The following is a 576,716-nucleotide window of genomic DNA, read 5'->3' as shown; positions in this document are numbered from 1 at the left end:
GTGCCCAGGCTAAATTATAGTCCCGCACTTCTCCTCTCTTGACTGAGCGAATGCTGATTCAAGCAAAAAATCATGCACACCTCACCATCTTTTGCCCATCCTCTGTTCTCCACACCTCTTTTAAACCTGACCAGAGGGAAAAATGCTTGCTCTCTCGCCTCACTCTTTTATTTCTCTCCTGCTCCCTGTTTCTTTTCACTTTCTCATTTCCAGATATACAAAAAGTGTGCGCTCTGTCTATTTTTTAACATTTAAACCCATTTTACTTCCGTAAGCTGACATATTTTAAACTGAAATGGAATAAAATGTTGTAGACATTTTAGATGGTGAAAAGTCGGCATTAAATGTCTACATTACCGGTGAAATGTTTGGAATATTTAAAAAAAGTAAAGTTTTTTAATGAAGTCTCTTCTGCTCACCAATGCCACAGTAAAACGGTAATTGTGAAATATTATAATTTAAAAGAAAGGTTTTCTATTTTAATATAATATAACAACAGTGTCACATAATCCTTCAGAAATCATTCTAATAGGCTGATTTGGTTCTCAATCAATGTTGCTTAATAGTTTTTGGGGATACCATGATATCAGTCAAAAGTTTGGGGCAAGTATTTTTGAAATGAATGCTTTTATTCAGCAAGGATGCATTAAATTGATCGATAGAAAACAGTAGAAACAGTTACAAATGTTACAAAATATTTTTATTTCAAATAAATAGTTCCTTTGTATGTTCTATGCATAAAAATATCCTGAACAAAAATATTAAGCTGCAAAAAGTGTTTTTAACATTGATTATAAGAATAAATATTTCAATATTTCAATTTATTGAATAAATTATGTTTAAAAATATATTAAAATAGAAAAGAGTTATTTTGAATTGTAATAGTTTAAATAAATTGTAATCATTTCACAATATTGCATTTTTTACTGTATTTGTCAACAACAACAAAATTCAGTATTGGTGAGCATCAGAGACTTCTTTCAAAAACATAAAAAAAAACTTTTAACCAGTAGTGTAAATAGCTAGTAGTCTATTTGGAAAGGAGGAGCAAATTATTCATTTTTTGCAACAAAGTTCACAAAGGCACATTTTCATTACTTTGGAAGCAAAACATGCACCAATCAGGAACATTTCAAAATTTTGGGGGCAATTTTGATTCATGTTGACTCTAAAGCACTCAGGATTAGAGAGGATCATAAGGCCCACATTGTACATCACCCATGTAATCTGCCTCGCCTCTCAGCACTGGCAAAAAGAAGACTGTGTGTTTTTGTCATGTTTTTTGTTGTTGTTGCCTGGAAAGGTTATGGTTAGATCTAAGCCTATTTATCTGCCGTCTCTCCCTGTCTACCCCCGCCTTCACGCCTCGCTCCAGGCCCAGCAGTTCTCGCTGCTCTTCTGGGGAAAGAATGATATACTGGCTAAATGAGCTTCTTTATCAATCCGCAGGAGCAGAGGGGAGGACGTCTGCCTCCTCAGCTTATGCCATCAATATCCTCTTATATAAATGTCAGCTGTACCATTTTACTCATCGCCATTTCCCACACTGCTGATTACATTATCCTGTAATGGAGGGGCTAGCTTCATCCTCTATGACTCTCTCTCTTTCTTTTTCTCACACGTGCAAACTCTCTCTCTCTCTCTCCATCCCTCTCTCTCTGCCTCCCTAACTCTCCCAACGGTAGTGTGTCAATAGCCTGCCTCCATGAAACAAGTCAATTTTCTGCTGGCTTGGCAGCAGAATAAATCTCAGAGCTATCCAGAGCGCTAGAGATATTTATATTGAGAGCTTGTGTGTGTGTGTGTGTGTGTGTGTGTGTGTGTGTGTGTGATGGGAGTTTGTGTCCTTGGCTGAATGGGAGTGATTTCTTGCCTTGGCTCCACTGCAAAGAGAGAGAGAGAGAGGAAGGGACAGAACAGAGAGATTGAAATAGAGATATGCCCAGCGGCTGGGGGAGGGTGGGAGAGACATGCAGTCGTTTCTCGTCAGGCCCTTAAAGCACGACTGGCAGTGATGACCAACCGCATTTGTTTTACTTGCTGCAGTTGAGGTGGCAGGAAGAGACTTATGTGCAGATGGATGCTGCTTTAAAGCTCAAGGGGCTCTCTCGCTCTTTCAGGGGAGTGGATATTGTGTTGGCCAGTGATTCATTACAAGCAGTTGAGCTGTGAAAAGGAAGAAGGCCGACCGCGAGCCAGGGTGGCCTCCTCTCGTCGCCTCGGAAAGACTCCCGCTAAAAGTCACTCGACTGACATTTAACTACATCAGCTCAACGTCACATTTCAGATGAATTTCATTCATCAAGTTCCCATCTGCGGGTGCGTGTCTAAGAGCTAAATGACTGTCCCGTATTAATGCTCTCTGCTCCCCCATCTGCCTCTCTGCATTGCAGCTTTTCTGGTTCATCTGTCTCTGTGTCACCTTAATCAGATATGAAGTTCTTTAGAAACTGTTTTTGTGCAGGAAGTCATTGTATGCATTTAGTTATGCTAAAGGAGGTTTCTAACCCTCAGGAGTGCTGGGGTTTATTCTGTGCTTTGGGGGCAGTATGCTAATCTCTGTAGTGTTCACTAGAGGGCAGTAGAGTAGGCAGTGGTGTGACCAGTGGTTCTTATGATTGAGTAAATAATTTAGAATGTCAGTGATTATTTTTACTGTGTGGTCACTATATAGTGCGTAGATGTATATGCGTATTACTATATATATATATATATATACATATATATATATATATATATACTGTATAGAAAAGGCAGATGTTGATGTCAGAAATTTATCATAAAAATGACTATATTTTACAACTTAAAACTGTATATTTCATTAAGTGATATAATGCTAATACACCTACTTTACCAAAATCAGCCTTTTTACCTTAAAATGTACCTTTAACCACTACAATAATACAGGTGGCACAAAAGAAAGCCACATGATGAATCAGGGTTTATCGTAAGCGGCCTGTTCATAAAACATGGTTTGTACTTATATGGTGCATACAAACAGAAAAGGCCATCAGGGTAACACACGAAAATAAAATAATGCTATAAACATTAACTAAATAACATAAAGTAACACAAAACACACTTGTGTACATTACATTTTTAACAAATAATTTTGTTTCTTCTTATTTTTGCTATCAGTAATCACATGAGATGTGCAATGTATAGGGAATTCTGGGAATGTCCTTTTACAGTTTTTTTTCTACTGTAAATTATGTGGTAATTCATAGTTATTACTTGCAAAAACCATAAAAGAGATAGCATTTTACAGTAAAATTATAATGTGATGTTAAACCATTTTACAGTTTTTCACTGTATATGGTAAGGTAACTTATGGTAATGGTTTTACTATAGCATTTTTATAGTATTTTTCTGTAAAAATTACAAACATTATTTTTGGGTATATAATATCTATATCGTGTCTGATCATTTTTGGTCAGCATCATATGCTTGAACAGGCACATGCATGGTAAATAAATAAAACATTTAATAAAAAATGATCTGTTTGTTTACATCAGTGGTGCCCAATCCTGCTCCTGGAGATCTACCTACCTGCAGAGTTCAGATTAGGGATTGAACGACCTCACATTTTTTTAAGTTATGTGATTCGCGTAATTCGTGCAATTGCTGATGACGTAATTAATAAAAACTCAAGAAATGGGAATGCTTTGCAACGTAGCACAATTTGCAACTAGAGGCTAAAGTTTGTGGACAAACTTTGATGTTGGCTTGTGAAGCCTGAACCTCGAGCCAAGACTCGAACTCGGGTCGCCTTGTGCACAGCTGCGGCATATATCAGAATGCTGCCCACGAGGCTATTGCTCCTACATAACTGCATATTTTTATCAGTTAATTTGTCTATGGGTCATTATATTTCTTACTGATTTATGTTGGTTCTAAATAAGATACAGATAAAGTAGCACAGTTAGATTTCATTTATTTGAATGTATTAGAGAGCGATTGTGTGTGTGAATTAATCCTTACTGTCTGTGCATTTTCTATCTACTAATAGTACTGCTGTGGAATCTAATTATTTTAAAAACAAAAATAAATATATGCCAGAAATGTACAGTTTCTAAGCTAATTTATTGTTAAAAAAACAGGACAGCATTGACAGCAAGTTTCTGCACTCCTGAATGTTCTATGTGCACTCGATATTGAGTATCCAGATCGTAAAAACAAACATAATTGTGGAGCTTTCGGAGTATTCATTTATTTGTTCTTTTAACTGTTGGAAATGGATCGTAAAAGTGGACTTCAAAGATTTCTCATCTTTTCTTGTGGTCCCTTCTATTGAACAGCTTAGTAGTACAGCCAATTTTTTGTCTGTCAATGAAATGAATAGTTTTTCAAACGAGTCATAAGCCGTTTCATTGTGACGTCAAGGCGAAACATTCGCATATTGCCCGCCCACTTATTGCACGCAGACACCAGGGAAAACTTGAACCTCAAGCGCTGCAGCTGATTCCTGTGGATACTGGATAGCATAATGTCGAGAAGACGCTGTGCTCTTCAATGTGAAGGTAAAGCCAGTTTTTTCCCACTGCCCAAGGATGAGCATGTGAAGAATCAGTGGTTCAAATTCATCCTTAAACCTAAACTTTTGCTGTGTTCCCTTTATTTTACTGACGAGTTCAATGCAGGATTCGCAAAACGCTTGCTCTTGAAAGATGGTGTTCAAAATACTTAGTTTTGAGTTTTATATTGTGTTGGTCTCCTGCTAACTGGTTAACTCACATTATTACTGTCTTACTGAAATACTTATGCTAATCAGTTGTGGGCCACTATTACCTGAAACTGTGTCTATTAATCAGATTGTCTGTTGTTCTCAGTACTTTGAGGAAAGATTAAGCATGGAGCAAGATTTGTTTTAACAACGTTTATGATACATCAGTCATTCACGCTAGAGCTTGGCTAATGTATCTACTATTATTGATACAGTTTCCACATGTTCACCGCAATAAATTAGAAAAATACTCTGTAAATAAATAAGTACAAGTAAAATAATCGGTTTGTTGATGGACATGGACTTGTTAATGCTGATGGTGAGGAATTGCAGTTGCAACATCTCATAATGTAACATTACTTCAAACTGAGTAGTGTATCACTGAGAAACGTCCTGCTCGAGTCGTCCTTGTGATAGGGGTTCGGGTTGAATAACAAGTTCTTCCAATGTTTCATCATCGGACTCACGGTCGGATTGATATGGTAAAATCGACGTCATTGTTCATTACTGTGTTTAGTTTAGTTTAGTCTAGTTTTTAGGAAGCCTCAGGACAAGCAAAGCTGACGTTGTTATGGCAATGGGCGTTTTTGTTTTCGACACGCGCGCTGTACAAGGTAGACCAATCACAACAGACTGAGCTGTCTGGCCAATCAGAGCAGAGTAGCTCGCGGAAAGGAGGGATTTAGAGACATTGATTTATCTGACGAGTTGTTTGAGAATCATTGAAAATGTGGTGATGTGCAAATGTATATTATAAAAAAAAAAAAAAGACCTTTGATGCATGTAAACCTGTTGTAGGAGACTCCAAAACAACTTTAAACTTTAAAATAGCATAATAGGGGCACTTTAAAGTGTCATGGCAGAGCATTAAAGGCCCTGTCCCAAATGGCACACTTCATAACCCTGATCCAACACACCTCTTTTAGGTTTACACGTCTGTAATTATCAAGTGCTCCTAAGGATCTTAATGCTGCCTTCATGTGCTATCGGAAATGTCCTACTTCCCACTTCTGAAGTTGTGATTACGAGCTTGTCGCATTCAAGAGCTTTGTTGTTGTAAATAACAGGAATTATGGAGGATCCCAGGTTTATTCTTGCCTGTGTATTGGTAAATCTTATTAAATCCAATATGATATTTAGCTTCCCATTCATTGAGAACCATATAAATATTCGCTATCTATCTAGTCAGCTTACTGACAGTTCTGGAATTTGGGTCAAATACTGGCTATTTTCGCAGTGTATAAAACATAGGGCTACTACAATACGCTTCAAATAATTTTTCATGTGTAAATATGCACTACTACAACAAGACAAGGCGATGTAGCTGTTGTGGAAAAAACTAATAAAGAATACCAGTCACAGCTATTGTTTTCCCCTCCGCCGTGTTTAAAGTTTATGGCACGCCCATCTCTGGAACTTGGGTATCAAAATTATCCCAGAACCTCTTAGTGGTGTATGACTTGAGATGTCGTTCATGTCCAATTTTTAACTAGGAAATTTGTATTTACAATATATCGGATAGCATGTGAAGGCAGCATAATTAGCTGGTTCATTTGATGTTTGATCAGGGTGGGAGCTGAACTTTGCAGGGAGGTAGATCTCCAGGAACAGGTTTGGGTTCTAGTTTACATGAATATTCAGAACTAATCGATTAACTAGAATGAACTGAACTTTCCAACGCTAAACAAAAGAGGACCGTTTAGGAAAGGGGTGTCCAAACTCGGTCCTGGAGATCTACCTTCCTGCAAAGTTCAGCTTGCCTCAACACACCTGCCTGGAAGTTTCTAGTATGCCTAGTAAGACCTTGATTAGCTGGTTCAGGTGTGTTTAATTGGGGTTGGAGCTGAACTTTGCAGGACAGTGGCCCTCCAGGATCAGAATTAGACACCCCTGGTTTAGGATGCACCATTTGACTGCTTGTGAGAGGGACAGGAATGTTTATGATGAACTGATTCATTTGATTGAATCAGACTTTCTAACGCTACGAAGAGCCATTTAGGTCAGCGCGTTTGATTATTCCCCTAGCTGTCGTAATGGTGTTTGTTTGCACTATATCGCAAATGTTCGTGAAAAGTAGCTAATTACTGGAAAAGCTTCTTTTCAAAACACATCCGCAATGCTGAAAAATGTACGCAAGATAATAGCGTTGCTACTTTCAGTTTCCCAGCATTGGTCAGCACTGGTCTGCTCACTTTGTTACATGATATCTTTTGAATGCACATATATCATTTTGAATGAATCTTTTTGACAATGAGAAATCGTTGAAATGTTAATTATGCATTACGGTGATAAGCGTTGACCTTTTCTTTCAATTATGCTGAGATCAAAGGTTGCAACCTTGCGTGGTTATTTTTGCCTCTGGTTTTCTTTTATTTTCAAATTGATTCAAGAAGAAAAGGTGGTTCGAGCAACTAACATGAAATCAATGAGAGACTGATGTGGTATTAACGCAGGCCGTTTTCGCCTCTGCTCTCGTGGTGTGGAGCAGCTAAACAGCTTAAAGCCAGCGGGAGCTCGACAGGCCAGAAATGTGACATTTTGAAATGTGCTCCAAGTACCTGCAGACATCCAGTGTTTTATTTAAAATCAATGTTTAGCCTGGAACAGCCTGCTTAAGAGTTTTGACTGTTATGTGGCAATTTGTTTTTTTTATGTTTCCATCTCTCTCGTTCGGTACCTCTTGCGTTTTCTGTCACGTTGTTGGAAGTTTTAAAATATTGCATTGTTGTTGCGTAGACATTTGTCCTAAAAATGTCATGTTGTCGTGCAGAAACATTTACTATAAACTACCTATTCATCAAAGAATCTTGGAAAAAAAAGATTGGTTTCCACAAAACAGCAGCAAAACTGTTGATAATAGTTAAGATAACATTGATGATACAAAATGACCACCAAATCATCATATTAGAGTGATTTCTGAAGGATCATGTGACACTGAAGACTGGATTATTGATGCTGAAAATTCAGCTTTGTCATCATAGGAGTGCATTACATTTGAAAATGTACTAAAATAGTAATTTCATAAAATTTCATATTATTTCAGAATATTAAAGTTTTTACTGTGGTTTTTAAATCATCTAAATCCAGCAGTGATGAGCATCAGAGACTTATTTCAAAAATGTTTTAAAAACAATTACTGAGCCCAAACTTTATATTTTAAAAGCATGAGGGTATCACTGATTAGTATTCACAATCATTTTTATTAGTAGTAATTATTATTGAAGTAAGCAAAAAAAAGGGGAAGCAAAAATATAAGTTTAATCATAATGTAATGATACTATAATATTAGGGGTACATAGTGAACATGTAACATATGTCAAAGTCTTTAAAGAGATTTACACACTTTTGTAAAGGATTTATGAAATTATATTATCTTTTAAAATGTATTAGTGCTTTTTCTAAAATAAATCAATTTAACTGAAATATCACATGAAAAAATGGCACTGATGCCAAGGTCATGGGTTTGATTCCCAAGCACACACAGGCAAATAAATGTATGCCTTGAATGCACTTTAGATAAAGTTGTTTTCGATAAACTATCTCCCGATATCTTCTTTGTCACAAATGTGTCAAACTGATTATTAAATAAATAAATAAAACTCACCCCTTTCCTGCTTGGTTTTGAATCAAAATGGCTGATTTAATGCCCATTCATTCAGTGTAAATCAAATGAGTGTGTGACAGACGATGAAAACAGTTCACTGGGTTTAAGTTTTGTTAACCAAGGAGAATACTTCCCTGGCCCTGTGGGCATGTTAAAATTCATGACTTCTGATTTTTATTCATAAGGCCCAACCTTGATGAAGCTGTCAGGGCTGGAAGACACACGAGGGGTCAGACGTACTCTTTCAAACACGCGTGACCTCACGCTGATGAGCCTAATTCACACATCCTCAAGGCCTTTCCCCTGAGCCCACCAATCACAATGGCCTCCCACTTGACCTACGACCCTCCACGGGGGTCTCCCATTGGCTGCGTAGTGAAAGGAAAGCGGGAGACATCCCTGCTGCTCATCTCCATCACAATGGCAGCATATGTTTGTGGGCATTTGAGCGCATGGTTCTGGCAGAGTCCATATTAGACTGACGACAGAGACCAGGTGTCTGAACCCCACACACTTGGAGACGAAAGGGAAAGTCAACACTGTTAGTAACACTTCTCTGATTTATAACACTCCCTCCCAAGCCAATCCACTGGAGCTAGTCTATCCATTTAGCACACAGAAAGAGTTCTGTGTATGCTTGTTTAGTGGGCAGGCTGTTGTAGTCTTTGATGGGATCATATGCACTTTGGCATTGTGTTCTGGGGAGTTGTAGATGTTGATTGATTATGGACTCTGAGATAGTTATATCACGAGTGTGCCTGGGTTACAGGATTTCACTCGGTGCCCCGTGCAAACAGCTTACTGCTGATTAAACATTGATTTTCCTCAGCACCCTCTCACCCTGATAAATAGAGCATTAAAAGGTCTCCACAAATAATAACATTGTAGAATAATAAAATTGGTTATATCTGGGGAACCACAATGCATTGTGTAATATCTTGGATTATTGCATTTTGCATTTTGATCATCTTGCATAGCGCAAGTGAAGGTTATTACCACCTACAGTCTCGCAGACATATCCTTACCATATTTTAATGAGAATAACAACCCTCAAAAAACTTTTTTCAATATTTATGTATTTACTGTTTGCAGGTTTTCTAATGGAAGTGAGGTGAAGGAGAGCGAGGAGGAGGAGGAGAAAGAGAGGGTGAAGGCGAGTTTAGCTTGCATAGCTGGCTCTTCCTCTATCATGGTAAGTGAGCTCCTCCTAATTACTATTCAATAAACTCCCGTTAAATTAACAGCTCAATAGGCAACAACATCTGCTGTATGTGGCAGGCCAGTGAGTCGTACATCTTCCTCAAGCCCTTCTCTTTTCCCTCTTCGTCTCATGTTTTCTCACCGACAGACAGCTTTCTGTATCACTCTCATCTGCTGTTTGATTTCTCTGACTCTCTTCCACTATATTTGTGACTTTGTCTATGTGTTTAGGTGTATGTATTGAAACATTTTGAGAGTACTGGCATTGGTGGTGCCTGACTTTTTTTGCTTTTCAGTAAGGTTTTTTTTTTTTTAAGAAATGAATACTTATATTTGGCAAGGATGCATTACTTTTGTAGTAATAGTAAACACATTTTCTATTATTACAATTTCAAATAAATAAAATTCAAATATATACTATCGATTCATCAGAGAATCGTGTATCCCGGTTTCCACAAAAATATTAAGCAGCATAAATACAAAGTTCTGTCATGAAACACTAGATCGTGCAGGCTGATATGTCCTTAGCTCAACCTGCTTGCAATCACTTGGTCAGCATTTGCTGTAGCAGTTTGTAGCACGCTTTCAGAAACCCTCCACCTTCCCCAGCTCCACCTGTAAGGATCTGCTGTGTGTTCTTCATGTATGGTTTTACTTGCTCACAGCAGCATGTCGTCGAGGATGGATTGGCGGTAGCAAGTTCTGTAGCATATCTATTCCGCCAACATATCAACCTTGTAATAACCATTACCATACCAAACACTCCGAGAGTTGTCATGACAGAACTGTTTTCAACATTGATATGCATGAAGCATGAAATCAGCATAGAATGATTTCTGAAGGATCATGTGACAATGAAGACTGGAACAGTTATTTTAAATTGTAATAATCTTTCACAATATTACTCATTTTAATCTACATTTGATCAAATAAATGCAGTCTTGGTGAGCACAAGAGACTTCTTATTTAAACAAATAAAATAAAAAAAACCAAACAACAAAACTTGAATGTTAATCTTAAAATAAAATAAAACTTCTATTTTTTATATCACAGTACAATACATTTTTATGAAATAAGTGTAAAATAAAGATTGAAGATTCTGAGTATTTAAATGTAATTTTAAATCTCAAGTTCAACTTCAAGAAACCACTGTGATGCAAGTCACTTACAAGGTAAATTCTATCACTTTGTGTATTCCCTGGGAGTCAAACCCAAGACCATGACATTGCAAGTGTTATTAAGTAATATATAGTAAGCCTCTTTAAAATAGGTCTACAACTAAATATTGTTCTGGAATTATTCATGCAAATTTTTAAATTTCATCATCTACTCACACTGAAGAGACGTTTATTTATTTGTTAAATTTACTGATTGTCTCCTCATCTAATTTTTATTTGTGTCAATGGGAGTAATTGTGGTGCTTTTAGCATCACGACTAATTATTTATATTAATATGGGAGTAGTTATTTATAATGAATAAATATTTACCTGAAATCTACAGTGTTTTATACCAGCAGCTACATTTTTACATTCAGCAACAACTTAATATTCAGCAATATTATTGACTTGACTACACTAACACTATTGGATGAGAACAGCTGGATGGATGATGACATCACTATTTTCTGCAGAGCTGCTTTATAGCTGAATTGGACTAATTTAATAATTGATGAACACAGTTGTTGAACCGAACTGAATCAACACCGAACTGACTTCAGCTGAATAACGACACTATTGTCTTTTTTAGAGCTGCTTTACTGCAGAATTGAGTTATGTTTGCATCATTAATCATTATTTTCCTTTTTAGCACTGTAAAGCTGTTTTGAAACAATCTGTATTTTATAAAGCGCTATATAAATAAAGGAGACTTGATGATTTGTGCATAGAGTAATTGAGTTAGGACCAGGAAGAGTGCCATTTTTTTTGTATTTTAAAGAATAACTGGAGCGCTATTCCAGTCTGTCATCTGAGAGCAAAGGCTGTCCGGCTGTCTGTCAGTGAAAGATTAGTTGCTCGGTTCACACGGTCTCCGCTCTGCTGTCGCAAAGGGCCGGGCAGCTGCCGGACCCATCCAGGAGCATCACTCACCACTAATGAACATATCAGTCCAGTCCAAGCCGCTCCTCACACAGCCATGAAGAAGAGGGGTGAGGAAAGGCTAACCAAGTTAGCTGTTCTCAGGCGGCTTGGATGGAGAAGACAGATCGAGGAAGATGCAAATGGTTGGTTTAGTTTCTGTGTTTTTATGCACACGTGTGTGTGTGTGTGTGTGTGGGTGTGAAAATGATCAGTGTGCTTTGAAATGGCAAACCGCACAGCAAGGCCGGGCCCCAGCGCTCATTTCTCATCTTTCTCTCACCTGTTCCACACTGCAGAGCTCACAGCATTGATCCAGACACACCCGGCTCCTCGCCATCCATCATAAGACCAACACTCCCCTCACGCTGCTCAAGGTCCACGCGCCCTCCTTTCCGCTTTTAGCCACTCAGGTAAAGATATTCATCAGGCCTCTTATCCTCCTATGCCTTCTTCTCCCTACAGTAGTGTCTCTTTCACGGAGAATGCAACTCACAGCCATATTAATGCAACGCAGAAGCCACTGGGAAGATAACAAGACCCTGTAATACCTGCGAGAGAGAGAGAGAGAGAGAGGGGAAAATAAAGGGAGAAAGTGTGTGTGTGTGAGATCTGCAGACACGCACTGACATAAAGAGGTCATCTCATAAATCTTCAGTAGATAGGGTGATCCTGTTTGAGTGAGCTGTGAATGAGGCCTTAAAGCTGAATCACCAGGGTCAACAGATCAGGAGAAAGAAAAATAGAGAGAGCGGGACCCGTAGACATCGCTGTGTACTTTATCTCTACTTCGGCTATAGTTATATCGCTCCTGCAGGTCATCCCTTGTGGTTAAATCAGGAAAGAAACTTGTTTTAATTAATCCTGTGAAAAGGCCAGGGCTAATTATAACAGGTGAGGGATGGCTTTCTCTTTTTCCTCGCTCTCAGTGCTGCACATCAGTCTCTCTGCACTCCTCTTCACCTGTGATTGATAGAGGACTCACTCCCAGAGCCTACAGATTTCCCATGCCTCCAGAATCATGTTGTTGTTTTTGGAGCTGGTGTATTTTTGTGCTGTTTTGTGCATACTTACAGACAAAGTGTAAACTAAAGGCTAGAATAGATTGTCCAGATGCTAGTTGCCAAATGTCAGAACCTGTCTGCTAATTTTGGGCAGTTGCAGTTGACACATTTATTGTATGATGAGCACAGACTAGGATCTATTAGGAAATTAGAAGTAGATTTGGTTCTCGATAAACATTTCTTTCTGATACTTGTTATTAAAGTGGAAAACAGTTGTGCTGCCTAATATAGTGGAAACAGTGATAGAAAGTTCAAAGGAACAGCATTTATTTGAAATAGAATTAGAAATGTATTTGCGTTTAACATTGTTTGTCCCTACTGTCCACGGCCCTAATAGAGTTGAGAACCAGCTCTACAAGAACTCAAAAATATTTTCCTCTCTACTTTTGAGTACAAGTATTGAATAAAAGCTGTATAGTTATTTTACTACAGGGTTGTCAGTTGGGTGCCACAGATTAAACCATAATGAGTTAAGCAGCCCAAAGGATAAGAGCTTCTGTTGTGCTCAACTCACGTTTTTTGTGTTTGTGTTTGTGTTCATTTACTTTTGGCAATGCTGTTGGTAACGCAGGTGAAGCATGACATGTTCATTTGGATGAAAAAAAGAAGAAGAATTCACAGCTGGGGAAGAATATTTCTGTCCTGTTGTCAGCAGGCATTCGTTAATAGGGCCACATTTACTCTCTTTGCTTATGGAAGTGTTAACTGCACACCCAAATTAGCTCTGATGAGCAGACGCAGCCTAACGTGACCGATAGATCTCAGTCGATTCTGTAATAAAGAGTATACAATTATTTAGTATGATTACAAACTAAAATAAAATTATGAGTGAATTATCACATTGAATTGTCAGTTGAATTTGAATATTAGGTCTTTATTTGATAATGGGACATACAAATATTTATTATATATTTTGTATTAAAAATATAAAAAAAGTTATCTTGACTTGAGTATGAATACTTGTGCGTATGATTTACCACACGTCCCATGCTATGAAATGCCAGATTACTCTTACATGTTGGTGTAATGACGATACACATGGTGTTTTGATGCTCTTACTGTACATCTGAATTATTTACATACAGTTTACATTCAATGTGTGTAGTGGATGTCTTTAATAAGGCCATCAGGGGCAAAGGGATGGGTCATCGCTCTCTCCTGTCTGCCGCAGGAGGCTCTCAATGCTGTTCAGTGGCAGAGGCTGGGCTTGTGCCATGGCAGCTTTCCTCAGGTGCTGACCTGACACACTTTGTCCTCCCGATATCTTTTTTCCGACAGGGATCTATTTCTCATGTCTGCCATAGAACTTCTCCAGGCTGTGGCATTAGAAAGGGGTCTGTCAGAAAGTGAGAGGCGATAAGTGTGCTGTGTCTGACTATGAGCTACTTGTTATCTATGTCCCCTCTCCCCTCTTTTCTAGGACTATCAGCTAGATGCTTGATGGGTGGCTGTGCTTGCGTTTAATTCCAAACAAGTGCCAACCATATTGGCTGGATATTTATGATTGACATCTGGATGAAAACCAGGTTTGATTTTTTAAAATATATTCAAGTCTTATTTACCACTGTTATGTTAATAGTATCACAAATACATGGAATTCCAAAAACATCCAGTATGTTTTGTTTTCTTTTTAATTATTATTAATTGGTAATGGCTTAAACTACTTGAAACATATTTTATAATTCTTCATATAATTTTGGTATACACTCTATTTGTTTTGGCGAATTGGTGGCAAATTTGTATGAATTTTTCATTCGTATGCCCCACTGACGGTGGGGTTGGGGTGGACCTTTATGCTTGGTTTTATTCTAGAAAATCATACATTTTTGTATGAATCAAATCATAGGAATTCATTCAAATTAAAAAATTAACTAAATTTATTAGATTTTCTTTGAATGCTTTGAACTTGAAAACAGCTGCAAGTCAGTAATTTGAACATGATTCATGAACGTAAATATAGCGCATGAGATATGGTCCACTTTTGGTCCCTTATGGGTCCCATAAAAACCTCAAGTCACTTTGCCTCAACACTGGATGTGATTGGATAACTAGACTAACCAGCAGATCACTTTCATCGCACAGCATCTCAAATGTTGGTTTGATCATTCTGAAATGCCTGAGCCAAAGTCCATCATCAGAATGAGTTGGTATAATGACCTCCCAGAAAGTGTCTCACATGAGTGTGTTCACAAACACCAGGCATCCGAACGCAAGATAACATGACGTCCCTTATTGTGTTTTGTCTGCGCGCTCTGATACTCCAAATTTTCCCAAGTTAAATTCTCAACTTTGGAAGAAAACAGCTATTGTCTTCCATACTTCCAGACTGCATGTATTCAAGTAGGCAATCCAAAGATCTAAATTGGCCATAATTCATTCAAAGAGTTATTTTTGACATATATATACACAGTATCATTGCCTGAAGTCAGTAATCATATTGTTTCTACTTGAAGTGAAATGTTTTTCCACTTCCCTGTTCTTACCCTTTAAGTAATGATGGGTCCTTTTAAGCATGGCTCTGCACTTAATCCTCACTCATTTTCTCTTAACCGTCAAAGCCCGGTCCTGCAATTAGACTGAAATGTCGCCAGACTCAGTGCGTTCATGCCTCACTCCCACTTTCGATAGCCTCCACCCACTGCCCCCCTCACATTGACTCCGCTTTTAGCGGAAGCATGCATCCTCCTTCCAAATGGACCTCACGCAGGCCTTGACTCTGCACTTGTTTTTCTGCAAGCCGTCAGCTCTGGTGTCACCCAGATTCTGTGCCAGCTCCACATCTATTACTCACCTAATTGATGTAGAAGCCCGTGTGCTGTGCTGTGCTGCCACCCTGCAGATTAACCAGCCAGAATTATTTTCACTGCAGCCATTGTGACCCATAGAGCATCTCAGTCGAGTGTTACATTACTCTGTACTGCCCCAGAGGGCATGGGGGGAAAAACAGTGGGCATCCATGGGGTTTGGAGCATGATATGGACTTCAGCCAAAAAACAGTGCAGTATTTAGGGCTGTCCTGAGGAGCATGCAAACACATTTATTTGTGTTCAGATGCAGGTGAACGTCTTTAGATAATAAGCATGGGTTCATTTTTTGTTGGTTATGATTTTCTGAGATATTTCGTCCTTTCAACAATGCCTTGCTCTCAATATGCACCATTGAGAAGTGAAAAACATCACAAAATTGTTTCAGACAGGAAATAGGAGTGACTATCTCCTCAGAGGAATATCTTAATCAAAATAGACTGACCTTGGAATGTTTTTTTTATTTTTTTATTTTTATTTTTTTAAGTAAGGTAATTTACATTAGGATGACAGGACATTTGGTGCCAGTGCTGTGTTTGCCAAATGTTAATCCACATTTCTTGGGCAGCAATCCAAGCTACTGTTGATAATAATAGATACAGGGCCTGGTTAGCGTGATTCATGCTCATGCCTCATCTTTCCACACATTATGAAACCGTATATTGTTGATCTCATGAATGGAGTTACATTTCTCTTATTGCAAGAGTGTCACATTGAATATGTTTGGTCTCAGGGCCTCTTTGTCCATTTCAAAATTATTTTTAAATACAATACAAACAAAATGTGTAAAATAACTTTTTGCCAGATGAATATTGTTGTTGGCAAAGTTAAATATAAATCACTGAAAGATGTGACCAAGTTAAAAACTCAGACAAATAATGTGAAATAAAATTAAAATAATGAAACAATTGACCAGGACTATAGAGTGTAATGTTTTGTGACCTAAAAATGTGTTTTACTGGCCCAATAAAGTTTTATTTGTATTGGAATAGATTATTTTCCTCAGCATGGATCATGTGCTAACCACATAAACCATGAAAGTTGTGATGCATGCCTGAAACTTGTTGTGAAAGGACAGCAACTCACTTTTGTCTGCTATTTTCAGTAGCTGCCTCAGTACACCTGAACATGCAGTAAACAATTAATCTCTCAGCTACATCGGTTCATTTATGTGTTTATATTATAGGTTTTAGGACAGGTTGGTCTATTATGTGACGTTTTAGAAATAACGATCGTTCACTTTGATTGAATCAGTGGCTAATTATAAGGAGTAGGCTATATTATCAAATGGAAAATATGACATTGTTTATTGATGTTTGATATGATCTTAAAGGTTGCAAGTGATAGATTAAGAATAAACAAAGGATCAAAACAAATTTTCGCTCAAACTGTCGAGGTTTAATTAAACGTTTTGCCATTTAGAGGCATTATATTCTGCAATAATAATAACAATATATATATATATATATATATATATATATATATATATATATATATATATATATATATATATATATATTTATTATTATTATTATTATTATCATCCGAGTATACTTCCACCATGCACAGAACATTACCAAAAGATTAAAGTTGACTGCCGAATTTAAAACGGTTAAAACAGAATAAAATAGTTGTCAAATGATACATTTCTCTCGTGAAAAGTGAAAAATGGCCTCTCAGTTTAGACACTCTCAACATTATATTTCCATTTTACCAGATGTTCAGGCAGATCATTTACAATCCCCAGAAAGGTCATGTGAATAAAAGTTAGTGAAAAGATCCGATATTGCCTGTGAAATCGGAGCTCTCAAGTTCGGAAGCGGAGAATAAATTGTGGAATAAAACTGTCCAGACAGACGTTCACTGGAGTAAATAAAACAATTCAAATAAAACACCTCTGAGTCATTAGACGCATGCAGAATACTCACACACCCCGTGTAGACAATGAAAAATGACTTATAAATATTTTTGGTTTGGTCAGTCTTTCAGGCATGGACAATCCCCAATCAAGTTGCGTGCGTTAGATGTGCACGAATCTTTTCTACAACAAAGTAATGAATTGTAAAACACAATTATCATAAGCTACATTTTACACAATATCAAATTAACAGCTATAACGCTTATTTTTAACAATATTAATTGTGGAGTATTTAAATTACTTTGTTGTAATTATGCGATCTAAAAATGTTTATTATTATTATTATTATTATTGTTATTATTATTAACTGTTATGAATATAAGTAGGCTAGTATGCGCTGAATTTATTGCATTGTAAATCGTGAAATGTTGTAGCCTACTACGCCTGATATGAATTCAGTGGTATCTTCCATGGCATTTCATTGCGTCATATCACGCAGGCATCCTGCTCACAACACTAAATGATCATGTCACACAGGCGTAACCACTTGCCTCTGTATCCTTTTTTTGGTGTTTTTCTTTTTTCTTTTAATTTTCAGTGGACTATTAATTTGTTCGAGGAATGTAGCCTATATGCAAAGGTGCTGTTTTTGTTGTTGTTTTCTAGTAGCCTATTTATTTGAACTGTTATAACGTGGACTGTTATGGTTAATGTTTTTGCCGAATTTCTGTGAATTCGTACTCGCTACAAGAATAAATAACCCATAATTTACGATTAATAGACTATTATGCAAATTATATAATTAAATATGAATTATTCCTGTTGTTAAATATTGACAAAAATGATTAGCCTTGGAATAGGCTACATTCACTTCAAGGACATTTAAACAAATGCGTGACTATAACAAAGCGGCAAGAAAGGAAAACTTTCTGTATGGAGCTATAGCCTACTAACCAACAAAACGCACTGTATTCTCATGCTAGATCAGCCTTTATCCGCCATACGCGGCTGTTATCCGACGTCCCTCGTGGTGAGCTTCAGCCTTATTCTGCCAATTTAACCGAGGCCTCGTTACGCTAAAGTAGGCTACACGACGGAACAATGCAAAAACAATAATTAGACGCTTTAATCAATGCACTAATTAGGCTATATGAAATTCATACGCGCCAAAAAAATCATTGGGTTATAGCCTAATAAATTGTATTTTCTATAATTAAGTTAAACTTAGCTATTTTACATGATTTAGTATTATTTCTTTGCATCTGTAAGTTTACCCCCGTTCTGCGTAAATCGACGAAAAATCCCATAATGCCAAAAAATACCGGGTATTGAACAGCAGGCGATTTTTAGAGATGAAATATCTTACTGCTGATGTGAGCTGGCCCTTTGAGCTTGAATTATGGCAAAGAAGATTTGGTGCAGCTGAAGGGGACTATCTCTCTCTCTCTCTCTCTCTCTCTCTCTCTCTCTCTCTCTCTCTCTCTCTCTCTCTCTCTCTCTCTCTCTCTCTCTCTCTCACTCACACACACACACACACACTTATTTTGTTTTATCCACAAGTAGCCTATTATCAGCCGTGATATACTACCTGACTATAAAATACATTTAGTAAACAAACCATAGAGAATATACATTTTTTAAACACTTTTTTGTTTTGTTTAAAAATGTATTATAATTGCAAGCATCGACAGCTTGTAGCCTGCTGAATGTATTTTTCTGACATGTAATTGTACTTTATTAAAAAAAAAAAAAAAAAATTAAATGTGCTATATTACACTAACGTTGTACTAAAGTGTAAATAAGAACGAAGAGAATATCGACAAATCATTAATTTGTAGTAAAGAGTGGGAGCGTTAAGTGTAATCCGGCTGAGCTCCTCCTCCCGGCCATGCCCTCTAATTAACGGGGCTCCTTTCCTGCTAAAGTCTGCATCAGACTGCAACATAGTCAAAGAGCAAGAGGGAGAGAGAAAGAAAGAGAGAGAGAGAGAGAGGGAGGGAGAGAGAGAGAGAGAAAAAAGTGCCACTGGATGTAATTGATTGTCTTGCTATCAAGAATAACTTGTTAGTAATAGTCAATTCTGGCTGCTTTTGAGGCTGACTGTTTCCACTGAAGCATCAGAGGTTGTCAGGCTGCTTCTCACTGAAGCTCAACCGTTATCCAGGAGCTGAGGACAGCAGACGTGGCGTTTTTTAAAGAAAGACTTAAAGTTCTCCAACCCTGCGGCAAAAGCAACAACATGCTGCTGATCGGCTACATCTAATTCCACGGATTTGGGGATATCTTCTCATTCAAGTTGCTCTCAATAGTTTTTATAAACTGAGCCGTTCTGCATTGCGCGAAATCGAGAGAAAAAAACTAGCATATTTTTAAAACAAGCTAAAAAGAGAAATAATGACCTCCAAAGAAGACGCAAAAGGCGCCTCGGTTGAGGATCGAAGGCGCAGTCCGTTGGACCATCTTCCTCCCCCTGCTAACTCAAACAAGCCCCTCACTCCGTTCAGCATAGAGGATATTTTAAACAAACCATCAGTCAAACGAAGTTACACAATTTGCGGCACGGCGCACCTGCTCTCGTCCGGTGAGAAGCACCCATCCACGGGCCATCCCCTCTCCAACCGCGCGCTGCTCACCCAGACATCTCCACTGTGCGCCCTGGAGGAACTCGCCAGCAAAACCTTCAAGGGACTGGAAGTCAGTGTTCTACAAGCGGCAGAAGGTAAACAAAAGGCCCTCAAAATTATTCAGGCTGTCAGATTGTGATATCATTTTAAGGGACACTATTCCTAAAAACTATCACTCAAAAAATAAAATAATAATAATGTTGTCAACAGCTTAAGTGAAATAAAGTATAATAGTTATTTATGTTTTTAAACGCTTGTTTTTTGTTTAAAACATTTTTGAATGTATATGTTAAAATAACCCAAACAAAGCACAAAAATGTGAGATTAATTTTGTGCACGTGTAATTAAAAATAAATAGTTAAATTATAGGTATATCTACGTGCAGTTAAAAAACAAACGGCTAAAATATGTGTGCACGTGCAATTAAAAATACTATTTATAAGTATTCGTATTTGCAGGCCTATTTTGTCAATTGATGCTAAACAAATAAAGACTCTTGAAGACATTTTAGAAATGATAGTAGGCGAATATTCTTATTTATATTACAGGCCTGTATTTGCTGCCACTAATTCAAGAAAAGTAGCAGGCACTGAATGCATTTTAATGTCGCTGCATTATTTTTGTTCCTTCGGTTTAGGAAGAGACGGCATGACACTCTTCGGTCAGAGGAATACCCCCAAAAAGCGGAGAAAGTCGAGAACAGCCTTTACCAATCACCAAATCTACGAACTGGAGAAACGATTTCTGTATCAGAAATATCTTTCTCCTGCTGATCGGGATCAGATCGCTCAGCAGCTCGGGCTCACCAATGCTCAAGTCATCACCTGGTTCCAGAACCGTCGAGCCAAACTCAAAAGAGACCTGGAGGAGATGAAAGCGGACGTGGAGTCGGCCAAATCAGTAGGCAATGTATCTTACGAGAAATTAGCCAAACTAGCAGACCTAGAGAAATGCGTCAATGGCACTCTCGGAGAATCAGGGGCCAAGTCTCCAACGCGGTCTAATCACGAGCACGAAGGCACCAACAAACTCCACATGTCACCATCATCACCATTTACAGACCACACAACGAGCAAAGAGTGTTCCGAGGACGAAGACGAGGAAATTGATGTCGATGACTGATTATCCTTAAACAGCATCGGTATTATTTACCTTTTTTTCTAAGATGGTCCTAGTTGAAAGTGCCATTAATGCACCAAATGTATTAAATGACTTGTATTAAAAGCAAATATAAAAAAAGGAAAAAACTAAATCAAAGCAAGCATGGGACAGTTTCTTCAGATCTATTTATGCAGTGGCAGTATCGTAATCATTTAGCCTATTCGTTTAAACAGAGAGCTGAAGAGCAATAAGTACATTGATAGTATTTCAGTCAGATATAAACACACACACACACACACACACACACGTATAGCACGATCCCCAACGCAGAACTTTTCTTTTTCTTTTTCTTTTTACCAGGTTCTGACTACATTGAATGCATGTTTTATTTTGTTTCACGAAATTATTTTAGTTAAAACGGCTGCAGATCTTATATAGATATCTCAAAATATCCCGAAAATGAATTCACTCGCGCAGCCCCCCTGCGTGTCTCTATTGTGCTTTTTGGCCTATGACTAAAATCGTTTGATAAAAGAGTGTATTATAGAACATTTCCTACAAAAGCTATATCACAGGAACAAATCGACTTCTCTGATTAAATCTGGATTGTCACATTTTAATATATTTCTTATGGTTTGTATGCCTGTAAGTGCCTTTTAAGCCAGGAAACCATTTAAACCAAGTGTACAAAGTGTAATGTATTTAAAATGAAATAAAAATGTCTTTCTCTAAATTTTGGACGTTAGTCTGATAGTCTTATTTATCGTTTTCGAAATAAGCAATCACGTTAATATAAATAAAGCTTGTGTAAAATAGCATTTTTAAGTGTTTTTGTTGTTGTTGTTGTTGTTGTTTATATATTTAGCCTACTTTTATTTCATTGCACCAACACTCTTTTGAAGTGAATTGAATGTGTTTTAGATTTGACATTTTACGCTTTTGATTTTCAAAATGGCATAACATGTTTTCCTGTCCCCACGATGTGTTTCAATATCCACAATGGATGTGTGTGAGAAACAGGAATCTGGATTGATGAATGCGCGCATAAAGGATGCCCAAAAACGCAGGGTTTTTGGCCCGTTTCTCCGCGGTTGAAAGACGCTATTTCCCTGCAAAGCGAAGAGATGCAGTCATTTCTAGCGTAAGGCGTGAAAACTGGGGACAAATGAGCAGTCTCCCCTGATGTGACAAGCTACAATGAAGCATGCTCTGCCTCCCGCGGCTCTCAATACGGAGACAAGCGTGTCCCACCGAATAAAAAGGACACAAACGTTTGGAGGCCATATGGTTTTTGAATTTTCCTCACAATTTTCAGACAATTTGATGGATTGAGCTGGCCTTCTTTTTAAAGTGTTTCGCTCAGTTTTCACAAAGGCAATAATGCGCACAGGGGCGAGGGCATCTGGGCCTATTAATGTCCCCTCTTTTCTCTCCTTTCACTCGGCTGTTTTAAACAAGTCAATGAATTACAATGATACTGACTCGTCTTGTTAAGAGGTTGTCTTCTGCCTTTGTTTGTTTGAGTGTTTGGCTTAAAATAATAAAGTTACCATTTTGGCAACGCGTAAAAGCAGAACATATGGCTGGAGTGACACTATGTATGGAATTAGAGCAAAATTCCTTACGGCGTTTGACCGAGTTATTTGTTTAGACACATTGTATGTTTTAGATGTTAGTTATATATATATATATATATATATATATATATATTCGGCCATGTTTTTTTGCACGTTTTCTTTTCAATTCGTAACAGATTTGATAGGCATCTGTGTATTAGATGAGATCTGTTAAAGAATGATTCTATATTAATTATTTCTATTAAGTTAGTCTAGCCGTGCAGATTTTATTTCAACATTTCTTAAATAAAAAATTATAATTAGGCTATTATTATTATTATTATGTACTTTATTATTATTATTATTTACATGCATTTAATTCAGTAAAATCATTATTATACACATTAAAAAAAAATATATATTTGTATAGAAATTAAAGTACATTTATCGAATATAAGATTATTATTTATTATTGTTATTAATCTCATAATAATTGTATCATTTGTTTACTCGTCTAGGTCCACTCATATCCAATGTAGTCTAATAATTTTGGCAAATATCTTTCGTAGTCGAATTGCAGAAATGTGGATGATAGACTACAGTCGAGTGAAAAAGTTGTTTTATTCGTGATTCCATTATTTGTGTTTTGGAACTAAGCAAATGATTCTGTATCATAAAAATTAAAGATCTCCGTCGCAGACTAGGCTATTTTAAGCAGCATGAAGCGGCTGTAATAGCGGGATCAGAGATGATATGCGGACAATGTGATATTTGTCACCGCTCCATTAACATGAGCAGACGCGAGAGTCTCCAGCACTGTCTGCTCATGCGCCTCTTTGCTGCAATAGAATCATCACACACCTTTTGTATATGTGTGATTTACCGTTTTCTATCCAACTTTGAACGTTGTGGTTTTACTTATAAGCCCACATCAAACACACAGACCAGAGGGGCGCATTTAGGGCTAGCTCACAAACGAGAATACTCAGATGTCCTTATCCAGGGTAAGTCCGTCCCTCTCTCTTCGCGCTGTTTGCACAGGCAGAAAGTGGAAAATGTATATAAGGGGTGCTGATATATCAGGGGCGCGCGAGCTGGTGGGGTTCAGTTCCTTATTTTATGAGGTGTTGTCAAATGTGGCAAAGATAAGTAATACTACAATCTGAAAGAGCATAACGTGGTAATTAATCCCAAAGTCTTAAGTGTATTTCAGCTCAAGAGAGAGAGAGAAAAAATCTCTAATTCAATCGCCCGGAAAATTGAAGTTTGATGCATGAGTCCCTGCTGAAACAATGGGGTTTGCAGCCTCCCTCCCTCCCAACTCTCTCTCTCTCTCTCTCTCTCTCTCTCTCTCTCTCTCTCTCTCTCTCTCTCTCTCTCTCTCTCTCTCTCTCTTCCCTCAACCATTTACCCTTTCTTTTTCTGGCTAATTGTTTGATTAGAAAAAAAGGAGATACAAGAGATTTTCTGCCGTAATTAAAATGTAATCTTTTTTTAAATGTATAGATCGATAGATGGATAGATGTATTTTTCCTTTCATGCAGTTATTTTAAAAAACCTTTCATCGACTGCATGCGAGACTAGATGTCATAAAAGTGTATGATTCGAGTTGAAAAATTAAGCAGATTAACCTGAGGGGAAAGCTTGATTGATCACTAAATAGGGGTGGATTCCTGTGTTTTAGTTATAACGCTTCTGTGGGACCCCCTTAATACTTCAAACTTCAATTTTACGGACGATTGAACTAAGCATGTCCCTGACAAAATTGATATATGTATTAATTTTCTTTAACTGTTGATTAATTACTCTCCACTGAAAGAATTATACAAGACACTTTTTTGCCTCGAATTTGCATATTAATCAAATTCTAGTTGATAATTCAAACGGAAAAATGGATCTAAGGGAGTTGAGGGGCATAACTCGAAAAATATACCTAAGCCAGATATTTTTTTCCCCTCCCTCGCTGCTAAGCTGCGTGTCTAGTGTATTAAAATCAAAGATGCAGAACGAGTTAGCCTGGCTATTTGGTGAAAACAGAAATTGCCTGTCCAGTTTTATGATGTGTTCATGCTGAGCAGGCAGATCTTAATGTGTCCTGTCAAAATGTCTAAGATTTAAAGGGGAAAGAGGCCTATTCAACATAGGAGCTGTGTGTGTGTGTGTGTGTGTGTGTGTGTGTGTTTGAAAGAGAGCACTGGGAGCAAAGCATATGTGTAATTTGCCACAAAAAATCCCTTTTTTTTTTTTTTGCCCACCTATGAAGCATGTATGATTAGTACTAATATTTAGAATTTCTTTATATTTGCATGGCAGGAGCATATGCTTATTTCTTTTGCTATTATTATTCTTTATCATTTATTATTTACAACAATAATAATAATTATTGATTGATTTATAATTGAGTTAGATTTACCCTAAAGGTAATAGAGATTAAGCGCCTTATAATTTCACCTATTAAGCCTCTTTTTCATTTGTAATAGTCATGCAGGTAAGTCTATATTTTATTGTTTTTGTTTTCAGCTCATAATTGAGAAGTTGTCACAATACAGTTGTATTGATTTTGTCTACTGAGGGACCTCTCCTCATCTGCTGCTACATCAGGATATTGTAATTGCATTCTCAACATGTTGTGATACAGAGGAAATGAGAAGAAACGCTCATTTAAAAAATAAAAATAACAATTTGCTATAATTTTTGTTTTGCCAATAGAAAAAGAGTTTAGCATATTGAACTAAAGAAAACATAATGGCACACAACGTTTCATATTTTCAGTATTGAGCTTGTGGAAATTTGTCCGCGGACAAGATGACATGCCATTGAAGTTCATTCAAATAAAACATGACCAAATCAGTAAGTGCTTATAGTCCTTTGATCTAGGTGTTTTTGTCTGACTAGTAACAAATATGAAATAAATAAACCCGACGAGCTCTGTATAGTCTATATAGGCTATAGCCTATAGCCTAATGTCCGTGGATAGTGATCTCAGTGGCCAAATTATTGCCATTGCCAATCAAGGCCACTTATATGTATAAAATTACAATTATGAATAGGTCTAATGCAATTTAAAAAGGTGTACAATAATTTAAAATTAGTTTTGAAATAAATAAAAAATAATAATAAAGTGAAATAACACCCGACAGAAGAAAAAGATTCTGAAGAAATTTTGAAAGCATTTAGAAAGAACGAACATGAGCGAAACAGAAAAATAACCACCGTTAAACAGTCTATTTTGCCTCAGATGCCCTTTCATATATTATTCTAATGACTAGGATGAATTCAGGTTGATTGGGACATTTTTCCCTAAGTCATCTCAATGGCAAAAAGTGTCCCAATCACCCTGATTCACCCCTATTTACTTTTAGCCTACTTGTAAAGTCTTTGTATTCTTTATTTTTCTTTATCAATAATACTTTACCGCTATTTTTTGTTGTTGTTTTGCACGATTCTCATCATTTTAATTGCACGCAGCAACGCTGAAAATATTTTGGCAATACATAAAAAATATCTAGGCTGCTTCATGCCACAATAAAGCATCTGAAAACTATATAGAGAGACTACTAAGAGTATAATCATATTGTAAATATAATTTTCATACATGCAAACGTAGCCACACGTAGGCCTACTGAAAGAAAATAACTAAGGATAAGAATGACTTTTAATCAATTAGTTAATTTCAAAACTTTGAGAGGAGAGGCTTTTTTCTCAGGTGACACTGACAGCTCGGATAGTAGGGCCCAGAGTTAAAAACGGCTCTGGTAAGGCCTATTATCCGTTGTCTTTGGGGTTTGTTAAAAGAAAGGGTGCCATCGTGTGGCCTAAATATTCATGTTTCTCTGAGCTCTCAAATCATTGAGTGTATTTTTGGTCTTATCGCGCCATCTAGTGGTGAAATGTATGTAACACATTTAACACGCATGTGCTTACGTATGCAGACGCTGCGTACAGGTGAGAATCGGGGCAGATTAAAAGACTTGAATGTTTAAAAATGTATATTACTTGCACCTACAATTATATGTACGTTTCAGGCGTATTTTTTGGCATTCCAATAACCACAAACGTTGGATTACAGGTAGGCCTAGTCAGAACACACTATGATGAACTGAAGTCGCGCTTACCTGATGAGGTAACCATAGCAACAGTAGGCTTCTCAAAATCGGGGTTCACAGTTCAAGCATACTGTCGTTGTTTATCACTTTATGAAAGATGTAAATATCAGAGAATGTGTTTTATTTGAAAAGTATTTCAGATAGATGATGTTTCTGTGCTGTGGGACTGCCAAAACGGCAGAAGCCTGTAAACTGTTAAAAGGTAGGCTACGTTAACATAGGCTAATGACAATTTTAGTATTATTTTATTTACAGCATAGTAGGCTACAATAGCAGAATACAGCGTTTTTAGCAGTTTTCGCGGATCCGTGTGAATGGGGGTCGTTTTGACAATGGTGTCATCTGTACGCGGAAAACCCAATGGAAAAACTCACCGTTTTAAGCATATCGTTATCGTGTCTCGCGCGTTCACAGAAAACAGCTTACTTCCGCTTTGCAAAATAAGGTGGATAGATAGCCATTTCTGTTGTCACTGGTAATTGTGATTTTGGTTTACTGCACTTAAGTTTAATGCACTCCAGTCTGTATGCTTAGGCAGAGTTAGGCTACAATAAACTTTCGGTGACCTAAATATCTGTAAATATTTTAATATTGTCTATGTTTTCAAGTATGACCAAGGCAGTGGATGAAAATAAGGAGATCCCTGACCTCTGACCTTCTGTTATCTTACTGAAGTGACCTGTGGGTGTGTGGAAGTGCTGCTCAGTGCCCTGGGGAGAGGACCGAGGCCTGCATGCTGTCTGGACCCATCAGAGATGCATTCACAGCTGAGAAAGAGAGAGAGAGAGAGAGCACAACCCAGACATTGCCCATGGGGAAAGAATGACTTCTGGGAAACCAGAGCAGGAGAGGAAGTGTGAGCATGCAAAATTAAGGTATACTTTAATTTTGTAATATAAAAAATACCAGCAAATCGGAGAGAATTCAATACTTTTTAAAAGACATTACAAACCTTGTCAAATTGTGTGTGTGTGTGTGTGTGTGTGTGTGTGTGTATATATATATATATATATATATATATATATATATATATATATATATATATATATATATATCAGCATTAGTTCTGGCAGGTCACATTATCAAGCTTGCATCAGCTGACTCTCAGCTGATCCACGTCTACCTATAGGATTACAATGCCTATCACATCATCCATATATAAGCTCCTTCACTATTATCAGCGAGTATCACGTTTCTCAGGAGCTAATTACCCTCCTCCATCCCCAGCTCCTCCTCTCGTCAGTCGTGATTTGGCATTCCTATTCCCCTTTGAATCAGACTAAATTCTCGAAATTGTGTTGTACATTAAAATATTGACATTAATGATATCTGCTATACATTCATGTTGGTTCAATTCTGTTTACCCTAAAGGGGGTTATTGCTGCTCTCCCTGCTCTTCTCCATGCTAGGCTGCTAGGAGTTCTTGCCCAGAACAGAACCATACCGCCAATCCAAACTGTATGCTAATTGTCAATCGTATTTGATGATAGTGGTCCTGACAGAAATGTATTGCTGAACCTTGCTGAATATAAACATTCATTTCTTTCTTACTGACCCCAAACTTTGAAAGCTAGTGCGTATTTAATATTAGTATCGACCAGCCTACTACAGCTAAATCTTATTAATTTCATAGTACTATATGTAAATACCTGAATTTCTTTACAATATTGTTATACAGTAAATTGCAATAGCATTTTACATAATTTATTCCAATAAATTATGCAATCCAATAACATATCATCTAGCTACATTGTTATATTAACTGCATAATTTCTGCGCACTCTTTCAGTTCCAATTAACTTTTTGTATTTTGTTGGCATGACAAAACTATAAAACAGTAATATATCAAATATAAAAATTAGTACAAAATGTGAATGTTGAACAATCAGCTTATTTATTAAAAATGAATAAATTATGAAGGTATCCAGTAATATGTAAAGGTATTAAAAGTAAGTTACAAAATAAATAACAATGCCAAGAGTTGTAAAAGCAATAGAAATTATAGATAGAATAGAAACACACAGGACAGGAGAACTGCATGTGTCTTGTGTTGGTCAGTGGTAGCTCTGCTGATGCATGATAGAAGAGAGGAAGGAAAGGAGAAAAACAGAACAGCAGGCAGAGTGAGTGTCTGACATGCCATTACTGCAGACAAGCCCATAACTCACCCTGATAAGTAAAAGCTTCTGATGACATGACCTCAAACAGGCCTTTAAGAGTGAGAGGTCGCATGAGTCTAATGAACCAAACTTCATAGATTACATCACAATAGATGTAACACATGCACTAATTGCTGTTAGTTATTTCACCAACAAAACTGGTTTCATTGACATCACAGCATCCTGAATGAGAGTATTTAAAGCCTGTCAGTAAAGGGATAGTTAACCCCAAATTACCCCTAAAATTAGCCCATGATTTACTCACCCTCAAGCCATCATAGGTGTATATGACTTTCTTATTTCAGACGAAAACAAAATCGGTGATATATTAAAAAATGTCCTGGCTCTTCCAAGCTTTATAATGGCAGTGAATGGATGATGAGATTTTGAAGCCCAAAAAAAGTGCATCAATCTATCATAAAAATAATCCATACGGCTCCAGGGGGTTAATAAAGACCTTCTGAAGTGAAGCGATGCGTTTGTGTAAGAAAAATATCCATATTTAAAACTTTAAAAACTCTAAACAAATTCTCTTTTTAGACTTCTAATTTGTGACCGGTGTTTTGTTTTGCTCTATCCTCTGCTTCCGTGTTCGTCAATACGTCAGGCGTCACTCGTTCGCCGTAAATCGATGCATACGGCTGTCTGTCAAAGCTAGTTATTTTAGTTTACAAAGTTTAAATTATTGATATTTTTCCTTTGTTAGCCCCCTGGAGCCGTGTGGATTACGTTTAGGGTGGAAGGATGCACTTTTATGGGCTTCAAAATCTCATCCTCCATTCACTGCCATTATAAAGCTGGGAAGAGCCAGGACATTTTTAATATAACTCCGATTGTATTCGTCTGAAGAAGAAAGTCATATACATCTTGGTGAACTAATAACCCTCTAAGTGCATATTTCCAATTCACTTTGTTAGTGGAGGTACATTGTTCTTACCACTAGAGGGCAGATGAACATTTGTGGAAATTTGGTTTTGATAAATGATTTTCTTTTATCTCCTGCTCATATTTAAGATGGAAAATCACCACTGCATCATATAATCTCATGGATATTAATGCACTTTTTGATTTTTTTTTTCATAGTCATGTATATTCAAATGCTGTTTTTCACCGCTATAAATTTCATTTAGTCAAGATTTAATTTGCCTTCATGCATAGCCTATATTTTACTATGCATGCTATTAATAATTTACATATGTGGTGATATCAGACTTCCAGTGTAATATAAGAGCTGCATATATGCATTTCCATGTATTCAGTGACTGCATCACATGCATCAGTTGACATCTGCTTTAAACTTTTATGATATTAGTGAGCTGGGATATGATTCAGATACACTTAATGCAGAATGAATTGAATACAGAATGACTGCATAGGCTATATTTATGTGACATACACTTTTTCTATGTCTGATTGAGGTTATATTGTGCATATTTATTAAATCAGTTAAACATAATGAAAGGTGTTTGTTTGCAGTTATATTTCAAAATGTACATAATGCAAGAATAAATGAATATAACTTCTTTTTTTTCTCCAGTAGAACAACCTGAGAGAAAAAATTTGGTTGACCAAAATTAGTTTCAGAAGGATCTGTTATGTACAGTATCTTGGAAAGTCTGTCTTGGCTGTGTACCTTTTAGACAAGTAAACATCAGTTTTGTTAGTAACTTTGCTCGCCTGCCCACCCAACTAGTACTGTACAAAAGTATATTTTCTGTTTTAATTAAAGCATTCCTGCATTAATGTGATAATACCATGTTCCAATTGAATCAGAGCTGTCTAGGTCAATTTTTTTAAATTTAATTATTTGGTGCAATATATGCCTTTGATTTTAATGGTTATTCCTGGCATGTCCTGGAATATTCTTTAATAATATGTGCATTGTTTTGAATCTCTGTAGCATGTCAGGATGATGAATCACTTTGTTGAAAGTGAAGCTATTTGCACCTGTCTGTCTATTTCTGTTTTTGAGCCTGAAATGAAGCTTTATTAATTTGGGCTGCTGCAAAAACACACAGGGTGTTTCTTAAGTTGACATTTGTTGTTCACTTGGACAATTGATCTGTTTCATAGTTTGTGTTTCGTTGTTTCCTAACATAAAATTGTGCAATGTAGCAGCTGTTTATACGACTAAATAAGACAATTCATCACCATTTATTTAATATTTTAAATAAAATATATATTTTTTCATTTGTAATTTTACAGTAATATTTAAAAATAGTTTTAAACTTGATTTCTAAAGCAATAATATATATTCTAGAACATAAATATTTTATTATTTTAAAACATATATGTATTATAAATTATTACTGTAGTTTTTTTTACCATAACGTCACCTATATGATTTTTCTCAGTTATTACAATTGGCCTTAAAGGGTTTGCCATGTATCCTGCAACCTTATAAAGCAAAATGTAGTGGTTTACTGAGAACCAGCTTGTGGGTTACAATCTTATAAAGTTGCCATAGCATTGATGATATTGTAGCGTTTCTTAAATTCAGTGGCATATTGGTTTGCAGCTGAAAGAAAGAACAAAAAAACAGCAATAAGATGCAAGATGTTCACTTCCACAGGACATAAGTTTATTATGAATTTACAGTGGATGTAAATGGAGTGTGCAGCAATGGTTCAGATGTACTTTATACAACAGAACGGCTCAGAATGAGACTACAGTATGCCAGACATCAATATAACATCCATTTGAACTCTGTCCTCCACAGGATGTATTCTTGCAGTCTTTCTGACAGATGTCCCCTCGGTCTCATGCCCTATTACTCAACAGCATGGGGCTCTTCAGTCTTTATGTTTAAGTGACTTTCCATCATCATTTGGGGAAGTCCTGCTTACTCAGTAGAAGCTTTGTGACATTAGATGGTGAGAGACAGCCATTAAAAAGATGCTGCATATGTTTTGGATGCGTAGATGCCTGCTAGTGAGAATGGGGGCTAGTTGATACTGATTTTGTGGGGTATGTGGCGAAGTGTACCTTCCCTGTGCTTCCATCTGTCACACACTTTGACACTGAGATCTGTCTTAGAGAAGGCAAGACAATGAAAGACAATAATTAAACCTTCTTGGGAAGGTTGATACAGCACTGTGTGTTTGTGGGTGGGTGGGGGATTGGGGCTTGACACTTTCATTGTTGTCAGAAATGCAATATCCTGTCAGAGCCATGTGTTGGAGGCCTGTGTTAGCTTTAGATTATATTATGCGGGGTATTTGAAAATGTTTATAGACGTTAAGGTTACCATCAATGACAATTTTACAATATTGTTGTTGTTTTGTATTATTTATGCCACTGAATGTGAGCGGTTCCCTTAAAAAGCCATTCAAGCTACCATTAATGCATATATAATCAGTGGAGCTGGGATAAACTACTATATAAAATCCAAAAAAATCCAAAAAAAAGTTCTCTCTGTTTTGTTGAACAGAACTGTTTAACATAACAATCAAGGTTATAAGTGATCTGATCTGTCTGTTATAACACTTTCATTCATTGCTGCTAATACTTAAGTTTATGTTTTTATGATCTTATCGCTCTTTTCCCTATTTTATCCAGTCTTTAAAAAAAAAAAACATACTGACCCCAAACTTTTGAACGGTTGTTTAAGAAATGTATACTTTTATTCAGCAAGGATAGATCAAATTGATCAAAAGTGACCCTAAAGACATTTATTATGTTAATGTAATGTAACATTTATAATGTCGTTGTTCTTTTGAGCTTTCTGTTCATAAAAGAATCCTTAAAAATATATATATAGATCACCGTTTCCACAAAAGAATAAACAGCACAACTGTTTTCAACATTGATAATAATAAAAAAAATGTTTCTTGAGCAGCAAATCATCATATTAGAATGATTTCTGAAGGATCATGTGACACTGAAGACTGGAGTAATGATGCTGAAAATTCTGCTTTGTCATCACAGGAATAAATTCATTAAAAACATTTAAATAGAAAACAGTTATTTTAAATTGTAATAATAATTCCCATTACTGTTTTTACTGTATTTTTGATCAAATAAATACAGCCTTGGTGAGCATAAAAGACTTCTTTCGAAAACATTAGAAAATCTTACCGACTCTAAACTTTTAAATGGTAGTCAATTTTTAAAGTTCATCCATCTCAAGATGCATTTTTTTTTTTTTGGTAGATATGCTACCCATGTCTTATTTTTCACAGATCAAAGCAATCTGAGTTTCCTTCCAAATCTCTATTATGTCCCATCCTTTTTTTATTAATTTTTTATGTTATGCATTTTAATTGTTTTAACCAATTAAATGGTTAAATTTTTTATGGCTATATCATGCATTTGTACAATTTCTTACAATTCCGCCATCTTGTACAAATTCTTACTACTTCTCATGAGAATTGATTAGACCTTAATCTCTGTACAGCTATTATTGAGGATGCTATACACGTATATTGATATTGCTGAAATTGCTGATCAATGATGGCTAAATTGCTGCACTCCCCAAACAGTTTTATTTGTGTTTTTTGTTACACTAACATTTTGTCACACTTTCTTTTTTTTTTGCTTCGTCAGCCCTGTAGTTTATTGCGAGTCGGAATGAAGCATTTCACTTCTGGCTTACTTTTCTCATCTCTCAATCTTGGTTCTGGCTCTGGCTATGGAGTCTCGTCAGTCTGTGGCTGGGCCAGCCCGAGCCAAGGAGCATCTTGCAGAGGGTAATCCATCTCCATCACTTAAATGATTATCCCCATTAATCTGGTGTAAACTAATAAAGTCAACTGTGGCACTGCTTGCCTGAACTTCATTAAGTCTTTAGTACGTTTAATATGTCTTAATGTCCTCAGCTCTCCTGCTGCTGCAGATCACCTGGCATGCCGGTCCCCAGAGAGCCGCCTGAGAGATTGAGGCCATTTGTGCCATGTTTTGTTTCCTTTATTTTCCTCGCTCTCGTTTTTCGAGTGATATAGTGTCTGTTGGTATGACATACAAAGAGCTAGACGGAGGAAAGAAGGGTGGGAGAGAGGAAAAAAGAGAATGAGAGGAAGAGAAAGACATCAGTGCAAGAGATTTAATTTGCCCAGCCAGACCTCAGATGGGCCCCCACAGTCAAGGGTTTAATTTGGCTTATCGCGTTATAAAAGACGACCCGGGCCCTGTAATCAATCATCGGCCTGTCAGCAGGAAAGGCAGTTGTTGTAAGCAAGTATGACTTCCCAACATGAGTCCGTTTTAATTGCTACCAAATTGACTGCTTTGTTGTTTTTTTTGGGATGTACTAAAAGTTTGTTCAATTAAAGCCAACAAAAGCAGCTCATCATAATTATTGTTGTCCCCTGCCCTGCCCCCTTCTCTTCCGAGGGGGCCGCTGGCGGTGGTTACGCAGCTATCATGGGTCATGTTGACATGTGAATGAAGAGTGCGTTTCCCCCGTAAGGCCGACGAGTGGCGCCTGCGCAATGTTAGGACCTGACACTGTTTACTGGGCTGAAGGATGTCAAGCTGCCTCTGACCATTACCCAGCTAAAGGGAGCATAACTCTCTCCCAGCTTCTTCTTGACTAAATAAGTGCTATCTCCAATAAATAAAAAGTTAAAGTGCAAGATGAATGCATCTGTATTGCTTATGGATAGACATTTATGTGACCTAATTCATCATGTCACTATTTTCTCTTTTCCAAGGTTGCAGTATGCAGAGAAAAATGTCTTTCCAGGATGAATGGCTGCTGTTTTTGGAAGTGTGCATTATTCAGGAAACAGAATCACAGAGGTATGTAAGAGTTTGAGCCACTAAATGCAAAAGCTCAACATTTCAGAAAGCACCACACATTGATTGTGGGATGGGAAAGAACAGTTTTCCATAATCCCACAAGACCCAAGTTAGCACATGTCTACAGATTCTACAGAGTCATCAATATAATGTGCTCAGTTGCTGGCGCTCTGATATTTATGGCTTTCGTACTACAGAGTTGAGCCGCTGTGTCTGGTGGAGTGAACATGAATGAGATAAAGCTCAATATGGTATTAAGCTTGAGATGATACTCAAGACTGTTCACTGGAGAAACTTTTTGCCATGAGTCAAAGTAAAACATGATTATAATTTACTGGCATATAAAAGTATAGCAACATTCAAGAACTGAATTTGAGGGGGGGTTATTTGTACTTTTTTAAAGATGTAACTTGTTCTACATTGAGGTTTCGGTAGGAGAGACTTGGAGTATTTGTAACAATTGTCACAAATAAGTCAGTGGGATGAAACACATGCTCAAAGTTCTCTGTTCATGAGACAAAGAAGTGCAATAGCTTCACTTTTTCAACAACAGAAAAACAATATATATATATATATATATATATATATTTATGTGTGTGTGTGTGTATATGTATGTATGTATATATATATGAATGAATATGTCTTATAAAGTTTGATGTCTTTATATAACTGTTTTATGTCTAGGTTGATGGTTAAAAATCATTATCACTGGTTGTTTTCATAAACCATGGCACAGTGTACAACAAATCATGATCAACTTTGATTATACAGCCAGATGGAAGAAAATACTTTCAAAATCTCTTTTTTGGGCAATGTGGATAAATAAGTCCATTACTAAATGAGCTACACATAGAGATTAATGAAAATACGTGAGACACGTGAGATTTATGATTCATAATGGAAGACAGCTTCCTTACCGTCCTTTCATGCCCAATTTCATCTACATAGGGCTTTTGTATGTTTAAAAAATAAAATTCTAGACAACTCCATAACTACCATATAAAGGAGAAACTGTTCATTATTATAAATAGTATTGGCATGGAAAGTATTTCTTTAATCTGTTAAAATGTGTTAAACTACTGTTAAAATCTATTAATGTTACAATTCTTTTTGGCACATTTAAATGTAGTAGTCTATGAGTTATGTTTTACAGATGCCCCCATTCACCATTATTGACTTCATGGAGTACTCTATGATTGAAACAGTTATTGAAGTTTTAGTCCCCTCTGTTTTGAGTTGTTGTGATAGCCCTCCTTAGATCTACCACCCTGAAAGAGTGCTTGTTTTCTTTTCTCCACCCAATTAGAGATGACCTTTGACCCCTGAGAGTGATGTCTGTCCTGCCGCGCTGTAAGGCTTAGATAAATGTCTCATATTTTCAGCCTGTTTTCTTTTCTGAGCCGTCTAATAGTCTGCGATTAAACTGTGAAAAATATAAAGACATTCATAATTACTCCTTTGTGCTTTATGATGATATTAGAGCTTTAGATAGACAGAATACATCGCAAAGAATATCAACGGTTTGTTTTTGTAAAGGAATTTTGAAGGAAGGGTCAATATCAGTCTTAAATAAGGGGCCGTTTACACAATGTTTTCAACTGAAAACAAATTTTTTTTAATGTGTTTTGGCCGTTCATTTACATGACAACAGTTTAAAACGTTATCGTCTCCATGTAAACTACAAAAACACGAATTTGTGCAAACGGTGACGTCATGCGCATTACGTGTTCAGTCTATAGACGCATAGTGTTTCTTTACAAAGTGGCATCGCCAACTACTGGCTTGGCTTGAACAATACAGGATTTTTAGTCGTTTTTGCATATCTGTGTGAATGGGAATCGTTTTGACAACATTGTCTGTATGCGAAAAGGAAAAACTTGTCCGTACATCGTTGTCGTGTAAACATACCGTCAGTGTATCAGCTGATGCCACATACCTTGCTGTTTGTGTGGGGGGTGGGGTATCATGGGAGATGCTAAGCTCTGGCCCACAGCCTCTTTCCGTCAAAGCAGATCATTAGGTGTGAGCTGAAGCCCCCGAGGCCTGTACAGGCACCAGCTAGTCTGTGGCTGTGTTTCTGGCTTGTAGGTTTGGGCTGGTGGACCTGTTTGTTATGGTGTAGCGAGCTGCATAATTGGGACAAGGGGAGAGGGAACAAGGAGGAAAAGATAAACACAAAAACAGCCTACCTGTTGAAGGCACCGTGTGATGACAGATTATGATGCCTCTGGTTGCCTCTCGTGCTGCGCTGTTGATAATAAAGGAAATTAATGGCATTGTTTGGATAACTCCCTAATCTTTCAACATTTCGATACATATACATGTAGATATCGCAGTCAGGGATTTAATGAAAAAATATTGCCTGCTTTTCCCGCAATGTGATCATGAATATATGTATGAAAATCTCTTTATGTATTCAGAGTAGATGCTGCAGTGTTTGGAATATAATGAAGATAATGAAAAAGAAAAATTAGGTCACATATAATATGTAACTTTGATTAATGATGCCCTCCCTGCTTATTGTAAAATTGCTGGATTAATATCTCTCCAGTGCTCATTTCTTTATTCTTCCTCCTTTTTGTTTTTTACTTTTTTAAAACTAATTTTCTACTTTCTCTTCAGCTTTTCTCTATAATACTTTCTTCTTTCATTTTTCTTTATTTTTATCAAATATGTTTAAGTATTTAAAGGGATAGCTCACCCAAAAGTGAATATATTGAAAATATTTGGTCAAATTAAAGTATTTTTGAAGACAATATTTTTTTAAATATATAAGTAAGTATTATAAAAGTAAATATTTTGAAAACTGTTTTATTTAATACAATGAATGTCAATGGGGTATCAAACAATGATGATTTTCATTGTAGAAACTAAAACAAATCTTTTCAGAATCTTTTCTCTCGTGTTCAGCAGAAGAAAAAAATCCATACAGATTTAGAATAACATGAGGGTGAGTAAATAATGACAGAATTTCCATTTTTTGGTGAACTATCCCTTTAAGTAGGCTACATTTTCATCTGTTGAGGTAATAATATGAAACAGTTCAAATAATTCAAGAGGAGGACATCTGATGTTTTTATAATCAAAATATGCTTAGTTACTATGGATATTCAGTTTGGTAATCTAGCAGCTAATGGTACAGACTGACTTCTAGAGAAGAGGTTTTTTTTCTTTTTTTTTCTGTTTGGTCCGTGGAGCTTGGGAGGGGGAGCAATAGTGTTGATCTCACACGTAATGACCAGTAGCTGGTGGGATGAGTCCATCCATCTCTGTGAAGTAAACAGGTCCCAGCTGGGCTACTGCGTTCAGGATGGAAAAGGGAAGTGAGGCCGGCTTCAACAGCCTCCCTTAAATAAAACAGGCGACAGGATGCACCCACACTCAAGAGGACAGACGCACCATCCAGTGACTTCCGCTGTCATGGGTGTCAAGTCCACTATTAGACCGCGGAGTGAATCCACATGGTGCCTGCCGTATGAAATGAGACTTCCCATGTGTTTTTGGGAGTGGGGATTCAAACAATAAATCTGTACTCCAATTCAACCTGTGAGCGATCTTTATGCCTCCAGCAATAAGCATTATGAAGGGCTGCGTTTAGTTTGTAAGTTGTGTTGTTATATAAGATTGAGTGTGAAAGTGGTCAAACATGAAAACGGACGAGATAGTTTGTATTTTAAGAGACAACATATACAATCTCCAACATAACTTTTGTTGTAATACTAAATGGCACAGTGGCTAAATTGACCTTAATGTTTAATGATATAGCTTTGCCAAGTTATTGCACACACAAATTGCATTATATTGTATTACCAACAACACTTATAATATACATCTTGTGCAGAAATTTTTATTGATTAGCTGTGATAATGATTTAATAACCTTATTAAAGAACATTGTTATTATTTGATGGAGGACGTCATGACAGAGATGTCATAACCTTCAGACGTTATGTCTGAACAGAGTCATAACATAACCTTGTTTTGACTTATTCAATTTGGTGTAGTGGCAAACAACCAGTTTAATAATTTGCCTTATTCACTTGCAGATTAATTTGACTATAGGTCAACATTAGTCAAGTTATCCTCTCATTACAAAAGCATTTAGTTTCTATCTCGACAGTAGGAAATATTGTAATGATGGGCAATTTGTCAAATAATTGTCCATACTATGTTTTGACAAGACACATTATCCAGTAAAACAAGTCATTAGCATGGGAGACACAACAAGTTAATGGATGTCCTGTCCCTCAGCACCTCAGCAACTGATCTGGACAATTGTTAACCGGTGCTTGGTCATCATTCCAGTTTGCTTTTAGCAGACATATTCTGTCTCACCTTAGTGCGGCACCTTTCACATTTTAAAGAGGCCATACACTTTGCTTGCACACTCCCTTGAGGAGCTGTCTTGGCTTCATACCATCATTTCAAATCATAGATAAAAAAACATAGAAACCATATTTTGAGAAAGAAAGCTTTTTGTTGCTTACTTGTTTTAGATGCATTTAAAAGTGTTATGGTGTATTGTATATTTTTCATGTGGTTTATATAATGCATGCTTTTTCCTAGTATTTCCTTTTTAACATTACAGGCCAAAAAAAAAGAAAAAAAAGAAGCCCAGTCCCTTCCCCTTTGACATAATGCATTAAGAAGCTGTATTTGCGGAGTTCATCAATCTATTTCAGAGGTTAAAGACAGTGAACCTGACCTTCTGTCCTCCAAAAATAAAAGCCCATTTCCCTTATCACAGAACTGAGAACTGTAATTTTACAGTGGACCTAAATGTTAGTGAAGTTCAAATATCCAATGAATAGCTGCTTAATAGATTTACCTGGCATTTTTAAAGAGGACTGCATGAGATACTTTTGACATGAGTATTTATTTTGGTCATGCTGTTTTATGTTAGAGATAGGCTATAACCTTCAGACATTTCTCAAAAGATAAACTCCAAGATATACAGAAGATATATTAACATATATCTGTCTCTGTAATTGTATTTCAGATGTACAGCTAGTGAGCTAAATGAAAAACCAATCTGATGCTGCTACATTCCTGTTTTCATTTTTAGAAGGATGCTGTTGCAAAATGCATATATAATATTTTGAAAATAGGAACATTACTTAAATATGAGATGTAAATGAAGCAGGGTTAAATTGTTTTCATGTCTTGATGAGAGTGCTGCATGAATGTTGATGTACTTGAAGCTGTCAGCAGCAGGGCTGTGCGCTCAGAGATGCAGCTGATGGAAGTGGCGCCAGTGAGCGCCGATGGATCAGATGTCCAGCATTACACAGGTAGACTGACGCACCACAGACAGTTCGAACGTACTGGTATATCGGGAACAAACTAGGGCTCACGTGATGCTGGGGGTCTTCTCTGAGGAAGCCAAAATAAAAGGTTAGGTTCAAATTATTTAAAAAAAAAAACTTTAACACATTTCAGTAGCTAACTGTAAAAGAGAACGTTAATCATTTTAGCAAAGAAAGACAACCTCAACAAATCGCACACCAAAATATACTGACAAATTCATTTAAGATATCATTTCTAAATTCCTTTTAAAATACAATCTCTAATATCTGGTAATTCAAAGCAAGAATTGTGACAGACGGCTTAAATTGAATGTAAATCATTTCGATTGCAGTCACATTAATTTGCATCAGAGTAATGAAGTGTAGGCCTAGCATATAGACGCGCAATAAATAACACTTTTCAAGTGGACCTTAGTATGTTGATAATAATAATCACATAAATGTATCGTCCCAAATGAGTCCAGCACTTAACTTTTTTTTAAAACCAGATGCAGTGCACATTAATGATGTATTTTTAAGCACCAGCACACTTAAAACTTATAATTAAGTCTGCATCACTAAAAACAAAAAATGACAATGTTAGCGAAAATATATACACCATTATAAGCTACTTCATTAAACATTCATGTTGGTCATTTGGCCAGCATTAATCTGGAGCCCCATCAAATATTAATACTTAAATGCATCTTATACGTTAAATAATCACCACCTCCTTTCTTCCAGAAGGAATCGATAACCCTGAAAGTGTTTGCTTTCCGTCTAATATCGCTTATTTATTTTGTTATTGTCTGATTTAGAAAGATGAATGCATACAAAATAAAATGAATAATTAAAACATAAGTTAACACATGAACACACTGCAACGGATCAATGCATCTTGCCAAATGAATGTGGATAAATAAATTCTGTCGTGACTAACATTTAAAATAAATAATTTAAAATAGTTTGAAAACACATTTCATCCAGAATTTCCTTCGTATTTCATTATCTTGTTGAAATCTAAATAATCCATTTTTGATAAGACAATTAGTCAGATAAGTCAGAATGATTGCTTTATTCAGATTTAATTTCACAATGTAATGTAATATCGTTGACAGTATGGTTTTGATCATATTGTGTGATTTATCTGTCTCTAAAATACTGATTAACCACAGTAATTCATTTGAAATCTAAGAGTTTGTGGTCGCGAAATATTGATCTGTTGTGAAAAGGACTCTCCCAAGTATTAAAAGTAGACAACATTTCTCAACAATATAGACTGCATAGCCAAGATAATGTAATTGAAATGTTTGTTTCTTTTTACGTGTGTGTTGTTGTTGTTTTTTTAAATCGCCTGTTTTTTGCTTTAATAAATCTTCTCTTTTGAGTTGCCCTGTGCTGAAGAGGGAACTCCAGTGAGTTTCATTGAACAGAATCGTGGTGGATTCTTTAGCCAATTGGGTCTCTCACCCCAGAATTGGAGGCTTAATTTTACCCAGCCTCTTTGGCATTTTGATTGATGTTCCCGTGGCTCCATCCGGCAGGCTATAGCTATAAGGGTAAAGGGAGGCAGTAAAAAAGACAATCGTCTTCAGTCTTTCTCACACATGCAGTCAACGCTATTAGATAACGACAAACTGGACTAAACTGCGTTTTAGTTGCTGTATGATAACTGGCGTGACGTGGAGGATCCTGTAGGCTCGCAGGAGCGCGCGCCTCTCCACACCATGGATCATATGGGAGCGCATCTCCACCAGACGCACGCAGACACCATCAGTTTTGGGATCGATCAGATTCTTAACAATGCAGACCAGGGGAGCTGCATGATCTCCAACCCCAGAATGCAGGACATGGACTACGGTTTGGGCTGCATAGTCAGCACAGCCTACAATACCATGACTGGCAACTACGGCGTCAATAACTCGGCTGGATACAATGGAAACTCGTGCAGCGTTGGCTCCCTCAACGGCTCGTACAACATGAACTTGGGCGCGAATGTTAATGGGAATTGCCTTAATTCTTCGGGAGTGATCCGAGTTCCAGCGCACCGGCCGCTGAGCAGCGTTCACTCGTCCATTCCCACCAGCGCCTCTACGGTGCCAAGTATGGGAAGCATGGGCACCATTAACAATCTCACGGGATTAACGTTTCCATGGATGGAGAGTAACAGGAGATATACCAAAGAGAGATTTACAGGTAATAGAAATCAGGTGTTTATGCTTCATTGGATTTTTCGCTTTTACTCAAAAATACACTGTAAAATGTTTTCATCATGTTGTAACAATATCAGTTATCAAAGCAGTCGAAAAACTACACGTATTGCAGGTTGTAACTTTGTCACAACTTTTTCTTAAAATTTTAAGAAAGCAATTAGGCTACGCATGATTTGATTATGCAGCAAATGCACGGATTAATAATCTATAATGACTTCATTGTTAAAGTCCCCCCCTTTTTTTTACTATATTTCTGACAACAAGGACATTTTAGAACTTTCGATATAAAAATAGGCCTACTCGATATAAAGTTTAGTAAGCCACAGCAGGTCTCGCGAATTAATAAACGAGTTATCGACTATTGCAAATTTAATGCAATATAGGCCACAGAAAAATTTATATCCACAAATTGTTTCCCCTAAGGGGACGTATCAATAGTCGATATACACGTGTCAATAGTCTAGGCTAATGTTGATTTATAATGCCCGTAAATATTATACATGGCCATTATTGTTTTAGTCTAAAATAATTACACACTGGAAATTGGGAAAATGTGCAGTTGTTACCTTAATGAGCTATTGATTTTACCTTCTTTGATTCAGGCAAATTAAATAATTCTATTTTTGATCCTGATAAAATCACTTAGCCCAATTTAAACGAGGCACATCATTTTTGTTTGACAAAACATTTTACAGTGTTTTTTTACATTTAACACACGTCGTGAGGATGCCAAAAAGATAGGATATCCCTGTCTGCTTGCTTGGCTGAACTTATTTGATAAATTTCGTGATTGCTGCATGTTTTTTTTTAAAGGACAAAAGTCGCCTTTCTCCTCTGGAAGTCTCATTTGCTTCTCACTGCTTGGCTCTGGCGTTTTGCTGATTTCTTCCGCTTGCTTTCAATCTGTCTCTCAATATAGTGGCCCTCTCACCGTTCACTGTAACACGCCGTATAGGTCACCCGTATCAGAACCGAACCCCTCCGAAGAAGAAGAAGCCCCGGACGTCGTTCACGCGCCTCCAGATCTGCGAGCTGGAGAAACGCTTCCACCGTCAGAAGTATCTGGCGTCAGCTGAGAGGGCAGCCTTAGCGAAAGCACTTAAAATGACTGATGCGCAGGTCAAAACATGGTTCCAGAACAGAAGAACGAAATGGAGGTGAGCTTTTGTGATCTAATCATGGTTTTACCCTCGCATGTAATGCATTCTTTTTCGTCTAACCACTAAACTCAGTTGAGTATTTTGTTTTTAAAGCAGCCTACTCCATGAGGTCAGTTGGGTCAGTTCCATAATGCATTCCATGGGTGGTTTGTAAGGCCTGTTCATGCAGTTCACTCATTATCAAAGCAATCCAATCATAAGTAAATATTGAATTTGATCCATTTAAATTTGAGTGATCAATGACACTTTTTTTTTTTCAAGACTTAATTATGGACTTCAAATGCATTTTTTACTCCATCTCTTACTATTTTATACATTCTGTTAGACCTAGAACTTAATAGAAACAGACCTGAAAATGACAGAAATTATGTTCTCATTTAGTAACCAAATGTTGCTCTAAAGTCTTTAGTTTGTGTTAGGAGTTATTTAACTGATGCTGAAGCTGGATAATTGATGTTATGATTACTTAATGTTCTAGGCTATAACAAAAATGATTTAATATTTAATGAAATATTATAACATGAAAAATAAATATTATTGTGATTTGGCTAAATAAGCGTTCGACACTGACATCTGAGAACTTGAAATGTAATTTATATTGAATGATATTTATATATTATATAAAATATTTATACATTTCCAATTAATACATAGGCTAGGCCTATATCATAGGCCTGAAGTATGCATAGTCTTAAAAAAACTGAATTGTACTATAAACTATAAGCTTTCCATGCACATAATCTGAGATGCAAAAAATAATGCGCTTAGAACGTTTATGGATAAAGAAATAAAAGGGTGCGATTGACACCAAGTAAGGACTGTCAGAATTATTTTGGGAAATCCACGTTATGAGGTAGGCCTAATTATAATTAGAGTGATAATATATATATATATATTTTTAATATATTTTTTTGCATTCTTTGTAATAAAGATCCTATGTTCGTATTCTTTGGTTAAATTTTAAAAAAATTAAAGCACTTACTAAAACAGCTATTATAATGACTGCAATCCGCGACTAAATAACTCCTGTGATCCACATCCACACAGGCGACAGACAGCAGAGGAGAGAGAAGCAGAGCGACAACAAGCGAACCGAATTCTTATGCAACTTCAGCAAGAAGCTTTTCAGAAGACTATAAACCAACCTGTTACTCCGGACCCAATCTGCCTTCACAACAGCTCTCTGTTCGCACTTCAGAACCTCCAGCCCTGGACTGAGAACACGGGGAAAATCAGTTGCGTTCCCAACACTGATTGAGATGGGCAGACATTTATGGACGTGGATGTACAGAGGAATATCTCAACATCAGATTACTTTCTTCTTTTTAATGTAAAATTAGTCTTTCATTTGTAATATCCAACTTGTAAAAAATAATAATAGGCTACTTGATGCTCCCCGTTACAGTCGTGCAGAATAATGTTTTTTTGTTTATAATGATTTTATCTGTTCGTTTTCAAAATGCAACAAACAATATGCAAAACATATAACATTTTAATTTGTATAGGCCTACTTCCAATAGCATAACGTGTGTGGTAACACGTTTATAACTTTTAGCTATTAATAAGTCTCAAAATATTATAAATAAAATAGGCTGTTAACACATAGAAACGAACGTACGAATCTTCGTAAAATTATGGGCTCCCAAAAGCATAGTAGGCCTAATTTAATTAGGTCTGCTATTAAAATGTTTAACTTTCCGGAAAATTATAACAAACTTAATAGAAGCCTTATCGAATTATCTTGCAATTAAAGCTATATTATCCACTGCATAAATTATTACTGAAAAACATCGTGACAGCTGAAAAAATAGATTGGCCATATTGCCTAGATTTGCTCATCGATATCTTTGCACATCAGAGTCAGAATCTTGCACAATGCATTACTGTCACCATTATGAAAGCACGTATAGGCTACTTTGTTAAAAAAGCAGACCACTGCTTGATTGGTGAATAACGCAACCTCTCTGTTGTAGTAGCCTATGGAAATACGGTAAGCATCAGTATGATTGGCTATCCTTGTTGTCATTGCCAGGATTAGACACAGATAGCCTACTACGGCCTCGCTGTAGACTGAAAAGCGTGAAAAGTGATTAAACCATAGATAGGGTTGGGGTGAATTTAGGATGGGTGGGACACTTTTGCCATTGAGATGACTTGGAAAAGGTGTCCCAATCAACCTGAATTCATCATATGTCTACTTGATGAAAAAGACACCGGTGCTCTAATGTTATGTGCACTTTTGCGAAAAGCATGTGAAAACAACGAACGTTCATAACTTAATAGGCTTCTTGGAGGAATGAAAATAGCTAAGACCAATCAAGATTAATTCTTACTATTTGAACGAACTGTTTCCAATTGTAATCAGTCAATGAGCTGATGAACATAATTTTATGAATATGAACAAAGTTATTATAAAGTGTTACCAATTAATTTTTAGATAGGCTATTTTTTTTTATTCTTCCCATAATTGTAATATAGGCTACGCTTGCATAGAGGGATTGCATTTTTGCACGTTTGTTAACACTTTCATCAAATTCGTCCTGTAGGTTAAACAGGAAAAATGGGCCCATGAGTCTACATTAATGGGCCGGCTTTCATTCTTTATGCTCGTGATAACTGAGTGAGACTTATTTTTTCACCGTAGCCTATATGGTGAAGACGGAAGCGTGATATAAATTAAAGCACTTGATATGCAGAAATATGCTGTTGCAACTTTCCAGAAAAATTATTCGTTAATTATTGTCAAATATGTAATTCTTTTAACATTATTTGTAGTGCATTTATGTTTTAGCTTTCTGGATATGTTCTCAGGAACCTACAGAAGCAGCCATTTATTTTGTTCAAATAGGCTCTAACTAGACATAGCCTACTGATACAAATGAAAGAGACAACGCCGAAATATCAATGTTCAGTAGCCTAACACCTGTAGCTACACGTCTAGGCTACACGCACCCAACAGTTTCTCAAAGGCATCAACTTGGTAGCACTGTATGTTTATTCTTTTATATTGAAATATAAGCTTATGTGATACAAGGTTTTTATTTGTCCTTTATTTTCTTCGAAGATGGCGTGACCTATAAAATCTATATTTTATTATAGCTTGATATGAATTAAATATCTGTCATGTCTCAGACTGGATCTTTCTAACTTCGATTTGTTTAGCGCTCCTTGTTGAGTAACCATAGCAACACCTCTAGGGCTTGTCATTTTGTGGATAGAATGACAGTTTTGGTTGCATGATAAATGTGTGCCTTGGTGAATAGAGAGTGCATAATGTGTGTTTGTGATATTAACGATGTGCAGATGTGATGGTGTTTCTGAAACTAAGCAGAAGCTTATCCAATAGGCCTAACGTTACGTTTCATCATCTCTTCCGAAATGGCATAATGTGTCGCTTAAAACCTTCCAGAATGTTAAGAGATGGAAGTAATTTAGCCCAGAAACAGGGGCCAAAACTGTCTTTAACGGAAACATAGGCTACGGTAAAATATCTCATTCATACCACGTGGTGGGCTGGAAATAATGACATGCGACGAGAGTTTAACTCTATAGGCCCACTTTAACACATAAAGATGGTATATTCTTAATAATTATATTAATTATTATTATTATTATTATTATTTTTGACGTCCCCGCGATAGTTGCGTACGGCGTAGGCTACCTCAATTTACTGGCAGCATTTCCCACATTATCTTCATATCGGGGATACAATCTCCTGAAGACCTTGCCTTTTTAGGACAAATATTTCCGTAACGATCTGTTGCTATGTTTGGGAAGCAAACAGGCCCCGTTGCTACGTAAGATAACGTAAATGAACACTCATGAGAACGTAGCTCTCATGAGAACGGGAATCAATAGCTAGGCCTTAATATAGCCATATGCCTAGCCTATTCTCACAATATACAAAGGCTATGCCAACTAACTCTATATATGGTAAATAATTAGAAATTTAGGCTAATAGAACCAACTGCTATAGTGCACTTCGCAATTTCCAATTGTCAGAAGTTATGAGGAACATTAAAGGTCCCATGACATGAAATTTTCACTTTCTGAGGTTTTTTAACATTAATATGAGTTCCCCTAGCCTGTATATGGTCCCCAAGTTTCTAAAAATTTCAATCGGTGTAAATCGAGCTTTTGCTATCTTTCTCTGCCTTTGAGAAAATGGAGGTTCATACGCGCTGATCTTGAATCTCCTCCTTATGACGTCATAAGGAGGAAATGTTACCTCCCCTGTCTCTGCTTTGCCCGCCCAGAGATTTTCCGCCCATGAGAAAATGCGCTAGGAAGTAGGAACGCGCGCGCGCGATTTTAGTTTGTCCACGAGACGAGAGATATCATGGCTTTTGAGCGAGCGAAGCATAACAATTGCTCAATAATTGGATGTACAAATGAACACCGAAGGGTCAATACAGAGCTGGGCTTGCTGAACGTCTGAAACTAAAGTCTGGATCACTCTCTTTGGCTCAGCTACACACCTCGGACAAGTAAGTCAACTAATGATATATAAGTGTGTTGCTTTACTGTTTATGGTTAACGTTACCTAGATTTTACACGTAGAATGTGGCTGTAACATTAGCTATGCAGCTATGCAGTTTATGTGTGTGAATACACACACTGTAACGTGAGTGTTGTACACGTCTTTGTTATTTGGATAACCGTTTTCCTGTTGGTTATATGGCGCGCGCGATATCCGCATTTCAAGATCGCAGAGCTTGATGATATTGTAATAAGATAAATACAGACGTTACAGATCTCTCATGAAAAGGCAACAGTAGGTTCGCGTTAGCTACATGATAATAACTAAACCATCCGAATAAAGTACCGTATCCAGACATAATATTTTAAACTGACCATTCGGAAACGTCCTGCTGGAGCCGCTGAGTTGCAACTTCTTCATCCGTTGCTTCTCCATCTGGATCAGATTCTGGGTCAAACTGAAATGCTTGAAAGACTGCGTGTCTTCTTGCCATTGCTATATCCAACGTAAACATGCACGCCACGGTCCCGTTGCGCAAGATGGTCAAGGCCACACCCACCCTCCACCTCGCGCCGCCTTTCTCCTCCTCATTAGTATTTAAAGCTACAGACACCGAAACGGCCTGTCTGAAGGAAGCTCATTCTGGGACTGGCTTGTAGTGGCTATAATTCTGCACCGAGGCTGAATTTTTGGAAAGAGATTTCAGATACAGTACTAGGGACCACTAAGGCCTATATTAAAGCCTACAAAAAGTAGCATGTCATGGGACCTTTAAGCCAAGCCTACATTGACAGGATTCGTTAGATTCACGTATTATTTTAATGTTGTAATGTAGGCAACACGTTATAATGTCTGAGATGTAGGATAATTGCTTGGCTATGCAAATTAGGCTACAATTAGGTAGGCGTAGGCTATAAGAAACGTGATTATTTTTAAATGATTTTTATGTGAGTAGGCTACATGAAATAGACTTGTCAACTTCAAAACAGTTGCAGATTTGATTTAAAGTAGCCTTGCATGATGCAGCACGTTTTTGTTTTCTTTTTGTATCATAACGCAATTAAAGGGATAGGTCAATTCACTCAAAAATGAAAATTGTATTCCTTTAAGTAAGACAAAAATAACATTCTATTTTGTTATAACAAAATAAAATCGCGTAACATTACATCATATAATTTTACTTTATACGATTCATAAAATGTCCATTTATGTTTGTAGCTATTTTTGCAATCAGACCTTAAAAAACGTTTTAATTGCTAGGTAGCCTACCATCACAAAAGGTAATTTTGTACTTTTTGAGTATGTTCTGTAACATTAATGGTAATTCATTTCCCTGTCTCACAGGAATCATTGTATTATTTCGTAGTATCGCTTTAGGGAAAAAAATGCATGCAAAGCAGATAGAAATGTGCACGACATTAGATTCTGCACTTCTTTAGCGCCGCCTCCACCATTTCGAGTGCATTTAGTGTCGCTAAAATATGACGCAATACACGTCATTTTTCGTCGTCTAAATATCCTTCAGTTGTGTAATTTTCTGCAGCGACAAGGGAAACGTTCACAACAGCACAGCGTTTAACGCAAGATGTCTCTTTTACGTTTTTGCAGTACGACAGCTAGAGGTTTTGTTAATAGAGGATTGTTTTTAGAGTCGACTTATCCTGGTGAGTGTTTATTTGGATGCTTGCTCAATATGCGTCTAATTGTACTTATGTCACATTAATCTATATCATTTTCAACCTTCTTTATATTGATTACTGAGAATCATGTTGGAGTCTTACGAACAGCGACAGATTTGTTGAAATATTGCAATGCTGTCCCCTACAGCATATCATAGGACAGCAGGATATGCATCTGGTGGGGTGACCAAAGATAAAGAACCTTTAAAGAAAGCAAAAACCCCCCAAGGACGCTTTGACATGGACGAAAATGAATCAAAATCTAAAGAAGTCCTTAAAAGTAAGAACACACGTCATCTCTGTTATACAGTTATATTATAATCGTTGAATAAATTACATAAAGGACAGAGAGCATCTATAAGGAAGGATAGGAACTGTATCTTTCTTTCTTTCTTTCTTTATATAATTATAATAATTAATTGTATAATTAATTATGACACAAAATGTTTGTTTAATTGGTTAAATTTCTCCTTTAACAGGATTTCCAGATGATGTGAATCCAGAGACTAAGGAGAAAGGTGGCCCCAGAGGCCCTGAACCTACACGATATGGTGACTGGGAAAGGAAGGGTCGTTGTATTGATTTTTAGATTTGGCTTGTTAAAGTACTCAGATTTATTTATTTGACCATTTGAGTCATTTGAATGTAATCACTAATTCTGTATACAGATATAAATAAGAGAATTTCTGAACCAGAAATTATGTACGTCTCCCCTGATTGTATGGGCCTGCTATGTAGTAGTATGTAAGTGTGCAAAAGTAGTAACTACTTGAATGGATCTGTGTAGTCTTTAATTGCCATTTTGATAATAATCTGTATGTGTATATATGTGTATATATATATATATATATATATATATATATATATATATATATATATATATATATATATATATATATAAAATATACATATATACATTATATTTATTAGGGGTGTAACGATTCAATACATATCAAGATAACTGAGCTCACGATACAATATTATTGCGATTCTTCAAGACATATGGTAAAAGGTTAACAAAAAATATACTGTTGATTAAAATGCTACATTTGATATTACATTGTGGGTGTAAATGAATAGGTTTGGACTTGGTGCTGGTAACCCAATGCACAGGACAATGGTGACACCAGGAAAGAAATAATAATTATTCTGAAGCTGAAAATACAGAATTATTTTAGACAAATATGCTTGAACTCTGGCACTGACTAGATATATTTAAAATAATGCCGGCAACTTTTTACACAAATATAATACCCAAAAAACTGTATACAAAAAAATTAAATAAAATTGTGACACAATATATTGTTACACCCCATATATATATATATATATATATATATATATATATATATATATATATATATATATGGTGTGTAACAATATATCGTGTCACAATATATTGCAATACAAAAATGCAACAATACGTATTGTGGATAGTGACTATGTGTATATGTATATATGTGAAAGAGGGTAACACCGTGTCCAAAAGGTCTCTTTGAAGAATAAACATATTCATCCATAAAATGTAATAATTTATTTAGTCACATTTCAAACATTCATAGAAAGTTTTGTCACAAGGACATTTATGTGTTTAGTATCGTGTAATTAGTCAGTTTTATTTTGTGAAAATAATAATATATTGTTTCCCTGCATATCTGCACATTAATTGTTATGGCTACAGGTTATGACTATGGCAGTACCATATCAGCCTTTAAGCAGAGAGGGGTTAAAAGTATAATCAGGGCACAGCAGCAAAGCCTGGGAGGGATAGCCTGATCAGCGTTTAAATGAACATTAATAACTCTGCAAAGACTACAAAACTGAACAGTGGTAGTTTGGCTTATATGTTGCAGGGGATAATTCAAAGCACATTCAATAAATATACATTATACTTTGCTGTCCCTTGTGTTTTTTCTATGACTTTTGTTGAGAGACCTATTAAAGATTGTTGATAAACTATTATCTAATATAGCATGAAAAATGGCATTATTTCCCCTTAAAATTTGGCTTGTGCATTATTAAAGGACTTATTAGATTGTATTTAAATATTAAAATCATACAGCAATGCCATAATTTTAATGATATTTTTCAAATTTATTTTTTATTTGATATGTTTTTTCTAGGTAATTTTTATGTTTATTTAAGGTTTTAACATTTTATTTGTAAAATTTGTTGTTAGAAATTGGCATGATTTCAGAATGTAGTGTTTAAGGTTTAATTCGTAATATAGTTGTATTATTATTATTTATTAAGCTTCTGTCAGGGTTTAAAATTTAGACATGCTTTCGCAAACAGGGTAGCAAGCTTACAATGTTACCCAGTTAATAGCTTTTGCCGAAGTAAACGATAGTCTATTAATCAGGTTTTAAACAAATGACAACATTCTATGATTTACACATAATCATAACTCCACCTTTCGCGTCAAACCCTTTATATACTGTCTATGGTCTAACCGGCTACCCAACCTTCCTACACACACAACGTCACCAATGACGCAAAAGTCTCAGTGGCCTCAAAATTGGGATTTCACAAAGCAAAGGTTTGACTTTTAAAATTACATAAAAATAATATTTCACTTAAATTTGATTAAATAGTCTCCCGGTTCCCCATTCACTGTATTTTAAAGCTATTTTAATCATCCCACTGTACTTCATCTCAGTTTCCGCTTCCGGTCATTTCCTCCAATCGGCCATATTCCGCCGCTCAGTCTCAACCCAGTCGCTGCTCTGTTGCCGTCAGCCCATCATAGTTTCATTTCACAGGGGATGGTCTTCCATTTATAACGATCCAAGTGAACAGAGTGAATCGGGGGAAAGACCGGTGATTTTATCCAGAGACGTTGACAGAAAACGGCCCGAGATGACGACTCGATCGGAGAGGGAAAAGGCTCAGAAACTGAATGAGCAGCATCAGGCCATTCTGTCCAAAATGCTGAGAGAGGATGATAACAAGTACTGCGCCGACTGCGAAGCCAAAGGTGAGATGATCTATAAAAAAAATATCCACTATTCCTTACAACTCGCGTTTGATGTTTTGATCACCTGTACGCGTCATGATGAGTCTCGTTAAACAGCCCGTTCAGGTTTCTGCTTCACGGTCCTGAGTCACCCGGAGAAAAAAGGCCATATCTGTGTGTCAAAAGCTGCCTATTTTGACAGCATATCGCATGTGAATTGAATGATGCCCCGACCCTGACGGCTCATTGTGCTTATATCCGGCGAATCACTATTCGGCCATGCGTCTTTGACCAAAACCATTACTAATGCATGAATGGAAACCAGCCTGGAGTTGAACTAATCAGAAGGTCTGATACTGTCAGCCTGACGTTTCATATTCAGGTGGTGCTATATAGGAGAGATTAACCTATGTATGTGTACCGGCTTTGATGATGATGACACAGATGATCACTGTTCCACATATCCACCTATTTCATAATGGTTCACCTTAGTAACGTTACAGTGCATACTACCCTATTATGTGTCCACAGGGACTAGGCCTATGTAGCCAAAAGTGATACTTGACCATTAAGCACAAGTGAAGTGAAAGCAGTTTTTTTTGTTCTTGGTCATATCAATATCTTTCTTCAGATTGGTACTAGGTGACTGTAACCACAATAGCTTTTGAAGTGGGTGGTCTCACTGTGTTTTAGTTTAGGTGTGTTCACTTAAAGGTGGGGTAAGCGATATTTCAAAAACGCTGTTGGACATTGTTGATATTTGAAATCAACCCAAATAAACACACCCTCTCTTCATTGGTCCGCCTCCAAAACTCACCCTCCAATCCTAACCGCCCTGCTCCGAGTCGGTCTCGAAACCCCATCGCCGGTGTGGTGAACAAATGAGTCCTACTGAAGAGATGAGTCCGAGCTTAGGACTCAAGCAATCTGATTGGTTCAAAGCACGTTTTATGGGTAATCGCTTTAGTGCCTGGTTACAAATCATACAAAATCACTATTATAGAAGACGTTTGTACCACGTTATAACGAGTCATTAAAGTATTTTATCTTATATGTTTCATATACTAGTTTTTAACCGAAGCTATAGATTTTGAAATTAAACATTTCTAATTGTTAGTGTTTTTTTAAATTATAAATAAACAACATATTTGAGCTTCAAACAACTACATTCTCGACTGAGAAACTCTTAAAACTACATTTCGTGACACAATAACAGTAGTATTTTAAAATTTCGCGGTCTTTCTCCTCTGCTATTGACACAACTTGAGATTTTAAATATTAGCTATAGAATATGTACAATTCACGTATACAATATACAATTTAATTTAATCTTACCTTGCATATAGCAGCGGGATTTAGCATTCTACATAAAGCTACCACATAATAACATTAAAACAGTTCACGTTAGCTACAAGTTGTCGTGAGAACAGATTTAGATCAGGCATACTACTGGCATACTAATGGGGTCCTAAGCTCGGACTCATCTCTTCAATAGGACTCATTTGTTCACCACACCGGCATGCGAGGCGAGTGCACTATCTAGCAGTCATCATTTCGACTCTCACTAGCTGGCCTCCGTTACGCACACAATCCAAGAGTGGATGTCTGTTTATCATAGCAGAAGCGCAACAAAATAATGTTTCACGAAAAATAAAGTGCATATGATGAACGAACGACAAGGAATCACAAAAAAATGTATGTTCAGTCCACATTAGTAATTACAAACAAGAGTTCGTTGTTAGAGTTCCGCATCTGTTTTCAGGCCTTCCCGCTTAGCTCTCTCCAGCGCTGGAAAGCTTTTCTAATATTAACACGGGTCCTAAAGCTCTTTCCTGATCATAACTCTTCATTTTCCATTGATATTCTTCTGAGCTTTTCTCTTTTGTATTGTGTCATCTCTATTTCTGCAGTCTTTCTTCAAATCTCCCTCTTGCTCATTCTCTTTTCCTCCACCGTTACCACCCCTAATGCTGATTGGCTACACACGATTGTTGTTGTTCGTGTGTCGGTTTTTCAAATATCGCTTACCCCACCTTTAAAATAGTCATACTTAGTAGAAAATAGTCATAAATAGTTATACTTTAATACTATAAAGTCAAGTTTTTTTTTTTGTGGAATGTTGCAGTCGTTATTATAAATTATTCATTCATGCATATCATTATTTTTTTAATTCATGTGCCCTCATAATCTTTAATCAAAACAACTTTTACGATAACCTCAACAATAAAGTCAAATTTTAGATGGACAAAATCAAGTTCCGCCATTTTTTTTTTCTTGTTCGAGAAGTCGTTGCACTCGGAAATACGTCACAATAGGAAAGAAAAGACTATCGCACCTTTTGTTTCATGCCAACTTTAATGTGTGAAGCATTTTGAAGAAGACTAAAATAATGTTCAGATTTTAAACTCGTCATGAAATGAAATGATTTTCTAATTTCCTATTATAATCTATTTTCCTATGATCTATTTTGTAAGTGCATATCATAGATCTTATTGTGAACAATTTATTTGTGCATGTTTCATTATTTTAAAATGTTTTGACCTCATATTGTTCAATCTTAATGTCACAACTCGATATTCCGTCTGATCATTTAGGCTAATTTTTATTTTATTTTTTTCAATAATCCATTTCACTTGGATGTACTTCAGAATACAGAAGAAATTATTGGTTGCTATTTCCTTTTTATCATGGCTTTAATACGTCATTGTTACAATAAACATTGTCACAAAGTTGCAAGCAAGTCCTTTACTGTCACTTTGGCGTAGCTGTGTCTGTGTGCAGTTGTATTTGTAACATGGAGCTAAACATTGAGAACAAAATGCATTCTCATTTCCTTGATTTTCTGTAATTGTGGCCGTACAGTGGCAGTGACATTGCTATATTTGCTAGCTACAATCTTACCAACAGATCCTGATGCAAGCTTATAGGTGGACTGCCACAAATTCAGTTGTATTTTTCAGATCTTTACTTTAAATTCTGTTTTAATCCCTAAACAATGTCCCATTAGAAAGAGTACATCCCGGGTGGAATGTGAAGTAAAGGTGCTCAATGTTCTAAGGTTCATCATAGTCCATCAACAAAACACTGGATGACCATATTTTCCATTTCCATCGTCTGTTCTGTTATTAAACCCTCTTCTGCCTTTCCATCAAGGTCCATTATCTCCATACAGAGCATATGAGAATATTTAGGCAGGAGGCAGTCTTCGGCTCTGCGGTGCTGGATTCGGCTCTTCTCAAGCTGCCCTCTCAGCTTTCGTCTTAACCAGACCAGTTTCATCCACTCTGAGCTCTCCGGTGTCTTAAGTGCAGCCACACCTCACTACTCATATTGCCTGGCCTCTTTCTGCCTCTCTCTTACACAATTCTAGTGCTGATGGGTGGAGTTTTGTAGCTTCATTTGCTTATGAATGACAGCCTTGAGAGAGTGTTAAAGTCAGCAGGAAATCAAAAACTAGCCCATTTAAATTACCCAAAAATCATCATTTACTCACCCTCATGTCTTTCCAAACCTGTATGACTTTCTTTCTTCTGTGGAACATAATTTTTTTCCAGTGTGAACACACTGCTCACAACATGCATACTACAAATGGTATAGAGTAGGGCATTAGTATGCGATTTGGGATGCAAAAAACCTTCTTTTCTTTTCCACAGAAAGCAGATCGATATCTGATATACTGTAGTTTCATTTTCATTTCATTCCGATACTGATACAGATCTAGTTTTATTTGTAGCTTGACTCTATCTTTAATACTCTTTCTTGGTCTTATTGTAAACAATTAATCTGTGACCATTAAACCATTTTTGTACATTTTTCATCCAAATGTAGTTACTCCCTCAGAGGCTCCCCCTCTGAATGAACTTTCCTGCTTGGCTGACATGCAGGCTATTGAGATTTGCATTGTTATGAAATGCCCTATTTTCAACAGCCTAGCCTATTTAACTGCTTATTGGTAAAATCAACTCAAGTAATTTTTTGACTTGTTGAATTTCATTCAGGAATGTTGGACATTATGGGAGTAAAATGGGTTGTAAATAATGTTTCATGTTGGTTCTCTCGACAGAGGCCAACTTTAAGGTTTAGTAAGCGATTTCTGAGAAATGCTGTTGAAAGAAGAGCACCACAACACACTTGTAGCCAATCAGCAGTAGGGGGCGTGTACACTTGATGGGGGAGGAGAGACTGAGCAAGAGGGAAATTTAAAGAAAGACTGTAGAAAGAGATGGCTGAGAGACATTACGAAAGAGAAAAAATCTGAAGAATATCACTGGAAAAAGAAGGCTTTAGAACCCGCTTTACAGCGCTGGAGAGACATAAGCAGGAAGACCTGAAAATGGATGTTGTGTTGTTCCTGCTCCATACTATGTTTCACAGAAACAATATATTCTGTTGTTGTAAAGTTAGATATAGTAACATGACACTTTTGAGTTATTGTTTGTCTGAAGCTGGTTTGCTGCTGGTGACTAACAACCAACTCTTGCTTGTATATACTCTCATGCATTCTATGTTCATGTGTTTGTTTTTCCTTGTCATTATTTCGTCATCTTCACTTTATATTTTGCAAAGCATTATTTTGCTTCGCTGCAGCTATGATAAAGATACATCCACTCTTGCACTGCGTTTTTGTGCATTTTGGGCCGGAGCAATGAAGGGAGGGGTGTGTAGCGTTGGGAATCAAAAATCGATTCCAATTCTGGAATGAGATACTTAAGCTTAGGAATCAGATACTTGTTATAAAATTAAAATGATCGATTCCTTTGTGTGCATTTTAATATGACTTTAAACCATTCAAGCGCAAGAAGTCCCGCGTTGCACACACATCCAAAATGTGCGCACAGAAAGCCGCCTCTCATACCGAATATTGAGTGATACTGAACTGTATTCTCTTTAGGGCTGCACGATATTGAAGAAAATTGCGATATGCGATAACTCATTAAATAATGCGATACGATAATGCTTAAAGTGTGAAAAATAAACTTTAATTATCTTTAAAATATATTAAAAATGATATAACCTACGTGTGTTTCACATTATTTTTGTGACAAGAACATGTAACATCCCTACAACTTCTGAAAGTGAACAGCTGTTATTTTAACATCAGTGTTAACCACAGGGTTTAGGGTTTCAGGTAGGCTTGCATTAGGTTTATTTAACAACAGAAACTAAATAATCAAATGTTAAAATAAAACACTGCTTAGTTTTCACTGTATGAATTAAATATACTGATTCGTATTAAAGCTACAAAAGTTATTCATCCAAGAGCAGTGAGTGACTTTCTCTTTGTCTTTTGTTCATGACCCCAGTTATTGCAAGCCGTTGCGATATCGCGATATACATTTGCGATATTTCTATAATTTCGATATATTGTGCAGCCCTGATTCTCTTCCACGTGTTTTTGCACTTGAGTGGACAAATACACACAAAAATGTCACAGTGAAGGTAAACATTGCAGCTTTTTTCCATATGTTTGTGCCATCGCAACTTTGACTCCACATGGATGTAGAATTGAGAGACAGCAGCCATGAACTTCTGCTCTGTCAAGTAAAGTAGGAGAGGAAATATAAGGAGTGCAGTAGATGTTGTGAGTGTGGCACTGCAGGACCTGCTGGTTCTAGCCGATGGATCTGATTAAATGTGACAGAATAGTAGGGATTGGTCAGACATGGCTGGGCACAGTGCGTCCAGAGGCTTTTATTTATTTTGTGCGGTGCTGCTCTCTCTCTGCCTGATGCACTATGCCGGCTGTCACCGGCATGCAGAACACCACTGGAGAATGATGACCCCATGTTAAGGGTTATATTTGCTTTGTGTGTGAAGATTTTGTGTTAGCCTGAGTGTCATACACACACGCTTTTAGTCTTTGCGTTTATTTGCATTTCTGTGTTTGCTTATTTACACTTAGTGAAAGCGGTTTGCCCCAGCTGCAGAGCGTTAGATATACCCGTCTTTTGGAGCTTGGGGCACCTCTGAGCCACACACAGAGACTCATGTGACATGCCTGTTGTCTGGCGATAAGAACAGCCTCTATTTTTCGGTAGGTCACCTACATTTGTGCTGTGGGGCGAATGCTGCTGTTATTGAGGTCATGCATTATAATCTTTATTGGCTGCTCAATCTGTCAGAAGGCATTGACACCGACAAGAAGAAATTGTTGAATAAAGTCGTTATTTTTGTTTGTTTTTTGTACACAAAAAGTGTTCTGTGCAGATATATAGAGGTGCAGGTATGTCGTCACTTTGTAGGCCAATCTGCAGTTCGCATCACGCTGGTTCCCTCAACAAAAACCCAATAGAATTTCACAAAAAGATTATCACAAAAAACAAGCTCTGTGATCAACAAAAGTTTATGATACTTGCTCGTTTTGTCCATCAAGATTCATTGAACAACTCTTTTTTTTTTTTTTTTTTTTTATCCCCAGAAAGTTTGAGTTAGAATAGCTTATAAGACACAACAAGGCTGTAAAAGCGGACTGAGTTTACCTGTTCGACGTGATGACGTTTAATCTCCCCGACTGACTCTAGTCCCATTTATCCACAACTGTAACAGCTTGAAATGAATCACGAGTAGGGTAATACTGATGTATTTGATGTCGTAGAATAAAACGTGAAAGTGTCTTGAGCTTGTTCACCGCAGACCTTATTTCAGCCGTTTAACCAAATTCCATTGACTTCCGGACGATGGAAATGCTAACGCTCATTTCCGCGTTTTGGCCTACAAAGTGATGTCACACCTGCACCACTCTATGGGTGATGAGATTAGTCGGTGTCATAGACGTCGCATTTTTAGCTACCTCACACTTAGTGATCATCATCTGTATTGTTAATGATGATAAGCGTTCATTATCAGTCATTTTATTGTGGTTAGATGCATTAAAACACACAGATTGTTGTAGTCGAATCAGCCAATGGAAAATACATGTTTACACATTATATCTATTTAGCTATAGCCAGCAAGCAGTGAGTGTGCTCACATGAGCTTTTTTTTGTGAAACTCTGTGGGCACAGATTCTGGGAATGCCTCTAGGCAGTTCTAGTAATGAGTAATGATTCAATCATAACTGCAGGCCTCAAGACAGAAGACAGCAGAGAGTACAGAAGTGTGTGTGTGTGTGTGTGTGTGTGTGTGTGTGTGTGTGTGTGTGTGTCTTTCCTGCTTTAAGTGCTGATAGAGGTGTATATGTGTGTGCTGTATTGGTTTTGCATTGTGTCTGGCAACTGGAGAGTGTTGAGAGAAGTGTCTATTTGATAGTCTCCCCATCTTTTACTTCCTCTGCACACACACACACACACACACACACACACACACACACACACACACACACACACACACACACACACACACACACACACACACACACACACACACACACACACACACACACACACACACACACACACACACACACACACACACACACACACACACACACACACACACACACACACACACACACACACACACACACACACACACACACACACACACACACCACAAGGACAGACAGGAAATGTGCTCTTGTACTTCCTCCTGTGTGCTCTCTTTCACACTGTCGCTCACAGAGATAAGAACTGCTGAAAGCCTGTGTCAGCATCTTTGTGTGTTTTGGTAATTTATATATTTTCCAGAAGTTATGTTTTGATTAAGAGAGAGTGTGTATTTGAAAAACCTGAGAGTAAAAATATTAGGGCTGTCAGCTGAATGTGATTAATTGTGATTTAAAAAAAAAAAAAAAGCAATAAAAATGCAATTAATCACATTCAGTTGACAGCCCTAATATTTTTACCCTCAGGTTTTTCAAATACACACTCTCTCTAAATCAAAACATAACTTCTGGAAAATATATAAATTACTCCTGACTCACCCTAAAATACCACGGTACCACAAATTGATTGAAAAATAGGTTGCTGTGAAGTGTAGACATAGGCTTATGTTAACTGATATGAAAAGAAAACAAACATTAAACACTACAAGTTTGTGGTCTGTATTTTTTTATTAACTTTTTTTCAGCAAGAAAACATTAAATTGCTAAAGTACCTTTAAAGACATTAATACTGTTTCAAAAGAATCCTGAAAAAATTAGAAAATTAAGCAGCACAGCTGTTTGTTACATTGATAATAATACATGTTTTTTGGAAGGCAAATCAGCATATTAAAATGATTTCTGAAGAACTATGTGACTAAAGACTGGAGTAATGATGCTTAAAATTCAGCTTTGCATCACAGGAATAAATTACATTTGAATACAGTAAAAACAATTTTTTAACTGTAATAATAGTTTACAATATTACATGTATATTTGATCAAATAAATGCAGCCTTGGTGAGCATAAGAGACTTTCAATCTTCCGACCTCAAACCTTTGAACTGTAGTAACAGCAAATGCTGATATGTAATTAATTGGAATATCATGTAATGTAATTTGATTAGTTTTTAATTGATTGAGCCCTAATACCAGTGTATATTAATGTAGTATGTTTAGACAACCCTTCATTGTAGGCAATATCTGACCTGCATTCCTAGAAGGAACATTTCCCCTGCTACATGAAACAATGCTGAGTCTTTTCCTCTCTTGTCAAGAATGATGTGCATGATCACTATCGCTGTTGGTGCACTTCTAGAAATGCCTGCAATAGCAGCTGCTGTCTTTCCTTTGGGCTGGATACTCCACTTCTGCCGAACACACTGAGGAGTCGTTCATGCTCAGGCTGTGTCTAAACATGCTTTTGCACTAACTGGAAAAGAGATGATGTCATTTGCAAATGAATTATAACCAGAGTAATTACAGACTGACAAAAACATGAAGTGCCTTTAGACTTTTGGTCCGTTGATTCTTTTATTTTCCAGGGTTTTGGAATCTGCATATTTTTTTTACAGTTTTGATTGTGAAAGCCGAGTGTGAAAAGAAATCTGTGGAATTTCAGGGAATGTATTTAAATATAGAAAATGTATTGATAGATTCATTTTATTAGGCAGAAATATTTAATAAAACTGCTCCTTAAATATTTATTAAATGTTTTGACTAATTTAATAAGTACTTCGACAGTGATCTGTGGATTTTTTTGCAGACTTAAAGGGGAAGTTCACCCAAAAATTTAAATAAAGTGATTCCAAAACTGTGACTTTCTTTTTTCTTTTTCTTTTTTTGCAGAACATAAAAGATATTTTAAAAATGTTGGTTACCAGTCAGTTTTGGTTCCTGTTTACTTCCATTTTATGGACAAAAATTACAATGCAATGGAAGTTCTGTTCAACATATTTCAAAATATCTTCATGTTTTGCAGAAGATAGAAGGTCACAGAGTTTAGAACGGCATGAGGATGAGTAGAGAATGACAGAATTTATATATTTTGGTTGACTGTCATAGCAGGCTCGTTAAATGTACTGAATGTAACATGACATTTAGAAATGAGGCTTCTTCCTTATAGGACTTTATTTCTAGATGTCTGTTTCATTGTTACCTCTAATCAGGTGTTGTTTAAAGAATAATTCAATAAAAGTTACAATCAATTTAGGAACTTGCATATATGCGTCTCATCCAGTGCTTCGTTTTGCCCAAATATTAGCCTGCTGTTTTACTGGCGGCTCCACCAGCTGGAGTGGTTTCGGTTAGAGCAGCTGTTGTGCTGCTTTATGATGCTTTTCAGACAGATTCCATTCCACTCAAAGCCTGGATCAAATTGGGCCGCGTCCGGATGTCACTGTGGAGCCTGTGACTTCCGAGACTTCGGAAGCGTGATCCGAGAGTGTTGGTGGTGACTAATTGAGTCAGGGCCAGTTCAATTGGTAAACTTTCAGTCTAAGTTGGTGTTGTTGAGAGTCTCTTCATTCAGATACAGAAGTTACTTAATAGTTACGTATAAGGTGGTGGTAAATTATGAATATTTGAATATATTAAAGAGCTTAAAAGCCTGTCTGCCCTTCCTCTCATTAAACTGATAGTGTCTTTAAGTGGTCTGGAAATATAATTGTGTATGTGAATAACGCTCAGCGTGTTTAAAGGACAAGTTCGGTATTTTACACTTTAAGCCCTGTTTTCAGATAGTTTCTGATGAAATACAATGGTTAAGATTGAAATTTGGACAAATGCTGCTGTCCCGAGAATTTTAGGTTTTTGTGGTAGCACCCCCCACCTATACAACGGTTGCATAGGTGCACTGGAAAAATCGTTCGTTTACAAAGACGTGAAACTCACAGAGTGGTCAGGGGTGTTCACTGATATGCTCACACAAAAATCGCTGCAAAAGATGCTTTCAAACAGGTGTTTTACCATTCGTTGTAAAACTGTGGACCTATTTTTCCAAACGCCTCACACCCGTACTTTCTTCCGTTGAGAGCTTGAATAATAGACTCTCCAGCCCAGTTGGTGGTGATAATGCACCTTTGTCAATTGCAAGCAAACCACTGGCATTTCATTGAATACACAGAAGAAGAAGCGGCGGAGTAATACCGTAAAGGTGCTGCGGTCTCACAGCACGTCCTATACAAGTCAATGGAGCTGGACAAAAACTACGATAAAACCTGTTGGAAAGCATCTTTTGCAGCGATTTTTGTGTGAGCATATCAGTGAACACCCCTGAACACTCTGTGAGTTTCACGTCTTTGTAAACGAAAGTTGAATGCGTTTTAGGAAGGATTATTCCAGTGCACCTATGCAGCCATTGTTAAGGTGGGGGGGGGGGTGCTAACACAAAAACCTAAAATTCTCGGGACAGCAGCATTTGTCCAAATTTCAATCTTGACCATTGTATTTCATCAGAAACGATCTGAAAACAGGGCTTTAAGTGTAAAATACCGAACTTGTCCTTTAAGTACTTTCCTTTAGTTTGTCAGCAGGTGGTGCAAGAGAGACATTAGTTTGTTTGGCTTACAGCATAAGTATGTGGTTAAACTGTTGACTAGATTTATGTTCATTGTGGTGACGTTTTGGCTTAGTTCTCCCCGCTCTGTGGATTAAACCCTGTTGCTACAGTCTTAGCTGAATAACGATGGGAATTTAGCCTTTTGTGTCTCTGGCAGTGATTCATTTAAGCAGAGCTCGCTGGGCCTTTATCTCATATAGAGCATGAGGCTGTGTTCCAAATGAAACACTAGTGTACTACTGCACAGTATACACTATATATATTTTTAGTATGTGAAAACAAAGGTAGTATGGAAAATTTAGCATGAAAGTTAGCCTTGTGTTGTCTAGGGGTGTGTTTTATTGGGGGGAAAGGGGGGAGATTTTGTTGATAAAAAATTCAACAATATTTGTGTACATTTGTAGGTGTAAGTTTGAGCACCAAATCAACATTTAATAATTATTTCTGAAGGATCATGTGACACGGAAGACCGAAGTAATAGCTGCTGAAAATAATTATTTAATTGAAAATAATTAAACAAATATTTTACAGTATTTTTGCTGTAGTTTTGGTCAAATAAATGCAGCACTGGTGAAAGATCATAATGCTTCTTTCAAAACCATTAAAAAAACTTCCCTACTCCACACTTTTAAAGGGTAGTGTACTTGAAAACTGTTAATCTGGTATAATGCATTGTTCCAAACATACAGCCTTTAGCACAAATATTTCCATAGCTTTTAAGCACACATTTTCCCCAATTTTCCCCTCACTGAATGACCAGACATTGAAAGTAGTAGTCCTCATATTGTACTAATCTCCAGTGGCGCTCACCAGCAGGGGGCAGCACAACACCACCTAAAGCTGGAGTCAATCGGTTCATCTATCCTTTCAGTTCTGTTTAAACTTAGCCCGTTTCTTGGCTGCAGGTCACATTCTCCAAAACCTGATTTTAACACAATATTATGAGATGTGTGGATACGATTATGGATGTTCACAGAGGTCACAGTGAGTCTGCCTTTCTCTCATGTTCACTCACAGTCTTTCCTCTCCTTTCCACCTGACAGAACAGCCACTGTGCTGAGACCTTACCCCCCACCCCCCACACCCTCTCTCCCCCCCCCCCTCTCCCAAATGCTCTGTCTTTCCTTCCCTCACCTGTCAGAGATAGCAGACGCACACCTTTTCTCCCAGTCTCTGTCAGACGTCTTTCTCCTGCTAGGCTGGAATAGAGGGCTCTAATTTCATGCTCTACTACTCTTCCCTCTGTGAGGCCGAGTTCTACTGTCACTCAGTTGGACTCCACTGCCAGTTTTGAGATGCCGTGTGTGTATGTGTGTGTTCTCGTGCCTCGGAAGACTGACAGAGCGGAGCTTTTCTTTGAACAGGGCCTTTTTTTCCTCTAATGAAGGAGTTCTCTTAGGATCTCTGACTGGCTTTAATCTTTAATTGAAGTCTTAATTTATTTTGGGGGCTTTGTAGAGTGTCTTCAGTGGCGTCTGCTCTTTTGAGCTTGTATCTGTGAAGATGAAGGTTTTGGCAAATTTTGTGTGTGTATGCGTCTGTTTTGTTTTGGTTTTTGGTCTGAAAAATCAGAGCTTTTTCTGTTGTTTCTCAAAGATCGCTTTATTTCATCTCTTGTTTTTGTCTTGTACAACAATCCGTGAGTTCTATGTAAATTATGTCTCTTCTCGTTAATGATAGTGTGCAATGGGGATGTCAATTTACATAAATTCCCATAATGGATTGTTGTTTAAATTAACGATCAATTCATCAATTAATCAATAACCTTAACCTCTTAAATCCGAAGCGAGTGGCGCTACTAAGTTATCACGTTACTTAACAACCACTTGCTTGACCAACAAAAAATAGGTGTCGTTTTAAAGCTTAGAAGCTTGGCTTTACAGTGAATATAGGGATATGACCATCACTTAACTAGTGCTTTTAAAATTGCTGACAAATTATTAGTGCTTTTTTCATAGCTTGAAAAGATAAGTGCTTTACATGAAAATGTGATCTGTAAAATCATCGTACATAACAGATAAACTTGTCATTTATCGTTGAAAAGGTGTAAACTAGCAGAATACAACCAGCATATTTGTTTCTGTTAGAGACCAAACTATATCAAGTATTTGTGTGAAAAAGTGCCACCGACGCACGTGTAAACAGGGTACACATGATCATATCGTGTCGCAATCATGACGCAGTGTTTTCCAACATCATTTTAAAGTTCAACCAATGGAAACTGGGGCCGTTTCTCAATATGCGTTCTTGTCTGTATTTGTTTTCTTGTGGACTTCAAATGTCATCAGTCGCTGCCCAAGTCCTGTTCCAATTCAAAGTTCACATCTAGCCAAGAACAGTTCAAATCCCCGGATGTGTTCTTGATCCGTCCCTTTTATCGAGGATTCATCGAGAGGTGACTTGTGCGGACTTGAGACACCCAGGTATCCCAGAATGCATCTCGCACCAACCAGCAAGCGTTTTTAGGGGAGAAAATTACCTACATAATTTAAAAAATAATACTGTTATTGTGTCACAAAATACAGTTTTAAGAGTTTTTCAGACGAGAATGTAGTTGTTTAAAGCTCAAATCTGTGGTTTATTTATAAAGATAGCAGCTATTAGAAAATTTGACGTTTTTCGGATTTGTGAGATCCAGGCGATCAGAGGGCGCTCAGCGCTCATGTACCCCGCCTGGAACAGCCTTCCCTTGCCTAGTCCTTCTGACGTTTGTTGCTGGCTCTGATGTCTCTGTAGTGGTTAAACATGAGATATAATTCGTCTCATGTGTATCTAACGGGAAATCTTTGGTCTCATGAATCTATAATTTGTTCCCTGGCAAATCGTTTTGGCTGAGGGCCGAGTGAAGTTTCATAAGTTTATATATTTAGGCTATTTAACTTTACCATTGTAGCCTCCTAGAGCGCTGACTTTGTACATTTGACTGAATTGTTTGCTTTATTTCTTATTTAATAGCTTCTTATACCTTTTACTCATACTTTTATAATGGCTATTATTGATCATTAAAACTGACATTTAACAAAAAGAGACAGGGTTGTGTTTTATGTCATATTTCAGTACTGTGAAGATAATCAGAATAAATATGCACATTATTGCCTGAACCACATATTAATGTTTAATTTTTTTTAAATGTAAACAAAAAGTTTAAATTTTTATAACTTAATTTTGTTATAAATATAAATGCAGTGAAGATAATCAATAATGAATTGTTTCAAAATAAATGGCTAGCCTACCTAATCCATTGCATGTCTTAAAGACAATCATATTTAGAATACATAACTACGACACACTCGTTTCATTTTCCTTGCTTGTCTTCTGCACGTTTTTCGCACCTCAAAATTACGCACTCCAATGATGACCTGCTTAATCAACCATTGATAAGTTTTATTGATTCAATTATTATTGACAATTACAATAGATCTTCGATTAATCTTAGCATTCCTAGTGTGTGTCATAATAGTATCATATGTTTCTATGGCTGTCTGGGACACTTTGACAGGTCTACGAGCAGTAAAGTACATGTGGAGTGGCACAGCAGGTCTGCAAGGCTCAAACTGTTCTCAGTGTGACTCGTGTTCCTCCCAAAATGCTTTGCAGCATTGTTGGAAGCCTTTTGTAACAAGCCGATCAATATGGGGAAATAGAAGCTACTGTGGCTTTGTTTAAATGTACACCAAAAGCAGGAGCCTAAATTCGAATTCGGAAAGGCATGGAAAATGAAAAAAGCCCCTAGAAAGACATGGTTAGGCTTGCTACGGTACGGTACTCTGTTACAGTACATCAGATTTCACTTAACACATGGAGATAGTATGGAGAGATGACTGACAGGACGATGGCGGAGGATTTGGTGTGCAACAGATCCGGAGCGTCATTGACAAATATATATTTTAAAATGTGTGGTCAGTACCTCCGCTCCCCACAGTACGTGTGATCCCTAGCCAATAGTCTAAGTGCAATAATCAAAGTAAGGAATTACTTTAAGATATTTATAAATATAAATTATTATCATTATTATTATTTCATCACACAAAAATGGATGTTCTTTCATCAGTTACAAAAAATTACCAAAAATGATGTAAAGTGAGATACAAAGCATGTGAAAGTAGGCTAGATCCAGTCAAGGTTTTTAAGGTACCAAATAAATAAAGTTCTGTCATCGTGTCACCCTCACGTTGTTCCAAACCTGTATGACTGTCTGTGAAACATAAAAGAAGATTTTTTGATGCATGTTGGTAACCAAACAGTTTTGGTCTCTATTGACTTCCATTGCGACGTTTCTCAAAATGTCTTAGGTTCCACATAAGAAAGTCATACAGGTTTGGAACAACTTGATGGTTAGATTTTTAACTACTTCAACCAATTAGTCAGCTTTCACAAGCTTTTTATCTCAATTAGTAATTTTTGGTGCCTTTTGTCACTTTTTGAAGAACATCTGTGTTAGTCATCACCCTGTCATTCTTTCCCTGCAGGGGGAGCTGTGAGGATACACTATAGTAAAAGCAGTCTTTTTTAGGGCCATGGTGCGCTTTCCATCTCTGTATCCTTATAGTTCTTTATATTCACATCCGTCTCAGAAAAGACCTGATCCTGAATCACCTTTCCCAGCTGCCCTGCTCGCTCTCTCATTTCTGCCCCTTCTCTGTTGATCTTAGCATCACAGGGGCCGGCTGATCAATCTCCTTGGTGCATTTTTGGAAACACCAGCTGAGATTCTGGCAGGTTGTAATTTGGTTTGTGTGAAGCCCTGTGTTCACAGGTACATTTATTACATTCAGTTTATTTCAGGATTTTACCCTCTCAATCTTTCATATAGTTCAGAGGGGAGCTAGTCTATATGTATTCAGTGTCAGCGTTTCGTCTTGCGGTGAGTTTTCAGATAAATACTCTTTGCTCTGTGGGTCGCCTTGCTGCTGTTACGGTTGGTATTTAAATACGCTTGCCGTGCGCTTCTGTTTCGCACTTGGTTTTTGAGTTTATTTCCTCGTGTGTGGGTGTTTTGGGGTTGATCATGGGTAGGAAGGATCTGAAAACTCTCCCAGGCGCAGCACAGCGTAATCTCACGGTTCCAGTACATTTCTTGACTCCCATCAACACCAATTAGTTTTGTTACCATTCTGTCCAGTGCTGGAAGATGCTCAGGATGATGCATGATTCTAGGATGACCCCTTTCGCATGCTTCTGTCTCTTTTAGGCCCTTTTGCACCAAATGCAAATGTTCAGCACTAACAACAGTTTGAAAAGAAACAATGTATTCCTATGAAGCTCTTCAGACCAGCAGGGGTTTTCCTGGGTCAAAAATGGTCTTCGGTGGTGGAGGACGAGTACAGTCAATCTACACACACAGTACAAAGAAAGTGCCATACCCATGTGAACTCTGAGCCCAGTACTATCAATAAATCCAAAATAAAGTTTTAATATTAAAGCTTAACGCTTGCTGCACCACCATTTTTATATTTATATACACGCACACATTCACAAACTCTTTGGGGTCGGTAAGATTATTTGAATGTTTTCGTAAGTCTCTTATGCTCATCAAAGCTGCATTTATTTGATAAAAATACAATAAAAACAGTAATATTGTGAAGGATTATTACAATTTAAAATAATTATTTTTCTATTTGAATATTTTTTTAAAGGTATTATTCCTGTGAAGGCAAAGCTGAATTTTCAGCATCATTTTCTCCTCTCTTCTGTGTCACACGATCCTTCAGTAATCATTCTAATATGTTGATTTAATATTAAGGAAACATTTATTATTATTGTAAATGTTGAAAACAGTTGTGCTGTTTAATATCTTTTTTGAAACTGTAATATATATTTTTTAGGATTCTTTGTTGAAGTTTTATTAAATTTATTAATAAAACTTCAACAAAGTCGAAATTCAAAAATACATTTATTAAAAAAGAATTTTGATATGGCAATGTAGCCTAAAAGTTTTTGCTGTTACTTTTAATACATTTAATGTGTCCTAGCTGAATAAAACTATAAATGTATTTACAAAAAAGATATATATTTATGTGTGTTTGCTATTTAAAATGTATCTTTCATTTTATGTTGACTGGTATTTGATATTTAATTGTGCTGCCAATTTCCCCTTTTTTATATTTAAATTATATTTGCAGTCATCTAATGTCCCCATAATCTTTAAAAACAATAATTATTTATTAATATTCTTAAATGTAATCTTTAGCTAATCTCATTTTCAAATTGTGGATTGTAGATGTTATGATGCCTAGGGCATTTAATTTTTTAATTTGTATTGTTTTACTTTTCATTTATTTTGATAAAGCTGAGTTTATCTGTTATCAGCCTTAAACTGAATATAATTATTGGTTTATTGCAGTACTTTATAAAAAAACTGCTAATGACTTTAGCACATCTGATGTTTCAATATTTTTATTTTTATTATTGAACTTGGCCAATGAATTTGCTTCTCCTGCATCCTGTGCTTCTAATAGACGAGCTGAAGGGTGCATTATGGGATCTGTTGAACCAGCGTGAATGTGCATTTCATTCAGCCCTATATGCGTTTCACTCCTGGTGTGAATAGACCATTCGCCTGCAATTCGTTTAGCTTTTCCGTCTCCCGTTTGGTGCGAAAGGCCCTTTAGATTGCATGAAGTGTGTTCACTATGGCAAACAGCTGGGGGTCCGTACAGCTTGCACCAACACTAATGGGCACAACTGTGATGGACGTGGCAGAGCCGCATATCCCCCCTCCCCCCTCACTCCACTATTTTGCATTACCAGACACAGTTTCTCCTCCAGTTATGGATAACAAATACACACATGCACATCACATGGCACTCAGCCTAGTGAATCGCCTCCATTTTTCTCTCATTAAAAAAGGTGCACTTTTTTCAACACAGGCTGTGATTATTTGGTGTTGAAAAAAAGTGCAGGTTGAGATCTGTGCGATGTGCTTGTTTTCCACCATCACCTTTTTTTAATGAGAGAAAAATGGAGGCTTTTAAGAAAATGGCAGCAGCACTTTTAAAAGGCTCAATAGGTGACCTTATGCAGTACAAAAGTGTGTGTGTGTGTCCATGCCTACATTTAAGGTGTGTGTTTGATGGACTGCTGTGCCGATTCACTAGGCTGAGTGCCACTGCAGGAAACTTCTGCTGCCTCACTTCCTGTTTTTTTTATTTATTACTAGGAACCCACCGTCACATTCCCAGCATGCTTTGTGCAGTGACCTATACTCAGCAGACACTGCTCTCAGTGGCTTACTTAGAGATGCGCACAGATGCACTGTACAAGCGTGGCTTGCCCTTACAGACCAAGTGAGGCGTGAACACACACACAAACTCACACAGTCTATTATATAAACATCATCAGCGCTGTCATGCACTGTTAAAGAAAGCAGTGAGAGTTCTTTTAAAAGACACATGCATATTTCGCTGAACGGCACTGAGTGTTTGTGTTCTGGGTTACTAGAATACACACATTGTTGGACCTTTTGTTTCTGATGTCTTTTGTGAAAATGTGTGTGTATATACTGTATGTAATCGAAATTATTCAACCCCCGTTGCAAATCAGATTTATTGGCAAAATTGACAGACTTTCAGCTGTTTTCAATGAACAAATCAAACAAAAGTAATTGAAACAGCTCAACACAACTAATGTTTCAAGTGGTTTCCCCAAATTCAACTGAATATATATATATATAGTTCAGATGCAAAAGCCTCTAAGTGCCATCTGAAATTTTCTTCTAGAATGATCATTTTTATTAAGCTTGTATATTTAAGTTAAGTAATTTCACTTAAATGACAATAAATAGGTAATTTGCATTGCCATTTAAGTGAAATTATTGAACTTAAATATACAAGCTTGATAAAAATGATCATTCTAGAAGAAACTTTAAGATGGCACTTAGAGGCTTTTGCATCTGAACTCTTCATATATATATATATATATATGTATGTATGTATGTATTCCACAAACATATTAAGCAGCACAATTGTTGTCAATATTGATGATAATCACTGAAGACTGGAGAAATTCAGCAAATTTTAAATTTTTAAACAGTATTTAAAATAGTAATATTGTGAAATATATGCAGCCGTGGTGAGCAAAGGAGACTTCTTTCAAAAACATAAAAAATCTTACCGACCCCCAACTTTTGAACGGTTGTGTATATATCAGTTTTAAACTGCAGGCAGACTCTCTTAGCCAGCTGAAATACCCCTCTTGTCCACAGCCATTCATAAGTATTCGTTGTAGGTTTTGCATCCTATTCAGCTGTTAAAAGCAAGTCAGATGTTGAGAAGGGAGGCTATGATGTGGGATCCTGAAACAGAGCAACTGGCCCCTGTCCCTGGACCTGGACCAGACTGGGACAATCAGCACCAGCCTTTTGAAGTGTTACCCGAGCGTAGCTTGAGGGTCCTCCAGTTCTTTGAGGTTTCTGGGTGAAGTACAGTGGCGCTCTCTTCTCCTGTATTTTCTTCTTCCCCTTTTCTTTCTCCCTCTGTCTCTCTCTCTCCTCCCTCTTTGGCAGAGCTGATGGAGGGGTTTAGGAAGGAAGTGAAAAGAGAGAGAGGGGCTCTCGTCGCCACAGTTACCCGTGCCCCCAGAAGTGAAAGATGGAGGGCAGAAAGGACTATTGTTTATTTTGATAAATGCTTTCTTGTAGCCTTGAAGTGACATTGATGAAATGATGCAGCCAATCAATTTTCAGTGAGACAGGTGCTAGAAAGGCACAGATGACGTGTGAGGGACAAAGAGTGTGTGTGATTCACACACATCTTATATCGCCCATGTTCCATTGTTCATATGTGTTCTACGCAGGCAAATGAGCTACAGGCTTATAAATCTGGGGTGACTCCTCAATGAAGTGGGCAGAGGCAACTGTAAATCTCCCACTGTACCTACACACACCAAGTCCCAGCGAGCCCTGCTCTGGATGTTTAGACACTGAATAATTTATTTGGCCTGCATTTTAAATGAGTTTTCAGGGAAGGGCTGTCTTGCACACCTAGGGTGTCCTGTGTTTATAGGTTCCCCAAAAATGTTATCTCACTACCCAGCTGTTGAAAGCATCCTTTGCATGTTCTCCTCAGGTCTATATATAGCACGCCACAGTCTTACTGAGAACACTTTCTCTCTCGCATCCTTCTAGTGCAGCCTTGTTCACAGCATCCGGTTCCCATTTCATAAAGGGCAATGGTGAATTATTAGCCAATGTATGTTGACTGAGGGACTCGCCCGCACCGCTCTACATCTGCTGCGACCAGCTGTGGAGATAATGAATGGACTGGGGAAGATGAAAATGAGAGGAAGTAGAAAGATCATGCGGGCATGTCACAAAAATTCCCCCGAAATTGCCCCTTTTTTTACTCTAGAGGCCGTTATCAATCCCCTCAGAATGGGAGAGCTTAGGTAGGGTCATAAGTCATGACCTATCTTGGTTGCAGCCTCTGCCAGTTCCTCTCAATCCCAGCACTTCCTGTTTATGTAGACATGTCTGTCTGCAGGGCTGTGAGACAGACAGCAGTTAGTTATCTGACCTTTACTCTTGGCTGGTTATCAAGAGTCCTTGTTTACACCTGGCAATAACATCCATCTCAGTAGGGCTCTGCGGCTTGACAGTAGGCTATATACCATGCAATAGTAGATGTTATGTTAAAGCTTCAGTCTACACTGCAAGTTATGTTGCAGACAGGCGTGCCTAGCTTCATTTATTTTAATTAGAGTAATTTCATTTTGACACATCTACTGTGTTTGCTTGTGATGTAGAGAAAGTCTAGATTGTTTATGGTTGCCAGCAATGTTGCAGCAATTCAAGTGATTTGCTGTTATAGGTTTGTGTATATCGGCTATTTTATCATTTTGAATGTTGCTCATCCAAAAGTACTATTTATAATGTATTGCACTGCTACACAGTGCCAGGCAGCTGTTGATGCCAGACTTGTTCATTCATTTGGTATGTTACACTGGCATTATTATGCAAATTAAATATTTTGCCTGTAATCCCTTTTGATCAGATTTTTGTTGTGGGGAAGTTATCTGATTACATTTTTCTAAAGATTTCAGCGTATCACTGCAGGCATATTGAGAATGTATTTGTGTTTTTAGAACTACACGTTTCTGGATAAATCATGTAGCGCCAATTTACTTTCAAAAGGTGATATTCCAACTATAAACCTTTATCCTAGTTTTTCTGTGATATTTGAACACATTTGTAACACAGTAACGATACTGTGTGGTTTAAAAGAAGCTGTTTCATACCTAGATAGCCTAACTTGAATTTGAATGTTCCACTTTGTGATTTTGTCAAAGGTTTAATAGACATGGCTGAGTCGCTGTCATTTAGGAATAAGAGTGTGTGGGTTTAAATTGAGATTGCAAAAGGTATTTTTTTATTTATTTAATTGTGCAGCTCTAGTATGTATATGTTCCCTTCCTTTGTTTCTTTTTTTTTAATTTGAACTGTTGTTTTCTTTTGAAGCCGGATGCAGGGTTCTCATCACTGATATATATAGATCAGTGGTTCTTACACACCTGGAAGGAACACCTGGAAAATCAGGGAACTTCTGGAAAAATTCATAAATTAATAAAATCTTAAATGGCATGGGAATTTCTATGGTCTAATTTGTTTTAGTTATTCTCAATTCTTCTGCTCGAAATACTCTTTGTGAGTGCGTTTTCTCACAAAGAAACACAAAAGTATTTGTAAGAATCATGGACAAATTATGTAAATTAATTTCAGGGTCCCCACACCTTCTGACTAATAAGCATATCCAGCCCTCACTGCAGCGTTTCAGTCCAGCAGGGAGGGTGTGGAGAGAGTTCCTCTAGCACTTCCCCTCTGCAGGGGCACTGCACCCTTCACTGCACCGGGCTCCACTCAATGACAAATTAACCCTCTTTAATTGTGGGTGAGTTATGCAGCTTCTGGTGCAGCGGTGTGAGACACAATCTTGCAGCCTTTTATTGGGCTAATAAATCTGGGAGGGTGGCAGACGGGGCTGGTGCAGCCAGCCGGATGGTAGTTTGGGGTGGGTGAGAGATAAGAGACTGCAAACCCGCTCTCTCTCATTACCGCAGTTTTTGCCTGAGTTTTTCCAGTGTGTTGGGGGAATCTTATCAGCCTGTTACGCGTCACCCGTCCTCTTTTGTCATCTGAGCACAGAACAGAAGCAAGATAGCCATTAATATCCTGAGCAATCATGCAGGATGAATTATGAACACGCTTAAAAGTGAAGAAACGGTGCGGTATTGTTTGTTATTCTAATGGCTGTACTTGCTGTGTGAGTGCTTTTTCCATTCAGGAGCTGTGTGGGTGGCGCTGCCGGGGTCAGTGGTTTACTCTACTGTTGCATGATGGGCATGCAAAAGCATGCCAGGCATCCCGCGGGAAGAATACAGATCCCATCCCCCCCGCTACCACGGATACGGCTCCGTACCGTGAGAGCACGTGAGACTGAGGAAGCGAATTGGATGTGTCCTAAGATGGCTGACAGGTGTAGATAAAGCCAAAGAGGGCGGGTGAACCACAGAAATCCATTTCCCAGCAAACCCTGTGATTTATAGCCCGTCAGGAGCAGTGTTCTCACCAACACCAACCGACCAGCCTGTCAGGACCGCTCCAATGCGCCCGCACCCCCCAATCCATCCACTTCTACTCGCAACTTCTCACACAAAACGCTATTGACTTCTTGCGCTCAGTTTCTCGAACAGAGCTGAAGAATACTAGGGAAGTGCGAGACTAGTCGACTAAACGATGCCGTCAGTTTCGACGTCGCAAATACTAGTCGTTTATTTATTTTTTTGCACATTTATGTTTTACTTTATATTTCTATTAAGGCTATGTTCAAAGGGTTAGGGGACAATACCGGTATGGAATTTTAAACTGGTTTAAAGGGGAAACTTTACAAAATGAAACTTTCTTAACCGCAACAGATCCTATATCAATATCCTAACGAATAGAATATGTAAGGAATAGTTGACAGGCAGTTGAATTATTAGAAAATAATGCACACCGAGGTGGTAATGACGCGAAGAGGAGTTGCTGTCACACCTCGGATGTGCATTATTTTCTAACAAAAAACAATGGAAATAATTAGATGTTTTTATCCTATTGTGTACTATATTTTATTTGTTGGGTAAGTGTTGTTGTGGGTTTTTTATTCTTTTGTTGTTGTAGTCTGTAAGGACCTTTTTGAAAATGAAATAATTTGGCGAATTGATAGGGATATATTAATGCGGTCAAGACCTGCTTGGAACTACTTTAGCAGTGCGTTTCCCTGAAAAGAATTGCACACCTTAGAACGTTCGTCAACCAATCAGATTCAAACATTCAACAGCCCCGTAGTATAAACTTAAATGTATCATTGCTGGTAAACATCAAGTTTAACATACAATGTTCATGATCTCTTTCAGCGGCATTCAGTATGGGAGGTGAATGTTCGATTCATAGATTAAGTAGGTTATTTCAAATGGATCACTTGTGTAGACTGTCTTCTGGGGGTTTCTTAGACTAGTCGGTTACAAAATTTCCATTTAAGTGTTATGGGAATTAGGTGTGGCGTACATCCCTAAAAGATACATAACCTCCGTCTCTGCCTTTGATATCTTGATATCATCTTCAGTCACAGCGCTTCCTTCCACCCCCGTGCTATTATAGTCACTTCTGAGAGCTGAATATTACACACCGGGCTTAAGATAATCACATACAGTCTGTATTGTAGCACAATTCACATTTTTCTTCTCCTTTTTTTTTCTGTTGCTGATGAGATCAGGAGTCTCACAATGTAGTTTCACCGTTTTATTCCGGTACCCGTGGCTATTGACTTTCGATTCAGGTGGGCTACCTGCTGCATTCATCTGGCGCTTGGATCGAATTTTATTATCACAACTGCAAAATTCCATTGTTTAGATATGGTTTTCAGCATCACAAAACAATGGCGTTTATTCGATGATGTGGTGAGGCAGAATTACGTGGCGGAGCTTGAGGCGGCACCATGACTCAGAAGATTTATTTTAAACTGCTGTTTCTTCACTGCCTGTTATGATGGTGTTATCTGTTTCAGATAATGGGAAGTGCTTTCCTGCAGGTCTAAAATCTGTCTTTTTTCGCTCTCTTTCCCCGCAGGACCTCGATGGGCCTCTTGGAATCTTGGTGTGTTTATTTGTATCCGCTGTGCTGGAATACACCGGAATCTGGGAGTGCATATATCACGCGTCAAATCAGTCAACTTGGACCAATGGACCCCCGAGCAGATACAAGTATGAGTATTTTTGTGTAACACTGTGTTGGCTGTCTTTTCTTTCTTTTGTAGGGCTGAACGAGATGTTTCAGGCCTGTTGATGACCCACCTCTCAAACCTTTTTCTTTTTTTTTTTTTTTTTACGTCTCACATTCATTGATCACATACACTACCATTCAGTTTGGGGTCAGTGTTTTTCTTATGCTCACCAAGGCTGCTTTTATTTGATCAATACAATAAAAACAGTAATATTGTGAAATATAGGTATATGACATTCAAATCACAGGTATATGTGTGTAACTGTATTTGGAGGTCTCTGTGTGTTGTGCTGTAAAGAGCAGTGTGACTTGAAAGATTTATGAGATTTTAAGCAACCAAAAGGGAGTCTTGCATCTCCCCTTCGCATATTAATTGACATCTGGATGGATAATTAATTCTTGATGGGCAATTACTTGTCTGTTTTTCAGCATATACTCTTCCTTCACTCTAATCCATCATTCTCATTAATTTGTCTCTGACAGACTTAGACGTACGTGACATTGAACTGATAATGCAAATACGTGTAATTTGTATATGTTCGAACAGTGGTTGAGTACAGGATTACACGGTTAATTAAAAATCAAGGCCATGAACTCGCACAGATGGCTGAGTTTGTAACCCGAGTTTTATTTTAAGCCTGTTTCAGGTGAAAGTTCATGTGTTTTACTATTTTGCTTTATTAGGACGTTATTAGGAACTGGGATTTGTAGCATGATATTTTGCACTGTCACTCCTGTTGCCCGGCGATTGTACACATCAACCAATCGAATTCCACCGCCTCAAGGGATGAATGAGGTCACTCTTTATCCAGAGGTCATTGCAGTACTTTGACATTGAAAGAGAGAGATCAATTTAGCTCTTTTTTTAGGGATCCAAGCAGTATAATTAATTTATTTTATTTTATTTTTTTTAGGTCATCATTAATGCATTTTAAATTATGCTTAGGGTCTTAATGTTGTACAAAGATACACCAGCTTTACAGTTTACACTTGCATAGCAGACCTGATTGTTCATTAGTTGTGTGTTGTATTTTGGAGTTTATGTACTTTTAATAATGGACATGGACACCTCTGTTAGTGTTCAAATAGAGTTGACAAAACGGTGAAAAAATGTGTCTGTGAATTAATTCTCAATAATTTTCAGCTGAACTAAAAAATTATTTGCAATGTTTTTCATGAAGAAAACTACTTGGTTGGTTTATATGTATTTTCACCTGTTATTTCTTTGTTGTCTCTCTTTCTCTGTTTAGAGTGTGCAAAGCATGGGCAACACCAGGGCAAGACAGCTGTATGAAGCTCATCTCCCAGAAAACTTCAGACGGCCGCAAACTGACCAGTATCCTTGAGTCTATCAGTCTGTGTTTGTTTGTGTAATTCTGGTTGCAATATGCTCTAATTACCTTTGCTAGTCAGTTGGTAAAAGTCAGCATCAACTTTCTAATCCGAGGTTGTTGTGTGGTACAGATGCTTTCTTGATCCTGTGGAGAGAATTGATATGATTAAAGTGAAAAATCCCTTTTCTTGGCTCTAGAAAAGACGAATTGCAGATTTGTAATATGCAAAGAACTGTTTATTTGAGAGTTTATGCAGAGTTTGTGGTGTCGCGTCCTACTCTTTTCTTGCTACTGCCAAATTCCAACAAACTATCAGACTCTGTAGCCAGCATTAACAACTTTTCTCTTGTAAGCAACAGAGAAGGGTTTAGAGTATGTATGTACTATGTATCAGTGTAATTTACTGTTTTAAAGGCAAGGTGTCTTGCACATTGATAAATGAAGATATTCAATGTTTGATTGCCAAATACTTTTTTGGAGTATTTCCACAAATATATATGGCAAAATATTGCTCACAGTTCTTAAGCTTGCAATTGAAGTGATGTTACATTTGAATTTGTTGTGGTTGGTTCAACACTAGGGATGGGACGGTATGAACATTTCATATCACGATAATAGTGACCAAAATTATCGTGATTATCAATATTATCACGGTTTTGTTAAAACGAGATGAAAGTGTTCAAAAATAACTGATGCTCACACTGAAGACAAAGTTTTATATTTGAAAATCAACAAACAACAAATAAAACGAGCAGCTCTATGCACTTTTTTAAGCAAGATTATATTCTGTGGCATTTCCTTTCTTAAAATGACCGGCGTCAATAACAACGCATTATAACACCGCGCACATCCATCACAACGGACGCGCTCTCGTTTCATTCAAATACAACTTGCTGTCTTGCGTCTCCGTTTTCGATTGTATTGAAAATGAAATCAGAGTTGATTTATTATTTACTGAGTTTGATAATATTTCTGTGATCACGTAAGATTTAAAACATTAATCTGCATTCCGCCATTCCTTCTCCAATAAAACAACAACAACATTGCGCGCTGCGCCTGCGTCAGAGACTGATGCTGGCTGGACAGGATTTACAGTGAGTTATTAAAATCGCGATAATCAAACACGGTTTTAATGATAATTCAATTTTAAACGATAATACTAACCGTCAGTACATTTTATCGTGGTTTATAGTGAAACCGGTAATCGTCCCATCCCTATTCAACACCTAATGCTATTGCAAAGGATGTGTGCCATTTCTAGTAATACTAATCGTTCTTATCACCCACTACTCACAGTATTTGGTTAGGCAACTCAGGGACACGCCAGTGATTTTTGAACATTTCTATAATTGTGGCTTGAAGGCAGTTCTTAGTTTTAACGGAAAGGGAAGAAAACCATCAATAAATGAGATTTATATATATATATATATATATATATATATATATATATATATATATATATATATATATATATATATATATATATGAAAGAAATAAAAAGTTTGAATATCTGAATTAAGTAATTTAACAGACTTTCCAAAGATAGCCTTGGTCTTCTGCTCCCAAAAATACTACATATTTTCCACCATGAATATGCATGCATGAATATTCTCTAGCTTAAGAGCTCTTTTCTTTTTTTGTCTTTGAGACATTGGATACCATTATGTTTTTTGAGACATTTATGGCGCGTTTCCACTGAGCAGTACAGTACGGTACGGTACAGTACGGTACGGTTCGGGTCTGTTAACCATGATCTGGCTAGCGTTTCCACTGCCAACAGTACCCTTACTTGATGGGCGTGGTGTTTCGATCGACGTCATTTTCGCGCGAAGAAGAACATAGTAAACTACAATGGATGACATATACAGCAGATCTTGTTCTTGCTCCTCGACATGTTTGTCACAAGAAGACAAGCGCCGACATTAGGCATTTCTCAATATTAAGTACGCAAAGTTTGTACTTGCCATGTGCGACTCCTACATGCAAATGGTTCAGCGCGTTCTTAAAAGGTCACTCAGCTCGCTCTGCTACTCCGGTTATCTCTGTTACTCTGTATGTACATTTTAAGCAACAATAAAACGAAATATTATGTTATAAAACACTACTCTGCCTCTTTTCGTTTTCATTTAAATAAATTAAACATTATAGGGACACAAATGTGGTTCATGCACAACGCATATTGATTATTCACTGCACGTTATACGTTATTCTATTTAACGTTATAACAAAACGAAATTTAAAACACAACCCTAACGTTACCTCTTTTCGTTTAAATAATAAAAAAAATTACACATATTACAGGCAATATATGCATTTGTACAAATGTTGCAATAAACATCAGTGATAATCTTGTAATAAGAAAATGACAAGAAACCATATTTCTTTTTGTAAAATTTCAGTTTTATCAATAATAGCCAATATAAAAGTTTAAGTAAAAGGTACAAGAAGCTATACAATAAGAAATAAAGCAAACAATTCAGTCAAATGTCCAAATGCTGCGCTCTAATCTAACATTACAACAGTAAAGTTAAATACAAATAGCCTATAATATGAAACTAAACTTAGCCCTCGGCCAAAACGATTGACAGGGAACGAATTATATATTCACGAGACCAAAGATCGCCCGTTAGGTCTGCACAAGACGAATTATTATATCTCATGTTTAACCACTACCGTCGGAGTCATCGGCGAACGTCAGAAGAACTTAGCCGAGGAAAGGCTCATCCAGCCGGGAAACATGAGCGCCCGCTGATCGCATGGATCTCACAACCGGGGAAAAACAAATCATCTTTATAAATAAACCACAGATTTGAGCTTTAAACAACTACATTCTCGCCTGAAAAACTCTTAAAATTACATTTCGTGACACAGTAACAGTAGTATTATATTAAACTGTATATTAAAAAATGGCGCTTCTTATGTTGTCATTCCCCTCGTAGCACGCGCAAGTGACGATTCTCTGTCAACCAATCAACGTCCTGCAGTGAGTCTAGCTCCACCTTTTAGTACCGTACCACTGTGCTAGGTACCCCAACGGAAGGGTACCCAAAAAGTGGTACGGTACGGTTCGGCTTTTTGGTACCATTCTCAACTTTTGGCAGTGGAAACGCAAATAAAAGGGTACCGACCCGTACCGTACCGTACTGTACCGCTCGGTGGAAACGCGCCATTAGTTCCAGGTGATGAACTTTTGCATTACAGGTTGTTCAAACTTGGAAAAAGGGAAAGGATAATTATTATTTAGTTTTTTTACTTTACTTTTATATGATTTTGTTTTTTTTAAATGTATATGAATAAGAATGCATTTAATTGGTACAGTAAGAAAAAAAGCACTGTCGTGGAACTGCACTGATTGTTTGCACATATTACCATGATTTTTGGACATCATCTACCTTTACAAAGTTTGGGGTCATTAAGATATATATTTTTTAATAAAAAAAAATAAAAAGTTTTTAGCAAGGATGCATTAAATTGGTAAAAAGGTACAGACAAATTTCATGACATTTATAAATATCTTTACTATTTCAAATAAATGCTGTTCTTTTGAACTTTCTATTCATCAAAGAATCTTGAAAACAATTGATCAGTTTCAACAAAATATTAAGAGGCACAATTGTCTTCATCATTGATAATAAGAAGAAATGTTTCTTTAGCACAACATCAGCATTTTATAATGATTTCTGATGAATCATGTGACACTGAAGACTGGAGTAATGATGCTGAAACATCAGTTTTGCCATCACAGGAATAAGTTACATTTTAAAATATTTTAAAACTGAAAACAGTTATTTTACATTTTAATATTTCACAAAATGGTTTTTACTGTATTTTTGATCAAATAAATGCATAGACTTACCGACTCCAAACCTGCGAACAGTAGTGTATTAATAATTGCACAATTCTATGAGGAATTTCAGAATAAATGGGTGATACATTTTGATTTATAAATTTAATTTGCCAGTTCAGTTCTGTCACAAAGTATATACACATATCATATATATATATATATAATGTATATGTATGTATGTGTGTGTGTGTGTGTGTGTGTGTGTGTGTATAGTTAACACAGTTGGGAATTCCTGTTCTAATATTGGTGGATGTGTGAGTTTGGCAGGCAAAGCCTGTGTGACTTCACACCTCTGGCTCCAGAGATCCAGAGAAAACAGCTGCTGTTTTCAGCACATCACACACAGCAGAACTGAACAGGAACTTCCTCATCTCTGAGGCCTGATAGGAAGTCTCTTCATGTCTCTCATTCCTCCACCTCATCTCTCTTGCCTCGGGTATCCTCCTCCGTCCTATTTCACACCATCAGTCTAATTGGGTGTGTGTGGCGGCCAGGATAATTCCATATTCTCCTCATTGGCGCCTTCAGAAACTCTAATTGAATTTCCCTGGCATCCGTGGCCCGTTATCAGCTCTCCTGCATTTGGTGTGGCTATGGAAATGGCTTCATTTGTATGCTGACCGATGAGGTACAATATTCTTAACCGTCAAAATGGATTAATCTGGACAGCGGAGGTGAGCTTCCTCCACAAACTGGCTTTGATGGAATTTGCTTTATCACAGGTGTGGTTTCTTCAGATGGAAATGCGGATCTTTTGTGCTCCTGTGTGAGGGTATCTAACGCTCTCTCACCCTCTCTCACCCTCTCTCACGTCCCACTTATCACAGCTTCTCTCTCTAATGGAAAAGTTGGTTGTATTAATATAAACGTCAGATTAGCAAAGAGAGGAAATTTGAAGTTCTTTCTCTTTTGTTGCAGAGATACCTTCATTTGGTGTGCTTGTAGATTCTTTGTTTCTTTCTCATTTTTCTGTGTGTGTTTAACTGCATAGAACTCATTTTTCTTTCTCCTATTTATGCCAGCACTATGTTTTTTATGCATCATCTTTCCTCCCGGTTTCTCTCTGTAACGTTTGCATCATGTTCTATCTCAGCGTGATGCAACAAAGCATCTCTTGCATTTTAAGGAAGCCCTGCGTAATTAAGTGTCCCTGAGGATTTTAATTAGCTGGTTCAGGTGTGTTTGATTAGGGTTTGAGTTGAACTTTGCAGGACGGTAGATCTCCAGGAACACGTTATGTTCTGTTCACTCAAAAACAGTAGATGGAGCGTAACAGAATGGAACTGAATGCAAGTGTCTCCACTCGTTTAAAAATGAGGTGTTTTAAAGGGTATTTATGTAAAGATGCGTGAAACTTTTCCAAGATGGCTTTATGTGGTAAAACTGCCTAATAGCTACAGCACAGCAAGCTGCCTGCATGTTAATTAAAGCAGTACTGCAATATATTTATATATATTAGCGCTGTCAATGTTAACATGTTAATGTATGCGATTAATTCAAGCTCAACGCGTTAAAGTAATTTGTATGCTATACCATGCAATACTCATGTTGTGTTTTCAATGAAATATTAATGACAGTGTGTGCTTTTAAAACACGAGCTCTGTCATATTCTGTGATTGTTTCTGAAGAGTGCGAGCCCTCACACACCGCGCTGTGTGAAATACAGACTGAACAGAATGTCAAAACATCCCACCGTTGTATGGCCAGATGATAAACAAACTACGTTTCTCATCTGGATAAAGCAAACCAGCGTTTCGCTAGTAAAGTTTTAATGGATGGAGGATTGCTGTATCTTAAACATTGAATGTATTCCTCCTTGTAATTTTGTTTTGGGATAACCAAAAAATGTTATGCGTTGATTAATCAGATGGCTAATTCAGTGTTGGTGCTTTTGGCAGTTTTAATTACTGTACTGTTAAAAATGTTGGGGTCAGAAATTTTTAAGAAATTAACTTTTATTCAAGGAAGCATTAAGTTGATCAGAAGTGACAGTAAAGACATTTACTATATTACAAAAGATGTATATTCAAAATAAATTCTGTTATTTTGACCTTTCATCATAGAATCCTAAAAAAAACACATCACTGAATTCACAAAAATATTAATCAGCACAACTGTTTTCAACATTGATGATAATAAGAAATGTTTCTTGAGCACCAAATCCGCATTTTAGAATGATTCCTTGAAGGATCATGTGACACTGAGGTGAACACTGGAGTAATGATGCTGAAATTATGCTAATAATGCTGTTTTATTTATTAAATAAATGCAGCTTTGATGAACAAACTTTTCAATTCCAAGCTTTTGAAAGTTTGTGTATTTTAGCTCTTTTATTATTATTAATAAATGATTTTTTTTGGTCACTCAGTGTACCACTTAAAATTCTTCCTGGACCACCAGGTTGAGAACCGCTGATCTTTTGTACTGAATGTTTTCACAAGGCTTTTGTCACTTTTCAAGGCTTTTCTCTTTCTTGCATTCTTTCTCTTCCTGCCACCTGCTTCTTCACCCTGATTCATATTTCATCAGATGCATTATTGTATTGTGATAAGGGATTCATGAGAGTGTAAATCCAATAAAGCTGCATGAACCGGTCCTCTTAGCATTTACCTGTCACTGTATAAATTCTCACTGTTAACAAAGGGTGAGATTCGGAGAGTGTGTGTTTTGATTTCTGTTTGGCCCCAAACTGTGTGTGTGTGTGTGTGTGTGTTTGCTGTGAAAGGAAGTGTTTCTCTTTTTCAAATAGTTGTATTGAGTTTGTGGTCCAGGTGAGGTGTTGGTGCTCTGGTGTCTTTAATGATGAGGAGAGATAACAGCCAGTCTGAGAGGGCCAGCTTTACTGCAGGAGTTACATTGTAGCTGAGCAAGATGCCAATTAAAGCTTTCTAGCCAAACTGAGATTTGCCATACCTGAGATTTAAAAACCACATCAAAAAGGAAGTTTTGTGGCTTTCAGTCTGTGTTTGTTTACTTTGAGGACATACAAAAATGAGGTATGAGGAAGTATATCCCATCAATCATATGAAAAATGTGAGACAAACCATTTCATGGGGTCTTCAACATTAGCTGACATCATGTTTCTTGATGTTTGTCACGACCTTCTCTCGGGTTACAGAGTGAATGCAAACCAGGCTTGTTTAAATGCTGTGATGTTTAAAATGATTTGTGTCAGTTATAATAAGGCTTGAATTTTCCTTAGCAATGATTCAGAGCTGTGGAGTTCTTCATCAGGGACAAGTACGAGAGGAAGAAGTACTACGATAAAAACGCTGTCAATGGAGCCATTGTGAGTATCAAATTGCACCCATCCACTGTTGCTATCAAACGTGTGTGTGTGTGTGTGTGTGTGTGTGTGTGTGTGTGTGTGTGTGTACGCTGCACTGCAATGTTTTTTCTTCAGGTTCATGACCATTATTTGTTTAAATCCTCAGCAAAGTTACGTCACCTGTTTTTTACTAGGTCTGTGGCAAAACAATCATATATTAATATATTGTGTCCCCCCCCATTATTGAATTGATATATCCTTATTTATTTATTTTTTATTTTTTTATGTGTGAATTTATATCACTTCCTATAGTTGAAGTAAGAAAGAAGCAGTTCTAAACATGCTATTTATTTATTTATTTATTTATTTATTTATTTTCTCTATTTTGTATTTATTTATTTATTTAACCTTTACCCATGTGTGAATTTATATCACTTCCTTCAGTTTAGGATTGAAGAAGCAGTTCATATAAATAGTGGCAGTTCTCTGAGGCATTGTACTGTACTGGACTGAAGGGAAGCGATCTGTGCGACACATTTTGAAACTGATCTTGCAGATTTGGTTGCTCTCATGCGTTTAGCAAAGTTGCGATTCTGATGCACTGCAGCCTATTGAATCGTAACATTGTATATAGTGAGCCAGCACTAGTTTACTGTATATTTTATGTACTGAAGTCCTGATTTTGGTGGCCAGTTGTTCTGATCATTGAGGCCTAAAATTCACATTACACAGCCTGGTGGGTTGCAGCTGTGCTTTACGCGCTGGAAATTGATTGACAGGAGCCGGCAGCCAATTAAAGCACTCTCACTCATGTTAAATTACTGTCTGTGATTTCCTCTCTGTTCTTGGTTTGCGTTGACCAAATCTTTAAGAACGCCTCAAAGAATAGTAATTGACCATCCTTAGCATGCTGTGCAGGACTTCAGTCTCATGATAATGCTTGAGGAGCTTAAGCAATCTAAACAAACAGCCTCCTTTTGGCCTTTTCTGATTGCTTTGGATCAGGAGAGACTGAAACATGGTTGCAGCGTGAAAGCTTTTCGATCAAACTCTGCAAGGCTGCCCTGTCCAATTACAGTTCTCTTTCTACTTACCCAAGAAGAGCTCTGCCTCTCTCCGACAGGCCTGTCTGAGCCAGCCAATTAAAGCCCCTGCCTGCAGAAACAGACAGCCAATCAGATTTCAGCAGAGGTCAATGCGAAGGTGGGCAGCCGCTGATTGAGGAGTCATAAACCAGACGTGTACAAGCAGCATCAGTCTGTGTCAGAGAAAAGATGAAAGAAGAAAGAAAAACAGATGAATTAAAATTCAATACTAAAATGTAAAATAGTGGCGTTTTGTGCGCCACACTGTAAAGATGAGGCACTGCCTAAAGAAAGACTGTGATTCCAGGTCGTCCTCGTTCACCCACTCTGCCAACGGCTTTTAAATGCAAATAAGTGATTAAAAACAACTCATTATCAGTTTAAGGCATTTTGCTTAGTGTGAGGAGGGGGGTCTGGATGAGAGAGAGTGTGTGTGTGTGAAGAAGAGAATGAGAAGCTGAGAGAACAGTTTTGTGAAGTGAGGGACTGTTATTTGATATCAAAGCACAAGACTTCTTTGCTCTTTGTGTGTTTAAAATATATTAATGTTTAAAAACTGGTTTTGGTTTGTGTTGTTAATGTTAACTAAAACTATTAAATTGGTTTTGTTAATTGAAATGTAGCTTAAACAAAATAAAATAAATGAATATTAGATTAAAAAACCATGGCAACATTTCTAATTTTCATTTAAGGTTTTGTTGAAGTACTACAATTTTCTGGGTCCCATCCCACCAGTTGAGACTGTTTTAAACGATATATGAAAATGAATTGTAGCCCTACTGTTAATATTTGCTGATCGTGTATGAACAATGTGTACGTTTTTATTTAGTTACCTCCTTTAATGCATCTGCGTTTGTCCTTGCAAATGCAGAAGATCTTTATTAAGCACAAGTTCCGGCTTTGACAAGAGGGTGTAACTGAAGCCATTCCTAATCATGCACGTTATTTACCTCTCGCCGTTTAACCTGCCTAAGCTAGAAGGTAAACGTTTAAGCAACACTATTTAACAAAGCTTAAGATTCTGTCATTATTTACTCGCCTTTATTTCATTCCAAACCCATATGACAGACTTTCTTAAAACACAATAGAAGATATTAACATCTTCCATGTCATATAAATTGAGCCTTTAATGCTGTCAGAAGTTATACTAGTTGATTTATCACTTGCGTTACTATTCTAAATTTTAGTAATGTTTGAGAAAGAAGTCTCATGCTTATCAAGGCTGCATTTATTTATAAAAAATACAGTAAAAACAATAATACTGTGAAATGTTATTATAATTTAAAATACATTTTCTTTGTTGATTTATTTTAAAATGTGATATACGTTTGCCTGTGATCAGGGCAATCATTACTCCAGTCTTCAGTGTCACATGATCCTTCAGAAATTTGATTATTATCAATGTAAAAAAAATAGATGTGATGCTTAATATTGTTGTGGAAAGCATGATACTTTTTTTCAAGATTTTTGAAGAGAATAGTTCAAAAGAACAGCATTTATTTGAAATAGAAATATTTTTATATAATGTAATATAATTGTTTTTACTGTAATTTTTTTAAATTTTTGAGTGGTATTTTTTGTCTCCGCTCTGGAGCTTGGTTTGATAACAACTTGCCCCAGTGATGTCTTTTAACTCTCATCATGTGACTGAGCCTGAGATGGAGGCATCTGATGAGCAGCTAGGCCAAAAAAAAAGAAAGAAAAGAAATCAATAGTTGCTTGCTTCCAGCCCAGGCGGAAAGAAATGCAATATTGCAGCCTTTCCTTGCTTCAATTACTAAAACAAGCTCGAGAGAGTCTAACGGACCATCCCTCGCTTTCCTTCTCCTTGTCTTCCTGTCTCGTGGCAGTAATGAAAGTTCTGTGTGTTCTTCTGTGGCAGTAGATGGGGAATAAATGTGTCTTATTGAAAGCCTTATCTCCAGTCAGCGTGCTGAAGTCATGTTCCCTCCCTGCTGATTCGCACCATTTAAATGATTGTGTGTGTGAAGCCAACAGCGAAGCGGAACCTCAGAAAATAAATGTCCCAGGATATTAAGCGTCCTGCACTTCCTTGTTTTGATGTTTTCAAAACATGTTTTTTTTTTTTTTTTTTCATGGTTTTTTCATTATTTTGATCAAAGTGTTTCCGAAGCCATGGAAAATGCGCAAAATGAAGAATCTCAGTGGGCCGTTTTTAATATCAAGAACAGAATATATAAAAGATGACAGGAATATGAACATCACAGGCTCAGCTCTGCTATGGTAAATGTAACTTGAATTTTTTTATTTAAATTTTTTTTTTTACTGTCAGTTTCCCTACGCCACAGAACTGTCTGTGTGAGCGTGAATGTGTGAGTGAGATATCAGAGCGTAACTAATAATAGCTTCAGCCTTCCGCACCCAGCGACTGGACCATTCTCATACTTTTCACTGTCTCTTTTCTCACTGCAGTCATCTAAGCCTTATTCAGCCCCAAGTGACCTGGCCTGCTTGGCCGTTTGCACTGCATTATGGGGCATTTAGCTGTTCGCTTCTTCTATTACTCCCCAGCTAGAAAGCTGGAGACCTTTGGACCTCACATCGATGCTGTTACTTCTGTGAGAGGATGGGAGTCTTCACGCCTTCGGCTAGATAGAGATGGGTTCTCCCTTCACACTCCAGGCTGATTGCGGTCTCTGCTTATTGACCGCCTCTCTTCATCTCCTCCTGCTTCCCGTTCTGGACTTATTTCCCCAGACGGGCACGCTGGTATTAAAGGGATTGGGGGAGAAGAGGAGGAGTATTGTGTGGTGTTATTTAATGGCTCTCTAATGAATATGGGCCCATGCTGCTGTGGAGCATAGTGGTGATGCTAACCCAATGAAAGCAGATTATGAGGGGCATCCATCAGCAGGTAATGAACCGGTCCGGACAGTTCTGTGCTAACTCGAGCTGTAATGGACCTACTTGTTCAGCTTGGGCTCTGTGGACGCATGCTGCTTGACAGCATTACTTCCATACTGGGACAAAGGGAAAGTCATCCGTCTTCTTGTCCCTTCCTTTTCCTGAAAACTCCCTCGCCAACGTCACTTGCTTCAAAGGAATATTTTGGGTTTAATACAAGTTAAGCTCAACCGACAACATTTGTGGCATTATGATGAATACCATATAAATAAATAAAATGAGGTTATTGTGAAGCACTTAGAATGCTGTTATAGCATTAATGTGAAGCTTAAAACACTTTTCATTTTTATGGTAAATAAGCATTATTTTTTGTGTTAACACACATGTATAAATTTAGCTGTAAAGTAGTTTACTTGTTTTTTTGTTTTGTTTTTTTTGAGTAATTCTGAGGTTTATGGTGTAACATTGTAATGGCAAGTCATTAAGTTTGACGTAATGTTTCACAGACATGTTCAGTAAACAATTTTAACACTAAGATCATGTTAACACATTGTTTAAAACACGTGGATATACTTTTAAAAAACTGAAGCATAATGTTTAAAATGTTTGTAATCAACAATATGCCACAAATGCTGTCTGTTGAGCTTAAACAAGCCAAACATTGCTACACAATTACTAGTTTGGCTATTTTTGAAGTGTGCATCAATAAAACCTAAAAGTGAAGACCTCATGAAATCAAAATTGGGGTTGTGTGGGCTTTAGTCCCGGTCTCTTAGCTTTGAAACCATTAATATTAAGGATGCTACTACAATCTTTTTTTCTTGTCAATTAACCTATCATATTTTATTTTTATTTTAGTAGTTCTATATTACCCCCACCCACAATAAATCTATCAATTATTTTCTGATAAGATTATTAACCCTTAGGTTAATTTACCAATAAATAACCATAACTTAAAATGTTTTCTCATAAAAATGCTTACTTTACGAAAAACATTCCCAGCATAAAAAAATACTGACGAAGACAAAGAACCGAACTGTTTGTATAATCTTTATCTCCTGTTTTTAACAAATAAAGTATTTTTTTAGAGTGCTGACCTTTTGGGGATTTTTGTACTGATATATGTCTCAGCACCTAATTAGCTGGGAGAGCGCGGTGAGTGTTCTGATTTTAATTTTCTCACCCATGCTCCTTTCCATATTAGTGATGTCCAGTTCATGAATGAATCGTTCTTTTGAACTGGTTCTTTTTAGTGAACTGGTTGAACCAAATTGGACTGAACCGTCTGAAACTGTTTGCGGCTCAAGTCGGAACAGATCTGATGGTTACTCAGTCAATTTATTTTTGGGCGTGCTTTCTAGTCGCACAGACTCAAAATTATCCAAATATCCAGAACTATGATCCTAAAATGCTTAATTTTTTTCTTAACTCATTCTTTCTGACATATCCGACTTGAACTGTCTGCTGAGGGTTTCATAACAGGGGCAAAATGTATGTTTGTGATGTCTTGTTCTCGAATCACCAGTACACTGAACTGATGAAACAGAGTCGGGACTCTGACATGTCTGCCAAAAACCAATTAGGTGCTGGTACGAGCATGCATAAACCGAGCAGTTGACTAGAATGATTCACATCATTATTGGGTGCTTTAATGATAGAATTGCGTTTTTGTAAATGTTATTGCATGATTACAGAAATATTTCAGTGATTTGTTTTTTTTTGAACGAGTACATTTAAGCGAATTGTCTGAAAGAACCGGTTCGTGGAAAAGAATCAGACTTCCCATCAATACTCTTCCACTTCACCCTCTTACTTTTTTTCCCTCCCTCTGTCTAGTAGGGATTGGAGTAAGAATATTGGCCCTGACCCATCCATATCTCCCCTTCTCTCTTTTTCCCCCCCAAGAGAAAGAGGCTTTGTGGGACTCTGTGAAGGGGCAGGGCCATCTATCTGCCAACAACTACCCTGAGTCAATGAAACAACTACCCTAAACAAACTACTCTAAGCGAATGAAAGGGGGCACAGTGAGGGGAAAGGGAGAAGACAAGAAAAAGAAAGTGTGTGTCAAGAGCTTGATCTGTATCATTCGATGCTTGGAAGATATTATAACGGGTGATCTTGAAAGCGCTTTGTATTAAGAAAACATGAACACGGGGGTGATTTTTAAATTTTTAAGCGGTTTGACTTAACATTTTCTGTGAAAGGTTTTTTGTTTTTGGCAGATGACTCAAACCTGTATTTCTACATATTTGAGCACGTGGCTGTGCAGGTTACATTGTTTGTATACATACAGTGCAAGTTCATAAAATGAGGGATTAATATTCATGTTGAGAGTAGGGGTGTGTGATATTGACAGATTATATCTCAATATTATCAGGGATTTTATCGCTAACAATAATTTGACAATATTTTGTTTAGTGTGTTGGTACCTTGAAAGGAATAGGACTGCCTTGGACAGCTGACTCCCGAAGCTTTTGATATTCTTCATATTCTGTGTGGTGGTCAGTTTGCCCCAGTGACAGAAATCATATTTTTTTCAATAAGATTAAATTGATTTTTTTTACCATTTGATTACATAATTTTTAATGATGTAATCAATAAATTCAATTTAGTTCACATGCACGCTAACCTACTAAGACTACATCACGTAATGTATGCGTGCACTTTCTGTGTTTTTGTAAAGTGAGCGACATACTCGATAATGTCACACTTCGTTAAAACAACATTCACGATATTATTGTAGACAGTGTATATATATCGCAACCCCTATTTGAGAGCACATATTAAGTTTTGTTTCTCAACCAGTGCAGTCTTTTGGTATACCACACAATATTAATCATAAGAAGTTTGTGCATAATTAGACTTCGGTATTCAGACTTCAGGAATTCACACCTGCTATTGCAATCGATATAACGCTAAAGATGAGTCAGACATGACTTAATTATTAGTCAAAAGGCATCACTTGCTGGCTTGCAGTTCTCACTCACCTTGTTGAACAACAGCTGCTATGCCTTTTTGTTATTTTTGCTTTCATAATTAAACGGCGTCAATGAGATTTTAAATGTTTCATATCCCTGTTCAAATTGCGCTTTGTTCTTTTCAAAATAAAATAGAAATATAAGGCCATGCAGTTCTGGAATACAAGCAGTAATTGAACCACTTTGGCTATTTTGTCATATTACAAACGATGCTTTTCTACCCCAGACAATACAATTCTTAATGAAACTGAAACTAGAAATCCATATTATTGAACTTGGCTGAGCTTTTGATACGTATATATGTAAACCTATATGAGCAGACTTTTCAAACATCATTTGTTTGATTGATGCAGTTATTTGCAGTGGCTACACTTGTAAGTTAACTCTATTGATTTGAGGCAGTCTTGGCCGTGCAGATTGACAGAATGACTGCAGATTCGGCAGATGGACTCATTTCTTACATTTATGGAGTCTGCTGGAACATCTGGAAAAGTCTGGGCTATTTTTAACCAACAATGTGTCCTTGATGATCAATGTGACTGCTTATGCAACTAGATCAAGATACGTGGATCCTCTTCCTGATTTGTATATTTGTGCAACCAATTTAAATGCAGAATTTTTGTCTTGTTTTCCAGTAAGAATATCTAAACATCCTTAAAACAAGGTAAATTCACTTGAGAAGTAAAACGGCATACGTTAAATATATCGTGAACTAAGTTCCTAGCCCTTTGGCAAATAGTTTTTTTTTGTGTTTTTTTGCTGTTGCTGTTGTTGCTTTTTAAGCATAAATCTTATTGAGGTTTACATGTGAAAATAATGCCAGTGGGGAAACAAAAACTTAATTCTCAAAATATATTCTCTGAAAACAACTCTTAATATCTTAAGCGTTTTTCCTTTACGAGTGACTGTTGTTTTAATGATGTTTAAATATTTTTACTTACACAGAAGTTCTACTGAGTTGTTACATTTTGGCAGTATAAAGTGTGTGTGTGTCAGTATATAAATTTTGCTTTTCCAAGTCTCCCACAGGCTGAATAATTATTCACTGTATAGTGATTGCTGCAGCCTATTAATTCAGATGTTTCTCTCTCCGCTCTTTTTATTCCACATCCCCTCTTTATCACTCTCTCTCTCATTCTCTTTCAATTGCTTTCTTTTACCCTCTCGCCCTCTTTCTTTCTCCTCTGCTCTTGCAGAAGTCCTCTGATGCTGCTTTGCCCTCAGTATCGCCTCCTCCTTCGCAAGCAGCTGAGAAAAGTAAACTGGAGGTACTGTAGTCTTGTGCTTCTCTGTGCTGTGCAAATCACTGATATTGGTGCTGAGCATTCTGGCTGCTTTCCAATTCGCATGCCTTCCATCCTAAATAGTTTGCAAGTTTAGAATTATAAACATTCCAAATTATATTACCGGTATATTGAAAAAATGCCAAACATGCCCAAAGACATTTTTTTAAATGTACTTCCATAAAGCCTAAAAACAAAGTCCCTGTCTATTAGCTTTGAATCCATCTATATGCACTAACTTGACACATTTAGCTTTTAGCTGGACGAAAACAAACTTGAAAAATCGATGTTGTTCTAAGACCAATTGGTTACTGGCCTCTTTGATATGCTGTATCTAGATGCAATTTTTTGAGGTGATATTTCATCACAAAACTATCTTTACTACATACTCTGAGTACACTTTCACATCACCAACAAAGTAGTATGCGAATTGGGACAGCCCTTTTTATGCTGCTAATCAATCACTGAATCAATGTTCTATGATATAATGTGTTACGCAATCCCCATGTCCATGTCCAGCTTGGTTTATGTTGGTTAGTGCTAGACTAGCACATCTTAGCTGGTCAAGTTGGTTAGCCACCATGTTTGGTTAAGATAGTTTGGCAACAGCATAGAAGCACCAACATATGTTGGTGGCCATTATTATTATTCTAAATAATATATATTATATGTAAACTTTAACAACAATTATTATAAAATGATAATAACTATTATTGTCATTATTGTATAAATTATCAGTAATATTATAATATCTAAGAAATAATTATAAAATCATATATACCAGTACTATTTAATTTCCTACTGCTACAATTTCCAATACATCTATTTGTGAAATGGAGCATGTAAAGCGGATGTAATTGTTCAACCAGAACCGTCTGACTATTGACAAGTTAGCAACAGATTATATAACAGCCTGTAAGAACGATAATTTAAACCAAACAAAGGGAAAGATGAAAGAACCTATACAAATCACACTGACGGGTTCACATCCATTGTTAAAAAGTGCTGTGGTTGTATTTGATCGTGTGTGTGTGTGTGTGGAGTGCACACTGAGATGCCTCTGTGCTCTGCTGTGGAAAGGAATCGATAGCACAGCTCTGGCAGCATGCAGAGGGGAAATAGAATAATCAATGGGCCCATAAAGAGCTCCAAACGGCCAATCCGCACCTCTCCTCTAGGCCTGTTCTCCATTTGTTCCTTCTGCTGGTAATCATAGTGCCAGTCAGACACACCAACACGACTGCAGAAAACCCCCTCTGATCCTTTACTCCCACACCTGAACCAGCCTCTCGCTCAGCGTTTTTGCAGCAGCAATTGATTTGCGCTGAGAGAAAAGGAGGGCTGATGGCTCGATATCAAGGCCAAACCTTTATGATGCAATTGTTTGGCTTCGCCATAGTGTTGGGAGTTTCAAACTGTGCACTTTGTTAAAAGCTATTGCAAAACTGTATATGGGTGTTTCCTCAACCCCAGTCACTTGTTCCCAAAATTGTATGTGTGTGTATATGTATACATGTTATCTCTTAAACAAAAAAAAATCATTGTACTAATTTTGTTTGTGAACATGTTAAAAACTTAGATATTTAAATTAGTATTATTTATTTATTTATTTTGTTTATATTATCAATTTTGTTAATTATTTAAATCAATTTTAAAAAATTGTGACTGTCCTCAGTTGTTGTGGAATCATTTACATCTTGGCAAGCAATTTTGCTAGGAGTTAGTGCACTTGGTTTCCGGGGACAAAATAGTGTTGGTAAAGAGGATGTATGATATATATATATATATATATATATATATATATATATATATATATTTATATTTATTCTATTTAAGAGATACATTAAAATGCTAACTCTAAATTATCCTTAAAAAAAAAATCTCCAATTCAATTTTTAAATTACCATTCCTTTTTTTTCTTTCTAGCTGTGCACTTTCGTTTCTCCTTAAAAGCCCAAAATGAATTAGCAAATCAGTAAAATCATGTAACGTGTGTGTTTCGTAAAGTAGGATGTGCTTGATATTAAATGTAGGGCGGGCAATGTTTTTCATAAACACTTTTTGTTATACTGGACTGGTTGAAACTCTCTTCACATCCTGATAGCAATCAATAATAGAAGTGGGCTAAAAACAAACAAAATTACAAATGTCTTCTGTGGATGTCTCAGGACCAAAAAAATTTCATCCAATCATTGCATTTGGTCCGATTGCAATAATAGTATGTCCAACCTGCCTGATATAGGCATCTTACAACAGTTTTCCAGCATCCCTCCACCACCCCAACTCCTCACTCTCGGCTGGTTTCTATCCCAGCCAGGAATATTGGGGGAGTATGCCGGGCCCATAAAGGGGTTTGGGCCAAATTTCGAGCTCGAAGCCCTCCTTTTGTACAGCACGCCTAATATGCATACTCTTCCACCACAAAAATATGATCAGAAACAGTACATAAATTGAGATGTGGTGAAAATGACACTGTGAAGGTCATCTCTGTCTGTCGAAGTTTTTCTGTGATTTTCCCATAGTTGTAGAAAACTAAATATATAGCATGTGTGTGTTTTAAGCTTTGGTAGCCATATTTAAGCTGTCAAAGTACAGGCCTCAAGGCAAAATGGTAAGCCTTGTGCCCTAAAGTCACCTCAGACTTGTGGCTGACTCTGAACTTTTTCTCCATGTTCAATTTCTTGTGTGTGTGTGTGTGTATATGCGTGATGTGTTTGTGTCTATGTCCTATCTCTGAGTGCAGTTTATCCTGACACATTATATTTTCTGTTCCTCATTCTGACACAGAAAGAGAGAGAGAAGAAAAAGGAGGAGAAGAAGAGGGAAAAGGACACAGATAAAGGGAACAAGCCAGCAGTTTTTGAGAAGGTAATCAACCTCTGATTACTTCTGTAATCAATCAACGGACCAAATAGACTGGAGCCATTACCTTTTTAATGAGAGCTGTGTTTTTGAATCATTTTAAGTCATTCTGTTTGAAAAGCAGGTACCTGATATTCCTGGGCTTCTTAAATATGATCCCAGTGGGAAAAGGCTGTACAAATATGAATTATTTATTTTTCTGGTTTTCTTGATTTCCAATGCTTGCATTTTTGCAAAAGTGAGTTTTTGAGAATCACACATGAGTAGGACAGTGTACAGTGACCATCACAGTCCTGTCTCTTGTGAGATCAAACACTCTGGGCACTTTAGTTTAATTTGTCTTGCATATTCATACATCTCTTTGCAGGAAATTAGTTCACTGGAATCCAATGTTGTTTTCGTCAACGATGACGATAACGAAATTATTTCCTTGACGCACCTTTTTTTTATGATGATAACGCGACGATGACTAGCTAAAAATGGCTCTAAGGTGACTAAAACATGACGAGACGTTTTCGTTGACGAGACGTAACGAAAATGATTATAAGTCTGACGTTCAAAATGCATGTCATTTCTGCCTATTTTGCGTGAAATCTGTCTGTTTTGAGCTAAAAAAGTATCAGCAATGCTGCCGCTTCCTATCCTTGTTTTGGGTACGCCCACCACCCGGCTGCCGCCATGCCGCGCACCAGATTCCACACAACAACAACACACCTGCGGCTGCGGCTAGTCACTCGCCACACATCTTCAATATGAGGCGCCGGACTGGACAAAAGCGAAACGAACTGCGCGAGCGAGAGACCGAGTGTGTCCGCGCGCGCGCGAGAGAGAGACCAAGTGTGGCTAATTGGTACAAAGTAATATATAATTATTATATAACTTAGGTTATAACATAAATTATAACATAAATTATTTAACTAATTATATAATAAAGCCACAATTGCCAAAGTAAGTGTTTTTATTCCTGGCTTTTTTGGAGTAAAACAGTGATTCCACTGTTACCACTTTATCTGTGTGTAATGTTGTAGTAGCTCAAATTGAATTGAGTTACAACACTCGAATTGCAACACTTGCTACAACCTGTTAAACCTAAGCCCATTTCCAATACTTTTTAACCTAAATTAATTTGACTTTTTTTTTTTTTTTACTAAAACTTGACTAAAACCTTTTTGTGTTTTCGTCGACTAAAACTTGACTAAAACTATCAAGTTTATAAGTGACTAAAATGTGACTAAAACTAAAAAGCATTTTCGTCCATAAGACTAAAACTAAAAGGGCTGCCAAAAACAACACTGCTGGAATCTCTGGGTTCATTTTAGTTAAAAAACCTCATGTGGGGGATTGTGTATAAGGTGGTGTGAATGTGAAATTGCTGAGAAACTTAATGCGAATAAAGTGATGTAGACAGTGGTGTAAATGGTGCTGAAATCACATTGACATATTAATATTATTTATTCAAATTTCAAATTTAGTTTGCATGTTCTGTTTGTGGCTAGAATGAGGTTGAGTTGACTAAAGTGTGTTACATTGATACTAAATAGATCCCAGGACGTTTGTAGAAAAGTATTATATGTAAAAAAAAAAGTTAACATTTACCAAATTTGACCTTTTTACCATTTGACTGCTTTGTAAAGACTGATTGGAAATCATGAGATTGATCAAATTATTTTATTTAGCATATCATTTTGTGATTTAAAAGAAATATATATATATATAAAATATAATTATATATTATTATACTCTTATATTTATATATACACAGTACACACTACAAATAAAAATGTTGGGGTCAAGAAGGTTTTAAATTTTTTTGTTGTTTTTTTGAAAGAACTCTCTTCTGTTCACCAAGACTGCATTTTATTTGATCAAAAATGCAGTAAAACTTGTGAAATATCCTTACAATTTTTAAAAAACCTTTCTATTTTAATATTTTAAAGTGTATTTTATTTCTCTGATGGCAAAGTTGAAATTTCATTATCATTGTTCCAGTCTTCAGTGTCACATGATCCTTCGGAAATCATTCTAATATGCTGATTTGGTTCTGAAGAAACAATTCTTATTAGTATCAATGTTGAAAACCATTATGCTGCTTAATATTTTGTGGAAACGGTGATATAAATTTCAACGGTTAATTTTCATAATTTAAAGTGTCCTTGCTTCATGAATTTTTTTAACAAAAAATAAATCTTATTGACCCCAAACTTTTGACCAGTGTTGTGTGTGTATATATGATGTTTATGATGTATTCTAAATTATGAGTGTCAAAAGAATAGCATAATCAAAAAATGTATTAAATTGCCACCACATGGATACTTTTGGCATTCAGAAATTAAGTTAGCATTTTTCAAGCTATAGTCTTTCGCATATAAATACGATGACTTCATTGAAGATGTATTGAACGCAATTGCCCGCACGGAAACGACCACACTGCTGTTCATTTCACAGACGAACCCCCGAGTGTCTGATCTCTAGTGCTTTGAGCGGTATCGAGCGGGTTTCTTCTGCGCCAGTGGACACGTAGAGTAACAGATATTGCAGGCTTGACTTAGGGTGTACTCACACTAGGCACGGTTGCCATGAACCGGGCCCGAGTACGATTGTCCCCCCTCCCCACTCCCCCTCTGGCCTGCACTCACATAGGGTTTCAGCATTCGTGCCGGAGCACGCTTACTTCATTATGGTGCGACGGTTTCGGGATAAACAGGAAGAGCGGCGCTCTCACTGAACACAATGGAGTCCAGCACGGTTAGCGCTCACACTGCATGCGAACCGCGCCCGAGTCCAACTGAACCGTGCTCTGGCCCACCTCTTCCAAGCGGGCCAGGGCCGGCTAATCGAGCCGCGCCCGGGCACGGTTCGGAGCACTCACACTAGTCAAACGAACCGCGCTTTGGTGGTCAAACGCACTCGGGCACGGTTCAAACTGGCTAGTGTGAGTACACCCTTAATCTCTCTGTACTGCAGAGATGTTGAGCAAACAAGCAAACACTTCATAGATGTGCTGAAATAGCCACAGCAGCAATAATTTAAAATTTTCGTCTAGTCGACAGTGCACTTTCACAACTCTGCGGCACAAGAAAAAAGAAAAAAAACATGAACAGGCATCTTACATTTGTACTTGTGTAATGATCCTCTCAATCCAGGCACCTTGCTTTCCTTCAGGCTACACTTCATAACCACTCGCAGTCACACACACCTTCCCCTCCCCTGAAGCGCAGTTTGGGGTCATCTGGGATTGTAGCGCAGAAAACAAACGCAGGGAAAAAAGGGATAAGAAATTGGCAGTCGAGTGTGAGAGAAAAAAAAGATTGTGTGAGGCTTTTGGGAATGTGTATTATTGTCATCTAGCAGTCAGAGAGCACAATGGTGGTACTTGATTGACAGGCGGTAGTGCGAGGCTGGATGGCCCTGAGTGAGAGTGGAGAAAGAGTCACGGAGAGGGCAGAGTGCTGTGCTTTTTCTTCAGTAGTGTCTCTCGCAATCTTTCTCTCTCTCTCTCTCTCTCTCTCTCTCTGTATGGCTCCTTATCCTTCATGCTCTGTTGTCCTGCACAAGTGGCTCTCAACTAGGAGTATGCTAAACTAGACGATAGGTTGTATGAATGGCTAGTTAACTGTTGTCTTAGGGTGCTTTTTACTTGGGCATGATTGCTGCGGTCTGAGTACGAGCGGGATTGTTCCCAGTAAAAATTCGATCTGTACCATTCTCCACCCACGGTTCATCTCAAATCTGACGACGCATCTATAATATGGTTTGTTGAAAATAGGAACGTGTAAAACAGACACACAGAGTTTGGCTAATGTATGTTTCTGTCGATGGATACGCATTCTGGCTTCCCCTAAACTGTGTTCAATGCGAGTGCCGTATGTTCTAATATGACCAGTCACTTCCTCATCATCACCCAGGTGTTGAGAGCGCTAGCGCAGGTGAGACCTGAACAGCACATGTTGCTATAAGTGTTTAAACAAAATTTGTATTTAAGCCTTGCCAATTTAAACATTCAAGCTCAAGAAGTTGCAAAAATGAGAACTCAACTTGCATGCTGTGAGAAGATTTGTGTGTGCACTCTTCCGAAGCATGCACAGGGAAAGCCTCGTGTCAGACAGCGTGCAAATATTGCGCTTGAATGGACAAATTCACACACAAATTATGTCAACATGCCTGTCTTGGCAAGTATCCTGACAAACATAGTAGGTTATGTCTTAAGTGAACGCAAACAGTCGAGAAAGACAACGCTTGTGATGTGTACGGTATCAGTGTACTGGATCCATGCATTGTATTAAAGTGACAGCAGCCTAATATTACTGTCTGTGTTTTCAATGTTAATCAAACAACAAAAGACAAGAAATAACTCACTGCTCTTAATTTAATAGCTTTTATAACTTCAATAATGATTAATCTTTAATTTATACTGTGAAGATTATATGCAATGTTATTTTACATTTGATTACCAGGGTTTGTACAAGGTGCTTAAAGTGCTTGAAGTACTTGAATTTGACTTTTTGAAATGTAGGTCTTGGAAAACCCTTAAACAGTCATATTTATGAAAAGCCACTTGCAAAGTGCTTGAATTATTGAAAGACATTTTGAAATTAGTGTTACTTTTTTTAGACGATAGACAATATTTCCATGCAAAATTAACGCTACAGCCTGTCTCATATAGATATAAAGACATTTTGCATGGCTCTGAGCGTGATATTGCTTATATAAATATCCAAGTATATGATACAGCTTTAATTCTTCAGGTCAATCATATATTCATGAAAAAAAAAAAATCAGTTTGAATAAGGAATTTTTCATAGAATCCTTTCAATTGTTAAAGTCGCCACAGTCATTGCATACTTTGCATGTGCTGCACTTTATTATTATATTTTTATTTATCTTTTGACCTTTTTAAGAATTTGAAAGATAATAAAGATATATCGTTTGATAAGGTCATATCTCTGATTGTAGTCTTTGCTCTATTGTATTTTAGATGAGATTGCGTAGGTGTTTGAATCGAGATTGCAATCTTTTAACGATCAATCGTGCAGCTCTACATTCAATCAAATCATGCCACAGTTCCAGTACAACTGAACTCAGACCTACAGGTAATCTTTGGTTCGGTACCCTGGTGTGCTCCTGGTCCTCATGACAGCTTCCATTTTAACAATTTGTCATGGGAACTGTACCCTGTTTCGAACTAAACTGGCAGTGTTAAAGCACCATTAAAGGGTAACTCTCGCCAAAATGCAGTCTAGGGTCTTTTTGTTAATCTACCCGAGGCAAACTTTCTTTTAAAAGCATAATTAGAATGGAAACGCCACTTAAGTTTGACCGTATTTTCGTTTTCGGTCAAATTGCCTTTTGAATGGGAGTGCTTGGGGCACTTCTATGATAGCGTCAAAATTCGCTATTTTTAAAACACTAAGAAGGCTCGACACAACATGAAACTTTGCGCGAAGTATCACCAGGGGCTCTTCACATGAACTCGAGCATTGAGAACATTGTGTACACAGAGTCTACTAAAAACAAAGATTTTGAACAAATCACTGTAGCTGTGCAAAGTGGGCAGGTACTGCTGATCAAATCAGAATTTAGAGTCAGAAATATGAGTCATAATTGACCATTGTGTAAATACAAGTGTTTGGTTGGATGAACAGCCTTTGCAGTCAGCTAAAATGGACATGACAAATGTTTTATTTATTTTTTAAATGTTGTATATTTTGCTGTCCTAGCTGTGCCCCATTATATGATTAGTTGCATTTTGTTTGCATTTTATTTGCATTTAAAATTTGCATGCTTCAGAACCAACCTGCACTTTTTTTGGCTCACAACCCACTAGTCCAATATCCTGCTTTCTTGCTATCTGTCTCAACTATGTGTGGTGGTATGTTGTTTGAATTGTGGGTCACAGTGGAGAAGATTGAAAAATGCAGTGGCCTTTGGAAGTCCAGCTGCAATCTCTCCCCTTTCTGCTCCACCGAGTCAAGAATATTCACTGTCTTTGTAACTCCTGGAACACGACTAAGCATTAAGAGAGACTGAGTTAACACTGCAGGGGCACCTCCTGTTCTAGAGCAGTCTCGCACCGTTCCCAGAGGGAGAGGGATGAGATGAGATGAAGGCAAAAGTGTGAAAGATGAAGGAATGGAGGGAAAGATCCTGACAGGGCAGTTCAGCAGCTTTGTGCCTTTGGGGCTGGTGCCTGTGGCCATATGTGACAGCTCATGTGTGAACATGAACCTCCACACACAAAACCAGTGCACTAATATATAACAAACTACGTTCAGTTTGCTGTAGTGGATGTCCCTCTGTCTGCTGTCAGACTGGATTGAGATTAACTTTGTCTTTGAAACCAAGGTACCAGAGGTTCATACTGTCTCAATACTAAATCGATACCTTAGCCCTGAGGTTTCCAAACTGCCCCATAAGGGGGCACAAAGGGTTAGTAGGATGTCTGTGTTATTTATTTAATTGGCTTTTTAATTTGTGTAATATCTCATGTTTAGGCTTGCTGCAATAATCTGTTACCGGTGTTTTGATGTTTTATAAAAAAAATAAAAATAAAAGCGAGGAGCTGACTGTCAAGACGATGGCGGAAGATTTGGTTTCAAAGCAAAATGTAAATGCACCTATTTGGCAATATTTTGGATTTAAACCCAAATTTTGTGTTTTTCTAGTTGTTGTGTTTTTCAATAATGATAATACATATTTGCAGGTTTAGCTTGTGTCTGGAAAATGTGTTTGAAAACAGAAACCGGGCCAGATTTGATGATATGGACACACCTGTGGGTGTTTTTTTTTTTCATTCAAATAAATGTAATCTTACCGCATTACTTTATCTCTGTGTCTGATTCAAAGCGGGCAGAATGTTTAATCTAACGAGGCGTGATTGACGAAAATAACTGTCAATTTTACCCTTCCGATTAAATATTGCACTGCAAACATCAATAACAGCTTTAAGTTTTCAATGCTGGCAAATTACCATGGTATTGCGTTTTGCATCGGGCGGTTCTTTGCCTCCACGTCGTGCATTAAAATCGTTTAATGCACAGGTGTATGTAGGTATGTAGGTAGGTAGGTATGTAGGTAGGTATGTAGGTAGGTATGTAGGTAGGTATGTAGGTAGGTATGTAGGTAGGTAGGTATGTAGGTATGTAGGTAGGTATGTAGGTAGGTATGTACTGTAGGTAGGTATGTAGGTAGGTAGGTATGTAGGTAGGTATGTACTGTAGGTAGGTATGTAGGTAGGTAGGTATGTAGGTAGGTATGTACTGTAGGTAGGTATGTAGGTAGGTATGTACTGTAGGTAGGTATGTAGGTAGGTATGTACTGTAGGTAGGTATGTAGGTAGGTAGGTATGTAGGTATGTAGGTAGGTAGGTATGTAGGTAGGTAGGTATGTAGGTATGTGCATTAAACAATTTTAATGATTTTAATCATTTATAGCTAGCGGCTCAGAAATGTATGAGGGGTTGCACAAGCCAAAATCCATTCTTCAACTGTCACACACATACATTCTCCTTTCACATATATATATTTCTATACGCACACACACATACATTCTCCTTTCACATACATACATTTCTACTGTTACACTCATACATTCTCCTTTAACATGCATACATTTCTACTCTCACATTCATTCTCCTTTCACATACACATATTTCTACTGTTACACTCATACATTCTCCTTTCACATTCATTCTCCTTTCACATACATACATTTCTACTGTCACGCTCATACATTCTCCTTTCAGTACAGTTTTTACTTTTTGGAGTATGTAGCAATGGACATGAAATCAGACAATTTTTTAATAATGTGCTGGAATGTATTGACCATGTAAAGAGAAACAGATTATTTTGTGCATGATAGGCTGCATTGAGAACTCTGTGATCACATTCAAACCCTATGTGGATTTCTGTCAGTCTCAAGATTTGTTGAGGATTCAAGAAAAAGAGCAGCAGTAAATACATTGGAGTCCTTATATGGATGTCTAAATGTCGTGCGGACTGCTCATGAATCCAGACAAAGAATCAGGTCTGAGAACAGTTATGTCCTATTGCACACACAGAAGAGGCTGTTTTTCTGGTGGCACATATCATTTTTATTTCTGTCACACACTGTACAATCTGCAAATTCAACAAAGACAACAATAAATTTGTTTTTGTTTCACAGTGTTGAAATAGCTGGCAGTGCGACTTCATGTCAAAAAGTGAAGCACTCTTTCAATAAACTCACACTACACATTTATCTGATACTGTGGTCACAGAAAATGAAACGGCGTATTCCACCAAATAAAACAATACTGACATTAACATTTTAGTAATCAGATAAAGCTCAATTAACACACACCAACTCTATACAAGCACTTTACGTAGCTATTTAACTTTATAACTGTAAACTCTCTTTACAAAATCATTGAGTGCACTGAAAATGTATCTCTTTTAAACATTGTCAAGTGACGTCGCGATCTCCCGCACGACATCCGACAGTGCGGCCGCGGATATCCGCCTAAGTAGCTAGTCGGATGAGAAAGTTCTCTCGCTGCTGTTCCTGAATTGACCGTAATCATAGTAATAGGCACACACCCATTTTTTTGGCGGCTGCCTTGACCGTGTATTTTCAAACCGCGGCTGGCTTGACTGCAGTCCGGTGACCTCGATCGCCCCAGACCCCCCTTCCGTTTTCATTATACGCCTTCTGTTTCCACTATACTCTCTCTCACACATATACATTATTCTCTTATTCTTTTTCAGACATCTTACATACATTTATTATTTATAATATTAAATACTTTTAAAACATTTGCATAAGAGTAAAATGTATATATGTGAAAGGAGAATGTATGTGTGTGAGAGTAGAAATGTATGTATGTGAAAGGAGAATGTATAAGTTTAAGAGTAGAAATGTATGTATTTCAAAGGAGAATGTGTGTGTGAGAGTAGAAGAATGAATTTTGGCTTGTTTGGCTCTTAGAAATGACACACTGCACCTTTAAGAGTAAGACAAGTCTGGCTCCTCCGGTTTTTCTCTGTTGAGTGCAAACATCATTCCACAGCTAGCTATCTATCAAACCTTAATTTGGTCATCCCTGAATGGCTGAATGAGATGCCATGCACGTCTCTTAAAGCGCTCCTGCGGGGAACAGGGGTGCCTGCCTTGTGGCATCTGATACATATTTTCCCCCTCGACAACCTTCATTTGTCTGTCGTTGTGAGTTAATCTCCATACATATTTCCTTTGCCATCAGAGGTGCTTGCTGGCTTATGTTAAAATCAGCCAAGCCGAGGACCTTACAATGATATTCATAGCCTCTCCTGAACCTCCACAACTGTGTGTGTGTTTGTGTCGCTTTTGTCATGCCCCCCAGCATGACCTCTCCTGATCCATAGTCTGTGAGTCACATGTTGAGATCGCCAGAGCACTGTGTGTTTTAGGGAGTGTGAAAAAGGAAAAACCAGAGAGAGAAACCAGCACTGACCCCAGGTCAATGTAGACTGATTAAAATGGCAGTCTGGCTTCATGTGTGAAACAACGAAGGGATTTATAGCGAGTCTGACACTTAAAACAGCCTTCAGACAACATCCTGTCGGCACAAGAGAAAGGTGAACGTCTTTCGTTATGTATGATGGTTTGTTTAGCTGCATAAAAACATTCAGAGATGTTTGTGTGTTTGCCAGGCTGAGATGATGTAGAACCAAGTAAATTCAGTTGGCTGTAGCTATTGCTCCATCTGTCTGCTGTAGGGTTGGATTGATACCAATACTTTGGCCTTGGTATGATACCAGCCTTTGGTACCAACCTCAGTATCGATGGCAACCAATAAACAGCCTTGGCCGACTGATTAAATGATTTTAATAGAAGTGTTCATTTAGTGTTCATTTGCTATTAATCTCAGTGTTTGTAGCATCCACTTCCTTTTTTAAAAGAGAGAATCAGCAAATCGTCCTATTGTAAAATATATTTATTTGGTTAAAATGCCTACCTGGTTTTGATTTACTTCTGTTCAGAAGTTTGGGGTCATTTAAGATTTTTTGTGTGAATAAATGAAATTGATCTGAAGTGACATTAAAGACCTTTACATTGTTACAAAATATTTATATTTCAAATAAATGCTTTTTTTTTTTTTTTTTTTTTTTTTTTTTTTATTAATCAAAGAACCTCAAAATGTATCCGTTTTCACAAAAACATTATGCATCATAAAAAAAAAAAACTGTTATGATAAACAAATTCTCTTGAGCACCAAATAGGCATATTAGAACGATTTCTGAATAAGGATCATGTATGTGATACTGAAGACTGGAAGGCTGAAAATTCAGCTTTGCCATCACATGAATAAATTACATTTTAAAATATATTCAAACATAAAACAGTTATTTTAATTTGTAATAATTTGTAATTTTTTACAATATTATTTTTGTTTTACTGAATATATTTGATCAAATAAATGCAGCCTTGATGAGCTTAAGAGAGTTCTTTAAAAAAAAAATCTCCCTCAGCAAATGAAAACTGCCTGCTCTCCACAGCCATTACTGGAAGTCTTTATTTTATTAGTGGTGTTTGCTAAGACACGCATCACTGTTGTTCATACTTCAGGGTTTGGTATTTAAACAAACAGCTAACTCAAGGTATTAAACCGCACGTAATAATAATAATAATAATTCCTTACATTTATATAGCGCTTTTTCTGAGACCTCAAAGCGCTTTACATGAAAGGGGGAATCTCCTCAACCACCACCAATGTGCAGCATCCACCTGGATGATGCGACGGCAGCCATACTGCGTCAGAATGCCCACCACACACCAGCTTACTGATGGAGAGGAGACAGTGATGAAGCCAATCAGTATATGGGGATGATATATATACGTAACACGCTCTGCACTGTTTGTGCTACAGAATGAGTAAAACCTTACATCGTGGGGCATGTTTCAGGTATTGTTGTGATATTGTTTTCTAAGTGATCAGACTCGGATGATAAAATCCCATATACTAGAGCCAAATCTAAGGACCAAAATATTGTCGAGACTCCGGTGGTCTCTTTTGGCCTAGTATGGCCTACAGTTTTGGTTGTCCTGCAACACTAATCTAGTCATTCTAATCTATATGAAAGCGAAGTAGCATTTTAAGCTGTAATTCTTCTGTTTTCTTAGACATAATGGTCCCTTATATGGACTGAAATGTACAGCAGATGGTCTATAACATTCTCTGGAATAGTGCTACAATAGGATCAGTTTTTGATGGAGGCTTGTTATTATGATATGCTGCTCATAAATGAATGGATGTGATTCTGTCTGGACAGTTAATTCCAGAGGGGTCATGCCTGTTCACAAGATCATGTCTACTGTCTGTCATTACTGTTGGAAAGGTACGAATCAAAAAGTAACTCAGCTGTTACTTAAATAACCTTCACCATCACAGTCACATAAAACTCAGGAAGGGAATTTACAAATTACACAATATTGTTCTTAAAGGTGCTCTACTTAAAGAGATAGATCACCCAAAAATGAAATTTACCCCATGATTTATTCACCATCACGCCATCCTAGGTGTATATGACATTCTTCTTTCAGACGAATACTATCGGAGTTATATTAAAAAATGTCCTGGCTCTTCCAAGCTTTATAATGGCAGTGAATGGCCATTTCTGTTTTTGAAGTCTATAAAAGTACATCCATCCATGATAAAAGTGCTCCACACAGCTCTGCGGGGGTTAATAAAGGCCTTCTGAAGTGAAGCGATGTGTTAGTGTAAGGAAAATCTCCATATTTAAAACTTTATCAACTAAAATAACTAGCTTCCAGCTGACGGCCTACTCAAGTCGACTTATACAAAAAAGTAACCCATACTCCTTTTAATACAGTAGTCAAGTAATACCATTTTTTATATATTTGTTTATATAACACATTTTTTTATTGTTGATGTAATTTGTATATTGCTTGGTTAATGAATTTTGATTTATCCATCCATCTATCTAACTTTCATTCATCCATCCATCCAAACGAAGACGTTTCCTTCCTGTCGATCATTTTGGATGTTCCATATTTGCCGAGTTAGAAATTGAGATGATGGTAGCTGAAGCGGATCATTTAAGTTAAGTACCATATTGAGCTTTATAAGCAGTTGTTAGGTTGTCATGTGAAAACACTATTTTGCTATCATTGTATTTCACAGAGATGACTTGCTGCTTCTCTCCATCTGTATTACAGTGCTCTCAACAGTGTGATGGTATTTTTGTAGGGTGGGTTTGTGAACGAGAGGTTGTCTCTAATTCAGTAGTTGGTGAAAAGTTCCAGAATGGCTAATATTGTTTATAGCACTTTTAACAACCAAAATCTCAGCTCCTTATCTTTTTGTATTTTATTGTATTTTAGGGAAGAATAAACATTAATAAAATGACTCTTTTATTTGATTGAATTCTCCTCCTGCAGCAGTTTCCAGAATTTTCGAGATCCTGGAGGGCCTGAACACAACAGCAGCTAGTTGGCTTGTGCTTTGAGTTTATTGGATTGCGATTTGTTTTTCCAGTGACCCCAGTAGACTGTTTCCGGAGGGCAGCGACTGCCCGAGTATCTCGTCCTGCCCGGCCGTCTCTCATTAAAAATCAGTGAGATGCTCATTAGGGCTTAAGTGGAATTAGTATGAAAAGCTCTCTCCCTGCGCTAATGAAGGCAACCGCGCCACAATTGTTTTCATTTGCCATGACTCTCCCTGAATGCAATCAGAAACCTTGACCGAACCCCCTGCTAGCTCTCTCTCTCTTTCGAGCGCGTTTTATCCCATGTACTTTTCAAGGCCAGTAGGCAAGGTAACTGCACAAATTATCTCTGCATTTACACACCTGTCTTTTTTCGTCATGTCCAGAATTTGTAAACGTTTCATAGATATAATAAAACATCCACTGTTGCTATGCTCAACATAATTTCCCCTTTCTCTCATTGGCGCGCTAGGCTATGCTAGCATCTGCTTTCTCTCCAGGGTTAGTGCCCACACAACACCAAACACCGTGTGTGATTCCACATGTGGTGCCGCAACATGTTCCTGTATATGTTTTTTTGGCTCTGTGTTGCTCATCGAGTTGAAAAGTGTCTCACTTCCTTCAAACACCTGTCTTGCTTTCTCGCTCACTCATCCTCCGTTCTTTTCCCTTTGGAAATGAAGCTTACGTTTCAGTCTTTTTTTCCCATTTGAGCAATGAATAAATTATGAAAGAAGAAACACACAGCGTTTGCCGATCTGAAAATGCTGCTGTTATTGTTTGGTACACATGCATGTGTAGTGTTCTTTGTTTGTGTGTAGGATTCTGGGATTTGTGTCTGTTATTGTATGAAATAGGAAGCCATCTGTTCACCTGAGAATCATGCTGTGCATGTGTGAGACATTGGAGTAAGTGTGTGTATATGTGGAAAGCTCCACATATTAATCACACTCGTGTTTGTCCTCTTTGAGTGTGTGCATGCATTTCTTGCTCAGATCTTTCCATCCCCCTGCTGTTCTTGTGACAATCTGCTGTCAGGGGACTATGAGCAGTTGGAGAGGATGGATTTCCATATTACTCGACCATACATTGATTTACTCAACCTCGTGTAGAATACGGCACATCCAGATGTGCAGTCGACTGCTGGGGAGAGAGAGACCCTTCCCAGCCTAAAGATGGATTAAGTTTTCAGAGCCCCTGCTCCATAATACACAATGGTTTTCAAAATTTTGACCCTGTTGTCCAGCACAATATTCAAAGACAACCCACCCCCATATAGGCTAAGATATTTCCAGCATATCTGCAAACATTTTGTCAAAGCTGCTTGTTTTTTTTTTTCATTAACAGAAACAGAGTTCATTCCAGTTCATTCCAGAAATTTAATTGAAATACTTTTAAGTCAGCTCCATTGACAGTTTGCGGAGGCTCCATTGTTGAGAACCACTTCTCTAATCTGAGCTGAGTGAGATTTGTTGTTTCAAGCTGACTGTCAGGAAGTCCCACGCTTCAATCGAAAAAGCCAATCGCTTTAAATCTTGTCGTTGTCGTTTCTCTTTTGCGACTGTTCCTAAAGAGTGCTCAGATAGATTTTGATCATGCAAAAATTATTTCAACCCTACAATGAAGGGCAGCTGGATATCCAGGCCCTCTGTTTTGAAAAAAATAATAAATTATGAATGAGAAATTCAGAATGCTAAAATGTACCACCTAGCCTAGTTTCCCCAAAACATTTTTGATTTAAAGTTTTTTTTTAATCGTTTAAACTATTTAAAGTATTTAATGATGTAGCGAAATTGAAATTCTTTGGGCAGGCTAGTATTTGTGTGCAGTCTGTTTACAAACAGGAAACATTTGGCAGAAATTAAGCAAGTGACTAAGAGGAGTATTTTAGTATAAAGATTTTATAAATTTTTGTTTACTGACTTTCAAAAGTTGGGGTTAGATTAAAAAAAAAAAGTTTTTTGAAAGAAGCCTCTTATGCTCACCAAGGCTGCATATATTCATTCAAAAAAACTGTAAAAACTGTAATTTTATGCATTTATATTATATGAAATATATATTTTTTTAATATTTTTTTTGGGTGGGCAACACCAAGCCAACAAAGAATACACAGCACACATCACCTCCTGCCAGGAGACTGTTATCGAGGTGCCAAAGGGGATACAAGTGGCATATTTGTACGTGTCATAGATGCGTTAAGATTGCAGGTGAACAGGTGAGATCCCATAGATCAATAAGTTCAGGGTCTTTTACATGCTAATAGAGCAGGACCTGCTGTTAGCATAATGCATGCGTTTAATTGAATAGTTGCTTTTGTGTAAGAGCTATGACCCTGATCACTGCATTTAATGAAGACACACACGTGCATCTCACTAGTACAAGGCTGCATGAGTGTTTCATATTTATGTGTAGTGCCAGCAGGTGCTATTTTTCCTTTGTAGTCTTTGTGAGGTAAAATGCATAATTAATGCAGATGAGATATTTAAAGCTCTAGGCCGGGCACTAACCAGTGTGATGCATATCTCCTTTCTCTCTTGCTCTCTTTCTTCATGTACACTACCATTAAAAAGTTTGGGGTCGTGAGAATTTTAATGGCTTATAACAGGAAAATTGGGAAATTGTATTACAATTTAAAACAACTCTTTTCTCTTTGAATACATTTTAAAATGTAATTTATTCCTGTGATGCAAAGCAGAATTTTTAGCAGCCATTACTCCAGTCTTCAGTATCACATGATCCTTCAGAAATCATTCTAATATGCTGATTTTGTGCATTTCTTATTATCATCAATGTTGAAAACTGTTCTTCTCAGTTCTTGCGCATGTGTCGTGGCGCTCTCGTGAACTCACATCAGAGGCCCACACGGAAGAAAATGAATAGTTGAATCATTATTTTAGGGTTTTTTTGCGCACAAAAAGTTTTCTCGTCGCTTGATAAACTTAAGGTTGAGCCACTGTAGTCACTTGGACTATTTTAACGATGTCTTTACTAACCTTTCTGAGCTGGCAGATATCAATTACCAAGCAGCCTATGAAGGAGTGAGACAGTCCTCAGATTTCATCAAAATATCTTAATTTGTGTTCTGAAGATAAACGAAAGTCTTACGGGGTTGGAACAACATGAGGGTTTGAGTTTATTGGATTGCTAATTACTGGATTGATAATTACTGACAGAATTTTCATTTTTGGGTGAACTAACCCTTTAATGCGATGCATTTACTGCCTCAGATGTGACCATTCTAATGACTGACAAAACAAATCTCTGACATTCGCTGGTGAAAAACCTCGTAAACACCTTTCGAGCTTGATTTTGGAAAAAATTTAACAATATAACGACACACACAAGTGTCTGACCATACATAGTCACAATACTAACTTTGACAACATGGTGCCATTTAAAAAATATGCCTGCCTTTTATTTTTTTAACTTTAACATTAACACTTACCTGCTTTTTTCACTGGTTTTTCACCATGGTAACATATCATTGGATGAATTCCTGCGATCCAACATCAAATGCCAGCACACTGCCTTGCTACTTACATAGGACGACTTGACAGCCGAGCGTGGGCATTTCACTCAGATTGGATGTCAACATCACATTTGCATAGGCCGTACTATTTGAATTCAAGATTGGTTGACTGGCAAATTTAAATCTTAAACAGAACGATAAAATAATGTTATTAACCGGTTAATGCTAATTTCAAATAAGTGTTTCTGTTCAGATAGTTTGATTTCGTTTTTGTTTGTTTCTGTTAATTTTATTCGTTTCCATATATATATTTTTTTCGTTCTGCTCATCATGAAATGCTGAAAAACATAAACTGAGATACCACTGTTCTGACAGAATCCTGCAAAATTGAATGGAGTTCTTTTAGGAATGTACATTTTCCATGTTGAGAGAAACTGAGATAGACTGTCACTTCTAAACTCCCATGTATCTTAAATCTTAAAGTTTATTTATTTTTTTATTTTTTTTGCAGAAACAAAATATAGAAACCAGCCAAATTAGTCTGAAATGTAAGTTACTTGATCGTAATTACTTGTTTATTGAACTGTTCCATAAAAGCAATATCACACTTGGAGTCGTGCTGTTGTAATGACTCCCTACGGCCGAATCCCAGCCGAACAGAGAACTAGAGTAAATTTAAATGTATTCTTCATGAGTTGGTCTCGCCTCAGTGTTACCTCATCAAAACGTTGAGTCATTCTGTCTAAAACCGCCTCGGCACAACCTCACTTGTCTCTCTCCTCTCTCTTCATTTCCCACTCATAGTCTGTGTTGGAACTGTAGATGCTGATTCACTCTCCAGCCTGAGGACACCAAATAATAAGAACGTCGGTCACATGATAATGGCCGTTCCTCCCTACTCTTCCTGCCTAATCTAGGCTAACAATGACCTTGGGCCTGTGCTTATACCACACACACAGGGAGATGGGTTTCTGGTTTGGGGATACAGAAAAGATTGAGAATGGAGAGGTGATGAGGGAGATGGAGAGAGAAATGAGGTTTGGGAAAGATGGAGATAGAGAGAGAGAGGAAGACAGAACAAAAGGAAAGGAAATGAGAAAGGGAGAGAGAGAAGTGTCGAGGGAGATGAGAGAGAGGTGGTGTTGAAAGGAAGGGGGAGACGGAGGAGAGGAAGAGGAGATAAAAGACGAAAAAGGTGTGCTGGTGCAGGGCGGGAGACTGGCGGTTGGTGTGAGACTGAGCGTGTGTGTGTGTGTGTGTGTGTGTGTGTGTGTGTGTGAGAGCGAGAGATTCTCACTGGGCTGCTCATGCAGGGAATGGGATTTCAGGATTCACTGTCCACTCTGCCTAAAGGCCTGTGTGTGTGTGTGACAGAGGAAGTGTTCTTGTGTGTTTCTGGTGTATGTGCAGTATAAAATAGCTACAAAAGATACTATGGGTCTGTGACTTCACCAGTGGTTGTATCAAAGATGGGCGCTGAGGGATTTGTGCCTCCCAGACCACATGCACACAGCCTTTGAAAGTCAACATGAAATCTAAACAGACTCCATTTACAAAATCAGTTGTGCATATTAAATCAATGACTTGTCATTTCAGCTGACGTCACCAGCTAGCAGCCCAAACAGCTCTGGGTTTGCTTTTATTGTTTGTCAAGCTGCATAATTTTGGCAAAAATATTGTCATTGTTATTATTACTAAATAAAATTATGAATTAAAATAAGAAATATTACTATTGTGATATTTCACTGTAATAATGTGGGTATTTATGAAAAATTTAATTAAATAATAATAATCATTTTTATTTTAGTATTTAGTATTTTATTTTGGTATTAGTATTTTCTTTTTTTTTTATTTCTTAATTTTCAAATGTTAAACCATCAAACTTTTATTTTGCTGGAAAACCACAGGGAAGCTTCTTTGGTGTTTATAAACAACCGGTTTATAAGTGTTTCGCATTAAAAGTTAAAGAAGATGGTTGGTGCATGTTGCGTTCCCAAATACATGTTTACGCGACCCAAACTCAAAGCAGATGAGAAATTAGACACTGAAAACCCCTGATCGTGAGCTGCAAGTGTGGAAATGATGACACTGCTATGCTTTCATTTTGATACAGATATTTAATTTATTCGATTAAATCAGCCTTTGCGATTTTATAATTGCACAAAGCCATGTCGTGATTTCAGTTGTATTTCGATTAATTGTGCAGCCCTAATATGAAATATGTCCAATTTTGGAAGTAGAAATAGGTTGCATGTTGTAAAATTCATGTTGACTTTAGACTTGGAGTTCTCTGACTCATAATAAATGTTCAGTTGTAAGGACACACACACACACACACACACACACACACACACACACACACACACACAGCTTCTGTTCCTCCAGGCCCTCCTCCACACCTGTGCTGTGCCCACTGCTTGCCCGTCTGTCGTCTGTTATTTATAGAGCACGACTGACCTCAGATCAGACTGACTAAGCTCAGATTGAGTTTTTTTCTCCCAGAATGAACCTCCATTAGTCTGGAGTCTCTCTCATCACTTCTCATTCAGTGTCTCTCTATTTCTTGTTCAATGAAATAAAAAATAAATAAATATATATATATATATATATATATATATATATATATATATATATATATATATATAATCACTATCTTTTAGTTGTGCAGGAAAATTATCGCAACATCCCCCAAACAAGATAAATATCCGGAAGTAAGAATACCATTCATTTTCTCCATAGGGAAACAGATTTTTAATGATAACTTGCATTAAAGACAGACCTACTGTGATTTCTGAGGTTGATAATCGATAGTAAATGCTTATGTTGAAGCCATCAGCCTGCATTATTTCAGCTTAATTTTTTATTATTATTGTGTATAACAAATCTTGGTGGCAAAAAAACCGGCATTACCCATGATTGTGTCAAAGAAGTCTCCACCAATCAGAAACGAAACAAGCAAATTGCAAAACTACTTAAATATGTAGAATCTCAAACTACTTAAATGTTACAAATATTTCGATAACACTTTACAATAAGGTTCCACTTGTTAACATTAGTTATCTATATTAATGAACATAATTAACATAACTTTCAAAGTATTTATTAATTTCAGTTAATGTTGTTAATTCCAACATTTACTAATACATATTTAAAATCAAAAGATGTATATTAATATTAAATGGACCTGAGCTAACCACTAACAATGATCAATTGTACTTCTAACGAATGTTAAAAAAGATGAATAAATACTCTAACAAATGCATTGCTCTTGCTCATTGTCAATTAATGATAGTAAATACATTATCTTACCAATATTATATTGTGTGTATATGTGCGTGTGTGTGTTTATTTATATATCTATATCACACACACACACAATATAATATTGGTAAGATAATGTATTTACTATCATTAATTAACAATGAGCAATGCATTTATATATATATATATATATATATATATATATATATATATATATATAATGCGATGCATGGTGGAATAATGTCTTGGACAGCCAATTGAGGGAGGAGAAAGTGAGAGAAAGTCTTTATTTTAAATATATAAAGGAAGATAGGAATGGCATCAGAAAATAAACAGATTAGAAAAAAAGATTTACTGAGGCACTGGAGATGGCGAGGTGAATTTTATATTGAGTGAAATGAACAGAGATGGAGGAGAGAGTCGCCCTGCTGGAGGTGGAAAATGCAGTGATTTGCTGTGGTGCTGTAAGTTGGCACACTCAGGCCTGGCAGAATGAGTGCTGCTTTTGTTAAGATGTTTTTTCTCGGGTGTCAAAGCACAAAGGACGCACACACATATACGCTATACATGCATTAATGTACCATAACACCTTTAATAAGACCTTCACAAGACCCTCTTTGTGCTTTTAAGTGTATATGCAATGACATTTGCGATGCATTTAAATGTATTTTTAGTGGCACATACAAAATGTTCCTGATACCAGGTGCTGTTGAAGGTAATTGGCTTTTAAGTCTGTGATAAGCATTTTGGTTTGCTGACATGTCTTTGTAGAGTGAGATTATTGAGGGATTTTAGTAGCAGAAGTGTAGCGGAGCAGCTAACATTGCTTACAGCACCTTTAGTGTCTAGAATATGGAACGTCAAAGTGAATTAGAATATTCAACGGAAAACAAAACAAAATGATCCAATGGTATTTGGGTGGTGCCGCGATTGGCAAGCGATTTAATCAGTGTCCGACTGAACACTGTGTAACACCGACTATCACAGCAATATATTTAAAAATAAATAAATAATTAAACATATATATATATATATATATATATATAAATATATATATATTTTATTGATTACTGTAGTACAGTGGTTCCCAATTCTGCCCCTGCAGTACCCCCAGCACTGCACATTTTAGGGCACTTTTACACAACAGCGATGTACTACAAACGGAAAAGTTTTCCCTTCGTGTTTTTGTTGTTGTTGCGTATACAGGCGACAGCGTTGTTAAAACAATCCCCGCTCACACAGATTCACACAGAAAATGGTTAAAAATGCGGTGTTATGCATGCCAGGCCAGTAGTTGATGTCACTTTGTAAAGAAACACTATGGTCACAGTTTTCACAAATTCGCATTTTTGTAGTTTATACGGAGACAATAATGGTATCTTTTTCAAAAACACATTGAAACCACTTTTCAAAAGTTTGCGGTTTCAGGCCCCCAAATTGCCATTGTCGTGTAAATAACGGCTAAAATTCATACGTTTTCAATTTTTTGTTGAAAACGGGGTTGTGTAAACAGCCCCTAAGATTTCCCTAATCAAACACACCTGATTTAACTCATCAGCTCATTAGTAAAGAACTCCAAAACCTCAAATGAGTGTGTCAAATTAGAGAGACTTCAAAAATGTGCAATTGGGAGTACTCCAGGACCAGGGTTGGGAACCACTGCTGTAGTGCTTTTATATCCCTGGTGTGTGTGTTACCTGTGAGGCTGCGGCAAGTGTGTGACTTGGAAAGGAGTGTACGTATTAGTCAACAAGCTATGTGTGAGCCAGTAAATGCATAGATCACAGCTTGTCAGCCTGCGCGGTGCGCTGCATATTGCAGGAGCATAAATCAGAGGAAGACATGATGACACAGAACTCAAGATAACACCCATACCACAGCTGAGATATGAGGCTATGAAAGGCCTGTCTTCATTTTCTTGATTCGTTTTAAACCATGTAGGCTGTTTTTGTTTAAGCCTTGTACTGAATTTGAAAAACACATTAGTCTTATATTAAATATATAGTTTCTGTAAACAGAACTCGTTTTGTTCACCCACTCTGAGAATTTCTAAGTCTTCCGTAGTCTATTTGCAGCTTATTCTGTCCAAGAGCTCCCCATTTATAGAGACTGTCGGACCAAAATCTAAAGCTAAATCTAATTTGATTTTTACTTTCCAAAATCCGATTTTTGAGCATTTTCGATTGAAATCCGATCAGATTTACCATGTGTGAATGGAATTTCTGGAAATCCATTACAGTCTGACTGCTCTGATCGGATTTCGTGTGGTTTGTCACTTTCTCACACCACGTAAAACGTAAACATCAGGTGTTGTTATAGGAAACATGCTGAAAGTCGCTGCAGAAACAAGGTTGTGTTGTTGCAAAGCGCCGGACCAGCAGAAAATGACAATATAACGGAGACATGTTTTGAAAACGGCGGAGACGACAGAGTGGAATAAAGCCACGCAAACCAGCCACCTACAGTTTTGCCACTACCTCAGAAGACATAGCAGTTCAGCGTGGCGGCTATACATTGTCATCTTGTAAATAAGACAACATCTGTATTACATACTCCTCCATGTTGTGGTGGTTGTTTTTGTTGTTGTTGTTGGGGTTGGGGTTTTTGGCTACCAACTCAATGTCATAGCCATAGAAACAAATACAGATATTCTGGAAAATGAAAGAGCTCGATGGACACACAAATCATATCTGAACAGTTGCGATACACAATGTGCACACTCAATAATTTTAGATCAGATTTCAATCGGATACACAAATAATCGGATTTATAGCTTTAGGGGCGGTTTTATCTGAACTATCGCCTCTAGCACAATACAAGATTTTGCACAGTTTCATATTGGTAACAATTACTATAAAAATAGTATTTTGTTAGAAAGTTTAAGTGTGAGGAAATTGATAGCTTAGTTTAATAGGTTTCTTGTGTGTCTCTGTGTCTCAAAATTGACATTTTGTTCTTAAAAGGATAGTTCACCCAATAAAAATTGAGAAATGTAAATTCTTAATATCATTTATATACCTTTATATCGTTCCAAACTTGTATGATTTTTTTTTTTCTCCATAGAATGAAATTCAGTGGGGTCCAATGTTGTTTTGTCTTTTTACAAGATGTAAAATAAGTAAAATCACTGTAAGAGCTGAATAAACACAGTATAAGAAGTGTGCATTAAAGTCTTATCCTTAAACTCTCTCTCTCTCCCTTTCATTATCATCAGCATGCACAGCGAATTACACAAAACACTTGTTACAACTAACAGTAAACAAATATATACACACCTTTTCAGGGGGTGCTTAATAAACTGGTCAACTTTATATCCGTAAAACGACTCGATGAGCTGTCATAAAGTGTGCGCTCTCACTTTCATTTCTGCCGTGATCAGTAACGTTAGGCCAGTCGCTCCGGAGACTGTAAGCTGGATCACGAACCGTTGGTACAGATCCATCCTCGAGTAACAACGAGAGTAAATGAAGATAGCTATGTTCATTCTTACATCCAACAACAAAACACCTCAATCACTTTAGAAGACATTCTTGTCTACAGCTGCTCCGGCATCGAAACAATGGCGGACTGTGTACAGCTCACTCAGGGCGGGTCTATGCTAAACTACAGTGTCAGTCAACAGTTGTGGGAGGGACTTGTGCAAAAGTACGTCACATTGCCCCGAATCTGATAATGGCTTGTTCTGAGACAGTGCTTATGATTTATGGGGATTTAAAAAAAAAAGCACTGGGTGCATTTTTATCATTATAGGGTGGTTGTGTTCACACACTGCCAACACATATTTATGTTCAAACGCCATGTAAAAGTGAATTTTGCATAATAGGTGCCCTTTAACTATCACACTGGCATTCTCTTTCCCCCAGCACCACCTTTATCTCTGCCTCCGCCTTTCAACAACACATCTGCCTCCAGCCCCCACCGCTGGCAACCTTAATGCGACAGGAGCCACGTGTACGAGAGTGAGAGAGTGAAGGGCGCCCTAAATGAGCAGCGTCCTCTGACAAACAACACTCTTCACCTTAACTAGACATCTCCCTCCCCCACCATCCGCTCAGTCACCCTGCAGGGACCCAGTTTAGTTTCACACCACGCGCAATCGCATGCACACACACACACACACACACACACACACACCTGCAAACAGACGATCGATAGCATTGCCGCAGGGAGTCTGATCAATATTGCCTGAATTTGGAGCAGCGGGAGAGCGGTGAATTAGCCGAGATGTTTCCCGCCGAATATCGGCATCAAGGAAGCCCACGCGGCTTACGCGGTCTAAAATGTGTTTTTGTATGATACATTTGTGTTGCATTCATTTGCATCTTTACACATGCGAGAGCTCTCAGAAAATCCACTACTGTCCACTTAAACAGTCACCACATTCATTAAAGGTGTCAGATGCAGAACCGAAGCACAAAGATGTCATAAAAGAACATTTTGTCCTGGTGGGTTTGATGCCTCGTTTCTAAACCTTCCACTGGAGGCGGAATATTAGCGAAGTTTGAGAGTAACGAAACCACGAAGGCACTAGGTGGGAATCATAATTAGATCTGCGGCAGCTTTTAGGCGTTCGGCTGTGGAAATGAGGGCTAGGATTTCTCAAGCCCTATGGAGTTCTTCATGATAAAGATAAGCATTTATGAAAAGTCTTAATTAAAAGTTTATTGCCGGCGGACGGTCGGGTGATGGTGGCTGTTGCCTTTATGCATCTGTTTGTGTGAGGCTGCAAGAGAAAGATAAGATCTCACAAACCTGACTTGGATGTTGCACGGCCATATTTGAATACATCTGAACACAAACATAAAAGCATGTTGCTGTAGGTACGATTCTTGATTTTGTCGAGTGTCATGAACCGAGACCTGTGAAAACGGCAAATCCAATTACTTTATGCAAAGTGAGATTAGTTGTTTTTTTATTAAGAACAAAATAAAACTCGCATTCAAATCTATTAACGGCGCCTTATGCGCTAAAAGCAGATTGCTTTGATGTGGCAAGAGCAAATGAGTTTTGGAGAGCCAATCAGAGGAAAGTGCCTCAAAAAATGCATCTGAAAGTGGCGAGTAGATGTAACGCCTCTTCTGAAAGCAAACGAGGAACTTCTAAGAGCCTTTTTTCTTTTAATTGTTTCACCGTCTCTCACTCACCCCCTCCTACCACTATCTCCCACCATTTCTCTCTTTTAATAAGCCATCATTTACCAAGTCTGACGGCGTCCTTAAACGTGTTTTGCATTGAACTCTGGGCCTGTGGCTTGCCTGTCTGCGTCACAGCAGACCCCAGAACAGGATCAGCTCCCATAACACCGGCTATGCCTGATGAAATCTCTTCCTCTCCTGACCCATGGCCTGATGTGAAATGGCCTTGTATTTTTTTAATGTTGAAATGCTTTCTCCTGTCCTTGTTCAGTGTGCAGAGACTGATACAAGTCATTTGTATGTTTACTTCCCAAAAAGGGGTTTTGATTCCCAATTTGTTTTCAATCTGATTCACCACTGGATACCAAAATAACTTGTTTTTGCTTGGGGTTTTTTAACTCCCCAAAAAGATTGCAAAACTCATTTGTTTGTAAATCGGACTCTTGTGCTGAAGATTCATCAATAGTGGCAAAAGGTCTATCCAAATTCACATACTGTCTGAGCAGGTACTGCAGATGAGATGAGAAACAAACTTCACAAACGTTAAAAAAAGGATGTTCTATATCAGGGGTCAGGAACCTTTTTTGACCAAAGAGCCAATTTTTCATTTTAGATTAATGCAATTATGAAATGTAATTACACTGTTTGGCCCTAACTCCTTAACCAATCCTTAAACCTACCCATAACTCCAAACCTGTGCCAAACCTTACCTGCCTCAATAGCTGCAAAAGTGTTTTGCAATACAATATGAACATAAGTAAGGACACCTAATTTAAAGCGTGACCAAATTTGTATCCATCCTTAGTTGTAGGAGAGTAGGAAAGCAACACAATTTCTTTACAGTTCTGTTTGGTGCTTCTGGTGGCACAGAAATCACACACTTCACCTTCAGAATTGCTATTAAACTCAGTTTATGCATTTCTCAATGTTTATTTGGACACCTCTACGAGTTTGAGACTTCTCTGTGCAGCCGTGCATTACGCGACTTTAGATTCAGGTTGTATATGACGCTGTAAAAGTGTAATTTGCTGCCCGGTGATTCACATTTCTTTTATTATTAATGAACTTGCTTGGAGGTTATGAATGCTTTGATTCTCTGTGGCATTGTTTTATTGTGTGGGAGTGGGGGTAAAAAACACTGAGAGAGACTGTTTTCAGAGCACCACTTCAACCATCTTTTCTCATATGTGGCCGAAGGGTTGGTCTCCCCCCTCCCCCTCTTCCCCATTTACACCGTTAGACCCTGCAAGCTGAACATTGCAGTTGACCTTTGCAAAAACAATTTGGAAAGCGTGAGGATCCAGTAGGCGTGAAAATGACTGTGTGGTTAGAAGCCTGGAGTGCAGAGACTGTAACTCCCACCCTGTGAGTATGTGCGTGTCCTTACCGAAATTGAGGCCTAACCACCGTATTGACTTGAGGCTTGAGGTGCGAGTGAAGTGGCTCTGGGGGTTCAGACAGCCCTCGCTGAGCTTCATGTATACTGCAGTGAGGGCATCATCATTAACCTCAACATCTCAGCCCATCCACTCAGAATTCACATTAGCTGATATACAGGCCAGAGTGATGTCAAGATAAAAGGTGAGGGAGAGAGTGAGGACAGGGGGGGTTTCTGGGAAGATGAGGGTGCAGGCAACCTTTAGAGAATGAGATCACACATCAGGAGGGCCGTGACACACACACACACACACACACACACCTGCGATTCAGAGGATGCGCTGCAAATAATGATCCATCACTTTGACAAACTGGGTTGTACATTTTCCGTCAAGCTCTGTTTTTATTTTCATTTTCCTGAAAATGATATAGATGCATGGCATTTCTTCTTGATATACCCTATACGAATATTTTAAATAATGATGCTGTTCTTTTTAAGGCTGGGCGATAAAACGATAATGATATGTATCGCGATAGACACGTAATCAATATCAATAAAAAATGCGTTCGATAAAACGTTCGATAAAAAAAAAAAAATTCGGCGGACGAAACCAGAGGTTGCCAAGCAAGTTTGGTTCCACGAAACAAAAGCACTCACTCTCTGGTAACCTAGCAACGTAGGGGGTGACACGCTAACAGCGAGTCATGTAACAGTATGGTTGCGCCATATCATTGTTTCGTGTTGGGATTCTTCAGTAACAGAACCGGCGTAGGGTGATAAGTGGAAAATGAGTGCAGCAGCGAGCGAGGAAATTGTTGATAAAACAGGAAAAGTCAGCTCGCCGGTATGGCAGTTTTGGGGATTTAAGTCTGACCGTAGTCAGACAAATGTCGTCTGCAAATTATGCAAGACCGTCGTCGGTTTCTCTGTTTATATTTAACACTTTGCACTATTTTATTACACTTTATTAAGCATTTCTTATGTATTCTTTAATTTTGCACCTTAATGTTAAGAGATAATTGTTTTCATTGTGATTTTAGACTTATGTTTGCATTTTAATTATTTGAGTGTTTTCCATGGTTGTGTTGACATTTCTGCCTTTATAACTGAGGGGATTATAATCAGAGGGAGGTTAAGTTTAAAATAAAAATGTTAAATGTAATATATTTTTCTCCTGGTCCTTATTTTAAATGGGTCATAAAAAATATCAATAATTATCGATATCGACCGATATGAAACGCTTATAACGTGATGCAGTTTTCAGCCATATCGCCCAGCCCTAGTTCTTTTTTTATTTTTTCATCAAAGAACCCTGAACAATTTTTTATCATGTTTTCCACAAAAATATTAAACGGCACAGGTTTCAACATTTGAAAATAATAAGAAATGTTTCTCGCCAAATCTGCATTTTAGAATGATTTATGAATTTAGCTTATTATTACATACTAGTTATAATTTAAGCCTATATCATTTTGTTTTGGTCTATAATGACAGTGGAAGATGGAAAGAATTAAAGTCAAACAGTCCTGCAATTCTGACTTTATTAATTTGATCACAGAAGCAATTCATTTTGAAGTCAAATTGTAATCATTGATCTCCCGCTATATCAAGTTACAATGTTCAGTAAAATATTTGCTTGGTATTTTTAATGACATTTACTATTTATATTGTAATTTCAGTTTAAATATATAAAAATCCCTAAAACAAGATGTAGGCTACTTGCTTGTGAAGCAAAACTGCATGAGAAATTAAGACTTGCTTTTAATTAATGTATCTATTTTTGGGTGTATTTTTTTTCTAACTGTACTGCTAGGTTTTTTTCACTAGTTTGAAGTATAAGAGAGTTAAAACAAGTGAAAAGACAAAATACACTTAAAGATATATTTTTTGAAAACTCAATATCTTATTCAGTGTTGCTTGAGAAAATCTTGTTACTTGATTTTTTACTGGAAAACAAGACAAAACAGGCTAATTCAAGTTATTTAGTTGTCAGTTTTTTCTGTGTTAATATAACAATAACTTTTATGGTAAGAGCTCTTTTAGCATTACCAAGTGCAGTGTTGTAGATTTTTGGTGTTTTCCTTTATATTTTGCTCTTAAAATAAAGACAGAAGTTGCTGTAGTTTTGCTATCTGGCCACCAGATTCTTTGAACAATATTTCATGAATTACACTAGTAATGTATAATTTTTCTCCCCAATTCCACACTCATATCTATTTTTGTAGGGGCACAAGCTATTTGACCATTTTCTTCAGTTCTAACCCTATTAGCTTACTGTGGGATTTAAAAATAAAAAATAGGGAAATGCAATAGACTAGATAACTTATTTTATATGTATTATATTTATATTTATAATAACTGAAAGCATATTTAATTGTCTGTCAATGTTTTTAAACTTCAGTATATTACAGAAATGTATAATTAATGCAACATCTGCTGTAGAATGTTTGTGCTCCATTACTTTTTCGCTACCACCTTCCTTTTCCTGCTACGCTGTCAAATGAATTAACTGCAGCCACCATTAAAAAAAAAAATCGGTCTGGCAACTAAGGATTTTGACCCCTCAAAGTTTGTTTCCATAGCCTTCACAAAAGCAGTGTCTAGGGAAGAACACTGTGCATGTGTGTGTATGCAAGCAGGCAGGCGTGGAAGTATCAGTACACTGGAGTCTCCTCAGTGTGATGTGTGTTGACAGTTTGTGACGGGCCAGAAGCTCGGTCCTGAACCCCCTGCAGTGAATCATTCACAGAAGTGAGCCCTCGCACCAGCGTTCCCTCCCTCTTCCCTCACATCTATTGTTGATCTGTTGAATTTTCATGCCTGTCCATCCCATCTAATGCTAACAAAGGCTTTCGACTGGAAAATGCCCACTACCCAGCACATACATAATACAGATTACAGTGGCCATGTTTACTGCGAAATGTTTGAAAACACACACACACACACACACACACACACACACACACACACACACACACACACACACACACACACACACACACACACACACACACACACACACACACCCACACCCATACATATGCAATACATTGAATGGGCTTGCAGCACATAAACAAGCTCTTTTCATCTTTTTCCCTTCATTCCTCATCATCGCTTTAGGCCATCAGCAGGCCTGCAGATTTATGCTGAATTGTAATGTTAGTCATTCATATAATTCTACACATTTCCTGCCTTTTACGTATTTGTTTATTAAATATTTTGGCCAGTCTTAATATGCAGTCATTACTCCAGTCTTCAGTGTCACATGATCCTTCAAAAATCATTCTAATATGAAGATTTGGTGCTCAAACTTTTCCTTTCCATTGCTTAATATTTTTGTGGAAGCCATTACTCTTTTTTTTCTTTTTTTTTCAGGATTCTTTGATCAATAGAAAGTTCAAAAGAACTTTTAAATTATTAAAACATTAAATTATTATCTTTGTCACTTTTTATCAATTTATTGCGTACTTGCTGAATAAAATTTTTAATATTTAAAAAGAAAAAGTGTGAATGAACTTTTGAATGGTTTGCAATTTAATTGAATTTACAATTAAATCCTTTGAATTGCAAACAAAATAACCCTGAAAAATATTAACAATGGACTGAAAGTATTTTTTAGAAAGAAGACAAATGGAATCAAATATTGAAATCACAGTATGCTGGGATCTGACCCGCTTGAGCTGAAAGACTCTTAGTTTGCCTTATATTATGTATATTTGGATCAAAAACAAACAGCAAAAAACGTATTTAAATTTTTTATTTTTTGTGTAAAAATTGTGCACTCCTTTGTGCTCCTATTAAGAGGGTACTGCACTCAGCTGTTTAAAACATCTCTTTTTTTTCTCTCTTTTTTTAAACATCTGTTCTGAGAAATCTGTGCAAATCTCCCCAGGTTCAGTCTGGGCCTGACGATCAGTCTGTCATTCGTCCCGTATCTCTGAGTTTTGGAGCTACAGCTGCATCGAGCTGCAATGTTGCCCTTGTGCTGCAGGAAGCGTGGACTCTGAGAGAGGGAGAGATAGAGAGAGAGCGAGCGAGAGCGTGTGGATTAACAGCTGATTAAAGTGGAATTGGAATAAAGTAATCAGTGGTGTAAGTGCCTGTGCTGATTACGAGCTGAAGACTCCTCAGGCCACCCCAGTTTAGATCCCTGATAAGCACAATGATGAACTATAATTAAAGATAAGCATTTTAAATGATAACCGAGTCCTGCTCTCTCCCCCTACAGCACAGGTCTCCGTCTCTTCATTCTGTGCATCCGCTGGCAGATGTTGCCACGCTTCCATTAACCGCTGGCTGCGGTTTGTGCTGCTTTAATTACTGGAAACTGAATGAGTTTGACTGCTTATCATGTTCTGTAACAGGGGTTTAATTTATTACATCCACCTTTAGTGTTTGGCGACTAAAGCCCATAACACTGCTTGGCCGGTCAGATTAGAAGTTTGGCACTAATTGTTGTAAAATATTAAATAGGTTTGCATTGTATTAGTTGGCAATCTTTTTATTTGTTAGTGTTAGTGCCAGTGGGAACTGGTCTAACAAGCCTTCAAAGCACTTCTCGCCTGTCTTTCTGTTTCACAAATAATTAATACCTCCGCTCTGGCTTCTGTGGAGTGAGGACTTTGTCCCGGACTGGAACTGTGCTACAGGAAGTGGCATGTGCCCACTCATAAGCTCAAGCACACACTGTACTTTCAGAAGAGAGCTTCCAGTATCATTATTTCTGGGCTGCAGAAGTAGAGCAGAACTCTTTATTAAGAAAAACTCTTTTGTTTCTCCTCAAGATGCCAGATCCCCTTCTTCTCCCCACATTTCTTTTCTTTTCTTTTATCTTCTATTCATTTGTAATCTAAAGTTTGTCACTTAATATTTTTTTTCTTTTTTATTTCACAGAAACTAAAACGCTATTTAGGTATTTTGTGTTTGTTTATAGTATGTTGTGCTTTGTTGTTTTGTGTCTTGTCCATTTTGTTGGCTCCCTTTGTACCTTTTAAACCATAGTTTCTAGTTATTGATAATAGCTAAGTCTGTTAGTAGTCTATATTTATAACTACTGTAAACTATAATAATGGTTTCCTTTTAAAGTTGTATTGTAGAAAAAATAACTGTAGTAACTGGTATTATGGCAGAAACTATGGTTATGGTAAATGTTTTTTTCAACCCACAGATTGTCTTTGAATATTGTAAGTGATGTCTTATGAAACACCTGTCTGCCTCCTTACAAAAACTACACAATTTCTTGGTCTTTGAGCACCTAGAAAAATAACATAACGGTCCATTAATCAATACGAATACTCGTATCTCCCTCTCCGATATTCATATCTGGAATGCATGAAGTTGTGAGCGCCCAGCCGAGTGCGTTCAGCTTTTGCATCAGTCCAGAATGAAGTGTAGAATGAGTGGCCCTGTTCATACCGCCTGAACGCACATGAGCATCTCCCTCTGATCCTGTTTGCATGGCGCGGGCACATCGAGTGTGAGGGAATGTGACCCAAATGGAATTATTCTCCCATCAAAGGGAAGTATTCATGAATTAGAAATGACCTTGATTGGAGAGACCCCAGAGACACAACGCCACAGTTCAAGCAATTTCACACCCGTTCACTCAACGGCTTTCGAGAGAGTGATGGAGGCAGCGAGGAAGGGCTGAGAGAGGATGAAATGAATTGAAAGAGGTGTGAAGGAGTAAGAGAGAGCGAGTATAGATTAGATGTGTATAAATGAAAACATGGCATGGAGAAAAAGCTAAAAATTATAGACTACTCTTCAAATTGGTCACAGTGTTATTTATTTATATACTATTATAGCGTTATTAATATTTTAAACTAGCTTTTTTATATATATTTATATAGATATATAATAAATGTGTATATATATATATAGAGAGAGAGAGAGAGAGAGAGATAGAGAGATATAGATATTTCATTTTAATTGCAATTCCATTTTTAGCAATTTTGTTTTGTGCTTAATATGACTAATTAGGTTCAATTTATTTTTATGTTTCCAGTTAGTAGGTTTAGGGCTTCAAGCAAAATGAACAAAATGTTAATGGCTTTAGTTAATAATAACCTTGTAGTACTTTTTTTCTTTTTTTTTTAACTCTTATTTTTTATATTATTTGGGTTAATTATTTTGGTCTGCTCGCCTCATTAATATAGTTTAATTTAAATTAAGTGTGACCCTTACTGTGTGGCCTTGCTGAGTATCCCTGTTTTACGAGGTGTAATTGTGTTCCATATGCCTTTTGTATTTCAGTTTATTTGTCTTGTGGATGTGTGTATTGTTTGTTTGTCTCAGGCTGTCGTGTTTCCATCATCTGAAGCACAAATACATTTTTGAAGGATTTCATCTTCGAAGTTGTCTTCAAAGTGTGCGTGTGTCAAAGTCAACAAATAGTAGAGCACCTAAGCCCCCCAATTCATACATAATTCAACCAATGCCAACCATTTTAAGATTACGGATTTCAATCATAGGGACGAATAAAAGTTGTGCATCTTTTTGTTTGCGAAGGGCAGCTGTAGCTCACCTTCCTGCCAATGTGTGTGTCTGCTCCTGTGTACTACAATAAATAAGGTCACAAGTCAAAGACTTGGCTTTGTACACAAAAGCTGACATGCAAGGCTGGAGAGGCTTTTCATCACTAAAAGATTAAGATTCAATTCAATTTAATTCAATTTCCAACCTTTTCCCTAGAGCTTAGGGCCCAGTGATGTATAAAACATCCTCCTGATAGTTTTTCTTTTTCTTTTCTTTTTATTCTGGAGCTTGTAAAATTATGAACGATCAATGTAAATTCTCATCAGAAACTTCATTTGACTGCTTTGGAATCAGTAAAACTTTTTCTTTTCTATTAGGCAACTATTTTCTTTTTCCCATTTAATCCTCTACCCACGATGCACCTGGCTTGACACTTCACCACAAACCCGAGCCTGCAGATGCTCATTAGAGTGCTTGTGTCAGTTCTGTCCCGTTTTTCAATCGCTCAAATCCAATCTTTTGCCAAGAACAATTGCGCGATGATGACGTTAAGTGACACATCTAGACAAATTCGCATTTATCATTCTCTTTTATTGTGCTAATAATGCAGATGTCAGACACTGGTGGTTTTATTCAGATTTGATAGTGCAGTCTGGTTCGGTTTGTGTTTTGCCCTCTTGTTACCTTTCGTCTCCCTGGTCTTTTGCCTCCCCCTGAAGAAAAGCGCAACACAGTGCTGTCCTCTTGAGTTTACTTGTGTGTTTTTGTATATATGTGAGTGTGTTTTTGTGTAGAATGATGTTTTAAAAGGCCTCTGTCTGGCTTTGATCCAGGCTTTAACCCAGCGCCCATCGATCGGCCGTTCAGGCCGGATTACGCTTGGCTTCTCAGCCCGTGATGCTTCTTTCTGCCCGTCACAAATCACAGGCCTCAAGAGTGCCTTTGAACTGCATCTCAAAAGTGGAATGGTCAGTTAGCACCTGTGAGGTGCAGCCGGGCACGAACAAATAGAGCGAGCAAGCTATTTCGGCATGGCATTGCATTATCTATTCACACAATTTGCAGCGCAGGATGTTCAGAGCCGTCAAGTGCCGACTTGCAAAGATAAAACACGGTAGCTGTGTATACATAGCATCTAAAGGCTGTTTTTTGGTGAAGAACAACATTCGAATCAGAACAACAACTGGTTCGGAATTGTAATCCAAAAAAGCTTCTCAATAACACTTTCTCTCTTATCTCTTTTTTTTTTTTTTATCCCAGAAAAGAGAGGACAACCAGACAGATTCCAGACTCAGTCCTAAGAAGAGCGCAGAGCCCGCCATCGACCTGTTAGGCCTTGGTAAGACATGAATAATTGAAATGATTACTCATCTCATTGCCGATCAGAGAATCGGATACATCTAAGATAGGCTGGAAGAAAAAGAGACTTCAAGGTCATTTTAAGGCAAAATATTTCAATGGGAGGGAAGTGGCCGAATGGAAGCGCTACTTTTCGCACCTAACGTGTGTCTAAGTATACAGGATTTTACACACAAATCAGTCCTAAAGAGTTCTTAAAATATTTCAAATGATTGTTCTTAGTTTTTAAGTGTTTAATTTTTCATTTGTTTACACAAAATAGTATCTTGTAACATTTAAAAGGGCCTTTTGGCCTGTTTTTCCTAGTTTAGCGAGTACTGGAAGAACGGTTCCAAGACAATGTGTTGCTGTACACCAAAGCGACTTATTTTTTATTTTTTAAAGGGTGTGTTAAGGCTCGGATAGAGGAACACACTGACTGCTATTACTGTCTAGATGAGGGTTCAGGGAAGCACACTGCTAGTTTAGTCCTGGCGGTATTGATCAGGCCGGCAACTCGAGCCCTTGAGATGACCAAACACAATTGATGTTATATTACTTTCTGGGAAATGAAAGTTTCTATTTGCTGCCCTGGAGCTTTCCTTTGTCGCTCAGTCTTGTGTATTTATCACTTTCTCTCCCTCTCATTCAATATTTCTCACTCTCTCAATCTCGGTCTGCTACCAAGTTGTCCGTTATGATGAGTGAGAGAGACAGAGAGTTGGTGAGAATAGATACATTTCCGCAAATGTGTGTGTCTGAAGCAAGGAGGTTACAGAGTTTAGATGAACGTCTTCAGCCGAGGGGCAGTAGGGGTCAGTGCTGATGAAGAGAGGCTGGAGATGATGGTGTTGAGATTGAGACATGCGTCTTATTGATGTGTTTTTGCTCAAGGCCTCAGCACTTGCACTCAGCATCTCTTCTCACTCTTCCATACCAGCAACAGGCTCCAGCACTGTTCAGACTAGCAAGATATCTATCTCTCTTTCCATCACTGTTACTTTAGGGCTGTTGATAAATAATTGATCAAATTACTTGCATTATATGCATATTTGCATTTAATCTAGGCTTAATTAAATTTTTTGGGCATCTGTTTACAGCTGGTATTAACGCCTGGATTTTATTAAGGGAATTATTCATGACTGCATACTTTGAATGGAACGCTTATTGTCATTTTAAGTGAGCAACTGTATTGTTTTTCAACAACATTGTGGATTATTTCATCATGCATGTTTCATTTGTACTTTTTTTTTAACCTACATTTTTTATCAAAATGTCATAAATCAATCTTCTGTTTAAACTACAGACTTCTCTTTGGTTTTGATTGCTCCAATCATTTAGCTTGCTCAAATCCTGCCCCTTTCTTTCCATTGACTGCCAGCGCACATTCAACAATTGATGGATAGAAGTCCTGTCCTGCTTTTTTTTCTTTTTCGATAATCCATTTCACTGAAATGGCCTCACGATTCATCATGTGACACTGAAGACTGGAGTAATGGCTAATGAAAATTTTGCTTTGCACCACAGAAATAAATTAAATTGTGAAGTATTTTCAAATAGAAGCCATTATTTTAAATTGTAATATTATTTCACAATATTACAGTTTGTTCTGTATTTTTGATCAAATAAATGCAGGCTACATGAGCATAAGAGACTTCTTTCAAAAACATTAAAAATAGCAATGTTTCCAAACTTTTGACTGGTACTGTGTGTGAATATATATGTATGTATGTATGTATGTATGTGTGTGTGTGTATATGTATGTATGTGTGTGTGTGTGTGTGTGTATGTATATATGTATGTATGTGTGGGTTATTTATCTTATTTTGATCAATTCATCCATGCAAGTGTTGCCTTTTTTAATATTTTTTTAATCGTGTAATTTTTTATCAAAATGCCATAACTTGAACTGAAATACAGACTTTTCTCTGGCTTCATATGTCAGACAATCATTTCATCTGCATAGATCCTGCCAATTTCTTATCAATTGCAAGTTCTGCCTTCATCCAATCAATAGCCGATGGATAGAACCATGTCTCCGCCCTACTTTTATATTTCCGATAATCCATTACACTCGGATGTATGTTAGAAAAAGATGTAACTACTTTCATTACATTGCAACTTTGACATTACAAAACTCTTTGTTGAAAAAGGCATGTCATTCAGCCTTTCCATGTTGACATCTGCCTAGATTGCCTACATTCTACCAAGTTAAAGAGTTTGTGCCAAAATACTGTAGTTTGATTGGTCGCACAGTCCGTTCATTCTTTATATTAACTCTGCATGCTTAGTTGTTTTTTATTATTTGCATCTAGCATTATATTTCCCTGCTGTTCATAACCGGCGACCCACAACCAGATGAAAGCCACTGATTTAGACTCCACACATAAAGGTGTTTGAAATAGAGTCCAGTGCTTTCCAGATGCTGTGCTCTTTTGCACATCTCTATTTGTAGGTTCTCTAATTTCCTCTTTCCTTTTTCCTTCCAGTCACACCCCCAGCTCATCAAGCATTGCATCTCTCTTCCCCACACCCGTTGCTATTCCCTCCAGTTATATTACTTTGAGCTCTTTTATTTTCATGGATTTTATCAGTCATAAAGAGATGGCAGCAGCTCCTGACTCTGCGCACTGTAACGTGTGAACACAGACAGAGCTCTGATGGAGTCTTTGACTTTAATGGAATGAGAGAGTGCGTGTGAGCGGCAGGCTGGCGTCGGAGGCGAGCGGGTGCTTTTTCTCCAGCGTTGGCGGAGGCGTGTGCGGAGTGTGATTAGATTTCCTGCTCTCTTGGATGAAGTCGATAGGTAGCGGGAACGGGAAAAGCAAGCTGAGCAGGCGGTGTGGGCTGCTTCCAGATGAACGCTTTTATTTCTCTCTACAGAGACAAAGACTCTTGCAAGCAGGTTTAGCATTGGCATTGGTCATCACTGCTCAGTCAATGTGTCACATGCGTCTGAATTGTTTCGTAAAGAGTCTGTACAGCTGATGCATCTCCGACATAATACTCCTGCGGTTCGGAGAAGATAAATAGTGTCCCCAAAACGTTTTTGGATACTTAAGTTCACAAACAAATGAAACTTAATTTCTTAGATATTTTTGCCATTTCTGATCATCTGTTGGTCCTAGCTAAATAATCACATAAACTATGGACTGCATTAAGTTTGACTACCAGAGAGTGTCTAAACGACTTCATTTCGAACAGAATATAGTGTTTTATCATTTTAGGTAAGACACAACAGGTGAATAGGGTAAAAAAAAAAAAGTTTTAACTAATAGGTCTCACCATACTTGTTGATTAATCACAGTGCATTAAGACGATTGTTTTATGTTTTAAATATGCACTAATTTTCATAAATGTCCCGAACAGAAATCTGAATTGGATAAAGCCAGGTTGAATTTTCTTGTTTCATTTTGGTGAGATTAGAGTTACAGATTTTTACACAGGGGAATTTGGATATCTTTTTTTATCTCTCTATAAATCATAAAATACTGGCAATAACCCGAATAAAAATGTTTTTAAGAATAAAATGTATGAATCAGTTGAATAATATATGAACAAAGCCCACTGTAAAAACGTTCAGAATAGAACTGGAACATTGTTCTTGTAAGTGTTACTGAAGTGGAGATTACTGACTCGGTGCATGAGAAAAAAACTCATTTTGAGGAAACTGGCTTTAAATATGCGTATCGTACTTGAAAACTTCAGACGCGAACAGATAAAGTATAATAGTCTGAAAGGAGGACATGTTATGGAAGCAAAATAGCCCAAAATTTCAAAATTGACCAGTGGATGAAAAAAAAAAAAAAGGTTTTGCTTAGTGTCTTGCCTTTAAACCTACCAAAAGTTTATTTTCCTTGAAAAGTGTGCTTTTTCAGTGGTCTTTGGCAGAGTTGTTTAATGCAATCACTTATTTATGTCTTTGTGGCCACTGTATTTCTCCAACTTTGGTGTGAAACCAATTAAAAATCCACAGTGACTGTCACTCTGTGTAATGCAGTATACACTTTTCCCTTGTATGTAATGACATTTTGGTTCTCTCTCTTTCAGATGCACCCACAGCTAGCTCTGTCAGCAGTGGGGCAGGAACAAGCAGTGCAGCTCCAATCAGTGATGACTTAGACATCTTTGGACCAATGGTATCCAACCCTCTGCCCTCAAACACCAACACAAACCAGGTACATGAGTCCACTAATGCAAACATCAATTGCGTGTGTGTGTGTGTGTGTGTGTGTGTGTGTGCGCGCGCGTGCATGCGAGTGTACGCACGCACTGAAACTCATACCTGCTCTTTCCTGTTGTCATGTCAGTCACGCTATTTTCTCAGTGCTGGTTAGTTGGCAAGCATTGGCTGCAGTGTCCATTTTTTAATTATAATATACCAACCATATTAGGGAAATTATGCTACCATTCAAAAGTTTTTTTTTTTAAGGAAAAACTATTTTAATACTTTAATTCAGCAAGTTAACTTGATCAAAAGTGACACATTTATGTTTAAAATAGTTATTCTTTTGAACTTTCTATTCACAACAGAATCCTGTAAAACACAAAAATAGTAAGCAGCACAACTGTTTTCAACATTGATAATGATAAGAAATGTTTCTTTAACATCAAATCAGCATATTACAATGATTTCTGAAGGATCATGACACTGACGGAATAATAGAATAATGACTGATGAAAATTCCGCTTTGCCATCACAAGAATAAATTACATTTTAAATTGAAATAATTTTTAAATTGTAATAATATTTTACAATATGTCTGTTTTTACTGTATTTTTTTATCAAATGATTGTAGCCATGGTGAGTATAAGAGACTTATTTTAAAAAAACAGTAAAAAAGTTAACCAACCTCAAACTTTTGAACGATATTGTACATCATTTTATAGTTCTACATTGTGACAAATAATTTTGTCACAATGTGGAACTATTTAAACAGCTGCAAATTAACTGCAAATGTTTCTTTAAAATGTTTTTAAAATAAATTGGGACCAGCACCTAAATTATTAATTTGTGTTATATATTCATGTGAATTTTAACCTTAAATCATGATATTAAATACTAAAACTAATCGTCAGTGTTATGTCAACTCTTTCGGTGTATTTGGTCATTTGTCATGGCATGAGGTGGCTAAATTGACCAGCACGCCTCATGTAAGGGAAAAGAGGTACAAATATTAAAAAGAAGCATTTTTCCTGGGTCACAAACATGCATCTGTTTCTGCCTGCCTTCATTCAGTCTAAAATCAACTGACTAAGAGAGACAAAGAAAAGGTCAAACCCAATTGTTTTAATTTTCTCCGCAAACAACATGATTACATTTTGCCTGTCTAGTTGTGCTGACAGAATTGATTTGCAAGGTCTTCCTGGCCAAAGGATACAGCTTGAATAATGAGGGATATTTGCATTTATTACAGCCCTTCACTGAGAAGAGTGAAGAGGAGAGATGTTTAATAATGTCAAGAGAAGAGAGTGGGGGGAAAAAAGAGTGGAGAGTGTTGAGAGTAGAGAGAGAGAGAGAAGTTGGTAAATGCATGTCAGAGATGGACAATGTGTCTGTTCCTTATTGGTTCAAGATTTGTTTTTGTTTTTGACTGATATTGTGTATTTAACTGTACATGCCCACTTCCCTTATTTTTACATTTGAATGACCCTTTGGCATCATCTAAGGCTCACTTAATACACACTAGTAATTTAATAACACTCTTTAATGTAGTCTTTAGCAGACCTCAGAATGAATATCCATTTTAATGTGCCTGAATTCACTTGTTGCAATGAAAACTTAGTTTTTAGTGTTTCATTTAGAAAAAATTATGTCGAATTTTACAGCTGGCCATTTGTCCAGTATGGGCCATGCTTTTTTAATGATATTTTAAATATAATAATAATCAACATTAATATTCAGGGACAACAAGTAACTTATTTTTTGTTTGATGGAGGGTGGTAAGGATCCTGGATACAGTAAAGGTGGGTACTGGACCAAAAAACACTGAGAACCACTGATTAATACACTTAGCCAATCAGGAAGCTGGAGGATCCCAGCATGAATAGCAATTTGTCTTTGTGGAAGCTCGTCTTCACCCCTGAGATCCACTCTCACTAACCCACATTGTCTTTTCTCCTTTTCTCCCTTAATCAGGGTTGCGCCATATTTAATTTTGGACAGGAATAAAAAGCCAGGGCCCGTATTCATAAAGATTCTAAGAATCCTCTCAGAAAACTCTTAATTTAGCTTAAAAACTTTTACGTAGGAGTCTTAGCTTAAGAGCAATTCGGGACCGATCTGAGAGCAACTCTGAGTAAGGAAAAGACAAAAACTTTCATCTTAGTAAGGAGGCGGGGTTGACCCCGTTGCTATGTATGACACAATCTTTTGACGACTGTGATTGGTTGGTTGTCCAAGGGAAAAAAAAGTGATTTTAAGTATAGGGTCTATTCTAAGCCTTCACTTTGAAATTACATGCGTAATTTTTCCTATTTGACCGTTCTCACACACACACACACACACACACACACACACACACACACACACACACACACACACACACATTATATATGTGTATATAAATCCTTTTTATTTTTATTTACCATGCTGTTAATTTCCTATAAGGTATTTGCTTGGCTTAGAATGCTAAAAATTGTTCCAATCTGTCCAATTACACTAATTGCTGGCATGTCTATTTAAGTGGTGGTTTGAATGTTGGTTTTTATGTATCAAACATGGGATTTTCCCAGTTGCCAAAATATCGTAATGTAGTGATTACTTTCATTTCTGGCGCTATGGCATATGCGCTGTATCGGAGATATTAGCGTGTCTTTAATAAGATCAGTCACAAACACGATCCCTGCACGATCTAATCTATAGCTTCTTATTAACTCACTGTTATTCATTGTCTGCAACACATTTCTTCTCCCTCTTCGTCTTTCTGCCATTTTCTCCTCTGCTAAAGAAACTCTTAAGCCTCTTAAAAGTCCTCGTCCGTGCTCCTAACAATTTTGACCTTAAGACTTCTTTTAAGGGTTAAGATGCTTTCTGAATTACTTTTTTCTTTACTAGGATTTTTTCTTTAATTTTAAGAGTAAACGCCCACATTTCTAAGAATTTTCTTAGAATTTTGTCACTAGGAGCTACTCTTTGCATTAAGATTCTTTATGAATACGGGCCCAGGGCCCGTATTCATAAAGATTCTAAGAATCCTCTCAGAAAACTCTTAATTTAGCTTAAAAACTTTTACGTAGGAGTCTTAGCTTAAGAGCGATTCGGGACCGATCTGAGAGCAACTCTGAGTAAGGAAAAGACAAAAACTTTCATCTTAGTAAGGAGGCGGGGTTGACCCCATTGCTATGCATGACACAATCTTTTGAAGACTGTGATTGGTTGGTTGTCCAAGAAGGGGAAAAAAGGTGATTTTAAGTATAGGGTCTTTTCTAAGCCTTCACGTTGAAATTACATGCGTAATTTTTCCTATTTGACCATTCTCTCACACACACACACACACACACACACACACACACACACACACACACACATTATATATATAAATCCATTTTTTTATTTAATTAATTTCCTATAAGGTATTTGATTGGCTTAGAATGATAATAATTGTTCCTCTCTTTCCAATTACACTGATTGCTGGCATGTCTATTTAAGTGGTGGTTTGAATGTTGGTTTTAATGTATCAAACATGGAATTTTCCCAGTTGCCAAATATCGTAATGTAGTGATTACTTTCATTTCTGGCGCTATGGCATTTCTGTGCTGTTTCGGAGATGTTAGCGTGTCTCTAATAAGATCTGTCACAAACATGATCCCTGCACGATCTAATCTATAGCGTCTTATTAACTCACTGTTATTCATTGTCTGCAACACATTTCTTCTCCCTCTTCGTCTTTCTGCCATTTTCTCCTATGATAAAGAAACTCTTAAGCCTCTTAAAAGTCCTCGTCCGTGCTCCTAACAATTTTGACCTTAAGACCTCTTTTAAGGGTTAAGATGCTTTTTGAATGACTTTTTTCTTTACGAGGATTTTTTCTTTAATTTTAAGAGTAAACGCCCACATTTCTAAGAATTTTCTTAGAATTTTGTCACTAGGAGCTACTCTTTGCATTAAGATTCTTTATGAATACGGGCCCAGGCTTTTAGTGATAAAAGTACACTGTGTTCAAAGGATTGTACTGTTGTTTAACAACATACTGATTATTCAGCTGAAGAATACATGTGATCTATGAGCTTTATAGAGCATATGCTAGCCTCGTTTTCATCAGTTAAATTCAATATGGTGTCTACCCTGACTAAGGTCTATTCCCTTCCTCCTTTCACACTTGTTTTGGCCGTCATTTTCGGAATGGCTTGAGGACGATTCTCTTGTTTTTGATCTCGGAAGCCTGAAGCTGTGCTGAAGTCAGAAAGGTGGCTTGACAAAAAGCTTTTTCCCCTCTCTGTGTAGAGCCGCTGGACTGACTTGGGACTCCTCAAATAATTGATGCCCTCCTGCTCTTCTTTGGCCAAGCGGCAATCAGCCCTTCCTACACAATGTACATTTATACATGCATTCTGCATTCTCCATGGAATGCTAATAAAGAATAAAAAGGAGCTAAAGATAGATCACTTGAAAATAGTAAGCGAATGCTCAGGCTTTCACAAAGCCTTCGGTCTCAACAGCATGCTGTCAATCTCTGCTATTATTCTCCAGATGAATTGAGCGGCGGTGGGTGTGTGATGAGGGAGGATGGCAGCATTATGCCTTGATTCCTGTTTCTTGTGTCTTTTAGAGTCTTTGTGTGGAAGATGTGTCTGAAAGAGCCGCACACTAGCTCTTTAAAGGATTTGGAGGCATTTCGCATATCTGAAGATGTCACTTATAGAAATTGGATTGCTTGTGTATGAATGAGGATTTGTTTTTTCCCAAACAGTCATTTTTGGAAGCAAGAACGCCTGCAGGAAGTGCAAAGAGAAGCCTGACCTTGTCTCCATATCAGTGTTGTTATTGTTAAAGTCAGCATTAAAGATTACAAGGGTGCATAGATGTAAAATAATAATAATAATAATATAGCTGCAAGCAGCGATACGGGGCCAAGCCCCTGAAGCAGCAGCAACAGCAGTGAAGAGCAGGAAGGGTAAAAACATCAGAAATTGAACATGCATGAAAAAACAGCTAGTTCAGAATGAACTCTCCCCTGACGTGAAAACCTGCCAACGTGAAATTTCTCTGGACTTGTTTCTGTTTGCAATAGCCCTACTGTGCTGTAACATGGTGTGTATAGCCATGCTGGGCAACGCTGGTAAAATGACGCTATCTTCTTGTTCACTGGTCCTCTCCCTACTATCTGCTCACATGCTGTGATAATAATAGCTTTGTAGGACTTCTTTATTTTGATAATAGGTCAAAAAAAAAATCTGATTCTGCTACATAGAACTGAATGAAGAATAATATATTGATATTAATATATTGATATTTAATATTATTTTAATATAGGCCTATTTTCTGTCCAATTTTTGTGTTACTTGAGTTAAAAGTGTGGATATTTTATTGTATTGGCTTAATTGTTTTTAATTCAGATTCATTAAATGATTGAATTGAATTTATTGAATTTAATAATACAATTATACAAAAATAATTTAAAACGAGTAATTAATAATAATAATAATAAAAAGTAATTTCCATGCATCCAGAATTTTCACTTCGGTGCATCCCTAGAATCAAGTCCAAATTAAGAATTTTTATATAAATTTGCTGCATGTTATATTTGAGTTCCTTTCTCAGATAGACACCATGTCTGGAACTGAAACAACTTTTGCACCACTTCTGGCCACAGTACCTCTTGCGGTCTGGGCATGTGCCACACAGGATTCAAACCTACGACCAGAATGGTTCGGGATTCGTGGCACGTGATTTAGCAGGTTGTGCCACTCAGCTGAATTACAAAGCTGCAGAGGAGAGGCTTCAGTGTAAGAATGAGCACACAAAAGCATGTTAACCAGATTAGCATGCTAAGCTATTTTTATGCTAATGTAACTTATGGTTAGCCTGATAGCTGAAGAGCCACATTAGAAGGAATGGCATCTGGTTAGCATGCTAACCAATTAGCATGCTAAGCTAACTAGCATAAGGCAACAACTACAGGCAATGTCAACTTTGGAGACGAATATCTCGGAAACGGTTGTGAATATCAAAAATCCGCTCAGTCATTTCTGTTTGGCTTCGTCCGGAGATCATCTGATCACATTTTGGACAAAATTTAGCAAAATTTGAAGGAGTAGCAGCAAAAAACTGTTTTGCCAAAAATATGGTGGACAGTCACATTGTTGGAAAATGACAAATGAGATGTCGTCCAAATCTACATAAGCCAAGGAACATAATGACATGATGCTTATGATGTTTGTAAATAATAAAAATATACAAAATAGTTACTTGAGTAACTCTGGAGCTCATCAGAAATAGAAACAGGCATTCATCAATACTGCAACCCTATTGGCTCTTCCTACAATGTTTATTATTTTGAGCAATCTGGTTTTGTGCATCACACATCAACACGGACAGGGTATTATGTTTTGACCCTCACGCACCTCTTTTTTTCTCTCATTCCTTTTGTGGAGCGTGCACAAAATGGAAATCAGTTTAACACTCAGAATAACACAACAATAATGAGACCAATAAGCATGCAATTGGTACACTGCAGACGTCACTGTTTGGAAAAGAACAACAAAAGTGGAGAGAGTGGGAAATGATTGTGAGACGATGAGGGAATGCATGTTGACTTTTCTTTTTCCCTGCCCCGATACCAAGTGACAGCATGTGGAAACAAGCAGCCGACAGGCAGGAGATTTCTGATTGACTGGCATTAGAGCCTGAATCAAGGCACTCCCAGTTCTTCTTAAGCCTAAGGGAAGAGGAAGATGAGAGCTTGAGAGACTGTTGGAGCCTTTGATGAGAAACCGCCAGGCTTCTGTATTCTCCATTCCTTCAGTGTGACTCCAGCCGGTGCATGTTAATCTGTCCTCAAACTTCCTCTTTTCACATCTCATCTACTGCCAGCTTTTATATCACCCCCTGAGATATACACACGCAGTCTCCTCCGCAGGACCCCCCTCCCTGCAGCTTCTGTGTGATTGCATTGCACAACTGCTAGCCAGTTTTGGTATCCCATGATGCTCCGTTAGCAAGAAATCCCTCCCCGTTATTGACATCCTGACCAGCCTGTTTCTCTGCAGCTCCCTAATCAAGCTGTCTGCGCACATAAGGGCTGTGAGGATATCAACATCAACATTTTGTGAGTGTTGTGGAAGCAAAACATCCCTGCTCGTTTGCATCATGATCATTCGCTGTTTGCATATTAAACACATGATGTTTGTCACTGTTGTTTGGAGTTTGTCAAACTGAGGTGTTTACATGTGACTTTTGATGCAGGGTTATGTCATTTGTGTACCATGAGCTAGAGATATAAAACTTCTAGCAAATACCGGTAATTATGGTAGTTATGTCTGATAACTGATATTAAAATAGCCAGTTTTAAGATTACATCCTTTTTTTTATTTTTTTTATTAAGGCTTCACTACATTATAATGTACAGTATGAAAAATGTGTATTCTTTTTGATATTTGCTGAAGATTAACTTTGAGTGTTAGATGATGGAAATGGCCATCTAAAAATTGTGCAAATGACCATGAACAATTTAATATCCAATTTTAACATATACTGATAAAGAAAAAAATCTCTACACTGAAAAAGTTGTAGGATTTACTTTGAAACAAAAATTTGTTAGTAAAATATCTACAAAGAAATGGCAAGTAACACATTTAATTAACCATGCATTTTGGAAGTAGAAAGACTGTAGGCTAATAGTGTTTTCTTGTAAAAGCTACTGCAATAATTATAAATTATTATAAAAATAGATTTGAGCATTTTAACAGTGTACTGTATATGCTGTTAAATATGGTACCATATGGCTCTACCGTGACATGATTTGACCCAAAAATCACACTTCCATATCTTGCAAATGACCCTCTTAGTATTTAGCTGCTTATTATTCTCTTAAAATTAGGATTTTTATGCATTACAGGGTTATTTTAATTCTCTAAACCTCTTCCTGCTCTTTCATTGATGCAGTGTGTACTAGACTAGGTCATGTTATTGCAGAAAGGTTTGCTTTACTTTAATCATTTTGCTTAGTACCGTCTGTTAGCTGTTTTCTTGCACTGTTTTCTCACCCCAGAATCTGCTGCACAGGATGTATAGCATGCTGACTCACAAATGAATCATTCAGCTGTTTTAAGAGGCACAACTCATCAGAAAAACCCACTGTCGTCCCTTTAAGAGTGCAGATTTTGATCCGCTCATGTTCTTTTGAGCTCCGTGGGCCCTCCCGTTCAACATATGGGCATGCCATGCATTCAGCGCTGCATGCATACAGCACAGTGGAAAACCACATCGAGTCCCTCGGAGCACATGAATGTATGTAAGCTGTATCTGCTCACACTAGTGAGCTCCAGCGTAGGCAGTCTCAGTGTTTCGTGTGCATACTTTAAGCACAGATGGTCTCTCAGTAGGACTTATGCCTAATGAAAGCTGAGCTAGTTCAGTTTGTACGCCTCTACAAAGAGAAAAGGCTCTTGAGGTGGTCGGTGTGCTGCAGGGTGGCTGCTTTGTCCAGGTTTTAAATCTGGCTTTCCGGTCACCGGTGTGCTGCACATTTTTAATATATACACACACACACACACACAGTATATATTATACATACACACGCACATACATACATATGTGTATGTTTGTATATATGTATGTGTATATACTGTGTGTGTGTATAAATTATAATAAAAATAAATATATATATATACACACACACGCATACATATATTTATTTATTTTTATTTATTTATTTATTTATTTATTTATTTTTGCAGTATGCTTTAAAATATCTGATCTTGTATTTTAAAGTCTGCTGTCTGTGAAGTAACTCACTGGCAGACGTATCATCTTGGTTGAGAGCTATTACTGCCACCGGTGGCAGAATCTGTGCTGTACATGGTCCCACTTTGGTCCCGTGTTTATCCCTGTTGTTAATCTAATCAGCGTACTTCTAGATGCCTTTGTCCACTGCATCTGATTAGAACAACAAGTTCTTGCAACGACTTCTGCAAGTCAAAGGGTAAAAGGAGGTCTAATGTGCCTGAAGAAAGCTGTCCATTAACATGGGAAAAATGCTTTTTGCCAGATGGTTTAGTTAGGTCATCTACTAGCAGGTACTAATGGGGCCATGCTAACCAGCATCTCTTGATCCCTTGTCTGTCCTACTCATGAAACCTTTAGAAACCATCATATTTCACTATCCCAAGGTCATAGAAAACATTACCGACGTGTGCATGAATGGTTGGTTCTCACAAAGAACCTTGCTAGGACTGCTCGAGGAACCGCAGCAATGGAGGATTAACTTATTTCATGCTCCAGTCCTGCACAATGGAAATGTACGCATGTTACCAGCTCTACCTTAAAGCCAGAGAGCTTGAAAACATAGCCAATCTGCTCACACATCTCAGGAAAAGGTGAGGCTGTCGCTTGTGACCACATGCAAATTGTTAGGATATTTAAAGAACACATGCATATTTTAGGATTCAGGGACAGTAAAGAGTCAAGTGTATTAATTTTTCTCTTCACCAGATGTGGTAAGCTAGCCTTAATTGGTCTTGCTTTTTTTCACATATACAGTGTGTGCATGTATGCATGTTCTTGCTTTTCCAGGGCAGCTCATTTTCTTAAAGGCATTCTCGAGTCAGAACGTCCTTGGGTGTCTAAGCAGGGTGTTAAATGTTATGGCAGAGTGGCATCAGGCTTTATTCTCAGCCATATTTGTCAGTGGAAAATACAGCTGAAATATTAAATAACCCTAACCCAACCCTAACTCTTTGTGGTCCATATATATTTATATACAGCCATTTTTAGCAGGTACTCGCCATAAAATAATATCCATTTTCTATGGAATCACAGGAAGCCTTTACCTATTGAAATGTTAAATTAGTGCCATAGTGGTCTTTAATACTTATGGTGTTTTTGTTAATGTATGAAGCAGAAGGTGGAATCATGCTGCTTTTATGTGGGAATAGTACCTGTACTTAATGGCACTATGACTGAAGTCGAGACCAGCTGAGTATCGATCACGACAAAGTGAGGCAGTGGATATATTACTAGAAGGCTGACTGGAAAAACATATAGGTCAGAGTGCTAATGCAGGCTCAGATTTCTCCATCTTCTATCTGTAACCACTTGCTAACACAGTTAACTGATCCCAGAGCAGCACCGCAGGGACACTGTTCTTCACAATATCTGTTGGACCAGTGGAGGTCATGAACGCAATACAACCGGAAAATCTCAATGGCTGATGGGATTGTTGTTTGTAATGAAATTGACAGAGAACTTCATAAATGCTCTCAAACCTTTCTAAAGGAATATTCTTGTCCTTGAAGAATTCTTCTAAATGCTTACTTTTAATTTCAAGGTCTGAAATCGCAACGGAGAATTGTGAAAATCTGGCATCAAATGAGTTGGCATGAGTAGTTTTTCGGATTTTTTGGTGCAAACAGTTTTTCTGTTCATGTTTGGTAACGTCATATTTGGTGTGAACGTGCCCTAACTCTTCGTTTATTTTTCCCCCCTTTATGTTGTTGATTGTGTGTCTTTGTGTTCCCCAGATGGCCTCTTGTCTCATCCGCTCTTTCCTGCTGACTGATCCTCAGACTCTGAGCTGCAGTGGGACCTTGGCAGGGTGGCACTGCCAGACTCTGATCTGGCACATACCCAGTTTGCACCCACTGCTGCGAACAGCCGTCTTCACTAAATCCAACCTAACACATTTGTGATTTTGGGGCACTTCTGTTCTTTTGTTTCTTCTTTTCTTTTTTTGTGCTCAGGTTTTTCTGGTTTCCCAGGCAGAAGGGTGCTGTGGGGAAAAGTGGATTAGCCCAGCCCACAGCACCACCAGAGTGCTAATTATCTGTGTGGGGCTGCTAATCAGACAAAGCCCACTCTGTTGCACATAAAATCTCTCTCTCTCTCTCTCTCTCTCTCTCTCTCTCTCTCTCTCTCTCTCTGTGGGGTATGAGTGAATTGTGTTTGGGGGTGGATAGAGCTGGAATATGCATGGTGCTCTGTGAATGTCACAGTGAAATACAGGCTGCACTGTGTGTTTGTACGGTGCGTGTGTGTTTCTGTGCTAATGTGGGGGAGTGAGAGATCAAATATTCATGGTTTTTGGTGCCACGCTGATTGTTGATGGATGAGAAGTTGTCTTAGTTGTTTTCGTTTAATACACGATACGTCACTATTCAATACATTGCAATGCAATACAGTGATGTAATTGGACCGCTATCAAAAGTGCGGCAAACACAAGATTTGGAGAGTAGATTGATGAAAAACGTACTTCACGGCCATTTAAAAAAAAGAACGATATTTTGATCTTTTTTTTTGTCCGTTCAATAGATTTGTATGTTCTATCTATCATTCTATCATCTTATCTATCATTCTATCTATCGTTCTATCATCTTGCTATCTTCCATTCTATCGTTCTGACGTTCTATCGTTTGTTTTATCTAACGTTCTGTCTTTCATTCTATTTATCTTAATGTTCGGTCGTTTGTTCTACATATCTAACATTTTGTTGTTCGCTCAACCCATCTAACGTTTTTTCGTTTTTTTCTACCTATCTAACGCTCTGTTGTTCGTTCTAACATTCTTTCGATCCTTCTAACATTCTTTCGTTCATTCTAACATTGTCGTTTGCTCTACCTAATGTTCTGTCGTTTATTCTACCTATCTATCGTTCTGTTGTTCTATCTATCATTCTGTTGTTTGCTCTACCTATCTAATGTTCTGTTGTTTGCTCTACCTATCTAATGTTCTGTCGTTTATTCTACCTATCTATCGTTCTGTTGTTCTATCTATCATTCTGTTGTTTGCTCTACCTATCTAATGTTCTGTTGTTTGCTCTACCTATCTAATGTTCTGTCGTTTTCTCTACCTATCTAACGTTCTGTCGTTCATTCTACCTATATATCATTCTGTTGTTCTATCTATCGTTCTGTCGTTTGCTCTACCTATATAACACGTTTGTTCTAACGTTCTGTTGATCGTTCTACCCATCTAATGTTCTGTCGTTAATTCTACCTATCGTTCTGTTCTATCTACAGTATCTATCATTCTGTCGTTTGCTCTACCTATCTAACGTTCTTTCATTCTTTCGACCTATCTATCGTTGTGTTGTTCTATCTATCTATCTATCGTTCTGTTGATTGCTCTACCTATCTAACGTGCTGCCGTTAGTTCTAATGTTTTGTCATTCGTTCTACGTATTTAACGTTCTGTCGTTCGTTCAACCTATCTGTTGTTATATCTATCTATTATTCTGTCGTTCCTTCAACCTATCTGTTGTTATATCTATCTATTATTCTGTCGTTTGCTCTACCTATTTAATGTTCTGTCGTTTGCTCTACCTATCTAACGTTCTGTCGTTTGTTCTATCTATCGTTCTGTTGATCCTTCTATCTATATATTGTTCTAGCAATGGTTCTAGCTATATATATACAGTAGCAATATATAGTTCTATTTATCATTCTTTTGTTCTGTACATCTATCATTTGTTCTATTATTCTGTTGCTAATTCTGTCAATACGATATTATAGTGACACAGCCCTTGTGTTAATATGTGTTGTGTGGATATATATAGAAGAGGAAGAATTGCAATCTTTTTAGCATACTTTTGAGATGCACATTCATGTAAGCATCCCATCACAATAAACTAAAGACGTGTGCATGTGAGAACAAAAAAATGTTTTGTCTCTCCCGCTCATCCATTCAGCATAGAGAATATATCTGCTCCTCTGTCTGAATTCTGGAGTGTTGGTCTCCTGTCCTCCCCCTCCTCATCTATTTTTAATTCTAATAGCATTTCCTGTGTCCCTCTGCGGACCCCCCGATGGATCCCTTCAAATGTCACTCGTATTACAAATAGAGAAAAGGGCTTATGTCATCTCTTTTTCATAAATTGGCCTAAAAAAAAGCTCACTCCTGCCAAGTATGTATGTTCTTGCTTGTTGCTGAGGTCTTGAGACTAGCTGTCAAGAGTTTGTGTGATTTCTTTGTTCCTCGTCTCTTCTCTCATGCATATCAAATCATGAACCCATTATAGAATGTAGCAAGCATTTGTTAGCATCAGCCTTAACAGGTTAATCATCCGAGAGGTTTACGTATCAGATCTGCGAGGCGGTGTTTGGCTTATCGTGCCGCAGTGCTGTTCACCTGTGTTCAGCTCTGCTCAGTTCTTATCAGATGTGGCGACTGGCGCAGCAGCAGCTGGAGGTGTTCCTCCCACATACCTAAGCGCAGAGTTGTGTATCGTCGGCCCATCTAAATGGGAAGAGAGCGTCCGTATGTGTCCCTGCCAACCTCCACCCCATCCTCCCAACCCTGCCTTTTTGTCTCTGATTACTGTGGATCATATCCGTGCCCGCTGCTCCGGGACACTGATGGATAGACAGCAGGAGAGCAGAGACTGTCTCTGAATAGCGCTCTTATCGTTTAGTTTTATTTATGAGCTCATGTCAGGCACGTACTTCAGCAGTGAACTTCAAAGAATGGCCTGTTCGATATCTGCCATCTGAGTAAGCATGTTTGCCACTTAATGATACTAGAGTGGGGTGATTTTTGTGGGGAAAATCGATTGATACACATCTATTTGTTTTCGCTCGATTTGAATTCAAATGATGTGGCACATTCTCCCCTCTGTTTTTTCACTCCCTCTCTCTGCGTTTCTCTTTCACTCTCTATGGAGGGTGAAATGTTATAATTAGCTTTAGTGCTTAAAAGACCCTGTGAAATCGTTTGGCAGATCAGTTTATTTCCTTTGTTAACTTATTTGTTTTAATAGAGAGTCTCTTGTGCTCACCAAGGCTGCAATTATTTGATCAAAATACATTAAAAACAGAAACATTATGAAATATTATTAGTTCTATTATATACATAATCTATTTTAATTGATTTTAAAATGTAATTTATTCTTTTGGTGGCAAAGCTGAATTTTCAGCATCATTACTCCAGTCTTCAGTGTCACATAATCCTTAAGAAATCATTCTAATGTGAAGATTTGGTGCTCAAGAAACTTTTCTTATTATACTGTTGAAAACTGTTGCGCTGCTTAATATTTTTGTTGAAAGTTTTTTTTTTTTATGATCAAAAGAATAGCAATTATTTGAAATAGAAATGATTTGTAACATTATAAATGTCTTTACTATCAGTTTAATGCATTTTTTCTGAGTAAAAGTATTAATTTCTTTCAAAAATTAAAAAAAAGTCTGTACCCAAACTTTTAAAAGGAAGTGCATTTGCAACAAAATTGTGTATATTTGTATAAAAAAAAAATTGTAATGTTAAATTTATCACAAGCATATAAATACCCTTGCAGCCGAAAGACAAAGACACTAGGATTCATGAAGTCCATCTGGCATGGCTAATATATACAGTATCATGGTGTGTTGCTAGCTAGCGCACCTCAGTCCTGCTTAAATAGTGTGATGCCCTCCTGGTTCTTAATCAGGAATGGAATGGAACCTGTGCCAAATCTCAGCAAGGCTCGCCCAGGTCTCACACATCACTGAACATGACCTTGGGCCACTGTTGAGTTTCTGCAGCCATGTGCCACCAGAGTCAGTCAGTTACTTGTCAGCATGCTGACTTTCCTGAACATATGAACTATGATTTGGGCCTAGAATTTTCCTTCAGTTTCATATTGACAGACTTGCTTTTTGGAGGGTAACCATGGCATCAGCCGTACCATCTGCAGCTTTGTGGCTGCTAGTCTAGCGCCGCACGACTGTAATTGAGTAAAAGGATGCAGGTGCTTTGACTGAACACAAACTGCCTCTTACTGATTGTCTCCTCCATCTTTTGCTATTTGTATGCGCTGTAACTTTGCGTAAACGGTGAATTGTGTCTCCTCTTCCTGAGCTATTCATTCATCACAGCTGCAGTCTAATTAATGTCATTTCTCTGCTTGAAGATGATGAAGCCTTTTTTTCATCTTTGTGTGTGTGTATTTGTGTCTTCTCTCCTCTGAGTTTATACAGGATGGATATTTTTAACCAACTTTGATTTGATTATTTGCCATCTTTTGACTCTCTCTTTTGGTTCCTTAAAAACCATTGTTCAGTGCATTTTTGCAGGCAAAATGCTGGCATTTCAATAGGAATCCACATGATTGAGAATTTCACGTTAGAGCGAAAGATTTCTACAGGAAGCTGCTTGGTTTGAAAGTGACTTCTGTGTGAGCTGTGTTTTATACATTGCTGCACAATTTAGAATTAACCTTTTTGACTACAAATTTTTGCTAATGTGACTGCACCTTTTCTGGTACTGTGGCAGCAACATAGTCCAGTTTTGATTCCAGTCTGAGCTACTTAATAAGCAGGCCTTAAATGGCCCATGCTTAACATGAACATGAATATGATAATTTTTTGGTACTTTTCCTCTTAGTGGTATTTCTTGTGTGGGTGTTTGGAGCTGTATCCGGTTGATTTGGCACAGGTTTTCCACCATTTAGACTGGAAAGTCTGTAGAGATACCTCATTTGGCTCATGATTTTAAGGCCCACATATATATCCATGCGTGTGTGTGATTGCTATTGAGTTTGTCGATTTATCAGGAATTTATGTTTTGAGAGTGCATTAGCAGGTGTTGAGAATCTTTGTGGCTTTAAGTCAACCGTCTCCTGTGCTCTGCAGGTCAGTTCCAGTAAGGCAGCTGGGAGCATTCAAGCCAGCTCTGCCGGAGGGGCTGTGGCAGGTGCTACGGCCACCGGAAGTTCTGCTCCAGCACAGGGAGATCTGGACCTGTTCAGCGAAACCAGCGGAAGCAGCAAAGCAGAGGAATCGGCCAAGAAACCTCTCTCCAAGGACTCCATTCTCTCCCTGTATGGCTCCAGCACCGTCCCACAACAGCCTGCACAAGGTACATCCATCCCCCCAGAGTCCCACTTTCTTATTCCTCAGAGAATGAGCGATCTGAGCGAGAAAATGCTGATCTATAAATGGCGCTTTGCGTCCAGAGTCCATTTCTAATGGTGCAGTGGGAAGTGTGTGTGTTTGAGAGAAAGAGAAAGCAAGCAAGGTTCTTGAGAAGCCCTGCTTTAATGGGAGTATCAATAATTCAAGCACTGCGTGTCTCAGCACTCTGATACTGCTGAACGAGGTTTAAAGCTGCCTGCTTCTCCTGCCCCGCTCTTCAAAGAGGACATTTCCCAAAACCTCAGATGCTCAAAATGAAGTCTCCACCATCAGGACGCTTTATGTGTCCCCTTTCATCCTGCACACCTCTCCTGTCTCAAAGATCCATTTCCTCTGTGCTTGGGGCAAGAAACTGCACACATTATCCCAGATATTGATTGCTCTCCTCTGCCTGTGATACTTTGTGTGTCCATGTCCTCTGGTCTGCTTCTGTTTTTGTCTCTTTGAACATATTGAACATGGCGTTGTGTGTAAATCTTATTTGTGAACCTTTGTGCAATTCTGCTCCCACAGCGACTGCGATGTTCATGGGCCCGTCTCAGATGCAGTTCCCTGCGCAGCCACAGGGGAACTTCCAGGCTTTCCCCGGGATGGGAGGAGCCATGCCGCCCACTACCATGATGGGGGCTGTCATGGGCCAGGGTGGCGCGATGATGGGCCAGAATACGGGCATGATGGTTGGCATGACAATGCCTAATGGTTTCATGGGCAACGCACAGCCTGGGGTGATGGGCTTGGCTCCAGGCATGATGGGACCTCAGGGCATGGTGGCCCCTCAAAACATGTATGCCATGCAGCCAGGTCAGCAAGGACAATGGAATATGGCACAGGTATGTAATGGTGCTGTAAGCAATTTAAAAAAAAAAAAAAATGTCCCTACAGTCACCGAAATTAGTGTCTTATGAAATCGCACCTGTCTCTGTGACAGCTCTGGAAAAAAAAAAAAGGGGTTCAGGGAGTGGCGTGCACTTTAGAAAATATGTATCGTGGTAACATAAGTAACATAACTGTTTTCAACATTGATTATAAGAAATGTTTCTTGGGCAGCAAGTCAGCATATAAAAATTATTTCTGAAGGATCATGTGACTGAAAAAAACGTTAAAATGGAAAACAGTTGTTTTAGATTGTAATAGTATTCACAATAGTACTGTATAATTGATCAAATAAATGCAGCCGTGGTGAGCAAGTATAATTAGGAAGGCCCACTCAGGAAGATATTTACATGTAAAACATTCAAAACTTCTTTTATATTGTTTTATAAAGATGGTAAGTAGATACCATATACCATAGATAGGTAATTATTAGAATATTCTGTGCTGTAATGTTAAATGAAGTCCTTATGAAACTAGTTGTACTTATGAGTTTGAATTGGTAGATCTGTCGAGTGGTAATCTTGTTGAAAGCAGATAACAGCTAGTTAGCTCCATTGGAAAAAGGAAAGAGCCTATCAATTTTGCCTGTCAAAATATTCAAAAAGCTGGCAAACAAATGATAAATGCAATCATATCATGAGATAAACAGAACCAAAAAAAAATGTTGTAGGTGAAATAAGGGGACCTTAGAAATGTCATAATTAAATACTGTTAAGTCACTTACCGGAGGTCAAGAGCTTCAGGTGAGGTTCATAATGTTCTTCTGGGGGTATATTTTTAACCAACCCTCTCAGAATCTGCCATGAGTCATTGATATGACGCAATGGCTGCAGTGGATCAGTATCTGCTTTTTATAGAGAGAACATCTATATCTGAAGCTATTACCATTCATCACATTCGATTCCCACAATGCATCTCCCGGGATCACACAAAGCTTTCCTTTTTTTCAGATCGGATCTTTCACATTTTCAAAGCCATTTTAGGTGAAAAGCGAGTTGTCACATTCAGTCTCTCTCGGTCACTCTCACCATATAATCAGAGATTCATAATAAGGGTTTTTAAAATCCTCATCTAATCTGCTGTCACCTCTCATCTGCATGTGGCTCATTAAAGACGAGGGCTCAGTGACTCCGACCTCTCATCTTCTATCATCTCCCTGCCTCCCGTGGCCTATGACCCTCTGTGTATGAGGCTGTGAACGAGGGAGTCCGAGATTTCAGCCTCCGGGAGGTTAATTACACATCATAAATCAATATAGTGTGCCTTACACTCACACGGCCTTAATTAAAATCCCTCCCCACAATGCAAGCGTGTGCAGGGCGAGTTATAGGCCTTCAGCAGCACATTTGTATTTTGAGAGATCGGCTGAGAAAATAAATGCTTGTGCTTAATGGTTTTTTGGAGTGAGGGTAATTTTGCCGCACGGTTCCTGGGAGGAGTGGGGGTTTTTTTTCTGAGATGGATCTGACTTGAAATGTTTTTCTTTGTAACCCAGCACACAGGGAGGAGAAGAATCATTAGCGTTTGATATTCACTCCCTTTAATACGGCTCTTGGAGTATTTACAAACACACACTCTAACGGCACACTTATTTCTCTGTGCGTATGCGGTATTGTGTTGCGGAGGAAGCAGGTGTAATTATGAGATTGGACAAATTTGTCCTGCTAAATGAAGTCTAGGTTCACAGTGGGTCCTCCTGAGTATTTTGGAAAGGTTTTTTTAAAACATTTTTCCCTCTGACTATCTCACTCTAGTCATACACTTCATGGCCTAAAGCGGTTTAGTCACCTTGTGAGACATCAGAGCACTCCAGGAGTTCACGGTGATGGATAACCTCCCTCTCCGCCTCGGGAAGGGCTTTAGTGCTTCGGAATTAAACATGAATAGGAGGCCGATGAAATATATGCATTGTAGTCTGTATTTCAAGATTGTATGGGAAAAGGCAAATGCTACTGTTTCTGTATATTTAAAGTGGCTTTTTGTACCATATCAATATGTATTCCCTTCAATCTACTATACCTTTCAAACATTTAGGTTCTTTGAGATTTTTGAATGTCATTATAAAGTCTCTTATGTTCATCAAGGCCACATTTATTTGATATTAAATAGTAAAATTGTGAAAATTATTTTTATATATTTTAAAGTGGTTTTTTTTTTCCTGTGATGGCAATGCAAAATTTTCAGCATCACTACTCCAGTCTTCAGTGTCACATGATCCTTCAGAAATCATTCTAATATGCTGACTTGGTGACCAATAAACGTTTCTTATAGTTGAAAACATGCCAAAGAACAGCATTTATTGGAAATAGAAATGTTTCGTAACAATGTGAATGTTTTTACTGACTCTCTTGATCAATTTAATGCATCCCTCCTGAATTTCTTTTTTTCATTTCTTAAAAAGAAATATTTGGAACGTTTGTGTAGTCTAAAAACATATACTCTAATTATTATATCTTTTTTCATTACTATTTTATGCAATATTTATGCAAGCTGTGTAGTTCTTATAATAATAATAATAATAATAATTCGTTACATTTATATAGCGCTTTTTCTGAGACCTCAAAGCGCTTTACATGGAAGGGGGGGAATCTCCTCAACCACCACCAATGTGCAGCATCCACATTCTTAAGTCTTTTATATGCAAATGAGCTCTGTTTTGATTGGCTCATTTCACTGTTTCGCTGCACAGATCGGGCTGAGCTGAATAGTGTCTAAGCAGTTAGGTAAACATTAACGTAACATTGTATGTAAGCACCAACCATCCAGTCAATTAATAAGGTTGACTATTTTAAGTGTTATATTTTTTGAAAGCTGTGTCAGCGTCTTCGAGAGGTTTTTAGCGTGCTAACAGTGGTTTAGTGTGCTGTTAGACTGTCAGCATGGTAAAATCACATCTCTCATCTCCCTCTAAAACACCGGCACTACAGCCATCAAAGCGTCGTCTCTGTCACAAACCTACCGCATTCAACGACATATTTCAAGACAATTACTGTCGGACTTGTTGCACTGATCATGTGTTCCTGTTATCATCCACAGTTCTCTGTGAAGAGATTAGTTTTGAGTAATAAAAGATTGTATTTTATTTTAGCCTTTGTAAATGCCAGACAACCAACTGACTGGTGGATTATGTAGTTTTGTACATCCATTGTCAACATAGTACAGGCAACTCTTATTGCAAAGAAAGAAAAATCCTGTTTTCCATTATATATCCATTTTGACAGCTGGATAAAGATTGCACAAACTTTAGTTCGCAGAATTCACGTTAATAATGAAAAATAGGAGACAGCTTATTTTAAACCATTAGTTTTTCTCTCTCTGCTGGCTATAAGCTGTAGAGACAGGAGTATAAATCAGACAGACGTGTCTGATGGGCTGCCCCACAGGACCAGTCAGGAAGAATACTGGTGGAAGTCAAGGGAAAAGGGCAGAGGTATAGAAAATGAAAGGGAGATGGAGTAGAAGTAGACGGAGAGTAATAAGAGGGGTGAGTGAGTTTAAAAATCAGAGGACAGCTTAGTAACCTGAAAAAAAGAAGAGGAAAATGGAACTTTGGAGGGAAAGGCCATCCTCAGGTGAAATTACTGGTCGTATATCTGATGAAAAAAAGACACTTTTACTCTTCATGCAACTGCAGACACTTCACCAAAAGCAAGTATATTTCTCTTTTAATAACAAAACTCTGTTTCAAAACCTAGTGACCTTCATAGACACATCTTAACAGTCATGCAATCTTGTGAGTGATCAATTTACTTTGAATCCTTTTATTCAGTAAGGATGCATCAAATTGATCAAAAGTGACAGTAAAGACATTTATAATGTTATAAATTTGTATTTCAAATAAATGCTATTCTTTTTACTTGTATGCTATTATATGCTATTCTTTTCTTTTAACTTTTGATTTATCAAAAAATCGTGGGAAAATGTAGCACTGTTTCCATAAAAATATTAAGCAGCATAACTGTTTTCAACATTGATAATAAAAAAATGTTTCTTGAGCCCCAGATATTAGAATGATTTCTGAAGGATCATGTGAGCCTGAATATTTCACAATGTTACTGTTTTTACTGTATTTTTGATCAAATAAATGCAGGCTTGGTGAGCATAAAAGAAATGTTTAAAAACTGACAAACATTTGAATGGTAATGAGTTAATATTTTTTATTAAAATGTTTAAATAAATTAAAAATTCAATAAAATATTGTGAATTAAATGCTTATGATTTCTCTCCCTATGTCTGCCAATTTGAAGTTTTGTTTGAGCTCATTGCAGTGCATTCTTGGCTTTTCCGCAAAGGGCACATGTAATGCTGGCAAAGAATTTAGCCGAAATTAGGTATTTTTAGAAGAAACCCTTTTTCAATTGGTTTTCTGTCGTCCATGATGCCATAAAACGCTTCCTCTGTAGGTTTTGGACCAGCGCAAATTATTCTAACAAGTCTGGTATCTATAGATGTTTTACACTTCTCTCTCTCTCTGCTTTGTCTTTTTCAGATTAACCAACAGATGTCTGGAATGAACCTGAATGGCACCGGTGCTCCAATGGCATTTGGGCCACCTGGAGCCCCCATGGGCGGCTGGGTGGCACCCCCATCTGGTCAGACCCTCAGCACCCAGCTCTGGAAGTAAATGATTGAGGGACGATGGAGGACAAGGGGCACCGCATCCCTCCATCCCTCCAGTCCTCCTCCACCACTCGCACCCAGAGTTTTATTCATGTACTGTCATTTTTTTCCCCCCTTTCTCTTTCCAACTATTACTCTGGAGAGCATTGATTCAACCTGCCCTCTGTGTATTGATCAAGTGAGCGAGAGTATGGCGTGTAAGAGACTGGCAGCTTTGACCGTCTTATTTGCAATTATTTTTTTCTTCTATATATATATAAATATATTTTTGGGGGGTTCAATCACATATCAGCTACAAGAAAGCTGCTGGACCAATTATACAGGCTTCTAATATATCTTTACCAAATAGTGAGTCATAGTATTTAAAAGACAGAGGTATGGCTATCATATTTGTGACATCCCCCTCCTTTTCCTATCTTCTGTAGCCCCATGTCCCAAAACCCTGTAGCAGATATTGTATAGACCCATGTAATGTAATGTAATCATGAGATAGACAAACCCCTCTCTCTGGCTTCTCACCCCACCGCATCTGTGTAGCTCCATGACAAACTCCATCTTTACTGTGATGTTTTAATGTGTGCGTTACAGAGAAGCACAGTGAGTGAAAGATTAATAAACCTGGACGACTGTACAGCTGCGATGGCTAATGGGAAAAAGGGGGTTGGGGTCAATAGAAAAGGGCTCGGGGAAGGAATTGTCGTTTTAGCCAGCTCGTTTTGACCGAACAAAAGCGTGCAGTCGAACACGTCAGTCCCGCCGCTGTAGCAGAGCTTCTATCCTCTCAGACAGGGTCTCTCTGCTGTGCAATAATTTAAACATCCCCACCGTGTCATCCAGGTTTATTTCAAATGTGTTTACATTTTCTGGTGCCTAGTACAGAGACAAAATGTTGTTATTTCCGTGCATTAAACAGTGAATAGCCATGAACTATTGTGTGATCATTTTGTCTAAAGATGCATTTATTGTAAAGTTTTTTTTTGTTTTTTTTTTGCTTTTAAAGAAGGTCGTTTGGAATAAAGACAGTTGTAATTCAAAAGTTCTGTCCCTGGTCTCTCACGCTTTAGACCGTATTTGCTCCAGTATTCCTTTTATTTTCATGGACAGTTTATTTTCAGCACCACCCAACCTCTCTGTACATTATTCAAGCAGTTGGTCCTTGTCCTCCGCATTCACAGACATTGATCTGATTCTCAGAGTGTTCAGAGTCTGAGGAAAAGGGAAAGTGGTTTGTTGTCTACCGCATTGGGAATAAGATCAGGTTTTTGCCATTTGAAAACCCCTTATCCATGGTTTCTCCTCCACCACGTTACAGGTAATCCAGTGTGCTGCCACAGTGAGAAGCTCCAGCAGATAGATACAGTGTGTCAGTAGAGAATCTAGGAACCCGAGATAGCTTGGCATGTCTTTTCAGGTATCCTAAAGTTCAAAGGCGGCAAAGTGCCAGCGATGGCGAGCCTCCATCCAGTGTCATGACAGTCCTAGTGCAGTGTCGTTTGCTAGACCTCTATAAAAACCGAATCCTGCTGCCGCTTTGTTTCATTTCCCAGGTTGACCTTCTCTGTCCGGGTATGCCAGACCAGGACCTGAAAGAAACCAGTTGGAATCAGTTATTTCTGAATTTGCAAATCAAACACGCGTGTCGAAACAAAGATTGTATATATATTAAGTTGGTTCACTCATATTACTAGGAATGGAAGAAAGTGCAATGCGCAATATGGTGGGCCTAAGAAACATTTATGTGAGTTCATGTCAGATTTCATTGCTGATTTGAAATATGTCATTTAAATGTGAAACGCACACAGGTACATAACAGTGGGAAATAAGCTCAGTGTATGTGATCTCTCAGCAGAGATGTTTTTAACTGTTGGTGACTGAAGGGTGCTGGAACAGGATCTCTCGTACATGTCTTGATTTTATCAGTTTGATGCGGCGCAGGGAATGTTGTTAAATGGCCGCACCCAGGTGTGATGCGTCAGTTCCCGAACACATGATACTGCAAATTGGCTTGTTTTGCATAAGGCTAATTTAGCAAAACCACAAGAGATCAATATTGTGTACCTTGGAGCAGCAACCCATAAGTAACTCAAATCATGCTGTAGAATTTGGCCTGATAACAAGTTGCATCCCTCTAGTAGATTCTGTAGAAGTGCTCCTTATGTCGGTGTCTGACGCTCTACTTTGCCATCTACTAATCCCGATGTTCCCTTAATAAATATTATCAGGGCAAAGTAAGTTGTAGGAGAGAGCTTTATATATATATATATATATATATATATATATATATATATATATATATATATATATATATATATATATATATATATATATATATATATATATATAAGTTTTTAGTTTAAGTCTGAATGTCAGAGAGACTAAATTTGGAACTTTCTGGAGTGGATCATAATTGGTTTTGTGGGTGGTTAAACTTCATTAGTTGTGTTTGTGTGCAGCTGTTGAAGACATTTGCAGCCCACAGAGATGTCTAATTTTTATAAGAGGAATGTAATAATACATGAAGAATTAAACTTGTGCGCTTCCGCTTTCATATGTAATAAATCCTTACATTTTTAATGCTGATAATGTAATAGCTACAACTTGGTGCGCAAAGGTTGAAAGCAGTGATATAACAGCAGTGCGGAGGTGTGAAGCCAGCAGTACCCATGGGCCCTAGTAAATCTAAATGGGTTTCAAGAAAAGGTTATTAAAATTTAAACCCTTCATTCTTTTTTTAGACTAATCTTGGAGTAGTTTTAGTCTTTGGCTGTGTGTATCCCTGAGAATATTGTAAGACAAGGGCAGATGTCATTTTCATTATTGCAATGTGTGCCAATTCTGCCAAACTATCTTGTTTAATACTCTTTAAACATTTCAATTTGTGGTGAGAGAAACCCCACTCAGAGTGATCCTGGAATGAGAGAAGATACCCATTCTCTGGTTTTCAAAAAACATATGCATTCCCTCAAAAAACGTGTTTAATGCGTTCCCCCATGAAACTTTCAACAAATCTTGCGAGCAAACACAAAGTTTATCGGTGAAACAACATTTACGAAAGAATGAAAAGCATTGAAATAGAATCCTCCCATCGCATTTTATTTCCATCACCATCTCCCTTTAGGGCACAGGTGTCAACCTCAGTTCCTGGAGGGCCACAGCCTTACAGAGTTTAGTTCCTGCAGTTTTAAAATAAGCCTGAAAGACTTGATTAGCTGGATCAGGAGTGTTTAATTTAGGGTAGAAGCTAAACTCTGCAGGGCTTTAGCCCTCCAGGAACTGAGTTTGACACCCCTGATTTAGGGGCTCCGTACACTCCTGTTCAAAAGTTATTTTGTTCAGATTTTTTATTTTTAAAAAAGTATTTTATTCAGCATTCACATTTAACTGATCAAAAGTGAAAGTAAAGACATTTATATAGTTACAAAAGATTTATTTTTCAATTATGTTCCTTTGAACTTTGTTCATCAAAGAATCCTGGGGAAAAATTATCAAGGTTTCCACTAAAATATTAAGCAGTTGTTTTCAACACTGATAATAATAAATGTTTCTTGAGCACCAAATCAGCATTGTTGAAGCATCATGTGGCATTGAAGACTGGAGAAACGACATTCCATCACAGGAATAAATAACATTTTAAATAAATAAATAAAACATTTTAATTTGTATATTATTACACAATATTGCTGTTTTACTGTATTTTGATCAAATGAATGCAGCCTTCGTAAGCATAAGAGGCTTCTTTCAAAAACCTTTTTAAAAATCCTACTGACACCAAACTTTAGAACAGATTTGCATGAACTAACAATAAAAAAAGTTAATTTTATACTATTCTATAAAATTAAAATTTGCCATGTTAAAAATGTGTTTGTATATGGAAAATGTTACATTAACAAAGGTTAATGCTCTGAATGCATTGTTCATTGTTAGTTCATGTTATCTACTGCATGCCATTAACAATGTATAGAACCTTAGTCTGTACTAATAGCTATACACCATAGTGATTTGCTATAATTTTACAAAAGGGATAGAATCTTAGACAACATCGGAACAAACTGTTACACAATTAAAGCATTCTAGCTCATTTGTTCAGCTCACTTGTTCAAGTCTATTGTGGGGAAAAGTGTGAAAAATGTCTGTGGATTCTATTTGGGCGGTCTTGTATGAAACCATTTTCTCAAACAATGCTTTTGTCGAAGATGTTGAAGAAGTGTTTCTTTTGAATCTGCCCACAACACAATCTCTCAAATGATTATTCTCTCTCGAGGCTTCAGATACTCATCCTGTTCAGAGTGAAGCAAGCTGGCACGCTGACAGCAGTCTGGCAGGAGCACGATTGATGCTGACATTAATAAACAGGAGAGTCTATGCACTGACTTCTGTAAATAAGCCTGTGAATCTCTCTCACACCCTCTTTACCTCTCTATCTATATAGCATGAGTGCCGTCTCTCTTAAACAGTTTCCTTTTCCCCTCTTCTTCTTCCTCTGTCCCTTTCCTCCTTGTCACATCAGTTCAGTCCGATTACTCACATAAGATGACCCCCCCTCAATCCTACCCAGCCTCACTGCCTTTAATTTTGAAGTGCATGCTGGGAGTTAGCCGTATTGCCCTGCCCGCAGGCTTAGTCACAGTCATCCGTCGGGGACCCACAACAACACTTCTACAAATGTGACCTTTCCAAAAGACATCGCTGGCAGTGCTCCACTTGGACAGACGCCTGCTCACGCCTATCACGAGGACCCATAACTGTTGGCACACGCACTTTCGTTTGTTTACTTCCATAATGCCATTCTCATATAATTGGAATACAGCCACAAATTTAAGTATATTAAACTCCCACTTTGTCCAAGTAGCGCCTCGCACTTCTTTGTAACTGTCAGTGGCCTTTCCGTCCCGTTTACAGGCGCGATATCTACACGCTCGCAATCACCACGGCATTGTACCACAGGAATAAACCTGCGCTCTCTGATGTTTACAATGCAGACATTATGCTGCGTCTGGAAAAATGACGCATAACTGATTGGTTGATGTTGAAAATGTGTCCTGCTCTTGCTGGTGTTGGTGATTAGTGGAATTGTCAGCCCTGCTAATAGTCACTATTAATAACCCAGGCCGGCTACCATTAGGGTAATTGGGTGATAATGATGATGGCAGTAGCAGTGACGCGTGGTACAGGGAGGAAGAGAGCATTTTGACATGTAAGGTGAGTCGACTGAAGAGGTTTGAGCTTGAGATTTTAGCTCATGAGATAATGGGCCACGAATGAATGAAGGAGCTTTTAGAATCAGAGTCAAATACATAGGAATGTTTATTTTTTTTCTTATTATTATTTTTTTTTCAAGCGTTACTTAGCTATTCATTGTCACTGGTATAGAATAGACCAGCATACAAAATTATGTTTTCAAAGTAGTACAAAAAAGGTTGGGGTGAGTCATATTGCCCAAAATAATGCGTCTCAGATTTTAAGAGATACCTGGAGCTAATAAAGGAAAGGAACATCGAAAACTGTAACTTTTTTTTAGTATGCATGATATTCAAAGGTGAAGGATGCAAATGCAAGCTGTTCTACTGACCTGGGTACAGTTCTGGGCCTTTGGCTCCAAGTCCTCCACCTTGGTGATCTGTTTTAGGAAATCTGATTCTTGCATCCCTGGTTTGGCTCCTCTCCTCTTGAACAGGGCACGTGGGTTTGACAGGATCACCTGCAGGTTCACTGCAAAGCCTGCCGTTAACAAGCAAATTATAAATCAAACAATTAAATTAAAATGTATTTTATTTATCCTTTTGACATAACAGTTCGTGATAGTCATTGCCGAGAAGGGTTTGGAACTCCTGTGTCGTCTTGTGGTCTGAGTCAGTCAGCATTGTCATGATGTCATTTCCTTGTGCCTTCAGAGTGAATAGTCGCATACGGCTCGGGTGATTGGCTTAAACCTGGCTGCAGAATTGAGTGCCCTTAAGCAGTGTTGGCAAATTGCATAACATCGAGCAACTGCCATTGAGATGAATGGGAATACTAACAGATAACTTTCTCCAGGTATTATATACCTCGTTTGCAAGTGAGAAAGTCTGGGTTTGATGCTCATTGAAGCTCATCAAAAAGCTTAGTGGAAAAGGCCTGAAATTGTTAAATAATTTGTAAAATAAATTGTCCAAATAATCTCGCTATATATTGAAACACACTCTCTCATTCACTGTGTATTAAAGGGGTGGTATAATGCCCTTTTCACAAGATGTAAAATAAGTCTATGATGTCCCCAGAGTGTGTATGTGAAGTTTTAGCTCAAAATACCCCACAGATATTTTTATATAGCATGTTAAAATTGTCACTTTTTGAGGGTGAGCAAAAACGCACCGTTTTGTGTCTGTTCCTTTAAATGCAAATGAGCTGCTGCTCCCGGCACAGGGGGCGGAGCTTCAAGAGCTTGCACTCACACAGACATGCACTGAAAATTTCTAAATCTTTCAGCCTTTTATGTTCAAACCGAATTCAGACAATGATGGAGAGACTCAAGAAGAGGTGACAACATGTAGACAACACTTCTGAATGGTTAGTTGATGAGTTTATATAGCTTATGTGTCGTTAACTTCTACTCATTGATTAGCATATTCTGTCTTGATAATCTATAAATCGTGTTCCGGGGGCGGGGTTTATGTAAATGTTAGGGTTGGTGATGTCACTAACCCGGGAGGAAGCTCGTGTAGTCCCTACCAGCCGTTTGTTGTAGTCCTTAAAAAGTGAATTCTTTAAAAGCAAATATCTCCCTTTGCTTTGAACTTTGAGCGTTGTAATTTTGCAAATGTTGTTTATGCTCAAACAGCAACATTACACACTAACTAAAGTTAGAAAAGTGAATTCATAATCAACCACCCCTTTAACTATATACACAAATGCACAGCTCTTCAGCTCTCTCTTGACCTTATGCATTTCTCATGTCACTGTCGCATGTGGGTCAGGATACGTTTTTCACCCACTTGTTTCCATTTCTCTCTATGACACCGTCTCAGCCCCAAAACAGGAGAAGGACTTTTCAAATGTTACTATAGGGAATATCACCCTCTGTTGTGGGCTTTTTATCCTGCATGGACACAGGCTGTTTTCTAGGACGCCTGCATTCCAGCTAAAACCACCTGGGTTTCCCTCAAATCCACAGAGGCGAGCTCATGACAGCATTGCAATGCTCATCTAAGCCTTGGCTAACTGTGTCCTTGTGTAGTTACAAGGTTTCTCTCCCTCACATCGACATGCATAATGTCAAGGTTTATTAATAGTTGAAGGCCAGCCAACTCCTTTCTTTTGATCTTTTTCTTTTCTTTTCTTTTTTTAATGACTATATTGCCTTTTGATGTCCCTATACAAGTATTGAGGGAATGATGTAAGAACCTACGTTCAGAGATCTAGGGACGCGGCTTTGATAGAGCTGAAGAGCCGGACACATTTCTGCTGTTACACCAACAGCACTTCAGGGTCCATCTAGATGTGATGCATAAACCGTAAGCCCATCCTAAACATTCACATCCTGATTTTTGAACCAACTCCAAGACTTCATGACCAGCCGTTTATAAGGTCTTTAATTAGGGTGGCCTTCAAATTTGTACTGTTGAAAAGCTGAGAAGTGATTGATGTTTAAAACTTATTTTGCCTGACAGGACTGTCAAGTAATTTAATTTCCAGGGAAATGTGATGCATAAATCATGAAATCATTAGTACTTAAATATGTAAATCATATTCAGAAACGAACTAAAATTAATAAGGGGCAATAAGTAAATATTAATAGAGCAATCTGTAAAATGCACATTGGAAAGAGCACCTTTTAGATTAGTGTTATGTTGTCACTAACAACTCTGTTATTTACATAACATTATCATATTTTTAAAAAGGATTAAATTCTGTAAAGGTACAACATGAACTCACTGATGTAATTCAATCAGTCTGCTGTTTTATAACAACCACTATTCCTCATTTATACATACACTAATGCTCAAATGTTTAGGGTCTGTGAGATTTAGTTATTTTTTGGAAAGAAAAAAAATATTCAGAAATGACATTAAATTGATCAAAAGTGATAAAAGAATGTAAAATGTTACAAAAGAGTTGTATTTCAAATAAATTCTATTCTTTAGACCTTTCCATTAATAAAATAATCCTGAAAAGTCATGGTTTCCACAAAAATATTAAGCACTAATGATAATAATAATAAATGTTTCTTGAGTACAAAATCAGAATATTAGAATGAAGTCTGGAGTAATGATGCTAAAAATTCAGCTTTGCCATCACAGAAATGAATTACGTTTTAAAATATATTCAAATATAAAACGGTTATTTTAAATTATGGTAATATATATCACATTTTTGATCAAATAATTGCAGCCTTGGTGAGCATAAGAGACTTCTTTCAAAAACATTTTAAAAATAAAATCTTACTGACCCCAAACTTATGAATGGTTGTATTGTAGATGCTTAAAGTTAATGGTGTAATTCTTAAATATTTAGTAGTGTAAATTGTATTGTGTCCACCACAATTAAGCTGTCTTAATCAGTTTATGATATTTATTACAATTATTATAAAACATTTGTAAAATAAAATTCTGTAAATTATACTCGTGACACAGACTGTGTAAAGGCTAGTGTGACTCATGGTTTAATCACTGTGTACACTACAGACGCAGCTTTTTGTCATGCATAATCATTTCAGCCCTTCTCCGCCTAATGTGCAAAACGTTGCTATTGTGTGTTAAAAAGGCTTCCATGTTAAGACAAGCACTTGAGCTCCTCTTTAGGTGAGAGCAGTGCTTGAAAGCAATGAGAGAGGCGGTTCAGGACCTTTTCTCTGCTATTGTGTTGTATTGTGCTCTCAGAAGAAGCCGTACAGCAGGAATACTAAATTACCTTATTGTTCTCAGCTTTTGTTCAGGGAGGAGTGTAGTAGAGCCGGCAGATTTATGAACCTTAAACAGCTCATTTTCAACATGCGTTTAGTCTATGCCAGCGATGAGAGGAAGCGTATGCATTATGTGAAGTGTTTGTTAAGGGAGATGTGCTCACTGTCAGGTAGGGCCTGACAATGAATACATTTCCTCTTTGATGACAACGATGATGATATTATTGGTGAGTGAACACGTGAGAAAAATATGAGCTTTGGAAGAAGAGCAATAGTGGTAGTAACAGAGATCACATGAGAAAGAGATGATACCATCTCTTGTTATTAGAGTTTCATGAACAGCATAATACCCAGCGGCAGCGCTGGAGTCTGGGGAATTAGGGATTGCTTCAGCTATACGCACTACTATCTCTGACGTTGTATTCATTCCTTCGAGCGCCATATGAGCCCTGCCTCTCTCCATTAGGATGTTTCCAACCTGTCAGCATCTTCTCACCTCACCCTCTTTAATGCACTGCCTGAGAGCTCACATTTGCTAAAAATGCAGAGAAATTGCTGAATTTAGCCTCCTTAAAGGGGCTTTTTGCCAATTATAGGGAGCAAATGGTTGCTTCGTCTGCCTAAAAATCTAGGGTATCTGTTATATTTGCCTGTCAGTAATGCTTTGTAATAGTGTGTAATTTTTAAAAAAATGTTACTGTTGCAATACGTTCTTTATCATTGTAAACTATTAGTATACCATTTGAAAGATGATTTTCCCAGAAAGTGTAAACACGGATGCTTTTAACATTGTTCTGTTTGTGTATCCTGACCAGCTTGACATGTCAACTTCCAATTTACATGTCACTTAGCAGACGCTTTTATCCAAAGCTACTTACAAATGAGGAACATCACGAGCAGTTTATCAGAAGAGCCAACAATATTTGCAGTACACTGTGCCAAGTGCCTTTGTTTATGGTTGTGTTTTAGTTAAGTGCTTGTGGAAAAGTGTGTCTTCAGCTCTTTCTTGAAGGTTCTGATGGTCTCAGCAGACGGGGCGGAGGTTGGCGTTCATAAGCCTGTTTATTTATTATTATTGCTATTCCATTTGGAGACACTAGTGCTGTAAACATTTTCTGTTAATTAAATTTTTGTTTGTTTTTTTGTTTTGAAAACCCCTTAATCTATTAGTATGAACTTTGAGCCTCTGTTCTCTGCAAGTACAGTTCAGTAATTTTTTTGTATTATCTGTATATTATTATATTATTTGAAATGTGTATGTATGTATACATACTTTATCTTACTAATTGTATCTCTGTCAGTCGCCAAGACAACATTTCTAATTTTCATGTATTATTTTTTTCATGAAAATAATTTTTTTAGGGCTGTGCAAGGATTAATCGCGATTAATCGCATCCAAAATAAAAGTTTGTGTTTACATAATATGTGTGTACTGCATATAATTATTTTGTATATATAAATACACACACATGCATGTATATATTTATATTTAAGAAATATTTACATGTGTATACTGTGTATATGTATATGTAATTTATATTATATATAAATATTTTATGTATAAATAACAAATTTTTCTTAAATATATACAGGTACATGAATGTGTGTGTGTTTATACAAAATAATTATACACAGTAAACACACATATATTATGTAAACACAAACGTTTATTTTGGATGCGATTAATCGTTGCACAGCCCTCCTTTTTTTTTTATAATTTTGCTTTTCATTAACAATAACCACCCTGATACAGTTCACTTACTTAGTGCCTTCCCTATTGACAAAGATGAACTATAGCTAGATTCACTAGTGTAAGCCCGTCTCACGATCACAAACTCGCCAGCTTCGGTCACTAAAAAGAGGTAATTGTCTAAATACCTGAGATGGTCGCTTTCACGCTTACACAATCTAAATACTTTGGTATAGCCCCCATGGTTTAGCATACACTTGAATTTAAAATAACGTTTACTGCAGTAGAGGTATGGCCACTTCTACAGATATAAGTCAACCAATGTTACTTCTCTTATAATAGCTTTGGATTGGCCATGCCGTGGTTTCCCACGTACACTTATCTAAAGTAACATTCAATTAAAACAGAGGTAAGACACCCAAATTTAGGTTGGTCAAGCAGCATTTTTGCTGTCCTAAACGGAAATTCATTTCTTGTCTTTGCGAACCAAGTACACTTGAATTAGTGCCAAATATTAGTCATCACTAATCTGACGCAGACTTGCGGTAATATACGAATCCGTTTAATCTACTTGGGAAAACAATATCAGAGTCAGTCAGAATAAAATCAAATGTAACAATTTATTATGTCAGGTAAATGTATCATGGCAATTTCATAATCAGTTCAAAGATAATAAATACAAAACATCAAATGCTCTGGAATAAAGAGAAAAGATGCGAATAATACATAATGCTGAGTGTCTTGCCCACACTCCGCATCACAGGCTAATCTGAGCTACAAATAGCCCTGAGCCTCTTGTTGCATTATTTTATATAGACAGAAACTTCTTTCATATGGAAACATTTGATAACAATGGGAATTTGCATTCAATGTTTACACCTTTTGGGCAGGATGCCATTTGTCTGGACGACACACCCTCCTCTGTGTGCAAGTTATCTCTAAACTCTTAAGAACTTTTTTCCCTTTTGGTTTACTTCTTTGGGAATGAGACATTTGTACCAGTCGCATTTCAAATGATACCAAAGTATAATACTGTATGATAATTATTCACATTAAACCATATAGATTTTTGGGTGAATTTTGGTGATCTCAGCATATGAGAGAGAAGGAATCGGGGAAGAGGGAAAGAGATGTAAATTATGATGATTCTGAGGTGAGACTTGCGTCTCAAATGGTGATGCTAACTTCACAAGAGAGTTTAAGGGCCCTATCTTGCACCCAGCGCAATTGACTTTGTACACCGACGGCCGACGCATGTATCATTCCTATTTTGCACCCGCGCAAAGCGGACTTTTCCCTCCACAGAAGCACGTCGGTTAACTAAGAAAATACACTTGCGCTCCCGGGGGCGATTCAGCGCAAAGAGGAGGCGTGTTCCGGCGCAAACGTTCCTTCATGCTATTTTGCAGGTTTAGAAAACAATTGCGCCACTAACCAGGAAAAAATTATTTAAAGTCAGTGGCGCGTTGCGCATGTTATTCATATGCTATTTTAAGGGCGCATGCTTGGCCATAATCAATGTATCGTGTGCACAACGCGCACTTTGATTCTCTCATCTACACAGAAGCAGCAGTTTTCATTTTTGCAAATCATACATTATTATGATAGATAGATAGATAGATAGATAGATAGATAGATAGATAGATAGATAGATAGATAGATAGATAGACAGACAATTTATAATAAAAGCATACATCTAACTTACACATTTACCCAAATTATCATACGCCTGTTTAACCGAAGTTAATTTGGGTGGGTTTCTCCATCCCCAATGTCCCTGACGAGAACGTCGGTCTCCTCGGCTGTGAACCGCTCCTGGCGCTCGCCTGGCAAATCCGCCGTTATAATAGGAATCCGCTTTAGAACAAGCGCGTCTGCTCTTAAAGGGAATGTGAGATGTCGCTCTGATTGGTTTATTTCACGTTATGCCCAAACCACACCTATGAATAATGAAGCTACTTCAGACCAACCCCTTTTAGATTTTGCGCCGGGCGCAAGAGGCATTTATCCCGCCGGGAAAATAGCAACAGCGCCAGAGACCCGCCCACAAAGTTACTTGCGCTTTGCGCTTGACACTTGCGTTTCAGATCGTTAAAATAGGGCCCTAAATGTTCATTTCCTTTGTTTTCTCAAAGAGTTGCCCTCTCTTCCAGTTCTTCCAGTTTTTTCCAGTCTTATAATATAATATAGGAGAAAAGCCTCTTCAGAAAACTCTCTGGTGTTTCACGGCTTTTTTCCTCAGCTTAGAGCATTCTTCTTGCATGGTCTCTCTATATAGAAGTCGTTTTGCTGCCTGCTTTGGGCCAATTTTATATGCCTGTTTGAAACGACTTCAGTGAGGGGCAGTCTGGAAAGTATCAACACGACCAAACTGCAAAGAAGTCCCATCTGTTTATCTGAGCAGCCAAGCTGCTCCTCATACAGCTGATGTTATGATCAGCAGCAGCACATGGTATTACGTGGGCAGAATATCCTTTAGAACTCAGAGAAGATAGACAGAGATATGGAGGTTCAATATCTTAATAACATTAAATAAAATTGAGAGACCTTGTGGTGAAACTTGAAGACATAATGCTCCAGGTAATGTGGTTCTGGTTCTCCAATACTTTTAAGACATTTACAGTAATGGGTCTGAACTTTAAAAATGACTTTTATCAAGTCGGCTGATGGATGGTTAATTGGTCACAGTAGCTCACCTGCAGTGCCACGAGTCATGGGTTTGATAACCGACACACTGATAAAAATGTATACTCTGAATGCTCTGTAAATCACTTTGGATAAAAGCATCTGTCTAATGAATAAATGTAACTTAAATGGAAGTTTTCAGATGTGCAGGATGGAAAAACGAAATCTGGTAATTGTGTTTGGCTTGAAGTTTACGTGATTTGCACAAATTAGTTCTGAAATTCAAAACCAGCTGGATGACAGAATGTGCCAGTCACCAGAAACCTGTTAATTAACCAGAGGAATCTATTTTCAAAAATCGTTCTCTGTCACACGAGCCAGATAATGTTAAAGGCCTATAAACATTTGAAATCCAGAAATAGATGCAATAGAGGCATTTCTGAGAACTGGTCACTATTTTTTTAAATGGTTAAAAAAAAAAAAGAAAGTTTTTTTCAAATGGCTGCTTATTCTATAATACTGAACCATCTATAAAAGTGAGAGGAGAATATGGCACTGACTCCACTGATGGATTTTTCAGGTCTATGGCATAACTTTTTTTTCATTTTTCTCAGGATGCCCATATTAACCGTCAGACCATTACTACTGCATGCCTCAGTGAGGTTTCAGCATTGAAGATATTTAATCCCCATGTGTGGAAAATATGGGGAATGCATTATCAAGTGATTTATCAACACAATCAATCTAGATTTTAAAATATAAAATAATGAATTGAAGGTTTATATTGTTCCGTGTGAATTAATTAGCATTTGGATTTCCTAACGTAAATTCAATTTTGTGATAATCAATTTATAATCGTTTTCAGTTGCACACTCCAATAACCATTCTAGAATGTTCTGCCATTATTAAAGGGAAATACAAAATGCAGTAACACAGAAATCAGTTTTCTGTTATTTTGTTCTGTTACACAGCAGAAACAGTGTCATCTTGGATGCTTACTCTTGCATTTATGATTAAGCCTTGTGAATACGGTGCTTCTGCACGTGGTGTAAAACAGGCATAATGGTCATTTCAAATATATGTGACATTTTTTTCCTGGTTTGATAACACTGTTGCAGTTATCATTCAGTTTTGTCGTTATAATAATCAGTAAAAATCGCTAGCGGCGTTTTGATAACTTACTATGGGGGGAAAATTACTCCTGTGTAGGTCGATCTTAGTGACGTCTTACCAGCCATGTCAATTGCAAACGGCCTGTCAGCTTTCCAGCCTGTGTACCAGCCGACCACTTTCCCCTTTTTCACCAGGGGACGCTCGTACCTCCGGCCTCCAACAAGTCCCACTGGCCACACTGACACTCTCCGGGTTGACCGCATCTGTAGAAGAAGGGAAACATGATAATATTGCAAACACAATGCACTACATTTTTAAATAAAAGCTTTTTAATTAAAAGGAAATAATTAATTAAATGATTCAATGATTTGAAGGGGTCCTATTAAGCTTTTCACTTTTTCAACTTTAGTTAGTGTGTAATGTTACTGTTAGAGCATAAAAAAGATCTGCAAGGTTACAAAGCTCAAAGTCCACTCCAAAGGGAGATATTTTATTTAACAGAATCCACTTTTCAAGAACTACAACAAACAACTCGTTTGTACTGCAACGCAATTTTTTCGGATCCTGTGAAGTCGTAATGTTACTCATTTAAATAATCCCTGCCCAGGGAATACGAGAAAAAGGGGTCGAGGCCTGGTTGAGCTGCATTAGAGAAGACAGTGTTGTCGCTATGTCAAAGAGACGTTGTTTTTTTCCACCCTGTTTCTAAAACTCATTTGTTTGACCTTCCTAAGGCTGATGTACTTAGAGTGGTTAAAAAATATTTTCAACACTGTTCCTGAACATTAAAACCCCAACGTTTATCTCTGTGCTACACATTTTATGGACAACAGCTTCCAGAACCACAATGCAGGCTACGCACAAAAGCTTCTCCTGAAATGATGGATTGTCGGGACAATCTGTTGTTTGTGGAACACAACTTGTAAGTATGTCTTATTATTTCTAGTTGTGTTTTCTATTACCAGTTCCAAAATATAAGTTTTATGTTGTTGCTATGTTGTAAACAAAGGGCAAAGATGTTTGCCTCCGCTCGCCTGCTAGCCAACATTAGTGTTAGTGTTTACTGTAGCGTTTGTAAGCTCTCGCTTTTGTAAGGCTGTTCACCACCCCTTAGGAAAATTAACCTTGGCTCTGTGATCGATCAGTTTCTATAACCATAATATTTCGACAAGTATCATGATTAAATGGTGTATAACTTCATATCTAAAATCTATTACAAAATTTACAATTACTATTACAAAAAAAACATACCACTCTGAAAAATCCATTGAAATCTGTGCTTGCAAAATCTGTGCATGAAATCAGTTCTGCACGATCCTCTTGTTTGTTAACATTCTTAAGTCTGAATTGAATTAATTGAAATTCTGAACTGAATTGAAAGTCTTGAATTGGTTTGAAATTGACACCATCCTTAATATTTACATCTGAGTAGAGCTTGCGGTTATGGTAAGGAGAGTGGCATTTCCTGAACATGTGCTAAGCAGTGCCAATCACAACACACTGGGCCAGCTAACCAATCACAGCACATTTCATATTTCGGAAGGAGGGGCTTCATCGAAACAGGAAATAAACTGCACGTTCGGGCCAGACTGGGGAGAGAGGTGCTGTAATAATGAAAAATATGTGAATTTTGAACAATCAAGCATAAAAGCATATTCTAGTACACCCCAAAAACAAAATCAAGACTTCGTAAAAGAGCATAGTAGGACCCCTTTAAGAAAAAAGAAAAAAAGAAGTTCTAGGTTTAATTGTAGTTGTGAAGTAATCAATTTAAACTTTACCAATAATATTTTTTTTTTTTTTTAAATGCACGCATTAACTATTCGTATGTCTAATATGTCGAAAATGCAAGACATTTCTTGAATCATGTATGATAGCATATTTTCAGTTCAAAACGGCAAAATAGTTTACATCACTGGATATTACTGCCGGTCGTTTAACATTTCTATCAAAAAAATTCTTGTTAAATAATAAATGTTTGGCTACATCCTACAAGGCACTCTTCCTAAAGTGTTACAGTGTAATTCACACTCATCTTCGGTGAATAGTAAAGCCCGCCTTCAGCCTATGGGGGATGGGGGGATGTCTATGGCTCAATGTCTATGGTGGTTACAGCCCTGCTTTATAACCATACGAGTACTTAGACCATTTTTATTTTTAAAGGAGCAAGTAAAGTACTGCCACGAACAGCATGGCTTATTATAAAATCCTGGCTCATTTTCAGCATAAATAAGTCCGTCCACCTGCAGTTTGCTGGAGACTGCTCTTCAGTTTCATAAACATGATCACATCTGATTGAACCACTCGGCAACACTAAAACTGTCATTTCCAACAAGATACCATCTTCCTTGTGAAATTTTAAACATCCTACAGCTGAAAGAATCTCCTTTTTTCTTCATTCCTTCATATATAATAATAAAAAAAAATACTATTTGCCACTGGGGGAATGAGCGTTGCTGCAATTTCTCAAACAAATGGTCAGAGTAGTCTTTGAATATTTAATGGTTGTGCTATTTATGTGAGTGCTGTACGCAGTCGGGTGACGTGTCTGTGGCTGGCGGCCCTAAGAAATGGACAAGCTTTGAAGCCCAAACTGCTGCCCCTTTAGCTGTGTTTCTAATGCCCGTCTTCCTCCCTCTCTTCAAAGGCTTCGTCTCCATAATGGTTGCTCTTAAAGTGTAACACAACTCAAAGGCAAAATCAAAGAATTCTCTATAGCAAAGAGGATGTCATCTGCAGGTGCCAAGCATCCTTTCGTGTTGAAGATGACAACAAGGGCAACAGGCACAGCCATCAAATGCAATGTCACATACACTGTTCTTTGAGTTGAGCTCTCAAGCTACTGGCGGCTATATGGAAAGACATCTGTATTTGGCAGTTTTTGTGACCCATGTGTTTTCCTGCAGGGACAGGGAATAAGAAATTCTGGCCCCATTTTGACAACACAGTGCAGAGAAATAAATAAACGAGTGTGTTCAATATCTTTAGGGAGGCAGAATCACCTTCGATAACAAAACTCTACATGCTGCCTGACAGTTCCAGAGAGGATTCGAACAATGCAAAAAAAACAATACAAAATCGGATCTAATGAGGAACTGTATTTCTAGGGAAAGACAGGTTACAACTGAGAACAATAAATCTAATGCAGAATTTGTCGTGGCACTGAAGCCACAAGGCAGAGTAGCAGCATACACAGTATACTGAGACTTCGTGGACATGCTTTTCAGTAACAATGTCTGAAAATTCTTGAAACATGAGAAGCAGCTCTGCATAAGTTGATATGATTCATTTTCATACAATTTATGTAAAAGTGCATTTTGTATACATTTTTGTTTTACTGCACTGACTCTAAACTCCAAACAAGTGAAAAACGGCCAGTGCAGTAAACAGAAGTGTGGCTTTTCGGGGAAATGCATCTTGTTTTTACATATTTAATTTGTAAACTTAGAGAATTTTTCACGAAAATGACTTTAGAGTATTGAGGTGATAAAGCATTTTTATCATAACCGACCACAACAAGCAACGCTACATTTCGTTGGTTGTTTAGTTTTTCAGAAGTGCTGCACACACTGAAATCTCATTGGACTTAAAATGATAGCCCACGCAAAAATGAAATTTCTATCATCATTTACGCACTCTAATGTTGTTCCAAACCTTTATGACTTTCTTTTTTCTGTGGAACATTAAAGGGATAGTTCACTCAAAAAGGAAAATTCTGTCATCATACTCACCCTCAAGTTGTTCCAAACCTGTATGAGTTTCTTTGTTCTGTTGAACACAAAAGAAGATATTTTAAAGAATATGGGTAACCAAACAGTTGCTGGTCCCAACTGTATAGTAGAAAAAAAAAAATACTATCGAAATCAATGGGGACCAGAAACCAACAGAACAAAGAAACTCATATACTGTAGGTTTAAAACAATATGAGAGTGAGTAAATGATGACAGAATTTTCATTTTTGGGTAAACTATCCCTTTAAAATAAGGAATTTTGAAGAATGTTTGTAACCAAACAGTTTTGGTTCCCATTGACTTCCTCAAAAAAATATAATGGAGGTCAATGGGATCCAAAACTGTTTGATTACATTCTTCTACACACATTCTTCAAAATATCTTCTTTTGTGTTCCACAGAAGAAAGAAAGTCATACAGGTTTGAAACAACATGAGGGTGAGTAAACGATGACATAATTTTCACTTTTGGGTGGACTATCCTTCTAAGTACCAGTCTTCATGAATATTAAACATGAATGAGGAGAGACTGGTTGTGGATATCATGACTCTCACATTTCAAAAGGAAAAGCATGCAGTCTGGTCTGGTAAAGCATTACATTACACATAAAAATGCAAGCTATTTGTTCTTATTTTTAACACTCTTCAGTTCCAGCACGTTGTGAGTGTGAGAGCCACACAAACAGAGAGAACTGTTCTGATTGGCTGTTTCATGATCGATTATATATCACGCTCCATTTTTTGTTTTGGACAAATTGCTTTTCATCTTATCGCATTATTATTCTAACCAAAAATAATAATAATGTAATAATGAAAAAAAATAAAAAATAATCATTTGCATGTTTGATGATCAAGCTATTTTAACACAAGATGATCTTCCACACTCCACTCAAGCAGCTGAACGCAATTTTTTCCACAAGCACTTGATCAATGACCATTAGCGCACTGTACTATTGTCCCTACTAAACCTTTATTTTAAACAACTCAATTGTTTCACTGTTTCTCGGTCACATCTCTGCACTAGCTTGTACTTTTCTAGCCAATTTTGAGACTTTGCATTGCAGCTCTTTTATATTACTGTCGCCTTAGGATGAATCACTCGAGCTGTAGCATTTCTCGTTGGGGGAAACAGTATGTGCTAAATGAATACATTTCCTTGGTGTCGTTAATATTTGTCATTATGAAGCACTAGCTGTTGAAAGTGGCCAAATGACTCTCATTGTTGTGCTGTGTAATGTGTTTGTGTTGAGCAGAGCAGGGGTCATCAGCATACTGACACTGCGCTCTACCCCTCAGGGGCCATTCCATGTGTTCATCCACATGTCCAGCTGTGTTCTGGAGAAATGGAGAGAGAGAGAAAGAGGCAGAGGGAGGGAGGGATGCACAAAGCAAGCATTGAAGAAATAAGGAGGGCAGCAAGGCCTGTGGCAGAGGAAAAGAGAACGGCTAAAAGAGGAGGAAAAAGCAGAGGTAAAAGACTGGTAGAATAATTGATGATAAATGAGACGATGAGCTATAAGTGCTGGGTTTGGACAACAGCCGAGAGAAGAATATTTTGTTACTGTAGATAGAACTGAGTGTAATGCTGTGGAGGAAACCTCTTCCCTCTTTGCCCTTTTTATATATCCCAGACAAATAAATGAAATGGATAATCATCAGACATCGATTAAAGCAACACACTCACATGGTAATTTGTAACTATTTTAGGTTTTGGCGAATTGGTGGCTAAGTTGTCTGAATTTTCTTATTCGTACATTTTCATACAATCTTCTTATTTCCCACTGACGGTTAGGTTAAAGTGTGGACCTTCATGATTTTGTCTGAAAATTGCACGTTTCCTTACGAATTCATATGAACTCGTCACCTTGTAAAATATTTATTTTCACAAGAGAGAAATGGATGGTTCTGCCAAAAATGAGTATTTGTCATTACTGTCATTATTTACTCACCTCATGTGGAGGCTATGTTGGTCAAACTCTAAAAAGACCAAAAACAAAACCCAGCATAAAATAACATTAAATGTGATCTATGACTTGTGCACTGATATCGCATAGTACACAATAGCTTTAGTTTAAAGTTTGGTCTGTTCCTCATACATACGACTTTATAGTGTTCTTTTGTACTTTTTTTGAGCTTGGCATCAATCTTAATTAATTGCAAAAGAGCTGTGTAAAGATTATTTAAAATTTCTCCCTTTTCCACTGAAAAATATGGGTTTGGAACGACAAGATGGTGAGTAAATAATGACAGAAAATTCATTTTTGAGAGAACTTTTTTAACCCTATACTGCTTATATTTCAATATTAATTGGCTGAAATTCCAAGGGTGTGTCTTTATTACCTATATTATATTATATTATCTATATCTATATTATTGTCTATATTAATTGCCTTCATTAAACTGACTTTATCAAAAACTTATCTGAAGAACTATGTGCACATTTAAAAAAAAAAAACTCAACCTGTATAAGACAGAGGCTCAAATGAAGTGTATCTCCTCTCATCACTTCGTCATGTTGTCTGTTTCGTCCATCGTCCACAGACAACCGGCTAAACAGACAAATCCTCATTTCCCAGCTGTCAGGATGCTTTGTCATTTCTCTGTGACTTCCACTCAAACTGGGTTAATTCACTCTGCTTGGCTACACAGTATACTGGGTCGCCTTCATTTATGTGAGTCAACCACTGCACATTCAAAGACTCATAAGAAATAGATAACAATGGCATGATAAAACACACCACATGAATCTCCATGGGGACAGATGTTACAGCGAGATCTCCAGAGACATTATTTATTAACGGCCAACTTTTAAAAAATAAGTCTATTTCTCTCTAAACTATCAATTTAAGTGTAATGCAACAACCTTGTGGAGTGCAAAAACATATTGTACAGTGACAATAAAGAGCTTAAATTGACTCGGCCATGGCACCAATTTGTTTTAACTGCAGCTTTAAGGTTAATTGCTGCTTTTAAATTTTTAGGTTTAAACTTTATCTATCTTTTACAGTGCAAGTTCTCAAGGCAAATACTGTAAGACCTCTGAGTTGTGCATACAGTTTACCTGCAGCATGTAACGCCACTGGTCTTATAGATGCTATAGTTGTCATTTGATGGGCGAAATAAGATGGGTATATATGAATTTGCATCTTCATAAAAAAAAATAAAAAAAACCTAATTCATCCTCCACCATTTGAGTTATTGTACAGACAGACATGACCCTTTACAGTGGCTCCTCACATCAGGATGAGAATATTTAGCAACTGCCTTGCAAACCCCTAATTCCAGCCATATCTCGAAACAGAAAGGCATGTATTCATGACTTTGACCAGTGTGGACCAGCAGAGGTTTCTTTAGAGCCCCAGACATATCTGTCTATATGATGTGGCACGGTTTGCAATTTAACATTTCTATTGTGATCGCTAATCTCATCAAATAGACTGGTTCTTACTTTCCAGATTTAATTTGAAGCATTCTGCAGCTCTAAACTGGGCAGAAAGAAGTCGTATTTACCTCTTCAAATAACTCAAGGCTGTAAGTGTTATCATCATCCGCGAAGAAAACGACTCCTTTATCTTTGGACGCGCGATGTCCTCTGAGCCAGCCGAGCGCTAAGTTCCTTTGCTCGGTCGCTCGCGGCATCCCCGTCCGCTTGAACCTGCGCGGGGTGAACACGTTCAGGTGAGTGTATCGCAGCCCAGACCGGGCAAGAAACCGCGAAACTAGCTCCGTGTGGGAGTTCGAGTCCTCCACCACGACCCAGTGGAACTGCGGAACCTGGCGGAACGTATTTGCCAAGCGGGTGAGCTCTGCTTTCTGCACCGCTCGGCTGTAAGTGGGAGTGATGGCATAAATGACCGGGAGAGATGTGGTGTTACTCCCGCTGCTGCTGGTCCTGCTGCTGCTGCTGCTGCTGGTCCGAGTCGTCCTGACGACCTGCCGCTGCTGCACATTTCCCAGCCGAGACAAATAGAAGCTGGCCGTGTTCCGAACAGACAATCTCTTCGTATCGATGTCGATCACGATGATCACTATCAAGATCCACGGAAGAAGGATGAAAAAGCGAGAGTAGAAGATGGATTTCATTGTGCCCGAAGAACCAGCGCTGCTTAATGTAAAGAATTAACAGTCCGCCACAAACAGAGCAGTTCATTCAGAGGCGATTATTATTGTATAATTGCAGAATATTACTTTTAAAACTTCCATTAAAGCCTCTCCTCGCGTGTTTATTATTCGGTAGCCGCAGTCCACGAACGTTTAAACTTCCCATTTCCCTCAACTAAACGCGCTGTTGCGATGCCATCCCGTCCTGCGCTTCGCCAGTCAGTCCGTTCCCTGAGAAGATGCTCATGGGTCTTTAGTCGTTCAGCGCAGAGAACAGTGCTAAAAATAACAACAGGTCATTGTTTTGGTCACGTGCATAGCTTGGAGTGCAATAAAGCCATGCAGGTGAAACGATTGCTCAAAATTGCACCGAATGATGGGACTGCGCTCTATGGTCTGACAGTCGCTGCTGCTGTATAGTCCGCTGAAACGAGGAAGACTGAGAGACTTCAAACTGAGAATTCACCCTCCCCACCTGCGCACTAGAGAGAGCGAGAGAGGAATTACTTGCATTGTAGTCTTTTTTTTTCTTTTTCTTTTTTACGCTGTCTCTCATAGGCCTACTTTCATATAGCCTAGGCTTATAATCATGATTTGTCTGTTAGAGCTTCAAGTTTACGGTTTATTTCTAAACTAAATACGTAGGTAGCCTATAGGGCTGTTGTTGTTAGATGACCCCAAATAGCTATAGGCTATAGATAACATGTTTTTCGCTCGAATTTATTTCATTCATTAGCCTAATTACACTGTAAAAAAATTCTAACCTCTCCATGTCAAAATTTTCTAGTGACTGGTTACATCTAAATTTTTAAATTGGCCCAAGTGTAATTCTTGTTGCAATAGTCTGTTAACATTGGCTCAATGAGAAATAATACGTCAGACTAATTGAAAAATTTAGATGTAACCAGTCACTAGAAATGTTTGACTTGGGGATGTAATTTTTTTTTACAGTGTACTTTCTCCATCCTCATTTTATTTTAAGCATTTTGATAAATAAAAAATCTTAAACAAAGCAATGTTTTGGTTTGGTTGACATTTTATTGATCAAATATTTATATTTGTATATTTTTGCTGGTATTTTTTTTTTAAACTATTAGCCTAACAATCGTTATATTTACTTGGAGAAATGTGGAATTCTTTCACTAAAGATCATGGGTGTGGTCTTTATAAAAAAAAACGTTAAAAAAAACAAACACGTAAAATCCTTTTAAAGGAACACTCCACCGTTTTTCATATTAAACTATGTTATTCCCTTAACTAAGACGATTTGATACATACCTCTCTCGTCTCAGTGCGTGCACTCAATCGCTCTGGCGCGCAGCGACACTTTGATAGCACTTTGGGGATATTTTGGGGATATTTAATTTAATTTTATCAATCAATAAATTCCTCTTGAAACAAACTTTGTTGTATTATTTTAATTTAATACTGTGAAGCTGCTTTGATGCAATCTGTATTGTGAAAAGCGCTATACAAATAAACTTGACTTGACTTAGCTTAGCCCAGTTCATTCATTAGGATCCAAACAGAGATGAAGCTAGAAGCGACCAAACACCTCCACGTTTTCCCTATTTAAATACAGTTACACGAGTAGTTACACGACCAAGTATTGTGACACAAAATAAAACGTGGCGCTTTTCTAAGCGGGTAAAAAGGATAACTATAATGTATGGCGGAATAGCACTTGGGAGCACTTCGACTCAGCGCAGTAATATCATCACTCCTGAAAAATCCTCTCCCCCTCTCCCTCTCACTTCTGTCATTAGAACCAACGTGACTTTTTACTGCACCGAGTCGCATATCTTTGATATCAGAACATGAGGACATGATTCCATCAGAGATCTCTACAGCCAAGCCAAGGTACAACTGTGGAAACCCAACTCAGATGCTCCCTCCAGTGTACCAGAGTTTGCCAATTTACGCTTATTAGCTGATAATTCTGATTATGTTCAAGATTAACACATTTCTAACATAGCTCTCCTCTGAGAAAACCTAGCGATCAGGTGTTTTCAATCTCATCTGAAATTAGCAGTGTTGGGGGTAACGCATTACAAGTAACATCAACTTGTAAAAAAACAAATGACTTTTTTGATGTTACGAGTAAAGTAATGCGTTACTTACAAGTAACGTGCATTACACAATCAGATTTTTTAATGTTACGAGTAATTCATTACAAGTAATGTGCATTACATAATCAGATTACTTTTTAATGTTACATAATGTTTTAATGTTTAATGTTATGTAAAGTAACGCATTACAAGTAACATGCATTAAGTAATCAGATTACTTTTTGATCTAGCGAGTAAAGTAATGCATTACAAACAACATGCATTACGTAAACAGATTACTTTTTGATCTAACGAGTAAAGTAATGCATTACAAACAACATGCATTACGTAAACAGATTACTTTTTGATCTAACGAGTAAAGTAATGCATTACAAACAACATGCATTACGTAAACAGATTACTTTAGATCTAACAAGTAAAGCAATGCATTACAAGTAACGTGCATTTCGTAATCAGATTACTTTTTGATCTAACAAGTAAATAAATGCATTAAAAGTAATGTGCATTACATAATCAGATAACTTTTTGATGTAATCAGTAAAGTAATACATTACAAGTCACATACATTATGCATCACATTACTTTTTTTGATGTTAATGCAAATTACATTCTAACACAAATCCATTTATCTCGGCCAATCGGAAATAAATAAATGATTCTAAATAATTAGACCGGACTTAACTGTGGTATAACCATTGATGAACTATACCATCGGCCTATCGTCCAACCCTAGGGGATGAGGTGTGCCTTCCCTCTCTCTCAATTCACTATTATGCCATGTTCATTTGGCTTACGTCATTTGAGATGCACATAGTGCACCCAGAGCCGGATTAACGCAAAGGCAAACTAGGCACGTGCCTAGGGCCCGATTGGCGGGATGGGGCCCAGACAGAGGGACAAAAAAAAAAAAAAAAAAAAAATATAGGCCTATATATATATATATATATATATTTATTAATTAACTAAAAATAGTGACGATGTTTATCTTAACCATAGACTGTTACATTACTGCAGTTAAACCAATTAATGTGTCCGTTACAAAGCGGGTGTCAGCTTCTGAAAGTATGTGTAACGAACGCATCCATCAGGTGCTGCGAGGCAAAAGCCTAATAAGCACACAAAGAGGCACAGCTCATAATGCAGGTGTGTGAGTTGTCGTCATCTCTTTTGGAGTGATTGCAATGTATTCTAAATATAAACTTGTAGGCTACTGTAGATCAGCGTCATTTCTGGAAAAATCATTCACCGCTTTATTACGAGTTTAAAAGAGCGCGAGCGTCATTAACGTGCCCAGACGCGACGCTTTGAATTTGCGCGTACAATGAATAACATCGCGTCGGGAGCTGACTAGTAAAAAAGCTACAAAATTAAAAGACAAGACGTCTGTATTCTAAGTTAAAAAGCCAACACACTACAACATTTTTAAATGTTTCAAATAAAGGATCTCATATCTATGGGTCTATCTTCTAAATTCTGCTGATGATTAGATTATACCCTTACGCCTATAATATCAGTTTATATATTTTTTTCTGCTCAGTAGCGATCGTGTCTTTCTCTTCCACTTGATTTGTGTATAGCATATTTAAGGTAGCAATGCAATATAAAAGCACTTATGCTCATCTACTGAAGTGGGATTCTGGAACTGTGAATAAATTGAATAAAACAGCAAAATAACAACAACAACAACAATAACATCTTCATTAAACAAAAAAGAGATTACCTTAGATAAAGTTTGATTAATATGTACATACAGTACCGGTAAAAGTCTGGACCCATTACTATTTTTAATGTTTTTGAAAGAAGTTTATTATCATGCTCTACAAGCCTGCATTTATTTGATAAAAAATACAGAAAAAACAGGAATATTCAGCAAGGATGTGTTAAATATATAAAAAGTGATAGTGAAGACTTTAAAACAACTTTTTAATAATCAAAAATCCTGAAAAAAAAAAGTATCACAGGTTATAAAATAAATATTAAAGGAGAAGTTCACTTTTAAAATGAAAATTCTGTCATCATATACTCACCCTCATGTTGTTTCAAACCTGTATGAATTTCTTTCTTCTGCTGAACAGAAAGGAAGATATTTAGAAGAATGTCAGTAACCAGACAGTTCATGGGTCCCATTGACTTCCATAGTATTTTTTTTTTCCTACTATGAAAGTCAATGGGACCCAAAAACTGTCTGGTTACTGACATTCTTCTAAATATCTTCCTTTCTGTTCAGCAGAAGAAAGAAATTCATACAGGAGTGAAACAACATGAGGCTGAGTATATGATGACAGAATTTTCATTTTAAAAGTGAACTATTCCTTTAAGCACCATTTCTAACATTTGATAATAAATCAGAATATTATAAAGTTTTCTGAAGGATCACGTGACACTAAATTCAGCTTTGCATCACAGAAATATAAAGTATAGTAAAATAGAAAACCATTATTTTAAATTTTAATAATATTTCACTATATTATTTTTCTGTATTTTTGATCAAATAAATCCAGGCTTGATGAGCATAAGAGACTTCTTTCAAAAACATTAAAAATAGTAATGTGTCCAAACTTATGTACTGTGTAAGTAAAAATATACTGCTTTTAAAATTAAATGTTGTCTAAATAAAAAGGTTAGGAATCATATTTGTTTCAAGTGTTTTTTTTTATTGGGGGTGGGGGGCCTCCAACATGAATTTTGCCTAGGGCCTCCTAATGTCTAGAACCGGCCCTGAGTGCACCTACTACCTACCTACATAGCACATAGTATACAATATCCCTTGTAGGCTATGCATCTCCAATGACTAAAGCCAAATGAAAATGGCATGACAACATTTAACCAAATCTAACATTCACTGTAATTCCCCCTTATTTCATAGTCATTACACTCAACCTTGACTTTATGTATTTTAGGAAGTTATGGCTAGGCAGCAGCTATCTGTGGAGGAGAGAAGGAGAAGAAACAGGGAATATCAAAAGAAGCGGAGAGAGAAAATACATAGTGAGGCAGAGTTAAAGGAGGAATACCTCAGAACGGAAAGGCAAAGATGGAAGAAGAGGGTGGAGGAAAGGAAGCTAAATAATATCAATGACTTGAATGAAAGGGAAAAGAGAAGTCAGAGAAAGGCTTGGAAACTAAGTGAATATTCAACATTTAACAGCATGGGCCCTATTTTAACGATCTGAAACGCAGGTGTCAAGCACAAAGCGCAAGTAACTTTGTGGGCGGATCTCCGGCGCTGTTGCTATTTTCCCGGCAGGATAAATGCCTCTTGCGCCCGGCGCAAATCTAAAATGGGTTGGTCTGAAGTAGCTTCATTATTCATAGGTGTGGTTTGGGCGTAACGTGAAATAAACCAATCAGAGCGACATCTCACATTCCCTTTAAGAGCAGGCGCGCTTGTTCTAAAGCGGATTCCTATTATAACGGCGGATTTGCCAGGCGCGCGCCAGGAGCGGTTCACAGCCGAGGAGACCGGCGTTCTCGTCAGGGACATTGGGGATGGAGAAACCCACCCAAATTAACTTCGGTCAACTAGGCGTATGATAATTTGGGTAAATGTGTAAGTTAGATGTATGCTTTTATAATAATTTGTCTGTCTATCTATCTATCTATCTATCTATCTATCTATCTATCTATCTATCTATCTATCTATCGTAATAATGTATGATTTGCAAAAATGAAAACTGCTGCTTCTGTGTAGATGAGAGAATCAAAGTGCGCGTTGTGCACACGCTACATTGATTATGGCCAAGCATGCGCCCTTAAAATAGCATATGAATAACATGCGCAACGCGCCACTGACTTTAAATTATTTTTTCCTGGTTAGTGGCGCAATTGTTTTCTAAACCTGCAAAATAGCATGAGGAAACGTTTGCGCCGGAAAACGCCTCCTCTTTGCGCTGAACCGCCCCCGGGAGCGCAAGTGTATTTCTTAATTAACCGACGTGCTTCTGTGGAGGGAAAAGTCCGCTTTGACACACATCGGCTTGCAACTTGATGGCACTTGATAGGATGATGCACCAGGGTCCAATGTAGAAGTTGATGTGCAACAATGCCATAAAAACCCATGCAAATGCAAGAAAATGCTTTTTGAATAGCTGTCCACTGTAGTGACCACTATGCATGAAAGGGATAGTTAAAATGATTGGTTCTTGTTTAGCAGTGTATTTGATTTCTTAGCCAGTTAAAAGCAAAAGATAAGAAAAAATAAAACCTGTCAATTAGACAAGGTAAAAAAAAAAAAAACTGGTATTACACTTGACATTTCTGTCCCCCTCACTTCTGATATGATGGCTATGCCCCTGATAAAGAGGTACTGATGGATAGCAACCATTCAAGAAAAGAGGGTGTGTCTGAACATTAATCAAATACAACATTTTTATTTGATTGCTATGTGGTTTTCATATATGTATTAATCATTTTGTGATTTGCAGACTTCATTAAAAAAAATTATCCCTAATTCAGCAGAACTTAGAAAGGTGTAAATCTTACAACATCAGCTAAAACTAAGATATCCTTCTACAATACACTTTGATATAAACTGCTAATAGGCCTACAAGGTTTTGTTCTTTGATCAATGTAAAACACAATTAAATTAATACTAGATGGCAATTAATTGTAAGCGTGCGTATGAAGTTCCTGTGAAAACTATAAATCAATTTCCATAAAAATAAGATGTTTGACTGAAGACTCAATCTCTTGATGTTCATTTGCTTCAGGCACATTCCAATCTGTAAGTTTAGTAGATAACCTGATGGCATAAACAAAACATTCTGATGCATGACAAACATCAAGGCAAAAAGCAACACAAGGCAACTTATTAGATTTAACCGTCAACATTGTAATCAAAATGGCTGACACATTGCCTGCAGGCTTTTATGATGTTCATTTCAGCACTGGCATGTCTTTTTGACTGTCCTGTGTCTCCATTCACAGTACGATGACAGCAATGGATTGTGACATCCAGCCTTGTCCTCCCATCCTCGACATGCCACCCCCTGTCAGCACAGACAATGTCAATCACAGAAAATAGAAGCAACTGTCAGAGACGCTATCTCATTGTGGGCACCCTTTTGTTGTCAAGTGACTGAAATCTGACAGGGAACACTGGCTATTGTGCATTTCTTTGCATCTAGAATGAAAGAGAAGTATTATGAAGTATGGCCTGTTTATTTTGAAGAAATGAGCTGCAGGTGTTTGATGTAATGGAATTGATCCGAAGTGAACTGTTCTATTACATGGAGCAAGTGTTTTTCCCGATTTGTGGGAACTGAGGAAATGAGATGTGATGGAATAAAGAGGATTTATGCTGTTCAGAAGGAACAGGAGACACTATGACACACTTCAAGACAGAGAATGGTGCTAGTGTGCATTTTTGCAGTCAATCTAATCTGGTAATCCTCCCATCTTCCTTCACACTGATGACGCTACGCAGGAGAGCATGGACCGGACTATTTAATGGCTTCCAGGGGTGGGGGAGGAGGAAAAGGAAAGCTGTTTATTGATGGAGAAATATCCTTTCAATACTCATGCATGCTGTTGAAACCAACAGAAAGCAATAACAACCAATTAAAGCAGTGCCCCATGAAAATAGATCACAGCACAACTAGATTAAACGATAATTTAGGTCTCAATTCAATAAGAGTGAGGCAAAGCAATTTAGATCTTCACAATAAGCAGGAAATATAGAATGCATTTGTCAACACCATTTGCATAGAAATGACTTTTCATCACTTTCCATTATTGTGCGAATTTGGCTTGAGCCAATACATTTTCTCAACATAACTCAATGGAATCAATTGGCCTGCAGTTAACAGCATTAGGTCTCTGTTCTCGAAGCTACTGAAACAAATTGCCTTTGGACTTTTTCTCAACTAAAAATCGAAGCATTCAAATAGTTTCACTTGTTCCAAGCCTAATCTAATTTTCGAGCGAAATGCATCTAATGTTTCAACCTGATAACGTTTTGTGTTTCTAATTCTGCCACCATTTCAGCTGTACAATAAATTGAGTTTTAAGATGTACAGCAAAATTGCCTTAATAGCTTAATTGCCGTAATAATTTAGCTGGGTTTGTTTCTCACAAGCTTTGGTGTAAGAACAGCCCATATAGCTCCAAAGTGTGTGTGTGTGTGCGTGTGTGTGCGTGTGTGTGCGCGTGTGTGCGCGTGTGTGTGTGTGTGTGTGTGTGTGTGTATAATTTCCAGAACAGGGTCAGATGTATGCTGGTCACGCAACCAGATCTCTAAATGATAGAAGTAACTTTGCAAGCTCTTTCATTTCAAGGACACTCAAGAAAGTGCTAATCTGAAGCATCCAAGCTTGCAATCAATCTTTTTTTAAATTTTGAATGTTAACATCTCTCTTGAATGTATATTTCATCATCTTTGTCTAATGCAGTCTTTCGAGATTCTCATGATTCTCTTTTATCCAGTGAATAAAAACGGTCCTAGCACAGCAACAAGATGAATATGTGCTGTAATAACCTTGAATCTGTGACAGAATATCATGCTGTGGGGTTGATTTACATAACAAAAGATGTCTCTTGGAGCTCAATCACAAGTAAACAGAGCCGAAGTGGTAAGACAGCATTTCACAGGCCACGTATTATGAGTACATTAATAGATGATGACACTCCTCAATTCAAGACTACATCAAAGGTATGAGCCCGGGATAAACACGCATTAGCACCTGTGATACCAAGCGGCTCTCTCGTATTGTGGCTAACTTAAGCAATTACCTATAGGAGGATCCTCTGAAATACTGAGCTCGGTTGTGCTTGTTGCCACACAAGGCAAATTAATTGTCTTCTAGCACTAGCAGAGCAACTTGGTGATGTCATGATATGCAGCTAGTGAGACCTCAGACCGACATGCTGATAGCTGCACAGATTTGTCTTAAATTGCTACGCTTTGTCTTCATGGGACACACATGCAATAAAAGGTCATTTAGGTCCTTAATTAATCCATTGGGAAATTATATCTGCTAGAGAAGGAGAGATTAAATGAGAAACCTCACAAATGCAGCATGATGTCTTTAAAATGCTGGATTGGGTTGATTCTGGCCAAAGTCTCCTTCAAGCAAGTCAGTTTATTTGCTTGCTTGCGTAATAGTACAAACCCTGTATATTTGATAGAAGAACTTCAACAAATGCCAATGCTGTTTGTCTCGATAACATTTCAATGACAATTTTTGGTTACACTTTATTCTGATGGTCCCCTTCAGACATTCTGTACGTTGCACCTACATGACAACTAACTCTCATTAGAGTATTAGTTGAGTATTAGTAGACTGTTAGGGATAGGGTTAGGGTTAGTAGAATAAGGGGTTTGGGTTAGTAGAATAATTTGACAAAGTTCTTTATAGTCAGTAGAATCTCTCTTGGGGGACCATCAAAAAAGTGTTAGCAGATATTAAGCAGACAGTACTCTAATGAGAGTTAGTTGACATATAGGTGCAACGTTACTTTAAGGGGACCATCAAAATAAAGTGTTACCCAATTTTTAAATCTGGAATCAGAACTGACAATTGGTTATTACAATACAGCCACCATATTAAGTGTTACAGACAGTTTCTCCCTATTCATTTTTTTTTTAAGTTGTCCCTCTTCTCCCTCTATAAACTGTTTAATCTGGCATTGATCTTCACACAAGTGCGTCTCGAATAGTTGGTTTCTACAGTGGTGGTGTTCACTCTTAACATTGATCTGGCACGTTGCCATTTAGGTTAAATAAAAACACAGATGTACCAAAGTAGACCTGACTCTTTTCTGCCATGAAAGAAAAAGTGAGGATATGAATGAAAGAAAATGCTTTCACATTCTTTCTGAGAGGCATTTACGAATCATGAAAGATGCAGAATAGAGAATGGCATTTTGATAGAGTGCTCCAGCAAAACCAAGAAATCACTGGTGTTCACAATTGCATCTGACACAGGGAACTTGGCAAGCCCTTCCAACATCACAATTAATTGGTCTCATCCTGCAACAATCTAATTTGTTACTGTGACACGAAGCCGTTAACGATAAAGAGCGGTGACAGGGTGATCAATTAGACTTGTCTCTCTCTGGCCTGTTCAGTGCTATTTGGAAACTCTGTTGATTTGGTTCGGTTAGTCCCACAGGGACCTGGATCATGTGGGTGGAGTGGAGTACAAGACTGCAAGACTATAGTTTTCACTTCTATGCCGGAAGGACAAGCCGTCCCTGCCGCACCCAGCTGGCTGACTCCGTTCTTACCTGCTGATGAATGACGATGCCCCTTGGTTTTCATCTCAGTTGGGAAAAGGACATACCCGGATGAAAACCGTATTGCTCAGAGGTTGCTCTTTTTAATAGCTCAGTAGGCCTGAATGAAGATACCATTATGTTTCATTTAAGCATCTGTATAAGATGTAAACTGCAATTAGCTCATGCGCTCCAACACAGTGAGCTGTGAGCTCATGTGGAGCTCCAATGACAAAATTCCTTGGGAGAAATAAAAATAGAAGCAAATGAGACAATCGTTGGCTCAATTCATGTGGATAGTAGCTCGAAATTAAATGTTTTAGTTCATATTGAAATCTGACAAATCTGAGCACAGTTTAAGATACTGTTCAGATGTGTTCTGAAACTTAGAGGAGAAATACTGCAAGTAAGTAGGAGACTTAAAGGGTTTGTTCACCCAAAAATTATTGCATAATTTACTCACCTTCAAGCCATCCAAGGTGTATATGACTTTCTTATTTCAGCCGAACACATTCAGAGTTATATTAAAAAAATATCCTGGCTCTTCCAAGTTTTATAATGGGAGTGAATGGTAACTTAGATTTTGAAGCCCAAAAAAATGCATTCATCCATCCATCATAGAAGTAATCCATATGGCTCCAAAGGCCTTTTGAAGCAAAGCAATGCATTTTTGTAAGAAAAATACCCAGATAGCATGTAACTATTGAAACAATGTTGAGTCAGTGTTGATGCGTCAACGCTGATTACATTGAAATTACATTACAAAGTGATGTTGCTTTAGCATCTCTCTTGCACCCTCGCTTAATATTGAAATAATGTTCAGATTTCAATCACAAATCAATGGTGTTAATATTGCTTCAACATTACAATGTTGTTTCAACATCACTTTTGCACCCTCAGTTAATGTTGAAATAATATTGAGATTTCAACCAAAAATCAACGGTAATAGTATTGAATCAGCAACACAAAGTGATATTTTATCAACATCACTTTTGCACCCAAATAATCAATGATAATATTGTTGAGTCAGCGTTACACTATGATGTTGAATCTACATCACTGCTGAATTAACACTGAAATTAACAAAAATAATCTTTGGTAATATGGTTTGATCAATGTTACAATGTGATATTGATTCTAAATACACTTTGTTGAAACACTGAAAATACAACTGAAAAGGAATGTCAACCAATCTTGCCATCTGATGTACCAAGTTAATCTCGAAACAACATTAATATTTCAACTACACTTCAATGGTGCGTCAACAAATTCCTGACCATTTCAAAATTTGGCGAAAACCTTTTAAAATATAAATGACACCTTTCCAGCAGTTGAGTCAATTTATTTTATTCAATCAATCAATGACAAAAAAAAAAGATAATTCTTTAAAAAAAAGAAAGGGGGAGAAATAGGACAAAAGCATTTCAACCTTTAGAAATAAAATTGGCTTCAGAAGTCTGATGTCATAAGGTGGTCCAACAGTTCAGGTTTTTATAAAAATCTGTCTTACATCAGACTACTGCCTCTTTTCCTTTGGGTTGTTACTCAAAGCATGATGTTACTCAAGAACAAGTCAATTCAGTTGCCACATTCAAGAATGTTAATATACTAAACACAATATGATTCACTTTTAAAAAAAGTCACTGAACACAAAATAATCTACAGTAACTACGATTATAGTATTGTTAAATGCTGTCAATTTTATTTATTTTTCTAAAAATCTATTAATGCTTCAATATCAAAAGAAAGCACTACAGCAGGGATGTCCGATTTTATCTCCAGCCCTAATTAAACACACCTGAGGCAGCTAGTCAAGGTCATTAGGATCAATGAAAACTTCCAGGCAGGTGTTGGAGCTAAACTCTTCATGAAGAGGAACAAACACCTGTGAGTTATAGCCATTAACTATATCTCAGTTCATTTTCTGTGAAACTACATAGCATTCAAGTAACAAGTTTATCTTGTAGAATAAAAGAACTTCGTTTTTTTCAATGAAAATGTCTTTAAAGGGATAGTTCAGCTCGAAATGAAATTTCTCTCGTCATTTACTCACCCTCAAGTTGTTCCAAACCTGTATGAGTTTCTTTCTTCTGTTGAACACAAAATAAGATATTTTAAAGAATGTTGGTAACCATGAAAGTTGACGGTGGCCATTGATAACCTGTCTGGTTACCAACATTCTTCACTCTATCATCTTTTGTGTTCAGCAGAATAAAGAAATTCATACAGGTTTGGAACAACTTGAGGGTGAATAAATGACAATTTTCATTTCGGGCTGAACTATCCCTTTGACGCTGCAGATTCACCTTATGTAGACCTTAATCTCTTTAAATATCACAAAATAGTCATGTCAGTCACTTTCTTAATAAACACAAGATGTTTTTGTTATTGTGTTTCAGTGGAAACAAGCTAAACTGAATGGAAATCAGTTACATTTCTCAAATTGAATACAGATTCAGGAATATGAATGATTACCTGATTAAGCAGTGATAAGTCCCAGGTCAGGTGATTATGCTTTCGACAACAACTCAGTGTATAATCAATGTCAGCATTATCAGGAGGGTGCTTCTCTCTTTTTTTATTGTCCATCTTCATCTGCCTTCACTCCTAAAGGAGCAATGTGCTCTGCATGCAAGCACTGACGGATGCAAGACATCCTGGGCTATGTTTGCAGTGTAACATTCTTGCTCATGTTCATGTCTCCAGCACTTCAAGAAATCTGTTAACCCATTCAGACCCTGCGTCCATTACAATGGACATCACATGTCAACCCCCCTTTTTTTTTACTTCTGGAGCATTTCACCTAGTTTAAAGCCTGCAGTCCATTAGATTGGACGCTTGTCATCCAATCAAATGGCAGTAAAGCTCTGCATGTAGTAATTATAAAAAAAACCACTAATTTGAAGAGAAGCATGTCAGCACTTCACTCCAAACACAGAAGCAAGCAACATTTTCTATGGTTTTATTTAAATTTTTTGATATGTTTGTCAGTATTTCATAGTTTGTATGTAAAATAGAAAGATTGAACTTATTAATTAAAGTTAAAAATCGATTGTAGAATTTCAAATTTTAAATCAGGATTTTTTCAAATGTGTCTGTCCATTAGAATGGACAGTGGGTTCAAAAGCCTGTTACTGAAATCACATTCCAGTAATTGAAGTCCAGTAATGCTGATTGAAATTTCTTATATAAAAAATCTATATCACAGTACCGATACATTTTTTAAACTTTTTCATATGCAGAATATATAGTTCTTCTTGAAGTGCTTGAACATATAGCTGATGGAAGTATCTCAGATGTTGACTTTATGTGGAGTGATGATGTGGAAGATGGAGATGTAAGAAAAATATCCGTATAAACTTTATAAAGTAAAATGACTAGCTTCCGGCCAAACGAAACATACAGATTTGACATAAATCTAAAGCGTAACTTGAAAATGAATTATTTTTCTTACACAAACGCATCGCTTCGCTTCAGAAGGCCTTTATTTACCCCCAAGAGCCGCATGGAGCACTTTTATCATGGATGGATGCACTTTTATGGACTTTCAAAACAGAAACAACCATTCACTGCCATTATAAAGCTTGGAAGCCAGGACATTTTTTAATATAACTCCGATTGTATTCGTCTGAAAGAAGAACGATGTCATACACACCTAGGATGGCTTGAGGGTGAGTAAATCATGGGCCAATTAAAATTTTTGGGTGAACTATCCCTTTATAGGTATAGTACACCCCAAAATTATATTTGTCATCACTTACTCATCCTTATGTTGTTCCAAATCTGTATGAGTTTCTTTATTCGGCTGAACACAAAAGAAGATATTTTGAAGAATGTCGGTAACTAGACAGTTGACAGTATAGCCATTGATTTCCATATTTTTTTCTACTATAGCCTATATTTCCTAATAACTACATATTATATTTATTATGATATAATATTATAATTATTAGTAATTATTTTGAAAATTATAATAATATTTATCAGTAATGTATCAATATAGATATTACAGTACAATACCGCATAATTAATTACAGCAAAAGCAGATCAAATGACGAAATACAGTACAAATACAGTAAAGTACTAGTTTACAGTACTGATCTTGTGTACTGTAAAGTGAATTACAGTACAGTTACTGGAAATCGAAATACATGCATCATGCATGGCAACCGTGCTGCCAGTAATGTACTGTAGAAATACAAGAAAATCGTTAACAGAGAAATTGTTTCAAAGATGCACACAGTAAATTACTCTAACGTGAATGCGTTGATTGATTCCTAGGTTTATTTTGTTATGAATAAACAAATGTGCGATCTATAAAGCAAAAACCTTACAATTAAAGTTGAAATGTTGTAATGTTCAAGTTTTTGATCTAAAAAAAGAAAGATGCGCAAAGAAAATGACTCTAACATGACCATATTGATTGATTCTAAGATATTTAGTTTGTTACAAACAATGTGCAATCTGTAAAACAAAAGCCTCAAAATTAAAGTTGAAATGATATACTGTTGAAAAGTTTTTGACCTTGAGAAAAAGCTTTAAGTATATACTAACAATTTTTATGTTTATTATTTAATTTTATGTTGGTACATTTTTGTGAAGTACACCTGTTTTGACCTGACGTCCATTGAAATGGACAAAGAAAATTACAATTAAAGCCAAACATTTTTTTTTTTTTTTTTTTGGTCTCATTTATAGAAGCCTCATGAGCTGGGAAAATGTACTTTTATATTTTTCAGAAACTTAAAACATAATTCAGGTCTGAAGGGGTTAAATGACGTTAGAACTTTAGTCAGGAAATTACTAATAAACTTTACTAAAGCAAGATGCATTTTTTAAGAATGTAGAAAAATAGATGTTTTATTCAAACAGTTAATAACTTTTTTATCTAATTACAGTGAGTAACAATACAAATCATACGCAAATAAGCACGCAAAACAAAGGAAGAGAGAAATAAGGTAGATGCACGATTTGAAACTGTGCTAGAGAAGTCATGTATGTCAGGTGCTTCAACAAACAACACTTCTGTATAGGATGCACCTATGTTTTCTCTCTAATGAGGAAGCATTAGACTACTGAGAAGTGCGCATGCAAAACCAAAATGGCCATTTACCAATCAGTGGCCAGTTTCAAACTACAATAAATGTTTTTCAACCATTTTTCAACAGACTTGCTAGCCCACCCCACTCCACCCCTAGAATCACTGGCCTCCGGTAACGGCCGTATGGGAGTCAAGATGGACACGCTTTTTTGGGCTTCCAAATCTAAGTTATCATTTACTTCCATTATTAAGCTTGGAAGAGCCAGGATATTTTTTAACAAAACTCCGATTGGGTTTGGCTGAAAGAAGACAGTCATATACACCCGGGATGGCTTGAGGGTAATTAAATAGAGTAAATTATGGGATTAATATCATTTTTGGGTGAACTATCCCTTTAAGTAAAATACTAAATTTGCTCTCCATTTAATTTAATTTTTGTCTAGAAGCGAATAAGATTAAAGAAATGTCATTTTTCATTGCTGTGTTAGTAATTTGTAAAACGTGCATTTCAAATGGTTTGAAATGAGATGCAATCATATAAAAAATGTTTTAAATAAAATTGAGTAAAGCATATGCTCTTCTCAGTTCAGATCTCAAACAATAGAGATATTATATAGATCTCATTTGCAATCATTGTTTCTAAATGTGCCATCTTGAGTAGGGCCTGGACAGGGTGTAATTTACAGACACTAGTCTCTAATTTAGTCTAAGAATTCTGTGCTTTAAAATCATGTTGTTAGAAACACAGTGCACATTCAAAGGGCTTTTACATGTAGTTTGAAATGGATATGTCCTCCTGTTGAAATGACTACTTTCTAATATTCAGATTTTGTTTGAATGTGATGGCACTACATTTCAAAGCCATAATTAACTCCCTCCTCTTAATGACAGAAGAACTGTCAAGATTTAATGATCTTGAATAAAAAGCAAATGTAAGCAGTCACTGAAATTTCTTCCTTCTATGGACTAATCTGTTTGTGCCGTGTTGCATTTTTTATGGAATGGCAGGGCTCTGTTGAAAGGGGTTAGCTCCAGTCTTCAATGAGGGAGATATTAGTGTAAAATAGAAAGATGCACAGGCCCTTAGGAGGATTTTGTGCTCGCCAAGGGGCGTAGGTTAGGACTGACAGAAAGGGGGACTTTACTGAACTTTCTTAATTGAACAGCACAGACATGCATTAGGCCACAATAATCTTGAGTGCTGTGATTAGTTAAGCTGCAGGATTGTATTCAGGGAATATAAGAAGGTGTGCGTGTGTGTGTGTGTGTGTGTGTGTGTGTGTGTGTGTGTGTGTGTGTGTGTGTTTGTGTGTGTGTGTGTGTGTGTGTGTGTGTGTGTGTGTGTGTGTGTGGGGCACACAGACAGAAAGATAAAAAATAATGTCGAGTCAATTCAAGTCACCTTTATTTATACAACACTTTTTACAATACAGATTGTTTCAAAGTAGCTTTACAGAGATAACAGGAAAATAATGCAACAAAGTTTGTTTCTAGAAGAAAATAGCATCATAGTCCAGCTTAAGTAAGTTCAGTGATGGTTCATTTTTGTTGTAAAAAAGTTACTAATTTAGTTTATATATATAGCCGCTCTGGAGAAAACCGTGATGTCATAGTCCAGCTCAGTTTAGTTCTCATATAATGGTGTCAATACAGGCAGATCAATAATATTGTTGAATATTAAATTAAATGTCCCCAACTAAGCAAGCCAAAAGCCAAAGGCGAAAAAGGCGACAGTGGCAAGGAACCAAAACTCCATCAGGTGACAGAATAGAGAAAAAAAAACCTTGGGAGAGACCAGGCTCAGTCGGGGGGCCAGTTTTCCTCTGGCCAACAAACGAACAGTGTCTGATTATGATGAGGCAGCATTACAGATCAGAAGTCAGATTGGATTGGAACAGTCAGAATAGTATCCAGTTACATCTGGTTGAAGATCAGAGTCACCACACAGGTATGGATTTAGGAAGGACATCCACGTCTTCTACAGGTGGCTGACGAGGCCTATGCGGGACAGGCAGGTCCTGCCACAATGACTGCAGGTAAAGGTCTGGTCCACGATGGGTGCTGAGGGGACACGGTCCTTCCTCTCCTTATGTCCTCCATTCTGGCCCTGCGGGTATTTTCAAAGAGGGAGGTGGCCTGATGGACTGTGCGCCGCAAGGAGTCGCGATCAGTTGCTTGTGTTGCCCACTGACGGTGATCGATGCCCCAGGCAGTGAGGGACTTCTTCAGGGAGTCTTTTTACCGCTTTTGTTGTGCCCCGATGTAGCAGTAGCCAGAGGAAAGTTCCCCGTACAGCACAATCTAAGGTAGGCGACGGTTCTCCATCCTGGAGACGTGCCCTGCCCAGCGAAGTTGTACCTTGAGGACCATGGCCTCGATGCTAGTGACCTCCGCTGACTCGAGGACTTCAGTGTTGGCGACGAAGTCACTCCAACGAATGTTGAGGATTGTGCAGAGGCAGCGCTGATGGCCCATAGTCTGCTGAATGCACTGTTTGCCTTGGCCAGCCTGTTGTTAACTTCTTTGTTGATCTCGTTCTGTTTGTTCGATGGAGATGCTTGGTGGATGGTACTCTTTTTGTGGTGCGGGCTGATGCAGAACTTCAGTCTTCTTCAAGCTGACTTCAAGGCCGAAGATCTGAGCAGTTTTTGCGAAACAGGACGTGATTCCCTGCATAGCTGCCTCTGTGTGAGCAAGGAGGGCGGCATCGTCAGCAAACAGCAGCTCCCGGATCAGTAGCTCCATGGTCTTTGTGTGGGGCTGCAGACACCTCAGGTTGAACACACTCCCATCGAAACAAAAACGGATGTATGCGCCATCAGCGTCGTCAAGGTCCTCTTTGGTCTGCTGGAGCATCATGCTGAACTAAATGGTGAACAGTGTGGGAGCAAGAACACAGCCGTCTGGAACTGTCTGACTTCTCCCCTTTGTTCTTGTACAGAGTGATGATGACTGCATCACGGAGGTCTTGAGGGAGTTTTCCATGCTCCCAGCAGCAGACAAAGAATTTATGGAGTTTGGTGTGCAGCACTGGGCCTCCGTTCTTCCATACCTCAGGAGGGATGGCATCCACTACTGCAGCTTTTCCACTCTTCAGCTGTTTAATGCCATCCTCAGTCTCTTGTCATGTTGGTGCCACATCCAGTTCAGTTTTCACTGGTTGTTGTGGGATGCTGTCAATCGCTGGTTCTTGCACTGAGCGGCTAGCATTGAAAAGGGTGTAGAAGTGTTCAGACCAGCGGTTCAGGATAGAGTCCTTTTTGGTGAGCAGTTATTTTCCGTCCCCTGTAGTCACCAGTATCATCGCAAAGCTGAGTTCTTACTGCGAGGTTGGTCCACCACTCGTTCTGAATCTCTCGAAGCTTACTCTGGAGGCGTATGCTTTTTTTATGCTGGCAGGACGGTTGGGCCAGGTGGGCCTTGTGTGCTGATCTCTTCTTTGACAGCAGCTCCTGGACTTCTAAGTTGTTCTCATCGAACCAATCCCTGTTTTGCTACGTGGAGAATCCGAGGGTATCTTCAGATGTTTGCAGAACAACAGTTTTGATGCGGTCTCACAGCACTTCTGGGGCCGGAGGCGAGTCGGCAAGGTAGACGCATTGAGATGATACGGTCAGAGTGGCCAGCTGGCAAGCTTGCAAGCTTGGTAGCGATGGAGTCCCTGATCATGAAGCCGACACCTGAAAGGCGTCTCTCTGTCGCTAGTTTGCCTGACCAATAGAGGGTGTAACCTGCGCCATGCTCCCTTAGACTTCCTTCCTCTGAAAAGCGGATTTCGCTGAGTGCGGCGATGTCAACATCCAGCCTAGCAAGTTCGTGTGCAATTAAAGCAGATTGTCGTTTAGGTTGAGTGCTGTCAGCTGAGCCTAGCATGATTCTGATGTTCCAGCATGCGAGTTTGAGTCCTTTCCCACCTTTTAAGGCGAGTGGGATACGCCACTGTTTCTTTGATTTAGTTTGACCGCATAAGAAGATGCTCGTTGACCACGGTTAGCCAACTGGGGGATGAGGAGATGAGCTTTGTTAAGGCCACCTTTTCTAGGCCCCTCTCCGTGTGGAGCAAGCAGTGCTGTCCCTCCTGAGCCGACCGGCATTCAGGATCAAGACTGCGGCTTCTAGTGTCATCATACACCTGCCAGTTCGCCTCTTTCCCATTGCTACAGGACTTAATGGGACTGGGGGTGGGGGTTAGACATGGATATTTCCTTCTTGCCTGCGCGAAGGAGCTTTCAAGTGGGGTACAGTGTGCGCAGAACTGACCCCACCCTTTAAACCGGGGTTCATCTGCCATGGCCTAGCAAGCTGGGACAGTGACAGCGAGGTCCTCGGGCCGTAGGTTTTACATCAGAGTTCCCTCTCCTAGGCAGACGTGAGAGATTTAGGAGATGGATGAGGACCAGTGCTTCCGTCCACTGGAAAGTTGAGTGCAGCTACCAGAAAACAAAGGTTCTACCTCTACCCAGAGCTCCCTACAATGTAAATATCAGTTAACTACAAACAGATGCTCATTATGAGACAAGGTCAAGTTACAAAAAGGACGAGAATTCAACTGTATAACATTGCAAACAAGATAATAAGCATGTGACTCAGCATACTTTCCAACCACAATATAGGACAAGTATTTATAAAGGGGGAATTTTTTCTTTACATTTTGAACTGATCTAAATGTCCAACGCTATCTCACGACCAATTCGTACGAATTCGTACGAGTGATAAAAAGGTGGCTAATTCGTACGAATTCGTACGACCTCACTCGTACGAATTTGTACGATTTGTCTAAACCCACGTGATGGGTAGGTTTAAGGGCGGGGTCAGGGGTAGGTCATTCGTATGAATTCATACGAATTGGGCAATTCGTAAAATATGTACGATTTAGCAAAAATCGTACTAATTCGTAAGAGTGAGGTCGTATGAATTCGTACGAATTAGCCACCTCGTAGAATTCGTACGAATTGCCGTGAGATCAGGCTGAAATGTCATATAACCCTAAGTAATATATCTTAAGATATCTATTGCCAAAAGCCCTAAGCTAAACTTAGACTTGTACTTGTGTGTGTGTGTGTGTGTGTGTGTGTGTGTGTGTGTGTGTGTGTGTGTGTGTGGTTGCAGCAAAGGATGAGCCTATAATAGGGATCAAGCATAACTGTCGCATAACTACCCTAACCCTAACCCACACTTTACCAACATTTATTCTAGAACAGCAAATTGGGAAAAGTACTTACATTTCTTTGAACAAATGAATAATAATTAATATAGCATTAAAAAAAGCTGAACTTTTGCTATATGAACACTACCATTTAGAGAATAGAGAATAGAGAATCTAAGCTGCGATACAGAAAAGCTAATCCTACTGTCCACTCCTGCGTGTTCTCCACCTCCCTGCAGCGTGCTGCTTTTATAACTCCTGTAATCACCTGCAGACCACACAAACACACAGATAGTGCACACACATAGACACCATGACCCAAACAGAATCAATCCTCCTTCATAGGGGCCGTATAATTGGTCCACTCTCCCAGAGCAGGCCTGTTAAGCATGCTCCGCTGTGAATTATGGATAGCCAGCAAAATGGCTAATAAAATATGAATGGCCAGTTTTTGTAGCTCGTGCTTCTCTGTGCAGATGTTGGTAGCAAAGCCAGTGTACTCCTAATAAAACACCCCTGTCATCGCAGTCCAGGATATAGCACAAAGCTCTTATGAAACTATAGGCCATCCATAACAATATATGTCGTTATGGAGAAGCATCTCATCAACATGAGTGCCTATGCCTATATATTTTACCTGCAATCAGCTGGCTGTGGCACTGAGCATTATTTGTCAGCGTGGCATGTGATTTATACCGGTGTGTGTATTCCGTAAACCCCTTCCTCCCTTCTGTCACCTGCTCCAGATGCTCTCGTTCGCTCTCATGGGGCGATTTTAAACCTTGTGCCGTTGTTTATTTTTTTAGGTGTTTATTTCGTTAAATACATCATCCTGTAAGCCTACGTGAGCACCATTCTAAAGACATAATGAGTAGGCCGGGTTTAAAAAAAAAGTTAATTCATTTTACCTTGAGCGCCACGTTTTTTAGAACAGCATCATGCACGACATGTGAGTGCAAACAAATCCATCTAGGGCATGTTGTTAAAACCATATGAATACATGGACGCCACATTCAACCACTCCAGACACTCCCCGCCATCTTGGAATGGTCAGTGTGTCATTACTTACAGTAAGAGTCAAAGATGCCACAACTTTGCGCAGCTTAAATTACAAAACATTATAAAAACCCATAGGAAAAGCCTGAAGGAACCAGTGGCAAATGAGACTTCTGGGTTCTGACGTCATACCTGCACCATTGGGGTAACCTTTCACAGGTGAGAATGTGTTGGATTGTGTTTTTATATGTATTAACTCAATATTACGAGTTATTATACTATGGTAACTTTTTAATATTGTGTTAGCTGACTCCATCTTGTTGATTTGTGTTAGTTTTGCAAAATCATCTGCTGAAGTCTAATATATATATATATATATATATATATATATATATATATATATATATATATATATATATATATATATATATATTATATATATGCTTGATACTGCAAAATATTTTTATATGATTTTAATTTACTATTGTAATCATAAACAAATAGTTGTTTGTGTTCATCATAATGCATGCAAATAGCCTATTCTTCTAGTTGTTTACCAAAAGCAGCTAAAGATTTTGAAGTCAAACACGTCATATACAACACGTCTTATAATATAATAATATATTAAATAGGCTATATGAAAACTTTATTATTTCACATTTTGCTATTTGCCTGTTCTTAACAAATGCTAAAAGATAATAGATCAAAGGTGATACATTTAGGCTAATAAGCTAGCAGGCTAGCGGTAGTATGCTGAGCAGTTAAAAGAACAATAAATATTTTATTTCACATTCTATATCTTTATTTACCATAAGTAACATACATTTAAAAAGCAATTATAACATTATTTACACAGTTAAAGTTAGGATGACATAGGTAAACTTAAGCAGTGCTGCCAACTCGCAATTTACACTTTTCACACGCTCTCACGACACACATCCATTTTCTCACGCAGATAAAAATCTCGAAGCAAGAAGACACTGACAATGACAGACAAGAAGACAGTTTAGGCAAATATTAGGAAATATCACATCGCTGGTTGGCACGATTGACCAATCAGAATAAAGAATTATAGAGAGCCATGTGATAAAATAGCAGACTGGCAGAGAAATTGAGCTGAAGGATATATCCGAGGGGTCTGCTGCTGCATCAGATGGGAGTGTAGATCTGGGGGCGTCCCAGGAGCCTGTGAATTCACAGACACACAGCTCTGATAAGAACTTAATTAAAAGCCATGGACAAGCTGCAGTCACAGCACACTATAACACATAATGTGTGACAGAAGTAAAGGTGTGTATGTGTGTGTTTGCCTACAGGGGAGAAATATGGTTAAAATGATAAGGGCCTTCTGCCGTTACACAGAATTGAAATCCCAGAATGTTTGTGGTAGATGGTGGCAGTGCCGTCAATTCCCTAAAAGTCAAGTTATGACAAGTTCACACAATATCACGTGACAATATCAGATCAAATAATTGTAAAATGACAGAAGAGAGAATGACAAAACTGCATCATTAATCAATAACATCACCCAATTTAAAATAATAATAATAAATAATCACAATGACAGAAGAGAGAATGACAAAACTGCAGCATTAATCAATAACACCCAATTTAAAATAATAATAATAAATAATCACAGTCACAGAGCTTTGAAAATAATCTGGCAGATAATAGGCAGCTGCTGATATATGAATGAATTTAAAAAACAAAATGTCAGCTCTTACCTTGTATGATTCTACAAAAAAGCAAGAAATGATTCAATGGTGAAATGGAAATCTCATAAATCGGTGATGTCTGTGGTGAAGTACCCAATATAATTATTTAAAAATCAGTAAAATTCACAGGGGCAACCTCTGAGCAGTTGGTTGTAAAACCATAAAAACACTGCTATAGCATCGCAAACTTAGGCAAATAATGGCTTCTATCTGCTTGGAGTTTATTTACCCATTCAACTAATTTTCCTGTTACAGCAACAGTTCATAGAAAGAAATGTAATTATTTACATTTGGTGGTGGGTGCCTGTCATGACCGTTGAATGCTGATGTGCTTTTTTACCCCCCTGAAAACCCTTGCCAGAGAGACACGAGCGTGTCAGTGTTGACTCACAGCGAGGATGTGATTATTATTCTCGGTAGATACATCCAGGCTATTAAGTTAGATTGTAAAAGCAACCTTGAAATGCAGACACACTTGACTACAAGGTAATGACCCATATCTTTAATTAATTACAGACAATTATAAAAATGATTGACTTGCATAATCCTGGCTGACTCCACTTCATAACCTGTAGATTGCACTGGGTTTCGAAAAGACCTTAGATGACTTTGATCTTTTTTCTTGCAGGTTTCTGATGCTTTATCTCATTCATCCCACAATATAAAGAGTAACTAGCACAGAGTGTCGCAGTTCTTCATTATGACCCCTTGACTGAGCATGTCGAAATTCAGTGTGCTATGGCTGATGAACAGTCCGTCATCTCATTAAGCTCTTAGAAGACTCTAAGGGCTGGTAGAATGTCATGCCCGATGGGACACGAGATATGGAAGTGAAGAGGAAGAGGAAGTGTGTGGTGATCTTGTCATGTCTTGGCTTTCAGAGAGCACTACAACAAACAGACAAGAGCCAGTTGATATAAGATAACACTAATGCTCACATTATATCGCTGGCTGCGTCCGAAACCGTACTGTAAAGACACTAGTATAGTATATTTGTGATTTAATTTGTATAGCTAACAGGAGAGCTCCAGTAAGCACACGTACGTCTCCAAAGTGGATTTACATAAACCATATATATCTTAAAGATGCTTACTAAATGTCTATTTAACATCTGACAGGAAAATCTTCAATATGTATTGCAGATGAGCACGTCACAACATGAAATAGACATCTGAGTGATGTATGCTATAATTCACTGTTGTCAACACTGCTTACGTTAGATATATGTAAGTAAGGTAAATAAACAAATCTACATAAAGTAAATAAACATAAGTTATCTATTTTATTTGTCCATTAGTACTGTTGATAAATTGAGGAACATTAATGTTGGATAAAAAGTGAGTTAACACATCAGCATCAACCTCAACATGTAAATGTAGAATTGAGCACATAACTCACAGAGGTAAAATGAATCTTGTCTGGATGTTTCAGGGACAGATGAGCACTTGTGATTATCCGGAGGAGAGTGGCTAAAGAAGCCGAATGCGGCCATCAAAGGCTTTGAGTGAGTATACTACAGAAAAAAAAAGAGAGAGAAAAAAATCTATTTAAATCTTAAGTTGTAGTGTATTTTAATTATTGTGATTACAAACAGAGTTACAGCACTTTTCTGATACTCGATTTCTGTGCATTTGCTGCAGAGCTTTTGTGATGGAGCAAGGCCTGCAAGGAAAAATTACAACGGCATTTGTGAAACAAAAAAATAAAGTAAGGCAATTTTGTTACTTCTAATACAGTAATTATGACAGTGTGCTGTTAAAATGACTGCTTTTGTATTATGTTTGCGCATTTTTGTAGGATCTGAAACGTCCACAGACTGGTGTGAGCACTGAGGATGGGGAGCCCAGAGCAGCATCCTGGAAATGGTATAGTGCCATGGATGGGACCCTCCATCTCCACCTGCCCTTATTGCCTCAGATTGTGAAGCACAGCGCAGCACAAAACAACCTCGGGCATAAAGGTATGGCTCACCTCTGGCCATGAAGAAAATAGAGCATCCGTGTTTTTTTAGCAAGCCAAAGGCTCGCTCTATATGCTTCGAAACGAGCCTCACAGGTTTTTGCACAGGGTCTCTGTATAAGGTGATGAGGCACATGGATGCACTCAGGCATGGATACCCTCCATGTCACTTTCCCATCCATGATCAGATTCCAATCTGAGCAATGAGGGACATAATGGACGGCAAAGACAGGCGAAGGTGGGCACGGTGGTCAGCTGCTTCATCAGAATAAGGCCGCAGAATGGGAACAGATGTGTTGAGATGGCAGGATGTGGAGTTCACTACCTGTAAATACGTGACTGTTAGAACAGTAAGTTTGAATAAAGCTTTGTTTCATGAATTGTTTACTTGTATATGCATTTATTTATTGTACACTACTAAAGTATACTACTTTCATTCATTCTTTTACCCATTTATTGAGAATGAGTTGGATTCACATTGGCTGCATTTGTCTAGTGTGTGTGTACTATACATGCATATCTATGTCATATGACAAAAAAACATTTTGCTTGTTTTATTAAAATATATAATTTTCTGTTAAAAAAAGTAAGGTAAGCATTTATCATTATTATTGTGTGTAAGTGTTGGGGTGGGCTAGCAATGCAATTCATTCTTTGGTAGTCTTAATTAAGTAGTGATACTTACATTTTTCGAGTATAAAATCAACAGTCTTCTCCAATGACAAGATCTTCGAGCAGCTGCCTGATGTCTCTGTGCAGACATTCCAAACGCTGAGGAAAACCGTTCTTGTTGAGTTTTCTGATGCTATGAGGTGCCAGTGCACTTGTCGCTTATATCTTTTTATTTATTTATTGCAGAACTAAATTAGGCCTATATACAAGATCAGGGAAAGATACCATGGTTGTATCTTTAACAATGAACAATCATAATCACAAAAAATCAACAGAAAACAAATATCATGTAGGCCTATTTGCATTAGGGGTGGGTGATCAAAATTTCATATCACGATCTTATAACAAACGATCACGATCCACGATCTGAACCGCGGTCTTCCCAATTGTGCAAAGTTGGTCGACTTCTCTGCTTCCCCGCTCTGTGATTTCCACTTTTTTATAATACGTACCGCTAACAATTGACTGTGGAATATTTTGTGAGGAAATTTGACGAATGGACTTATTGCAAAAGTGGCAACCTATCACGGTACCACGCTTGAATTCACTGAGCTCCCGAGAGCGACCCATTCTTTCCAGAGGTGGACAGTAAAGTACATTTAGGCTACTTAAGTACGCTTTTTGAGTATCTGTACTTTACTTAGCCTAAGTATTATTTTTTCTGGAAACATTTTCTTTTAACTTCACTACATTTGAAAGACAAATATCGTAGTTTTTTTTTTTTTTTTTTTGAACCCGACGTCAGATTGACGTCAACATCCAACATCGGACAGACGTTGGATTTTGGTTGGAAATGAAAGTCGTGTTGATGTCAAATTTAGGCTACGTCAACTTTTGGTCGATTTTGGTTGGAAATGAAAATGTTCTCCAGTTAACTACATTTTGTGGCTAACAGTCTTCACAAGGAAAAAAACTTCATAGACATTAAATGTTCTCATAAAAAAATAAAAATAAAACCCAACAAAACCCAGAAGATGTACAGTATATAAAAACAATAGACCTTAATGTAAAGACAGAAAGTAATGTGTGTATTTTAGATTTTAGAGTGGTAGCATAGAATGAGTGTTGGTGTAAAGAGAAAAAAAGCACAGAAAAAAGTATAATAATTTCCACTAATAATAATAATTTATAATAATACTGATGATGATACTTATTGTGGTTGATTATTGTTCTGATTATTATTGCAACCATACTATCAGTAAACTATCAATAATAATCATGATAATTATTGTCGGTGTTATTATTATTGTAGCCAAATATGAATCATGATAATAATAAACTGTCATCACCCTCATTGTTTGTGTTATGTTGTGGTTTTTATTTTATTTTTATTATTCACCCTGTATCTTTGTGCATTTGTTATGAATTATCCAGGCGGCAGCATTATTGTTTGAAAGAGTGCATGCAATCTTCAGTATAAGCAAAGGGATTTCTTTGGCACAGTGATATTTTGTTTGAGTAATGGGGTGTTGTATCTAGCACAGGCTTGGCTCTCCATCACTCCCGCACAGATCCAGATAATAGCCCATCTGCTGCCCCAGCGCCCCACAACTGGCTGTCTGACTCATAATGCATGCTAAGAATTATGTCCCACAAGCTCCCTCTAACCAAATGTATGCTCTGATCGTATGGACTCAAAAAGCCATTGTTTTTATTACAGAGGAAATGCTGCTCTCTAGCGGTGGAATTGAAGAATCACAAAGTTTTCCTTTGTAAAAATGTCCTTACTGTATGACTGCCAGAATTACTGAATTTACCAAGTTCTATCATTGTATCACAGTATCAGATGGTATGAACTCCAGATAAGTGTTTTTTTATAATCATTTTTTTACAATCTATGTTTGCAGACACGTGATTCTGATAACGCGCGAAATTCAGATAGAGGGCAGGAAGTGAAAAGCAGAATGGACGAGATGCAGGAAAGTTCGTACCGTGATAGTTTAGAAAATTACAAACAGAAAATCACAACATTGGACGTGATCAATTATGTTATGAAGAGGATGCCATCTTGCATGCCATTGAGGCAGAAGATGACCGGTGTGGCGAAGTGACCAGTCAAACTTTCATGTAATAATCTTTTATTTTTAGTTTAGTTTAAGTGAAAGAAATTGCATTCTTATGTATGTTTTGCGACATTGTTAATTGTTGCAATCGGGCGGCACACCCCAGTGTGTCTGAAGCGAGATCATGAGATGGAAGGAAATGACGCTGCTTCCGGTAGCGACTCGGAAATGGAAGAAGATTGTTTGGTGGGGATTTTGAAGGAGGTAGGAATAGTAGATGGACATTAGTGGAGAATAGGAAAATGAACAAAACTGGAAGTCATGCATCTGAATCGGATAGCGAAAGGGGACAGTCTTTCAGTGATGATAGGCTACAGTTTGATGAGGATAAACTTCTTGGGTTTGTTAGTTATGTAGTTCATCCGTATGTCCCTCGACTCCCTCCTCCAGTTAGATGTTACAAATGTCAGAGATTTGGGCATGTGGCTGCGGTTTGTAAAGGTAAACAACACTGCGCAAGATGCTGAGGTGAACATGAATACGGAAAATGTGGAAACGGAGTGAAGAGTTGCAATTGTGGAGGAGCTCATAGTGCAAGGTACGGTGGCTGCCAGGTTAGGAAAGTAGGAACATTTTTAATTTGTAAAAGTAACAGAGGGACTGACTTGTGTGGAAGCAATCAAAAGTGTGCGGAGAGAAGATCAGCAGAAAGAACAAAAGGATTCTGATAAAACAATGATAAAGCCGTGTGATAATCACTGTAGAATGAATGACAAAACAATGGTAGTAGAGAAAATCATTCATTGCTTTTTATGGCAGTAGTGATTAATTGCTCTGTGCAAACAGATAGCAGATCTGAAAGGATAATAATAATAATAAGAGCGGCTGGGAAGTACTTGGAAATTGAAGGAATAACGGTCGAACAAATAAATTAGATTCTTAATATACAGGCGAACAACTCGCACCATGTGGGACTGGTGGATCTTAATGGTTTTTATCCTACTGCAATGGAATGCAAGAAGCTTAATAGGTAACGGACAAGAGTTTATTGATGAATTAGAAAATAAACCACATATAATTTGTGTTCAAGAGTCATGGCTCAAACCTCACCTTATAGTTTTGTAGTTCAGGGTTATACGGCTTTAGGAAAGTGAAATGGATTGTAGATATGGCATCAGGAAGAAGTTCAGTTTTAGATTAAACATATTAATCTAGCTAGCTAGAAATCAAAATCTCAAAATCTAGCTAGAATTTGTGATAGGAGGGTACTGAATAATACTTGTAACGGGTGATCACTTCCCTATAATATGCGAATTAGGTGTTGAAGTGGATATAGCAAATGGAGAAATAATACAGGTGGAAATTCAAAACAGCAGATTGGAATATTTTTAAGGAAAAAAGTGAAGAAAAATGGCTTGCTTTAAATGATGTAAATGAAGACATTGAGGAATTAAATGATAAAATATGTGGAGTTGTTATTAATACTGCAGAAGAGATTATTGGAAAAATACAGAAAAAATATTAGAAGATAGCAGTCCCCTGGTGGACAGAAGAATGTAAAAAATTAAGCAATAAGGGATAGAAACCGTGCAAAGTAGGGAAAACATTTGTATTCAATGATTTTATTAAGTAGAGAGCACAGGTTAAGGTAAGGAAAGTGATAAAAGATGCTAAAAGAAAACTTTGGAGAGAATTCTGTGGTACTATAGGGGAAAAGATAGACATGAGTGATTTATGGGGAATGATCAGAAAGATGGGTGGAATCCAAAGATATAATAACCTTCCTGTTTTCATCAGTGATGGTAACAGTGAAAAACCCAGAAATTTTGAGGAGGAAAGATGTTTTTGGATCCGCTACGGATGTATTATTTTCTCTATTTGAATTGTGTTAGTGGGATTAGAAACCTTATTGGATATATCATTGAACATTATTTTAAGATTTTTAACAGGATATGGATATAGAAGGAAAGCTTCTGTCTATTTGGAAACATGGAGTCATTGTTCCAGTAGCGAAGCCTGGTAAGGATCAGTCTAACCCAATTAATTATAGGCCTATAGCCTTAACATCAAATCTCTGCAAGATAATTGAAAAAACGGTTGCTAGTTTATGAGATTGAAAGTAAGAATATGATGTATCCTCACCAGAGTGGTTTCCAAAAAGGGAGAAATACATTGGATTCAGTTATATGCCTAGAAACAAATATCAGAAAAGCAATAGTAAATAAGGAAGTTTTAATTGGTGTATTCTTTGATATTGAGAAGGCATATGACATGATGTGGATGGAGGGCTTTTAAATGAAAATGGAGAAAATGGGATTTAAAGGAAGGATGTATAACTGGGTAATGGATTTTATGATGGATCATACTATTCAGGTCAGGGTGGGATATTCGAAAGTTTACACAATTGATAACGGTACACTACACATCAAGGTAGTGTTTTTAGCCCTATTTTATTTATTATTATTATTATTAATTATATTTTTTCTAAAGTTGGGACAGGAATAGAAAAATCTTTGTATGCAGACAACGGGGCACTATGGAAAAGAGGAAGAAATGTTAAGAAAGTTAAAGGAAGGCTATTAATGCAGGAGGCTATTAATGAAGTTTAAAAATGGGCTAACAGCTGGGGATTCAGATTCTATATAAACAAAACTCATGTACTGTAGTATGTTTAAAAAAATAAATAATACAAAATAAGTCTATGGTTGTACAAACGGTTTAGAACAAGTTTCAGAAATCAAGTTCTTAGGAATATGGACTCTAAGGCAACATTTGGATTGCATATTCAAAATATTGGCCTAGTAAATAAATGTAAGAAGGGAACTAATATCCTCAGATGCTTGGCAGGGAGCTAACTGGACCTCATTAAGAAGAATATATAGTGCAGTAGGCTAAAAAAGATTGACAATAGATTATGGCAGCATTGTTTATTCTTCCGCATCAAGATCGCAGATAAAAAAAGATTGAAAATATTCAATCTCAGGTTTTAAGAATTCGCTGTGGGGCTTTTAGAACCTGGGAAATTGGTGAAACGCCTTTGGTAAATACGGGACAACAATTGAAAATTGTTTACTGGATATCAATAAAAGGACACAAGAATAGTCACCCTGTTAAATATGTTCTTAAGAACTGCTGGGAATATGAATATTACAAGTAGCCAGTTTTGGATGGGATGCTAATAATGAGGCACAAATAATGGTAATTATTGTAGCAATATCAGCTATACCTGCATGGTTATTTCTAAAGATTTGTTGATGAAACAATAATTTCATCAAAAGTATCAGTGTTGTAGTCAAATACTGATGGCTCAAAAGATCCTGCATCTGGGCATACAGCTGCAGCAGTAGTAATTCCACAGCTGGACTTTAAAATAGGTGAAAGAACATCTAATTTCTTACCTGTTTACTCCTCAGTATTGATTGCTATTCAATTGGCCCTTCAGTGGATGGAAGAGGTACATTTGCCTCAAGTTGTTATTGGTTCTGATTCTTTATCAAGACTTATAAGTCTGAAAAATGGAAAATCTAACTCAAGACAGGAAATTCTTGCAGAAACTCTTCAGACCCTGTTTAGAATTCATCAGTCAGTAATAAAAGTCTTCTTTTTGTGGATTCCTGCTCATGTGAGCATTGGAAGGAATTAGAAGATGAGTTGGCAAAAAAAGCTTTAAAGTATACAAGAACTAATGTTAATGTCCCTCTGGGGAAAGTTGAAATGAAGGGCTTAATTAAAAAGATTATTAAGAATAGATGGCAGGAAGGAAAGGGAAGCCACTTATATAAAATAAAGAAGTAGGATATGTGAGAGAAGTTTGTGGCATAAGAAGGGATGACACAATAATTTCACGACTTTGTGCTGGACACACAGCTTTGAATCAATCACTTTTTAAAATTGTTGAACATAATACAGGATTGTGCAGTATATGTGGATTTCCAGAAACAGTCGAACATGTTCCTCTAAAGTGTGCTGGTTATAATGAAGGAAGATCTCAGCTTATAAAAGATGTTAAGGCTGTAGGAATAAATAGGTTAACATTAAAGAACTTGCTGAACAATAATTCATAAGTGACTACTTCTTTATTAGAATATCTTGAGAAAAATAACCTAACCCTAACGTTTGATTAGAAGAATTAAAAATGTATTTTCCTTCAATGCTTCACACTCCACTCCTGTAGGTGGCGGAAATGCGCCACCGCTGGTTTGCCAACTGCCATTAAAATCAGAAGGAAGAAAGATAGGGTGTTTCTCAAACGGAAGACTGCTGCTGCGTTCCAGTCCACTTTTAAACACGCACTTGCGAACTTCCCTAAGCACTTCCCCTCGGGGAATCCCTGCCGCCATTTTGAAGTGCGTTCCACTTTGTGAAGTGGACGAGGGAAGTTTATATGGACAGACCCTCGTTCCCTTGATTTTGACCGAGGGAGCGAGTCTACTTCATATGTACACTTCAGGCACCTATATGTCCCACAATGCAGTACGATTGTGACGTCCCCACAGATCTCGTCTAATCACCACCACAACAAACAACTCTATGATTATATTACTTCTAATTGTATTAATTTAAAACAACCCAAACACACCTATAAACATTTGGATGCTGCATTAAACAAATTCTTAAAGGGAAAAATAATGAAATAAATAAATCAACTCCACAGCTGATTCCAAGTGATCAAGGGCTTAGGACGTTCCAATTCAGCCCATTGCAGTTTCCGCCAGTAGTGGGCACTTGTGCAACGTAAGCAATGACGTACATCCGAGTCAACGAGATGGAGGGAAGTTAGCGAGTGAAGGGCATGACAATTTTGGACTGGAACGCAGCACCTGTCTGTGTCACTGATTAAACCCACTGCCTATTGCTCAATTAAATAATCACATTGCTGAGTGTTTTTAAAAAGTTTTGTATTTTGTTTGGTTTAATAATTAACATTACATTTGTGAGCATGACTCTTACTCGGCTTGTAAATTAGCAGAACTTGCACGCAACCACTTCAAAACTGTTCACAAGCTTCTATGGATTTGATTTTGGTTGTCATTTGTTGAAATAAATATTGTACGTATCGTAAACGGTATCGTTTGCAGGGAAGAGAAGCTATTTTGCAAAAGGTAAGCAGGTATCCATATTCATTTCAGTATCAGCAGCTGCAAAACGCCATTAAAGGCTTTTACGTAAATTACGTAAATGATAAAAGCTCCTTGTGGTTTCTAAGTTTGATCGATTTGAGCAACCATAAACAACGCAAAATATAGGCATTTTGAGTTTGTGATAGATAGTCCTTCCTATGTAGAAAATCGTTTCCTGCCCTCCATCTGCATTTCCCGCCACAGCAGTGACGTCATATTTAAAAAAGATGGTGTTGACTTTGCACATGGATTGTCTAATAAAAACACCACATAGACATATAAACAACATTAAAAAATGTATTCTCACCACAGGGGGTCCCCTGTTTAATATTATTATTATTATTATATAAAGTTGTTGCAATGTTTGTCTAGCTATAGGTCAATTATTTTTAGGTTGTTGGACTGTTTTTCTTAGCTGAAACTTTAGGATATACAGTATACAGGTAAGGTTATAAAACAATTTCCTCCGCTTATTATCCCTTATTTCATAACATCACCAGATGTGTCGCCATCATCATATTTTAAAATTATAAATCAACTCGTAATTAGTATTGTGTTTATGGCATCATTAAATCTAAATCACTCATTAGACCAACTAGCCTACTGAGCTTTGTGGTACAGTACAGTATAAGTTCAAGGGTCCCCAATCCTGACAGCTTCACTCAGGCCTGTAGCTTCTGTCAGACACAGCATTTGGTGAGGCAGGCAGTCATTGAGCTGCCAACAGCTGTCCGACCCATTTAAATTAGCTTTGGATGTCCACCAAGAGATTTAAGCTTTCTTCAGCAGGTCCTATGCTGACTCATGCATGCTCCTTACGGTTCTATTAACCGATGTGAAGCCTAAGTCATTATTATTTTCGCCTCCTCTTTAAACTTCACCGCCCACCTCTCCTCATTCTGCTTGTTGCTTTGTTGTTTTCCTCTCACATAGCCTGGCACAAATAGCTTTTGTAATGAGAAAACAGCTATAAAATGCACAATGGCTCCCAAAAGTGGCAGGCAAGCAGTTTGCTATAAGTATGATTGTCAAATTGCTCAGAAACGCCTCTTGATTTCTTTCCTAACTCAATAGACATCCCTTCGGTGGATGGGATTGAACTGGTCTAAATGCCTGTTACACATGTACTGGCCATCAGGAGCACCAGGGCTTCCCCGGTGGGCTTGTCGAATAGTGTGTGAAAGGCAAAACAAACGAGGGAGACCTCCTCAATATTAAGTGCTGTTTTTTAATTGCAGCTCATAGAAAAATCAAAAGGCATACTTCAAAAGTGTGAGGAAACGGCGCTTACAGTTAGTGTTTTTCAATACACATTCCATATAGTTTATTATTATATTATTATTATTATTATTATTAAAAAAAACATAACGTAGTGAGGAGCATGATTTTCCTGTGAATTAGTAGATTTCAACTCTGTATTCAATGCATGAACTATATAACTTCTCATTAGGGCAACTAAAGGATAATTGAACAAAAGAGCTTTAAAACCTTCATTCCATTAAAACCAAACTATGAATTTTTCTCAATAAATTTAGTTCTGATTAATTTTAATAAAAGCAAACTTTTAATTCTATAAGATCCTGATGAAAGATCAGTATCAGTATCTTAAATAAATCATGATATTGTTGCTATAAATTTACTTTATTGCATCCTAGCTCAAATGCTTTAATTACTGTAAAATATGCATTTATTTGACAAAAAGGGCAAGATTAATTTTGTAAACCCTGTAATTTTATCCCTTAAAACTAATCTTTGATCATCAAAATGGCATATATAAAAGTTTTTTTTTTTTCAGTGAATAATATTTATTCATGCCTTAAAATAGCTTTCTTCCTTTAGTAAACGCGGGTCCACGAATATGCAAATAAGCCCCGCCTCCACTCGTCTACAAGTCGATGTATCAGAATGGAAATGCATTTTATGAATCGCTCTCTACAACGTCGGACACCAAACACTAATTAAGATGATAGTCCTTTGCTTGACGATGTTATCAAACAGCTAATAATGTGTTGCTAATGTTTCACAAAACATGTTCCCGTTCGCCATCTTAAGGCCAATTCACACCGCACAGACAAACGCCAACAAACAAGATGGCAGTTGGATTTAGAATTTGATGAAAAGCCCCAACTGACACCAACAAACACAGTCAGTCAGGTGAAAACCCTGACCAGCGCCAACAGACGCAGTTTGTGAGTGGATGAGTCGAGTGAGTGAATGAATGAGAAATGGAAAGAGAGAATGTCAGCTTGGTATGTCGACAAGCTTTCAGTAATCTCGAATCCCCTCTTGTACAGGCCTCAGAAACAGTTGCACTGATGGGCCTGTGTCTCCCAGCCCCCAACAGGCAGGAAGCAGCAGAGCATGACTTGTGATGAAGGATAATTACCCCACAGTCACTGGAGAGCCTATCCACTTTGCTAAAGTCACACTCACACACACACACACACACACACACACACGATTCATGCTGAAAGGAGAACAGAAGGCAATGAGAGAGATAGAGAGGAAAACTTGATGGAAAGAGACAAGAAGAGGCAAAGTGATAAATTAATGATAAATGCTCTATAGCATGAACAATAGAGAGAGTGAACTGGGAATCAGTAAGTCCATTATTTAGGATTGTGAGCGACATGAAAAGAGAAAGAAAAATATAGAGAACAAGAGTTGAAAAGAATCAAGATTTATGTCTGCTGATGATCTTTAGTCATAATTGTTCTTCCAACCATTTAATGTAAAAAAGAAGTTGTCTAAAGAGGCTTGACTGTGATATTCTCCTCAGTCACTCAAGTCAACAAATGTAAGATACATCAAATCTAGCCTCTTTAGCCATGTTGAGTTGGTCTGATTTGAGATTGAAAGGACTGAACTTGCTCCTCACACGATCACGCTTGACGTATTGTGCAAATGACTTGCAGTTGACCTCGTCACACCAGCCTCTGCCCTCATCCTTCTGCTGCTCACTGCGCGTGCTTCATCTCAAGCTTTTTACAAATGGTAGGGCCATCTAGAGGCCTTTTAAAAATGCATACATCTTCCTATAAATAGAAAATGTATGCATCCAACATCATGTAATTGATTTAGCCTTTGAAAATGTTTGTGCAAGCATTCTGACAGAAAATATAAGGTTGTAAAACAGACAAGATTTGTATGATTTTCCCCTTCTTGACAAATAACTACACTAATGGATTTTGTAGATCCATGTAATTTGTAACAAGCATGTGAATTATTTGTGTGTATTCACTTGTTCAAAATCTATTTGCTTTTTTTCAGAGCTGTGACAATATAATGACTGACTTGAAATAATGCATCACTTATTTTAGTAGCTATAGCTTCAATAGATGCTTCTTCATTTGTATTATACCGTCTACCATTGAAAAGTTTGAAGTCAGTAAGCTTTTTTTAAAAGAAAGTAATGGTTTTATTTAGCAAGGATGCATGAAATTGATTAAAACAGACAATAAAATTGTTTAATGTTATAAAAGATTCCTTTTTCAAATAAAGGCTGTTCTTTCTTTTCTTCAAATAATCCTAAAAACTCCACAACTTCAACATTGATAATAATAAGAAATGTTTCTTAAGCACCTAATCAGCATATTAGAATGATTTCTGAAGGATCATGTGACACTGAGGATTGGCTGCTGAAACGTACTCGGTTACTAACGTAACCTCGGTTCTCTCTAGAAGAGGGAACGAGTACTGAGTAAGATATCTTACGCTAGGGGAAAATCCTTTTTCCGCGAGATATTGAAGCCAAAAATTATCCTTAATTTTGTAATAATGCAAAACGCGTTGCAGCAGCAATGCAGACATAGGCGAGACAGCTCGCGCGCCTATTGGCTGCTCTGCGGCAACTGCAGCAGCCTATCGAGCGAGGCCTGGCGTGACGTCAGACCCAATCAGGGCACTTCGCGCCCGCTGCGTCACGTCCCGCCGAAATGGGCGTGGTCTAGGCCTATAAATATCGCTCGCAGGCAGCTATTATCTGGTTTTTCATCATCGAAGCAACCAGAGCGTGTGCATGCACGGCAAGATACGCAGTACTCGTTCCCTCTTCTAGAGAGAACCGAGGTTACGTTAGTAACCGAGTACGTTCTCTTACGAGAGGTCTCTCGTACTGCGTAAGATATCTTACGCTAGGGGACCCAGTGTAAAACGCCGTGCGTGCTGAGATCTGACACCAAAGACCCAAGGGCGAAAGCCCGGGGTACATATAGTGCACAAACACTCAGTGAACTCACAGAGAGTCCGGGAAGAAGGAGGGGTGCAGCCTCACTTTTCCACATAAAGTAGCGTCGAAGGGACGCAAATTTCATCATACAGACAGGGCGGGGTACGGCCTGAACAGATGGGGAAAAAATTTGGGTCTTACACAGTTTGCCCAGCTTTAAACTGTCGAAAATTGAGCTGTGCTCAGTAAACGCAGCATTCTGAGCTGAACGCATCAGGTCAGATAATACTGGTAGTCTAGACCGACAGCAGCCTGGCCTGCAGGGCGGGAACCTCTAGGTTATAAAACCTTATAAATGTAGACGGGGAGGCCCAGCCTGCCGCCATACAAATATCTTGCAAGGCAATCCCACTCGACCAAGCCCACGAAGAGGCCATGCCTCTTGTGGAATGCGCTCTGACACCCAAAGGGCACTGCATGCCCTTGGAGGCGTATGCCAGCGCTATAGCATCAACTATCCATCTGGATAGGCTCTGTTTCGACGCGGCTAGTCCCTTAGAACGTCCGCTAAACGAAACAAAGAGCTGTTCCGTCTGTCTGAAAACAGACGAGCGAGACACATAAGCTCGTAATGCCCTGACTGGGCAAAGGAGGCTCGCGTCTCTTTCCTCATCAGGGACCGGTAGGGCTGACAGAGAGATAATCTGCGCCCTAAACGGTGTGTTGAGGGATTTTGGAACATAACCGTGCTTAGGTTTGAGTATAACTTTTGAGTCATTGGGCCCAAACTCCATGCACGCCGCGCTCACAGAGAGCGCGTGCAGATCCCCTATGCGCTTCACCGAAGCGAGAGCCAGCAAAAACACCGTTTTGAAAGACAGGTGTTTCAAATCGATTGACTGTAAAGGCTCAAATGGCGCACCTTTCATGGCTTCCAGAACCGTAGAAAGGTCCCATACGGGGACTGAGGGAGGTCTGGGAGGATTCAGTCTCTTAGCTCCTTTAAGGAAGCGGATGACTAAATCGTTCCTTCCTATTGACTGACCAAGCGTTGTTTCTGAGAACGCTGCTATAGCCGCCACATAAACTTTGAGCGTGGAGGGGGCCCTGCCCCCATCCAACAGCTCTTGTAGGAAGGAAAGCACCTCCGTCACATCACAATTTGTGGGTGACACACCACGGGCTGTGCACCAGCCCGAAAACACTGACCATTTCGAAGAATAGAGTCGTCTTGTAGACGGAGCTCTAGCCTGCGTGATCGTGTTTAATACTCCTTTAGGGAGTCCAACATGTACCCGTTGATGGCCCAGACATGAAGGGACCATAGATCCGGGTGAGGATGCCAGATCGAGCCGCGGGCCTGTGAGAGGAGATCTCTCCTCACTGGTACTGGCCACGGGGCAGTACTTGCTAACTGCATCACGGCTGGGAACCAAGGTTGGTTTTTCCAGAACGGTGCTACCAGCAGTACTGAGCATCCTTCTTCCCTGATCCGTTCTATCACCTGAGGCAGGAGAGAGACGGGGGGAAAAGCATAGAGCGGGCGGCGGGGCCACACATGGGCCAGCGCGCTCCTGCTCTTGGAGAAAAATTCTTGACAGTGGGCGTTTTCTTGAGACGCAAACAGGTCCACTTCCGCTCTGCCGAATTTCTTCCACAGCAGTTGGACTGTCTGTGGGTGTAGGGACCATTCGCCTGCCGGAACATTGTTCCTGGACAGTCTGTCTGGTCCTATATTCATGATCCCTGGCACGTGCGCTGCTCTGAGCGAGCGCAGGTTGCACTGAGCCCATACCAGGAGGCGTTCTGCCAGCCTGTACAGTTTCTCGGATCTGATGCCGCCCTGGCGATTTATGTAGGATACCACAGACATGTTGTCCGAGCGGACCAAGACGTGGTGACCTTTTATTTGGGGACAAAAACGCGTCAGCGCGTTGTCTACTGCCAGCATTTCGAGGCAGTTTATGTGCAGGAGCTTCTCCCGTTCTGACCACTGGCCGAAGAACGGTCTGCCCTCGAGCAGCGCTCCCCATCCCGAGGTGGACGCGTCCGTGGACACCACTTTCACCCTCGAGGAAGTCCCCAGGCTTACACCTGATTGGTACCAGTCGTTCGCTTTCCAGGGTTTCAGAGCTGTAACGCATTTCTGATTGACCCTGAGGCGAAGCAAACCGGGTGCCCACGCTTTGCGTGGGACTCGCGCTTTCAGCCAAAACTGCAGCGGGCGCATGCGGAGCAGACCCAGCTGGAGTACTGACGATGCTGAGGCCATGAGACCTAGCATCTTCTGAAATCTTTTGAGCGGGACAGACGCGCCGCAGCGAAAAGAGTTCGCTGTGCGTCGAATGTCTACCGCGCGCTGTTGTGATAGTCGCGCTATCATGGATAGTGAGTCCAGTTCTGTGCCCAGGAAAGATATTTTCTGACTGGGTGACAGGGAGCTCTTCGCCCAATTGACACTCAGACCCAAATCCTCGAGGTGATCGAGTAAAATGGTCGTGTGTTCTATGAGCACTGCGCGAGATTGCGCTAGAATCAGCCAATCGTCCAAATAATTCAGCACTCGCATGCCTCTCATTCTGAGGGGTGCGAGCGCCGCGTCCATGCACTTCGTACATGTACGGGGTGCTAGGGACAAACCGAACGGCAGGACTGTGTACTGATATGCCTGGCCCTCGAAGGCGAATCTCAAAAATCGCCTGTGACGTGACGCTATCTGTATTTGAAAATACGCGTCTTTCAGATCTATTGACACAAACCAATCTCCTTGGCGAATCTGCACAAGGATTTGCCTGGTCGTGAGCATCCTGAACTGTCGCTTCACAAGCACTTTGTTCAGTTGCCTTAGATCTAGTATGGGTCTGAGACCCCCGTCTTTTTTCGGTACCAGGAAGTATCTGCTGTATAGCCCTCCTTCGCTCTGATCTTGAGAGAGGGGTTCTATGGCCCCTTTTCTCAATAGTTTCGTCACTTCGGCTCGAAGTAGATGTGCTACTTCTGTTTTTACCGTGGTCTCGACGCGCGCCACATAGCGGCGAGGGCGTCGGCGAAACTGCAGCGAATAGCCTCTTTTTATAATGTTCAGCACCCACTTCGAAACCCCGGGCAGCTTTGCCCATGCGTCTGCATGGATAGCTAGGGGTCGAATACGAAGCGCGCTCCGCTCGCTCAGCGATGGAGAAGCTTCTCTGTGCTGTAACACAAGCGTGTCGCTCGTGACATTTGAGGCATGGGGCGCGCTGATGACAGCGGGCAGATTGCCCGCGCTCGACTCCTCTTCGGTGGTTAACCGCGAGGGGGAGGGCTGGGCGGTTCCCGTGGGAACTGTCATGTCTATGTGTGGATGTGGGCGCGGGACAGCGGGCACATTTATCACACCGAAAACATCGTTCGCTTGCGTGAAGCGAGTGCACGTTGGTTTCGTTTTTACAGAAACCGTGAGACATGCATAACGTGGTGTTAGTGGGCACTGGGTAGTGGGCACATTCACCATGTTTGAAGCGCAACCGACCTGAGTCGGTTTTATGTGCGCGAGCCCTGTGTGACAGGCTGTGCTTATGTGTAGGGATGGGCACTGGGCAGTGGGCATTCTTACTACACACGAAACACCATCGGCCGTGGCCGGGACACCAGAAAATACGCTCTTTTGGGGATTTATCTGGGTAGCCGTGAAAACGGCATTTGTGTGCAGGCAAGCGGGTGACAGAACCGACTTGTTGGCTGCAGAAAACACTGGAACAGTCACATTTTCTGGAACTGGACAAGCGAATAGCTTTGGTGTGAGTCCGGCCGCAGCGGGACTGGAACACCGTCGTTTTCCTAGCTGTGCTAGGACGACTTCGGGGCCTCGGGCTTCACCGTAACCTTAGGTCGCGGGCCGCGTCCTGCGGGGCGGCGACCGGATGAGCGGGAGCGCGGTCTCGCGCTTCTGGCCTGGCGGCGCTGTGAAGTGGAGGCGGTGGACGGTGGCTGTGGCTGTGAGCTCTGAGCAGACGGTTTCGCACGGCCTGCTGCAGAGCTGGAGCGCTTCGGGAGGAAGTGCTTCATAGCCTGAGACGCTTTCTGTACCTCTGCGAATCTCTCCGCGAAATCTTTGACGGAGGATCCGAAGAGGCCTGCGGCGGAAAGCGGGGCGTCGAGGAACGCGGTGCGCTCAGACTCGGCCATTTCCGAGAGCGTCAGCCATAGATGTCTCTCAGACACGGTGAGAGAAGCCATAGTCCGTCCAATGGCTTGCGCTGCGGACTTAGTAGCACGAAGGGCGAGGTCCGTGGCACTCCTTAAGTCCGGCACGCAGATCGCGTCAGGTCCTTCCTCATCCAGCTTACGGAGGAGATCGGCCTGGAAGATCTGGAGCGTTGCCATGGTATGCAACGCTGACGCAGCTTGCCCGGCGGCGGAGAAAGCGCGGTGGAGCAAGCTCGACGTCGTGCGGCAAGCTTTAGAGGGTAGGGCCGGCTTAGCGCGCCGTCCAGCGGCGGCGACACACACACACAGAAATACAGTGTAATAAAGAGTAGGATATAAGCGCCGGAAAGCGCAGCAGGAAGGCAGGAAGGCGGCGCGGCCAGCGACTTCAGTGACTCGTCCCGCTGAAGGTGCTCTCTCTCGACGGCGCGGCTCCTAATCCAGCTCCAGCGATGCGTGTGCTTCGCTTGAAGGATGAAAAATCAGATAATAGCTGCCTGCGAGCGATATTTATAGGCCTAGACCACGCCCATTTCGGCGGGACGTGACGCAGCGGGCGCGAAGTGCCCTGATTGGGTCTGACGTCATGCCAGGCCTCGCTCGATAGGCTGCTGCAGTTGCCGCAGAGCAGCCAATAGGCGCGCGAGCTGTCTCGCCTATGTCTGCATTGCTGCTGCAACGCGTTTTGCATTATTACAAAATTAAGGATAATTTTTGGCTTCAATATCTCGCGGAAAAAGGATTTTCCCCTAGCGTAAGATATCTTACGCAGTACGAGAGACCTCTCGTAAGAGAACTTCAGATTTGTCATCACAGGGATACACAACATTTTAACAGTAACTATTTGTTACGTCAAGCTCTCAGGGACAAGAGAATGCAGGATCCAAGTGCAGAGAAAATTTGATAGAATAATACCAAATAAACAAATCACCCAAATACAAGAAAATCCAGATAACCATGGAGCAGAACTGAGAGTCAGCAACAACATCCTACAAAGGAAAAGACCAGACAAAGAACACAGGAAACACAAGGGCTTATATAGGGAAACATTAACAAGATAAGACACAGCTGAATGTTATCACAACACTCAAGAGCACAGGCAAAGGACTCTGGGAAATGAAGTTAGCAATAAAAAAATCCCCAAATCAGTGAAGAGGAGATCAAGAGCACTCCAGCGGGTGGATGTAACAATATTACTGTTTTCATCCCTTTCATGCATGAATTATGATAACCTCAGTCAGAATTTTTTTCTTATGAGTTTTTATTGCTCTTAGGGCATGACAATTTTGAAATGGAAAAATTTCAATTTTCAAATTCATGAAAAACATTCATGAAATGTTATTTTATTTTACACATATTTTTCAAAGAGATTTTCAGCATGCGTTTATGGTTTAAACTGAAGAGATACTGTATTAAACAATACAGTAATAACACAGCAATATTGTGTGTATTTAACAAACCAATCAATCCAATTATATAAAATCATGTGAAAACTATAAAATATACAAAAAATGTAAATGTGAAATATTGCAAAGGCAATTGAACTTCATACAAGTTAACCTTCGCGTATCTTTGATATCAGAACATGATATCAACATGAGAAGACGTGATTCCATCAGAGATCTCTACAGCCTGTCAAGGTACAACTGTGGAAACCCAACTCAGATGCTCCCTCCAGTGTACCAGAGTATGCCAATTTACCCTTATTAGCTGATAATTCTGATTATGTTCAAGATGAACAAATTTCTAACATAGTTCTCCTCTGAGAAAACCTAGGTGTTTTCAATCTGAAATCTGAAATGAGTGTTACGAGTAAAGTAATGTATTAAGTAACATGCATTACATAATCAGATTACTTTTTGATCTAACAAATTATTCATTACAAGTAATGTGCATTACGTAATCAGATTACTTTTTGAAGTTACGAGTAACGCATTAGTAACATGCATTACGTAATCAGATTACTTTTTGATGTTACGAGTAAAGTAATGCATTACAAGTAATGTGCATTATGTAATCAGATTACTTTTTGATGTAATGTGTAAAGTAATGCATTACAAGTCGCATACATTATGTAATCACATTACTTTTTTGATGTTAATGAAAATTACATTCAAATAACACAAATATATTTATTTACAGTAAAAAAAAAAGTATATTTCAAAAACAACAGTCACAGTAATAGTATGAATTGTAGCTGAAATATAGCCATTGATGCATGAGGTCCACTAGATGATTAATCAGAATTTTCTCCCAATCTAAAATCAATACTTTAGCAAACAATAATTTAACTGTGATATGATTCATTAGATTACTTTTACCTATAGAGTCTCATAGGATAGAAGGAATTGGTGGATTTTCCGGAGCAACTGGCATTTCTGACTGGCCATTGGCCATCTTGGTTTGGAGGGGGGAAAATAGACACACAACGGCTTGCTACTTGATGGCAATGTATAGGATGATGCACCAGGGTCCAATGTAGTAGTTGATGTGCAACAATGCCATAAAAACCCATGCAAATGCAAGAAAATACTTTTTGAATAGCTGTCCACTGTAGTGACCTCTATACATGAAGGGATGGCTTTAATCAAATAAATGCAGCCTTAGTGAGCAAAAGAGACATATATATATATATAAAAAATAAAATAAAAACGTAAAATGTTTTACAGGACCCAAGATTTGAGTGTACAGTAAACCACAAAAAGTTATTATACAGGATTAATGCTGCACAAGCATAGCATTATAATGCACTTAAAAAGATAACAACTATAAATATAAAATAAGTTATTTTATAACTTCAAAATAAAAACTATAACTTTTCATCCAAATCCAAAAACATTAATGTGTCCAAAAATCCCTCATTAACAAATAGACACAAAAAAACTTTGATATTCAACATAATGCAATGTCATAGATCACAATTTTCCAAATAGGGCCTACACAAAATTAGATTAACTAAATCTCAAAAAAGGTGATATTCAGACGAAATGACAAAATTAAAAAATAGCGTTGCCATTGATTAAAACATATGAGATGTTGTGTCATCTATGGTCAGGGGAAAACAAATTTAAGGGGGGCATCTTACACCGACTTACCCTATGTATCGATTTTTTACACGTTGCAACGATACATCGTAAATCGTTAATCTTTTGGTCGATGTATCGATCCATATTGATGTATTGTTACAACTTAAACCCCTAACTGCGAGCACATCATCTTCTTCCTCATCATCATCTCGTGCTGATCTCTGGGCAGAAGGGGGTGTGTTCTCATCAGAGCGCTGGAAATCCCCCCATTAGTCACATAAAAGCGACCAGAACGGCAGCTTCACATCATATTAAAGCTCGATCCTGTGCCGAAAGAGGACTTTTAACTATGTAGGCACGGAGGACAGTGTTTAAATGGGCAATCTGACGGGCAGCTGGAGATATAAGGAGCCGAGCACAGTGGAGGAATGCGACTCGACGTGGGAAACGGACTCGGAGAGCGACGAGCATCAGCCGGGAGGAGAGGAGGAGGACAGCGGCATCTCCGAGTCTGTGAGCCCGGCGGATGCCGTCAGAGGAGCCGCACAGCTGGATCACGGACCACCGCAGGTGCCTCATCATTCACGAGCACTAAAAGATAACAAAAGAAATAGGATAACCACGGAAAACGGTCATCAGTCGCATCTGTAGGAATTGCAAGCGTATGACACTGTGGAGTAGCCTAGCCTAATAATTGGTTTGTCAACCTATTACCATTAACATATAATTATTCTAAATGTAGACATGTGCTGCCGTAAATAACACAACGCTACTCTTAAAATTGTACATTTTGAGTAAAATATTGGCTAAATTCCGAACAGATGTATATCCAAAGTAGTTGAGTTGTGATGGACTCTATCTATGTCGTGTCATTATTGTCCCGGTAGGACACATGCTACCACTTAATTTTAGTAATCGGACGTTGTAACATTGGTAATTATGCTAATATTAACAAAATTAAAGAACATTATATTTTAATAATAACAATTTAAAATTGTCCCACAAATTTGACCTATATTTGAAGAACCAGTTATGACCTTTTACTTTTGGCCTTTCAGCATTTTGGTCTCTATATTTATGCCTATTTAATTTTGTCAAATGTTTTAATCACATTTGACCAAAACATTTTTCAGATTTAGTTCCTCATACATACTTTCCTCTATCATGGGGTACTGTGCGACCCCTTGTAATTTTCTCCTAAAAAAACTTGGTCACCATGAAATCAAAATGCATAATTCTTATTTTATGCAATATTGCAGTATTTGTTATGATTTTTCTGTGCACAACATTAATTGAATAGTTTTTTAAATTCATGTGCCTTGATCATATCTTTACTCAAAATAACTTCCCCTCCCTTTTGCACCCACAAAGCTCGTTTCACTTGTATACACAGTAGGTCACAATAGTGTAGTAGTAGTAGTAGAAGAAAATAGAAAAATAATGCAGATGTATTATTATACATGAGATAATATAAAATGGCAAAATGATTGAAATTAACCAGAAACAGGGAAGAAGTTGTGTCACAGAGTTAACTTTTCTTAGAATGGTTAAAAGTGGGAGGGTGGGTAAAATCTTTGCCCTTGTTAGAAGTCATTTGTTTTAAAATGGCTCATGTTCTCTCAAGATTTCTGGATTTTAAGGCCACTGAGACTGTGACCTGTTCAATGTGACCTATTTCCTCAAGGTAAATTTGCTCTCTTGAATTTCCTGTCAGCAGAAGAAGGAAATTGGATTTTTATTCATTTGAAACTAAGATTTTGATAACAGCTTATCACACACACCGTAATAGTTTTTTTTTTAAAACCCTGCATCAAAGACCATTATTTAAAGCATTTATGTAAGTGAATATAATGTTATTAATTAATAAGCTTCACAGGCATTTCAGTATGTCATTGGTCCCAACAAGCAAACAGCTTCATGTTGTGTGTAGAGTGCAAGCCTTCTGTGCTGTGCTTTCACTCAACCGTAAAGATGTTCAGTGTTTGAACATTACAAGAGGCTGAGAGCTAAAAATGGTCATGAATTAGTTAGAAAAAAGTACATACAGTAGTCTACAAAATGGAGCTCCTCTCTCCCGTCTAGAAGCATTTGCATCCCAGTGGGGAAGAGCAGTGACAATGTAGCTCAGATGCTGATGAGTGAAGTCATTCATACTCTCTTTCACTGCCTATGTAACCATTCCATTCCTCTCGCTCTCTTCCTCTCACACAGTTTGGTGACATAATGGAGTCTTCCACTAGGATGAAGAGGAGCTTTTATGCCGCAAAGGACTTGTACAAGTATCGCCACAGTTATCCGGTAAAGAATTACATCTACTCTCTTTAGATTTCTCATGCAGAGCTCGGAGGCTGATCATCTTTGAATATGAACGTTTCCAGTAAATATTGCCGTATGGTCAGAAGAAAAAATAGTTGAGACTAGATGTACAATTGTTTTTGTTTTTTTGCTCTCTCACTCTCTCTGTATCTTTTTGTCCTGTTTTTATTCTGGGATTTTGTTGCTCAGAACTACAAGGAGCCTCGTCAGCCGAATGAATATCGCAATCTGAGATTCTATCTGAATAAGATCCCACTGGTGCCAGACGGTGAGTGTGTGTTTGCTTATATGTTTTAATGAAAGAAGCATAGGACTGTACAGTGGGATCTGGACTGAAAAGCAGGCCATCACTTACACTATATTGCCAAAAGTTTTGGGACGTCTGCCTTTACATGCACAATGCACATGAACTTTAATGATATTCCATTCTTAATCTGTAGGGTTTAATATTGAGTTGGCCCACCCTTTGCAGCTAAAACAGCTTCAACTCTTCTGGGAAGGCTTTCCACAGGGTTTAGGAGTGTGTTTATGGGAATTTTTGACCATTCTTCTAGAAGCGCATTTGTGAGGTCAGGCACTGATGTTGGACGCCTTGCATTGCACTTGGCGATGTAAGGCTTGGATGCAGCGGTTCGGCCATAGAAACCCATTCCATGATGCTCTTTACGCACTGTTCTTGAGCTAATCTGAAGGCTACACGAAGTTTGGAGGTCTGGAGGTCTGTAGCTATTGACAGAAAGTTGGCGACTTCTGCCTCAGCATGCGCTGACCCCGCTCTGTGATTTTTACGTGGCCTACCACTTCGTGGCTGAGTTGCTGTTGTTCCCAATTGCTTCCACTTTGTTATAATACCACTAACAGTTGACCGTGGAATATTTAGTAGTGAGGAAATTTCACGATTGGACTTATTGCACAGGTGGCAACCTATCACGGTACCACACTTGAATTCACTGAGCTCCTGAGAGCGGCCCCCTCTTTCACAAATGCTTGTAGAAGCAGTCTGCGTGTCTAGGTGCTTGATTTTATACAACTGTGGCCATATAAGTTATTGGAACACCTGAATTCAATGATTTGAAGGGGTGTCCCAATACTTTTGGCAATATACTGGTATGTCTCTTACAATTCCTTCATATGTGTGCATTTAACTTCATCCACTGAATGTGTCAGGAGTGATATGCTCTAAATGTGCACTGCATTATACCATAGTGGAGGGATTTTCTTTTCACAAGAGCAAGTCTGTTTCCAGTATTCTTTAATAATGAACTAATATTATTGCTATCCTTTCCATGACAGCATTGTATGGTGTTCAAAATGTTTGCCAAACAAATTTGCTTTATTGTTTTTAAATCACCATTATATTAAAGGAACTTCCTCTCTGGAAGTCCCTTGATTCTCATAATTAGACTGTGAGACCTTAATTGTTACTTGGGGAAATTTTGTTCACAGTAATAACAAGCAGCCACTTCAGGAAAAGAAGCATTGGTGGAAATAATGATCTAGGCTGGTAATTCAGCAAGATTCAAACCATGGTTCACACAAACGATCCTTGATCCAGAGAGTTTACCCATGATTATTATAACACTTCAAGGAATAGTTCAGCCAGAACTAATTCAATGACTCATAAGTCATTATTTATTTGTTCCAAATTTGTGTGCTGCTATTTTTTTCTGTGTAATACTAATGAAAGTTTTAAAAAGAAATTTAAGAATGTACATAATCCACTTTTTACAGTACCTACAGATGTCTGTTATGAGATTGAATCATTATTTTGAGTAATTCCTTATCAATTAATTGGTTTATGTGATTCACAAAACCATTCTGAATCATTTGTTCAGCTCAAAGACAGATCTTGCTGGATTGGCTGATTAATGAAAACAGTTTAAATTGAAAAAAATAATAAAACATTTTATACTTTAATACTGCTGTATTGGATCTTCTTAGCCCTGATCAATATGACCTGGCATTATTTAGAGAAAAGTGTATCCTTCTGTTTTCTGGATCCATGGTTTTGAACAACATGAGGTCTGGGTGAGTAAATAGTGACTGAATTAAACATTTTGGTTGAACTATTGCATTAGCCTCCATGTTGCACTGGACATGTTCTGAAAATTGCTGTGGATTAAATGTGTCGGTCTAAAAAGAGATTTTGCTAAAGGCAAAAAGTGTTGTCAGTCCCACCTACAATATTTTACCTGGCAACACAAGAATATTACAGTACACAAATACATGAACATACATACTGCAAGAACATTTTTACCTAGACAAACATAAAGCAGTTTTTACAACTGAATACACATGCCAGCTGGTGTGAAGGAAGAACATGGGTTCTGGAGTGCTTCATTAGCTGAATGTTTTCCCTGCGGGCCACTTTAGGCAGGCAGACAGTGAAGACATCTCAGAGGAGCCATTTATTGGTTATTGTGGGCATGTTTGAGAATTAACTGAATCTGTTGTGCAAGCATTTAATGGCAGCAACTGCTTCACTGCTGTTTGTGTAGGACACACACGCACACACACACAACATGCCGTTCTCTGTGTCCCCCAGAGATTTCAGTGTTTCCATGTCACAGATGACCTACACCTCTATTTACACTCTGAAACAACACACAGTCCTGTGTGTCTTCTTAAAGTGATAGTTCACCCAAAAAGGAAAATTCTGTCATAATTTTCTCACCCTCATGTCATAAAAATCAAAGCTGATATATGCTTTGACTTCCTTTATTTCTGTGGAACATTAAAAGAAGATATGTTGATATGTCAAAAGGTTTTTTTCTCCATAAAATGGTCACCAACATTCTTCAAAATACCTTCTTTTGTGTTCCACAGAAGAAAGAAAGTCAAGCAGGTTTGGAACAAATGGTGAGTAAATTATGACAGAATTTTCTCATTAGCATGTTAATGTGTTCATTAGAGAATAAGTGATGTCTGACATGAGAATTAATCATTTTTCACAACGGTCATGAAATAGATCTGAATGATTTTATCACAAATTTCACTTATTTGTACAACTTAAATGATCATGGTTCCAGTAATTCTCAAGTTAAGAGCTTGTTGGAAGAGAAGACAAATCAATAACGACTTAAATTTTGGTATGCTCATTGTAAAAACTCTTATACTACAGAAAATATATTTTATGGCGCTTTTGCATTCTTTTTGAGACTGTCTGCATGAAAAAGAATTACCAGGACATTATTCACAGTTTGACCTTTGATTTTCAATTGAAGAAATAAAGTCATAGGCATTAGAAAAAATCTTGACAGAATTGTAATTTTTGGGTGAACAGTCTCTTTTAAGATTTAAGAGACTAATTCTGAGCTTGGCCCGTTGTGATGATTTATTATTTTTCTGTTTATCCCCCCAGGTATTTATATTGAAGAAATCCTCACTAAATGGAGGGGAGACTACGAAAAACTAGAGCACAATCATACATACATTCAGTGGTAAGACATTTCATCAATATTCAATCAATATTCAATATTCAATCATCAATATTGCTTGACGAGCAATAAAGTGCATAGTCAGTAATTGCTTAATAAGGCTTAATGACTTATTATTAGACTTCACAAATTGTTATTGGCCAGACACTTATTATTAAATTAGTATTATTGCTTGTTGAAAGAACAGAGAAAGTTAAATGCTAATATGCATGAGGGATTTTTGGAGAGGGGATTAGATATGTTTTTCAACTTCATCTTCTTTAGATGCAAATCCTGTAGATCAAGGCAAAAGCAAACGAAAGCATGAAAGTAGACAAAGGCAGTGATAAAGACAAAATCAGCACAATTGTGGTATCTGCAGGTCAAGGGGTCAGTAACATCCTCTTTGGCGACAAAGGATGGCCTTAGGACTACATTGGATAAAAAGTTTCTTTAATGTTTAACGTTGCTTAAATATTCATGGACCGCTTTGGCTGACATCATCTCTTTAGTAACTGAAGAAGCTTTGGGGAATGTCTATGACTTGAGGGCATTTTTTGATTAAATGGTCCATTTTCCTAACATTGAAGAGGCAAACGATAAAGGTTTAATCTTAATGGCAGAAGAAAAGTGCAACCCACATTATAGGAAATAATGTATGTAAGCTTTTCTAAGAATTTGAGATTAAATCAAGCATGATTAATTTAACATCTTGCAAGCACTTTAGTGAAACAGCATCCAGCTGCTTGGGTGCATCATAGCTTTGGATATATTGAGACATGAAAATGCATATTTCATATTTGTCTTTTAAAGCTGTTGGTATCAGAGAAATACCCAACATCTCTTTTGGATTTCGATGATGATTATATAATTGAGGAAAAAGAGGAAATTAATCTTATTCAATCTGCAGTTTGTGCATAAGATAAGGTCTTATGTGTGAATTGTTGAAGGACAATACGTGCCTGCATTCGCCTTATGCTTCTGTTGGCCAAACAATACAAATTGCTTTCTTTTGGCCTTATCAGATCTTTAAAGAAAGCTGTTCAGTTTGCAAGAGACTTTTCAACATGACTAATATAATTTTTTTAATCAATATGGGCTTAAAAATGTATTTTTTTGCTAAGTAATGATTTAATGATATAATGATATAATAATGATTAGTTACCACAAGCATGTTCTTGATCAACTGCTGATATTAGCAACATTTTCAAAGCACACAGCAGGTTCAGTATTCACACTTGAGGTATAAATGTGTGTAATGGATTTATGTATCTCAATAAAGTTAAAGCTGCAGTCCATAACTTTTTTAAATTATTAACTATAACTTTAACTTTTTTTAAACTTTTAAAAAATTATTCAAAATACATTTTTGAGCAAGTACATAACCAGCCAAACTATCTTCCAAACTATCTGCGTGCCTTAGCTGGATTCAAAACGGTAAACTTGTAATAATGTTTTTAATCCCAGTGGCGCTGGTGGATTTCCGCGGGAAATTCGAGCATGTCTTTGCGTCATTACGTCACATCTGTCCACATTTGAAGGTGTCTCGGCTAGTAGGCTATGTTGCGTGTGAGGATGTTGGAGGTGGAGATTTGTTGCCTTTTCTCACAGCACTTGATATAATTAAACTTATTAATTTGATGGCGGATCCAGAAAGGTTGAAACGACAATCATCAGTGACAACAGTGGCTACAGAAAAAAAGAGACTGCAACCGGCCCATGCGAAAACAAGGATAAATATTGGAAGGGCATTAAATGTAGTCACGCAATGCTGATGTTGTTATCATTAACAATTTGAGAACAAAGTATAATTTGCACGGTTTGACGTGATATGATAAGCGATCGTTAGATTTATCAGCGTGATTTACTGCAATGCTTTTTTTCCCTTAGTTGGTCAGAACAAAAGTGGATGCTACTTGCTTGTTCAGATGACATTTTCCGGTGAAAATTCTTATGTTGGTCATACTTCCAAAAAGTGGAATCGGACAGTATCCACACCGGTGCGGTGACTGACAGCCGGACATTCTCCTCAAAACATTGGATTCATGCCGAGGCACAACCCATGAAAAGTTGATAATTCCGCGAATAACTGCAATTGCAGATTTCGAACAAAGAGGAAAAACTATGGACTGCAGCTTTAATCACAGACCTTATTCTAATCAGTAAAAAAACTGCTAAAATTAGCCTTTAAAGGTGAACTAAGTAACTTTTTTTACCTTAACTGAACAGCATCGGAGTCATTGGAATGGTTATATTACTTATTTCGGGTTGAATGGTGGTCGTTTCGCACCCCCCTGGTGCCCGTGAGCTGAAAATACGCACTTGCAACTTTGAGCCGGCGGGCCGCCGGCCGCCGCGTCAGGAAGTCTCGCGTGATATCAGGTCTCGCGATGTAAACAATTGCTTTACGGCCAAAAGAAATCTGCTAAAATGCTGTCATTATTGCGCTCCCTCACGCTGTCCGAACCCAAATGAAGAAGACGTTTTAAAGAATGTCCTGTCTGCTTTGATTTCGTTGATCTATAGCCTCTGGTGTCTGAGAATCACCAACGAGTTTTTACAACAGTGTTGTCAAATATCTATTCCGAAGCTGTGGGGGGAGCTCTAGAGAGAAACCTGCGAGCAAAAAGCGAGAATACAGCGAAGAAGTCCCGAAGCTACTGAGTGCTGCTTTAAATTGACGTCATGTCATTTGCTTTTTTGTTTAATGCCTTAGTCATCCTATTTCATCCTCTAATTCCTATATATTCTTATAAATAAATATTATACAATACCTATGACACTAATGAAGAAACATGTAAACAGTAATGAATTAGAATCTGCTCACAAGGTGATTTTCAGCTAACTTTGAAGGCCGTATGAAGGTTGAACAGTGGTTCTACAGTACGTCATGTGCTCTTGTAAAGCTCTCAGCTGGGTGTCGTTACTTCTCACACACTCTCATAGCTGAAGCTCCTGTTTGTTCTTGTCTGTGCTGTGAGGGTGAGGAAGAGGGGGAGGACATGATGCCCCGAGCCCGCGTGAAATAACAACACGGTTCTAAAATCAGGCTTCGCGCATATGCTGCCAATCGTACCTCGGCACTCCCTCCTGCCGAGGAAAAAGTGATTAGCTTCTCTCATTCTCCCCTACTAATCTTTTCACACTCTGTATGCTTGCAGGGCTATTTGCATAATATCAATTAGCGAATGTAAAAACACGTAAACGGTGAGTGATTGTAAGCAGACAGGTTGCTAGCATTTTGCCTTAAGTAAATAAAGATGAGATGACAGTGAAAGCAGAGTTGCCAATTCCACTTATTATATGCATATTTGGCCTTGTTTTTTTAAGAAGTCGCTTATAGATTTGGGTAATCGTGGGTAGGCACTTTTTTTGTAAATAATATCTTATCAGATAGACAAGGAAAATAAGTTGGATTGTTTATGTGTTTTATGAGTTTTGAGGACAATAAAATCACCATTTTCCAGGGAAGGGACTTCATTTAGGACTTTTCTGGATGGGGCTAGAAAATGATCTTCTGACATTTTTGACCGAAAAAACTTTTACGTTTTGTTTTTTAAGAATTTTTTACTTGATCGGAATGGTACAAAACTTGGTAAACATCATTTGGGAAGGTTAAATAGTCCTGAAAAAATTGTCAGACTTGTGCTCCTTGCGGTCAAAAATGACCGCATTGGAAATGAATGGGAGACAAATTTCATCTAGTGAAAACTTTTGGTACTGCTGCCAAACAAAATCGTACTGAATTTGAAAGCGAATTTTTTTTAGATATCAATCTCAAATTTTGAACACAATTTGTTTAGATTTATGGCTTTGATTTTCTTGCAGTTTTAGAGTAAAATGTGTTTTTGAAAATATGTATTTCATATAAAAAAATTAAAAAGTATTTTTGTGCATTTTTAATAACAATAAACGTAAAATTCTGTTACTTTTTTTTTTTTACTCTGCCAAGTGTCGTCTTTGAAAAGAGATCAAACTTAAGTCTGTGCTCTACAGCATTCAAGATTTACAACAGTTTAAGTTTTGAAATTGAATTTTCAGGTCTATGCTCAAAAAGTGAATAAATGGATTTTAAATACAGTGTAAATATAATTTAGTATCATAAAATCCCCTAAAAATACAAAATATGAAATAAAAAAACATTATCGAACTAAAATATATTAGGCCTACATTAATTTCATTGAGAAAAAAGAATTTTGGTCATTTTTGACCGACACGTGAAGTGCAACAGAGGGTTAAAGAATAAAAACGATCTATCTTTTTGACAGAACATAATAGAAAACATGAACTAAATCCCTTAAAAATGGTTCCCTGTGCAGACTGCGTGATGTGTCATCCGTCCTTCGGATGAGACGTTTAACCGAGGTCCTGACTCTCTGTGGTCATTACAAATCCCAGGATTTCCTTCTGAAAAAAGAGTAGGGGTTTAACCCAAGCATCCTGGCCAAATTTTCCCATTGGCCTCTGTACATCTGTAAGCTGGTGTGTGTTGGGCGTTCTGGTGCAATATGGCTGCCGTCGCATCATCCTGGTGGATGCTGCACACTGGTGATGGTTGAGGAGATTCACCCCTTCTATGTACCCAGAAAAGCGCTATATAAATGTAACATATTATTATTATTATGTGCGTATGCCCCACCAACCAAAATCAGGGGTCGCTTATTTTGGGCTTGTTTTTTCAGGCCAGGTCACTTTTTCTCTAGCAAAATTTGGCAACGCTAAGCGAAAGCTTACCTGCCATAGCAAGCATCCGGCCAGGACTTCATTGCTTTAGAGAGAGAAAAGAAACAAGGGAATGTTGTAGATGAAGAGAAGAAGGGAAAAGAAAGATGTGCCGAGGTTTGCGGGTTGTCCTTCGCTAGTGGCCAGCAAGATGTAGGATCAATCTGCTGACTGAGACAAATTTACCCTTTATTGAATTTGTGTGTTTGTGTGTGTGTGTGTGTGTGTGTGTGTGTGTGTGTCCTTTTTCTTTTTCTCTTTCTTTTTCCTTGATATGAGTTTGTCAATGGTCGGTGCCAATACTGATATCTAGGGAACTTTGTATGGTTGATATACAGCTAATATATGATGTAGGCTAATACAATGAAATTCGAGCAAATGACTATATTCCTGTAGTTCAAACAGTAGAGCATAGCACTAGCAACGTCAAGGTCATGGGTTCAATTCCCAGGGTAAAATGTACACCTTCAATGAAATGTAAGTCTCTATGGATAAATGCATACAGTATATATTTAATATATTTCTTTTACTTACTCGAAATTAATCAAAATGTTTCCTATAAAACCAAAAATGTTTACAGATGTTTATTGTCCAATGTTGTCAGTTGTTTCTGTAATTGATAAGTGAAGTTCACAACGTAATTTCGAGAGGAGTGAACCCATCTAATCTTTCAATTACTGTAACTGCTGGACCATATAAGCAGCCGCACCTTGCTCTGGCATCAGCTGTTTTTGCATCCCTCCACCTCCCCAACTCCACCAATATAATTTAGGCATCTTGCTACCATACTCATCATCCAAGCATTAGTAGTCCCACTGGGGGCTGTATCTAAGCTCGAGTTGAAGCTGCTTCCCCGAGCCCCTCCACTGCGGACAGCAAGCCAAATACGCTTAACCTTATTAGCTTAAAGATTATATGGGCAAAGGAACTCGTGAAATAATGATTAATTCTGAGGTAGATCCTAACCTGTTTCTTGACTGCTGTTACAGGCTCTTCCCACTCAGAGAACAGGGCCTGAATTTTTATGCTCAAGAACTCACTCAGGATGAGATAAAGGTATGTTTCTAAAGTCAAACAACTCCTTTCGAGATCAGTCAAGACATATACTGTACACTCTTAAAAATAAAGGTTCTTCAGTGGTTCTTCGTTTCAAAGAACTTTCTTCTTTGTAATCATTTTTTTGTTGTTGTTGCTGTTCAAACCAGAGAACCATATTGCCAACTCAAGACCTTAAAAAAAGTTATTTTAGATATAGTTTAAGATATTAAATTGTAAGTACTTTAAAGTTCTGGTACATAGAATAAACAACTAGAGAATAAAATGTTTTTTATATATATATATATAATCCTTTGGTTCTAATTGGAACCTTTATTTTTAATAGTGTGTTATCATCTAGTCAAAGGTGTCAGAACATCTAAAAATAGGTTTCAGGCAGTGGCACGTTGTGGTTTAGTGTCATCCTGCCTCTTTTTGTATTTGCCCTTAAATAACCTGCTACAGTCATTGTGCAGATCACCTTTTACAGAGTGACTTTTTGATGTCAACAGGAATTCCAAAGCACTCGAGAAGCCAAGAGACGCTTCCTCCTAGCATATACGATCATGTTGGATTTCTTTGGAATCAAACTTCTGGATAAAAATGGGAATGTGGCTCGGGCCCCAAACTGGCAGGATCGCTTCCAGCACCTGAATGAGTGAGTTGTCTTTTCGGTTTGCTGTTTTTAAGTCCTTTTTACTCTATAATTCCTTACCTCTGATATTTACTGTATGTTCTACTCCACTTGCACCAGTTCTCTTTACATTCCCTAATCTTAGTCTCCTGTCTCCTGCCATATTTAGCGTGCTTCAGTCCAGGGAGTTAGCATCCTTAGTCTCCAATCCCTGAAACACAATTTTGGTCATGACCCTGACTGTACCGTCATGTGACCATCTCATGCATGGGGCCGAGAAATGGGTCAGGCGCACAGAGGAGGATAAATAGAGAAGAACTGAATAGGATACAAAAACTTTTACATTTAGAGAGATGGTGAATGTGAGCAGGGAAAGAAATGTAGAGACACTTGGAAAGGAGAGTTGAAAATGAGTTTGATGAACGCATGATAAGGAGGGAGCGAAAGAAAATCCGCAGTGCAGCGCGCTGAGTGGTAGACATAGATGACTGTGCGTATCTGTCTGTGTGTCATTGCCCCAGGACTGTGCCATAGAGGACACATATTACATTACAGAGAGGCACCGCTTGATGAACTTTGTCTGCAGTGTGAATGGGCCCGTACCAAAAGCTATCATTTTGAGAACGCTGAGTTTATTATCTTACACTGGACAAAAATGACTCCTTAATGAGTTTTTATTTTTTTTAAACAATCCATTTCAGATCAATTTACTTGAGAAGCAGCACTGCATAAGATATTTAGGCCTGTTTTCAAGTAATGTAATTTAAATGTAATTGTTTTTGGATATACTGCACTGTCAGATGTTTTAACTTATTTTAATCTTGTTTATACTTCAAACAAGTTAAAAATCTGCCTGTACTTTACAAACTACATGTCAACTAACTTTTATTAGAGTATTAGTAGACTCCCTGCTTAATATCTGCTTACTCTTTATTGTGATGGTCCTCCAACAGACAATCTACTAACTATAAGTAACTTTGCAAGTACATGTCAACTGATTCTAACCCTAACGCTACCAGTCTACTAATACTCTACTAACACTCTAATGAGAGTTAGTAGACATGCTCAGTAGGTGCAATGTTACTTATAGTCAACAGAATGTGTTAAAGGGACCATCAAAATAAAGTGAAACCAAAGTTTACAGTGTAGCCATAGATCAGCCAAAACAACTTAAGTAATGTCAAATAAATGTCAGTATCCCAAAGTTAATTGGTACTGTCCTATTAATTAATTAATTAATTTGTAAAGTTTATATAATGGAGGGTTCTTAATACTTAAAACTAGGTCACATAAGTAAATATTTGGTATATTTTTGTATTAATATGGTATATTTTATTATTTTGTATTGAGCAAGTTATATTGTTAATACAACTAAAGTGTGCCAAGGCGTGCAATATACTATCAAATCAAATCAAATTTTATTTATAAAGCACATTCAAAATCAACCTTGGTTGGCCAAAGTGCTGTACATAAAAGAAAAACAGAAAAGGCAAAAATAGATAGAATTAGATAGAAATAGACTATGGCCTTGGGCACCTTATATACCACCTGTATAATGGTTACTTTATAAAAGCACCCAAGAAAACCCTCCAACAGACAAGCTTTTGTTTTTAGTAAATATGGTCATTTTTATTGCAGAAATAGGGACCATTCACACAGAATGTTTTTGCGGGTTAAAAACGTGAGACGCAGGTCAGCGAAATGGAAAAAAATGATATCTTCTTTTAGCTTGAAGTCCGCATTTTTAGAACATTTTTGCAAAACACTGCAAAAGAAGCAAGACGTGAGAGAAATTGTCTCATTCTCTGTGAACGACCCCTTAATATGCTTGGACCCTTCTCCACTATTCCTGACAAACTCCAATGACCAAAAATAAAATGTCATAAAATGTTTTCTTTTGTCAACAACCAACATTACTTTATTGAAAATGTTGAACAGTGTGTTAAACGTATTTTTTGTTCTATGACCTCTTGTCTTTCCAGGTCACAGCACAACTACTTGCGTATCACTCGCATTCTGAAAAGCCTTGGTGAGCTGGGCTTTGAAAGCTTCAAGCTGCCCTTGGTGCGTTTGCTTTTGGAGGAGGCGCTGGTGGAGGGCACATTACCCAACATGCGTCACAGCGCACTGGAATACTTTGTCTACACACTGCGGCGCCACGCTCAGAGACGTGCCCTGCTTCGCTTCGCCCAGCGCCACTATCACCCGCCCGAGAACTTCATCTGGGGGCCACCCAGGAAGAAACGCATTCCGGCCTCTGGATCCACAGGGACAAGAGTGGGAAAAAACGAGGCAGTGGAGAGGAGTGCGGGCAAAGCCAGGTCACCTAGGGAGGGCAGAAATCATTTTGAGAGGGAGATGGAGGACATGGACAAGAGGAAGAATGGAGAGTGGAAAACAGCAAAAGGGTCCAAGGTTGTTCTGCAGGAGTGCAGGGGGAGGGTAGATCTAGAAGAATATATTGAGACCATTCCTCTGTAAGAATAGAAAGAGAGGGATTCTGGGAATGCTCAAGTAGCCTAAGCTGAGCTTCAAGTTAGGCAAAGGAATGGCACAGCAATATTATTCCATACTATTGCCTTTTAGAGACTTGTTTTGTGAACAACTTGACTGTTTGACTTTTTGAAATACGAAATGTTTTTTCTTAACTCTGAATACTTTTCAAAGTGTTAGCGGATGAATTTCTCTGCTGTAATTCTTACTTGCAGCCCTCTGGAGAGTTCTTAGCACATGTACAAGTGTTAGTATATATATATATAAGTGCTACCTGAGCACATTGTGTGAAATATTGCACTTTTTGTGTATTCAGTCTTCCCCTGTGAGAGAATATTATCTTAATCTACAGGCTTTGAGAATAGGCTTTATTTTCGAATCTTAAGGCCGACTCTCAGACAGACGTGTCTTTTCTGTGTTTAGAGCTTGCTGAAGTTTCTAGTTATGGATACTCGTAGCTCCTTGCAACAGATCATAATAATGTGTAGTCAGTGTGAATATACTTGCAGGAATTTTCAGGTAATTGATCTTCCATGTTTTTATAGGTACGTGTGATACTTTAATCCAGTTTTCTCAAAAACGTCTTGCAATATAAAGTGCCTCTTCTTCCGTTTGTTACAGCATGTGTCGCGCTCTATCATTTTGAGTCTGAAGTAGTGTGCCGTGTGTGGAAAAACGATAGGCTACGCAAAACGAACTTGAATTTTATGTTTTTTGATTAAACAAAGTATCATCTATCAAATTATGTAGATTTTTTATGAAACTTGAAAAGATCAATTCCGTTTTGACGGCATTAAATGAGCGTGGTGTGACAGGTCTCAGGTTTGAGTAATGGGCGTTGCAAAAGGTCTGCATGAACACAGTTTAAATATATTTGCGTAGTTGTCAAAATGAATGTACTGTGAGAGTTTTATAATGGATGCTCGCTGAAGAAGTGTATTTTGGATAAGTATGTGAGGATCGGTGGTGGGCATCGGTGGGCATCAGACTTGTAGTATTGATTCGGAGAGGAAGGGGGACTTGGAGTAAAAAAGGTTGGGAGCCACTGGGTTTGGGGTTATTTTTTTGTTGTAGCAATTCACCTTTTCTGCACGCCCATTACTGCAGCTCTGCAGACCTTTCTCGATCATGGTGTGACAGAGCGCGCGCGTTAACCGATCTTCTATTCCTACTACTAGTTAAAGCACAAAATAAACATAAATGGACTTCCAAAGGTCTATTTAAAAATAAAGTACAACTTACTAAAATGTATCATTTCTCATGTAATCGGTGAAGAAGAGTTTCAACGGCGGAAAGACGTCAATAAAACAGCTTGCGAACATGGTAACGTTACATTTACCTCAGGAAAGCCATTCAGTGGCCATAGCATTAGCTAGCTGGAGAAGTAAAATTATAGTTTATATATGCACTGCACACTATTATAAATAAACTTTATACTTAGCCTGTTATTGTCTAAATTATAAGAATGAACTTACTAATTCTGACAGGAACTTTGGAATCTTTAGACGTCATTTTCTCAAAAACAGGTTTTTATGACAGCCACAAATTAAATGATGACAGTTATCTCAACGGCGGTTTGAAAGATAATGGTAGTGTAATATTATACAGCAAAAACATTGCTTTTTCATTTAGTGCATATAGCCTAACTTAAAACTAATCAAAGTGATGGAGCATATCACATATCGTCTCCTCTGTGTGAGAGTGTATGCTGCCTTTCTCTCATCATTAGTGTTTATGTGTGGACAATCAGGGGCAGGGCTATTGATGGTCACTATCCACATAGAATACAAATAGCCTACATTGATATTAATGGATCAAGTGTACATGTTACTGTATGTGTGTGTTTGTTCCACACTGCTGTTTCAGAGTGTACCTAGAGGTCTAGCCATACCTCCACAGCACAGATGCTTTCAGGAAAGACCCCTTTCTTCCGTAATAGTGGCTGAAGTTCATCTTCCTTTCTTTTTCATTAAACGATGAAGGCTCTCTGTCCTCTTCTTGTTTTTCTCGCAGCCTCTTTCCCTCAGTCAATATTTGGATTGAGCACACTTTTCTGTTTGCAATCTAACCCAGTTCGTACCCTGGGGTTCATTAAACCCCGTCTCTCTGAATGTGTGAGAGTCTCATTCCAAATGGACAGATAACGCTTGAGTCTAAAAGATGCCTTCATCTGATCATTTTTTGAATGCAGAAATGCTTGTGGTATGGCAGTTGGTGAAAAGAAAAAAGACATCTGATGGGGAGATTGAAAGAAGTCAATTTGTTCATAAATGTATTTTTCAGCTTCTACTAAGAAGAAATATGTATTAAATATTTGCTTGCTTATCTCTTAAGTTCACTTGAATTTGTTGATTTTTAGTTGTGAAGTTATAATGCTTTGGAAGCCAGTCTGAAACCAGTTTTTTTAGGAGACAGGCTACTTTTATACAAAAACATTGCCTTTAAGTCAAGCAACGAGACTTCAGTTTCAGACATAGCTAGTGACTGGGAAACAAATAGCCATCTTCTCTTTGTCCATCTTGGTCTAAAAGACTGTTGAATCCACATTTTAGTGTTTCTTGTGCCATAATTGTTGGAAACAGTTTGACTGGCCTAATGTAAGGCACTATAAGTGTTTTAACTGTTGGGAAGTGATCATTTGTTATCAAAGGAAATGTGACGTTTATATTGTGGCCTACTGTATAATAAAGTGCAGATCTTTGACGAATTGTAAGTGTGTGAGCGAGTAAATGTGGCAACTGAATTTTGATGTTTTGCAAACTTGGCACAACTGCTATTATGCATCTGTACATTTAATTCAATTGAATTCAACTGAATTAAACTATGGAGCCAGTTGTCAGAGGAGAAATGAGTATGTTATTATTATGACTTTTCAAATATATATCTATGCACTTTAAGAAGATAAATGCACATATAAAACAGTTCTTTGTGATAAAAAATTGCTGAATAAATAAATCGAACCACAGACTTACCACATTAATTTCATCAACTTTTTTTATTACTCAGCACCTTGGAATACTTCTGATTGGTCAATCACAGCATTATGTGTTAAAATCATTTATAATTAAATATATAGTATATAATATATATTTAAAACTAGAATAATATAATTTGAAATATTTTTATTTATTTATTTGTTAAGGAGCAGTGTAATTAGCAGAGTAAAATACTTGGCTGGCCATAAAATGAACCTCAGGGTGATACGAGACAACTTTTGGGCCCCTATTTGGGTTTGTTTTGCAATTGCAACCAACTAACTGAAGGTCATCGCTTACATATGTCATTTCAAAACAATCTCTCAGCTTAAGATAAAGCAGCCCAGTGTGTTGTGTCTTTGACAGAGGACAAGTTGAATATCACTCTGTCCCCTTCCATAATCCATACCGCTTGGTTGAGAGGATTTTTAAGTCAGGGAACACAGTTAAAACTGTGATAAAATCACAGAAGAGCGGTAGGCCTACCATATGGTCTGTTCAGGCAGCCTGGTCCCGTGTGGGCTTAAGGAGACCATATTTGCTGTAATCAGCTTGAGCCTTGCTGTTGCTTGTCAAACTGTCAGTGTGTTCAGTCAAAGAGTTGTCAGACACAAACCTGGCCCGCCTCTCCTGGTGCGCTCCTGCACATCTTCTCCTGTGGTTTTCTTTGACTACCAATTGGTAGAACATGCTCATGTTCTATCGCAAACAAACAAGTACCATGATTATGCCATGTTTTTAGAGTACCATGGTAATATTGTGAAATATTGTGACTTGTGAGTGTCATATAAATATGGTGGTATGTGTATAGTAATCATTCAGCTATGGTATATGGGTGATCTTTTCAACTACGGACATATATAAAAAACTATTTAAAGTTTGTTGTCGGTAAGATTTTTTTTAATATTTTTTAAATAAATATTTTTCTTTCTTTTTTTGTTCACCAAGGCTGCATTTATTTGATCAAAAATACGGTAAAAACAGCAATATTACTACAATATATATATTTTTTTGTATATATATAAAAAAAATATATATATATATAATTTTTTTTGTTATGCAATTTATTCCTGTGATGGCAAAGCTGAATTTTCAGCAGTTATTCAAATCTCACATGATCCTTCAGAAATCATTCTAATATGCTGATTTCCTGCTCAAGAAACATTTCTTATTAGAATCAATATATCAACACTTGTGCTGCTCAATTTTTTTTTGTGGAAACCGTGACTTTTTTTTTCCAGAATTCTTTGATGAATGAAAAGTTCAAAAGAACAGCATTTATTTAAAATAGAACTCTTTTGTATCATTATAATTTACTGTAACTTTTGATCAATTTAATGCATATTTGCTGGTTACATAATCAAATAAAATATATATACAGTAGGGCTCTGCATCTGCCCTGTAGGGCTCACAAGTGAAATTAACCAAATTTTTGTGTTGTGAGAGGACAATAATTGTAATTTTGGAAATATTTGTTATGCAGTGGCAGGGAAGAGGAGAGTCAAGGATCTAATTGCAGCAAAATAATTTTTTTCAGATAGGATACGAAAACGCAACATCTTAATAAACACGCAAAGGCAATGTATTTAAGTATAATTTAACAGACACAGTCTTAATTTTGTTTGTTTACTGACTCAATATGCATCAGTTAGCAGTTAGTAAAACACTGTTTTACTCCAGTACTGTGGTTGCTGTGGTTTCTCTGTGTTAAATGTGCTGAGTGGAAGGCAGCGTGGCCGTACTGATCAGGAGTGACAGAATGAGGTGGAGGGGTTGTGTGTTGGAGAGTGGATACTTCCCATGACTCACTGCTCTAGTTTGTGTATGTGTGTGTGTGTGTGTGTGTGTGTGTGTGCATGTATCTCTCTTGCTGTGCTGTATAGTCTCATTCAATTAGAAGTTTTAAAGCTTCATGCCATGAACATACAACACAAGCATGAATGGATCAGTCAGCGTGTTTAGATGAGGCCTATTGAATGATGCAGAGCCCTTCTGTTCACATTGCCCAAGCAACTGTGATATCCCAGCAGTCATTGTGCCTTTTCCTGGAATTCTAGCTTACTTGCTGAATACTACGCATTATTTACTGTATACTGTATTTTTTTGTTTAAAATAGAAAGTAAACATTTCTTTAGATATTTACTATTGACAATTGACAGTATAGCGCAGAACAATTTAGAATGCTTGTTACCTTTTCATTTAATTTAGTGCAACCCCAGACAGACACACAAACCTTGATTTTCTACAAACCTTGATTTGCTATTTGCTATTCGGTGGTATGGGGAGGGAACATTCTAGAGAGAATTTGATTGGATAAAAAATAAATGCTGTTCTTTTGAACTTTCTATTCATCAAAGAATCCAGAAAATGGTATGATGGTTTCCACAAAAATATTAGCAGCACAACTGTTTTCATCATTGATAATAATTGGAAATGTTTCTTGAGCAGCAAATCAGCATATTAGAATGATTTCTGAAGGATCATGTGACACTGAAGACTGGAGTAATGATGCTTAAAATTCAGCTTTGCATCACAGGAATAAATTACATTTTAATTACAAGGAAAATAGTTCCTTTCGATTGTAATAATATTTTACAATATTACTGTTTTTACTGTATTTCATTGCTCAAATAAAGGCCATCTTGGTGAGCATAAGAGACTTATTTAAAAAAATTGAATCAACCCCAAACATTTGAACGGAATGAGTATAGCCTGTTTGTGGTTTATTTCCCAATTTTTCAATTTTGAATGTGTATATTTGCTCAAAGTATGTGTCAGATTAATATCCGACTGACATATTAATACTTTCAAAGTTAACAGACTTCAACCCACAAAATTGTGGTTTCATGGGGTCTTAAAGGAGCAATGTTCATTTAATCCTGCTGACCGCAATGATAAGAGTATAAGCAGCTGTTTACCTCACCTCTTCCAGAAACTCTATCATCAGCTCTCTCTCTCTCTCTCTAGTGATATCATGTTGAAAATTTGACCTTGAGTCGAGTCTATCTTCTGAGCTCCACTGAACAGCTAGATAAACATGTTTTGCCAACATCTCTTTCAGAAATTATAGTAACTGTTTTCCTCCCTGGTATTTTATTGTGAAATTATATTCTCAACTAAAGACAAGTACTTTATTAATACCATGATCATGAATATGCATTCATGCTTCAGGCTATCAGGGTTTATTTGTCATGCCTACTGGTTTATAAGCCTGTCCAGTCCATTACGACTGAGGTTGCAGGGTTGGTAGTGTCATATATCTATAGTGCAGATGGGTTTTTACATAAGTCTAGGGACTGTACGTTCCACACTATTTTAAATGTTGTCCAGCTGACAAACACGAGTGACTTCTCCTTTTAGAGTGTTTTTCTTTCTGTCAGCTTCACTGAAACTGAACTTCTGAACCCTAGACCTACTGTAAATGAAAGTCTTGTGATAGATCGAACTGTTTGTGTTCTCACTTTGATTCCCCATTGGGATGAGGGTAACTTGAAACCCCAGATGTTCTTTGAGGGAAACTTATGTTTTCTGTAAAGAGGAAGTGCTGATAGGACTCATTGCAGTGCGTGTAATGAAACGGCCAGTTATGTCAACTCAATTCTTCACTGTTAGCAGCCGTGTGGCTTCAGATGACCTTCCTTCAGCCATGAAATGACAAAGAGCGTTCATGCCTTTGTCCAGGATATTATCCAGCCATTACACAGCTGTTCCCATGCAAGCTTAATACACAGAGTGTGTAAAAATGAGTCACAATTTGCCAGTAAGCTTACTTACATCTTGGTTAATTCCCTGTTTACACCAAGGTTTGTGCAATGACCACTGCCAATACACTACAGTTCAAACGTTTGGGTCGGTAAGATACTTTTAATGTTGCACTCTAAAAAATGCTGGGTTGTTTCAATCCATGTTTGGGTCACATATGGACAAACCTAACCGTTGTTTATTTATAAAATGTTACACCCAGTGGTTGAAAGAAGTGTCTTCATGCTCACAAAGGCTACATTTACATTTTACATTTACATTTATTCATTTAGCTGACGCTTTTATACAAAGCGACTTACAATTGCTATATATATGTCAGAGGTCGCACGCCTCTGGAGCAACTAGGGGTTAAGTGTCTTGCTCAGGGACACATTGGTGTCTCACAGTGGATTCGAACCCGGGTCTCTCACACCAAAGGCATGTGTCTTATCCATTGCGCCACCACCACCCCCTTTATTTGATCAAAAATATATTTTATTACATTTTAAAATAACTTTTCTATTTGAATATATTTTAAAATGTAATTTACTGTGATGGCAAAGCTTAATTTTCAGTAGTCATCACTCCAGTCTTTAGTGTCACATAATCCTTCAGAAATCATTCTAATAATTTGGTGCTTAAGTTACATTTCTTATTATTTTCAAAGTTGAAAACACTTCATATGAAAACTTGCTGCTTATTATTTATTTGGAAACTGATAATTGTTTTTCTTTGAAGAACAGCATTTATTTGAAATATAAATCTTTTGTAATTTTATACTGTAAATGTTTTTACTGTCGCACAAATTGATGCACCTTTACTGAATGAAATGATTCATTTTTTTCACACACAAAAACCCCCACCAAAACAAATCTCACTGACCCCAAACTTTTCAACGGTAATATATTGAAATTTTAATGTATATATTATTTCTGTTTGTTTGCAGATTTGGAGTTCCCTATTTTTAAAGTTGGACCCTATTTCATTTAATAGCAATTCTAGCATTAAAGCATGTTTTCCCATCTTTAATGCAATTTTTAAACTTAAACTGTGTATTTCAGAAAAGAATAAGGTAAATAAGATTTGTGTTATGAACATTTTGACAAGGTCAGATGAGCTGGGTAGTTCCACATTACTGTACAATATGCATTACATTGAAATGTTTTTATTTTATTTAACTTTACACAGTTGCTGCTTTTGCCACAGTTGCTAATGTGTAGTGCTGAGAGCAAATTATCTCTGAACACACTGACATGTTTCAGTTCCTTGTGTGGTTGAGAGTGTTAACATCCCCTGAAACTAAGTATTATTATACATGCAAAAACTAAATACGGGGTTTCGACTGACTGTCGTAATGTTGTGTTAATGAGGAAACATTTAGCTGAGGAGTGAGGACGACTGATCAAAAAGGCCACAACAATAACAAAAAAGTCAAACAGTCAGCTCTTTATTAAACAAGGAACAACAGTCACAATAGATTCCTCCTGATGTGTGTTCATTGCTGACAATGTTGTTTTTACTTTACATATAACACATACCAAATAGCTTGCTTCAACTTCCCATTGCTGTGCCACCATGGGGCGAGATTATTGTTTGAAACATTTGAAAGGAACTTGCTGTAAATTCAATAGCTCTATTGCAGATAGATGGAAAAAAGATCTGGCATCATAAGGATCTCAGTGTATTCAGTTCAAAGAGCATGACAGGAAGGGAAAAAGTAAAACTAATAATGAATGATGTCCTTGTTGTCATACTTCACTTGTTTTGACTCCTCCAGTTGACAGGAAGAGCTTGATCAGAGGGTGTCAGTTGGTTTTAACATTTCCTACTGTTTTTACTCGCTCAGATTGACTAGAGCAGGAAAATGCGCTGTGGGGTGAATGAGTTCAAAAATGTCACTGAACTCTTTTCACTTTGTACTTGGCATAATTTCCAACATAGCCATCAAAAGTGATTTCCATGGATACTTGGAAAGATACTGTGAAAATTCTAAAAATGTTAGCAAAAATATTTTAATTTTTAAAAATATATTAGCGCTGTCAATCATTTAAAAAAGCTAACTTTAGAAAAAAAAAATATTAATCAATTATTATTAATACTTTTGTATGTAAAACTAATAATTCTGATGTTCATGCTAAATTATACGTTTAATGTTAGTAAAATAAATACATCTCTGGTTTGGTGTCGTTGAATTACAGGCACGTAAGAAAAGCAAAGGATGTAAAAAAAGAAGAATATGCCTATAAGTTTTGTAGCGGATCATTTTAACATTTTTCAAAAAAGTGGCTAGTGAACAGAAGCATTTATGTCTACGATCTTTCCAAGCAAGGCATTTGCATTAGGGATTTTCTGGAGTTAGTCTGCCACCTAGTGGCCCTATATGAGAAATGCTTAAGTTATGACATCAAGCAAAAGTGGATAAAGGTCATTGCAGTAGAAGAGAATGGAAACCAAAACATGGTTAGGCGTTTACACAGATACCATTGAGAGCACTGGATGTTGTGCATATCTTCGTGGAGTTGGAGTTGAGTTTAGCTTTCATGAGAGCAGTCTTAACATTTTTGTCAAAGGAAGCAAGAGGAGAGACGCCCATCGGAAGGGTGCCTCTCTCTGTTCCTTCATGGGTATAAATAGTCACTTCCTCTCAGGCAATTCCATCGGCAGCTCTGTCTGGGTGGAGGCACTTGCAGTCGGACAGAGGGGTCAGAAAGCTTCAAAGAGACCTAAAGTTCAGCCTCAACATCTTAATGACAGGCTACTCACCCTCAGAGCCCTTACAATGCTCACAATGGAGTTCACTTCCTGTGTGCGTTACAAAGCTCCCATATCCACCTCAAAATCTATCCACAAAGTCCAGGAAGTACATACTTTACATAAAGTATGCACTATGCACACAATGTAAATACGTTTATCAGGGCCGTTCACCTTTCACAACTGAATTGAGGATGCGAAAATGTTGCCTGGAAAGTTTAAAAATAATTATTTAAATGCATATATATATATATATATATATATATATATATATAGATAGATAGATAGATAGATAGATAGATAGATAGATAGATGAGTGCTCATTTTCAATTTCAGGTCTACTGCGATTAAAAAAAGAGAACATTTGAACAACTTTCTGAACAAGCTTTTCCCCTCCACAGTGGAGCCGTATAGTGAGCTGTGGCGTTCCTGAGCCAGAGAGCGCAAACATCCCACTCCCGGCCACGGGCTGGGCTCCAGCTGAGAGTGTAGGATGTTTACACTCCCTGAAGCTCAGGCTGTGGTGGAGAGATCTGGCCATGACTTCATAGCAAAGAATTCTTGACCCAAGCATACCTGAATATCACGTTTCGATCAACACGTTATTTACTTGCAAACTTATTATTTCTTTTAGTTGAACTTTTAGGGCTGCCAAAGTTAATGTGTTAAATATCTCAGCTCAGCCTGGTGTTATTGCTCATAATGTATCAAAAACTAAAATTTGTGGCCATATTTAAATTTTTGTATTTTAGTTTTTTCCAGTTATTTTAATTTCAGTTACTTTGGTTTACTTCACTTTTCTTGCATGTTAATTGCTAATAAATAAAAAAGTCTGCTAAATTAACAAATGTAAATGTTTTAGTTCTCATTAACGATAAAGCTGTGCAAGTACAACATTTTAGAACCGTCCATGAGTTAAATTCATAGAATATCCGAGGAAATGAGATCATTGCCAATGAATGAGGAGCGGTGGATGAGAGTATGTCACTGCCGTGTCTTTCAGGAATCTGTACATACCAGTCATTAGTCTTTGAGATAATCTAACCGCTCTATTAATAGAGACACATTCCTCACGCTACAGCCTACTGGTTCTCTTAGGGGAGAGTTTGTTTGTGCGAGTAAATAGAATGTGAGGGGTCCGGAGTCGATGTCCTAAGGGACAGAGTAGAGGCGGAGACACTGGACGCTCCCACGGACCAGCGTCATCTGAGGAGCCTTTGCATCGCTCCTGGCCCCGGTCCAGGATCCCTAGCCCACCCTCCCGAAAGCAGCAACCCCTCCTCCCTCCTGAGGATGTGGCCGCTCCCAGCCCCTCTGAACTGGCCTGAATGGGAGCTTTTCACATTCTTCAGTCCCCTTTTCTCTTATTGGACAAGAAGGCTCTCTTTCTGCCCCCTCTCTCTATGTCTTCACTGAATCTTCTGGGAAAAGTCATCAGACTTGGTGCCAGCCTATGGGCATAAAGAGGGGTGGAGGACAAGAAACACACAGAGAAAGAGTGATTGAGTTTACCAGGAAGGGGAACAAGAGGGGACAGAGCGATTAAACTGGTGGGGCTGGAAAAAGACAAGAATGATTTTATAAAAGGCTTAGTGAATGCAGGCATACAAAACTGCAACATAGATGCTATTGTAATAGGTAAATGTACGGTGTTCTTCCATTTTGTTTTTTATTCACAAAATATTTACACTCTAGTATTCTAGTTAGTGACTGTTGCCATCTGGAATGCATTAGACATGATTTGGAAGCAAAACTTAATGACGTTCTGCCACTTTATCAATGGTAGCCTACTCTTAACAGAAACTTTGCATCATTTTTGAGAAATTGTTAAAATATTTTAAACTAAGAATGACTACAATTTTAATTTGCCAATCTCTGTGATCTTTCCCAGCACATTAATGGCACATTTAAATACAAAATACCAATTTACAGCTTATTCAACAATTCAGCACAGATTATCATTACCCCATTTTTACTGAAGAACTAGGTACTTCGTATAATATTCAATTATAGACACTGTTAGACACTATAAAGGAGTGTTTCAACTCCGGTCCTGGTGCCCCACCGCTCTGCACATTTTGTATCTCTTTTATTTAACACACCTGATTCAGATCATCAGCTTTTTAGGAGATCAGATAAGAGATCAGAGTCAGATAAGAGAGACATATAAAATGTGCAGAGCGGTGGGGCACCAGGAACTAGAGTTGAGAACCACTGATATAAAGAAACAATAAAAGGAAGATCAAAATGTCATTTGATAATAGCATAAAGCTTTATTTATTTATTTTTCAATTCTTGTACTTTACTGTATCACATTAAAGATGTCCCTGAGGACTGTCTCACCCCTAGGACAGGGTGTCTGCAGGTTCAACCTAAGAGAGCTGTCCAGAGTGCTGAAACTGGGTGCTCATTAAATCTGTCATTTTGATTAAGTGATAACCAACCAAAACAAGAAACCCTTGTTAACATCATGAGGAAAATGTCATAGACCAGTGAAATCAAGTCTTTAACCCTGCTCCTGGGGACCCACTTGCTGTATCCTAATTCAGCGGCTGCATCCTTCGAAGGATGCAGACTTCAAAGGCCACAACTTCGAAGTCCACAAAGGTCAAACCGAGCGATGTTAAATGGGACGGTCTAGCCTACGGGGGATTTGTTTTGTCGCTTAGCAACTGTGACAGTTGCCATTGATACTGAGCTTCTTTGCTGGGGGTTTTTCTGAAAACAAAACAGGGTTCACAACTTGTCTAAGTATGCACCCTGGTCTATTTATGTACATAATAAAGATGATAAACTATATTAAATCGCATCTTAGTAAATGTTAACGTTTTCATTTTTGCATTTGTATCGTTAGATATTCGAGTAAGTTGAAACTCAATTCTTGCATTTAAAAGTATAATACAGCAATTTTTCTCATCCTGTTGTCACCGGCGCATTGAATTCTGGGGTAGGCTAGGCCGCGAAGGATCCAACTGTTGTATTCTTCATTGCCCGGAAAACGAAGGACGTATTTCAAGGACGCATTTGAAAAAACCTTCGAATTTGGACAGCTTTCGTGTTGCCGCTGTGATGCAATCGGCCTTCGAATGCGGCCTTCAAAGGATGCAGCCTCTGAACTGGGACGCAGCTACTGTCCTGCAGAGTTCAGCTCCAACCTTGTTCAAACACACCTGATCCAGCTAATCAAGGTCATGTGCTTTAAATATATTACATGCAAGACTGTTAAAGCAGGTTGGAAATAAACTTTGCAGGACAGTGGGTCTCCAGAAGCAGGGTTTAAGACCTAGGCCACATGTGTCAAACTCCGCTCTTGAAGGGCCACTGTCCTGCAGAGTGTACAGTAGCTCCAAAACACCTGCCTGGAAGTTTATAGTAATCCTAAAGACCTTGACTAGCTGGTTCAGGTGTCTTTAATTGGAGTTTGAGCTAAACTCTGCTGAACAGTTTGACACCCTGATCTAAGTCATAGACTTCAGACATACATTTTTGTATAGCAACTGACTGAATTGTAAGGTGATGTAAGTAAGTCACCTTACATTTGATCAAATCAACTACTAATGGTGAGAGTTTGGGAGGCGGGACTATTTGTTTGTCCAACCAATTGCAGATGGAGGAAGTGTTCAGGAAACTTGTTTGTCAACATCCATTATTTTTTCAATTCTCTTTGCTGATGCAGAAATTACACATTTCACTTTTAAAGGTATATTTTCGGTAAAACTGTAAACATCCACGACTATAGACAACAAATGCTCTCAACAGAAAGTTTATAAACTGTTATTTAACCTAATGTTTTATTTCATAAAACATATTTTTCAGCATACAGAGCTTATTGACAACCAATAACACAACCATAACAGTGTTTTTTTTTTTACCAGCTCATTGGAAAAACTTGCCTCTAACTTTCTGCAAAACTCCAGAATATACAAAACATACAAATTACTGTAGATTCCAGCCGAAATGAAGACTATAATCAATAATCAAGGCAATAATCACCAAGAACTTTTGTTCCTTTTCACATGTATTACGATTAAAGGAGCAGATTATAGATTGAAAGACTTATAGACTTATTTTTGCACTGTTTCTTGCACAATACTACAGGTATGTTACGACCTCAAAACACTCCAACTTTTGATGTTTGCATCACATAGGCTAAGCAGCTCCAAATGTATGACTTTTCTGATGTAGTAGCCTAAACTTAATAAAATGGCATGATTGCTTCAGCAAATCCATTTTTATCTAATTTGCTTTTAGCATCTAAAACGTCACCACAGGCATGTATGAGCCTGGGCTGTTTTTTACATTTACAGTGTTAACAGAACAGTACATTTACTCATTACATTACATCATAAATATAGGACTTAACTTGAATAATGTATCTGTAGTGATATTATTGTTTAAGATAAGCATTTAGTCTGAATATAAGAAATGGTCAAACAAATAGCAAAATCCTACAAATTTTTAAAAGTATCTTTTATATTTTAGACAGTGTTAATGTTGTTTCAGTGAATGGACTTTGTAGGCTTGAAAGTTTTCACTTTGCTGACCCAAAGCTGTTCTTCAGGATCACATTTCTGTGCTTTTCATTGCACGCCCTGTGGGACCCTTCATGCAGGAGGTGGGAAAGCGAGAGTCCTGTGCTCTCTGTATCTGTGTTACAGGCCTTTGAAACTCTGAGAAGGAGTGACCCAGAGCAGGGGCAGCTCAGCTAATCTAGGTCTTAGCGCTCCACAGGTGTTGGGGCTGAATGTGTTTTACATGATTGAATGTGTTAATCTGACACAAATGGCAACCCTTGGCTTCTGATGTTGACATTCGGACTCTGGAGACAGAGTTCGCTCTCACCAGAGCCCGTGAAGCAGACCCTCGACCTGATTCGCTCTCAAACCGCTGTTTGCTCTTTACATGCCAAAGAGGGATCCATTTCAGCCTGTCTCAGTTCACACAGATACGCTGTTGCAGCTGCTGTAGATCGAAAGTAACATGGCTGAAACAGTCAACTTTTGTAGTTCATTGTTTTGTGTACACGGTAAACACAGGAAGATGTGTACTGTCAGAAGTGGCATAGGTTGTGTTCACACTTGTAGTTCGGTTCGCTTGGTTCGTTTGGTCCGGACCAAAAAAAACCAAAAACATTTAGTCCTTGTGCGCTTAGCGTTCACATTGACATTTTTAACACCGAACCTAAAGGGATACGTTCACAACCTGATATGTTCACAGACTATATTTTGAGAAGGAATTTACCAAACATCCAAAACAATGCTGTGTGCTGGGCTAAATGCGCTTGTTGTGTGTGTAGCCTAACGGTATTTTGACCAACTGAGAACTTGTGAAGAGCTTATAAAATGTGCAAAGGAGTCAAAACAGCGGAAGGAATCCCTTTGTCACATAAACAAATGAAAATCTGCTGCGAGGAGATGCAGTTCTGATGGCTGTACCGAACTGTGATGGGCAACATCACAACTATGATGAGAAAAAACAGGTATGCGTGAGCATTCTGCCCTTTTTAGGGTCTCATCTTCCGTATTTGGTTCGTTTACATGTCTTTGACCCGTGCTGCATTCATATTTCAATCGAACCGCAACAGAGTTTGTTTGGAAGCGGACCGAGACCCATCTTTTCAGCGGTCTAATGATTGTAGGTCTAGGCTACTTGTTTGGCACTATTTTCTCAGTACTTTCCAGTTTTGTGTACAATGTGCATCAGACGGCCAGTGAATGGACTTTGGGTGGCTCTTCAGAGAGTGGGACTAGAAGTAATTGGACCACCTCAACAATCTGAACATTAAAATCAGAAGCTTTGTTCCATGTTCTCCTGATGCAGGTTTCCGGGTGAGAGTAACAGCAGTTGGCTGCTGCAAACATCCGACTGAAAGCTCCATCTTAAGCACCAGCTTCCAGTCAAGGATGTTTACAGTAGCCCGTACTGCCAGCTGTTTTTTGCCCATGCAGTCGATACCTAAACCTGACACTGACTGTAACACTAAAACACTGAATCAGAGGAAATGAGACAAAAAACTAAAAACTTTGATTTACTTCATGAGACTGCGGACTTCAGAGGCCTTTCAGCACTCCTACCTCTGTGTCCATGGAGAGACAGTCATTCCGGCAAGGTTTGGCCCACCTTGTGACACTATGAGGGCTGGTAACCATGACAGAAGAGAAATGTCATATTTACATTGAAAACACTGGAAACTCGGCGGCTGCCGTTTGTTTTGCCAAGACTCTCCCACAAAGAACCAATCTGATGAAGCTTCACATGCAACATATCCCTGCTGACTGCAAACATCTCCTAAACACAAACACCAGAGCAGCTTCCTGCCAACCCCCTCCAATCACAAAGAGTCCATCTCTGTTTACTCTTTAAACGAAGCTGTTAGGACCCCTGTGTTGTGAGGGCTGAGATGGCAGATTTCCTCAAGACCATCTCAACTCCCTTCAGCACTAGACTCAAGCCTGCAGCTCTGAGAGAAGTGCCTATTACACATGGAACGCCAACTTAAAATCAATAAATAAGCATAATTTTCTGTCATCCATTGTACTTTCCCGTCAATGTTTCCACTCAACTGGCCTCTAAAACTGGAAATGTGTTTAAGTTAGAAAAGCTACGTGTCTATTTTGACAAAGTGACAATGGGAATTTGAAATGTGTCTCATCTCTCTTTCATGCATCTTCTTTTCTCTGGAAGAAATCGATTTCTGCTTAAAGCCCTCATGTATATGCATTCAGAAACTGATTTTCAGGTAGGGAAATGTTTTGTTTAGGAGTCTGGATATTCATTGATTTACTAAATGTGTTGCATCATTCATTGACATATTGTCAAATTATTCAACTCTTTACAAAATAGCTATGCTTAAGTGACGTTAAGAAAAAGATCGGCTACATCATGATGCACTGGGACACATTATCAGTGATGTATCCTAGGGTCATTGGGTGTTTTGGGTCTTTCAGCATCAGTCACCCTCACCCAGCTGACCCAGCCGGAGTTGATCAGACCCCGGCCTGTGTCCCAGGAGCATTAAAATAAAAAATAATATTAAAATAATAATAATAATGCATTATTTTTTACTCTTTATATTTTAATAAAATAATTATTTTTTTATCATGTAGCTATCTTTGTTAGAAATAAAACAACAATTAAAAAAAAAACATAGCTGTCATTGAACATAAACATAATTAGTATTGTATCAGTTGTAGAAGCATTTTTACAAGTGGTCTCAGTGTTTTAGACTTCACTGTTAAGGCTTACATTTTACTCTCTAGCTTGTGTCTTAGGTGTATTATCTGTCTGATAAACAATTCTGGCTGAATGGAGTAAGACCAGACTATATAAAAACCTTCTGTTTTTGGAGCATTACATGAATTACATGCCCTGCCTACAAAAGCTATAATATGCATACAGATTTGTGTGTATGTAAATTCAATTTGTAACATGCATCCCCATGACATCCTATCCACACAGCAGCAGTCAGTAGCATGTGCTGTAAGATACATAACAGGTTGCTAATGAGACGTAGCTCAAAGTGTGTGTGTGCGCGCTTAAAAGTGTGTTGAGACTGTGTGCAGGGTCTGATCTGCAGTGCACTAGAGTTGCATGAATCACGATTTTTTTTATTTTTTTTTTAGATTGTGAAAAGATTCAGATTCAGATTTTTCAGATTGAGATTGTGATTCTCACACGATTCTGAACAGACACCAAACAAAACATGTAATTTACCAGAGGTTATGACAAAATGTTAATTGCTGCAGTCTATTTAAAATGTTTAACTCGCACGCCCAATGAATTGAACGAATTATAAAAAATAAAAAAAACTGTTCGAATGAATGATTCAATGACTCACTCGTTTCATTACTGGATTTAATCAGTGGCTGCATCCGAAATCCCATACTTCCCTATAGTAGGTGAAAAACAGTATGTCACAAAAGGAGTATGTCCGAATTCACAGTACTCATAAAAGAGTAGGCAAAAAGTACCCCGATGAAGAGTCTGAAGGGAAGATTCTGAAGTGTGCATACATATGACACTACTTTACTATCCTATGAGGCCACTGGAGAGGATTCGAGAATGGCAGTGATGTGAAGCAACTGATGCTGTAGGTCACTTGATAAGGGCAACATGGTGAATGTAGTGTTAGGTTCAGGGGATTTAGTTTGTACAATATAAAAATCATTATGTCCATTTCCCCATAAAACATGGATAACCAACATGTGTGGTGTGTGTGTATACAGTATTCATTCATTCACACACACACACTCTCTCTCTCTCTCTCTCTCTCTCTCTCTCTCTCTCTCTCTCTCTCTCTCTCTCTCTCTCACACACACATTATGTCCATTTCCCCATATAGTATGAATGTCCAGATTACATTCATACTATATAGAATGCACTTTTTTAGCGAAGTAATTACTTATTCAAAATAAGCACCAACTCAAGAGTGTGTGTGATTTCGGACGCAGCCAGCATTTTTTAATGAATCTCTTGAATGAATGATTCAATGACAAATACTTTTTTATCAGTCACTTGTCGCCACCTTGTGGTGGCAATCACCTTACATTGGTAATCGATACAATAGTTATTTAAAGAATAAGTTACTTTCAAAAGGTGATTTGCTCTATTTTGATTGCAACCATAGACAGCAGTGTTTATATCTGAACTATAAACTTTTATCACATTACTTCTATGATAATTTGAATATTTGTAGCACAGAAATAATGATACTGTGTAGTTGAAAAGACTTTGTGAAGCTGTTTTATACCTATACATGATAACTGCTTTCTCTGGGTCAGCAACAGCACCAACGCAGATTTGAATGTTGCGGTTTGATTTTGTCAAAGGTTTAATAGACACAGGAGAATCGTCGTCATTTAGGAATAAGATCATGTGGGTGTTTGAATCGAGATTGCGATCTTTTAACGATTAATCGTGCAGCTCTACAGTGCACTGACTCTGGTGAAACTCCCAGGGTCCCATATCCCTCCCAGCGTTCAGGTCACGGCGGGAACAAAGCAAACTTTATCAGACCACAGCAATCCCACATTCCGCAGATTCTTAGCACTTGGCAACCGCATAGCATGTAGTAAGACAGAGACGTAGGGAGAGGGAATTGGGGGAAGGGGTGGAGAGCAAGGAAAGAGAGCGAGACTAAATGAAAAAAGGAAGGGATCTGGCTGACACGGCCTCCACCCAAACAAGGCCTCTGATCACATCAATAATTGGCTATGGTTTTGTTCACCCTGGTTTTAGTTACCATTAGCTTTGATCTATTTTTTTGATGGTGCACAAGCAGCAGTCTTAGTTTATTTGATGCTCGCAGAAAGATAAAAAGTCCCCTAAGTTGTCAAATATTTGGAACATATTAAAATGATAAAAAAAAAATCCATGTCATGACCCCTTTAAATAGTCAAAATATATGTATATTTTTAATAAACTATGAAAATTGTAGGGCTGCCCCCCTAATAGTCAAATAAACATTAGTCAACGAGAGGAGGCTTGGTCGACTAAATTTTAATTAGTCGGTCAGTCAAAAAAAAAAAAAAAAAAAAACTCCACAGGAATTGGAAACACAGAAAATCCAAAGTGTGGGAACATTTCGAGAGAGCAAAGATGACCACAAAAAAAAGATGACGTGTGACCTCGAACATGATTTATCAGCCACTTCACATGGCCATTTTGTTTGTGTTCTGACCTCAGAAAGGTTTATGGCATGTTTGCCGGTGTCGCTGAGGCACGCTTGAGCACTTCATTTATATTTTAAATGCTTATTATTATGGTTAAGTATTTCTCTCCTGACTAATCGACTAATAGCTTAAATGAACGACTAACAGTTGACTAGACAAATCTTTAGTCGGGGGCAGCCATACAAAATTGACTGAATGTATTTTCATCATATGGAAAAGAGCAGAATTGACATTTATGATAATAATTCTTTACATAATGCACAGGAAACACGTTTCGAATGACATGAGGGTGGGTGGAAGATGTCATAGATTTTAGTTTAAAGCTAATGATTGAGACATGTAAATGAGATTTATGCCACAGCATTTTACACTTTTTAACCTAAAATAGTAAATGAACTTATCACAGGTACAAATACTTATTTCTTTAAGTTCCAAACTCAACACCGGGACTCGACTTCTGACTGCTGAGTTTGACTAGTTATGATGCTGTGTTATCCTACTAACACAAACAGATTTTCATTCCTAGACAAGGCAAAGTCACAGTAGGTAACCTTCTCAAATAAAGCTGAATACATTGGTCCTGATGGCTGTGATTTTCTGATCGTCCTGTTCTCCCTGAGACTGTAAAAAATACCACCCTTGTGAGCGGTACTCTGATTAGATCAAGGGCCTCATCAAAGCATTCCTTCCCTAACACTGACTTAAACTGCATTTCTCATGATGCCCTATGGGACAAACTCGTTGTGGAGCAGATGAAGTTAAGTCAATGTCTAGAGTAACCACAACTTGTTACCTATTAAACACATTTGTCAAGTCAAGTTCAGAGGGCATTTGCTATGCATTTGACTGTTTTGTGAAAACGTTCTTCAAATAATTGAATTACTGTTAAGTCTACACTAACAAATAAAAATATAGCTATGGATAAAACAAACAGAGACATGGCAAATATGTCAGGCTATTTGCTTGATCTTTTCCTGTTGATTTTCTCTTTTGTGTGTTTCCTATAGTTTAAACGCAAATAAATAAATAAATAAATAAAAATAAAACACTGTCCCATTTCTATTTTAATGGCATGCACTTGAGATGTGAGAAAACATATCGATTTTGTACCTGTTCCATCACTTGTTTCCATTCACTTTAACTTTCTCTCTCCTTTATTTTTTATTTTTCCAGGAACCCAAAACTGCCCGAAGCTGAATCAGATGAGCGAAGGCCTCTCTGACCTTGCTGAAGGTCACACTTCTTTGCACTCTACGAGCAGTTAAACACAGCTCGCTGATTCCAGGCACGAAACTCACAGCAAGAGAACAAGTCATCTGTGTCACCAGAACACTGATTAACAGAAAACGCTAAGTTCGCTAACTTTTAGAGGTCAACAGGAAGTCATGCCACCCGACACTTAGCCTACACTCTACCGGCTGTTTTGCGTCACTGAATTAGAAGTGATAAAACAGACATGGAACGAAGACGAAAAATACTTACTTAAAGTGTTAAATGCAATAATGAAGGTTAATGAATGGGTCTCGACACATTGTCCTCCATTGCCTCATGCCAACTCACCCAAGTACAATGCCAACACAAAATCTGATTTTCAAATCATCTTTGTGCAATAATGAATGAGCAAGGTTACTTTTGAATTTCACTGATGCAAAGAAAATAAGTGTGGCACTGATGTGACAGTAATATAAAATGGAAATGCTGGCCTACAACTGTGCAAAGAAAAAACATCCATTCACACCAACAATGATTACTATAAAGATAATTATAACAACAAAGTTTCAATAATCATTACAATTCTATGAGAATAAAGAAGTCCACATCACAACTCTATATGCCTAACAATTAACGACACAGTGGGACAATATCGCGGCTAGAAAATCAGGATCCATAAGCATTCAAAGCAGCAGAAGACATAACTGCAGTGACTGTGAGACATAACTTTTAATACAATGGAGATTTGTTTAACCAACAGAAAATATTTTTTATCTAAACCCCATAAATTATCTAAGCTGATATGACAAAAGAAAAATTTTTGTGATAACAAATCATGATTTTTTTTTAATCATTAGCCTATAGTTATCTTCTTGGTGCGAATGGGACTTAACAAAACACATGAAAAAAATCAAATAAAATTAAATTAAATTTAATTAATTAACTGCTTTGGATAAAGGCGTCTTTGCAGAGCTAACTACATTTATATTTAAAATATTTCCATAAACCTATTCAAATATAATAATGAATACAATTTCACTTATAATATATTACATACAGTATGTTTAATTAACAAACGATCAAATTAAATTTGACTGACAAGGCTGCCTTCTAAATGTGCTGATTTCACCTCTGTGTTCATGGCATATTCCCGAGCAGATTTAGGCTAACGTTACCTAGCTAGGAGCCTCTTTCCTTTTTTCTTCTTTTTTTTTTTTTTTGTGTGGAAAGCTAGAGCATCTGTGTTTCTCTCTCTCAAATAGTCACGGTAGTGCCATATCTAATTTTTAAATGATAAAAACGAGGATGTGATGAATAGAAGTACACTGTATTTAATGAGTTGCACTGTAGTTGAACAACAGGTCAGTTGTTCAGCTGACGAAACATCTTTCCAAAGAAACAGTAGACACAAAATACAAAAAATAAAATAAAAAACTTGCAACCTACCTTTTTACGGTACGTACATTATGGTCTATCCCTCACAGTATAAAAAGCAATATGGCGTCTGCCATGATAAAGACTATGGAAGCGGAGTTCTGGTTTTACCTGAACAGAGCAGCCGTTATTGAAAGTCAGAGCGTCGATGTTTTCTCGCGCGCGCCCGCTGATCTCTCTGATTGGGTTTCTCTCACTACCGAGCAGAAAATGGAAAACCCGGACACGGAATATTCTGACCGACTCCGCTCCACTCATTCACACCGCTCCAGGCCTGCTTTTAGTGTGATAGTTGCTTGTTAACACAAAAGCTTGATTGGCAGAGAAAACATATAGAAACCGGAAAACTATAATATTAATTACTTGTTTATGTACCTTAATTATTGAAATACTTTCAATCTACCTGTAGTGTTGGTATTAGCACAAGTGATTACCTGCGGCCTTGTGCTTACAGGCAAATAACAGTGTTGATATTAATCTCCTGTCATATTGCTTAAATATATTACATCGATTAAATGAATAGGCTATATTGTCCTTCACCATTTCCTAACTTATTTTTCATTACTGAGCCATTTCCTGGACACAGCTGTGCAGACTTGCACTGCCTGTTCAGTGCTCTACCATGCAGAATTGTTTTATTATTAAATACAGACACTTAATGCAGAATATTAACTGAACACTCACCGAAATTAGAGTCAGAATGTATGTATTTCTAAGAAAGATCCGTCCGATGAACTTTCTTACACAAACTTCTTCGCAGAATGTCCGTGACTTTTCCTCCAGCGCTGACAGCAAAGATGCCTAGTGAGAAAATGCATAAATGTCCAGAAAGGATGTCTTCTCTACTTCGACTGATAATCGCCGCGTTCGTCGTCCTCATAATGACTTTATCAAGTCTTCAACTTCACAAAAAAACGTCCTCACGTCATTTAAAGTTCTTGGTCAAAGCAGACATGTAGAATGTATTTGCATTAGCAAGCTGTTGGGAACCGCCACAAGTGCGTAATTACCGCACGCGACGCGACAAAAATAGAAAGCGACCGTTATAATCAACTTAATATTATAGTGGTTTCGTTGAAGTTTTGTAGCGTCGCGTCGCTCTTTTACAGTGTAGATACGGCGTTAGAGTCTACAATTAAGCTTTGTAAGATGGCAACTGTAAGAATTCGGGGGCTGCTTGACTTCTTCGTCCGAGCGCACTGTAAAGCTGTCACCCACTCCGGCCAATCTGTCACTCCTGACTTTTTCTATGCGGATTCCTGCGCTTCGGCCCGCCCCTTTTCTGTCATCGCTGTCGAGTCCTGACCAATCAACAGGCGAAGCGCTGTCATCTATGATGGTGCCAGCTTTTACCATCACTGAATGACCTCTTGACCGCAGTAGGCTACTTTTCAGTTTTATTATTATTATTTTTTGTCCATATCTATTTGAGTATTTTTACGTTTAACACAAATCTGTTGTATTATGAATGGATTTACATAGGTTAATTTAAAATGGACAGATTGCTACTGATCCTGTACCAAACCATATGCTTGGATACTTTTATTTCTCTTTTAACATCTCTCCGGATATCTGTTTGCTTTTAACAACAGTGTATTGTATATGCTGATATAATCAAAATCAATGGATTGAATATATTGACAATCAAAATCATGTTAAAAATTTTTTTGACACGCCATCCGAAATGCTTCGACGTTTTCTTTTTTTTATTACTTATTATTAAAAATACACTTTATTCTGGGTTTGGGTAAAAAAAATAACATCCCTTTATTCTGGAGGGACAGTGATCAAGTAGACAAAATTTCAGTGAAAAATATAGAAAATTAGGTCTATGCAACTACTTAGGTTAAGTGAATTGGTATAAAATTGTGGCATCAACTCACCGTCTTTATCTAAAAGTAACATGGCAACATGCCCCATGAAGGTCACTGACCTTGAGGTAAATGTTGCTCTTTCTTACACTATTTTCATAGGATATTAAAACTTTAAACCTGAACATAAACTGTATTTTTATGTACAACTTAAAATTGTATTATTTGATATACACTTAATAAATATAATAATTTTTTAAGTTCCTGCCCATTTAAGAGTTAAATAAGACACAAAAGGACAGAGAGGTCATGACTTGTCGGTCATGTCTTTGAGAGGACAAAAGTTGATGTTGTTTTGCATGCTCCCATGTGGAATATTTTGAACACAAACTGACTGCCGAGGGCAGAAGAACTGGTTTTGGGGTTTTAGATCATTATGAAGACAATTCACAGTTGGAACTTGCAAGCTGGCCTACGTGTTGACACAATAAGCAGGAGCTTGTGTACTTAAACTGTCATAAGGGCCACGTCACCTCACTATACTGTACATGAAAACAACAGAACTGATGTTATCTGTATCTGGGCTGTCAACTTAAAATAGCACACAAGTGACCCACACCAACAAGTTTATTTTCTGCATGTTTTCACATTTCAAAAGAATCAGTATAAATGGTGTGATGATTCCAACACACCATTTAAAACATGTTACAGGCACACACTGTCTCACAAAAGATTATGAACTGCTGCATTGTTGATGTACATGTCAAAATTATTTATAGGTTAAAAATATTTTGTGCTGATTTAATAAGTTACTTTCTCTTCTAGTCTTTTGAAGAAAAAGATACACTGAACTACTTCAGGAATGAATCATGATTTCTATTCTTCAAAAAATAGTCTGGTAATTTATTTAAGATATTCTGACTTTCTTAGGTGCCATTTACAGTACATCTAAAACACTTTTTATCTCTACTATTTTGTAAATTATTATTAAATGTGAACTGTACCGTAACAAATTTCACTCACTTGACTCCAAAGAACATAATTTATCTCCACCAAGTGGAGAACATGCAGTACTACCACCTGAGACAGTTACACTAAGACTAATAAGGAGTTACACTAAGACTAATTACATTGCTTTACTGTTAAGTGTAAAGATGATCAACTTCAAAACGCTTAATAGATGCACAATATCACTGCCATGAGGAATGTATGCATTTACACTAACACTGATTTACACATTTCCCTTTCTATTCAATACTGATTATAACAATATAATCAACATATATATATATATATATATATATATATATATATATATATATATATATATATATATATATATATATATATATATATATATACATATATATATATATATATAAAAACATACATGTGTGTGTGTGTGTGTGTGTGTGTGTGCACGCATGTGTTCATTATGTGTGCTCTTGTACAGGCTCTACAAAGTCTTCACCAAGGTACAGCCCAAAGTGGAGTTCACCCTGCTGGGCAGCGGCCCATGACATCTGTAAACTGCTGAAGCGAGCTGCCCAGGTCCCTTTGGGATCTACCACCACAACCCCGCCGAGACCCTCCACCCGCTCCTTCATATATGCAAGAGCCAGGTCACTCGCTTCCTCTGGGGTCTTCCCTGGAGAACATAGAAGAATACACACTTAACTATATTATCAAGCTAGTGCATTGTATTATCATTCCAGATCTCTCTGCCAGATGTAGGTGACCATAAAGTGCACGATAAGGAAGGTGATCATGAAAATGGTTGAAATGCTATGGAATGGATCTCAGGTGAGACCAAATAAATCTCATCAACACCCCGCCCATTTAAACACCGCCCCAAAAAAAAGGCGAGTTCAGCAAAAACACTTGCCGTTGTGTTTCCACACACACAAGGCAAAAGCTTGCACGCTCAAATCACCTCAACAGAAAACAAAGGCTAACTCACACTACAAAAGATACTGGCTGGATAAAAAGAGGCCCTGTTATATGAAATGTCCTTCTGAGGATGTACAGACTGGTTAATCTTCACTTTACTGCTCAGCTCTAAACCTCTGACTTCTATGTGTCCACTCATTGCAAGTGGTGCTGGAGGAGGTTTTACGAAACACACCATAAAAGACTGGCTCAAATTGTTTTTGCTCAGACCCATGAAGTGAGCAATGTTTACCTAAACAGACTTGAGGTCAAGCATCTTAATGAGGCCCTCAATCTCAGTTAATGTGTAGCTGAAGTAATTCAAGCTGTTTATTCACTGGCTAAAATGCTGCTAGGAATCATTCTCACAGCTATTCATGAACACATGCGAACAGTCCATTTGCGCTCATGTCAATATACCAGTTGCTTCTAAATCTGTATTACAATGCAGACTGATTTATGGTCCAAGATGTGACATTTATAGATGCCATGCCGTAAAAATACTAAAACTGCCGATTACAAGTGCACAGTACACAGGAAGAGAGATATCAGTTGGCCATATGGCTAGTTTAACTTTTCTTTAAACCCCGACAGGTTTATTTTGACCCCATCCTTATGCAAAGCTCTTGCACTTGTGCACAGTTATGTATTATTAATCTGTAGTTCCAGTTACTTTTCAAGTATTAAACTAGTTTTAAATTAACCTTTTTAATTACAATCTTACGTGTCTTTGTCTAATTTTAAGTTCTCTGCAATCCAGCTCTAGCTGTCTCTCACAAGTTCCTAGTAAATCCCCCAAAAAAATGTTTTGCTTTAACTGTGGACTCCTGAGCTTCATGCTTACCATGTACTGTATATTACAATGAATACCAAAGTCCTTCAAGATTATTTTAAAATACATTTCGTAGTCATTTGTTTAGATACTCAGCGTTTATAACTTGTGTTAACATGAAAAAAAGCAATAATATGGGAGACATGAAATGTGACTATTTACACTATTGCCATAGACAATTATGAAATACACTACCATTTAAAAGTTGAGGTACGATTTTTTTATGTTTTTGAAGGAAATCTCTTTTGAACGAGTGGAGCGCATTTATTTGATCAAAAAAACAAAACAGTAAAAACAGCAATATTTTGAAATAATATTACAATTCAAACTAACAATTTTCTTTTACATTTTTATCAATGTTGAAAACATATAAATGTCTTTACCGTCACTTACGATCAATTTAATGTGTCCTTGCAGAAAAAGATTATAATTAATTCACTGTTTTAAATAGTACTGAACCCAAACTTTTGAATGGTAATGTATACAGTTTAGCAGTCATTATAAAAAATATGTGGTCGCCTAATACAACTGACCAATCAGAATCAAGTATTACAGATAGTGAAAAGTCTAATGTTCATAGTTAAAATAAATACTCGGGTTTAAACTATGGTAATTCTGTTTGTGAAAAACTAGAAAAAGATCCCAAAGCTTTGTTGGTTTATGCTAAATAGGTTGTGCTGATCTTGTAACACATGCCTTGCTCCATGTGAAAGAGAACCAGTCTGGACAGAGTGACCTTCATAATGGCTTCCCCATGGCCTGTGGGTGAGACAGCCCCAATCTTGTTATCTGCATAGCCACCACATCCTGAGAATCAGAGATAGAAACAAAGATCCTGAGGGAGATCTTTCCTACACACACACTCAGCAAACCTGTTGCTCCAGATAACCATCCACCTATTTAAGACAAACCCTGATAATAATCACTGCATAACAGAGAATAAAGCATCTGTCTTTTTTCATTTTTGTTTATTTACTTATTAAGCAGACAATAGCAGCTCTTTTATCTATCATTAACTAGTGTGTGTGTGATTCCCACAGGTTAAAGTGTGTCCTGAGCGAATGTATGTGGAGGGTGCTGTGCTGAGCTAGGGATTAAACCTGTGGTTTGAATATTAACTCAGCAGGCAACAAGCTCTCATGAGCAGCTGAAATGTACCCACATTACTGCATGTCCCCAGGTCAAAGTTCAATCCCTGTCACACCAGCTGCTTAGGTTTAGTCAAATTAAAGGTTTAATTTTTCAACAATTTAAATATTTTATTCTATTTCAGCTCAATATACAGAAACAGCAATAAGTAAGCAATTGTAGGCTGATTCCTCCCAACTTTGTAAACACAAGAGCTCTTTGGTGCAAATCAAATCAACGCCCCTTACATACACTACAAAGCAGCAGGTTTGGATTTACCAACACACGGTGTGTCTCCCACACGACCCTCCATTTTATTAATCATTCCACCAGTGGATGTAGCACAAGCAATGTTTCCGTCTATGTCCACAGCGACTGCACCTACTGTTCCCATCTTGCCCCTGAAACACACGCACAAAAACATGGCTTTAAAAACACACACAAACAAAATGGCCAACTTAGTGGTAGCAAAGGAATAGCAGACTAGAAATAAACAAAGAAAGAAATTAGATAAAGTCGATAAACAATTATGTAATTTCTAATTTATTTCTGTCATGACAACTTTAGGAGTGTTTGGCATGGTAATGGATGTGACAGTGTTAATGTTTTATCTTGGTGGAATAGATCTCCTACTCCGCTGCTGCAGAGCAAATACGGGACTTGCTACTGACAATACATACACGACACACTGATGTGAGCAAGAAAGACATGCTGCTGCTGTACAATATAGAAAATGTGAATTCCCCATAGCAGATCTATACAGGTGGAGCTGGAGAAGGTGGAGGGTTTCTGAAAGTGTACTGCAAACTGCTTAAGCAAATGCTGACCAAGTATTTGAAAGTTGAGCAGCGAGCTCATGGCTACTGATACAGCAGGAACCAATCAGCTGTGTCCTATAGAAAATTACTGCAAGAAGATTGAAGAGAACTCAATGCTGAACTTCCACACTGTGATGGATCGTTTCTGAGTGTGCATACACCTGAAGCGCACACACAGAAAGCTGACTCTCAGACAGCACCCGAGTACCGAACTGAGTTCAGTGTATATTTACATTATACAGTAATAGTTTTCACAAGCACTATAAATTACTTTTTGTTTCATTTGCATCTTTGTGCTATTGTATTGTGCTATTGCCTACTGATTTGAACTGTAGTGCAGCAAGACTGGTATCATTATATCATTTATAAAATGTTTGTAGTAACTTGGAACCAATTTAAAATGTAGGCTACTTTTGACATATAGTGATATAGTGGAGCCAATTTACAAAATGGCACCATTTAGGCAATGGTCTCTTGCTACACATTCTCACTGAGGACTAAGCCCCCTTGAGAATCGCCTTCTAGAGTTTCATGACAAAACTTTGTATATAATGTACATTTGAAATGAATGCACAAAATACTATGCAAAACCACTGACTTTCCTTTAACATTTTTCTTTTTCAATGGACACATATGTACTGCATGTATGTGTGTGTGTGTGTGTGTGCTTGTGTTGACATAATATGGATATTACAAGTAAGCAAGAAAGTCACAGGTTTGAAGCAACATGAAGGTAAACGATGAAAGATTTTTCATCTTAGGGTGAACAATCCCTTTAACTATTGTTGCGACTTTTTTTCTTAGTAGAAGTTCTAGACATCTTATGCCAAAAACATTATGTCAGCACTTTGTACCAGTTTTCATTACATAAAAGCTTTACATTTGGCATTCCACAGGGTTGGCATCTGGCTTCAGGTTCTTCTTCCAGCGCATCTTGGCATAGTCTGTGATCAATGACTCCTCAGGCACTTCCGGTACACCCATGCTTCTGGCAAACTTAGAGGCCCCTTCAGCTGTCAGACACAAGTGGTTGGTCTCCAGAGAGAAGACAGACATCATTCTCATTATTAATTTGACTATTTGAAATGTAAAGTGTTCTTAAATCATCTAATGGTTGTACTCAATGTATCCAAAAAGCAGTTGATAGCATATAGCCTAGTATTCCTTAATTATTGTGTACGGTGTATCACTTTTCGTTTTTAATCTTCGTAACTGTAGATTACTCAAAACCAAATCTCCCATGGTGGTCATGTACAGTATTTTGGGAATACAGGTATATATGATGAATTTTTCAAGAATACCTTCTCCATGACAAGCCTGGCCAGTTTCACAGGGTTAGCCACTCTTCTGACTGCACACACAGCCCCGCTAGCTAGTGACTTGCCATCCATCACAATTGCATCCATCTCTACCTCCCCCTTCACGTTTAGCACTGACCCGCAACCTATGACATACGGGCATTACCCAAGTTTTCTACTTATTCTGGATGTAGTATTAGGTATTAGACATGAAATATATAAAATGAATTAAACATGAATATTATGAGTACCTGCATTGAATCTTGGGTTGTTCTCCATTAAGGTCACTGCTTCAACCACAGCATCCATGGCACTTCCACCCTTCTGGAGGATGGCATACCCAGTCCTGGCTGCCTCTTTCACACCGATAGTAGAGAGTTCAACTCTTTCTTTAGGAATATGACCAGCACCTCCATGCACCACCACTACAGGCAGCATATCTGTCTACAAATACATAAATAGCAAATATTCTTGGCATAGCACAATCCTTAACGTCACCATGAAATCAAAATTTACTATTCTTTTTTTTTTTTTATGGAATATTGCAGTATTTATTAATAATGATTTATCTGTGCACATCATTATTGTTTTTAAATTCATATCCCTTAGTAATCTTTAATCAAAGTAACTTCCCATTCTTGCAATGACATCTCTTTTCTTATTACAGGTTCACTGGACCGTTTCACTCAGATATACCTCATTCAATTTTGCTGACTTTGTTTAGAACTACTTTCGGCACATGATTCGGCAGAATTACATTTAAAAATTCTTTAGAGCATATATTTGGTTATAACTTGTAAAGATGTTTTTATATATATAAATTTTTTTTTTTTTTTTTTTTTTGTGGATATTATGATTTTATATGGTAAATTTAAATTTACATAAAAGTAAAAGAAGTAACTCTAAACCATGTTTTAAGGTCTTTATGTTTGAATTTCAATTTTTTTACTATGTTTTGATAACAAAAAATCTGGTTATACAATTATTGCAGCTGAAGAGTTAAAGTTAATTAAAAAAATAAAAATGTAATGCAGTCTGTTTTATTCAATTATTATATTTTAAATGTATTTTTATTTGTTTAATTTCATTTTTTGTAAATCTTATGTTTGTTATATTTGTTTGGATTGGTATCTATTTGTATATTTTATTCATTAAATAAAAAATACTTTAGGCGGAACAAAAATAAAATGTATGCTACTCTATATTAACTTGTGTGTTTAAATTATGTATAAAAGCAACACAACACTGGCAATCGTTCTGTTGGTTTGAATATATTTTTTTTCCCAGTATGATCGTTTGACCTAACGTAAAACCAGCTTCAAAACACACATAATATTTAGCTTTTCTTTACGTAGCACATGGCTAAACTGTATGACTATTAAACCAGATGTCATACACATTTACATACAGTAAGTATAAGTCAGTGTTTTTCTAATCCTTTAACTATCACAATAAATCTGTCCACAGGTAAGTTAGCCTAGGCAAGTGCATTTCAGCATGTGCAATCCAAATACTGAACGGCTATAATGTAAATTAATTAACAATGCCTCTTCAAATTGCGTTACTAATTTAGTTTACAAGTTGTTATCACCCAAACTGACATCCCATCGTCAAATAAAGTGCAAGGAGAGTGTAATTGTTTTTTTAAACTGTCAACAGATCAACAAATCCAAATGGAGCGTTTTTGTCATTCTGTGACACCTGTACGTGCCCACATGCATAACATAAAAAATTATATTTACCAAGGGTTCCTCGCATTAACGACAGGAACATAAAATTCAGAGAACACAGAAGTGCATTGAAAGTGACGGAAGCTGCAGATTGTATCACGAGGAAATATGAGCCTAAACACGCCATGCTTGCTACAGAGAAAACACCAAAATAAAAGTCCTCTCATGAATGTCATCACCTCAGGCGTGCAAAATTCGGTTCCTGAGGGGCCACAGTCCTGCAGAGTTTAGTTCTGCTTTAACTCACATCCCTGTAGTTTTCAAATAAGCCTAAAGGACTTGATTAGCTTGATCAGGTGCATTTAGACTTGAAGCTAAACTCTGCAGGGCTGTGGCCTTCAAGTAACTGAGGACGTCATTCCATATGTGAACACAGTCAGATTAAATACATCTTTAGCTTTAATACAGACAATATGAAAGGTCTGTTTTTAAAATGTATAAGCTAGGTCCTAGGCTATATATATTTTTACCCACACAGCAACTTTGGAGACTTTTACGATTTTTTAACAGTACCCAGATATTAATGGGCAGCATCTGATTAACCAAATAATAATAATTTATTTATAAGTTGTTTAAAATATGCTCACATCTCTAGTGTCAAAGTTGGACACCGTACTGTAAAAATATGTTGTATTAATTTGTAAAACTTAAGTATCCCTGCAAGTTTAGTCAACTTGAAATTTTAAATTCTATTAACTGGAAACATGGATATTCAAATTCAACCCAGATAAGTTATTCTAAATGTAAGTTGTGATAGCTGATTGCAACAATCGTATTTGCACGATCTTTTTTAAATAGGCCTACACAACAACATTTAACAATACAGTTGCTCAGGTTATGAACTGTGGTTTTATGATGGTACAAATAGAATGTGTTCCCTTTAATATGACTGAAAAGTCCTACATGCATTCTAGGACAGTGTTGTATAACAATTATTTGATATTTTTTTATTTGTTATATTCCATAAAAACTAAATCACAGTCACAAACTACCCTCACATTTTGTCACATAATGTATTGTCATTTTACATACGTGACTGTTGCGCAAATGTGTTATGAAACACTCCCTGAAATAATGCCGGAACTGCATTGCCATACTATAGGGTGGGAACTAAAAAAGTTTTAAAGAATATAAATTAAATTTATTTGATTTTTTTTTTTTTTTTTTTTTTTTTGCTTCAGTGTTCCAGTTGTCCCAATTTACTATGTGTTTCTAAGAGAAGACACTCGTCTGTTGCGTCCTGAATTTACACGACTTGTAGCCTACTTGCAACGCGCTGTTCTTGATCTCATGGTGAATCTCAAAGCGTCTGCTGCTGGTGGATGATGCGCGTCATCAGCGCGCTGTGATTGGAGAGCGAAAATAGGATGCTGTGCGCGCGTGCAGTGAGCCCCCATTCTCAAATGAGATGCGCGCGGCCGTCTGGAGGAGGCGTGCGCGCGCTTGAGGGGCTGCGGTCCCATTGACTATTCCGTCTCCCTGACAGCGGCAGCATCAGCAGCAGCGCGAGCTCGGTAAACAGAGCGAGCGCCGCGCGGACTCCGCCTTTGCTCCCATCATCCCACCCGAGAGCCCGAGCTCCGAGGCGGCTTCATCAACAAGCGCAAGACCCCCCTCGTCGACTCGCACTTATCCCGCGGATCAGATATGGACTACCCTTAACTGGACCTGGAGGGGAGAGGCAGGCGGGCGGGCGGGGGGTGGGGGGGAGAGAAACAGAAGAAAAAGCCGTATAGGAAGAGAAGCACAACCGTGGGTGCCTGCCGCAACGATGAACGGTTCGCCACGCTCGCGACAACCGCAGATAAGCCATCGGACTATGGCCTGAATAGCGGTTTACATAGCTGGGATTGTGCACCGATCATACAGGGGTAAAATATGTCCGCCTCGGTGGGGCCCCGCGGTGGCCCTCGCCCACCCACAACGCAGAGCTCCATGCCCGATCTACCGGACCTCAGTCACCTCACCGAGGAGGAGAGGAAAATTATTATGGCTGTGATGCTTCGGCAGAAGGAAGAAGAGGAGAAGGATGAGGCCATGCTCAAGTAAGACATCACGCTTTATAGGGAGCCTGTAGTATTCGTGCTGCTTCTGGAGACCAAAAGGCAAACAGCTTGTGATGGTTTCTGTAGGTGCATCTGTTTGCCATAGCCTACTAATAAATAAAGCCATCAGGCTGTACGCCTGCACCTGAGCTCCAGTGTGTGTGTGTGAGTGTTAAGAGTGGGTGGGTGAGTCTGGCCATGTCCACTTTTTTCCAACCTTATGGACACTTGTCATGGATGAGCACTGCTATGTGTGTATTATACACATCACTATGAAACAAGCTGGTTAGATATCTGATGAATTGCAATGAACAGCCAGGTGAATGGTCGCAGGTGTAACTGTTAAAGAGAGAGAGGGGTGTGTCGACATGCAAGAACTAAATATCTACAAATCGATACACCCTGTTGTTTTACACCTCACTGTGTGATGGATTAATTTCAGGCAGCACACGTGTCATGCCACATTATTAGTATATTTATTTGACATACATTTTGTAAAATATTTTAGTGAACGTTTTTTTCTGTACTATTCACCAGTGTCAGGATTCCTGCCTGGTCACGACAATATTTCCGTGCCTCGTCATCATGACTGTCAGGATCCTTAACCCATTCATTGAATCTTCACTGATTGTAGTGTGAGCACTTACAGCTTGGGTAAAGGTAGTAGTCATAGCTTTGTGTTTTATTAGATCCTCTTAATAATAATATCCTCTTAATAATAACTATTCTATAGCATATTTCATACAAATAATTCAGCTCAAACTAAAGTGTGTTAAAATAAAAATAACTTATTACAATAGGGACCATATACTTCATGTGAAAACTAGAAATACCATCTGAAGAGATATGATTTATGTGAATTTACATGTTGGATGGATTATAAAGATTGTGGTTCACCAGTGTTGTTATGATGAGTGTAAAGTTGTTTCTTGGCTTCCTGTCCACCTGCCATTTAAAGGCCATCATTGCTCATATTACATTAGTTGTTGGCCACCTTGAGATTTGAAATCAGATTTATGCATCTCAAATTGGTTTACTGAGCAGCTACAATCAATAACTTAACCACTCCTATATTTCTCATAGGAAATTATTATGCAATTATTTAATTTCTCAGCCCTTGTGTATCTTTGTCACAAAATCATCAAGATAAATGCATTGTTTTCAAATGGTTAGTACAGGTCAAATGATATACAGTCACACAATATTTATTTTAGAGATGAGGAAAAGACCAACATAATCTGTCTCTTATAGCGTACTGATAAACAACCTCTCATTTTAATTTGCTGTGTGTGTTATGAGACAGTTTGAATGGTGAACAGTTCCTCAATCTCAAAGAAACTTCTGTCCTGAAGCAGAAGCTAGAGGTCGACCTCACAACGCTTTTGAGGCATTCAGTGGTACAACAATACTTTGTGTGCTAGCTTAAAGGGACAGTTCACCCAAAAATGTCATCATTTACCCATGGAATTACAAACCTGAATTACAAAACTTTCTTCTGTGGAATATAAAAGAAGATAAGTTTTGATTATTTTATTTTTTTAATCCTCTTTTGTGTTCCGCTGACAGAATGTTCATTTTTGGGTGTGCATGTGTTTTGATGATGTATGTTTGGAGAGGATACAAATTTTTTTTTTAAATAAATAAAAAACACAGCTAAGATTTCTGAGAGATTTACTGTCACTGTCTAAAATGTGTTTGTACAGAGAGGAGAAGCCCATACAAGCAAAAACAGTGAACCTGGTCGGGAACAAGAAACCACCTCAGCAGAACGACATCAGGTAAACATCTCAACAAAGTTTACCTGCAGTGAGTTAAACAGTCAAATGTTAGTAAGTGATAAACATTCGTAGTGGCCATTTCCATGTCATGTAAGTCATTTTATGTTGTTCTGACTGATAGTATATGACTGCGGTTTCTATAAATGTCAGACAATGATTCCTTGACAACTCTGCCACAAAATGTAGGACTTATACATGATAGTGAATGAAAGGTCAAGCTTTACCTCAAGGAGGTGTTCGATGCTGGTACTTTCTTGCAGCTGTAGTGTTTGGAAAAAATGAAGTTGGAGAGCATTGTCTAAAATTGAGACTACAGTATTTTGCATGCTGTTGTGACATTGTTTAATACTTTAAATGACTGCTTTATAGGCCTATGTTTTCAATCTTTTCCTTTAACTTGCTCGTTGGGGTCACGCTGAAGTTTCTGAGAGTGGCACTGTGTAGTTAATCAAAGCCTTTCTCACAGTCACATTATTTTTCCCTGTAAAAACAAGAAAACAAATCCTGGCACCTGTGGTGGTGCTTTAGAGTGCTGACAGAGTAATATTTATGCTATGTTAAATTATTTATGCACACCAGTATTGCCCTGGTTCTCTCAGCCGAAGAATAAGAGAACTGCGGTGTGGTTCACATCAACAGAAAGAGTATTTCTCTCACAATCACTCTCTGTGGTCTCTGGAGGGGTCAGAGGATCATAAAAGGGGCAAGTTGGCCAAAGCACATCTGTTTCTGTGTGGACTTCCTGGATGTGGTCACTTGTGGTGTCATCAGCCTGACCAATAACTTGCTTCAATAGAGCTCTGCAGTGATTATGTATTTTTGTGGGACAACCCGGAAGTTAGCATCACCCTAGTTCCCTTGACAAAAAACCCAACAGTGTTTTTAATTGACTTTTGGATTATTCTAGAAAATAAGCTGCGACCAAAAAAAGTTTATGATTCTTATGTGATAATCTTCACAAATGAACACAGCTTTTATGAATTTGGAAGCCTAAATACAGTGATCAGAAGTCGACATCTGAACGTAGGCTATAAACGAACTACACCATTGGTCACATTACTTCATCGTCACCACCATTAAGCACAGATCTTATTTCAGGCATTTAATAATAATAACAAAACATTGACTTCAAGACAATGGAACTGGTAAAATGCTAAATAGTTCGTCCCACGTTTTAACATACAGAAATAATCCCTGCAGCATTCTACTGAAATGCAGTTGTGCTGTTTATCATTATCATTGCACCCTACCAATAGGCAGAATGTATTCGATCAGTTATACCTACCAGAGACCTCTGGCCTAGAAATGTTATAGTTGAGCAAGGGATTTAGAAGATGGGGTGTATTTGAGTCAGGTCTATTCTACTAAAGATCAAACAGAGTTGCTCTTATTGTAATCTTATTCTCTTGAGCCCCACTCCTCCTCTAGCCTTTGCTTCTGGCTTAGACACAAGAACTGACAAAAAAGACTTTAAAAAGAGGAGGAATACATGAATAGATAAATAATTAAATGCACAGGCATATCACACAGTAGTGGCTTTTAATAGCGCCCTAGTCCATACATTAGCACCCACTGGAGAACAAGCCTTCCGAATCCATTTGCTCTCACCCACCAGCAGACCTCAGAAGGATGAGCTTGAGCTCACGGGTTGGCATGTGCTAAAGTCATGCTCCTAATTCTCCCGCTCCCACTCAATTACTCTCTCACTTGTTTAGTCAGTGGCCCGACTGCATTACACAGCGTGTCTTTCGCAGACCTCTGCATACAGATGCTGGAGTGGTCGTGGGTTTGATTGCTGTGCGTTTCATGTGACCTACTCAAACTGAGCTGCTTAAACTGAGTGATGCAGCTTAACTCTGAACTGCATTGGCATAATGTTAGCTGGGTTAGCAAGTAAGCTAACTTTCAATACTATAATAAAAACTTGAGTAGCCTAGTTAATTTTCTGTGATGTTGCAATTTCTGCTGATTTAAATATACCACCAAGGTAATGTTATATACAGCTTACTAACATTGATGTTTTATTGAAGAATATGTTTTTTTCTCTGATATTTAATGTGTCATATATTTATATTGATACATTTGATACATAGAAAGATAGATACTGTAGAAAGATTACAGTGCATCAGATAATGAGCGCTCTGAAACAAATGTTGTTTGAGTATTCTAATTAAATGTATGAATAGGCCCACATAAACATGTCAGCATATCCTGTTTAGAGTTGAATGCTGCTCTGAGAGGTGTGTGTGTGTTTGTGTGTGTGTAAATGCTGTGTGTCTTCACAACAAGGAGAGTGGGGAGTCCATCTGTTCCTCCAGTTGGTTAACTGTGCTAGGACACACACACGCACACAAACACACACACACACACACACACGCACACACACTCACGCTCATTTCCTCACCAACTCACAGAAATATGCAGTCAAGTTGACAGGGACCCTTCACTATGCACTGCGATATTACACCCATCCTTGTGTCAGCGACTCAGGCTGTTTAGAGCACAAATGTTTTGGTGGATAATCAGTCTGTGAGGGAAGTTAGACCTTTTAACTTATAGAAACACAGAAAAGTAAAGGAAATTACAGCTGGCATCTGTCTCCATTTGTTGGGGAGTATGTTGCGAGCCAATTACACACACACAACGGGTATAGAACTTTCCCATAGCAGGGTCAGAGGGCACTTTTCTGCGGTTTAGGTTATGTTACACCAACAAATACTCTCTTGACATAATGGACCTGCTCCTGGCATTGGGTGGGACGAACTGGAACTACTGGAACTGTTTGTTTAGCACATAATGTATGTATTCTGGAAATGATTTAATATGTCAGTAAGCAATAATTCGATTTTAAGGATGATGATTATTTGAACCTAAAATGACTGGAGAGATGCAGGCAGCGGTGAAGAGTGAAGCATCGTTTGCTGTCTGGACGATATTTCCAGATCAGCAATGTGTCATGATCATTACTGCCAACCCTCCTGTGAGAACTTGTCCCATGGAGATGCCAACATGTAGCATGTGTAGGCATGCTGGGACACTTTCTTTGCCCAACACCTCCACTCATCTCAATTTCTTCTCATGTTTTATTTTTTTTTGTGCTAAAATTATCTATCCTCTATCTAATGTCTGTCCTCTAAATGAGAGCTTTTGAAATTGAGAATTGATGGCAATGTCTCTAGATAGCATTCAGTAATTGTTGGATCCAAAACCAAGTACCTATTTAGACCACAATAATTATATAATTATATATATATAGCGGTTAAATAGCCAATTAAATCTAAGTACTGTAATTAACCTGTCAGTTATATATAAATATATTTAATTCAGTACAAAGTATATTTGTGTGTGCTTTGTATTTATTTACAACTTTGTGGTTACTAGAACTTAACTATACAGTCGCTAACGTGTTCTGATTATCTGAAGTTTTAGCATGTTGATGGTTGCTAGGTGGTCGACAGATTGTTCTGGTTGGTTTCTAGGTTGGTTCCTTCTTTACTGGGCCAATTTGAAAAGAAACCACACCCAGGTATCTGTGATATTCTGACCTATAAATATTTTTGTATTTCCATCTTATTTGGAAGTCCTTGAGAGTTTTCAACCATTTTATCTGCCACAAGATGTACATGCTATTGCTTAATATGATGTACATCACATGTTTGATTGTTATGATATTGGCAGAGAGCTAACATCTCCATTACCTCAGAAGTTTCTGAAGAATGAGTCATGTATAAAGTGTAGATTTAATTTGCAAATAAAAACAGACACTAAGCTCCACAACTGTGGTGAACTGTCAGCTTCAATTCGTCTTTTTACCGCGTCTGCTTCTTCTGTCAATCGTATGTTTTTTTTAATTAGCAGAGTCTTCAGTTAGTCAGTCAGTCAGACAGTCAGTCAGTGAAGTGTGGCACCAACACCTGGAGCTTCAGTTACACAGCACTCCCGTGGAGGAATGTGCATTCCGGGCTGTTCTGTAGGCACTGTTCTCTCTGTTTTCCTCGGTAGAGTGTCACTTTCCTCAAGCATCATCAGTTTTACTCCTGAGCTGGCCAAAAAGCTGTGGCTCTGTGTTCCTTTTGCATCAATGATTTTTGTAATCGCCCAGAGAGTTTATGCATCCATGCATTTGTGTAAAAACAGCATAAGCAGTTAATGCATGGCCTGATTAGAAAGTAACGTCATTGACGTGTTTAGCCGACTGTGTCCACAGCCATTTTTATTTTTTATTTTTTTTGCAGAGGGTTGTGTATTTAAGAGGGTTTTAGAAGGACCATAATGTCTTGGATGAAGTATGGGTTGTCTATTTATGGATGTGTTTTGTGTTAAATGACATGGCTGCCGCGCGTGCGGATAGGCATATGGACGTTGTTCCTTCTTTTCTCTCTATTTGCTTGTTTTTACCAACCCACATGGGACTGCTCCATCTGAGAGTGGATTCTGTTAGAGATTTACAGTCAACCTAAACTGCTTTGCTATTGAAGAATGTCCATTCTACCTTTAACACATCAATTCTGATATTTAGACAGTAGTGAGATGTTTCGCTGTATCACTCTACATGTTTCAGAAAGCAGAATTGCTCTTTAGTTTACACTGATGCATACCCTTATATCCAGACTCAAATTGATTATTTTGTGATTTGTCTATCCTCTAAATGTATTGAACAGAAAGTTTGTGAACAGAAAGCTGTTGGACATCAGCACTCAAATAGGTAACACATGTTCGAAACTGGGTCATCATGACATCCTGATCAACAAATAGTGATAAGAAGGCAAAAATATGTATTAAATGTATTTTAAGTTGCTTTGTATAGAATTGTATAACAAATATGTAAATAAATGTAAATGTACATTAACATGCAAACATTTGGGGTTTGTGAATTTTTTTTTTTTAAAGAAATAATTTTACTCAGCTAATACTTTTATTCAGCAATGATGCATTAGATAATAATAAGAAATGTTTCTTGAGCACCAAATCAGCATAATATAATTATTTCTAAAGAATCATGTGACACATGGAGTAATGATGCTGAAATCTAAGCTTCGCGATCACAGGAATAAATTACATTTAAACATTTTTAAAGACAAAACAGTTATTTTAAAATGTAATCATATTTCACAATATTACTGTTTTTACTGTATTTTTGATCAAATAAATCACATTTTGATCACAGGATCCTTTAGAAATCATTCTAATATGCTGCTTTGGTGCTCAATAAACATTTCTTATTATTATCAATGTTAAACAGTCGTGCTGCTTCTTTGATGAATAGAAAGTTCAACATAATTTATTAGAAATAAATGTCTTTACTTCTTTCAAAAATATTAATAAACTTTTGAATGATATTGCTCGTGTTACAACCAGTTGCAGAGATGGAGGAAGCAGGATCTACGTGCAGCAGCTTTATTAAACAAAAAACAAACTTAAACTTTAACAAACGGATACTCAGGGACAAGATCAAGAGCAAATTAACAAGACACACCTGAACTGATATAACAATCAATCGAACACCATAGAAACAAACAGGCAGGGGGCGGAGAAAGAGGAGACGCCGACAGTTCAGGGGCCAGGGTGGATCCGACCGTTCAGGGGTGCCGGGGGAATCGGCCTTCGTGGCCTTGCCATCATGGCCAGGCTTGGCCACTACGGCCAGGGACCCATAGCCGCACTATGGGTTTAAGGGCTGGAGAAGACTCATAAACAGGTTTAGGAACAGGCTCAGGCTCAAACTCAGGAACAGGCTCAGCCTCAGGAACAGGCTCAGACTCAGGAACAGGCTCAGACTAAGGAACAGGCTCAGGCGGAGTGGCGGCCATCTTGTCCAAGGGCTCAGGCGGTGTGGCGGCGGTCATCTTGTCCGAAGGCTCAGGCGATGTGGTGGCGACCATCTTATCCGAGGGCTCAGGCGGTGTAGCGGGCGCCATCTTGTCCGGAGACACAGGCGTAGCGGCGGCAATCTTGTCCGAGGGCTCTGGAAGGGCAGCCATGATGGGACGAGGCTCTGGAAGGGCGGCCATGATGGCACGAGGCTCTGGAAGGGCAGCCATCTTGACAGGAAGCTCAGGCTCGGCAGATATGACTTGAAGAAGCTCAGGCCCGGCAGGCATGTTTACTGGACATGGTGGTGAACTTGGTGGGCCAAGCTCCATGGCCACCAGAGCTTGGTGCATACTGCCCCCTCCCAAAAAATGTCTAAGGGAAACGTCCTCCTCAAACTCAACGACAGTGAAGGAGGAACCAGTCAAATGAAGGGCGTAATCTAGGAAGTCACTGAACGACCCTTCAAGGAGCATCGTGTATTAGTTTGTCCTTGAGCGGACGGTTAAGCCTGTAACAGAAAAAGTCGATGAGAGCACAATCTAGCAGTTCAGAAACATTTACAATGTCCAGGAAAATATGAATGTGCTCTTCGAGGGTGCGGTTATCTTGGCGCATGCAGACTAACTCAACTGCTGGATCCATATTTGCGAAGTCTGCTGTCAGCTTGGTTCTTTCCAAAAGTTGCACAATTCAATTTGATGTGTCATTCAAGTCTGTAGCATGTAAGATATGCATGGAAATGTAAGGTTTATTCAGATCTCTAATGCTAAGATTATTAATAGTGATGCTTGCCTTAGCACCCCGAAAAATAATGCATTACATATACAAATGCAATGGCAATGCCTCAAATCGTATACATTTAATGCTTAGGTATCAAGCAAAGGACATAGAAAAGGACATTGAGAACTCATAGACATACAAGGCTGATCTGTACTTACTAAAAGGGCCCAAATATTGCTCCACTTGAACCTTAGATGCTTACTAGTGTGTTTTGAGGCATATTTGAGTGTCAGACTGGAGCAGCGGTGACGTCCCTCTCGTCTCTTCCTTCATGTGTCTCTCAGCAGAAAGGAGAAAATGTCATTAGCGAGGCCTGGAGGCTCCTCTTGTCTGCTAGCAGACTCGCTCTCTCCGTAATGTCCTCTTCCTGCTCCACAGGGTTAGGGCTCAGACTCATGGGATGGCTTGGGTGACAACCAGACTCAGGGTGGAGACATTAGGAAGCGGGTTGGGGCTGAAACCATGGTGTCTGTCAGGTACCCAGGGAGCGCTGACAAGCTCTGAAGACTTTATATAGATGTACCCTAGTGTTTCTTCTGTCATTCTCAAACACTCTTATGTTTTTTGAGTCTGCATAATGGAAATTGTAGCCTCAGGTCAATGTTACTGTGTTAAAATATAATTTGATATCATCGCCAAGCTTATTAACAAAGCCTGCATAGACCTTTTATTGAAATGACTGGCCAGGTATGAAGTCAGCAAAGCAATTGCAATACCTAACAGAACAGGAAAATGCAAATGACACAATGAGTGATGCGATAACCACTATAACCACTAAATAATAAAGAACAACAAAGATAAAGTGAGATTATAAATGCACACTTGCAAAGTATGAGGCAGAATGGAGTTTAAAGCCTATAACTAACTTATGGAACTAAAAAGCCCAGTGATGCTAATACATTATCAGGGCTTAGCAATTAAGATTTCAATAAATAATTAATAAAAAAAATATATATTGCTAAAAATTACTATTTATCATATTTGTGGAAAGGCAAATAAAAATCTGAACTATATGGTCTGGTATTTCTATGGTTTATGTAAAGTTAAATCATTATTAAAAATATATTCTTGAGTTTTTGCTTCTATAATTAGTTCCTATTCTCATATTTGATTGCCTGAGAGGCATTCCACATCGAGGACCATCTCATGATTTTGGAAGGATTTAGAAACTTATGTTAACAGAAAACTGGGGTGTATAATAGAAATGTGTGTATTCACCATGACATTTTTTTATGTAAAAAACAATACATGATGCAATTATTTATTTTAGTAGGAAAATACCATATACAGTCTAAGAAGTGTGCTCTTCACAAACCAATTTACTTACATTTTGTAAATTACTTTAAATTATACATAAACCTATTGAGCCCTGCAAAAATATTGTGGCCTCGAATTAAGAATTAGTTCTCTCGGTTTAGTAAATAGTGGCCACGATTTACTCATTCGTTCACTCGTTTTAGTCAATCGTGACCGAATTAGTAAAACGTGCTGATGTATTAGTAAGTTGTGGGAACTAATTGTTAATATGTGGCCAAGATGTATACCATATAAACCTTTTGGAACAAATATAAACAATAACATGCACTATGCTGAAAACGTAATATTTTAAAAGCACTCAAATCTATGTAGGTCTATATGCTATCTTTTTTGTCTGGCAGTTAATGATGTGATTAATGTAATACCTCTTGCTCTTGTGGCATTGAATATAAATTCTTATATACAGTCTGTGCATCAGTGGTGGTGAATTTGAAGTGACTCTTTATGCAGGTTACATCGTTACACCATTAGATGGTGACATGTGACAGTCATTTGAATCATTCAGTCAAACGATTCGTTAACAGAACTAATTCAGTCAATAACGAATCAAGTGTCTTTTTTATGAGCGAGTCATTGAATCATTCACTCAACCGATTTGTTCAAAAACATTGATTAATTCAGCAATGCCTCTGCTGTGTGTTGCTCAGAGACGCGGCGCAAACATTAGTTTGAATTTGACTTATTTGGAACTATTTTCGAACAACATATAAGTAGTAACTGAACTGGCATTATTGTTTGTGTTGAAATGTAAGTAACTCTATTTGAAGTTTTTGTTTATTGAACTGTTGTATTGCGCTCTTGCGCATGTGAAATTGTTAAAATTTGATCCAGTGTTTATGCCATTGCTGGTTTTGTATAAGTGTGTGTGTGTGTGTGTGTATGCTGGCATGGGTTCTTCTCAAACTGGCTGCTGCCTGATATTACTATAATGCCAACTGGTGCTGCATGTGCATTTGTGAGTATTTGCACAGCTTGTGTTTACATGTATATTTGTGTGTTTAGATTTATCATGCTATAGCCTGGTGTGTGTTTAATGCTGAGCCTCCGCTGGGCTGATCCTGTAGATGCACAGCTAGGCCATATGGATACCTTTATCAGGAGATCCCAGCATCCACCACTCCATTGCTACAGCTACTGCACATCTCCATCTGTTTATTTCTTCCCACTTCTCTCCCCGCATCCCTCCATCTCACACCTCCCTTTTTCCACCCACTCTAATCTGTTTGTAAATGGGTAATTCACAGCAGGGTAAAAATAGACATCATCATCATATCATGTACCACCCTAATTAACGATGGGTCTCTATTTTGCCAGGGGGCTTTAAAAGCCAACAGGTTTATTAAGTGTTTTCATGAGGTTAGTTAACTGAAACACTAGCCGGTCAAAGCTAATGCGAGTGTCACAGAGGCTGTTTAAGGGGAAAAAGTAATGAGTTGGATTATTGACAGAAGAGAGTGGACACTTGAGTTGATGCCTCAGTAAACCCTACTAAGCTCACACATTTGTTTCTATATCCCACACTTATTATTTTCTGTCTTTGTTGAGTACAAGCTCTCAAGTTCGCGTTCATTATTGCATTACTGTAACCCTTGGAAAAATATGACCATATCTATATTCCTTTCAGTTCACTTTCTCGTGTAATGTCTCTTGCTTGTGAATTTGAAGCTCGGCTCCATTCATTATTAAAAGGATGCTGTCTAATTGGCACAGAGTTGCTGCCGTCACCAGGGGGTTCTGGGAAATGCTATTGTCCTGGTGGCACTGTACAACTCCTCCACTTGGCGCGGCCGTGGATGAAAGGCCTGCTGCTGATCAGGCCAGTTACGCTGTTCTTTTTGGAAACGAAGCTTTCTGAAAAAGAACAAGTTATTTAGCAAAATTATATAAAGAAAAATTATAAATTTGAACCGTGAGCTTTTTGGAAAGTCCATACAAAAATGTTCTGTTGTCATTTATCTGCCCTCATGTCATTCCAAACCTGTGTCTCTTTCTTTATTCTGTTAAAACTAAAAGGAGACATTTTGAGTCGAGCAAAAATTTAAACAATTGTTCTTGTTGAATGTGAATATGCATACAATTTTAATAAATAGGTCTGGAGCTTTTAAAGCTTAAAATTATGCAAAGGCATAAAAAAATCACAAAAGTGGTCCATATGACTTTCAGATTATCTGAAGCCATATTTAAGCTTTGTATCTTTATTTATTGATAATCTTAAAATTCGTCCTTGCTCTCCTTTATGTATACAAAATGTAATTGTATTTTATTAAATTATTGTATTTAATGAATGTAAAATCTGTATCTGCCTTGAGCTTATGAAGCTGATATGGCAATACAACAACAACAAAAACAACAACATGAGTGAATAACTGTATGACTTTAAAATTATGTAACACAGAGTGCATGGACCATGGTGCTTTTGTTTCTTTCTTTTTTTTTTTGTTAGATTGAAAGCTCTTGCCGCCTTTATTCATTGTAATTGCATGGAAAAAGAGTGGCCTTCAAAATTTCTCTTTTTTTTGTGCAAGAAAAGAATTCTTATGAGTGTGGAATGACATGAGGATGAGTAAACAATGACAGAATTTTCATTGTGAACGTATCCCTTTAAATATGTAAATCACAGTGATGGATTCATGTAACAGCTGCAGATTTCCACTCACTCGCTCACAGTAAAGGCTCTTGACAGCAAAAAGCTCTTATTTACAAAGGGCTAGAATGAAACCCCAATAGGGAATCTGTGAAGGGGATTGGAAACTTCCTTTGGAAACAAAAAAAGGAAGTGAAATAATAAACGGGCAAAAGACGAGTGTGAAGGAAAGAATATTGAAGTTGGCTGGGACTGGCTTACTGGACTTTAGTGTTACTGTAGCCTTAAGAGCGCAGAGAGGACGTAACATCTCTCCCCTGACTCTCTGCTGCATCTCCAGTTTGGCATAATGAGGACACCGCTGTACACTTGCTTCTCTCTACCTGTCCTATGGGAGGCAACGGATGGTCATGTGACGTGCACAACACTCTTCTATGTGCTCATCATTTTTGTCATGTGACCTTCTCTGTGTTCTGTAACATCTAGTATCTCCACTGGGCATGTGATTGAGAGCACTGATATTTCATAATGCTCTAGAGCTGGTGATTTGGCTTTCATATCAATGAGGTGTCTGTGGTGCGTATCTTGGCTTTAGCGGATTTGCATAGTCTTTGATTAAAAATGTAAACTCTTGTATTTAATTTAATTTGCAAGTCTTGTCATATAATGTATTGAAATGTATTTTCCTGCAGTATGTATATTTGTCTGTCACTTTATAATTGGGTGGACTGAACTATTTATATTCATAAACCCGTAGACAAAACTATTTTTCCAGTGTTTAAATAGTGCTTAAATTTAATTTGTACACTATTAATGTCCAACAGTATATATATGTAAATGTTTCTTAACATAATGAACATTTCAACCACAGTGTCTTTAATTTCTTATTTAATCTCTAATTATTTATTGTATTTAATATTGTTCCGTGGTGGAAATTACATTTAAAACACCCTTTTAATAAAGTGGTAGAATCTTTTGTATTTATAAGGTTAATTTCATAGCAAGCATTTTAGTTATAATTATTTTTCAATATATTTTCTCACTTTTTGCATATTTTATCTAAATAACAGCTTGCTTGGAAATTGCGTATTTCATGTCTCATATTTTTGCTCCCTATAGGTAACCAAGTAAACTAACTTTTGATATAAATTTGATTGGGGCAATTAGTGTGAAGAACAGTTATAATTTGTGTAAAAAAAAAAAAAAGAAAGAAGCTTTTTACGCTTAAAATTATGCAAAAGCATAAAAAAAAGTCACACAAGTGGTCCTTATGACTTTCAGGTTTTCACTTTATGTACTCAATAATAGATATTGATCATAGTTCATAAATGTAATAATTCATTCATTTGTGATAGATTTTCAGATTGTAAGTAGAAAGCGGGGTCTAGGACAAAGGTAACACAATAAAATCTATAGATAAAAGACATTTGAAGAGTAGCAAAAACATTTAAAGTAGGTTCCAGAACAGCTGTAATTGTGACCAACACAAAGAAAAAAATAGATCATTTTCTATTTAAGAGGAAACACATGCTATATAGATCTAAATCTAAACATGAAAGAGTGAGATATGAAAGATCTCAAGAACAGCACAGCCAAGTACTCAAAGCCTTGTGTGAGCAAGAACAGGAGAGCTCTTACTCGTGGATGCTTGTGTGTGTTTTAGCTGGAGAAAAAAGGTAGTTAAAATCAGGTCATTTTCACCATTACAAGCATATGAAATGAAAAAAGAACAAGACACAATGCTGTAGAAAGTGCTGAAAGGGGGGGATATGGGAGGGAAACGGTACCGTAGCCTTGCCACATGGCTGGTCTGTGAGGTGAGCAGGGGGCAGCGCTGTCAACACTCTCCACAGTGGGGAAGTTCCGGTGGAGGCAGGACTCAGCCATGGCACTGCTCATGGTACCATATGGTGCCACTCAGAGGATGGCAACCCCCATCCTCAGTCTCAGTGCCTGACTGTGTAGAAATAATGGCAAACTGTACTGCAGCCAGTTCTGGAGAGCCAGACCTTGAGCATCCATGGCATTATCTGGAAAACTGTCAGAACCGGATATTTAAGCATCAGACAGAGAGGTAGGAAACTGTGAAGAGGAAGTCAGTGCTATATAATCTCAAAATGAATATCCATTTTTCATTCTGTACTTTATAACGTTGTGATACATACTTAACTTGTAGCTTTTGAAATGCTTGATTTTAGTTTTTAGTGTTTTATTTTTAAAGTGAAGTGATATGACATGAAGGCCAAGTATGGTAACCCATACTCAAATTTTCTCCTGCATTTAACCCATCCAAGTTAGTGCACACACATTAGGGGCAGTGAGACACACACTGCATGCCGTGGACACATACACCCGGAGCAGTGGGCAGCCATTTTTGCTATGACACCCAGGGAGCGATTGGGGGTTAGGTGCCAGTTGTTTCAACAGACAAAATATTAATTTAGACAAAATATGATATACTATTATACTGGTCGTTTATCGTTTAACAGCCATAATATAAAAAAGGTTCCCTAAACTTGAAAAAAATATCTTGGAGAAATGGAGTAACATTTTGTTTTAGTCTTCCTTCGCAATGGATATTTCCCTTTTTAAACCCTCACTGGGCCAAACAGATGCATTTCCATTTTAGTGACTGTTTTTCAATGTGAGAACAGTAAAATCAAAACCCCAAATTATTCAGTTAATTTGAAACCCATTTATTTTAAGGTGTTTGTCTGCAGAAATCAATCATGCATGGATCTGGAAGTGGGGCTTAATTTCTAAATTGGAAGGGAGTGATTTTCTCACTATGTTCCTGATGCTTTCATACGGGATACTTTGATGGATTTCCGCTCACTTTCAAACATTGATCTCCAGGTGATGAGATAAATTATTCTAGTTTGGCCTCAGTGACTTTGGTCCCCTTGTGAGAAGTGGAAGTCAGCCATTGCTGGATTTATAAGCAAAAGCCTTTTAAAAAAATGCAGTTAAACAGCTGTTAAATGCAAAACATGAGCGGCTGCCATATCGTAAGAAGCCTTTAAATTCATTGAACCAATAGAGTGAAAGTGCTTCGTTCATTTAAGAGGCTAAATTTAGCCCATTTTTATCAAGACTTCAGACCGTTTCTTTCTCATAGGTACTTACGATAGGTACTTATGCCTGGCAGCATAAAGTGCTGCCCTGTTTGTCATTCAAGAAAATGTTAAAAGAAGGAAGAGCTGTTTTTTTACTTTGGGGTTTCCTTGTCTTTCATGCTATACAGTATATAATAACATGTTTGTCCACAGCTATCCATGTTCTCAAAAGATGTATATACAAACATATACGTACATGTAGGCTATACAGTAGTGCATGTACCTGATTATTGACAGACAATTTTTTTTTATATTTCATGTATAATTAATACTTTTATTCAGCAAGGATGCATTAAAAAGGTAAAGACAGAAATAATATTACAAACAATCTTATTAAAGTTAAGCTTGCACAAAAATATTAAACAGCTCAAGTGTTTTCAACAATGTTAATAAAAATAAATGTTTCTTGAGCACCACATTAGTATATTATAATGATTTCTGGAGGACCCTGTGACACTAGAATAAATTACATATTAAAATATGGTGATTTTAAATTGTAATAATATTTATTTACACTATTTACTGTACTTTTAATCAAATAAATTTAGCCTTGGTGAGCATAAGAGACCCTTCAAAAACATGAATGGAGCTGCTAGTGCTTGTAAACTGCATTTATGGCTCCATCACAGGCTGCCAACGTGCGCTGTTCCCTCATAAATGCACGTTTGTCCCGGTGTTCGCCGTGAATGATGTTGAATTTACACTGACTCAACCTCAGCAGTACTTTCACTACATCTCTGTCCCTCGTCTTTCCTTTCATACAACATCCTGGCACAGATAGGGTGGATTTATGCCCATGTAGGGAGCCGTGGGGCCTAGCGGACATGATAAATGGGCCAGCGTGTATAGGCCCGACCAAAGCCTCCGCAGGAACGCTGCGCACAGCCAATGAGTTACAGTTGTGGCTCCTGTCATGGTGTGCGTTAGTACGAGCGACTGCTGACAGCTGTTTAATCACAGACGTTTCCATGTGCTCGCCCGACGACATCAGCAGCCTCTGAGACCAGCTGTCATGAAGTAGGGGAGAACTCGGCAAAATTGCGCCCCACCTCCCGCATCTCCAAGCCAGCTCTCCTCCGTGTCCCCACACTTTACCACATTAATTAGAGCTTCCTCATACCTTAATTACTCCAAGTTCTATGCTAATGCCGGAGTCCTGTGTGAATTGCCCGTCGTTTCTTGCAGACTCTCTGCCTGATTTGCATTTCACAAAAGGTTTACTTCTATTCCTGGATGAAAGGGAGAGAGAGAGAAGCAAATGATTTGTGATGGGGAAGAGGGGTTTGTGCTAGTAAAGTAAAGCTGTGGTTCACTTTCATATAACCTTGTGCTTCACTTATGGGTTTTTGTTTTATGTGCTGTCTCAATTATGGCAAGCCTGGGCTGCTTTCCTGAATATCATTTCCTGTTCAGAATACAAAGCACTTTCATATGTTCTTTTACAGTGCCAAGCTCAATGTTTGTCTCGGTTTCTCATAAAAGTATTGAAAGATTTTTTTTTTTTTTTTTATAAATAGTGCTGCTCAATTTCATCTCAATGTTGACTTTGTGCTACAGTAGCTATCAGAGCTACTGTAAATGAAAGCTTTAGCGTAAGTTCTGCCAGGAAGACTCAATTGTTACGTCATTTATTACTTCTCATCTAACCAATCGTGATCTAAAACTCGTAGTATAAAAGATCGGTACTTACACATGTCTGAGTTCGCAGATGCTGACGCCAACATTCACCTACATCCTCCCCACCACCACCAGGATGGTCCCTTCCTAATACCTCCCAGGGGGTCGGCTGCACCCCTGCCTTCTTCTTTAGACAGGATATGCAGATTCCGTTACCCTCCGATTGCGAGCTACGGACGGGGCCTACCCAAAGAACTTTATAACTCAATATTTGCTTGCTGGGCTGTTAATAAATGTATGCTTTGCTACATTATTTTGCCTCCCGAGTCTTTCTGGTAGAACTAAAGGTCATTGTGGTTTGAAAGATTCTACATCTTAATACTGAACAGAGAAGAGCACTTTTTTGTTAGATTGCAACCCATTTCAAGCCATTGGGAATTATAATGTAGCCTTTTAACAATTATACCTTTAGCAAAGATATAAATATTTTATTACATTTTTTAAATATCTTGTTTGTTTCTCCTAAACAGTAATGATAATTAACTGAGGTCTCATGGAGGCTCTTTTGGTTCACAGCTTTCAAATTGTAATATGGTTGATATTGTTAATATTGATGCCTATTTGTCTATTAGTTTTGTCTTTTGTTTTAATTTTCCTTTCATCATTCCATTAAAGAAATAGCAATAGATACATAGATAGATTAGGAGATAAAATAAAGGAGGGAAAAATAAGTATAAACTAGATGTACCGCATGGCGGTACAAAATATGACCGCCGCTCAGGCCTGCACTGGCTTTCCACAAAAATAAATGACGTGGAGCAATTTGGCTGTGTTGCGTGTTTATGTATATATTTATGTATATAAAAAAGTAGTAGTATGTGCATGTCTGTCTGTGTGTGTGTGTGTATGTGTGTGTGTTTGTGTCTGTGTGTGTCTGTGTGTGTGTGTGTGTGTGTGTGTGTGTGTCTGTGCGTGTATGTATGCGTGCGTACATGTGTGTGCGCGTGTGTGTTTGTGTGTGTGTGTCTGTGCATGTGGATTTGTATGTGTGTGTATGGGTGTGTGTCTGTGCGTGTGGATGTCAGTGTGTGTGCATGCTTGCGTTTGTTTGTATTCCTGCATGTGTGTGTGTGACAGTATCATCCTAAACCAGCAACCCTTCACTCAACACCACCATCTACAGGCCGATGAGTGTACAGTCACTAAATGTGCATATAAATGAATTTATTTTATACCCCCCCATGGATGAAATTCTACGAAACTTAGCATACCCCCAGAGGACGTCAAGTTAATCATACACATGAAATATGGTGCAGTTCTGAACATCTCAACTGAAGATAGGGGCGATTAAAGCAGAATAATATTGCATTTTCATTTTTTATGGGAGGGGCGCAAATCACAAATGAGTGATTATGGGCTAGGTTGATGTGGGCCCTTAAGACCAACATACCATAAAAATTTCTTCATCCTCGGTTCCACGGTTCAGGTAGTTATTTAGGAAAAACTGAATTTTTTGGGTTTGGGGGGGCCCAGCGCGGGGGGGGAGTAGCCCCCCCGGGGACCAAACGGAATTTTTCCGTAAAAGTCTAGTGGGGCTACATGCCCACCAAATTTCATGTTCCCCGGTGTTTCGGTGTCCCTGGTATCGTTGACGAAAAATTCAGTAGATGACGAAAAAAACAGAAAAAAAAAAACTTTGACAATCCTTATATGACCGCTCATAATTAGAAGATATAAAGGTCCTATTTATTTCTAATATAATTATATTAATATTTTATAGATATTTAGATATGTTTCTTTTGTTTATACACACTACTGTATATATTCTGTTTTCCCAAATTAAAATGGCACCTTTGCTAAAGTAATGTATAGTATAGTACTGAACTCTATTAAGTCTCATTGGCTGTGAAAAAGCAACCTCTGAGACACTTGCAAAGAAACATCAACTGATTTTGTTTTCTAATTGGAACATCTTGCGTGCACCTTGTTGCTTCTGTGTTGGAGCTTGTCCTTTATGTTAATCTTTGACCCATAGGACACGTTTGCTGGTGCCGGTGTTGAGGAACAGGAGAGCAGTAGGGGTGCACAGGGGAGGGAGACCGGGGTTAGGGCTGGGGGCAGGTGTTGAAATCATCTCGTCTTTCTCTGGGGCACGTTCTGCATGGCTAGTCACGCATTCATCACCTTCCGTAGGTAGCATATTCTTTTAACTCTCTATGTAGGTTGCTTATTTTTATATACGTCATATCGTCATGGCAGAGGAGTCTGTGAGGAAGACCTCTTTAGCGTAAGTAAAGCTATGGATAGATTCCTGCTTGAGATCTATGTGCTGTTTAGACGGGGAATTGCTGGAAATGTGTTGTATGTTTCATGTCGCTAAAGAAGGGTCTTATTTTGTATATTACTTACTGTTTTGTTTAGATTGTCTTTTTTGGAAGGCGTTCATGTAGTCTGCAAGCATTCTGTGAGTGAATGCTTGAGATGACCCTACATGGTGGAAAGAACATTAGACTGAAAGAAAGATTGAGAGAGCTGGAGTGTGAAGGAAATATGAGTTTTTAGTCAGTTCATTAGCTTCAGAATAAAACGGCCTACTAACTACATACTCTCCCAACATACCTTAAATTTGGATTTGGGATTTTGTCAGAGCTATATATATGCTTTATTTGGTTCTGTCCTGTGAGATAAAAAAGTAGATAAATCATTGAACTTGCTGACAGATTGGTCAGTTTTAACATAACTAGCAAAGAAATGTTGCCTTGTGGGAGAAATATAAAAGTTTAAGAATTAGTCATTGAAAAACCCATATCGACCATTAATTTGACTAAATAATATTGGAATTATTTGAGGAAAAACAAAAATTAAATAAAATTCAATTGTGGGTTATTGTTTTTTTTGTTTTTTATTATTATTTATTTAAATATTTAATAATTACATTTTTAATAACTTTTTTTTTTTTTGCTGGTGAAATGTTACAAATGTTACAATGGTAAAGTAAAATTTGCAAAAACAATTGGACAGTTTTCTGGTGAAATGTTAAAAATTGGGGTTTATAAGATAAAAATGTAAAAAAATGCTGGTAAAAAAACCCACAGGTAGGTGGTTAGTTAAAATATAAAATGTGTCAATAAAATGTCAGGGTTATGAGATAAAAATGTTAAAAGTGGGGCTTATTAAATATATTTGCTGGTAAAATTCAGGGAGATAGGGGTAAGCATGTTAGTTTTTTGGGTTAAAATTTAAAAAAAATTGTGTTATTGGGTAAAAATGTTAAATTTGCTGGTAAAATTAGGAAGCTATTAGGTAAAAATGTTTAAATTGGCTACTATTGATTTTGACACAAAATTATACTCACAGTCGATCATGTCCTCTTTCTTTTTCTTAATCTGCCCTCCCCTCCCCTCCCCTCCCCTCCCCTCCCCTCCCCTCCCCTCCCAGTTTGCACCAGCAAGTTGCCAACTACAAGGAGCAGGTGAGGCGGATTGGGCCGGAGCCCCCCCAACAGAGGCAGCAGGGCCAACACAAGGATGACGCCCCCACCTGTGGCATCTGCCACAAGACCAAGTTTGCTGATGGCTGCGGAAACCTGTGCTCATACTGCCAGACTAAGTTCTGTGCCCGGTGCGGGGGAAGGGTCTCTCTGCGTTCCAATAACGTAAGTAACTCCTACATCGTGTGAGTGGCCAGACTGTTTTCCATGCTTCTTTGACCTGCATCTGCAAACGTTAGGAAGAGACAGGGAGTGAAGAGCGCTGGGTGGATGAGAGAAAGGTTAATTGGGTATTAGTCATAGGAGATGACGCTGCTGGTCACCAGGGGGTCGCCGCACACCCATGCTGGGATGCCCAAGTCGGCACTGAGTCTCCACAGGGGCAGCCTTACCACGCAAAGGGAAGCACCTGAAATGGTGGGCCACCTCCTGGAGTGTGATATTTACCTTCGCTTTATATTCCTTCCACTGCATCCAGAGTGCTAATTAGTGTTCACTTATAATGAACAGTGTTGGGAGTCAACAAAAGGAGAGTAGGGAGTGAGGTCAGTGAGGTGAAGATGGGGGTAAATGTAATTATTAATAACACACTGACTTAGTTATGGATGGATCCACTTGTGCATTTGTAGTAAATATGTACATTTCTATGGTTACACAATGAAGCCAGGCCATTTCTACTGGAACCATTGTCCAAAAGTAACTTTTTGCCACACCCATTTTGTTGTATACTTTTTTGTTGTTGTTGTATAATTTAATGAGAAGTATTTGTTATTGTGCCTATGAAAAATGAATAATCTGTATTTTTGTCATGAGTCAATTCGAAAATGGATATTTAGTTGAATATGCTTATTTCCCCTACTTTTACATTTAAATTACCTTTGCCGTCATCCAAACACTCACTGTGAGTTATTTAAAAAATCGCTAATAATTTCATAACACTGTTAACTCTGCATAATGTTGTAATACCTAAATTCGAGTATGTTCTGTCATGTCTGCACCTGTTCTCGTAGTTGATCTTCCTCCACCTGTGCCTGTTTAGTTCCCTCATTTACCCTATGTATTTATACTCCCTGTTCTGTTCAGTCCTCTGTTGGTTTATTGTTTGTGTAAACGTGATGTTACTCCTGAGTTTACTATTAAATACCTGGTTTCTCTGAATATCCTTTGTCGTGCGCTTTCTTCAGCCCAGGGACGTTACAGAATTACCCATTTAAACAAAGATTAACTTGATGGACTCACCCACTCTGCAGCTTCTCTTCCGCCTGGAGAGCAGGCCCTACCTGAGTTGCCTAGCCTGGTTGATTCAGAATGGTGACCTCCCCCTCATAGCCAGCGAGCCCGAGGCGCCCATGGAGGTCCTTCAGGAACCAGCCCCGGAGTCGACGCAGGTGGGTCAGTCCATCGCAGAGCCAGGAGCACTCTACAACCTTATAGACCTGTGGTCCGAGGATCCTATTCCCACCCAATTCCCCACCCTCAGCTCATCTTCTTTGCCGATCCCGTCCGGAAATCTTCCGTCCGCCTCCCTGCCTGTCATCCTTATCCTGTCTCCATCGCCTGTCACGACCAGCCCCCTGGATCCGTCAGCACCACTGGTGTCATGTAGCGGCCACTCAGCTCCGTGGGGTCCTCAGCCACCCATGGTTCCGCCGCCGTTGATCGGCTCCCGGGTGTCGTCCTGCCTGTCAGTTCAGGCTCCGCCCTGGCTCCTCCCCCTGTCTGCGCCACCATGGTGCCCATGGCCAACGTCCCCAGGGTCCACGCCCTCCGCCGAAGCCTCCGCCCTTTTTTTTGTTTTCTTTTGTTGTCATCACGGCGTGAGGACGCGCCTATCCGAGGGGGGGGTAACGTCACGAGTATGTTCTGTCATGTCTGCACCTGTTCTCGTTAGTCCCTGATTAGTTGATCTTCCTCCACCTGTGCCTGTTTAGTTCCCTCATTTACCCTGTGTATTTATACTCCCTGTTCTGTTCAGTCCTCTGTCGGTTATTGTTTGTGTAAACGTGATGTTACTCCTGAGTTTACTATTAAATGCCTGGTTTCTCTGAATATCCTTCGTCGTGCGCTTTCTTCAGCCCAGGGACGTTACAGGAATCAGCCAAATTTTAATGTCATCTCTATTTTTAAGTAAATTTTCCACTGAGAAAATCATTTGATGTCAGTCAGGGTCTGACTGTCGCCTTTATTGAGATGTAACTCCTGTATCATTACATTGCAATTCTACTACAAGTATACTTGCGAAGGCAATTTTGGCACTTGATGAAATTAATTTCTTAACCCTGTCATGTAGATTTGAGAATGGCTGTGAGAAAGCTCAAATAGGGCCAGTTTTGGTGTTCAGGTGCTCTTGTCTGTGTCTGAGAAGGAGGCAGAAATCACATACATTCTGCAATGAAAGTGAAAGAATGTTGTTTCTCGGATTCCTTTGGTGTGTGCTATTAATAAGAGTGGCAGGCTTGATAATGGAGTCGCTAGATGCCTGTAGGTTAAACATGGAGAGCTACACCTCCTCAATCTGGTGGATTGGAAAGAGTAGCTAAAAGCGATGATGTACACTTAATAATTCTGTTGCTATGAGTATAGCATGAGTTGGTCCAAGTGAAGAGACTTGAAAAAGTTCAATGCACCTTTTACGAAAATTCCTACTATTTAAAGTGTAACTTCGCTGATTTTCTTTGATTTTTGAAACCCGCTTTGTATTGTTACAATATTGGTAGTATATGTAAATGAACAATGCTTAGAATGCTTATCAGAGAATGATCGTTCTCCATGCTACTTGGACTGAGAAATTCATGCTTACTTGTCAGAAGCTTTCGTGAAAACTACAAAACTACATTTTTACCTCCATTTGATTTTACATTTTTGTATCCCCACTCATGGACAGTGGGATCGACAGAGAAATTAACAACAGTTATTGTAATAGCGCTTTTCCACTGCATGGTACGGCTCGGTTCGGCTCGGTACGGTTCGACTCGGCACGGAACGGTTCGGCTCGCTTCGCTTTTCCACTGCGTGGTACGACTCGGCTCGGTACGGCACGGTTCGGTTCGCTTTAGCTCGGTTGCTTTTCCACTGCAGTTAGTACCACTTCAAAGTGGGTGTGACTGATCGTTATAGTTGCCGTCTCTACTGCCATGACATCATCATATTAAATGCGAATTTTTCATTCCGGGTTTCCCCATCCGCTCCTCGGCAACCAACAAGAGGAACGTCTGCACCTCGTCCACTGACCACGATTCAGCCATTTCTTTTTTTAAGTTTATACTCTTTTTTTGAAGCAAATACTTTTAAAACAGGCGCTACAGCGTTGGCTGTTGTCTACTGGCTATTTAAATCTAGCAGGTTTAGTGTCTCGTGTTGTAAATACAATGACGCTGGTAGTGATGTCTGACCAATCAGTGATCTGCAGTGTTTTCACGTCACATTTTAGTATCGGTACGGTACGCTTGGAACCTCAACAGAGGTGGTACCATTTAAAGCGAGCCGAAGCGAGCCGTACCGTACCGTACCATGCAGTGGAAATGCGTCATAAGTGAGCCGTACTGAACCGAGCCGTACCGTACCATGCAGTGGAAAAGCGCCAAAGCGTGCCGTACCGAACCGAACCGTACCGTACCATGCAGTGGAAAAGCGCCATAAGATATAGGTTACCAGCAGAGGTGTAAAGAGTACCTTATACCATACTTGAGCAAAAGTACAGATACCTTACAACAAAAATGACACCATTACAATTTACAAGTCACCAAATCCAATACGACTCGAGTAAAAGTCTTATATTATCTGATTTTAACAGCACTTAAGTATTTTACTTGTACTGAATGTAGGCTTAAAGTCAGTGAAAAATAAGAAACAGTTGAATTGAGAGGAGAGCAATAACGTTTATTTTCTAAAATCAAAAAAATCTGAACACCTCAATATTGCAATAAATCAAGGTCGACACAACAGCCTCTTAAACGTCTACAGACAATCAAGACTATGTTAAGCTCAAGTGCTCAAACAAGGCATTAGTAAACCGATATCCTTCAAAAAGGTCTCTTCAATATAACGGATAAATAAAATCATGGTAAGTCAAACTAAAGAGTCAAAGCCTCCTCGCACTGGATGTGCTTTTTGTTTGGCTGCAGGCATGTCCTCATATCATATAGAACACCTGCGATTAAGCAACTACCTGCTAATGCACTCACATTTGTAAGTAGCTATGTTGACAAGTTTGGATGAGTAAGGGCAAAACTCACAAGAAATGGTACCTTCAATGCCTTATAGATGGCGATTTCACTTCTTTAGCAGAAATAAACTGCCGGAGAAAAAGTTAGGTGCCCTGCAAAATGTAATGAGTAATTGCATTATTCTTCACAAATGTATTGGAGGAAAGATTGCTATTATTTTTTCAAAAATGTATTCAAGTAGAGTAAAAGCTGTGAATATATTTGATACTCTGTAAAACTACAAAGTAGCCAAAAAGATACTCAAGTACAGTAACTAATTACATTTACTCAAATACTTTACACAACTGGTTATCAGTGAAAATTGTATCGTAGGTCTACTCTTCAAACAGCATTATGGTAAATGGCAACAGCAACAGCTTTCTTACCTGTACATGGCGATGTTTTGTTCACTATGAACAATGAGCAATCTACAAATTCTGTAAAGGAATGAAAAAATCATACAGTGTGCACACCTGCCCTGATTGTGCATTTGTTTATCAGTGTACAGGTGTATTAAGCTATAATACAGTAGTAGCATTTTAGTGTCTGTGTGTATGTAATTATGGTGGCTCTGAAGCAGTAAGACCTACTTAGCAGAATGTTGTGTTCTTGTTTTCAGTGACCCATGAACTACCTTTATTCTCACTGGAAATTTTTCATGGGGAAATTTAGAGTAAATATCAGTGCAAAAGGCTGCACCTCCAAGGTTTGCCCTGTGGGTGGCAACATACCTGCAAATTTACACCATCATAAAGTGCACACTTGCATGATCTCTCCTTAAAGATTAGTCAGGAAAAAGTGAATAAATCCAAAATATTTAAGGTAAAACTTTCCAAGACATTTTTGTTTTGTTTTGGACAATACAAGTGGTATTTTGACAGCTTTGATGCTGCTGATGCCAATGTAGATCTGTTATTTGCTTATTATTCCATATGGATCTAAATGGTTTGTTTTCATATCTGATTGTCATTTCATACTTTTCTCTCTTGTTCTTTCCCACCATCGACTGACCATCCTGTTTCTCTCTCACTGTGATGCCCTGTGATGCTGGAGAAGAAGGAGGACAAAGTGGTTAGCATTTTCTATTCTCTTTGTCACTGTGCAGTTTGAACTCTTATCTTTTCTTTCCCTCGTTCCCCTCATTCACACACAAGCTCCTCAATGGATCTATGTTCTTTTGAGTTTTACTATGTTAATTAGTAAAAACTTCGTTATGGCTTATTTTTCATGCTACCTGCACAAGTTTTATGTGTATGGACTTTCTTACTCTATGGGGATTGTGTTTAAATTTTTAAAGCACAACGGTGCAAGGATTGGGTGTATTATTGCAGTGCATGGTGAAAGGTCCCTGTCGACTTGACTGCATATTTTTGTGAGTTGGTGAGGAAAAGTGTGTGTGTGTGTGTGTGTGTGTGTGTGTGTATTTCTGTATTTAACAATATGATTAAAATCTTTTTTTTTTTATCATTTAAAGTTTGGGGCCATTAAGATTTTTTTAAAGAAACTAATACTTTTATTCAGCAAGGACACATTAAATTGATCAAAAGTAAAGACATTTATAATGTTACAAAATATTCACAAGCACCAAATCAGCATATTAGAATGATTTCTGGATCTCGGATCAAAAAACGCTAGTGTATATCATTTATTTAATTATATATTTTTTGTCATATAGGCCTACATCTTTTATAGGTTTTATAGGTATGGAGTAAATGTCATACTTGAATTCCCCAGGTATGTTGTGAAAGCTTCATGGCTAAAATTGGCTCACAATTATCACATGCAGAAGCGTCCTTTAAATATGGACATGTGTAACCATGTATACAATTATTGTTTATAAATCACCCACAATATACATTTTATGCAGTTTGTTACATTTCACAAGCAAACTAGCACCCTTTATTTGTGATCTCAGGGCCTGAGAATGTGTTAAAAGAATGCATGTCCTGCTTGGCCTGCTATACTAAAATGTCCATGCACTGTGCCTTCTCCCATAGAGCTGCATTTGTTAATCAGAACAGTGCCATACACTTCAGTGCTGCAAAAAGATCCCTGTAAATTCAATCCAGAGCTCATTATCCCAATGATTATCAGGCCTCTTGGTAATATCTGTATTTTCTTCTTTAGCCAAGCGTTTCTTTCTGAGTGATGCTGTTTTTGAAGTCAGATTATTTTCCCTAGGCGGTACACTTGCCTCTCTTGTTCTCTCATTCTTTCTTTCTTTTCCAAGGTTCCATTTTAGACTATGGTCAGCCAAGCTGGGCTTTGGTGCTGTTTTTTTTTAACACTAGAACTTCAGTGCTACTGGAAAACACCAGCAATGTGTCATTCCACTGCCCACCACCTCAAAGCGACACCATGAAATGATTAGTATTGATCTTTCTGCTCTTCCTTTGCATCTGGTTTGTGGATGCTTCATTGACAGGGACATTTGACCAAAGTCTTTCAGTGAGAACCACTGCTGTTTTAGTGTATCACTGGGATACTATTATAGTCTTTATTAATATTTTGAATAAGTTTTTTTTTATATTTTGTTTTCATTTTCATTTTAAAGTTTTAGTCATTTTGTTGTGTAGTTTTGTGTGTGTATATATATACACGCACACACACACACAAGTCAGAATCCGCTAAGAGGTAATTAAATGTAACAAATCATGAAAAAAATATATAATCTTTTATTGGAAAATTAAACAACATTTTATCAAATTTATTAATTGCCTTAATCTTTTAATCAAATAAGAAGATAGTAGTCAAACTACATTTTGTAAATATCACCGGTCAAGTTTATAATATTACATCAGAAATTGAGAGTCAAATTGGACGATTACAGGGACTCATCTCAATCATTTAACAGTTCATCTTTTGGCAAAATTATTTACATCAAAAAAAAAAATCCATCAAGAATAGATTTTTTTTTAAAATATTCTAGAAACTAGATTTCAGACTCAGAATGCGTAGTTTGTACATACAAAATTATCCGTCAAAACCAACACGTTGAACGAACCCGGTGAAGTTTTTCAATTGGATTGGCATTTATTCTCTTTAAAAGACAAGTTCGGTATTTTACACTTAAAGCCCTGTTTTCAGATAGTTTCTGATGAAATAGAACGGTTAAGATTGAAATTTGGACACATGCTGCTGGCCCGAGAATTTTCGGTTACTGTGGTAGCACCCCCCCACCTCCACAATGGTTGCATAGGTGCACTGGAACAATCCTTCCTAAAACGCATTAAACTTTCGTTTCAGGTTTTATCGTAGTTTTTGTCCAGCTCCATTGACTTGTATTGGATGTGCTGTGAGGTACGGTATTACTCCGCCGCTGGAAATGGAAATGGGGTTGTTTGTGGGCTGGAGTGTCTATTATTCAAAAAGGTCCACAGTTTTACAACGAATGGTAAAACACCTGTTGGAAAGCATCTTTTGCAGCGATTTTTGTGTGAGCATATCAGTGAACACCCCTGACCACTCGGTGAGTTTCACGTCTTTGTAAACGAAAGTATAATGCGTTTTAGGAAGGATTGTTCCAGTGCACCTATGCAACCATTGTGGAGGTGGGGGGGTGCTACCACAGAAACCGAAAATTCTCAGGCCAGCAGCATGTGTCCAAATTTCAATCTTAACCGTTCTATTTCATCAGAAACGATCTGAAAACAGGGCTTTAAGTGTAAAATACCAAACTTGTCATGCAGTTTGAAGTATTTCACTCAGTTTCTTTAACATTCCGAGACAATTTCTGTGATTAAAGAGCAAATTTAAACTCACGTGCGTTAAGTGTTACTTAATCACTTTGAATTAATCACAGGCTCAATCACGCCATACTCCTCCTCTTCTATCGTCTCTGACAGACAGCATGTTGAAGCCGCTCAGGCCGCCATGTTCACCCTCTTCTTGGAAAGCAATTTAGTCAAAACATCCGGCATTGTGGGTTTTCCAGAAAATGCGTGCACTCACTGGACCTCTGCTTCACGTAAATACTACCGGGTATTGTGCACGTTATTTATTTTTTGACAGACATCGATGTTGTGATAGTCAAATGATGTGAATTTGAAAACAGATGGAATTGTAAGGTAATAATTATTTATTTCTTAGCCGGCTATTCAGTGAAGTGATCGATGCCTACAGTATGAGTGTGTTAGAGTATGTCAATGTTTTTAGTTCTAATATTCCAACCGACAGCTAGCCCAAGTTTTTGACGGACGTGATAACGTGTGTAAGGGGTGAACTATGTTTGATTTTTCAAATGCTTTTTGTGTAGTTCATTATACTTTTTTTACATATTGAAGTTTATTTTGTGGCTTAAATAAATTACATGTTACTCAGAAGACTGTCAAAAATGTTACATTCAGTTGTCGCAAATTCGTTGACTTTTGAAAATCGAGTTAATTTTTTACTAGGAAAGGTGAGGTTTTGATGCACAATTTTTTTTTGACTGTCTCTTATACCAAAGATCTTTTATTTAAACCCATGAAAATGCAGATCCTTTTGTAAATAATAGTGGAAAATCACTTTTTAAAACTGTCGTTCCATTATGTATGTGTGTGTGTGTGTGTGTGTGTGTTTCAATAATTTTAGTTATTTTAGTACATCAAGCTAAACTAAATTAAAATGAGAAATGTTGTCTTGGCAAGTTAAAATTGTTATATTTTTACTTCAGTTAATGTTTACTAGTTAACTAGTTAACTACAATAACCCTGGTGAGAACGACTGTCTTTTTAAACTGCCTTTTGTCAGGCCTCCAGCAGGACTTTTTTGTAGTGAAAATACGAGACAGATCCAGCTAGTGGGGATTTGAGTTTGAGGTCTACAGGGACGAGTAATGTGACAATGAAATGCACATACGCACAAATGGCTGTCGGTACCATGGGAGGCGTTGTATTCATAGACCTCATCAATCTGCTTAATTCAGAGAAGGTCCGATGTTTGAAGAGGAAGTAGAGCTAAACTTATCACTGCATCGATCCGCAGATGGCTTGTCAAGCACGAGATGTATGTCTCGGTGACGAAAGAGTGAAAGTTGCTTTTGTAACATCAGCAGGGAGATGAAATAGATTATTTACACTATTGATCCCGTATTTAACAATCAGAATAGTCTTTGTACGAGGGACAGGTGAAGAAGTGTTTTGCGAGAGGGCTGGTGGGTGAGCGTCTCCAGGCGCTGATGTACTGGCTCATTAGATGGAATGGACAGTAATGTCTTTTGTGGCAGTCTTTCATCCTTATCCGGGATTTATAACATGCTGAATTATGGGTCTAGCTCTGCCTGTTGCCGCCCCAATTCATCAAGCTGTCGGAGGTGGAAGCGTGAACTGCGTTCTCCCTTTTCCTCCACTCACAGAACTCAAGCACTCCCATTTATTCATCCCGTTTGCGTGGACCTGACACCGACGGATGACCCTGCCTGTCCGCATCTCGCCGAGTGATGGAAATTAAATGATATTAACAAGGAGGAAGAGGCGGAGTCTGGTGATGAATGGCAGGCCTTCAGTTGCTAGTCAAACACAGCCAGCCGGAGTGAGATGATGGCTCGGGGGGAAATTAAGATGCTCAGCAGTTGTTTAGCATTTACATGATATAAAGGAAATTCAGACCTGGTTAAGGTAAATCTTCTCAGTTGGTTCCCAACACAGTACCAAAATTGTTTATCATACAGAAGAAAAACAATGCTGTTAAAATCATTTATTTTTACATTTAATGTGATCTCTATTGACGACCTTTGATTTGAATAACAAAAGACATTCAGGGTTTCGGGGGTGTTAACTTTTTTTTGTGTGTGTGTGTGTGTGTTTTATATGCACTAAGGCTGCATTTATTTGATCACAAATATAGGTGTAATATTGTGAAATATTATTACACTTATTAAAATAGATTTATTCCTAATGCAAAGTTGAATGGAACAGTAATAATAGCATATATTTTAAAAAGTCAACAATGTAAAAGTCTTTAATGTTACCTTTGATCATTTTAATGCATCCTTGCTGAATAAAAATATTTATTAAAAAAATTTATAAAAAAATAAAAAACATACTGGCCCCAAACTTTTGTACGGTAGTGTACAGTTTCTCCTACCTTTTAAAAGTGTATTTATTTTGCTATCCTATCCCAGCTATGCATTATATTATATAGTTGCTTGCATTTTATTACTTACGTCTAGCTCAGGTTTTACCTTGACTCCAACAGAACAGACCTGTAAAACACCTTTTTTGTTGCAACCCACCAGATGTGAACCACAGCTGTTGAGTGTGCTCAGTGATTTAGACAGAGAAACCATACAAACAAGTGTTGCATCGGATTTTTGACTGAGATGAATGTATCAGCAGAGCCTTTGCGAAACGAGTTCAGGAGTTTGTTCCAGTGAGATGTGAGGGGCACATTGTGGTGCTGGAGATATTCATGATATTTTGATGATCAATCGATTAGTCAATTTCAGCATATACTGTACACGTTTGGAAATCTCCTTCTAACGAGAGGTTCTGGATCCGTTCACAACAAACATCTTTTGCATGTTCACTCAAGTACTGTTCATGCATAGGTAAACACGTATAGGCTACTTCCACAAGAACTGAGACTGAGACATTTTTCTTGCATCTCAAAAGCATGGACAGAGTTCGGTTTTACACAAACAAAAATCTTTTGTACACACACATAAAGCACACATAGCCTACATGCAGATGGGCAATCCACTGAAGAATGTCTCTCTGACATTTTTGTAATGTGTTGATATTGTTCATTTATTGCTCTTTTATCTAAAATAAATAAATAATATATCATATAATATTTTAGTAATGTAATATTTAATATATATGTATTTACAGCATATAAAAAGTCAATACGTGAAAAGTCTCGGTGCTCCCTATTGCTGTTCCATGGTTACAAATAGACAGAATTTGACAGATTTATTTCAAATCCACTGTCCCACTCAAACAGCAACACAGAGCTTTAACACCTTGGAAAAAGACGTGTTTCTCTGCTGTTTTCACACTGATCCTTGGAGAATGAAAAGCGAGGTGGTGAGAGAGAGGATGCTGTAGCAGGTTTTCCTATTTAAACAGAATGTTGCACCTATCCTGTAATCCTAATCCTTACACCTATCCTGTAGCCTAATTGTACTTTTCTTTTTTTCTTTTTTTCTAGGTGATTAATATTAAATTGATTTGAACAGTATATCTGTAGAGTTTTAATTTCTTTTGGGTCTGATGAGATTTATTCATGTGATGGTTGTCATGAGATTTGGGTGAAGCTGTAGTTATTGTTGTATCTGAAGTTGAAATCAGCTGAGAGGAAGAGAGATTAGGCTTGTGTATGCGCCTTGCCTCGTCTGAAATGTAGTCGAGAGTTGGCGGCTGCAGTGAGGGGAGGAGTAAAAAAAGTGCAGGCAAGACGGACAGATCTTTCTTCACTCAGCGGATCCTACACCTGCAAGATCAAAGGCGGATATTGCAGGATTCACGATCGTCCACAGTGTTGCTAATAAACTTGATGCAATTTAAGTTCTATTGCTTTTATATGAAAATAAATATAATGAACAAGACACCCAAAGTACCTTTGATTTAATTCCATTCCAAATACGTGTTTATCAATGTTTTTTTTACTTTAATACAGACATATGTTTATTTATTTATTTTTTTTTAAATAAAATGACATCACATAACCCATATAGGCAAGGCAAGGCAAGGCAAGTTTATTTATATAGCACATTTCATACACAATGGCAATTCAAAGTGCTGTACATAGAAGAAATTTAAATAATACAAAGAAATAAGAATAATTAAAACAGTTTAGAAAAATAAAATAAAATACAGTACAGTACAGTCGGACGAACAGCGGCACAGTGCTCATTCAGTAAATGCATAGCTAAACAGAAGTGTTTTGAGTCTGGATTTGAATGTGACCACTGTAGGAGCACATCTGATCTCTTCTGGAAGCTGGTTCCAGCTGCGGCTGGCATAATAGCTAAAAGCGGACTCACCATGCTTAGAGTGAACCCTTGGTATTTCTAGATGATATGATCCTAATGATCTGAGTGATCTGTTGGGTTTATATTCAGTGAGCATATCTGCAATGTATTGAGGTCCTAGGCCATTGAATGATTTATATACCAGTAATAATACTTTAAAAACAATCCTAAATCTAACTGGGAGCCAGTGTAAAGACCTGAGGACTGGTGTGATATGTTCATATTTTCTGGTTCTGCTCAGAATCCTGGCGGCAGCGTTCTGTATGAGCTGCAACTGTCTTATGGTCTTTTTGGGAAGGCCAGTGAGGAGTCCATTACAATAATCCACCCTGCTGGTGATGAAAGCATGCACAAGTTTCTCTAAGTCTTGTCTGGAAACAAAGCATCTAATTCTTGCAATATTTTTTAGATGATAGTATGCTGATTTAGTTATTGCTTTGACATGACTACTGAAACTAAGGTCTGACTCTAGTGTCACACCAAGATTCCTGACTTGATTTTTAGTTGTTTGACCCCTAGAGTGAAGGTATGCATTCACCTTGAGAACTTCATCTTTGTTTCCAAACGCAATGACTTCAGTTTTATCTTTGTTTAACTGAAGAAAGTTTTGGCACATCCAACTGTTGACTTCATCAATGCATCGGCACAGGGAGTCAATGGGGCTGTAATCGTTAGGCGATAGGGCTAAGTACAGCTGTGTGTCGTCTGGATAGCTGTGGTAAGCAATTTGGTTCTTTCTCATTATTTGGCTCATTGGGAGCATGTACAGATTGAACAGGAGTGGCGCAAGAATTGAGCCTTGAGGGACTCCACATGTCATGGATGTCCACTCAGACTTATGGTCTCCTATACTCACATAATAACCTCTCCCATCTAAGTATGACCTGAACCATTTTAGGACTATCCCAGAAAGCCCCACCCAGTTTTCCAGCCTGTCAAGAAGTATGTTATGATCGACAGTGTCAAATGCAGCACTGAGGTCGAGTAGTACCAGCACTGATAATTTGCCTGAATCAGTATTTAAAGGACAAGTTCGGTATTTTACACTTAAAGCCCTGTTTTCAGATCGTTTCTGATGAAATACAATGGTTAAGATTGAAATTTGGACAAATGCTGCTGGCCCGAGAATTTCTGTGGTAGCACCCCCCCACCTCCACAATGGTTGCATAGGTGCACTGGAATAATCCTTCCTAAAACGCATTAAACTTTCGTTTACAAAGACGTGAAACTCACTGAGTGGTCAGGGGTGTTCACTGATATGCTCACACAAAAATCGCTGCAAAAGATGCTTTCCAACAGGTTTTATCGTAGTTTTTGTCCAACTCCATTGACTTGTATTGGATGAAAAACTACGATAAAACCAGTTGGAAAGCATCTTTTGCAGCGATTTTTGTGTGAGCATATCAGTGAACACCCCTGACCACTCGGTGAGTTTCACGTCTTTGTAAACGAAAGTTTAATGCGCTTTATGAGCGCTGTCTCTGTTCTGTGATGCGGTCGGAAACCAGATTGAAAATTGTCAAAGTATCCATTCGAGCTTAAGAATTTGTTCAGCTGATTAAAGACAACTTTTTCAATGATCTTGCCTATGAAAGGAAGATTTGAGATCGGTCTATAGTTGCTTAATATGGTCTTATCCAGATTGTTCTTTTTCAGGAGGGGCTTGACAACTGCAGTTTTCAGGGAGTTTGGAAAACTCCCATATATATATAGACCCATATATATATAGACATCACACTGTCAGAAAGTTTGGGAATATTTGCTCATAATTTATACACATAAAAACATGATATCAGAGTTTTAAAATCAAACATTTTAAAAGAGAACAATACATCACGGTTGTTTAAACCAATGAGCATTAAGCTGTGTCGTCAGCAAGTTGTTTCCCATCATGCATTTGATCAGAGCAGTCGGTGGAGAGCAACTGCAGAATCCAACATGTCCGCCTTGCGGTCGCGAGAGTTTTTTTTACATACATCAGCATGACATTAGAGCCAGGCGGACCACACTCGGACACATTTCTAACCGGCATGCATCTCGTGCTGGTCACCGGTGATCGGTTCTGCGCAGATTTTGCTCATCTCAAACAAGCCTTTTCTGGACATAGAGCCTCACAGGTACCAGGGCCTTTTCTGATCATTAGCAGATGTTAATTAGCTTGATAATTAGCCCAATTAGCTGCATTGGTGAGACTGACCCTCTCATGGCATCGGTCTCTATCTTTCTCTCACAGACGCCTGGGATTGTTGTTTGTAATAATATAGAGCATATAGCCACTGTTTTTGTTTTGTGAAGTTGAAGCTGGAACCAGATTTTTGCTATATAAGAATTAGGCTATTATTGGTTAAATCGAACCAATTGTCACACTTAGGCACGCACAATGTCATTCTAGTTTTTGTTTGAATTGAAATCTCTAATGGTCTGTCTGTCTTATGCCAAATATCAGTGGAAAATATCTGTAGAAAAAATGGATACGGTACTGTTCATTTTCTGCCAGCTGTTATCCGTCAAGTTTACAGACAATTCCTTTAACCCTAAAACACAAAACAATGCAATGTGTATCAAAATGTGTATAAAACACCTGTGAAAAATCAATTAGCAAACAAAAAGCAGTATGGTACCCTATTTTTAAGGATTTTTCTTAGAGTTTAACAGATTCCACAACAACCATAAAAATCAGGATGTTGATGTTCCCTTTCAGTTCGGTCACGTTCGACGTAATAAAACGAGCCAATGCACACTGGCGTGCGATAATTGCATCAGCTGCTCTGCCTTGCAGTGCGAGCATATAATGAACAGAAGGTGCGTCACATCTTTGCTTTTCACTTCGGAGCCGAGCGGTTGTACTGTTCCTGCTCTGCAATTTTATCTGAGAGTGTTTTAACTTCAAAAAGAAGAAAACGAGTCTGCTTCTTTGGGAGAGCGTCTCTTCAAAGCTGGTGTTGGACTAAACAGCGAAGGACAGTGCTGGCCGCGATCTCACAGAGAGCAAAACAGCTGTTTTCACAGCTCGGACGTTGCACCTTCAATGAGAATTTGAGTGCTCACATCAGGCTTGCACTATCATCCTGTTTGTGTAGCCGCGACCATGACCCTGTACTCTCGGCACCAGAGAGAGCAGTTTCCTGAAAGAGCATACACGCGTGTTTCTGGATGCGGTCGTTTCCTATCCTCATTTGACGGCCACGATCACTATTTCACATGCCTGGGCTTAAAGCATGCTGAGACTGTGTTCATGGGTGGTTCATGTTCTCTCATGAGAGTATGACCACGTCGGCACGTTGTTCGTCTCACCTTTCTTGAGCCGTCGAGCTGCCGGCTGACAGCGCGGGTTGTCACAGCAACCCAGTACGTGTTGTTACTCGGTTACGTATGTAACCCTCGTTCCCTGAAGGAGGGAACGGAGACATAGTCCCGTCATCACTATTGCTGGACCACTGCTGACTCCGGGCTCCGCTCGGCTCCTCAGCGGAAAAACAAAGATGCAACGCACCTTCTGCTCATTATATTCTCGCGCTGCGTGGCAGAGCAGCTGATGCAATTATTGCATGCCAATGTGCATTGGCTTGTTTTATTACACTCAAAGTAGATTGGTCTCTCAAAGCGATCCCAATCAGTACGGTACGTCTGATTAGTACGGTACGGTACGTCTGGTTTCCTCCTTCAGGGAACGAGGGTTACATACATAACCGAGACGTTTTGTTTCATGTTCATGTCTTTTATTTTGAAGTTTAGACACAATCATGGCCTGTGACACAATCATGGCCTGTGTCCCAACTATGCATCCTAAATAGTATATGACAGTAATTTTCAATACTATTGTGGCGAGCACGACGAGGTTGAGGGCCGTGGGAGGACGGCGCAAGGCCGGTGGCTTGATTGATAATGAGCGACACGTGCGCGACGCACCGGTCTCGTATCTCTCACGGAGGAGTGGAAGCATAAAAGGAGGAGCGACGACAGTGGTGAACAGGCCTGGACTTATGTTGTGTTTTGTTTCTGTTTTATTGTGACAGCAGTCGTCCGTGAGGGGCTGCTGTCTTTTACTTTCGTTTTGTGTTTTATTTTTATCATTAAAGTCTTTAAATGTTCGCCGGTTCCCACCTCCTTCTTCCCATAACAACATACCTCGTTACAACTATTTAGGGTGGATGGTACTGTATGTACATTGGGACGCAGGGATGGGTTCCTGTTTGTCATGTGATTCCCTTGTCCTCATGCGATCGTGTCATGTGCTTCCCTAGTCTCATTTGTAACGTTCTTATTGGTTCATTGTTTTCAGGTGTGTCTTGTTAAGTCATTAGTCTTTGTGTATATCTTACCCTCATGTTACCATTGTCTCTTGTTTAGCTTTGTTTGTGTATTCACTGTTTGGTGAGTGTCATATCAAGTAGTCGCTGGTACCAATACCAGTCAAATTTCACGGTTCTCTGTACCAATTTCGGTACCATAGAAAAAGCTTTTCTGATTATTATTTTTTTCTTTTTCTTTAAATTGAACTATTTGAAAATATATTCAATAAATTAAGTTTGTTCAGTTAAATAAACATTGCATTACAAAAATCTAATGAAAAGTCTGTGAAAAAAGAAAAACAATCACATTAATCATTACAGGTTACAGAACAAGAGGCAGGTCTATTTCACTTACACTTTAAGACTTAATGCACAGGTCTATTTTGCCTTTTTGTGTGTGTCATGTCTGTTGTCAAACATCGCAGTTTCAGATTCAATCACTAATTTTAGTAGTTGTTAATCCCAAAACTTTTCAGTGTGTATCAACATGAGTCATGACACACTCTCTTCAAACATGTTTTTGATTGGCTTCAATGCTCAACGCTACAAAAACATGTAAAAAGAAACCTTTGATGCTCTTCACAGAGGCCTTACACAAATACATACGGGAGCTTTTGAAAGCAGCGCTATCAGCGGGTACTGGATTGACCCAGTACACTGTACTAACGGTACTGCAGCAAAACTGGTAATGTTACATTTTTTTAATTTAAATATAGACTTTGTACCGGTACTTTTGACAAACCTATAGTCTTTCATCTTAAAAAATTCAGAAAAAATGTATTCCTTGTGAACCATTTAATATCTAACTTCAATTTTAAAGGGTCACCCCTCCCAGGGATTGAACCTTCCACTGTATTGCAGCACCGACTGCCACATCTTGTGCTTTTACAGTTTTTGCAAGTAAAAATTTCTTGGGAAAACTCAGTTTGTTGAATTACAAAGCAATTGCTGAATTAACACATTCTATAAAATTGTAAAGCTGTGCATTACCGTATTACATTTTTATTGTGTGTACACAGGAACACAATCTGAACGCAGTTTTTCTTGATTAAAATGGCTGCCTCCTCCTGTCTTGTCTATAAGTGATCTGAGAGCAAGTGTCTCTCTCTCACACTCTGTACAGTGTTGGAGGAGAGAGGTGGCTGGTATTTGATTGTTGTAATCCGTGTGAGGAGGGTCGGGTCTGTGCCTGACAGCTGGGGATTCTGCTGCTGATTTACTTTAGATTAGTTTGGAGCTCAGCCAGCACTGTTCAATCACAACATAATGCTTTTTCATTGTAAGAGTGCTGCCCCTCTTGCCACTCTCTGCCCTGTGCACACCATGCCATCTCTTTACCAACACCACTCCCACCATGCCTACATTGTGTCATGCATGTGTATTTTGTTTGTTTTCAAATTAAAATTGGATATAATTAGCCAGGTGCACAGAGTAGTGTCACAAACTGCTCTAAGACACGAAGGTTGGTTGAGGATCCAAATGCAGTATTTATTGAACAGGGTAATCCAGAGATGTAATCCAAAGTACAGGCAAGGTCAAACACAGGCAGTCCATACAAACAAACACAAGGCAAGGAAAACAGGCAAAAGAGTAATCCACAGAACAGGCAAGAAATCCAAAAACCAAGAGACATGAAACCAGGATGAAATTGGCAGCAATGCAAGTTTGAGAGGTGACGCCCCGTCAAATCTCGAGAGAATCACGACTTGCCTTACGGCACGACGTCACTTACATCAACAACATTGAAGCAGTCTCTATGGAAGACACTTGCACGCATTTCAGAGAGTCAACGAAGAAAGTGCGGTCGGAAGAGTGCAGAGGCTCTGCATGAGTGGTATTTACGACAGTAACGTTAAATACAAGTACTCCACAGCGACTCTAGGGGTCGCTGTTTGAGAAAAACGGAAACTGCACAGTGCGCCTTTAATGTGTGATGATAGGTCTCAATAAAGATGATTGAGCGTTTGAATTACATGAGATGAGGGCTTTATCACCCCCGTCCTGTCATAGATGTGGAGATGGTGTCTGCTTACTGTGTGTGAATGTTACTTTTCACTTTTAAAATTTTTTGTATGCTATTAAAATGTAAAAAAAATGGTGTTGATTTGTTTAGTTTATGGTTCCAGTACAGCAAAATCATGTGGATTTTGATTTTGAGTTTAGATTTATTAAATAAGTTAGTTGAGTGACAAAGTAAAAGAAGAAAGAAAAAGAAACGGAAACTAGGACAGGAGTTCTGGTAGCAGGTGGCACATTTGAACATTTCGTTTTCCGACTATAACCACAGAGCGTGTTTGTCTGGCAAGGACATTGAGCAGAAGGCTGTGTGTGTTTGCGTAAGCTCGTGCGTGTATATGTTTGCGTCTCTCTGTGTGTGTGTTTGAGCTGTGTAAGATCACTTGTTTGGCCTTGCATCCACAGGATCAATGGCAGTCTTCACTGAGTAAAGTTATGCAGTGAGCTGGGGAATTTTTTAACATATCCCCAATGGTGCTGGGCGGCTGCCTGGATAAATATAGATGTGTTGATGCGTGTCTCTCCCTCGCTTACTCTCTCGCTCAACCTCCCAAGCTTTTAATCAAAAGCAATCTGGAGGAGGGAAGTGGAAAAAGGGAGAAAAAATTTGGAATGTGCCAAGATCTTTTGTGTTCCTCGCTCCTGATCCTCCTGCTAAAGGAATCAGCAGGCTGGTTTTCTATGTGTGGAGGAGGGTGATGGATAGCGCTGCTAATGTTTGCGTGTAGCACGGCCCGACCCTCCATGCTTTTCCCCACAGTTCCTGCGAATCTTCCCACAGTGACCACGGTCAATGCCTTTGCTCTGTGGGCATGTGATTACGTCCCACGGTCCACGCAATTTTAAGTTTCAACCTCTTGTTTCAACAACACCCACCCTTCTGTCAGCTAACATTAGTACCTTATATGCATTGTTTGTCTTTACATTTATCCCTGCTAGCACAACAGTTTCCTTTCTGTCTCTTTTTTTTTTTCAGTTCACACCTCCTCCTGCCTACATTATTCCTTATAGCGAGCTGCCGTTTTGTCTGTCAGACCTGAGTCACGTATCGCAGGGTTTCAGTCTCTGCCAGATTAGCTCTTTTTTAACGCCTCAGCTTTTATTTTTGGTCTTTACATGATTAAGAACAGTTAACTGACAACCTTGGCTACGTACAGGCTTTCATCTGTAGCTCTGTCAGTGAAGATATGTTTTATGGGAACTTACGGTTACATGTACAGTAATTTATTTATGGGGTTATTTAAAACGGGGGCCCATTTGTTAACATTAACTACATTAGTTAACTCAGCTAACAATTAAACTGATTATAAATATATAGATCAGCTTTCAGAATGAACTGGTCTTGGTCTTGGTCTAACTCCATGGTCTTGCCCCCAACTCTATTTCTGATCTCATTCATACCTACTCCCCTGTACGCACACTTAGATCTTCCGATACCGGTCTGTTGATGATCCCACGGCACAAACTATCATCGTTTGGTGGAAAGGCATTTTGTACCGCTGCCCCAACTTCTATTCCCCAAAATATCCACGACCTTTCATCACTACATGACTTCGAAACCCACATTAAAACATATCTTTTTGTCACTTGTTTCCCTGACCCCTGACTCTATGTTCTGATTTCTATGTGTACCTCTTTCTATTATGTTACCCTTCTCAGTTTATTTGTATCGTTTCTATGTCATGTTTCTATGTCATGTTTATTTGTACTTCATTGTAAAGCGACCTTGAGTTTTCTGAAAGGCGCTATATAAAATAAACATATTATATTATTATTATTAACTGTAGCAAAATTTATTTAAAATGTACTGATCTGTTCGTCCACTGAACCGACAATCAGAGCTGTCCGACAATCTTCTGTCAACTATTATAAAAAGATTATTCTCCTGGCCAAGAAGTATAACTTTCTTATTCTATTAAACAGTACAAAAGCATGTAGCAAGATCAAATGTTTAAGTGACTTTGATTTGTGAGCCTCAAATACAGAGACAATCAAACATGGATTTAATGGGTTTAATAAATGAAACTACGGGTACATACAATTAAACTAAGCTAAGTATATATTCAGAATAAAGAAAAAGAGAGAGAAGAAGAGCAAATAATAGCAAGATTTACAATCAGTTAACCACAACCTAATGAGAGCCATAAGATAATCAAAATCACCATCTTAAAAGGGATTAAAGCTTAGAGACGCATCTAAAAAGCTGATCAAATGATTACTTTGGTGCTAAACAAGGGTCCTTATTCTTGGAAGCGTTAGTTGAATTCTTCCAGAGAATTTTGAACTAAGTTAACTTGAAAGTAAGTTGCTGAAAAAAGTCAGAAAGTGTCCATCTCACAAGAGAATGAGCAGGCCCTGCTAGTCACACCCATCTTTGGTGAAGTGGCCAATCAGAGGTGTGAGTTTTGAGCGGGAGAAAGTTACTTTGTTCTCCCTTCACACTTTATTTGCATGTTTATGTCGGTCTGGAGAATTTGTGCAGTTTTACACCAAAGTATGGTGAAAATAGTATGATGCAATTAATGGAAACATACTATTACACCATTAATTAAGGCATGAGGAGAGGGGATGCCTGGTTTCATACCTGCTTGGTTTGGGACAACATTAAAGCCGTTATACATTCACAAATCTGAGCTAAAAAAGATCTGACAAATCTGAAAACAAGCATTTGAAGTTACCCTAACATAACTGAAGAATCGTAATTAGGCTAATATAGTATGATTATGGGTTGAATATAGCCAATGTCTATTCCTATGTGTATTGTGCATTCAAAGTGTCCTATGCGCCACATGGCATTTGGTGCCTGGTGATGGGGGAGTCACCCCCTCTCCTCCCTGGAATGCTTTTGGAGAAGCTTGAAGAGAAAGTTGGGAACTGTTCTGTTTAATGTTATCAGTGCCAAAAAAAGGTGATAATGGCTTTATAATTGAAGTGTTGTGTTTTTAGAAACCATATGAAGCCAACCTGATTTTTTAAAGATTTGTCCTTTTCTTTATCATGGACATAACTGATGTCATTGACCCAGAATCATGAATTGCATGAATGTGCCATCCTTATTTCGTCTGTCTTTTCCCCCCTAGTATTATATTTTACACACAGGTGAAGTGTGCAATTGTTTTCCATGTCAAAACACTTTCTCGTATCCCAGATTAAAATAAATAAATAAGCCACTTGTACTAACTTGTGTTGATTAATTTGTTGCCAACCACCCTCACACAGCGTTTGAAATGTAATATTTCTTCTACCCCAGGTAATGTGGGTATGTAACAAGTGCCGAAAGCAACAGGATATACTCACTAAATCAGGAGAATGGTTTCCCAGCCATGGGCCCAAACCTGGAGAGCTGGGGTCTGCAGTGAGTGAACCAGCCATGTGTGGAGACCCTGTTGGAGAGAAGAAGATGCGCTCTAGGTCTCAGAACCCTCTCGACTCCTCCGTTTCTACTGCCCGTGACACCCAGTCACTTGCCCCAAACGACCCCAGAAAAGGTCCCTCTACAGGGTCAGCCGACACGCTGTCATCGCGCTCACGCAGTGAGCCTCCACAAGATAGGTACACTTCAACCTCTCTTTCAATACAACATCTAGAATATCCCAGTTAATATGTATATCATTTTATAAATATATGACATTCTACTTGACACTTATCATATTGTGCCTGCTTAATATAAGGTGTGCAACTGTCTGAATCTCTGATGCTGTGTGATTATTTGACCTCTAGAAAAAAGCCACCAGCAGCCTCTGATCAGAATGGCAAGTCGGGGCCAAGAGGAGAGAGGCGGCGAGGGCTATCCAAAATCCACTCCCAGGGTTCCGAAGAGCGAGTGTCCGGAGAAAATCGGAGAGAAAGTCGAAGACTGATGAAGGCTCGCTCTCAGGAGCACGACAGTCCTGAAACTAGGAGGACTGAAGGGGAGCAGAAACCACCCAGGGAACAGTGCAGGACTGACCCAAATGCTCCACATCATCAGGCCAAACTCCGGCCTGCGGAGCCTGATGGACGTGTGCATCCTAAGGTGAGGGAAGGGGGGGAGATGGTGCAGGACAACAGAGGTGCACGGAGATGGGCAGATGGGCGGCAGACCTCGCTGGAGGGCCAGCAACAGGCCTACGTTCCAGAGAGGACCGCGGGGGGTACAGGTTTGCAGGGTGCACCGGCTGTGCAGGGTCCTCCTGCTAAAACGAACCACACCCCACAGCCGCCTGCTCCGGGGTTCAGGGTGGGTCCTGCCATGCCCGCAGGTCCCCCTGAATTTAGGGAGCCTCAGGAATGGGACAGGAAGTTGCAGCCGAGCCACCTGGACCCTGGCTCGGCTGCACTACTGCGCAAATCGAAACGTCAAAAAGAGAGCATGTTGCGCAACGATTCGCTCAGCTCTGACCAATCGGAGTCTCTACGACCACCCCCGCCCCGCCCGTACAAGAGCAAACGGGGTGGCAATAAGAGACAGATGTCCGTCAGCAGCTCTGAGGAAGAGGGCGGTTCAACACCGGAGTACACCAGCTGTGAAGATGTAGAGATCGAGAGCGTCAGCGAGAGAGGTTGGTCAGGTGGATACCTTCTTTTCTATAATTTTATACATTTTATGAGTTTGCATAAATGCGCTCCTCCATAAATCAGAAAAGGAAACCAGCATCAATATGAATGTAATATTTGATTTAATTTATAAATTTGGTAGTTTTTGCAATGTGCACAAATGCAAGCAAATGGATTAGCAATGACTATCAATTGGTTGTATAACTTATTTTGAAAGCTGCGAGGCTCTTCACTTCCTTTTTGTGCTAACGCGAGGGTTTTCAACCAAGGGTGTGTTGACCCATTATTATCCGTAAAGACACTGCAGGAGGTCCGTTGAGAACATATACTTTATAGATCACACACATTTCTTTAAAAAAATTATTTGACATTAAATATATACAGTTCTGTTCAAAAGTTTGGGGTTGGTAAGATTTTTTAAATGCTTCAGAAATCATTCTAATATGCTGATTTGGTGCTCAAGAAATTTTTGAAAACAGTTGTGCTGCTTAATAGTTTTCTGGAATCTTTTTTTTGTTTGTTTTAGAATTGAATAGAAAGTTCAAAAGACCAGCAGTTGTTTGAAATGGATATCTTTCTAAACATTGTAATTATTATAATTGTCTTTACTGTCACTTTGTGCGATTAAATGCATCCTTTCTGAATAAAAGTAATAATTTTATTAAATAAAATATTACTGACGGACCCCAAACTTTGAAATGGTAGTGTATTGTAAAATAATACTATAATAAAGTAATTAATACAATAATATATTATATTATATAAAAAATATTTTTTTTTTAATATTTCTTAAAAAAAAAAATTATGTATTGGGGTGCATACAAACCTCATGAATGTACTAATAAATTGCATATCTAAGTTTCAAAAACAGTATTATACAGTGTATTTACAGTGTAAATGTAAAGGTTGAAGCTTATTCACGTGGCACTGTGTTGTTAGCCTGGCAAACTGACTAAACACAGACTTAAAAGGTCAGTGTAAAATGCAAGCCAGGGGTGAAATGTAAACATTGTGGGGTGAATAGGAAAGACAGACTATGTTAGAAGGAATGAGAGACTAAAAATAGGAGAACAGGAGATTGAGAGGAGGTTGAGCAGAACATAAGCTTGCTCTTATCAGTGGAACAACATTTCATCAGGTTCAACAATCTCACAAAAACAACAGGTAAGAGAATCGACTCTTTCTCCTTAATAATAGGAATAGAACAATTTAAGTTGACACCTCGTACTTTTGTTATGTTGAACTTTATTTAATTCTGATATATTGGTTGTTAAAGGCCAAAGAATGGATTTATAATTTCAGTTAAAAAAATTGCCCCCCGCCCCAAGCCTTCATAATTTGTTTTATTTTTCATATGCATTTCATCTATATATTTTATCTTTTACACTTGTGCGAGGCCTTCAGTAGACTTTCAGTCTTAATATACAAAAATATTAATTGTATTTAATAAAAATCCAATCAATATTCAAAATAAAATAAAAATTTACAATATTATTTATGTGTTTCGGCAACATAAATGTTAACTATCAAATGATAAAGGTAAAGCAGGTGGCCAATTTAATTCCAAAATGTTTTTTCCATCACTGTTATAATCATCATCATATAATGCTATTAAACACAATACATTTTTTAGATGTGGTGTAAATTACACTGTGGAGTACTTTTTTTTTCTTCTTTTTTTCTGTGATGTGTGTATGTCTACTGTTGGGCATTGTTAGTGGACAAATTAAATGAAATACACCAGAAGTGCCTATAGGTGAGGAAACACCCATCTATCATCCAGAGTAGCATAGTTGTGTAACAATGCATACAGTATGTTTCAATGTGGAAGTATTTACTCATGAAATATTTATTCGCTAAGTAGGTCATGTGAATGAGAAGTAATGAGAAGTGGAGACACTTCAGTACAAGGCTTAGATAAAAGCCCACACAGGGGACCAATCCACCGTACAACAAGCAATATTAAACATTTATACCTCGAGACATCTACTTAATATTACTGCATGCAGACCTGTGGCATTTGGTTTTGATTTATACATGTTGCTTTTGTAAGTTGTTCATTGCTTTTTGCTGAAAATGTGTGTTATGTTTTAGTTACTAATACTTTTTCAGGAGTGATAGTTCAATTTTGCTGCTTTCCAGAGCTTAACATTTTTATTTAGAGTAACTTTTATAGGACAACCCTTCTCAGAACTGGGTTAGACAGTGAAGAAGCAGCCTTCTTTAAAAAAGTAACCTATGAAGATTCCCTGACATACTTGTAAATAATCTATCCAGGTCTAAAGTTTTTTTTTTTAACCCCTGAACCTTTTTTAATCAGATACTTCAGCTGAAGATATTTTATAAAATAAATAGTTTTAAAAAATCTGATCGGAATAACCATGTTCAAAGTAGTTGTAAAATAACGATATCTGTATACAGTATGTAAATCTAAGATACATGTGCGTGTGTGTGTTGCTAAGGTGTTAGTAGTTGCTTGGTGATTTTTTTTTTTCTTCTTTTTTCTGCACCAAGTCAGAAGAGCCCATCCCCAAATCTAAATTTAAATGAAGTTTTTAATGCAAATCTGTTTAAATCTGGGGGGGTTCATTTTTCGCATGGTGAAAATCTCAGTAATATTTCTAAGAAAAGCAAAAGCATACCTCTCAATTAACCGCATGGTTTTGAGGCATCAGTCATGTAAATTGAGTTTAGTTATGTGCCAAAGTTTAATACTTAATTTAGTTCAAAGTTTGTTCAAAATCCTAACATTGTTCAATTATAAGCAAGTATAAGCAAGAATATAAGTGATGCTTCCCTTAGCAAATACCACACATTATTTATTGACTATTGGTTTATATAAAAGCAATTAGCCACCCAAGAGTGCATTACACTTTTATTTTACTTAAAACTACATTTTAAGCTATTTTAAATATTTAAAACACTAAAACATAACAGCAGACTAAAAGTAATTACAAGTTTGCACAATCTATTTTAGTTTTTTGGAAGAAAATTTCAGCACTCCTCACCCTCTCTGTGCGTCATGTTCAAGATGCCCCAGGTGCTAAAAAATAACCGGAAAACCGCCCAGAAACCCGTATGCACATGGCATGGCACTTATCCATATAACATGCCAACAGTAAATAGAAGGCCAACATCACGGAAAGCGCTGAGACTGTCCCTTGGTGCCTGTGTGTTTGTTTGTGTCCATGTGGCAGAGTGCATTCAGCTTTGCGTGTCATCATTGCTTCCTCTGTCTGGGGACTAAATGTAGCTCTTAAACACAAATTCACGAACACAGCGGCCACTTTAATCCCAGTTCTCAGTCTTTCTCTGCTGGTGGGTCAAAGCAGAACATATTTTAATGTGAGATCTTGGCTGCAAGTGCCCCTCTGGGGCTCAAATATTCAATAAGCGTAAACAGAGCGGGTTTAGAGATGGACTCTGGCTAGTGTAAGGTGGCAGCTCACATAGTCAACTTGTGTATAAACTTGATGAACTTTTGTGTGTGTGTGTGTGTTTTAGGGGACTGGGAGTGCTGTCCACTGGACCCCACCGCATGGCATGTACGTTTTTTTCCCACCTTGTGCTATAATCAGTATATTTAGTCAACGTGAATTGATGCTCACAGAACATTTTACCTACAGAATGCGATATTTATCAAGAAGAAAACTAAGAGCTTGATTTTATCCATTGCAAATTATTTGGATGGGTTTTGAGCAATACGAATAAAATTTTGCAAGACAATTTCTAAATAGATATTTAGCTATTGGTTAAAAATTATTTAGTCTGTGCGGTCTTAAGTGATATAAGCAAAAAAATAAAGTTCTGAATAAACATTTAGAAAAACATTTTCTTTTGCAATAATTTCCAGTTAAATCGTAAGGTGCATTAAAAAAGTAAATTAGGGCAATTCTGTATTTTATGTTAACAATGTGACCGATGTTGTCCAGTGTTGCTGAGATTCTGTTATAGTTTTTATTAATTTTTATATTTCCATTTCATTTTAATTTTTGGAAAAGTTTTAGTAATTTTGTTGTGTTCTTGTATTTTTTTTAAACATGTTATATAGTTATATAATCTTTTTATTAATTATTTTAGTACACCAAGTTAAACTAACTTAAAATAAGAAATGTTATTTTAGTTCATATTTAATTTTAAGTAACGAGAATGTTTCCTTTGGTTTTAGTGTTAGTTAACTATAATAACCCTGCTTGTGTCTGTGTGTGCATGCGATTGAGTGTGAAGGTGAGATTTATGTGTAATTTATATGTTCTTTCTCTGATGGGATTAATCTCTGCCTTGTTCTCTTTAGCATCCGGTTACATGGCAGCCCTCCAAGGAAGGTGATCATTTAATTGGCCGAATCACTTTGAGTAAGCGAACAGCCATGCCAAAAGAGGCTGGGGCTCTGCTTGGACTAAAGGTGAGGCGAGAGCTAAACATACTGTATAAACACTAGTGTTCCTCTCCTCACTGTAATGAAGTCAACAACTACATGTCATGAACCATGTACAAAAAAGAAAAAAAAGAACAATACTCAAAATACAGGATATCCGCAATACATGTTGTGGCATTTATTAATTCTCTGTAGACTTTACCCATCTTTAATTGATTTGTATCGGTACAGGTGGTCGGGGGGAAGATTACAGAAACTGGGAGACTTGGGGCCTTCATCACCAAAGTCAAGAAAGGAAGTCTAGCTGATGTGGTGGGTCATCTAAGGGCCGGTGAGTCCAGCTCTTCTCTCAGTTTGAAGCTTAAAGAACCAGAGCCGTCAATTGAGTAAACAATGCAATTAAATTACATCATACACCGATTACAGCATTAAGCATATGAATCACACATAAATGCGTATATCATTGGTTCTCAAAACTTCTAAGAGGGCCTTAAGATGACTTAAAATGATGTAAAATAAGATTTAAACGTAAACGCAATTTTCAAACTGTGACTTAAAAAGTCCGATAAATGTAATAAAATCTTAAAACACCACTGACATTTTTTATAAAAAAATATATATTGTAGATATGCAAATATTGTGAGTGCAAACATTTTTAAAAATAGAAATAAAAAATGACTTATCCAGTGAATCACAAATGACTGAAGAATCATGTAAATTCATCGGTTAAAAAGATTGGGAAACCTGAAGAACATTCAGCTCCTACTGTAAAACTTCTAGAATCCTGAAATTTAACTTTTAATTATAATTATTTTAGTTACTTTATGTACAGAAGCTAGGGGTGCCCATAGATAAAACAAGTTTTTAAAACAAAACTAAGGCTGGGGGTCCTTGGAGTCAAAAAGGTTGAGAACCACTGGTATATATCAATATTTGAATGAATGAATGAGGCACTTATTTAGCGCTTTCATATGTACTACTGTACACCCAAAGCGCTTTACAATCATATCAGGGGATCTCTCCTCAACCACCACCAGTGTGCAGCATCCACTTGGATGATGCGACGGCAGCCACAGTACAATGGCGCCAGTGCGCTCACCACACACCAGCTATAAGTGGAGAGAGGAGAGAGTGATAGAGCCAATTCAATGTAAGGGGATTATTAGGAGGCCATGATTGGTAAGGGCCAATGGGTGGAATGTGGCCAGGACACCGGGGTTACACCCCTACTCTTTACGAGAAATGCCATGGGATTTTTAATGACCACAGAGAGTCAGGACCTCAGTTTTACGTCTCATCCGAAGGACGGATATTTGCAAAGAAAAGCCCCCAAATTAAGATGATTCAAAGACATTCAATTATTGCTGTAGATGAGTGCACAATGACAAAAAGTGTCTTTAGAAGTCAGTATATTATTTCCATATTGTCTGCATTCTTTTCTAAAAAAATGAGGTTGTATTACAAGCTTAAATTGCTCTGATGGTTTGAACATTTCTGATTTAATTGACTTTACCAGCAGGTCAGGGCAGAGTCCTACACGCAGGTGGGTACCCGACGGGTGAACCGCTATTATTCGATGTAACGGGTGGAATAATATTTACGTTGTCATATGTCATATGTTCAACCTCTGTAGTCTGAAGACCGTCAGGTTTCTAATTACAACACGATTTACACCGTGCAACTTAAGTGATTGACAGCTTCAGTCATTAAGGGAGTGCATGCTTTCTGTATATAATCTGTTCACAATATGAATAAAAGTTTTATTTTTCATGCTGCTTAGAGGACCAACGGCTGCAGAGTTTCAGGAGTGACAACTGCATTTAAATGCAGAGTGAATCTGCTAAAATATCCCCGATATTACATGGCAATAATGGCTCATATTTGGCTATATGTTCTTTTAATTTATGGAGACCTCTAAGCATCAGTATAGCCTATTTATACACATTTGTTCAAAATAGCCTGTATGGGCAGATTGTTCACATGATGTGCGGTTCAGGTTGCCGTCTTTGTCAAACGGGTCGGGTCGGGTACGGAATTAAGTTAGGTATTCTGTTAAGTACTGCGGGTGCGTGTTTACCAAACATGACCCGTGCAGGACCCTGGGTCAGAGGGCATGTGCTAAAATAACACATTTAATTTACAGTCCTTATTTTAATTGAATTCAATAATGTATTTAGTCCTCAGATATTTTGAAAATCTATTTTAAGAATGTAACTGTGGATGTTCTCAGATGTATACAGGAATTTAATGTGACAACATACATTTTGGCTGTTTGCAGGTGATGAAGTGCTTCAGTGGAATGGTAAATCATTACCAGGATTAACCAAGAAAGAAGTTTACAATATCATCTTGAATTCTCAAACAGAACCAAAAGTTGAATTAATAGTATCAAGGCCAATTGGGTAAGTCATCCATCACATGCCTTACTGGGTATCTGACTCTTGAGTAACAAACGGCAAAGCACCCAATTTTATTATAGTCCGGACAAAGTCAAATCACTAAATAAGAGTGTTTGAATAGTCTGTATTGTGTTTAGTTTTCACTTTGAACCATTATATTCTCCACTGCTCTGTCCTCCTACCTCTTTAAAAAGATGTATTCTTTGATTTCTCTCCAAACTCTTGCAATGGGTGTATAAATCTAAGCAGCCAGTAAAACAAAGTCTAACAGATGATTTTAGGAGCTCATCTCTGAATTCCCTACTCATTTGCTTCTGTCAGCTTTTTTTTTTTTTTTTTTTTATCTCTAAGAATGAACTTGTGATGTATTGTACACACCTCCCTTCTGTCCTCTGTACATAACCTCTGGCTGATGATGTTTGACTAGAAACCAGATGTCACCGTGCACAGAGTATTTGGACACTTATGTCACACTTAAAAATGCCTTCTAAACAAATGATGCTAGAGCTTTTCTGAAAATGAACTTGTCAATAATATATTTTGAACAGTTAATGGTTTATAATTTGAAACTTAACAAACCTTAAATGCATGTTTTTACTATTATTGCTTTAAAATAAATGCCACACTTTACGGTCAGTAAGATTCTGTTTTTGAAAGAAATGAATACTTTTATTTAAAGTAGCAAGGATTCATTAAATTAAAATTAAATAAAAAGTGACATTAAGTACATTTGTAATATTACAAATGATTTCTGTTTAAAAAAAACAATTCTGTCCTTTTGAACTTTCAATTAATCATAAAGAAAATTATAACACAAAAATGATTTAGCAGCTCAGTTGTTTTCAACATTGGTAAGAAAAAAAACAACAACATGTTTCTTAAGCACCAAATCTGCTGAAAATTCAGCTTTGCCATCACAGAAATAAATAACATTTTAAAATGTATTTAAGTAGAATTTTTTTTATTTTAAATTGTAATATTAATTATTCTTTTTACTGTATTTTAATCAAATAAATGCAGCCTTGGTGAAAACTAATGTATGGATATGTGATCTCTTTCTTTCAGTGATATACCACGAATACCAGAAACATCACATCCTCCATTAGAATCTAGTACGTACTGAATCAAATTAATCAATAATCTGATCAAATGTGAACTCTTAAATCTCTTGTTATCAGCTTTTGTTTTTTCCTTGTCCCTCTGCAGCAGGTTCAAGTTCCTTCGAATCACAGAAGATGGAAAGACCCTCTATATCTGTCCTGTCCCCATCCAGCCCAAGTGGTCTTAGAGATGCCCCTCAGCTACTGCCTGGACAGCTGTCGGTCAGTAAATACTGAAGAAAACAAGGGCAATTCACCATGTTGTGCTTAGAGTTTTAGCTTATTAGCTGTGTATGTATTTGTCTTGCAGGTGAAAATGTGGTATGACAAGGTCGGCCATCAGCTGATAGTGAACGTATTGCAAGCTATAGACCTGGCGCCCAGATCGGATGGACGACCCAGAAACCCCTATGTCAAAATGTACTTCCTGCCCGATAGAAGGTATTCATAGTTGTATATTAGCATGTTCGATTTTTCTTGCGGTGTCAATTTTTGTATCAAGAAATTAGTTTTTGTATCGACTAGTGACTATTCACCACCGTTCAAATGTTTGTGGTCGGTAAGATTTTTTAAAATACCTATATTTAGCAAGGTTGCATTAAATGTAACTTTCTATTGATCTTGTATCATGGTTTCTGCACAAATATTAAGCAGCAGAACTGTTTATATTAATAATATAATAAGAAATATTTCTTGAGCTGCAAATCAGCATATTTAGGTTAGACATCAATAGAATAAATCACATTTTAAAATATATTCAAATAGAATTTTGAATTACAATAATATTTAACAATATTACTGTATTACTGTTTTTTTTTTCAAAAAGGTGTATTTGATCAAATAAATGCAGCCTTGGTGAGCATAAGAGAAACGATACAAAGTTTTACAGACCCCAAACTTTTGAATGGTAGAGTAGATCAAACACTAAATAACCAATTTTCCCAAAAATATATGAATTTATGATTTTGATTAGTGTTGATATGTGCATCAAGCAGTTGAGATTCAAGTAGTTGAGTTTTAATGTTCTCATTTAATTTTTCAATCTGTATATTTGTTTTACTTTAGTGATAAGAGCAAGAGAAGAACGAAAACAGTAAAGAAAAGTCTGGAACCCAAGTGGAACCAGACGTTTGTGTACTCTCATGTCCATCGCCGGGATTTCAGGGAGCACATGCTGGAGATTACAGTATGGGACCAACCCAGAATACAAGAGGAGGAGAGTGACTTTCTGGGAGAGGTACGAAGCATTATGTTGTCATTATCCATTTATTCACTACATGAATTCACAACACAGTATTTCACCTGACTGTCTTTGAACCTAGATCCTGATCGAGCTGGAGACTGCCCTGCTGGATGACAAGCCTCACTGGTACAAGCTGCAGGCACATGACGTCTCTTCCATCCCACTGCCGCACCCATCGCCATACCTGCCCCGTAGACACGGCCAAACAGAAACACCCACCAAAAAGCTGCAGCGTAAGTAGAAGGCCACGCTGGTGGGGGTGTGATCTGAAAGTGTTTACATAGTAAATCACTTTGTGTTTAAGTGCTTATTCTCTAACAGGGAGGAATTTGCTTAGAATAAATTCAGTTACTTGCAACCATTGATGCCACTGTTTATTTGCCAGCACCGTCTGCGCAGTTTTAGGACCCGATAACTGGATATGTACCCAATTATAACACACTTCTCCATCATGTGATCATAAATTTGATCAATCATAGTGAGCACAAACAGTTGTACCACAGGTTTTCCATGAATGGTAATAGTTCAACAGTGACTGGCCCCTGTAACTAGCATAATTTGCATAGAAAGCAGGTGTGTTTGCCCAAAAACAAATGACATTTACTTGTGCTACGTCCCTTTGTATACAGTATTATACAAATGTTTGGGGTCAATGAGATTTTTGTAAGTTTTGGAAAGATCTTATGCTCATTTATTTGACCAAAAATACAGTATACAGTAAAAACAGTCATTTTGTGAAATATTAATCCTTTTTAAAATAACTATTTTCTATTTTAATATATTTTAAAATATAATTTATTCTTGTGATAGCAAAGCTGAATTTTCAGCAGCCATTGCTGCAATCTTCAGTGTCACATGATCATTCAAAATCAATCATGATTTGCTGCTCAAGAAACATTTATTAATATTATCAATGTTGAAAACAGTTAACATTTTTGTGGGAACTGTGATCATTTTTTTCAGGACTGAACGGTAGTGTACATTCTGCTTAATTGTGAGTGGTATACAGTATACTGAAATACTAAAATACTGCTCAATTGAGTGCCACAATCATTTAGTGAATTCGCCCCCTCAGTGTTTCACAGAATTACAGAAAGCTGAAGAGTATGTGGGCAGTTCGATTAAAATAGATGAAGTTTGCCTTTACTTTCCAAGATGATATGTCAAACCAGAGAAATTATCATAATTTCAAAATGTACAAAATGAAATGCAATATACTGTAAGTAGGTGAAGGAAAATCATCAAATATTAGTTAAACATCAACATATTTTTAGCTCAAGGTCCTGGAATTCATCCAGTCTCATTAATATGTTTGGCTTTGTGTTGCACTTTTTTGTCTGTTTTGTCTGTATGTTATGTTTTTTGAACCGTGCTGCATGTGAGTTAGTGTGTAGGAGTGTGTGGCCCATGGGTACAGTATATCCACAGGACATATTTTAGTATGCTAGGTTATTTCTGTATACCTTTGCTTTCCTAACCAAGGCTTATTCCAACAGTGCTTTGTGTGCATTCGTTTACGTCTTTATCTTGTGTCTGTCTGTACATCTATCCCTGTGTATATCTGTATCTGTCTGTGCAGGCTCGCAGCGTATTACAGAAACTGATTATGATGATGCTATTGGTGTAGTCACCACAGGTGGGTGGGAGGGGCCAAGGCATTCGCCACCTTGGCACTTCTTTGTGCTTTGTGAATTAGAGTACCCCAAGATAGCAGCATCCAATAGCAGGTCTTCCCTTCCTTTGGAAGTCACCGCTGTTGTGCTGGAGACAAGGCACCAATCACCGACATTACACATCTGCCATGTTTCATTCATCCCATACTATTAAAATAACTGATTTGTTACTCTAAAGTGCTTAAAACATAAAAGTGGTGCTATTTCTATATTGGGAGAATGTGTTTATAGACATTGACTTTCCGGGGTGTTCTGTCTCCAGTACTTTTCTCTGTAGTATAGTAGTGTAGACCTGCAGTATAACGCACACTATAACACATGCATGATCACAATGGGGAAGGTGATGAGGGAGAATTTGGGAACGGGAGGACTGCTTCCTCTCAGTTGTGCTCAACCTTTTATTTTGCCTCTGCATGGTAGAAGTTAGAAAATGACACGGTTTTGTGGAACACTGCCTTTGTGAGATACCTTGACATTCTCCAAACCATTAGGCATATGTTTGTGCAATTGTGAGAATAGTGGATGTTGTCTTAGGGCACTGGTTATCTTTTTTTTTTTTTTTTTTTTTTAATCATGCTCACCTTTGAATTTGTTATTCATTGTGACTTAAAAATTAGTTATTATAATATAATATAATATATCATATTTATAATAGTTATGTTAAATGGTTTTATTAAAATAATTAAATAAAACATAAAATAAAAATATAATATATTAATTAATATATAAAATATATTATATATAAATATATATAAAATATATTATATATAAATATATATAAAATATATTATATATAAATATATATAAAATATATATAAATATAATATATTCAGCTTTCAGTGTTCATTGCTTTGCTAAATAATAAAAAGGTAATTATTTTCACTCAGCCAAAATTGTATACTTGGTGTGTTGTAAAAATACATAAACATTTCATTGTAGAAAACAGATTTTTAAATAACCAAAAATAGACAAATAAATAAATGTAATATAATGTGGAACTCAAATGGTGATTTCAACTGTCTAAAGCACACATTGGTCAAGAAAAAGGAGAATGAACAAGGTATTTTAATTGTCTGGCATGTTTTGTTAGATAGGATCTAACATATTATGTCGATCATTTTATTTTTGGAGGGGTTCTAACATGGGGATGTGGTTTGTTAAAGCCAATGACTGCATAAGCAGTGCATCTGAATTTTCCAGACAGTCTTTAAAAAAATGTATTTAAATTTTTTTTTTTTTGGTGTGTGTGTGTGTATGATCACAGCTACAGAAAACCGATCAAGAGAAAGGGACAGAGAAAGGGACAGAGACAGAGATCGAGCAACGACTCTAGAGGTTCCTGATCAGCAGAGGCCAACTCAGTATCGCTCACGGTCCGTGTCTCCACACAGAGACGAAGAAAGCAGGGGGCGGTCCCGCCCTCCCAACGTCCCCGCACAGAGGTATGTCCCTACCTATTCAGGATTTATCATATAGCAAATAATTGCAACCTGCATTAAAAGGGGCACATCTTTCTCTCTAAGGAGTCTGGATGAGGTTCAGCACACCCGGCGATCCCGTTCCCCAACACGCTACCATGACCGTGCCCGTGTGCAAGAGAGAGAGTACGTAGACGACAGGTAAATAGAAACGTGTGCGTCCAAGCGAGTGTGTATAAGTGTGCCATAGTGTGTGTTAAAAAAAATCACTTCCACATGCCTTCATTTTCTTCCATTAAAATACTGTTTCTGGAATGCCATTCAAATTTAGTTTTTGGGAAGAGAAATTGTGCTTATCTACAAAGGTCTCCATTTTCAGAAGGTGGGTTATAGCCAAAACACATGTGATTGAATGATTCACGCAAGGTTTGTTTTTGAAAGGATTGAGCACCATTGAAGGGTTTGTTTGGACAGAGATGATCATACAGAAAGACTTTGTATTGTACTGGCTTTAAGGATTGTTACTGGTCCTCTTCTAAATCACTTACTGGTGCCCATTTTTTCCTTTATGTTTGCTTTTTTTATTGGTCTATTTTGTTTATTTTTCTGTGTCATCCATCTCCATGGTAATTGCAGTGAGGTCATCTTGATACACAGATCAATACGGGGTCGAAGCGCAGAGTGTCTGCACACCCAAAGGTAAAGAAAAGTCCAGAATCGAACCACCAATCTGTGAATTATAGTATTGTTGTATTCAGATTACTATGTGAATCAATATCACTATTTTGGTGTCATAAGCACTGGTAATATCATTTTCATTTTGAAAAGACTCCTCGTATCTGTTTCGTTCGCCTAGCCTGAAGTTTATTCCATTTAATTAAAACAGAACTGAGTGTTGATGCCAGTTTCTCTCCCTCGAACGCTTCTTGTCAAGCTCTTCGCCTCTCAACTCTAATATTTCAGAGCAGCTAGTTGACAAGAAACATTACAAGCGGAACTTTCCACTTGCTTTTGGCTTACAGCCTAAAAGACGAATACCTCGTCACGACAACCGTTTGCTTTCTCAAAATAACAATCTCATTCTGCTCAAGTGTTATTCTGACACGTTTATTTTTATTCCGCTTGTCACTGACCTTGATTATGAGCGCGGGGGAAAAGGATGATCTAGAATGAGGGAGTTGCCCCTGGAGTGATCTTTGCATGTTTGCTCGAGTGACTTTTGACATTCTTTTGCTATTTGAGTGGACTAACTACAGCTCTGATGTTGATACATCTTTTGTTTCCCTTTTGCATGCTTGCATGTTAATGTAATGTTGCCAGGAGTTCATCTAAGTACAGTAGCACTCTGCCTCCTAAGATGCCTTTATTAGTCAATGGAATTCATAAGGATATTTACAGGTAAGGCAGCCAAAACTGAACTCTTGACCCATCCTTTCTGACTAATTAGTATTTTATAGCATCTGTGAACCTCAAATTCCAGAGCACTTAGCTAATGCAATATGCAGTATGCTGGTGCATATATTTTTGATTATTGTCAAAGTTTGACACATTTATCATTTAACAAAACCATTAAACTGGATGTTCATGACAATGTTGTACGTTTACTGTAATATTAGAAATTGGTAATATTGTTGGCTCTTGTAAAAAAGTGCACTTATTTCTATTGAATGTGCATTTGTACTGTACTTCAAATCTTATACTTTAAAAATGTTTTCTTGCAGATCATATAATAATGAAATAAAATGCCACTGTACTTAAATGGAGTACACATTCACGACACACTTACGTTTTTTTTTACAAAAAAAGTACACTAATAATATCAGATTAAACGTTTATTTAAATCATTGTTTTAATAATCTTTTATTTGTATATTTATATATGTATATATATATGTGTGTATATATATATATATATATATATATAGTAGATATTACAAATTTAAATATAAGCAAAATTTATATAAATCACAAATTGCGTTTAAATACATGACATACAAGTTTCAGTAGGGATGAATTTAAAGTTATTTTAGTTTACCATAAATGCTTGTCAATACATTCGGCGGCACACTTTAACCACATTTCAAAAACAATAGAAATAAGTATGAAATTACATTTAAACGGGTCAAAAAAGTACTCTGAAGTTCAGCTAATTGCATTTAATTTAAATTTAAACTATAATACACCATAGACATAAAATGTCTATTTTCAACATCTTCAGCATATGCAAACACATAGAGAGGTATTGTAGTATTTTAATTGGAGATTGAAATACAGACAATCTTATGGGAATCTGCCACTGTTAGGTGTTAAGATGGTAGGTAAATGTGAGTGCTTTCTGTCTAACTGTGGTTTTTTGTTTGTTTTTTGTGGATATTGTTAATTTTAAGAGACAGTAAATCACCGTTAGCTGTAAACATCTTAGGCTGTGTCCTAACCTGGCGCAATGGGACATGTTTAACCACAATAAGCAATTTGTCTGTCCAAACCAAGTAGGTCCATAATTCCTGGAGAAAGATATCCGTTAGCATCCGCATTCCCAATGTTGGGACACAGTGTTAAACTTTGAACGTGTTTCTTTGTTGCTGTAATCCACAGATAAGTTGGCCATTTTATAATGTTATTTTTGGTTGTTATGTTTTGTTCTTTACTGGGGTTTTTTCTGTAACTTGTGATTGCTTTTGTTTGCACTTGTTTGACTTTCGTTTGTGTTCAGCTCAACACTTCCTGCATGCCTTAAGTCAAAGTCACGGCTGTCTGTAGTCACTGCCACACAACGCCAAGTTCTTAGGTTCACAGACAAGATCACCATTAGGTAAGGGGTCGAAAATGTCAACCCTCAACCCCATTAGATAAAAACTACAACAACATCAAACATCCAACAGCTCCCAAGAGCCAGCAGCTCCTCATTCAAAACATTAGAAAATTTAACCATTATCTCACACACCACATTATAGCAGCTCTCTTGACTTCCTCCCCTTACAGGTTTGCTTTTCATTTTATTTTGGACCTAATGTTTTTGTTCTTTGTCATCTTCCTATTCTCTTTTTTCCTTCTCCTTTCTCCATTGGATGGCATGTTGTGACCCTAGTGATCTACAGCCCTCTCTTGACAGGCTTAGAAGTGCTAGTACCAACTGTCTGAGACCAGGTTCTAATTCCAATTCACCTGAACGAGACAGGTACACTCTTTATTTTGAATCGGATTATTCTAATTTTGTTGAATTTGTCATTAATATCATTCACAGACATTAAAGGACACTCTTATAATGTTCCTTTGTGATGCCCTTTGAACACAACAATCACTGGGTCTCATTCACTAATGTGCACACACACATCGTTTTGCCTAAAACTTGAGCGCAAACAGAAATCATAATTTTGGGAAGATTAAAATTTAGGATACATTTAAAACCAATCCTACAAATCCTTGCATTAGAAACGTAACATTTGTTAAGTAAAATGTTTATGAATATAAAGGTTTGGGGTGGGTTAAATTAATATTTTTGTAAGTCTCTTATGCTCACCAAGGCTGCATTTGTTTTATTAAATATACAGTTAAAACAGTAATGTGGTGAAATGTTATTATAATTTAAACTCTCTTTGACAGTTTTCAGCAGCCATTACTCCCGTCTTCAGTGTCCCATGATCCTTCAGAAATCATTCTATTTGCTGCTCTAGAATAATTTCTTATCATCAATTTTGGAGGGAGACTGTGCAGAAAGCTGATGCTAATAACTAACTGCTAGCATACACTCACTCATTTTGATTAATCTAAATTAATTAGCTTTAGAATGATTTCTTTTTGAGAGCTTTTTCTGTGCACATACTGTAAAATAAGAACACTTATGTGCGGTTGTTAGTGAATAAGACCCAGCATGTCTATGTTAATGTCAAAGAAACATACCACTGTTGGGTCACCCACTATGCACTGCTCTGTTAGTGTCCAGTGACTCTTATGGTCTGACGGCTCTGTTTTGCGTCTTGGATAGGGAGTTTTTATCTAACCACAGTAGCTGAAGAAGTGTCATTTATGACAAATCTTCTTGTGTATTTGAGATAACCGTTGTCACAGTCTCTATATTGACCTCCCGTGTTTCTTCCATCTCCACTTTGAACTCTTTGGGTGTTTGTGGATCACACACGCACACACTCACGCAGGAGCACCCAGTCTCTGCCCCGTACCAGACCCATGAGCCCAAGGATCCTAATTCAGCATGCCTCCCCAGAAGACGACAGGTATCCCTCCTGTCCTCCAGTCCTATTGCTAAACCTCTCTGCTCTTCTAACCTGTCTGTCCCCTCCCTGCCATGGGACTAGATAGTGGATGTACTGTATAGCTAACCCTCCAACCTCCTGTAGCTTCTGACCTATAGCTTGTTGTTACCCAGCATAATGTGATCGTCAGTGTGTTTTGTAGTTTTTCAGCTGCTCAGTAGCTTTAAAAATGTGGCTTTTGTGGTGTGATGTGTAGTGTGTTGCGCTGACTCTGGATTTCATGAGGTTGTATTTAGTCCTTTTTATCGAAACTCTTTCCACAAACTATAGTTTATTCCCTTGTTATCTTCTACTTCTCTTTTATACTGATTTTTCCAACAGTTTTTGATACGTTCATACATTACAGTGGCCCTGAAAAGTATGTTGACATATAAAATGCACAAATACATTAAACAAAATTTAAACCAAGTGAGATTTTTTTTTTTTTTTTTAAATACCACAAGCACACTTTTCAGGCAAAACGTTTCACACAAAAAAGTTAGTTTTCAGATTATAAAAGAGTCATTATGTTTGCAGGTTCAAATCGGTCTTGTATTTTACATGTGATATTCAGACATTTTAAGTGTCCAAATTCATTTTGGGGGCACTGCTTGTATTTTCACTTTTCTCTAGATTCATCTGAAATTGAAATGATTTCAGAGGATTTGTCTTAAATTTTCCGGGTATATAAAGTCACATATGTCATCTGTCAGTTGTCTGTTCTGCATATCATACACAGTGTGTCTTGTGTATATGTCTAACTGTACACATTATTGTATCATTTCCTTTAATGAGTAGCCACTAAACCAAAGTGACATGATTTAGCCCTAATGAAATTATTATTTTGTATTAACATCAGTCCATACTGTGTCATTGTGTGTCTGTGTGTCTGTATCCATGCCACTCACATGTGTTTGACCTGATCTTATGAATCAGCTGGGTTTTGGAGGCTATGTTCCCCGCTCAGGAGACAGTACACCACCTCAGTGCAAAGCCAGACGCACAGAGGTACAGACCCACAGGAAGAGCTCTAGAGCACATATACCAATAACATGTCCATCTCCATCGTGGCATTTTATTAGACAGCAGTTTCATTTACTGTCCGTCCAGTCCTGAGTGAATCCACTCCTCATTCTTTTGTTTTCTGTCTCGCCTCGATCATTTCCATGTTGCAGGCAGTCGAGAACTCTGGACAAGCCTAGCTGTCAGAAACTTGGCAAGAGAATATCTGACAGCAAGCGGTAAGACTTATCAAACCATGTCACATCATGTCACATTTGCATTGCCTGTTGATTGTTGAAGTCCTGTATGTACAGAACCTGTTTAGTACACACTTATTTATTTCACACTGGATAAAGCTTCTAGATTGGACTTGTATAATGGTTTTTGTTAAAGTCCCCCTGTGGTGAAAATCAAGCTTTTAATGTTGTTTATATGTCTATGTGGTGTTTTTAATATGCTTTAAGACAAACCATGTGCAAATTCATAAGTCAGCACCATTGCTGGGTATTTTCTCCTTAAAATGGCAGTGAACCAAAGACAGTCTCAATATCGGGGTTTGAAATCGCTGGGGTTTGACATCACAAACTACCTTGTAACCAATCACGTCAACGTGTGATCGTCAACAAGTGGATCTCTGAGCTGGTGTGAGTGAGTGGAGGCGGGGATAATTTGCATATATATCATAGAACCGCGTATACTAAATGAGGCAAGAGTGTAGTTACATTCAAGCTATTTTAAGGCATGAAGAATATTTTTTTTTAATATGTCATTTGAGTGATCAAAGATGAGTGTTAAGGAATACAATTATTGACTACAGGGGGACTTTACATTTTTTTCTTTTTTTTTTTCTTTTTTTTTTCAGTATGCTTTTGTTAATTTGTTTCTGACCATTTCTATATTTTATATCAGAACCCTAAATTAAAATATTGCCAAAGCTCCAAATGTGAGTAAAAATGTACTTTGGTGAGTAAATAAAATGGTTAATAAGATTTACTCACCAGTTCTCTTACAATATGTGAATAAAATCAAATGTTTCAGTTGAAATGGGAAAGGAAATGATATTAAAATAATATAATAAAATAATATGGTATAAATGGCATAAAAGTGATGTAAGTTAATTAAATCAGATAATATTTCTTCCCGTTAAAAAACGATTTCATTGAATTCATTTTAAATGACAAAAATATAAAATATACAAAAAGCATAAATATATTTTTAATAAAAAATTATTCATGGCCAGTACATTTTCTCAAATCACCCACCTGTGTGAAATTTGGACCCTGTTATTAGTATATTATTCTATTTATTAAATTGTGTATATTTTTCAGTTGTTGAACTTTTACAGGCAAGTGCTGCTCTGGCTTCATCCACAAACATATTTATTTTTTCACACATTCACACTATTTCTCTCTCTGTTTTTGCAAATAATTTGTTGGCTTTTTCTCCATTTGGTTGTTTTATTTTTTTCTATGATTTGTCACATTGATTTTATTTTTCCTTTATTATTCTGTCTTGTATGTTGCTATTCTCACTGGCTTGCAGCATTAGGCCAACCTCCATTCTAAAGGGCTCACGCAGGAAGAGGGTATCGCTGCCTCCATTGGGTAAGGTGACCCATGCAGGGGTTAACCAGGCTCACCCCAAATGGAAAGGTGCTGACCCTGATCTGGGCTGAGAAGCCTTGCTGTGCTCAACCCATCCTTCAGTTAACACTTTAAGCCTTGTCTTTGCTATAACCTCTGCTTTTGCTCTTTTCTTTCAGATGTTTTGTGTGGTTGCTGCTTTTTATACTGAAAATCCACCTGTCCTCCTCATCACCTACCCACAGCTTTCTGTTTGTTGCCTTGTGCACAACAACAATGTTATCTTTCACATTTACCGCTATTTTTCCCCATCAGTTTTACACCCTCCACTCTTGTACTTGTTTTGCTTTCCTTATGGCTCTTAGCAATAATAATACATATCAGATGTGATCATCAATAATGTTACCTTATCATGCAGATATTGGTCCGGTAAGGATCAGTCTGTTCGTGAAAATGTGTACTTCTTGATGCTGTGCGTTTATCAGATGTACATTTTGGTCCACGCTGGTTGGTGGTATGGCCTATGTACTTGATAAAATAAGCACAATTCTCCTTCTCCCTTCTCTCTCTCTCTCTCTCTCTCTCTCTCTCTCCATCAGGGAGCAGCCGAACTCCCGGCCCACATTCTCCTCATCAACAGCGGACTCTTCTTCGACACGAAAGGTCAGACAGCTTCCCCAAGTTCCCGCTAAAAGCAGCAGTGTAGAGCAAGGTACAGTCATTGTCCACTGACTTGCACTGGTTACTTTTCCAAATGTTTGTTGAATAAATATGCTAAATATGAAAATATCATGTTAATCATATTTTTTTAATCATGTATGTATTAGCTCTTGCTTCAGAGGAGCGAACACGGCAAATGAAAGTACGCACCTTCCGAACAGCAGCTCCCTCCAGTACCAGCCAGGATCTGGAGAGGGCACTCAAGAATAAAAGAGAGGTGAGCGCCGTTCTGCACTCTCGGATTGGACTTCATTTTCATATACACTACTGTTAAAAAGTTTGGGGATGAATTTCTAATTAAGATTGAATTTATTCCTGTGATTGCAAAGCTGAATTTTCAGCAGCCATCACTTCATTCTTCAGTGTCACATGATCTTTCTGAAGTCATTCTAATATGCTGATTTAGTGTTTGGTAGATTTAGTTTTTCCTGCTTTATGTTTTTGTTTAAACCATCAAACAGTCTTAGATGAATATAAAGTTCAAAAGAACAACATTTATTTGAATTGTAAATCTTTTGTAACATTATAACATATGTAACATATATGTTATCTATTATAACATATGTTACTTTGACTATTGATCCATTTTTATGCATTCTTGCCGAATAAAAGTATTAGAAAATATCTTATACTGACCCCAAACTTTTGAACGGTAGTGTGTAATCCCATTCCAACTCTTTCAAACTGTGAAAAATCTAGAATGTTCAGAATGTATATGCGCTTTCATTCTTTTGTGCATTTCATTCCACTAGCTTTATAAGGAGCAGCGACGAAGCTGTGACAATGTGTCCCATAAGTCCTCAGACAGTGATGTCAGTGACGTGTCAGCCATCTCTCGCGCCAGCAGTGCCTCGCGGATCAGTAGCACCAGCTACATGTCCATTCAATCAGAACGACCCAGGGGTCGCATTAGGTGAGATGCATAGCTGTAATCATAAGGGACTTTTGCATTAGGTCTGACAATTTTTGTAACATTTCGTTAACACCTCGTTAGTGATTATACTTGTTAGAGATCAATTTGTAATTGGAATGTCATTTATTCACTTTTTTTGTTGTTGAAAAATTTGTTCAAACATTTCTTGAATATCTCTTGAGGAGAGATTATTATAAAAGCAGCTGTGAATCTTTACAGCGCCTCCTTTTCTACATTAAGTGGTCATATTCTACACATTTATAAAAATGTTGTTCTCTTGAAGAAGTTATGAATTACTGAATACATGTTTGTGTAGCAGTCAATAGTTAATTTACACGTTACAATGGTAACCTGTTTTTGTTGTTTAGTTTCCATTTATGTTGTACACATTTAAACACTTCCGTTTAAAAGTTTGGGTTCAAGAATGCATTCAATTTATCAGATGTGACAGTGAAGACATTTATAATGTTCCAAAATATTTCTATTTCAAATAAATCCTGTTCACTTGAGCTTTCTATTCTTCAAAGAATCCTGAAAAAAAAAAAAAATTCCCAAAGATATTAAGACGCACAACTGTTTGCAACATTAATAATATTAAGAAATGTTTCTCGAGCACAAAAATCAGCATATTAGAATGATTTCTGAAGGATCATGTGACACTGAAGACTGGAAGAATGGCTGCTGAAGATTCCATCACATTAATAAATTACAATTTTTAAATATTAAAATAGAAAACAGCTGTTTTAAATTGTAATGATAACATTTTACAATAGTAATGTTTAACTGTATTTTAATCAAATAAATGCATCCTTGATCATAAGAGACTTGCAAACACATTTTTAAAAATCAACCTCAAACTTTTGAATTGTAATGTTCATTGTGAATCAAACTCTTTTATATCAAAATGGCACAAAAAAAAAATCCTGTTTTCAATTATTTATCCCTTTAAGATGTTCACAGCAGTCTTTTCCATGATCACGTCATGCTCAGATTTTTATGCTTTTCGGTAAACTCAGAAAGAATAATCAAATACAGAGGGTCACATTGTCATAGTGATTTTCCATTTGTCATTTGAGTTACTGAGAGTCTTTGCTATGTTTTCTCCCTCCACCAGCCGTCATATTCATCCATCCAGCCGCAGCATGTTGAAGAGTACGAGTGTTAGTGGGGAAATCTATACTCTGGAGCGTACGGATGGCAGCCAGTCAGACACCGCTCTGGGAACACTGGGAGGAGGAGGGAAAAAGCGCAGATCCAGCCTTAGCGCCCGTGTAGTCGCCATCGTGGGCATTCCCTCACGCCGCAGCCGAAGCACCTCTCAGCTCAGTCAGACAGGTGAGACACTACCAGCCAATCATATCCTTTCTGTGCAACAATGGCTTGAATGGCCACATAAATCAGGTATTGCTTCTAATAAACTCACAAGTTTAATTTTAAAACATGTTACTCGCTGCTTCATGTACCATATATAGTAGGGCCTTTTAGACAAGGCCTTTTGTCCCAATAAAACTCATTGTTTGGATATCAGTCTGATAAAGTCACTTTTAAACACACTTTTATATTCTTTTAAACACCAGAAGAGATACAGGACACAGATACATTTCTAAATGCTCTGTTAGCGTAGCCTGAGGTGCCCTCTACTGGTGTAAAATCTCAAATCAACAGTTAATATGGCCAAAAATGCTTTATATCTTGAGGAACAATGAGGATATATTCAGTAGAATGACATTTAGTGTAAACAAAATCAAGACTAGCATATTATAAAGAGCAAGTTCTTTCCGTCAGTTAAATCCATTTGCCAAGACCGCTGGATGTCTTTTCCTCAGTCTTCCTGCTTTGCTTAGATGGCTATCTCTTATCTGTCTCTCCTCTCTCTTTCTCCGGGTCACCCTTGTCTGGTGGATCTACATATCAGGTCTCATTCTACCTTGGTTCACCTTTTAAAGTAGCATGTGTCTTTAGTCTCTTTAAAAGTGTGGGAGCTGAAGCCTCGGGCTAGAAATATGAATGGCAGCATGTTAGCATTGGCAAGAGTTCACACTGTCAGGTGCAGATCAACCCTGGATTCCTATCAGATGTAATGTAGATAAATACCTTTGAAGTTGGATCTGATATCCTCTAAAATCCCATATTTTAAGCACTGTCTGTTTATAGTTTAATAAATGGATTGCTGAAAAAAGAAACAAATTCAAAAAGGATGGCAAAATAAGTTTTTTTGGCACCGCTCTCTGCCAAACGCCTGGATAATATCTTAAAAGGACCATCAGATGATAAATCATAAAGAGTTGCAAAGATGCGATAAATCAGCATTTTAAAGAGCTCCGCTGCTTTGTAACAGCTGTTCCACGCTCTGTCCACTGCACCAGCCTTATCCATTCACAACCATAGCCAAAACTAAAAATATGATTGCGGGAACACTTTCTTAATCTGTTAACATGAGTTAATGCATTAGGTATTATGAACAATTCTTTTAAAGCATTTTATCGTGGTTCATAGTAATTTATGCGTATATACTAATACAATTAAATTTTTTTTATTTTATTTTTTTACAAATTTTCACATTGTATATTAACATTAGTTAATGTATTAATGTATATTTACTTTACTGATTAAAATTTGGGATCATTCCAATTTTTTTATGTTTTTGAAAGAAGTCTCTTAAACCACCATAACTGCTTTTAACTGATTGAAAATACAATAAAAACAGTAATATTGTGAAATATTATTAAAAAAGAATTCTGTTTGAATATATTTTAAAATGTCATTTATACCTGTGATGGCAAAGCTGAATTTTCAGCATCATTACACCAGTTTTCAGTGTCACATGATCCTTCAGAAATCATTGTAATATGCTGCTCTGCTGCTCAAGAAACATTTATTATTATTATCAATGTTAAAACCGGTTGTGCTGCTTAATATTTTTGGGGAAGCTGTGATTGGACTTTATTAATCAAAGATTCCTAAAAAAAAACAAACATAAGGAACAGCATTTGTTTAAAATATATATATTTTGTAACGAGTATATGATCAATACTGATTGAATTATCATTAACCTGGATTAATAAACACTGTAAAAATGGTTGTTCCTTGTTAATTGTTAGTTTATGATACTTAATGCATTAACTGATGTTAACAGTTTGGACTGTTAATAAAATATACTGTTTCTAACCATTATCAATAAAACATTTTTTTTTTTTAAATCAACACTGCTTTTTCAATATTATCTTAAGAGTGACATAGGCCAATGATGATTTATCTTTTAAACTGCAGAATGACTAATGATGCTGGTGACATTGACTTCACTTGATAGTGACACCCAGTGTTCATATTATGAATTTAATTTATTTCACAAAAATGTGACAATTTTAAAAGATTGTTTTTAAAATATCTTGTGGGCTGCACAGAGCATGTAGTTTAAACACTCCTGCTTTAAGATCATTTGTTAGGTACAATTCTAGAAAGTCCAAAAGACTAGAAGAACCTCAACATACAGGTGCTCTAAATTTATTTTATTTTATTTATAAGATCATTTCTGTTCTGGCAGTATTTTTCTGTTTTCCCAAATAATGTCAGAGCCATACAAACGAATGCTAATAAGAGTCCCTGGACCTTTCTTTTGTAAGTCTTGTGAGAATAAGCCCTTGATTGTGTTTTGATGAAAGTGAACACGATGAGTGAAGAGATAAAGCTCTTTGCTACATTTTTAACTCAAACAACTGGCATGACAGCGGATCTGTGAGCCACCTCAGTGGTTGACATTTTCAAAGGATCTGTAATCCATCAAAAGGCCATAAATAGTAAGGATGGTGCCCCATGACGTCCAGCAGGAGATGTTACTCTCACCAAGGGCGAAGAACTTGGTCTTAGACTGCAATATTTTCTCCTGATTGACGGCTATAAGAATAGCACACAAACTTAAACACCTGGGCACACACACACACACACAAACACACACACACACACACACACACACACACAGACTGCACACACACACACACACACACACACACACACACACACACACACACACACACACACACACACACACACACACACACACACACACACACACACACACACACACACAGACATGTTGTGTTTTCATGTTTTATGGGGACTTTTCATAGACATAATGATTTATATACTGTACAAACTGTATATTCTATCCCCTTACACCAGGGGTAGGCCAGTTCGGTCCTAGATAGCCTAGAGAGCTAATTAGTGTCTTCAGGAGTACTAAGGCTACAGGCAGGTGAGTTTTCTTTTTTCAGGGTTGGAGCCAAACTCTGCAGGACAGCGGCTCTAGGACCGAACTTGCCTACCCCTGCCTTACACTAACTCTACCCCTATAACCTACCCACCACAAAAACTTTCTGTCCCCCCCACACACACGTAAATGCGTAAATAAAAAATCGAATCAAATGTCTACTACACCTTTTAAAATGAGTGTTTATTAGACCTTCAATAATTCATAAAATAATCTGGCTTTATCTGTTTGTAGTGTCAAAAATAAACAAAAAATAAAAAAATAAAAATTTAGATTTTACAAAAAAACATCATTATCTTACTTTTGATGATTAATTATTTTAAACGGTTGCACTTTATTTTACAGTATGTGCACTTACGTGTACTGACAGAGTACTTACCTAATAAAGTACTGGGTGATACAAGATAACTACATGGGCTTAGGTTTATGGGTTGGTCCCAGTTATTGTAATTACTATAAGTATAGTATGTACATGGGGAACAGGACTGTAAAATAAAGTGCTACCCTTTAACCTTTTGACAGCATTAATATTTTTAATTTAAGTTCTTCTTGCAGATTCTTTCCAAGTACTGCTTAAGTAAGTTTGGGAATTAAAGGACCTTATTGGGACCCCCTTGTCCCCCCGATGACAGTCCTGTGTATAGTAATGCCATTTTCCCCCCATCCACAGAAGCAGCTAACAAGAAAACAAAGGGATCCAGTCAGATCCAGCGCAGTCAGGAGACGGGAATGGCAGTGGAGTATCCCCGTAACGCCATGGCCCGCCAAGCCAGCCGAGAGTCCACTGACGGCAGCATGAACAGCTATAGCTCTGAGGGCAAGTTAGTATCCAGTGCAGTTTGACTCCTCCTTTCTTTCGCTGTTATAAACCATACATACATTTATACAGCAAGGATGCATTAAATTGATCAAAAGTGACAGTAAAGACATTTATAATGTATACTGTAACCAATTTCTGCTATTTTACCCGATGTTGACCTTCTCCCCAGCCCTCTCTCCCTTAAAATGTCCTGTCTCTGGTGTTTTTTATGTATTCGCTGCAAACCCATCAACAGGCTGCGTGTCATGAACCATGAACACATGAGCTTCTCTCGTCTAGATTTATTTGGAAAAACCATAAGGATAAGCTAATAGAGAACAGTCTGATTTACAGAGCTAATGCTGTGTCCACTACTGTCTAAGCTCCATTTTTGGAGCCAGATGGCAAGCAGTACTCCCCTATAATAATTAAAATATCCATCATCTGCGGAGAGGGGCCTTGGCAGGGTCTGTAGCGGCGCAGAAAACGCCAGCCACGATTCCCTTTACGGCTTCAGAGAGCGGGGGTCGTTCGGTCGGTTGGCCTGTCCGTCGTGACTGTGTGACACGGCAAAATGAGCAGCAACCCCATGATTTAAGGTTGAACGTATTTTAAATGGTCTGAAATCACATAAAGCCGTTCATATGGTAGCACGACATGGGCTGGCACGTCCCTCAGACATTCCTGCAGGAGTTAGGTCATGGAAATTGCGCTGGTCTCAAAGGAAATATTGAGTGTATTAAGAGGGGCCTTAACGCAGGACAGGGTTTACATACCATACTCATTTCAGCAGCCTTTGAACGCTAAATGAGGGCTGTAGGCTCATTCTGCAGTAGTAGATTACATCCATATAAACTAATTGATGTATATGTTCTTGTCTGAAGTTTGTTTTCATATGTTGGTCTCTACAATGGTTTCAGAAGATACATTTTGGGATTTGTATGGATTTATGATAACAAATTATTTAAGAATGCATGAATATAACAAGACATACACTATAAGCTGTATTTAAATTGCTTCTTTTTATCCATCCATCCATCCATCTGATGACTGGTGCATGTGTGTGTGTCAGTCTGATCTTCTCAGGGATGAGGTTAGGGGCTGACAGCCAGTTCAGTGATTTCCTGGACGGTCTTGGCCCTGCTCAGTTGGTGGGTAGACAAACACTTGCCACGCCCGCTATGGGTAAGTAAATATTTTTAGTTATATACAAACTAAAGTCTAAGATTGTGTTAAATTTGCTTCAGTGGAAAACTTTGAAACATTTAATTTCTTGAAACATTTTTCTTTTTATTCTCCCTTTGTTTTGTAGGAGATGTTCAGATTGGACTGACGAATAAGAAAGGGCAGCTGGAGGTGGAGGTTATCAGGGCCCGTGGTCTTACACCTAAACCAGGTTCCAAATCGCTGCCGGGTGAGAGTGTGCCCACACACAACTAGTTTTCATAGGGATTAGGGATTAATTATGTGTATCCTACTCATTGTGTAAACATTTTTACATGCATGACTAAATTGTTCTGTGTTAAGCACATTGAATTTCTATCTTTTTTCTTCTTTTTTTTTTGCATGTAAGCATTAGGTACGGGGTCAATACAATTTTTTTTAAAGAAATTAATACATTTATTCAACAAGAATGCATTAATTAAATTGATCTAAAGAGACAGTAAAGACATTTACAATGTTACAAGATTAGTATTTCAAATAAATGCTGTTCTTTTTAACTTGCCATTCATCAAATAATCCTGAAAAATTTTGGTTTCCACAATAATATTAAGCAGGAGAGCTGTTTTCTAAATTGACGACAATAGGAAATGTTTCATGAGCACCAAATCAGCATATAATAATCATTTTGGAAGAATCGTGTGACAATGAAGACTGAAATACATGATAAAATATGCTAAAATAGATATATATTTAAAAAAAAATAATATTTCACAATATTATTATTTTTCTGTATTTTTGATCAGACAAATGCAGCCTTGGTAATCATAAGAGACTTTTTTACAAAAGCGACTCCAAACTTTTGAACAATAGTGTATTTGTAGTTGCTTTACGTAACGAAGTTAGATGTTATGAGAAGAAGGAGGCGGGAACCGGCAAACATTCAAACAGATTTTAACCCCTTCCTCATCACCCCCAATTTAGGCAAGTGCTGCATACATGAAATGCCCAAAATAAAAAGGTTACTGCTCATAAGTAATTCTGAATAGAAACATAACACACATACATTTAGAAAGCCAACCCTTGAGAGTTTATAGTTCAAGACTCAAAATTAACCAGACTGTTATTAATATTGAGATATATAAGCTCAAACATATTTTGAACTAAAATAATCCGGGATCACCAGTGATCCCTGACAGGTAAGGGGTACCAAAAATAAAACAAATACAAAACGAAAGTAAAAGACTGCTGCCCCTCACGGACGACTGCTGTCACATATAATAAAACAAAACTCAACGTAAGTCCAGGCCTGTCTCCACACTTTAATTAGTAGTTTAATTTGAGTCATTTAGCACATGTACTTTGGACTAACAGAAATGTGATTTAAAGGAGCTTAATGGAGTGATTACAGCCGGACAATTTGAAGTTTAATACATTGTACTAATTGTTAATATGACGTGCCGCAGCCAGGCAATGCTTGAACAAGCCTTTTTGAACTATGTCTGTTCTTCACAGCTCCCTACGTCAAGGTCTATTTGCTGGAAAACGGAGCGTGCAAAGCCAAAAAGAAAACCAAGATTGCACGGAAAACGCTCGATCCTTTGTATCAGCAAGCGCTGTTGTTTGAGGAAAGTCCGCAGGGTAAAGTCCTCCAGGTAGGAAGCGAGTTTCATTCGTTTGTTTTCGGTATACCTCCATAGTTCACATTAGTGTGTACTGACCACTGAATGTGTCTTCAGGTAATAGTGTGGGGAGATTACGGCCGCATGGACCACAAATGTTTCATGGGAGTCGCACAGATTCTTTTAGAGGAGCTGGATCTTTCCAGCACAGTGATCGGTTGGTACAAACTGTTTCCCCCCTCATCATTGGTCGACCCGACCTTAGCTCCTCTCGCTCGTCGCGCTTCCCAGTCATCGCTGGACTCTTCAGGGCCACCGGGCATCATCAGGTCCTAGTGAATGGACAGGAGCGAGATGCGAAACGAAAACACACGGACCAAGGACCCGAGGCAACAATCAGAACCGGAGCGGCAGATAAAGAGACAGATGGACAGAATCATGATCAAAGCTTTGCTGAAGCCTGACAATCACTTCTCTTTTACTTTTGATCTTTGGGTTGTAGAGATTTCCTTTGATCCACTCTGCTCCTTTACTGCATGTTTTGTTGCTGAGATGACGATTCGACCCAAATAAAAAGAGAAGGAAGGGAGATGCTCCCGAAACGCGACCCCGCTTCGTATGACAGGAAGCAGAGCCCACAGTGGTTCCAGTAGCCTAGATGGTTCCGGTCAGTCAGCGTATTTGTTTTCTCACATGTGTATGCATTTCAGAGTTGGCGAGAGTGAGAGGACAGCACTGCCCCTCCTCTATATTGCACTTACAGGAAGCCCCAGAGGTCGAGGGTTAAAGGTCAAGATTTAGTCTTCTCAGAGAGTTTCCTCTCTGCTTCACGGATGCTGCATCCGAGACCCCGCCGTGTGCCGGTCTGGCCCGAACTCAGACTCAGATTGTGTGACTGCAGTGTGTGTGTGTGTGTGTGTGAGTGTGCGTTTGCGTCTATTAAGGCAGGGATGCCTGAGAACCTTTTAAGTCTGTTTACAGCAGTCGCCACCGACTGCTTTGCCTTTTCACGTTACTGTTGATTTGGTAAATAGGCACACTTTGTAGAATGTGAAAACATGCTTCATGTTTTCTGACATTTGTGTCATACGAGCTTCATGGAAGACACAAAACCAATTGTATTTGATTCACTGGGACTGTAAGAAGCTGCCACTATCATTTAGGTTTCTTCAACACTAACAGGAAACTCCGGAAACAGTCACTACATGCATTCTCTCACTAAAGCGTTCGACTTTGCAATCACAAAACATATCGTACTGGCATTTCAGAGCATTTTGAATTCTATTCCGTTTGGTAAAGGACCTGTACATACCGATATTTGAATTTCTACCCGACTAGAGTTTACATTATTTTAATGCGAGCACAATTGCTTGATTTTTGAACAAAACAAGAGAAAAGTTTAAGCTTTGGGGAATTGATAATATTAATGAAAAAAAATCAGAAGAGGCCAAAATCGTAAGCTTCCTATTTTTAGCTGTTTGTCATCGGTTTTGGGTTTAGTTTATTATAAAACGAATCTCAGAGATCCTCCCCCCTCCCCCTCTGAGCATTTTGAATGTGACAGTGAGACGTGGTCTCTGAAGAAGACCGCTCGCCACCAACACGGGGAACAGCATGAATCTGGAACTGTTCCAAGTTGCATGCACATTTTGTAAAACAAGACAGATGAGAAAAAAAGAGACTACAATAAGTGTGTGTGTTAGTTCCACAAACTGTAGGACAGCTTGTATGTTGCATGTACTTGTACAGTTTGCTTGTACTTGATATAAATAGATTATCAAATAAAACGAAGCCATTCATTCCATGTGTGGGCATTTGGCCGGGTTCAGCCATACACACAGGCCTTATTTTGGGGCTGAATGTTCTATAAGATTTTTAAAATTGTTTTAATAACCCCACCCCACCCCTTTTTTCCCCCCTTCTTTTTCCCCCCTTCTTTTCCCCCCCTCTTTTCCCCCCCTTCTTTTCCCCCCCTTCTTTTCCCCCCCTTCTTTACCCTGGATGGATAAATAAGCGCTGTACTGTAGTACTCAGCAAACTCAAGGCCCTATTTTATTGAAGATGTTGCTGTTCACTGTAGTCTGTACTACTGTGGGGCTAAAACTAAGGTAGAAAGCCTGTATAAAAACTAGAGCTATATGTATATGGAATATAATTATGAAATTCACGATGACTTAGAGATATATCGATATTGAAACAGAGTGTATCAAGTAAACATCACTTACGTACATGCATATATTGTAAATATGAGTCTGCAAAGAAGTTTACTTATATTTACAAAGCAGCCCCATTCAAGTTAATGGATCAGTGCTCTGTCTCTTGGTTCTGCTGAGCGGAAGAAGGGATGCCTCCAAAGTTTTATTTTAGTGATGCCCAATCTAACGAGAGAAATTTGGACCTCTACCACCCTGTTGCTTTATAATAAATGCTCATGAATCCTCGTTTCAAAGAGAAGTTTACTTTATATGCCTGGTTTTGGCAGACTTATTTACTTTGTCAGTATTATTCAAGGATACTGATTGTTTACAGCTCATGTATTCCACTGAAACAAAATTGAAAGTATTCACTGCAACATTTCTTGTTTGTACAGCAGACGTGGCTCAAATAATGTGTATGTTTTATATTCAAGAGTTCATTTTTATTATTTACAAATAAAAGACTGTGTGGAAGAAATTGTGCACTGATTTTTTTATTTGCTTTTTTCAAATACATGATTCTAGCTTTTTATTGTTTTATTTTTGTATCTTTATTTATAATCTATGATCATTTAAAAAGTGGAAGAAAATGTGTGCACTAAATTTTGAAACATTTGAAAAATGTTTTGCTTTTCAAATATGTGATACTAGCTTTTTTCATTTTATATATATATATTTAGAAATATTAAACATTAAATTAAACATTTGAAATGTAATTCTGATCATTAAAAAATGTTTTAAGATCACATTTTGTCTATGCCCTCAAACCAAATAGAGGTCCGTCCAGTAACGTCCATCAATGCATCATCCTGTAGTTAATGGTAATCCAATCTCTCCACCATGTGGAGGGAAATAGCGCTACACAGTTCCTTCCTTTTGTTTATGGTTTACTTGCATTTGTTTAATCAGTAACTTTCAATAATTGTGCAAGGTCACTGCTTAACAATTGCTAAAAATACGTCGTCTGTCAGTGCTTCAGATTTCCGGAAATGCGACATTAGACTCAGTCTTGTGTGATTATGTAACCACTGAGCAGCTGTTCAGAATCTAATGCATAATTCAATTATCCAGCTAATTGTAATTTAATGTCAGTGTCTGTTTAGGTGAGCTATAAAAGTAGCCGCTCTGAAGTCTAGTGAGTGCTTTAAAGATAAAGCAGCTGTTTTCCTAGCCTTGCACTACATTTTTTGGATGATGTTATGTTTTTAATATTATTAGTGACAGATTTGGTGTTGCTTTGACATTTACTCACTGCTGCTATAGTAATGCTGGGGCATCGGTTAGCAAGACAGAACAATAACCAAATTTGTTATTAGAGCATTATATTACACATGCTTCACCACTGAAAAATCAAATCGAGCAGCGGCATGTCTGGAAATCATGACTTCATTGCACAGTTAGTTGGATTGTAACAAAATATTGCTGGTTTTTTTCTTCCATAAACTGAATCACAACTTTAAACTGAAATCAAAAACAGGCAACGATGTTAAACAGTAATGAGGCAAGGCAGGTTTATGTAGCACATTTCGCACAAAGGTTATATAAAGTGCTATACATTACAAAGAGAACGAGAAATAAAGACAAAAGTGTAAACATTAAAGGTTTTAAAACATCAAAATAAAATGATAAAAAGAAGAATTTAGAAATAGGTACACCAGCAGAACTAAAGGTAAAAGGGGAATTTTATGTATAAATATTGACTGAAATAAGTCTTATAAACTTGCAAAAAAATAAAATGCATATAATATCTTTGGTTATCTACACCAGTGTTATTTTAGTATTATACTCACCGGCCACTTTATTAGGTACACCTTGCTATTACTGGGTTGGATCCCCCGTTGCCTTCAGAACTGCCTTAATTCCTCATGCCATAGATTCAAAAAGGTGCTGGAAACATTCCTCAGAGACCACCGCATCCCAAAGGTGCTTGAATTGAGATCTGGAGACTGTGGAGTCAGTTTCAGTACAGGGAACTCATTGTCATGTTCAAGAAACCAGTTTGAGATTTTGAGCTTTGTAACGGTGCATTATCCTGCTCGAAGGAGCCATCAGAAGTTGGCTGTGGCGTTTAAATTATGCTCAATTGGAACTAAGGGGCCCAATGTGTGCCAAGAAAATAAACCCCATATCATTACACCACCACCATCAGCCTGAACCGTTCATACAAGGCAGGATGGATCCATGCTTTCATGTTGTTTACACCAATTTCTGACCCTTCCATTTGAATGTTGCAGCAGAAATTGAGACTCATCAGACCAGGCAATGTGTTTCTAATCTTCTATTGTTCAATTTTAGTGAGCTCTTGTGAATTATAGCCTTTCTTAGCTGACAGGAGTGGCACCCGGTGTATCTTCTGCTGCTGTAGTCCATCTGAACCTCTTCAGAGATGCTCTTCTGCAGACCTCGGTTATTTGAGTTACTGTTGCCTCTCTATCAGCTTGAACCAGTCTGGCCATTCTCATCTGACCTTTGGCATCAACAAGGCATTTTCGCCCACAGAACTGCCGCTCACTGGATATTTTCTCTTTTTCAGACCATGCATTCTCTGTAAACCCTAGAGATGGTTGTGTGTGGAAATCCCAGTAGATCAGCAGTTTTTGAAATACTCAAATCAGCTCTTCTGGCACCAACAACCACGCCATGTTCTAAGTCACTTAAATCATCTTTCTTCCTCATTCTGATGCTCAGTGTGAACTTCAGCAGATCGTCTCGACCATGTTTATGCCTAAATGCATTGAGTTGCTGCCATGTGATTGGCTGATTATATTTGCGTTAACGTGCAGTTAAACAGGTGCCAATAAAGTGGCCGTTGAGTGCACTATTATATTAATATTTTGAATTATCTTTTATTTTTAGATTTTCAGTTTTCATTTGAATTTAGTTCAAATTTTTTCAATTTTGATCTGCGTTTGACATTTTTTGTTATTTCTATTTCTTTTTATTTAAATTTTAGTTATTTTAGTACTTTAAATGTATTATAGTTTTAGCTTTAGTTGATAATAATAGCACTGATCTACTTTGGACCAATGGTAAGTACAAACAAACACTAACAAAGGAATGCACATTGATTATCAAGCAGAACCCTTGAAGCAGGGCACTCTCAATGCCCCTGATGTTTTTTTGGGCGAAGGAAAAGGGTCAAGAATGTCAGCTGGAACCCAGGTGTGTTTTTCGAGAACAAATTTTTGTCCACCTTGTACTGCAGACGGCCTACCTGATGCAGAGAATTCAATGGTAAGTGGACAACACAAGGCGTACCACCGACCAGGTCAAACTATGCCTTCAACAGGAAGAAATAACAAGACAGTAAATTACAAGATGATACAGAGATTTGATATAGAGAGATTTAGGCATTAGGAAAGCTAACTGTGAAGAAAGTGCATGAAGTTGCTGTGGAGTTTCAGATGCTACTTGGAAACATTTATGCTGTCAGCTGGAAATTTAGTTTAATCACACAGAAAATATCTGCAACATATTTGTACTTTGCTGTAATATCTTGCTACTCTAAAATGACTGAAATATCTGCATGTTTAGCAATAAATTGAATGTATTTGCATCAAGAAAAACAATGGCTATGTTCATAATGGAAAACTAGCTTACTACTTCATGAATACTGATCATTATAGATTGTATGATGTCTATACTAGTAAAACAGTAGCATTATGCAAAATTTCAAACAGTATGCTACATAAAAAGTATAGTTTGTGTAAATAATATTGCAACTTTATAATAATAGGTCAAAAATGAGGGGAAATACAGCTGTAATTGCTTTCAGTGTTATTTTAGTATCACTGAGATACTGGTTTTATTTTAATATTTTAATAATTGTATTGTGTTTTTTAGGTCATTTTTATTGCTTAAATGTCTATATCCTAGTTATTATTATTATTTATTTCCATTTTAGTTATTTTAGTCGCCTACATCAAGTTAAACTAAATGAAAATAAGAAATGATGCCTTGGTAAGTAACTAACTAGCTGTAATAAAATAAGTTTTTTTTTTATATATATAAATAAATGTTTACATTTTTCTGTATTAAATTTAGTTTTAGTTAACTAGGCTATAATTTCCTTGCTTACAGGTCAAATGGTCAAACTGCAAATGGAAGGTTATGTTTAGCAGCACGTTGCATTGTGGGATACATTTTTCTGTGGCGTGTGCTCTGTTGTAAACGTATTAGACTAAGTCATCTGAGTAGCCTACTCTGTACATAATTTTGTATAATAAAGTTTATAGCCTACCGCAGAAATAGTAGGAATTAGTATCCTGTCCCGAACGTTACTTTCCAATTCGCCCTGAGAATAGCCTAGCCTATTTCCACCTGTCCAAAAGAAGGCAAAGCTCTGAGGAGACACTTTCCTGCACCGCACGAATCTATATTAGCAATTGCAAAGGATTTAGTGTTTCCAGTCTGAATTAAATGTGGTGATATAAAAGGAGTGTAGGCCTACTGCAAAATGGTAAGAAATCGCTTTTTTTTCTATTGAATTGTCATTGTGAGTTGCACCCTTGTATAAATAAACACGCAATCTTCGTCTGACTCAATGACGGAAGTTATCGTTTAGTGATATCCGTCTCGAGTTGAAGGATTTGGACAATAGTTAAATTTTTTTTTTTACATAATATAAAAAAGTAGTAGGCCTAATCTACTGAAATCAAATAATCCGCAATGCTTCGCGTTCTCCTACAGTAGCCTACATTCATAAACTCAGTGCTGTTGCATTGCCAGTCAGCTGTTTAATGGAAAGTGTCTGTTCTTGTCTGCCTGGGAAATGAAACCAGTGCCGTGAAAGATTTCAAACATTTTTTAAACAGGGGTTGATTTATTGCCACTCTTTCAAATATGTAAAAAAGCATATCTTGCGCTCCATTCTTCAAATGAATCTATTGCTAATATTTTAAGACTCGTTACTCATTTCACTTTGCCTTGATCCCGATGGCCATAAAATACTCATAATTTTTTTTTATGACAGGGGTTATTGGAGAGCTTGTCTGGGTTCTCACTGCTTCTCATCACCGTGCCATGTTCTTTCATGGTCGGTCGGGTCAAGTACATTCTGCAGAAATGTGTTTTAGGCCAATGGATTTTGTGAAGGAGGCCTTAATATTTAGGGCCTTTAGTAAACTATCTGTGAATTCACAGTGCTTACAATTATGGGCAACAGGCTTTGTTTTTACAGTGCATCTAACCTCTAAATCAGTGAAACTGATTTTATTTTGATGATTAGGCTATATTACATGATATTAAACGACTGCAGTCCTGATGAGAGCTAGGCCTACCCTACCTACCTATAAACTTTTTGGGAACAACACTTTTAGTAGAATAGTAGCGGTAGTAGTTTTATTATTTGTTAATTTATAATATCATTTATTTTTGCTTTTATGGTGTTAAGTTTAAAGTACGGTTTACTTCTTATAATTTCACGTTAAAGCAATAGGGCCTAATTTTTTAATGAGTAATATTCAAGTTTTATTCTGCTGTATTTACAGACTCACACCACTAGAGGGTGTTGTTGTTAGCTGTGCAGGAATCCTTCCTGGGGTTATGTCATAAGAAAAAATACAAATACATTTTATGGTCATCATAGTAATGTGTGAATGTCAAAAAAAGCAGTAACAGAAAACCCACCCTCATAAGCACAATGATTACATTAAGATAATAATGTCTTGTAACAACTGATGCTTAATGTTCATTTACAGACGTTTTTACCATTGCAGTACAGCAAGAAATTTGAGCTTTGCATACAATACATTAAAATAAATTGCTTTTATTAATAATAACTTGCAATTCTAAATTACATTGACTTACTAAAAACTCAGGTCTGCACTGCCAGAATTGCTAAATAAACTAAAAATATATAATATTTGTATTGTGAACACAGGGTGTTCTTGTTCATTTGGCTTATTTATTTGCCTTTCTGCTACTCCCTTGGCAGTTTTGTTAATGAAAGCTTGAACAGCTTTTGCACAGCTGTAAGAAAAGCCCATATGGCATAATTATGCATTATATAAATCTATTCTTATTGTGAGTACATTTTTTTATCCACTCTATTTGCACACTGTGCACAAAAAAATCAAACATGTGACAGTTAGGCCTATAAAGAAGAAAAAACAACTATTATGCATGTAAACCATTTAAAAAAACAACAACATAGAACTCAAGAAAAACAGATACATGGCGGTATATGTCCCAAGCCTGATACAAACCATAGAATAATTTTGTAATCATATGCTGATTTATTATAAATTATTTCTTTAGATGTTGTTACCATGCAGTAAGAGATGTGCTTAGATGGAAGCAGTGACAGCTTTCGATGTTGGTACTGCAATGTAAGGTTCCAATGATAATGTTATCCTGGAAGATTTCCCTGAACTACATCGACAGACGACAGTCAGTTGAGCTGAACAGCTGCATTTGACATCTCACTTTCTTACACACACACACACACACACACACACACACACACACACACACACACACACACACACACACACACACACACACACACACACACACACACACACACACACACACACACACACACACACACACACACACACACACACACACACACACACACACACACACACACACACAGAGAGAGAGAGAGAGAGAGTGCTGCTCAATTGCCAGTCTCTTTATTTCATCTAATGTTTTTGTGTTTTTCGGCTATAGCCATATTATTCTGCATTTTGGTCACTTTGACACGTGACAGATTATGCTTTAATACTTTCTGCCTTATTCTGTCTATTTAATGTGATTTATTGGTTTATATTATTGTGCCAAAGTATTTGAATTATGCATAATGAAAAAAGTCTAACAATGCAACTTCATAAGCATACAATTGATAACATTGAAAGAATAAAACTTGTGATAGAGAAAGGTGTAAGAGCACTCAGAAGTCAGCTTAACATCAGCTTCGCCTGCTTCCCTCTGTTGAACCTCTGAGAAAGACACTAACATTAAATAATACCAGAATATAAAATAAAAAAAGTTAAAAAGTAATAGTTAAAAAGTTTGTAGAATGCAATAAAATATCGTTCACATCACTGAAATACGAACCGTTTACTTGCTAATTCAACTGTATACCGCTTACCGACGTTTTACGTGCATTTGATTTCTTTTCGGATCACGTGGTCTCTCTGGCAGCGGCTCCGCTAGATCTGCGGTCTCCGTGATTACCGGATCAGACTGAAGCGATTTCAATTGAGCCCCGATCAGGAACCCGAAAGACTCAGTTATGAGCTTAAGTCTTGTTTTTTGGCGTTTATGTAAAGTGTCTATTGAGGAGAATCTGTTCTGCCACCACAGTGAGTAGAAAACTATTGTAGTTCATTCATACACTTCTGTAAATCGATTCAAGTCAAGATGATGCGGGGCGGGCACAGGGGTGTTTGTATCAATAAGGACTCTCAGATTGTCTCAGTATGTTTTCTAGGACATTGTCACAGTCTTCAGAGACAGAAACCATAAATGTGTTGTTTCATCTTGGCCGCTCGGCAGTTCTCGACTCTATCAGCTCGACATAAATGCGCATTTGCAGAGGGAGCGAATGGCGATGCCAGAGTAACGTGACTTGGAAAAGCTTTTTGATATTAATCGCGAATTATTATTATGAATTATGAAATGACAACATTTTGCAGAAAATTTCATTATTTTGTTTTTATTCCGGACATAGGCTTACATAGGTTTTGGAGGAATAAAAATCAGAAGCGAGCCAGGCTGCGATTTATACGGTTGTTTGACAATCATTATAAAGGTTTGAGCCCCCTATACCTAACAAAAGGTAGGGGCGTGTATTTTACTTTTTATAATAGGCCTACATAAATAACGTTAAATATAAAATCAATAAAAACATAAACAGAGTAGCTTACAACATTAGCCTATGTTTTGACCTGTTAAAAAAACTAACAAAAAAACATTTCAGTTACCACAAAAGTTAGGCTATAGAAAACAAATTAGCATTTGACGCTGGTATAAAGAAGTCAAGCCAATGCTAATTCGATAGGCCTATCGCAAGTAGCATTTGACCAAGATATTTGTAAAAAAAAATTGGCTACCTAGCTTACTTTAAAAAGTATTTTTACTTGGGTGATTGGAGCGCCAAATTTCTCAGAAGCGGAAGTCATAGTTGGGTAAACCGGTGAATGAGAGACTACATTAAATATATTTTTGTGTTCCCATTTGCTCAAATAACAAAACTCCACAATAGTGTTTTCACAACCTTCAAAAAGATGGGAAAAAAGAGAGATTGATAGCTCCAGTCAGAAGAGAGATAAGACGTCACTTTTACCGCCACTCCCACAGGGGCATTAACTAGTTTCTTGTTATTTGACGCAAAGGTAGGACAATATAATACAAAGTAGGCTACAATGTTATACATACGTTAAAAAAATTGAAATGTAAAAAACTTTGCAGGATTTACGATGTTGAATCACTGGCTGTGAAAGGGTCCACAAAATACGTTCAGAAGTCACTTTCGCGCCAGGATGTAACCATAGCAACAATATTCGGCATAAGCCCTTATCGGACGGTAAACATAACTACTGTCATTCTTTATCACCTTTCTGCACTTTTACTGTAGTTGTAGTTAAAGGATATCATGAAAACTTTTGTATTTTAGAAGCCTACATTAGTTTGCCGTCAAAAAAAAATCATATTTATAGAAATTCTCTAAGACGACCACACTCGCACACTGAAGCGAAAGCTTGATAAAGCTGATCATTTGTCTATATTGGGGTGTCTAAGTGCTACATTAGATCTTGTCAGCACATTTGAACTGGAATAGAGTAGCCTATGGTTTACAGAGGAAGAAAAGAGAGAGAGCGCGGGCGCGCGAGTGAGTGTTGCGTTTAATGTCGAGTGATGCCCTCCCCTCGCCACATCTCCTTCACTGAGATGGTGACGCTCCTTCAAAACTCCAGTCTCACGGCGGCGAGCGCAGATTGCTTGAGTCATCTGAAGGTTCATAACTTTACCAAATCTTTCATATCTTATCTGCAAATTAGCTGGATGCATGCACTTGTCAGTAGGCGATCCTGTTATATATAATCTTAAAGAGAAGAACAATAAAAGATTCTTATGTTTTTACACAGGAGACTAACGCTCGTCTACAGACTCTTTATATGCGCGCACCGCTGGTGCCAGACGCGCGTTTCCAGCCTGCGCTGATGATGCGATGCCCCGCAACCACAGTGGCGATGAGGGCGGTACTGGTTTGTGGATGAAGACCTCGCAGCCCTATGGCATGAAAGATGTTGAAGCCGGTCGTGGGACGATGAACAACGCGACCAGGACAGTCGACAGTTTGCTGTCGACGCCGGGCACAACAGGTGCAGTAGGCTCGGAGAACCAGAGGAGAAAGCAGGGCGCCCGGCTGAGTCTGCTGGGGAAACCGCTCATCTACAGCGCGCAAAGCGGCCGGAGAAACGCGCGCTACAGGAAGCTCCAGAACTACCTCTACAATGTCCTGGAGCGACCGCGAGCCTGGGCATTCATTTACCATGCCTTTGTGTAAGTCAAAAAATCTCACTCTTTTTGTTGATAACATCTTGAATGTTCACAACTGAAGTTCATCTGTTAAGTTGTTTTATATAGCATATGACATGTATACATTTTTATTTTAAATGTCTCATTTTCTTTCAGAGAGTGAATCCTAATTGTGTTTGAAATGCTTAGCATTTGTATGTCTGAAAGTTTTATGAAAGAAATGTTGGGATGCAGAGAATTTAAATCTGCTGTATGCTAATAAGTTCATATTCCAGTCTCTTTTCAAATAGAACAGTTTAACATAACCTAATGACTTTTTCTATTTGAGTAATTCAGGGTTTTTAAAATGTCTCTACTAGGTACAGTGTGGCCTTTGATTGACTAGGTTGTTTGTCACTTAAACGCACCAGTGAGGTTTGCGTTATGGTGTGTATTTGCTATTAATGTTACTGGGAAATTTATGATTATGGCTTTTCCGAGATTTCCTGTAAGCTCCCTGAATAAGATGCTCTCTATATGACCCCAATTTAAAGCGAAATGCAGGCACTGTAACATACTTTTTTTACTCAGATTGTTGCGTCTGTTGGCATGTTGTTAGGAGCGTTTGTAAGGAGGAAGCTGAGCTGTCAGATGGAGAGACTGGAGCGCTGCGCTGTGCTTCAAGACAGGATGTTGTTGTTTTATTTGTGCTGAGAGGACAGCTGAGGTCATAGAGGTTAAGTTGTTACATCTGCAACGACGCATTGTCCCACACTAGTCAGAAACATCACAGAATCAGCACACTTGGACTGGGCTGCATGCTTCATAAAAAAATCAAGAGAGGAATGAAGTAGCTTTTACATGAGTTGCTACTTAGATGTTATCAGTAATTAGTTTTTTAACAAGTTTTAGAACATATTTATTAAGCATTTGTTTTGTAGCCAACGATTCGCATAATTATACATTATGGATTTTGCATATAGCTTTTGAGGGTTTAAATCAAACTCAGATTGTGTGCGTGTGCATAAAAAAGAAATGCTGTAAACAGTGTTGAATGTGGTGAGAGGTTTTGTCATGAGAACAAAGTTAATGAAGAAAATCCTTTGAGACTATTGGTTTAAAAAGACATGTGGGACTGTTTGAAGTCAATGAACAATCAATCAAAACACAATCTTGCCTCATCACCATCACCACTGTGCCCTTAAGCAAACCATATGCTGCTTCTGCTGTTTCCGTCATGTACTCAAATCCTTTGTAATGAATAATCTACTAAATGTCATATTATTAAGTAATAGTCATTTTGCCTCTTGTGCCAGTATGCTTGAGGGTCAGATGTACAGTCGAAGCATATGTCCCATATCAACACATTCTTGATTAATTTCATTATTAATTATGAAGTCGTCATTTAGAGCTTGAACTTGTTCTCAGTTGAAATATGTTATAACTTATATTTGAGTGAAGAGGTTATTATACGTCATGTTTGCTGTTCCGTATGACATAAGTTACAGTTAAAATGGTATTCTGCAGTTTCTAAGATGAAATGATCAAAAATACCCTCTTAAATACTATTCTATTCTAAATTCTATACTAAAATGGATTTGTGCTTGGTAATTTGTTAAACATTTTTTTTAAACGATATGACATTTAATGAAAATAACGAGCTGTAAACAGATAATATGAAAATAAATAAATTCTAAAAAATATAACAAATAAAATGATAGAGGTTATTTGCTCATATGATGCTTTCGCCGTTATTTCCAGTAGAGCCTATATCTCTAGACAAATAAGTGTTTGGAGTTAAGATGTGTGCTATTCAATTTTGAGAACATTTTTAATGATTAATTCATATGATTTTCAGTTTGTTTCAATTGCTTTTATGAATTGATTAGAGACTGGCTGAGTCTGAAATTCTGAAATGATCAAATCTTGCCTTGTTGTTTGTTTTTGTTTATCAAATGCTAGAATTCTGACTTTTGTTGCAAGGCACCCATACCAACATACAGTATAGTCTAGCATTTATTATAGTACCATACTGTATGCCACACGTGAGACTATTATGCACTAGTCTTTTATGAAGACGACTTTTCTGTTTAATAGGTTCTTTAAATGGGAATGATTTTCAATGGCCATATCAATAACTTCGCAGTTGTCTGCTCACCCAGCAAATGTTTTTACAGCGCATCAAAGCAAGCTCTTTTATCTCTTTGTGATGAGCAGATTACAGAACTGCAGCTGAGCTCATTTCACCAAGGTTAAAGCTCCGCTCCACCTCAAAACCACACCTCAGCATCAACAAAACTCTCTCTGATAATCATTTTTGACACTCAGATAATATAACGAGAGAATTTTTCTCCTTTCATTAAACAAACCTACCTGTATCCTTTCCATATTAATACATGTGGTTTCACCAACACAAAGAACACATTATGCTGCCATCATGAACACTTACATCATTAAAGCCACATTCAGTTTCCTTTATCCCCTCAGAAATCACATACTTTCTTGAGAGTAAGAATGAAAAAGGAAATTGCACAGTAGGTGAACACTGCCATAATCATCTGTGTCGGTACGTCATGCTATAGTTAGATTCAAGCCTATGTGACTAAGAATTCATCTGGTTTGAGGTAGAAGTTCATTGAGTTCCTTATTCACATTTCCTAACTGTGTTCCATTTCATAGAATAGAAAACTGGGTATTCTACTTACAGTCGATGGTTCAGATTGACTTAATGCTGAGTTATTGAGGGTGATTTGTACCACACACTGGGGCAGTGGCTTTTATATCGTAACAAAATATTTCAAAATTTCCACCTGTAATGATCTCCTGGACTCAACTGTGACAAAAAGAGCAACAAAGGGCGTCTTGTTCTCTGTGCACTCAGAAAGGTGCTCTAGTTTGCCACTGACCCGGTTAGACAGTCAGAATGTGATCTATACAAGAGCCAGCCAACTAACATTAGAGGTTTTTCTACTTCGGCTTAAGATGTCAGGTTGGATTTAATCTTATTTCCTTACACCGGAATTCAGACAGGAAATTAGGAGATGTCAGTTTTTGGTTTCATTTGTCTTTTCAAGAATGTAGTTACACATTTACTTAATCAATATTGACATTAAGTACCAATTTTCTAGCACCGTTTGATTGTGTAATCAGGTCTGCTTAGAGTACTACTAGAGTTATGCAACACTTAGGGGTTCGGGATTGACCAAGCTTTTCGCAGGTTATCACTTCGGTTTTCTGTGTTTGTAACAGTCCTGATAAGAGTTTTTTTTTTTTTTTTTACCTGGATTAAGGGACATGTTTTGTTTTGAGAGAGAGAGAGACAAAAAGTTATTTTTGAGCTGTTATTGTGTTTATATTTAAGAGTAATGCACCTGTTTGATGGAGAAGACCATTGACCCACTGGCCACAGACGTGGACCAGTCACTTTCATTCCCATCATTGTCGTAATCGAAATGCAAGCTGCTGTTGCTCACGTTGGAAGGTATGTGGAAACAGAGTTGGCTCTCACTAAATGGAAAAAAAAGATTTTAGACCGGTTACAGATGCAAAAAAAGTGCAAAGAGAAGGCAATAAACAGGGTGTCATGTCTGTGTTCCAGTGGGAGTATGAATGGTAGGGGGAAAGGCCTTTGAAAAGGACACTGTCTGATCACGTCAGGGGCTCCTGACACAAGACAGACCTCGAGGAAGAGCTGCAGCCCTCAGACAGGGCACTGCTTGAGCATGTTGAGTTGCCAGCCGCGTCAAGAGAAAACTAGCAGCGTGGAACATGGATCTAAGAATTTGGATATTTCTGTCCTTCTGTGTATCATCACTGCAGATTAACTAATCTATCATTAAAACGTTCTGTCTTTTGAAAGAAAGAACTCAAGAAATATTTAGTATTATTATCAAACGGTTGCTTAATATTTGAGCATTTGATGAATATAAAAATGTATTTGAAATAGAAATCTTATATAACATTATAAATGTCTTGACTGTCGCTTTTGTTAAATTGAATGCACACTTGTTGAATAAAAGTATTAATTTCTTTAAAAAAAAAACAGAACGTACAGACACCAAACCTTTGTACAGTATGTGCCAGCAGAATTTTACAGAATTGAAATGTGTTTTTTTCTACATATGATCCATCACTTAGGCTATGTGTTTGTTCATTCATAAAATATTTTGCCTAATCTGACCCTGTTAAAATGAACTTTTCCTGAAAATCAGCGCAGAAAGTGCGAAAAAAGGCTGCGGATTCTGTTCGGACCTGGATATACGAGCTACCGCTGCTCGAAACTTTCATTAAAATTAATGTTGGCATTAAGTTTAATAACAGGGAGGCCATTAGCCAATAACAGTTTCTCAAAGCAACAGTACTGCTTTGTCGTTGTAATGGTTTTTCATGATATGGATGACGAATCAATAGAAAGCCTCATTCGCTATTGTTAACACAAGGACTTTGTGATTCCGTTCTGCTGATTGAATCATTTTAACCGGGTGGTGTGTAGTAGAACATCAGAAAGTGGTCTTATATTAGTTGCCCTTGCTGACAAAGGGCTGACTGATGGAGGCAGCCGTCTTCTCTTAATAGCAAACGCTTGCAACATAAGTAGTCTGTGTGGCTTGGCATAACCCAGAGGGGCTTCCCTGCCCAGCAGTGCCCAAGCAAACTGGGCTAAAGAGTAATTGCCTTGCCGGGAAATACATTGGGGGTCTTCCATCGCTCACTATTGTCTTTGATTTTGCCTGTCTGCATGATGTGGTTCCCCTGATAACGCAGCATTTTGGTATGAAGACGTGTGCACTGGGATCTGGGTTGTCAGCTCTCTGTCTGATTGGATTGATTGCAACAACTTATGAATTATAACAATTAGACCTAGTCAGCATATATTCCTTAAGGTTTTGAATCATTTCTCCTGTTTGCTTCCCACACACATTAGCAAGTAATTTCTATATGCATCGGAATTGGCACACATTCAGGGTAGAGTATGTGTTGAACTTCTCAACTTAATGAAGAACATTTTTAGGAATGCACTTGTGTAGTGTGACTACATTCTTAGACATATTACATCCATCATGCTGTCATTGACCTTTGACCCGTGTGATCTTTGATCTATGACATACTAACAATAACCGTGGCAATGTCTACTACAATTTAAAAATTAGGAACAACTTGCTTCCTATAGCATTTACAATTGAAAAGAGCCTACCTAATTTTTCTCCCATTTATATATATTTATTTTAAAGGTATAATGGAGGATTTTCCAGAATTTTAGAAAAGAACCGCCCTCTCCACTTTTTTAAAAATATACACATGCGCAACACTCTACCTGCTCCCGAGAGGGAACGCCTATTAAACGTGTGCACGAGAGAGCTACTCATAGCTAATCATAGCTTACATTAACTTTTACTAGCAGTGATTTTAAATGGATTTCTCCAAATAGCATGCCAGACTTTACCTGTCGAGTAGAAACTTCGCGACTGAGGCATCAGTGGGAAGCCCAACCTGTGCTTTTAGCGCACGCCAGCGTGTGAAATATTCTCCCAAAAACACTCTGGTCTTGTTTCTTTCTTCAGAGGCCTTTCTCTTCTTGTCATACAATTCGTAGACACTTTCTCTTGGGACCCTCAGACATTTTGAAAAAACTCGGTGAGAACGGCGAGCTTCAATGAATGGCTGAAACCGTAGCTCACCACACATATACACCTGAAAGTGCGCATGCGCAGAAAGCGAAAACTACCTAGGGACGAGCACATACGACGGCCTTACGTAAACATATCACCAGAATGATTGACAATTAGGAGGACCAATAGTCTTGATCATGATCCACCCGGAAAAAGAAAATCCTCCACTGTACCTTTAAATCTGCCAATTTAGCTCAACTGATATTGTTTGGCTACTGTTTTTTGATTAATACATATTTGGACATACTGCTTTTTCTATATACTACCATTTTTAAAGTTTTGGGTAGTAATAATAATATTTCACCATATTACTGATTTAACTGTATTTTTGACCAAATAACCAAATAAATTAAGTCTTGGTGAGCATAATAGACTTCTTTCAAAAGCAAAAAAAACTAAAACAAATCTTAGTGACCACAAACTTTTGTATGGTATATTGTATAGCAGAGAAGTATGTATAATAATCAGACAGGGGGTCTATCTTCTCTCTGCTTTAGCATCTCCTCAGATGCCTGTAAACAATAGTTAAACAACATAATTAGGTAGATTTAGACAAATTAGACAAAAAAACAAATTTAAACAAATAAAAGTGTTTTTTCTGCTCTCTATGGTCTAATGACCATCACTCTCTGTTTCACTTGGATGAATGTACAACATGTTGTGCCAGTAATTTAATTTTATCATTAGCACATTGATAAGTTAAGTGTTAATGGCCATTTTTTTAACCTGCTGATAAAGTACAATACTAATATTTAGCAAATAGTATTGTGCTCACAGCAAATTAGCTGACTGGAGTTTGTAACTCTGTTGAATCAAAGGTCAAAATCTCTGTTGCTGCAGCAAGCTTGGAAGAATAAAAAGCCATCTCAGCATCATGCACAAAGCCTCTTTAATTGGACTTGAAAGATTCTTTTTGCATGTACCCCCTTTGAAATTATGCAATAGTGGTGTATTGTTAGTGGCTAATGAAATGCATAACTATGCTAATTTTCCCATATGTCATCAGGCACATGAGAGATTACTCATTAGAGCTATGTGTTTTTCGTGTGTTTGTGTGTGGTGTGCTGTCGGATAATATGAGGCAGTCCAAGTTGGATTAGATTGTGTATTCCTGAAGTATCAGATATGTTGAAATAATATATATCTCCACAATCTTGTAAATTAAAGTCAAAAGTCCAGAAATACATTTATAAATTAAATAGATTTAGGTTTTAGGGCAATGGACTGTAAAAAGTTGATCAGTTGACTTAACTTAAAAAAAAGTATTTTTTTCAATTATACTTGAAGTTTATTTACTTAATAATTTTAAGGCAATTGGATTCCTTACTTTTTTTTAAGTTAAGTCAACTGATCACTTTTTACAGTGTGGTGTGTTAAACCAAATAGTTCATTAGAGGAAAACGAATACCTTATGTCGGGGACACACTTAGGCTGATTATGAGTGTAATTTGATACTTACGACTGATCATCCCCAAATGTACCGAGTCAGAGACAGTTGCTTTCAAGTTGTTCACAGTTTGTTCACAGTTGGTGTTTAAAATCTGCTGCAGTCATTGGAAAATAGTCTGTATGTGTGTTCAGTTCAGTCTTAGAATCATTCAGCTAGTCGATAAGTGTGTCCACGGCATTAGAGGACTTTTTACCCTAAATGTCACAGAGATGTTTGCAGTCACTCTCAGGCTTGTTCTTTAGATTTTCCTTCACCTTACTTGGTCTAGATTAGTGACAGAGGAGTAACCGTGTGACATGATCCCCTCTGGACCTTGACTTCCTATTTCAATTTGGCAGGAGATTGTGGTAAACTCCTCCTGTTTACACAAAATATTTCCCTTTAATTGTTTCCCTATAGAGACCAGAGACTTCATTACTGTGTGAAATGAAAAGCATGTTTTGAGACTGAAAGCCAACATAGAGAAGTACTTAACTATATACGCCTGCTGAAGTTTTTTTAATGCAGAACTAAAGGTCTACCTTGTCAAACTGGTCTCAAGGCTCTGGAGGAACTGGTTATTAGCTGGTTCTTGCCTATTTGATCGGTTTGTCTGCAGTGTATGGTCAATATTTAGATTTCTTCTCTCTCAGAGGAAATAAGTGAGGCAGGAACACAGTCCATACAATAGGGCAGGAGAACAGGCTGCTCAGGGATGAGACAACTCCAGGCTCTATGACAACGGTGGAAACTTGACAGCGGCTCAAGGAACCAGAGGCTTGGCATAAGTGACATGTAACCAGCTCTAGACTGGCTGCCAGGACAGGAGAGTCAGCGACCAGGGAGGAACAGGAAGCAGGGCAGGGCAGGAACTAACACAAAACACACACACGACAAGACAACAAGAGATAAAAGCAAAATAGAACTGAAAACTAAGACAAGAGAAAACCAAATAAAGAAACTAAATAATAACTGGAGCTAGAAAAATAACTAACTGGAGCCTGGGCAGAGGATGTGTAGTTTGAAAAGTGTGTAATTTATATTGGTTCATGGCACTGATTAGGGCTGTGACAATAAATCGATGCATCACGATTCGTGGATCGATTCTGAGATTTTCGGTATGCATCGCAATTTTCTCTCCAAATGATCCTGAGCTTAGTTTTTAACAGCAGATGGTGCTGGCTAGTCTTTAACTACACGCTCAAATGTTCACGAAGAAGAGCGCTTGGCCTTTCGGCTGTGTGTGAGATGAGTCCACGTAAGTGGTTAAATGTACTTGCTCCTCAGAATGCTTTTATGATGAAAAATTTATGTAAACACATCCCACTGTGAACACCCTTATAATTTGCTTCAAACTTTATGAAAGATTATTTTATGGAAGATCCAAGCAGTGTGTGTAAGGAATTGGAAGCAAGCAGAGTACGACTGTTTCTAAAGCACTCAGCTTTACTGAGCTGTTATCTGCTGTTAAAAGCTAAGCTCAGAATCTCTCAGAGAGAGGGACGCATACTGAAAATCTCAAAATTGATCCAGAATCGTTTGAAGAATCGCGATACATCGATTTATTGTCCCAGCCCTAGCACTGATGTTATTTCTTCTACTCGTCAGTGGTGTTTCTAATGCCGAGTCTGTCTAACAGTTTCTCCTCCTAATCTCCTCCATATCGCTTTAAAATACAGCATTCTGTGTAGAATTCAAATGGGTCTGAGTCCGATACATTTTGTGGTCTGCGCCGAGTTGCGCGTATGTTCCGCTCTGTACTATCGTGTCTCTGGAACGGAGCATTCTGTGTGTGCGTGCTGCGGTAGTTCGCGCAACACTAATGCGAAACCAGACTTCATTCGCCCCAATGGAAAGCATATTACACTGTCTGAATCGTTTCCTATCCCCTATAGTGCATTATGTGCCATTCACCACAAATTTTTTTTTAATTGTGTGAACAAGTGACCGATTTCAGCCACAGCTTCAGCATCTATAAATAGTGTAGGGGAAGGGATGCTTCAGGTTCTAGAGAGCATTTGATTGGACAGAAAATCTGATGAGAAGCTGAAGTGCTGAGTAGTGATGTCATCAAAATGGTTGATCCGTATTGGTGGAAGTGAGAGACTACGTTTTGAATGCTTTTATCTTCTAAATGTGAATTTGGTCATTGTTGTGGAGCATACTAACTTATAGATAACCTTAAGGCTAAATTCATATTAAAAGCCCAAAGATTAATTTTCATTTCATGGGACTTTAAATGTTCACCCAGATTGCAGGTTTAGGATTTTGGATTACATCAGTTGGAGCACTCATAAGGCATGCCCACAGTTCACTCACTGTTTGTTCTCTTACCTTTTGAAGCATATTGCACTCAAAAAAATTATTTTCCTGTATGCAATATTAGACATGAAACACATTGGGCCCTATTTTAACGATCTGAAACGCAAGTGTCAAAGCGCAAAGCGCAAGTAACTTTGTGGGCGGGTCTCGGCGCTGTTGCTATTATACCGGCGGGATAAATGCCTCTTGCGCCAGGCGCAAATCTAAAATGGGTTGGTCTGAAGTAGCTTCATTATTCATAGGTGTGGTTTGGGCGTAACGTGAAATAAACCAATCAGAGCGTCATCTCACATTCCCTTTAAGAGCAGACGCGCTTTTTCCATAGCGGATTGCTATTGTAACGGCGGATTTGCCAGGCGCGCGCCAGCAGCGGTTCACAGCCAAGGAGAGCAACGCTCTCGTCACGGCCGTAAAAGAGAGAAGTTACATGAAAATGGAGAAATGTGTAAGCTAGATGTATGCTTTTATAATAAATTGTTTATCTATCTATCTATCTATCTATCTATCTATCTATCTATCTATCTATCTATCTATCTATCTATCTATCTATCTATCTATCTATCTATCTATCTATCTATCTATCTATCTATCTATCTATCTATCTATCTATCTATCTATCTATCTATCTATCTATCGTAATAATGTATGATTTGCAAAAATGAAAACTGCTGCTTCTGTGTAGATGAGAGAATCAAAGTGCGCGTTGTGCACACGCTACATTGATTATGGCCAAGCATGCGCCCTTAAAATAGCCTATGAATAACATGCGCAACGCGCCACTGACTTTAAACTATTTTTTCCTGGTTAGTGGCGCAATTGTTTTCTAAATCTGCAAAATAGCAAGAAGGAACGTTTGCGCCGGAACACGCCTCCTCTTTGCGCTGAACCGCCCCCGGGAGCGCAAGTGTATTTCTTAGTTAACCGACGTGCTTCTGTGGAGGGAAAAGTCCGCTTTGCGCGGGTGCAAAATAGGAATGATACATGCGTCGGTGTACAAAGTCACTTGCGCTGGGTGCAAGATAGGGCCCATTGTGTGTTTCAAAGGCAATCTAATATCAAATCAGACTGTCTGACTGCTAGGCAACTTCCAGGAGTCTGTGTGCAGTGCTCTATAGTCAGAACAAGTTACTGAGCATAACTTACATATTCTGATTTGTTTTCTGAGCTATATATGTGAAATAATTGGTGCTTATTACTTTAGGAAGAACAGAAATTCAATTAGGCTCACATTTTCCATTATTTCCTTCAGTGATGCCTGTACAACTTTGACATTTATTATTTGAATTCGTTTTCCTTTTTATGTGTTTAACATAATTCCTTTTTATGGTAGTGTATTATTGTTGTATTTCCTTTTTCAGATTAACCAATACTAAATTGGCATGTAAACAAACTGAACTGTGATTGATCATTTTACATTTAGACTGTCCTTTTTCATCAAAGTGGGCCACAATAAGCTGCAATTTTGACCAGCTTTTTAGCTGATTGTTAAATAAGTCTCTCATGTTCAATATTTTCTACTTGAATATACAGTAGTCAACATTTGAAGTGGATCAAAAAAGGTAATCAAAGTTGTCCTAAGACAAGAACGGGTATTGTTCAAAATTCATGTATGACTTTGAAAGGTTTTGATCCACTTAAAATGTTGACTACTGTATTTTAAAATGTAATGAAGTCTTCAGCAGTCACATGATCCTTCAGAAATCATTCTAATATGCTAATTTGATGCTCAAGATACATTTTTTTTTTTATCAATGTTGAAAACAGTTGTTCTGCTTAATATTTTTTGTGGAAACCATGATACTTTTTTTTCAGTATTCTTTGATCAATTGAATAGAAATTACAAAAGTAACATCTTTTGTAACATACTAACCCAAAACTTTTGAATAGTAGTGTACATTATATATAGAGAGGAGCAGATACTGAAATGCACAATTTGTACATAATAGTCTAAAATAGCATTTTTGGGAGTTCAAGTTTAATTTCTGTTCCCTGTGAGTAGAGTGTCCATGCTAGAACTCCCACACTAACATTCTAACAGCTCTCTTACTGCGGATCTCAGTTCTGAAGAACACCAGGCATTCCTCAAGCTGATAATCTCATACGCCACAGGCCAAACAAAACCAACTCGTATTTGTCTTCTGAAAACGTGGAAGGTTGGAACGACCAAATTCCTCATTTGATAAGATTTGACCTCTTCCAGCAAGACTGTGAAACTCCTTCAATGCCTTTTTTTCTGGTGTCTGTTCAGAGATCTAGCCAACATCACTGTTCCCAGTGAATGTATAACAGCAGCACAAAACATTTGTGCAAAATTCACTTAGCCGTTGTGCATACATGTATTGTAGATCCCCAAAGAGGAAAAGATGTGTGTGTGTGTGTGTGTTCTGTCAGTGCCATTGCACCTCTGTCTTGACAGCCCATGTCTTCTTGATTTCAGGTAAACCTATTGATTTAATTGAGTTTCATTATTATGTTTTAATTAAAATAAAAAATTAAATGAATTTAATATTTTTATGCAGTATATTGATAGCCCTAGTATATAGAAAACACTTTGATAAACAAAAAGAAACATTCTTTGTTCTGAAAGAAGCATTACATTGTCATCAAAGCATGACATAGTATACAGTATACAATACTGGAAGATCTGAGAGGTTCTTAATTTTTTACCTGATATAAAATTCAGTCAAGAGATGAGCCTTGTGTGTTCAAAGAAAGCCCAATTTTAGCTGATAAATGAAGTTTGAGTGTCTGCTTTCTAGCGAAGAGCTTCATCCCAGGCTAGTAGCCTGGCAGCGTTGACAAAACCTGACAGCTGTTTTTTTTTGTCGTGACAACAGTGTCCTGCACGTGTGTGAGAGTTGTTTGTTGGCCCCATGGGGCAAAAAGCTGTTAAATGTCAGATGAGTACAGTATCCTACATATCAAGCATATCAAGCTGTATACACCAGAGAGCCATTTTCATCTCCTAGATGCCAGTTACAGTCTGATCAAATGAATGCTCTTTCAGTGATGCTTTCAGTCTTGACTCTAGTCACTCTTAGTTCTTTTGCACTTCCCAAGCCACATTGTTTTGGAGACAAACAAAATATCATTTTGGAGATTTGGATTTGTTGAAATAATTTATGTTTGTTTGCCTCTGGTGTGGATTGTAAAAAAGAATTATTGTTTTTGGCAGTTTCATGGGAATTGGAAAAAACAGAGCATCGTAATATGTTTATTGGAATATTTCTTTAATTATTTTTTATGAGATATTTATATATGTAACTATTATTTACTCATAATGCCTGCAGTTTGAGGTACTTCATATCTGCTTTCTGTATATTGCTGGGCCTGGGTGCTCTCATTGTACCAGAGGAACTTCACATTCCTCCTGCTGTTTGTGTTGGGACAGCGTTAGGTTCTGCGAGCAGCTCGCCATGCACTCAAATCCTTATTTGTGGTTCCCAGTCTGATTGACAGACCACCCAGTCCACCAGAGAAGGCCTTCAGTTAAGGACACAGTCATGACCCCAGGCCTGGTTCCAGTTCTGAGTTTCCATGAGGAAAATGCAATTTAAACTTAGGAAAATAGTAAAAACCTGGGATTGCTGACTAGTTGAAATGAATGCAAATGTTTTATAAACAACGTTTGAGTTACAATTATTAACAATACATTTTAAATAATGAACTATTTTTATAATATTTGTATGCATAACATTGACAGCCCTAATATAGAACATAGATAGATAACAGTCTAAATTGAAATCAAAATTCAATTCATACACATTCTTTTTTTGTTCCAAAAGATGAATTTGATCTGACATCAACATCAAAGATGGGCATAATGTAAATCTAATAAATCTACACTACAGTTCAAAGTTTGAGGTTGGTACTTTTTAAATATTTAAAAATGTAATTTATTCTTGTGATGTCAAAGCTGAATTTTCAGCAGCCATGACTCTAGTCATCAGTGTCACATGATCTTTCAGAAATAATTATAATATGCTGATTTGGTGCTTATGAAAAAATTCATATTATTATTATTATCAATGTTGAAAACAGTTGTGCTGCTTAATATTTTACTTTAATGCATCCTTGCTGTATAAATGTATAAGATTTTATTCTCTTTTTAAATTGGATGGCATGCCAGCGGTATTACAATCATCAATTGTTATTTTACCCAGAAAAGGTCCATAATAAAGCACCAGGCAGCACAATGATACATATAGCTTTAGTTAGGATATTTGGGGAAAAAAAGGTCAAGATAAATGAGAAGCTTTGTGAAAAATGATATACCACAGTTACAGATGTTTTCATCCAGACAGGATTAGATTTCTCTGCGGACGCCCGACGCAGGTAATTTACTCTGTAATTTTAGGTTGTATGAGAAAAAAACACTGAGGAGTTTGATTCAGATGGGATTAAAATCACAAAGAACATCTGTAGAACACAAATTTACCTCACCTTAAAAAAAAAGGAAAATTAGTCACTCCTCCTGCCTCTTCCATCCTTGACTATATCTGACGTTCATCTTGTTCTCAGAAACAACACTGTTTACTTAGATATGTAGGAAAGACACTTAGAAAAGAAAAGGTGAGCACATTTAATGGGACAGAGGAAATTATAAATCCCTTAAAGCAGGTAACTCAGCAGGTAAATCATATAAAAGCCAAAGCCAGGTGTGAGAGGATGTGTAACTATGACTGAGTTTGTGCCATCCTTCCTGACTGTATATCCTGCAGGCCAACAGGAAGTCAGGAGACACTGTCCAGCAATGGCATCTTTGTCATCTTTGTTACACGTCATGGCACACTGTGTCCCGAGGCACTCTGCGATTGAGTGGGATTTGTTTATTGCTTTTGTTACAGGTTGAACAGGTGCCCACTAGAGTTCAAAAAAGCACTTTCACATCAACCAAGTGAACTGAATTCTGACATCAAATGGACTAGAGGCTGTACCAAAAGCTCTAGTGAGAGAGTACTTTTCATCATATTATTTTAGTTTATACTTTATTTATTCACCCGAAAATAGGAATGTACATTATTGGTTTTTGTCCAATATCAGAGTTTTTACAATTATTATTGGATATTTAATTGTGCATGCTCATTTACCCAATGTTTACATTCAGATTAACTTTGCTGTCATCTGACGCTCACTTAAAATTAATCAAAAACACTAATAATTTAAGAACACTTAAATGTAATCTTTAGCAAATCTCAAAATGAATATCCATTCTTCATACTGTACATCATAGTGTTGTATTGCCTAAATACACTTGGATTTTTTTGGTGAATTATTTTTAATTCAGACAAAATTGTATAGATTTTTAATATCAACCATTTATTGGTTATTATGCAAAGGAAGTTTATTTACATTTCATACCCAGCGGTAGACTGTAATCTTTTAGTTCAATGAAGTGCACATGATCTGAAGGATGAACTTTGTTGATGTTATGCTTTTTCCAGTGATGCAGATGTTGAAGTCACCTCTTTAAATAAGCACTTCTCTAGTAGTGTTTACTGTTACATGCTTTTTATCCTCCATGAATCAACGTTTAATGCTGCTCTTGCGGGATTCTTTTTGTCATAATATTGACAGTTCTTTCTAATTCAAAGTGTTTTACATAAAAGTGTATTACCCAAAAATAAAAAATAAATGTATTAAAACATTACATAAATTGATACTGTGCGATTAGTATGATTATCCATAAGAAAATAATTATCATATTTGTCTTTGAAAAAAGTGCTGAAGTTGTGGCCTGTAGTGAAATATATTTCACTATTGTAAAAAAAATAGAAAAAAATATTGATATAGCACTCATGCTGCATTGATGTTTATAGTTAGAATGTTGTCATGATGTATGAGTAAAACTGGGAAATATCTGTTAATACTGTGTACATATGCGTTTTATATATTTACCATATGATATCTATTAGAGAGAGTCACTGGTGTCATGACTCATAAACCAGCATGTGTAAACATAAATTACCAACTGTGCTTTGCTGAAAAATGAATTTGTTTCTGTGCCGTGTATGCTTGCACGGGGGCCGGACCACCTTTGCGAGAAGCGCTGTTGTGTTAATTGGGATGGCAGATGGGAGGATTCACAGGGTGGCCCGTTTTATGTGTGAACCTCAGATTTCTAATCCTGTTATCTCTTCCCAATAGTAGCCTCTGAACCTTTACTAACATGAAAGAAGCATTACGTTATCAAAACTCTGCTAAAGCACATTAATACCTGTTGCATCAGTACACAGAGCAGTGTTACTGTAGTCTTTCAAAACATTGACTAGGATCAAAGGCAAAGCTCCAGTGCTGTATTTGCTCTGGCGGAGAAGTTCTCCAGCCGAAGGATTCTTGCGCTGTTCACTGCACTTGTTATGACACCTAACTTTACAAGATGTGAGTTTTATATAAATGATTATTTTTACAGCTCCTTAGGGCTCTTCAATAAGCTGTGAAGCTTGCAATTTAGGACTGATGATGGCGGGTATGTTTTGCTGGCCGTTCTGTAAGTCTCTGTAGAATAAACAGCAGAATGGCTGTTTAGTTGCTGGCCACTTTCTGAAGCGGCATGATGGTTCGGTGTTATTAGGCACCTGCCACGTCCGGCTCATCCTCTCAGGTCTGTATGATTAGCCTCCTCCAATAGTGCAAACAAACTCTTCACTGTTTATGATATGTTACTGTAATATTTGTGAGCATATGCGTGCACGTCAGATGGGTCTTAAGTATTGCCACATCATCACAAAATGTTTATACCCTTATATTTATATTTCCTTGATTGATTGAGTTTCAATTTGCACCAGCACTGGGTGCTTCGGCTATAAGCACCTTATATACATGCTTTATGCTTATACACACACATTCTCTTTTGTAGTTATTCAGCCACATTGACATTGGCATTTGTAAACCAAATTGGCATCACTGGCTTCTGCCAGTGTGCCAGAGGCTGGGAGAGGAATATTAAACTGAAATTTTGATTATGAATAGTGAGCAATTTAAACTTTATGTATCAGTGTTTTCATAACTGACGTGTTGTGTTTTTGCTTATTTGACAGTATGAGTGAAAGTTCAATCACATACTGTGTTTTGACCCAGTGACAGAATAACGTCAGAGCCACTGTCCCATGGGGAGCCTTCAAGAGTAGCTCAAAAAGGCATAATGTATGTGGCGGGAGCCCAACTAGGAAACAGTTCTGATTGAATGGATGTTAATGGGGGAGATGTCTCAGTATATGCCAAATAAACCGCTTTGATGTGGATTAGTTAGTTGCTTTGCCACTAACAAGGCATGGCAATATTAATTTTGTTGTGAGCTATACCAGTGTTCAAAATTTTTTACATTTTCAGTAAGATTGTAATACTTTTAATCAGCAAGGATACATTAAGTTGATCACAAGTGACAGTAAAGGCATTTAGAATTCTGAAAGAATGATATCACAGTTTCCATGAAAATATTTAGGAAGCTGTTTTGGCAACTGTTTTCAACATTAATAATAATCAGAAATGTTTCTTGAGCACCAAATTAGTATATTAGAATAATTTCTTAAGGATCAAGGTCAAGAAAGGAACTCCAAGTTGCCTCATTACGTTGGAGCTATGGGAATGCCCCCAGCATGACCGGTGTCTGAAGCACGTGTGCTACACGCCAATTCAGATTGACCAAGGCAGAAGGATGAAGTCACTGGCGCACTGGCATGTACTATAAAGGGTGCCCAAACATACTGTACGTCATCAGCTTTTTTGTCTTCAGTAAGACCGCTATTGTCTGTGTGCTCACCTGACGAAATGGAGAAAGTGTTCAGGAAATGTGTGCCGCCATGTAGGAGGTTTTAACTCCTGAGGATACACATGAATAGTGTGTGATCTGCCTTGGATGGAGCACGCTCAGTCAGCTCTTGAGGGATTTACAGTGAGGAAGCTCCGCTCCTGCTTGGCTGTGTTGAGGGGGGATGGGAGGGTGGCAAGGCATATAAGGCTGTGGGCCAGGCTTGTGGGGCGCTGCTCACTATGGGTGTGACAAGGCATCTATTTGGCTACAGCCTGACTCGCTTGGTGACGCAACACAGTGAGCAGGCATGATTTCATAACATTCCCATAGTGTCAACGTAATGACACAGTGTAGAGTTCCCTTGACAGGGTTATGTTTATTGTTTGAGTGCCCTTTATAGGGCATGCCAGTGCGGCAGTTATGTTATCCTTCTGCCGTAGCCAATTCAAATTGGCGTGTAGCACATGTGCTTCAGACACCAGTCATGGTGAGAGCGTTCCCATAGCAGCAACGTAATGACGCAGCGTCTTGTTCCCTTCTCAAGGAACCGGAGTAACATACATAACTCGAGACGTTTTACCAGTGACAGATTATTTGAGGCCTAAAAAAGAAACTCAAGTGATATATACATATATACACACACACAGGTACACACACACATATATATATATATAATATGTGTGTGTATTACTTTTTTTTTTGTTAGTTGCTTTATATTTGTCACGGGTTGTAGGGGAGGATGACAGAGGATGAACACGAAGAAGAAGGATTTAAGGTACTCAGGTGACAGGAACACAAATAGCATCTACAGCATGCTTTTAACGAGACCAGACAAATCAATAGTATACTGAAAACGTAGGCTGAATCTGAAATCGCCCCCTATACCCTCAAATAGGACGTTATTTGAGAGGACGGCCATTTGTAGTGGTGTCCGAAACCACATTGGACGTTATTGAGTGCACTCTTTCAATCCCACATTGCACCGCAATAATGAGTGTACAACCAATGTTGCTCAACGCTCAACGGCTGTCCGAATTCACTCACTCGTTTTCTTTCACTCCTTCAAGTGAACAGTATTAGTGGACTGAAAACGACTAATTAATGTAGGGAATGAGGGTTTAGGGGGTGATTTCGGATTCAGCCGTAGTAACATGATGATAATGAGTGTAAGACAGCTGAACAGAATGATAATCACATTAGTTACTATGACAACAAAAGACTAACCTGAACTGAACGAAGGGAAACAGGAACCAATGAATACAATCTAAAAGTCCATGAAAGTAAAACTAAGATGACACAAGCAGACAAGTGTGACAATATTGAACACTATTCTTAGAGAATGGAAATAATAATAAAAAAATTCTATGTGTATTTTCGTAGTTACCATGTAGCACTTCCCAGAGCAGATCATCTAGACTAGAGGATCATGGAAAGTTCAAAGCTTAAAGCACATCAGCAGTGTTCATTCATTTTTTAATGAAAAGCAATCTGAGATGTACCGCAAGGGAATATGTTAGAAGTTAGCAGTGAAGAGAAAATATAATATACCCTCCAAAGGGTCTTGTATCTTGTTTTAAGGCCTTGTAAATGATCCAGAGGGTTCAATTAGAGTGTTAGTAATACAGTATGTCACACATTCAGATTACTTTGATAAATGATCAGCCTCTTGAGAATCAAATTGCAGATTGTGGAAGGACGTGGTCATGAAGTTAAACACCTCACACGGGTCCTAACTGGTAGGCCAGATGTTTTACCCTTTAAAATTTTAACCATTTGAGTGCTCGCCTAGGAATTGAATCAGTAACTTAATGTTTGATTAAAGATCGCAGCTTACAAATGGCTTTTTTTTATTTCTTTTTTTCTCATTCAAACCTCTCATTCCCCTACCCCTCTCAGTATGTTCCTGCTATCTTTTTTCTTCTTCTTCATGTTTGTGGGTGTTTCAGGTCCATATGTGGTGTTTTCTAGCCAGCATATATTACTCTGCCATCTGGATTAGAGATACAAGCCTGTTAAACCTTCTTATGAACACACCCTCATTTAGACTCCATCAGCTAACAAGCTTTCACAATTAGTCATGTCATTATATAACTTGTGAACCCCTGAGCTGTTGATCTTATTTATTTTATTTTTTTTGGTTGCATATTGGCTTTTGAGAGTTTAAATATTAAATGATTTTTTTATTTTTATTATTCTCACCTGGAACATAATGTACTTCTTGAGGATTTTTTTAATCCCAAATATGTCTTGTCTGCTCTTCTCATACTGTAACTAGCAGAGAGCAAAGCCCCAAAATAGCATTTTGTTTTGATATGCGACACTTGTGACATATTTTACAGTTTGTGGTCCTATTAAAGCATTTCCTGAAGCATTTTAAATTGTCACTCATTTGCTGACATCTTGTTTTGAGATCAACACATCTGAAAGGCTTAAAAAAGTTTGTGGGTGTTACTTCAAGCGAAACTTTTTGGTGATATTATACCAGCCATTATCAAAGTGAAAACCAGTTAGTCCATTACCCTCTCTTGGCAATTCATAACTTTTTTTTACGTTTTGGCCATTTCCAATGAATTTGTACAATCTCATTCATACATTTTGTATGATCTTCGTATTCCCAATTGATGGTTAGGATTATGTATTATTTATCATTACTTCATGCTTATTTATTTATTTTTTTTTAAGTACAAATTCGTATAAAATCACCACTTTGCAAAATAGTTGTTTTCTCACGAGAATGGGTTGGTTAGTCACAGAGTTTAGAGTTTAAAACAGATATTTACAGCATTTAATATAGTTTCAGTCTCTCCACATGCTAGTTTTCATATTAGAGTGTAGATCACAGATTTGTCTTCTCTTTTTTGTGGTGTTTTCGTCTTCATAAAATGTTTTATCATTCTCTTTTGTAGAACTCGAACAATGACAAATGTATGTTTGACAGCATTAAAGAAAATGAAGTCAGAAGGTTTTTTTTTTCTCCGTCTTGAAGTAATTGCTAGATTTTGTGTGTGGTGGCCAGGCCATAAAACTGCAATGCTTTTATCCCCTTCTCTTTGGCAACCAGAGACAAACTGTGTCATGTTCTCATTCTCTCTTTCCATTATAAATCACATCTTTTATTTTCATAATTAAGAAAAGGGCACAAGTTAATAGTATAAAGTAAACAGAAAGCGCCACATTGCCTTTAGCGCAGCTGTCTTCTAATCCTGTCTGTAATTGAAATTCAATTGCAGAAAGAGATCTAAACCTTCCCTGTTGAAAGCAGCCCTTTGCACTTTGTCTTGTCAGTATTAACAGTGCCTTTCAAGCAGTCAGAAGAGTGAATCAGAGCCACAGGCCTGGTGTTAGCACCACCACCCTGCTTAAATTCTGTGCTGTCTGAAGTACAAGCTTCATCTAGTTCAGTTTGATGTGCATCTCTGTGCAGAATATGTTGTCATGTTCTATCTAGATGAACAAAAGACAGCCACATTAGGGCATTTTTCATTTCTCAATACACAGAAAACGTGTAGTTACATATAATCTTGGTTCCCTGAGAAGGGGAATGAGACGCTGCGTCAATGATGACGCTGGAGGCGTTCCCATAGCTAAAAACCAAACTAAACCTTTTTTTAAATACATTTTTAAAAGTTAAAAGAGATCTTAAAAAAAAGTTCCCAGTTTTATTAGTTTTTTCTGTTCACTTTTCTTTTTTTTAATACAGATTTTATTGGTCATGTCAGTTCTGATTGCCTACATAACGCTGAAACAAATAATTATCTTAACCCTAACCTTAACGTAAGTTTAACGTTTGTAGAATATCCTGATAGATAGCTTTACTGTTTGTTTTTCTGAACTCCTGTATCCATGAAGTCTGAACTTTTCTTAACAGGGGTTTGCTCTTAAAATGTTTCTTTTAGTTTTCATCTTTCATCATTTAGTGTTAGCAATAATAACATCTCTAATCCCCAGCTCTCTTTTGGTGTGGTTATGGTATCTTGATGTGTGATATGACATCCTAAATTAATATCCAGAGATACCATTCTTCAGATAATTTGTTTGTTTAAGCATCAGCCCGACACAACAGCAGTGACTTAACCATTAATGTGAGATTTGTGCTGGATCATCTGTTTGCTCAACCAGTGAAGGAAGGGGGAAGGTGTACGTGCCTCTGCTGCTTGTGATTTTCTGAATAACTCACTAAGTCATCAATTATTTTTATTATTTGATAACGGACACTCTTCCTTTGGACCTAATTTAACCACTTTCTGTGTTAAAAGTGCTCTGCATTCAAGCATTTCAACTCAGTGGTGTACTGCAGTGTAATTTTTCAAGGATAAAGTGTTCACTGTGATGCCCTATGGCCACTCTCCTATACATGCCACATTCATGGCTTCATCCTTGTACGAACCACGTGAACATCTTCACTGTCCTGGTTGTCTTGGAAACAGGATATTAAAGTCTGTAGATGAGTAATAAAGCAGATCCCTATCGCCATGAATACATGCCAGAGCCCTCACGCTTACTTGATGTACTGAAATGACTTTGATTGGAAACACATTTTTTCCATTTGTAGCACACTCAATTCATGCTTTTCCTCTTCCACCCATTCAGTGCAGAGAAAACAACATCAGTTGACAACCTGGATCCTTCATCATACCTTCTGATAACATAACCAGACAGGCTTTAAGTCCTGTAATACAGTAGCCGAATCTGTTATGCCCAACCCAGTCTCACGTCACACCTGCTGACGACAGCACACATTTCTAGGTGTGTCCATGGAAACTGATCCCATCACATCTATCCAGAGGGCAGCAACGGGCGCAGAGGTGTCTGACTATTTCTGACTGAGATTCTAGAAAGTTCTAGTCATTTTGTCCCCTTTGTGTTCTCACTTGGAACGTAATGTTCGTCTTGAGGACTTTTTATCCCGAGGGTGTCTCCTCTGCTTATCTCATAACTTATTTGTAGAGAGCCCCAAAATAGCTTTTTGTTTTGCGACAATTGTGAAGTTTTACAGTTTGTGATCAAATTAAATAATTTCCTGAAGCGTGTTTGAGTTGTACTTATTTGCTAGGCTGACTATCTTGTTTTGAGGCATAGAACCAGGCCTTTTTGTGCAGCTTAAAAAAAAAAAAGTAAAACAAAGTTGCCAACCACTGACAGCTATTTTTTGTCTTTTTCATAACATTCATGGTCCCCAAAGAGTATTTTGTTGTATGAATATCTGAACATGCAAAATGTGAAAAGAAAATAACAGAGCCTCTGCTATAAAAAAATAAAATAAAAAACACTGTTTTATTCTAGCTTTATGCATTCTTTTTTTTTAATCAACACTTTATCAAAGTTTCATAAACAAAGCAACATTTTGAACAAAAAGCTGAGAAAATTGTGTTTTTGTCAAAGACAAAAAATGCTATTAAAATGCTATTATCGCTTGTTTCTGCTGCTTTTTTTGCTTGTGTTTTGATCAAGAGATTCATATTCTTTTAGGAGATGTATAATAGCGCCCCCCTACAGTATAACATTAAAGGGATACTTCACCTCTGGAAAGATGAATGTGTATTTAAAATAGGTCATTTATGTAGAAGAAATGTGAAATTATTTTTGAATTTGGAGCTTTCTAGACTGAGAAAAGCCAGAAAATGTATTTTTGGCTTATGTGGATGAAAGACAACAACTCCCAGAATGCACTTGCTTCGCTGCCCTGAGGCCACTCCCAAGCCACGCCTACCGGTTACAGAGCGCAGTTGAAAACATAGACGGTTGAAAACAACAAGGCTAGGCTACTAGTGAGACTCCGTGACGAGTTTGCCCGGGATTTCGAGATCGCCCAAAATGTCCGGGATTCGGCTTTTGCGTTCTACAGTCGCCATTCATTATGTTTACTGTGGTGAGCAGGATGAGGCTGAGGGGCGCGGGAGAACGGCGTGAGGCCGGTGGCGTGATTACTGAGATGCACCGGTCTCGTATCTCTCACGGAGGAGCGGGAATTTTCTTAGCAATGTTAAAACGCACATCAACCGATCACTTGTTTAGCGTTAATGTAAACACTACATTCAGATTCACCAATCGGAATGAATTCAGTTATATTTAAACAAAAGGTGTGCATGTAAACAATGAATGGCGACTGCAGAAAGCAAAAGCCGAATCCCGGACATTTTGGACGATCTCGACGGCTGGACATCCTCCGGGAAAAAGAGGATGGTAACCCCTACTACTCAGCTTCCTACTACTCAGCTTTCTCCACAGAACAAGAGCCTGTTAGCTTAGCTTCCAAAGAAAGACGGCTGATACTATGTGTTCATTCTGTGAGTGAGATCCCACCCTCTTTGGGCGGTTTGAAAACATGCGGGACAGCCCCTACTACTGGCTGTAGTCTTTAGCCTCTGCCAAAAAATCCAGATTTTTTTCCAGACAAAAAATACATAAATCTCTCATGTCAGGGGGATATGAGGGTAGAAAGCACGGTAATTCGAAAATACTACACGTTTTCTACTAATACAAAGCTTAATGCTAAATCCTGAAGTATCCCTTTAAAAACATGGATTGCCGGAAAATTGTCAATGGCAGAAAAAGAGTTAATATTCTCGACTGTCATGTGATTTATAGTTTGTCAGTGAGTCTGGTATGATCTCACTATTTGTCATGTCATTTAACGTTGTAAACACTTGTGTCTGCCCTCTGGCAAACTTGGGTCTCCTCTTAGTGGGTTTGCAGAATCTTAATGCTTTTGTGAGTTTAAATGTTTAATCAGTTTTAATATTTATGCATTCTTGCCTAGACAAAATATTCGTGTTAAAAAATGTTCGGTCCCCAGGGTGTCTCGTTTGCTGATCGTGTGGTTGTTCTGGCATCTAGTGTAGCGTTGCCATTCATGTATGTCACATCTGTGCTTCTAGATCAATAACTGACACACTCTTGGGTTTGTCCCTCACTGCTCTTGCGCCCATTATCGACGCATGGCAACAGCAAGATCTTTGCCAGCAATTTCTTTGGTGGATATCTCCCACCCTGTCATAACTCGCATAACTTGGAGGAGAGTGTGGCAGTGGGTAAGCTGTGTCAGTCCTTTTAAATGTAATGCAAAATGTTTGTCATATGATCATACATTTAGAAAGAACCCATCAGATTGAAAGATATGTTTATGAGAAAAGGGATAATTTTGTGGCTCTTTGTCATATTCATTTAGTTTCATAATCAATTTTACAAGCTAAGTAAAGCAGTTTTTATGTAAAAGAAAATGTACATTTATACATTTTGGTAAATTGCAAATGTGTAAAACCATGTTTTGTTGTTGTTATTTTTATACTGTTACTATTACCATTACGATGACAAATTGTTAAAAATTGCTTCACTACATTTAAATATTCTGAATATTTACCCTATTTATGGCTGGTGCATGACAATGTGTATTATGTGGAGCAAAATAATGGGATTTGGGAATAGTTTAATGCATTTTTTTCTCATGTATGTTCATATTTGTGTTTGAATTGGAAATTACACCCAGTGGTTCAGCATAACCCTTGCCATGATGACACACTTTAACCCTTGGGACATGTAAAGTTGGGACATGTTTTTCCTATTCTACTCATCATAGCCTTAGCCTATTTCTAAATTCTATGCCTCTGTTATACTGTAGCTTTTCTTATTTCAGATAAAAGCGGACATCCTGAAATAGAATAATCTGCATTAGTTTCACTTACAATATATCTCATTTATCCTTGCCTAGAGGAAAACTTAAGTGGCACATCTTACCCCACATCCCCCCTACACCATAATTTCTTGTGTCAGAACTTGCTTGTAAAATTCACACCAAATAAATGTTTCAGAGGTCTAATCTGATTCAGGTCACAGCCTTTAGTTGCTCTTAAGATATTGTTTTACATAAAATATGAGCACATTATTCTATTTAAAATAATTACAAAATCAACAAGGGGCAAATTATTTTCCTTTCAGAACTGAGTATATGATCTTTTTTGTTTGTGTTGTATATGTTGGCAAACCAAGCTTGAAATTCAGTATAGCAATTGGAAATAAACTCTTTCACTCTACAATGATTTCTGTGTGGAAATATGCTGATCTGTTGTGTGTGGCTAATCTACTGTCTGTCAACAGAGAGTGGAAAAGTATGAGTGTGCCATTCAGTGTTTCCCTTATTGAGTGGTGTGAAATAATGCTAATAGCAAATTTTCGTAGTGCCATTGATGATTATTATGGCACATTAAGTTAACCAAGGATGTTTGCTGTGCATAATTTATAGTGCATAAAAATTTCCGATGTAAAAATATTCACTTCTGTGCATAGATCATGTGTTTTGTGTGGGATGGATTCAGTAACTAACTTGTGACCAGCCGTGTAGAAAGCAGCCGCACTCTTTCAGCTTTGGCTTTCTGAAAAGCTCGCTGTTGTTTGGAGTGTTAGGAGCGGTCCTCTGCTCTCTGCTCTTATTTGAAGATCTGGCTAAATGTTTTATTTACTCTGATAGCTCTGCATCTGTGCGAATTTATATAGTTGAAAGATAAGTGTGCTTGGTGTAAGGCTCAAAGCTGCCATAACATCAGTTTGCAAGCACTGCTTTGGTTCCATACGTAAGCATTTTTTTTAGCGTTTTCTTTTTTTACCTGATGTCACATCTCTGAAAATTTGGTCACAGTCATTGAATATAGTCTCTTATTCATAACCACAATTGGCTCCTTTCAGTTAAGGTCTTTATTTTCACTTGATGGTTGTGATGGAACATATTATCTGATATTTTGTTACCATGTCTTGCTCCTTGGGGCAGATCTCGATTTAATTATACCGGCAACTGTATTTCCCTAGAATGAGTTAATTGTTGTACTTAATCATTGCAAAGCTTATAAAGTGCTGAGCTACAAGGAAATTGCAGTCTCTGAACAGAGACCCCACAGCAGTGCTGAGTAGCGACGAATTCATAGAGATGATTAATAACCTGATATGAAGCATGTATTCATTATTTCAGCAGCTTGTAAGCTTTACACTGCAAAAAGTCCTTTTTCTTAATCATTATCTTATGCAGGTTTGCTTCTCATATAAATTAATGAATGTGTGGATAGTTTTACTGGATAACAAGACAAAAATACCAATGAAGTAAATTATTTTTTGCAGTTTAGATAAAAATATAGACGAAATATTTCCTTGGATCCTTCCCTGCTGAGTCTTGTAAACAAAAAGCCATTATAATGAAGACATTTGTTACAGTTCTTCCGTGATTTATAACTTCCATGTTAATATGCACATCTTTATTTTGGGTTTAGGCTATTTTAAAATGAGACATCTGCTCAGACTGAGTTGTCTGTGTGTTTAATGAAAAAATGCGTGCTGAGATAAACTCTAAAATGCTTACATGCCAGCATAAAGCTCTGTAGACGTACAGTATGCAGTGTTTGATGGAGATTATGACACTTTGTATATTTCAGATTACATTTTAGTAGCATAGACTGTCTGAGAGCACAGATCATTTCTATAGCTCTGTGTGTGTGTCGGGAGTTTCAAGGGAGACAGTGCCACCTCAAAAAATTGGAACATCACTTAACATCATTTCAGAACATAACTGCACTCCACTGGTGTGTGTGTGTGTGTGTGCGCATAACAAGCTTTATGTTAACTGTACGTGTAGCACTATTGGCCTTTATTTCCAGCGTACCATCCGGAGCACTTGCTGTTGCTGTTAACACGTCAGTCACACATGAAATGACAGCATTATTATTGTAATCATTGTCTGTGATTGTGGACCTTGACTGTGTGTGGGATCTAAGTACAGAAGAAAGAGTTTTTGTTTTTTCTGATTAAAGTTAATAGTAAAAGTCCTAGTATTTTATGTATTTTTACTGTATATATATACACACACAGTCACACACACACACACACACACACACACACACACACACACACACACACACACACACACACACACACACACACACACATATATATATATATATACATACTGTATATACATACACACATATATATATATATATATATATATATATATATATATATGTGTGTGTGTGTAGATATATATATATATATATATATACGTGTATATATATACACACATTTTAATGCAATTATTTATTATTATAATTTTTTTTAACAGTTTTGTATTACTCTACATAAGTTGAGCCATTATGCTATGGATGCCACAGTAAGAAACAAGTGAGCGAATTTATGGTTGTCACCATTTGATGTGTTGATTGCGTTTCATGTGTCATGTTGCTTTTAGTCTAATAACTTAGTCATTATTGAACAGCCTATACTTGCAAGGTTTTTTCCCCCCATGTAGCTCATACAGTATATATTGCTTTTGCTGACTGTACTGAACCATGTTAGGCAAAGAGACCAGCAAGTCATTCAAGTGATTCAAGCATCAGCCAAAGAGATCACAGCACAGCTCTGTTCAACAAAATGTTTCTACTTTTTCATTTACACTACTAATTTGGAGAAGCACTAGTTTATACAGCAAGTCAACACTGTTTAGGTCCATTTGAAAGAACCAGTGCCAGCAAGAAGCTCAAAGCTAAAGATGGCAACTTGTTACATGATGTGAGTGTGTGTTTTTAAAGGCACTCTAATTGGATGGGGTGTGACATGAGATATTGTTGACTCTGAAGGTCGACGTGTGTTGTGTTGTTTACTCCTCTGTGCTGCTTGGCAAACAGGCTGATCTCAGGTTCCAGAAGATTTCCAAGGGCCTTAAACCAATAGTCAGCCTATTAAATTGTTTCTTTACACCAGTGGTTCTCAAAGTGTGGGGCACGCCCCCCAGGGGGGGCCCAAGGTTACTGCAGGGGGGGTGCGGGAGATCAGCAGCAAAAAAAAAAAAAAAACAGCCGCTACGTTACTACGGCGTTCAAGTGCGTGAAAGCAGTTAGCGCTCTGCCTTTATAAAGCGGCAACGAACGGCAATTACATTGAATCGTTCTTCTTCAGACCGTTGGAACAAGCCCAACGTAGAAGTTGCTCGCCATAGAAAAACACATCTTCAGACAGATTTTTTTTTAAAGGTTTAAAGGGGGGCCCGACCAAAAACGTTTGAAAACCACTGCTTTACACTACCATTTTGTGTGTGTTTGGGTTTGTGTGTGTGTGTTTAATAAATGAATACTTTAATTCAGCAAGAATACAATTAAATTGATCAAAAGTGACAGTAAAGGCATTTATGATACTACAAATGATTGCTATTTCCTTTGAACTTTCTATTTATTAATGAATCCCCAAAAAAGTATTTTTACACAAAAATATTAAGCAGCACAATGGTTTTTCACATTGATAATAATAAGAAATATTTCCTGAGCAGCAAATCAGCATATTATAATGATTTCTGAAGGATGTGACAGTTCTGGAGTAATGGTGCTGAAGATTTAGCTTTGCCATCACAGGAATAAGTTACATTTTAAAAACATATATTAAAATCAAAATAGTTATTTTAAATTGTAATAATATTTCACCAAATGACTATTTTTACTGTATTTTTTATCAAATAAATGCAGCCCTGGTGAGCATAACAGACAAAAACATTTTTTTAAAATCTTACGGTTGTGTATGTTTCATTGTTTTTACGCAGCTGTTGAAGTGTGATATTTGGGTATTTGCACACTAAGGCCTTGCTCCTAAAATACTCAACTGAAAATAGATTAGCATTCTTTGATTCCAGCATGTATGCTTGTGTGGTTTGTTTTTACTGTGAGTGTAAATGTCTGACGTGCACGTCTGTGGCATGTTAATGTGTGTGTGTGTGTGTGTGTGTGTGTGTGTGTGTGTGTGTGTGTGTGTGTGTGTGTGTGGCATGCTATTCCTCTGTGGTTCTTAAATTTTCTGGATCTATCCACTTCATTTTTAAAGATGCCCTCAATATTTTTACGTTTTGCTTGCTGATATGGTCAAAATTTTAATTGTGCTGATTATTCATTACCAAACTATCATGGAATGAGAATGTCGTTTACTGAAAAGTCATCATTCATCTTTGGATAAACAGTCACCATTTGAGGGAAATTGTCTGCTTCTTAAATATCCCAGTATTCCCATCATACCATGATTATCATTTAAATAATGCTGCTCAGTGAGCTATAAGGTATCTGCACATAACATATGTTTGTGAGCCAGTGGGGATATACATGGTGTGTAACAGTAAAGCTTGGTGTATATGAGCTCAGCTGGCATGTTTCTGTTCTGCATCTTTGGTACTTTCTCTATTCCCTTTCTAATCTCACTCTCTTTAGTCATTAATGTTTTTCATTTGGTGACCACTTTTAACAGCTGATAAAAGCAGTGAAGTACCCCAAAACATGACCCATCTTCACACCACGCAATCTGACAAATGACCCCAGAAAAGAGTCTGGAGTTTTGACATTTACCGCTGTATGATAAATGGCTTTCATTTCTTGCTCAGCTCTTTCAGGGATCAAAAATGGTTTGCAAGTTAATATTCGGTGTAAAGTAGGTTAGCAGGGAATGAGAAATTGTTATTTTGGAGGAAGAGAGTGGCATTGGTGATGGCTGTATTGATTTGATTTCAGTGTAAACAATACTGTACCTGTTGTGTAAATACGGTAAAACTGTACCTAGAGATTTGACATTTGCTCTGCACTTGCATATAAGTGTTTTATTTTTAACATTTTTATGTAGCTCTCTGTAATGTGAACTTTTTTTTTTAAAGATTTTTCTACAGTGTTAATACATTTCAGAGAAACAACCAAGATCAAATGGTGTGTTTGTGTAGGCTAAATCTTGGTACCAAAATTCCATGAGCTGCCTGCTGCCTTCATAGGCATTCTAACCATCAATGAACCTCATAAATGTCTGACTTGAATCCACTCTGTAGGCCAAACAAACAGCACGCCATACTGGAAGCATGACTCGCTAAAACTGGGTAAAAAAAACAAAAAAACAAACAAAAAAACACTTTCAGTGTGTTCTTGTACTGTATTTTAAATCAAAGTACCACTATCGAATAGTCTAATTAAATTTTCAATTCGATTTTGGCTTCCAACCATAATGAAACCAAGCTAATCATATACTATATATTAGAGATGCACCGATTGATCGGCTGGTGACCGGAATTGGCCGATTTTCACGTGGTCGGCCATGACCGGCGACCGGCCGGACAGTCTGACATATGCCGATTTTATGCCGGTCAAATGCACTCGGGTGCCGCATGATTTCTGTGCCCCTGAGAGTACGGTGCCACATTTAGAATGTTCAGTGATGTCGCATAACTGCCAGATTCAAACTGTGCTTTCGCGCGTTGGCTGGCGCTGAGCCAGAGTCGGACGCGTTCAGCGCTGTCATATATCACAACTAATGCCTGGCTCACACTACAGGAGTTTTAGGCCGATTTATGCCCGATTTCCCCCTCCCGAGAATCGGAGAAAAAATCTTGTCGAGGACCTTGATCGGTTCCGATGTTCGGCGCAGATTATCTGGTAATGTGAGGTGTTCACAGATCGAATCTTGCACCTTTATGGATTATGTAATCCATGTGCATTTCTCTCTATATAGGCGCGTTCACTACGGAGATGGCGATCGTCAACTTCATCTTTGCAGCCGACAGAAAACACTAGTTTATTAATAAAATCAATGCACGCGTCACCGGATTTACAAATGCACATCTAGCTTGTTGCACGCTTGTTGTCGAAATAACGAGATATTATGTTGAAATAACATTATTAGCCTAATAATAATAAATCTTTAATCAATATTTGATTGAATGCTGAATGTTGTGCTTGGTCAATTTAATAAAATTAATACTTTAATTGTGACAATTAAAATAATTGAATATTAAATATTAAGTGGCCAATTTTTGTAATAGTATGGGCTCGGGTAGGGTCGGGCTTGATTTTTTTGGGCCCGATCTAAGCTCTTAACTCAAAGTACATGGTAGGATCAAAGTCTCTGTGCGTGTGTATGTGCGTGCGCGTGTGTGTGTGTGTGTGTGTGTCTCATGGCAATGCATGTCCCATATGTTTCCATGCTTTTCCACTTCAGATCTGCTGCGTGAGATCACGTGAGGCGCTTCCTCTGGCACGATAATCTTAATAACATTTTGTAGTGTGTGGTGCACCGCGATTTTGCACCGCCGACATGTGTTATTCATATCAGACAAACATAGTGGAAGTAACCATAAAGTTTACTCTATTCTTCTCAGTTCACCGGCCACTTTCTTGCATTTATTTCGGGAGAAACTGATAAATTCACGTGCTGTAAATCCAACTGACAGGACAACCTTGCGGCGCCCATCTCATGTTATAGATCAAGATTTTTTATATAGGTTTTTAAACGACCAAACACACTCACTTACACGTCTTTGAGAATCGGAATATCAGATAGGCTAGTTGATGACATGGTAAGCAAGTTTGTGAATATTTTGAATAAAAAAGGAAAAGCGAAAATAAAAGCGACACATCTGTCATACAAGGTCATACAGTATTATTGTGGCTGCGGTGTATCGCGTGACGCGTCACCATGGAAACATTAAAGGGAACGTTCGCCTTGAAAAAACTCACTCTGGGGGTGGGGGTGTCAGTTAGAATATTTTAAACTTGCACGTGAAAGGGTTAAAGAAAAGATAGAAAATAAATATTTGTGTGTGCTGTAAAGTGGTTAGAAATTTTTTTTATCGGAATCGGCTAAAATCAGAATTGGTATCGTGTGTTATTATATATACACACACATTTATTTTTATTTTTAAAAAAATCGTATAAAGTTCAGTACATACATTATGTTTCCAAAGTCCATTTGTAATCGTGTTAAATAATTGTGATCTCAGTATTCACCAAAATACTCACGTTTATGTTTTTTTTTTACCATAATTTAGCAGCCCTACTTTCAGACGTAGGTAGTTTAGTAGGTTTTTACAACTGAGCATTTATGTGTGCACCTGGGAATAGTTTAACCCTTTAAAACCGGATGTGTCGTCAACGACACAATGTCGTGTCTGTCATTAATTTGGTTGTCAAAACAACAAAACATAGCTTTCATTTTAAGGAATCAGGATTAATCGCCTATGTATTTAATTTAGTCAGGACTAAAATACTACCCAGTGTTATTTTACATTTGATTACTTTATTCAGTCTCGGTATTTCTGAATACTAGACCTAATTAGACCTAAGCAAAAACTTCTCTCTTTGTTTCTCTTTATTGGTATCTTTATTCTATTGTATTTATTTGTGCTACTTTTTTCAATTTAATTCAAAGATTGAAATCAAGCTTCCTTGTGTTGTGTAAATTCTTAAGAACAAAATTACCCCATTGTAAAAATGCGATGAGTGAGCATACATTTAGGCGAGATAAATGTAATTAAAAAAAAAAAGTCTAAACTCCCCCCTCAAATTAAAAATTCCCCCCCATAAGAATCACCTAAGGGGGGATATCCCCCCCATTTTCCAAAATGAAATTCAGGCCCTGATTGCATAAAATAATAAAAGAAATGTGTTAGACAGCAGAAGAGGGGATTAGGATGATTTTTAATGAAACTTGGGAGGCGGATGGCCGCTACTCTTTCACGTATCTAAGCATGTGGTGTGTGCATGTGTATGTGTGCATGAATGCGTGCATTTGTCTGTGTGCGTGTATGAAAAAAAGTGTCCTAAATGAAAACTGTGCAACCCAATGTCACAAAAAAGACTTGTATATATGTATTATAGTTCATTTTTCAACTTTAAAGTGTAGCTTCTTTCATTCATGATTTTTTTTTTCAGTTTTTTTCTAAATAAAAATCAGTAAATTTATTCTAGTTTTTTTATTTTTGTCTATTTAAATTCTATTTACAAACTCACCACACACAATAATGGTCAATAACTGTAATTTGTTGAAAGCTTATCTTTTTCTGAAAAAGATGACACCTTGCACATGAAGATAGCACAGCGTTTTTGAATTTTACAGTTAAAAAAATCTAATTATGTGAAAAACACCTATTTTAGCTTCAGGTTCTAAAGGGTTAAAGCTCGTTCAGACTGTCAGTCCAAATCCAAAATTTGTGCATATCCGATTGGAATTCGATCATATTTAGCATGTGTTGAACGGCAGAAAACAGTATGAAAAAATCAGTTTTGAGCTACTTTTATATGTGGTTTGGAATCCTATTCAAATCACATTTCTGGAAATCCGTTTCAGTCTGACCAATCTAATCGGATTTCATTCACGTGGTTTATGTAACTGTCTCACACAGCGTTAAACGTAAACATGTCAGATGTTGTTATAGGAAACATGCTGAAATTCGCTGCAGAAACCAGCCTCCTACGTTTCTGCTGCTGCCTCAGAAAACGTAGTAGTCCAGCGAGGCGGATATATTGTCATGTTTTAAATAAAGACAAATCTTTATTGCAAACTCCTCCACGTTGCAGTTGTTGTATTTGGCATATACCTTCCATTGCAACGTTATTGCCATAGAAACCAATGCAGATATTCCAGAAGACGAAAGAGAGCCACTGGAGACCGGATACACAAATCGGATCTGAACAATGGCGATCAAGCGTGCCGCACAACAAGTCCTGAAAAGTGAAGCCAAAGCGTCTCGATTGCCCCCCCGGTGGTTGGTCCCAGTATAGGTCATAAGCCCTGCCCTCTCCATATAGTCTAATAGACACGATGGAAACGAAACAATCAAATTACATTTTCCTACTTTTATTTTCCAAAGATGTTTTCTGTCATTTTAGGTAGTTTTTATCACGCTGATGTAAGTTTAAGTGTTCGTTTTTTAAAATAAGTTTGGTCTTAGTTAGTTATTTGATGCTATAAAAACAGGAGTGTGACATCATGATTGACTGCTGTGATTGACAGCTTCTCTAAACAAAGTAATCACTGAGGCACCAACTGACTTTTTGGGGGATTTTCGGGAGGAGATTGGAACTACAGCTTTAATTTCTACATGTCAATAACTGTTTATTTCATACTGACATAATAAGTTGTTCTGCATTAAACTGTACTAACGGTTTCTCTGAGAGTGTGGGTGGGACCTTGATATCGCGGCTCCACTTCACGCTCAGTACTGCGCAGACTCGGGTCCCACGTTCACCATTACACAAAATCAGGTCTAGTAAGATACTGGTATTGATTCTTAAATTTCATATAGTTTGGTATTGGTTTACTCACTGAAAAGTTATCTTAATATAAAGATTCTCATTTACAATGCAATTGGTAAAACAATTACCTTCCTATTTAACAGATTTTTTGAATAAATGACATTCTAATTTAGACGACCAAGACTGGTTAGTAACATTAGATGTATCATCTGTTTACACTTCAGTTCCACATAAAGAAGGTTTGGAATCTTTGGATATTTATTTTCTACATTACTCACACAAATTATCCTAGATTTGACCAAATACATTTTTACTAAGAATATTTTTTTGTTTGATAAAGATTATTATCTTCAAGTACAAGGTACTGCTATGGGTACTCCCTTAGCACCAAGTTATGCAAATTTCTTTATGGGTAAATTTCATTTATTTGAAATTTAAAATTACATCCTCATTTGAAAGATTGGACATCTAATCTTTTTTTTTTTTTTCTTTTTTTTTTTTTTTTTACATGTTTTGACATTGAAGATTAACAACAGTCTCTTCCACGGTGTTTTGAAAACCAACAGAAAAGAATACATTATTTCTGCCGATAGTCATCACCCGCTACCTCTGAAAAAAGGTCTACCTTTAAGCCAGATTTATAGACTGAGATTTGCGCTTTGGAAGAGGAATTTGATAAACAGTCTGAAATTCTCAGCAACCGGTTTAGTTCAAGAGGATACCCACGGACCTGGTTTCAATCAGCGTTTAATCAATTTTAAAAAATCTAAAATTATATATATTTTAAAATAAGTTAAATAAAAAAAATTTTTTTTTTAAAGGAAGTCATTTTGGTTTTTTGGCCAAGTGCATCGTTAATTTAAGGTTTCAGTTTTGGCCCGGAGTTTTCATTTCGTGTGTGCTTCTGTGAAATATTATCTTTTTTCTTTTCTTCATGGGGACATAATGTTTATGTCCTTTTTTTATTGTAATTATTCCCCAAAAATTTTGAGTAAGCTTTATCTTTGACATCCATCCTTTAAATTGAAACTGCAAACTGCATAACTGCATTGCCATGTCACCTTAATTCCATGAACACATCTTAAGCTAATCAGCAGACACAGAATGTCAGCCTGCTCATCTCCATAACTCCCAGGCAGCTTTACTGCGAGAGAACTGACCTTTAAAAGTGTGAGGGGAAGATAAATCAGCCTTGTTTAAGAGACTCCCTCAGAAGAGAAGAGGCAAATACTGTTGGACTATGCTGTGTTGCAAACTAGGGAGGACCAGATCTGTTTATAATAACTGGAGATGTGTGGAGTCAAGGAGAAGAGAGCGTGCACTGGTATGTAGGGACTGACTGTCCTGGTACAGACTTCCTCAAGCCAGAACCTCCCTAAATATTTGGCTAGATCTGAAATTGTTCACCCATTTTTGCTAATTTGGTAAAAAGACACCTGGTTTGGAGTTGATAACCATTGGTCCGGTCCTGCAAGTCTTAATGTTTCTCTATTTCCAATCTCCCTGCTTGATGTTTACAGCAGAATTCTCATCTCTCCTTATGTGGTGCACCTAAATAAATAAGGCATGTTTTGGTTGACTTGGCCATTCTCAGGAAACTGAGCTTAACCCTCTGGGGTCGGCGGTCACGCCGGCGAGACCAGCTTGCTTTTTTCCGTATCAGTGCAAAAGAGACTCCAAATACTCTGTTGATTTTGATCTTACATATAAGTAATACATCATTCAAAACTGTTAAATGTCTTCTTTTATTTGTGTACACACATAATAAAAAAAAAAGTTGTGTTTTTCGTAAAATAAAGAAAATAAACATGATGCGCGTTCTGCCGTCTCTCTCATTGTGAAGTTCATTCTGAAATGCGACAGAAAATGACCTGTAACTCAGCGAATATTTTTCCACAGACTTGAGACATATGTCTTTACAAACTTTGAGGGTCTTTGTCTTTCTCAGGTGTGAAACACATCAATATTCATGATGATTCACACCTCCTCATAAAGCTTTCTTACACAAAACATGTCTTGCAAATTTTACATCAATATATTGTTTTATCTGAATGAGTATGCAGGATGATTTTCACATAGTTTTGGAGCAAATATTCTAGGCTATGTGATACTATTTTCAAAAGTCTTGTGAAGAAATAATCAGTATGGGTTTCATGACCCTATTTCAGTGACAATATTTTTTAGTTTTTTCACAAACCGCGCATAAACGTCCTTATATCAAAACTACAAACTTTTACATACATGCTGTTGACATATTATTGTAGCAGAGTTTGTGCTGAATACAGTGTAATCAGACTTTAGCATTGAAAATGTCACAAGTAACAGAAATAAGCACAAATGTCAGAGCATGTCAGAACACCTCCAGGACCCAGAAAACACCTCAGACCCCAGAGAGTTAAGTTTATTTAACATAAACCTGTTCAAATGGTAAAAATGGAGAGAATGTTTCAGGCTGTGTGACTGAAAAGCTTCCAACAAACTGTAAACAGTCAAAGTGGGACACTTTGAAGCAAATGTTTAGTGTGAATGAATAAGCAGCCAATAAGTAATTCCCACATATGTAATTAGCAGCATTTTTTACTGGGGCTTGAACATTGTGTTTACCTTCCAAAAAAGTAATGGTCAGCCTTGTGTCCTCAAAAAGAGCGTGAAAGCGAGGCTTGTTTGGCATATGTTTGAGGCTGGTAGTGTGTCTGTGTGTGTGTGTGAGAATTTCTGCGCTGTGACTGTAGTGTTATAAAAAAGATATCCACTAAAATAGTGTAGCGATGTATAAAGCACAGTCACTTTCAAACCAATCAACTTTCTGTTGGTCAACATGGTGTATTGACCCACATTGCAAAAGGAGCAAAGAGGACACTGACAACGCGCCGAAAGATGAGACAGAGCAGGTTACTTTTGATATGAAACAAAGTCTCAGTTTTCAAAAAAGAAAATCTTTAAAAAAAAAGAAAGAAATTCAAACAATTATAGCATTTTGTGGCTCTATAATGTGTCGTGACAGATCGCTGTAGTACCTTAGTTCAAGCGGCACATGAACCGATCATCTCTTCCTACTAGCTATAGAATGAGGCAAACATGAATGAACATCAGAAGCTATCTTGTTTCAACCGCAGAAAGACTTCATTACACAGCATACACACTTGGGCTAAACGATTAATCGAAATGAAACCACACGCGATTTGGCAAAGGCTGCGATTATTTTATGCGCAGCTCTTCAGTGCAGCACTGCTCTGTGCTCAGTAGTAAATGCTGCTCCATCTGAAAGCCAGAGGGCGCTCTTGCACAAACACTCCAAATATGCCCCACAGAAGTAGACAACGCACATCATTCCAGGAAATCCCTATGGGCATCATACTATCTGTAGCTGAATAAACAGAAGATTGAAACGTTTTTATTTATTAAATGTTGTCTTTTTTTGGACAAGAGGTTCATAAATGCTTCTCAAGTTTGGAAAGATGTTTGACACGTGTTGCTTTTCAAATGTACGTTATAAGCGACTCAAACTACACTAAAAGAGTGCTTTCAGATGGAGCAGCATTTACTACTGATCACAGAGCCGAACGTCACTGACAAGCTGCGCATAAAAAATTATCGCAGCCTTTGCGATTTCATAATCGGATTAAGCGCAATTTCATGTTAATTGTGATTAATCGTGCAGCCCAAGTCCACAAATTGTCAAGTCCACCAACGTTAATCTACTAACTCACCTGTCTGGTTTGTTTATCGGAGAAAATGGCAGATTCGCCTTATGATTGATCAGATCGCCTGTCAATCAAACTTCCTGCGAAGGGTGAAAAGGCTGCACCTTTAAAGCTGAAGTGTAATTTCTGCACCACTAGTGCCACCAAACTGAATTGCAAAAACAATGACTATTTTCAAACAGGTTTTCCCAAATACTCCCCCCTCCCATTGGTTGGGAAAATTGATAGCCTTGCTCTAAACTCATGCCATTGGTTGCGTCAGTATTGCTACGTCGGGCTTAATGACAGCTGAACAACTGACACTAAGATGAATGGGAATACTAACAGATAGCTTTTCCAGGTATTATACTCCTTGACGTGGTCTGTGATTTCATCATTGATGATATTTATGTAAGTTTATCCAAGTTTATGCAAGACATGTTCCCATCTGTGCTTACATCTATGCAAAGAGCTCTTAGTATGTTTGTTTGTGTGTGTGCTCGTGATTTTTCGTGTGGTATGTGTGTTCCTTAAGCTGCTATTACCACAACTTTCCTTGGCAAGAGTCGAAAGTATGACAGGAAGACTCTGATAATCAGTTCCAGGCAGCGTGCAGCTGTGTGTCAAGACGTTCGATTGGTGAGTGAACATGGAGGTAATAGCAGTTTCTTCTGGTTGTATTGTGAGTCAAAAATGTCTTAGACTTGTCTCATAGACCTTCTCGTATGCAATAATTGTGCTTTGTTAGTACTGCAAAATCTATTTTTGTCTTGTTTTTCAGGAAAAATATCCTAAACCTAGATCCTTTTTTGCAAATATATTAAGACTTGCTGTCAGTAAACATATCTGGATTTAAGTTTATTTTTATTTAAAATAGTTTACTTTTAAAATGATTAAAAGTAAATTAGAATTGGAAATAATATTAATTAAACCAAAAATGGTGTGCCAATGGATTTTAAGGACGTTTAGATATTTTTACTGAATACAATAAAAAAAAATTTGCAATGTGATAATGTTACATCAGTATAACAAGATTCCAAATAAAATGTGAATTATTTAGCTGTTGCGACCCCTTAACAGGAGCAGCCGAAAGTGAAAACTTAAATGTATTTAAATATATGTACATACATATATTTATTTGTTACAAATCATTTTAAAATTCAATTAAAATAAAAAAATTATATTGATAAAAAACGGACTATTGTGCCAATGGTGTAAGAAAATAAACATAATTGAATATGTTGTCTGAAAACAAGTCTTAATATAATATCTTATAATATTTTACTACTAAAGTAATTCTGAATTTTTACTGCAAAACAGGAAAACATACTGATTATAATTGTTTGTTTTGCAGTGTGGTAATGGTTCAAATAAAAATGTAGGTCTTGCTACATATATGTGCCAGAGCCAATGTCTTCAGCCAGCTTTCATACTGCTTTCTCACACTATCAGACCCTCTACAACTCTCTCGTTTCCCACCGTCCATTCCTATTCCAGCCCAGAAAATGTCATTGGTGGCGTTTGTCTGAGGACTAATCAAAAATGTGGTTAAACAGTGGTTAAACATCTTACTGCTAAGTAGGAAAACACACGCTTGACCTGGAGAACTCTGGGAGCTTTCCCTCCATACTCACTTGGCCTGCGGGTGGTATGCTCATTAGAGAGAGAGAGAAGAAAAGTGAAATAAAGCCAGAGAGATTGAGATTAGGTAATATTCCTTTCCCCACTCTATTGTTATACAGTAAATTGAACAGAAATGGATCTGATGGTTTTCAGTTGCTTTATTTGTTTTGTGAGTTGGATGGAAATTTCATTTGTGCTTGTTGGCTTAAATTGCTCAATACAATTAAACCCAAAACCTCTCTCTTGAAAGGTCATTTTATGATTTGAGGAAGTGCCCATTGATTAAACAGCAAGACGTGGCCAGAGGTGAGAAGATTCCAACACTTGGCATTATGCAACTGGGTGGCACCTCTCTTTATTTACTACAGAAAAATATGGTCCCAGTGACACTTTCCAGTCCTTTTCTACTCTGAATGATATGGCTTTCATTCTGAAACGTGTCCAGTCACAGTGCTGGAACACCTACCGAAATGAAACACTTACTCGTGCTGCCCACTCAGTAGGAAAAATCAATGATGTCAACTCCTTTTCCAGGAATAGTATTGTGGCTGCAGCTGAGCCGGTGTCTGTTCTTTGTGAAGTCTCTGAACACTTTTTAAGAGTGAAGCTCCGTTCTAATGTGGATGGACAGCGGGGCAGCCACACTCGTGGGACTGCCGGCACATCTGGAAACACTAAACCTCCCGCTGCACTGCCTGGCCCAATAAAAGTCACTCTCTTTTCTCACTTTCTCTCCTCTCACTTTTATTTGCTCTGACCCTTTCTGTGGTGTAAAAGGCGCGCTGATGACCGGAAGATGCCCTCCGACACAGTGACCTGGGGGAAGTTCAGATGGATGAGGAGAGACAAAGAACGAGCAATAATTAAGAGATCAGTCACTTGCCTCTCTAAAGAACAAGGCAGGCATAGGCTCATGGATATGGAGTATATGAAATATACAGATCTTCTATCTCCTTCTGCTCCACTCTAATTAAATGGACAATCTTATGTAGGTCTGCTCTAATGAGTCTTTACATATTTCATATCAACTTCTTTCTCATCTCTCACGTGTTAATATTTAAGCAGTGGTGTGATTGATGCATGTGCTGAAAATAGAATCAAGACTGAGGAGCTTTTTCTAATATGTGTGTGTGTGTGTGTGTGTGAGAGAGAGAGAGAGAGAGAGAGAGATAGAGAGAGTGTTTGTATCCATATTGATTGTCAGACAGAGTTCTGAAAACAGTCTAGGATAACATGGTAATGGTTTCACACTCTCAATCCTGAAGTTCTCCGCCAGCTCACGTCATGATCTCAGACTACCAGAATGAAACCTTTTGAATGAAATGAATAATGCTGTACAATTATGTTTTTCTTGAGCACCAAATCTGCATATTAGTATGATTTCAGAAGGACCACGTGTCAGTTATGCCATTATATGAATAAATTGCATAAAATATATTGAATTGTAGTATTTCACAATTAAAAATTTTGAACAAGTTCTACATTTCTTTTTTTCCAGGTACAATTATAAACATATTTACAGTGAAATTTCCTTAATTCAGTGTTGTATATTAGGCTACATATAGTTCTGTTTAATATGATATATATTCCTGTAGCCTAAATTTCTCTCCAGGCTTAAAAGTCAAGGGAATCAGAAATGGACAGTGAAGGAGATAAATTATTTATATGCAGAGACTTATGAATTTTTAAATACCACAGTGATTATATTCACCTTGCCTGCAAGCAGAATTGTTGTGCTAATGTTATCATGCAGCGTTTTTAGGTCCATAAGCAATGGTGAACTTGAGAAACTCTGTAGTTACTCGGGGGTGTAGCACACTGTTGCTGTACTGTTGTCATGGTGATGAAGGATGGTCAGGTAGTGTTAGGATAAGCGTGTGTAGATGAGCATGTAGATGAGCTATATACAGTATATGGTTTAAACCATGAAAGCAAGATAATGTACTTGCCCTTACTGTTAATAGATATTTTCTGCCAGATGTGTGAAAATGCATAGCAGGACGTGTCAACTCACATTATGGAGGCCTATGAGACTAAAAAACAACAACTTTTTTTAAGGGTTTCGTCAGTTGGTTTGTTAAGCTGGTCTAAAAACATTCACAGCTTTAGACTGGACTGATCTAGCTCTCTCTGACTGGAATCGCAATCTAGTCTGTCTCACCAGGACAAAATACTTTCACAGCTGACCAAGCACAGTATTAGCAGTAGCCTACTGTATTTTTAATAATGGCCACTAGATGTTTTTGAGCATTAGAGTAATCATTGGAAAGGAGAAAGATAATTATGTTTGCATACTGTGCTTGGTCAGTAAGAGAAAAATTCAATTAATTGTAGTCGCTTTGTTTGTTGCTTTCATGACAATTCAAGCGCCAGTGGAAGTGAGTCTTTCGCACAGTTTAAAGGTGCAGTATTCATTTTCTTTACAGGGGCTTTCATGCACTTTTGTGCTAATTTGCTTTAAATGTTTAAAAGAGCACATTTTAAGTCTTGCCACTCTCGAAGATCTATTTTCAGCTCCTATAATGGCTTGTTAATAGAGATATTAGCCAGTGGAATTGCTGCCTGCTCCATTCAGCTTCTGTTATGACAGGTTAGTCCTCTGCAATTTCCCTCCTTACCTCTCAGTGTGACCACCCCACCCCCACAACATAGCCTACCTATTCAGTGTTTATGCATTAGGTTTAAAAAAGGCCATTCATATATATGGTTTATTAACTTTATTTCTTTACAGGCAGTCTTTGGGAAAATATGAAAGTAACAAGTAACCAGATGTGATCGGTACATGCGAAAAGCAATAAAATCTGAGTCTTCCATATATTATGGGCATGTCACCATAAAGGTCACAAAGTTAACTGTGGCAAGCAGGGCGGGGCTGAGAGCCGTGAGAACGGTGCGAGGCCGAGAGCCGTGACTGAGACCGGCGTGAAGGATGAGAGAGCACCAGGCCTGGGCTTTACATTGTTTTGTTTATGTGTGTGCGGCAGTTGTCTGTGAGGGGCTGCCGCTCTGCTTTTGTTTTGTGTTTGTTTATTTTATAATTCAAGTGTTTGAACGTTCGCCGATTCCCGCCTCCTTCTTCCCTCATCAACTGACCTTGTTACATTAACGTTGACAGTGATGAAACAAAGTTAATGTTATGCGAATGAGCAACAACTTGATGTGGCGACAATAGGAGTGAAGACAGTTTGAACTAAGTGATCTGCTTCCTGTGAGATACTGTTGTCAAGTGTTGGCATATTGGAGGATAGGCTAAAGTTACTGTGAGAGATTTTACTGTTTTATTTAATTTATCTGTGCACATATTCAGTGATATAATAAATACAGTTATTCTAATATGCTGATTTGGTGCTCAAGAAACATTATTTTCAAACAATTGTGCTGCTTAATATTTAAAAAATAAATAAATACATTTCAAAAGAATAGCATTTATTTAAAAAATAAATCCTTTGTAACATAAATGTTTTTATTGTCCCTTTTGAATAATTGAATGCATCCTTACTAAATAAAAGTATTAATTTATTTAAAAAAATCTCACTGACCCCAAAGTTTTGAACAGTAATGTCATTTTCTTTATATGATGCTTTATGCACTACTGCAATTTATTTACAAAGGCTTTGCTGTGCATAATGTTAGCCCTGTTCACACATGACTCATGGGACCCAAATCCTGATGATCCTCATGTTCTCCTCATGATAAAACTTCAAACATGAGAGAGTGAGTGTGGAAGTGGAGAGACATCATATGAGTTATATATATAAAATAGTTACAAGTGTACACACTTTTGTCTGCAGACTTTTTTCATTTGGATTTTTTCCACTTCCAGCGTGAACAGAAAAGCGGCTTATCTCAAAAATCTTTTCTTGCCTGATTTATCTAAGACACATCAAGATGTCACCACAGGTACAGGTGTCACCTGAAATTTAATCTGAAATTGCAACTGATGATCCCACACAATAATTCTCTCGATTCGAATAAGAGCTTTACACATTTTTTTTTATGAAAATGATGTCACACTTTGTGCCAGGACACAATATACTTTCCCCTGTATTTCTGATCTAATTATGACAAAGCTGCTTGTTTTTGAGCCTCTTTTCTAATAACAGAAACTTGGAGTATTGAAATGTTTAAATAAATATGATTAATTTTGAGATTCCAGATGTTTCAAGAACGCTGTTTCAGAGCGGTTCGTATTAGCTCTAATTACAAAATTATTCTTTTTCCTTTAATTGCTTTGGGGAGGAGGGGGACAATGAGTCAATCAGTCAAAACGGTTATGATAACCTAGTGGTCATTTCCTGCTCTGAGCCATGCTCAACTGTAGATTCCTCTCTGGTGAGATAGATTTGGAGTAAATTGGGCATCTAGAAGCAATTGCATGTGATTTGTACCTTTAGGACATGATAGTACTTTTTCATTGGTAATCAGTCTTCAGCAGTGATGGCGGCATGGCAAAGATGAAAGCTGTTGTCTGTCTGATGTGTTTGAGCTGCAGTCCATCAGAAGTAGCTTGTGAAACCAGACATGGTGAAACTAGACAGGAAACCAGACATGGTGAAACGTGTTCACCATGTCTGGTTTCAGATCATTCTACTTGATGTTTCTTTAATGCTCTATTGCTCTCATACATTCTCTACCTCTTTATTTTTTGCTAGTGGAAAAATCTCTTCCTCATGCCATATGTGTTTTTGTCTGTTCAAGTGTATTCATGCGTAATACTCTGAGAGCAACAAGTTGCGCACTGCCTCTTCAGAAGGACAGAGTAGAGCCATTAGTATGGTGGCCCAGTAGAGCACAACACAACGAAATTTATAAAGCAGACATAAGTTCACAACAAAATTAAGCCACAACACAACAAAATTAATCCACAACACAATGGAAATGAGCCACAACACAACGGAAATGAGTCACAACACAATGGAAAATGTACAATACGGCGAAATAAAGCCGTAACACAACGGAAATGCTCCCGACCATCAGAGGGCTCTCGGAGCGCGGTAAAGTTAGTTTTCCTTGCCATTGCTCTATAGTCGGCAGTCTTAATATATCAATACCACGATTAGTTTTAACAGTATGTAACCTTTGTATATCGACATAAAATATTACTTCAAAATTACCTACATTGAATTATAGCTGCATATTTATACTCGAGAATGCTTTGACCTGCTTCCACAGCGCATGATCCCTAAGGGAACGTCTGGCAATTCCACCAAGTGGTTAAAACGTATAATTAATTCTAATATAATTTGATAAATAAAAATAAAAACCATTTTTTTGTGAATTGCAGAATTACAAGAAGGTATTGCCACAATTGCACCTGTAATAAGTCAGTCTGGTCACTAGGAACCTACCACAAGCTTTGGGACATAAAAAAAAAAAAAAAACTTTAGGTGAGTTACAGTATAGGCCTAATGTTTTTATAAAAATCTAATTGTGTACTGTGCCTACAGGGAGCTATTGGCACAATTTCACATGTTGGAAGTCTGTCTGGTTAATAGGAACTACAACCTTTGAAACATGATAAAAAAATAAAATAAACGTTTATTATATTACAGAAATCTCCTAAAAAAAATTGTTTACTGTAAATACATGAAGGGAGGTCTGTAAAAAAGTCACCTGTAGTAAGTCAGTCTACTACCAATACAATCAAGCTTTGGATTTTGAACATGTCTGTTTTTGAATGTTAAAAGTAATTTATACAAATTATACGTTTTAACAACTTGGAGGAATTGGCAGACATTCCCTTAGGGATCATGCGCTGTGGTAACGCGTCAAAGCATTCTAGAGTATAAATATGCAGCTATAATGCACGTAGGTGATTTTGAATTAATAAATGTCGATATACAATGGTTATACTGTTAAAAGTAATCGTGTTGATATATTTTTTAGACTGAGAAACTAACTTCACCACGCTCCGAGAGCCCTCTAGTAATCGGGATCATTTCCGTTGTGTTGCGGCTTTATTTCATTGTGTTGTACATTTTTCCGTTGTGTTGTGGCTTATTTCCGTTGTGTTGTACATTTTCTGTTGTGTTGTGGCTCATTTCCGTTGTGTTGTGGCTTAATTTTGTTGTGTTGTAAACTTATGTTTGCTTTTTAAATGTCGTTGTGTTGTGCACTACTGAGCAACCGTACATTAGTGAGTACTCATGAAAGAAAGAGCTTTTGGTGCAGGCATGAAATTTAGAGTGTTCTAGAAAAGGGTTTTTCAACTCCTAGAAATTGTTCGCAAATAATAAAGTCCACCTCACAGAAACTCCTGTGGTGTTTAAAGGCCGTTGACACGCTGGCAGACTTTGACTGGCACATGCAAAGACCCGTGTAAAATCTTAAAGCTGTCACTAGCAGACAAGTGTGCAAGGACGGAAATTCCTAGGCTTCCTTCCCCGCTTTCTGAACGCTATGCTCCCCATGCTGAACTGATTACTCCAACTCATTGGATCTCCTCTCCTCCATTTTGTAATTTTTTAAATAGTTTTTGGACTGCTTTTTGGAACCAGTGTCACTGGTTTGGGATGGTAAATTGTGGATCATCCAGAGCAAAAAGCAGAAACGCATGCTCAAAACACCCATGCATGAGCCCACACATATTGCCATAGAAAATAAATTGCCCCACTTGTGTTGTTTTAACACATGATTCACAAAAGTTTTGCAAATCAGTTAATGGCACAAACACGCCCACAACTGTCTTGCAGGTTGGTCGAATTCGCCTGACTTTTTAAAATACATTTCTGTGTGAACCAGGCCTTAGAATTTATCTTAAAAAGTTCTTCAAATTCAGTAAATAGTCTCATCATGCGTAAACATGACCTATAATGGTTTACATTATTGATCATCACTTCACACACAGTACTTGTGCACATCTAATAGTGATATGTATTATATGTAGCTAGGTTAATAAGACCATGTTGTAATACTTAATATTTGAAACAGCCCAATACATTAATCAAACATCTTACCTTTGAGGTTATTTACGAGGATTTTTAGGAATATTCTTTTCAGGAATTTAAACACTTATATTTTGTTTTAAGAACGTTCTTATCTTTTTCTTATGATTGTTCTAAAGAAATGTTTTTGGGAAAACAAAAATATTCTTATCTTTATTCTTACTTAAAATAAAATACAATACAATACAAATGAAATGAAATGAAATGAAATGAAATGAAATAGCAGTTAAGATGAACGTTATGCTTAAGAGTGTTTCAAGCCCCAGAAGTTAGCCTCTCTTTCAGCTTACTGCAGGTTGAGCTTCACCCATTTGTACAGAACGGATCAGAGCCGCCCTGAGATGAGGTTCATTACTGGATCCTAGTCTGATACAGACTGGACTAGAAAGCCTGGAGGGGAAAGCAGCTCTGTTTGGCTTATTGAGAGTTTGTTTAATCAGGACTTAAGTCTACAATGCTCTACCTGCTCCACAAACTGTTTGTCTTCTTGTCCGATAATCATATGTAATGACAATAATCCCTCTCCAGTCACACTTTGTGACTGATAACACACATAGACAGGAAGGGATATGACCAATGCACACATTTTCAATTCCTTTCACAAACATGAACACAAATGTGAAACGGTCCCAAAAGGGCTGAGATTTAAGCTAAAATGTCATTATCTAATCAGAAGCATTTTTTCTGTCCACACTGGAGGAGAAAATGTCATACGATACAAATAAATCAGAGCCAATAGATGCAACGCATCAGTTCATCAGTTGCGCCAATAGATGCAACGCATCAAATAGCTTTCCAATGCATCTTTCCAATGATCTGCATGTCATAACTTGTTTAACAGACTAATCCAGTTGTTTAACCATCCTTATTAATGTAGCTGTTGTCTCTAAGTTTTTGTTATGTAAACCGTTTTAGATATTGATAATAATAATAAATGTTTCTTAAGCACCAATATCTGAAGGATCATGTGACCCTGAAGACTGGAGTAATGATTTCTGAATATTCAGCTTTGCCATTACAGGAATAAATGACATTTTAAAATATGTTAAAATAGAAAACAGTTATTTAAGATTGTAATCATATTTCGCAATAGTACTGTTTTTGCTGTACTTTTGATCATGTAAATGCAGCCTTGGGGAGCATAAGACTTCTTTCAGAAACATAAAAAAAACTTGCCAACCCCAACATTTTGAACAGTATAGTGTATAATTTGTTCAGGCAGAAGAGAAAAGAAGCTTTAATATAAGAAACCGATTGTGAGATGAAATGAAATGAAATGAAAGAACAGCAATAGAGAGATTAAGAGAGAAATAAATAGAAAGAATACGAAGTTAGAAACAAATCAGATATTCTCAAACTGTTGGACCCAACTCTCAGCACACATACAAATGAACCTGTCTAAACACTTGCTGTCTGTTTAGTCCAGGACTCCGGCATGTTGACTTGTGGTTTTGTGGGGTTATAGACCTGTTTAATAGAGTTGTGTTTTAGGGGATTCAGTGAGCTGTGTCTCTCACAGACAGGATTACGTGTGCTGAAAAAGTGGAATTAATGGCTTTTGGCTGGCCTTACTCCAGTTGCTCAAGTCCTCAGTATTTTAATCCAGTTTAGTGCTGCTTTCCTACAGAACAAAGCATGTCGCATACCGCCAGTGCACATTAACTATGAGAGACGCAAATGATTTGAGGCCCTCAAGCTTGTATATTTGTGCAGTTTAAATAGGAGTTATGTAATATGTGAGCTAATTGATTTGTTCCATAGGGAGTTGTTTAGCTAGGCTAGAGCTAACGATAACATGTTTTCCACATACATATTGACTCTACAGTAATGTACAGGATCTGTTTTTATAGTTTTATATTGTGTAGGTGTTTTAATATTATTTTTCAGATGTAATATTTTGCAAGTATATCCATAGCATGTTTATAATAAAAATAGGGATGTATTGAAATTTAAATTTAAATTGAATAGTTATTGTCATGTTATATGGCATATTACTGTATAGCCAATATTAAAATGTACAGGCCTACTATTTGTACACTGTGAAACATTTTTTTGGGGTCAACTTAAAAAAATAAGGCAACTTATCGCAAGCTCTTTTTTGGGTAAACTCCACGAACAGGGACAATATTATGTTAAAATCATAAGTTGCCACAACATAAATAGTCATGTTTACCTAATGAATAACAGAACAAAGTATTTTTAGTTTTTAGGAGTCCTGATACGTTACACCATAGAATTCAAAAGGTTGTCCTTTCTTTTTCACATGACTGTATGTGTTTATGCTGCACCACAGTATATTCACACAGACTCACAAACATGTCAAGCTACAGTATGAGCCGTAACATGGGGATGTTTGAGGCGGGGGATTCCAGTGTATCAGGGAGCACCTAGGGGAAAGGTTACTGCAGTGGGTGATTAATTAGCCAATTAACACGATGACAAATGTGCATGAGTAAATGGGGCAGGCAGCTTCAGACCAAATTTCGGATGATATTTTCTTTTTTTTCACTCATCCATCCTTTTCCCCCCTCTTCATCATGAAAAACTGTTTAGTCGACTGTACATTACAGGGCTGTTTTCATTGTCATCCTTCTGACTGATTTAGTGCCTGTGGGTTTGCTCGGTGCACTGTGGGACCATTTAATTTGGACAGAGGTAGGGATTTCTTAATGGGATGGCTGCTAAGGTAATGAATAGGGTTTCTAGACACAATGCCCTGGTTAAAAGCACCTGTCAGTGATGATGGGTAAGGCATTGTTAGGCTTGAGCAAACAGCATCCCAGACTGACATCACTGAAAGATGGTTGGGTGCACTTGTATGCGGTGTGTGTGTGTGTGTACCTCTACTCTGATGTGGAAAGTCCTATGGCTTTGGTTATGTGGACAATTTTCTTTTTTTTTTAACCATCTGCTTGGCTTTAGAACAAAACGTTCATTTATGCTGCATCTCTGCAGAATCTTATCAGAATCTATTTCTTATTCATATACATACAGTAATTCTATACACATTTAATACATTTTACAATAATGTTTTTACATTTCTCAACGTTTAAATTTGAAAAAAAAAATGCTTACATTGCTTTTCACGTTTTGCGACACTTTCACTGTGAAATGTCCACTCAGTAGCGCTAACAGAAACAGGTAGCCTAAATGTTATTCTGTGTGCAATGTATTATTACGTTGGTTGTTATACGTATTGTGGCAGTTCTGATTGTCTCTTTTATTGTGACTCGTGTTTCACTCTCAGAAAAAAAGGTACAAAAGCTGTCACTGGGACAGTACCCTTCAAAAGGGTTCTAATATGTACCATTTAGGTACTAATATGTACACGTTTGGTACCAATATGTACCTTTAAGGGATTTATATGCACTCTTTAGGTACAAAGGTGTACCTTTTGAAAAAGTACCGCCACAGTGACAGCTTTTGTACCTTTTTTTCTGAGAGTGTTCATGGGAGTTGTACCCAGACGCCCTGCATCTCAAGTGCATTGCTGCTGTATCAGGTGAGCTACTGAGCAAGTTGCTATATCAGAAAACTATAAATATGTGATGCAGGCATCAAAATGTATTAGTTTAGAAATCAGGCACTATGGTAAAAGCATTTTGAGGTCATGACATCGGATTTTGCAAGGAACTGCAGAAAATATCTCTTAATCTTTAATCCACCCTGTAATCATAATTTGTGTTAAAAGGAATAAAAGTTGTTGGTATTTTACAGCCACTAGTGTTCATTTCAGCTGAAATCTGCAGAGTTTTGCAGAAATGTAGGTAAGAGAGTGAATTAATATTTAAAGCAGTTATAATAATGTCTCAAGTCTTTGCCCTCACATTAAAACAAAACAAACTGCAAAAACATGTGGTTTGTCTGCATTCATATTTGTATTTTGTTCATTAGCACACATCTCTTGAAGTTTGTGTGTGTGCATATTTGCTATATATATATGTCTGTATATGTGCTCACACAAATAATGTGTATTTGGGTATTGCTTGCATTGCTGACTGTTGCTCCCAGAGGCTGACGTCAACTGGTTGGAGGCCAGCAGAGCGCTGAGGTCTCAGAGCAGCTGTGAGGTTAGAGAACTTGTCATAATCAAAAAGTAGAAAGTTATGCATTGCTGGCCCTGAAAAAAGCCAACGATGAAGACGGAAAAAACACAGGGCTATAAATTGTTTTCCACCATTAACATTCTTGGTAGCTAATTATATTATTGTTGATTTATGGCTTATTGAATAATCGTCTGATTCAAACCCACTGACTTTAGGGAGATAGAGAGAAAGATATCTTTTAAAACTGTCCTGGGGTTTAGCATTTTTTTATCCAAAATATTAGTTTTATTTGTTGAAAGATTACAGTTTAAAGTCTTAAAAAGATTTATACTTTTTTTTTGGATTTGATTCCAGTATGTGCACTGAAAAAAACAAACTTAATCAGTATTTTTGTTTTGTTGTCCACTAAAAAGTGTCGGTTATAAATACTGTAAATATTAATTTAATTTACCAGAGAAGCGTTGCATTGCATTTTACTCCACTGGAAAATAGTATTGGTAACACTTTAGTTTAGGGTCCAATTCTCACCATAAACTTTAGTTGCTTATTAGCATGCATATTACTAGGATATTTGCTATTTATTAGTACTTATAAAGCACATATTAATGGCTTATTCTGCATGACCATACTCTACATTCCTTAATCCTACCCAATACCTAAACTGAACAGCTACCTTACTAACTAATAATAAGCATCAATTAGGAGTTTTTTGATGCAAAAGTCATAGTTAATAGTTAGTTAATAATGAGAATTGGACCCTAAATTAAAGTGTGACCGTAGTTTTTTCTTTTTCTTATTTTAAACATACAATTTAGTGAGGTTTATATGAGTTTTTCTTCTCATTCTTGTCATGTTTTATCCCAGGGATGAAGAAGTAGACTTAAATATAAATCAAGTTATATTATATTAAATATAAGTCAAGTTATATTTAAGTCTACTTCTTCATCCTTGGGATAAAACGTAGCTAAACTCAGGCAATGCAACAAAACATCGAACACAAACGAAACAAACTTAAATAGGGGAGCGCGGGGCACAACCTAACGCGGGGCTAGTTGTAACACGCTTGTTTTAAATACTTCCGCACATGCTTGGATGACGAAACTTTGTGTATTTACTAGTTGCCATATCAACACTATATAGAAAAAAAAATTCGCCAAATTTTTTTTTTTTGGAAGATATCCATAGACATTTATTCAACCATAGCAAAAGTAAATTTCTTACTTAAGTTAATTTTTCATCTCCATTTTTTGTGTTTATTTAAAATAAGACAAATCTGATATTATTTTAATCTCCAAGATGTTATTTAACAGTTGAGATAGTTCTTTAATGCTTCGCTAACTAGCAGAAGACACTAGCAGGGTTTAAATCCCAGTTGTGCAGGCGGGGGCATGTTGTAACACTGTGTTACAATGTGCCCCTATTAGAAATATGCTATTATATTCTATACTTTTATTAATTTTATTGAGAAAACGTGAGAAAAAGGTGAATAAAGACTGAGAGTCAATGTTCAGAAATTACTAATTATTTATTTGTTTTTGAACTATGTTGTATAGCTGTGTTTTCATGTGTTCGTAGTCCAAACTCAAAAATGAGTTTATATTTAATTATTAAAAATTGCCATTATTTTATATGAAAAAGTTTTTTAATTGTATTTTATTTAGAAAATATTTTAGTTTGTTTTGTATATTTTTTTTATTAGATCAGATAACATTTTAAGCTGTCATATGTTATGTTACAATGTACCCCACCTATGGGGCATGTTGTCACATTTCACTTCCATTCTTTCGGGGTATATCAAGAAAAAAGTATATACTGTATTAATAAAACAAAAACACATAATTGTACTAGACATGTGGGAAATTAATGTGGGGAAAAATAAATACTCTGAACCATAAGTAGATTTACACAAACTGAGAAAGTCAAAAAGCGTTACTTTGTGCCCCGCTCTCCCCTACTCAAGGTGACAAACTTAATTACAAACAGGTGTGCTTGTTAAATTAGTATCCATGACAACTGATATTGGCAGGAAGCTAGAACAAAGGAAACAGGTAACTGAAGAGAAACAAACTAAAAGTCAGTGAAAACGAAGTGAACTAAACTTGACAATTCTGCTGTTTTAAGGATTGTTGAAAAAAAAAAGTTTTCAGTGTGTACTGCATGAATTATGCACAAGTAGACAGACACAGAAGATGTCGTCTGTCCCTAAACTGCTCCTATGGGTTTTTGGCTATCTTAAAAATAAATGGTAGGAAGACAACAAAGGATAACTAAAATACATCTTGTGTCCAGCATGGTGGTTCTTTCTCGATACATTTTGTGGTCATCCACATTACTACCGTAAAGCGGATCTATTTTCTGCATTTACCTCTTAATCAAGATGATGACAGGATGAGGGAAAGAGTGGGGTGTGAAATCTTCCTACCTATGGGGTCAGAGGATTAAATGGCCTGAAAAGTGGGCATCAGCCTATTACGAGACGCTGCTGTGATCCCTCATTGACACTGAAGGTGCATTACAACATTACAGGGAAAAAGCTCAAGTGACGAGGTCTGTCAGATTGCACCAATCTATTTGATTATTTCCTCAAATCCCTGAGAGATTTTATGTACCTCCAGATCAACATGTACACACATACTGTGCCATTTATAGGTCTAAGTCTCCAAATCTGGCATCAAAGTTGAATTTAAACCTGGCAATGAACAGAAAGTGTTAAAACTTTGATAAATGTAAATCAAAGAAATGTTTTCTGGGTTACTAGTGACTTGACCTAGCAATAACTGTGAATTCTTTTGAATGAAAGGTAAAAAAATATGGAAATGTTAAAAAAAGAAGTGCAAAATAGAAGTATTTTTATGAGTGGACAAATGCACTTTTCATTAATTAATGTACGAATGACTATGGCAGCTGTAAATCGTGGCAGAGAGATTTGAGATGGGCTACTGTGGGTTTTGGCTTCAAATAAGGAAGGAAGACTAATGAAATGAATGAAAGAAGGACAGGTGGAGACTGAGGAAGACAAAATTGAAAAGTAATACAATTGTGGACAAAGCTTCTACTGACAGACCTAATGGAGCAGATGTCTCTCTGATGCCGAAAAGACTTACAGTGTCACAAGGAATTCTTTAACCTTCACATCATTGCACTCTGGATTAGTTTAAAGAGGCGAAGAAGTCTTTGTTTCGCAACACATCCAAAAAAACAATAATTGTATTGTTTAAAAAAAAAAGCAATCAGACTATGTGTTTGTCAGTAGTCGTTCTGAGTAAACACATCAGCAATAGCCCACAGGGTGTCACTGGTCCAGCCAGATTGTCAGCTGATCCACCCAGTGGAATATAGCAATTGTTTTGAATGTTATGGAAAACCAACAAACAGAGAAACTGCTTTTTCTCACACGCAAAGTAATCACACTGTAGCTCACTACCGTTAAACAATTTGGGGTCGGTAAGTCTCTTATGTTCACCAAAGCTGCATTTATTTGTTCAAAATACAGTAAAAAACACTAATATTGTGAATATTATTACAGTTTAAAATATCTGTTTTCTGTTTTAATAAGTTTTTTAAAAATCTTTACTTTTTTTTCTTTTGTGATGGTAAAGTTGAATGGTAGCCATTATTCCAGGTATCATTATCAATGTTGAAAACAGTTGTGCTGCCTAATGTTTTTGTGGAAACCATGATACGTTTTCAGGATACTTTAATGAATAGAAAGTTCAAACGAACAGCTCTTATTTGAAATATAAATATTTGTTATAGAGCAACGTAAGACAACTTTGAAATGGTTAGGTGAATAAAAATAGGCCACAGCTTGAGTCACTCAAATTTTGTTGCTAAGGTGTTGTTAATGGTTGCTAGGGTATTGCAAGGTCATGCACTCTCCCTCTCTCTTTCTGCCATTGGTCAGATAGTCCCACCTCTGAATCACCTTATTGGTTGAGCCAATGTTGCTAGGTTGTGCTTGTTGGATGCTCCAAACAAACATAGCAATGTTTTGATAGCACCACACAGCCGCAGTGTTTACACTTTTCAGGGGAATCAGCATGCAAATAGCTTACTTGTATCTGAAGCTGGGATAGGAGGAAGTCAGCATCGAAAAATAATACACAAGCTACATATGCATTTATTTTCAAGTGCACTTGTTTGTCATTTGAAAAGCCTCAAATTGCATTCCTTTGTGTGTTGAAGCAGCTTATATTCAGACATTTGTGTTTACAAAACCAGTGGTGAGTGAGAAGCCTGAGGTTTTATTTTACTAACTGGTGTGTGTGTTGGTGTGCATCTTTTGTTTGTGTTGTGTTGTACCCCTTTCATCATGATTAAGACAGCAGACAGTGAAGCTTGTGAGTAAATATTGCTCCCAGATTGTTGTAGTGTATCTAAATCCAGCTCATTAACTGGCTTTTTCTGCCTTCTCTCACTGAAAGCAAACAGAGCTTGTGTGTTAAATGGTAAAACACCCCTACTCCATTCTGTGTGGCAGTGGGGCCTGGATGTAATTCCACTGTCTTGCTCTCTGCTCTTGGCCATGGACCGTGCTGCTGTTTCTGGATAAGAGTCATTGGTTTGGCTGGCTGTGATATGCAGCCTCTCTCCCAGCAGGTCTCTGTCTGACAGCTGTTGCTAACTTACACTGTGTCATACTCTAGCCAACTTGACATTCAATGCACCCCTCTTTAAAAGACTAGTAATTTTTCTGCATTTTCTAAAAAAGAGTGGCTTGCTTATGCAGAACTTGCCACCATGATGCTCTAGTTGGTTTCCATGATGTTGCTATGTGGTTGCTATTTGTATAGCGCTTTTCACAATACATATTGTTTCAAAGCAGCTTTACAGAAAATGCATGTTTCTACATCACAATTTAGATTTACAATACTTCATCACTGTGTCAAAGTAATGTCCATTTTTCAGAAATGTACAGTTCTAAGACAATACAAGTCATCCAGTTAACTAACATAATGTATTAAAGCAATGGTTAAAGCAAATTATTTTAGAATTGGCATCTAATGTCTTTGTGTCAAGTCTTTGTAGGCGTAATCTTTTCACAGGTGTTGGGTCCTGAAATCTTTGTTTATTCGTTTGTTTTTGTTCAAACTGTGCAATCCAAATGGATGGAAATGTTATATGCAATTCAAATATTTACAGTACATCTTTAAATTTACGTCTAAATATTGGTCCAAGTCAAAAAAGCCCCAATCTATTATACTCTGATATCTAGATATGAATCAGGTCCCTCATTCATTATGCATTTGGGACATTTTTACTTTTTTTTCCTTCTTTTTTTTCCTAAAGTCCCCCCAATTTTTTTTTAGAAAACGAGTAGAAATCCTCTCGCAGATTTTTTCACTGAATCACTGAATTTACAGTCTGTTTTAAATTCCTTGTGATGGTCCTCATCAGCATTCCTTGAAGAACAAGTACCCTCCCTTTGCCCCTGCACATTTGACCTCTCTTCCTATCCACACAGCTGGATGAGAGGTGTTGTGACCTGCTCCTCACCCGGTGGCCCTTTTAGCTCCAAGGGCTCAGGTTTCAGATGGTGGTTTTATCAGCCGCTTCACTGGCTCAGTAGCCTGATGAAATAGCACTCAAAGTCGGCTGCTGGCTGCTTAACGAGGGCTTGGTGTATGAGCCCATTGCCTGTTAAAGCATGTGTGTGTGTGCAGGTGGTATGGACAACCGTAGGGCTGGGTAATGGGTAATAGTGGCGGTGCAATGCTTTCCAGATGCAGCAAGTCTGGAAAGACTTAGGCAAGGAGTGTGGGCCTATACGAAGAGGTGCAACCTAATCCAGGGGCAGAGGTCATCTACCCGCTGCTTATAACTCATAAAGCTGCCTGGCATGAAAAGGTTAATCATAGGTAGCAAGAGAAAGGTCATGATTTAGGTTAGATGTTGGCATTTAAGATGAAAGTGTCATGATGTTTTTTTTCTTTTTCTCAAACTTAGAGTATCTAAGATTTTCGGATGTTGCCGCAAAACAGACTTTTTGCCTCACCTTCCATTGTTGTATGAATATATGAGGCGTGCGGCCCATAAGCAGTAAACGCTCTGCATACCCAATCCATTTGTGGACTCGCTAATTAATAATTGCTCTATAAATTACTATAAATTCCCTTGTTTGATGTGTGATAAAACATGATAAAATGTTGGTAATACGTATGTTGCAGTCCATCATTTATTTATTTGCCAAACGTCTTTACATTTTTCTTCAAACCTTCCAGTTACGGTGGGTTTTGAGTAAGTGGATCCACAACCGCTTTGGCGCCTACGCATTGTTGTTATGTATCGTCATGTACCATCATTGGTTTTCTGGCAAATGGGGGATCTCATGCGCAGGGACAGCTGTCCACAAATTTCTCACCCAAGCAGAAAAATGTGTTGCCAGATCTCGATCGATTGAAATCACATTGACTTTGATACAGAACTAACTACACTATATCAAATGAAAAAAATTAAATAAATCATAAATGAAACTATTTTCATAGTATTCAATTTTTTACGAAAACGTATAATCTGTTAAAGACAGCCCTATTTTAAGTAGACCTACTGTGAGGTTGTTAATCGATAGTCTAGGCCTATGCGTTTGTTATAGTCATCAATTTGCATCATTTCAACTGGCTTATATTTATTTATAATACTTATATATTTATTTATTATAATTATAATTATAATTTACTTATAATTTACTACTAATATGTATTATATTTAGAGCCCGACCGATAAAGGATTTTTAAGGCCGATACCTATACAAATATTTGGTGATTTAAAAATCCGATTTTCCGATATATCGGCCGATATATATATATATATATATATTTTTTTTTTTTTTTTTATCCAGAAACGCGTAACAAAACATGAACAGATTTCCCTAACATTAGTTATTTGTCCTTATTTAAGAGTCCTCAGCCTTACTAAAATAATATGATAATGCAGTTTAAAAATAAACTTGTTTGTTTTATTGTCACAACAGAACAGAATATATTAAAGTTCTGATAAATATAATGTATAAAAATACAAACTTAAGATATGAAACTTAAAGTCCTTTGAACAAAAATAAATAAAATTATTATTAATATTGACAGTAATAATTCAATTATGTAATAATGTGTGTGTGTGTGTGTGTGTGTGTGTGTGTAGAACTGATAAGATTGTAAATGTGTACCTTGAAATGCAATATAAGTCGCTTTTGATAAAAGCGTCTGCCAAATGTCAATGTTATAAGCTACCTTATAATTACAATGTCAACTTGCTTATCCCTTTACCTGCACTCTTTTAATTCTATCCATCTATTCCATCAAGCTACAACAAACCATTTTCAATCATCATTTGCTGCCTGCCTTCTAAAATCTACTACTTAGTGATGCACTAAATACATTGTGTCTCGTTAATGCTGCGGCTAAACGAAGTCAGCAACGCACACTTGGATTTCACACACGTGTAAAAGAAAAGCTAACTTTTATGCACAGGCTATGTTTGATACTTTTTCTCTATGTCTAAATGTTCACTCCTCGCGTGCCTAACTTACATTTTACAATGCAGAGACTGGAACTACAGATATGCTAGTTATAAATACAGTAATCATTACTTTATTTAGGCAGAATAAGTTCGTTGTGATTTCCAAGCTCATTAGCCGCGTTGAAAACAAACATGATAAATGCTGGCATTTTTGTTGTTTACTTGAATATTTAAAACCCAAGCATCGATGTTTTACCACAGGTTTACAATAAAAAGTGATACATTGATCATAATGAATTAATTTATGTCAAAATTGCACATTAGTCACTCAGAAATAAATTACCGTTAGGTCTATTTCACAAAAGAAAGAGGACACACTTACTTCTTCAGTCGCGTCTGTTACTGTTTATCTGGTAGTTACAGGACATATTTACATCACATTTAGAAAGAATGATCATTTCTACAAATATATGCCACCAAAAATACGACCTGAGGAGCTTTAGCACTCTCTCGACTCCCATACAGATATTTTCAGTCAGAGAAACAGAGGAAGCTCCCGAAAAAAAAGTTGCTTTATTTTATGATAGTCCGGTATAAAGAGACGAGACGTAGGCTACTGACAGATAAAATAAAAACATGACTGTGATAGCCTTTATGATTGGTTTGATTTCTTCAAGCGTTCACTATGTTTTTTTACTATGCGTATCTTCAAGAGTTTACTATGTTTACTATGGTAATGGTTAGCGCGCATCGTCTTTTGCATCACAAACACAAGGCATTCAAACATGAACGCGAGTTAAATTATTTAAAAAGTCTTTAATGCTGACGGAATCATCCGGCGCTGCCGTCTCCTGACTCAGGTGAACTCTGGACTCTGTTAGTGCACTCCTCTAGCCCGAGCGATCTTCCTTGTATAGTGCCCTCTGGTGGACAAACTATGCAGCGCCAACACTCATAACATGGTTGAAGGGTGTTTTGTCCGCTTTTATTTTATTTTTTAAATATTCATTTATCGGCCGTTATAAATGCCGATACCGATAGTTTGGGAAATGCCTAATATCGGCCGATAATATCGGCCCGCCGATATATCGGTCGGGCTCTAATTATATTATACTTATTTTTAATTCTTGATTAAAAAAAATACTTCCAGCATACATTTAAATTGACGTTTACATAAACACCTGCCATGGTGTTTCTTATTTGTCGTCTCTGATCTTGGTCTTTTGTGTGTCCTAAGTCGTTGCACCGTATTGTTTAAAGGTGAATTATGTAGTTTCTGCGACACTAGTGACCCATAACATATTTTGCAAATGGCCCTTTCGTGCGTCGTGCCTCCCTCAACTCAAAGGGAGATGCTTGTGAAGGCATGTCTCAACAGGTAAATGTAGGCTACTTTCAATAAAAGGTCCAACATATTAGGAATGATTTTAGCTGTGTTGCTATGTGCCATGAGAGCAAGCAACTGAGTAGCTAAGAAACTTTGTCTAGAGTGAGCATGAGCATCTCGCTTATTATACTGAACACAATTATAAACGCAACACTTTTGTGTTTGCCCCCATTTTTCATGAGCTGAACTCAAAGATCTAAGACTTTTTCTATGTACACAAAAGGCCTGTTTCTCTCAAAAATTGTTCACAAATCTGTCTAAATCTGTGTTAGTGAGCACTTCTCCTTTGCCGAGATAATCCATCCACCTCACAGGTGTGGCATATCAAGATGCTGATTATACAGCATGATTATTGCACAGGTGTGCCTTAGGCTGGCCACAATAAAAGGCCACTCTAAAATGTGTAGTTTTATCACACAGCACAATGCCACAGATGTCGCAAGTTTTGAGGGAGCGTGCAGTTGGCATGCTGACTGCAGGAATGTCCACCAGAGCTGTTGCCTGTGAATTGAATGTTCATTTCTCTACCATTAGCCGTCTCCAAAGGCATTTCAGAGAATTTGGCAGTACATCCAACCGGCCTCACAATCGCAGACTACGTGTAACCACACCAGCCCAGGACCTCCACATCCAGCATCTTCACATCCAAGATCGTCTGAGACCAGCCATGCGGACAGCTGCTGCAACAATCGGTGTTGTTATGTAGAAAAAGTCTTAGATCTTTGAGTTCTGCTCATGAAAAATGGGGGCAAAAACAAAAGTGTTGCATTTAAAATTTTGTTCAGTGTATAAACCCATCCAATGTATCTGCTTCGGGCAAATTTTTTAACATGACGCGCCACACAGGACACCCAGTTAAAAAAGTCACCGCTCGCCACTTATCCTGAGCCTATAATAGATTTGTAACAAGCCTCTAGTCTAGAGAAATAGGGAATCCTGAAGAATTAATTGTTCATCTGACCAAAGAGCGGCTGCAATGTGGATATATCTGGTGTAAGTCTGTTAGTTATGCCAGTGTTTATCTCCAGGCCTGGGGTCATGATCATGTTGTTGCACTTGTTCCACTATAAACTGTGCGGGGGAAACTGCTGATAGATAAATTAGCTGGAGCAATTATCAGGGAAGGACTGCTGGAGTAAGAAGTGTTTAAACTAATCAAATAATTAACCTGGGAGACTCAGATATTTCTAACTAACACAAACCCAAAGCAAAGAATGTGAGGGAAACCTTCCCTGAACTCTCAGTCGAGCTTCATGAAAGAAGTAGAAAGAGAGAGGCTGCAAGCTGTGGGAAATGTGATAATGGTCTGGAAACCTGACATGGTTATTTGCTCAGTTTAATGGGAGCTGCTTGCATTGTTATCCCCAAGGTCTCATGTTATAGAGAAAATGCTCTTGGACCTGCTGTATTTCTCTTCTCTTACCCTCAACCAAGCACACAAACATTGTACACAAGCAGGACATAAAATAAGCTATTATGGCTGCATTAGGGACCTGATTGTGTCTAAACAGTAGAAGTGAAGGAGCAGTCTAATGTAGTCTGACTGAATGTGAGCAGTTTATGGCCCTGTCAATACACTCACATTAACTTTTTACAGTATCCATATTTTAAAGAGATATGACAATACACAAAAGTTATTATTTTCAAACATAATGTATGGCAGATGCTGTATAGCCCAGAGAAAGGTATGACAGATCCTAATTGTTGCCTATGTATATTAAGCTGAATACAAGAAACAATTTTAACACTGAAACTGAAAAAGCCTACTGAAAAGCAATTTTTTTCATGTACTTGTGATAAGGAAGCATATTTTCTATCCTTTTTCTGCTGCTGTTACAGCATCTACATGCTGTTTTAGTTACTTGGCCAGGTAAGAAGGATCTTAGGGATTTTACTTGGTATAGTAGTTGCTGACATAACACAATAGTAACCATATATATTACATTATCTCTGTAAAACTACACTATGTAACTTTTGGCCCTCTAGCAGCTGAAGCATAAAACTACAAGTTACTTGCGGAGGAACATTGTTTTGGTTCCGCAAGTTGTGCTTCCGCTGATCTTTGCAAATGAATCTGAGCCGCACCACAGTGCCCATGGTTACAGGTAAAAGCCTTATCAGTGTGAATCTCACTAATGACATCAAAACTCCCCCAAAAATAAAAGAAAGATATCCGAAAAATGTTTAACGATGAGGTATGTTGCGTATGCTACCGTTGTTTTGACTGGTTGGAAACAATTGTTTTAATATGATGTTACAGAAGTTTGCAACATAGATTTTAGTCATAATTATTGGGTAAAATAGTGGAAACTATTATTACTTGGTCAGTCGACTATAAGGCAAATAGACCAAAATAGTAAATGGTTTAGAGATTGGCATTAATTGTTACCAACAAGAACAATTTGTCAATGCACAGAAACTAAACTAAATTTCTGAAGAGCAAAGCCAGTGCTGATTTGTGTTTTATCACGGGCATTGTCCCTTTCCCTTTTTGATTGCATTTGTTTCAGTTCAGTTGTGGCATCAAGCGATTATGGTGCCTTCCACTGCATATAGTAGTAGCCTGGCATTCTTTCCTTTATTTACAGATATAATATAAACATTCACAGATAAATGATGGAAGTAAGCAGTTTCCTGCAAAATATAAATAAACATTATTAGTAGTATTTTGGGATAAGGGAAAAACACAGTTGGGAAGATAGATTTATGATGTGATCGCTCATCAAGCGTAGCGTTAGTTCTGGCAGCGGATCTCAGCTGATCCACATCTACCTATAGGAATACGACGCCTATCACTGTATACATATGTAAGCTCCTTCAGTATTATCAGCAGCTATCGCGTTTCTCAGGAGCTAACCCTCCTCCATCCCCAGCTCCTCCTCTCGCCCAGTCAGGATTTGGCATTCTGATTCCCCTTGAATCAGAATGAATTCTCGAATTATGTTGTACTTTAAAATCTTGAATTAAATATTTGCAAACATTCATGTTGGTTCTGTTCTGTTTACCCCAAGGGGGGATATTGCTGCTCTCCCTGCTCTTATCCATGTTAGGCTGCATGGATGCGCAGGGCGTTCTCGCCCAGAACGGAACCATACCACCAATCCAAACTGTATGCTAATTGTCAATCGTATTTGACGGTAGTGGTCCTGACAGAAATAATTTAAATGTTGTTATTTTTGAAGAAAAAACAAGGTTAAATAGTGTATAGACTTAAGGAGCTATTTCTACTTGATACACATACATGTAGTGTACTTGATTCAGTCATAGTAAATAATATTTTGAATAAATACATTTATTTAGATGTTGTTACCATGAAGCACATTTTTAGGTTTAGGTTTCAGCATATTACTATCAATTATATTTTCAAATATTGTCTAAGACATTGCACTAAAGGTAAACTAGGAGAAAAGTTGTATTATTTGAAATGATTGGCCTTCCTGTAGCTCGAGCATTGTCTAGCAATGGCAAGATAATGGGTTTGATTCTTAGTGAAAGTAAGAACTAATAAAATGCGTAACTTGAATGCATTCGCTTTGAGGAAAAAGCATCTGCAAACTCCTAAAATTCTTATTCTATTGTGTTTGTTTGATATTTGAATGGAGTTTCATATAAATATTATCAAACAGCGGATAGACAGTCCTTATAGTTTCCTGCCAGTCACATTCATGAAAATCCTCTTGAAACAGCAGTTTGATTTCTCCAGCTCTGCTCCACAGATCTCCAACACATTGCTGTATATTCCTCATCTAAAGCTGAGTAATCTCACTGCATCCCCACCAATCTCTATCAAGTTCTTATGTTCTAGTAAAGTACCTGATCTACTTCTTTTTTGTGCATTGTCTTGGGACTGTCCCCTGTAGTGGGTTAGAAGAAATGAGGGTAGTTTTAGCCCCTTAGTGACCTTATAGGGGTCCCGTGAGAGCTATAGCCGACAGTGATACATCAGTGTGCGTACGTTTTTCTTGCTGAATTGCACTTTCTGTCACTGTTTGCGATCTGCTGCTCTAACCGCAGGTATGTGTTCACACTTCATCTGCTGACATTACAGTCACTTTCTACTTCCTCTCTCTGTGAAGTATCATTTGTTGTTTGCTCATCTTTTTTGTCATCTTTTTTTCTGCCTCAGTTTTTCTTTTTTCCCCTCAGTAGTCTCTAATATCACTTGCAAACTCTTCATCTTGTAACTACAGAGAATGTTACCTATCCATACAGCAATAATTTATATGACCATGTGTTTCAAGCTACAAAATTATCACTTTTTGGGAAGAACATGAACACAAATACGATTATTTGTGTGGTAAAGGGATTATTGGTGAAAGACTTTAAAGAGGATTTGGGATACAGTGCAAAAATGACTTCGGAGCACACAAAAAATATATTTTGACGAATGTTGGTAACCAAACCGTTTTGGTGATGTTGACTTCCATTCTATGAAAATAAAATAATTAAAAAACAAACATAGAGACATTTCAAAATATTTCCTATTATGTTCCACAGAAGAAAGTAAGCTAAGTCATGCAGGTTTGAAACAGCATTATTTTAGTATTAGTATCATAATATTTGTTAATGTTTGAATTAGTTTTGTTTTAGTTTTTATTTAGTTTTTATTTTTAATGATTTTGTTAGTGACATTGTCATTTTTTATTCGTTTTTATCATACATATTTCTTTATAAAAATGTATAGAAAAAAGTATTATTTTATTCATGTTAATACTTAAAGGAATAGTTTACTTAAAAATGAAAAGTTAGATTTGTACATCATGTACATGAACTGTCTGGATACCGACATTCTTCAAAATATCTTCTTTTGTGTTCAGCAGAAGAAAAAAAACTCACACAGGTTTAAAACAACTTGAGGGTGAGTCAGTTATGACAGAAATTTTATTTTTAAGTGAACTATTCCTTTAAACTTGAACTAAAATAAGTTAAAGCTTTTCATCTTACTATTTTTGTTTTCTTTCAGCTCTATTCCAATTACTAGAAACAGTTTTTAGTATTTTTTATTTTTAGTTTAATAATGCTGGTTCTGAATGACATGGGGGTGAATAAATGATGACAGAATTGTCATTTTTGGGTGAATTACTACCCCTTTAATATACTCTCAAGAAATTTTAATATTGTTTATAGGATTTTGTAACATTATTTCTAACTGGGAAATACAACTAAAATGTGTTAAGAATAGGATAGGCTTTTAGCAGTACTGTGCTGGAAAGAAGCATGAACCTCCCATCTCGTTATGATCCTTAGTGCAATGCTGCCTGTCTCTTTAGTAAACCTATGTGCTATGACATCTCTCACTCCTTATAAAGTATTAACCATTTGTCAGTAAAGGATATAAATGCATAGGAAAGTACCTTGCGAAAGCACATTTCTTATGAACCGAAAGAGAAAAAACTTGAGAAAGAAAGACAATGATTGCACTTTGCAAATCCCTTTGCAAACAAAGATGTCACTGCAGTGATGCACATCAAAGTGATTGATCCTTGCATATGTGTGTATCCATTTGAGCTTCTGTTAGTAAGTAGCAGCAAGTTGTGTGTTTTCTCAGCTCCTGTGTCAGTGCAAGGAGCCCAGGGCTGAGGAGGAGTGTGTGATCATGTCCAGGCGTCCAGACGCTTGTATGAGGATGGATGGGACAGCTCAATGGAAGCCAGACACGAGACTACAGAGATTCCATTACGTAGTGCATGTGTCTCTCAGCACAACAAAACAAGAGCCGGCAGCCTCTGCATGCTCAAACAAACCTGAGCCTCCTCGCTCCAGTATATACACATCGAGACATCAGACTCTCTGTACTATATCTCAACATCAGACCAGGGCCAAAACACTTTACACCTGCATACACTGACATTATATAGAGCAATTCAACAACTATATATAATTCACTTGTAAACGCAGTCAAATAGACATTTTGCTTTTGAAGTAGATAATGTGCCCACGTTGAATAATGATCAAATGCAATAACTGGACTTTGAATTTGCAGGTTGTGTTGTTTAGCAGACTATTGCAGAATGAATGAATCAGTTAATTCTGTTCCTCTGCTACTGAATCAACACGTAGGGGAGTTTAAAGATTTAGATATGCAAATTTAGACATCCTTCATGCCTTATTATCGAAATTATCTTTTAGACATGGTGCACTTGAGTCAGTTTAATACAGCTGGTAGAGTCAGGATGTGGTTTTGTGTCAATGTGCACCCATTTGCACTTATTTCGCTGCTAGTAGGTTGTATTATTGTTGTTCATTTTGGTTTGTTAGGTGTCTGAGAAGTTGTGCGCTTCATTCGGGGTTGATTTTAAAGCTCAAGCAGATACAATAATAACATTGATCTGGATGTGAAACGATTACTTAATTAAATGTAAACATAGAAAGTCAATTAAATGTTGGCCTGCATGTATGTGTGAGTGTGTGGTTGGAAGCGTGTATCTTTTTTTGTGTGTGTGTGTGTGTGTGTGTGTGTGTGTGTGTGTGTGTGTGTGTGTGTTTCATGGCCTAACGCTCAACTAATGGATGGAAAATATCTCCACACTCTCGGCACACTTAAAAAAAAGCTGCTCAGTAGTTCCAGAGAAGGCTCTTTTTCCACTTGCTTTCTTTGGCTTCTGTCCCTGCTCAGAAGACAGTTATGCTTTAAATCTGATTTAAGTCTGAGTTGTTTTAACTGAAGTTAAAAGGATTACAGATGTGTGTTCCTTTCCAAATCAATTTACTTAATCAATACAGTTACAATTCTATGTGATCACTCCTAAAATCTTGAATTGCTACATGTTGAAAAATTTACCATTAAAAAGAAGGTTATTATTGATAGCTGAATTTATTATGAAGGTGGAAACTAGCTACATACACGCAAACACTACTGTAAAGTTTGGGGTCAGCAAGTTTTTGAAATAAATTAATACTTTTATTCAGCAAGGATGCAGTAAATTGACCAAAAGTGACAGTAAAATACATTTTTGCATTGTGAGTGTTTGGCATGGTAATGGGTATGACAATGTTGATATGTTTGCTCATTGCAGAATAGATCTGCTACGCTGCTGCTGCCAATACATACACAACACGCTGCTGTGAGCATGTAAGACATGCTGCTGCTGTACAATATTCTATACAAGAATAACCCATAGCAGATCTACTGTATACAGGTGGAGCTGGGGAAGGTGGAGGGTTTCTGAAAACATGCGGCAACTACTCCAGAAAGTGCTGACCGAGTATTTGAAGGTTGAGCAGCGAGCTCATTGGCTACTGATACAAAAAATGAACAAAAACACTTAGCACTAATTTCAACACTGATAATAATAAAATCTTTAGCTCCAAATCAGCATATTAGAATGATTTCTGAAGGATCGTGTGACACTGAAGGCTGGAGAAATGGCTGCTGAAAATCCAGCTTTGCCATCAAAGGAATAAATGATCATTTAAAATATTTTAAAATAGAAAACAATATTACTGTATTTTGATGCACTAAATGCAGATGTCGTCAACTTAAGTCTTCTTACAAAAAAAAAAAACTTACTGGTATCAATGCACAGATCAAAATAGAATTAAAAAGAAAAGGACTTGAATTTTTGTATTTTCATGTTCAAAATGATCACAGTCTGCTCTTTTTTTGTGGGCAGGTAAATCTGTCTGAGTGATTCTGTATGACAGGACAATTATAAAGGACTTTTCAGCAAAGAGGTTAAAGTAAATAATGGGACAACTGTTGATGAAACATTGCAAAGCCTCATTTAGTTAAAGCTGCAGTCCGTAACCTTTTTGGGTTAAAAATTATCCAAACTAAATTTTTGAGCAAGTACAGTACATAACTACAGTAAGGTAAGCTTGTAATAATGTTTTTAATTCCAGTGGTACTGGTAGATTTCCGCGGGAAATTCGAGCATGTCTTGCGTCATTACGTCACATCTGTACACATAAAGAAGGTGTCTCAGATAGTAGGCTTTATTGCGTGTGAGGATGTTGGAGGTGGAGATTTGTAGCCTTTTCTCACAGCACTTGATATAATTAAACTTTTCAATTTGATGGCGGATTCAGAAAGGTTCAAACGACAATCACCCGTGACAACTAGAGATTCACCCGTTGTAAAATGCAAAAGATTTCGTACTGGCTATAGAAAAAAAGAGACTGCAACCGGGCCCATGCGAAAACAAGGATAAATATCGGAAGGGCTTTTGAAAGGTAGAGTGAACTCCATGTTTTGAAGGGGTTCAAAACGAACGCAGAGACAGCTTTTTTCCTGCTGGTCAGGTAAGACATTTCAGTGGTTCAATTATGTAACAGTAGCACACTTGTTCGCTTAATTCATACAGTTACGGAGTACTGAACTACAGGTAGGCCTAATACACATTAAATGTAGTCACGCAATGCTGATGTTGTTAACATTAACAATTTGAGAACAAAGTATAATTTGCACGGTTTGACGTGATATGATAAGCGATCGTTAGATTTAATCAGCGCGATTTACTGCAATGCTTTTTTTCCCTTAGTTGGTCAGAACAAAAGTGGATGTTATTTACTTGTTCAGATTACATTTTCCGGTGAAAATTCTTATGTTGGTCATACTTCCAAAAAGTAGAATCTGTGATTCCTAATGACAGTATCCACACCGGCGCTGTGACTGACAGCCACACATTCTCCTCAAAACATTGGATTCATCCGCGCTGTGCCGTGCCGAGGCACAACCCACGTAAAGTTGATAATTCTGCAAATAACTGCAATTACAGATTTTGAACAGAGATGGCGACAAAGAGGAAAAACTACGGACTGTAGCTTTAAAGGGGTGGTTTACTGCTTTTTTTCTTTGCATGATTGTGTTTATGGGGTGCAATATAACATGTCTTCGGGTTTTTTGTTTTTTTTTAAGTCTTATTTTTCATAAATTTCACCTTTATTGTAAGCTGCTTTCTCCTCTGTCATTTGAACGACCGGTTGACTTCCTGATTCTATGAAACCACTCCCTCAGAAACAGGCAATGGGCTCAGATTGGTTAGTTGGGCCGGTGTGTTGTAATTGGCTAAACTGCGTAGTGCATGTTGTCCGGAAACTTCACGCCCATTACCTTTACGGGCGAAAGTTGCATGTGCTCCGGTCCAATGTAAATAATGGTGTCAATACTGCCGTATCAGTTTGAGCCAGAATCAGACCCAGAAAGCGGCAATGAAGAGAGTCAAGCAACCTCCCCAAACACGGCTCTAACAAAACGTTTCTGAATGGTAATTTTTTTATTATTATTATTCTATTCTAATCTACTATTATTATATAAGAATTTCGATATGCTGTAAATGCTACTGCTGCTTGTTAGCTTTTGAGATACGGTTTCTCCTGATTAAACATTTAATATAACTGAATAAATGACTGAGTAATACCGTTTTTTAAAGTTATTGTTTTAACTTCAGCAGCTGAAGTTGGCTGTTGCGATTACATATAATTTTTTGAACTTTATACACGTTTGTCTTATACACACAAAATAGCATCGAACTAACTGGCTATAAACAAACAGCGTTGGCATTGGTTTACGTTCTTGATCAAATCGAAAAATTACGTCATAAAATATACATGGAAAATACATTTACAAAATTAGTACATAATTACAAATTCAGGTCCAAAATGTTTGTACGCGTTTGTACGTGTAAGTGGCTACTAAAGCCAGCGCTGGCAAAACTAAAACATTACGTCTGAAATTATACATGCAAACATTATTAAGTCTTACTCACAGGTTGTGGCCCAACAACTGCTGCCTCTGGTTTTAAAGTTGGAACTGCTTCATGTTTTAGTAACAGTTTCTTGTTGAATCCGGCATTGAATTCGTGGAGATTCTGGAAGCTGTCTTCCGTAAAATGCGCAGCACAGAGAGCTATTAATTACGATTGAAAATTTCAGGAACATAATCAAACATAAATTTTAGCCATTGTTGACGAACTACAGCGTCCGTATGAAGCCCGAACACAGAAGACCTGGCAGCTGGGTGAAAATAACACACTTTCGACGGCATGGCTACAGCTCTCCACTATAACTCTTCCTCTTCGACAAAGCCGCAGAAATATGGCCATGCCCCCTTTTTTGCATGGGTTAGTTACGTATAAAACCCGGGAAGTATCTCGTTGTAGTCCCATTCGAGTCGTTTTTGTAGGCATTAAACTTCCTGATTTTTAAAAGACGATATCTCTGCTTACGTTGAACTTTCAGCGCAGCAACTTTGCAGATACTGTTCATGCACCAACAGCAACATTACACACCATTTAAAATGAAAAAAGTGAAATCACAATCAACCACCCCTTTAACTTTTGGATATATTTCAGAGATTTTGTGCTGTAAACTTCACAAACGTTGGCAAATCCATTGGTGACTACTTGTTCTCTGGTGCTGGCCATCTGAAGCACAGATCTTAGCAGATCCAGTCAGCGACTCTGAATCCAAAATGCCCCGGAGATGTCAGAGTGATGCTAGTTATAATTTACTACTAAATGTAGCAGCAATTGCACATTTATAGCACATTACATTGTCAGCACGTACTGCAGTACGCTGTACTGTTATTCATTTTTACTAATAAAACGTAATTAAATTGAACCATTTGTGGTACTATATTATAGAAATTTAAATAAAAACTATACTGAAAGTAGAGAAACCGGAGCAAAGTGTAAGCGAGGATACGAGGACGAGAGCATGTAATGTGAGCAAGAGAAGGTGTGCTTTCAGCAGTTTGCTCCATAGCCCTCAGGTGAATGCCTCTACCTCAGCTTGTTATTTATAGACCTGTACATGAATTAAAAATCACAAATGCTGAGGCCCCTTTAAGCTCGTATCTGTGGAGACCTGATATTTCTTCTAATGATGCCCTAGTGTAGCTAATGACTGGCCTCTCTGAAGAATTCAGTGTTCAGCAGGCTGCCACAGCCATTACAGCAGATTGGCTTATAGCCGTCTGCTGAAAAACCTGAATCAGGGAAAGCATAGCGTGTTGTTCCCTGGGAGCTTCTCAATAATGTCTTCAGGCAAGATTCTTCTGGAAGAACAAGACCAGCGCTCAAGAGGCTTAGCTATGTACACGAAAGCCACATGCTGTTGGGACTCTGTTGTGTATTGTGTTATTGTGGCAGTAAAAGAGCATTTGTATGCATAGATCCTAGACTGCTGCATAAGCATATGTTGTTGTGATGTCATGGCTGACTTCAATTCCTAAAAACTGCTGATTACATTCAATTGTAGCTAATTTGTTTCACTTGTCAGAATGTGGATGTGAACTCTGACTTTTCTTCATTCTTCTGCTTTCAACCCAGCTCCTATTGAATTTAGTATTATTGTTGTTTTTTGATTACCCAGATATATTATATGAATATGTTAAAATTGTTTGTTTGCCCGTCCGGGACAAACTGTTTATGCTGAAATCATTCAACTAAATGATATTATTATTTTTTAATTTCCTCTGAATTCCTTGCCACGTCACCACTTTTTCCTCTCTCAGCACTATGCTTACTGTCAGCATATTGCAATATAGCTTTGATTTATGTGTTTCCTTTTTTTCACCATTGTTCTCTACAAAGGAATGCAGTGATATTAATATTATCACATTTCAAACTTATAAACTCACAGATATTAATATCTGTAGCAGGGAACATTTTCTCTATGTACAGTACATTTTAAGTAATTCAGAAGAAAAGCATTCACAGTAATTCCATTGATACTCTCATTCTCAGGTGTTTTGTTAATTGAATCTCAGCTGTTTAGTCTAGTGTGACTTCACATTAACAGACACTTCTTTGAGTATTCAAATTTACCTCCCAATCCCACAAAAACCCAACTCATTAAATAAGTAGTATTTCAGAATGCCCTGTAACTTTTGAATGGCTGTTAATGGAGAAAGATGCTTTGTGTGCCCAGATAGTGTCACAGCAAATGGGCCATACTAACTAGTTAATGTTGACCACTTGCCCACAACGAATGATAGTGTGTGGCAGTGTGACCACCCTTTTAATCCCACATCTTTGACCTTTTCTGACAGCCCTCATTTAGTGAGAAATCACATTCAACAGCATGCATAAATAGTAGATAAAATTTAGATGCAAGGATAATAAAAAATTATCACGATTTCCACAAAAATATTAAGCAGCACAACTGTTTCAACATTGATTATAATGTTGAAAAATTCAGCTTTGCCATTGCCGGAATCAATTACATTTTTAAAATATATTAATATGGAAAACGGTTTACATTTTTATAATATTTCACAATATATCTGTTTTACTGTATTTTTGATCAAATAAATGCAGCCTTGGTGAGCTTAAGAGACCTCTTAAAAAAAAAAAGAAGAAATAATGGAAAAAAACAATGTTTTTATAATGAAAAAGTATTTTTATATTTTCATTGGTTAATTGAATTAAATTAACTAATTTGACTTGGTATGGTACGGAGCCCCTAAAGGGACATGGTGAAGGAAAAAAAATATGAGATAATTTGGTCATGTTTTTGCATTCTCTCGCAAATGTTTTGCGTTCGCTCGCAAAGAACAAAAAAAGTTTTGAGCGAACACAAGTGGTTTTCCGAGGGAACGCAACGGTTTTGTGAGCAAACGCAGTTTCTTGGGGGAACTTAAAACATTTGCGAGAGAACGCAAAAGCATTGGCCTATTTCCCCCCCCCCCCCCCTTCCATCTCATATTTATTTCCAGCACTGTTTCCCCTTAGGGTCTCAGTAGTATCATGCACAGCTAGTTAGTGTTGAGGAAATGTGTGGCAATATTAAGCAGACAATCTGTTGTTGTTTTTTGTTTTAGTTTTCCTGTTCAGAGAATTATTCCTGGGCATTAATGTAAACATTAAAGGAATTTGTGTTGCGCTGAACTAAATTGCTGGTAATAGGTGCAACATGAGTAATATATAGATCTAAATCAAGGTTTAATCAAGTAGAATAATGTTTTCCCTCTGATAAGACTGCAAGTGTTTAAAGCAGTGTTAAGCTTCAAAGGCAACTCGCTCAAGCAAAAAATGTTTTTGATCAAGGCACTGTGATCTCTCCTCCCCTTTACGGCAACAACCCGTGGACCAACACACACACACACATTCATGCAAACTCACACATACTTGTGCCACCTTCCTCCACAAACTTTAGAGTCCCATGTGTATGTATCCTCACCAGCACAGAATACTCATTTCCCGCAATCAGATGGCTACATTCACTTTGGGCTTTATTTGCCAGCTGTTCTTATCTTACTGAAATGGAATGGCTGGAAAATGGGGAAAGATTTATTTCCCCTGACATCTTTAATTCTGATGTGCTTTTAAAAGCCCTGACAAGTGGATGTTTTTTTTTCCATTCATTCTCTCTCATTGAGGTCCTCTGATTGCTAGGTTCTTTACATTTTCCTGTTCCCACCTGACCCACCTGACAGTGATGTGTGATGTGTGGTGTATTTAGAACAAGATATCAGATTATATTGGGAATTGGTAAGAAGAACAATACAAAGAGCATGTGTGCCATTCAGAATTAAATTGAGAATTGAGGGAACAATTAGGAGGATGCAGTATTACTATTTGAATTTATGTTTAGGGATGTAGAATTTAAATACATCCAAGCCACTGTTGTGGCTTTCTAAATTTTTAGTTTGATGGCTTTGCAGCCTATCAGTCCAATTCATTCATCTTGCAGCCTATCACATTTTCTCCCTCTCTCTGTCAGTTGGAGTTCAGAATGTATCGTCTCCCGCAACGAAATTAAAAGATTAGCTGTACTCTTCACACATCTCAGTCCTAAAAAAAAAACTGTAAAAAGTATCTTATTGGTCAGGGACTGTTTCAGTTGTTGAGTCAGAGATCGATTCAGTCTGAACCTTGCACTGAATTGTGATCGCTTTGGAAAGACACCCTCAAGCACACACACATGCACATAGACCTCTCTAGACTAGGAGGACAAGTGTGGTGTTGAGATTTTTATTCTATCTTTATAATGGAATTTCCTCATAATAATACATTTATATATACACATAATTAGTGGTGATTGCATCTAATTAGTGGGCAAGTATCACAATTACTGTCTCACATACTGTACTTATGAACAAACCCCTAACCAGCACTGTTGTTTCAGTTTACTGGGCCAGGGACACATTTTATACACTCTGCAGTACAAAAACAGGTTTAATGTGCCCCTTCATTAAGGGGCCCGGGACAATGCATATTCAATTTGAATGTAAGATGGATGGATGGGTAGTTGAGTAGATAGATGGATAGTTGAATGGGTGGGTGGGTGGACAGGTAGATAAATCGGTAGGTACTAGGGGTGTGACGAGACGCTTACTCCACGAGACGAGACACGACACGAGGTTGGGTTCACGAGAGCGAGACAAGACGAGATTTTTACACAATTTTTAAGAAATCCTCAATGATGAAATATATGAATGGAAAATAGTCTTTTATTCAACTGAAAATCACAAAATGCAAAACAATTTAGGTGCATTTTGAAATCAACTTGTAATGAATGTTATTTTACTTCTATTTTAATTAATTATATGCAGTAAAGGACATGCAAACACTGCAAAATGTTTTGCTATAAACTCTACCGTCTGGCTTCTCCCCTGTACAATTTCACATGAGAAATTTAACTCCTTTCCACAAATCGAACATAAAAAATAAATAAAACAGTATAAATAAAATACATTTTATTAACTTTAAATGCAAACAGTAAGTGTATCCATAATCAAAGTACTGCTCTCTCAAAACTACAAGTTCAAACAGAAACAAATGATTTCTTCAAGCATGAAAAAGAGATAAATTAACTACACAGAACAGCCTAAGATATGGTCATGTTCTTTTTCAAGAATATAAGCATGTCGACGATTTCTGGCAGCAGTTGAGACCTTTGGGCAGTAACTAGGCTGCACAATATGAGGAAAAGCTGCGATGTGCGATAACATTAATATTGCGATGTCGATATGACTTGCGATAAATATTCAAATGTGAATGTTAGCTATACAGTTCCCATGTCTTAGTGCTTTAATAGGTTATTTGCGTGATAGGTCAAATGTTTATTACCTGCCTGGTTCAGATTACACGATTTTAGCGCGATTTTGGCACGATCCGTTTGACGTAGGGTGTCGTGGAGATTCGTAAAGGACAACGGGCGTCGGGACGCAAAATTCGATCGTTTCATTTCGTATAGTACGTGTGTCATAGTGGGCGACAACCTACGCGTCTGCAATGCTTCAGGACATCACGACAGAAAGACTAGCATGTTTAATTTTTTAACGGTCCTCCACGACGTGTTGAGTATGTGAGCGAGAGTGAGTGTGTGCGCGAGTGAGTGAGTGAGCGAGGGACAGCGAGTGTGTGTGTGCGGAGGAGTCGCCGAAATCCCAGATTTTCACCCTCACGCTCCATCACGCTGACATCACAACAACTCACGAGACAACTTTTCACCTCGACGAGAAATCTCGTCGCGTTTTAATCTCGCGAGATCTCGTAACACGAGATCTCGTCACACCCCTAGTAGGTACTAGATTCTAGGGGTGGGAATCTTTTGGATTTAAAATAGATTCTTGGGGTCACGATTCGATTTAAAAATGGATTCTCGATTTTGAATCTTATTTCGATTAAATTTATGCATAGATTTGATTTTTAGATTTGATTCTAAACTTGTCTTGGAATTTGATTAATATTTAGTGATTTAGCCTCTACATATGTGTTTGCCACTGAATAAAAATAAAGTTAATTGCGAGTGTTATATATAGTTTACATCTCTCAATTCTGACTTTTTAATCTCAGAATTGCATTATATAAAGTCGCAATTGTGTGGTATAAAGTCAGAATTGTGAGATATAAACTATATATAACAGGCAATTGCGAGTTTATATCATGCAATTCTGACTTTTATTTCTCGGAATTACGAGTTTATATCATGCAATTTTGACTTTTTTTCCTAACAATTGCGAGTTTGTCTCGCAATTCTGACTTTATAACTCGCAACTGCAGGTTTATATCACGCAGTTGTCAGAAAAAATATCTGAATTGCGAGATGGAAATTGTCAGGTTTTTCAGAGTTATGAGTAATTACTTTCTTTATTTTTCATTCTGTGGCGGAAACAAGCTTCCATAGATACAGGATATACAAGCAGGTATTATTCGTTACCACGGCCACCGTTGAAGGCACTACTCGTGTGTGAAAAGTACAAAAAAAGCTTGACGTGTACCCGACTGCCGGTAATTATACAGTATTTAAGGGTATTTTCTATTCGTTAAAATATTGATATGGATCTGTTGTTGTCAAGTAAGCTTAATTTTTCCCCCGTTGCAAGCCTGTGCGCAGTCTAAACTGTCCGGTTGCTGCACTGTTCTTTGTTCTGTCAACATCACGTTATTAACACTTGTAGAATATCGATTTTTAAAAAAATTATAAAAAATGAATCGATTCAAATTGTTAGAAGATAGAATTGTGATTCATATGTGAATCAATCCCCCCCCCCCCCCACACACCTAGTAGATACTGTTGGTGGATAGATTGATCAGTAAGATAGTTGGGTAGATATATAGTTGAAATATTTTGAAAATGCACCCATACACTTTTTCTCCATTGCTGGGACTGTAAGATTTTTAGCCATTTCACGCTTCTTTGAGTCTGTGCAGGATAAAGATAGAGTTTCCTCTTCTCCAGGTGATGGATGACCCTGCTGCTATTTTGGTGGCTGATGGGGGACTGCCTCTGTGGAGATCAGCATATAAAATATCTAGTCAGCATTGGTCTGACACTGTAATATGATCTGTTCATAGAAATATGGAGGCACATTACCCTTACGCCACACACCAGTAACAGACAAGCTATATTTTCCTCCTCGAATTGCGCCTACACTTTATTCCGATCCTCTCAAATAATGTATGGACAGGGCTGAACTTGAGTCAGCATCCTGTCACAGATTTTCTCTGCTCTCTCTCTCTCTCTCTCTCTCTCTCTCTCTCTCTCTCTCTCTCTCTCTCTCTACATTCCAATCGCCCAATAGTGCCTTGCGAAGTTGATTTGACAGGATATTCTGCCATCACAATCAACCAAATTACTTTTGTTTTAATCACAACAGGCATATAACTAAATGTAAGGAGTTTAGAGACTGCTGAATATCTTTAATATTTCATGAAATATATTTACATATTATATATTAAATTATAAAAAATCGATTTATTTTTATAGACACATTGTTATAAAAAAGGGTATATAATAATATATACAGTATATAATATATAATAATATATATTGTATTATATTTTACTGGGATGTACCCAAATTTCGGCCGCAGAAAAGTATCGGGCGAAAATGCCATTTTCGTTTTTTGGCCGAAAGAGAAAAAAGGCTGAAGATATAAGCTGAAAATTTGCCGCCCCGCCCCTCCGTGGTTAGCGATCAGGTTTCACTCTGGCACAGCATGTTTTGTGACTTTGCGAGCAGCTCCACTTATGAAGATGTACAACTTCGAAGCGACGGCTCAGAGTTCCACTGTGTGCGCTGTGCTCTCCACTCTGTGTGTGCGCCGTCTCTGTTCAAAATGTTCCACTCCGTGTGTGCACTGCGCAAGTTCTCTGGACTTGTTTCTGTTTGCAATAGACCTACTGTGCTGTAAAATGGTGTGGTATAGCCATGCTTGGCAACGCTGGTAAAATGACGTAACCCTTTCTTTCACTGATCACTCCTCTGTAACGCCACCCGCGGAGCCCCCAAGAGAGCGCGCTGGGCTGTCCACGGCGGTCCCAGTTGTTTCTTTTGGAGCTCCACCAGATGATCAAATGACGGTTGCTCCGAGGAGGGAACGGAGACGTGTGTCCCCTCGCCACAGTTGCTGAGCTTCCGCTGTACGGCCGAGTCACAGGTCTCAACGGAAAAACAAGGATGCGAACGCAATGCACAGCAGCTGGTGCAATTATCGCATGCCAATATGCATTGGCTTGTTTAATTTCACTCAAAGTAGATAGGCTCTAGCAAGCGATCTCCATTCGTCAGAATCACTTCTGACTCACGTCATAGTGAGCTGACGAAGGGGAACGAGTGCTACCCTACGTAACCGAGACGATATTTAATATTATTTTAATAAAGGCCTATTTTCTGTCAAATTTTTGTGTGTTACTTACTTAAAAAAATCCAAAAAATTAAAATAATCTTTTGTTTAATTCATATTCAGTAAAATTATTGAATTTAATTAAAAAGTCTAATAATACAACAATTATACACAAAACGAATTTAAACAAGAAATGAATAAGAATTTTTTAAAAGTCATTCCCTATGTCTACTTGTAGGAATTTAACACACATCATAAGAGAGTATTTCACCTCTGGCCCTCACAACACACATCACATCGGAAATATTTTCAACTGAAAGGACTAAATATTAAATGAAATGAATAATTTAAAAATTAAAATAACAAGTAATCCATTTAGTGATCAATTTATTTATTTTTTTACCTGAAACTGTAACTGAATACAGTTGTATTTTAAACACATAACACCATTACATGTATTCCGTAACTTCCCGACCCTGATTACACAATATATTAAGTAAAATTAATATTGTATAAAATTTGAAAATATGGCAATGCATAGACCTATTTATATATATTTTTGAACCCTTTATCTGCATGACTCATGTTTTGAAGTTGCCATTTTATGGCATTCCAAATGCTCAGTGTGTACAGGGAGCAGTGAACACTACGTAGGGATTCATTGTGAATCGGAACGCTGCTTGCTCAGCTAATTGTATTATTCTGGGTTCAGTGATAATGATAATGTGAGCCTTGTTATAAATAAGCTCCATTAAATTAATTGCTTTCTCCTGAATGAACTTCATGTTCATTGTGTTTTGCAGGAGGTACAGATGTTGGTGAGAATCTTGAGTATTCGGCACAATGTGAAACGCCACATTTGCACTAATGACTGAACTCTGAGGACTCACTGTTATTATGACCGCCGCTAGCGTAGCTAGCGAAAGCGGTCATATAGGGATTGTCAAAGTTTTTTTTTTGTTTTTTTTTTGTCACCTTACTGAATTTTTCGTCAACGATACCAGGGACACCGAAGCACCGGGGAACATGAAATTTGGTGGGCATGTAGCCCCACTAGACTTCTAAGGAAAAATTTCGTTTGGTCCCCGGGGGCCACTCCCCCCCCGCGCTGGGCCCCCCCAAACCCCAAAAAATGCCGTTTTTCCTAAATAACTACCTGAACCGTGGCACCGAGGATGAAGACATTTTTATGGTATGTTGGTCTACTAGACTTTTACGGAAAAATTTCATTTGGTCCCCGGGGGCCACTTCCCCCCCCTGCGCTGGGGCCCCCGTAAATTTTTCGTCAACGATACCAGGGACACCGAAACACCGGGGAACATGAAATTTGGTGGGCAGGTAGCCCCACTAGACTTCTACGGAAAAATTTCGTTTGGTCCCCGGGGGCCACTCCACACATTTAGTGACTGTACACTCATCGGCCTGTAGATGGTGCTGTTGAGCGAAGGGTTGCTGGTTTAGGATGATACTGTCACACACACACACATGCAGGAATACAAACAAACGCAAGCATGCACACACACTGACATCCACACGCACAGACACACACCCATACACACACATACAAATCCACATGCACATGCACAGACACACACACACAAACACACACGCGCACACATGTACGCACACATACATACACGCACAGACACACACACACACACACACACAGACACACACATACACAAACACACACACATACACACACACACACACACACACACACACACACACACACACACACACACACACACACACACAGACAGACAGACAGACATGCACATACTATTACTTTTTTTAGGTATATACATAAACACGCAATACAGCCAAATTACTCCACGTCATTTATTTTTGTGGAAAGCCAGTGCAGGCCTGAGTGGCGGTCATATTTTGTACCGCGATGCGGTACATCTAGTTACTTGTAATTTCGAATCAGCCCACACCGTTTGATTGTGAGCAGATTTTACATAAGGTGCTGTTGTGTTGTAATCTAGTAGTCAGAAAATACGACTTGAGCTGTTTACTTTTTTTTTTAGTAAAAAAATTAAATTAACTTAGAACTGCTTAGAACACAATTTTTTTCTGCCTGTCCGGTCAAACTGTAAGTTAAGTGTTTTGGGATTTTGATTTGTAGAGACTAGCAAAAGCAGTCAGGCGTGTCAGTGCTCAGATGCAAACACTCAGCATCTGTAGAGATCTCAGTGTCTTCCTTTAGGACACTTAGGTCCCAGGAAGCTACAGTCTGGTCTGAGAGATATAAGCCTATTAATACTGCAACAATAGAGCTGTGGTATAGTAATGTTAGTCCTGAGAGATGCTACTTTATCTCCCTCTCCGTTTTCCATGCCCAGCAGGTAGATTATGTCATACTTCAGTGAACTACTCATTTATCTGTGAATGTCTCATTTCCTTTTCCTCTTTCTCTTCCATTGTCTTCTCTCTGCTTCCTAACCCTCTGAGGCTTGTGATATTCCATTTACACCACCTATCTTATGTTTCCCTCCTGTGCCAAACCTTGTTTTTGACAATTTTCAATAGTTTTTCTCACCACATTCTCTCTCTTGTTTCATATTTGCATATGGAATGCTTGCCTGAGGGCATCTTGTCTAGTCTACTCTGTGAACAAATATTGCTTAACATTATCCATTATCTCATCCAGTCCACAAAGCAATACCAGCATGTTGCATAACCGGTTCCTCACTATGAGCTAGGCCTATTTGTGCTGGTACCAGTTGTATAAAACCCACCTGCTCAGCTTCTCTCATATCTCGTTTGAGGTTTTTTTTTTTCTCTTCCCAAAGTAAACTTTTATTGCTCAGTGGGTGCTATTTAATAGCTCAGGACACTTAATTGAGTTTTGTCTCTCTTAGGGTCCAAAGGTAACACTTTATAAGTGCCAAATGTGAGTAAAAAGTGGCTTTGGTGGCTTTGATTAAAAAAATGGATAAAGAAAGCTTAGCTTGTGCATTTATAAGGAAGTGGATCATAATACAGTTTAAATCAAATTGTACCCTAAATGTAAAAATCCTATTTAGCATTTTGTATTATTATTGTTTAACATAATTTTTTTTTACTATATGTTTATATTAAAATATCACATTGAATCTCCAAATTAATGTAGAAACAACATAAAGATGGTTTATTTGAATTTTTTAGTACTAGGAGAGTGACGCAATATTAAAAAGTGACAATATTTGTCATTGAGGTGAAAAGATGTCTCAAGATATCAGCATGACTGAGTTGAGTTTGTGGCAAAGCATTTACAGTGATTGCATTATATTATTCTGTCTTTTACTGCATATGATATTTCATACTTAGAAAGTAGAACTGAAGGGACATTCATTAGAGGATGATTAGTGTAGGTCTGTCACAATGCCTCGATTAAATTCAGGTTAAATTAAATACCGGAAGTGGGACATTCCTCAGACGAGAATCCATGAACCGCATTAGATTGTTTTCTAAGGCTGCGCGATATATTAAAACAATTTAAAAAGCATAATATAGTATATTCTCTCATTTATAAACCTACACTAACACAGGAGAATACATCAGTACGTTTATAAATATGCAAACTGTTGTTCATCGTGATTTTAAAATAAAAATATAAACCCTCGCTCTGAGTTTGCATATTTTTGTGTTCTTATTTAAGAAATAAAATAAGTGTAGAATTTCTATCATAAAAAGAAGAACAATTAAATGTTGTTTGGCCAGTATTAAATGATCATGCTGTAAAGTGTAACAACAACAATCACCAGGCTGTTGGTGCCCTCTGAAGGCATTTGTTATAATACATAATGTACAAAAGTTGATTGTTTATAATGTTATGCATATTAAATGATGTATTTTAATAGTGTTGTTCAACAAGAGAATAGAATTACTTGCTTTTATACTTAATGTAAACCAATTATTATTGCTTTGTTGTTATTGTATGTATTTTAAGTCATTTTAAAGGGTATTCACTTAGTTCTATTTTTATTATCAAATTATTGTTTATCTAATGACTCAATTTAATTAATTAAGTGTCAAAATTACCAAAATAGTTGTGTGTGACAGCCCTAGATTAGTTACATGAAAAGTAAAATGCACCTGCATTGTTTTGCATTTTGTGACTATTTTTCCATATAGTCCATAAAGCATATTTTGTCATTGAAGATTTCTTCAATGATTTTGTTCTCGTAAACTCAATATTGTGTATCGTCAAACCCCTACTTAGTACTATGAATGAAGGACAGTATCACTGATATTTGTTGTGTTACTCGTATGTTGAGCACATACAGTGTACCTACAGAGTACGTATGTGCATGTGCGAGAGAGTCAGGGCTCTAGGGGTGATGCTTGCAGTATTGATCAGTGAGTGTTTGCTGGGCAGGGTAAACAGCTGTGATAGATGGCCGTGTTAAAGAGGTGTGCTGTTCCCTGTGGCTCCTGTTCGGGTGGGTCTCTACACAGCCCTTAGTCTGCTAATGAAAGCAGATGCTACGGTGAACAGGTCAGTGCAGGATCAATGGTTCCCTCACCCAGGAAATGACACAAATCAATCTATGTCAAATCTGCCACTAAATAACACTACCCAGGAGAGGGTGGTAGCAGGGAAAGCGAGTGAGTAAGAGTGTTTTTGGATTCTTGCTCATTCTTAATATAAAGTATTTTTTCCCCCTTTTACTTCATCTGCTTGTTTGTTTGTCATCTTCTAGTTCTAATCTGTACGCCTCATCTCAGCAAGACTTGTAAAAGGGTAAGGATCACTCAAAGATCACACAGAGCCTGACAAAGACACCTGCCCACGCTGAGTCCACACTGAATGTGAAGTGGAACACTACAGTTAATAACAATAATAATAATAATAATAGTTGTTGTTGTTGCATCCTTACAACAACAATAATTTTTACATATAATCATAATGATGATGATAATAATTATATTTATTTTTGTTAATGGTATAACACGTTTTTAATGGTTTAATATTTTTATTTTGTGTAATTAAGACTTGTTTTCAGAGAATATGTCAAGTCACCTTCATTTATATAGCGCTTTATACAGTACAGATTGTTTCAAAGCAGCTTTACAGTGATAATAATGTAAATGAATGCATTAGCTTCATTTTGTAATGCAACAAAGATTATTTTGCAGAGAGCTTAGTGTACTATCTAACCATATGCTTGCTTGTCAAATTTTGATTATACCACAGCCATTTGCATTTTATTCCTCAGGGAACAATGAGTTACAAGCCATTGCTGGTGTAGTTTGGCATTAAAGGGTTAGTTCACCCAAAAATGAAAATTATCCCATCATTTACTCACCCTTAAGCCATCCTAGGTGATTTATGACTTTGTTCTTTCAGCCAAACTCATTCAGAGTTACAAAAAAAATATCCTGGCTCTTCCAAGCTTTATAATGGGGGTGAATCGTACCTTCGATTTTGAAGCCCCCAAAAAGCGCATCCATCCATCATAAAAGTAATCATACGGCTCCAGGGAGTTAATAAGGATCTACTGAAGCGAAGCAATGCGTTTTTGTTAGAAGAATATCCATATTACTTCCGGTAATGACCATATGCAAGTTGAGTTCCAGCGGAAGAGTGACCTCTGACCCTACACTGTAAAAATAAAAGGTGCCTGGAGGAACCTTTTGGGGTTCTTCACTTTGCCACACCGGCGGAACCATCTGTAGATCCTCTAGGCACCCTTTAAAAAGGGGCGGTTCTCTGAGGAACCACACAGGTTTCCTGAGGAACTCTTATATAAGGCACTGTGTGGAACCACTGTGGGTGCCTCCAGGAACCAAATTTCAATTTTATTTTATTTTATTTGTATTAAATTAATTTCATGTTGTTACTATGGTTACCACCATTAACTTATATTATAATAAACAAACTGAACCAAATACAAAATAAGAATTGTTTATTACATATTTTAGATCCATTTTAATACACTTCCATGCACTTGAAAAAAAAAGCTAGTAATAGATTAATATCAATGAATACACACACACACAAAAATTGTATAATACATAAGTAACATGAATAATCAACCATGTGTATACAATAGGCTACACAAGAAAAGACATCTCAACAAAATGCATGGAAAACACGTTCCATGTAATAAATCAATGTAAAAAATTTACAATTTTGACTAATTAAAAATGTCCATCTTCACTTAATTTTAAAACATGTGTTTCAGTCCGATGGTAAGTCTGACGTCACTGTTTCCAAGTCCAAAAGCTCTATCAGATGCCAAAAACAAACAACAAACAGTGCTAATATACACTCATTGTGCTGTAATATTCCTGAAAATTAGGATCCTAACCTTTATCTCTATTCCAAAATCTCAGATGGTTTAGTTATTCAGCTATTTTGAATCATAAAATGCTGAAGTCTGGGATGCCGTGAGACTGGAGACTGTTATGTACACTATGGCTTTTGAAAAGCTTAAATGTGAGACTTGAATCAACAGTTCCCATAAATGGTTGTTGAGTATTCTCAATATCTAGAAACAAGATAGAGGAAGTAGAAGTAGAGGCTTCGACCCGGAAACAGTATTCCTTATGTCACAACAAGCAGAAAACATTTTCCATTTTAACAGAGTTAAGGTGCAGTAAAATGATCTGTTGTTCTGTGAATGTTCACTGGTGAATTCAGTCATTTCAATAAGAATCCACACGATCGACAATTTTGTGTGGTGCTTCATACATTACATCGCTACACTGCTGACAATGGTCAATGGACCTTTTTGCCTGTGTAATTTCACAAAATTCACAAATGTGATGCACCTTTACTCGCTGCAACATAAAATGCAATCAATTATAAAATCTTCACAAGGGACACGTGAGGTACTTAACGAGTTAGAAAAGTGAAAAGGTGCATCAGCTTCATTTTCTGTTTGTTTTTCCTCTTTTCTGGTGGATGGTCCAGGCACTTCAGTGATTTTCAGGTCTACAGGAGGATTTTTATTCTTGATCAAACTTGTATTTCAGCTTACCGAGATCCCTGCAAAGTATACAATTTACTGTTAGTAAGGTTATTAAAGTTATTAAATAATTTCCTCAGCCTTGTGACGTTCCAAACCTGTTTGACTTTCTGTCTGTGGAACCCGAAAGCAGATCTCAGGCATAATGCAACCCGTCACCATTCAATATCACTGCATGAAACACAAGCATAATTTTTTTTTGTAATTCATTCAAACCATTCTTATGTACACTTGTGTAGTTCAATTCAATGCAACAATTTATGTAAAAATGGTTAAGCTCCAAAAATGTCCCAGAAAAGATCCTAAAAATAATCAGTAAGTCTTCTGAAGCCATATAATAGCTTTTTCCTTTTTTTTTTTTTTTTTGTCGAAAAAGACTAAACTTGAAGTTATAATTCAGGGTTCAAATGTCTTCTATTCAAATGCATATGATTAAGGTATAGCCTATAAAAAAATGCATAGCATTATTAGCTCCAAACCTGTGATATTTTTTTTTCTTCTGAGTAACATGAATGAGATTTGGAGCATGAGGGAAGATTTTCAGAGAATAATTGATTAAAAAAAGTTCACAGTCAAACAATACAATTTCACACAGAGAAAGTTCATAGTAATAAAGTACTTGCATGTGGTGTATAGGTAACTTACTGTAATTCAATGTTGCCTCTGAAATGTTCAGATTATTTTAGAAATGTACTGGTTGTTCTGGGGAAACAAAAGAACAAAGCAGATTATTCACAACATAATATTTATTGACCAGTAAATGGCTTTAAAATGGTATTTGAGAGAATGAGGGCACCTGTAGTAAGTAAAGTTAGGCTAAACAAAAGCAGACCAAACTATATTAACCTGCTTTTGTTATTCATAACAAACGCCAATGACGACAGCAGGAATCAGCTACATTAGTTAGGCTATATAAGCAATTTGAAGACACAGTTTTACAGAATATGTTGAATTGAATGACTAAATCAATCTAAGACAATAAGTCAATAATTTCCATTTGTTCATTAACTTACGTTAGATCAACGTAGTTATGCATCGCGGCTAAAACCTTCATACCAGTTACTGTGCAATAAACGAGTGGTAAACACTGTAAAAAAGTAGTAATGTATAATAAATTTAGTTTATATATATGTGTGTTTGAATATATAGTGAGTAGACTCTATATTTATATTTATTTGGCGAGTTTACAAACCTTGTAACGGAGAGCCGAACAAAAGGCGGAAGCTTTGATGAGAGGACGGAGCCGTTACCCGATGACGTCGATCAGCTGAGCTTTGTTGCGCGCGAGCAGCGCGAGCATCACTGACGCGACGACAGCAGAGGAATAGCAGCAGTTTCGTGACAGAATAAAACTTTTCTCCTCCTAGTTCTTCTTCTTCAAATAATAATTTATGAAGAAGTAGGTACATTTTTTTATTTTATTACTATTATTTATTCAATAATAAATAAATGTAAGCTACCCAGGTGAAAAAGACGTAGGCTACTGTTAAATGTATTAAAAATGCATTCAAGTATATTTGTATTGTAGGCCTACTAAAAACACACTCAAGTACATTTTTAATAGTACGTCTTTTACACCTGGGTATGTATACTGAATCAAACTTAAGTAGACTATAATAATAATAATAATAGGATAATAATATTCTCATTCTGGCCTCACAGAACCATTGGGTTCCTCCAGATGCTGGCTTTAACATAAGAGATCTTCCAGGAACCACTTAAATGTTAAAAGATCTTCCAATAACCCTTTTATTGCATTCAAGTTCCTCTATTTTCCCCCAAAGCACTTCGAGGTCTCATGGTAATGAAAAGGTGACTCCAGAACCTCTGAACTAAATACAAAGTGCTTAAAGGATCCCATAAGTTCCAGCAAGAACCTCAAAGATTGTCAATGCTCCTCCAGTAACCCTACTATAGGAGAAAGAGCTTTGAGGCACTTAAATTACATTTTGAAGTTCCTTGAGTATCCGACAGGATATTTGAGGCTCCTTTAGTTTTTACAGTGTACGCATGATGTATTGACGAACGCGGAAACGCAGAGGATAGAGCAAAACAAAACACCGGTCACGAATTAAAAGTCTAAAACGAGAATTTTTAAAGAGAAATGTCTCATTTTAAAATGAGAATTTCGATTTAAGAGAAGAGGAGCTTGAGTTTGTTGCCCAGCCCTATTTGTTTGAACCACAAGAGACGTCTACTCTTACGCTACTCGTACATCCTACGACATGCGTCGGGTCAGAGGTCAGTCTTCCGCAGGAACTCCACTCGCATACGGCCAGAAGCCAGTGATTTATATTTTGTAAAGTTATAAATATGGATATTTTTCTTACAAAAGTGCGACGCTTCACTTCCGAAGGCCTTAATTAACCCCCTGGAGCCTTATGGATTACTTTTATGATGGATGGATGCACTTTTTGGGCTTCAAAATCTAGGATATCATTCACTCCCATTATAAAGCTTGGAAGAGCCAGGATATTTTTTTATATAACTCTGACTGTTATGTTCAAAAAGAGAGAGGTGTGTGTTCATGTGTATGAAATGGAGCAAGAGAGCTTGGATAGACAGGCTCCCTGGCTACTGTATCCTTATATGGACAATGTCAATATAAGCTTGACAGATTTTGCCCATCTGCTTTTTCTCAAAATATCATTAATGCCATAAAAAGCCAGAGGTACATGTGAGCGTTTGTATAGACATAGGCTAGGTCTAGAACTGAGTGTGTGTGTGTGTGTTCTGTCACTCTAGTGGAAACTCTTTTACGTGCAGATAAGGCTGGAAAAACCTCATCAGCTGTTTTAGTTTTAGACAATTCAGTCATAATCTTCTAATGTTAATATAGTTTTGTGTCAATTTAGTTTTGCTGTTACCCAAATAGCTTTTCATGTGCTCGTATGATGCTTGTGGTTTCTCCAGTGATGAAAATCCCCCTCTGATGCGTCAGATTTACTACTGCAGCCGGGGTGAAAATTAACCTCAAGTCTACAATAGAGTTTCGGCACACTGCTTGTAAACAGTCCAATTAAAGCGAGATGTGAAGAACACTTTAGTGGGTTCTGCAGGGACCCCATCCATAAGTAAAGTGTGAGGACCCACCAGGGGCAAAATTGCATCTGAAGAAAGAGAGAACAGACACTCTGATCATAGGTACTCACCATTATGCAGTTCGGCACGTTTTAACCATTCTACACCCTGGTTTCACAGACAAGGCTTAAACCTTGTCCCAGACTAAAATGCATTATTGAGCTGTTTTAACTAAAGGAATTCGCGCTGACATATCTTAAAATATGTCAGTCATAGATGCGTATATACCTGGAATCTAAACACCACAGAAAGAGAGTGTGTGTGAGAGAAAATCTTCCTTCTTGAACATGCATTAGCTTCATTTAAGCTATAATGACTCTTTCTCTCCTCTTATCCCTCCGTCTAGAGTTCTTCCTGGATTATTTCTTGTTTCCCTGTCCAATTTACCTGTGATAACCATAGGAAGCATGTCGACTCAACACACAGCACAGCCAGCCGTGACAGAGTCTTTCCTGTGAACATTTGTGTTTGAGCACATTTGTGTGTTTAATGGAGCTAGTGGAGCAAGACCGCCAGCAGCGGCAGTGAGTGTGGGATTTCATGGTGTGGTTGAACTTTCTGGGGTGAATGAGTTCAAAGTGTTGTTAAATGATGGAGATTTCCATCTGTCTAAAGTCTTATTGAGGAACAGATGATCTTACTCACTAGCAGCTCTTCTTCTATCAGTCCTTCACCTTTTGGTTGCCCAAATGATTTTTTAAAAATATGTTCTGTCGTTGTGACTTTTTGCAGTTTTTTTTCTTCTATGATAGCATTGGTTAAGAGCTGTGAAAAGCATCAATGGAAGACAGAGGGAATTAAATGTAGGACTGATGAAAAGGAGCACAGGCACGAGAATGTCTAAGGAGTGAGTTTCAATAGATGGGTAGCTGCTTGAGAACAGGTGAATTTGAGCTTCCTTTCCACTGCATGAGGTTCAATGGGTGCTATAAGCTCCTTTCAGGGTCTAGACTGATGTGGAAGTGCAGGGACGCTATGCAGGACTGTGCCTTTTCTCTTTTCTTCTTCTGTGGATCTCCACAACACAGTAGCAGTCACGCAGTTATCTCCTAATTGTTCAACAGTGATCTTGAACCTCAGTAAAAATTGTACAAGCATCTGTTCTTTTGTCTCATTGCATGTATATTTGGGTAGTTGACATGTCCTGCATTGTGAAATGCTTTACTCCATCTACAACTAAAGAGCATTTTGCCAAATATTTTTTACATTTATATTTGGCAGATACTTTTATTCAAAGAAACGACTAGCATTCAGTGTGCCACTTTTATGAGCTCATTTTAATGATGAAATATTCTTAAAAATTCTTAAATAATTCATAAATATTTTTTAGAAATATATATATATTTTAAATTAAACTAATTGAATTAATTAATTAGTTTATTTATTTATTCATCACACACACAAAAAAAAAAAAAAAACATGAAAGTTTACTAGGTTAAAAATGAAGAAGAAAATAAATACTGGCCTGTTGCATTACATCAAATATACACTTTCCCTAATACATTTATATACATTTTAATGTTGATAAAAAAACAAACATGAAATGTCCCCCCCCCCCCCATGGTTTGTACTCTTTCTAATTTGCTAGACAAAACATCTCTTTAAACTTGCTCTTAAGATTTTGTCGCCACCTTTTTCACTCCATATTCTTTTCTCTTTGTCTCTTTGTGATAGTTTGCACTGTAGGACACAGGCTGACATCTGGTTAGCACCAGAAACTGTAGAGCAAGATTGAGAGAATGAGACCCACTGAGATAGCAAGGGAGTACAGGAGAGGCCGTTTGGTGTTTGATGAGAACCTGCTGCTGTTTCCTTGTATGCCAGGAGCGTTTATGAACCCTGTCAGCTGCTAGAGCTCACCAGCTTCCCTAGGTCTGGATCCTGTTAGTGCAGGATTTGTGCTCATCACATGGAAAACAGCTTGTGCCGATTCCTCCCACTTCTCCTAATGGTACCCAAAAGGGAAAGGAAAGGAAAGGAAAGGAAAAGACGGAGGGAGGGGAGAGAAGGTGGCCCACACCTTCAAAGCCAAGCTATGCTGCATCATGGAAATTTGGCCCCGTTTCCCCAGCCATGCGGGTGACGTTCACAACACATAAGAATCATTACACTAAATCTCCTTTGTGTACTTTTCATTTCTCCTTCTTGTGCTCTAAGAAATGTTATACGATAGCTTATTTGACTACCAATAGCAGTTGCATCTTACAGCTTATGTAGCAAATTATATTTTACAGAAACCAGATGATATTACAAAGCTAAAATAAAAAGAGCAAACTTTGTGTATATAACCAGATATCATCTCCTTCAAAACTAATGCTGGGCTTGTACTATATTAATTTTCTCCCTTTAACGCATAATAAGAGAATATCCACATCACTTTTTCAAAGACAGATATTTTTGATAAAAGTTTGGATGCTCTGAAATTATGCTATTTTTTTTGTTCACTAACGAAAGTTTATATATATATATATATATTTTTTAAAGAAATTAATAATTTTGTTCAGCAAGAATGCTTTAAATTGGTCAAAAGTGACGTAAAGTTTTTTTATTAAAAAAAATGATTAAAAAAAATCTAATAAATACTGTTCTTTTTAACTTTCTATTGATCAGAGAATCCTGCAAAAAGTATCATGATTTCCACAAAAATATTAAGCTGCACAACAGTTTCCAACATTATAATAATAAAAATTTCTTGAGCACCAAATCAGCATATTAGAATGATTTCTGAAGGATCATGTGACACAATGAAGACTAGAAGAATGACTGCTGAAAACTCAGCTTTGCACTGGAAAAAATTACATTTTAAAATATATTAAAATAATATTTATTATTTAAAAGGAAATAAATTATATCAAATTATTATAATGTTTCACCTTTTTATTAAGGAATTCTTTTTATTTCTTGAATTTTTTTATCAAATAAATGCATCCTTGGTGAGAATAAGAAGCAAAACCCAAACTTTTGAACGGTAGCGTACATGGCGACACAAAATATAATAGCTGAAAATAATAAAGGCCAAGACTTATCATATTACATTAATGCCTACAGCAACAACATGCAATAAGCAGGCACGATTTAGTAATGACCATCAAATAATGACCGTCATAATCTCAATGAATGGTTATTTAAATTAATGATTATAAATAATTTTTTTCTTTCTATTATTTAAATGATTAAGTGTTTCCATTCACTTCAGTGAACTTTAGCTGGATGCTCTCTGGGCTTTGGATGCCTTTGGCTGGCTTGTTTTGTTAAGTAGTTGCTTAGTAATAAAACAGCGTGTTTCATCTAACCGATCAGCCTTGTAAGATACTTGAGTAGATTGTATAAACATCAGGATTAGTTAATAGACTTTTGGCAGGGGAACATCCTGTCTGTTCCTGCTACCTGTCCTCCTTAAGACAAACTGGAGGCGAAATGGGGCGGCACGGCGTAGCTCATCCTCATCCCCACACTCCTCCCCGGTGAAGTGAGGTTTGAAAAGAAACCCAACTTCTGTGGTGTCTGGGAGCCTGCAGTTACGATGGGGCTGTTTGAACTTCATGGGCTTACAGTACATTGTGTTTTATTTGTCTGTAAGGAAGAGATTAGGGAACTGTCTCCCTATGTAAAAGTGCTGGGGGGATTTGTAGTAGGGATTCCGCTGATATTTTTGGGATAATGTGTCCCAAAGCTCCTGAAAAAAAAAAAACACTTATACAAAGCTATAGTAGTTTAGAATGTAGAATATAGAAATATTATATTGGATATTATAAAATATAAATATGATAAATAAGATTATGTATAACTGATTATACTATTGAACTCCTATTTACATAGTCTGTAAATTAGATAGAGTACAGACAAAATGAATGTGATAATTTGACACACCGTGTTCTTTTCTATTATGATCAGGTAGCCTTTCGATTTGAACAGAAGGTCACAAACCTGATTAAGCCTCTGTGTGTTGTAGCCATAGCATCATATTGATGCAGCAGTGGCATAATGTGATCAGCTTCAGGACCATGGACAGCACCATGCTTGATCAGACTGAACCTCATGTTAAAAAGACCATCATTTCTCACCTTACAGAGTTTCAGGTGTGTTCAGGGTTTATTTCTGTTATATCTAATAAAATAGTAGCTGTAGTCTGTTAATGGTGGCATATTTTGTTACTCCCTCAAATCTTTTACTTTCTAAAGAACTGAAACATTTATTATTATTATTATTAATACTATGCAAAACAGATGATGCAACGTTAAGCATCTATATCATGTAATATCAAGCATTTTGATACTAAGGGTTGTACTCTCAATACTGAAAATAGGAACAGATTTGCGAAAAAGTTTTGGAAGTCTTGCACCGAGCATTTATTTGATAAAAAATACAGTAAAAACAGTAATATTGTGGCAATGGAGTCACACTGCTGTAAAAAAAAATATGCCATGAGTAATTTTTTACATTTTGTACAAGGTGTGATTTTTGGTATTCAAAGGTATGACAATTATTATCTGTTCTTCCCTTTGAAGTTGGATCCCTGCATTTCTCTTTGATACGCATGTCAGTGGTTGTCCTCTTTTTAAAATACTTATATGCTTAGCAGTTGCTGGTGGAAGAACAGTAGATCAAAACATTTCATTTATGAGGCATGATTCACAATGGACGTACAGGAATTTTTTAAGTAGGCTAGTTTGTGTATTAGTTTATGTTGTTGTGATGCCTCTCTGGAGGCCTGCATGCATACAACAGCATTAATACTTCTATCTCAAACCTTAGCAAGCTATTTTTAGGCTTCATCTTTGATCACTTCTGCACACTGCCACCTCAAATTTCTGTATAGTCTGTTTGCCAGCAGTTAACACAGTTAATTAAAAATCCCTTGTGCAATTTGAGAACAATTAAACTCCAACAAACTCCTCTTTTCCTGCCAACTGTAAGCATACGCCTGACTGCCCTGTGTTCTTTTTATAGTGCATTCATGGCTCCACTATATTGATATTCCTCAATTATTCTGGCTTTGTTCTAAACCCCTAACCCAAGTTTTAAACGTCTACAGTTAATTCAGTCCATTTAAACTGAACAAATTTCTATTCAAGGACATAAGATTGTTTTGAGAATCTCCTATTGACTTTAAACTGTTAGAATAGAAACTGAAGTGATGACATCTTCATTGTACTATTTGCTGAATTTGCGATTGGTCTTCTGTCTTGCATCTGTATGTTTACTGAATTTTGATTGGTCTTGAATGCTACAGTAATTGTAACAACTCTTCTGAGCAGCTGACAGAAAGTTGCAAACCCTGTTTTCTTCATGAAAAGCAAATCTAATTGCTCTCTAAATCACTTATAGCTTGTATGCTGGTGTGCATCAGGTGAAACTGTTCAGCACCAGGTTAAAATGACAAAATTAATTTTAAGTGAATCGTGTGGTTGCATATAACGCAGTAATTGCAAGTTTCGAGTAGCTGCCTCACTTGGGCTTTATTGCAAGTTTTTGTTCTTAAAGTCCCCCTGTGGTGAAAATCAAGCTTTTAATGTTGTTTATATGTCTATGTGGTGTTTTTAATATGCTTTAAGACAAACCATGTGCAAATTCATAAGTCAGCACCATTGCTGGGTATTTTCTCCTTAAAACTGCAGTGTACCAAAGACAGTCTCAAAATTGCAGTTTGAAATCGCTGTCTGTTTCTGACGTCACAAACTACCTTGTAACCAATCATGTCAACGTGTGATCGTCAACGAGTGGATCTCTGAGCTGGTGTGAGTGAGTGGAGGCGGGGCTAATTTGCACATTCATAGAACCACTTATACTAAATAAGAGAAGGGTGTAGAGTAACATTCAAGCTATTTATTTATTTATTAAGGAAAATATTATACAAGGAAAAAACTTTTAAATATGTAATTTTGGTGGTCAAAGATGAGTTTTAAGGGATACAATTTTTGACTACAGGGGTACTTTAAGACTGGCTTCACTGAACCTGGAACAGCAATGTGCAGTGTTAGATGACAGCCCTAATTACTCATGACAGGCCTGCGTTCAGCCAGCCAGAGGAATGCCTGGGAATCTAGCAGACCAAAAAAAACATCTTTAAATTGGCTCAATATTAACTCAAACATGTACACATATAATGGCTGATCATACAGTCAGCATCATGTTATCAAATAAGCACACACTCTTACACACAAACACATGGGGTGCAAGTAATAAAAGCTCGTTCCCTTCTTTTTGATGCCGATCAGTCATCTCTCTCACTTTTACATGCTTTCTGGATTTTTGTCAGTCAAACTTCTTGTGAAAAAGAAGTTGCTCTGTTGTGTTGCTGTAGCGAATTCAAGCCATTCCCTTAATGTTTTGGGAAAAATTCTAACATTCAGACCCCTATATATAACCTGTGGCTTTTATTATGTCAGGGCTGTGACATAATAAAACCCACCTCCTGATTGAGTGTTATGGCTGTCATTAACCCTGGGGCTGTGTGAAGTTCTGGTCACAGGTCTGAGTTGTGTTCTACAGTCTGTTCCAGCTGCAGTGGAAACAGCAGCCAGTGTCCAGACCTTCCTGTTCAGACGGAGGAGAACCATTAGAGACTCGAGCCAAATCAGAGCCAGATGTCCACAGGCTATTTGTACAAGCCATTCAATAATTCAGAGAACAGCCATTATAATTCAGGCTGTATTGTATTGTGGACGCTGGATTACCCATGTTATATTTTATATTAATCCAATGGAAAATGAATTATCATTTTCATCTTGTCAGGAACGCAAAAGACTGACCTCTAAACGAGCCAACTCTCTGAATCACAGGAACATCCTAACATTTTTTTTTCTTTTCTTTTTTTTTCTTGTCTCTTCTCCACTCTCTTCTGTTCTCCACTCTTCTCACTTCCTGCAAAATGTAGTTTCTGCTGATCTCATCCCATCTCATCTGATCTCATCTGTCTTCTCTTTTTCCGCCCTAATTTATTCTCATCTCTTTTCTTACCTCATGTCATCTCATCTCATCTACTTGTCTTGTCTCTTTGTTCTTCCTTTGTGCTTTTATAAACAGTCTAATTAAAGGTTTTTCTTCACATAAGCTGATTTTGTGTGTTTGGTGTGGTAGACCGCAACACCGCCCTCTACCGTGTCATGTTTGGTCAGACGGTACACACTGCAGGTGGCCAGACTCATGGGGGAATTATTGAAATTCCAACTCTGAGCATGTCATCATTGTCTGCCTGAATGCTCCTCAAATCCCTCAGAACCTGCTTCAAAAACAACACAATCTCAGACAGTCTCACACACATGGGCAAACAGAAACAGGTGTGCAGCCCATTATATGCTACTGTACTATTTCCGTCTTTATTATTTCTCTGCTGCATCGTAAAACAGCACTAAGACAGAACTGCAAGCTGACATTTGCATTCAGACACTCTCATGCACATTTACACGCAGAGACCGCTGAATTAGTAGGTGGTGCTGTGTTTTGTCTTGCCGATGGAAGAAAATCTCTGGGGTTCAGAGGTTTGAAAGCTCAGATGTCGGAGTCTGTGGGAGCCTGGCGCTGTGACCACACGGCTCTGAATGCTGAAAGACACATTGTCTGGCCTAAGCGTTTAGCAGAGCTCTGGTACCTGCAGCTGTTTGTTCAAAAAAGTCATTCCTTCCTGGTCTAATATTTTCATTTCCCCCCACATCTGACTGCGAGAGATCCTTCAAATAGCTCTGAAAGATGTGTCTGGGTGCACGTATAGTGCAAAAAGTCTGGGATTTCTTTCATTGAACATTTTTATTTATGTTAACAAATTGTCTTGCTTCCATTAAAGCACAATGCTCTCCAATCATGCTGGATCACATGATACACAAACTTGTGGAGTTCATGTAGCTTGAGTGTTGCTGTTATTAAAGCAAAAATGGGTCAAACTAAATATTAAGAAATATTTGAAATTATGAAATGCATGATAATATATTATGAATATGAAAATAAATGCATTACACTATTGGTCTCATACCTTTCAAGCTGACTATGTTTTTGTGTTGTTGCTACTGTTTTGCATGTTTATTGGATTACAGTAATGACTGTAGCAGAAGCCCTTTTCTTAGGCTTATTGTGTGCGTGTGTACATTTATCCGTATGCATGTTTAAATGCGATAAACATGTTCTAGTTGAGTAGCACGACACCAGTTTGAGTGTAATAGCTGTAGTCTGCTGTACCACCAGGATATGGAAAGCGCTATATCCTGCAATGACTCATAAACTCTGTCACGATTCAGTCTTTGGGGATTGTAATACTATGAAGTATTATGAGATTCACAGAAGCCCTCACACTAACTGAAAGAGTCTGGCCAGTGTGGGTGTGCATGTGTTAGCCAAGCACTAAAAGGGTGAGGAGTAGGTCAGACAGACTGTCTCACAGACAAAAAGAGAAAGAAAGACAGAAGAACATGTAGGTGCTGTCAGCAGGACTTTGATAACAGCTGTTAACACAGTTACAGACAAATGCCACAACTTGTTTGTTATTGATCAAGGACATAGAGACACAGATCGCGAATAAACACCTCTCAAACTCTCTTTTATCCCTATATTTGATTGTGCTAAAGTGGAACTATTGCAAATATACTTTAGGTAAATTTTAAATGTCTTGCATTTAAAGACTGATATTATACAGTGATCATAATATCCTTACTAATAGTGATATTAAAACACATTTTAGGCTTAATATGTGCATAGTGCAATAAAGAAGAACTCCAAATAAAGTTTAATTATACTATTTATTTATGTCATTAAGTCTCAAGTGAAATGTCAGTAAATAAGGATTTTACCTTATTTAGTGGAAAGTGGCCTTTCAGTGGTTATGCTGCTGCATTAAAAATTATAGAGTGATTATTCAAAAATTTAGGGAAATACACTGCTGAGAAAGAAAAAAACAGCATTACAAATAAAAAAAAAGGTAAATATAGTTTCAGCATTGCACAAACTTATGCCTAAACTACAATTGTTTATCGTTTCATAACAGTTTATTATGTTTTTGTTACAGTAGTTTGCACATTTTGTGCTGTCGTCCCTGACTGAATGATTGCAGGCATTCACTTTGTGTAATGTTGGGATGAAGCAAACTTCAGCTAGAAATTTCAGCAATTTTTTTTGAAGGTTATCATGGTAACTTGTCTGTATGCATGGTAAAACTGCTGAAATTGTGTATCTAAGACGTATTTATATCTGGTGGTTTAAAACGTGTTTATTTCATGGATCTCGATGAGTCGAATTTTCGAATATGTTGGCCTGGGCAATTTTGCTTTTTGTTTTATGTAGTATTATTATTCAGTGCACTGCCATCTGTATTTGCTCAGTAGCTTTTAGTTTCATGGTTTTTGTAGCGAGACAGGTTTGTTTACGGTCTGACAAATACGTAAATGGGCCACATATGTTTTTCTAGCTGGGGATACTTTGTGTTACATCATCGCCCCCTTTAGTTGCTCCAGAAGCCCCCTTTTAAGTGCTCCGCTGGTGCCTACCCTGCATGCAGACCTACTGGAGTATGTTGCATTATATAAAATGTTATTTATTGAAAGACTATGAATACAGAGAGCAAATCTAGCAAAAGGCTTCACGTTGAAACTTTTAAATCTACTATTGTGCTATGCAGCACCACATTGCTTATGTTCAAACTGACAATTAACAGTTAATGTTGGTATACAGTATAGCTGCTAAGAAGCTGCTTTCACTGGTAAAACAGGCCTAAGGTTCAGAGAGAGGGTGGAAAATTGTATTGGAAATAATAATTTACAAACTTATAGAATATGGTCCCTTTCAAATAAGAGGAAGGTGGAGATGAAAGGTGAAATACAGAAGACAGTGTTGGATGTGTAAAAAAAAGAAGAAGAAAAAAAGGCTCCCAGACACAATGTATTTACAGGAAACATAAGAACAGCATTCGCTGGAAGACATGGTGATGTCTGCTAGTTCACTCAGACAGCACATAACCGCATACGGCTGCACGTCTCGCACAGCTGCATGCTTCTGAAGATGAAGAGTCCATATCTGTTCTCAACCACCTCAGGCCAATGTTCTTAATAGCCTGTTTATACAGGGTGAGAACAAGAGAGAGAGAGAGGAAACAGGGCAGATAGAGAGGTAGCAGGAGAAAGTGTACTGTACTGTATGTTCCTGTAAATAGCTCTCAGACAATAGCAGAGAGTCAGAGGGTGTGCGATGTGACATACTAGTTATACAAGACACACATCCATCATTAGCAAAACTCTGCACCTTCAATGATGCTGAAAGTGATGATTTGTATGCGCACCATGTCATCAGGTCTATAGAAAAGCACCACCGGATTTGTTTACGATCTAATGCCACTCTGAAAGCTCTCAGATTCTGTAATGTTCTTTAATGGGGTCCATCTTGAGGATTTGTTAAGGTGCTTTCACTCCAGAACAATGAAACCTTTAGTTTCAGCTCGCAGTTGCTCAGGTGAAGTCACACAGAACAGGATACAGTTACTAATGTTTTTCCTGTTTTGTTCACTGGCAGGTTCACTTTGGTGTTTGGCTGTCTGGTTCTCTCTGTGTTCTCCACCATCCCTACTCATGTGGACCTCTCCAATCACTGTCTCCTTATACTGGTGAGACACACACAAGCCTACTGTACTGTATGCACAGCCAAAGTACACACCTGAAACACTCAACTTGAATTGCTGTTTACCCATTTATTTCTGTAATGATGTATTTCAGAGTAAAACATGATTAAATGCAACCAAAAAAAAAAAGGAGTTGATTGTATGGGAAAAAAAGTTTGCTTAAACTGTTGCTTCATAGCTTTGGATATTTGTTAAGATTATCCTACATGGCCTTAGTGATGTCAGCAGGGACTAAAATTCATAAGTGTGGGGTCAGTACAATTTAATTTTTTGGAAGAAATGAATACGTTTATTCCGCAGGGACATATTCAAGTGGTCGAAAATGACAGTAAAGACTTTTACATTGTTTCAAAAGATTTTAATTTGAAATAAAAGCTGTTCATTTGAACTTTAATTAAAAATTTTGGGAAAAGTATTCTGGTTTCCCAAAAATGCACATTTCAGCAGTTTTCAACATTAATAATAAGAACAGTTTCTTGAGCACCATCACAAAAAAAAATAAATAAACATTTTAAAATATATTAAAATAAAAAGTATATATAATCGTTCTAATTCTATGTGAATAGGGGAGTCCACTTACTACAACTATAATGATAACTTTACAGAGGAAAACTATAGTGTTTGGATCACTACTCTCAAAACAAGGTGTCAAATGTCTTGCTCTAATATGGTGTTCCAAGATCCCTTTAAAAACTTTGTTCAGGACCTCACCTTAAAAGACGATCACTCGGATTAGTTTCATCATTTCACTGAGATGTTTTGCTGGCTGATGGGATCCTCTCAGGTGACAACAGAAAGCAGCATGGTGCTTTTAGTGATTGAGCACCTCCGTCCCATTGGACTCTTGGTGGAGTTGGGCCAAGGTGTTCCTGTTTCAGTTAAAGAGTCTGTATTGAGAGACATTCATAGACTCTGAGCTGACCTGAAATGAAAGCAGGAGAGGATGGCGTGTACCCCACTGGTGGGAAAGCAGGACCTACACAGCCTCCGTATCAGATAGTACTCAGGATAAACAAACAGTGTTGTGTCAAGCCGTGGGAAGCTCAGCCCGGCTGTCACAGTGGATCAAGACAGGACAGTTTAAAGTCTATCCCAGGCCTCTTGCCCCTTAGAGATGGGGCAAACGTGAAATATGGCCTGTGAAAAGGTCCATTTGTCCATCAACAGCTGCAAAGAGTACTTGATATTTAGACATAAACATTATGAATATTCGAGATGCAAAGTACTATATATCCAGCACTGATTCTTGAGAAGAACTAAAACAAAAGAAAATTTGCTCTGTTAGTTTATAAAATAGCAACATCCATCAGATCCATCAGAGAAGATTCTTTACACCTAGTTTAATTAGATTTTCTCTTAAAATTATGAACCACTAACCCCAAAACTAAATTCTAAATTCAGGATTTTATGTAGATCAATATATATATATACGTGTGTATATATATATATATATATATATATATATATATATATATATATATATATATATATATATATTATTATTATTATTATTATTATTATTATTAACAATGCTGGGTAATAATTGATAGTAACCGTAATCAGATTCCAAAAATGAAATACTTGTTATTAGATGTTTTTTTTTTTATTTTTATACTTATAATCAGAAAACAGTTCTTTTTTTTTATTACATGATTACTTAATATTCACACAAATTGCAGTAAATAATTCAGAATTTATATATATATAAAAAAAACCTACTTGGGGAAACCCTGATGTAATGTAATGTTTAGTGCACTTCATGTTGTTGATAACAAAAAATGGAATGGAAAATGGAATTTTTCTTACAAGATAATACTATTTAAATCAATGTTATAAACCAGTTAGGTTGAAAGTAATCAAAACGTAATCCGATTATATTTCCTGTGAAATGTATGTGTCTAACTAATGGACTACAGTTTAGTAGTTAAAGAAACTACAAAATACAGTATACATATTTTTTTAAGTTTAGTATTCAACCCAGGGGCGGAGTGAGACCAAAAAATCTACCGGGAAATTTCGTAGACCACCGGCCCTCGGTGGTCAAAAAAATAAAAAAATAAAAAATATAGCGGTGAATGAGAGAATATTAAATATATTTTTTTGTTCCCATTTGCTCAAATAGCAAAAGAAAAACTCCTCTATAGTTTTTTCACAACTTTCAAAAAGAGGAAAAAAAATTGCGAGAGATGGATAACGGCAGTCAGAACTCAGAAGAGAAATATATGTCAATTTGTCATCACTCCCACAGACGCTGTGTACGCTGAAACCCTTACAGCAGCATTAACTCGTTTTTTTTTATTTTTTATAAAAAGGTCATATAATATAAAGTATAGTGTTATGAATGTAAATACTTTTTTTTTTTTATTGAAAATAGCCTATAAAAAACTTTCCAGGATTTATGCTGATGATGACCGTTCAAACGCGTCATTATCACCCTGTTGAAAAGGGTCCATTTTCACGGTGTCACGACACCTTGCTCGTTAGCTTCTGCTAGTGTTAACATAATCCGTATACGCTTAACATAGCAGCAGCAGCCAAGGGAAGTTACTCGTTTTAAAACTAGGAAATCTGCCAACCACTGAAGGACAAATTCAAGAGTCACTCGATAGTAAACTATTCATTTGTCTCATATTTACCACAGCTACTTTCAAATTTCACAAGCTTACTAATACTAATAATTGAGCAAAACTTGGCCACTAAATATTTAATATTCAATTATTTTTAATGATCACAATTAAAGTTTTAATTTTATTAAATTGAACAAGCGCAACATTCAGCATTCAATCAAATAGGCCTATTCTAAAAGATGTATTATTAATAATAAGGTTATTTCAACATAATATCTCATTATTTCGACATAATATGTGTGCGTGCAACAAGCAAGATGTGCATTTGTAAATCCGGTGATGCGTGCATTTATTTTTATTAATAAATTAGTGTTTTCTGACAGTGTCGAGTGTCGACTCGGCTGCAAAGATGAAGTTGACGATCGCCACATTCGTAGTGAACGCGCCTATTGAGAGAAATGCACATAATGGATTACATAATCAGAGAGTAGCCTTTTTCTTTTCGTTTTGAATTATTTCGTTTAAAGACATTTCAAGCTTTGTGTATTTGATGTATTTCTCATGTCTATTTCTCATACACTGAGTTTCGTTAAGTTAGGATGAGATGCGCTCCAGTTCACGTGCAATGCAAGTGACCACGCAGGCGCCTCCATGACTATATTGTCTGCTTTGCTTCTTATTTATTAAATCCAGGCAATTGGTTGATGAAAAAATTATTACAATTAATTTACAATTTATACAAAACGAAATTCACTTTAAAGAAAGGCTTTCTACAAAACAAAACTTAATGAAGTGGTAAAAATCATGTCTGACCCACTCCATCTCTCTCGGTATATTGCACATCCTATCTTACTCGTGCTGTTCACTTTTCATAAATCAACATAAATGGAAAAAAATAACATTATAATATTTTAACAAATATGAAACTAAATGCGCTTATTTAATGGCTACAACAGTATAGTAGGCCTACAGACTCTCTATTTGTACAAATTGCTGCACATTCATTTAATTCTGAATTTTGCACACGCAAGTTGAAAGGCATTTGTTCAAATCAAGTTCACGGATAATTGTGCGTGCATTTATTAATCATTATGATACTAAAATCATAACAAAGTAGGCTATGCTATGTACAAAAAATCAGATGAGCCCAGAATATGAACGCAACGTTTAATTACCCGTTAAGCATTTTCCTCCCATAGAAAACCATTATAAGAACGCTTAATGTGGCTTAATGCAGATTAGAATGTCCCCTTATTATGTCGAAATAACGAGATATTATGTCGAAATAACATATATTATGTCGAAATAACGAGATATTATGTCGAAATAACATATATTATGTCGAAATAACGACTTATGTCGAAATAACGAGATATTATGTTGAAATAACTACTTACTATCTCGAAATAACAAGTTTTTTTTGTTTGTTTTTTTAAATGCGGTTCAGGGCTTCCATAGAATACAGCCTGAATATAATTGCTTCCAGAAATTATTTTTGGGGGTGCTATCGGGGTGCTTTGGTCTTTCTTGGGGGTGCTGAAGCACCTGCTGGCCCCTCCCTAGCGCCGCCCGTGCTCAGCGCCACCTTTCAGTTTTCTTTTTTGCCTTTCCATCATTTAACTCACTCACACGGACGTTAGACTTCCAAAACGTGACGAGGAAAAAGAGGTGTTCGGCGGCTTTTTACATCAAAGGCCGGTCCGACAGGCTATGCCATTTGGGGAGAGGCCGCTCACTGATCCCCCTATGTTTTTGAAAATCCTAGACATGGTTGGACCTGCCGAACGGGTTGAGCACCTCTATATACTGTGTTGAGCAGAGAGGCTGCACAGTTTGACCAGCGGGAAGCGGCCGCACATCAGGCCTTCAGATGGTGTTGCTAATATAACTCGCAATGTATAACTATTATTAGACCGGCCCTCGCGGCCTCAAAACACTACCGGCCCACCGGGAAAAGTCCAGACTCTCCCGATTGCCACTCCGCCCCTGATTCAACCCCATTTGATATTTATGAAAACATTTTAAAAATAAATCAAGCACTAACAAAGCCAGACTTCATCTTCCAAGCTTGACTGCATTATTTATTTGTTTGTCTGTTACTTTTTGTTTGTTTTTTTGTTTTTTTGTTTTGTTCGCTTGCTTGCTTTGTTTCCCAGTACTCAAGAATCAGTGCCAGGTGTTCCAAAAGCTTGTAAGTTTCAACTTTTCACCCGGTTGTATGCGCATTTAGCATCAGTGAGCACTGCAGTGTAATGTAAGTCCATGGTGTTTCTCTATGAGAGGTGCAGTGTAAAACACCAGATGTTTTAATCAGGTGAAACCCTCTGTGAACTCAACTGGGGTTTATCTAGCAGTGCAATTAGCAGGCACCAGGAATGTGCCAATGATGGATTAGCTGAGAGGTTAATTATGTTACAGTAGCTAGACTCCTGTGGTGAACCAGGTTGTATATGGTCCTGGTAAACCCTGCGTTATGGGGACAACATGTCCTCACAAAGTTAGCAATATCCGAAATCCTTGTCCTTGTGGGGACATTTTTCTTCATGATCCCCATGAAGTTAAGAGCTTATAAATCATACATAGTGATGTTTTTTGAAAATGTAAAAATGCAGAAAGTTTTCTGTGATGGGTAGGTTTAGGGGTAGGGGATAGAAGGTATACAAATCATTATGTCTATGGAATGTCCCCATAGCATATATACAATAAGCATATTCTGTACTTATTTTTTGTGAGATAGTTTTAATCCATTGCCATATTGTATTAATTGTATCCATTAAGTGGTGCATCTGATGTCATGAAAGGTCTTTTTCTGATTTGCAGGAGTTTGTGATGATTGTTGTATTCGGACTGGAGTACATCATTCGCATCTGGTCAGCTGGATGCTGCTGTCGTTACAGGGGATGGCAAGGACGACTGCGCTTTGCTAGAAAACCATTCTGTGTCATTGGTAAGATAAAAAACGTGTTCTGTGAGTGTGCTCTCCACCTTTGTATGTGTGTTTGTAGAGGGTGATGGATCTGCTGTATTGGTGTGGATGTTGGCGGATGCTCGATAGGCTAATGATAACATCTCTGCCCAGAATTGATGACTGACTCATACATACATAATGACTGAAAGAGTTCTTTTTTAATTCCCTCTTAAAGGAAAACGAGCAATAACTACCAATGAAGGATTACAGGCAATAAGTAAACAGTGCTATTTATATTTATTACACTAGTGGGGTATATGTGGTATTGTGTTGTATGAGGGTAATTTAGGCTCCTGTGTGAATATGTCAAGAGTCGTGTGGCACACACTGAACCTCATCTCCATTCATTAAGAGAAAGAGTCCCATCAGAACCCCATCAGCACTCTGACTAACTCTGAATTATGAAACAGAAAGAAAAAGGAAACAATTTCCCCTCTCTGTCTTCTAATGTCCCATTAGAAATTGTGTAAAGTTCTTTGCATATTATATACACCGACAGACCCTTAATGAAGCTCACTGACTTTATGTGATAATTAATCACATCCTCTGTTGTTTGTTCTCTTTGCACACTAATATAAACATATTCATCTTCAACTTCATGCAGCACTTTTCATGGCAACACAGCAACTATTAAAACATTTCAGTGATTCAAAAAATAAATAGGTTTAAACAACTAATTAATTGAGAAACATTCTGGCAGTGACATGATTAACCTAACTTTTTTTTGTTTTTGGGGTGTACTAGAATATGCTTTCATGCTTGATTGTTAAAAACTGACTCAAACGCACCATGTAGTTCCTGTTTCGATGAAGCCCCTCCTTCCGAAACTCGAAATGTGCTGTGATTGGTTAGCTGGCCCAGTGTGTTGTGATTTCCCGAACACGCGCTAAGCTTTGCCAATGTCACACCCCTTAGCATAACCCCCCAATTTTAAAACAATTCAAGCCTGATTCAGATGACCATGATTATGATTTTCGTAGTTTCTCTATTGGTCATGATTTTTTTTTATTTCTATATTTTAGAATGGCTTTTGTTCACAAGGACCCTGAACAGCTGCTTTCATTCCCATCTGTTTTTGTTCCTCAATGTTCCATTTTCACCATGTAGCAACCTTCAAACATTGTGAGATTCAAATTTCAAATAACAGACTTTTAGGAGGCCACTTTCAGAATGTGTGACACAAGAACAATCTTATTTCAAACCTCAAGTGTAACATTCAGAAGGAAAATATGACGGAGGTGATTTGAGTAAAGAACAATATTATCCCTAACCCTGGTTAATCTAGAGAGGTTTTTCAGAGTGCAGCGGAGCATTAGATATGCTGTTCTGTTAGGCTGTGGCTTCCCTATTCTCTCTTGGCCCCACTCAGGGAAAACAACATAACAGACAAGTGAAACAGCCTAATTTTTGTAATATCTCTGTCCCTGATATCTGAGTGCTAAGAAATACAGCAAGCTTAGTTTATAGGTAAAAGGGCTTTGGTGCTTTTGAAATGGGTGGTGGGTGGTCCTAGACCTAGTCCAATTATCAATATATTTATATTGTTCTATAGGTGTAATCTTTTCTCTCTCTCTCTTTTTTGTGTTTCAGACATTATTGTGCTCATTGCATCCATCGCAGTGGTTTCAGCTGGTAGCCAGGGCAATATTTTTGCCACGTCTGCACTTCGCAGTCTGCGTTTTTTGCAGATCCTGCGCATGGTGCGTATGGACAGGCGAGGCGGTACCTGGAAACTGCTTGGATCTGTAGTCTACGCTCACAGCAAGGTATATTATTTGATGGCAAAAATTTGTAAATGAGCTCAGGTCATGACATTGCGTGTGAGTTTTCATGTCGAGGCAGACATGTGACCCCACAATCAACCTTTCTTTCCAGCACCGCTTGGACTGAAACTCCATCCACTGGCTGCAGCCAAACCACAAGCTTCCTCAGTCCTCAGTTACCCGCCATTTAGTGGAGAGATTAGGGGTCCCCGCAATGAATCATTATGGTCGATATAATAGCAGAGTTACTTATTTCTATCTCCTCTCAGGCTTAAGCGTTTACATTTTCCTGACATCTCTGATCAAACCAAAAAAACTAAACAAAACAAAAAACAGCTTAAACCAACCTGGTTTGCTTGTCTTTGCTAATTCAGCCTGGATTAAACTGGTCCTCCTGCCTGTTTTTTATAGCTGATTTGTTAACTTGTTAACAAGCTGACCAACCTAACCAGCTGACAATCTCTTTAAAACCATAAATATAAAAAAAGTTTTAAAATACTGTATAACACATGTTTTTCCTGCCTGGCCATGCTGGTTTTATCTGGTTTAAACTGGTCTCCCATTCTGATTTAGCTGATTTAGCTGATTCTTGAACTTGAACAGATCGCAACCTCTTTAAAACCAGAAATGTTTAAAAACTAATTGAATTGAAGGTTAATAATTATGTTTCTGCAGGAAATATTCATATGTTTGTAGATATGTCTCTATTTGTTGGATGTTTAATATTGTGATATTTGTTACAGGAACTTGTGACCGCCTGGTACATTGGCTTCTTGGTGCTGATCTTTTCTTCATTCTTGGTCTACTTGGTAGAGAAAGAATTTAACAAACAGTTTGCCACCTACGCCGATGCTCTTTGGTGGGGTACGGTAAGTCTACCTTAAATGCCTTAATGTCATCCTTTAGCTCTTCCTCAACCATATTTTTGTGCAAATTTTCCTTGAAGTGGACACAAAACCCCCTTTTTCATATCTTTATAATATCTATATAGAATCCATCCTCACAGTGTGGTTTTAGGATGCTCATTTATATGCATTGCCAGTGTCTCACTATATTTTATGCATTAATCAATAAATGAGTTACAACCATTGGCCGTGACAGGGTTTAGTTGTTGTGGTACACACAGCAGGACTGGTCATGGTTCCTCACCAGCTGACTTAACAAATCAATGCAAGTAATTTCCTGCTCCTACCAAGCACAAATGGAGCGGTTTCAAAGAGTTGTGAGGTCAGTTGAGGGTATAGTCTTCTGCTGTAGAGCTCAGATGCAGAGACAAACCAGCAGTGGGCCAATATTAAGCTGCCACACAGTATTTACACTGGGTTGAGCCCAAGCCAGCGTCTGGAGCTGACAGGCAGGCTTCCGAGGAGGAAAACAGGAGAACGGGAGTCTGGCTTTGTGTGTGAGCTCCCTCACTCCTACTCTTTGCCTCAATGTGCTGTGAAAGGCCGCAGTGCTCTTTGCATTTGACAAATCACTCACTTTTACTGGATGTGTTGAATTTGCTTTGGCTGGGCCTTTGTTTAAGTATCCCCTGCCTGCAAAAATCCAAAGCGCTCACTTATGAGTGTGGAAAGGAGTGTGAGATGTTAGACTGATCTTTTTTTATGACAAGCCACCAAAGTATTTCTCTTGCTGAAAGATGGATCTAATACCGTGCGTCTGTGTGGCCGTAACTTTAGAATACAGCTTGGTTTAGCTTTGGTGTTTATGGCTGTTTAGTATGGCATAACAGACAGAATTTAGTGCATGTTTGGTGGCCTTTGATTTTCCAATGCAACTTGGTCAGGATTCAATCTATTATGTAGATAGAGTCAGAGTGTGAGAGGTTACTACATCTCCTCATACATGAGTGAAGGTGATATGTGGAGTGTTAAAAGTAAACTGCAGTCCTGCAACCAGACGTATATTTCAATGCTGTCTGCATGTGGGAAGTCAACATTTTATGCTTAAAAGATATGACCCTAAACTTTTAAACACAATTTTTTTTCTTCAGATCACGCTCACCACCATTGGATATGGGGATAAGACTCCACAGACTTGGACCGGACGGCTTCTATCTGCAGGTTTTGCTTTGCTGGGCATCTCGTTCTTTGCCTTGCCTGCTGTGAGTAACCCCAAAACACCTCGGTTACGGCTGTCACCTCTGTTCCCTGAAGAGGGAACAAGAAGCTGCGTTGATTGACGCTAAGGGAACGCTTCGCGTGATGACGTCTTGAAGCACATTTAAAATCAGTCCAATGGTGTGACGGAACGTCAGAGGTGGGTGACGTCATGAACCAGGAAACTATAAAGCCTGCCCAAAACAGAGCCGCGCTAGCTTCGTAAAAGCCTGAAGTAGTCGCTGACAGGCACGTAGAAGAAATGGCAAGGTGACGCAGCATCTCGTTCCCTCTTCAGGGAACTGAGGTTACAGTCGTAACCGAACGTCTATACCAACGCCACCATAGCGATAAGTGTCTGTCCAGTGTGAAATCGCGAGCAGCAGCACGAGTACGAGAGCACCTGGGACCCTGTTGTAGAGTCAAAGTTCAAAGAGTAGAACCTTACAAATGTGTGCGGTGAGGACCAACCTTCCGCATCACAAACATCTTGGAGAGCAACTCCTGTTATAAGGCCCTTGGAGGCCACCATACTCCTAGTAGAATGGGAACGGACAGCTATAGGTGAAGGCTGACTGACCGATTCATAAGCAAGTGAGATAGCCTCAACCACCCACTTGCTTATTCTCTGCTTAGATGCAGGGGACTCTTTGTTAGGGGGCCCAAAACATAGGAACAACTGTTCAGATTTACGCCACAGGGCAGCTTTGTGGATATAGGCATCTTGCGCCCTAACTGGGCATAGCAAATTATTATTTTCCTAGTCCGAGTTCTGGAAGGGAGGAGGACAAAAGGCCTGCAGCATGATAGATCTGGCCACATTAGTGGGGACCTTTGGAAAATAAGGTCCCCTTTTCTCCTGTCTTTTGTCCTTTTAAGAGACTTGATAGTGAGGAGGAACAAAGCTTTTAGGGTCAGGAACTTAGCCGGAACCTCCTCCAGTGGCTCGAAGGGAGCCAGGGAAAGGCCTTGAAGGACAATGGCCAGATCCCATGTTGGCACCCTGGTACGAGCTGCAGGCCTCAGCTTCAGAGTACCACAGAGGAAATGAGATACCAACGGATCTTTACCCAAAGACATTCCACCCAAAGGAATGTGGTAAGCACCTATGGCCGCCACATAAACCTTCATAGTGGACAGAGATAGACCTGCAGTGAACCTCTCCTGCAGGAACTCCAGCACTGTACCAACCTGGCAGTTAACTGGGTCCAACTGACGGTCATTACACCATGAAGTGAAAACTCTCCACTTCAAGGCATAAAGTTTCCTCGTGGAGGGAGCTCTGGAATGTAGAATGGTCTCTACAACCTCAGTTGAGAAACCTGTCCCTATAAGCTGGGCCCCCTCAGAGGCCAAGCCCACAGGTACCACAGTTATAGACGGGGGTAAACAATAGAGCCCCCTGCTTGGGACAGAAGGTGGAGGCCCATCAAGGAGAGACACTAGATCGGGGAACCATACTCGGCCCGGCCATCGCAGGGCTATAAGATGTTGGCGAACCTGGTCCCTGCAAACTCTTTCCAGAACTCCTGGGAGCAGAACGATTGGGGGAAATGCATACAAATGTAGCCTCGGCCATGTTTGTACAATAGGGTGAACCAAAGTGGACAGTGAGACGTCTCTCGAGACGCAAACAGATCCACTTGTGCCTGGCCAAAAACCCTCCATATCTGCTCCACCACCTCGGGGTGGAGCCTCCATTCCCCGGGCCTCAGCCCCTGTCTCGACAGGATGTCTGCTCCTATATTCTGGGCCCCAGGGATATAAGCCGCTCTGAGTGACAGTAGCTTCCCCTGGGAGCAAAGGAGGATTTGGTGCGTCAGTTTGCAGAGTGGACGAGCACAAACCCCCCTGCTGATTTATATAGGCGAGCACCGATGTGTTGTCTGTGCGGACAAGCACATGATGGCCCCTTAGATCTGCAAGGAAATTCTTTAGAGCAAGAAATACAGCCAACATCTCCAGACAGTTGATGTGCCATGAGAGATGGTGGTCCCTCCACAGACCCCAAGTCGAGCGTCCTTCTAGGATCGCTCCCCAGCCCGTGAGAGGAGGCATCTGTTGTTAGCATCTTGCAACGACAAGAAGCTCCCAACACGGGACCCTGGGACAGGAACCAAGGTTTTTTCCACATAACCAGGACATCTCGATGCCGAACCGCCAACTGATGCAACTGAGCCAGAATCAACCAATCGTCGATTGGCACGATTTGTCTCAGTGTGAACATTTTGAACTCTAGTTGCATGACAGACTCGTTTAGCACTTGAAGATCCAAAATGGGACGCAACTCCCCATCCTTCTTTGGAACTATTAAATACCGGCTGTAGAACCCGGTTTCCCTGTTGGAGGGAGGTACATATTCTATGGCCCCTTTCTCCATTACCAGAACCTGCTCGGGGCCCACCACGGTGGATAGGACCCCCATAAACCTGGGCGGGTGAGACCCGAACTCTATTTGATCCCCTTTTTCTATGGTCTGCAGGACCCATCGAGAAAAATTTGGCAGTAGCTTCCACACTGCCAAAAATTCTACTAGTGGTACCAGCCTCTCGAGACTGGCTTCTGGTTTTTGTTGTGCAATCAGCCCGACGCCCTGTAACGACGAACCGGCAGGGAACGACCGAACTGACTGCTCTGGAGGCCTCCTCGGAGGGGGCGGGCATCCCAAGGCCACTACGTTTCCGGGTGGTCCTTGAGATATGTGCTCGCCAGAGACCGCTGCGCCCTGAAGCACACGAGGTGGCAGGGTTGGCAGAACGGTCCCCTGAGGGCACCGTATAATGTGGTGTTGACTGCTCCGTTTCAGGGGGGACTGCCCTCATTGGCCTGAGCCCTCGGGCTTCAGGACCTCTTCCCCGCAGCCTTCTTAGAGATAATGACGGTCGTCAGATCCGTCTTACTCTTCGAAGACTGCGGGTGAGGGCGCCCTCCCTGTCCCAGCCTTTCTGTGGGGGAGCACTGGAGGAAACACTCTGCTTCTGGGTGGCACGGTATGAAGAGCTGGCTTTTGAAGTTTGGGGCGGATCCAGCTCAGCAGCCCCGGAGATATTAGAGCGACTGGGGAGGAGCTTCTGGAAAGCAGCTGCCTGCTTGACTTGCCTCCTGGAACCTCTCAACGACTCGAGGCCAGAAGGTGACAGGGGCGCACCCATAAGAAAATGATTGTCCTTTTCTTTTATACAGATAGAGCCACAGATGCCTCTCAGTGGCCACCAGGGCTGCAATAGAGCAGCCAATGGATTTAGCCGTCTCCTTGATGGCCCTAAGAGATAAATCTGTGGCTCGACGTAGTTTACAAACTAGGTCAGGGCCAATTCCCCCACCCTCATCCATGTCTCCTAACAATTCAGCTTGTTAGGTCTGCAGCAGCGACATTGTGTGAAGGCATACTGCAGCCTGACCAGCGGCTGAATAAGCTTTACCCACTAGTGATGATGTGGTTCTGACTTAGTCGGTAATGCCGGGGCCTTTAGGGAAGATGCTGCTTCAGGGGGGGAGATAGCTCGCAAGCGTCTCTTCCACTTTTGGCATCTCCCCATAACCATGCTCTTTATAGTTAGATATAAAGGAATAATTGGATGTTTGTACACTATACACTCTAAATGAAACCGGTTTCTCCCACGATCTCGACACCTCAGTGTGGAGATCGGGGGAAAACGGTAGGCCCCGCCGTTGAGGTTGTGACCATGATGATAGGAAGAGTTCGTCCAGTTTACTTTTGAAACGAACGTCCTGTTTCTGCTGGCCAGTCAATACTCAGTCTTTCAACCGTTCTTGTCACAACCTCAACCAGCTCTTCAAATGCATGAGACTGAGGTGGCGAATCCTCAGAATCTATTGCATCGACACTGACAACGTCCAGTTCCTCAGAACTAGACAGTTGCAGTGTCTGTACCTCAATCAGGGTGAAAGGAACCGCAGCGCGTGCTTCCAAACCCTGAGAGAAGGCACTGGAATCTATCAGGTGAAGGCAGAGATAAGGCTGGGCCCGTCTCTAACCCCGCTGATAGATCCATTTGCGAATCACCCATTGTGATCGCCACTGTGCCTCGGCAGCAGCGGGACCAGAGCCATGGGGAACGCAAGCCTGAGCGTCCTCGCTAAAGAATGCCAGGCGGGATCGGAGTGTCCACATTGGAAGCACATCACAGTGCTCACAGCCTGCACCCTCGAGTGCTGACTGTGCATGCTCCTCACCCAAACAAGCTACTGTACATAAAGAATATGTGTGTCCCCACCCGTCAAATAAGGCGGGCAGGGGTGCACACACATCCTGAACTGCTGCTTGCTCGCCATGACTTTATATATATATATATATATATATATATATATATATATATATATATATATATATATATATAGATATAAAGACAAAACAACACCAAATATGACAAGGACAGTTTCACAATGAGCGCTACTGAAGACACAGAAGTTTGGGCAGGCTTTATAGTTTCCTTGTTCATAACGTCACCCGCCTCTGACGTTCTGTTACACCATTGGACTGATTTTACATGTGCTTCAATACATCATCAGGCGAAGCGTCTTCCCTTAGCGTCAATCGACGCAGCGCGAGTTCCCTTGAAAGGAAACTAATATGTAGAGTCTACTGTAGCACTCATATTCTGAAAAACAGTGCTTTATATTACAATGGGTGTATAAAAATAGAAATTAAAAGTAGAGTGTATATTCAAAAATGAAAATTCTGCCATCATTTACATTTATGTTCTTCCAAACCCAAATGATTTGCTTTTATCAAACATAAAACATTGCTTTCTTCCATATAAAAAGCCAATGTTAAAAAACATTATGGCAGTATGACTTTAATGTCATGACTTCAAGGGCCCTATTTTAACAATCTAAGTGCATGGTCTAAAGAGCTTGGCGCAAGTTCACTTAGGGCATGTCCGAATCCACTTTTTCTCCCATTCCCTTTAAATGCCAGTTGCGCTCGCGCAATGGCAGATTCGCTATTTACATGACGGAATTTGATAGTGGAAAGACCGGACGCGTCTCCAGAGCGCAAACGGAACTGCACGTGCGCGAGGTAAAAGTACGCAAGCAGACCATCTACGGGACAAGCCGGATTCCACCATATTTTTATGTACACAACAATAATATTTGACATTGTAATCCTTTTATTTTAAATATTTGCCATGTTTGTGTGCTGCTGTGCGTCCCTGTGTGTTTAATAAGCAGAGTGTACGTGCGTTGTGGACCTGCCTATAGGCACACATTACTAACACACTCATTAAATAACCAAATAAATATTGCGCCATTGACTTTAGACCAGGTTTTAGTTCGTCAATGGTACTGTCTATTTCTGTTGCCTCAAAATAGCAACGCGCCAACAATGCGCCAGAACACACCTCGTTTTCAGAACAGCACGCCCATGGGCGCACAAATGGGCACAAATGCATTTGCTATTTAAACAACATGGCGCAGGACGTGAAAATGATAACTGCGTCGGACTGAAACTAGCAAAAAACACTTGCGTCCCGCTTGGCGCTGTATTGCGCCGGTTGTGAGATAGGGCCCCAAGTCTTATAAAGTCATATAATAACTTAGTGTGTACATAATAATAATGAAAGCAAACAACTTAAAGAGCTTTGACCTGACTGCTGCAGATTCATGTCGGCGTTGATAGTGTTGCTTTAGAAACGCATATTTCCGAGTATGAGGATGTGAATAGCTCCGAGTAGAATGTCACGGGTTGCCATCTCTTAATTACAGTAATTACGTCATGGCGTGAGCGCAGCATAAGCTTGTTGTTTTGGTTCAGGAGGAACTGTAAAAGCTGGCTGCTGTTTGTATGTGGCACTCAGTGACTGTGTCTACAACTCTGCATAGCCTCACGGAATCTACTGCTGACGTGTGATGTCTGTGCAAGCAGGGTGTGCGGAGGTATGGAAATAAGTTGACAGGCAGGTAGGATATCCTATCATTGGACGAACATTCTTTGGCCCAGGGACTTCCATAGAAGAGATATGTACATTTAGAACACTTCTATTATTGATTGCTATCAGGATGGTGAAGAGAGTTCCAACCAATGTAACAAAAAGTGTTTAAACATTGCCTTTAATGTCCCCAATGACATCTCTTCTTTGATAACGTGCACTGGCACAAGGGTTGAACTATAATACTTCCCCTCCAGCTACCTGTCACTTACATAAACATTGCAGGAATTAGCAAACAACAACAACAATCTGATCAATTCTTGATGGACAAAATCAAGTCCCTCTCTACATTTCTTCTCGTTTGAAAAGTCAATTCACTCTGGAATATATGACACAGTAGGGAAGAAAACACCATTTTCGTGCCTACTTTAAGACGTTATTCACAAAAAAAAATCTGAAAACCTGGTCACTATTCGCTTTCGGATATAAAGAACTTGTTTTGTGTTCCACAGAAAAAAATAAAAGCCATGTGGGTTTCAAAAGGCAAAAAAAAAGAAGAGAATTTTCATTTTTGGATGAGCTGTTCCTTTAAAAAATAAATTAACAAACAAACGATTAAATTGTTCTGAGGTTAAGCAGGTTAGGTGTAATTTCATGAGACCTTTCTTATCCTGACTCTTTAAGTGATCTCACTTACGAGCGATAGGGGATTTGTGGTCTTTTAGGAGAAAACTTGAAATCACTAATAGCATTTTTGTGAGCCCAGGCAGGCTGTTTGTACTGTGATGATTTTTATGATGTGTTTGAGAACGCACAGTGTGTGTGCCTGTAAAGCCCCTCAGCGGCCTGTCTGACTCACTCTCGTCAATTGTTCTATAATTCTCTGCTCACAAATGTGTGCTGCACACTCGCAGTCTCTCTTAGTCCAAATCAGCGGATTGAACCTTAGTAATAGGTGACGTTTGTTTTCTTTCTGTGGGTGGATGTGGGTGTAGGGTATTCTTGGCTCTGGCTTTGCTCTAAAGGTCCAAGAGCAGCACAGACAGAAGCACTTTGAAAAGAGGAGAAACCCAGCAGCCAGCCTCATACAGGTAAGCTCACCTCATTTGAAACACTTGATCAGTCAGACATTCTGATTGGAAGTAACTCATCACATGCTGCTTCATTAGCATTTAAAAAAAAAAGTATAAGCCTTTCAGTGCTACTGCATCAATAGCTAATGCTCAACTCTAAAACCAAAAAGAACTTGGCCAGATATCTTCTATATGTATGATCTGCCCTATCTTGATTCTGATGCTCAAAGGTCAGTTTCACTGCATGTACTCATACACTGCACACAGTTACCATGTTAATATCAATATCAATATAATTTCATGCCTGCAAATTTGATAAAGGAACATATTGGAAGACAATGACTCTCTGGCATTTAAATTGTTTAATGTGACAGTTTGAAATGAATAATTCACAAAAAAACATGGTTAATTACAAAATTAAAATAATTTTCTTTTATTTGACTTCTTTTCCAGTTAAAACATCTAAACATTATCATAATGATAATAATAGTAATAATAATATTTTTAAATATATTTACTATCTGCATATCTTATGCTTTTGATATGATTTTGCTTTTCAAGTAAATATTTTTTTTCAAATAAAACATCTAAACAAATAATAATAATAATAGTTACAAATAGTTTCTATCTGCATATCTTATGCAATTTTATGTTACTGTATATGTTGAGATATTATTCGAGGGATGCTTAGATATTTTACCAGACAGCAAGACAAAAATACTGATTAATAAGGATTGTTTTTGTAGTGAACCATGTTAATTTTTTTTTAAACAAAAGAAGAGAAAACGAACAATTACACGAGCATTGATTACATGGGGACTATTATCTTCCATCAGAGCCAAAGGAAACACTTGCCGATATTTATGATGTGTTTCCACGGAAGGAATTCTGAGCAAGGGCCTCCCTGAGGACAATAGCTCTTCCTAATGGAAGGTGCATCCTTCTCCTCTAGCAGGAGAAACAGATTTACTCCAGGAAAATGTGCACACACACACACACACACACACACACACACACACACACACACACACACACACACACACACACACACACACATACACACACACACACACACACACATATCTACAAAAAATTAAGGTCCTGTAATATTATAGAAATGAGTTACTTCCTTTTGGCTGCTGTCGAAAACCCACAAGCAATTTCTCAACTATTTTAACCACCATGACCCCTTTTCTTTCTCCAGATTGTTTTCTGATATTGCAGACAGAGAAGATCTCATACTGTATATACACTGGTCCTTATGTTTATTTTGTCTCTCTTCCTGCTCTGTCTTTAACCCTGACTTTAATTTTCTTTTCTTTTTCCAAAGGCCTTTCAGTTGGCATCCAACCATCCAGCTTCAATTACTGTTGTCAGTAATTGTGTATTTTGACCATGGTGTATTCTTTAAGGTGTAATGTTGCAGGGACTGAATCGGTGCATCATTTCTCATCATTTGTGCTCTCTCACCCTCTCTTAAATCACTTCATGAATAACCCATGAATATATATCTTAATTATGATCTGTGGAGTATGACTGTCAGCTATGTCTGGGTTTGGATTCTTTCCTGCATGTTACGATTGCTGTTTTCTCTTTACTGACATTTTTGTGCAGAATGATGGAAAATATCCCCTCCCTCCTCACTCCTGTCACGCAATTTGAGAGCACCTTCTTCAGTCTTTCACTCTTGTGATGTTTTTCCTTTTCACAACACGTCCTCTGTTTCTTGCTTATTGTTTTTTAAAGCAGTTACTCATCACAACACATACAACTCTATCCATTATCACATTATTATAAGTCAGCATGAAACAATAACTTTCGTAATGCATATTCCTGGTTTTATTGAGAATGATTCACCAGTTCACATTATTCGATTTTTATTTTTTTTGGTCTTTGTAATTTTTTATGAAAATGACTTCTTCCCTAGCAACCACTTTCCATTATACTGGCGTCACTTAGGTCATGATTGGATAATGTAGACAGATAACAATTTAGGTATTGTTTTCTTAAAGCTGCAGTCCGTAACTTTTTTGTGTTAAAAATAATCCAAAATAAAAAATAAAATAAAAACATAACCAGCCAGTGTTCAAAACTATCTGCTTGCCTTAGCTCGATTCAAATCGGTTAGCTTTTAATAATGATTTTAATTCCAGTGGTACTGGTGGATTTCCGCGGGAAATTCAAACATGTCTTTGCGTCATTACATCACATCTGTCCACATAAAGAAGGAGTCCCGGTAAGTAGGCTATATTGCGTGAGGATGTTGGAGATGGAGATTTATAGCCTTTTCTCACAGCACTTGAAATAATTAAACTTAGTCGTTTCAAATGACAATCACCAGTGACAACTGGAGATTCACCAGTTGTAAAACCCAAAAGACTTCGGAGTGGCTAGAGAAAAAAAGAGACTGCAACCGGGCCCATGCAAAAACAAGGATAAACATTGGCAGGGCTTTTGAAAGATGGCGTGAACTCCGTGTTTTAAAGGGGTTCAAAACAGACGCAGAGACAGCTTTTTTTTTGCTAGACAGGTAAGACATTTCAATAGTTTAATTACGTAACAGTAGCACACTTGTTCGCTTAATTTACACAGTTACGGAGTTTCCTTTATTGTGCCTTTCTCGTTTTGCTATTATGGTAACGTTAAATATGAATTATTTTGTGCTACAGTAGCTATGAGAGGGAGCAATTCCCCTCTACTCCAAGAAAATCAAACCCGCCTCCTCCGTTGTCAAGTATTGGATCTGAATCTCTTCGGTAAAGTGATAATTTTCCTGACGTAAGATGTTTATATTATGTTATATTATAACACGTTTATGCATAACAGGGATTCCGTTCATACAGCGTTTATTTCATAGCACTATGATTGTTATTTGTTTGTACAAAATAACTGCTCTTCTATGATTTGCACGGTTTGACATGATATGATAAGCGATTGTTAGATTTAATCAGCACGATTTACTGCAATGCTTTTTTTCCCCTTAGTTGATCAGAACAAAAGTGGATGTTACTTACTTGTTCAGACGTCATTTTCCGTTGAAAATTCTAATATTGGTCATACTTCCAAAAAGTATATTCTGTGATCCTGAATGCCCGTATCCACACCGGCGTAGTGATTGACAGCCGCACACTCACCTCAAAACATTGGATTCATCCGCGCTGTTTCATGCCGATGTACAACCCACGTAAAGTTGATAATTCCGCAAATAACTGCAATTGCAGATTTCGAACAGAGATGGCGACAAAGAGGAAAAACTACGGACTGCAGCTTTAAATTCGCAAGCAGGGTTTAATGCCCAATTTTATTTTATTATTATTTATCCAAATATTGATAATAAATATTATGTAATTCTGTTTAGATTGAAAAAATGCTGAGTATATTTTAATGCCAGATGGCCACACATAAACATATGACATATTAACACATATGAGGCCACAAACAAAGGTTGGCATTTGTTTAGGTAAAAATTAATTTTATTTTAAAAGGACTGTGCTTTTTTAAACACATATTTGCATATAAACTCTTTTCACTGGATAATGTATGCCTCTTTTCATTCACCACATCACTTTTAAGTCCCCTGGCTGTTTTAATGTTGTGTGTGCCACCAAGACATTTATTCAACATTAATCCAATCTCATTTTGGACATGGAACATGTGAAATTTACGTTCGCAAATTATGTTAATTATAAGGGAGTCAAAAGACCTTACAAATCTGGAATTCAAAGTATACTGTTATTTAATCTTGGAAATAAGTTTTAGTATTTTAGAAAATTTAAACAATGAAACATTATGACAAATAAGTGAGATTATGATCATGTGACTCTCTGGACAGATTCCATTGAAGCTCAAGATGCTCTTCGGATCATTGTCAAATAATTCTGCAGAATATGATTATCAGGTTTTACATAAACTTGTGAAGTTCATGCAGCTCAAGTGCTGCTGTTATTAAAGCAAAAGAGAGACATACCAAATACTACCATTTTGAACAAAATGAAATCAGTGGTTTGAAGAAATGTCTTGAGCCCAATCAGTGATTCACTGGCTGTTCCCTCACCATGCTATTGTCTTTCTCCACCCGTGTCCCCGTGTGTGTGTGTGTGTGTGTGTGTGTGTGTCTGTCTCCTGCACCAGGCTGCGTGGCGTCTCTACTCCACAGACCTCTCCAGAACATACCTGAGTGCCACATGGCTGTTCTATAAAAGTGTTCTCCCTCCTCAAAGGCATGTATCTATGCAGTGAACTGATGGAAGAGCGCTTACATGAACCGGTTGTTACTAATCTTTTTTTTTCCTTTTGTTGTTCTCCTTTTTTTTCCAATCCCTGCTTTTTCCTGGCCTTGTGTATTTATCTTTTTATTTTCTACTCTCTTCATTTCCCTCCCTATTTTTCTGGTTTTGTATATTCTGCACGTAGTGTGTGTGGCGTAGCTATGCGGCTGATGAGAACTCGGTTTCCATTGCTACCTGGAAGCCTCATTTGAAGGCGTTGCATACCTGCAGCCCTACAAAGTAGGTACAACTCTGGCAGCTGGTGTCGTATTTGGTGTCAGTGCTTCTGTAGCTCTCATTTTCCCACTTCCCTCAGCAAATAAACTGTTTTCACTCAATCTGTCTCTCTTCCTAAGCATAATCATCTCCTGTGTACCCTACCGTAGTCTTGTTAGATATCCAAGCTTTTTTAAAAACTCAATAAGTCACTGAGCAAAGGCACATGGCCAGGTGTCAAAAATACATAGAAATGATACCAAGTTAAGCATGGTTACTTTGTCAAAACTAAAAATAATGTTTCAAAGTGGAAAATAAACTTATTTCTCAGCTTTTGAAATGTATAGCTGTTGAAGCAGTTTCTGCCACTGAATGCAAAAAAATAATAGGTAATTGTGTTTTTAATCTCACAATTCTTTATTTGAGCTTATATATTGTGATTTGAATTGCATTATAACACAGTTCTGACTTTTATTTCTCACTTCATGTGTTTAGATCTCACAATTTGGAGTTATCGCAATTCAGACTTTTTTCTTAGAACTGTGAGTTTATATCTCGCAATTCAGGCTGATTTATCAGAATTCTGAGTTTATATGTAAGAGTTTATATATCTTTTTAAGGGGTGGCTCAAAATTGTGAGATTTAAACTCTTAATTGCAGTATATGACATCAGAAACTTGCAGTTTTGAAGTCTGAATAGTGAGATGTTAACTTAGAATTGTGAGATATTTTATTCCATGGTGTTTCCATAGATTGCTGAAATTACCAAACTGTAGATGTAGATATTTGGTTTTCATTAATAAAAACTCAACTATTCTAAATGGTCAAATTTTCAGTTATTAAAAATAAAGAACAATACGTTACTTGAAATTTTTAAACTTAAATTTCAGAATCAGATGATTTTATAGTACTTTGACATTGGAAATAGTGTTGTTTACAGACGGAAATATATTCATTCTCGTGTTCATTGTATTCACACTCAAATCAAGTTTGTCAGTCTTTGACAACAGTTATAACTGTGGTGGTGACTGATGAGACATTTCTTCATGATATTAAATAATTGTAATCTTTAGTTAATACAAATTACCCAAATAATTCTTAATGAAGTACAGTTACTGAAATACTTCGCAGCCATATGTACAGCAAGATTCAGTTTTTTACTGGGAACACAAGCCTTCTGTACAACTGAAGCGTCAAAGTTTCAGTTTGGATGAGAACCACAGACTCACACCTGCTTCCTTGTGTATATCCTGTGGCTAACTGAAATTTCGTTGCCCAGAATAGATAAATCACATCACACAGAAGCCAGGACAGTTTGTGGACAGACACCTGAAGACAGACACACGGCAATGCTCTGACAAATGGGTGTTCTGTTGTATTAAGGCCAATTTCTTGAGTAATTACATACTAAACAGCCCTTGCTAACACAGCTGTCCCTCTGCTAGCGCTCGTCTTAGTCAGCTTGACTGTGCATTGCTCATAGCTTGCATGACAGCTTGTTTGCTGCTTGTTTATACTGTCTTAAAAAAGACTCTCCATTTCTTTCTACTCTTAACGTGTGTGTGTGTGTGCTGAGGCTTACTTATGTTTAATTTCCTTTTTTAACATTTAAACTGTATTTTGTGTGACACAGTGTGAAATATATTGGTGTGTCATTCCCAAAATGAATCACTCAGTATATTTCAGAGGCATCTGTGTCTCTTCTGTAGTCTCCTTATTAGTTTCTGTCATTCATGTGAAGTGTTAATATCCTGCCTCTTTTCTCTCTGTTTTTTAACTAACACCTGAAGGAAAGACCAGGGGGAATCCATCAGCAGGTTTGTTGTTCTCGTATCTACATCATCCTAGTGTCCGGAATGTTTTACTTTCTTGAGTATCGATTGTGTTTTAGCTTCCATGGCTTCAATAGGAATAGGGAGAATAATTAAGTCCATTCAGTCATGGCATGTTACATGTCTTGCTTTATCATTCATCCCTTCTGATTTTCCTTTATTTGAAGTAGTAGCTATATATGGTATGTACAGTCATCGCTCATTATCACAAAATAAACCAAGACAGGATGATCAGGATCCCAGTGTATAGCTAGTTATATTGTCTCTCTTATTATTCATGGACATGACATATATTTTATTTGATCTTACTTTTACATTATAGCTTAAAGGGGTCAGTGAGTTTTTAAAAAGAAAAGAAAAGAAATTAATACTTCTATTCAGTAATGATGCATTCAATTGATCGAAAGAGACCGTAAAGATATTTAAATTATTACAAAACAAAAAAATATTTTTTTATATAAATGCTGTGCTTTCAAACTTTCTATTCATCAAAGAGTCCTCAAAAATATATATTATAGTTTCTACAAAAATATTAAGCAGAACAACAGTTTTCAACTGTGATGATATATATATTGGATGATAATAATACAGAATATTAATTAGGCACCAAATCAGCATATTAGAATGATTTCTGAAGGATCATGTGACACTAAAGACCTGGAGTAATGATGCTGAAAATGTAGCTTTGCTATCACAGTAATAAATTACATTTTAAAATATATCAAAATAGAAAAATGTTATTTTAAATTGTAATAATATTTCGCAATATTACTGTTTTATCTGTTTGTTTGTTTGTTTTTTATAAATGCAACCTTTGTTGCAAAAATATAAATGACGCCAGTCTTTTGAACAGAAGTATGATTGAATCCAGATATTATTAATAAATATATTATTAATCTAACATATAATTGTTTTAGTAAGTTGCCCAATAGATTGTTATATATAATTACATACGTAAATGTATTAATATTATACATAAATATTCTAGCTAGAGAGAAACCAGAGAGTGATGGGTGAAACATGAGAGTAGCACCAGTATGTTGTTTTGGACAACAGACAAATATAGTTTAGTGGTTTAGTTTCACTACTGCATTAGCAGCAATTGTTTAGTTCAGAATCAGCAGGTATTCCAGAAAGAATAGTAGTTTAAATGTGGAGCAGCTTCTCTTTGCTAACTTTCAAAGAAGAGCCTTGAGTGAGTGTACAAGACACTGTGAATAGACCAGCCCGTTCTCATCCTAGGGCGTCATATATTGACGCTTTTGACATTTCGTCTACATCGAACGCACATGGCACCCTTTAGCGTCAATATGAGACGCAGATAGAAATGGGCCAGAAGGCGCCTCCTAGCGGTCTAACCCTATCCCTACACTATACCTAAACCTACCCATAACCGAACAAAGCTCTGTGCGTCTCATATTGACGCTAAAGGGTGCCATGTGCGTTCGATGTAGACGAAATGTCAAAAGCGTCAGTATTATGACGCCCAAGGAATAGACACAACGGTGTCCATCTGTACTAAAATGTGCGCGCGTGCGTGCGTGTGTGTGTGCGTGTGTGTGTGCGTGTGTGTGTGTGTGTGTGCGTGTGTGCGTGTGTGTGTGTGTGTGTGCGTGCACATGTGACTGTGTGTGTGCACATGCAGATCTCTTTCTATAATATTGTAGAGTACTTTAGCCTACTTTTCTCTGTCTACGTGCATGGACTATATAACATGATGCACTTTTTTCCATTTAGATATTGTTTATATTGACCAATAAATATTAATGCAGTCAGGAAAGATGCAAAGATCACTGCATGCATGCATTAAGTTCTGTTTTACATTTTTGTCCTTTACTTTTTTTACCCCCCCCCCCCCCCCCCCCCCAAAATGTTTGACTTAGCTGTTGACATTTAGGACTCTGCATGTTGTTTATATGCATTAAGTCCCTGTAAAGTCAAAATTAAGTATGTGTTCTGAGTTTGTCACCACAGAAAAATGTGTTATTAGCCACTCAGCCAAATTTGAATGATAAAAAAATCCGCCAAGTAAATAAAATAAGCTATCAAAATCTTGAAAGAAATTGCAGTATAGGCTCTATGCACGAACGCTGCTGACGTATTTCCGGTAGGATCTCAGCCAGCGTCTTTACTTCCACATAGAGCGTTCTATAGCGAAGTGTATAGCGGCAAAACTTTGATAAAATTCTTTTTCTCAGAAACGGAGACAACGAATTAGAAACTGATTCGCTAGTCGGATTTCGCGCGATATGAGAGAATACTCACCCTCAAAGTTGTCGATGTAGCTCGAAATTTATAATTTAAAGCCCTTCTCTTTCTTACTCTTATGTGTGACAGCTAACTGCCTCACAATATTGTTAACATCATTCACGTTAACCGCTGCAAGTTCTTGTAAACAGCGAGTGTAATTTGCCATTATCTCCACCTAATGCAAAAACGGCTTCCGACGCAGCACCGGATGTAACTGGGCGGGCTGAGACAAACCACGGAAGCGATCGTGCATAGAGCCTATTCTCTGCTCTCAAACGCTGGGGGCGTGTCCGCTGGCTGCGCTGAAACCACGCCCACTCGCGGGAAGATGAAGGCCAAGGCGGGAGATAGTCGGTTCGGCCCTATTCACCAGTAACAGCGGATTATAAGTGAATCCCAGTTGTCTCCAACGAAAGTTTTTTAAAACTATCCTGTGTAATATTATCACTACAGAGGCGGGTGTTGGTGGTGATCCTCAGCTCTCCATCGAGGTGGCTCTTCACAAAATCAATCCACCTCTTCTTGATATGATCTTTTTTCGGAAATTTAAATAAGGACACCGATCTGTTTTGTAAGTGATCGCATCCAGGTAATACGCATTTTCGTGACGAAGGCATAGCTAGCTAGCAAACTGTAGGCTGTAGTAAATAGTACTGACAGTAACTCGCGATTGAGCGGTGAACTGATAGGGGAGGGGGCAGCCTCAGTGGCTCCAGTGCGTCATCAAGTAGGGGCGTGTCCAGGAGCTCAGCGGCTCCAGTGCGTCATCGAGCCACCGTTTTAGCCCCGCTCAAAAAATCCTGAACACAGCAATGGTGAAAAACTGTTTAACGGTCTAATTCCACAATTCAGTACTTCACAGTTCACAGTCTTTGTAATGTTTTAGCAATACATTTATAACATTTATAATGCGTTTAGAATTTTTTTTTTTGAATTGCCTTTACAGGGACTTTAAAGACTGTCGTATCTGCAAGGCCATAGTGTAGTCAGATGTTTTTAGTCAGGCTGATGATGTTTTGTCTTTTAATTTTCATAGAATCCCATCAGGAGTGGAGCTTATTGCTCAGTGCTTGTAAATAATGGATGCACCCAAAGCCTTTTCCTTATTTGTATCCTCACACTTTCAATTAGTGCTGGAATTGGATGTTTGCATGGTTCATATTAGATATGTGCAGAGCAGAGCACCAGTGCTCAGACTTAAATTAAGTCGTTTACAGTTGAAAAAGCTCACAGTGTGTGGCAAATGTGTCATTAAATATGATGGAAAATTAACCTTCCAATTGCAAAGGCATTACAGCAAGAAGCTAAGCTGTGAATACTTTTTTCATAGCTTGTGGAACTTTGTACAATAAATGGACGAACATGAAGTCTTTAAGGAAACATTAGGTATAATCCACAATCCACATAATCCATTTGTACTGGACAGAGTGAAAAGAATTAAATATTTACAGAAAGAAAATGTATAATTAACCAACAAATCCATGAACGTTTGTCAAAGTTAGTTGGTTGTTAGACAGGTTTTGTACACTGTTTATGTGAATATACTTCTAGTGTGGATGTGTTTGTGAGTGTGTGTGGTTTGGAGCACTTCTAAAGTAATTCAAAACTAATTCAACTTTTTATTACCATGTTTGGTTGCAAAAACACACCAATTTATTTTGCGCTTTGCTCCATATTTACCACCAAGTGGTGGCTCTGTTTCTGTGTTGCACTATCCATTTAATTATTCCACATAAGGAAGATGTTTCTGCTCACAGTCTAACTCATCTACCATCTGTCTCCCTCATTTCCATAGTAAGGGTCATAGTAATAGACAGAGGCTCTTCAGGAGGTATACCACACGGATATATAGGTACCCAGCATCCCCCACTGCTCCAGCAATATGACCAATGTGAATGCTGACTAACCTTATGCATGAATGATGAGGGCCACCTCAGATAACCCCGCCCCTTACAGACCCTACAGAGGGTTTAATATGAGGGTCCTGTGCCTGTTGCCTGAAGGATTTAACTGCCACTGACTGATTTATCCAACCCCCTATCTGACATGCAGAAATGACTCTACGATATACATTTTTACAGATATAATTGTTATTTATTATATGTAACATCCATGTAGCAAAATAATGTTTTACCTTTAAACTACCAGCATCCCATACTGTAATATATGCAGGAATAATGATTAATTCAAACCGTTTTAAAGGTTCAGTTCAGTTATGAAGGATATCTATGACAGTACTGTATATGTCTCAGTTTGCATCCCACCTATTAAACACATTAGTCATAAACTTGCATGTTGCATATGCATGAACTTTGGCTCTATATTATTGTACAGTAAATCATCTTTACAGCATTATGTCTCCACTCTCCTTTACACTACATCTCTTTCACACACAAACTACTAAGCATGAGCTAAAAAGCACAGTGTAGTATGTATATATCCAGCATGATTTAAGAACCCCAGCTTATGGAGTTGTTGTCTTTGATGGAATATGTATATAGTTGCTTTGCACATAAACTGTTTATTATGACATGCCTCTCCGGGCCTCTACGTCAGGCCTAGAAAGGCGGCTTATGGAGATGTTGTCAGGCTGCTCCACATTGAAGGTAGCAACAGAACTAGGGTGGACTAGAGTCATGCTTCAAAAAGTTGCTTGCTGATTGGTGGAAACCTTGGAATGGGATTTGTGTTGCATGATGTTCTTTTGATGCAAATTAAGTATAAGACAGTTTATGGGGCTTCGGCAAATAAAATCCTAGTAAGATAATAAAAAAAGAAAAAAAAGTATTGTTTTACTGGAGGAATCTGGTAAAAACTGAGGAAAGGAAGCTTGCAGGTCCAAAATAAACCATCACAGCTGTTTTTATTTAACTAAACTTTAGTTAAATACCTCTTTCTCTCCATTCCATGTTTAATTATTTTTCTGTTTATTTGTCCCTTCCCACTTCCCGGCCTCTTCCATCCCTCCACTTTCCTCTCCTGCAGCCAAAAGTTAAGTTTTCGTGAGCGTGTGCGGATGGCCAGTCCTCGTGGTCAGAGTGTAAAGAGCAGACAGATGTCAGTGAACGACAGACGCTCTCCTGGCACAGAGGTGGGTGTGGAGGGCAGCAGCCCTGCCAAGGTCCAGAAGAGCTGGAGCTTCAATGACCGAACACGCTTCCGTCCATCACTCAGACTCAAGAGCCAATCTCGCACAACGACTGAAGGTGAAGGGCTTTTATGATTGGTCAAATCACTGATTTTCCTCTTTTACTATAATTAGAGAAGCAAATTTGTATAAGTTCTTATCTGCTAGTCTTCACTTTTAGAAATTAGAATGAGTCTTTTCCTATATACCTTATTGTTATTGGTGTTTTTCTGGATTTATCCCTGAAGGCAGGATTTACACACACTATTGGGCTGCAGTGGGAGAACATGGTCTCTGTTTGCACTAGTTATCCTTGGCTCATGCTTCCATCACCAGAATTGCCCCTCAGGGAAGAAGAGAGTAAAGCAGAGATAGAGACATTGTTTATAGGAGGATATTTAGTATTGACAGAATACTATTGTTAGTCACAAAGGGCCGAGAACCCATAGTCCCATGGGAAAAGAAAACATAGTGAGAATGTTTAATAACCTGTTTAATAAATCTTTAGCAAAACTTTTAAAACCAACAACTCAACATATTGCAATACAATTTTTCTGTTCATTGGCCTTGTCAGAGTAGTGAATTTGCATGTGAAAACAAATGTTTGTGATTTTTTTAATGTTGAACAATGATGTTAAACAATAGATCCATGTGTCCCACATCACAGCAAGTAAAAAATGTTACATAGATCTTTTTTTCAGCAGATATGGTAAGTTATGTGTCCAAGGTGACAGCATGAAAGTCGCGATGAAATGGAATTTAATACATTTTTCAGAAAGCACTTTATATCTTCAGTCATTTTGCTTCTCAAGTAAATATATCTTGTGTGTAGATATTTGTACTGGAAAACATGTAAACAATTCTGAGAAAGTTAAGTTTGTCATTTTCACCAGAAGATTAAGTTCTTCTGATTAAAAATTACGAGGTCAAAAAAATAAATAATTGAATGTGTTCATGGGTGTACCGTTCACAATAAGATCAATAACATGCATTTAGAAAATAGATTATTTTGCTAAATAAAATGCTGGTTTAGAAGAGCACATTTAATTAAAGCTGAGTTAGCAAACAATGTGATATAACATACAGAAATGTGAACTGTACACAGAAATGTAGTGTTTTAAAAACTAGCTTGTTGCTGGAAAATCTGCAATTGTCAGTCTATTAAAGAATGGTTCACTAATTCTCATTATTCTACAACACTGCACCTACGTGTTTTGTTGTTGATGATGTTGATGTACAGTAAGATTTATTGTAACATTTCAATAAAGGTAGCTCAATTCAGCAGAATTTGCAAAGGTAGCATCTGAGTGTCAACAGCAAACTAGTTTCAGCCCTGTGTGAGACCCATCAAGCCAAAATTAATCTCAAACCTGCAGTTACCACACATTGGCTTCATACTCTTATATAGATCCGCCACATATTATAACCTATAAGACAGTGGAGCAAAGGGGAATACAATTCTTCACATCTTGATAGCAATCTCTCTTGCAGGCAGCATTTATCTGTGTCACAAGTGCTGATGCGATCAGGCATCACACACAGTTTAAATGGAGGAATTCATTCATTCTACAAGCATCATATCCAGCTAGAATTCATAAAGTGACAGCAGCCTAATATTCCTGCTGCGCTGCTGTCTGTTTTTTGAGTTGTCACTTTATGAGTTGCACGGATCCAATATATATATTTTTTTTTATTAATTGTTTACGTTCACTTAAGCCACAACCGACTGTGTTTGTTAGGATACTCGCCAAGATGGGCATATTTGTATAAAATTATGTGTGAATTTGACCATTCCAGCGCAAGAAGAAGCAAAAGAGAACTCAATTCAGTATTTACAGGCTTTCTGGGCACACACTATGGATGTGTGCGCACACAAAACTTCTCACACAGCGAGTACCAAATTGAGTTCTCTTTTGCATCTCCTTTTTATGCTGTACAGCTCTGTGGAGAGAGGGGTGGCCTGTGGTCTGTATGTGTCGGTCAAGGGAAAGATTTTATTTGAATGCTATTTTGATACATAGCTGTATTGATCTGACCTTGGCTTTCTCTACTTTTCAGCCTAGTTTTGTTTTCAGCCTTTTTGAGGATCTGCTTCTTGATGTGATTCACATTCTTTCCCCTTCTCTCAAACACACAGCTGACACCAATCTTGGACCGGATGATGCATTTGATGAGAAGGGTTGCCATTGTGATGTGACTGTGGAAGATCTGTCTGCCCCACTAAAGGCCGTGATCAGGGCCATCAGGTTAGTTTGACTTCCCAGAGTACTTTGTTCTCCCCTAAAGAAAGTTTGAAGGATTGACACTGTGGTTGCAGAGTTAAACGCACTCATTTTGACCTCCCTGCCCTATTGATGGAGACATTAGGTTTAGACCATGACTGCTGTCTCTCTCCTGCTGGGTGAGGCCACAGATGTTGCTTTAGGTGACTTCTTCTTTCACTTCCATCACCCTTTACTATTAGGGACTCCCAGGAGGGCTGAGATTTTTCCAACTCCTCTTTCCCAGGGTGTCGGATAGACATGCTCACAGTCAGTTCTGCTTACACATCAGCTCATCTGACATTAACAAAAACTGACAGGGGCTTGAATCTGTAAGACGTTACAGAGACGGATCACTGAGATTTGTTCCCCTCTGTGTCAATATTTGTAGTTCCATCTTCACTCAGAAGAATGTCACGCATAGAATAGGTTTGGGTTTCTGTGTGCTTGTGGTAATACACAGTGTTTACACAGCTAATGCCATCTATCACACATAGCTTTACTCGAACATGAGCCTTACTTGAGTAATATTATTATTAACTGTGTTTTTAAAGCAGAGGTATATCTGATTATATTTTTCTTTGGGTCATAAACTTCTCTGATATTCGTGACTGATTTCTGCCCTCTAGTGGTTATGAGCAAGTTTACACAACCTGCAGGCTTGTTTATTTGCGAAGAGGTTTGTTTTATGTTGAGCTGACTTCATATATGCACAATATACTGTACGGTTTATAGATGTAACTGCATACATAATTGGAACAAATTTTATTTTTAAACTTCATTTTCCGTACCTTTTTGCTTTATTCTTGTATTAAAGCTATCCAAAAAAAAACTAAAAAAAACTAAAATCAAGGTGTATTTACTGAAGTCACCTGTCCTGAAGTCTTTATTTATTCATTTAATTACTATTTCGCATCTGAAATAAATATATCTTGTAACAGAAAATGTCATAAAAAGATGAAATATCACATCATTTTTCCTTTTTACATTTGCCTGTGTTTCAGTATTTTGTTATATAATTTCTCATCAAAAGTTAATTGAGTCTTGTTTCTTGTTTAAGGATAATGAAATTCCATGTGGCCAAGAAGAAGTTTAAGGAGACGCTGCGACCGTATGATGTGAAAGATGTGATTGAGCAGTACTCTGCTGGCCACTTGGATATGTTATGCCGTATCAAGAGTCTCCAGACTAGGTGAGACAAACCAGCCCTTTTTGTATGGCAAAAATATGTTCAACTTACACATGTGACTGAAAGTTATAAATTCATTCATAACATTTATGTAAAACATTTTTTTTTTTTTTTGCATAAATTTCTCACTTGCACAATACACATTAACAAATGCAGTAAGTACAACGACATATTAAAGAAAGCTATTATTGAGCTGCACCGTACAGAAAATAGTTAAACAACTTTGTTTTCTTATGCATACTTTCTACATCTACATATCCGTGTCTGTCTTATCTCCCTGTCTGCGCTCTCCCATTCAGGTTAGACACCATTGTGGGTCCACAGACCTTGAGAACCAAAGCCAAGACCTTTTCTTCTCCTTCCCTGCACTTGTATTACAGTCAGGCCAAGAGGAAACACTCTGCCCCAGGGTCAGCCGACCCTTAATCCCCAATCCTAAACCCTTTTACACTTAACTCTGAAACATCCAGACATGAGTCATTTGCTGAGGCTGTGTGTCTAAATCCTTAGTGACCATTACCTTCTGGACATGAACATCACAGAGATGTAAACGCTATATAAAAATAATACATCCTTAAATCAAGATACATTTTGTAAGATAAGACTTGTTTTCAGAGAACACATCTTGAATCAAGTTTATTAGCTCATTGGCAAATAGTTTTTGCTTGTAGTTGCCTATATTTTGTTACATTAATGCTTATAAAAAAAGAAAAATCGATATATATCGTCTGAAAACATGTTGTAATGCAATATTATTTAAGGATGTTTAATGCAAAACAAGACAAAAATACTGAATAAGAAAAATATATAATACTGTCAGTAATATATACATACAAACTTAACACATCACAGGATTAAATGTTTAACTTATTCTTGTGATGTATATTTTAAATTGTATCAAAATAGAACACATTTATTTGAATATGTATAATATATAATTTATTTTTTATTATTTATTTTTTATTTTTTTTACAATATATATTTTTGCGGTCAAGCGCTTTTTGCACATGAGATTTGTGATGCGTCACGGACCCAAAGCCTCAAGCTGTTTGCTCTGTCCTACAAATCCTTGATTCCTCTGTTTTTCATCATGCAGAACTCTCTCCTGTTTTAACAAGGTTGGCCAATGCTAAACCAGCATAACTGTTATGCAGTGCATGGTGTTAGAACAAATGTGCCTGTGTATTGGACTAACTTTTAGATTGATTTCTCCTGGCTTTCCCTAGCATTTGGGTTTGTATCTTAAAGCGTAGTTTTTGTACAGCTTGTAAAACATTTCGTCCGGCATGGAATGACCTGCTAATCAAAGAGAAGCATAATCAAATTTAGTCATTCTTTAATATTGTGAACCATCAGGTGTCTAATCAACCACTCTGATTTGAACAACCATCTCTAACTGACATTTAGGCTTAAATTGTTGAAACCTCAGTGATTGACTTTGAAACGCTGACTTTGAATCAACAGTTAACAGAATTTAAACTAGATTACTGAGACCTTTGGTTTGATTGGCATTCATATGTTTCTGAGATGTGGTCTGCATGTAACTGAGATCAGTAGTATCTTGCCTTGGTGCCATAAGCTCCTTCTCCTCGACCTTCTCTCTCCTCCTTTCCTTCCTTTCCTTGATGGCACAACCTTTAAGATGTACTTGACCCCCGTATGTTTTCTCATTTAGACTTGCCACAGCCGTGGGTCCACATCAGACACTCAGCACCAAAGCCAGGAACCTTTCCTCTCCCTCTCTACAATTGTATTACAGCCAAAGCAAGAAGAAGCATGCTGGGTCAGAGGCCTGTAGAAGGCTAGGGGACTAGTCATGGGGCTATACTTACCTCAATCAGTTCATACTGTACATTGGGTCCAATGCTGATGATGTATTTAACTAAAACTGTTCAAAGGGTTTATTACCATATGTTATTAGAACTGAAAATACCTACACACCTATTCCCCTAGTAAACAAAATATGTATCCACAATGAATCTAAATGGCAGAGGTTCTCAACCTTTTTGCCTGCTCTTTGTCCACAACAATATTCAAAGGCCCCATGCCAATCGTTCTTAATTTTCTGGATAAAGATTTTTTAAAATATTCTTTACTCACAATTTCTACCAAAAAAATATTTTAGAGTTTGGCATAACTAGAAATGTATATCCATTATAAAATTGCCCACCGAGTTTTAAGATTTTATTCGTTTACATGACTTTTCAAGTCTACAAATCACACTTTAAAATGAAGCCACCTCATGTATCAAGGTTTTTCAAGACTGTGGGAATTCTGGTTCTGATTCTGAAAGAAAAGAAAAAAACAGCTGTTGAGTGGCTGAATTAAAATAAAAATTGTCTTGGCTTTTAGTAATTTTAGCTTATTTTAATGTAATTTTAAGTCATCTTAAGGTAGAGGTCTGCATTCCCGTGGCTCTCCTGCGGATACCGCGGGACCCGATCAGAATTCAGCGTATCCACGCTTTAATTTACTTTTCTCTGTGACATTTTGCGTTGGCTGTAGCCTAAAATATGTGAAACTCGAAAAATTTGAATATCGTGCAAAAGTTCGTGTATTTCAGTTATTCAAATTAAAAGGTGAAACTAATATATTTAGTATATATAACTGTATACATATGCATGATTATACTTTTCAGAGGGCCGACATTTCTGTATTTAAAATCCTTTTTTTTTATTGATTTCATGTAATATTCAAATTTTCTGAGATTTTGAATTTGGGGTTTTCATAAGCTGCAAGCCATAATCATCAAAATGATAACTTTTCGAGTTTCACCTTTATATATTTTTTTCAAATTCTGCAATGAGCAACTTGGCAAATTATTTCCTTTGCATCCCGGTCACGACTGCATCTTAAAAGAGAGCATTCAGCCTTTGGTCAGTTTTATGTCGTCATGGCATTCTTTTCTTGCATGGATGTTAAATAGTTCTGTTAAAAAAGTGATTTCATTTCGCAAAAGCTAGGCCTATAAGCCAATGATTTTCGTTCAATCATATTTTGCTTTTTTTTTTCTTGACAGTACAATTTTTTAAGAATTTTGTATCTTGACAACGAATAAAAATAACAAATAGCCTAGCTACCATTTTTGAATAGCCTACATTTTTATATTTGTTATACCAAATCTCTCTTTCAGTTGGGGAAATTTAAATGTGAGATTCTAGAAACGAGATATAAATTTAGCAGGATCGGTCGGGTCGGGAAGAAAATCATTGTAAGTGGATAGCTGGTAAACACAGAGTGAATTTTAAGCGGGAGTGGGTGCGTGCGGAATAGAATCTGGCGGGAGTGGGACAAAAAAAAACAGTCCCGCACAGACCTCTATCTTAAGGCACCCTTGGAAGTTTGCTGAAACCCCCTAGTGGGCCCCAGCCCCCTGGTTGAGAACCATTGATATATGGGGATTACAAACCTCTTTACTTTTCAGTGTATTAAACATAATCTTCATCATTGGACTTCAAGGTGATTAATAAATAGTGATATGTTTTCAATCAAGGAGATGATTATAAATTGTGTAGCACACACTCTACACAATTGAGCTGATTGATCAGCTGATTGATGTTGGTTTAACGCAAACTACTCATGCATGATATATTTGGAGAGATGAGGAAACATTAGACAGTTTTTCTAACAACACAAAAACAGAAAGTCAAATACTGAAATGTGAAATCCAGGAATGATTATAAATAGTGTACATAGTCTGCTTTCTGCATGGAAACACTTGGATAATCATACACTACACCTGAAGATTAGCACATTAATCTTGCACACTAGGGCGTATCGTTTACTGTATCATTTTGAATGTAATATTTTAACCATAGGTACTGTAGATTAGATACTGCCAATCCTTACATTTAGAGCAAGTAACATTTAAAATGTAAATAATCCAATTCTCAATTGAATTGACTGTAGTTATATCATTTTGAAAAAAATAAAATAAATCAGCATCTCTTTCTTACTGTCTTTGTAACATAGAAAAAATAGATGATGGTGATGCACTAACTTCTTTTTTCACTAACCAAAGTCCAGTCTTATCCTGCTGTGCTGTGCAATGCTCAAGCTTGAGGAACAGAAGTGTAAAGATGTACATCCTCACGTATGCTCAAAATCACTTTTTTTTCTCATAGGGTGGATCAGATACTAGGAAAAGGCCAGATTTCGGTAGACAGGAAAGGCAGGGAGAAAATCCTCCCAGAAGGAGAGTCCCTGGAGCATGACATGAGTATGCTTGGACGTGTCTGTAAAGTAGAGAGACAAGTAAGCCATAGTAACTTGGTCTAATGAAACATACACTACATTTAAAACTTTGGGGTCTGTAAGATTTTATTTATTTTTGGGAAATAAATTAATACTTTTATTCAGCAAGGATACATTACATTGATACAGTGACTGTAAAGTTATTTATAAATAATGTTACGGAAGATTTTTATTTAAAAAAAATTGTGTTCTTTTTAACTTTTTATTCAAAGAATCCTGAATTCTTTTTTTATAAAGTATTAAGCAACACAATTGTTTTCAACATTGATAATAATAAGAAATGTTTATTAGGCGCCAATCAGCATATTATCATGATTTCTGAATTATTAAACATATTATCATGATTTCATGTGACACTGAAGACTGAAGAAATGGCTTCTGAAAATTCAGCTTTGGCATCACAGGAATAAATTGCATTCTAAAATATATTAACATAGAAACAGTTATTTAAATTTGTTATAATATTTCGCAATATTACTGTTTTTTTTTTTTTTATCAATTATATGCAGCCTGGGTGAACATAAGAGACTGCTTTAAAAAATAAACAAACAAACAAAAATGGTACAACCCCCAAACTTTTTAACAGTTGTGTACTTGCACTCATTTATGATAGTTAAGCATAAAATTCAGGAGCATTCGATGTGATTTCTTCTTTCTTCTTTAATACAGGTCCAGTCCATTGAGTCAAAGCTGGACTCTTTGCTGGATATATACCGGCAGGTGTTGCAGAAAGGCTCATCTTCGATGCTTGGTCTGTCTGCTTTTCCACTGTTCGAACTGGATCAGACCTCCGACTACCAAAGCTCCATCCATAGCAAGGATTTGTCGTCATCCTCCCAGCTTACCGGCAGCAGCGTGTCTCATTCAGGCAGCAGTAACCTACACCGTGGTCTGCATCTTGCTCTGGCCCCCAGTGAACTAAATTTGGGTACTGGTTACCCACATTCGGCCTCCTCCTACTCAACCTCTCCTCTTCTCAACAACCAACCCTCCAGCCCGGACAGTTTCTACCCAGTGTCACCTCCTCCCATTCTCACCCCCAACAACCTTTCCAGAAGTCACCAGCGATTCAGTGAGCTGACCAGGCCGGTCCCGACAATCCATTCGACCTCAACGACCCTTCAGCTCCCCCCTATGGTACCAACGCCTCAAAGCCGGCCTACCAGCCTTATCCCAGAGACGCTACTGGAGAGCCGGGCAGAGAGTCTGAGCAATTGCCTCGTGAGTACCCAAACCGATGTTGCATCGGACAGGGAGGCTGAGAGTACTAAAAGCACGGTACAGCTACGGGAGAAGCCCGAGCGCAACTCCAAGGAAGATGGGTCGTGGAGAAGACACTTGAGCCTTGACATTGATCCTCTAAAGCTCATGTCTTCCACAGCAGCAGCCTCGCTACAGGTTGAGCGTGGGCTCGGTAAGTCTCTTTCCGCTCAGAACCTCATGCTACCGACTGCTGCGGACTGCCATCCCAGCCTGTCCACTCGGAGCAGCGGCAGCAGCAACAATGAGTCCAGCGACCGCGAGCCACTCGCTGACTGGGGCGATACAGAGCTGTTCATCAATGACAAAGAGTTGGACACTACGGAGGGCGGCCGCGACCTCCTCGACCAACAAAGCAACGATACAACCTTCTCTTCTGAGCTGCTACGGACAGGAGCCAGTGGGCCGTCTCCCAGCCACGCTGGATCAAGAGATAGTCTCGAGTCCCAAAACTTGCCTCACGTATAACTCGAAAAAAACCCGGAGCACAGGAACCTCACTGTGGAGACTGGACACAACCTCATGTCCCTCATGTTCTTCTTTTCCAAAGGAAATGGAGCGTCCTGTACGCTCTATATGTTTTCTAATTTTCACAAGAAAAAGACATGATGTTCATACGTTTCTGTTCATACGTACATATCATTGCATGGACAATTTGTCAAAAAGGAGAATTTATATTAATGAGAAACTGTTGGGGAAGAAACATTAATTAAATATTCTGGGTTAATATATGTTAAACTCAATCGACAGCATTTGTGGCATAATACTTACGGTGAGGCACTTACAATGGAAGTGAATGGGGCTAATTGGAAAACATTAATATACAGTACTCACGGTTTCAATAGTATAGCCACATGACAAATAGTACAAGTTAGTGTGGAAAAAAATCGCCTACTAAGGCTACATTCACCCTGTCAGTAGTAGTATTTACTTACAGGTGTGAGTCTCAAAATGTCGTGTTCACACAGCAGCTTACAATAAAATCAAAATCTGTTACCACAACAGTAACTGTGACTAAAGTAATATCATAGATGGTCATAGAAGTCATAATTTCACACAACAAGTTCATTTGAGGCATGAGTTCATCTGTCAAATTTTCATTAACAGACAATAGCTTTTATATCTGAAAATGGAGCATTTGAGTTGCAAACAGACCACAAAACTAAGTTCCGTTAAGACAGTGATTGGATCTAAAACTTAAGATGACTCACAAATCATATCTGCATGATGCATCTTCTTAAGTTACCAAAACCTCACTGTAACACTTTCAACATGTTAGACACACATATGAATGAAGTATTAGTTGTCTAGTACAGTACCAATCATTCTGCATGGCTTCACCGAAAATGCAGTTTTACTGAGTTCGATTATAGAATGTGGGATTTACAGATCAAATAATATGTTTTAACAAAGGGATTGATGTGAAACTTACATTGGCTCCATTCACTTCCATTGTAGGTGGCTCACCCTAATCTATAATACTGTAAGAGAGGATGAATTTTTTATTTCATGCCAACTTAAGAAGGAATGAGTTGTGATGTTGACATTAGTTTTGTGTTCATCAACAATATGCCATAAACACTGTTGTTTGAGCTTAACTTGTATTTAACCCATAATATCCTTTTACTATTATGAAGAGTTATGGTACTGAATGAGTACTTCTTTCAGTCTTGCATGGGATCGGCATGTTTAAAATGCAAAGGCAAATAGGGTTGGAAGCGTGTATGCACCTGTAGTAATAAGCCCTCGCTCAGCATTAGGATTCATTTCTCACTTCCTTCTGAATGTTTGGCGGTCCACTCTTTTGCATGTGTTAAGAATTATAGGAGGAATAGCAGTAAACCATATGGTCTTGGTCTTGAAGGGTTAGTTCACCCAAAAATGAAAATTATGTCAGCAATTACTCAAATTAAGATATTTTTGATGAAATCTGAGAGCTGGCTCAATCCTTCATAGGCTGCAAGGTATATCTGCCAGCCCAGAAAAGTTAGTAAAGACATTGTTAAAATAGTCCAAGTGACTACAGTGGCTCAACCTTAAGTTTATCAAGCGACGAGAATACTTTTTGTGCGCAAAACCCCCCAAAATAACGACTTTATTCAACCATTTCTTCTCTTCCATGATATTCTCCTAAGCTGTTGGCGCTGTTAGACTATGTGAACAACTCACTCAGAGGCCCACACAGAACAAAATGAACAGTTCAGTAACATCGTTAGTTTTGTTTGAAATAAAACAAAATATCTTAATTTGTGTTCCGAAGATGAACGAAAGTCTTACAGGGTTGGAACAACATGAGGGTGAGTAATTACTGACAGAATTATAATTTTTGGGTGAACTAACCCTTTAAACCATTAACAAATGCATTTTCATTCTTGTAGCTTTCTTAATTTAACCATGTCCTTTAAAACCTGAGAGTCTTAGCATCTGAAGAAAGATGAATGCTGTTACTAGAGGAATGTTATGGTCTGTTTTGGAGTAAAGTCCTGTGAGGAGATATTCGTGGCAATCAGGATTTTTGAAGAGCACCCATTTTTTTAATTGACTAATTCCGAGTCCTTGTGTAGATATTTGGCTGCTAAAATGTAAAATAAAAAAGGGAGATAATACATCCTTTTCATCATGACAATAAATCACAGTCACAATATCACAACTAATGATTGTAATTAAATTTTACGTGTATTTTGATTGCTTTGTAACCTGCATCCATTTAATCAGAAATGTCAAGTAGAAAGTCTCACAAATGTGTTTCTATTGGAATTGCAGCAATATATAATTTCTGTTGTATTTTCTGACCCCCCCACCTAAACCTCAGCTTTGTAACCTCTGTTCTAAAAATATATATATTCCATAATTGTGAATGAGACAATGAGTGCTTTAGCTAAAATGCTTGTCTGTATAACTTAGAGAATGTAACTTGTATCGTTATGTGTATGTCAAATAATCCTGATTAGCTGTGTTAATTTGTTTTGTTTTTCCTTTTCGTTAAAAGCATCTGAGGTTTACATTGAGGATGTTTTTGGCACTGTACAATTGGAAGCACAACTGTTCAGATGTGATGAGGAAACCTGCAAATGTGATTAATTGTTTTAACATGATTTAAATAAGATTTATAATCCTGGTAGTTGATATGCTTATTTTGCTCTAGAGTTGAGGTAAATAATATAGGCACCTGAGAAAATGTCAACAGCTGTGGAACTAATTGATGCTTGAAATGCAGAAAAAGGTTGTACAGAAATATTAGTCATATTATAATTAACATTATAATTAATATTACTATTGTTATTGATTTTCTGAAAGTTCTTTCATTTGTAATTCAATGTTTTACGGTGCCTTTTTGCATTTTATTAAACAGTTATAAAACTGTATTCATAACAGCACTCATACCTTAAACTCTTATTGAAATGGTTATGTTTATATTTCGATAATTGCACATTCTCTGTTTGGCTGTGAACTTAAAGCGTCTGTCAGTTAAAGCAGCATTTCTTTGTTTTTACCACTAGATCAAATAATTTATTACACAGAAACTGGCCTTAATATACATGCTTGATAATGTTAGCGTTCTGTCATTCAGAATAATTTATTTCATCATTGTGCACATAACAGAGTTGATGCTCTGTGATTGAAAAATGCAAAATGAAAATTTATGATCATGGTAATACTTAAATAAACAAAAGACTTGAAACTCGGCCTGGTGTAACGTTACTTGATGTTAATGTCTTTGTGTGCCTTGTCTAATAGTATTAGTTATGGGCCTTTATTAGTCCAAAAGCCCTTTTTCTAAGTGGCTGTCAACATCAAGTGGTCAGCAGAGGTACTGCATCAATTAGTATGAGGCCTTTAATTATATTTTCTATAAATAATTTGATCAAAATAGACAGCATAACGTAAACAAAGTCATCCACCAAAATACCTCTGTTACAATTTTTTTTAAAACTGGTCATTTGATATTAGTTGCCACTGTCAATAAATAAACAAGATATACAGAAATATTATTAAAGCTTTCTCATTATCCCATATTAATTCGGTCTTTTTTCACAGCAGTAACTACCGTAAATTACAGTTGCCATGGTTGCCATTTGAGATCACGTGAGCGGATATTGATCGAGGTTTCTGATCAGTGACTGTCTTGGGGTCCTTCGGAAGGGAAGCGTCGCGTATTCAAACTTGTGGTCTTATATGTTTGTTTTAAATGTCGGACTGGGAAGATGAGTACGATGCGGGTGGTGTGGCGATTTCAAAGCCGTCACTCGTTCAAACCGTGCCCGTTAAGTCATCGAGGCCTCCGTCTCCAAGAGGCGCGCGAAGCCGAGAAACCACGAGGGTCGGCGCGAAGTTTGGTGGAGAGGGCGAGCAGTGGACAAACCGTAGAACCCGAGACTTTGAATCAAATATCTGTGATGGTGCTGCCGGCAAAAACAGCAGTTACAGTCGTTCCAGGACTGGACCTACAGAATGCCGTGGTAATGGAGACAGATCAGGTTCAACAGCCGTAACTCTGCATGTGGAAAACTCTTTGGTGGGAAGAATAATAGGTAAGACACAGGTGTCTGAGGAACATTTTACGTTAGGCATGCTGTAGTTTTTCAAAATGGCCGATTCTCTAGCGTTCTAATCAGGTTATTTTCAATGAATCGATTAAAACTAATCAGAAAATCGATTTGTTCAATTATGCGACGTATTCGGCCCGAGCGATTCTCAAGGACAGAGAACCTTTCCCCAAATCCGTAGTGATCCGACAACCGATGAGTGAATTCGTAGCGAACCGAGGATCTGGCCGATCGAACTGACTGAATCGGTTTTTCAACCTGGTCTTTGAAACTGTTCGAAAGAACCGATTCGCGGAAGTTGGTTGGACTTTCTTCACTGCTGTGTGATTGTCTCTCTGTCTGTTTGCCCAGGTCGAGGTGGTGCGAAAATTCGGGAGCTTGAAGAGAGCAGTGGAGCATCGATAAAGGCAAGTTAAATACACTATTGCTATTTGGAAAGCTCATAAGAGCCTGTACACTAGAGCTTAACTCTTTCCCCGCCATTGACGGAATTTTCTGCGTCATCAATGAGACATCGCTTCCCCGTCATTGACTTTTCGTGTTTTCGCTGTAATACTATAGAGAACGCTATTAATCAACTTCTAAAAGAGTAGAAAATCTTCGCAGCTAAGAGCAAAACACAGGAAAAAAAGTAGTAGAAACAAGCGACCAAAGCATTGCTTATGCACATTATAGTCTTTGAAAAAAAACAACAACATGATTTTCTCATCTTTTTGTTCAAAATGTTGCTTTTTTTATTAAACTTAGCCACCTTTAAGTGTTGATAAAACTGTTCTATTTTTTATTTTATTTTTATAAAAAATGCTGGAGGTGACTGGCAACTTCATAATAAACACTGGCAGTGAAAGAGTTAAAGGAACACGCTGACTTTAGCTTATTCACAGTATCCCCCAGAGTTATGGTGCTTTTCCATTACCAGTACCAGCTCAGCTCGCTTTTCGCTCCGCTTTCCATTGCAGATAGTACCTCCACAATAGTACCTTGTCGTCATATAGCGACGCCGCAGGAAACTGCTGTGACTTAATCTTCTACACGACACACACCCGCTACCCACACACACAGGACAATGGAGGAAATCGAGTGTATGCTGTTTTTGGATGTTTTTGTTTTTGCTGTTTTTATTCAGGATACTCCGTCTGGCGCGTGCAATGATGACGCAGTGAATAGTGACGATTCTCTCTGACCAATCAGCAGTCTGCCGTGTTTTCACGTCACATTTTAGTATCGCCTCAGCTCGCCAGAACCTCGCCAGAGGTGATATGAAAAAAAGTACCTGGAAGCAGGTACAGGTACAACTATTACACAGTGGAAAACCAAACAAAGGCGAGTCGAATCGAGCCGAGGCGAGCTGGTACTGTGTCGTGGAAAAGCGCCATTAGATAAGTCCATAAGTCCCTTTTCATCTCCGTGCGTGCCGTAACTCTGTCTGACGCACCCACCGCTAGCCTAGCTTAGCACAAAGACTGGAGGTAAACGGCTCTAGCTAGCATACTGCTCCCAATAAGTGACAAAATTACGCCAACATTTTACTATTTTCCTGTTTTGTCTCAAAATACGACAAATAGAATATCAGATCTGTCATATGGCCAAAAATAAATGCAAAAAATGTAACCTTGCTTGTAACCTTGATTTGGAGGGTATTGGACCTGGAAGGTTAGGGTTAACCTAACCCTTGAAAGGGCCTTGAATTTGAAGTTAACCAAGGCGGTGGGTAGGGCTGTGCCGGTAAACTTGACAACCGCACCACCGCGGTTGTAAAGCGCCACCGCGGTGGCTGAGTAGTACCGGCGGTAGTTCGCCTAAAAAAAATGTTTGTATATGAATGCTGTTTAACATTAATATTATGACACACAAAGCTTTGTTTACAAAATAAATAATAGGTTAGCAATTAAATGTAATATCGCAGCCATGGAAAAGTTTAAATTCATGACGAATGAGAGAGTTGTAGCCTACGTGAGCCCATAAACATAAGCTTTGTCGGCTTTGAATTCTGGTTTGCGATCTGGTCACCCGATTATTAGCGAATTTAAAAATATTCCATTAGTTATTCTTATAGAAAGCTTGAATTATATACTTTTAAACAAAACAATTCAAAACGAAAATAAACCGACTAGCATATGCTTGTGTATTCCGTATGAAGTGTGCATTTCTCTCTAGGCGCGTTCACTGCAAAGAGTGAGCATCGTCAACTTCATCTTTGCAGCCCGACACTGACACACACAAAAAAAAACACTTTATTAATAAACAATTCAAATGTCTCCTTGCTATCTTTGACACGTTCATAATCATTACTTTTGCCAGTTCTTTGTGACAGCTGTTATGTGCGTTATTGGCAGCGTCACCCTCCGGTTACGCATCACCACTGCATCAGCACCAGAACATGGAGATTTTATTTTAGAGAATGATCGCACAACAGACATTAGAACATTAGATATTCTATAATTAAATCAACTAATCGAATATTCAAAAATCGTGACTCATCCCTGCATGGAATGAATCTCTTTTTTCTTTTCCCATATCTTCACTCGCGTCTCACCCAAAGACGCGTTATAAACGTTTCTTCCTTTGTTCGCTTTTAGGTCGATTATTTTCGTATTCTTTACTGTGTTAAAGTAGAAAAAACGCTGTAGGACAGATAGCCTACATTTTTACTTATAAGTCAAATTCTTTTTAACACAGTTTGTGCTTGTTAGACATGATAATTGGTAAGAAGCGTCAAGTTCATTTTGTAAAGCGCGTTTCACAACCGCGGGTGATTTTAGTTTGGCTTTCTCTGGCAGCGCGCAAACAGCCTAAATGCCTTGCCCTTGTAGAAGATAAAATTCGCTCTTCATACCTTTTACAAGTAGAAAACATGATGGTCTCTTTCCTGCTTGTGTCCCACATCCCTCTCAATGCGCAGAGCGGTAGGCTATATCACGCGCCTTTGTGTGGAAATATTAACCGAAACTTTTTCTTAATTTTTTTTTTTTTTTAAATAGATTCAACTTTATTATATTATGTAAGTTACCAGTATTTACTGATATTTATTTCAATGCTTTACAGGCTTTAGTTTGTTGTTTCTTTGTTTTTGTTTAATTTATTTATTTCAAAACACCCCCCACCCAACAACCGCAACACCGCCGGTATTTGGGTCCATTACTACCGCGGTGTTAAAAAACTGCCACCGTCACAGCCCTAGCGGTGGGAACCCTGTATGTCGTCTTTGAAAATTAACTTTTTTTGTGAATTTGGGTATATGGGTTTATAACAACATGCAATGACAATCATGACTATTTTCATATGCAAGTAAACTATTCCAATCATTTCAAATTTACACATGGCACTGAATTATGTATGATTGGCAGATAAACCGTGGTGACTATGAAGCTGATGTGCTTATATTTGGAAGCAGTGAGGCTCAGCTCAAAGCCAAAGACATGATTGAAGATCTGGTTCATGGAAACTCTGTCAGAGGTCCTGGCTGCCGCAATGGTTGGAGAGCATGGAATTCCCTAAGCTACAAGAATCTGTGCTTTTAAAAAAATTATTATTACTGTGTTAATTACTGATATTTTAGGTTTAACATTTACATTTGAATCTCCAGGAAATAGCAATGCAGGATATCAGAATGACTCATGCTGGCCAACTTCTGCTGTACGAGCAGTGTCTGCAGATGCCTCAACTCCTGCACCTATTGACTGGACTGCACTTAGAGAAAACCGTGACAAATATGAAGCTATTAAATGGCAAGGTGAGTCTCTAGAAGCTCTAGTCTAGATAATGTGATCATTACTTCAGATTAGTTCTTTCATCATTTACTCTCCCTCGTGTTGTCCCAAACCATTATGATTACACTTATGTGCACACTTTAAAATGTAAACTAGTGGGGGTGTAACGATATATTATGTCACAATATATCGGAATACAAAAATGCAACAATATGTATTGTGGATAGTGACAATATATATTGTGTATCGTTCACCCAAAATAAAAATTTCTGTGTGAGAAAAAAAATCTTAAGTTTTCAGAGTTTTGGTGTCAGTACTACATTAAACTACTATATATAATGTTGAATATAATGTATAATAATGCAATGGGGGAATATTTGTGGGTCCTGATAATGCCAAATGTCTTGTTACCAGTAAAAAGTGGCCTCCATTATTTTAAATATATCCAGTCAGTGACAGAGTGCAAGCATATTTGTCTAAAATAATTCTGTATTTTCAGCTTCAGAATCATGAATATCTATATTCCATGCCATTGTTTTGTCTTAATGCGCACCAGTAGTGTTTTTCTTTTCTTTTTCTTTCTATGGCATGGTTATAAAAGCTACTTAAATTTCCTAAAAGCTACTTCAATTTCCTAATTGAACTAAAGTATAATTCTGACCTAATTTAAGCCCTCTCTGTGAAACTAGGCCTATATATATATTTTTTTTTTCGATACCGTTGTCAAATCGATACTTTTAAAACGGTACTGGTGCCTGAACCGATGCTTAAAAAAAGAAGAGAGCCTCAAAACGATGGTGAATTACATTTAATAACGGCTTTTTTATTGATCAAATAAAATAAAAATAATTAATTTATATTATATTCAAATTGTAGAGTAGGCTAAATATGTAAATAGTCTAAATACAAAACACAACAAATTTACATAACAAATTCATAATAAAACCTAAGCCACCTAACCCAAATTAAATAATTTAACACTAAAAAACACTACAGTACTAATAACAGCAAAGTAGTCTGTATTCGGTATGCTACAAACCAGCTTTAAATTTCAGCAATTCTTTTCACATTTTTTGTCTTCTCTGGCCAAATACGACACCTCTCCTGACTTACTGCATGTCTTGCACAAGGTGAGCGTTATTTTTGAATGCATCACATTAATTGCCATGACGCGAAACCCCTTGTGGAAGAACGCCATCATTTACAACTGTGGCAATGAGCGTTCATCAGGATCAACTGAATGCTGGATTTTCAAAAGTACGTGAGGTTCACGGCTCTATTCTTGCAGTAAACTTGCACAACGTCCCTGAATGAATAATTTATTAGATATAAATGTAAAGCCGGTCTGTTATGTATGGACATCGACTTAACATTTTCACACCAAACATTACGTGGAACAAAACGAACAGTGATTGGTTGCGTTATATTTTACCAACTATAAATGTTGTTTTGCTAGTACTTATGTGTATTTAAATGTCTGAAACCTAAAATAAACCTTATGTGGTTGAAAACACTGAATAGTTGTGATAGGCTATATAACAACGCTGAGCTCTCTCTGGCTCAGCGCCAGCCAACATGCAAACGCAGATTTGAATTTAGAAGTTGATGATCACGCGATCTGAACATTAAGCACACCAGTGTGAATGATCGTACTAGCGGTTAACCAGCAATCACATGCGGTGATGTTTCTTACATCCGTTTCGGAGAACCAGAGGGAAATATTTCAACCGACAGCTGAGGCATTTAAGTGGCACTGAAATCTGCGTTTTGATTCGGTCCGGTTACTTGGGTACCGGTTCCATATCGGTGCCCGGTTTCAGTACCCAACCCTAATAAGTACTATAACTGATTCAACAATCATTTTGCTTTCTTCAGATCTTCCCACTCTAAAGAAGGATTTCTATATTGAAGCAAAATCAGTGGCTGCTCGTAGTGCAGAAGAAGTCCAAATCTGGAGGTGAGAGTTGTCTGAACTTGCTTTCTTCACATTAGCCCACAGATGGCGGCATTTATCTGTTGATGATAAACCTTCTGAAGGATCTGAGATAAATATATTGTGGCATTCCAGGATGTTATCCTAATTATGATGTTTTATTATTTTAATGTTTTAGGTGAGAAAAACAGTGTATCATTCCGTAATGATACATTTAGCTAAGTACAATGTCTTTTGTTTGTTGTTTGACGTGTTGTTTTTCCTCTTATAGACTCTTAATACTAAATCTAAAAAGAAGCCATGTAGCTGCGGTTCTCAACCTTTACCTCCAAAACCCTCCATTGTCAAAAAAAAAATATTCAAAGGCCCTCTAGCCATAGTTTTGCACTCTTAGTTTCTGAAAAAATAAATATAAATAATTAAAATTAAAACAGTTGAATTCCAGAAGTTTCCAGTGTTCCTACACTTTTTTCTTTTGAATTTAGATGAATTTACATGACTCTTTAAGGACAAAGATTAAAAAATATAGGTTTTGCTTGTAATTCTATTTGGTCAATTACTAGTAAAATATATTTTCTTTATAAAAATGCTTGATGCATTTTAAGGTTTTTTATTATTTTACATAAAGTTTCCAGATCTAGAAACTGTACTTTTTAAAATTAGGCTAACAATATATCCTGGTTTTCTTGGTTCTTAAAACAGGGTTCCCGCGGGGTCTTAAAAAGTCTAAAATTCTGAACTTTAAATTTAAGGCCTTAAAATGTCTTAAAAACAGCCAGATTTTGATCCGTGGTCTTAAATTTTATTTAGTCAGGTCTAAAAAAGGTCTCGCCAACAGGCCGTTCACATATCACATCTTTTGCGCGCTCAAGTTCGTTCAAATGTAGGCGCGCGCGCGCTCATAATTGAAGCGACGCACTCGTTTTTTTCCAGGCGCAGCGAGATAAAAAATAGTGGTCGTGGCCAGCATTTACCCGCTATATCTCTATAGTTACCCTAAACTTAGCAGCTTTAAAAAACCAATCATCATTCCTAATGCAGAAACCTGACAGCCAATCCGAGTCAGAGTAGGGCAGAATTGTTTTCAAAGTCTTTAACACCGCGAGTCTGATGACACACTGCCAAACAAAGAACCGCACGTCGGAAAGCAAGCCTGAGTTAAGTTAGCTTACAATGTTAACTGTCCTGTCAGATACAGACAGCGATGTTGCCAATGTCATTATTTTTAATTTTGACATAGAAGTGGGCGGGATAATATCGCGAGCGGGCGCGGGCGCCGTGAGCGCTGAGCGAGCAGGAACGAGTAGTGAGTTGTCGTCGAAAAAGATGGATAATGCAAAAAAGCTGTCGGGGGCTAAACATAGAAAAAGAAAGAGAGGAAAGGAGATGGCATGTCAATTGATGCAACAGCAGCTAAATAAGTGGATGGTGAAAGGCTACAGGTAGGATTTTGTTTTGTGTCCAGGCATGTAGGCTAATGCCATGCCATCGGGACTACCGGGAGATTCCCGGTGGGCCGACGTGCTTTTTGGGCCGATACATCTCATACTTTTTTGTTTCGTTTTTTGTCTTAACGGCCCATAAAACTCGTACATCGGCGGCCCATTCGTTTTGTTTTACTTAATTGGCGGCGCTGGGTTAGTGCGTAATTAGTGTGTAATGCATTGGTCAATAAAAAGTCAGCGTTAGGTTTTTTTTTTTCTGACACCCCATGTAACACGTAGATCCGCGGCCCATTTGGTTCTTTTCTTGATTGACACTGGGCTAGCCCAATCACACCTTTAATGTGAAGTATAGAAATATACTCTTTCAAGTATAGAAATTAGTACAAAACTAATTATGAAAGTTTCCTTTATTTTTCAGTGCATTTGTTTTAAAATATATGGCTATTACTATCATGGGATTAATATTGTAACTATTATTATGTAGTATTAATGTAGACAGACACTGTAACTAAAATAATTTTTCTTTAATTTGCACCAGATTGATGAATTTAACATTTAAAAAGCACTATATATATATATATATATATATATATATATATATATATATATATAAATTGATTGGATTGGATTTTTTGCTGCCGCATCCTTCTGTTTTCATGCATTGTGGAGAGCGCAGTGCATGGTTGCATTGCAACGACAGACGCCACGGGAAAATCCGACCGAATTTTACTATTAATAATAAAAGATAAGCTAAAGTGCATTGTAAATGTCAGTAATTTATCTTTTTATAAAAAATTATTTAAAGTCTGAAATATGTGAGGTTTATCTTTTTATAAAAACAACTTTTTTGTCTAAACTTTATTTGAACTTGTACATGTTAGTATATAACATGTTGCAAGACACTTTTAAAATCTGGCTATCATTTTTAATGGTATTATTTTAATGTTTATGTAAACAAAAAGTGCATATTGATGCAAATTTTATTTGTTATTTGCTGGTTTTCGACATTGTGTAGTATTAGTACTTTTTGAACAGGATTCTGTGATCACCATGGTCATTTTTGTCACTATAATCATTGAAATGAAATGTTCATGCCATTTCATCTCTAGTTATGATCAACTATGATCAACTAAAATCAACTAATTGTGTTTTTTACAGTATAATATGCATAGTACAATTTTCTATAAAAAAATAATATATCTGATTCTGACACACGTTGTTGGGTGTGGAAGGTTACTAATGTGATTGTTTTATCTGTAAATTAAATGAATGTTTTTTCAATTACTTAATTCATTGAAATAAAATGAATTCTTTGATTTGAATTTTTTTTTTGGTAGGTCTTAAATTTCAAACTTTATGGTCGTAAAATGTCTTAAAAAGGTCTTAAATTTGACTTGCTGAAACCTGCAAGAACCCTGTTAAAAGGAATCAAACAATTGTTAAGGGGGTGAATTAAAATATGAAATATCTTGTTTTTAGTTGGTTTGGCTTATTTTGTGATTGAGACGCCCTTGAAAGGCTGCATTATAGCATAAGTTAGAAATCACTTTTTGCAAAAAAGATAATGAATTCAATTTCATTTCTTTGACACAAATCAGAAACATCTAAAACTAATTGAGATGGCATTATTGCAACACTCTGCATGTTTGTATTGTTTTTGTACTTCTACTTTTCTTTACTCTAAAAGAAAGGAGAACAACAACATCTTTGTGGATGATTTGAAAGACGAGGAGAAAAGAACCATTCCCAATCCAGTGTGCACATTTGACGAGGCCTTTGCTCACTATCCTGGAATAATGGAAAACATTGTCCGAGTGGGATTTCAAAAGCCAACTCCCATTCAGGTGAAGAAATGGCTATCTCATTTGTTTGTTTATAACATATTGTTTTTTCACTGGATGTAAAGCTTGACATGTCGGGATGAATGTAATCCTGGTTGTTTTGTCTCGTGGTTCAGTCACAAGCCTGGCCAGTCGTCCTGAAAGGAATTGATCTGATTGGAATAGCCCAGACAGGAACAGGCAAAACTTTGGCCTACCTGCTTCCTGGCTTTATTCATATGGATGAGCAACCTGTGTAAGTCTGTACAAGAGTATCAGTGCTCCACTTTTCACCTTTTTGTTAACAAATATAATTTATTTGTTTATACTCGTGTACATTCCTTAACCTTACTCAATCTGATTGGTATACAGTTGGTAGTCAACCAGAATTTCTATTACCGCTGCGCTAGCTGCTGCAAAGTCACCAGTCGCATTTCAAAGTCGTTCGCGAAATGACCGCCAATTGGCGCAATGGGACATTTTAAAAAACAAGATGTCAATTAACAGTAAGGATGAAATACTACAACTATGGTAATTTCCAAATAAGCTTACAACAAACATGAAAAATAAAAAAAGAGCTATTGACATTTGCTGTACAATAATGAAACAACCTAAGATTTGGTGGAGTTGAAACTGCATGTTATTAAAGGGATAGTTCACTTTGAAATTTAATTTTGGTATGTTTTAGCTTACCTCCAGGGCATCCAAGATGTAGGTGTCTTTTTCCGCAGTAGTTTCAATTTTGATATTTTTAGGTTAAACCGTTCTTGTCTGTCAGTCATATAATGCAGGTCGATGGTCACTTGTCTCAAACAGCATGCACAGAGTCCAAATTAAAACAATTTAGATATATACACTAGATGTCGCCTTGGCTACTGCGAAACCGTAGCCAAGGCGACATCTATTGTATATATCTATACCCGCCCGCGCTCTCAGATCACTTGGACGTGGCTGAGTTCAAGAGGTAAAAACGATATAAAAACTGTTCGTTTTCTCACACAAACCGCTCGTTTCGTGTCTTAGGCCATCAATGTGTACTTACGATGGGGAATTGTTTAATTTGGACGACGGGGAATTGTTTTAATTTGGACTCTGTGCAGGCTGTTTGAGACAAGTGACCATCGACCTGCATTATATGACTGACAGACAAGAACGGTTTGACCTAAAAATATCAATTGAAACTACTGCGGAAAAAAGACACCTACATCTTGGATGCCCTTGAGGTAAGCTAAAACATACCAAAATTTAATTTCAAAGTGAACTATCCCTTTAAGTAATAATTGTATTAAATAAAAAATTGGTTAATGTTGTTAAACAAACGATACATAAATATAGACTATTATTTGAACAAACAGTGAACTATAATGTATCTCTGTTTGTAGGCTATCTGTTTATTTTAAAAAGAACACAGCACAAGGTCTTGTAAAAAACTTTTTTCATTATTTCAACAAGAATGAGACTGAATACATAATGTAAAAACAAAACAAAAAACAGAATAGAACAAACTTTTAGAACAAGATTTTTATATATATATATATATATATATATATATATATATATATATATATATATATATATTATTTATATATATATATATATATATATATATATATACTTATTAGACTACAACAGAATTAGTTAAATTTAACAAAAGCAAAAATTTTATGTGTAAAAGAGTACATTTTAAACAGAATAAAACAAACTTTTAGATAGGGCTGGGCGATATGGGCAGAAAAAAAATCACGCAAATTTTTTTATATCAGTCAATATCGATAATTATCACGATAAAAGTCAAATCTTTATTTCTTTCAAGTTTAAAGGCAGATTATTGCTCCTAAGTGAAAGTTGTAGAAACCAGAGCGGTTTATTGGACAATTTCTTAGTTTCTGCATGTGCTAATTTTTTTGGGGTAAAATGTAATATTCTGACTGTTTAAGTTTTATTAAACTTAACCATTGGTCATCCAGTATCATGCATTTAGATCATGACAACCACAGATGAAACCAGGCATACCCTGTAGCACCTCACTATCATGGCAAAATGTAACTTTATGGTTTCTATGGTATTTGTATGAAAAACAGGAGCCTAAATACATCATTATTAAATACTGTAATTATATTCCATTAGTCCTTTAATACATTGTCTACATTAATAATATAATACAATTCAATATGTATCACAATTTCATGGTGCAGTTAATATTACTAGGCTAACGTTACAGTAAATCCATGGTAAATGATGGGAATTTGTAGACGGAAAAGACTTCAGACTGTATCGTTACGCACAGTGTTTCTCCTGTTTGTCATCGCTGTTTCATCTGCCTTTAAACTGGTTTAAATCACTGAGACATTTGTGTTCTTCACTGAATTCAAGCGCTTCTCACTGGATTTCGTGACCGAGACGGATCAGAGTAAACGCATCTGCTCTAGTGAGCTCGCGCTGCCGTTTGGACTTTGAGCCGTTTGGATAAATGGTCCGTGTGGCGCGAGTTTCAAATGAGTTTCGTTCCGCTTTTGGCGCATAAACATTATCGAACATTTATCGACCTCTTGATATCGTTTTATTGAGAAATTATATTGCGATAATTATCGTTATCGTTTTATTGCCCAGCCCTACTTTTAGAACAGAAAAATTGAATCAAAAGTTAAAAATAGAGACAACAAAATAGCCTACATTTCATATTGTAGACGTCGGTGGGCAACAGAAGCCTATTCCTCGGGGGAGCAGCGCAAAAACAAACAAACAAAAAATACACCAAAAGACCATTATAGGTATATCTCGCAGTCAGTGAAAATAAATTAGGTGCAATGACGCTGATTATTATACTATTCTATTGAGGAATGAGATGAATGAAGAGCGCTTCTCTCTCGTGTGAATTCTAGTAAATTCGTGGTTGAGTGGTATAACTTAGGTTTCAATAATTTAGATGACACGGGTTCAAATCCTGAACAAACATAGGCTATTATAAATGGTTTTCCATTTGGTCTAAATATCCCTGCTTTTGCTGAATTATTTTTATTATTTACTATTTAGTTAGTCTGTTATTTTTATTATATACTATTTAGTTAGTCTGTTATTTTTTTGTAGCCAAGTCAACAAAATCTGTCTTTTTTTCTGATTTGTTCAATGTATGGAAAAATCTGTTTTGAAAAATGTATTTCGTTGCTATGGCCGGGTATCACTGTCAATCGTATCAATTTTGTGAATGATTCACAAAACAATAATTTAGCAGATTAAAGACAAGCTTCATCTTCATTTTCTGGTGCGATCGGCTGATAATCGAAAATCTGCCTTCAACAGCACCTTCGGGTTTTGTCGTCTATGCAGCGCAACAGAGGCTCTTCTGGAATGTAGCAAATTTATGTTGTAATGTGCCATTATTAATTAAACAAAATGCTTGACTTTAATAATCTGTTACCTATTTTAAGCATCAAGAACAGTAAAACATAAACGCTGCCGGCCAACATCGGTTAACAGCATGTAGGCTACAATGTTATCATCTAAACGCCTATTAATAAAAATGACAGACAATGAATAACAAAGCTCCGAAAAGTGTTTCGAATCAATAAATAAACATTTCAGAAGTTGTTATTTTTGACAAATAGCATATTAAACTAGTAACAAAATTATGAAGATGGTAGCTAGAGCTGAGATTCGAACTAAGACCGGTTGAAGCCCCACGAGGCTCATGTTGTAGCGTTGACCACACAGCTATCGTCTGAACGCTGTCTTATGAGCATGAGCTTAACCTCTTATGCTTGCGCAATTCAAGCCTCATTGATGTGACATTTTTCTTTTGCAATGTTTGGTGAAATGTTTTCATCATTTATTAAAGAAAATTATGCTAATCATAACAACCTATTGTAAGCCTATTTAATTCTTAATCCTAAAACACAAATGCTGCCGACTAACATCAGTTAGCAAGTCCTGACAATGTTTTAATTTTACGATCATTTAGGTGAATTTATTTCACTTATGTTTCAGTTCATAAATCTAGGCCTACTAGTAAAAGTATAAGACACATAACCTTTACATGCATTGTGTGCCCAGTTTTTCTATAGCTAGAAAGGCAGTGTTAACGTTAGCCTACTTTGCTTAAATTTGATGCAATAATAGAAGCCTACATTTGTTTCAATTCTAAATTTGTACTGTAATTTCAGTATTGGGATTATGAATTTGTTTAACTATGTTTCACTTGAATTTATCTGCTGGCCAGTTTTCAAGGAGCCGCAGCAGATTAGCAATAGAGAGAATAAACGGACACTTTTCAAAGTCTGTGATTATAGCGCCTCTTAGTGATAAAAGGCAGCAAATACACACACCCAATTTTGCCGTTCCCGTGGCGGTAAAAGTATTATTCTGGTTGAGTACCAACTGTACATATTTATTGTAGGCGCAGGGACAGAAGAGATGGCCCCGGCATGTTGGTTTTGACTCCCACTCGTGAGCTGGCCCTCCAGATTGAAGCCGAGTGCAACAAATACAGCTACAAAGGGTTTAAAAGGTGCTGAAACCATAAGTTCTCAAAATTTTATGCAAAACATACCATTTATGAATTCCTCCAGTGTCCTGCTTTGTCTGTTTGATAAAAATCCCTTTCATTACGGTAGCATCTGTATCTATGGAGGAGGTGACCGAAAGGCCCAGATTAAAATAGTGACCAGTGGTGTGGACATAGTCATTGCCACACCAGGACGATTACACGATCTGCAGATGAACGAGCTCATCAACTTGCGCTCAATCACCTATCTGGTAAGTAAATGGCAAAAGTGCATACTTGGACTGTAATGGATGTGTTTTTATGCATTATTTTTGTGAGCATTTAAAAAGCAATTAAAAAATTAGGTTTGAATTAATTTTGGATACATTGATGTCTTTTGTTTTACCTCTTGTTTCAGGTACTGGATGAGGCTGACAGAATGTTGGATATGGGCTTTGAACCTCAAATCATGAAAATCATTCTGGATATTCGACCTGACAGACAAACTTTAATGACTAGGTGATTTTTTTTAATATATATTTTTTTTTTTATTCTGAAAACATTATTTTCAACAGCGACATTTACCAGATTAAAGTACATCACTTCCCAGATATTTCACGACCCTACAAATGGTAATTGATGACGTTGCAGTGTAAATTAGCCTTTAAATTAGGCTTGCTGTGATAGTTGGTGTTACCCAGTGTTCAGCCGCACACACATTTTTCTTGTTGTGTTTTTCATTAAGAATAATAATGAACCCACCATTCAAGTAATTGCCGCCCCTGAATTGGTGCTAATTCGCTGGCACGGAGCAGAGCGAGCGTTTTTAGTTCATTGCTATGGAAGTTGAGCGAGTTCGAATGCTTTATTATCATGAAGTTTGGACAATAGGATGATTACTCTTTTGCTGCATTAATTGAATGTACTTTTCTCTATTTCTACTGCAGTGCCACCTGGCCAACAGGTGTCAGGCGGCTGGCCAAATCCTACCTGAAAGACCCCATGATGGTTTATGTGGGCACCCTAGATTTAGCAGTGAGTGAACAGTTACAGTTATAATGGGTAATGCCCATATACTAGGTCAAATATATCTTTTCTGTTTGTCCGCCTTATTAAAAGTCCCCAGTTAATTCCCCTTCTGCATCTGTCTCCCTCAGGCGGTGAACACTGTTCAGCAGACAGTGCTGTTCGTGCAGGAGGAAGAAAAAAAAGACTATGTTTTTGACTTCATCCACCGAATGGAGCCTCAAGACAAAGTCCTAATATTTGTTGGGAAAAAAATAAAGTGAGTTTCTCAGAACGAAACTTAAACCCTGATTCGATTCCAGGAAATGGGAGGAGTTTCTGCAAGCACACTCTGTTAACACACAGTTCTCCTGAAATGGTATTGCATAATATAATTTGTGTTGAACACTTGACGTGACCATCAGTCAGTACCCATCAGCTCATGTGTGCTCTAGAAATGTGTGATTGTGGGGAAATGCTTCTCTTTTCTGAAAATGAAACTTGGCATTTCTCCGTTGTCAGAGGGAGTGGCCGTTTAGTATGTGGTTATTAAATTCTTCCTGTCGCATGCTTTAATAGCCATAGGTTTTGTTCTTCCACACCCCAGTACAGTGGGCAGCTTGAGGTAATTCATTTTAAAAGTTGTGCAAATATTAGAACCAAATACTCAGTTTGAAACAGATTCCTTATAACACTTTTAGCCTGACAATATGATTAAGTGCTTGCTTAATCTCACCCAGAACAGATCTGCTATTGGATCCAGTACTGCAAGAGCCCCATGCCTGCTTGCGTTGTAGATGGTTTATTGGTTTGTTTTTATAGCAGCAAAGGTTATTTCTATTCTAGAGTTGCTGTTTATGGGATCGGTTATCCTCAAACCATGAAAAAAACTCTGCCAGGTAAAAGTACAAGCCTGACCACATTAAGGCTCAATCCCAATTCTATTTTATACCCCTTCGCCTACCCCTTACCCTTGCCCCTTGAAACGAATGAGGCGTTTAGCACGGTGGACGCGAATTCACCTCATTCGCGCGTGCGTCCACTTCGCTTCAAACTTTTGCTTTTTACACGCGTCATATTGTTAACAAACTTTAGCGGGGTTTTTTTATGTTTGTTTTTTTATTTTATTGTTTTTGCAACCGTTTCTTTGAAGAACATGACCGTAAATATGAACACAAGATTGGATGTGACATAAAGAAAATGATTAGCCGGTGTATGCAGGTACATTTCTCATACCCCTTCGTTTGAAGTGTGGTCCCGAAAAATCTTCGTTTCAAGGGCTATCTGGCCCTACCCCTCCAACCAAAAGAGAATCGAGACAACCCTACCCCTTCACGGGAACGCGCAAAACGGAGGGGTAGGGCCAAGGGGTAGGGGCAAGGGGTGAATTGGGATTGAGCCTAAGACTTTACTTGCAACAAGGAGAAACAATGACCACAATTAGTTTTTTTTATGGAGAATTAATGGCCTGCGAGAGTATGATCAAAATTGTAGGCCAAACTGTTGATTCCGAAGTAAAATCCTGAAGCAAAACCATCTGAGAAATCCGATTCTCACAGTGATTTCTCTTTCCTGCTGCTGTGTAGAGCCGATGACCTCTCCAGTGACATGTGTCTGCAGGGTTTAACGGTTCAGTCTCTGCATGGAGACCGAGAGCAATGCGACAGAGAAGAGGCACTGCAGGACTTTAGAGATGGTATGTATGTTGATAAGCAGTAAATAGAAAAAGTGAAGTGGGTAATTTCTGTAATAGCTCCAGAATTGTTAAAATGCTGACGCCATCTTCCTTGTTTAAACAAACATGTAGTCTCAAACTCACTCCTTTAGTTGAGTCAATAATGTTGTTGTCAGTCTACTCAAACTGACTGTTTGCAATTTTTTGTACCACTAGTCCACACAGAAAATGCATACCTTATTAAGCAAAATGACAACTTTCGCTGCAGTCAGTGATTGTACCTGGACCTTAAAGATTTAACTAAAATTGATCTCTGAGATTGCTCTCTACCTGTCCGTGGGCGATGTAAAAGGTCGTGTGCGGATTCTGGTGGCGACTGACCTGGCCTCCCGGGGGCTAGACGTTCATGACATCACACATGTTTTCAACTATGACTTCCCTCGGAATGTGGAGGAGTATGTGCACCGCATCGGGAGAACGGGTCGTGCAGGGTGAGTCAAACAGGGATGGGTGTGACTGAAATGATAGAAACAATGAGAATTGTAATAAGAATGCAACCGTTCAGGCTCTTTATGTAAACGAGTTCATGTCTTTATTCAGGAGGTCCGGTGCCTCTGTAACCCTGGTAACAAGAGATGACTGGAGAGTAGCTTCCGAGTTGATCACCATCCTGGAGAGATCTGGTCAGGTAAACAAACCTGCAGGCATCCACTCCTTTCATTATGTTTATGACACTCTGCTATGTGAAGAATGCAAATCAAATCAGAAGCTTCAGTTCTCACAGAAGATAGTGTTTGTAAGAATGTAAGTTGCAGGCATATGATATGAAATAGGGATGTGCCGAAATGTCTGAGACCTTTTTAGTTCACCTTTTATAGTCATTGGGACACATTCCTCTCTGTATGTAGACAAAATATAAAAAAAAAAAAATTGTACTTGGAATGCACAGTATATTATGATCATATCACTATAAAAGGGACTTCAGAATCTGCCCAATAAGTGAAATTAGGGATGCACCGATCCACATTTTTTCACTTCCGATCCGATCCCGATACCTGAATTTGGATATCGGCCGATACCGATACTATTCCGATACCAGAGCTGTGTTTGCTTTAATATTATTATTATCATTATTGTTTATTTTATATGATGCTGAAATAAACTCCTCTCAACAGGCAAGTATGATATGTAGGCCTACATATTTATGCATGTATGGTAAGTATAAGGTCAGAAAAGGAAGTCAGAAAAACAGTAAATCCTGTTAACAGGAAAAATCCCATTCTGAAAACAAATATGCAACTGTAGGTCATGTCAATATTTATTACATTCCCAAAATGTCAAATACTTGAGTCTTGAAATATAAGAAAAGTGCAAGTGTAAACATCTTACACACTCACACACTATCTAAAGGGTGATCTTCGCTCCGATGCTGTAACTCTCTCGATGAATGCTCGATCAACATCAGCCATGTGCAAACAGACAAGCGGATTTCGCCTCAGACGCGCGTCAATTTCGCTTCAAACTTTTGCTTTTTACGAGCGTCAATTTCGCTCTGGGCGCGCGAATGGATTCAAAATATTCAAGCGTCCAACTAGACGCGGCAGACGCGAATTTGACGCGCTATTCGCGTTTGGTGTGAACGCACAGTAACGTGGTGCTTTTTTAAATGTTTGATTGCATTCGTTGTGTTGTACGACGCGAGGGAGCTTCAACGAGCTCTGAATTACGGCTTTGCAAACATTGCATTTTGCTGTCTTGCTCTGCGGTGTTTCCAGTGTGAAGAATTTCCACACAGCGGCCGCAAACTGCGGAATGGATTTCCTGAGCGGTGGCGTGTCTCATAACTCTGTGTCTCATTGAGCCGCGCCTCCGTTCAGGAAATCCATTCCGCAGTTTGCAGCCAGCTAGCAGACTAGCCGGCGGGAATCACTTTTGGAGTCATTTCAGCAGACAACGTTAAAGCGCAGACATGACTCAAGGATATCGGATATCTCCGCAGGTTGGATCGGGAAAATCCGATACGTGAATTACGCTGGTATCGGTCCCGATACCGATACTGGATCGGATCGGCCCCATCCCTAAGTGAAATAGTCCAGTATATTTAAGATAATAAATTGTCAAACATTATTCACATTTTCTGCCTTTTGAAAAAATTTATTTTTCACTGTACATATTTGGTGTCATTTAAAATCTGTAGATTTCTCCAGGGGTTGGTTTATTTATTTATATTATTCATTCTCATAAATATGGATTGATCTAATTTTAGTGATGCACGATATATCGGCCGCCGATATGGTCATTTTTTTTACACATCGGTATCGTTCCGATGTCAAAATAGGGCCGATGTGAACAGGCCGATAATCATTCCTGTGTATTTGACGTGTGAAGATCGTCATCTTTGCAGTAGTGAACACGCCTGAGAGAAATGCACATTTCATACGGATGACATAAGCAGAGAACAGTCTGTTTTCTTTCGTTTTGAATTGCTCTGTATATATATTCTATATACGTCTCAGGTCTTTGAGGCAAGTAGGCTACCTTATACGCTGAGTTTCGGTTCATTTATGAGACGAGCTCCAGGTTCACGCGCCGGTGCCTCCGTGTCGTGATTAAATATTTTCTACTATATTTACTACTTATTTATTAAATCAGGGTAATTGGTTGATGAACCATTGATCAAAATTAAGATAAAATTTATACAAAACGAAATTAAATTTAAAGACAGAAAAGAAAGAATTTGTGCCTTCTGTTTGAGGGTCTCTGTGAGTTTTAAAGCAGTCTTTTAGGGCTGCATTCAGAGCGCTCACGTCTGTAACGTTTTTTTTTTGTGTGTGAAATACATTTCTAAATAAATGCGACTTATAGGCTATATTTTTTTTCCTCTTCATGATGCATTTTTTGACTGATCGTTTTTTGACTCGTAGATATTCGAATACATTGCTTGATATTTGATACCCGTTCAATTTGATTTTTCCCAAAAGTGACAGCACGTGTGATTTGTGGATTACTGATAAGCGTGAGTCTGGTGAAACAGGCGTTTATTTATTCATTCTCAGTGTTGAGAAACGTAGCCTTCATGTGTTACGTTATTGTGTTAATAATAACTAAAGTAGCCTACCTAATTATGTTACATATTTATTTTGTATGAAAACTAGCGCGTTCGTTACTTATGGATTAAAAAGTACCGTTGTATCATTGCTGCGCGAGCTCTCTCTCACAAACACGGACGTGCACACACAGAGAGAGAAGATAATTGTAAAATGAAAATTGACGGGCTAAGTTTAAATTTTGTTCTTGCTTGTTTTTTGTTTTTTTTCTGTCAAAATGTCAGAAAGCATTTTGTATTATCCATCTGTGTTTTTAAAATTCGTTAAATGACGGACGTTTTACTGTTAACACAGCCCTCATTAGATAACTTATACGAGATAACTTATACTTGATATTATTTTTAGAATAAGTGATTTGTTGTGCTATTATTGGACTCGTCTATTCATTGTCAACTGTTTTCTATAAATATTGGCTAACATTTATTCAGTTAATGCGTGTCCTGTTTAAAATGTGCAATGTTCAAACGCAAAGACAGCACATCACAAATAGAAGCCCTTTTCCCTGTGGTATTTAGTATCATATTTGGATATTGGAATAATAAATTAAGTAGCCTATCTTAATTGTACACAATGTTCCTATGTTTTTTTTTTATTTTATTATATTGTTTTCTAGGGGTTTCTTAATTTTAGACAAGTTGACCAGCACACTTTATATGCAATGCAATATAATGCATGTGTGTCGTCCCCAGGAATTCAGGACACACTATCCTTTATAAAAATTAATTTTTATATAAATATACATTTTTTTCTTCTGAAAATCTGATGACATATTTTGCACACAGGTAAAGGTGCCCAATATCATTCCTTTTTAAAGTAAAAAAAAAAGTGTTTTGGAAAATAGCTCTTTATTTGATTATCATAAAAATGTGTTTTCTATACAGAGATATCGGCATCGGTAAATATCGGTACCGGCCATAACAACAATATTAAAGCTGCCGTCGGCAACATTTTTTTTGATCATATTCAGTGAAATCGACACTATAATCCGACAGAACAACATAAATAAAGTGGTTTTAGAAAAAAACCCGAGCTTCTAACTCCACCTGGAGCGTGTTATTTGTTTTGCAAAAATCCACCGCTCCCGGATCATCGGGTCCAATCAGCACTGGGGGGTGTGAGATCTGACTGTCAATCACAGGTCGTGCACACGCCACAGATCCCACTCCCCCCTCGCGCTGAGTCGTGCACGTTAATATCACATGCACACGCCTGAAGTTCGCAGGGGTGTTGGATTGTAGGACGCGTGATGGCGGAGAGAAAATCTACTAACAAGCTTCCAATTCCTCGGTTATTGCTATCTATGGGTAGATTAGCCAGGGCAGCCTACCTCTGAGTCCATGGTGTTGATCGATGCTGAAGAGACGGACGCGTTCACAGAAAACATGGTGCACGCACTGACGAGCACGAACTCGATGGGAGGGTGCTCGCTGGTAGTGGGGGAGGGGCATGACAGTTGTAAACATTCAAAATTTCAAAAGTCGACTCAATCTGCCAGACTTGCCGACTTCAGCTTTAATATCGGTTATCGGTATCGGCAACAATTTTCACATCGGTGCATCACTATCTAATATCGACCATATCGTTGCATCCTTGCATTATAATTAATACATTTTCAAACAATTTAATATTAGCATTTTTCATTGTTGGGCTCAGTGCAATGTTCCCTCTAAACTGCGCTCTTCTGATGCCGTGAAGAAAGAATGGACGTATATTTAGAACGTAAAATAAAGAACGTTTTTTTTATTTTTTTTTTATAAAGATTATAGTTTCAGGGATGTTTAGATGACTATAAAAGAGTTCACAATCACTTTTCTTGAAAATATTTAGCTATTAGATCAATTTAAAGTCTTTATATAAATATAACAATGATATTATATCACTTTAAATACTTAAATTAGTTTTTATATTTTATTTTATTATGTTATAAGCCTAATAAAGAATTGATCTCACAAGGGGATTTAGGGCTCCTTGCCATTTAAAAAGTTTGAAAACAAATATTGTAAATTCACAACCAATAAAAAATCATTTAATTTTGTGTGTTTACCTACCGTTTATCTGGTATAAAGAATGTTTTGCTCAGGTGGGAAAATATTTCCGCCAGTTTTGCTCCGTAAGAAGAGAAATGCGAGGGAACATTGGCTCAGTGTGTCCAGATGTTTGGGTTTTCTCTCAATAATTTTTAAATCCATCACTAATATGGCAAAACATCTGTTAGACTAAAATCTGCCTTCATTGCAAGGTTTAAATTAGAAGATTTGTTACTCAAATGCTCAGTTGGGATTTTACTAAAATGCTCCCTGCATTAGCTAAAGGATTTTTTTTTTTGTTTGTTTTTGAAGACCACCTGATCAGGTGTTGATCTCTATCGGTTAAACAATTTTCATCATCTAGCCAAACAACCTTTCATTGCCTCACCACAACCTTCTGCTAGGAAAAATACTTGAACCAAATTGACTTTCAGTAAAAGCCATGTATGTGTAAATATAGAAAGAGAATACCTTATTCCATGAGATTCTTTAGTGTGTGTTTTATACTGTATATGTACACAACGTCCTAATGGAGAATCTGGATAAAGGAGAGTATTGTTCCTTTCTTCAGGATATACCAGAAGAACTGGTACTGATGGCTGAGCGTTATGAAAAACACCAGAAGGAGAAAGAAATGTTTGCGCCCAGAGGCAGAGGAGGAGGAGGAGGTGGTCAGAGAGGTCGTTTCAGAGGAGGCTCAGACCGGAGGTTCTGATCTCTTGAAAGGTTGGCTAATATTTTTATCTTGCTTTCTTAATCACATCATAAATGAATTTTTTCAGCATTCACCAGATGTTTCATAACCAAATGTGTACTTTTTAAGCATTTGTATCTTGTGCCAGTAGTAATATTGATCATTTAATGCTGTTTTTCAGGTTGATGACTGTACTCACTTGAGTTAATTCATATACTTTTAAAGTGTTAATCCTCTCATTTGTAGAGAGGCTTGTGAAGTACTTGTAATTGACCATTTAAGTTTTGTTATGTTTGAGGAAACACGGATTCATTTTATATGCATGATGTATTTCTTTAATGGGATTTTTTGTTTTTTTTTGTTCAGTAACATTTATTATTGTTATCTACGTTGATGTGAGGTAAAATGCCCCTAACTTTAGATGATGTAAACTTCTTGTTCAGTTGAATGTGTATCAAATAAAAGCCTGTAAAACTATTTGGAAGATGTTTATTGAATTAAACTACAGATGACTATCAAGAGGAAAAAAACAAATCATACATAAATGCAACTAAAAGAAAATAAGAATTAACTGAATATAGGAAAGTTATTATTGCGTTGACTTTCAATTGCTTTGGCCAGGAAATCACAATTACTCTGAGTGGCTTGATCTAGGAGGTTATGGGATGGAACGAAAAAGTTAGGGAGATGACGATCTCTTAGGTGTTCGACAAAGTCTCCCAAAAGCTGCTGGAAGCAGTCGGCCAGCTGACTGTATGCCCACTCGCTGTCATTTCCCCTTTTAGCGCAAGCGTGGAGCAGGGTGGTCTTTGCATGATAGGAGCAGAAGTTGGACATTTTATTGGATTTGGAGTCATCCTCTTTGAGCTGTTGAAGAAGATACTTCAGAAGCTTTAGACACTCCTTCCTGTAGAAGTGGACAAAAGTTAAATTAATCCGTTCATTTTTAGTGCTTGAAGAGCTTGTTTAAAAAAATATCATGGATTTACAGACCAGTATTTTCATGCAAGCAATGAAGAACTATCAAAAGCAGAGAATTTATGCACCAAAACTAAAATTGGTTTGTTGTATGCAATTAAATTTCAAATACATCGAAACACAGAATAGTTACCGGCAACATTTCTCTCCAACGGCCTCGCAGCATGTCTTGGAGTGGCCGTGCCTTTGCAGAATTTCTTTTTCAACATGTGAAAAAGAGATTCGCCATGCATCTGTGTAGAAAACAACATTTTGTTTGGCTGCAGTAGCTTAGCTCATATACTTATAAAACACAAAGTAAATTACTGATAACAATAAGCAGTATACCTTTTGCAACAACTCCATCATGCTCTGCATCTCCTTTCCCCACATATTTAGGCACCAAGTAGAATGGTTGACGCTTCATTTCAGCTTTTTCCTTTTTACCAAGCCAGTTGTCTATTTTGAAGCCATCTTTTGTAAAGGCTGGCCAGCTTGCACTGCGAACCTTAAGACCAAGAACGAAGTCAATGGAAATTGTCTTTCCATTTTCTGTTACTTCCAGTGTCACTGCAGGGCACCTTGCCTTCTTTCGCTGTATCACAGTTTTGTCTATAGAATGCAAAAAATATACATACAAAGATTACCAAAAAGCAATACAATGGTTGTAGCCTTTTAGTTTGGAGCTGGTGGGAAGGATGTAGGGGATAAGAGAGATTGCTGGGATATCTCAGTTAAAGCAAGGTGTTCTTGGTGAAATGTTTTTCCAGGGGCTGAATTAAATGCAGAGGGTGGATCTCTGCAGTTGGTTTGATGTAAATCACAAGTAACCATTTGCTGATTCACTTTAAACATACCATATAGTTTTGAAAATAGCAACATTTCAACATTAAAATGTTCTTTACACAAATGTATACTTTTTTCCCCCCACTTTTTTTTCTTTCGTCACATTACTTAAGATTAAATATTACATTTATTAATATTTCTGTTTCTCTTTTGTATTTTTAAAAGGACTATTTCTAGGGCTGCAAGGACTATTTGATAGTATGGGAATGTTACAGTGTTATTATATATTAATTGCACCTAACATTGAAATATTTGCACATTTTTATGTTGTAATACTTTCACATTTAATCTCCGAAATAATGTAGAAACAACAAAGACAATATATTTTAAATATTTGTTTAATGGCTTCTTTTTACTAAGCACTATGAATGAAGGCCAGTATTACTGAAACCAATAGCCTACTGATGTCTCTTATACAGGGATTTTTCCCCACCTCAACTTTAGCCATTAATTATAGCAATTACTAGTCAATGAAAAGCAGTGAGTCATTTTCTCTATTCTGATCTTTGATGAACATTAATGACTTAAGACCTGAGTCTGACACACAACTCTTTGTTCATTTAAGACTATGCTTATAGGACGGAGGATACTCGACAAAACGGGAATTTTGGCATAATTTTGTTTTTTTTTTGTCCCCTCAAGCGCGAAAGAGAACTCGTGCCACTCCAGCAGTGAAGCTGCGTTCTGTGCGCGCGTTTCGGGAGTTTGTTCACAGAGAGCCGGTTCACAGACACGCACCTGATGCGTGTTCTTTTTCTGCGTCTTATCTCCCATGAACGGTTTAATAGCACTTAAATGAATTATAGCATTTTAAGATTGTAATGTCTTAAAATTCACTTAAACGCCGGATGGAAACGCACAGATGTATAGTTTAATTTAATAAAAAATAGTTTAATTTAATATTTTGTGGATTTAAGTGAAATAAGTTAACAGAACTCTGTTCCCTCAAATGGTTGGAGTTGCCTCAACTTGTTGGGTTGTGTATAGGCACACCATGATCTGTCTGAATACTTGATTCTGATTGGCTGGAAGGTGTGCAATAAAACCGTTTAATGCGCGCCCGTGTGTGTGTGTAACAACAGGTAATAAATAAATCTAGATTGTACCTACATTTCAGTTTCTCCACAGCCTCCTTAACGGCATCTCTGAATTCACTTAGCATTTTGCTGGCCTGAATGGTCTTGTCTTCATTTAGGAATATGTCCAGAGGATGTGTCGGATGTCGTTTCAGTGCAACACTGTAAAATGCGCCAGCCTTATCGAACTGCTCTAAATCCACTCTCTCCACAGGAATAGTCAGCATAACATCAAATTCATCTGGTTCACAAATCTAAAATGTAACAAAGTTAAAGCTGATGTTGGTTGTTTTGAACTGTAAACATTTTTGCCATGGATCCCATTGATTAGAAGTCTCATGGCCATGTAATCAGTAACAGTTGCCTTTGAGGGCATATACTTATTCTTAAAGAGACATTCCATCACCATATTTACATGCACATATTCTAGAATATAGGCTATTTTTACATCTTGCCTGTAAAACAACTGCAATGCTATTGTAATATTCCATCCTGCATGTGTTATCCGACTATGCATATAATTCTTCTGGAATTATCTTCTTATTATACTCTTTAACAATAAATGAATCAACCTGGTAGTTATAAATCATATCCTTGATAATAACACACCGGTGTGCAATATAAAAACAGGCCCAAAACTCTAGAACTTTCACAAATGCCTGTATCTAATGTGACCAAGTCTTACCGTTTTTGGACATGCTCTCATGTAAATGAATGAGTTTGTATGTCCTGTAATTCATAATATATTAGGCTAATACAGGCATATGCCATCTGTCTTATTCATATTTGTAGAAACAGGCTCTGTTATTAACTAATAGAGTAATGCCTTTTACACACTTGCACATTCATTCCAAAATTCCAACAGGCCAATTGATCGCTCTCCTAATCATAAGGTGGATATGTCACAGTGCAACACTTACTTTAACATTTTCATAATAACTTCCCGTTCGTAAACGCTCGATATCTGTACACCAGGTCGTGTTTTGTTTAAGGTGTGCAATGACTTTATCCGTGATGTCATTAACACAACTGGATGCATTGGACCGCTCGAACTTCTTGATCTTTAATTTGTCAATAGTTGCTTTAAGAACCTTTCCCAGTGTGTCATCGACGCTGAGTCCTCTCATTGCAGTTGTTTTTTCTGCGCTTTTCTTTTTGCGGTCAGAACGGTCTTGTGGTTTGCTTTCGGAGCTCTCCAGAGATTCTTTTCTGCCAAGTTTTGAAGGGTCTCTCTGCTTTTTATTCTGTCGTGTTGGTGCTGTTTTTTCACCCGACTTGCTCTTGGCAGTCTGCTGAGGTTTGCTTTTTGCACTGTCTTGTCTGTCATTCTCGCCAGCTTTATTAGGAACAGAGGATCGTCTACATGCCGCACTGGGTTTCTCTTCGGACTTGCTCTCGGAGATCTCCAGAGACTGACTAACTCTTTTTGAAAGTTCTCGCTTTGTACTCTGTCTATTAATGCTTCCGGTGCCTCTACTAAATGCTTTTGGTGTCGGGGTTTCACGAGGTTTGTCCTCACTTTTACAATCACGAGGATCTTTCTCCTTTTTACTCTGTCGCTTTCCGCTTTCCCGTTTTGGTGCGCCGTCGTCCTTGGCGCGTTCCGTAGATTTCTCCTTTATGTCACTAGTTTGGTGGTCTCTTTCCTCTTTACTCTTCTTCCTGTTCGCTTTTGCTGGAGCTTTGTGTTGGTCAGGACTTGTCGTGCGTTGTCCTCTCTGGCTGCTCATGATTGCAGGTGTGCCGATGCCGAAGGCGACGCGCGCAGTTTTGCATTAAAGGAAGGTTTAAAGTTGCTTAGAACTATGACGTCAGGATGCAGGTGGTACTATGCCAGTTTAGAAGAAAAAGAAATATCTCACTTCCTCTGTGTTATTACGTATTTATGTGACGTTATCTAGGCCATATTGTTGGCTAATTATAAGTGTTTTCGTCGTGGCTCGTGTTAAGTAGCCAAAATGTACAGACCCGTACAAAAATGTATAGAACTTTGTCAGAAGGACTGTTCATTAATTACAATATCTGTGTTGACCAAAAAAAGGTTTGACATTTTTAAATGTTACCATTTACAATGCCCTGCATTGGTGGTCATTTCACCATTATTGCCCAGAAAGACTGATATATTGTTCAATAACGTAAAAAGTGCACACAAAGTTTCCAGTATGCGGTCACAGTAACTGGCATTAGCCTACAATTGAAATCTTACTCCTATATTAAAGCACCACAGTAATTCAGCCGTGGTAAATTATTTTTAAATCTTGGATAATATTTCTTAAACTGTAAATTAGTCCAGCTATATAGACTGATAAAATAATTACTACTGACTGTAGTGTAAACCCGTCCTGTTTTACTAAATGACTTGGTAATGAATCAAATTATAAACGGATCAGTTGCGACATCTTGTGGTTAAAGAAGAAACGATGGGAAAGCAAAATATGATCTATTCTTAGTTTATTTTATGGACTTAGTCAACTTTATTTAGTGTCTAAACTCGCCATACATACCTGTACTGGTAATTTCTAAATACAAAGGTAAATGATCAAACTTTTCAATATAGCTTTTATGTAATGTCCTGTTTGAGATTGAAATGAACACAAACACCATTATCATGGTTGAGACATCTTTAATATGACAAGAAAGCTTTTATTTTTTATGATAAGGTGCAGTAGCTAATGCCAATTAAAGTCAACAAGTGCTTGTGCGGGGGTTCACCTACGCCAGTCAAAGTGCTAAACATAAAGCTGTCAGTGCACCAAAGATTGCATGAGCCCAGACATGGGCTAATTAAGAGATAAACATACAGGTTCTCAAAGTCTACTAAATAGTGTTGTTTAAGTAGCTCACCACCAGTGGATACTGAACACATGGTATTTTGCAAACAAGCACTAAAACAAGCAAAGACAACATTATGAGAACCAGGCTAAAACTGCACTCCAGAGAAGGAGAGGTCAGACCTCTCAAGATATTAAAAATCACATATGGTTTCAACAGCCATCATCGAAGAGAAGAGCACAACTATCAAAACACAAGTAATGGTGTGGATTTAAGATTTACGAGTCAACATACAAACTAGAGTTATCTAAAGGACTGCTTTTGTTAATATATTTTTTTCCTTCTGATACTTTTGCGATGCATTGGAACTATTAAGCAGTCTCTAACTATGGAACCTAGGCAGCCAATAGGATAGAAGAGCTGGATGACCTCTGCTTTTCCATATGTGTCTCTGGAGTTGGCAGTCAAACACAACATTCATTTGACCTTCTGGGCTTTCTGAGCGGATTTGGTGATCTTTCCGCTCGTCGCGGTCTTCTTCTCCACTCCTTTAATCACACCCACTGCGACTGTCTGACGCATGTCACGCACAGCAAAACGACCTGCAAACCAAAAGGATGGTTTTGATCCAAGCAGGTCATCTGTGTACTATAATGGATCCTAAAAAGCCTTTTGGATGAGTTGTGCCATCACTGCCATGACTTTAACAGTAAGAGAAAAGGTCTAGGTGTGTTGAATGCAAAAAAAATTAATCCTATCTATTTTCTAAAGGTAGCCTATGTTATTGTGAATGATTCAGCCATGCATAGTTTAACTCCACAGTGCTCCTCGTTTCCTCCAACTCCTCTTAAACTCCACCCCTTTCTTACAATGAAATGCAAACTCTGATTCAGAGGCCATATGTATAAAACTTCTCAAAAATGCTCTTAAGAATAGGCTTAAGTGTCAAAAAAGTAGGACTTGTTTAGGAGCTATTTATAAAGAAGCTAAAAGCAACTTTCAGCAATGTCTTAAGGCCCCAATATACTTAAAGCAAAATTGAAGAACGAACTGACATGACATAATTTCTAACAAAATCCGGCCCAAACGGAGTTCGTTTCAGGAGTTCGAAACGGCTTGCCAAAGCGAACTTTCTAGAAAACTTTGCTCTGGCTGGTAAACACCTTGAACTCCCATTGGTCCGTGGCGATTACATAATAGGTAGGTGTGCGCTGAGGCTCCGCCTTCTTTCACATGGAACTCTTCTCTGGTTTATTATTTCTGTTGAGTCTGTACAGACGTCCACAAGTGAAAACATGAATACACTGGAATCTCGCTTTATAGTAGAAAGTGACGTACTTCTGATAAAATGAGACACTGACTTTGTTTTTTCATGTTTAATACAGTAGAGCTGCCTGCTTTTAATCAATCTATTGTATAAAGTGCTATATAAATAAACATGACGTGACATTACTACAGTGCCGAATTGCAGAGCTTATGCAAACATATCGTTGCTATGATCAGATGCTTTTCTTATGCTTTACTAAAAATGCTTGCTGTTTTCTCAATTTTGTTGTTCATTTTGTTATTGACAGGAAAGCGCGCAGTATATATTTACATATTCATATAAACGCCGCTCTAAGCAGTGTGGGTGGCGTCAGATGTTTGCTAATAGTATATCGAACTTCAGTTTACCCCTAAACGAAGAATGAAAAAGAGCAAGAACGAACTGATGTAACGTCATTTCGAATCAAATCTGGCCAAAACGAAGTTCGTTTGGAGTTCGTTTCAGGAGTTAGAAACAGCTTGCCAAGGCGAACTTTTCCGGAAAGCTCCGGCTGATAAACGCCTTTGTTCTACCATTGGTCCGTGGCGATTACGTAATAGGTAGGTGTACGCTGAGGCTCCGCTTTCTTTCACGCTGAAATCTTTTCCAGTTCATTTCTCCTGTTGAGTCCGTAGAGGTCAGACGTCGGTTGGTGAAAACATGAACACACCGGAGAGCTGCTTAGTAGAAAATGAAGCCGTTCTTCTGATGAAACAAGACACTGACAATGTTTTTCATGTTTAATACGGTAAAGCTGCTTGCTTTTAAGCAATCTATTGTGAATAAAGTGATATATAAATAGACGTGACGTGTTTTTACAAGAGTGCCGAATTGCAGAGCTTGTGCAAACATACCCACACATATTTTGCATTGTGCAAAATTATCACAAATAAGTACTGATGATGTGGATTCATTTTCTATTGATATACGTCGTCTCATTTACAGTTGGAGCAATGATGCAAACATGAGTTCCATCAACGGCCCAAACAACTCCAGGGAAGCTTGCAATCCTCATAAAAGTGGCTTAGTTTTGCCGCATGGATTGAACATCAGTTGGGAAGTCAATGAACTGCCATACAGTAGCAGCCAAAAGTGATGTCCAGCATAGGAATATTGACATCTTCACCCTTTATCCAAATATAAAAAAATGTGTAAAAGATTTTGAAAGCATTTTGCATAGTTGTGCTTATTTGTGATAACGCAGTGAAACATGGAAACTTATGCAGACATAATTTTGTCAGGCTGTCATAAAAATAAATTATGGTGCAAAAATAAGAGAGAACCAACGAATTATTAATAACTGATGTCAATTCTCTGAGCTTTTTGGGGTTTTTTCGCAAAAAAAAAAAAAGGTGCCTTTTTGGCCAAATTATTTTGTCTGGTAAATACTTTAAACAAGTTATTGTTTTCTTCCCTAATATTTAAAAAATAAAATAAAATATATTCCTCATATTTTGTTGGTTTAATCAAACTTGTAGGGTCATTAAAAACAAATATCGCTTCCAGATATCCCTTTTTGCCACTACTGTATGTTTGGTGTGGTCAGTGCCACAATAGTGCTTTTTAAGAGCATGCTTAAATCATCACCAGTGCTGCGTTTTTTTTAGTCGCCTAAATATTTCATTATTACTGTCATTTCTGCAGTTAGAGCATAGATTTGTAGAGTGGGAGAAGCTATTAAATTTCTTACTAGTCAGTTACAAAAAGAATACTTTGACAATTAAGCTTGTATCGTTTTATCAACTCTTTGTCATCATAGACTCCAATATATTATATCTTTTTCAGAAAGTGTGTTGTCTCCTCTTCTCTGCTACCATCTTGTTACTCCTGACTAGGTTAGGATACCTCTACAGAACTCTTACATAATTTAGGAGCTGAGACCTAGTCTTAACACATAGGAACCTTTCTGAATCACACTTATTCTTAAGTCTAGGAATAAGACCAAAATGACATCATTCTTAGAATTATTTTGACACAAGACTAAAATGTTTACTCTGAGTGGCTTTATACATATGACCCCAGATCGGTCTCCATCCAATCTACAACCAATGGATAGAATAGTCCCACCCTACATTATTATTATAATTTTTTTCATTTGTGTTATTTAGATGTCACAATATGGATGAAATTACTATCGCTACCTCAATTTCACCACCAAAAAAATGTATGCTGATCAATATTTTAACTGTTTTTGTCAATAAAATCAAAATCATTGGAGCCCAAAATGACAATGGACACCATTCACTTCATGGACAAAAAACACTGGGACCTTGTTTTAAAATATCTTTTTTTTAGAAGAAAATATTTCATTTCTTATACCTTTAACATTTCAAAAAAGTCAAGCAATGATCAGTCATCAACCTATTATCATTAAATCAGCAATCAAATGTTTCTTAATTTTAGTTATTTGGCATAGATTTTAGATATCCATAAAAGAGGAATTACAAAATATCAAGAAATAAAATATTAAGAATTTAATGAATAATGAGCAATGAAGTATTTCACTCTTCGAGTGGTATGTTGGGATAGCACTTACCCAGAGGAGGATACTCTGAAAAGCTCTCCACACACATGGGCTTCCCAGGGATCATGTCAACAATGGCCGCATCTCCTGACTTGAGGCTCTTGGGGTTGTCCTCAAGCTTCTTCCCAGAACGACGATCGATCTTCTCCTTCAGCTCTGCGAACTTGCAGGCGATGTGCGCAGTGTGGCAATCCAGCACAGGGGCATAGCCAGCACTGATCTGCCCTGGGTGATTCAAGATGATCACCTGATGGGAAACAATGAAGCTTGTAATGATTACTCAGGCTTGCTGAAGTGAGTAATGAAAACTGAAGTTAATCAAGCTTACTTGAGCCGTGAAGCTGGCGGCCTCCTGGGGTGGGTCGTTTTTGCTGTCTCCAGCGACGTTGCCACGACGGATGTCCTTGACGGAGACGTTCTTAACGTTAAAGCCAACGTTGTCCCCGGGATAGGCCTCCGAAAGTGCCTCGTGATGCATCTCCACAGACTTGACTTCAGTAGTCACGTTCACAGGGGCAAAGGTCACCACCATACCTGGCTTCAAAACGCCAGTCTCCACACGACCCACAGGGACGGTTCCAATACCTATTGAAAACATTGCTTATCATTCAACTCTGCTTTTTTATGGTTTTTATGGTTAAAAGATGATAACTGGTATCTATTTTATTTGTAGCCTATCTGCAATATAGCTTGCAGGAATGCAAACCTCCAATCTTGTAGACGTCCTGAAGAGGCAGGCGGAGGGGTTTGTCAGTTGGACGTGATGGAGGTTGAATGGCATCCAGAGCCTCCAATAGGGTGGTCCCAGATGCATTTCCCTCTTTCCGGGTAATTTTCCAACCTTTGAACCAAGTCATCTAAAGCAAAGTCATAGAAACCCAATGAAGACACTGATGGAAACCAACCAGTTGGGATGCCATTTTGCACAAATATAAAATGTTCATTCACTGAAGAAAGTCTTAATGCTCCAAACTGATATACAGACACTAGGGGAATTTCGGCGGGGGGGAAACGAAGTGCGATTTTTCTGATACAAATTGTGATTGCGATATTAAAATGTGATTTTTTTTTTTTTTTAAGCTCCAGGTTTGCTGTGCTTGTTTGTAATGCTGCATAATTTGGCCATTGATATGGCTATAATAGTAATAATTGTTATTATTGTATTAATAATATACGTAAAAATAAATATTTATTACTAAATAAAAATATTAAAATAAGAATCACTGTTGTAATATCTCAATTATTTATTCCATTTATGGCTGTCTTCATTTCTTCATTTTTAAATGTTAAACCAATCAAGCTTTTATAATGGTGGAAAAACCACAGGCAGCCCTTAAAGCGTCTCTTTTGGCAACAGATGGTTTATAAACATTTCTCATTACATGTTTTGGAAGATGGTTGGCATATGTTGCGTTCCAAAATGCCCGGTATAAGCGACCCAATCTCAAAACAGAGACAGAGATACATTTGTGTGGTGCAGCATTTACCGCAAACCGAGCCATTCCAAGAAATGGAAAATGCAATTTTGTTTTTATACCGATTAATTATGCAACCTTAGTGGAAACAATGCTTTATTTCCACTGTCATACTTACATTGGGACTGGCCTCAAGCATGTTATCTCCATTCCAGCCAGAGATGGGCACGAATGCTACTGTGTCAGGATTATAGCCAATCTTCTTGATGTAGGTGCTAACTTCTTTCACAATTTCCTCATAACGCTTCTGGCTGTAACTGGGTTCAGTGGAATCCATCTTGTTGACACCCACAATCAGCTGCTTCACACCCAATGTGTAGGCCAGAAGAGCGTGCTCTCGGGTCTGACCGTTCTTTGAGATGCCAGCCTCAAACTCCCCGACACCTGCCGCCACGATCAGCACGGCACAGTCTGCCTGAGGGTCATAAAACACGTTGGGGATTATTTCTTAAGCATAAATAAATAGCAGCAACTAAATATATATTTGTGTGCCTGTTAAGCTCCAAACCTGTGAAGTTCCAGTGATCATGTTTTTGATGAAGTCCCTGTGTCCTGGAGCATCAATGATGGTGACGTAGTATTTGCTGGTCTCAAACTTCCACAGGGAGATGTCAATGGTGATTCCTCTCTCTCTTTCTGCTTTAAGCTTGTCCAGCACCCAGGCATACTTAAAAGAGCCCTTTCCCATCTAGGAGTGATGGACAAAAACATAACATTATATATCAGCTGAAATTGATTTAATCATGTATTAGTTAAAATATCTCAATATCTCCGTCTTACCTCTGCAGCCTCTTTCTCAAACTTCTCAATCGTTCGCTTGTCAATCCCACCACACTTGTAGATAAGGTGGCCAGTTGTAGTGGACTTTCCAGAGTCCACATGGCCAATTACCACAATATTGATGTGGAGCTTCTCCTTTCCCATGGCTGATTGCTTTCTTTAAAGTGCCAATGTATCTGTAAAACTTTACACATACACCAAGAGACAGTTATTGTGCAAATTCTATAATGGACATAAAGTAAGATAAACGCATGATCCCTTGCTAGAGGATGCTTTTTATCCAATTTAAAACCAACTCATTCCAAGGACTAAGGCCCATTCAAATACAAGCACTGGTCTTCAGTACATCTGACAATACAGTGTAGTCCAAAATGAAAATTATATCAATTATTCATCCAATGTTGTCCCAAACTTGTATGACTTCCATCTATGGAATATAAAAGGAGAAATTTGAAGAATGCCCAGGTCATTCTTTTCCACTGAATGACAAAAAAAAGGGGACTGAAGATGTAAAGCCTTGAAAAGGCTCAATGCAAATTCCTCAAGGAAAAGACAAACCTGCACATTCTTCAAAAAGTCCCCTCTGGTGTTCTGCTAAAGTAAACCACACGAGAAATCTGGGTGAATAATACCTGAAATATATTTTTGGCTGCGGTAATTATGTAACGATCTTAGAATTACCTTTACAAATACCATAATTTAAATGTCTTATTTGAATTTCACTCAATGTACACTGAAAGAAATACAGACAAAGAAATTTGATTAACAAATACGGTACTCACTACATCTCCTTTTTTCAACCTTTAGAACAGCAGTAAGTTGATCATTTCGGGCTATTTAGGTTTCTAGCTCAGCCAAGTAACTAGCAACTGCTTTAAAAGACCAGGCATGCATTTCTTAATGCCTGGTACATATTTGTCCTGCAGACCTCCATTTTGTAAAAGATTCGCCTACCGATTTAAAAGACTGGCAGCCATTTGTGAGCCACTCATGTAGCCGATATTGTTAAAAGAAAAAAGAAAAGAAAAATATTGGAGCAGTTATTTAAGCAAGAATTAATATTCAATTCTAAGGTAGTGCATTAAGATTAAGCTGCATCATGAACTCAGCATGCAAGATTATTGCATCAGCATCATTTCAGATGAGCTGCTAAGTAATTCGTCAGGGACAAAACTCCAAAAGGTTCCTTAAAGGCAAAAGATAGACTGCCATTAGTGTAAGGAAGCTAATTATCAGCTTAACTTGAGAGGTTAACAGAAGGGCTATTCTTGTTGAGGTTACCTAACAGAGACGCATTCTTTAAAAAGGACTTGAAATTATTCCTGTTATGCGTGACAATCGAATTGTCTGTTCCTTTTGGTGTTCATTTGCACAGAAACATTGCAAGTGTAGTCGTCAACGAACAGCAGGCGAAGAGATCATTTAGATATCTAGGGGATTTAATAGTGCAATCCCTTCCTCTGCAGCTGCCGCCATGTTCTCCCATTCCCAGCCTGTATCTAGCGCAATGTCGAAGCATCAGTAAGATCTATTACAAAAGGCAATTACCCTGAAGACATAAATAGCAAGACGATATATTATTATATAATTACGGACACGTTTGATTGGTTTGTTCTTAAATTCGCAGTTAAAGATGCGCGTGAATGTGCGGTACTGTACCTGCGCGTGAGTTCGGGACACTGGAACGGTGCTGAAGAGGCTGAGCGTCTGATCTTGTTATTATACAGACCCGACACAAGCGACTGTGCATGCGCAGACGAGCGCAATATTGCTGTCTACATCAGTCACAGAGGATGCTTGAGGTCAGACTGCTATTGTAAAGAAACAATCATTTACAATTGACGGACGGGAAAGGAAAAAGGTTAATAGGAGTTTGTTCTGCAGACGCATTGGCTTTAAAGGTGTCAGGTGCACCTAAGGTGACGACGCAGTTAATTATTCGGCGAAATAGAACTTATAATCCTAACAATGAATACATGTTCATCAACAAAATAAACGAGTGCAATAATTTTATTAAATGTACACTTATTTGACAGGCCATGATGCATGTATTGCAACATCTTGATAAGTGACATTATACAACGGGTTTTATTCGTCATTTTTTAACGATTGCACAAAACAGAGGAAATAAAAAAATACACATAATTTAGTTATACTGTACAAAAAGGCAAAACATAAATTAAACAAAAATGTCCCTTGTTGTCCTGTTGCTTGAGCAAGGTTAAGGCATGTTGTGCTAATCATAGGCCTAAATTATGGCATATTTCATAGGGATGATCATCATAAAATATTAAGTAAAATATTCCCATTATCAAACTTGAGGAGATCCCAAATAGAAAACTGCAATTCTTACTGCATTCGATTTACTGCATTCAGCGGTCTGTTTCCAAACAATTATTTCAGTTTTCAACAAAACAGATGTAGATTCATTTAGTTCTTACAAGTGTGGTAAGAACAACTACATTGGGTCTAACAAGCCTTATGTAGTTCAAACCAATTCATGAGTTGGACATGATGAAAGTAGTAACTTGCAGTGAGTCAGATTATTTTACCGTCTCTGACTGATTCATACATGGGGTTTCATTCACTAAACAGACTCAAATCAGGAGTGATTTTTTCAGGAATCAGACTATACTGGTAGTGTGATTAAACCTTTATATACTATCTCCTTATCATGACTGGATGTACCGTGAAAGATACATGTGTATCCTCCCTTCACCTTTTTTATTTATCGCACCTTCATTTGAGGAAAAAAGAAAAGAAATTGTCTTAACAACTACTGACGTGTATAACAAATACAGATAGGCCTATTACCAATAAAAAAACCTTTTTTTAAAAACAATAACATTGGATTGTGCAATATTCATTAGTTTGCAAACCATATGCAATTACCTACAGAATCTCTATGGAATTTACAATAGGTACATCCCTATGGCCTTTTGGAAACGGCTAATGGTAGATATGCTTTATTGAATGTTTATTCTCTGAACAGCCCAAGGCTGGACTGTGCCCTTGCCAAATATTGTGAAGAAAACTGCTCCAAATATATTGATCGCTGCAGAGATGTAGAAGACAATTTGCCACTCTGGTATGGTGTTCTAGATTAAAACAAAATATTTAGGCATTTGTTACTCCATTGTCAAAAAACTCAAAATAATCGTTAAATAAAAGCTGAACAATGATGTAAAGTACATGAAAAATGGATTTCTCTTGAAATGAAGCATTTTATGTTATGAATGTTATGAATTATGTTAAGAATTCTGACCACCCTTACATCCGCAACACATATAGTATTTAAAAATTGACTGAACCTTTCCTAGTTTATGCAGCACATTTCACAACATAATGCAGTCTTTACATAAAAAATAAAAAAAAACATTAAAAAACTTACAGATTTGGTCAGAGATCTTGCTATTACTGGGCCCACCATTCCAGGTATAGTGGCAAATGTGTTTGTGATCCCAAGCAATATCCCAGCATAGCTGTGAAGAAGAAGAAAAAAACATTTGCTAAAACTATATCAGAAAATGCAGGGGCACTTTATACACTGTTGAAACTATAGTTAACATACGATATGGATTTCAAGCATGTACAGTTCTAAACCATAAAAAGCTGCCAACAAAAAGCCTTGTCTTACGAGGGAGCAATATCCAAATGGTTGATGTTAAATCCAGACGCTGAAATGCCCCCTAGAGCGGAAGAGATGGTGAGCAAGGCAATGGCCAAGGTGTAGTTACAGCCAGTGTAGCCAGCAGCCACCAGGAAGACGGCTGGTCCCACCATTCCTGGACACAATAAAAACAGACACACTGATTTATTTAAAGAATTGACAAACCTCACAGCACCAGTCCAATCATCCCATCAACATTTCTGCAAATGTGCACAGTTCAGCATAACAAAAAGTGGAAAGGGTCTATGAATATCTTACCTACTATAGTGAAAGCCTTGCGCACAATTACAGTGCGCATAAAACATTTCTCTCTCAAGAAGTCTGCCAGCTGTCCACCAAACAAAGCCAGCAACCAACAACCAAGGTAGGGCAGAGCTGAGAGCATTCCATTCTGAGAATAACACAATGAGTTCACACTTACTACACAGCGAATGGGCCTTTTGATAAGAGTCAAGGTTTACTCTCAGATGACGCATTTTACATGAAATACACTACCATTTAAAAGTTTGGGGTCAGTGTGTGTGTTTATTTTTTTAAAGAAATTACTACTTTTTTCAGCAAAAAATTCATTAAATTGCTCAAGTTACAGTGAAGAGATTTAAAATGTTGCAAAATATTTATATTTCAAATAAATGCAGTTCTTTTGAACTTTCAATTAATTCAATATACCATTTACCAAAATACATTTGGTAAAATTCAAATTGTTCTGATAATCAGCCTGCTTTGCACTCACCTGCTGGATGCTGAATCCAAGAATATCATTCATGTAGGTGGGTAAGAGAGTCAGCAGAGTGTAAAATGTCCAGTTGTAGGAGAAGTGTGCCACAACTATGGCCCATAATGGCAAAGACTTGAGGATTGATGTCCATGGGATGTAATCTGTGGTTGGGGAAAGCTGCAGCAGGAAATGACACATTATAATGCATACAGTCAATTAATGAGTCAAACATCAACTAGTTTTACAATAAAGATGCCAACATAAAGCACTGTAGGATATCACTGCCTACTTCATTTTTTAAAGATGCCAATATGTATGTCTTCTCAGCCTCTGTTATCCTTTTGTGTGAGCTGGGAGTGTTACTGACTAAACAAGCCCAAAGGACAAACCAAAGAAGTCCAACAACTCCTATGATTCAAAGAAAAATACTAATTAGATGAAGTGTACATTAAGAATATACTCAGAGACAAGTCTGTGATCGCATCTTTAGTATTGCATTTCATGCTGCTTGTGCACACAGTTCACTTTTAAATGAGTAGTATAATAATAAACTTACCAAATATATAAAAGACGTATGTCCAGTCTAAATAAAAACATATCTGACCAGAAAGAGGGAGAGCCACTACAGTTCCCAGTTGAGCACCTTTAAAAGGAAAGAAAGAAAGAATTGTACAACTATGCAAATCTTAAGGAGATTGTTACACATGAAACCATATGCGTTCTAGGGGCACCTGTGTAAGAGATAGTGAGCAGTCGACTTCTCTCCAGAGGTGGTGCCCATGACGCCCACATTGCATGCATAGCAGGATATGACACTCCCTAGAAGCCCAAGAAGAACTTTTATTTTATAAAAAAAAAAACACCTATATGTATCATAATATTATGATATATATATATATTATAAACCATATATAACATATTATAAAGCATATTTTAGGCAATGAGTTTTGAGGTTACCTCCCCAATACCTTCCAACACCCTGACAGCGATGAGGTAACCAGCTCCTAGATCAGCAGCTACTGGAGTCAGCAGGGTGAAGATCACAGTGCAAAGGATGCCAATACCCAAGAGCCACTTGGCACCGTACTTGCGTGCCAAGTAGCCCCCTGGTATCTGAGTAAGTATATATCCATAGAAAAAAGAGCCCAGGATCCAGCCCTGAGTCTCTGAATCCCAGTCATACACACTGGCCTGTTGAGATATCGAACTGAATATGATAAATGCTTCTAAAATCTCATGAATGGCCTTAAATTATTTAAAACATCTAAAAAAAAAAAAATCCAGAAAACTCAAATGATGTCCCTTTCTTTTCATGCCATTTAAAATGAGTTTAGTATTTTTAGGTAAATAAGTGACATTGTAAAAAAAAACAAAAAAAAAAACATTTATTTATTTAAATTTTAAATATTTAAAAAATAATTTCTGTAATTGTTCATAATATAGAAATGCAAAAATGCGTATACTCCTTTAAAATATTTATTTGAAATACACATGAAACAGTATATATATATATATATATATATATATATATATTTAATATAATTAAATTAAAATTAGTATAGTTATATGGTTTCTTTCCAAGTCATATAATAAAAAGGCAGTTTGCATATGTAATATGTGACACCATAAAGTAGAGACTCTTACGGTATGATTGTGTTTGGGAACAGGGCTGCTGTGATGAGGACAGACTGAGGAACTGCTGTTGGCACTGGTATGGTTTTTCAGCATGTCCACCATTGCCACACTAAGGTTCACCCTGAGGGCATATGCCACAAAGAAGCCATAACACGACAAAAAGGCCAACCCGTAACGCGAGGAGCAGCAAGCAGGAGCTGGAAGAACAAACAGAAACCATTGTCAAATAGTGGTTAAAAGACTCTCCCAAAGCCTGTATGTCTTTCTGTACCCTAGTTGTGAACGTTAATTGTCAATTGAATGTGGTGAGCTAAAACACACTATACAGCGCCCAAAACATACAGCTCGACCAGTGTACTCCGATTCACGAGCAAAAGACTTTTATGATACAGTTCTTTAAATTAATCAATACCCACAACATCCACCACAGGAGATTGATCCTTTTTGGAGAGAACTTATAATTCCTTAAAATAAAAAATAAATATGCATCTGCATCTGAGAATGTGAGGCATGTCAAAAATAAGAGTCATTCTCTCTGTGAAATAGATCTGCTCAAAATATTTTTCAGCTATTTGAAGACTAAAAATTGCTACAGTTTGTGAATTTTTGTTTATGAGTATGGCCATTTGATAATAAAAAAGGTTTATGTTGCCCTTATGATGTTAATAAAATGCAAAACGCTAAGAATTACGTGTCTTTTTAATGTACTAATTGTTCTTTCTATCAGACAGAACCAAAACCAGAGATGGTCTTATTATTGGAGAAACTACTTCGCTTGTACATTCACAAGAAGAAATGAAAAATAATATCAAAGAAACATGAGAACTGCCAAACAATGAAACATAATGGCATAAAGAGGGAAACCAATAAATAAAAAAATATAGGTGTCTTATTCCTCTATTCCTTTCACACACACACACACACACACACACACACACACACACACACACACACACACACACACACACACATCTGGTTTGCTATCTTTGTGGGGACTCTCCATAGACGTAATGGTTTTTATACTGTACAAACTCTATCCCCTTACACTAACCCTACCCCTAATTCTACCATCAAAGAAAACTTTCTGCATTTTTACATTTTCAAAAAAACTCATTCCGTATGATTTATAAGCTCGTTTCCTCATGAGGACCTCCATTTAGGTCCCCATTAATCTGTGTGCAAAGGATATCTTTGGTCTAAAAAGCTTCCAGTAACTAAAAAAAGAAGAACTAGTTCTAATTTTTCTTAACAGGTAAAGTATAAATACTAGACACTATTGGAATAAGTACTTTCTAATAAATAAGTACAAGTATCTTCAAAAAGGTGCAAGTACCAAAACAATAATTACCAATAACTATATATATAAAAAAAAAAAAGTATTAGTGGAATAGATACTAGTATCTAAAAAAATTGTACTAGTAGCATGAAAATAGATACTAGTACGTTTTAAAGATTAAATGTTAAAACCGCTTGCCATTTTTAGGGCCGTTACCTGCATGACACTTCCTCCGTCACGTGACGGACTGTTTTGAAAGCACATCTGATAATAAGCTCTTGCATTATTTATATTATTTATGAAGACTGCGTTAAGTACTGCGACAATCACATTGAACTAAAGAAATGAAATCTGCACTTTTGGGATGAATTAATTCTGTCATGTTATGGATACTAAATATAAACAAGGAATTTCTTAACATGGGGTTGTTCTAGTAAATTACAAGTTAACAATAAGCCATTGTCAATTAAACACAACGATAACTGCATTTACAAATTTTATATTAGTTTGAAAGTCCTATTATGGAACATATGGTACCATGGTACACATGTTTTAAACCTGCATAAGTAACGTTAACTTACATAAAAGGCACGCATAGTTAATATCTTTATACCTTTCTGAATGTCTCCGGTGTCTCTCCTGCGAAGTAAAGGCTGAACATGATCTTCAGTTTCTGTGTCTGATGCTGAATGCTCCATCATCTTCAGCGGCTGCTGTCCGCCTGATGAGTGACCAGGAGCACAACAACGACTGCGGAACCATCCGTGTGTCTCACCGTCAGCGAAAACACATACCAAAATAAAAGTCCCGTGGTCACCCCACCAAAAAAGAAGAAAAAAAGTCCCGTGGTCACCCTGCTGATCGTATAACAACGGAACTAAACTAACATTTTACTAATATAATTTCTCTAAATGTTTTCTAAAGGCCAGAATGTAAAACAAAGAGTAAGAATTAAATAAAGTACTTTAAATAACGAAGTTTTTTTTAATAAGAAATATTTCCCTCTAATTATTTTCTTAATGTGACTGTTCAGTCAATGACAGTTTTTTCAAAGATCCATTAACAAAAAGAGTTCCTGCTTATTCTAGTTGGTGTTCTTTAAATATTATTGAAATAATTATCCACTAAGAGGAGCTAGTATTACAGCAGTCCATGGTTTAAAGGGATAGTTCACCCAAAAATGAAAATTTACTCACGCCCAAGTTGTTCCAAACCTGTACAAGTTTCTTTTATTTTGGGGTAAACTATCTCTTTAAGGAAATTCTAAATTTAGTCTAAATCAGCAGGGTTCAGTTCTCTTTTAAGATCATGAAATTACAGTGATAATGTATAAAAAGGGATAGTTGCTCTTGTTTTAAATCATTTTTTCAATGTGAAATTTGACATTTTCTGTCAATTAGCCAATAATACATGCAGTGTCTAAAATTATTACAAAGTGTTATTTCAGCATTTATTTATTTTTTCTGTAAAGCTGCTTTGAAAAATGGAAAGCACTATATATACACAAGCAACACAGACATAATTGTCTCTCTCTCTCACACACACACACACACACACACACACACACACACACACACACACACACACACACACACACACACACACTGAATGATCTTTATCCTGATTCTCGTGAGAAAGCAATCAGATGGGCCTTGCAATGATTTAAATTTACTTGGAATCATAAATGTGGTTACTACAAGCCCTCATAGTGAAAGTATTTACCTATTCCCAGAAAGGAACAGACAGGGTACACAACCACCCTCTAACGTATAATAGGCAAAGACTTGTGGGAGCTTGTAATAAAAGATGACAGAGACGATACACGTTCAACATCAATTTATTTTGTGCAAAAGAGTACATTTAAAAAAGGCAAATATGAAGAACTGACTAAAGAATGAGGATGAGCTTTTCTCCAAATGAATACACAATATTTTTGATTTTCAAATCTGTGAAAAATTCCTGCACAGATTGCATATAAATATGTATACACTTATCAGACTTCAAATATCTGGTTAAAATACATTTCAAGACTTGAAACATGTAGTTCGTGTTTCAGATGTGACTAGTGTTTCTATATCATCGTTACATGGGATTAGAGCATTTCAGCACCCCTGTCTCTTAAAAAAAAAACAATGCCCCGAGTTTACATCAAAACATGCAAATGTAAAGTACATTAATAGAACATACTTGGTAAGTTATTGCAGTTAAGAGGTTATGAGTATAGTTATTAATGTTAAAGAACTATCCTTCCCGGTATTCCCTGATACACTTTAGTGACACAAATCATTTCTCTTTGCTCATCATTTCTACCAATGTCTCTTAACCTGCTTTAAAAGTCCATGTCATTTTTTCCCTTATTATTTCTTACTTTACATAGATCTTTCCATTTGTTCTACTTGCCAAAAGCCCTTTGTGTCTGTTCTTAAAAACCTGTAAATCAGAACCAATATCAGTACAACAGAGATCCAGATTACCACAAGCCCTAAATGTTTAGCTTGTCAGTAGTAGTACAGTATTTTAGAACTAAACCTCATCATTTCTACCATCTCCATTACTACCGATGACTTTAACAAAACATAATAATCATAATTCATACAAAAGCAATATGATAAAACATCACTGGCAACAATGCCTGGTTCTTTAATTGGTCTTATCACAGAGATACATGCAAAACTATAACAATAAATCATATATATAAAAAGAATGCAGTTTACCAGCAACTGCAAAAAAATATCATGAATCAATTTTACATTAGAAAACAAGTGTCCACAGTGGCCTTAGGGACTGAGATGTCCATGTTACTGAACAAATGCTGAAAGAAGGAACTTCCTGAAAGTCTTCACCTCAATGCACTGAACAGCTCTCTCATTCTGCAGGGAGAGCAGTCACACGAAAAATGCATAGCAGGAGAGCTATAGTATGTACAATCCTGGCACAGTCCTGGAGTGCATTCAATGTGGAATGTGTAAAGCTTACACAATGTGTATGTTTGGGTATTCATGAAGATATAAACAGGCATACTGTAACATTTGCAGTTTGGATACAGCTATTCTCTCGTGATGGTCGCGTGCAACTTCCCAAAACGTTTTGAAAATAGTGAAGACAGAGCATAAAAAACGCTGCATCTGTCAGACACATCCTTCCTTCCCTATTTCCCCCTAAGCACATTTTCCGCTTCCCTCCAGCTTTTTTCAAAACAGTGCAGACATTAGCAGTGTTCCTAAGGAAGGAGATGAATAAATGGGTCTGGGAAGGAGTTTCGAGAGGACCTGAATGAATTCAGGTTTGCTCTCTCAGTTGGACAAAGTGTTTTCATTGAGCTGGTCTGAAGGGACAGTGAGGTCTTGGATCTGGCGGTACACAAAGAAGAACAGTTGTGGCTGTGGGCGGCTATGTAGTTCGGCCTTGATCCTCTGTGGATGAGTGTCCGGGGCCAGCTGCTGTGTGGTTTCATCTGTCAAGAGGAAAAGGGCGTAGTTCTCTGGGTCCGAAACTTTAAACTTGTCCGCGCATATCTGACACACATCCTCCGTCGTGGCGTAAGGATGAACCTGAAGGGTTTTGGCTGTGCAGCCATTGCTTGCATCTTGCAGTGCCACCCGCAAGTAGTTCTGAATATAGACAAGAAGAAATTTAGAGGTACATACTAATATATATAAAGCACATTACTCCCATAATTAAGTTATCATATTATCATTACTGCACATAGTTCATTGCTATTATCATTATTATTGCAAATAGCCTTTTCTGCACTTAATAATCACACAATTTAGTTACATTTATGATAATTTCTAGATTATGGAAAGTAATAGGGCTGTGCAACAATTAATCGTGATTAATCGCATCCAAAATAAAAGGTTGTGTTTACATTTATGTGTGTGTGTACTGTGTATAATTATATATATTAGTATTACAGCTAATAATTATTTATAATATATATTATTTATAATATATAATATATATAATATAATAATAATTATATTTATTATTATTTTAATAATTATTATTATTTATTGGTATTATTATCATTGCAAATAATATACTTGTGTTCTAAAATGTATATTGTTTTAAGGAAGAATAGATTATAACTTTACCAGGGATTTACCTGGAAATCATCCACAGATGGCGTGGAACGCTGGGTTGTGCGTCTGCGGTGCCACTGGTGCAGCGTGTTCCGGGTCTCAGAGCTCAGCACACGAGCTGCCTGGTCCTCCTGGAAGTTCTTGATGAGAGACATTGCCCCATATGCACTGGTCAGGTAATAGCCTCCTAAAATCAGATAAGAAATATTGGAACATTAAAAAAGTCTGATGCCCGACAAAATTATGCAATAACTTGAGTAATTACTGCTATAGCCCACACACACAGTGGGGTCTAATGTACCTTCTCCATGAAGGAGTGATGGGTCCAGTAACTCCATCATGTACTGAATTTCAGCATCCAGCTGTGGCATGTCACACTGGGCCATCACATATGTCAGCATGGGCAGGAAGTCATCTGCCCCATACATCCTCCCTGCCATTATTACAACAAAGATTGAAATCATGAGTCTATGCAGAAGTATTATAAGCATTATGTGCACAACCACATTAATGGATTCACACAACTACATCACACTAATGTACCTGAGTTGCTCTCCATTATGGTGTAGATAAGCTTGCACACACTGAGAAGCAGAGACACTTTTTTCTCTGGCGAGTACATCTTGCACATGTTGTGGAACTTGTGGCGAATCTTCTCTATGGCCACATGGTCAGGGGGAAGAGCACCATCCACGCCCATCTCCTGGGGCTGCTTGGCTTTGGCCGAAACCAGATTCTCCTTCAGCTGCTGCCAAGTCCCGCTGCTCACCTGGAAGTCCCGCAGAGCCGCCTCTATCACAGGCTTCAGGGGCTTCAGCACACACTTGTGCATGGCTTTCTCCATCACCTGATCTATGGAGGAAGTAGTAGATATATGATAATTATATTGAAATAGTTACATAAAACAGTTGTATAACAATGGGTAATATTACTAATATGACTAAACTAGATGCAGTTAATGCAAAAAAAAAAAAAAAAAAACTGTTATTTAATCTCAGAAATTCTGTTCAAGTTTGTTGAAGATTGAGTCTCTTATACTCACCAAGGATGCATTTATTTGATCAAAACTACAGTAAAAACAGTAATATTGTGAAACATTATTGCAAACCTGAATTTTCAGCAGCCATTACTCCAGTCTTTAGTGTCTATGTGACCAAATCAGTGTCTAATAATATGATGATTTGGTGCTCAAAAAAACATTTCTTATTGATATCAATGTTAAAAACAGTTGTGCTGCTTAATATCTTTTTCAGGATTCATTAATGAATAGAAAGGTTAAAAGAAAAGCATTTATTTAAAATAGAATGGTTTTGTAACTAAGTAAAAGTTACAAAAGTTACTACACTGTAACATTTGATCAACAATGCATCCTTGCTGAATAAAAGCACTAATTCTTATTCATATTACAAATAAGACTATATATATATATATATATAGTATATGGCCATAACCTCATATGTTTTGTCTCTCGTTTTGTCTTTCATATGTCTCTTATGTTTTGGAATTTGTTTTGGTGCACTCCATCATAAATATAGAAGGAAAAGGAACAGAAAAAAAACACTGGAACATAAATATTTTTTTTTTTTTGGACAAATCTATTTGTTGACGAGCCTATTTGTGGCTGAAATGACTGTGACCATGAGTATATTGACTGGGATATCCGACGTGGCTCATCGTTCCATTTCCTCATTTATAGGGGAATACCTGCTCGCAGTATTTTTACACCTATACTTTTCCAAAACTCTTGTTCCAAAACAAGTACAAAATGTCTCCTGACAGCTCAACAGTCTCCGGTATTGCTCCCATATGACAACAAGTTTTGTCTTGTAACTTTGATTGTGCAAGCACCTACTTAAATTGTAAAATCATCTAAAGCTGTAGGGGAGTGTATGTGTAACAAAATCATCTGATCTAAAGAACAGAATGTAATGTTTAATCAGGCTTTGGAAAATGCTGACAGCGCTGCTTCTGTCAGCACACTAGACCACTAAGGGAAGACATTTGTGTGCTTCCTTTTCATTTTTTTGGGTCTATTACAAATGTAAATTGTAAAACTATGTGTAAAGCAAATAATTTAATTCTATATGAATAAGTTTTTAAGTTAATATACTGTAAATAGCATAATGTTTTCTAGGCAGACTGTTTTCTAGGAAAACAGTGCATTATATCCATGAAAGGTTGGATGATTTCACGTCACAACTTGTAACATGAAAGTTTACACTTCACTTTTCAGTAAACGTCTTCAACGTGTAGCAGCGTGACTCAACTGCTAGTGACGGTAACAACTTGTCAAACCTGTTTTTGGAAATACAGTAAACTAAACCTTTTTTTCCCCAGATGTATTCCATATGGCATCAATGCAAAATGTAAAAACAAAGCTGTTTGTAGTCAGTGGACACAATGGGGTCAAATACTATCTACAGGTGTCCACAACAATCTCCAAGCGGAAATATCAGCTTCCTTTTTTTCACCAGCCAAGGCTACATATACTCCCACTCAGTCACTCCATTCACAAGAAATGATGTATCAGAAGCACAACTAATAAATAGCCAGATTATTGTGCCTTACATCAGGGTGTTTTAGAGGTCTGACTTAAATTCTGACACAGCTGAATGCTTAAACAGAATCAGCTGTTGCAAATGTGTTTACATGGTCATCTGTCCCAGGAGAGAGCAGACAGCTCAGTAAACAAGCTCCGCTCCTATCACTTTTGTGAGAAATGCAAAGAGCTCTGCTAATGAAGGCGTGAGGGCGGCACAGAGCCAACGATTTAGAGGAACTGAACTGGTTTGTAGTTCCACTTAAGAGTTTAATTCTGTGGAACAACCGCAGACACAGTGAAAGCGACGGGACTGGGAGGGGTACATATTACATACTATATAATGTTATGTATACTGCCTTCATTATTTCGCAATTTCTTGTGATTTGGGCCCTTAATATTTGGTTAGGATGTCACTGCACATCAGGTCAACAGGAAACCACAGCAGTGATGGAAACAGGAATGTTTACAGGAATGCGGCTCAGATAAGAAACACTCATTCGTCAAGGCCACCTCAACTTGAAAGGCTATCTTCCAAGGCTTATAAACATCCCCTCAAATGATCTCCTACTCTCCTCAGTGTCTCTCATTCATAGCGCTCTCTCTCTCCGTCTCTTACTCCATGTCTGCACTGCAGTCTGGAAAATGAAGCCGCAGTGACAGGAGAAGTGAATCCACTGATGCTTCCCACACAACAAGCACACGCCAGCGCTAAAGTAAGGAGACAAAGCCGCAAAGTACGTCACAGCACAGAACAAAAGGCACACACAAATTACCGGTATACCAAACCAACACACCAAATAAAATTCCCCTTCATAGTCTATTGACCCCTCCAAATAAACAAAGTTTTTCAGGAGAGTGAATGATAACTCCAAACTGAATCTCTAGTCTCAGACGTGTTTTTAAGGAAGTACTCAGAATAGAGCAAAGGCACAACAACAACAAAAAATCCTTGGGCCTGAAGTAGAAACAATAAGTCTTTCCAGACACATCTCGATAAAACAGTGTCTTAACCCTGTTATGACTCAAAAGTGAGTTATGAGAGCTGAGCTGGAACACGGACTTAAAAACAGACTTCGGGGGAAAAAAGGGTGACATTCTCTGTCAAAGGTCATTAACTGTGCATTCAAGCTTGTTCTAATTGCTTTGTTAAGTCACAGAAAAGGATTGCTGTCCATGGCAGCATGATCTCATAGCTATGGCCCTTATTGTGCTTGTTTAAACACGAATACAACAAAATCTGCCAGTTCACAAAGGCAGCAGCATCAGGTTAGGAGCTCTGAACAAGAGCCCTTTTCTCTACATTCTTGCCTAACACCCACATACTTGATGCCTGAATCAACAAGCAGGAGGGGTTTACGCCGGATCATACGAGAGCTATATCGGAGACACTGGCATGTTTGGCTGATGTCCATTCTGGGAACATCTGGAAAGTGATTTATTCCTCAAAACACATTGCAGAGCAAGAATTTGTTTACAACCCATAAGAGAGAGACGAGGAGGAGGACGCTCAGGGCGATGGATGATGCAAATTTCCTGAAGAACCAAAACAAAACCCAGCTGGGCTGAAAATCATCATTAATACTTTAGAATTGATCAAAATTAACCTCACCCAAATTTGCGATAACTAAAGGGCTTTTACAGCTAGTGTGTCATTGTATAAAGTATATTTTTGCCTGTCGCAGACAGTGAAAGGCATGTGGCCAGTTATACAAAAGCCATACTAATGGTTCTCTACCCACACAAGAGTTTGAGTATATCTCAGCTCAATGTCCCTTGTGTGTGCCGCTCACGTGGAGTAAAACGCCTCCAGGCCAAGATGAATAGACATGAGAGCTTTGCCTCATGCACACACGCTCACAGGTTTAGACCCAAGCATTCATACTGATGGTGTATTTTTTGTTTACACCCAAAAACATGTTTTTAGGAAGGCACTGGTTATAAAAATCATGATATTTATCTGAAAACAATGTCTCATGTTTAAACAGGTTTTTAAAATATTTAAAGAAATTATTTTATTTGTACACTTAAAATTCTAGCTAAAAGGTCCTATTTGTTGTGCTGTGAGCGGTGGACCACAGGTTCCTTGTAAATCAGTGGCAATGGAGACAGACTGGTGCCTCATTTTACAAGAAGATTCAGATCATAAACAGTCCGCCAAGACAGTCTCAGCCTGTGAGACTCTCATTCAATGTTTGTTAACCACAAAATAACCACTTGGCTCATTCTCAATGTCACTTTTCGATCCTATAGACCCTTAAAAACAAGCAACATTCTGATGCACAGCTGATTATTCCTAATAGTTCAAGGAATCTATATGAATATCAATTCATGAATATGTTGGTAAGCCTATGGTACACAGCTCTTGCAAGATGAGATCTGTCTTTAGTAATTGTATTATCAGTGTATATTAACCTCTACTACAAAGACAGTTTACCAGATGTCAGAGCAAATATTATTTCCTCTAATCCTCTGCATTGAGAGTAAGTTAATTAACATTGACAAGATCATTGAGTGTCAATTTAGTGTGTTTAGTGCTCAATGGCATCTGATGTGTATTTGTGGTCTTGCGATGACTGCTGCATGCTTGTGAATTTCTAAGAGACTGCAGAGTGTCAATTCGAGACCACATAGCACCCCCCACTTAGTGGAGTCAATGCACACTTTTGCAAAATATTCCCTTTTGTATTGAAGGAAGGAAGCCTTACCAATTTGATCCTCGGGGATAAGGGACTCAATAGGCGGGTCAAGCTCCGAGCTCTGCAGCAGGTAGGACTTCATCTGAGTCATGAACTGCCTGAGAGTCTGCAGCAGGTCCAAGCCCGACGTGTGGCTGCCACCATTCTCCTGCAAAAAGCTCACATAGTCCTGCACCAGGCAGCCAAAGTAAGTCCCTTTATCCCTGGACTGCTCAACGATCTTCCGAATGGCTCTCCTCTCAGGCGTCATCAGAGAATTGAGAACGCCGCTCATTTTGCGCAAATGTCCTCTCAGTGCACGCGGCAGCACGAATGTACCAGCACCGTTCCGATTTTTTGACTTGAAGGGTGGTGGCACCTCCTGGTCGCTCTCCAAGTTGATGCCGTCGTCTTCTTCCTCTTCTTCCTCCTCCAGGCTGCTGTCGCCAGTGGGACGTTCAGTTCTGGGGGGACTGGCCTCCATAGGCAGCGAGAAGCTGTGGGTGAAGTCGAGAGAATCTGAGGACGAGGTGGAGATGCTGAGGTCGCTCAGACGCTCTCGTCCTGTGGAGCAGCGCTCATCTGCGGGGCTGCAGTTCTCCAGGGTGGTGGAGTTGCATGAAGAAAGCTTGGCCAGGCTCCAAGACACGGCTTCCTCAATGGTCTGGTCATCCAGGGCCATGTGGCAGCGGAGGCCGTCTGCGTCAAGCAGACCGGAGGAATTCTTACTGCGAGATGAGGGCACCAGGATGGGCTTACTGAACTTTTTGGGTGGGGAGGATGAGGGAGATAAGGAACTAAAGGATGATCCCAACCTCCCCAGCAGGCTGCTCTTTTCCTGAGGCGTTTTGATCCAACAGACCGTCTCAGGCATGGTCTTCTGTTTACGGAGAACTGCTGATTTGCCGGAGGCAAAGCAGGGAGGTGGGGGTCGAGGTGGTGGGGATCTCTCACTCTTGGATCTAGTCACACTTGCGTGTGGTTTGTTTTGTGTGCTGCTTGTACGGCAGAAGATGCTGCGATCTATTCTATGCAGAGCACTGTGGTGCTGCTGAGAGCCACTTGCGTTACCCGGGGATGTTTCTTGCTTTTTGGGTGAAGGGTTAGGTTGGTGTGTCTGCAGGAAGAGGGGATTGATGAAGCACAGCGCTCCGTTGGATTGACTGTATTCAAGTTCAGAAGGGGTCCGAGTGAATGGGATGCCCGGGACTCTTGGGGAGAAATTAATGCCCAACTGTTTTAGATTTCGACTGTCACAAACAGTCTCCCCAGACTCAGACTTCTTCTTATTGCACAGTTCAGAGTCCCAGAAACCTGCAGAAAGATAACACAATGAGGCTCCATTTGAATAAAAAAATTCAATAAATTTGGATAAAGAGAAGAAAAAGAAAAAACGAGAAATTCTCAAGAAAAGCTCATTCTCTGAATTAGATTAACTAAGAGGCATTTATCAATTTGACAGCTGAATCATAATTTTTTTTACATAATTAAAGAATATTAGAAAAAAACAAATAAAAGAGAAATTTCAGAAATGATTAACAAAAATGCTCAAGAACGTTAACAGACACTTCAGATAACGCTTCTGAAAGGGTTATCCTACAAATCCAAGCACTGGCATTCAGAGCACAATGACACAATCGAGTGGGCGCAAACACAAAACCACAAAATTCCATGACAGAAACTAATGAAAAAAACATTGAAGTGAACAATCAACAAAATCTTAAAACAATGAGACAAGAAAAGGAGAATGAAACTTACGCTATATCTAATAATTAAGTCTTCTCTTCAGTCTGTATGCAAATAGTGTGAGCAGAAAAGTTTACACGTCTACAGTTCATGCGGTGACTCTGCTGTCTGAGTTGTGAGTGGTAGAGTAGTGCTGATACGCACGCAGTGAATGGTGAGATCATGCATGCTGATGAGAAGGTGGGAGGAGCACAGACGCTCCAGCTCTCAGTTCCTCCTCTCATATTACTCACTTGTTCATACTAAATGCCGCCCCTTCAAACGTTTTCATTTGATGCAGTACAAGAATGACTTTTCTTTATTTTGGTTTTGTTATTCAGTAAACAGACACTTTGTACTTTGATCAAGTTTCAGTTTTAGGTAATCAACACTATAAGTATCGACTATAACTATACAATATAAGATATAAAAATAAATAAACAAAAAGGGAAAATGTTGTACTTAAGAATAATGTGCTGATTAATTTACCAATAAATTGAGGTAAATTAACATATTTAGAGATAAGTTTCGTATGTACTGGGTGCTGCATCATTTAATATATTTTTAAGGTAAATAAATTGAAACCTTTGCCAATTTAGTTTAGAATAAAATTGGTGTCGTATGGCCAGATATTTACAATTATTTTTATTAAATAATAATAGCAATAATTATAATAATAGTAAATTGCCCGAAAGCTAGAACAGAAATATAGGATTTACAGGAAATCAGATTTTTTTTCTTTATCAGTCATAGTCATCTCCTAGACATCTCCTGACATCTGAGACAAGAGTGGGAAGTTTTTGCGTCACTCAGATCAGTTCTGCCGAAGTGGCACCTGTAAAGGCGTGGAATGACTGGAAACCTGCACCTGTGTATACAATTGTTCTTTTATTTGATCTTTTCTGTCTCTTCTTTGCCTCACTGTCTGTAAACGAACTTAAAATGCTACCATTACGTTGTGTTGCCTTTGTCTCTTGCTCTGTCTGTTCTCATACTTAACGCTTCTCTTGTTATCCTCAGCTCAACCCCACAGTTTCCTGATCATAATCGGCAGTCAATGAGCCGCTGGAATTTTGTCTTGGTGGAGTTCCTCTTGGAAATGATCTTAGTTTGAGGTACCACACCCATCACTGTTCTCAGCTTAACTCTGCATGGCCATTTTAGCATTCATTACTGCCTAACCGTATTATTACAGATGGCATAACCAAGACTCGCTGTCTCACCTATCCCATTCAGACTGCCTAGTCTTCCAGACGAAAATATGATCCCCTCTGCGATTTCAAGTATGCCATTTCACAAAACTAAAATATGATCTTATTGCTCTTAAACTCTTAGATGAAATATGACCCTAAATAAGTCATTTACTGATTTCAGATTCAGATTATGATTAAAAAAAAAATGCTTTTGACCTAAATCAAACAATTTAAACATATAATGATCATTTGGACCTCATCATTTCTGCTAATCAAACAAAACCACAACAATTTACTTTTTATATGTCTTACTAGAGGAATGTCGACATCACATACGTCAAATAAAGTACAAAGTTACAACATGAATCAGAAACAAAGCAAACAGGCAGATCTCTGTTTGACAGAGACATTTACTAGCGTCAAACACATCTGTGGTCAATTTCACCTAGCCAAAGTCTTATCATCCGCATATGTTGTCTGCATGAGCTGTTTGTAAAATGCCACGTGTCGAATGTTGCCGTATGTTTGCTGGCACAGTAACACCTGTATTGTCAATACTCCAGGATGTATCCGACTGACGTTCTGTTCTCCACTATGCTAGATGTTGTTGTACTACAGAATCTAGCATGTTCATACAGCCTGCGGGTTTAGGGCTTTAAGACTTAAAAACAATACAAGTAGATGGAAAGATCATACAACATTATGTTGAATTGGCTGCCTTTTTATTTTTCCATAGTTGGTCACTCCAATACTGTATATTAGGGATGCACAATATATGGACACCATATGGTTGGTGCCGCCATGGCTTTTAGCGTATATTGGATCTTTAATTGTAAATTTCCTATATTTTTACATTTAGATTTCCTTTGATGTCATCCAACACTCACTTAAAGTTCATCTTTAAAAACACGAATAATTTAATAACATGGATACATTTAATCTTTAACAAATGTAAAAACTAATATGCTAATCATGCACATTATTATGTTGTGATGCATAAATTCACTTGTAGAATTTAAAATGACTGATTCTAATGTTTATTTAGACAGTATAACAGTAAAGAGTTTTAATAATGGGTTATTAAAATTGATTAATTGGTTATTGGCTAAAATTGATCAATTGGTTATTGGCTATAACATGAGAATAAGAATCAGTTTATCATATTTTAATATATGCACCACTTCTCTATGCTGTATATTTTGTCTTTTTTGTAGAGTTGGTGGTAACTTGTAAATGAAATGCTTAGCTAAATGCTTTATTTTAACCATGTAAAACTGCTGAGTGCTCATCAACGGTTAAACTTTGCTACACTGAGTACAGTATTAAAACTTTGACCTGAATTGAAGATGGAATGCAAACATCTGCATTAGGTTTAAAGTACACACAGCATTACACCCAAACACACAGACATATAATAAACACAAAAAAAGCTGAGGGTCATTAGAGGAGCAGTTATGCTGTCTGAGTAACGCTGAAACCCAACAGTCAGCAGTTAGGCTCAGTAAAACACTCATGCACAGAGAAGAAAATTCACCTCTTCCGAACTGAGCCACTTCCTCCAGATCTGTGAGAGTCTTTGCAGCTGCGATGGCCTCAGGGAGCTTCAGGGTGAAGGGCAGAACGTCCCTAAAGAGCACAAATGAATGTTGTGAATCATTACAAACATTCTTCAAAAGACTGATGACAAATACTACAAACTAAACGTGCTGAGAGTTGTTGTCTGCACTCGTGGAGAGAGTGAAAGAAAGAATGAGTAGGTGAGGGAGAAAGAGGTCTGTGTTTATCCACCGACTTTTCTGCGTGGCATTGGCACAGACCTAGCTTGGATTTGTTAAGTCTAGCAAGCCTCTTCATTACAGAGCTCATATGGCGGGTATGTAAACAGGTTAAAACAAACTGTTACGATCTGTTCTTTCAATCAAAAAGAGGCAATTTTTCCAGTTAGACTCTTCCTTCCTGTTATTTTCTGTGTTGCACTGGAATGCAATTGAATCAGCATCATCTGGTTTTACTTTACCACAAACTTTTTTAATTTATTTTCAGAACTTCAGGAGATTTTCTTAAAGGTGCAGGGTATAATTTCCATGCATTACAAAAATAACAACACCTTTCCTTTCCATTGGCCCAGTCCAACAGATAGTCCCACCCTAAACTCATGCCATCGGTTGAGCTAATATTGCTGTGTTAGGCTGAGTCTGTATGCTTGGGTAATCATTACTACATGTAGTTTTAGTATAAACCTCTTTAGACTTTCTAATGGAAGAAGCAAGAATTCTTATAAATGAATAATATATACACCAACAAAACATAAAGGTTGCCGCCCTCCCTCTTTTAAATATAAAATAGACCAGTGAATTATCTTGGAAACAAAAGCAGTTTTTGTAGCAGTTTCATTTGTTTTCAGACTGGGATCATCTTACCTGCTGATACAGCAGAACGCCACCAGTCGAAAGAGGTCTGCAAAGCTGATCCCTGAGCCCTCCAGGGAAAAAGCTATAATAAAGACACACCACAGAAGGTTACACTGGACTTGCTACTGGAAAAAGTGGAATGACCTAACAGCCTCTCTCAAAGGGAAAAGTAAACAGAGCCAAATTCGTACATTTAAACTTCCTTCACACAAGCCGCACAGGATCTGACCCACTTACTGTATGTGCAGAGAGTGACAGACAAAGGCAGAGAGAGAAAACAGAGAGATGAAACCATTCTAATATGCTGATTATACACTTCATATTTTTGTGAAAACCGTGATGATTTTTTTAACTGAAAAATCCTGGAAATCTTTTGTAATTAGGTAAAAGTCTTTTCTGTCACTTTTGATCAATTTAATGCATATATATTATGCATATATGACTATATATATAATAAAATATAAAATTTCTTTAAAAAAAAATCATACGGACCAATTTTTTTTGAATGATAGTGAATGCTGTTCAGATCACAACACACATCTACTGTACTGACATTCAGTACAACAGCACTCGTTTGGCAGAATAACACGATTTATAAATGAAGTTAAAGTGCCCTATAATGCTTTTCAAATATTGCCTTTCATGCAGTGTGTATGAATATAGCTGTTTGTGAACGTAAGGTCTACAAAGTTTAAAGATCAAAGTGCATGACAAACAAAGTAATTGTCTCTTAAAGGGATACTTCAGGATTTAGCATTAAGCTTTGTATTAGTAGAAAACCTGTAGTATTTTCGAATTACCGTGCTTTCTACCCTCATATCCTCCTGAGATGAGAGATTTATGTATTTTTTGTCTGGAAAAAATCCTCCGATGACGCAAAAATCGTCATTTTGCGTCATCTGAGGATTTTTTGGCCAGAGGCTAAAGACTACAGCCAGTAGTAGGGGCTGTCCCGAATGTTTTCAACCAGCCCATAGAGGGTGGGATCTCACTCACAGAATGTACACACAGTATCAGCCGTCTTTCTTTGGAAGCCAAGCTAACAGGCTCTTGTTCTGTGGAGAAAGCTGAGTAGAAGGAGAAAGCTGAGTATTAGGGGTTACCATCCTCTTTTTCCCAGACGCGATATTTTTTTTCCCAGGATGGTAAGGGAAGACTCATGAATATTCATCAGGGAAGTCATCCCTGATTGGTCTGATGACCTATCCCTAACCCCACCCCTAAACCTACCCGCCACTGGGGGTCTGATGACCTACCCCTAACCCCGCCCTAAACCTACCCGTCACTGGGGTTAAGACCAATCAGGGATGACTTCCCTGATGAATATTCATGAGTCTTCCCCTACCATCCAGTAATCACGCCACTGGCCTCGCGCCGTTCTCCCGCGGCCCTCAGCCTCGTCCTGCTCGCCACAGTAAACATAATGAATGGCGACTGTAGAACGCAAAAGCCGAATCCCGGACATTTTGGGCAATCTCGAAATCCCAGGCAAACTCGTCAGAGTCTCACAAGTAGCCTAGCCTTGTTGTTTTAAACTGCGCTCTATTACCGGTAGGCGTGGCTTGGGAGTGGCCTCCTAGGGCAGCAAAGCAAGTGCATTCTGGGAGTTGTTGTCTTTCATCCACATAAGCCAAAAATACATTTTCTGGCTTTTCTCAGTCTAGAAAGCTCCAAATTAAAAAATAATTTCACATTTCTTCTACATAAATGACCTATTTTAAATACACATTCATCTTTCCAGAGGTGAAGTATCCCTTTAAAAGAAAGAACCGATCCTGAACTGCTGAAACGAGTCATAGGGCAATTCCATTCTCACTTCCTGTTACATACCTATGTAACAAATTTGCATAACGCCAGCCTATGGTCTTCATTGGCTGCCCGCAAACAAGTTCTACTTTGACCCGCCCTCAAACACTGTAATTGTTGCTGGTTCGTGTAGTTTGGTTTGTGTTGTCAACATGTCAAGAAAGACACTGTTTTCAGCGCTGCGAATCCACTTTGCATGCACTTCAAAAGGATGTGCACTCACCCTGGAATTGATACAGAAAAAAAAACATCGCCATTGTGCTGAGGAAGCATCTAAAGCTGAAATTCAGATATGATAATGGACATTTCGTTTCCGACACGCACTGTAAGCTGTAGACTAATCACAACAGACTGGGCCATATAGAGCAGAGTAGGCTTGTGGAAAGGAGGGGTTTAGAGACAATCTTTGAAAAAAACTTTTTCAGACTCTTTGAGAAATGAAGTGATGTGCAATCTATATTATAAGAAAATTCAACTGTTGTTTTTTTTTAACCTTGGATGCATGTAAACCTATTGTACAAGACTCCAAAACAAAATTAGGAACCTTTAAAAATGCATAATAGGGGCACTTTAAAATTCTCGATTAAACAAACGTCTGTAGTTTATTACTAAGTTAACTGCTGCTCTGATGACAGAACAATTAGACAGGACGTGGAAAGGTAAATAAAATTTAAAAAACCACCAAAACCTTCAGGCAGGAGGAAGTGAAAAAGGTGACATACACACACACACACTATTAGTGGTCAGCAAATGGAAAGAAATTTGGTAGTACTTACTATATTGGCTCTCTTTAACAGGGAAGTCCCGAACAATCAGCGTGTCACTGTCCATCCGCAGGGAAATCACCTTTTTCTGCAATTTATAACACCTCCTCACCACAAAACTCTAGGTAAAAAACAGACACACAAATGAAGGAAAGAACAAGAATGTGAATAAAAAATAAATTGCTAAATATCCTATTGTTGTTGAGCAAGTTGGCTGCTGGATCTGCGCAGACAGTGTCTTTACCCCTGCCGGCTGCGGCTGCAGAATGCGTCTGGCTTCCTCATCGCTGAGTGACAGCAGCAACCATACAGAGTGTGTCTGCATCAATCTGTCTAGGATGCTCATGCGTCTGCGTAGAGAGTCATACCCAGAATCCCTCACTCCAGGCGCACCAGCGCAGGCAGTAGACTGCAGGAACAGACCACTCACCTCTCCTTCCAGACTACAGATATATACATAGAGAGAGAGAGAGAGAAACTTATATTCCACAACAACATAAGATAAAAACAACACTTGATTGAAGCAGTGGTTGTCAAATGTTTTCAAGTGGCAGATCCCTTCAACAGTAAAATTGTATTTTATTTATATATAAAAAAAAAAATCGTACTAACCAACAAACTTCTGAACGGTTGTTTTATAACCTATATCTTAGAACTGCCTGACTGTGAGTCTAAGCTAATGAGACTAAATGTTGACAAAAAGATATGCATACAATAACATTCAACTTTGGCTAACTCAGAGACCTTTCATTATAAATAGAGAGAAACCTTTATTTCACAACATCACAAGATAAAAACAACACTTGGTCTTGTATTGAAGCAGTGGTTGTCAAATGTTTTCATGTGGCAGATCTGAGTTTTGTTTTTAACAGTATGATAGGTCAGTGTGGGTTTGGAAAGGTCTTACTGACTTTGTCTCTCAAGCTGTAAAGTGTTTCAAATGGTCTGTGACTAAGCGGATAAAAAATATAGACTACAGTAAGTAAAAATAATGCATACATTATTATTTATATACATACATATATTATATGAAGTGAAGTGACAACTAAAACAAGCTTTAATCTTTTTTTTTTCTTCATTTGGTAATTTGCTATTATATTTGCTATATATATATATATATATATATAATTTGCTATATATATAGCAAATTACCAAATGAAGAAGAAAAAACATTAGAAGCTTGTTTTAGTTGTCACTTCAGGTGTTTTTCAATTTTTTGAAAGCTGATTGTGAAACACCTGAATGTATTTGTTCCATGCACTTCCTTTTAATTTCATGGAAATGTGGTATTGCGAAACCATGTCCTACGGTGTAAAAATAAGACATGCTCCACCTGGTGGAGAACATAGGAAGTACAAAAACAAACACAATGAATCTACACAGTCCAAAAAGACTCCGCAAGAGACAAGACATTTTAAAGCTAATGTCTGTTATTCAAAATAGCCAGTTGCATGAGTTTATTACATATCCAGTGGCATGAGTTTGTTAAGTTTTCAAAATTTGTTTTAATTAAACATTTGTTTAATTAAAACGGTTTATTTGCAACCGTTTTAAATTTCCAAGTTTTTCAATGTGGTCTCAGACCTTTGGATCCCACTGTACAATTGAGCACAAATACAAAAGAAAACAGCATATAATGTAACCTAAAACTCCCATTAATGCCAGTGAGGAGGATGACAGTAATGAATGATGGACTCACCCCTGTAAGATCTCTGTCTCCGGCTCTCTGGCTGGCTGAACCATCTCCTGCTTTAGCTCTGAGATCTCCGAGGAGAATGTGTCAATCAGCTGTAGTCACACACACGCACACCATATGAGCATGAAGAGAAGAAAATCTGAAGACATTCTGAATATGTGCTCATGTGTCATGCATGTTTTGTATGAATGGGAAGTGGCTGTGTCTGGAATTAGTCATCATGAAATGATTCCCAGTAAACCAGCAACTGCGTCCGATTCCTTTCAACAACTAACAGTGAGAACAATTCAGAAACAGAGACATCAAAGAACTGTGCAGTTAATTTCCTTTCATTATTCCTTTCATTATTCTAAAATGAAGCACTGAACAGCAGTCAGCAGTTTCCTTTGATTATTCCTTTCATTGTTCTAAAATGAAGCGAACAGCAGTCACAAATAAAATAAACAATATTGAAAGAAAAATTTATTCTGTGTGGTATAAGGCAAGATGATCTCTACCTAACTGCTTAGATCAGACATGAAGCACAGTGATTTTAGGTCAGTAAGGGTAAGTGCACTTGGAAAAGCTATTTTGTCATTGTATTTTTTCATAGATCAGAGTTACTCTTGATGGCCAGCAGGGGGCAGGCAGTTTTTTTTTTTCCTCTCTCCCTTTTTTAATTAATTATTTTTTTGTTTAAATTTCTTTTAGCCTGCACAAATTCCCATTAACACTAACACTCATACGTGTGAGGAGACAGTCAAGATTTCAGTAAACCCTCGGCCATGAACCAGACAAGTAAAGACCCATCCACACTTTCGGTTGTGTTTCTTTTCTTTTTTAATCTGAGCCAGCATTTTCCGCTTATAGTCATGAGGTATTTCTCTAACTTCATCTCAGACTTAGTCAGCAAACCACAATTACACACCAACCAACTCACCGCCAAGAAAAGCACTCCGTAAAGACGTAAAATATACTTCAGTGATACCAAAGCGCTTACTTGCAGTAGATTATTGCTGAATGGGCTACACACTTGAAAGGTCAAGAATTATCAAACCAACATAAAATAAACGGGCTCACTGCAATGGCTTGATACGGCTCATTATCTGAGTCAGACAAGAAATAAAGTCGAAAACAAAGCGTATCATCTTAAAAACACTCAGGAACAGGCATGCATGAGTTTATACACACTTGTCAACCATGGCATAAATAGCAGAGTATTCACTGTTGAAATGTTTGGGTTTAGTAAGAGTTTTTTTTTTTTTTTTTTTTTTTTTTTATATATATTTAACGAAGGTGAAATAAGTTGATAAAAAGCAACAGTAAATACTTTTACATTGTTATTTCAAATACATGCTGTTCTTTTGAACTTTCTATTTATCGAAGACAAAATTATCAAAATGAATCAAAGAAAATACATGTATCAAGTTTTTTTTTTTTTTTTTCTGAAGACACTAAAGACTGGAGTAATGGCTGCTGAAAATTCAGCGTTGAAAACTTATTTTAATTGTCAAATATTTTCGAATATGACTAATTTTACTTTTTTATACATGATATATATATATATATATATATATATATATATATATATATATATATATATATATATAATTTGCACTTATTTGATAAAAGAGAGCTAAAAAGAGTCGTTTCCTGCTAAGGAATTTCCCCAGTCATATATCAATGAGATTGTGCAATACTAATGAGCAGCAATGAGAGAGAAAAACGGAAGATACGTTTTTAAAAGATTTACAAGAACACAGAAAATTCCTCTGAGCTAATGTCAGCCAGAAGGAAGACAATAGGACCACCTATCATTTACACTTAATAGAGCAAACAGACACAATCCCGCTGAGATAGAGAGAGAGAGAGAGAGAGAGAGAGAGAGAGAGAGAGAGAGAGAGAGAGAGAGAGATCTGATGTAAAAATCATTCAGCTTGTGTTGATAAATTCATCGAGAAGCAGAGAATGACTTTAGCTTTAGTGATGAGCCATTAAAAGAGGTGATGAAGCAGAAAAAAAGGTGCAATTTCACCCGCTGGACATTTGTTAGGAAACTCTGATGCCTGTGAGGTGCTGGCTGGTGTTCTGGAGACTGGTGAGATCAAGAGCTCTTCCAAATGCTGCAGTCATCTGTGCCTCTATTTAATCAGCCGTGAGGTAAAGTCATTCATAGCATACAAAGCAGCCAAGAAAGTCTCTAGGAAACTATGTGCTGACATTTTACTAGCACGCTTGTTTCAGCCAAACACAATCCTAACACTGAAAGGAGTGTTCGAAATATAAACACTCAGTGACAGCAGCAGAGTTATTCAATTAAAGGGACTGTTCGCTCAAAAATGAACATTCAGTGATCCTTTATTCACCCTCACGTCATTCCAACATGTTTATTCCATGAAACACAAAAGTTAAAATTTTGAGAAACATCTTGGCCAATTTTTTCCATGAAAAACTAAAGTAAATGATATCATATAGCCTAGCAGTGGTTATGTTAATATAACAAAATTTTAATGATTTGAAGTATTGGTTATTGGCCATACCATAAAGGTAATTGATGACTAATCGGTATCTGCCAGAATTTTAATATTGTGCATCTGTAACATCATAAAAGTACTCAATATAGCTTGTATTTCAAGTCTTTTGCCATATGACAGTTTTTAATGCCATATTTCATTAAAAAAAGGGCAGGCATATATTCGTAAAAAAAAAAAAAAAAAAAAAAACACTTTCTGTGCTCCAAGAAAGCAAGAAAGTCGTACACATTTGGAACGACATAAGGGTGAGTAAATAATGACAGAATTTTATTTTTGTTGTTGTCGTTGAAATATTCCTTTAATAGATGACGAAGGTAAAATTCAATCCGCTCACCACATTCCACTGAAGTATCATCTAAATTGATGACAGGGAAGAGATGTTACAGGAGAGTTTTCTGTTAAGGAAACAAGGAGGAATATAAATTTGTGTTCACTGACGTTCATAATCTTATCATGCATTCGTCAAGGCCAATTAGTGTCAGAGCGAAAGCCTGATTTATTTGCCTTTGGCTGCATTTAATTGTTGACATGAAACAAAGCTTGCAACTGCAACTACAATTTCCTCCTGCATGAAATGATCACAACACATGCTGGAAGAGAAGTAAGGTCACCCTGAAACAATTACATAAACATTCACATAAAAAGGCTTTACGTTTGTTGGAAGAATAGCTTGCAGAGATAACAGCTGGATCTATCATCCTCTGAGAACCTCTTAAGCTCGGCAGCTTTAGTGCTGGCAGAGAACGGACAGCATTCCACGTGGTCTCCAGAGGCCCTGACTAACCTGCGCTCTGTCTGGCTCTAAAGTAGGACACTTACAGAAAGCAAACTTATCCAGTGATGGTGGTTTTCAGTGTGTCATTTATTGCTGGTTGAGACATTACTGTGGAAGATGTAAACATAGTGCTGTTCAGTCATGACGTTCATGGTTGTGTGTACAGTAGCCGACCTAGTACTTTTTTTGTACCACCTCGGTTGAGGTTCCAAGCGAGCTGTACCGATACTAAAATGTGACGTGTAAACACTGCAGATCACTGATTGGTCAGAGAGAATCGTCACTTACCAGCGTCATTGGAGTTGCGACACGAGACACCAAACCCACTAGATTTAAATAGTCAGCAACAGCCACTGCAGTATCATTTGTTCACACAACTTTTTTAAACGACTTTCTTTAACCGTCGCCGCACGCAACTTGAAACAAGAAATGGCTGTATCGTGTTCAGTAGACGAGGTGGCGGTGTGCAACTATAACAATCAGTCTATAATCCCACCCACTTTGAAGCGGTACTTAACTGCAGTGGAAAAGCAAACCGAGGCAAAGCAAAGACTTAAAAAGGAAAAATGTATCCAAAAATGACAATTTTCTCATCATTCACTCGTCATCCCAGACCTGTATGACTTTCGTCTGTGGAACATAAAAACATATTTGAAAAATCTATATTTTTTGTCCATACAATGAAAGTCAATGGGGTCCAAAACAACATTATTTCAGACCCCATTATTTTTTATGGTGTACTGTAGACAAAACGTTTTTAAAAGTCATTCAGGTTTGGATTTTTTATTTTTTTTTGGGGGGTGACTATAGCTTTAATACCAGGGGCCAGTTGCATAAACACAACCTCTATGTTAAGACTGTTTCTTAAGAACTAGGCTTACCAACAACCACGTGGTTAAAAATAATAATTACACAATCGTTTACATCAAAATTTCCATCTAAATTTGATGTAACATACTTAAATAGTTATCACTAGTCTTTAAGAAAAAACATGTAAGACCAGTAAGCAGTTTATGCAACAGACCACGGTTGTAAACTGGGTCTAAATGACAAAAAAAGCAAAACCAGTTTTTTAATATAGGGAGGCTCAGTTAGAGAAACTCATGTAATGATAAAATACAGTACATGCAAATTCATATCCAGAGCATGCAGGCAGGCACACACAGACAAACAAGGCAAAGCTCAGAGGACAGTGGGGATGCGTCTCTTCCCTCACCTTAAAAAAGCTGCTGCTCCGGTCCATGAGGCAGGACTGCATCATCATCTCTGCAGACATGATTTGGTATAAGCAGCTCTTCTGTGTCGGGCTGGGTTTCTGTGGATCACAGACACACACGCTTTATTTTGAAGCCCAGAAAGAGGAAATCTCAACCCATTCCACATGGATAGGCCAGAGAAACGAGCATGAAAGACTTGTAGAGCAGGAGACTGGCATACATTCACCTCATGCACACTCTAAACTTCATCAAAAGCCTTCTTCCCTTGCACCTCATTCCCTGCCTTGTAGATTAACCAAAACTACACCCTTCACACACACTTTAACACTGTTTTATATATTCACACAGTCACAACCTCAATCACATTTTGTCCTAGGTTTCTTATAATAATAAGGATGTGCAGTTTATACTTGCCAATACTATCTATGTTACAGCTAGGGCTGTCAATTCAATACATTATTTTAGTACTATTAATAATAAGATATAATAAATAATAATAAATAATCAGATAAATAAATATAAATAAAATTCTATGATTCTGAAGTATATATTTTTAAGTAATGAATTTATCAAATAATAACCTTAGCTATAACAAATTGCACTATACATTTGCATAGAGATCATGGAATTACTGTTAAGCTGCATTCATACTACAAGCAACAAAGCGACACGATCCCATTCATTTCAATGAAGAGTGGGTGATTTCCGGCAACACGAGCGACAGCGACCGTTGACGACTGGATGGGGAGTGTCCAGCGACGAGACAAAGTTGAGATCAGTTGAAGTCAAATGAAGAGCGACTTTCGAGAGTGACAACCAATAGGAGGTATAAGTGGAGCGCACGTGATCCGTCACTCTTCAGTGCAGAGGCAAGATGAAGGAGAAGCTCATTTTAGCAGTCAGCAACTATCCTATAATTTATGATATGTCTCCTTGTACATACGGTGGTACTCGCATGTGCTGACTCCGAGCCGAATGGTTTTGTGATCCCAGATAGACCGGCATTTGCCCTTTTGCTGCAGATAAATAGCCTTGATGGCAAAGAGCACTTGCTGTTTCTCATTCATCTTTATCATTAGGCATTTAATGTACTGATTCCATTTAAATTTAGACTTTTCCTTCCAAAATGTTTGTAGCAGCAAGAAAACTGATTTGTTGTCTACAACATGGAGTAACATCAGTGAATGTCATTCGAACGTTACTAAGCAACCTGTAGTGGGAACGCCCACTAGCGACCTCACCGCCAGCCACTGCTGACAAAGTCGTTGGAAGTGTGAATGCAGCATTAGTGAAAACAGAGATGACAGTCTGAGTTTAAATCTTTTGTTTACCCACTTTTCTAAAGAAATTTCAAAACAGCTTCAGGCATAATTGGGAGAGGGATCAGCTGGGAGACTGGTGGAGACAAAACCAGGGCAAAGGTCAAGCCATGAGAAAGGGTGGTGGTGGAAGAGAACAGGAGAAGGAACATAAAGCTTTCTTATGCACTTTATCAGCTATAAATGTAAATTCTCCCTGGCAGGGCTCGAGACTAACGGCGTCCTATCGTCCTGGGGACGATAGAAAATGTGTTTAGGACGAACAGAAATATTCTCCAGGACGCCTACAGGACGAAAGACATTTTTGTATGCGTGTTCATTTATTACTAGCCTATTAGGGTAACTTACTTAGAAAATGCCAAAATTAACCGACCAAGCGCTGACTACAACGGAGCGCGTCTTCTCATGCTGTTACTATAGTTACTGGCCGGCTACTCACCCGGAGACTTGTTTCGCGGTACATCTCACATGGCTTATTTTCACAGACAAAAACGAGACGATAACTAAATAAAACTAGTTTTGAATGACAAAAACCATGACGAAAATCTATTGACATTTTCGTCAACGCAAAAATGTTAGATAGTGACGATTTGGGAAGCGATCCAGTCAGAACTGATGTCCTGCGTTTGTGGTAGATGCGCACATTACTGTAACGTGCTGATCTACCCAGCGGCACACGAGTTGACATGCGCTGAATCCTGCATGTCTCATAAAACGTTAAAAAACTTAAACGTCTGGGAGAATGAGTAGAGCAGACATATAGATCTGAATAAGAGTGACGACGCAAAAAAAGAGCTCTATTCGGTACGGTTTTCTGTGCGCACACACCCGACCCGAAGCACAGAGACACCTATACAGCGCGCGAGTACTGAACTGAGCTCTCTTTCGTGTCTGAGTGGACAAATACACACAACATTATGTCAAAATGTCCGTTTTGGAGAGTATTCACGTAAACTATGTTGGTTATGTCTTAAACAGTTGTGAGTGTATCTATGTGCATCAGTGCATTGGATCCGCATGTCATTGGACATGATCCGATGTCTTAAAGTGACAGTGGGTAATAAACCTAATGCGGTCTGTGTCCTTAATATTGATCAAGCAACAAAAGAAAAAGAGAAAAGCATTCACTGCTCGTTAATAGCTTTAATAATGATTCATTATATTTAATTCATACAAATATGTCTGCTGCTTGAAAGAATAAAGAATGATGATATTTTTTGAGATATGTAGTCACCAGTATTTATTTGTTATTTTTTAATCCAACCAACTCAAAAACGTTTTGAGCTGTATGTATTTTTATCTTATTTTTCGTATATGTAAAAAAAAAAAAAAAAAAAAAAAAGATTTGTTCTGCATGAATACAAAAAAGCATTTAACTCCTGTTATTTTTTATTAAATCTGTTTTTTACCTGTTTACAGATAACTACTTTGAATGGAGCTAAATAAATATAATAATATATATCATAAACATTTTAATGGTGTTTTTATTATGTAACTAACAACTATAGATGATAATAACAAAGTACAGAAACAACATGTTTATTTTGGGACGGTTGACATTCACTTTAGGACGGTTCAAATCGTTTTTCAGGACGGTTCCAGGACGGAGGTGAAAAAAGTTAGTCTGGAGCCCTGCTCCCTGGAATGTAGTGATTGCTCACTGAAAATTACTCTTCACAAGGCCAACATACTGTACAGTCAGGGTCAAAAGTTTGGAAACCGTTTAGTCATACTGTAGAATGCAGTGCAATATGAATATGTTCATATATATCAATATGTTTTTTCACCCTCCTCCTTAAAGCTATATGGTAAGCACTACCATTCAAAAGTTTGGGGTAAGGTTTATTTTTTATTATTTTTTATAAATTAATTGTACTCAACAAGACTGCCTTAAATTGATCAAAAGTGACCGTAAAGATTTTTACCTCGTAACTAAAGATTTATATTTCAAATACAGTTTTTAGAAAAACATTCTATTCAAAGAATCATAAAAAATCACACAAAAAATCAGTTTCCACAAAAAATAGTAAGCAGCACAACTATTTTTAACATTGATAATAAAAAGAAATGTTATTGGAGCACCAAATCAGCATATTAGAATGATTTCTGAAGGATCATGTGACACTGAAGACTGGAGTAATGATGAAACATCAGCTTTGCCTTTACAGAAAAATGAAAATTACAGAAAATGTAATTCACAGTTTTACAGTGTTTAAAAAAAAAAAAAAAAAAAAAAAAAAAAATGCAGCCTTGGTGAGCATAAAATACTTCTTTCCAAACCATCAAAAGAATATCTTACAGAACCCAGTTTTTTGAGTGGTATTGTATACAGTCAGCCAGGGTCAAAACTTTGGAAAAAATGTATTCATAAAGTGGAGAGAAATATCACTGGTAGAAAATCCTGTTTTCCCCTGGTTGTTACAGTCAGTGTTAAAATTAAAGCAAGCTTTTTGTAACTGTACCTTTCAGACTTCAACATGTAAACAGTCTCAACTGTAATTTACAAAACTGTCGTTCATCAGAATGGAAAGTTCCTGAATACTTAACCATTAATATGGAACATGAATGGTCATACAATAACAAGCCATTTTACTATTTAATTTCTATGAATTTGCTGGAGTGACTATAGAGGAAGCTTTTTGTATTGTACTGCATAGAACATACAATTCTTTGACTTCAAAACATTTATGAAACGTCTTTAACATTCAATTTAATTCAAAAGTAAGCTACATAAATACACCCTCCCAGAGAAAGCGTAAACAATACAGCCATTAAAAACAGCCACACTGCCTCTGCAGGTCTCTTTGTTCCCGCTGCATACGATTGTCATCAGCTAAAGCAAGAGCCAGTGCTGACCCACTTCCAGATGCTGCAGATACCCAACACCCAGAAATGCTTTGATCCAGCACAGCTGTCTGAGTTATGTACAACAGCTTTTTCCTTTACAGACAGCACAGTCTTGCTTGCACAGTGTCAACCTGACTCCACTCTTACTGTCAACAAAGAAAACACAAAGCCTTTTCTCGCTGGATGAATTTATGTGTTGAGCTAACACAAAGCTGCTGTCTGGGTGCTGACACTGAAAGGAAAACTGTGGCAAACATGTGGAGCTCAGCTCACAAAGTCTTTGATGTGACCATCAAGAAGATTTGAAAAGAAGGAGCATCTCCTCCCAAACCTTTGCTTTCTTCTACACGTATTGCTATGGACTTTTGTGTCCTCCAGAGCCACTTATCAGCAGTGCTTATAAGCTCAGACTGTAGCACAATTCAGTACTACAACCCCTAAATACTGGAAGAGAAGTCTGAGTCAGTTCCAGGTATTTGCTGTGAAGTGTTGTTCCCGTGTTGACAGATATGGATTGAGTTTGTCATGTTAATCGACTCCTCTCTGTAGTGTTGTCAAAAGACCCGGTACTTCGGTACCAAGTCGGTACTAATTTTTTTTTAAACATCACGATACCAGGTTTTCTCAAACCCGGTACTTGATGCGCGTGCAGTTGCGTCCTCTTCATAAAAGCGCTGATGGCGATCGGCGGTGCTGCTGCTGATGTGGTGCTGATGTTTTTGCGCGTGCAGATACGTTATTTCAAATGGCGCGCGGTAAGCGCGCTCATAATAGAAGCGGCGCGCTCGCTTTTCCATGTGCGTTCATGGATGTATAGCAACGACAGACGCCACGGGAGTACAAACGCTTGTGCGAACTGCGCTCTCCATGACGACGAGGAAGTGTGACATAGGCCTATTAATTGATTTCTAGCCCTTGCATTAGCTTTACTACTAGATATATTTATGGAGATGAGAAATAAAAAGCCGTCATTAATATCAGTCCGTCAGAAAAGCAGTTCTAGTCTTATTCTTGGCTGGATAACTCTTAGCAGGTTTAAAAAGCCCTTTTAAAGTTAAATATTAATACAGTTTTGGATTAAATAAAAGTATAGTCAAGTCAAATAAAACATTTTATCTCCTGTATAGTTTGGTAATGCTACAATAAGATACCATTCATTAACATCACTTAATGCGTTATCTAACATAACACATTGAGTGAACAATATATTTTTACAACATTAATTAATGTTTGTGAATGTTATTTAATACAAAACACTTGATTGGTCATGTTTGTTCACTTCATTCATTGTGCATTAAATAATGTTAACACAAATAATGTTAACTTTTGATTTTAAAAATGTATTTTTAAATTAACCCCTAAAGGAGAATAATTGCGACAGTATATAACTATTGTTTTTTTTGTTAGGTCATTTTATCTAATGTTATCTAACAAATGGAATCTTATTGTAAAGTGTTTTTAATACTACAGTTTCCATCTTTGTGATATACACTTTAATATAATTATGTAAATTTAATCTAAATTAAGCTTTGGTACCGAAATTGGTACCGAGAACCGTGGATTTTCACTGGTATTGGTACCGAATACTGAAATTTTGGTACCGTGACAACACTACCTCTCTGTGAAGAGGCTTCACCTCATGTTGTTGCTGTAATGAGCCATCACAACACACATTCATCTTTCCTCAGCAGGGCTCAACAATAAAAAAAAATCTGCTTGCGCTGCCAACATTATATAGTCACGGTCCACAGATATATCAATAAACATATGCACATTTGCTGGAAAACATTGTCATATTATATATGATACAAAACAAGTGACAGTTCCATCATCTGGATCGAAACTCTCTCTCAATTGCCCTATGAATTCAAGCAAGCCCTTTATGAGCCCTGCTCAGTATGTCAGCCAGAGAAAGCAAGCTGTTATTTACCTTGCATCATCCCGTTTTTGTGCCTGTATCTGTTTTTGAAAGACTCAACAAGACGCACTCACATACGACTCGGTGAGTAAACAGGAAACCCCTCGGACTGCCAGCACGGGCAGAATAAACACAGGCAAAGTTATTAACTACTGTGGAGCACAGACACGCAGAGAGAGAGAGAGAGAGAGAGAGAGAGAGAGAGAGAGAGAGAGAGAGAGAGAGAGAGAGAGAGAGAGTCCAGTTCAATTGGTCATTTATCTCCCTCACCCAACATCAATAGAGATGTCACGGCACTGGGATACACAGAAAATTACAGTTGATAATAAAATAATAATAATTCGTTACATTTATATAGCGCTTTTTCTGAGACCTCAAAGCGCTTTACATAGAAGGGGTGAATCTCCTCAACCACCACCAATGTGCAGCATCCACTTGCATGATGCGACGGCAGCCATATTGAGCCAGAACGCTCACCACACACCAGCTTACTGGGGGAGAGGAGACAGTGATGAAGCCAATCAGTATATGAGGATGATTAGGAGGCCATGATCGACAGAGGCCAAGGGGCAAATTTGGCCAGGATGCCGGGGTTACACCCCTACTCTTTTTCGAAGGACATCCTGGGATTTTTAATGACCACAGAGAGTCAAAGAAGTTGAAAGGAACAGCCTTTGTTAGTGCATCTAAAATGTCAACAACTGCAAACAACACTAGACTAAAGGCTAACTCTTATCCTGTTTCCAACCAAACAGGGTCATTTGCTATAGTGTACTGGGCGGCTTATACAATTGTACAAAAGGTTCAACACTCCAGTTTTGTGTGTGTGTGTGTGTGTGTGTAGTGCTGGGTAGATTAATTAGAAATTGTAGTCCATCATTGAATACAAATTACATGATACAAATTTGATGTTAGTTACTTTTGACCTAACTTGTTCATAACATTGATTTAAATTGTCTTGATCTTGTACCATTTTGATAAAAAAATGCAAAGAGAAAGAAAAATATATTTAAAAAAAATGTTTATCAACAACATGAAGTGCACTAAACATTACATTATATCAGGAACTGCAGGGTTGATAAATAAAACAATTAAAATAAATCACTAATGAAAAAATATATTTTATTTGTTTCTGCTGTGTCCCATGTAATCATAGTCACCTGAGTAGTGGCCAGTCTGTGTGTGCAATTCCACACAACTTTTGAGGAAGGAAACTTTAAAAGGTAAAAAATAAGAATTAGGGAGGATCAACAAATTCTGAATAATTTACTGCCATTTTGTGAATATTAAGTAATCATGTAATCAATAAAAAAGTAACTGTATTCTGATTACCAGTATTTTAAAATGTAATGTAATCTAATTACAAGTATTTAATTTTTGGAATCTGATTACGTAATCCAGATTACATATAATCAATTACTACCCAGCACTGTACATATACAGTATCTCACAAAAGTGAGTACACCCCTCACATTTCAGCAAACATTTAAATATATCTTCTCAAGAGACAATACTACAGAAATGAAACTTGGATATATTTTAGAGTAGTGAATGTGCTGCTGCTTGTATAGCAGTATATATTTGCTGTCCTCTGAAAATAACTCAACATACAGCCATTATTGTCAAAATAGCTGGCAACAAAAGTGAGTACACCCTAAGTGTCAATATTTTGTGTGAGCACCATTGTTATCTAGCACTGCCTAATCTTCCTAGGCATGGAGTTCACCAGAGCTGCACAGTAATGACATAATGACACTCCTCCATAATGACATCACTGACTGTTAGACACATGGCGCTTCTCCACCTTCCACTTGAGGACGCCCCACAGGTGCTCAATAGGGTTCAGGTTTGGAGACGTACTTGGCCACTCCATCACCTTCAGCTTCCTCAGCAAGGCAGTTGTCATCTTGGCGGTGTGTTTGGGGTCGTTACCATGCCGTTTCGACACAGTTTCTGAAGGGAGGGCATCATGGTCTGCTTCAGAATGTCACAGTACATGCTGGAATCCATGTTTCCCTCAATGAAGCGCAGCTCCCCAATACCAGACCATGATGCTACCACCACCATGCTTGACTGTAGGCAAGACACAATTTTCTTGGTACTCCTTACCAGGGCGTCACCACACATTCTGGACACCATCTGAGCCAAACAAGGTTTATCTTAGTCTCATCAGACCACAGGACATGGTTCCAGTAATTCATGCTCTTGGACAGGTTACTTTCAGCAAACTGTTTGCGGGCTTTCTTGTGAGCCAGCTTCAGAAGAGGCTTCCTTCTGGGACGACTGCCATGCAAACTGACTTGTTGCAGTGTGCGGTGTATTGACAAGCTGACCTTCCGCTTCTGCAATCTCTAGTCTAAAGCAATGCTGGCAGCACTCATGCATCTGTTTTTTGAAGCCAGCTTCTGCACCTGACGCACAGCATGTGGACTCGACTTCTTTGATTGACCCTTGCGAGGTCTGTTCCAATTGGAACCCGTCTTGGAAAACCTCTGTATGACCATGGCCTGTATTGTAACTCAGTTTCAGCGTGTTACCAATCTTCTTATAGCCTTGGCCATCTTTGTGGAGAGCAACAATTCTAATTCTCAAATCCTTAGAGAGTTCTTTGCCATGAGCTGCCATGTTGAACATCCCGTGGTCAGTATGAGAGAATTGTACTCAAAGCACAAATTTGAACTGCTCTAATACAAGATACACAAATTTGTATGGTCCTGTCAAGCAGACAAAAACATGAAAATTATGAATAGCACATGTGGCTTTGCATGGTTAAACGACGTACAGCTATTATCACTTAAGGTGTATTCACTTTCGTTGCCAGCTATTTTGACAATTGACAATAATGTATGTATGTTGAGTACAAGCAGCATATTCACTATAGTCTAAAATATATGCAAGTTTCATTTCTATAGTATTGTCCCTTGAGAAGATATATTAAAATGTTTGCTGAAATGTGAGGGGTGTACTCACATTTGTGAGATTATATATATAAATAAAATGCACAAACTGTTTAAATGTATTACTTGACAACAACAGTTCATATTTGTTTTTCTTTATTTCCTTAAATCCCTTTTAATCCTTATTTTATTTAATTCCTTAATGTGTGTGTTGATGTAGGAGTCTGCTCAGCTGGGCTGTTCGGACCCACACAAAGGCACATCTGAACTACGAGGCACAGAGCGTCTCTGTGTCCTGCACATTTAACAGGTGCGTGGTAGCAGAGAGGATTTTCTGTAGTCTGGCGAGACCGGGCAGGGCCTGACAGGAAATGGAGCTCGCAAGCAATTAAGGGGGCTGAGATATAAACAAAGAGAACAAATAGAACAAAAATGTGAGCAAGACAACTCTGTTATTCTCTGGTTTGGTATTTCTGGTATTCTTATCTGGGCTGATGTACACAGGAACTTAATATTTTAGAGTAAGCTTGACAGTGAACAGTTTTTGGGCCAAAACAACGTCATGCCACTAAAAACAAAACAAAACACTACAGCAGAGTTGATTGACAGCCTTGGAACATTGCTTTGATTCAGCACGAGTCAAGAAATGACTCAAAAGAATAGCATTTATTTCAATTAGAAATTTTCTGTAATTAAAAAAATGTCTTTACTGTCATGCAGTCTTGCTGAATTAGTATTAATGTCTTTTTTTATCTTCAAATAAAATAAAAACATAAAAGGGACACATGATACATGTTATACCTTAAGGTATAATGTTAGTCAAAGTTTTGTGCACCAAAAAACAGATTTTCATTTTTTTCCATCCTCTCCCTCTCTTGTGTTCCTTTAACACTGATGTAAACGCTCCCTGATTGGCTAACTTTGTATGCAAGTTGCACAACAGCATTGCTTTCTTGTTAGGGATCCAGAACAAGTACAATATTCACCAACTTATCTTACTCTCATCATTTGTAAAATATCAGCTGGATCTTCTATTGATGATTAATAGGATATCCTACCTCCACATTATTTCTCCACATTTTAGCAATTGGTGTAAAGAATAAAATGCAGTGTTGCTTTGCAATCAAAGTGCATCTGTATAATCACTAAGCAATTGAGCAATGGGCTTTTGACCCATTCCTGTTAATGTAACTGACAGAGGAAGTCACAGCGTGATACTGAAAGATGCAGTCTTTCCAGTCCTGTTGAACTGGAAATGTGTTGGTTTAGACCAAGCGTGCCGCCCAAGCCCAGAAAAGTGAAGCCAAAACGTCTCGATCGCCCCCCGGTGACTGGTCCTAGTATAGGTCATAAGCCCCACCTCCCCGTGTTATTCAACGGGACGTGAGACCAACTAAACAATTAAATTACACTTCAAATATCTTTTTTCCAAAGGTGGTTTCTTTCATTTGCTGTCGTTTTATCACGCTGATGTAAGTTCAAGTGTCTGTTTCAAAAATAAGTTGGTTTTTAGTTAGTTACGTGATGCGGTGGTGTAACGTCATGATTGACAGCTGTGATTGACAGGTTCTCTGAACGAAGTAGTCACTGAAGCACCAACGGACATTTTTTTCGGGATCTTCGGAGGACTGAGGAGATTGTATTTACTTTATTTTAACAAGCCTCTTGTCGTTCTGCAATCAATTTTTAAAAAAGTGTGCAGAATCCACTCTCCCTGAGTGCACTCTCATTCTGCGAGAGTGAGGGCGGAGCGTTGATTTTGCGGCTTTACTTCCTGCTCACTACTGCGCAGGTCTGGTCCCGAGATTGCTACTGCGCAGACTCAAGTTCCAATATGTCAGCGCCATATCGGGACACTGGCGGCTTCAGTTCTCATCAATGGAAGAGAGCGAAGGGGCGTCGTCCATCTTTTTTTTACAGTCTATGGTTTAGACTCAAAGTGTGATTCACAGCTAATGAAATCAGACGTGCAGTTTGTATAGTTCATGTTTGTACTGAAGTGATCTTATGAGTAAAATATAACAGCAAACAAATGAAAGTCTAAACAAAAGCCAGCTATAAAATGTACCCATGCAGTACAGAGTGCTGAGAGTCTATAAATCACCCTAAAATTATTTAAATAATCATTATGCTAAGTTATTTAATTTCCCTGAAGTCCTCATATTCTTGGGAGTGAATTTTAGAACCATCTTAATTTTTGGCATATTGAACATTTATAACATATGGTAGAGAGACCGCAACTAAGATAAATTACAGCACAACACACACATTCAAAGCATTATACTAATAAATCACCCTCAAGTCTGATGCAGTGGTTAGACAGTGTGTGAGAAGGAGAAGGGAGAGGGAATAGAGACTGTTTCTATTGGATAATAAAGTCATCTGGCACTGTGTTAAGACCCTGCTGCTACATGGCCCTCCACCTCACAAAAACCCAGCTGGAGTAAATCCAGCTCGGCTCAGAGCCTGTAGAGAGCTCTCCCCGGCCGAGGTAGGGGGACAGCAGCCTTGAGACTACAACAGTTAAAAACACAGCACACTACAGACATCCCTGCTTTAGAAACAACAACATATTATACATGCAACGCAACCCACTCGTCTTTTCAAGTGGTGCTTACATAACTAACAAAGACGGAGATACAAGCTGTGATCCGAAGATTTAGATCCAGTCTTTCCTCCATCAGGGCGTCTCTAATCTGTTTTGTGGTCTGTTTACTACCCAAATGCCCAATGTTGTGCTGTACACTCATGTAAAGCCACATTTAATAACATGTGAGGGATAAACTCGCGCCTCGATTAGACTTTTCTGTTGTTATGCCGACACCATCTTTGATATTTACTTTATTTGCTGTCACTATGGTTAGTTATTTAGTAGTTACACGGTTATTGTGAAAACAGAATAGCCAATTTAAACTGCCAAACACTATATCTGTATCATTCCACTTTTCTGTGTTGCGTGGCCCAGACAGACTGTCAGTGTATGCATTAGTGATGGGGATTTTTAGTGACACATTCTGCAAGTTACATTAATACACCAGTCGATGGCGTCATTGAATCATTTACACAACTGATTAGTTCAAACACACATTCATTCAGATTGATTGAATTGCCTTGTCCAAATACCCACACTTGCGGTCTTTGCACTTGACCACTTGTCTACTTGCATGACATATTTCTTCTATTTGGCCCAAGTGTTCAAGTAGGCGTGAAGACTTTAAGTGTGTGTAGAACTTTTGATTACTCAATGGCACAAAGTGTTTACAGAGCATTTATTTATTATATTTTCAATACTTTGCATTTTAAAATAAACTTCTACATGTTTGTTCAGTAGTCGCTATGTAGCTAACAGAAGAAACAAATTTAAAATTGTGGTGCTTCTAATTAAGTGATAAAAACAGTTGCAAATGTTGTAAAAAATAGGCCTAAACATACCATACTCATCTTAGCACCAATAAAATGTGCAACATTTTATATTTTTACTACCAAATTATATGCATCTAATTAATTTAAATTACAGTGGAATGTTTTCCTCGACATCTCAAGATTTTGGGGCACATGAGTTCCCTAACATAATGCATGATGGGATACGCTTAGCCTCGATAGTGTGGGTTTAGTGTACATTAAGGGCACTGCACTTTGGCATTTTTAAGACAATGGACAGTCTTGCGCACTTACTTCTTGTCGCATGCATGAGCTCTCAAGTGGCCAAGACAGCAAGTGTGGGTATTTGGACAAGCCAAGGCATACAATTTACTCAATTGATTTGTTCAAAGATACGGATTCATTCAGAAACGAAACAAGTGATGAGTCATTGAATCATTTTCTCAACTGATTCATTTAAATACAGTGATTTATTCAGTAATGGTGCATCTCAATCAGCTCCCTAGTTCAGTAGTCAGGGCACTGATCAGGGAGTCTGTCATTTTAAGGGGTGTCTAATTCGCAAAATCCTTCCAGTGCACTGAAACGTTCGCTCCCTAAAAAGTCCCACAATGTGCCATGAAAACCAGTGAGCATGGTCACTTCCAAAGTGAGAAACATTAATCAGATTAAAGACATACAAACTGATTCACTCAGGAACACCTGTGTGTTTGAGTCTAATCTCCATAGTACAGTGACTGTCTCATGAGTAAAATTACACTTTTTTTTGCAACCGTTGATGGCAGTTTCAGAATGCACAAACTTAAAAATAACCATAATTTTAAAAAACGAAGACCCTAAATCTGATTGACAGTTAAATTCAAGTTAAAGTGTTTTTGTAGCTTAGTATCCTGCTGCTGTCTAAAAGGATTGAGGAGTGACATTAACAGGAACAGCTGCAAAAGCAGGGAAAACAGTGAGAAAACACTCTCGAAATAGCCTCTCGTTACCGCAGTCTGCAGCACAGACCAACAAACCCAATCCATCTGAATGCTACTGGTCAGACTGCATAAGAGAAGGCTAAAAGATGACCATTTAGATCTGATTCCTTACATGCATTATTTCACAAAGTTTTATCTTAACCATATCTAGGCCTGCTCATAACATGGGATGGGCGTGATACCTTCCCCAGATCCCCAGGCACACAGACAGAAGAACCACATAAACACTCACTCAAAGGGAGCAGGCAGAGGCCAGTGCTCTACAGGATGTGGCCAACTCCACCCCACAAAGCATGTCCCAGTGCAATAACCAGACAAAATGAGGATCAAACAACGATTTATACATGTGCTGACAAATTCCAGACTCGTATATATTGGGCTGTTCTTGCATTTAAGTGCTTAGTGCACATCTTCCATTCGGTTTCATCAAGTTTCCTTTCCTCTGATGCCCTGAATCTGAATGCAGCTTTTGATCTACTTTAAAAGTTTCCAACTCCTCAGAACTTAACCTTTCTCTCGCTTTTACTCAGTATCTCCATTTCTAGGTTTCTGTGTCAGACACAAAGAGGCCTCTCATTCAGACAGTGCCGTGTAAAGCGTGAGGTGATTCCGTGGGAAAGGCTCTTGGCAGACTGGCAGCTTCCTGACTGATATCATTTCTGGAGTCTTGGACTGGATACCGAATGATCGTCCACAGAGAAACACAATTGCCGCAACTTTCCCATCAAGCTATTATTATCCTTTTCTCATGTCTTTAGAAAAGGTCTAGAACAGGTTATCATGATAAGGAGGGGTTTTGAGTGCAAATACCCTCTTTTATTCAGCCCATAGATTTACATTTATCACTTTGATTTCTGTAAAACATAATAACCCCTCCCATCCAAGACAACAAACACCTGTTTGAAAGTTTTTTAAATACCGAAATAGCAACACTGAAGAAACCAAACTAGTTTCATTGCTAAAGCTGGATTCCAGCCACATAACATCATCCAAACTATGAGGTATGAGGATGTATGCCAGTTAAAATGAAGACATAAGATATAACATTTCTATAAATATTATTGTGTAAAAAAACAGTGTTCCTCTATGCAAATTTGTTTAAAGGTTCAATACATCATTTGATGAATAATATCCATAACTATAAAAAAAAGTAAGTAAAGAACTGTAAGGCACCTACAATAGAATTTAACAGATTGTGAACCCAAATTTTTTGTTAAAGCACTAAATTCTCCCATAAAAAGTGTTATCTGAGCTGTACAGTTGTAACATCTGTAGGTGTTGTTGCTAGTTCATCAGCTTCACCAGCCACCGGGTGTTTAGATTGCTTCTGACTGGTGCAAGTATGCTTTAAGTGGCAAGTCCAAATCATTTTCTGTGGTAATTGACATTATGCCACAAAAGCTGCTGGTTGAGCTTATCTGTATTGAAGCTAAAACATTCCTTTAAGAGAAAATGAGATCTGCATGTGCTGACTACAGTCTCGCTTCAGTGGGAAAGACAGATAAACCACTAGATCTTGTTCAAATAAATCACATTAAGCAGCAGACATGTGAAGCCGGCTCCCCTTACCTAACCTGTGTGGCTTACTCTAATGTAGCGCTTCCAGGATCTCTTTCATCATGTATTCTTCCATTATTTAGTATTTCCCTATTCCTACAGAACATAAAGAGAAGACATAAAAACTGTTATTTGGTAACTGGTATACCCCACATTTTCAGATGCACAGCCAGGCAAAATTGGGCAAGACTGGAATGTGAGCGAGTTCTTTTTTTTTTGGGGTTGTTTTCATGATGGGAAGATTTTCTTGTCAGCATTATCTGCTTCAAAACAGCACTAGTCCCAATGGGTCTCAGTGTTTCAAATATCTGAGGTTTGCTCTGTGTTTGAACCTCCAATTGGCCCAAAAAATTTAAACTAGGCAAAAAATATTCAGTGTGCATACAAAAGTTTGGGGTCGATAGGAAAGAAGTCTCTTATACTCACAAAGGCTGCATATATTTGATCAAAATACAGTAAAATAGTAATATTGTAAAACAAAAACACACATATATATATATATATATAATTAAAAATAACATTTTGAATTTTCAGCAGCCATTACTCCAGTCTGCAGTGTCACATGATCGATCCTTCAGAAATCATTCAAGTATAGCCTACTGATTTGGTGCTTTAGAAACTTTTATTATTATCAATGTTGAAAACAGTTGTGCTGATTCATATTTTTGTGGAAACTGAAATAGATCTTTTTTGTTTCCCAGAAAAAAGTTGCAGGGTTTATTTGAAATAGAAATCTTTTGAAACATTATAAATGTCTTATAAATGATTATTAAAAAATAAATAAAAAATAATTACTGACCACAAACTTTTGAACAATAGTGTATAATAAATTAATATAAACAAGTTTAAAAGTAAAGGAAGCAACAAGCAAGGAAATTTAAGTAAAAAAATTATGTAACTGTTATCAATTAACTGAAATTATGTGCACTTTGACAGCAAAAAACACAAGATCACACTGTGTGAGTTTCTGGCTTGTTTTCAACATTCTGTGGTTAAACTAAATCTGATATTTCATTACCTCATTATCTCTCTAACTTAACATTCATTGCTCTGATCGGCTGACCATGGGAGAACGTTGCATTTATTTCAAAGTTGTCAAGTTATTTAATCACATGCCCACCACATTCAATGAAATCAGTGTAACAACTCTCAATACTGTCAGCAGGCACTAAAATTATGCAGACAAATCATAGTACACAGAATTACCATAATGAAGACACTGCAGTCACGGCTGACACCTCAGCATTTGAGTAAAGCTCAGTGGTCGCATAAGCAATTCCGGCAAACCGCAGCTTAAAGTAAACACGACTGGTGACATGTAAAAATAAAAGGATCAAAATGTTCTCTTGCCAAACTAATCCAATGGCAGTCACTGCACAACTCTGAAATTTTTGTCAAGTGACGCATGTTCTGCTCAAAATCAGTTAAGTTACTTCCCTTTGCCTGAGACTAATCCTCTTAACAGGCCTCAGAGCCACTGCTGAAATATTGGTGGGGAAGAAACGAAAAGTCTGGTGGGAAAAATCAAGTTAGTAATGAATGCCATCAATTTTTCTGACAGCAATAAGAGATAATTAATGCATTCTATAAAGTACAAATGGTGGATAAGTAATCACACACAATACCATAGGGACTTTCCATTGTTTTCTATTATACAGGCTTATTGCTTTTCTATCCTTTTAGCATTTTTAAACTTTAAGACATTATTTACTATGTTTAATAAGTTATTTTCCTCATAGGCGTTGTTGGCTTTTTTTGTTGTTTTCAGGTTTTATGGTCAGGGGACATTTGGTCCACATACTCCACGCAATACAAGCAAAACTGGGACACACACTTCCAAATGCTAGTTTTAAGGGATGCCAAATATATTTGACAGCAGCCTTACATTTTGATGCAATAACTTACTGAAATAATTGTGTACAAATGAGGACAGTACACAGATGCTACTAACTTGACCCCTAAACTAAATTTACTTCCCTCACACAAAGTTCACAATGGAGCATATATATGAGGAAGTGCAGTTTTCCAATGCGAATATTATATGATATAAAACATTTTTAGCATGAAAACTTTTAAGGTGCAAATTCTAATCATACAAAAATACACTGTTCAGTGCTCTACTAAAGCTGAGCTTGAGAAATCCACATAATTACTGTTTATATATCTTTTATGATAAGTAACCTATGAATGTGTCAAAACCTAAGCTGACTCATAGCCTTGATGACCGCATTTTGAGTATCGATAAGCTACTCATATAGTAGCCTACAGTGATCCTACAGTTTTTACAGGTCTTGTAAACTTTGGACCTTCCTTGAGACCATCCTTAAGACTTTCCAAACATTATGATGACATTCAAAAACACAACATCCCATTACATTTATGTTCCAAATAGACCATTTTGTGTCACTGTAGGCAACACCGTAAACTGTAGGCTACAAGCCTAATACCGGCTGGCAACAACAATATTTTGATTTATGACTACAAAGCAGGTGGTAGCCTACTAAACAGAATTCACCAAACTATCCTTTTATCAGTGTTAACCCAACATGGGCCTATTTAAAACATTACAATCACGGCTAATTACGTGGTAATGAAACGTATGCATAAAATAGGCGAAAATATATAAATATTTTTTACGCTTTAACATCTGAGACTTACATAGGCTAGGCTACATCTGACACGTAGGGGTTAATAAGTAAATAAAAATAAACTTAAAACACTCGCCATAGACTTGCGGTAATAAAGTGTGAGACTCACCTCGACGGCTCGAAACCAAAACACCCGCTAACAAAAGCACATTTAGGCATTTATAAGAGCTGGATGATGTTTCTCCAAAAGCTCAGTTGCTGTTAACAGTTTTAGATGTTCCTACATGACCGATGCAAGGTTGTGTCCTTGTACTTCGCAAGAATGACTCTTCTAACTCATAGCTGTGTTAAAGCATGCGACCTCTCCCGGCAAAAACAAACTCCAGGAGGAGAACAAAAGTTGATGTGCATTGAGTTTCACGTCACGTGTCCCAGCTGGGAATGTCTCTGGAAGGGAAAAGCTTTTGTTAGACCCAGCAACCATGTTACTCAGAGAAGAACATGAAAGAACCGGAAAGACAGTGGAAAACTATGGAGGACAAATCGAAAATAAACAATTTAAAAGTAAATGACCTGGTGGGCTCAATTTTAACTTTAAACCTCAGTGGCTTGATTAAAACAAAGAAAACAGCTAAATCTACTAAAATATCACTTATGTTTTATTATACGATATTACAAATATACTGCGTTAATTGTCATTTACCAAGTATAAAATTGGTCTTATGAATATGACATTTTATTACATCTAGGTTATAATGGAACTTACATAATAGAAGGCGATTAAACAATAGGTTTAATACAAATACTACAATATAAAAATAACCTATGCAATGCTAGTGAAGACCAAAATGACATTTCAGAGAAGAACAAATAGTAATTGGAATAACAGCATGCACACACACTGAACTAATAGAGTTGAAGCACCCTTTAATTTGAATTTGAATTTGAATTTGAATAGGAGTCTATCAGCTTGACAGTTGGCACATCTTGACTTGGGAATATTTTACAATTCTTCTTTGCAAAAATGTTCCAGATCGGTTACCTTGAGGGCATCTCCTGTGCACGGCCCTCTTCAGGCAACCCAACATATTCCTATCAGGTCTGGGCTCTGGCAGGGCCATTCCAAAACATCAAATCTGCACAATTCTGGATAAATTGATAAATCACACTTTTTTTTTGTTCGTTTCAAATAGAGATAATTTCCCCACAACTCTGAATAGACAACTAAAAATGTACAAGACATTCTGACAAATGTTGCTGCAGTCAATTTATGCATTTAAAATGTTTAATAAATATGAATTAATCATTTAATCCGTTTGAATAAATGATTCAATGTGTCACTCATAAATACTTCACTTGTTTTATTACTGGATTAATCAGAGTTTTTTTAACGAATCTCTTGAATGATTCAATGACAAATACGTTTAAGTCACTTGTCGCCACCTGGTGGCGTAACTATGTAATTGATACAATCGCAATTTTAAGCATATCGCTTCCGAAAGGCGTTTTATTTTGATCGCTTCCCTCGGTCTACATTTTTTATATCCGAATTATAAACTTTTATCCCACTTCTGTGATAATATGAATACGTGTAACAAAGTGATAACGATACTGTGTGAAGTTTGAAAAGACTGTTTGTGAAGCGGTTTCAATACTTTGGACAACTGCTCTCTCTGGGTCAGCAAGCATCGTTTACGCAGATTTTAATGTTCCTGTGTGATTTTTGTGAAAAAGGTTTAATACACAACACACAGGCAAATCGTTATCATTTAGGAATAAGATCACTTTGTCACTTAAATCGAGGTCTGCCCTATAACCCAGACAGATGAACAAAAGAGGAGAGAGGCCTAGTTGTAACATGTAGGGAGGAACCTATTTGAAAGAAAGAGCTGGAACTCTTTTTTTAATGTTGCTGTAGGCCTCTTGACAGCATATCCTCCCTTTGTCTTCTCATCAATTTGGAGGGACATCCTGTTCTTGATGTAACTGTACTTTCACCACTTGTTGATTACTTCACTGTGTTCCATGGCATAACTAATGCCTTAGAAAAAGTTATTTGTAGCCCTCACCTGAGTTAAACTTTTCAACAATGAGATCCTGGTCAGTGAGTTGTAAACTCTTTTTGGCCACTGGT

At 37.8% G+C, this 576,716-nt stretch overlaps 13 protein-coding genes and 7 long non-coding RNA genes across 42 annotated transcripts; 9 read left to right on the top strand and 11 right to left on the bottom strand.

Moving 5' to 3' along the window:
- Nucleotides 1–19,311: 19,311 nt before the first annotated feature.
- lbx1a (ladybird homeobox 1a) lies at nucleotides 19,312–21,727 on the top strand. Its single transcript, XM_082154682.1, has 2 exons — nucleotides 19,312–20,048; nucleotides 20,591–21,727. Exons 1-2 carry the CDS (start codon nucleotides 19,724–19,726, stop codon nucleotides 21,073–21,075), a joined length of 810 nt encoding a protein of 269 aa, XP_082010808.1. The 5' UTR covers nucleotides 19,312–19,723; the 3' UTR covers nucleotides 21,076–21,727.
- A 17,656-nt stretch (nucleotides 21,728–39,383) lies between these two features.
- Nucleotides 39,384–46,404, top strand: tlx1 (T cell leukemia homeobox 1). 2 transcript variants are annotated; one of them, XM_082154858.1, is made up of 3 exons: nucleotides 39,384–42,094; nucleotides 43,031–43,268; nucleotides 44,319–46,404. In XM_082154858.1, exons 1-3 carry the CDS (start codon nucleotides 41,626–41,628, stop codon nucleotides 44,527–44,529), a joined length of 918 nt encoding a protein of 305 aa, XP_082010984.1. In that variant the 5' UTR covers nucleotides 39,384–41,625; the 3' UTR covers nucleotides 44,530–46,404. The 2 variants fall into 2 exon arrangements, with proteins under 2 accessions (XP_082010984.1, XP_082010985.1); XM_082154859.1 differs by having other exon boundaries at nucleotides 39,385–42,094; nucleotides 43,067–43,268.
- A 5,692-nt stretch (nucleotides 46,405–52,096) lies between these two features.
- On the top strand, nucleotides 52,097–156,000 carry smap1 (small ArfGAP 1). Of its 2 annotated transcripts, XM_082154841.1 has the most exons (11): nucleotides 52,100–52,407; nucleotides 76,344–76,477; nucleotides 77,747–77,832; nucleotides 84,891–84,966; nucleotides 93,070–93,141; nucleotides 95,944–96,024; nucleotides 129,460–129,538; nucleotides 133,588–133,715; nucleotides 149,299–149,524; nucleotides 150,094–150,410; nucleotides 154,943–156,000. In XM_082154841.1, the coding sequence occupies exons 1-11, from the start codon at nucleotides 52,290–52,292 to the stop codon at nucleotides 155,075–155,077; spliced, it is 1,452 nt and encodes a 483-aa protein (XP_082010967.1). In that variant the 5' UTR covers nucleotides 52,100–52,289; the 3' UTR covers nucleotides 155,078–156,000. The 2 variants fall into 2 exon arrangements, with proteins under 2 accessions (XP_082010966.1, XP_082010967.1); XM_082154840.1 differs by lacking the exon at nucleotides 93,070–93,141 and having other exon boundaries at nucleotides 52,097–52,407.
- b3gat2 (beta-1,3-glucuronyltransferase 2 (glucuronosyltransferase S)) lies at nucleotides 155,896–177,673 on the bottom strand. 2 transcript variants are annotated; one of them, XM_082154854.1, is made up of 4 exons: nucleotides 176,619–177,671; nucleotides 169,498–169,642; nucleotides 160,643–160,791; nucleotides 155,896–156,656 (listed from the first exon to the last, which is right to left on the bottom strand). In XM_082154854.1, the coding sequence occupies exons 1-4, from the start codon at nucleotides 177,189–177,191 to the stop codon at nucleotides 156,570–156,572; spliced, it is 954 nt and encodes a 317-aa protein (XP_082010980.1). In that variant the 5' UTR covers nucleotides 177,192–177,671; the 3' UTR covers nucleotides 155,896–156,569. The 2 variants fall into 2 exon arrangements, with proteins under 2 accessions (XP_082010980.1, XP_082010981.1); XM_082154855.1 differs by lacking the exon at nucleotides 155,896–156,656 and having other exon boundaries at nucleotides 160,659–160,791; nucleotides 169,449–169,642; nucleotides 176,619–177,673.
- A 41,621-nt stretch (nucleotides 177,674–219,294) lies between these two features.
- ogfrl1 (opioid growth factor receptor-like 1) lies at nucleotides 219,295–240,644 on the top strand. 2 transcript variants are annotated; one of them, XM_082153855.1, is made up of 8 exons: nucleotides 219,295–222,096; nucleotides 223,738–223,824; nucleotides 224,032–224,110; nucleotides 226,669–226,701; nucleotides 227,204–227,282; nucleotides 232,970–233,036; nucleotides 233,528–233,673; nucleotides 235,632–240,644. In XM_082153855.1, exons 1-8 carry the CDS (start codon nucleotides 221,902–221,904, stop codon nucleotides 236,128–236,130), a joined length of 1,185 nt encoding a protein of 394 aa, XP_082009981.1. In that variant the 5' UTR covers nucleotides 219,295–221,901; the 3' UTR covers nucleotides 236,131–240,644. The 2 variants fall into 2 exon arrangements, with proteins under 2 accessions (XP_082009981.1, XP_082009982.1); XM_082153856.1 differs by lacking the exon at nucleotides 226,669–226,701 and having other exon boundaries at nucleotides 219,307–222,096; nucleotides 235,632–239,122.
- A 3,645-nt stretch (nucleotides 240,645–244,289) lies between these two features.
- Nucleotides 244,290–251,039, bottom strand: LOC309486515. Its single transcript, XR_014201577.1, has 2 exons — nucleotides 250,912–251,039; nucleotides 244,290–250,868 (listed from the first exon to the last, which is right to left on the bottom strand). It is a non-coding gene; the product is annotated as an uncharacterized lncRNA (long non-coding RNA).
- LOC309486513 lies at nucleotides 247,532–254,835 on the top strand. The gene is made up of 3 exons (XR_014201575.1): nucleotides 247,532–247,659; nucleotides 247,805–253,730; nucleotides 253,951–254,835. It is a non-coding gene; the product is annotated as an uncharacterized lncRNA (long non-coding RNA).
- A 434-nt stretch (nucleotides 254,836–255,269) lies between these two features.
- LOC309486514 lies at nucleotides 255,270–259,536 on the bottom strand. Its single transcript, XR_014201576.1, has 2 exons — nucleotides 255,433–259,536; nucleotides 255,270–255,388 (listed from the first exon to the last, which is right to left on the bottom strand). It is a non-coding gene; the product is annotated as an uncharacterized lncRNA (long non-coding RNA).
- Nucleotides 259,537–260,349: 813 nt separating this feature from the next.
- asrgl1 (asparaginase and isoaspartyl peptidase 1) lies at nucleotides 260,350–267,617 on the bottom strand. Of its 3 annotated transcripts, none has more exons than XM_082154041.1 (7): nucleotides 267,485–267,617; nucleotides 265,994–266,186; nucleotides 265,746–265,888; nucleotides 265,325–265,479; nucleotides 263,906–264,027; nucleotides 263,195–263,305; nucleotides 260,350–261,385 (listed from the first exon to the last, which is right to left on the bottom strand). In XM_082154041.1, exons 2-7 carry the CDS (start codon nucleotides 266,178–266,180, stop codon nucleotides 261,171–261,173), a joined length of 933 nt encoding a protein of 310 aa, XP_082010167.1. In that variant the 5' UTR covers nucleotides 266,181–266,186; nucleotides 267,485–267,617; the 3' UTR covers nucleotides 260,350–261,170. The 3 variants fall into 3 exon arrangements, with proteins under 3 accessions (XP_082010167.1, XP_082010165.1, XP_082010166.1); XM_082154039.1 differs by having other exon boundaries at nucleotides 265,994–266,182; nucleotides 267,485–267,605; XM_082154040.1 differs by lacking the exon at nucleotides 263,195–263,305 and having other exon boundaries at nucleotides 265,994–266,182; nucleotides 267,485–267,605.
- Nucleotides 267,618–268,805: 1,188 nt separating this feature from the next.
- On the top strand, nucleotides 268,806–343,491 carry rims1a (regulating synaptic membrane exocytosis 1a). Of its 6 annotated transcripts, XM_082154768.1 has the most exons (33): nucleotides 268,806–269,517; nucleotides 271,221–271,295; nucleotides 289,962–290,178; nucleotides 295,272–295,289; nucleotides 311,731–312,032; nucleotides 312,201–313,021; nucleotides 316,521–316,561; nucleotides 317,311–317,421; nucleotides 317,626–317,725; nucleotides 319,673–319,796; nucleotides 320,859–320,905; nucleotides 321,000–321,115; nucleotides 321,204–321,334; nucleotides 321,959–322,130; nucleotides 322,216–322,369; nucleotides 325,074–325,251; nucleotides 325,333–325,428; nucleotides 325,864–325,926; nucleotides 326,548–326,625; nucleotides 327,940–328,038; nucleotides 328,315–328,404; nucleotides 329,381–329,458; nucleotides 330,413–330,484; nucleotides 330,652–330,717; nucleotides 332,661–332,773; nucleotides 332,889–332,998; nucleotides 333,534–333,694; nucleotides 334,809–335,029; nucleotides 338,632–338,782; nucleotides 339,833–339,945; nucleotides 340,073–340,174; nucleotides 341,437–341,576; nucleotides 341,661–343,491. In XM_082154768.1, the coding sequence occupies exons 1-33, from the start codon at nucleotides 269,351–269,353 to the stop codon at nucleotides 341,877–341,879; spliced, it is 4,746 nt and encodes a 1,581-aa protein (XP_082010894.1). In that variant the 5' UTR covers nucleotides 268,806–269,350; the 3' UTR covers nucleotides 341,880–343,491. The 6 variants fall into 6 exon arrangements, with proteins under 6 accessions (XP_082010894.1, XP_082010895.1, XP_082010896.1 ...); XM_082154769.1 differs by lacking the exons at nucleotides 326,548–326,625; nucleotides 327,940–328,038; nucleotides 329,381–329,458; nucleotides 330,413–330,484 and having other exon boundaries at nucleotides 268,808–269,517; nucleotides 312,201–313,030; XM_082154770.1 differs by lacking the exons at nucleotides 325,864–325,926; nucleotides 326,548–326,625; nucleotides 327,940–328,038; nucleotides 329,381–329,458; nucleotides 330,413–330,484 and having other exon boundaries at nucleotides 268,808–269,517; nucleotides 312,201–313,030.
- A 9,069-nt stretch (nucleotides 343,492–352,560) lies between these two features.
- Nucleotides 352,561–491,904, top strand: kcnq5a (potassium voltage-gated channel, KQT-like subfamily, member 5a). Of its 5 annotated transcripts, none has more exons than XM_082154778.1 (16): nucleotides 352,561–353,251; nucleotides 451,089–451,179; nucleotides 456,582–456,708; nucleotides 458,320–458,495; nucleotides 459,236–459,361; nucleotides 460,489–460,599; nucleotides 467,484–467,579; nucleotides 471,693–471,781; nucleotides 473,836–473,862; nucleotides 479,113–479,333; nucleotides 481,392–481,500; nucleotides 482,576–482,707; nucleotides 483,004–483,114; nucleotides 484,380–484,487; nucleotides 486,829–486,958; nucleotides 487,628–491,904. In XM_082154778.1, the coding sequence occupies exons 1-16, from the start codon at nucleotides 352,917–352,919 to the stop codon at nucleotides 488,684–488,686; spliced, it is 3,048 nt and encodes a 1,015-aa protein (XP_082010904.1). In that variant the 5' UTR covers nucleotides 352,561–352,916; the 3' UTR covers nucleotides 488,687–491,904. The 5 variants fall into 5 exon arrangements, with proteins under 5 accessions (XP_082010904.1, XP_082010903.1, XP_082010905.1 ...); XM_082154777.1 differs by lacking the exon at nucleotides 471,693–471,781 and adding an exon at nucleotides 471,975–472,069 and having other exon boundaries at nucleotides 352,573–353,251; XM_082154779.1 differs by lacking the exons at nucleotides 471,693–471,781; nucleotides 484,380–484,487 and adding an exon at nucleotides 471,975–472,069 and having other exon boundaries at nucleotides 352,578–353,251.
- LOC309487277 lies at nucleotides 385,072–392,753 on the top strand. Its single transcript, XR_014201810.1, has 2 exons — nucleotides 385,072–385,266; nucleotides 386,315–392,753. It is a non-coding gene; the product is annotated as an uncharacterized lncRNA (long non-coding RNA).
- On the bottom strand, nucleotides 402,679–404,704 carry LOC309487274. Its single transcript, XR_014201807.1, has 2 exons — nucleotides 404,635–404,704; nucleotides 402,679–404,531 (listed from the first exon to the last, which is right to left on the bottom strand). It is a non-coding gene; the product is annotated as an uncharacterized lncRNA (long non-coding RNA).
- LOC309487278 lies at nucleotides 428,012–432,529 on the bottom strand. 2 transcript variants are annotated; one of them, XR_014201811.1, is made up of 3 exons: nucleotides 432,461–432,529; nucleotides 429,493–431,443; nucleotides 428,012–429,462 (listed from the first exon to the last, which is right to left on the bottom strand). It is a non-coding gene; the product is annotated as an uncharacterized lncRNA (long non-coding RNA). The 2 variants fall into 2 exon arrangements; XR_014201812.1 differs by having other exon boundaries at nucleotides 428,012–429,458.
- LOC309487271 lies at nucleotides 436,751–438,866 on the bottom strand. 2 transcript variants are annotated; one of them, XR_014201803.1, is made up of 4 exons: nucleotides 438,709–438,866; nucleotides 438,162–438,218; nucleotides 437,615–437,687; nucleotides 436,751–437,536 (listed from the first exon to the last, which is right to left on the bottom strand). It is a non-coding gene; the product is annotated as an uncharacterized lncRNA (long non-coding RNA). The 2 variants fall into 2 exon arrangements; XR_014201804.1 differs by lacking the exon at nucleotides 438,709–438,866 and having other exon boundaries at nucleotides 438,162–438,402.
- Nucleotides 491,905–492,039: 135 nt separating the features above from the next.
- ddx43 (DEAD (Asp-Glu-Ala-Asp) box polypeptide 43) lies at nucleotides 492,040–515,138 on the top strand. 2 transcript variants are annotated; one of them, XM_082154813.1, is made up of 17 exons: nucleotides 492,040–492,750; nucleotides 493,117–493,172; nucleotides 496,113–496,239; nucleotides 496,352–496,498; nucleotides 498,351–498,432; nucleotides 501,541–501,697; nucleotides 501,811–501,929; nucleotides 506,067–506,177; nucleotides 506,284–506,425; nucleotides 506,572–506,672; nucleotides 507,101–507,188; nucleotides 507,311–507,438; nucleotides 508,745–508,854; nucleotides 509,186–509,324; nucleotides 509,434–509,521; nucleotides 514,539–514,693; nucleotides 514,843–515,138. In XM_082154813.1, exons 1-16 carry the CDS (start codon nucleotides 492,408–492,410, stop codon nucleotides 514,680–514,682), a joined length of 2,082 nt encoding a protein of 693 aa, XP_082010939.1. In that variant the 5' UTR covers nucleotides 492,040–492,407; the 3' UTR covers nucleotides 514,683–514,693; nucleotides 514,843–515,138. The 2 variants fall into 2 exon arrangements, with proteins under 2 accessions (XP_082010939.1, XP_082010938.1); XM_082154812.1 differs by having other exon boundaries at nucleotides 514,539–515,138.
- On the bottom strand, nucleotides 515,134–519,400 carry cgasa (cyclic GMP-AMP synthase a). The gene is made up of 5 exons (XM_082154827.1): nucleotides 518,461–519,400; nucleotides 517,575–517,794; nucleotides 515,967–516,230; nucleotides 515,773–515,872; nucleotides 515,134–515,568 (listed from the first exon to the last, which is right to left on the bottom strand). Exons 1-5 carry the CDS (start codon nucleotides 519,268–519,270, stop codon nucleotides 515,229–515,231), a joined length of 1,734 nt encoding a protein of 577 aa, XP_082010953.1. The 5' UTR covers nucleotides 519,271–519,400; the 3' UTR covers nucleotides 515,134–515,228.
- A 681-nt stretch (nucleotides 519,401–520,081) lies between these two features.
- eef1a1a (eukaryotic translation elongation factor 1 alpha 1a) lies at nucleotides 520,082–528,258 on the bottom strand. Of its 2 annotated transcripts, none has more exons than XM_082154838.1 (8): nucleotides 528,057–528,258; nucleotides 526,398–526,581; nucleotides 526,126–526,305; nucleotides 525,736–526,032; nucleotides 524,849–524,999; nucleotides 524,471–524,727; nucleotides 524,155–524,389; nucleotides 520,082–520,914 (listed from the first exon to the last, which is right to left on the bottom strand). In XM_082154838.1, exons 2-8 carry the CDS (start codon nucleotides 526,539–526,541, stop codon nucleotides 520,790–520,792), a joined length of 1,389 nt encoding a protein of 462 aa, XP_082010964.1. In that variant the 5' UTR covers nucleotides 526,542–526,581; nucleotides 528,057–528,258; the 3' UTR covers nucleotides 520,082–520,789. The 2 variants fall into 2 exon arrangements, with proteins under 2 accessions (XP_082010964.1, XP_082010965.1); XM_082154839.1 differs by lacking the exon at nucleotides 520,082–520,914 and adding an exon at nucleotides 520,935–522,323.
- Nucleotides 528,259–528,389: 131 nt separating this feature from the next.
- slc17a5 (solute carrier family 17 member 5) lies at nucleotides 528,390–534,467 on the bottom strand. Its single transcript, XM_082154851.1, has 11 exons — nucleotides 534,310–534,467; nucleotides 532,430–532,617; nucleotides 531,743–531,976; nucleotides 531,517–531,604; nucleotides 531,342–531,428; nucleotides 531,075–531,193; nucleotides 530,801–530,962; nucleotides 530,326–530,458; nucleotides 530,035–530,182; nucleotides 529,789–529,879; nucleotides 528,390–529,495 (listed from the first exon to the last, which is right to left on the bottom strand). Exons 1-11 carry the CDS (start codon nucleotides 534,395–534,397, stop codon nucleotides 529,364–529,366), a joined length of 1,470 nt encoding a protein of 489 aa, XP_082010977.1. The 5' UTR covers nucleotides 534,398–534,467; the 3' UTR covers nucleotides 528,390–529,363.
- A 1,050-nt stretch (nucleotides 534,468–535,517) lies between these two features.
- rin2a (Ras and Rab interactor 2a) lies at nucleotides 535,518–574,975 on the bottom strand. 4 transcript variants are annotated; one of them, XM_082154791.1, is made up of 13 exons: nucleotides 574,752–574,975; nucleotides 572,007–572,090; nucleotides 557,095–557,193; nucleotides 552,594–552,682; nucleotides 551,139–551,337; nucleotides 550,907–551,015; nucleotides 548,334–548,406; nucleotides 547,448–547,539; nucleotides 543,026–544,309; nucleotides 538,322–538,630; nucleotides 538,080–538,211; nucleotides 537,802–537,965; nucleotides 535,518–537,307 (listed from the first exon to the last, which is right to left on the bottom strand). In XM_082154791.1, exons 3-13 carry the CDS (start codon nucleotides 557,152–557,154, stop codon nucleotides 536,990–536,992), a joined length of 2,829 nt encoding a protein of 942 aa, XP_082010917.1. In that variant the 5' UTR covers nucleotides 557,155–557,193; nucleotides 572,007–572,090; nucleotides 574,752–574,975; the 3' UTR covers nucleotides 535,518–536,989. The 4 variants fall into 4 exon arrangements, with proteins under 4 accessions (XP_082010917.1, XP_082010918.1, XP_082010916.1 ...); XM_082154792.1 differs by lacking the exon at nucleotides 572,007–572,090 and adding an exon at nucleotides 555,438–555,498; XM_082154790.1 differs by lacking the exon at nucleotides 572,007–572,090.
- Between the last annotated feature and the right edge of the window lie 1,741 nt (nucleotides 574,976–576,716).

This window comes from Leuciscus leuciscus (genome assembly GCF_965113295.1).
Source record: "Leuciscus leuciscus genome assembly, chromosome: 22".
Classification (NCBI taxonomy): Eukaryota; Metazoa; Chordata; class Actinopteri; order Cypriniformes; family Leuciscidae; genus Leuciscus; species Leuciscus leuciscus.
The sequence above is the reverse complement of the archived record's forward strand: the minus strand, read 5'-3'. Positions and strand labels throughout refer to the sequence as shown.

Bases quoted from the DNA above. Each gene is read 5' to 3' on its own strand.
- lbx1a (XM_082154682.1), top strand. From the start codon at position 19,724: ATGACCTCCAAAGAAGACGCAAAAGGCGCCTCGGTTGAGGATCGAAGG. The intron at 20,049-20,590 runs GTAAACAAAAGG...CCTTCGGTTTAG, and splicing joins TGTTCTACAAGCGGCAGAAG to GAAGAGACGGCATGACACTC.
- tlx1 (XM_082154858.1), top strand. From the start codon at position 41,626: ATGGATCATATGGGAGCGCATCTCCACCAGACGCACGCAGACACCATC. The intron at 42,095-43,030 runs GTAATAGAAATC...CTCTCAATATAG, and splicing joins TACCAAAGAGAGATTTACAG to TGGCCCTCTCACCGTTCACT. The intron at 43,269-44,318 runs GTGAGCTTTTGT...ACATCCACACAG, and splicing joins AACAGAAGAACGAAATGGAG to GCGACAGACAGCAGAGGAGA.
- smap1 (XM_082154841.1), top strand. From the start codon at position 52,290: ATGACGACTCGATCGGAGAGGGAAAAGGCTCAGAAACTGAATGAGCAG. The intron at 77,833-84,890 runs GTATCCTTGAGT...GCAATGATTCAG, and splicing joins AGACGGCCGCAAACTGACCA to AGCTGTGGAGTTCTTCATCA. The intron at 129,539-133,587 runs GTAAGACATGAA...TCTCTCTTTCAG, and splicing joins CATCGACCTGTTAGGCCTTG to ATGCACCCACAGCTAGCTCT.
- b3gat2 (XM_082154854.1), bottom strand. From the start codon at position 177,191: ATGAAATCCATCTTCTACTCTCGCTTTTTCATCCTTCTTCCGTGGATC. The intron at 160,792-169,497 runs GTAAGACGTCAC...TGTTAACGGCAG, and splicing joins GTTTGCAATTGACATGGCTG to GCTTTGCAGTGAACCTGCAG. The intron at 156,657-160,642 runs GTCAGTAGAACA...GGTTTCTTTCAG, and splicing joins AGGCCCAGAACTGTACCCAG to GTCCTGGTCTGGCATACCCG.
- ogfrl1 (XM_082153855.1), top strand. From the start codon at position 221,902: ATGGGCAATCTGACGGGCAGCTGGAGATATAAGGAGCCGAGCACAGTG. The intron at 227,283-232,969 runs GTAAGACATTTC...CTGCTGTTACAG, and splicing joins AATCATACATACATTCAGTG to GCTCTTCCCACTCAGAGAAC. The intron at 233,674-235,631 runs GTGAGTTGTCTT...TTGTCTTTCCAG, and splicing joins CGCTTCCAGCACCTGAATGA to GTCACAGCACAACTACTTGC.
- asrgl1 (XM_082154039.1), bottom strand. From the start codon at position 267,599: ATGGCGTGTTTAGGCTCATATTTCCTCGTGATACAATCTGCAGCTTCC. The intron at 265,889-265,993 runs GTACTCATAATA...CGTATGTCATAG, and splicing joins CAACCCAAGATTCAATGCAG to GTTGCGGGTCAGTGCTAAAC. The intron at 261,386-263,194 runs GCATGTGTTACA...TATGTTCTCCAG, and splicing joins TCTCTTTCACATGGAGCAAG to GGAAGACCCCAGAGGAAGCG.
- rims1a (XM_082154768.1), top strand. From the start codon at position 269,351: ATGTCCGCCTCGGTGGGGCCCCGCGGTGGCCCTCGCCCACCCACAACG. The intron at 321,116-321,203 runs GTCAGTAAATAC...TTTGTCTTGCAG, and splicing joins TACTGCCTGGACAGCTGTCG to GTGAAAATGTGGTATGACAA. The intron at 340,175-341,436 runs GTGAGAGTGTGC...TGTTCTTCACAG, and splicing joins AGGTTCCAAATCGCTGCCGG to CTCCCTACGTCAAGGTCTAT.
- kcnq5a (XM_082154777.1), top strand. From the start codon at position 352,917: ATGCCCCGCAACCACAGTGGCGATGAGGGCGGTACTGGTTTGTGGATG. The intron at 458,496-459,235 runs GTATATTATTTG...TATTTGTTACAG, and splicing joins TAGTCTACGCTCACAGCAAG to GAACTTGTGACCGCCTGGTA. The intron at 481,501-482,575 runs GTTAGTTTGACT...TTCTTGTTTAAG, and splicing joins GCCGTGATCAGGGCCATCAG to GATAATGAAATTCCATGTGG.
- ddx43 (XM_082154813.1), top strand. From the start codon at position 492,408: ATGTCGGACTGGGAAGATGAGTACGATGCGGGTGGTGTGGCGATTTCA. The intron at 492,751-493,116 runs GTAAGACACAGG...CTGTTTGCCCAG, and splicing joins TTTGGTGGGAAGAATAATAG to GTCGAGGTGGTGCGAAAATT. The intron at 496,499-498,350 runs GTGAGTCTCTAG...TGCTTTCTTCAG, and splicing joins TGAAGCTATTAAATGGCAAG to ATCTTCCCACTCTAAAGAAG.
- cgasa (XM_082154827.1), bottom strand. From the start codon at position 519,270: ATGAGCAGCCAGAGAGGACAACGCACGACAAGTCCTGACCAACACAAA. The intron at 516,231-517,574 runs GTAGGTACAATC...TGCATTCTATAG, and splicing joins GGCTGTGGAGAAACTGAAAT to ACAAAACTGTGATACAGCGA. The intron at 515,873-515,966 runs GTATACTGCTTA...TTTTCTACACAG, and splicing joins TGATGGAGTTGTTGCAAAAG to ATGCATGGCGAATCTCTTTT.
- eef1a1a (XM_082154838.1), bottom strand. From the start codon at position 526,541: ATGGGAAAGGAGAAGCTCCACATCAATATTGTGGTAATTGGCCATGTG. The intron at 525,000-525,735 runs GTAAGTATGACA...ACTTTGCTTTAG, and splicing joins TGCTTGAGGCCAGTCCCAAT to ATGACTTGGTTCAAAGGTTG. The intron at 524,390-524,470 runs GTAAGCTTGATT...GTTTCCCATCAG, and splicing joins CCGCCAGCTTCACGGCTCAA to GTGATCATCTTGAATCACCC.
- slc17a5 (XM_082154851.1), bottom strand. From the start codon at position 534,397: ATGATGGAGCATTCAGCATCAGACACAGAAACTGAAGATCATGTTCAG. The intron at 530,963-531,074 runs GTAGGCAGTGAT...TTCCTGCTGCAG, and splicing joins TGGCATCTTTAAAAAATGAA to CTTTCCCCAACCACAGATTA. The intron at 529,496-529,788 runs GTAAGTTTTTTA...GTTTTAATCTAG, and splicing joins CAAGATCTCTGACCAAATCT to AACACCATACCAGAGTGGCA.
- rin2a (XM_082154791.1), bottom strand. From the start codon at position 557,154: ATGTCTGCAGAGATGATGATGCAGTCCTGCCTCATGGACCGGAGCAGC. The intron at 547,540-548,333 runs GTAAGATGATCC...TGTGCTCTTTAG, and splicing joins GCGTTCTGCTGTATCAGCAG to GGACGTTCTGCCCTTCACCC. The intron at 544,310-547,447 runs GTGAATTTTCTT...ATCTTTCTGCAG, and splicing joins AGTGGCTCAGTTCGGAAGAG to GTTTCTGGGACTCTGAACTG.